This window comes from Pholis gunnellus (assembly GCF_910591455.1).
Source record: "Pholis gunnellus genome assembly, chromosome: 11".
In the NCBI taxonomy this organism is placed as follows: domain Eukaryota; kingdom Metazoa; phylum Chordata; class Actinopteri; order Perciformes; family Pholidae; genus Pholis; species Pholis gunnellus.
In genome coordinates this window covers 13,621,725-14,110,224 of record NC_136538.1, presented here as the reverse complement: position 1 = coordinate 14,110,224, position 488,500 = coordinate 13,621,725, and the positions used below count along the sequence as shown (strand labels likewise).

General features: G+C 42.5%; 28 protein-coding genes across 46 annotated transcripts; 10 read left to right on the top strand and 18 right to left on the bottom strand.

Annotated features, from left to right (window-relative positions):
* Nucleotides 1–4,483: 4,483 nt before the first annotated feature.
* efemp1 (EGF containing fibulin extracellular matrix protein 1) lies at nt 4,484–21,696 on the bottom strand. 2 transcript variants are annotated; one of them, XM_079169377.1, is made up of 11 exons: nt 21,563–21,696; nt 20,921–21,024; nt 20,673–20,718; nt 20,198–20,473; nt 9,203–9,325; nt 8,932–9,051; nt 8,466–8,585; nt 8,168–8,287; nt 7,153–7,279; nt 6,872–7,064; nt 4,484–6,414 (listed from the first exon to the last, which is right to left on the bottom strand). In XM_079169377.1, exons 2-11 carry the CDS (start codon nt 20,999–21,001, stop codon nt 6,253–6,255), a joined length of 1,368 nt encoding a protein of 455 aa, XP_079025503.1. In that variant the 5' UTR covers nt 21,002–21,024; nt 21,563–21,696; the 3' UTR covers nt 4,484–6,252. The 2 variants fall into 2 exon arrangements, with proteins under 2 accessions (XP_079025503.1, XP_079025502.1); XM_079169376.1 differs by having other exon boundaries at nt 21,553–21,682.
* A 19,721-nt stretch (nt 21,697–41,417) lies between these two features.
* On the bottom strand, nt 41,418–54,066 carry xpo5 (exportin 5; the record flags this gene model as incomplete). Its single annotated transcript, XM_079168656.1, has 33 exons — nt 41,418–43,292; nt 43,537–43,701; nt 44,257–44,394; nt 45,383–45,490; nt 45,576–45,667; nt 45,897–45,956; nt 46,669–46,778; nt 47,181–47,227; nt 47,327–47,429; nt 47,598–47,729; nt 47,817–47,913; nt 48,015–48,115; nt 48,336–48,517; nt 48,770–48,872; nt 48,966–49,165; nt 49,307–49,396; nt 49,488–49,529; nt 49,793–49,948; nt 50,070–50,179; nt 50,486–50,614; nt 50,709–50,799; nt 50,881–51,006; nt 51,098–51,181; nt 51,319–51,409; nt 51,511–51,555; nt 51,648–51,724; nt 52,134–52,319; nt 52,401–52,427; nt 52,546–52,728; nt 53,070–53,207; nt 53,292–53,364; nt 53,452–53,573; nt 53,965–54,066. The coding sequence occupies 33 exons, from the start codon at nt 54,064–54,066 to the stop codon at nt 43,146–43,148; spliced, it is 3,657 nt and encodes a 1,218-aa protein (XP_079024782.1). The 3' UTR covers nt 41,418–43,145.
* Nucleotides 54,067–55,389: 1,323 nt separating this feature from the next.
* tp53bp2a (tumor protein p53 binding protein, 2a) lies at nt 55,390–81,437 on the top strand. Of its 3 annotated transcripts, XM_079169072.1 has the most exons (21): nt 55,390–55,449; nt 55,753–55,908; nt 65,098–65,245; nt 66,254–66,367; nt 67,568–67,638; nt 68,347–68,451; nt 69,625–69,799; nt 70,002–70,183; nt 70,316–70,480; nt 70,730–70,768; nt 72,264–72,311; nt 73,185–73,368; nt 75,245–75,367; nt 75,540–75,661; nt 75,833–76,244; nt 77,406–78,241; nt 78,979–79,116; nt 79,267–79,400; nt 79,590–79,756; nt 79,936–80,135; nt 80,240–81,437. In XM_079169072.1, exons 2-21 carry the CDS (start codon nt 55,882–55,884, stop codon nt 80,279–80,281), a joined length of 3,432 nt encoding a protein of 1,143 aa, XP_079025198.1. In that variant the 5' UTR covers nt 55,390–55,449; nt 55,753–55,881; the 3' UTR covers nt 80,282–81,437. The 3 variants fall into 3 exon arrangements, with proteins under 3 accessions (XP_079025198.1, XP_079025199.1, XP_079025200.1); XM_079169073.1 differs by lacking the exon at nt 70,730–70,768; XM_079169074.1 differs by lacking the exons at nt 70,730–70,768; nt 72,264–72,311.
* A 4,532-nt stretch (nt 81,438–85,969) lies between these two features.
* LOC306702899 (semaphorin-4G-like) lies at nt 85,970–109,047 on the top strand. The gene is made up of 16 exons (XM_079168653.1): nt 85,970–86,071; nt 90,945–91,260; nt 95,512–95,660; nt 96,988–97,050; nt 97,161–97,259; nt 97,377–97,470; nt 97,551–97,664; nt 98,892–99,046; nt 99,942–100,117; nt 101,150–101,294; nt 102,065–102,287; nt 103,055–103,170; nt 103,261–103,415; nt 103,871–103,929; nt 104,450–106,974; nt 108,147–109,047. The coding sequence occupies exons 2-15, from the start codon at nt 91,131–91,133 to the stop codon at nt 105,451–105,453; spliced, it is 2,682 nt and encodes an 893-aa protein (XP_079024779.1). The 5' UTR covers nt 85,970–86,071; nt 90,945–91,130; the 3' UTR covers nt 105,454–106,974; nt 108,147–109,047.
* A 17,064-nt stretch (nt 109,048–126,111) lies between these two features.
* On the top strand, nt 126,112–162,672 carry LOC306702850 (leucine zipper putative tumor suppressor 2 homolog). 2 transcript variants are annotated; one of them, XM_079168567.1, is made up of 9 exons: nt 126,112–126,178; nt 142,034–142,130; nt 155,570–156,223; nt 157,259–157,921; nt 158,022–158,144; nt 158,313–158,459; nt 158,744–159,259; nt 159,496–159,600; nt 159,747–162,672. In XM_079168567.1, exons 3-9 carry the CDS (start codon nt 155,603–155,605, stop codon nt 159,927–159,929), a joined length of 2,358 nt encoding a protein of 785 aa, XP_079024693.1. In that variant the 5' UTR covers nt 126,112–126,178; nt 142,034–142,130; nt 155,570–155,602; the 3' UTR covers nt 159,930–162,672. The 2 variants fall into 2 exon arrangements, with proteins under 2 accessions (XP_079024693.1, XP_079024692.1); XM_079168566.1 differs by lacking the exons at nt 126,112–126,178; nt 142,034–142,130 and adding an exon at nt 145,193–145,321.
* Nucleotides 162,673–163,845: 1,173 nt separating this feature from the next.
* pdzd7a (PDZ domain containing 7a) lies at nt 163,846–176,339 on the bottom strand (the record flags this gene model as incomplete). Its single annotated transcript, XM_079168432.1, has 15 exons — nt 163,846–164,022; nt 165,850–165,950; nt 166,378–167,043; nt 167,958–168,026; nt 168,223–168,314; nt 168,415–168,506; nt 169,307–169,479; nt 169,915–170,070; nt 171,159–171,686; nt 172,349–172,409; nt 173,691–173,838; nt 174,336–174,512; nt 174,985–175,159; nt 175,317–175,454; nt 176,147–176,339. The coding sequence occupies 15 exons, from the start codon at nt 176,337–176,339 to the stop codon at nt 163,846–163,848; spliced, it is 2,946 nt and encodes a 981-aa protein (XP_079024558.1).
* A 2,377-nt stretch (nt 176,340–178,716) lies between these two features.
* Nucleotides 178,717–186,932, top strand: sfxn3 (sideroflexin 3). Its single transcript, XM_079168715.1, has 11 exons — nt 178,717–178,774; nt 179,791–179,963; nt 180,074–180,244; nt 181,460–181,558; nt 182,045–182,120; nt 182,233–182,318; nt 182,429–182,556; nt 182,707–182,756; nt 182,924–182,973; nt 183,068–183,115; nt 183,200–186,932. The coding sequence occupies exons 2-11, from the start codon at nt 179,800–179,802 to the stop codon at nt 183,294–183,296; spliced, it is 969 nt and encodes a 322-aa protein (XP_079024841.1). The 5' UTR covers nt 178,717–178,774; nt 179,791–179,799; the 3' UTR covers nt 183,297–186,932.
* Nucleotides 186,933–187,048: 116 nt separating this feature from the next.
* On the bottom strand, nt 187,049–192,558 carry LOC306702950 (peroxiredoxin-like 2A). 3 transcript variants are annotated; one of them, XM_079168718.1, is made up of 6 exons: nt 192,510–192,558; nt 189,437–189,622; nt 188,874–188,965; nt 188,631–188,771; nt 187,868–188,032; nt 187,049–187,788 (listed from the first exon to the last, which is right to left on the bottom strand). In XM_079168718.1, the coding sequence occupies exons 2-6, from the start codon at nt 189,579–189,581 to the stop codon at nt 187,693–187,695; spliced, it is 639 nt and encodes a 212-aa protein (XP_079024844.1). In that variant the 5' UTR covers nt 189,582–189,622; nt 192,510–192,558; the 3' UTR covers nt 187,049–187,692. The 3 variants fall into 3 exon arrangements, with proteins under 3 accessions (XP_079024844.1, XP_079024843.1, XP_079024842.1); XM_079168717.1 differs by lacking the exon at nt 192,510–192,558 and adding an exon at nt 191,234–191,380; XM_079168716.1 differs by lacking the exon at nt 192,510–192,558 and adding an exon at nt 190,512–190,742.
* A 348-nt stretch (nt 192,559–192,906) lies between these two features.
* LOC306702951 (peroxiredoxin-like 2A) lies at nt 192,907–194,490 on the bottom strand (the record flags this gene model as incomplete). The annotated part of the gene is made up of 5 exons (XM_079168719.1): nt 192,907–193,259; nt 193,343–193,507; nt 193,604–193,744; nt 193,853–193,944; nt 194,346–194,490. 5 exons carry the CDS (start codon nt 194,488–194,490, stop codon nt 193,158–193,160), a joined length of 645 nt encoding a protein of 214 aa, XP_079024845.1. The 3' UTR covers nt 192,907–193,157.
* A 591-nt stretch (nt 194,491–195,081) lies between these two features.
* Nucleotides 195,082–210,583, top strand: mat1a (methionine adenosyltransferase 1A; the record flags this gene model as incomplete). Of its 5 annotated transcripts, XM_079168896.1 has the most annotated exons (12): nt 195,082–195,180; nt 195,486–195,566; nt 200,765–200,900; nt 203,397–203,474; nt 203,869–203,991; nt 204,887–204,999; nt 205,460–205,603; nt 206,206–206,331; nt 206,418–206,510; nt 206,613–206,795; nt 206,946–207,079; nt 208,387–210,583. In XM_079168896.1, the coding sequence occupies exons 5-12, from the start codon at nt 203,889–203,891 to the stop codon at nt 208,487–208,489; spliced, it is 999 nt and encodes a 332-aa protein (XP_079025022.1). In that variant the 5' UTR covers nt 195,082–195,180; nt 195,486–195,566; nt 200,765–200,900; nt 203,397–203,474; nt 203,869–203,888. The 5 variants fall into 5 exon arrangements, with proteins under 5 accessions (XP_079025022.1, XP_079025023.1, XP_079025019.1 ...); XM_079168897.1 differs by lacking the exon at nt 195,082–195,180 and having other exon boundaries at nt 195,459–195,566; XM_079168893.1 differs by lacking the exons at nt 195,082–195,180; nt 195,486–195,566; nt 200,765–200,900 and adding an exon at nt 201,227–201,440.
* Nucleotides 210,584–212,075: 1,492 nt separating this feature from the next.
* Nucleotides 212,076–229,624, bottom strand: LOC306702867 (transmembrane protein 150A; the record flags this gene model as incomplete). Its single annotated transcript, XM_079168587.1, has 7 exons — nt 212,076–215,333; nt 215,694–215,871; nt 219,852–219,979; nt 224,035–224,102; nt 225,332–225,418; nt 225,964–226,011; nt 229,560–229,624. The coding sequence occupies 7 exons, from the start codon at nt 229,622–229,624 to the stop codon at nt 215,077–215,079; spliced, it is 831 nt and encodes a 276-aa protein (XP_079024713.1). The 3' UTR covers nt 212,076–215,076.
* Nucleotides 229,625–231,315: 1,691 nt separating this feature from the next.
* ftr14l (finTRIM family, member 14-like) lies at nt 231,316–234,846 on the bottom strand. Its single transcript, XM_079168596.1, has 7 exons — nt 234,257–234,846; nt 234,042–234,137; nt 233,671–233,904; nt 233,422–233,581; nt 233,167–233,292; nt 232,486–232,622; nt 231,316–232,042 (listed from the first exon to the last, which is right to left on the bottom strand). The coding sequence occupies exons 1-7, from the start codon at nt 234,653–234,655 to the stop codon at nt 231,662–231,664; spliced, it is 1,533 nt and encodes a 510-aa protein (XP_079024722.1). The 5' UTR covers nt 234,656–234,846; the 3' UTR covers nt 231,316–231,661.
* Nucleotides 234,847–238,286: 3,440 nt separating this feature from the next.
* LOC306703433 (uncharacterized protein) lies at nt 238,287–244,356 on the top strand. 2 transcript variants are annotated; one of them, XM_079169410.1, is made up of 2 exons: nt 238,287–238,483; nt 240,806–244,356. In XM_079169410.1, exon 2 carries the CDS (start codon nt 240,927–240,929, stop codon nt 242,574–242,576), a length of 1,650 nt encoding a protein of 549 aa, XP_079025536.1. In that variant the 5' UTR covers nt 238,287–238,483; nt 240,806–240,926; the 3' UTR covers nt 242,577–244,356. The 2 variants fall into 2 exon arrangements, with proteins under 2 accessions (XP_079025536.1, XP_079025537.1); XM_079169411.1 differs by lacking the exon at nt 238,287–238,483 and adding an exon at nt 238,506–239,259.
* Nucleotides 244,357–245,883: 1,527 nt separating this feature from the next.
* stox1 (storkhead box 1) lies at nt 245,884–265,076 on the bottom strand (the record flags this gene model as incomplete). The annotated part of the gene is made up of 4 exons (XM_079168885.1): nt 245,884–246,289; nt 246,980–249,665; nt 250,246–250,398; nt 264,746–265,076. 4 exons carry the CDS (start codon nt 265,074–265,076, stop codon nt 246,136–246,138), a joined length of 3,324 nt encoding a protein of 1,107 aa, XP_079025011.1. The 3' UTR covers nt 245,884–246,135.
* Nucleotides 265,077–275,090: 10,014 nt separating this feature from the next.
* Nucleotides 275,091–290,323, bottom strand: ccar1 (cell division cycle and apoptosis regulator 1). The gene is made up of 26 exons (XM_079168815.1): nt 290,297–290,323; nt 288,925–289,086; nt 288,566–288,741; nt 288,266–288,448; nt 287,440–287,472; nt 286,875–287,071; nt 286,561–286,687; nt 286,033–286,146; nt 285,045–285,234; nt 284,762–284,906; nt 284,501–284,656; nt 283,967–284,192; nt 283,531–283,644; nt 283,072–283,238; nt 282,009–282,219; nt 280,737–280,820; nt 280,379–280,567; nt 280,086–280,277; nt 279,711–279,932; nt 279,488–279,617; nt 279,096–279,184; nt 278,053–278,193; nt 277,823–277,943; nt 277,557–277,739; nt 276,549–276,754; nt 275,091–275,502 (listed from the first exon to the last, which is right to left on the bottom strand). Exons 2-26 carry the CDS (start codon nt 289,034–289,036, stop codon nt 275,422–275,424), a joined length of 3,789 nt encoding a protein of 1,262 aa, XP_079024941.1. The 5' UTR covers nt 289,037–289,086; nt 290,297–290,323; the 3' UTR covers nt 275,091–275,421.
* Nucleotides 290,324–290,604: 281 nt separating this feature from the next.
* LOC306702663 (NFU1 iron-sulfur cluster scaffold homolog, mitochondrial) lies at nt 290,605–294,643 on the bottom strand (the record flags this gene model as incomplete). The annotated part of the gene is made up of 8 exons (XM_079168311.1): nt 290,605–291,237; nt 291,527–291,701; nt 292,722–292,785; nt 292,867–292,978; nt 293,072–293,138; nt 293,649–293,784; nt 293,919–294,013; nt 294,534–294,643. The coding sequence occupies 8 exons, from the start codon at nt 294,641–294,643 to the stop codon at nt 291,169–291,171; spliced, it is 828 nt and encodes a 275-aa protein (XP_079024437.1). The 3' UTR covers nt 290,605–291,168.
* Nucleotides 294,644–295,439: 796 nt separating this feature from the next.
* LOC306703212 (transmembrane protein 150A) lies at nt 295,440–300,877 on the top strand. Its single transcript, XM_079169103.1, has 7 exons — nt 295,440–295,695; nt 296,815–296,862; nt 296,947–297,009; nt 297,092–297,159; nt 297,241–297,371; nt 297,973–298,150; nt 298,774–300,877. The coding sequence occupies exons 1-7, from the start codon at nt 295,631–295,633 to the stop codon at nt 298,971–298,973; spliced, it is 753 nt and encodes a 250-aa protein (XP_079025229.1). The 5' UTR covers nt 295,440–295,630; the 3' UTR covers nt 298,974–300,877.
* A 36-nt stretch (nt 300,878–300,913) lies between these two features.
* Nucleotides 300,914–306,765, bottom strand: eif4e1c (eukaryotic translation initiation factor 4E family member 1c). The gene is made up of 7 exons (XM_079169104.1): nt 306,740–306,765; nt 305,648–305,739; nt 302,246–302,341; nt 301,672–301,735; nt 301,410–301,523; nt 301,175–301,314; nt 300,914–301,054 (listed from the first exon to the last, which is right to left on the bottom strand). Exons 1-7 carry the CDS (start codon nt 306,755–306,757, stop codon nt 300,940–300,942), a joined length of 639 nt encoding a protein of 212 aa, XP_079025230.1. The 5' UTR covers nt 306,758–306,765; the 3' UTR covers nt 300,914–300,939.
* A 2,012-nt stretch (nt 306,766–308,777) lies between these two features.
* Nucleotides 308,778–335,546, bottom strand: tet1 (tet methylcytosine dioxygenase 1). The gene is made up of 12 exons (XM_079168969.1): nt 335,261–335,546; nt 332,363–334,686; nt 315,335–317,612; nt 314,859–314,949; nt 314,286–314,379; nt 313,702–313,910; nt 313,460–313,610; nt 313,135–313,224; nt 312,836–312,973; nt 312,535–312,711; nt 312,231–312,375; nt 308,778–312,100 (listed from the first exon to the last, which is right to left on the bottom strand). The coding sequence occupies exons 2-12, from the start codon at nt 334,517–334,519 to the stop codon at nt 311,046–311,048; spliced, it is 6,585 nt and encodes a 2,194-aa protein (XP_079025095.1). The 5' UTR covers nt 334,520–334,686; nt 335,261–335,546; the 3' UTR covers nt 308,778–311,045.
* Nucleotides 335,547–337,470: 1,924 nt separating this feature from the next.
* On the top strand, nt 337,471–341,995 carry slc25a16 (solute carrier family 25 member 16). The gene is made up of 10 exons (XM_079169257.1): nt 337,471–337,688; nt 337,888–338,016; nt 338,594–338,686; nt 338,783–338,916; nt 339,052–339,115; nt 339,514–339,635; nt 339,794–339,860; nt 339,991–340,153; nt 340,273–340,341; nt 341,460–341,995. The coding sequence occupies exons 2-10, from the start codon at nt 337,920–337,922 to the stop codon at nt 341,614–341,616; spliced, it is 966 nt and encodes a 321-aa protein (XP_079025383.1). The 5' UTR covers nt 337,471–337,688; nt 337,888–337,919; the 3' UTR covers nt 341,617–341,995.
* Nucleotides 341,996–345,105: 3,110 nt separating this feature from the next.
* alox5a (arachidonate 5-lipoxygenase a) lies at nt 345,106–350,828 on the top strand (the record flags this gene model as incomplete). Its single annotated transcript, XM_079168282.1, has 14 exons — nt 345,106–345,255; nt 346,212–346,410; nt 346,524–346,605; nt 346,691–346,813; nt 347,338–347,444; nt 347,541–347,713; nt 347,808–347,954; nt 348,035–348,238; nt 348,319–348,405; nt 348,663–348,841; nt 348,990–349,111; nt 349,466–349,566; nt 350,215–350,385; nt 350,530–350,828. The coding sequence occupies 14 exons, from the start codon at nt 345,106–345,108 to the stop codon at nt 350,707–350,709; spliced, it is 2,025 nt and encodes a 674-aa protein (XP_079024408.1). The 3' UTR covers nt 350,710–350,828.
* Nucleotides 350,829–351,052: 224 nt separating this feature from the next.
* marchf8 (membrane-associated ring finger (C3HC4) 8) lies at nt 351,053–418,268 on the bottom strand. The gene is made up of 7 exons (XM_079169091.1): nt 418,186–418,268; nt 400,408–400,604; nt 370,965–371,015; nt 364,917–364,996; nt 358,359–358,539; nt 357,366–357,501; nt 351,053–354,618 (listed from the first exon to the last, which is right to left on the bottom strand). The coding sequence occupies exons 2-7, from the start codon at nt 400,501–400,503 to the stop codon at nt 354,314–354,316; spliced, it is 849 nt and encodes a 282-aa protein (XP_079025217.1). The 5' UTR covers nt 400,504–400,604; nt 418,186–418,268; the 3' UTR covers nt 351,053–354,313.
* An 8,590-nt stretch (nt 418,269–426,858) lies between these two features.
* zfand4 (zinc finger, AN1-type domain 4) lies at nt 426,859–437,849 on the bottom strand. The gene is made up of 10 exons (XM_079168937.1): nt 437,661–437,849; nt 436,157–436,457; nt 435,040–435,115; nt 434,343–434,410; nt 433,984–434,197; nt 433,464–433,620; nt 431,761–433,002; nt 431,023–431,074; nt 428,414–428,531; nt 426,859–427,873 (listed from the first exon to the last, which is right to left on the bottom strand). The coding sequence occupies exons 2-10, from the start codon at nt 436,338–436,340 to the stop codon at nt 427,738–427,740; spliced, it is 2,247 nt and encodes a 748-aa protein (XP_079025063.1). The 5' UTR covers nt 436,341–436,457; nt 437,661–437,849; the 3' UTR covers nt 426,859–427,737.
* Nucleotides 437,850–438,463: 614 nt separating this feature from the next.
* Nucleotides 438,464–449,153, bottom strand: washc2c (WASH complex subunit 2C). 3 transcript variants are annotated; one of them, XM_079169233.1, is made up of 31 exons: nt 449,019–449,153; nt 447,834–447,977; nt 447,539–447,703; nt 447,307–447,375; nt 446,995–447,168; nt 446,801–446,894; nt 446,651–446,712; nt 446,487–446,543; nt 446,278–446,391; nt 446,057–446,141; nt 445,838–445,897; nt 445,590–445,714; nt 445,394–445,484; nt 445,246–445,299; nt 444,962–445,162; nt 444,704–444,855; nt 444,445–444,555; nt 443,882–443,974; nt 443,695–443,796; nt 443,485–443,592; nt 443,214–443,383; nt 442,945–443,062; nt 442,275–442,691; nt 442,044–442,172; nt 441,759–441,860; nt 441,525–441,599; nt 441,227–441,286; nt 440,511–440,732; nt 439,726–440,403; nt 439,453–439,624; nt 438,464–439,338 (listed from the first exon to the last, which is right to left on the bottom strand). In XM_079169233.1, exons 2-31 carry the CDS (start codon nt 447,975–447,977, stop codon nt 439,193–439,195), a joined length of 4,350 nt encoding a protein of 1,449 aa, XP_079025359.1. In that variant the 5' UTR covers nt 449,019–449,153; the 3' UTR covers nt 438,464–439,192. The 3 variants fall into 3 exon arrangements, with proteins under 3 accessions (XP_079025359.1, XP_079025360.1, XP_079025361.1); XM_079169234.1 differs by having other exon boundaries at nt 445,590–445,711; XM_079169235.1 differs by lacking the exon at nt 441,227–441,286.
* Nucleotides 449,154–449,871: 718 nt separating this feature from the next.
* slf2 (SMC5-SMC6 complex localization factor 2) lies at nt 449,872–460,985 on the bottom strand. 6 transcript variants are annotated; one of them, XM_079168319.1, is made up of 22 exons: nt 460,846–460,980; nt 460,162–460,196; nt 458,840–459,302; nt 458,620–458,704; nt 458,258–458,506; nt 457,880–457,925; nt 455,775–457,273; nt 455,582–455,661; nt 455,379–455,492; nt 455,115–455,282; nt 454,689–454,794; nt 454,502–454,589; nt 454,275–454,416; nt 454,085–454,172; nt 453,788–453,964; nt 453,198–453,292; nt 452,991–453,078; nt 452,759–452,881; nt 452,553–452,630; nt 452,317–452,403; nt 451,192–451,260; nt 449,872–451,101 (listed from the first exon to the last, which is right to left on the bottom strand). In XM_079168319.1, exons 1-22 carry the CDS (start codon nt 460,878–460,880, stop codon nt 450,664–450,666), a joined length of 4,353 nt encoding a protein of 1,450 aa, XP_079024445.1. In that variant the 5' UTR covers nt 460,881–460,980; the 3' UTR covers nt 449,872–450,663. The 6 variants fall into 6 exon arrangements, with proteins under 6 accessions (XP_079024445.1, XP_079024441.1, XP_079024442.1 ...); XM_079168315.1 differs by having other exon boundaries at nt 458,620–459,302; XM_079168316.1 differs by having other exon boundaries at nt 455,582–455,658; nt 458,620–459,302.
* A 2,383-nt stretch (nt 460,986–463,368) lies between these two features.
* On the bottom strand, nt 463,369–467,529 carry LOC306702806 (phosphoglycerate mutase 1-like). The gene is made up of 4 exons (XM_079168513.1): nt 467,300–467,529; nt 466,144–466,418; nt 465,231–465,411; nt 463,369–465,016 (listed from the first exon to the last, which is right to left on the bottom strand). Exons 1-4 carry the CDS (start codon nt 467,436–467,438, stop codon nt 464,847–464,849), a joined length of 765 nt encoding a protein of 254 aa, XP_079024639.1. The 5' UTR covers nt 467,439–467,529; the 3' UTR covers nt 463,369–464,846.
* A 6,935-nt stretch (nt 467,530–474,464) lies between these two features.
* marveld1 (MARVEL domain containing 1) lies at nt 474,465–475,200 on the bottom strand (the record flags this gene model as incomplete). Its single annotated transcript, XM_079168898.1, has 1 exon — nt 474,465–475,200. Exon 1 carries the CDS (start codon nt 474,960–474,962, stop codon nt 474,465–474,467), a length of 498 nt encoding a protein of 165 aa, XP_079025024.1. The 5' UTR covers nt 474,963–475,200.
* A 2,104-nt stretch (nt 475,201–477,304) lies between these two features.
* On the top strand, nt 477,305–479,388 carry LOC306703253 (arginine vasopressin-induced protein 1-like; the record flags this gene model as incomplete). The annotated part of the gene is made up of 2 exons (XM_079169154.1): nt 477,305–477,654; nt 477,769–479,388. 2 exons carry the CDS (start codon nt 477,305–477,307, stop codon nt 478,028–478,030), a joined length of 612 nt encoding a protein of 203 aa, XP_079025280.1. The 3' UTR covers nt 478,031–479,388.
* Between the last annotated feature and the right edge of the window lie 9,112 nt (nt 479,389–488,500).

The window sequence follows — 488,500 nt, the reverse complement described above, 5'->3', positions numbered from 1 at the left end:
CTGGCTTTAACAGAGTACACCTTTCATTTAGCATTGCACTTCTTCAGCACTGTCAGACCCACAATGGACAAAATGACAGAATCAATGGAGCAGGACCAGAAATAGCATCTTTTTTATTATATTCATAACTCAGGAAACAGGTTCACAAATCTTTTTTTTATCGTGCAGGAGACAAAATATGTTTCCATCCAGATGGGTTAAAATATGGGTGGAAATATCTTCAGAACAGCCTTATGTGTTGTTAAATGACATTATTTCTGAAAAGGGAAAGCTCTGTGAATGAAAAGTAATGGCAATGCAAGAGAGACACACACTGGGGCTAGCTTATGTTAGACTCATGGTCCAGTTCATTTTAAAAGAACATGTGCAATCAAGTCCAGCTTGGATAAATACAGTCCCAGCACATGTAGCTCTGATCATCAATTTGAGCAAAAACCACAAAAAGGTATTACAAATAAAAAGTCATCAGCAGACATTCCTGCTGTAGGAACCTGTTAACTGCACACCTTACAAGGCAGAGCTTGCACTCCGCTGTCTGCTCTGACAAGTCAATAAAACCCACTGGTATGCTGAACATTTTTGGAAGGCAAGATAGATATGAAGGTGGAATTTGATCAGGCAGAGAGCCAGCCTCCTGTTCGTTACAGAGCTTTCCAGCAGTAACACACCCTCCCGGTGAGCACACCTCAACCTGAGGAAAAGTATTACTGACTGGCACGTCAACAGCCCGCATCCACCCTTGGCCTCCCCTCCACCTGCCTGTCTTCATCGCTGTCACATGCATGTGCTCACACGCGCTACATACAGTACACACACACACATCATGTACTCTCTCGATGTGTTGTATTGGGGGGGATGGCAGGGAAGTGGAAACTATGAAAAGGCTTAAAGATCAGATGTCGAGCTGAGGGATAGACGTGGACTGGGAGCAATGGGTTGCAATGTTTTCGGCCACTGTTTCATCCCAAAAAATAATGAAAGATAGCCACTTGATTTGTCTAACTCAGACTGCTCACAGTGGATTTTGTCCCCCATCACTTACATTGAAATCACATTAAGCATGAATATCTTAATGGCCGGTATGAACAAGAAGAATGATTACAGCAAGCAAAACCACGTCAGGGTCCATATGGGCACCTGATTGTTGTTTTAAAGCAGACTGGAAAAATTGTGAAGCTCTCCTTTAATGCAGATAGGAATGAAGGAGAGGCATGTGTGTGAGACGGCCCCTCTATAGCCCCTCTATACCTTCCTTCCAGGATTATTGAGCAATTTCCTGCTTCACCTTGACTTTGGACCAATAAGAGCACGTCTGGCGGACTCGCTCTCTTTATAGCCATACCTTAATTAAGCCATAACTAAGGGCTTTATTAATGGTCACAAAATCAATTGTTATGATTTATAGATCAGCACTTAAGAACAGTAAGATTTGGGTTGCCAGGTTGTCATTAATCATTTTGGCAATATATGTTCTTGCAGCGTGTCCTTTTCTAGCGTGCTTCTCTAAATGTGTGTTAATTAGTCTGCTACTATTTGCATGCATGGCCTGTTAGCCTGTACCTTCTCCTTCTTTCCAGCAACTTAGATATGTGTTGCTTTGCTAGTGTGGGTACATACTCGGTACTGTAGCAACAGATCAAGCCTCCTTTGAATATAGCAACAATTCAACTTATTGTGGCCCAACATGATGCACTCCAGGTCCAAAGTATTTCCTCTTTTAACCAGGCTAATGATAAACCCTCCACACTGCTGCAGCCCCTCAGAGGAGAAATGTAAACTTTTTTCTTGATATGAACTTGTATCATAAAAGGCAATGCCACTTACACTACTGTTACTGTACTTGGGAATAATTATCATCCTTGTATATCATGTTTTCCCTTGTAATTATGTCATAATTCAAAGGCTTCCCTGGCGAGCTTAAAACGGTCAGGTACGTCATCATGTAACAAACTCTTCTCTGAGGAGCGGGCCTATTAATTGTCTGGGTATAACTACACTCAAAACACCCTGAGGGCCCGTCTCGTTTAGTCATCTCAGAGTTACTGCTCCAAACTATAATTAGAGAATGTAATCACACAGGTATGGACCTCCAGGATTTTTTTTTTCTCAGCCTGACTGAAGGCTGATTGAAATGACATCTGTGGTTGGCAGGAAATGTTTATGACCTGGCACGTGTTCAACAGCCACATGCAGTGGCACCGGGCAGCATACCATACCAGCAGAGTTCACAATTTACATACACAAACATGCACACATGCACGGCTGGTTCTGCTAATTGGTTTGACGTGTGTACGTTCTTGGTACCTTGAGAGCGGTTTCTCGAGCGGCGTGCATGTGTGTGTGAGTGTGTCTCCTTGTGAATGCCCTTGTGTGGTTATGCCACCCTTGTGTGGCACTTTTTGCCAGTGTTAACAAGTGACCTCATCCCATACCTTTCCGATCTCAAATGCCATCCAATAAAGTCACCTCTTCATGCACTCTCTCTCGGCATTAAAACACCTCTTACCTCTCTCCCTGACACCCACTCTGAACGAGCTCAAGACAAGAGAACATAGAGCAACTGCACGCTATGAAGCGATTGTGAGTGATTTCCCAAAGAGAAGTGATTAATCACTTGAGTTTTAACAACATTTTTGTTATGTAGGCCCTGAGGTTAAACCTGGATAAGTCTGAGGCCAGTGAATGTCACAATATTTCTGTGTATACGTTTCATGGCTGTGGGAGGGCAATGTGTCGGTCCATCACTTTGGTCCTGATTGAAATATCTCAACAAGATAAAGGTTTGTAGAGATATCAGTCACGATCCCCAGAGGATGAATCATAATAACTTTTGGAATATCTCAACATCCACTGGATGGATTGCCTTTTCATTTTGTACAGACATTCATTGATCCCAGACGATGTGTTCCAAATGAATTAGGTGATCCTATGATTGTTTCGTGTTATGCCACCATGAGGTTAATATTTGTGGTTTTGAGTGAAATGTCTCCAAATGTTAATATGCTAACATGCTATGCTAATATGGCGAACATGGTAAACGCCTATGCCTGCTAAACATCAACATGTTGACATTGTTACTGCATGTTAACATACTGATGATAGCATTTAGCTCAAAGCGCCACTATGTGTGTGGTGGGGCTTTTGGGAATAATTAAGCTGTGTTTTTACCTTTTTGGTGGACATCACAAAAATCGGAATAAAACGCAATGGATTGTCTCCTTTACGTACTGCATACGGCAAGTGTGTGTTACCAAACAGGCAAAGCAGTGGAACCCTCAGGGACCCAGAAGACTATCACAATATAATCTGAAATTATAGGTTACCTTAAGGTAAAACCTGTATAAATACCTAATTTTGAGGTTCCAGTGCATTGGGCTGTATCAAATTGTACTCAGTCACAAATTCAGTTATAGCCCGGACCTCATTTTTCACCGGGGCCTCCTCATGGGTTAATCTTGCCCTGTTGTTAATATACTGTATATATACTGTATGCATTTGTAAAGCAGCTGTTCTGTATTTCTTGTTGATGCCTTCAGTATGTACTGAATTTCTTGATTCAGAAATGTTCACTTGCTTTGTGGAAAATGTGACTGTGTAAATACATGACTGTTTGATATGAACAGCTCACTTATCTATCTGATCCCAAACATGTTCAGAGTATAAAAACAGGATGAAAGAGAGGGCAGTTATTGCATCACTGGGATAGTGGAAAAAGGGTAACAAACATTCAACTTACTGAACTTTCATGACTCTTTTTTTCTTCTCTGTGATCTTCATCCAGCGACTCTGGCTTAGGTCTTTCGGTGATCAATGAATTGTCAAACTACATGCAGGGAGATTAAGTTAATTATCTTTACCCTGAGTGGATTATTAAAGGACCTGGAAATGTTGCTCTTCTTAAGAAGTTCAGCACATGGTTGAGTCACAGAAACAAAAGTGGGTGAGCAATGTTTTCTGCTGGGGGTTGAATCGTGCACGGACAGCGAAAAACACAGAGCACCAATGAGCGGCGAGCTGAAGATGGGGTTAGGGGAACAATGACACATCGTGTATCATCTTACACATCCCAACGCTGCTCTGACTAAAGCTCTAGACGGCAGAATGATTGAGTAACAACTTACCATAAAACTCCTCCCAACCAATTTCACATCTAAATATGTTGCGTGTGTGTGCAGGCTTCACATTTGTCCCTCAACACACATTGACTCAACATACTATATCACTACATCCCCTCTGGATCTCTTTAAATAAGATAGATATGATGGCTAGGGCATCATGTTCACTGCATTTATCATTGTTATATTCAGATGAAATCATCCTCACGTTTTCCCCAAAGCATTGGAGGAGCAGCGGAGCATTTCACACAACCGCTGCATTTTCCATGATACTGTATATGAAGTTGGATCTTGTTCACTTTGGTACAGGCACAGTGCAGTATTTTCACACAAGCTGTTGAATATAAAGGAAAAACCCAACAACCTAGCCCCATTTATCCATCATATTTTATTCAACAATACAACTTTTGCTCTTCAGAGTACAATCAATATAAGATACATATGACAAAAATATATATTTTAAATAGAAGAGAAAAACATTAAGGCATTTCAGTGAAGGAAGTCTTGACAGCATGAATGATAATATTAGTGTTACATTTATTTGTGTTTACCTCTAAGGCACTATGCATGATCGCTGCTGAAACCACATAAAAGATGGACAACTTTCTACACTTGAAGTGGCGACAACATGTTGGTTTTCAGTGTGGTTTTCAGTGCTGTGTGTCTACAGTGTACAGTGTTTCAGCAATAAGCCAGAGCAGACACGCAGAGTCACGAAAGGCAAAGCAGGTAGTGAAAGATTTCTCATTCTGCCAAAATTGTGGTGGCATTGTATTAACACTTTAATAATCCCCTGTGTCACACATGAAACCAGCTACAGGGCAAAGCACTGTAATTATGTTTATCACGCAAGCCAGCCTGGTGCCAGTGTGACTTCTTGACTGGGACCGACATGAGAAAGCCCAGCTGTTACTCTGGAGAATCGTTGTGGCACCAGTGAGTGGTCGATTGGCCGAGGTGTGTTACGAAAGCCGTCATTTCCTGTGCGTGTTTTTTAACAAAACAAAAAAAAAAATCTCTCTTATTGCCTCTGTGACCGAGGTCTGTGAGGATGGCATCACAGAAACGCATAAACAGCTCAATCACATCCACCGAACGTGGGGGCACAGAACAAGCTCTTTCTCACTCTTTCCCTTACTCCCCATCTGTGTTTCACACTTTCACTCGCTTGCATGCATAAACAAAGCCATGCACACACATGCACACACACAAACATCCACACACACACACACACAAACACAGATTTCTTACCTCAGTATGTACAAGACTTAACTCTAAAGTCTACGAGCATCAAGCCTGTTGTCATGTAAAGTTTAGTACTCTCTCAACTGACTCTCCTTTTACACTTCTGAACTGTTCTGGGCTTCTCTGGAAATTATTACTCATGAGCAAAACTATACAGAAACTTGCACAAACAGCGTGGCACAACAGCACTAACCCCTACAACATGTATCAACAAAAGCTCAGTCAATTATTTTTGTATTAAAAGCTGCTCATACTGGATATTTGTCATGTACATTAATATAGAAAATATGATTGTTATTTCTCTCTTTCTTACAACAGAGCTCTTCACTGATGCATACACAGGTTATTGGAAGGAGGTCTGGTCTGAAACAAAGTGATAAATGTAGGTACAGCTGCATCAGAAATCCATCATCGTATGGATGTGTGCCCACTAGGCCTCTTTTCCTGAGTGCCACTGCTCTGTTTCCAGTTGTTGTTTTTTTTAGTATGGAAGCAGCAAAAGTGAAAATGCTTACATCTAGCACATTTCTTATCTGTCTTATGTCGATTTCAGGCACTTAAAGTAAAAAATAAAATTGTAAACTTTGAAGATGAGAAATAGTTTAATGTTAAGTGCTGTTGTTGAAAAACAGTGTGTGGTTCCTAAAACCCTTCATTACAATGCTTCCCAGCACCTTGAGAGAAAAAGATGCCCAGTGGTCACATTACAGCACGGGCTGGGCTGAGCATGCCTATTGGAACTGCTGTGCTGCTGTATGAGTCTGGGACAGCCTATGTTATATGTTGTATTGTATGAAAATGTACAGTATGTTATGCTGATACAGGCATCTGCTGTGTTACACTGCTATGTTTGCTGAACCAGACTTATGTGGGCTGCTGGGGATTGTGGCATTCAGAAGGCGTAGGGCCCGACTATGATGGTGAGCCGGAGCAGTGAGCTGGAGCGGTAGTTCATGGTCAGATGGTGAGTGACCATCTCCAGGTCCACGACGTACTCCTTGGGCCCTGACAGAGCCTTGGTTAGCACCAGCATGGCACTCACGTTGCTGGAACGCTGCAAGAACATGTAATCCGTCAATATGTAAGCATGTAAATACAGATTTATAACTTTGGCGGGAGACTAACGGCATGCTAATTAGCAAATGTTAGCATCCAAACGAGCTCAACTACGATGGTGAACATGTTAGCATTTAGCTCAAAGCGGTAGCCTGACAGAGCCGCTAGCATGGCTGTAGATCATTAGTCTTGTTTGCTTTGAGCGCCAAATATTATCGTGATAGAGCATAACTCTAACTACTGTATATCAGTCGCCATATGTTGATCAAATGCCAGGTTGAGTAATTGTTCGAAGCGGAATCAGGAGGATGACAATAGTGTGAATATGTGAGTGACTTTCAGGATTTTCCTTGAAACTGCAGATTTTGACAGCATCATGACACTGTACCAGTTACCTGTTACACCCCCCTTCAGCTTTTCATGCAACGACAAAACAACAATTCCCACCGACTTACCCGCAGGAAGAATTCTCCTGCCTCATTCCCAGCTTTGATCTTGAAGGTGTTGTGTGTGTTGGCGTACATGTTGGTGGCCTGAATCTGGAAGATGTCTGCTGGCACAGTCCGGTCCGCCTGGATGCTCATGTATTTGTAGACAATTGACGGTGGGAGACTCTGGCACTCTGCCTGAGACCGGCAGACACAGCGACTGCAAACACACAACAATTAAAACAATCTTTGTGAAACTGGCTGCACTGATGAGAGTGAAACTGAAGAACTGGATGATGTTTACTGACTTTTCAGAGGTTTTGGCATAAGGTGCCTCACAGGGGTTTCTGGGATAGCAGCGGAAGCCTCCGTAATAGTTCCAGCACATTTCATCGTCGTTGCAGTTATGGGTCCCCGTCTCACACTCATTTATGTCTTGTGATTGGCAGGGTGACCGAGAGAGAGAGAGAGAGAGAGAGAGAGAGAGAGAGAGAGAGAGAGAGAGAGAGAGAGAGAGAGAGAGAGAAAGAAAATGAGTAGTCAAAAATAGCTGGATGAAAATGCTACTATCCCAAACTTCCAAAACACACACAAACTCTACACGCTTCATGAAACAGAGCTGTGAAAACACAGTCAAAGTTCAGGACGTGTACAATTTGGGAACAGTGTTTCTAGGGTTGTACAGCTGCATTTCCAGCAGATGTGGAGGTAAAAGAGGAAAGCCTGCAGATCTGTAGTGGAGGGAAGCCCCTGGTGCAACCCCACACAGGCGTAACTGCAGCTCTCTCCCTGTAGCACCATGAAAATAACCCCATCAAACATGCCCCAAACCACAAGGCTATTTCTGGCACAGCAACTTGGATTCATCACCATCGGGTCCATCTGACACAACCGGCCGGATTCATGGCTCTCTCTATAAAGCCTGCACCTGACCGAGAGGGAGAGGAAAAAATAACAGCTCTCCCTTTGAGCGGTTGCCGGAGCTTCAAATAAATCCACTTCAAGAAACCAACATCATGCATATAAATTCACGGAGGTGGCTTAGCAGGGCAACACAAAGTTGTTGTATTTGTTTTGCCTAACCTCTGAATTCTTTCCATAACAGTGCTGGTTGAGAGTGACTTTCATTCCCGCTTGAGAGGTAGAATAGTGGCTGATAGCAGGCATGATCAAGTTCCTGTTAAGAGTGATCTTCAAAGAGTTGAGGCACTTGTTGTGCGTGAAAAAACAGAAATGAGGGTAAGATAGATCAATTAACTAAGAAGGGATTCAAAAAATAGATTGATAGAAGGAAAGGGAGAGGAAACAGGAGGACTGCAGTACCTTGACACACCCTGTTTCCCTGGAGCTGATATCCTTCTGGACACTCACAGGAGTAACTTCCTGGGCTGTTAACACACTGGTACTGACACATGTAGCTGGAGAAGCTGCATTCATCAATGTCTGCGCAGAAGAAATGCACACACACAAACATACATTAGATCATCAGCAGAAGGCTATGCTTACAATGAAATGGGCATGTGACACATGTTTACAAACGTGCATTTATCTGCAGTTGTATATCTGTGTTTGTACAGTATATACTGTATGTGTGGTTGTGTGTGTGTGTGTGTGTGTTCACCTTGGCAAGAGGTCGTGTCCTGTGCCAGCTCATAGCCCTGTTCACACTGGCAGAGGAAGGAGCCAATCAGGTTGTAGCAGTGGTGCTGACAGGGATTCTCCACATCACATTCATTCACATCTAGAACAGAAGCAGAAGTGTTACATACCTGGAGATCCAGCTCTTTTTATTAATTGCACTTGTTGTTGTTTTTACGTGTTTTATCAAGTATATATTTAGCTTTCCTTTACCCTAGTATGTGGTTTTGTTCTGCTTGTATGTACACTAAAGTGGTAATTATGATTATTATAATAAACTCTTCAAGTAAACATGTAACAACAGGTGTTCAGATCTATTGAAAGTGAACCTGGCAACACCAAGACAAACTTGGTGCCACTAAAGGACAAAGCACTGAAGCAAAAATGTTTTCACAATTCAATGTTGTACACATTAACACACGAGTACACGTGGCTTTTCAGTGACTTACCAACACAGCTGTGGTTGTTGATGGCCAACTTGTGACCTGCGTTGCACTCACAGTAGTAAGAGCCCTGTGTGTTCACACATCTGTGCATGCAGTAGTGGGCCGGGGCGCACTCGTCTCTGTCTGCAGGAAAACAGAAACAGAGCAGTAAGATACATTGCAAAGAAGCAATTCTTGATAAAAGATAATACAGGAACCACTTCAAAAGCTTGATACCAGTTCTGATCATGTGAAAAAGCGCGAAGAGAGAGTGTGTTTTGCGTCCACCACTCACCTACACAGTGGTCTCCGTTCTTATGGAAGCCTGGAAGACACTGGCAGGTGTAGGAGCCTCTGGTGTTGTAGCACGTCTGTTCAGAACCACAAGTGTGTCTACCTGTCGCACATTCATCTATGTCTGCAATAAACACACAAACAGACTCTGAGAGGAAGCTGCACCAAGTTAATGCCTACTGTACGCAGGAACATGTGGCAGACAAAGCAAAGCAACATGTCTGGACTGTATGTACTCTGTGATCTGTGATATGTGAACTGCTTTCAAACAGACAGAACAAATCTGTGATCACTGACACCATCACATCACACACATGGGCATAAACACACATGTTCACACACAGAGCGGGCGATTAAATAAAGAGGGCTTTTATTCAGCAGCTCCGGGTGAAGGGGAAAACACAGATCATATCTTCTGCTAACAGGACAGCTCTTTGAAGGGTGTGTGTGTGTGTCTGTGTGTGTGTGTGTGTGTGTGTGTGTGTGTGTGTGTAGGTGTGTGTGTGTGTGTGTGTGTGTGTGTGTGAAAGAGAGAGAGCTCAAATGATAAGTCATGTGCTTTCTACCATAACACTTCGCTCTCTCATCAGACATCCATCAACCCAAAAGCACACAGATCTGATTTCTATCCCTCACACCATCATCAATAACTTATATAACATTAGTAAAATAATCTTAAAAACGCAAAGCTCCTGTCAGAAAGATGCGCAATTTCCAATATCAAAGGCAAACCATTTTTTACTGCAGCGAGAAATATCTATACTGTAAACAACTCGCATTTATCACCAACTTGTTAATAATGTGATTTCCTAAATGCAAACTCAAATGTTACCGACTCACATTTTAAAGTGGGAAGTGGGACAATGAGGTGACGATAAGGTGTTAAACTTCCATAAAGTACCTTTGTAAGTTATTAAGATTTTAGCAGAAAAGTGAAATATCCAGCTCTGGCTAAAATAAAGGAAACAGTAGTGGTAAGATTTTCACGTTTTCAATTTTGGTTTACTTGGAGCCAGAGCCTCTTAAAAGAGGCCTGCTCACTGTAACTGCCCTCGCTCCTTTTTTTTCTCTTCCATCTTCCATCTCCCCCCACACAAATAGGCCCATACTGTATACTCTCATCCCTGTGGGCCCACCAGCAGTCCTCTTGGGTGGTCTGACACAGCTCATCATATGCAGACAGCCAGTGGGCATCAGTTTAACAGCACGACAGACAGTTATCCTCAATAACACACACGCACATAAGAAAAGAAGGGGGGTTCTGCTGCATTGTGATTTGACACATGCGTAGCCCAACAATAGTCAGAAGAACCTGAGTGGAAAACCTAAACTCTTTGCTGCAGACAAACAGACATGATTGCATTATCCCTCCTGCAGGGAGACAATGAAACTCATGGAGCCCCTATTCATAGAAAACACACCACAATCAATCAAACTATTAAAATCAGTGCAGGAAAGCCCAACTTGCTCCTGCACAGATATGTCGAACTGATATTCTATTCGTACTTTCTGTACTTATCTGTAATCAATTCTGTTCTTACACTATCGCAACAAACCCACTGGAGATCAATAAAGATCTTATCTTATATTCCCCTGGACATGTTCCATGTCATGCCCTTCCCTGAGAGCATCAAGTGCCCTATATGCCCTCCACACAGCCTCCACCATCCAGTGGGACTGGAGCCGGATATAAATTGGCTTGCTTTGCTGTGAAAGAGCCGGTGAAACAAAAAGTGGGACAGGAGGTAAGCTGTCTTTACTTCTTAAAGAGAGGAAAGGTAAAAAATGTGCTCAACCCTCTGGCAGCACAGTGATAAGATGAACTCAGTACATTAGGGACAAAAGCAGGGTTTATCTAAAAGGTGCACCTGAGAGACAACAGGTGCAAATTGCATTCAGGGAGGAATGCACAGACAAGGCTTGTTGCTCACTGACCCGCTGAATAAAGGACAAAGGTGAAAAGCAGTGTTGTTTTGGACGATCTAACGCTCTGATGTGGCCTGAAAAGGCATCTGGGAAAGTGCATCTGCATCCAGCAACGAGTGTGTGAGAGAAACTGAATGCTTGGATCATAACAGCATCACACTATGGGATAACATCCCAACAGCGCAAAGGCTTCATGACATGGATGTTAAAAAGGTGTGGCCCGCTAGAATATCTCACGATAGACTTGCAGCATACAGATTTAACCTCTTAGGCCAAGAGATCTACCTAGTCTAGATGTGGATAATTATATATTTTCCCATGTGGCATGTAAGGCCACAGATATGCAAGTGCATCCACAAAGGTTTTTGTTTCTGCATTATTTGTAGAGATTTGAATATCAAGTTGCAACCAATACTGTCTAACATCATCCATTCAGCTAATAATACAGTATATTCATGTTAATACATATATGTAAAAACAACTTATCTATGCTGTAGTTTGAACGTGCAGAGAATTGGCTAGAAAAGACAACAATACATAAGCCCCAGTATTAGCTAGCCTTGACAGGTAGCTACACATGCTAGTGAATGTAAACACTAGCTCACCCTTAAAATGACAAAAAAGGGTGATGTGCTCGTCAGAGAACAAAATGGAAGTGAAATCCTGTATATATCAATGAAGAATTGGAACGAATGTCAACAAATAGTTGAAGCCGGGATCAAATCCATGTGAATCCCAACCACGCCTACTTACTGGAGGTATTTGGTGATTCATTGAGACTGGAAATGCCCTGCCTTCTGGCAATAGATTCAGACAACACATGCCTGAGACTCCTAATTCCTGATAAAAGTATGTGTGTTGATGCTTTCATGGTGCCAAGAAGCAGACAATCAAACTGTGATTTGTTATAAGTGACAGAAAGCGATATTTGGCGACATCTTTAGTCCTTCAGTCATGTCACTGATAAATGAACAAGACTTAGTTTAGCGCACAGGACACCAACAGCGGCCTCCTGAATGAAAGTCCTGTGTTTGTTTGACCCGTCCACCTCCACTCCCGCCTGCCCTATCTCTTTATATACTGCGTCAGTTGCTGTGAGCGTCTGATAATGACGTGGATGGGTTTACAGCCGGTGTGTCGCATTCAGAAGCTAAAGGCCCGAACGGCACTGAACAACCATCAGTATTTGACGAGTTGGGAGTGTGAACGAGTTGTCAGGTCAAAAGACTTCATGGCAATCGATCAAATAGTTGTTGAGACATTGACCAAAACCAACATTGCCATTCCTCGAGTCACGCCACTAGTGCTGCTAAGCTTCAGGGTTGTCTTTGTCCACATTTTTAGTTTGTTTTAACTTCCGCAGTGCTGTTATTGCTTGAACAGTGAGCAATCCATTGGTGTAAGCAATTATTTTCTGCAGCATTATTGCCAGATCAGATATGCAGCAGAGTTTGACCAATTGCAGTTAGCACATTCAGCTTTGTTCCACATGTGGCTTCAATACGTGGACCACGAATCAGTTTCTGAAAGCAGCATTTGCTCTAGCCTCAGGACATTGTTGGCAACTAGAATGACATCAGGTGCACTTAGAATGATTTTGGCGTGAATTGCCTGGCATGAGTCCAACAACATTCATGCCACAGAGTACCTGGGAGACTTGGGAGTACCAGAATCCATCAAACAAGGTGTTTGCTGGTGCAGGGCAGACATCTGCAGCTGGATCAAGTTCCAACACTCTCCTACATCAGGTGTAGAAACCAGCTGTTGGTTTGAAGTAACTGCACATGGATAGCTGTAAATTGTTTAAATGGGAACAATGCAGCAATGCTTCCGAAGAAGTTCTGTGTACGGAAAAGTCAGAGTCATCCTCACCCCCTTTAGGAAAGCTTGGAGAGCTCTAAATGAAAGCATATGTGCTGAATGCAATCCAAAGGTTCATTCACGGGAATATCTTGTGGTTACTGCTACTTTGTCACTAAACCTTTAAGACACTGCCAATACAAAGTTCTACAGAAGTTTGTGTGTGCGTGCATACAAGTGTGTGTGTGTGTGTGTGTGTGTGTGTGTGTGTGTGTGTGGGTGGGGTGGGAGGGCATCCCACACTGGCATGCTCTTAGGTCCCATAAAGCCTCCACAGCTCACCACATTCAGTACAGTCCATATAGTTTACACAGGAAAACAGATTTTACCATCAAATGTGATGATGTGTTGCGTGTGGGGAGAAGTGACTCTGTTCTCTGAGGTCAGATTTTTTTTTTTTTTTCAGAATTTATTTAACACAGCTTACAAGTTTCCTCTAAGAGCGAGCCTGCTGCAACATCACAGGGAAAGATAAGGCCGTCCAGCAGCAGAGTGGAATATGTGGAAGGAAAGAATGAGGAGAAAGGGTGGAGGTCTTCTTCTTTTTTTTTTTTTAAACAAAAAAGGGCTTTTTAAGATTTGAAGTTAGATTTATGGCCGTGTGTGCATATGTGATGTCAGAGTTAAAAACTCCTTGCTTTTCAGGGAGATTAATTCTAAATGCCTTGTGGGAGTTGGGGGAGTAGCGGGGATGGCGGCAGCTCAAAGAATGTGAGAGTGTGTGTAATGGACGAGTGGGTGTGTGTGCATCAGAGGTCCTGTTTGAGGTGCTTGAACATTAAATGGCCTTTTACAATGTTTAACAGAATGGAGTGCTACACTATAAAGAGATGTTTGATGTGTTACTGCGTGCATATGTGTGAGAAAGAAACAGCATATGTGTCCAAAACGGGGACTTAAAATTAGTTTGGCCAGAATTCAGAACAATGTGTTATTTGCTCCAGATTCAAACCGACATGATAGGGCTTGTTGTAATTATCACTTGAGAGCATTTAGTCTTGTTTTCACTGAACCACTGCAATGGAAAGCAGGAGCGGTTCCAAAAGAACAGTTGGAGTCATCCCGCTGTTGGACAGCATCTCTGTTTCCCTCTGATTATTGGATAATTCAATCTTTGGGAAAGCAGGGGGCAAGATGTGCAATGTTAATAGCCCATAAAATTCAGTCAAATTTATTAGCATGTCATACATTAGCCCCTGAGCGTTTGATTTTGCTGAACCCCAAACACCTTAATATCAGCCCTGCTGGCAAACGCTGCCCCGCACGTTGTTTCACTTGTGTATAATTCTCTCTGCAATGCAGTGTGAAATGCAGCTATCTATCACCGGCTTGAACAAGACCTCAGGACAAATAGGAGTGGTGGTGTTTCCCTTTCGAAGCAAGTCCAAACACAAAGCAGATAAGAAATCAAAGAATTCAAGACACTCTAACCTTATATTCTGTGTATTTCCATCTGTATTAGGGCATGAAACATTTCCATGCTCTTGCTAATCGTACCACTCCCAGGATTCACCATTGTTCAGGAGGAACATGAGTTTTAGTCCTGCTGACACTTATTAACTGATTTGTGAGTTTGTTCCACACTCTTCTAAAGGTCGGGCAGAGTCCTGACATTCTTGAAAATCCGTCCAGTGTGCCAGCTACATTCCTGACTGATAATAATCCTTCCTGTTACTCTGAAAAATATCGAGAAAAAAGAAGTGCTGAGCAACTCTCCTGCTATTCAATGTGAAGACAGTCAATCACTCTGCCCACCTGACACGTCAGTAGCCACGCTGCGGCAGCCATTCGCGGCCTTTAGAGCACATTTGTGGCCTGGAAGGAATGAAACCTGTAAATATGGTCGAAAATATGCATCAAAGGGGAAACATTGTGAGTAACACGAACCCTGCGATCGCACGCGAGTGTCACCCAGCAGAGTGTAATAGTGATTTATAGCAGCCCTGTGTCCCTTTCCATCATGAGGTAAACGGAAAGAGCAACACATGTGAGCACATCAGAGGAGGAAGCAGCTGGCCGTTGGACAGGCACCGACCTCAGGGAGAATAATAACAACAACATTAAGCACTTACGCTGAGGAGGCACTGCAAAGCTGCTTCCCCCCCTGGCTCCTCTCTGCCACCGTTGATGTGATGGCAGCGAGGAGCCAGCAGCAACACCACCACAAGCACTAACAGCATCCTGTACAGCAACACTGGGCAAGGCCTACAGAGGGGCTGCCTGCTGGATCGTTGGATTGTACTCACAGAGTCTGAGAGGTCTTCTCTGGCAGCGTTAGGAAGCTGTAACATGCAGTCACCACGTTACACCCGTTAAAACACAGGAGGGCTGGAAGACATTCTCTGACATTGGTTTCAAGATTCCTCATGTAGTCGATGTTTTAGGATGTAATCGCCAAAGCTGTTTCAGTCATAGGTGGTTAACTCTTGACTTTTTTTGGTTTCTAGGATAAAGACATTCAAACTGTTTATTGCCATGGAGACACTGACGTCAAAATACATCCAGCAATTAAAAGATCATGAAAGAATTGGGAACTTCTTTATCAGCAACTCAGGAGTTGCAACATCAACAGGTTTTCTGGCAAACTTTGCAAATGGAAAGTGAGTTCTGACTTTAGTACTGACTTTAAAACATGACACGTACATGATGTTTGAGGCAGATACAGATATCAAGTAATTTGAACATCTGGAAATGGTGATGATTTAACAACTGATAGTCCTTTTTTTCTATTTTTTTTTACATTGAAACAGGTAGTACTGTTGAAGTACTCCAACGTTGCCATTCCTAGAAAGCATCTACCGTTCAAAAGCTCAAACATGCAACACCAGTTGTTGCAGCTGGAACTGCAGTGTAACAGGTTCAATGTCGAGTCGGACCGTAAAATCATACTGTCGAGCACCAGGACAAACACACGGTGAAGACACACTGACGCAGGACAGTGCAAATCATCAGTCTGAGAGCAGGTGGAAGGCTAGAGCTTAGCTGGTAATAGGAGGGTTCAACAGGTACAAAGGTGTGCCTCAGGTGTCTTTTTGTTCGAGCAACCCTAAACAAAGTGGGTCCGCTTGTGCTTGATCCCACTTCCTCAACAAAAGTGTTCAAGTCAGTGTTCAAGTCTTCCTTCTCTGTGCAACACCCTTCTCAACAATCTGTGTTGCTTATCTTTGATGGATGTTTGGGAGAACCAAATACTGACAGGATAACATCTGAAGGAATTTCCTAAAAAACTATAATCGCTCTGCGCATATCCTCACATCTTTTTACATTGTCGGTGGATGAGCAAAGACTGGGTGGCTGGGGCTTGTTTCTTCAAGTGCAAACGTCAGGATGAAATGACAACAAGTGGAGCTGTAAAGTATAAACTGCAAAGGTCAAATCGTGCAGCACCGTAACGTTGCGCACTCTCTGCTTGTTCTGCTCTCTGCATTCCTGCTCCTCGCAGATCGATCCGATGCTTATCTGTCAAAGGTGGTGAGTAATTCCTACCATCACAAAAGATGGGAGCAAACGGAAAAAAACAACCACCGCTGACATTCCAGAGATATTCCTCCCAAGAGCATTGCATCTGTGCGGAAAAATGTTATTGCATGCACGCTGCCTTGTTCGGAAAAGTACACAAGTTCTCTGTCACACAGGGATTAACGGTCTTAATAGAACATAGTTGGGAAAGATTTCCAGCCACTGCAGGTGAAGAGCGTCCAGACGTAGCTGAAATCAGTCAGGCACGTAGGTGGTAATGTGGCCTGCATGACCTCAGGAAACCAGACAGGTAAGCAGGAGTGGCATGTCCCTTCATGTCCCATACTGCAGCGCATTAGTATCTAATTTAGACATGAAATCTAAGTAAACTCAGGACTTGTAAAACATGATATGTATCATTCTCTCTGGCCAAAGTTATATCCCGAAAGTCACTGAATGCACAGTAAAGTTGGTTATGAGTACAAACAATGTTCAACTGTAAATGAGGATCATAAAATAGCTGCTTTCTATTTTTCATCAGATTTAATGACTGTTTCTACCGCGTTTGATGGACAACCTTCATTTCAAGGAGGAAGTGATCTCACCTCTGCTGTAAATAAGAGTTAATATGCATACACAAGACTACAACAAGCCACTTGTAGGCATCTCCCGGCGGTAAACACAGTAAGTATGTGTGTGTATGGTGGAGGGTGGGGGGAGGTCATGGAAATGTGAGGCATCATTAAGTTGTCACACATACAGTAAAGGTTCAGAGTGTCTCTGTGTGGCCAGGGCTGGAGTCGGGCGCCAACTTCCCCGATGTGTCACTGCAACAACACACACTTGGGCTCAGGTTCACACTCAGAGCCAAAGGGCTTCTTTACCTATTTAAAAAAAAATGGGAACGAATATTAAAGCTTTGTTTAAAAGCCAAAATGTTGTGTTGAAGTGTATTGTATAATTTGGGGTTTGTTTTTTGCTTTTACTCGGCATAAAGAATATTGCACTAAAGAGAAACTTTTGTGTTTTAGAAACTATTTTCTTTATGTTGCGCTTTGGAAAATTGGCTTAATTTTCTTTTCCAGGGTATTTGGATGATCTCTCTACTATTCGCCCCACACTCAGCAGTAAGTCACCAAAGCAACTCAGCATTAGCACAACCCATGACGTTGGTACAACCTGGCTTGGTCAGTGCTCAGGCACTTCTGTGGTTATTTAGTCAGAGTCAGCCTTTTTATCCTTCCCTTTGCCCTACCTGACTCGACACTCTAGGTTTCCTTCACAGAGTGGTGAGTTAGCAGTGGAGGAGCCTGATGTAAGCGCTATTTGATACACTGAGGTTTCCCCCCATTGAAAGTTAATGGGAATTCCTTCACTCGCGAGATACGTAGCCGTGCAAAACAGCCACTGTGGAACAAAAAAAAAGAGAAAAGACAATTCTGTGTCCGAGAACAATTGGCTCATTGTAGCGAGTTAAAGGTAATGACAGAGAAACCAGAGACTGATGTAAACAAAGATTATATCACTCCACCAACAGAAACATACGCCCAAGAGACGGCACGAGACGCCTTCCAGTTAAAACTACAGTCATTTCAAAGCAATAACGCTGACAGCAACAGCCTATCTTTGTTTAGCCCATGCACTGAAGCGGCACGCCAGCGAATGAATAAGTATTATGCCCATGCCAGCTCGCTTATGTGGTTACTTTAGCTGATATGCTGCCATGTTTTACACCCTAATAAAACCTAATTGGGTTCCAATTCAGAGAAACATATGAAGAACGTCACACATCTCTTTGCCCCAGGTGTAAAATCAAATTTGTTACTTTCGCTGGAGCTTTGTGACCACAAGCCTCACCACACAGCCACTCACCACATACCTCCGCTAACCACTGAACACATGTAATTTGCGGCAATGCACTTTACCTTACATTACATTTATACAGCTAACCCTAAATATGCACACTCATCTTCCCGATCTCTCACAGACCAAGACAGATGGCAAGGTAACAGCTAAAACAGGTAACGAGTGATCACAGATTCACTCTCTCAGGTGCAGCCATGAACATCTGGCACAAAGCAGTGAAGAGCACTGATGCGTGTACTGGTGTGTGTGTGTGTGTGTGTGTGTGTGTGTTTGTGAGACAAAGAATAAATCTTCAAACCACTCCCCATTTGTAAAGATCAAAGAGTCTTGCCCAAACACAATATCACACCCACACAATCTTCTGCAGCTACCAAAATCTCAAGCTGGTCACGGCCCAGAGAATATCTACTGAAGGTTTACAGGCTATATGTGAGCACAGAGCTCGCTGCAGTATTATAAAGGTCTCCTTGATTTGCCCCTGAAGCAGAGGACCCCAACACTCAAGACAAGAACAATTTCTTGTATTTTAAGAAGGAGCTGAACTCCGGCCAAAAACATCATGCTGCCAGCGACCAAAGAGTTTAGAAAACATGATATCACAGTGAGAAAAGTCGAGAGGCTTGCAACACCTCTGGCAGCTACGCATGGTTTAGCTGTTGATGACTGTCAGACAGATGGATGAACAGTTCACCTTTGGAGCTCTGCTTATTGAGGCTCTAAAGTCGTTAGCAAGTAATTATGAAATACCTGCTTGGCCCTGCTAGAGACACATTCAGACACATTCTTCCACGCAGAAGCACTGCATCTGGCCAAGTGCAACAAAAGCATACTACTGATATTCAGGAGATAAAAGCACTTCTCAATTTTGACATTTAAAGGTGCAATGTGTAAGATCTGGAAGGAATTTCGGTTTTGAAACATTCAAAAATGAACTGACAGAATGAGGTTCAAAGTGTTGTCGTTATGTCAAAGACGTCTACGTATTGCAACACAATATGTAAACGTCTTCGACATAATGACTGAAATGGGCATTCTAACCTCCCGCTGTGTCTCCTGGCGCTCGGGTTTGCACTGGTTGAATGCGAGTTAATACAGCTAACGGCTTCCCGTGTAGTGGATCAAAACGAAAATATGAGTCATTTTCTAGTGTCTGCTACTTTGGATTTTATCCAGTAAACAAACTATCAAAGCTACGGCCCTTTGTTAGTGGCGCAGTAAACCCAAAGGTGGCTAACATAAACCAAAGACCGACTACACACGTAAAGATTAGTAGATAAAAGTTATTTTTGACGTGCTCTCAGAGTTTCAGCAGTTTGGTTGAATTGTGCTTATTCTTGCCCTGCTGTCAGTTAGTAGTTGGCTATTTCTTTTATAACTGAAAACTGTAACTTTAGATTAAATGGACCCAGCAGCAGAGGTGAAATGCTGCCCCCTATTTGTTTGTAGCATGAAGCCAGATAGATTTTACACATTGCACCTTTAATTCTGCTATCATACTGTGGTAAAAAGCTGTCAGTACAGGGGATTTTAATCTGCACCCACATTTTTAGGGTGCAATCTGTCTCATGAAGGCCAAACATCTTTGACATTCGGGAAGATTAAATAACTGAAACAACTTTGTTTTAATGGAGAGAGTGTGGCAGACATCCTTTTTGCACTTCTAGACCACATTTTGTGGTAACACCTTCTGTCTTGCTGACAGACTCCCATTTCTCTCCTAGGGAGCTTGTCAACACCACTTGCTGAGATAAGAGGATCCGTCTCTGTGTGTTGGTGTAAAGTCGAAAAAAATGAGAGGCTAGTTTTTCAAGTTACTTTGATGGTACTTTGTATCATCTTATAGCTGAAGAGAGAGGGGTAGGAGTACCTGGGTAGCTGATCTTACCTCTGCAGAGGTTCTGCTCATCTGCAGTGTATCCGGGTGTACAGCGGATGTTCCGGCTAGCTTCAGACCATGGGAGAATAGGCTGGCTTGGTGGAGCAGCAGGGACAGCAGGGACAGGAGGGACAGGAGGGATGGATTCCGGCAGCGGCACTTGCTCGCCCTCCTTACTGATATAGATGACGGCGTTCTTGGGGAGGCAGAGGTATCCACCAAAGTGGTTGATACACTGCATCCCTCCCTTGCAAGCATCGTCTAACGAGGCACACTCGTCGATGTCTGACAGGAAAAACAGGAAGAGAAACAGATAGAAAGACATTAGATATGTCATTTCCTGTGGTGGAATTATTCCAATTGGTTAAAATGACAACTGATATTAAGCTTGGTTGAAAATATATGAAAAATAAAGACACAATTTAACTCATTAAGTATGAAAAGCTGCACAAATGTGTAATAACCAATGCTTAACATTTCTCACCTCTGCACTGCTCTTTGACTGTGTCATACTCATACCCTTCTGTGCACTGTGAAGGACAGATAATGATTACCACGAAATGATACATATTTGAGTGTCCTCTCATGTGTGTCAACATCATATGATAAAACAATAAAAGCATGAACCATGAGGTCTCCATCAGCTACTAGTACACAGCATCTCCAACATGCCGAGTTGTGCTAAACCTACACAGAAAAACACTGACTGATAAAAAAAAATCTCTCACTTACTGAGTATACGACCGGCTCCTCAGCCTCCTGAGAGAGGACGTGTGTGAAAACCGCACAAAGACACACGCAGATCCCCAGCATGTCGACCAAACGTCGGAGCAGCACTGTAACGAGATGCAGAGGAACCAAATGGATAGAGCGTGCAAGATCATTTTTCGCTTGACAAGCCTTCAAGTTTTAATACCAGCTATTACATCATTGATGGCATTGCTTAACGAGTCCCAACATCTCCCGCTGCTGGCGTGATGTTTATGTTGGCACCGCTCCAGCCAAATCTGCGACTTCAACTAAGTGAAGTGTTTTTCTGCTGTTTTTCTCCAAAAGGATTAGTGCGTAATACGCGTAAAGATCGTGCGTAAACATGCCCTCCTGTGTCAGTCAGCGTCAGGAAAATGAACGACTTAATCAGCCATGCAGAGCTCATGTTGATTAAAATTCTGTATTTGCACAAAACATGTCCAATTTAAGCCTTGTTTCAAGATACACTTGTTACAGGTCAATTCCCTGAGAACAAGCGAGCTACATCAGAAACAAGTGCTACCGCAGATTTATTTCAACATTCATCGTTATCTAATCAGAGCGCTGCGCTGTATGCAGTAGCTTTGACATCCCGTGGCGCCTCGGAGACGTACCTGCAATTACCTGCGGATCTCCAACTCTCTTGGCGCGCTGAAGAAAACGTCCCCGGTTTATGTTTCGGTCGCAATCCGAGAGTATGCGCGGAGCAGACTGGCGGTTAAATGCAAACGGTGCAGTGGATGTTAGATCGTTGTCGGAGTGCAAGCAGCACTTGTGATGAACATGCGGCTCGTATAGTATGACATGCTGGGGGCGGTGTACCGGGCAGGTTGAGCTCCGGGTTTCTCTCTCACCGGGGAGCAGTAAACGATCAGCAGGCTACAGTGGCTCCCTCTATAGACTGATGACTAGTGATAAAATAAGGTACTCCTCATAAAACACCGCTATCTAAGGAAAACTCAGCTCAAAAATAATCTATTATTACACCTTACTCATTATATTGCTGCACAGAAAAATATTCCCATAATAAGAAACCAAAGTAAACTGAGTTAAGGTTACCAATATGTCTGCTTTGGCTCCCAACATTGAACCTATAATTTATTGCTGTAATAACACACATTATAGATTATTCAATTAAGCTTTCATATGTCTATGTTTATTGTACCAGTGTTCTTTTAACAACGCTGTAGGGAGTTTGAAGTGAAGAGGAAATGTGGGGTCATACCCTTTTTAGTTTTTATAGGCCTACACCACTTCTACATGTTATTTTAAGAATGAACCTCCATGGCTTTTGGGGTTGTAACATGCATACCCTGTCATGCTGTGGGGGATATGTACAGTATGTGTGCAGCAGGTGTTAAAATCAAATCGTGTGTTGAAGACTTCCGTCAGCAACCACTGCATTAGCCTCCAATACATTTCATGGTGTTTACAAGATGCCTGCGCTTCAGGAACATCTGCTGGAATTGGCATGGCTTCCTGGATTTCCCATGGGCGAAGAGACAGCAAGTTATTGTGTGTTTGTGTGTGCGTAGGCATGTGTGTGTGCCAACTGCTTGCTGATACAAGTGGATAGAAATGGACTTGGCGCCACCTCCTTTAATGCTGACCTTCTGACCTTTCCTCACAGGGTGTGGATGACATGAGGATTACAGATAGATTCTGCATGGTGCGATACCCTGCAGGTGCAGGTCAAACTCATGTCTTTTCCTGGCAGAAATCAGATTATTTTCTAACAAGACACAAGTCCAGTATTTAATCTTTAAGGCGAGTACTTCACTTGCAATTAGAGAGCGTTTACCGGGTTAAACACATCAAAACTATACAATAATAAACTACAGAATATGCAAATAAAACATGGTTGACCCAAAAAATAACTGTGCAAAGGCTTGACTCTTCACTAAAAAAGTTTATTTAACTTGGCAAGCTATTTAACAGATGCACAAAAAAAGACAGAGACATTGAGATAAAGCACTTGATTAATCAAAGTAGTTTATAGAGATTAATAAAAGATGTTATCCAAGACTTATGAAAGAGAGGATGAGAGCACATTCCCCTAGGTCCTATTGCTCTCCGGAAACCACATGAGAAAGTCATGCTTGCAAATCACAGAGGCGAAGCACGAGAGTTGGTGTCCCAACACACAAAGGGCTATTACACTAGTGAGGTACATTTCTCAGAGCATAAAAGGAGCCAGTACTCTGACGTTTCTTTCGATGCTGAAGGCAATGCATCAGGTACTGTTGACAATTGAGCATCAGCCAATCAGTTCCTGATGCAGTATCATCCGCATCAGAAAGTTCTTCCTTCACCCCAACATCACTGTAGGGGCAACAAGAGGGGAGTAGTTCACAACACATTTTGACCCTCTGCAATATCTCTTCATGGTAAGATGAGTGATACAAAAATACTCATTAAAACAAGCCATTATTATTCTTTTCATGCTACGATAATTCAATAGCTACTGTACAGTACACATCATTGTAAGTCAAGATGGCAGCAGAAGCATCTGGAAAGTGAATTCATGCAAATTCAAAGTGGGCATGCATTATGAAAGAGCTGCAAGAGATGAGGCTGCACTTCAAAAGACTGTCGAAAAGACATTTTTTTTAAAAAGTGGGGAAGGGGGATGCGAGAGGAGGAAGAGCAGACAGAGAGGGTGCCTGTGAAACGCACTTGTGTAATTGCAGTGACATCTTCATTGAGAGCCCTCCATCTCTTTCCTGTGTGCTCCAAAGGGCGTCGCTGACGCCGGTCGATGGGGAGAGCAGCCGAGGCGCTGTGTTTAGCATAATCCCAGAGGCCATTGTGAGAGCAGCTAGTGAACGACTCACAGTTGCCAGCTGAGATTTCACCAAAACTCAGCAGAACACAAGGAGAAGGGGATGAGACAGGAAAAGCAGCGGTGGAGGAGGGGTAAACGTGGAGAAAGGACTCAGGCCAGAGACAGGAGGATTGATTGTGGCAATGAAGAAAAAAAAATGCAGATGTGTCAAATATTACATTACATGGACGCTGACGAGTAATATCTAGTATGGTAGGTATAGCGCTGTGTTGTAGGGGGATGGCAGGATTGTTGTAGGATCAGGGCGGTGCTGGTTATCTGTGGTGAGCGGGCAGCTTGCACAGCATCAAAGAGGCAAAGTATAAAGTGTGAAACATGTCGTCTTCCAGGTGGACTGCACCTGTTGGCCCTCATTCAGGACTGTAATTCAATAATACCCCTTCTTCTTCTTTTAAACACCCACTAATTGTTTTGACTTGTAATAGTGAGGCATGAACAGATCAAGCTAAAGTGTCTCATGGCAACATCTCTTCTATTGTGCAATGATCCTTACCTTAAGCTAGAGCGTGAAATCCCCTTTGATCACCATTTCACATAGGTAGACAACCAACCTTTGGTAAACAGTTGGTTCTCCTCCTTACATGTTGCAGAAGACACCTTGTTGAAAAATACTTTTCATTATATGGTTTGTGATAGAGACAACAGAGATGAAAAAAGACAGTTTAAGGGTTTATACTAGCAAGTTTTTTTAAGGCATATAAGACAAACTGCAGAATCTCTCCAGGTGATTGTGAGAATTTAAAGCACCATCACAGTTGCCTGCAGAGATTACCCAGTCAGTCCTTAGATTCTTCACACTTTCACGACATTTGGGGATATAACATTGACTTACATTCATTTCCTGGAGACTTACCCTAACCGCTACCAGCCCAATCCTAACCCTTAACCTTGCCCCTACCTTAAACCAAGTCTTCGCCTTAAGTAGTAACGATTTACATTATGAGGACAGGAATTTTGTCCACAGTGTGTCCCCAAAAAGGAAGTGAGTCCCTACAATATGACTGTGTAATCAGATTTATGTCCCCACAAGACGGGTAAAACATATACCCTGTTCTGTGGTGGGCATGTTGTTATATCTATACGTGCCAATTGGCAGCAGTCGGTTAACACCGATCAGAATAAAGACCAAGCTTTGACCCTGCCCCCCCCCACACACACACACCCACACCGTTCCAAAAAGGTCCCGTGTTACCATGGTGACAGGGCCACGGCACGTGCCTCCCTTTGTTGAGCTGTATCCTCCAGGGTCAGCCGCACACCCACTTAGAGGTCAGATAGCACCCAGGCCTCTCACTCAGGTCACCACTCACCAGCCTCCAGCCTTTGACCCCAACAAGCACTGAAACAAATTGAGAGATGGGGGAGAGAGTGGAGGCGAGATGGCAAAAATTAAAACATAGTTTACTCAATAAATCTGCACGATCACATGACAGTTTAGGATATTCTGGTAGATGTATGCATTTGTTGTGTTTCAGGCGTTTTGAGTGCAGATTAGCAGTGTGGTCCCGTGTGGACAATGTACAGTATGGTGGAGAATCACTCAGCATGTTACAGCATGTCTCCCTCTTGTGGTGAAATATAATTCTTTGATTTTATGTGGACTTAATTCAAAGTGTTGCAGAAAGATGCTGAATATGAGGCATCCCAGAGGCCTAGGGGTTACTACATACATATAACCACAACATCCTGGTTTGATTGTGGTCAGTCTTCTTTATTCCATGTCACCCCCTTTCTTTTCCAAGTGTTTCTGCACTGTAAACTAACTAATGAAGAGGAAATGCCCCAAAATGCATTATATGTCATATTAACGCTGAGAATTGTTGCACTGTTGTATCACAAATATGATATCCAGATGCTACTGATTAGCCTTTTATCATTTAGGTTTTCTAAAGTCACGTAATACTGGATTTTAACAAAAAATGTTACATTGATATGTTGACATATTTATCATGGTCATGCATAAAACTTGCTGAAAAAGTCTCTTGAGCCAACCTCACTGTGTTGAATTAACAAAACACTCAGCTATTGCAGTTTAACTAACAGAATCAGACTTATGTCCACACATTTTGGAAAGTCTTTAGCCAGAGGTGCAATGTTTTCCACTGAGCCTCGATGGATGTTGGGATATTCAGGTCATCGAGTTGCAAAGTGTTGCTCTGGCGTTGACAAAAGAAAAATCTTAAGTTTATTAAACGGAACAGGCTGACAGTCCACACTTTGTTAGGCAGTGAATGAACAGAGTGGTTTTGACAGGCCTAACCTCTTAAGCTTCGGGTCCCACTGAGCTCGGCACAGCTAGAGCTAAATGCCATCTGTCCCAAAATCATGAGGCCCCCCCCCCCCCCCCCCGCCCCCCCAACCTGTCCCCCGACACTTTACCATAGAAATCATGCAACACTGCTATTAAGGAAGAATATAAGATTATTCTACTCATGTGATATCATCTTCAGTGGAGGCTCACCTTTCAGGCAAACATTTCAAGGCTGTCCAAGTTGAACGCTTTTGCAAACAATAGCTTGTAATCCACACAATTTGAATTTTCAAAAAGAAACATGCAAAACAGGTGTCTTTAAAGACTTTAATAAGAGTAACTGTGAATGCATTTGTAATGTAATGTGTTTAATGGCCAAATAAATAAATAAACCACTATGATCTTATGTTGTATTCTGCCTACACCAGTCTTGGGTGTGAAGAGCTCTGCTTTTAACTTGAAAAGAAAGAGCAGAACAGCCAGAGCACTGAAAGGAAAGGGAGCAAAGACAGAGGAATGAAACGGTCAATCTAAGCTGATACTGGTGACCGCTCAATAGAGCCTTTGCTTTACTTACTATGAATACGTCCAAAACAAAATAAGATTTTAGCAAATAATGCTACTCAAACCCCACATTTGACCATTTATGGTAAGGAGAAAGCATGGGAAGGTCAAGATCCTGCCGCACATTACTGGTCTGACAATGACAACCTATTCAAACCACAACTCATTGTCTTCAGTTACAAATTTCTCTTACGCTTTACTGGCTTCCACATATAGCTCTGAACAATAAAATAATGATATCACCATATGAACTTTAGTCTCCATCCTTTCACAGTGTTGTCTGCTCCGTTAGCTGTCATCTAATGTTAAGAGCAAAAACGACCTTTGTGCCCAATAGCTTTAGCACTTCATTAAGGCCCTGGACCTTCGCTGTACAAGCAATTGTCTTCTTCTAACAAAAAGACTGACGCATTGTATCAGTTGGAGGTACATTTATCAAAGGAGGCCGATACAATAGACAGAGCAGCCCAAATTATGAAACAGGTCTGTAAGGGGCCTCCTGGTGAGCCATATTGTACTGTTTGTTGATGGTCCAGTTTGGACTGAATGACATGTGGTGAGATTTAGATAGAAAACAGTGTGTGAGAGTGAATACAGAGAAATGCAATGTACAATATATGAGTCTGTAAATCTGAGTGCACGTTCAGCATGGTGTGCAAGGGTTGTGCGAGGTTGGGGTTGCGTTTGCGTATACGAAGCCATGCTGAGAAACACAGGCATCCCATAGACCTCTTAGAGGTGCACACTGGCTAAAAACAATTGGGATCTCCATGAACTGATGTGACATGTGTATTTGTTCCAGCCTTTCCGTTAGAGGAGAGGTGAAAGAAAAAAACTGCACTAAGAAAGAGAGGGAAAGAGGGATAGTAGGATGAGGAGGGGGCACAATGTCTTTGAGTAACAGGCAGCAAGTAATGTATGCCACGTCAACTATAAGCACAATGAGACGCACATGAATACAGATAGAATGTGTATCGTATGAAACTAAAGTGAAAATGTTTCAGAGTTTGGATTGATTGTGTTTTTTGTCATTGCTCATACGCAGTAATAAACCAGGTTTACTAATGTTAATAGCTGCAACAAGTGGCCGATTGTTTGACCGACAGAAAATTCATCAGCAAAATCTATTTCTAAAGCAAAAATGCAAAACATGTTCAGGTTCCAACCTCTCCAATGGGAGGGTTTGCCGCTTTTCTCATTTATATCACTGTAAAGAGATTATCTTTGGTTTTTGGACTGTTGGTTGGATAAAACAAGATATTTAAAGACATCATCTTGGACATTTTCAAATATTATTGATATATTTTTGACATTTTAAAGTGATTTCACAGTGAATAATCAAGAAAATAGTCAGCAGCATAGACTAGTTACTTCATATAAAACACTTCTCTATAGTACTGTGGAGACCTGTTTTGATTTGCCATCTGTTCGGTGTGGGACCGGCTGCCATTTAGCCCCTGCATTGCAGTCTCAGATGAAATGGGCCGGTAGCACATCAGACTACTGGCTGTCCTGACCATATTTACATCCCATCTCAGTTATTGGACACATAATTCCTCCACACATCTCTTCAATCTTATATCACCCACACACACACACACACACAAACACATACACGCGGCTGACTACAATTATAATTTCATATGCCCCAGTGTATCAGCCACCCGAGCAATTTTCTGCCATTTAAACGTGAATTTATGTCTCATGTAAATGAGTGGGGAGTCGATTTAGGCCCAGTGGACGACTGGCCTGTTCCAAGGGAACATTATGTTATAGGCCTTTGGTCATTTCATGGTCCCCGTTCATTACCTTGATTTAACAAACGGCACCGGCACTGAATGAGGCCTTGCTATCTATATACAGTATCACCAAATCATATATAAAGTAAAATCTTAATCTTAATAGGGAACTATAGAATGGTAACTCAAAGCATCTCTCCAAAAGAATATCACCTCTATTCTCTTAAACATGGGTCACAGTTATAAAATAGTTCTCTAAATGAAACTTAAATATATTCAGTTCCCGTAATATGATTATTTAAGACAAAAGAATATTGAATTTCAGCAATCTTTATAATCAATTTGCCTTATAAATTTGAGACAAAGGTTTAGCTCTTTCTCTGATGAAGAGTATTTTCTGCTCCTTTCTTAGCTGAAGGAAAACACCACCGTTTTAATAGTGCGGTAACTGACACTGTATCATTGTGTGTATTAACTTCTGTATGCTTATGAAGGTTGTTCACAATGTTAGCACGTGGCTCACCGCGAGCAACAGGGATGTATACTTTCAAACTGGCAGACCCGACATAAGCAGAAAGAACTTCAGTCATATCTAATCTTAAACGGGCTTATGAATGTCTGCTGAATTATGGGTTTGTGGTTCAGTCATTACTTAAGTGTGTAGTTTCACACTTTCGTAAACGAAATTGTGAGGATAAAACCCTTGACAAAACATTGCAATTAATGCATGTTTCACAGGGCCCGTTATTGGCTGCTTTATTGGCCGCATCACAACATAGCAAGCAGTAATATGTGACCTTTACAAAGAGCATTTCTTGACAACCCAGGCACTGCATCACTTCAGTAAGACCCCAAACACATCTGTAGGTGTCTTAATAGACACTTTACAATACAGCTAAACGTTTCATTCCTTTGATAATCTTTTCTCTATTTTATTTTCTACTACTCGCTACATTAATGAATAGTTTTAGAAAGACAGACACAAAGTAAGTTGTCTACTTAGTTCAGGAGATAAATATGAAGTGAACCTTTCAGCTGATCAAACTGTCTGAAAGACAGGACCTTGACCGCATGATCAATCACCTGCTCTTATCACAACAACAACCAGTCCACCTGCTGATTATCACACGCGCTCGCCAAAACCGTAGCCCTCAGCATACTCATGTCTTATCCAAAGCCCAAGGTCTCAACATTCATCTATCAAATACAGCTGGCTTTTGCCCATACCATAGAGCTATAGCTAATTTGACGGTGTAATTGCTTTGTTTGACAGTGTGTTTTAAAATGTTCTACATATTTCAAAACGGCAAATGAGGGAGTTTTATGAGATCATATAAATTACCTAATAAGATATACAACATGGTAAAAGGGAAAATACATAGGAAGAATGTACCTATTGACAATATTGGTGAAACATAAGGACAAAAGAAAAGGGTAGTTCATATTGGGTGAGGTGCACGCAGAGTTCTTTAACAACTGACATCAGGTACATGCAGGGAAACAAGATGTCAAGCAGGCGTGGAGAAGCCTTGTTGTGAGGCTAATAAAAGGCTTACAGTAGTTGCAGCAAGGGAAGGGCCTTCAATAACCTATGTTGTACTAATACCGTTATTTTTAGACAGTGTAGAAACCACAAACGTTACGGACTTCCCCCTGTGCACATTTTACTGCGACTAGAGAATCAAATCCTAATAGAAACCGTGTACAATATATAGGGCTGATTTATAAGTTGCACTATAAAACTTCACCTCTCGTCAGTTTAAAAAGACATGGCAGCGCACAAATGTGTTGCATGAGTTACGGTGCAGGGTAAAGACAAAGTCCAGAAAAATGCAGTGTTGCAGGTAAAATGCTGTGTAATTCCAGCCCAGAGAAAGGACTTGAGGGACCAGGAAAAGAGCAATGCGGCTCACCGTGCATTTGTGATTGATGGTCTCTGTCTGTGCAATAGCTGACTGAGCAACATGTACATCTCTCTTGTTCACACATTTAATGGCATGCACAAGTCCTATAGCGTGCCGAGTTTAACATATATGCGCCACAACCCATATATGTAATGTGCATGTGGAGCCTTCCTTAAAGTAATACACATCAGGACCGTCGCAGTGGTTAATTTGGCGGAAGAACATACCTTGTAGCTACGACATCCTCGTTTTGGAGTCAGACCGGGGATCTTTGTGCATGTCTTATTTCATCCCCTGCTCCCTCCCATCCTTTCTTGCACCGTGCACTGTTGAATCAAAAAGAAAAAAAAACAACAAATTATTAAATTCCTTAAGGACTGTGTATTATATACATTCCTGTGTACTGTGTTGGTATTATGCATCAGCAATACTGCATAGTGTATGATCATATTTTTCCCCCAATCCTTGATCCTGTCACGTCTCTGTTGTCTGATGCCAAGACATGTCTGGTCTGGCTTGTGGCCAGGCTGGGCTGGTCGCCACCACGGCCCCAGCAGCCTAGCAGGCAGGCCTAGCTTAATGCTGACACATCGCTAACATCAGCCAGGGAGAGAAGACCTCTGGGAGATGCTGAAACATCAGCACCGCACCATTTCAGATTCACAAGGAGGGACACACTTTCTCATCTGCGGTAGAATTTAAGAAAATGTCACAATATCATTGTAGGAGATTATTTTAATAGCACCCCTTAAAATGGGGGAATAATTACATGTATTTAAAGAAACCTGTGAGGCCGAGACAATGTATATTAGCACAAGATTGTGCTAACGAGGCCACACCTATACAAATAAACCTATGATCAATGTACATTAAGCCTTTAATAAAATAATGATTAGTATTTTTCCCTTACAAGAAAAACTCATTTTCAGAGTTTCACATTCAATGCAGCATGGTATTAAGGGTGTAGCATGCAAGAGCATCAAACACATATAACCAGTCCACATATAGCCAGTCCACATAGTCCAGATATTGGAAAAATTAGTACAGTGGTTGAAATGTGTTATATTAAAAAGAAAAGTATCATATCAATGTTTTTTTTAGCATAAACAAACGCATAAGGCAGTAATAAAAAGATAACAGATTCTTGCAAAGAGAATATGTTTTCTTTTTTTACAGGCATTGGAAATCGGCTGAAGGGTATTCATTTATAAACGTGGGTGGCATTTACAAACATTAGGATCTTATTCAAATATCTGCATAATGAAGTGTGTTAAAATTACAAAAAAAAGTTACAAACATTATTGCAAAAGCGCAAACAAAAACTGACATTGCACAGCCTCTTCACAATACCAATGCTATTTTTGTTCACTTTTTTATCATCATAATGGCTGCCCTTTGTGTTTAGCAAGCCATGCAAATGAGATTGGCAGAAACGAGCATGTGTCATCGATATGCAAGGATATAACCAGGAGTGCCACTGATTGATGATGCAAACCTTCTCTCTATTGCCTTGTTTGTGACCTTTGACTCCTCACCCCTCAAGGGGTTAAACTTATTACCCTCTGACTCGTGTGACCTCTGCTGTGAAAGGAGCTAGATTGAAGGATGACCACAGCTTTGGTCCTATTGGCCGCTCTCTGACCAAACCGTGGCCAGAGGGCTGACCATCCAAACCCTAGAGGGATGTGACCCTGGCCCTGCCACACGCTCTGTGGATAATACTATTAACAGGTCAATATAAGCCGAAAAGAAGGGGGGAGAGAACACTGCTTTAACCTAAAGGATGAGCAGAAGAAAAGGGATGAGGGGGAGATATTGTGGAAGGAACCGATTTTCAGGATGGATTTGGAGATTAATTGTCAGGTCTGTTTGAACAAATGGTCACCAATTTGATTTCCAAACAGGGATGTAATGACCTGGACACAATTTGAATGCTACGGATAGACAATAAGAGTAGGAGTGTCCTGAAAACTTCAACATTATTTTTTTAAAATATGGTCATTTACAGACTGTACGGTCATTATTATGTCCTGAGCAAACAACCAAAAGCTAGGACAGTGAACCAAATGTCTTGGGGTAGACAAAACGAAAATAAGGCAAGAATTTTAGCCTAGTCATCCCTGTAAATATGTCACATAAAATGCAATGGCCAGTAAATGAAGACTTATAACACATTTAGAACTTATGATTCTGTTGCATATAGATATAAAATGTCCATAGTAAATATTTTCATCAACATATTAGAGCGTACTGCTCCTGTAATTCCATCTCTAGTATCAGCAGAAGAGGGGTGTATTGGGTGTTCTCCAATACAGCACGTTACATGCAAGACATGTGCTCTCCCTCACTCACTCCACGTTACCGGATTATTAGCCATTTTTTTGCTGCCATCGCCCTTATTTCTCTCTAACCAAGCATATATTCTGGTTTGGCCTCTACTAATTATCTTTTCTGCGACACACAAATCTCCTTTTTTATGATTAAGAAGAGGAATATGCAGCATGGCCACAACTCAACTGACTTAGTTTTTTGTTTTTTTTCTACTGTAACAAAGTCTGGGTAATGTGTCAAGCATTAACCACCTGAACATCTCTTCTCTGTACATCTCCAACTCTTTCACACTCACCATCATCACTATCACACCCGAAAAAGCGTAAAACTTCACTTTTATTGTAAAAATGTATTTCTACTAGCCTCTACCCGAACATCATGAATACGCATATAAGAGGGTGTACACAGAGCATTCATAATGCGCTTTGTCTCCCTCCACCTTTAAGAGTTGAGCGCCAATAACAATAATAAAATGCCAGACTAAACAATACAACAAGCGGCCAAAGCCACAACCCCCATAAAATTAGTTTTCAATGAAGCATTACAAGATAATAAAATTGAAGAGAAACGCATGTAGCTAATAGGATTCACTCTACTGAAGTTGTCAGACCAGCGGCTACAGGAGAGCTTGTAAACAACCATGCAACCATGCATTCAGTCTCACACAAACGCACATGTAATCTCACACATACATATAAGCAGCAGTGCCTCACAGATTATTCCAAACAATGAAGAGAAGAAATCTTCGAGCGAAGAAGGAAAAAATAGCAAACCTAAGAAAACTGAAGAAGAATTGGGAAATATGACAAAAAGGAGAAAGAAACAAATGGAAATAGTACCTTCTAAAGCATCCATGTGATGAGAGAAGGGTGGGACACCTGCAGAACCACGCATGGTCTATCCAGAGCTCTTCAGCGACTGCTCCCTCACAGAGCAGAGTGTGTGTATGAGCCAGAGAGAGAGCATGTGTGTGTGTGTGTGTGTGTGCGTGTGTGTGTGTCGGTGGCTGAGGGAGGGGATCCTACCCCTCCTCCTTAGGACTGTGCCTCCTTAACAGGATGGAGGGGTAGGTGGGGCCACTGCAATAAAGCAAACACACACACACACACACACACACACACACACACACACATATATTTTTCTATGGTTGTTATGTCCTCGCTTCTCTCGCTCTTTCCCGCCTCCACACTTCAATCTTTCTGTCTCTTTCCAGGACTTGCTCTCAACCTCGTTCCCTCGCAGACTTGCTCTCATTCCTCCTGCCTTGTCTGTCTGCGAGGCTCTTACACTCCCCCTCTACATTTCATCTCCCACCCCTCCCCACCCCTTGCCTCTATCTCGTCCTCTCTGACTGTACGGTGATATTAACATGCTCCCATTAATCTGGAGAGGAGATGGGGCATATGCCCTTTCTGGCGGGTGGTCCACAACCTGCTAAACTCCTGGCGTGTGTATGTGTGCATCCCGTCGGTCTTAGTTTCATAATAATACAGCGCTAAGATTAAGCGGGACAGTCAGAGAGCATGGTGTGTTTGAGAGATGAAAAGAGAGGAGAGGGACAGCGGGAAAGGGAGAGGAGTGGTGCCACGATCAACAGCAGTGAAGCACACTTTTTTTTTTTTAACCTTTTATAGTTCTTCTTGCTCTGGGTCTCTGTGCCACCCCTCCTCCTCCTCCTCCTCCTCCTCCCCTCCACTCATCCGGCCACCAAACACAAATCCCATCTGATTCAGGGAGTAGCCATCCCTACATAAATCATTCCCTTATTCCATTGGCCGCATGTTACATTGAAAGTATTGATTTTCTCCCCCCAGCCTGCCGCAGCACTGATTGCAAGGAAACCCTTCACAACGGTCACAAACAGGAAGTGGAAAAACAAACCGCGGGTGTGTTTCGATTGACCACAATGGCGGATCCTGAAGCTTTGGTCACAATACTGAAGACAAGAGATGTGTGCTTTGCTGTATAGCACACGAAGAAAACCCCAAGACAACATGTAAAACACAAAAAATAGCACAAGCACAAAGAACTAATCCGTAAAATGTAATGAGCCGTTCACAATGCTACTTCAACCGGGCAAATGTACAGCCACATAACCCTCAAAACAACCTGAAGCATCAGTACTACTAATAGAGACAATTACAAACATCTGTATTTAATATTTCCAAATCTGATTTCAGTCCAAAAGGATAACATCTTAAGCTGTAGCCACACAAAAGAACAGGTGTAATTTTGGAGCTTTAAAAGGAAGTAAACACGAAAACCTTTCAAAGGTGAGACAAAATAAAAGCAAATGAAACCATAGTTTTAAATGAACCACTGTCCTTGGATTAAAACTGACCATCAGAGGGGTAAACGCTGCTGTTTCCATGACAGCACAGCTGATGATACTTTGAACTCTGACCTTATACTCCTGCCTGTGCTCTGAAGCGGTGACCAAACCTAGGGTCAATCAAAAAGAAGGTCAGCAGGGGTCAAATGGTAATGACCTCTCTCTGGTTATGCAATCACATCATATCAGCCTCCTGCAAGTAGCATCTAAGCGTCCTTCATCCTAACAAGAGCTTTGGACCTTCCAGGAGTACGTTGTGGTGCTGCTTCTGTATAATGAGATAGACTTTCACCTGTGTGATGCATGAACGATCAAGAGCAAAATATGAAACACCGAAATAACAAAAAGATATAGCTACACGAGACATAGAGCATTTAGAATAGTGGATTACACTACATTGATGAGTCAATACCTCAATCTAATTGGTAGCAATTTGGTATAAACTTCAAGTATTCCTTTAGGAGCAACTTTGATGAAATACAATATGTCACAGTGTTTTACTATAACTTGGGATTGACAAAGCGGGCAGTGTGATCATGGTTGGAGATACATATCTCAACACATGGTATGCACCTAAAGGCTCTGAAAGGCCTGATACTGTTGGTGTGAAGGGGCAAAGAAGTTACAAAGAAGAATGGTGTAATATTCATCAGCAACAGTTTTCCTGTAAGGTGCATTTGTAGGTATTCTGGATGCCTGAGATGAGTCAGCACAAAACAGAGAAGGATTTATTGACTGATAGGATAATAGAATAGTTCAATCCATCAACCATGAGCTATTCAAATCTGTCAAAACTACTGGATTTGTCTTAAGGATGCCGTTAGAACCCATCCCAAGAGGAAGAGGGGATGATCTTTAAGAAAGGATGACACTGTCTTGGGGTAGAGAAACTGGGTTGGAAGAGAAGGGGGGGGGAAGACAGATGAAGGGGTGGAGGGAATGATCAGAGGGGTGCCAGACACAAAGAGGCCAGGCCATGGCCGGTGGCACGCGATGGGCAGATTAACCAGCGTTTCCTCCCCTAACTGAAGCATTAGGACACCTGACTGAGTCCCGCCAATGGCAGGCAGCCAAGGATTTGTGGGGGGGGGGAGACAAGCTGGGGCTCGCCTTTCAACACTCAGGCTCTTCAACAACACAAAGAGGGGTGGGGTGGTGTTCGTGGGGGGGAAAAAAAATAGGGAGTGATGGGCTAGTGGCTTGGAGTTGGGAGGGGGGGGCTACAAGCCTTGCCCCTCACCATCTGCTGCCCAGGCTAAGTGAGGACAGGGGCAGGGCCAGGGCCAGAGTGCGGGGTGGCGTATGCGAGCGTGTGCACAGAAAAACACACGTGTATCTGCGTGCACGCACCTGTTAGTGTGTCAGTGGGTGGGTGGGTGGGTGGAATGGCAGATGGACAGGGCATACTCCGGGCACCAGAGCTTCGATGTTAGTCATCCTACATTAAGGAGTAACCCCCTTCCCCCACATTCCTAACCCCTGCTACCTAATCCACGGTGCCAGCCAATTCTTTATGTTTTGCTCAGTTTGATTAAGACATCCCTGATTAGAGACATTATGGGCTGGGTGGGTGAGAGGGTGTGTGTGTGTGTGTGCACCGCTCATCCATGCGGCAGTTAACTGTAATCAAAGCCAAACAGACGCAGTCCCTTTTGGCCCCACACCACTTAGCAATATCTGCTATTTTAAACAGCTAAAACATTTTTATCAGTCACTAATCAGTTTTTACCATTTCCTTCTCTTGTTAAGTGATGCAAAAATATGGTTAAGGAAAAACTCCTGAAATTGTGGTAGATCAAATATCGATATATGGCACTATTGCCCCAAACAAACTACACTCGTTGACATAATTTCTCCTATGCATTGTCTGTTTTGCTGTTCATCAGTAAGCCATCTATTCCGCCTATAAAAAAAGAAAAAAAAAAAAGGGGGTCAGAGCAGCAGACAGTTCAGTCTTGCTGAGCAGTAATCTGAAAATGCCTGTAATCCTCCATGCCCAGCCCTTCTGGAGACCGTGGTTGTAGTGTGAAGAGGTGTAGCCTCGTCTCCATTTAGCAGCCATGTGTCTGACCAAGCTTGACACGCAACCAGAGCCTTACAGCTGCCAGGACACACACTGAGAGATGAGGCACAGTAAAGCTGCTCCCGGTCACTCACTGGAATAATTATGCCATTTTACATGCCCTATACAATGCAGTGCGAGTGCAGGTCACTGAACTTATTCAACTCAGCGTTAGAACAAGTGGCATATCTGGGAGCCAATTAAATCACTTGTTTATGAACATAAGAGGGTGTGGACAGTATATTAAAAAGCTCCATTTATGAAACACACACTAAAACACTGTTCAGTTAAAACTGTTTACTTGGCAACAAAAGCAGCAATCAGAAAAGCAGTCAATGATTATATGGGTGACACTTATTTAGAGTAAGTGCACGAGAATCTTCCCAAGGGATTTCTGTTACGACGAAGTGGCACTGAAGTTCCTGAAATAAACAGCAAATGAGTGCATCCTTTTAATTTCCACACCAACACATTACACAGGGGCAAAGTAAGGAGCACATTTGTACTTGCATTGGGTTTAAGGGTGTCTTTTATGTGCGTTACGCGCCTCATCAAATACTTACCTTGGATTTAAAGCGTAAAACACACGGTTCATTGTCAGCAGTGTAGATTCTCTTACACATTGTACGTCCCAGCACCATGTCCAAGATGTAGTTTATTCCCGCGACAACCTACAGGAAACAGACTCATTATGGGAATAATGGTCATGGTATAAAATGCAGGACTCCAGGATTAAGTTTTACCTGCATTTTGGCCGACGTTATGTTCACAATTTTGTAAGCAAACTGCTCTTCTACATTGGCTCTGTTGAATTCAACCACAGCGAACTGGGCTGCCCTCAAAACCGTGGTGCAGTTTACCGGCACTTTGTGTGCCCGTCCGGTCATCACGTTCCCGGTGTTTACAAAGGCTGCAGCAAAAACGAAAATATAAAACCAGACGGACATCTTGAACCCAAAAAGTTGTTTCGTAGGAGCTAGTGAGAATCAAGATCGTCGGTTATAAATGGCTGAGGTCGCGTTCAAAGCCGGGGTTAAAACGTGCTTGTCTGGAAACGCGCACCTGTTTCCTATCTGTTAATTAAAACAGCAACGATCACCACTGCGACCTGAAACTTGTGTTGCGCAGCAAACGCGTTGCTAAACTACCGTGAAGCTGCTGGTGGAAAACAAACTAATGTATGTTAAATTATTCCACAAAGTTATAAGTATGAGGAACAATACAATTCTTTTTCAAGAGAAATACAGCAACGTTTCAGTCTACAGGCACATAAATAATAATCATACATGATTCAACAACACATTCAGCCAGCACACCATTTATCTAAAAAAGGAAAACACCAAATTTGAAACAGTATTGACGTTTATTGTTTTAAAAAACTGACACAATTGTAATTAAAAAAAATGTATTCCACACTGAGCAACACAACACTTTTAATATATATGAAAATATAAACAAAATTCACAAGTGTCCAGTCTCTTTATTGGGCCAATCATCAATGGTGTAGCGAATTGTTTTTAGAATACACATAATTAAGCTAAGTGGAGGTCACCTGTGTTTAATCAAGTTATTTGAATTACAGTACAACCACTGGTTAGTGGGCCAACATTTCCTGGCAAAAAAAACAAGTGAAGTCAAGGGAATATTTTGATCCATTACATAAAAAGGCTGCTGAGAAGAATCGGGAATGAAATTCCTATTACATTGAATATCCCTTGAGACAGGAATATCAAATGCTGCTGTAGATCTGCCTTAAGCAGGCCATCCTCAAAACATTTGGAGTCCGTGTGTGAAAAGCAGTTGTGTGGGAGGCCACCGCTACAGCAGAAAGGGGGCTACTAGCTCATGATACCTAGTGCAATATTTGGTGTAAGAGAAACACTGCAAATTAACAGAAGCAGGGTGCTTCTCTGCAGCAGGCCCAGTGGCTTGTGAAGGGAGAGGGTCAAATAAATGCAGGCAGTGAATATCTCTTTCTTTTTTTGTAATTTAGATTCTGTTTTCCTTGAGTAGTCAATTGCTGTACCTTCCCGTGACACGAATCACTCTAGAACAAGGTTAACAATAAATGTATCAATATCATTGTGTCTAAGATTAATTGTTATTCATTTGGGGTACCGTCAGAAAACATTAACTGAGATTTGCTTCCTGTCCGGTGTCTAAATTTGAGAGGTGAGCAAGTTTATGTCGTATTATTTGGATTATGTATCGACAATTGGTGTACGTATGATGAAGAGAAAGGGTGTGTTTTCATCCATCCACTTCATATGCATGTGGGTCGTGTGTTTGATGTAAACAAGGGGAATGTGTTGAGCTCAGCGAGTCACGCTGATGAGAAGATCTGGCAGCCAGGCAGCAGTGACGGGCAGAGCAGGAGGAGCATGGTGCTGCTGGTTGGGCAATGGGCCCCAGAGGACATGGGGGGAAATGGGGATTACTGGAAAGTAAGCAATTACAATTCTTCGGATCTTTTTCAGATATTTTTTCAGATTCCCATTACAGCCCAGAGGTGACGCTAACAGTGCAAAGATAATCAAGAAAAGCAGCAAATCCTCAAAAACTGAAACCAGATAACGGTTGGCATTTTGCTTGATAAATGACTTAAATTAATTGGTTATCATAGTTGCATAATCATTTTTCTGTCATAAGGCTGATCGATTAACGGACTAATTGTTTCAGCATATCGTAATCCATCCTTTAATAAACTTCTTATACCCGGCCTGCATACACTATACAGCTGAACTTTGTTTACGCTTTTAAAACTTTTTTATTAGTATTCATTAGATCAGCATTAGTGATGCAACTTCTATGCAGCATTTTAATGTTGTAGCTCATTTTACCTGCTATATAAACTAGTAGGGTGGGTAGTTAAATTGTATTTTAACTTAACATATGTGGTATGCAAAATTCTTAAATTGTGAAGTAGTTCACTAGTTAGTTAATCTAAGAGTAAAAAGTAACGCTACAATATGTCGCCCTGAAATGTAGTAGAGTGTATAAAGTAACATAAAATGAAAATACTTAAGAAAGTACCTCAAATTGTACTTGTTGTGACAGTTGAAACCACTTAAGACAAAAGCACGTAAAAAGTCACCATGACTTCCAGTACCTGACTGTACAACCTAGAAATGTAGACCAACGTTAACGTTACCGTTTAATCTAACATTAGCTACTGAATCTGTGCTCAACCAACGGTTGTTCAGCTACACGTACCGGTGTTTAAACGTTTAGGAGGTTGGTTCTACAGCTAACGTCAAAAGTTACCGTACCGGTGTTTAAACATTTACGAGGTTGGTTCTACAGCTAACGTTGACGGTTACCGTACCGGTGTTTAAACGTTTAAGAGGGTGGTTCTACTGGTTAGTTGTGTGCGTCGAACACGTCCACGTAAAAACGACTGCCTGTTGACCATGAATACTGAGCCTACGTGATTAATGTATTCATTTCAAATATTTGTTTTCATAGTAACAAAAGTACACAACAAACCACCGATAGACGCTGTCAGCCATAATCGAACACCGTTCTTCATTGCGCTTCTATGAAGCTATTTACGGCAGTGGGCTAAAGGCAAATGGCGCGTTACCGCCCCCTATCGACGTGGAGTCAGAAGTGCTTTTACACACAATGCTTCTCAAAGAGTCTCTCCCTCGTTCACTAATTAATTATTCCTCCACGATACATCCTCTAAAAGGTACACTCGGGATTAGAAAATTGAGGTTTGGCACACTTATGAATATCATTTCATCACCAATAGCATAGGTTAATTATAGAATATACTTAATTTGATCCAGAAACGCAACAAAAAACAAGCATTCCAAATTTATTGAAATGCTTTTTATTTTTGTAAAAATCAAAGTATTTAGATGGAGCATCATGGTGAGAAAATTAAGACATGACAAAACGGTGTAAATGTGTTAATTTCACTCATATAATATAATTAAAAGAGTAAGTAATGAGCTTATTTTTAAAATATGTTTACAGTTTTCAATTCTGTCAAAATACAGTATTATATATTAGCGGGACAGCTGTGAAGAGATCTGTCAGTCTATATACACATTTGTATGTAGGTGTTGTTAATACATATATTAAACATGTCAGTGTAAAGATTCACTGACATCATACACAGCAAGTTAAACATCGACTTGTGCTTCTCTGAAGGAAAAATTTATTTAATATAATCATCCACATTGTAGTAGTTCTTTCTTTAGGATTTTATTCACCCTAATTTATATTTGCAACTTCTTCACCATTTTGCAAAATGTTGAAAATGGTGCATGAGCAAGACAAAATATATAACTAATGAGAAGCAAATATGTCAATCTGTAGCAAGTAAAAATAAGTTGAGCTACTTTTCCATTTATTCTAAATTTAAAAGAAACCAAAAGATATACATTTGAGATTAATTAATTGAAATCTCGTTTTTTATTTAAAAACAAAATATAAACCACACTACAGTTTTAAAAAGCATATTTTCTCCATTGTACATAACATTTTAGTGTTATACAAGCATTTGCTTTAAATGGCCACATGTGAACACACGGTCAACACAAAGACAGTGAAATCAATTGATTGGAAGGTGAAGCTTCATAAATGTTCCTATTCCTGGGCAAGGGTGATGTGAACCTGATTCAGTAATATCTGAAATGCAGACATACACCCTTTAAAGAGGGCTCACTTTAAGCCAAAACTGCTCCCATATATTATTGGCCTGAATCTACACAACAAATCACACTCTACATGAAAGCTCCATAAGAGCAAAACACATCCATTGAATTATGCTTAAAAACAATCCCTTGGATAATGAAGGAATGTAGTGCTGGTTCATCTTTTTCTTATGGCTGGCAAAACCAGTACAAACACAAAAATCAACACTTTAAAAAACAAATAGAAACAGCCAGAAAACAGAAAGACTTGGATTAAGCTACACATTAGTTGTTGAGTCCACCATTAAATAATCACAAAGTCATATCTTATTAGGTTTTGCATCTCGGACATCATTTTCTGTCTATCGTGAGTGTTTTTGGCACAATATGTGGCTGAAATACTTGTAGTATATGTGCTTTGCATTAAATAAGCAATTCAAAACACTACTTGGGTCGCTGTAAATTGTGCTGATATGAGGAACCGGCAAAACGCAAACCACCAACTACTGTGTAATGTCTGCAAACCAGAAAACTGTTTTTCATATTTACATCTACAATAACTTCATATCACTATTCAGCAGAATATTTTTTTTCTTGGGTATGTTTCCATAAAGCATCTTCACCCCATCTTAGGGAACGTCGCACCTGAGTTTCCTTTAGCACATACTTCAGAATCAGAGACAGCATTCAAGCTTGTCCAGTCAAAGGAAATGACGGCAAAAAAAAAGAGAGAAAAGAGTACGAAGATTTTTCTTCTTGACCCGGAATATAACGGCCTCGAGAGCAGCAGCGTGGTCACATAACATATCTGCAACACTGACCTCTGAAATTAAGATTTTACAAGAACAAAAGGTCTCCACCGCTCCACAAGCCACACGCACGCACGCACACACACACACACACACACACACACACACACACACAACTCCTGCAGCAATTCTCTATTCTTTGCTTTTTTTGGATCATTAGATGCCAGTTTTTATGCTGCACATCACACCACGCTCAGTTAGATTTCCTCGCCCCATATATCCGACTGTGTGCGTGATGGTGGGCAAAGGGCAAATATTGCCTCCTTAAAATGAAAAAGACCCACCGTGAAACAACAGAACACCGTTTGGTCCCTTTCATGATAGTTTTGTGGCTCAATTAAGCTTCTGCTGCAGAGCAAATATCAATGGCTAGTCTTGATGTTTTAAGATCATCCTTTAACACAATCTGACACAGAAACAGGCCATTGTTTAATCTGAAAAATGTAGTACAAATTTCAATAGCTCATATACCTGTGCGAGTGTTATTATAAGGATATTACTTATAGTGTGACTGGTGCTGTGGCATGAAATAAAAGAAGACCTTTTGAGAAACAGAAGAGTGTTGACAGCTATGTTAGGTAGAGCCGCGCTGCTCCAGCTTGAGGATGCAGAGGGAATCCCCGGTTTGTGCACACACACACACACACACACACACACACACACACACACACACACACACACACAGGTTTTCAGTCAGTATGAAGTCCATTAGAACCACCATGTGCTCCTACAGGGCATTGTTCTCCGGGGAGAAGAGAGCTTCCAGGCCCAATGCTTCACTGCTCTGTACGTCTTTGTCCGGCTTCGGCTTTTTAAAGAGCGATGGAAGATTCCGGATATGAACTTCCTTCCTGAACTGCTGGCACAGAGCTTTCTGTTGGCCGGGGACAGAGAGAGGAGAGGTTAAACACGGCTATCTGAGATACACCAGAAAGAATTTCATTAGATTCTACAGCCTCACTGCGCTGCTGAGCACAGGAGATTTACAGCACAGCCAGAGTCACACTGCTGAGTAATGCCTCGCACTGTTAGGCCCGTCTGTGGTCACCCCTGATGAGCCCTCTACAGTGGGATACAGTAGAGAAGCACTGCTCTCTAGTGGCTGAATGTGGCATTACCCCAACTGTTCCTGCAATGAGCCTCTTGAACTGGTCTTTCCTCTTCTTGTCTCCAAGCTTCTGGGCATTGGGGTCAATGAGCCTGTGGTCATACTGGTCCAGACTCTCCACACTGATGTTTGGGATCTGGGTCATCACCGCTCTCAGCTCTATGTAGCGAGGCCGCTAAGACAGACAGACAGACAGACAGAAAGTTAAAAAGAGAAGGATTTAACTTTAACGTTCCCCAGATTAAACTTTTCATTATACCTCTAGTACTATATGAATTTAACGCAATTAGTTGAGCAACAGAAAATGAATCAAAATCTACTTACTGATAATTGATTCATTGTTATTTTTCATGCAAAAATCCCAAATATTCAATGATTCCAGCTTCCCAAGTATAAGGCTTTTCTGCTTTTCTTTGTCACATACGACAGTAAACTGGTTGATGCACTTTTTTAACTTTTTGCCGTTTGGTTTTTAAGTTGGTTATTTGTGCTTTTATGTGTGAAAAGTTTTATGCTGGACTCCCTCAGAATAGAGATTTAAAATCTAATATAAAGAACAAATAAAGAAACTCAACATCGTTGGGTTTTGGACTGCACATTGAATAAAACTAAGTGACAAAACAGGGCAGGTTAAATGTTCATGAAAATAAGGGTTCGTTGAAGTCGTAGGTGACTTCTTTAACTGATCAAACAAAGGCAGAAATAAAGAGACGACTGCCTTTAGCCTCACCAGGTTTTCATAGATGAGCATTGCCAGCTGAGAGAGGGTGGAGTTGCAGACCTCATGCTGCCCATGAACCTGAAGGCCTCTGAGGACACTGGTGTAGAACCATGTGACCGCCTCAGGAAGAAGATTACCCGCTACGACCTGAAGAGACACAGAGTGAATGTGGGAAAAAAAATCTTTGAGAGAAATATGTGGCAAGATACTTTTCACAGCCTCCTTATGAGTCGCAGGCGATGAGCGAGTACCAACTGAAACATTTAACCAACTAAAAAAGCCTGACAGGCAAAAAGAGTGCATTAACAGGAGAGAGGTGGTAAAGGTTTAAAGGAAAATACATGACGGGTATTTCCTCTGTATCCAAAGCCGAAGTAGCTTATTCCTCCAATGTTTGTTCTATAGGTCTGAACTATTTGAATATCTACTTTTGCGCATTATGTTCATGACACTGTGTCCTACCTGGCTGCGTGCGCCGCAGCACTGTGCAGCGCGCCGCTTTGAGCTGAACTTTTGTCGGACACCAATTTCCTATTTATCCCTGTCGCTCTCTTGGAAAGCACTGCATCGGACGAGGAACGGATGATTGGTGAAGTTGAAATGAGGAGTTCTTTATAAGATACCTCCTCATTTCACTACAAAATCCTTATCGAGGTCTCAGTCTCTCTCTCTCTGCCATCAGTGTGGTTTTTGTTGAATTATTCCTCGTTGAGCTTGACTTAATGTGACATTTCATTTTCAATTAATGAAAGGGACGTTACGGTATGAGACTCCCTTCATGCTGGAGCAAGGCAGACAGCCACAGTAGTGCTTTTTATCATAATGTAATATTCATTTTCATTTCTTTACTATTGGAATATATATATATATATATATATATATATATATATATATATATATATATATATATATATATATTCGGATTTAGAATATTCATTGACAGCCCTAATATACTTGTGCACAGCTTTGAAATATTTACATCTTCAGTTCTTTCCATGGAATTTGTGAAAATGATCAAAAATATAGAATATGGCCAGCCTTATCCCTCAAAAGGAAAGTGTGACATGAAAGGATATAAAAAATTAAAAAAGAATTCAGGGCTTGTATTGGACATTTGTTACATTCAGTGCACTACCTGCCGCAGAAGTGTCCAGCAGACCATTGAAGCAGTGCGGTGACAGTTAGTGGTGTCCTTCCATGACAGAGAGGTGAAGGAGAGGGTCAACAGGGTCATGTAGATGTTCTGCAAAAAGAGAGACATGAAGTTTAGATACAGCATTCAATGAGTGGCCATGCCCCCTTTAGGATGTTATGAGTCTTGGGCTGACCTCGTGTTTCAGCAGGCATTTTCCCAGCTCAGTCAGCTCCTCTGTGGGCTGGGCAGGAGACGCCGCCTGCACTGAATCCATCATGTCTTCCTCTACGAGAGAATATATTATCAGACGCTTTGTCAGAATCAAAAAACACAACAGTCTTCGTGTCTTGTTTTGCTTTGTCGTTAGGATTGTGGGTATTTGTTTTGCTTCTGTCTGGCCAGCTGAGCGGTATCACACTCTTCAGTGACATCACAGCACAGACGGACGAGGACAACTCATGAAGAAGAAAACCAGAAGAACAGCTTTTAAGAAGCACGTGAATTTGACTCTTACCGTCCATTTCCTCCTTATTTGCAGCTGGTTCAGGCAGCTTTTTGGAAATACAGCTCACAGCTAGAAGACAAGAACGAAGAGAAGTATTATGGCCCCACAATAACTCAACTCCCCAATTTACAGTCAGTCTTAGAGTAAAAGCTGATCAGGCAGTTGTCTGCCATTTGCTGAGAATCCCATTATATTTTGGTACATTCTCAATAACAACATCAAGAATCACCCTCGAAGCCCAAAGCCTTGACTATTTCACTTTAGGAGTGCACAGTGGAGCTCAATGATCACGCAAGTGGGTTGTTCGTCACCCAAGGCAAATCCTATTGGTCCATCACGTCTCTTATCGTCTCAGCGATATACAGGAATTACAGCTGATATTTGCACTTTGCTGATGCGTTCTGAAACCGTTCTCCGCTTGTGTAGCAGGCACAAACCAAACCTCCCCACACGAGTAAAGTGCATAAGCAGCATTCAGGAAGAAGCCCCGAGCTTCACTTAATGCTCCGCTTTACAGCGGGTTTAGACAGGGACATTATAGAGCTATAAAACAAGAGTAACACCATTGCGATAAAAAAAAATATATATTGGTACTTTAACAATAAATATTTTATTTTTATTGAATACTTATGCCAACAAATGCAAAGTGTCTGGCACATAGAACAAACTGCAATGCTAGTTAAGACTTCTCTTTTAATTCTTAAACCAATAAATCAAGTGTGCATGTATCTGATGTTTAACCAGGCCTTTATATGTTGTTACTACAGATGTGGAAACCTACCGAGGAGATCCAGGACCTCCCTGCTGAGCAGGCGAACCAGCTGCTCCTCCAGCATCTCCTGTGTCACCTGGCTCTCCTGACACAGCACCTCCTCCTCCTCCTCCTCACCACTTAAAAAAAAAACACAACAAACGGGTTACCAGTAAGTCCACACAACCAGTTTGAGAGTCAAATAATTAAATATACAGTATTATGCAATAGAGACTTTCGAGTGATTTGAGAAGAGCTCTCATCGGTTTGAACTGCATAAAGAGTCAAAAGAACTGTGTTTCATAGATATTTTACATTCTAATGTTCGGTTGTTCTCCAGCTAAACAAAAGACCAGCGTTTTAGTGTGAAATGTGATTTATATTTCAGGCATTCATGTCTAACTTGAGTGTTCAATTAATATGTTTAACAACCGTCTGAGGACCTAAGTGAAATACGGTTCTTCTTGTAAAGTACATCATTTCCAAATTCCTGATATATAAACAAAAACACTTACAGACAGAAACATTACATCACAACTTACTTGACAGAGCTCCTCTGGTTGATGAGCTGCCACTTGACATTGAGCCTCTGTAATATGAAACAGAAGTAAGGCCAAGAGAAGATAATGAGTGAATAAAACGTATATAGAGATGAAGTGTTACAGAAGGGGAAGTGTGGACATCTGACCTGCTGCATGTAGGCGAACAGAGGTCCTAGCAGGGGGCAGATCAGAGTGTTGTAGTACTCCTGAGGACACGATAGCACCAACTGCCTCAGGAACACCCGTACGCTTGTTAAGGAAATGCCATGTCAACATGAAGCAATAGCTCAGCTCTGTTCTTGTAGAGAAGTATACATTTAGAATGAGTGTAAGACAAAGATCTTTTACACCTCGTTTATCAAACCACTGAAATAGAAAAAAAAAAAAAAAAAGGTAAAACAAATGAGGATATGAATCATAGGGCGAAGTCTGTGGTCAGGCACACGGTCGAGGGAGACAAAAGCAGAACCGGCTATTTCTTCACTCAACCTCTCAATGGTGAAGAATTCCTGCTGCAAGGACAGACCTGCATTCCCCAGGACATGGAAGCTACAGAGGTAAAGAAAGCGGAATTTAATCTGCACCTGCATGTGAGCTATAAACAATACAGAGGAGAAGTTTGGGGAAAAGCCTCACCAGTTGTCATACAGTGTGGATAGAAATCCCTGCATCCGCTCCGGGCTGGTTCTATACACAGGAGAGTCATAAATATCCAGAGGATGCTGAGAGAGACCTGGAGAAGAGAAAGCCCATATAAAGAGGGTTTAACCACAGGCTTTTCAGATGATGGCTCACTAATGGGCCAAAAACACATGTGGAGAAATATCCTCTTACCAAGAACCACATTTCTCTCTGCAACCATCACTTCATGGGCCCTGGAGAAAGTCTCACTCAGACGAGCCATGTTCTCTGGCATGAACAGACAGTTGTTAGTCCTGCAGCGAGGAGCAAAGAAAGGAGACAGATCAGTATAATAGCAGGAAGTATTTTCAGACACTATTAGACTTACTCAGGACCCTTAGAAGTCCCACCTAGAAGTCAAGGTTAATGCGTTTGTTCACACATTGGGGATAATATGATCCTCGGGTTCTTGTTAGTTCAACACAGTTCTCCACATGGCTGAACACGAGGTTCAGTGCCCTCCGACAGGCGTACCTGATTAGAGCCAGCAGGTTGGGCAGCAAGACCAGAAACTGGGCAGTGAAGGGGTTTCTGTAGATGGGAGCTCCAGCAGCGGTGTAGCCCATCACAAAGCCACCGGCCTTGGCTTCCTCCAGGTCTGCAGGCCAGCGTGCCCGCTTCACCACCCCCAACATGGCATACAAGCAGAAACCCAGCTAGAGGAAGGTAAAAAAAAGAAGAGATCATGAGTAATATGGGGTTCAGTATCTTGCCAAAGGACACTTTGACATGTAGACTGGAGGAGCCGGGGACCAAACCGCTGAACTAAGTGCTGATTTTAGTTTTTTTCCCCCCAACTGCAGTGTCTTATACATTAGTGTGACGTAAGCAGGTCTACATTGATCTACAACCAGAAGCCCAGTGACAGAAATACTGCAGTCCTTAGAGTTCACATACTACACACTTACCCGGCCCCTATTAAGACCCGCTGTGTCTGCATCTGGACTTTGCTCATTGATCACCTGATCGGCACCCACAAAGGACAGGAACACAGCCGGGTCACACAGCACCCTGAAGCACAAATAGTCACAAGTCAATGATCTGCCATTACACCGAAACACGTCATGTACGATGTGAACAGAAATAGAGAGAAATCAAACGCACCGCCTCATCTCATCCGAGGTCCATTCTGCCACCACTGAAGCCATCAGTTCATCTAGAAAAGCCTTCTGCTTTGCAAAGTCTTTGAACTGGTTACTGATGAGCACCAGAGCTTCCATCAGCGAACATTTCTCCATGTGAGTGAGCGTGGCGTCGCTCGAGAACAACTTCTTAACATGGTTGTAAAACAAGTCAAAACAAGGCTGGAGAGGAAAAAATAAAATGACGTCAAAGTCACAAACGTCTACTCGTGTCTTTTCATCAGCACGCTGTACTTCAGCTGTACCAACTGAAAGCAATTATAATCTGTCATTCTACACTACATGGGATAAATTGACATTTACCAGGATGTATTGTGGGTAATCCCGGCATATTTTGATGATGGAGGAACAGGCGTGCCTCCTCACGTTCTTTACAGCTCGGGTCCGAGGTGCCTGAAGACGTCAGTTGGAAATTATATTTTTCGGTCTTGGACAAAAAGGATGAGGAGAAGTACCAATATGTGGTTCTCTGAAGGCAACTCACCTTACTTTCCTGACCAACCTCAAATGTTATGGCACTAAACAGCTGTAGGGACAAAAGAATAAAATACCGTGAGACCAAAGTTCATGATAAATACTTGTCATGCAGGCACAGAAACATATTAAATGCAAAATGATGTGACCAGGGGAACGGACGAGCTGCAAAGAGAAGTCAAATTTCACACACTGTTCCGTCCAACAATCACAAGACAACACTTGATATATACACTATCCATTTCCTTATACAATAATAACACATGTATGGTAGATAATACATAATATGTAGTGACCAATGACCACTATGCTGACCTTGTAGAGAATCTGTGGCAGGAAGTGCAGCCTTTGTTTAACAAACGGGAAGAGGGCAGAGATGTTGGTGAGCACGCAGGACGAGATCAGCGGGTCTTTGGTGTTGTAGTTCAGCACGGCCTGCAGCAGCTCCATGCTCTGATCTATCGGTAACTTCTAACATAGTGAGAGGCAGAAGAAGGGAGGGGGGGGGGGGGGGAGAACCTTCACATCATTACAATCAACTTCATTTTGTCTCACACTGTCTTGTTCTGTTAAATAAAGTTGTTCCTGTTACCTCCTCCTCCAGATTTTTGAAAATCTGTGCGACCACACACTCCATTAAGACGGTCATCGCATCCCACTGGACCACTGACGGAGACAAGAGTGAGCACAGGCCCTCAGCAGCTAGTGACGGGCGGAGAGAGACGATACAGTAAGTACATTTGCTGCATGTAAGAATTCATGATCATCAACATGTATATGAAACTAGTAAAACAAAAGTCCTTCAATTGAATGGTCAGAAAAGTTCAAAAACATTGAACCAAATGAGTCTGTTGTACCCGAGTGGTCGAGGGGGGGATTGCTCTAGTAAATTTAACCACGGGGGACTTTGTAAGCCCGAATTTAGATCCATAATGCTGCATATTTTACATGTTAAATTAACCAAACCCACCACTACACATAGTTTAAAAAACGAGGAGAAACGCTTACATGTTGTAGCCCCGGTGTCAATCGGGCTGGCGATCTGATACTGTAGCCATTCTGCTGCTATCTGGAAAGCCTCCAGGGGGACGATGCGACATGCAATCCGCACGACCTCTCCCTGCTGCGCTCGAAAAGCTGTGGAGTATGAACACGCACTGTGAAAAACACCACAGGATCAAATAAAGAGCACTGCTCTGAATTGAGGTAAAGCTGAATCCATAATACTTACAATTAAAGAACGAGTTGAAATCCTCATCACTGTCAAAGTCCACACGGGAGTACTCGCAACTTGGGTTGTCGTTTCTAGATGGAAATCCCGTCTGGAGAGAAAAGACGAAACCGTTACACCCATTTGGCTTCCGTGTACAGTGGGAATGGAAGCACCGACATCAGTGTCTCACCTTCACTAGGTTGGTCATCGACGCTCTGAGGTATTTGACGGCCATCTCAACAACAACCGGGTCCTTCGACAGAGTCTCGTGTCTGAACAAAGCTCCCCAAGTGGCCAGAGTGGATGACTTTAAAAACTGCAGGACAAATCACAAGAGGAGAGTTCAAACACAGCGGGAAAAAAAAAATCACGTTCTACTGATTTAAATGCAGTGATTGTCTTCTCACCTGACTGGAATGTGTAGTGAAGGCTAGAAACGCTTCTGTGTATTTGCTGAGATTTGCAGGTACCTCGACCTCTACGTCTGAACCCTGCGGAGAGAACATGACATTTAAACAAAAGAGCATAAACTGTTAACACACGCTCTTTTTGTGATTTTACATAATGTGTGTGTGGACGAAAGCCCAGATAAAAGACCATGCGTGTGGCCAAATGAACACAAACTCACCACTAATGAGCAGAGTTGGCCTCCCAGAGCACACAGGACCTGACACAGCCTCTTCAGGAAGATGTACCGCCGCTCCACCACCTCCACGGCTCTAAAGTCATACACACAGGACTATGAGTCACAGCTACATGCACTGAATGAACTTACCATGTGTTTTTATTTACAGTGAGCCAGGTGTGTCACGTTACTTACTGTGACTCAGCGGACTTCTTACATATAGCCAGTCCATCGGCTGACCTGTAACCAGACGGACACAAACCATTCAATAACTGGGACGATAGGATGTTGAACCGTGTGAAGAGAAATGATGGAGAAGCAGTTGTACTCACTGGGCTGCAGACAGGATGTAGTGAATGGCCACGTCATCAAACAGCAGCATGAATGGCTTCCTATCCTCCAGCTTTCCCTGTGGCAGAATGACACAATTCATTAAACACGTCTAATTATTGTTGTTAGGTGATTGTAAACGTTCTATGCAGTACTGTAGAGTTGAGCCATCTGATCTACGGTAGAGATAAAGCTCATTGTTTGGATTGTCCGTATGTGAAAAACTCTTCCCCACCTCTCAGTTTAGGAGTTATGGGCCAGAAAAAAGGGTGTTATAAATAGCCACATGGCGGCGCTGTTGCTTTCCATGGCCCAACTTTCCAATAAACTCTATTCAAATCTGGTAATCTGGTATTTCTAAGATATCATACAGTAGTAGCTATCAGACAGACAGTAAATGAGACTGAAATAATAATGTATTTGCAGCTAGCATTATGGCAGAACCATAAGGGGGTTTTTAACGGCGTGTTTTTTTCCTTGCGACTCACCTTCCGGCTGATAGCGATGAGCAGACACTCTGCTGCCTCCAGCTGCAGCTCCGGTTCACTCAGCAGCAAACACAACATCTCCAGTAGATGACAGTTTCCGGTGGTGATGTGCACCAGAGACACCCAGTCTATGTAGCCTGCAAGTGTATTCAGCGTAGCCACCGCGACTCGGCAGTGAGCTCTGGCCTGTGCATGGAAAACGAAGGTAAGTAATCAAGTCCATGAGAGGTTCATGTTAGAGCAGTGATGCAGTGACGTCTTTCTCACCTGCAGTTCATGTCCGGGTGACCCGTTCTGGGTAGAAAATAAATAAAAATCGTTTTCATTTTAGCAACATAAATAATGATAAGATCAAGGCTGAGAAGGAAATCGTAACGCTAACTATTTCTGCAAAAGTTAAGACCCCACTGACCAGTTTACGGTAGTCCTTGACATTAACTTGCAGAATGGCCATCATGAAGCTGAAGATGCTTTCCATGTTTTGAGTGAGCGTCTGCTGGATGTCTCTGCGTCGCTGGTTGGGCAACGTCTGGAAGGTGATCACATCCTCCGCCAGCCTCAACAGGATCAACATCACCAGCTCCGTCTGCGCCTCCTAGGAAAGTCAGAAGTGTATTTTTGCTTTTAATTTATTTACTTATATTTTTTTTAAGTATTTTTACTGACAGGATAAAAGGGTTGCATTTTTTTGGGGCAAAAATAATGTGTGCACTGCTAAAATAATCCAGTGGAAAAGATGTTGTTCAGCTTCATAGTTGCTGCACTTATCCCACCATATCTACCAATGGCCAAGTTGACATGATGATGCCACACGAAAATGACTGGTACTTATTTGCATGTGAGTTATAACATAATTGTATTCAAATTGCATGCAAGCTGGCAAAGGATACGACTGATATGCAGTAACAAACTATAGATATTATATAAGTCGCTCACCCCGTGGCTAGTGAGAGCCTCCATCTCTTTCAGCATATCGGGCCAATGTTGAGGCCATTCCCTCTTAATCATTTCCACAGTGATTCGTGACAGCACATCTTTGATGTGGCTCTCCTCCTCCAGGATAGCATGAGTACCCTGAAAAGACCCCAAAACAGGTGTCAGATAAGCATTTACAACCATGACAGTAAGACAGACTGATGTTGTTACTATCACACTCACAGTGGATAACAGCTGCATGGCACACTCCTTCAACTGGACTTTCTCTTGTTGTTGCATGTTGTTCCATCGAAACCTGCAAGAATTGTGTTTGCTTCCTTTCACATATGCATCTTTAATCATGTCATTACTTTGTTGTACTTGGGTTCTATGTGACACTCACTTGATGACGTGCTCCAGGATTTGCAAACCAAAGTGTCTCACCACAGCTGGCTGGGCTTTGTCGGCTAATTGTAAGCCACATGGGACACAGAAGGAGCTCGTCTCTTTAAACTCCTCACAGAACTGTTGGTGGACAAAAATAAAGCCTGTTATTTTTCACCCGGCACCTAGTTTAATAAACAACATTTCAGCAGGTTTATTGATATTGATTAACGTGTTATTACTGTACACGTGTAATGCGTCCGTGCACCGTTTCTATGAATGAATGAATGGACGTGAGTCGACAGTGTTGTGGTGATAATCATGGCACAAGTTAGCATCTGGCCAGCATCATTGGAGATGTAGCTAACGTTAACAAACGTGCACGGGTGTCATGTTTATGAACTACCCGCAATAAGAACAACAACAAATGTGTATTCCGCTACGCAGACACACAATTCTACTTTTACAACAGCTACAATAGATGACAAGCTCAGCTAGCTAGCAGCTAGCTAGCGACCTATAACGATGCTACCTTTAGGGCCTCCAGTCGGTAGATTTGTCCCGTTTCTGCGTCCATCATCACGTTCACAGCTTTGATGAGCTGCTCGCACATGGCGGCCACCTGCTGAGCCATGACTCCAGGTTGTATCTTAAGGCAAAAGCGACGAGCTCTCCTATGCAAAACACCTGCACGACAGCGAGCTGCGTGCGCTCAGGGAGGTTACCAACGTGCACAAAATGTGCTGCCTGCCTGCGCGTTTGAACATGTGGCTTGCCGTTGAATGGAATTTCTGGGAGTTGTAGTCGACATTTTTTTTTTTTAAAGATCGTCTATGAACGAAAGGAGAAATCACTTCTGGGTTAACAACAAATGTTGGAGTCCCAATGTGTACGTCTTATTTCTTTATTCATTAGTAAGACATTGTGAAATAAATGATCATATTAATACATCCAATATTCAATAACTTGAGAAATTATAAATGATCAAAACTAAACTCATGGTGACACTTTATTTCATCATCTTCTTTATATGAAATACATTTCATTATTTATCTAAATGCTTTTTTCAAAAGTCTTTTCAAAAGCATTTTCTCAATGACACTTATTTCTTACTTTTCACGCCCCCAGTAACCATGCTCTCACCTTTCTGGTCATGAAATTATTTCACGATTCATGTCTTTATGTAAATATCCTACTCCATTTATTCATATACGTATTTATATTATGGTGTCTTAATTATTTATTTTATATTGCATGCATTGGGGTTCCACAGTAGATTGTCCTCTCATCTCACCAGCAAGCAGTTGTTTCACTGAATTGTAGTCATTCCAGCCTTGAATAAGTGGAAGGATATATTTGAAAAGATTTTATTTATTTATTCTATTTCATCTATTAAAACTGATACCAAATACATTGGTATTTAAAATTATTATCTAAAAGGCACTAATTAAAACAGAAAACAATGATAGGCCTCTGAAGCCATTAGCAACAAACTGATTGACAAAGTTTTGACAAACATTGGAATGATATAATACAGCACCTGTGACATATGACAACAAACTTTACTTGTACCAGAGTATGGTACTGTGTGGTATCAGTGGGTCTACTTTTACTTTTTTTAGGATCATCTTGCAGTAAACTCCTCCCACTTCACCTTCGGCTTCCAGCCTGTCAAATACGAGCGGAGTGAAACATCCTACTTTTCTCCAAATCAACTCAGGTTGATTTGTACTTGTAATGTAAGTTTAATTTGCTTTATAAGAACTGAATGGTGTCGACCTGTTGTATACTTTAGTGAAAATATATTGTTTTGTGTTTCCTACAAGTGAGTGGAAAGAGTTTAGTGGTTGTTTTACACCGGACAGGTCCGTCTGTTGGGGGTGTGGTCTGTTCCCAAAAGGGGCGGAGCTAGAATTCCAAACTGGAACGAGTTGCCTCTCGCTACGTCACTCTGGGATAGGCCGCGAGCTATCGAGCAACGCTGTCACTCAACAGGGTTTCGGGCTGATCACCTCTGGTAAGCAAAACCTTTTAAAAAAATAGCAAATAATCCTCGTTTTGATGTTTAATTTGTTTTATCTTTAGTCTACTCACAAAACTTGAGGTGTTTTTGTTTTTTATTAGCATTGCCTCGCGCTCGCAATGAGCCGTTTCAAAGTTCTAAGCTACGCTCGCGCAACTACAACGGAAACTTTAGTCGTGAAGGCCGTGTTATTGTTATTTGTTGCAACAGGTCCTCGAGACGAGATATTGTATTTAGTTCTTTGGACATGTCGGTTGTATTAACGAAGTGACGATGTGTGCTTTGTTTTTAACGCAGGACGGGACTCCAGGAGAGAGAAAGTAGAGCCGAGCCCACCGCAGGTTTACAGGCTCTGGATTAAAGTGATCGGTCCCACAGCTTTCGTCGAAACTGCCAGTGTGGATTCATGCCGTGTTGGTGAGCTAGATGCGGTCCGAAGCTAAGATGATGCCGGTGAGTTCATGCTTCATTTACATGGCTACAAGTTTAAACGTTGTCCTACGGCTGAACATGTCCGTTTAAGACATTATAGCGGCAACGCTGTGAGTTACCTGGACATTTAAACTGACGTGGTTTCTGCTCTGTGTCTGTGGTCGCACGGGTTTCTTTTTGAGAAGTTCATCAGCTGTGACAGATGTGCGCGCGTGTGATCGGTGCATCTGGTGAGAAGCTATGTAATTTATTTGCTTTCTGGGATGATTTTTTTACGGACGGATATTTTTCATGTAACGCTAAACCAGTCAAAGTCCCCTGCGTCATATTGCCATGGTCTGTGTATATGGTATATACATGTACATGGTGTATCTATATCCAGTCTTGGGACAGTAGACATTTAGCTGACTAAACAGTCTTTTACTGTAGATGCATTTATTGTACGTGTTGTTAGTGTGATGCACAACAAGCAGAAGGCTTGTCCTGCCAAGTCTGGATGGCACTACGCTAACCTCAGCTCTGGACTCCTGCCATGTCACCACCATCATCACCCCCATCATCATCATCATCAGAGGTCCATGTCTCTTGCTGCAGTGAAAGTCTCTCAGCACTTTGTTGATGTATGTAGAGAGGACAGCGGACATTGTATGTGCTCACTGTAGAGAAATACGCTTCCCAACAAATAGAAATAGTGACAAGTTACTCTTTTACTTGTCTGTTGTCACTTTGCCTGCTTGCTGGTTCAGAGAAGTGATGGCTGGATCGGTAACTAAGCCTTTAACCCAGCTAAAGTTATTATGCCTGGAATGTATTTAACTGAGACTCTCATGGCAGATACGTCTGCAACCAACGAGTGTTTTCATGATTAATGTGTCAATTTCTTTTTGATTAATCGTTGATTCAATTAAATGCCTTAAAGTAGTGAAACGTGCCCTTCACAATGTCCCGGAGCTCAAGGGAACATATTTGTATTGCTTGTTTTGTTGTACCAACATAAAGAGAGTCGCGTAACAATTATATAATACAGAGAATAGAAGCACATTTATTAGTATTTTGGCATTTCTTCTTAGTAATTGACTTTAATGATTAATCTGTTGTCAAAATAGCTGTAATAATAACAATAATAATATTCTGTTGATGGTCTTGTAGCTTAATAAACTAATAACTAATGCCGGTTCAGCACTAGTTGCCAGAATGTTTACTTTATGGAAGAAATTATGTTGTCATTATCCGAATGTAAACACTTATTTAATTAAATGATTGCTTTTGTCTCAGCTTCTGCGGTTGATTGTGGACCCGTACAACACACAGGAACACTTTATTTACAAGGAAGGTAGCAACTCATGAACGCTCCGGTGTAATCCTCTGTCGTAGGAGGTTCTGGGTCCGCTAATGATGCCCGTCTCCGCTTCCAGTAAAACAGCTTGATTAGAGAATTAATCATCTTAGCCGCGGAGACGGTCGTATTTGGATTCTCTTGTCTGGTGCACGACCTCAGTCTGGTGCCACAGGGTCATTTGTTATCGCCAAGTTCCGTTCTTGTGGACACCGATGTATAAATTGTGCTTGTTTTCATGCGAGATCTGTTTCTTTATCGGCCTCTTGAGACTTTGGTAACGACCCTCTTTACCCCAATCATGTCACCCGGGAATAATTCTGCATGTGCGGTGTGTTTGAAGGAGATAGAGCTGCTGGTGTTGCCCGATAAACACAAAATGGCCTCTATATAGAACCGTCTGATGTGAGGTATTGTCACAGCCCCATGACCCTGCTTTATACAGACCAGGGGCTCGGGGGTAGTAAGAATGTAGTGTCGTAATTACCGGCTGGGATGGTAAATAAGGGGTCACTGTGTGCTGAACACAAAGAGCTGCAGGAACTCTTTAGCAGCGTGTTGTGTAGAGCACAGTGTGTGTGCGTGTGTGTGTGCGTGTGTGTGTGTGGCAGCACCCTGATAAGAGATGCTCACCCTTTACTGAACCACAGCGAGGTATCACTCATTTACTCCTGATTTACTTTTATCTCTACTTAAACCAGGCGTTGTCCCACAGACGCGTATTAATGCCACATTTGGGCTTGAATTCTCTTCTGGCGTATTAACTCGTATTACATCAAGATTTTTATCAAGATGAATTATATTCGATTGTCTCTTCTGGCAACATGAAGGAAGAGAAACCCAAAAAACTGTCATCAAGTTTCTGCGTGCTTTCAGATTTGAAATGTTGCAGTAAACATATTACTTCTTCATTCCTCTCCCATGACACGAGTTGCTTGAACTTTTCTTGTGCCTTTGCCACATTGCTAGTTGTGCATTCTTGTGCCCCCACACACATTTGTACCATTTCTCAGCTCCACCGCAACAAATCTCACCGTTGCTCGACTTTGTGGCGATGTTGTGATGGTGGGAAAATGAGATGATGTTCTGGAAGCCCGTGTGTCAACAGAAACCTGAGAAGGCTTTGTGTTCGGTCTGTGGGAGAGTACGCGGAGGTTACATAAGCAGACTCGTTGGTGATAGCGAAGGACTGTCAAGGGCAATGTTTTGACTCTTATTTGAAGAAGAGTTTTCGGTATGATGACTTAATTAGCCGAAAAGAGTGGCGCAAAATAAATGCAGCATTGATAGTTTGCTGCCAACCTGGTTATCTGTGTCTTCATAGCACTGAGGAGCCGGTTCTAACATTTTGTCCACAAGATTTAATCCTCACCGGGCAGAACAAAGAATATTAGCTGAGACAATTGATAATGTGTTGCATAAGTTTCTGGAATGCACACTGAAGCGCCACAGAGTCACCTGAGCAGGTATCGACTTACCTACCGTGGAACTGTTGAGTGACTCCCGTCTGTGAGGAATCCAGGCGAGAAGCTGAATTACACACTAAAGCGGTACAATGCCAGAGAGACCCCCTTTTTCAAGCAGCGGGGGCCTTGTGACGCCATTGTTTGAGGTTGAAACACTGGTCCAGCCGTGGGGAACAGAGGGGCCGTGGTTCAGAAGTGGACCCAGGGTGGTCTGGGAATCGGCCTTCTAGGAAACTTGTGGCCCCTTTTTCACCAGAGAATCCCAGGAACTAAAGGTTTGCACATTTGAAGAACAAAGAAGATGATAGAAAATGAAACCAAGAACAGAAAGCTGTTTCTTTTTTGCATGTAAAAAGAGAACAATGCAGTTACAAAGTTATTTCTAATTTACTGCTGCGCTGATGGAGGTTCTTCTGATAGTTATACACCTTTTCCTCCGTTCAAAAAGTAGCGAATGTTCCTGAAACCCCAAAAAGTTCCTCGAAAAGTTCCTGCATTGGAAAAAAAAGTGCTTTCGTACTCTGCCTCCTCCTCTCTTCTGCTTCACCAAAGTGTCTCTTTTCATCTGTCAGTTCAAACACCACAAACGCATCATCAGTGTGCATTTTTTTTTTTTTTTTTAGGAAGCCAATTAGTGTGTCTGCCACATTTTTGAATCGCTAACTCTTTGCTTTTAGTTTCCCTCTTGAGATAAGTGATGATGAAAGATTGTTTTGCGTACAGTAAGTTATCATATAACGGACTATATAGAGGTTTGGGTAATTTAAATTTACGTTTATGATCTGTAATAGCCTCCAGCTATGGCTTGTTACTCTGAAGAAGGCCGGGAACAAAGGACACATCCTCTGCTCTGTTTCCCTTATCTCTCAGATAAGCACACGTTGGAATGGAAGACTATTGCCAGAGTGCAGATCACAGAGTGATAGGCTAAGCACTGCAGTGCAGACCGAGAGAAGAGGTCGCCCTGATCGAAGAGCTCACTGCAGCTTCAGTGTGTCGTAGAAGCTGCTTGTTTTCTTTCCCTCCTAAATGCTGCAGCTGAATGAGGCTTCCGTGCATTCAGATTCCGCCTCCCGTTTGTTGCCCCTGACCTTTTCTCCCTCACCCCCTCGTCCCCCTAATGCAGCATGCAGAAAGTGAGCGAGAGATGAAGAGGAATAATGCATAAGAGAGAGAGAGTGAGTGAGGGAGAGAGAGAGAGAGAGAGAGAGAGAGAGTTTTCTGCTGCCTCGCCTTTTTGAAGGACTGCTCTGCTGGAACTGAGTCAACTCTAGAAGCGGTGGCAGGGAGAAGAGGGAAGACGGAGGTGCTGCTGCAGTGTCTCACTGACCGGCTGTAAACACATTCAGAGGTGACTCCCTCAACCAGACTCATTCGCTTACCACAGCAATACGCGTAATTGAAAGTGTGTGGACACAAGGCCCAGCAGTGAGACCCCTCAGGTGGTCAAAGACACAGTCCAGCCCCTGTTAACTTCTGCTGCTGTCAGCCTGCCTCACTCTACCCACCTCCCCGGCTGTCCCTTTTCTCTCCTCTGCATTAAATCACATGTTGTCTGGTCGTCAATTCCAGCGTGTTATATCAAGACGTCTGACACTCCGCCTCATTTGATCTGACTACGTCCACGGTGCTCCTCCACGGCAGCGCTATAGTCAAAATGTAGATATGTACACAGAGTATAGATATGAAACTTGATATTGTGTTTTGCACAATAGTCATTAAGCATAATGCAGGTTTATGCAGGTAAACTGTTGTTCCCTTGTGAATTCAACACCCTGAAAGGATTTAGTTTATTTATAGAAGACAACACTGTGCCCTTCACTTCAGCAAAGTTTTACCTACTGAGCAATTAACATAATTGATTCATAATTATCACTCTTTCATCAGCAGGAGGTTGTAATCAAATCTACCTGGGACCGTAGCGACACAGTACGATATGCATGGGTGAAGTTCTCTGTTTGAGATTTCATAGGAAAATAATGTTGTCGTTCCAGGTTAAACCACCAGTGTGTGTGTGTGTGTGTGTGTGTGTGTGTGTGTGTGTGTGTGTGTGTGTGTGTGTGTGTGTGTGTGTGTGTGTGTGTGTGTGTGTGTGTGTGTGTGTGTGTGTGTGTGTGTGTGTGTGTGTGTTTAGTTGTATCGATGTGAATCCTCTGTAACGGGATGAGTATATCCTGATATTGCCGAGTAATTCCATTACAGTACAATCCCCTCGTGGTTTTGTCTATTCTTGGAAATGGGAAACTGCAGTGGCAGACAGTTTTGTTAACACTTAACTCAATATGGAGCCAATTGCATTTGGACAGTGATCTTGAGGGGCCGATGCTGTAGAGCTGACCCTCACAAGGAGAGAGTGCATCGTCAAGGTGGGACACACGGGGGTTGATGTGCTACTGCTGGAAGTAACATCGTCAAAAGATCATTCTTCTAACTTCATTTTCTTTGGACCTGTCCTGTATGTTTGTACTCTATTGCTGCAGTGCACACGGTCCTTATCAGTAGGCTCGGTGGGAGTGCCACACACACACGCACACGCACACACACACCAGCATAGCATTCCTTCCTGTAATTGGCTACGGCTACAGTGTTGCTCTTTTAAACTGGAGTCATTTCTGAGTCCTCTGTCTAAACAACCAGAGAGGCTTGAAAAGCCGGTTCCCCTCAGGCCTGCAATCAATGGCATCTGCTTCATGGCCCCTCTGGCTTTAATTGGAGAAGGGATCCACATTGCACAGTAAAGGGCCAAATCAGCATATTCTGGGCTGTAGGCGTTGTAGCTGATATCTTTCTGGTTTATCTCATAATAGTCCTGCACCTCCCCGCAGGGACTGCTTCTTATTTCATTTCACACAGGACAGAATCGTCTACAAAGAAACCTGTTTCCGTGCAATAACCCAGAACAACTGTTACAGTATACCTTTTGTGTTTTTGCTTCTCTCTTTCTTAACCTCTCAGTCAAGTACATGCGGCCAGCTGCAGTCAACCCGCTCTCTAAGATGTGTTCTTATTACAGTGTCTTTTGTCTGAGGGTTTGATGTTACACCCTTTCATCTCTGACACACACACACACACACTCCTATCTGTGTTATTAGAACAGATGTTCTAAAAGCCATTCACCCTCAAGACTGTAGTTGTTTTGTTCCAGCCCTGTCACCACAGTAGCTATTTGCATGGATGAACCAGGCTCTGAAGTGTCTTGGTTATGAGAATGAACACCTGCATACTCCTGGGCCTTGGTTACCTGGAAGCATATTCCCTTGAACACTTAAGACATAGTGGCTGTAGCTCTATCTGCAGGCTATTGACTTTAAGCTTCCTATTGTAATACTGAGCCAGTAGTCTGTTGAAAGGCTATATTTTCATATAGCGGATTAACTTAATCCCAGAGATATAGCCCCAATGACCCAGCCTTATAGCGGCACTGCTTTGACAGTATCTACAGTGCGGGCTGCAGCGTTAACGGCCACATGTCTTTGCACTGGCTGCTATAATTGTGAGCTGTCACACCAGTCCCAAACCCTGGGAGACAGATGTGACTTATCTGACGCTGTGATGGAATTAGAAATCTATATCGTTGTGATAGTGAGCAGCAGCTCGTCCCTCTCTCCTTCCCCACGGCGGTCTCTTTGCCCTGTCTCAGGTAGGCAGGAAGTGCAATTCAGCAGCTGCTTCTGTCGTCCGACCTGATAGACGGAAGGCAAGTGTGTGATAAGTACGTATGTGTCCTATACAATGCAAATCGGTCCCGCTCAGCTCCCTCCTGGTTGTGTAAGGCTACCGAACACGATTCTTTCTGGTGAGCAGTTGTGCGTCTTTTTTTTTTAAATAGGCTGGTGTTGTTGTTATTGAGCTGTTTTAATTTCACTCGCTGTTGTAGCCATGAATATTTAATGAACTCTCAAGTTGTTTGGCTGAGTCAAAATGAGGGGCACTCTTCTAAGGCACCTGAGGCCGGTCCCTTTAATCAAGGTGGCAGAGGCTCTGCAGCACGGCCTTATGGGAGATTGTTTTCTCATATTGACAAACTCTATATCTGCTGTTTACACACACTGGTCTGCTAATAATAGAAAGTCAAAGTGGACTTTCTGCTGTGTTAGATAAGATTTTGTGTATTATGATAAACAGTGTATGAACATTATCTTTCAATATGAATACAGCTATAGGAGATGCAAATAAATGAATATTAATGTGTTACTTAATCCTATGTATTTTGCATATATTTAATCTACCCCGAGCCATATGAATATGCAAATATGTACAGTATGAACATTAGCCTGATTACTTTAAATAATTAGGTAAATGTTGCACAGGTGTGCGATACCTGTCTATAAGCCGTGGCCACGTGCATGAGGTGGATGAAGGTCAGCAGCAAAGTGCTAATTCATCTGGACGGAGGCTAGCTGGGTAGCGGTGGCCCTGGATCATTAACTTTAGTGCTGAAGAGAATTGGCTTTTTAGAGTAGGAATCCCTCCCAGGACTCCCCCCCCCCCCTTCTCTGTTGTTTCTCTTTCACTCTCCAAATATTAACAGGGTCATTTGAATGTCCTACATTGCCAGGAAAGTTGTGACGATGTCAGCAGCTCTGTGCTGATCTCTCAATGACAGACTACATGAGATTGTTGCCATTTTGATTATAGCCCCCGATGTAATTTATTATGATAACAGTTTAGTTCTCAGCGACGTACCTACAAACAGTCAAACTGTTCTGAGAAGCAGGAAAGGAGAAGTCTTTGGTTTTGGCTTTGTTCTCCGGGGTGGTCTATCTCTAGGACCTGTTGGGTCTTATATGGCCGGTGAGGAATACGGGGTCTGTACTGTAGATTATGACTCACTGCTGACTCGCTCTATTGATGGGGGATCTTTCATTTACATCTCTATGGAGCAAACCAGTTGAGTCAGACCGCTGCCCCTCGTTTCCACCTTCACCGTGAACAAAAAAAAAAGCAAACCTTTTCTGGTTGTGTACGTTGCTAAAGAGATTTAGAGGAAACATGTCACCTGCCCGCTCACTCGGTAAGCTCCATTTGAAGAAGAATAGAGGAATAAAGCCACTTATCTTAAGGCTGTTGTGCTTTTGCGCTGTGCACCCCACAGTTCAAAGCAATACTTTTTGTTTCTGCGCCAGGGCTGCAGCTGCTCCGCCCCCCCCGAGCCCTTTGTGCTCGTGACCCCGCTGACCTGATCTCCCCCCATGGCCCCCTGCAGGTTCGGCCGTTCACGGCAGAGTGCTGAGAATAGAAAAAACCTGGCAGTCCAAACCTGGAGGTTTAGGACACAAACAATACTATTCAAACAATCACACGCTTTCCAGGTTATTCTAGTTCTTGGGCTACTGATTTTTAGGCTAATACAGAACATTTCAATAAGTTCAATTCGCGCGTTGCCCCAAGACTGCTAAGTTATGTCCTAATATTGGTTTTATTACGGCCTTATCAAAGCGCTCACTCTCCTTTCGTGTGATGACATTACAGATGGGATCATATTCCAGCACAGTCCTAACAGCGTCATACATCTACATGTGACATGTTTACTGTCAGTGTTTGTATAGGTTAGGATCGCATAAGCAGAACATTATGTTTCACACCCAGAGGTGTAAATAGATTGTGACGGCTTTAGTTTGACGTAGGCCTTCTGTCTTTTTATTAAATTATACACACAATGCCTGTTATAACGATAAAGATAAACAACAATAACAATATCCTGTACAAATATTGATTTGAGAACTCCCTTTGAAAACAATGCAGACGCTGTTAAAGCTTCATTTTGGAATGTGACAGAAATTCCAGCTTTCGGGACGCTTGCTGTCAGACGGCTCAATTTTCTGCTCAGTGTTGTTGTTTTCCCGCAGTAGCTGAAGGCTTTCACAGCCCACTTCTTCAGCTGTGACATCTTCATTGAGATAGTCCTTCTTTCTTTTTTAGATAGTCCTAAACCGGTCTTTACCATCCGTCAGTCACACACGGACAACTCAAGAATCCTCAGTGGTCGTCCCTTGAGAGTGCTTGACGGGGGGGGGGGGGGGGGTGTGTGTGTGTGTGTGTGTGTGTGTATAGAGAGAGATCTCACAGTGGTGACAGCACTAGTTAGCACTTAGATGACATGGGGTGAAAGGGAATTCTGGGAGCTGGCCTCCGATGATTAGAGGAATGAGGACTGTGAATAGATGCTGTTATATGTATGTATGTATGTATATGTGTGTGTGTATATATATATATCTGGTTACTTTATGTAAAGTTGAATGCTGTCATATTAAGGTCAAGACTGTAGCAGTACAAAGTGAAACATGCACGCGCACACACACACACACACACACATGCTCCTCTGTCTTCTGTTGTTATTTAACTTCTCCATCTAATCTGCCTCTCTCTCTCTCTCTCTCTCTCTCTTTCTCTCTCTCTCGTCCCCAGATGTTCCTGACAGTATACCTCAGTAACAATGACCAGCATTTTACTGAGGTCCCCGTTACGCCGGAGACGCTGTGCCGGGACGTGGTGGAGTTGTGCAAGGAGCCGGGAGAGGCCGACTGTCACCTCTCTGAGATGTGGCGTGGATCTGGTGAGTCCAGTCCTCACCCATCTTCCCACAATGAAGAACATGGGATTTTCAGTCACATGCTATTTTGGTCGTGGAATATTCTGGATGTATCCCAAGAGACTGGAGTCAGTGTGCAGACACTTGTTTGTCTTCTTCCTTTTAATTAGAGGGAAATTGCTTTTTCTGAAGTAGACCATATATGGAGATTAGCTGTGTGGTCAACTGCTCAGTAATTTCTTTTTGAAGGGCTTATCTCTCTTTTGGGTCCACAATGCAAATGAAGCAGAGCCCATAATCCCCGTAACAAACACAAGCAGCCAGACATCTCCCACATCTCTCAGATGGAAGGAGGAGGGGGGAGATCTCATGCTTCCCCTCTTTCCTCCGTCTCTGAGAGTCACAATCAAAACTCAAGGAGCCAAGCTTCGTAGCTGTTTCCATGGTGATGCTGCCATAAGACTGAAGAAAGTGGCAATTATTGTGTTTGAGTACTTCCTCAAGTAGTCTGAAAAGATTGTCTCATTTTGCTGCCGTTTCTTTACAGACCACTGCTGACATTTAGCATCACATTTAGATGTAGAGCTATTAATAAACCGAATATCTCACCAGTCTTCTGACTTTGTTTTGCAGTCGTGCCGTTTATGATGCATCCGTTTCATTGACCTCTGCTCGACTGTAATGTGTCGGTCCATTTGTGTGATGAAATGGTCTTCAGCAGGTTGAAGATGATGTCTGAGGAATGCACGATGAGCCCTTTTGGCTCAGTACCAGACACAATAACTGACAACACATCGCAGTTGTTTTTCCTCGAGGTCGTCACTCACAAAGATCAACTAGATGCAGAAATGAATCTCCTCTGAGTGTAGACCAGCAGTGTCAGGCAGCAGGATTCTACAAAGCACACGCACACCTGACCTGATTGGTATAGTCGCACGTTTTTAACCGTGCCAAATGAAGGTAAACCTTTTCAATGTTGAGTTTATGGGTGTGCTTCTATCTCGCTGACATATTTGTGTGTTTTGTCTGCAGAGCGAGCTGTAGGTGATGGGGAGAGGATGCTGGATGTGCTCCAGCGATGGGGACAACACCGGGCAGAGGTGCGCTTCTTCCTGCGTCACAATCGAGCCCCTGGCAGGGAATCGGGTAAGAGTCCCATCTCCAACACACATACAGGTTAGAAGCGAGGGTTTCTACGGTCTCTCACATACGAGTCATGATTTGGACGAAGGCATTCCCCAGAGAAAAGACATTTGACACCAACGTAGTAAACTCCAGAGATGCCTGCAGCCTCTGAACGTACATCCACTCTGGCGTTAAGGATTCATGAAAGCCTTAATCTTTATCCTGGAGAAGGGTTTTATATTAGCAGGCCTCAAATCTTGAACAAGCCTCATTTAGCCGTACTGTTGGAGGCCGGGGTGACCCCGTCACAGCGTCATAAGCCTGTTACTTTTCAGTTTTCTTAGGAACACAGAAAACTGTAGTATTTTGGTCGTGCGCTATCCTCTCAGCTCCCAGTTGCGTAACTAAGCCCTTTTACCCCTCACAGCTTGAGTCTGGCCCAGGGATTAGATGGCTGCTTTCCCTTCCTGTTATCGTAGCTCGCTCTTGTTTTCCCACACTGTTAGCTTAGCTCTGCTCAGTGTGCGTAACACAGAGGATGGGTTAATGTGGTGTTAATATTATTTATGGACATAGTATTGTACTGTACTCAACTGTACTCAGATTCAGTTAAAAGTTCACACTTCCTGTTATGCCGGTGTTTTCTTTTTCACTGGGTCAGAGGACTAAATGTATTATCCGCTAAAGTGAGCGAGCTAAATACCTTCACACTCAATGACACTTATTGAGCCTTAGCACTAACACTAACCAGTGCATGTATTTAACATGCATTCTGTATGTCAAAGGTCATCTAAAACCATTATGCACGCTAAAGGGCTTTGGTCATGGGCCATGGCTTTAAGGATGAGATCTGGATTGCCAGACCCCTCCTCTCAGCCGCCAAATGCCCGTAGCATTGTGGGATATAAGTGCATTTATATACACAGACAAGCACTTACACACACACAGTTTTGGGACCCACCACCAGACGATTATGTATTGGGTTAAATCCCGAGATTACTGCAAGTCACAAAGAACACTGATCCCAGTTGTTTCCCAGAGGAGCTAGGATCGTTCAGCACTAGCCGTCTACTGATCCGCAATCTCTTCTGCAGCAAGTCCAGAGAAAGCCGTACAGTGCGTGTACCCATGTTTGTTAGAGACAGTGATGAGGCCGTCGCCTTAGATGAAGACCGACAGTAGATTGTGATGTCTGATTGAGTCTTCTTTTGTGTTACTCAGGTGGGCCAAGAGGCTCCGAGCAGAAGAGGAATGGAGTGAAGGGTCCCCCAGACAGAAGAATGGAGAACGGGGTGAGTTTGTGGGTCTTGTTTTTTCGACAATTCAAAATACTTTCAGCAGGATTGTCCCATTGTTGAGAGAAGAACTGTGATTTATTCTCACACAATATTTCATCTGACCCACTGACAACACCTTATCCGTACTTTAGCACACATTTTATTTTATTCTTAAGTTTAAGAAGGAGAACAAACACGTTGGGACTCATTTACAAAGACTTTTTACTCATCATTGCAATAACATTGCAGTCGTATCTTCCTTTACTAATCGCAAGTCGAAGATGTTTCGATGCATCTTCACCAAGACCATTTCATTTTCATTTTTATTCCCGTCATGTGGGTCACAGATTTGATTATTAACATAAATTCTGTGACCTGGTTTGTTTTCTTTCTTTGTACTGGACAAGCAGCCAACGTGATTATTTTCTAAAGGGTACTAATTAATTCAATTCAAAAACACCCTGCGGTGTATAAATGCAAATGAGAAATGAATCAGTGCATCACAACATCGAACATGTTCAATGAATCCTGAAATCCAAAATGTCTTTTTTTTGTGGGACTGCAAAGGGATTGCTCCACTTATGAAGCCACATGTGATTGTCTGCTGCTGCCTTTGCTTTTCTTCAATGCTACACTTGCTTCCTTGTACTAGACCTTGAACGACTGTCAACAGAGTGTGTATTACAACACAAGATGTGTCTATTGTCCCTCTATCAACCTCAGGTGGCAACAACACCCCGGATGGACATGACGCTGGCCGAACTACAGGAGATGGCTGCCAGGCAGCAGCAACAAATAGAAAGTCAACAACAGCTCCTCTCCTCCAAGGTGAGTTAGGACGGAGCGCAGGATGAAAGGGGAGGTGGGGACTGGTAGAGAGACGGGTGGATTCAGGGGATGGAGAGATTTAAATGGTGGAGATGAAAGTAAAAGCCAGAGGGGGGAGAGGGGGGAGACAAAAAGAATGGAGCTAGATTAAAGAGGGGGTAATTGGGATAAAGTGGGGAGATGGTACACAAAACAAAGGCACTGAAACAAGTCTAGTGCACTTAGGGGAAACTAGAATGCTCCGACAGAGTGCACGTGGTGGTTGTGATAGACGGGTCAGATGAGTTGTGGATGGCTGCAGGTGTAGTGTTTATAATTTGAGACGCCTGAGACAGCTGCCTGCCTTTGATTCTCACTGTGCAGCACTCCTCTCATATTTGAAGATCTATTTTTTCCTTGTCTAGGACTTGTTTCTCATTTTGCTCAGGATTTTTTGGTGACTGTGGGAAATAAATTTGACAGAAAACAGGACACGGTATCGTGAAATACTTGGCTGACCATTTTTCTTCCTTCTTGCTGAGGCACCTAAAAATGTTTCTGTTCTGCTGATCCAGACAAATCCACTCTATTAAGAAAAAACAACTTGTGTTATTCTATTTTGTTTCTATACACATGCTTAAATAAGTTCTGCCAGTTGCAACCTGTGTCATTAACCCTTAAGTGTTCTGATCCAATCAACTTTTGCCTGCGAATGATTTAGCAAGCCAAGGAATGTAGCTCCAGGCAGTCGTGAACACTCACGAGTCCCTCTTATAAGTAAACAAACAGGCATTACCATCGGCACACATCATCCGCTACAGTCCCCGACAGAAACTGTGTGCTTTCTCAGAACCTGTTTGGGAGAGCAAGGACAGGTGTTCAGCACAGTGTGTCAGAGTTCAAGTCGTGACTATTGGTTTTGAATGTTTAACAATGTTTAGCTCGACCGAATGTTTTCTTTACTCTTGTTTAACCAAGCATGTTGTCATAAAATGCATTCCTAACAGCCCTTCAGGAGCTACAGGGGGAGTCGTGTTCTTACAGCTGCTAGCCCCTCACATCGAAGTGTGTAGTTCAGTGCTTTGCCTGAGGACACTCGGCCGTGGATTCCTCATAAATGAAAGTTATGAGGGATGTGTCTGATTTATTATGTTTCCGACCTTTGCTCCATGCTCCGCTCTTCTGTCTTTCCAGGAGCAACGGCTGCGCTACTTGAAGCAGCAGGAGCAGCGGCAGCAGCAGCAGGCCTCTGAGCAGGAAAAGCTGCAGCGCCTCCGAGAGAACATCGAGAACCAGGAAACTCGGCTCAAGAAGGTCCGGGCCCTCAAGGGCCAAGTGGAGCAGAAACGCCTCAGCAACGGCAAACTGGGTAAGCTAATGGACTTAATGGATTTTATGAATGGGTGCCTGCTCGGGATTTAGAAGCATGGAAGATTTGATTTTAATATATTAAGACACTCCTTTTGACTTTCTGTCTTGGTGATATTGTTTCTCACACTTCCCTGCCTCCATCATCTTCACACGCCTTCTCTCTCCACCTTCCTCTCGCCTTCATGCCTCTCCGTCTCCAGTGGAAGAGATCGAGCAGATGAACAACTTGTTCCAGCAGAAGCAGAGAGAACTAGTGATGGCTGCTTCCAAGGTGGAGGAGCTTGGCCGTCAGCTGGAGTTGCTCAAAAATGGCAAAATGGACAACTTCCACGACAACCAGAGCTCTGTGGCTGAACTAGACCGTCTCTACAAGGAGCTACAGGTGTGCAGAAATAATACAGACTCAATTAAATTCAACACCAGAACAAAATTGAGCTCCAAAGACGGTATTTGATTTAAATGAGCACAAACGCTGAACGTATGTCTCGTCTTTGTCCTCATCGTCCCCGTCCAGCTGAGGAATAAGCTCAACCAGGATCAGAACTCTAAGTTGCAGCATCAGAGAGAGGGCCTGAACAAACGCAACCTGGAGGTGGCCGCGATGGACAAACGGATCAGTGAGCTGCGAGATCGGCTGTGGAAGAAGAAGGCGGCGCTGCAGCAGAAAGAGAACTTGCCTGTAAGTATTATTACGCCACAACAGCATAAATAAACATTCTCAGAACCTAATACAGAACCCCCCCCCCATGTGTCATCTCAGTGTTTTGTGAATGTTCAGTTAGCTTTGAGTGTTATTCTGTCTTTCTCACAATTTGTCACGCCACTATTATTCATATATGGAAAAAAAGTGACTGAAATGTTTTTTGTGAGCGCTCCCCCTCGTGGCCAGATAATAAAGGATGTTTGTATCTCTCTTTACATCCGGAAGCCTCAGATGCCCTGGCATTCAGAGCTCGCCCATGTCAACGTAAGCTATCTCCTCTGTGGGGGAAAACCCAAGTGACCCCCCCACCCCCTCTCTCTGTCGAAGGAGTCCGCTCCTGTCCGCCTCTTTCCATTCTTTGATCTCTCTCTATCTGAGATGGCTGGTGGGGATTGATCGTAGGGTTGATCATGCCACAGAGTTGCATCCGAGTTTACGCTCTCAACTTCTTCACTCGGCTCTGTTTTTGGTCCCATTTGGCGGAAACAACTTCTGAAGATGAGAGAGCGGAGTAATGAGCGCAGGCAGGAATGTCAGGGGAGATGCTATCTTATTTGGCTCCACGGACACAGGAAAAGGCAAATAATCAGTTTAGTAACAGCAAGAACCATCTTAATAAGAAAACATTGGCTTTTCAAAACACATTTGATATTAAATACATAGCAGGGTCTTTGCACTAGCTGTAATTGGTGTTCAAGCTTTGGCTCAGAGCTCGCTGCCTGCTGTCTCCTCCGCTCCCCTCTCCACTTTCCAGGAATTGTTTTGAACACAAGTTGCCTTGGGACTGTAAAGTAGAGTCAACAGACTTGTGTGAAAGAATAATTAACATATTTACTGCTTGAGGATGCTTGTCTAGGGATAGCGAAGGTGTAAGGGTGGCCAAAAAGAAAACATAATCATTCTGATTGGATGATGGATGATTTTATGTTTTACCCTCTTATTAACACAAGTCACTTTACTTTGTCCTCTATGCAGTAATTCCTTTAATTATGTATGTAATTAACCCTAAATATGTACTCCTGATGGGGTCGACTTTCTTTCTCTCAACCAAATTAACCTTCAACCAATTAACCTCAAAGATTGATTTTAATTTTATAATGCTGATTCATAACTTTGTAGTGCAAATCACAAAGCTGTTTGTATTCAATGATATTCAGATTCTTTTCTCTGTGTTTTTACCTCCTTTGCCAAATACAGTGTACAAGATCCTAAGTGACCTATAAGTTAGAACGTAAATAATAAATGTTGTAAAGTTTATTTAACAAATCCTTCTGAAGCTCTGCTGGAAGCCTTTTAGATAAAGTAGCAACTTGCACCACTGATTCCAACTTTAAAGAAGCCCAACTTCTCTTTTGATGTCCCTTCGACATCCATAGTAAAGTAGGAACAGAAGAGAGAAAGGTGTGTGTGTGTGTGTGTGTGGTTTAGAGATGAAGGCCTGAATAGGCCCTAGTGAGGAGGTGATTTACCCACAAGCCTGCCTGGAATCATAATGACTGGGCCTTTTTCACATTCGCACAAAGACACACTCCATCCAAGCTGCTCTCTCTCCTCCAACCAAACCGCAAGCGTCCGGCTGACATCACACAACACTGACTGAAGAGAGGTAGTCGGAGCGCTGCCACATAGAGGCCATCCTGCACCAGCTTAGAGTGACACAGTTCAGGAGACAGTTGGAAAATGCTCATGTTAGATTAGAAAAAAGGGGAATTATTCGGTAATTTGAACTGCTGTTGCATGTTTGTTCTTTTTTTTCAAGAATGGCTATCCCGGTAAAGAGAGGGCTTCAAAAGACACTCATCTTCAGGTAACTACACTAGAATTGGAGCTGGTCTCTTCAGCATGACTTGGCACATCAGATTCCATCTAGTTCTTTTTGGGCAACGTGAGCCATGTTCATCTTGTTTTAAAGAGACAGCTTGTCGTAATGACGTTCGCTGTAGGATGCGTTTTTGTCAAGGAGTTGTTTTAGAAAGCTTAACCCGGGTTTACAGGCATTTAGTTTTCTTCTGTGGGATGTTATATCTGTGACACAGTTACTGTCCTCTAACTTCAAAGTCTCAAATTAAGCTGCAGGATGTAAGAGGTTGTACCGTCAGTGAGGATTTTACATCACCCGTCCAATATGGAGAGCCCTCTCCTCTCTTAGCTGCTGTAACGTCCTTGTGTGTTTTTCAATTGCAACACGTTTTATGAAAAGCAGCATGCTAATAACATGAATAATGAATAAATCTGGGTAAGCTCACTCGTTCTACACCAGCAACAGTAATCCATGCATTTTCTTGAAGCAATATGGTTATTCAGTAACAAGTAACTGCCTTACAGATCTTTAAACACTTCCACGCTAAGCAGAATCAATCCTTTCGGTTTGAGTAACAACACGGTGCGCTCTGGCGCGACCCTCAGGCCAAAGTTTATATTGTCTTCTCTAGTGGCAAGAATCGAAGAATGCCAAGTTGTCTCACCATCGTTCAACCTTCATAGCATTTAGTCATGAATATCTCAATCTCAACTGTTTCTTTGTATCATTAATAAAACAAACATTGGATAAAGTTTTGGTCACAGTGTCTAAATAGTGTGTTCTCTCTTTCTGCGGTCTGCCGTAATACAAGATGCTTAACATTGCTCTCGCTGACCTTTAGCCGCTCTAACAGGCTCCTCTGATCCTTTCTCTGTGCAGGTTCCCTCTGAGGGTCCAGCCGGGCAGCAGTCGGGTCCGTCTCGCGTGGCGGCGGTTGGCCCGTACATCCAGTCGTCCACCATGCCCAGGGGCCCAGTGAGGCACGACCTGCTCGTAAAACCGGTCTACCCCGACGGCACCGCCACCCTTCCGGCCCACGACCCGCAGAGCAAGGCCGGCACAGGTGAGCACATCGTCTGCAGCCTTTCACCCTCTTTTCCTTTTAGGGGCCACGACTCGGATCTCTGACTTGGCGATCCTTCACTTTGTCACTTCTTTCTTCAACTAAATTTAGCGCTCCCTCAGCAGCAGCAATTTTCAGATCACAAACTTGAAAGGAGAGATTCTTTTAACTATTGTTCCCGGTGTGTCTTTGTGAGTGTCATCATGGAATTTGGTATGTTATTTGTTGTTTTGTTTTTAATTGAAATGTGACTTAATTTACTTGAGAGACTGTCCTGCCTCCAGCAGGAGCAGAGGAGTCTGGGACAGCAGCTGGTTGTGATGTCAGTCTGAGCTCAGAAGGTATCTAGTTACCTCCTGGATGGTGTGTTGTGACCCAGTATTGCTGAGCCTGAACTTCCGGTCTCCTTACATTTTCGAAATAACTCTTTGATATGTTTTGCAGTGAGTGAACCATTGTGTGTCTCTTTATGCCTCTTCTTTTTAAAATCAAGTTTGAGAAATGGTACAAAGTAAGCTGTTGTTCCACCAGCACCGTAGCATGTGTGCTGTGTAATGGAGTGGAACTGAAGTCTGCCAAAACCAATGACGGACCAGAGCAACATATCCCACTTACAGATGTTGTTTGTGCCATCTGGTCTCGCTCTCTTAGACCTAAATCAGTCCCCCAGTGGATAGTGGGCCAGCAGTGTGCTTTATGTTATTAAAAATGAATGATCCAACACAAGAATTAGAAAAGAAAAGACCCCCCCCCTCCCTTATTCCCCCTCTCACTTCCTCATCAGTTCATGTTTTCCTATTTTAAAGCATTCGACATGCAGGAAGTAGAAGTAACAGGTTTCCCCCAGTCTGTCATGATGTTGCACGCAATTATTTCTGCATGCTGAGTTGATTTGCAGTACGGGTAGAAGAGAGGTGGGGATGTGCGGAGATACAGAGGAATCTGCTCGTAGTGTGCACCCATTCCCCGGTTCTTCTGTAGCGGGGACGTTGTGCATAGCATCAGGCAGGCTCCTGGGGGTTGTGCTGGTCTCTGCGTGGCCCCTCAGGGGGGCCCCTGCCTGGGCCCAGCCAACAGCTGTCTAGAGCAAAGGAGGATTTGGAGTTTTAAGGCTACTTTTGTTTTTCTTGTCTTTTGAATGCATCTTCCTCAGAAGCCATGTTCTTGCTTACGCCTCTGAAAGAGCTGCGGGCTAAGAGAAAAGGTACTCACTGTTTGTGGCTTTGTGTTTATTCTTCACGAGTGATTCTCACTGAAAAAGATGAGCTATTCTCATCATTTCCTAGCTGGATCTTTGGTCCCGTTTCCTTGTTTTGCTGCCGTTTGTTAAAGCGTGTTTGTTGAGCTTTTTCCTCTAAATGGGTCAGTTGGAACAAATACATAACCTTCAGTTGAACTGACATTCTGTGCGGATTCTGACCAACCCGATCTGGTCTTGTTTTCAAAATGTGTGTGTGTGAGTGTGAGTTTGTTGGTGTACAACACCTCTTGAGAGGGAGCATTTAGCTACAGTCTGCAGGCACTGTGATGAAAATCATCTTGTTTTACCATCTTTTGATGTGATGCTAATCTTGTTAGTTGCAAGAGCCCTGTGCTTTTGTGGCTCATCTGACTGTGGATGTCTGCTAACATACAGTCAGTCAACCAAAACAACAAATGATGAGTAACAAGAAAGGCCAAATGCTTAAAAAAATAAATCCTTGATTTGATTGAAGTCTCTGTTTACCTGGATAATAATGGCTGAAGCTAGGTTCCAATCTGTGTACTGGTAATTTGTTTTGTCTTATTCTTATGTAAAAAATATGGTATTTCATACTAACTCTCCCTATTTTAATTTTTGCTTTCTTCTCTCTTGCCTCTCTTGCCGGTCCCACAGGCCTTCAGCCATCCAAGCTGGCAGACTGGGGCTCTTCGGGTCCAGAATCCAACACCAACGGTCATGGTCCAGCTTCAACACTGCCACGAATGACCTCTCACTCCAACTCTAACACAGAACAAGGTAAGAGACATACACGCATACGGCACTACAAATCCTTACTGGAACGGAAACTACAGTAATGTGACAGAACGACAGCTCCCAAAGGGACTTCTAGAGTTCTTCTGTTCTAGTCCCACTGTGTCTGAACATGAGACGAAACTGATTGCTGCCTCTACTTGTGGTTTTTGCATAGATGAGACGGAACAGAAGAGGGACAGGAAGGTGCGTCCATTTTCCATGTTTGAGTCAACGGAGGTTCCCGCCACCTCCCTCCGCAAAAACCAGAGCAGCGATGACCTGGTCAGGGACGCTCAGGTGAGGGGGAATGGAAACATTGTCTTTACATCCTCACAGTAAAAAAAAAATCTAATTTAGTAATTACCAACATTAATACATCTCTCTCTCTCTCTCTCTCTCTCTCTCTCTCTCTCTCTCTCTCTCTCTCTCTCTCTCTCTCTCTCTCTCTCTCTCTCTCTCTCTCTGTAGTCTGCTCCCAAAGCTCCGGTCAAGGTGCCTCCTCCTGTTCCCACCAAACCAAAAGGCCCCGGTGTCGTGCCCTACGGCAAACCAGGTCTCAACACAGGCACCTTCCCCAAAACCAAGCCCCACAGCCAGCAGCCCCAAGCGGCACAGGGCCGCAACCCTCTCCCACCCTCACAGAGCCAGACACTCCCCCTGCCCCCCAAGCAGGACACTCCACCTGCAGCCACCGTACGGCCCTTCACCCCAGAGCTGCCCTCCTCCAAAGACGCCAGCATGAGTAAGCCCCAGACCTTAGCGGCCAGCTCCATTTACTCCATGTACACCCAGCAGCCGGGCGCAGGGAAGCCCTTCAGTCAGCCTGGTGTGCAGGGCGCGCTCATCAGGTCTCAGGGCCGCACCAACGGATTTGTCAGTGGTAAGAACATCCAGTTGTAACTTTTTTTTAGCACTTGAATAGTTGAGGTGACACAGATGAATGGGGTGATTCTTCTTTACAAAGTGTATTTAGATTACATTATGTCTAATTCAAGGTCACACCTTGAATTAGACATAAATCCACTGTGAGTCATCTCTAGTAAGAGTATAGATCCTGTACACAGTATCCCTTTGAGTGGAATACAAATGATATCTGAAGACTGACTAGGTATGACGTAAACAAGGGTTAAAAGTACTGTCTCGTGTCACTTGAGATATATTCACCTTACGGTAAATCTACCCTGCTGCCTGGAAGAAAATATTCACACGCCACAGACCAGAGGAGCAGCTAGAGAGGCTGAGCCATCTGTTAGATCTTCACTCTACAAACGCAATCACAGGCAACCGAACCTGCAGCTTCTGACAGCAATAGTGGAAATACCATGGATCACAAATACTGAGGATTTTCATGTAATCCACGCTAGCTCTGTAAAATGAATAAAATAGTATTTTGCAAAGTCACATAAGACGCCCTCCTGACAGAGATGCAATGGAAGCCGTGGATGGAAAAGAGAAAGTAGAGAGTCTAAAGTCTGAATAGATAGCACAGGTTCAATATGAGTATATAGGTCCAGTATAATTAAGTAAGCCATTACACAGTAATTTAAACTGACATGGTATTTAATATATAAAAACTGATTATGTAGGTGTGTCTCAAAGCATAAGTTCAAAGTAAAATGACCAGAAAAGTACATCAAGTGCATCTAAAAACTGATATTCGCATCAGGTGAACATTGTTAACCAATGCTCTCTATAAGCAATGATTTATATTTCATACAAAAATGTCATTAGGCTACCGGTTTAAAAACTGATACAAAAGACAAGTAGTGTATTGGTGGAAACAATATCTTTATCGGATCCATCGTAACGGTGTTTATTACTGCATCTCTAGTGCAGCGCTTTGCTGACCTGACGCTAGTCTCACAGGCTTGGTAAGTCAGGTGGCAGGGTTAAAGTACGGTATGAAACCATGAATTAGCATGATGACTTTCATTTTGATATCATGAGAGTAAAGGGTCCGTCCCTACGTCATCAGTGTGGTATTGTTGGTATCTCTGTAGACATGGCCGTCATGACGTTTGTTTCCTGTCTTTGTTTGTAGTGTATGGTAAACCAGTGATCCCCGGTGGAGGCTCCCCACACCCAGAGAACCCTTACACGGACCGGCGCTCCCCCGGCCTAGAATCGGACGTTGACCACAGTGGACCCAACAACGTGGGTCCCAGCCCGTCTGAGGTTCCCCAAACAGAAACGGAACGCACCCCCCGGCCCCTCAGCCCCACCAAGCTGCTTCCCTTCATTTCAAATCCCTACAGGCATCAGAGCGATGGTGACCTGGAAGCCCTGAGGAAGAAGCTCTACAATGCCCCGAGGCCCTTGAAGAAACGCAGCTCCATCACTGAACCAGAGGGTCCTGCGGGGCCCAACATTCAGAAACTCCTCTATCAGAAGACCACGCTGGCAGCCATGGAGACTGTGACCACACCGACTACGCCAGAGAAGGCGGCGGAGGGGTCAGCGAGGCCACATGGTCCGAGCCATCCGAGTGGTGCAGAGAACCACCCATCGGAGACGGGACAGACTCTGGAGGGAGGACAGCTCCCATCTCACACCCCAGGTGCTAAAGTCCCCGTTCCAGGCCCCGCTGAACAGCCCAAACCACCTTCAGCCATGCACCAGAGCGAGGACATTATCCCCCCTCCTCCCCCATCCCACCCGGCCCCCAGGCCGGATGACGCTCTTTTCCCACCTCCACCCATAGCTGGCTTGGAGGATGCAATGGCCAACCTGCCTCCTCCGCCTCCAGACGGCTTCCTGGAGGAGTTCCCCCCGTACCCACCACCCCCATACCCCAGTGGAGCAGAGCAGGACAGCTTGGGAGAGGACACCTTCAACATGAAGGCGCCTGAGGTCACTGGCCAGGTCACGCTGCCACCGGTATGAATCACAATTATGATGCCCAGAGTCTACAGTATAGATTATCCTTGTGTGTGCTTTAGTGCTACGTGTGTGTGTTTAAATCCCCTCACGTGTTTGTTTGTTAGTACCACAGCGACAGGTCATGAGTTACAGTTCGTACACATTCTAGTTTTTAATGACCTGCTAATTAACAGCAGTGACCTGGTCTGATGTTATATAATGTAATAATCCCTATCAAGTACTGCTATTGTTTCTGGAGAAAAACGGGCCTTATTCTGCTTACGCTAAGCGGATACCCACCCTACTCTCCCCGATTGTGCGTTGAAAGCAAACACCAGTTTACATGTTCTTGCTGTTAATCTCCTAGTGAAACTCATTAAGTGGATTTATGGTGAGGTGGCAGGTTTTACCCCAAAAGGGCAAACCAATGAGAAATAACCATTATGACCCATTTCCCCCCCCCCTGGTTCGCTCCTTTTGTCACCTCCATTTAAGACCCATTTGGTTGCATAATCGTGGTTTTAGAGGAACGAATTTGCTTCTGGATAAACTGGATTAGAAATGCATTTAGAGCCGGAAAACAAGTCCCTCCTCTGCTCTCAGTCCAGATTGAACCCAGCAGAGAGTGGACGCTTGCACTTCAGCAGGACACACTTCAGGATGAGACTCTCACGTCTGAGAGTTTACATGTCTCTGTGTTTGTAACGGCTGTTTGAGATCGTGTGTGTGATAGACCGTTATGATTGTGTCTTTAGGGAAAGAGGACCAACTTGCGCAAGCTCGGCTCTGAACGCATTGAGCACAGCATGAGAGTGAAGTTCAACCCACTGGCTCTGCTGCTGGACTCTTCTCTGGAGGGAGAATTTGACCTGGTCCAGAGAATCATCTATGAAGTAAGAAACATTTATATATTATAATATAACGGTTATAATGTTTAAAATCACATCAAAAATACGTTTTTTTTAACATATTTTTCTGCTTTGTTAGTCAGCTTTTGCTGGTGCTAAAATGAAACTCTTTTAACTCATTGTAATTCCTCACAGGTGGAAGATCCCAGTCTGCCCAACGATGAAGGAATCACTGCCCTACACAATGCTGTCTGTGCCGGACATACAGAGATCGTCAAGTTTCTGGTTCAGTTTGGTGTCAATGTCAATGCTGCTGACAGTGACGGCTGGTAAGTTCTCAGACCAGTCCAAACGGTTATCAACAGTCTACATGTTGTTTTTTCTTCAACTTAACTTTGAGCATAATCTAGCAGTATGAGCTGGTTAACAGCAGAACTACTCCTAGTGGTTGGTGTTTCTTATCTCCCACTCTCGTATCCTCTGTCCTTACCTCCTTTTCCACCCACCCTCTAACACAGGACGCCTCTTCACTGTGCTGCATCCTGTAACAATGTGCAAGTGTGCAAGTTCCTGGTGGAGTCTGGTGCAGCAGTGTTTGCTATGACTTACAGTGACATGCAAACGGCAGCTGATAAATGTGAAGAGATGGAGGAGGGCTACACCCAGTGCTCCCAGTTCCTCTACGGTCAGTAAAAGCGATGTTATTATTTTTTATTTCTTTGTTTTTTGTTACGCATGCTTTGTTCCTTATACTAATTTCATTTTAATTCTGTCCTGTGTCTTACGTTTCTGTGAAAAACTCACTACACTTAAGTCTTTTTGTGCTCATTTTTCTTCTGTTATTTTAAATCCGTGTACCCTAAGGTGTGCAAGAGAAGATGGGCATCATGAACAGGGGAGTGGTCTACGGTCTGTGGGACTACAGTGGCGAAAACCCTGATGAGCTGATGTTCCGCGAGGGAGACTGCATGACCATCGTCCGAAGGGAGGACGAGGACGAGATAGAATGGTGGTGGGCGCACATGGCTGACACCGAGGGGTACATTCCCCGCAACCTCCTCGGGGTGAGTCACGAGTCCCTGAAACTGGAACGAAGACAAGCGTGTTTATTATGTCATGAACAAATGTGCATTGTTGACATTGTTGTCTTCTTGTTGTCTCTTAACAGCTCTATCCCAGAATAAAGCCAAGACAGAGAACCTTGGCCTAATACGCTACGCATTCCAGTGTGCCAGAACTCTCCAAAACACTTAACGCACGCACACACACACTCACACAGGCTTTAACAGACTGGGGAAGAGAAGGACACTGCTATAATGAAGAGACGGAGACAGACCAAACAATATGAAGGATCAAATATGAACTCTTTCTGGCACTTTTTTTCTGTATCTACGACCGAGGGATTCTCCCTCACTTATTTTTCCAGGTCACACTGTGTACTGTGTACTTAAGACGCTATTGACATTGTTTCCCCTTTTATTCCACTGTTTATGTAATTAGTGTCTGAAACTATTTCTTAACGGACAGAAACACAAATGTTGGGATATAAATGGAACAGGCGGTATTCTTATTGCGAGACATTTTTACACTTTTGAATAGTCTTTTAAAACTACGTGGGGCTCTACAGTGCATGAGGCGAACAAGTGGATGATGATGATGAAGATGCTTTTAAAAATGCTCCTTTACCGTGACAATCTTTGGGGCGCCTGTATTTCACCGTCACTGTTGAGTGACTGTGCCTCTTCATAACGGCACTGGAGGTGTAACGTTTCAGTTGTGACCGTCACTGTTCTGACTAAACAAAAACAAAATGAGATGATCGGTGGAAAGAACCGGCGATGAAGCTTTTGATTGATCTATTGCTGTTTGTTCTGTGGTCTATGAAACCCAGAAAGCCAGTCTGCTTTCATACATTGTGGTTGAGATGCCATAGATACTGTGTATACATGTATTTCTGTCATAAAAAAAACTAGTGAAAAGTTACTGTAGGAATTATATTCTTATGAAAATGAACTTTTAAGCTCTTTAGAAACCCTTTGACCAGGAAGGCGATGTCGTGCAGTATGAAAAATAATATTTTATTACAGCCATTTCATGACGATATAATATTGTAAGAAGGCAAGCGTAATACCAGAAACCTTTGTAATAATCAGTAAGCGAAGATGATGCTACATCCTAAAGTCAGAGACAATTTCCCAAGTCAAATAAAAAAGATGGAATTTATACAATATGACTTCACATTACCCATCACTTATCTGTCAATGCAGATGTATTTATTTTTGTTACTTTTTTCTTTAGCCCTTTTGTCAGTACTATAACCACAAATGTACTGTAGTATTTGAAACATTTACAATAAAATACTTTGTACTAAGTTTTTTTTTTTAAGTCTGCTTGTATGACTACAAATACAGACCGGATTCCAGTTTTCTCATCGTTGTGATAAAGGTGAGTAGAAATATGTTGCTCTCAATGCATATTGTTGTTTTGTTACGCTGTCGTTGCTGCCCTCTGCTGGACCGATGAGGACTGTTCACCTCCCAGAGCACCAATCCAGACATGGAAGAAGAGTCTGAGTTGTGGGAGCAGGTTATAAAATATACATGTCTTGCATAAGTGATTTTTTTTTTTTAGTGCCACTGTGATGGAGGCCGCTCTGAGCTCCCTGTTCGTGTAATTGTGTTTACGGAAGGAATAGTTATTAGATAAATGAGCCTGTAAGTTGTTAGTGATCGCAGTGTTGAATGGATCCATGACACTGTAACTAAAAGAAAGAAAAGCAAACCGCTACTGACATTGTAGCTTTTTTGTGGCAACATCGCTACTAGCGGTTCTGCATCTTAAGCTCCCACATCTGTATTTCCACAGCTGGTTTATCTGCCTACCTATCAGTGCTCAAGAAGAGATACAAGTTCAGGGTACATTTAGATCAACATATTTTCCAAAGTCTGAAAGTAGACAAGAAAATAGTAAGAGATGAAGCGAGTCCGTGCCTTTGTGTTAGGTCCCCACTAATCACCGTTTTATTATCTAATGTATTGCACTACTGGTATAATATAGTATGTATTTATTTCTGATATCAGATTACATCATGAACATCTTGTTAGTAAAGGTGTTGATTTCAAAGGGAAAAAAATGATATTTGAACATATCTGTACATACGGTACACAATGTGTGAAAGTGCTGGACCCGTTTATTTTGGACTCCTCAAGACATCAGTATGAACAAAAAATACTGAGCGATGAATTATTTGCTGGGTATTTGTGCATGTTGGTAGGCCTGAGTGTGTCATTTGCCGTGTTCATTATGGAGACGGACAAGAGACCTTATTGCATTAATCATGCGTCCGTCAAAGCCAGCATGAACTCGCGTTATTAACACTGGAGATTGTTTTCAGCCCTTGATGAAAAAGCAGGCAAGACATTTAACCCATTAAATAAAGTTCCCATTTCCATTTCACCGTCTCAACACTACATATTTACAAAATTACTAAACCTCTTTCAGCATAGTCCCAAGAAAATGAACAATTTCAAATTTAAACAGCATCAACATGAATTACAGATGCCAGTTAATACACAATCCTCTTGTTTATGTCAGTATATCTTTGTAATCATCCATCTATTTGTCCCATTCATATCCCATATCTGGTTTATTTTTCTCATTAAATGTGTGAGATACTGTAATGTACTTTTACACACACCCCTCATTTTCAGACATGTATATAGTACTATGTTTTATTTATGCCACCACATTTTATCTTACTACATATGGCTAGTGTTCTTATTGTGACTAATGCTTTTTATTGCAGAGCAGACCTGTTCTCTCATCAAACACATTTCATTGTGCCGTTGACCCTGTGAACCTACATTAGACTAATACAACTGAAACTTGAAACTGGGCTAAAGACGACAACCTCAGAAGGAAATAACAGAAACACAATTGGTGTACCAAGTACTGTAGATGCTTTTGTATTCATCCATCATGTGGACACCTTGTGGTGCTCCATCTTCTGCAGGTTAAACAAATGACAGGGCTGACGTGACTGCTGGTGACTGTGTGTGTTCATCTTTCACACCAAAGACTCCCTGGGTTAGAAGCAGAGCTGACGCCACTATGTCCCTGTGTTACCCAGATTTATATGGCACATAAAGGGAACATGACAAAGGGTCCTTTGTTCTCCAGTGGTACATATATGCTCTCCCATGGTCCTATATGTTCCCTCCATCACTGTACAGACGCTTGGGTCAGGACCCATTGGCGTCTCTTAGGTTTAAGCAGCAAAACTATAGATTTAGGTAGGTTTAGGAAAATGGTTTGGGTTAAGATAAGTATGTTTTTGATAACCTGGTAATAAGAACATCGGTTCCCCAGCTCTATAAAGCACATCATGGGAACCTGAAAAGGATGTTCTCTAGCTCTATTTGCTAAATATGACATGAGCTATAGTGGGAACTTGTCAAAGGGAACAAGGGATGGAGTTGAACGCAGAGACCTGTGAAAAATTAGTCCCTGACAGCATAAAACCTGTTTGAACGGTGGAACAAAGGACCCTGGGAACATAGATACTCTCCTCTTTACACAATGATACATTGAGCACAATGCACACCATGTTAATCTAGTGTGTTAGCAGCAGGCTAACATGAGTTTACTAGCACTAAACTAAAGTCAGCCGGATTCATCCTCTGGGGACTTTGAATGAACCTGTAGGAAATGATATGGCAATGAATCTCATAGTTGAGATATTTTAGTGGTGCACCAACAGACTGAATGAAGAACAATGATCACCATGTTCACCCTCTTAGGTTGTGTTAGATCAGCTTCCTCAAACAATCAATGTTTAGATCCAGATACCTGTACAACATATATGTGTATATATATTAAATATGGCTAGAATTTAAACTGACTGGCGTTAGGTCCTACTGCATGCTGTGTTTTATGTGCAGACAGATCCTTTATTATTATTATTCCAGCACACACTGGGAGAGACACAGAAGTGCTGCACCCTTTAATGTAGAAGAACTAATATATCCACGACGTACTGTATGTCGTCATGTGAACCAACCTCTTTTTCCCAGGTACCTCTGTTGCCATGGTAACCAGGCACAGTGACACCTCCCGGTCAATGAGCTCCGGTGGTCTTCCTCTGTCTTCCTCCTCTTTATGGGGGTTAATGCAGCCGAATGTTTAAGACACAACCCCTGTGCTGCACAAATCCCCATGCTGCATTGCAATAAGGAGTTGAGATGAAAGGCTGAATTCAACATCAACACTGCTCACTGAACATGACTCACTACATTTATAATTGATACACACATTCATAATGGATTCAAAGCACTGATAAATACTTTTTTTCAAAAAGAAAGTCATACGTGGAATGACAGATAGCGGCTGTTTTGCTCTTCATAATCAGAGCTCTCGTTGATCTCTGCAGCACACGAGCCCTTTGTGTTTTTATGAGCATGTGAAGGTCTGCAGGGTATATACACACGGATACATACCTGATCTATGTTGTTACTGTTGTCTTACGCAACATGATGATTAAAGTCCCATGTATATCTCCTCTGGGCATGTTAGTTTATTGGGTTTGTGTCTTTCTGGGTATAGAAACAAGGCAAAGTGATGGATCTGGCTTTCCTCACAGACACCCTCATTAAATGTTGAGCTCCCGTGTACATAACATCCACTTTTACTGAGATATGAGGTATGCTGCACCATGAATCTCACCCAATCTAGAGATGGAAAATTTAGATATTTTACCCGAGGGTGTGGAGGAGAGGAAGGCGAGGAAACAGATTAGCACCTTAAGGTGGAATTATGTCTGCAAGCCTGAATGTGAGTGAAGGGAGTCTTGCATAAAAATGTTTTTTGATCAAAAGAAAAAAAAAGAAGAAAAGCTGCAGTGATGTCCATTGTCTTCTGTGAACCTGTAGTAAGCATATATCCTTTAATATTGATCTTTGAACCAGGAATAACAGTTTTTTTGGCTAATTGGAGACAGAATTGTCAACACAATTGTTCTACACTATTGCAGTTTTAGTTACATTTCCAGCAGTTACGGAACACCATAAACAATTATCTGGAGAGATTTCTTAACTCACAATCACAAGATTTCACTCTCTTTCAAGATACTAAATATTTTTCTGGCATACTAAACAATATGGTAGTATGGTTATTGGCACACACAGTATGTTCCAATACGCAGTATGCCAAATGCAGTATGCCAAAAATAACAGAATGTCCCTCTGCATATGGTCGCATTTTGCATTATACAAGTCAGCATTCTTTTCGGGCTATTCTGACCCACAATCCTCTGCGCAGCTGATATATGAGCAAGAGGGTCAAAGTTTGAGGAGCAATTTTATGACAAAGTATGTCCCAATGCATGCAACAGTATCTACTTTGCAAGAGCAGCTGCAGAAATAGTATGCAACGTTTTAAAGTATGCAGCAGTGAATAAATACAGGGAGTGCTCACAAGAGAAATGCAGAATCCACAGTCGTAAACAAGGTGCAGCCAGGTCAGTTAATGTGACTTCCTACAATCAGCACACCTGGTTGTGTGTAACCCCCTCTGTGCGCGCTAGGTGTCAGTGTGACGCCACCCTGCAGCATTGATTGGACAGGTTGCATCCACTTTGCCCCAATACTGGTGACTGTCCTCGCGCTGGCTAGATCTCGTGATACCGATAGCTCACAAACAAAAGTGTCACAGCGAACCAGGAACCGTCTCTTTATCAAATAACAACAACAAAAAAACAAAACGACCGGCCCACCTGATTCGGTAGGTGGAGAAGAAGTGGTGAGCGTCGTGGGAGGGCGGGCCACCTGTGACGGCACATGAGTGGAGAAGAGCCTCGAGTCAGTCCCACTGTTAGTACTGCGTGTCGTTCAGTGGGTGTTTGTGTGTTTGAGAGGGTGTTTCAGCGTTTAAAGTCCACTTGGATTATCTGGAGCTCAAGGAAACGTTCATATCTTCCTCTTCGGGGAATGTGTACGTGATTCAGGTGAGACGCACTTAATAATATTTCACTACCGTTGCTTAATACCTCTGAGTGTGTCTTAATGTTTTCTATAGTGATACTTGCGGTGTGGCATGATTCTGTGTCGTCGAGGTGGAATATTTGTTATCTCCTAAAATCTTTGACAGTTATGCAATGGTCCTGTGCGGACTTGTACTATGCATAGTCTTTAATAGGCTATCCTCCTATTAAAATATTGGATCATTTTCGTTTCACTGTGGCATATCTGCCGAGGAGTTGATCAGAGAGGCGTAAGATATCAGAATTGGCATCATGAGTGTGTGTGTGTGTACAATTGGCTGATTGCTGTATTTGAAGCACCCAGTGACCCCTTCTGCCTCACTTTACTGCACCACCGCGTTACACCTCATCGGGGGCTTCATTTGGTGGACTGACTTTCAATCCGTGAGATATCAACAGGGATGTGGGCGAACTGGGCAACATGCAAAGAGTAAAGCTGCAGCCTGTGATTCACACGGAAAAGATTTAGCAAGAAACTGCTCTTGATTAGAGTAAACCAGAGCTGTAAACACACACTGATGATGTTGAGCATGATTGATCTGTTTAAAGATGAGTAATCAGCCTCATCCTGTCCAAGCTCGTGGTCTTTGTGACTGTGATGTAATCCTTTTAGTATGGGGAAAGCCATTGCACTCACTTATCTACCTGCTGCAAGAGGTAGTGGTGTGGTAAGTGGAAGGAACCTCCTGGAATGTGTGCAAAGATGTGGTAGTTTAACACAATCTTATTGTTATGTAGATCGTGTCCTTGATGTTTTCTTTCTATAGTTGACCCCCCCCCCCCCCCCCCAATTCTTCAACCGGTTTTCAGATGTTTGTAATTTATAACCGTGCTTGTATGACTTTTACTGTAGTTTTGAGTAACTCAGTATTCATAGCCACTCATTGAGATTAAGCACAGCCCAAATTGGGCAACCACGCTATATCTTAATGAAAACAGGGAGCCCAGAGTCAGTGTGCTCTATTAATGATTTATTCTACACTACGCACAAGCTGTATGTGCATGCAGGTTAACACACTGCTTTCCATAAACAATTGTTTGCACTTTATTTGTCAAAATAATACTATTACTAATATGCTATTGGTATTCTTGGCAACATCTATTGTATCTCTGTCCATGCTGCAGGGATTCTTCCTCTGTCGCTCTCTTCCTCACCAAATCGAGGCTCTAAAGACAGATTGTGAAGCCCTTTCGAGGCCAATTTGGAATTCCCCATACTCTAAATTACAACGTTTAAAGACATGATTTGCCTCACATTTTCTTCAATGAGGTTGATGTGTTTTTGAGTGTCTAAACTTCCCTCTAGACCCCCACAAACCACGAGTTTAGACTTTAGACTCTCAATCATTGCCACATTTAGACTGCTGTTGACTCCAGAGCCGCAGAGTGGAAAGATTCAAACAAATGTCACAAATAAGCTGTGGAATGGCAGAAAAGAACATTTCAGTAACACACTGACCACACACAGTTGTGTCTCCTTTTGTCGTGTTGTCAGAATATCTCCATTGTCGGTTTAAAGAGCTCAGTGTTTCATTCACAGAGTGACTGTACAGAGTGTAAAGCTACAGTACCGGGAACAAGTAGAGTTCAGTTCAGTTGGCTTCCTCTTGTCTGTGACACAAGTGTGTTTTAATGCAGTTTGTCTGTCAGTTGAAACACAGCTCAATGGCTTTGACTGTGTTTTCTACTATTTGTCTCACACACACACAGACACACACACACACACACCCAACTAAGAAAAACAGAGTTTCAAGTCCTTTGAGACGGTCGTCTGTGGATGGAGCTGTCACCACCGCAGTGCTCCAGTCTCTTCCATTCAGGCAGGTTCATAGACACTTTATAATTGCCTGGTATAAATCCATCTGTGTGGATGAATGTCACGGGACTGAGAGCTGGCAGCGAGATCAGGAGGAGGACCGATTAGAAAGGTTAGGTCGTGAGTGGTACAGTCGCTGTGGATTTCCTCCGGGCCAGCCCTCATTTTATCTTCCACTTGTCTCTTTCTACATTTTCAGAAATTTATTTTATTGGTGTGCTCAGTGGCCAATTAACTATTGAAACCTTCTGCATTTAGGGGGTCCGGGGCACTCGGAGCAAGTCGGCACTAATCTGGATTTCTTTAGATGAAAGAGAACCGGTAATATCACAATTACTGTCTCTTTGCTCTGCGCTGCTGGACGTTCAGACAGCATTTTACCTCCTTGCTCGCCGATTTCTCTCCTTTTATTCTCTCTTTCTGTCGTATTCCTGCAATATTTCCATCTGAATAGACTCCTCTTCCTCTCAGCATCATGAGACCTCATCAGTTGACTGACAGACTGATTGACTGTTAGGCCCTTGACAGTCCATTTATGTGATTTGGTGTGCATGAGTCAGATAAATGACTTACAAAGAGCCCCTCCGTGCACCTCTTCTGCCATCTTTTTAAGGGGAGCTTGGACGAGGCTGAGAGGGCGATTGACACACTTTCATCGTGTTTGACAGGCCTCAGGAGAGGCAGCACCTCCTGAGAGAGAATGTACAGCTGGAATAATTGGTGTCCCCGAGGTATATTTTCCATACTGGGAACAAGATGGAGCTGTAAAAACTTTAAAAAGTAGACACTAGTTAAAAAGTGGTGTTTCCCAAACGGCTTCATTTCAGGACGTTGTAAAAGCAGCCTTGTTTTCTCTGTGTTGTGAAATGATCCTGATGTTTAGAAGTCAGGGATTTGTACATTTTTCTTCCCTCCCGGAGGATCACATGTATTTAACATTTCCAAAGCATTTAGATTGATTTCCTACCTTCAGGCCGTTGGTTGAATTTCATCCTTTGACAGATACCTAAAACACATCGTTGAAGATTTAGTTGACTTCACTTTTATCTCCTCAAACTTCGTTTCTGCCAAAAATGATCGGGGACAGTTTTATAAACTTTTCCAGTGTATTTTGGGAAAGTCCAACATCCAAGAATTTATATTCTTGCTGCTGAGAAGTCATGTTTTAATGCAAGAACTTGACAAGTTTAATTAATTGTTCAGTTTAAGTGTCACAAAATAGTGGAAGATACCCGTCAAAAGTTGTCAGAGCCTAATGTGATGTCTTAAACGTAATGAAAAAAAACATCCGCACATTCAAATCTGTGTAAAAATCTCTTTAATAAGCAAGCTTTAGCCAGAGACCGTCTTTTAACAATGTAGTAAAACCGAGTTAAACACCAAATGTTTGATGCTTCCGTTTCTGTCGAACAATTAATCACTTAATTGTTTCCGCACCAAATTAATTAACTTTTCCTTTTCCTGGACGTTCGTGATGACTTATTGTTCTTACTGGCCCAACGCGGATAATTAGCAAAACACTTGCAAGTGTATCACTGCAATTTATCTCAGAAATAACAATGAACAAATGTTCAGCGTGATGTCTACTATCTCACCGAGAGTTTGCTTTAATCTACTGCAGGTTTCACGTCTCTCTTCTGACTTCTGCAGAGAAATCAACCGACACAGGTCACCGCAGAGAGATGGAAACTGAATCTGAAAAAACACATTTAGTTTGTTTTTGACATAATGTTTTTAATAATTTGTTAATGGGCTGAAACATGCATTTTTACTATATAAAAAACAATAAAAGTAGAATAACTCTTTAACAGACCCCCTGGATACACCATAACGTTATTCCTTTGATGATATTCTATACATTTGTACAACAGGGTGTACTTTTTGTCTATCTATGGACACACAGTACCCGTTTAGGACTAAAATCACGTTAACTTTCCATATAACTGGCAGACTACGAAAGTCTTGCATGTTAGTGTATACAGCCCTTACAGCGCGTGATTCCCCATCTTACTGTTACTACCAGCAGAGTGTCTCTCTGACACACACCTGCATGCTGCAGTGTGTGTGTGTGTGTGTGTGTGTGTGTGTGTGTGTGTCTGTCACATTATGCAACGCTCAAGCCAGCTGTTGTCATGGTGTCAGCCCTGAGGAACTGCTGGGACTTTCTGTGAGAGAGCAGTCACCACCGACGCTTATGCTAATGGCTGCACTTTTCTGCTCTTTTCTTTGCAACCATGCCTGTGTGTGACTGAATCTGTGTTAGTGTGTGTGTGTGTGTGTGTGTGTGTGTGTGTGTGTGTGTGTGTGTGTGTGTGTGTGAATGTGGTCGTGATAGAAGGAACAAGCATCCTCCCTGGACGTTTGGCTCTTTAGTGTGCAAGAGGCATTCTTTGTAGAAGTAAAGCACCAAAGAGTGTGGCTGTTTACATTTGGAACTGCAAAATCATTTTAAAGGGACAGTTCAATTAAAAATCTAAATTCTAACACACACACACACACACACACACACACACACACCTTAAAGGTGATCATATTTCACAATCTCTCCCCTCATGCATTTGACTCCTCTCTCATGCACGTCTACTGTTTGAACCGGTTTCACATCTTATCGATCCCGCCGGCGTTTTAATTCTCAAGTGTTTGCTCGTGACATCGGCACGTAGCTCTGTTTGCTCCGGTCATTGTTTGGTTAATGATATTTGCCGTTGTGTGTTTGTACTGGGCAGCTGCTGCTTGCACACTGCAAGACTTTGCAACGCGGAGAGCCGGCCCCGGTCTCACGCAGAGGCATTGATCCACGAACAGCACCCAATAATCTATTGAGCCAATGCACTTTGTGTCTCTTTCATATCTCTGTCGTCACCCTTGTGGAATCCTCCACATCAGCTTATTTCATATGTTTGAATTGTGATGTTCAGCTTCACCAGCTTTCCGTCTTTTCCCACTTTTACTCTGAAGTCGACGCTTGTGTAGACATGACTATTAACACCGATGGTTTTGTGTGTGTCTCATTTATTTCAGGTTTCTTTGGTTCTCTCTACATCACTGTGAAGGAAGCCGCCTGCCAGTGACTGTGTGTTTGTGAGTCGTTGGGTGAATATGTCGGTGTGAGTGCCTTTTGCATGTGCACACGTCCTGGTCGGAGAGTGTGTGTGTGTGTGTGTGTGTGTGTGTGTGTGTGTGTGTCCTGTGAGACGCTCGGCGGAGATGCAGGGAGCTCGATCCTCTGCGGTGCGGTTGCTGCTGCTGAGCTGCTGTGTGTGTGCGGCAGCCGGCTACCCGTTCAGAACGCCCCTGGACCTGGACGTGACTCCACGCGTCACCGTGTTGAACAGTGGTAAGAGGGGGGTGTACAATCAGCTGATTTTTTAACAGTTTATGATGCAACACGTTCCTGTCAAACGGTCAAATTTCATCAATCTTTATCATTTGACAGTCAAACTTTGAACTGTTTTTTTAGTTAAATATCTTAAGATGACTCATAACTCAAATATTAATGCAGTGCTTTACATTCAGACCAGCAGTAACATGTTTCTTTCAATAAAGATGTTGATACTGTTCAGTGTCTTCAGTCTGTAGCATTGCAGGTGTCGTCTTCTTTCTCTTGATCTTGTTTCTTTATTTTCTCTCTCCTGACTTTGTTTTCACTCAATCGTATTTGTGCACACACCCGCTCGCCTCCAGTAAATCTTACACCAGCTGTTCGGCAAACCATGATTTCTTTTTTGATTTTTTTTTTTTCTTACCAAAGTGTGATTATAATGAATTTACCTTGTGTGAGTGATGGCATGTAGCCTGAGGTGCCACAGAGATGGAGGCAGATGAGTGAGGGGCTTTCACACTGGGATCCAGGGAGACTGACACCACCGTAGTTTAGGAGCAGCGTAACCATGACAACTATTGTAGTATGGTGTAAGATGGTCATATACAGTCATTTTATTGTGTGTGTGTACTGTTATCTGATCCTGGACTTTATTTGTTGATACACGGACGTCTCACCTTCGACTTGCAGCCAAATTTACACTCTTAGATCTTCTGGTAGAACAATATCCCTCCTCTCTCCTTCTCTTTTTCTAAACCGTTGTCTTTCTCTCAATAGATCACCTACTTACACTATCTCTATCCATGTTTTTCCCTCCTGTATATGAACATCTCTTGATACCTTTTATCTCACTTGCAGTAAATCATCGGTTAGTGCTCAGGCCTGCCCACAGGTCCTCCTACACGACTCCTCTCCTTTTCTGCTGCCCCGTCACTCTCTCATCCACCCCCCCCCCCCCTCCTCCTCCTCTACCATCCATCTCTCTGCCTCAGCACCTAAGCTCTGTCTCTTCTCCTTCATTTTGTCTCTATTAGTTTGTACTTTTCATTGATGCTCTGCCCTCTTTCAATTCCTTTGCCTCCGGTCTTTGTTTCTTTTGCGTCCCTCTTCCTGATGAGAAGACTTCGACATGCAAACTTACCTCTAATCCATTTAATCTCTGTGTTTCTTAGCAACCTAAAGAAGGCAAAGCCTCCGGACCTGTGTGGGGTAGTTAAATCAAACATGCACGCACACACAGCCGTGTTCACTACCCATCGCAACGTCACCATAAAGAAGGAGAAGAGAATTTGAGGGAGGGACATTATTAATTTGACAAATTCACAGTTTTGAGGAGCCGAGAGGCTAAAAGCTGTCAAAACAGAGAGATAGCAGGTTGTTAAAAAGAATGAAAAGACATCTAAACATCTAAATACCTTTCCATTACGCACACTGATTTCAACCTGTCAGGTATTTTGGGAATTATATTCGGTGGATTTAACTTTGTTTATTCAGCACCGCCTGTCGTCCCGCCAGGATACGCTCGACCGTAAACGGACCTGACAATGAATTTAAGGCTGTCACGTCACAGTCCGTCGCGTGTGCGTGTGCGTGTGCGTACACTGTGCAGATCAGCTGAGGTCCCTCCAAGTGTTTGCTCAGGTAATAATATTATCTGGGCTTCTCTCTCTGCTTCCCTGTAGAATGAATAAAACAGGCCTTTTCTCTCAGGATCTTGTAAGATACAGTTAATAAATCTTCCTCGGCTGCGTCACACTCTCAGCGAGGTAGTTTTCAGTGACATGGCTCCAGCTGTCAGGCATTGTGTGTCCTAATGCTTGGATTACACTGAGGAAAACTTAGGCGTTGTCTCTGCTATAATGCATTGTGTTCACTCACAATGAGGCACTTGTATCGCGCAGGGAGAGCTGTTGTTCTGAAAGTCCCGTACAGGCAGGACTCGTCTTCCTCCTGCTGAGAATGAGTGAGGAAAAGTAGACACCTGATTACCCAGGAGCAGTCTGAGAGGGGAACTGACTGCTGCTGCTGAAGTGAGCAGTGTGGATTGTGTTCTGCAGCAGCTGAGAGGAATCTTAATGACGGCTGACTTGGTAACCATGCAGTCTTCAGTGTGGAAGTGGAGTGGCCGAGGAAGCAGGAAGTCTGAGTTGAGCGACTGTAGACCAATAGGCAGAAACAAGTTGTGAACACTCCACCCCAGCTGATAGATATATGTGCTCAGCGTCAGTCACATCAGATATTTTAATGAGGCATTAAACTAAAGCTTTGCTGTCATTTTTCATGCGGTCAAATCACAGTTGTCTTGTGGAGATCTTTTTTAGGTTGACATGCCCCTGTGACTGTTGACTGTGGTGTCATGTTTACCTAAGCTAAGTGGAGTCCTGATAGATCATATGTTTAGAACTTCCATAACTCTCTGGCATCTCAGGACTGCAGCGAGTGACCTCATGACATGACATGACGTGTGTGTGTGTGTGTGTGTGTGTGTGTGCTGTACAGCGTTTGTATGAGTGAACCTCATTACGGTCTTGTCCTGTCAAAACAGATGCATCCCAATATAGCCTGGAAAACTGGACGATGTTTATGCTCACAAAGCAATAAAACCTCAAACCACAGAAACCCACATGAAGCAGAAGTGATCTCTGTAATCTGATATGTTGGGCCTCTTTTCATTATCTTCTCCTTCCTCAGCAGAGCTGTGTGGGATGAGCATAATCCTTTTGGCTTTTATTGCCCATGGTGGGGTTGTAATTTCATCTCTGGTCAGAGCTAGATATAAATGATGTTTGTGATGCTGAAAACACCAAATTTAAAGGATTTTGTATCTAAGCTAACAGCAGAGCTCTTATGTATGGCAATAGTCCAACAAATAAATATCTTCCTCTAGCGCCACCACGAGGTTGATATTTGTGGTTTTGAGTGCAAACTATTGGATGTAAAGACATTAATGTTCACTGATGCTGTCTGTGCTTTTGTATGTCCGGTTATGTGTATTTGTCCTTTTTTTGTCTGGCAAGGTTTGTTTTTATTTACTCAGGTCTCTCTTTCAAAAAAGATCTTACTTTTTAATTTATCTATTATAAATATTAACATTATGTTAACATTTGATAGGACAGAAACCTACAAACTTGACTTACGCAATTGATCATCTAAATTGTTGCCGATTAATTTTCTGTTAATTGATAATTGACTAAACATTTCAGCACTAACAATGAAAGGAAAGGTCAGTGGATTAACAGAAATGCTGACCCTAAAGCATCGCTACTGTCAAAAAGCAGCTATGATAAAAGGTCTCGCTTTTCCCATTTTGTTGTGTGTGGGTGTGTATTTTTGTTATTTCTGACTAAAAGCAACGAACTTTGAGGTCATGAAAGTGATTTTCTGTGCAGCTGCAGTACAATAGATTTTAATAGAATTATTTCTTTCTTGCAGTCTAAAAAAAGAATCTTGGATTTGAAGCGAGTCCCTCAGAATGAAAGAGCGAGGCCTCCTTAGCGCTTTGCACTGACGTTCAGCAATCATACGGAGAGAAATCCATCACAGGCGATGAATAGATTTCTGTTTCTCCCTTTATTCTCATGCCGTCAGGTTTGATTGAAAAAAAAACCCTCACTCTTGTGCTTTTAAAATGTCCTCACTATGATGCCAAGAACTTTATGCAAATTCTTCTAAAGGCATTCGGCTGTTGGTGGGTTTTGTTTTGTTTAAATTATCAAATAAAAATCCGGATGACAATAAAATGTGTTTGTGTTTAGGTGTGCTGCATAATATAGAAATCACTCCAGTGTTGCTACAGATGATAAATAAGACAATTCCTGGAGTATGATTGTGAACAGAGGAAGCTTTTGAAAAGTGTGTGTGTGTGTGTGTGTGTGTGTGTGTGTGTGTGTGTGTGTGTGTGTGTGTGTGTGTGTGTGTGTGTGTGTGTGTGTGTGTGTGTGTGTGTGTGTGTGTGTGTGTGTGTGTGTGTGTGTGTGTGTGTGTGTGTGTGTGTGGCCATATGAATGAGAATCGGGCTGCTATGTCCAATAATCACACCAGGGATATGATCCCGATTTTATCAGTGGAAGCACAACAACAAAAGAAAAACGTGCTTATGTCTGTTGGTTTTCGCTCCCTCTGACTTTCAGTGTGTCGTCTCGTTATGTTTTTGTTTTTTTAAAGGACACTAGAGCTGTTTTTGATAAATAGATGGAGCGCAACCAGTCGTAGTGTTACAAAAGTCATGTTCATTAACAACCAATCCTCCTCTCCTTCCTCTCTCAGGTCTGCAGGGCTGCAGACGTTTCCAGTCCTCTGCAGTGAGCTACAGCACCATGTTGCTGGAGGCTGACAGTGAGCGTCTCTTCGTCGGGGCCCGCGGGGCTGTTTTTGCTCTCAATGCCTCTGACATTTCAGCCAGCTCTGCTCTCACTGTGAGTTTTTGTTTTCTGTGTCGCTTCATGTTTTGCACCTCCGCTGCCACATCCTTAACTCTGCCACAACTTCATTTGCATTCCACAACGCAGGAACTTTTTTTTGAGGCAACATTATTTCGTTTTGAGGCAAAACTATTTATTCCCAGGTCACCCCTTGTGTGTTTGATTATTTTGTGTAGTTGTGTTACTTTTAGCACGATAACTCCCCAGTTTCACCACAGGAGCACATTGCTGCATAAACTTACATATCAATGAGAAAAAAAACTATCTTCTCACTCTAAATAGATACAGAATTCATGTTAATCTCATCCACACATTGGAGCATGTTGACACAGAAATTGATTCTAATTTATGCAGTAATTTGCATACTATCTATCTACCTCAATCTAGTGTTGCCAGTTTTAACTTAAAACCCCACAGACCCAACAAAGAGTTAAAGTGGTTCATTCTGATTCTGATTAATATTCCGGGTTGGTGATTATTTTAGGACATTTGGCCCATCAAAGTTATAATCCTCACAATTCTCTTCATGTCAAACTCAATTTCTGACACGATTTATGGCTGGAATTTTATAAGAGATTCTGCCATTGCCATTAAAATACTCTACACTCATTAGTTACCTCTCTATAAAATATTTGCATATCTGGTCTCAAATGGCGTGAACATGCACAAGTTATGCACAATGCATCCATGTGTAATAAAGTACTGACATAATCCAGAATAGCATAACAGAAGGTATTTGAAGATGAAACACATTTGCTTTGGTACAAGTAAAGCTACACTGACATCAAATAGCATTTAAATGTCAGTTGCTGTGATTGAGTCTAGTTCTCAGACTATGGCATGCTGCAGGATAATGTCTTCAAAGTTGACCGTCCCTTTAAACACCCAGGGAAGCTGAAAATCCTCTTTCCACTTCATGCTGCTGTGTTTGTTACCTGGTGACAAGCTGACGTTAAGCTGTAATGCTAATTATGTTAATACAGCGTTGGTGTCTGTCATTAGGTATAATTACTGATGTGTGTGCGTAACACTCCCTCGCAGCCACTCCTGCATAATATAAATGCACCTGTTCCAACTGTCTTTGTGTCAGAGGAGTTTAAAAAGATACGATGCTGTTCAACAACGCAATGACTGCAGATGCTGTGAGGTCAACATTCCTGATCTATGAAATATTAAAGCAAAAAAAGACATTACTCTTGATTATCTGCTGTCAGAGCTGTTGCATTTTACTAAAACGTATGGACGTCAGCGATGTGAAACCATCCTATTTGTTGTGTGCTCTTCCTGTCTCACTGTATCATATCTGGTGTGTGTGTATTAGATTGAATGGGAAGCCTCCCCCGAGCAAAAACGTCAGTGTCTGCTCAAGGGAAAAGACAATAAGGTCGGCATTTATTTCTTCTTCGTCCTTTCTTTTCATCTTTTCGTATGGAGTTCTCTCCGATGTATTGATGATCGTTTCCTCACCATAACATCTTTCTCATTCTCTTCCAGACGGAGTGTTTCAATCACATCCGCTTCCTCCAGAGGTTCAACTCGACTCATCTCTACATGTGTGGGACTCATGCCTTCAGACCCCTCTGTGCATACATAGTATGTCAATCCAACACACATTACAGGCCTTTCAGTGCTGTTGAATCCCTTTTGATATGTCATTTCTTATCTGTCTGGGATGTCCTCCTCTTTACCCAAATGTTTTGTCCTGTATAGAATGAGGAGAAGTTTGTGATGTCGTCTCAGCCTGAAGAGGGCAGAGACAAATGTCCCTACGGCCCGACGACGGGCTTCACTGCCCTCCTCATCGGTAAGCCCTTCAACAGTTGTCAGTCACCTCCAGAGTTTTACCAAAGGACTGTAGAATCTGATCCATTGATTTTCCTCCAGACCAGCAGATGTTTACAGCTTCCCAGTACGAGTTTAGGAGCTTTCCAGATATCCGCCGCAACTCTCCGTCCCCCACACTGAAGACAGAAGATGCCCCTACACGCTGGCTGAACGGTGAGTTCATCTCCTGGAATAATAAAAGCCCTTCAGCATCTTTAGGTGGCAGGATGGTCTAATCTGCTGAAGTAGACAATTAGACACTGATTCCTGATCTTCATCGGCGGCATTTGATCAATAATGCGTTATTGTACTTCTTCTAATGATTGCTCCGATTATTCTTAAAGCGCTACATCTTAGTTTTACTTTGACAATTATACTTTCATGCCTTTGCGCTGGTGACAGCTGTTGTTGTTGACAGATATTTTTAGGTTGTCCGTCTGATTTTCGTGAATGTGAAATCTCAGGAAGGACAGAATATCTTCATATTTGTCACAAACGTCCACCCGGACTCGAGGAAAAACTGATTCTATTTTGATGGCCAAAGTTCACTGTGATCTCCAAAAACACGTTTTGGTCTTAACTCAAGAATGAATTTGCTTATTATGACAATTTCACACAAACATCTCATAGGATCAGATGATGAACAACACAGATTGCCATGACATTTTGTACAGACATTCATGGTTACCAGAAAAGTTCTCTGAATGACTTTGAACTTTTCCACCCGGGCCACCGTTAGGTTCACACTTTCAACAACTTGTCATGAATCTGGTACACACATGTGTGTCCCACAATTATTAAAAACTTGATGATCCCTAAACCTTCCATCTTGCGCCATTATCTGTTTTTTTGTCCAATATGACATTCCCATGAGCCTCAGCTGTTTGTGTTCAGTGCTACTTTGCAAATGTTAGCATGCTAATTCACTAAACTAAGATAGTGAACATGATACACATTATACCTGTGAGCATGCTAGCATGTACAACTGTGCCTAAGCACAGCCTCACAAAGCCACTAGAATGACTTTGGACTCTCATGTTTGTTTATATAATCCTCCCGAAACCTGGTTTGGGGTTTAAATGACTCAAATCGTTGTGTTTTGCTGATAACATCTTCTCCTTTTATTGTTTGTTTTCACCATCTGCTCTAACTGTGTTAGTGCTTGGATTACCATTCATTTGATCTTGTCTTATAAGTAGCCATCTCCTCTGTTAAAGATGTTTACTGGTTTGGTGAGACACCTCAGGTTAGACAAGTAGAATATTACGTTAATTATTATGTTTGGGGAAACTGCTAAACCTAGTTTTAGGGTATCAAATCAGCTGCTTTGTTAATCCCTTAATCAAAAAGGAAAAAAAACAACACAGCATTAGCCAGTGCATCTTTTCCTACCCCATACAGAGGCAGACTTTGTGGGCTCGGCGCTCGTGAGGGAGAGTTTGGGCAGCAGCACCGGCGATGATGATAAGATCTACTACTTCTTCACCGAGAAGAGCCAGGAGCAGACGACAACCTACAGCCACAGCAGGGTGGCACGCGTGGCCCGCATTTGTAAGGTGAGTGTAGATTTAAAAAAAGGATGCAGGATAAGATTCACAACTAGGAGAGAAGTATTGCATCAGACTAGCTTGAGTGAAGCCTTTGATGATGATAGAAGGGGTTGCTATAATAGATGAGGGGCTGGATGGAGAATGCATTGGTAGCATGGCCCCATTGAGATTAGAGGAGCAGAGTTTGTAGCTGATGAATGGGCTGCAGCGTCACTGTGGCTCTGGGTGTGAGGGATGGGGTGACTGCAGGGGAGAGACGGACTGTTTAGCATCCTCTGCTGCCTGAAATGTGAATGATTTACATTTCCTGTTGCCCACGAAGGAGTTAAGAATATTGAGAGCTCACTGTACAGCCTAATAACCTTGTTGTTTTCTCTTGTGGCACCTTAAAATCAAGTCGGCTCACAAGTTCTCTCCTTGAAGTTGTGGCAGCATATTTGTTTATTCATCTTAATAGAAATGCCCTGCGGCGGCATGTGTGACATTTTCAATTTGCCACAGGCTGAATACATTTAAAAGTCTTGATCAAAGAGTGATGTCATTTGCTGGATTTCCAAAAAGAATCGTGGCCTTGAGTCGAGCTTTTCCAATACGAACGTGTCAAGAATCTTTCACTCTTTAGGTGTGCTGCAGTCTGCTGCGGGACAAAAAGACACACTTTTACATAAACCTGTAGATTACAGGGGGGAGTCTAACAATACCTATGGGAAGCCATCATCTCGTTTCGTTATTGCTTTCCAATGCCATCTGTTGCACTCTTTAGGGGGCTCAGTTCCCCTTGTGTGCCACCTTGAGTCGATTGTTCGCTCTGTTTTTCATTTATCCAGGCCTTACCTCATATGACCCTCTCCCCTCCCTCCTCCTGTTTCTCCTTTTTTCTCCCTCATCCTTCTTCCCCCAGGGAGACCGGGGAGGCCGTTTAACTCTCCAGAAACGGTGGACGTCCTTCCTCAAGGCCAGGCTGACGTGTTCTCTGCCCGAGTACGACTTCCACTTCAACATGCTGCGCAGCATGTTTGTCATGCCAGGCCTCACGCCGCAGGACACGCTCTTCTACGGCATCTTCGGCCTGGAGTGGTGAGTGGGAACGTGTGTCGAGATCTCCGGCTGACGGGGACTTTGAGGATGCAAATGTGAAAGAATGAGATAAAGATGAAAGGCAGCAATCGATACATTGAGAAAGTCGAAGGAGACAGTAGGGGACTAGATGAAAGAGAGGGGAACTTTTTCATTCAAACGATGTGAAAAAAAGAAGTTTGGGTGGAGGTGTTGTACCGCAGTTTGAGGAGAGAATATTAATTAGAAAGCAGATTTAGATGGACTAAAAAAAAAGTTAAAGAGAAGTTAACCTGTTAACTCCAAACTGTAGCTCTTCTTTTTTTAATTAATTTAAAATAACCACTACTGAAAATAATACTGAAAAGGACTGTTTTGCAGGACTCATTTCCTGTGGCTGCTTCACAATAAATGCCACTCCATGGTTTGCCAGTTAAACGCATCTAATGTGAAACGGTGGAAATAGAAAATGTTTTTCTTTATAAGTAACTTAAACAGCTCCGACACCGTGAAATGAGAGATTCCAAAGAGCTACTATACAGAGAGATAATTAGTGAATGCATCAGATGGCTGTTGCAGAAGAAATGTAGTTTGTTTTCAGGAACATCTTTAAGGTTCTACCCTTCGTAGAAACTAGTTTTCACTTTTCAATGTGGTGCATTCACTGCAGGGATGTAACGGCTGAAAAGTGAATCTTATGCCAAAGCAAAAGGTTTTGTGGTACAGAAAGCATAAACAGACATTGATTATCTTCAGCGTTTCTGTTGTTGGGATGCTGCTGTGTCCTTTTGAGCTCTAACTCCTACTCCACCTCTCTGAAATCATTTTGTATCCCTTCCCTCCTACTTTTTTTTTCTCAGATGTATGACTTCTATGAATCCTCCTACTATCTCTGTCATCCCCTCCCCCCTCCGCTGTGCATCTTTCTAGGTGCACCACTGATCTACTGTACTTCAACTGCTGTCCCTATGGCAACACTGGGTTTGCCGCTGTTAATGTTTGTGGCCTTGAGCTCTGGTCTTTTTCTCACTCTGTCTGTGTCGCTCTCTGTAGGAAAAACGTCAAGGCGTCTGCAGTGTGTCGATTCTCTCTGTCTGAAGTCCAAGAGGCCTTTCGAGGACCGTACATGGAGAACCAGGACTCTGGCTCTAAGTGGAAGGAATACACTGGAAAGATCCCTGACCCTCGACCTGGAACGGTAAACACACACATGCACAAAGACGCAGACACTGCTTCCCTCTCAGCCTCTTGAACTCAAGATGAAGTACTGGAGAAAAGTCTCCCTCCCCATACGTCAACGGAGAGCAGATGAAACTGATCCAAAGTAAAGATTGAGAAGAAAAGATGCGGGAAGATGATAGAAAGGATGAGGCTCAAAAACACAACCAGCTTATGTCACTGAAACCCATTTCCATGCCGATTAACTCCAGCCCGTAGCTTTTGGCGACAATGGCTTAGTGCGGCAGTCAGGACCGCGGCGTCGTTAGCAGAAGCAGACATTATCCACTGTAGTGTCATTTCAACACTTTGTAGGACTTAATTCTAACGTTGCTATTAAACAGAACGGTCAAGGGCTTTAACTTGGGACCGTGAAAGCCTCTTAGAGGAGTTGGCTGAAGCTAAGATGTTCCCTTAGTCAGGTGCTCAGAGAGCTGAGTCGCCCGCATGTCAGCTCAAACCGGCTGCTGAACTCGCACAGTCTACAGTCTCATTGTTGTCCATGTGAAAAGTAGCATTTTCCCCCCGACAGAATCTTACACAGGCTCGCGTTTTCTTCTTGATCCTTTAAATTTTCCCCCGCAGACCATCTCGCTAAGCCTCGTGACATCCTCTCTGCCTTCCACCGTCCGCCTCTGTTTACAGAGAACTTTATTACAAGTGAGCCAAAGATGTCTCTCTTCTCCCCGCAGCCCACATCCTGCCTCGTGACTTGCCTCTCATCGCTCTCTTTGGCTTCTTTCCCTGCAGTGCATCACTGACGCTCTGAGGGCCAGGGGCATCAACGTCTCCACCTCCCTGCCTGATGATGTGCTGAACTTTGTCCGGAGGCATCCTCTGATGTCCCGGCAGGTCCAACCTTCAGACAGACGACCACTTCTGTTCAGGCGGACCACAGACTACACACACATGGCCGTAAACGTGATCCAAGGCTTAGATGGACGAACATACCATGTATTGTACATGGGCACAGGTGTGTATGAATTCATGTCAGGTATAATTGTGTGACAATATAGTTCAACATTTGGGAAATGAGAAGATTGATTCCACTCTCATGTCTGTTCACTAAATTTAAAGCTACAATTAGCTTAGCTTAGCATAACTACTGGAAACAGGGGGCCTGGCAAAGGTAGCAAAATCTGCCAAAATCCATTGTTTTTATGGGGGGTTATGTCCGGGACTATTTATTGTTGAGTCACCGTGGCCACGCTAGCTGTATCGATTACTAGCTGCATATCCAAAGTATCCAGAACTGGATACTTTGGATATGCGCAAGAGGATTTCCACACGAGGCAGGAAAGTGTTGGAACGGGGGTTCATTCAAATTCTACTTACGTAAACAATATACAGAACACAAACAAGTGCTCAAGTGGCTCATACAGCAACGCATTAAGTTTACAAAGAATCAAACCCACAAGATACAAAATGTGAAAGAAACTATTTGAATAGTAGAATTACATTTGGTTTGTTTCTTGCATTAAAAACCATGGCTGCATTTCCACTCAACAATGTTGTAACTATGATAACAAATGCAAACAAATAAGTGGATTGCCTATCTTAAGTGTTAGTTTCAAGTGTTTGCAATTTCATTTATATATAAATCAATCCAAAACACAGTGATTCGTTTTGGAAACTGGTTGACAGAAATGCATTTTAACTGTGTTTGTAGTACCGGCCGCTGCTGGTTGGTACGGTGTTTTTTATTCTCATGTTTGTCCTCTTTGTGTGTGTGTCGCTCAGATGAAGGCTGGTTACATAAAGCTGTAGAAATCGAGGGTCAGCTTCACATTATCGAGGAGCTTCAACTATTCAAGAAACCACAGCCTGTTAACAACCTGCTGCTGTCAGCAAAGCAGGTATTGTGTTTGACCATCACACACACACACACACATTGAATGAGTAATCTCTCCGTCCTACAGTGTTTAACTCATCTCTCTCGCCACCAGATGAGTGTATACGTGGGCTCTCCATCAGGAGTGGTGCAGCTTCCCCTCTCTAGCTGTCACAGATACACCTCCTGCTACGACTGCGTCTTTGCCAGAGACCCTCACTGTGCCTGGAACGGAGCCCAGTGTGTGGATGTAATGGCTCAAGCGGACAGGTGGGTGCTAACGTGTGTGTGTGTGTGCGTGCGTGCGTTTGTGTGTGTGTGTGGGGGGGTAATTGGATCGGATGATTAAAGTGCTGCAGGTGCCCTTTTGTGCGTTTTGATTTGACTAACCTTAAGTATCACAGTGCCCTGTCACAGTGTCAGCTCCCAGAACTGTTGCGTAATCACTTCTCTGGCAGAGACTTGATGCTGGCTGTGATAGTGAACAGAGCATGCAGCTGTGTACTTAAAGTGTACCGATTTAAACCTGGACAGATTTGCTTACTCAGTAGAACGCTGTTATGGAGGCGATAAATGATCTGAGACAGACTATAGCACAAAATACAAATAGGAGAAAATGGAGATCTCAATATACTTACCAAGAATATTCAATAGTTTTTATGCAAGTGGGTGTTTAATATTTGCACAAATATATACTTATTGTTATGTTTTCGCCTTCATTACAGATCCACTTTAATCCAGGACATCCAGCAGGGCAGCAGAGGATGTGAAAACACACAAGACGGTACGCAGAAATCTCATCTGCAGCTAGGTGCTGCTGCTTAAAGTTTGCTTTAACCACAGTTAATGATGAAAGGGAGATTAAAAATAGAAAATGTTAGGAAGGACTCAAAAGATGCTTAGTTGTCATCAGATGGCATGAAGGCCTCTTTGAAAGTTGATTATGCACACTGCGTTGGCAATATCCTCTTTTCCCTTCTTTAATCACATTTTTGCCATCTCTGGAGAGAATTCTGTTTGATATTCAAGGCAGGCAAATGCCTTCTCTCACTTCACAATTTCAATCTGATAAAATGTAGCATCGTCTGCCCCTCCGTTGTTCTCTCTCTGTGCGAGGTAAAGCGACGGCAGGAATTAAAAGATATGGAATTGGGAGTTTATGCCTCAGTAACTTTGGACAGTCTTTGATCAGTTAAGTAGGTGTTTAGTAATTACCATATAAAATGAGTCGGAGGCTGTGTTGTGAGTTGTTCTGTAAACCTAACGTGAAATTAGACTCCGTGCTCTTCGTATCTGTGTTGCAGACGTAGTCGTGCGGAGCCGCTCTGTGCGGGTGGGCGATGACGTGCTGCTGCAGTGTGAGCTCAGCTCAAACTTGGCGACGCCCCTCTGGACTCTGGATGGCAGCGAGCTGCAGGGCTACGGCCTCAACTCTGGCTTCAGAACTGGCACAGACGGCCTGCTGATCATCGAGGCCCGGCAGCACCAGAGCGGGCTGTACACCTGCTACGCTGTCGAGAACAGCATCAATGTCGCCGTAGTTGCCTTCAATGTCACCATCCGCCTGGACCTGCCCCCTCCCCCACCTGTTGAGCCAACCGAAGACACTTACCGTTTCTTTGCCACCCTGCTAGCCCCCACTGAGCATCCCTCCTCCGAGAGGCCACCGGCCCCGGCCCCTCTCCTCCCCCACTCAGAGCTGCTCTCCCCCAGGAACATGGAGGCCGTATATCTGTCCCTCATCACCATCCTCGGAGGCCTGTGTGTAGTCCTCACCGTGGTGCTCGTCTACGTGGGCTTCTGCCTGCGAGTGGGCAACAGAGGGAAGTACTCATTACGAGCTGCTGCTTCAGCCTACCCGAGCAGTAAGAGGCACCACAGGAACAGAAAACAGCACAGAAACTCCTCCCACATGGAGCTGAAGACCATCTCAAGCCACTGTAACGGTAACGGCATATGTAATGGACTTTCAAAGCAGCACAACGGCAACATCCAGGATGGAGGCTTCCTCCAGATCGTCCCCGGAGAGGCTCACTCATCACCCAATAAGGAGTCACCTCCCCCGGCCCCTCCTCTCCCACCAACTCCACAACATCCCTCTCCAGAGTGCGACTTCCCCAACGGGCTGTCGGCCACGCTGCCCAGCGTCCTGCGGAGGATGAACGGCAACAGCTACGTGCTGCTGAGGCAGAGCGAGTCTGAAAGCACGTCCCCGCTCTGCTACTCCTTCTCCGAGGAGCTCAACAGGATCTTAGAGAAGAGGAAACACACTCAGCTGCTGCCCAGGCCGGACGAGAGCTCCGTGTAGAGAGGCGTAGCTCCCCCTGTGGTGGGAAAGCAGCTGTGTTTTTTTTACCTGGTGCTGAAGTGCCTGTCATGTGACCCATTCTTGTTAAGGACTAAAGCAATGAGAGAGTCTTAACTACATTCTTTACTTTGGATTTCTTTTTTACGAGTCCACAATGAGACATTCCTTCTTTTTTTTAACTTGTGAGCTGCTTGTTAACCTTAATTCCCAAATTTCCCAATACATAAACAAGTGAGAATGACAAATGCCAGCGAAGGATCGAGCATGAAATGACAAGAAAGTGCAATCTACCTCACCTTCATACTGCCCAGGAGGACGTCTGCAGTCTGATCCGAGCATCAAGGCGCAGAACGGGACACACAGACTCCAGCGAGGAGCGAAGCCACGTGGGAATATAAATACATGTGAAGACTTCTGCTGTGTGGCGGCCATATTTGGCTCGATTCAAACTGGAGGGCAGCTCGCCAAAGTTTGTTTGCACTGACAAGTGTACAGATGGCCTATGCATTTTTAAACATGTCGTTCACGTACTATAAATATTGAGGGAGGTGGACGTGGTGAGTGAGGGGAATTTGGTGTGAAATATTTTCACTTTTAATACTGACTTAATCAATTGCAATATTAGAATAATCATAACACATTGTATCCAGTAACGATGATTAATGATTAATGATTTACACCAGCCATCATTAAGGAATGGTGAACTAATCATTATTTAATATTACTATTGACCCCAATTCAGAGTTAAGTAATTAACCACATTGAATATATATTTTACATTGTTTTAAATGAATCATTATTGATATAATTTAGTTTATTTATAGATTAATTGATGAAAATATTTATAAAATTAAATCAATAACTTTGACTGACACAATTACCTGATATACAGGTAAACCTTTAATAATTGTAAGAGTATTTTCAAACACAAATAAGCATAACAGCTGCAGCCGAGGCTCACAACTAACAAACAAATCATAAATGGTTGAACATAACCTTAAGGTGACGCCTCATGTTGGCCTTTTAATGTCTGCAGTTCCTACAAACAGGTAACAAGTAGCCATTAAACATAAAGTTACATTATTTGGGTCCATTTTATATACAATTCATTAGATAGAAGAATAAACAAGGAAATAATTAATTTTTACAAAATTGAAGAAATATTGAATAATGATTATTTCACCAAGTGTTAATAGACATCCTGAAGAAAATATGACAGTATTATTGATTTTGATGCACTTTAAATAGTTTTGAAACACAAGATAATGGACTCTATTATGGACGTTGATTCGGCAACCTGTCAAGAACCAGCAGGACGGAGGAGCGCTTTGATTGGCCGTTGCTCAGTATGAAGAGCTGCTGCAGGGAAGGACACAGCTTTGCCTGCTGGACCTTGTTTGACCCGAGAAAAACTGATCGTGTCTCCGCTGAGCCTCAATCCACCGCTGAGCAACGCCCGACATGAGCCTATAGTGCAGAAAGACACACTGTGGGGCACAGCGTTCACCAAAAGTATCAAAGGTAAATCATTGTTATAGCTTACCAACGCATCTCCTACACTGGCACTTTGCCAAGCAAGCACTTAAAGGAATAGATCACGGAGATAAGAGTGTGTGGTCACTTCATCAGTGTTGCAAATAATGGATACACGCAGAGCACTGAGAGCCCAGTGTTGTCTCACAATTTACTGGATTTATCTGAATGCTAACAGCTTGTGGATCCGACTGCTGGGCTGTTTATAATTTGGGGAGAAGTTCAGGTTCAGAGATGCCCGAATGAAAACATCTGCTACAGTCTGATTCACAGATATGCTGTATCACCTCGAACATGTAGGAGAGAAACCCAACCATGGATCACATTAACTCCCTGAATTCTAGAGGAGCTCCGGTTTCAATCTTTGCATTTCTTCTGCAGTTTACAAAAAGGAAACTAATATTTATAATACGTTATTCTTTTCACTTGCGTCACAACTTTATCTTCAGTCTAATCACTATCATTCAGTATCGCACTGTTTATTTCCCTTATCGGTGTCTTCTTGCTGCATCTCACTGTCAGAGGGCAGCATTAATTGAACACTTGTCTGACCTTATTGCTGAAAGCGGGAGAGAAGAGACGGGAGTGAGTTCGATATCTTCCCTGGAGATTTACACCCTCAAGCTCCCAATTATTTGCTCGTACCCTCTGGGTCAGACTGGGGGTTTTGTACTTTGTTGCTGTATATCAAAATAGAAACGCAAAAGCATCTCAAGTGTATACCGTATGTATGCTGCATGTAGCACTTCATACGCCACCATAGACGATGCTGAAGCACACTTGCATCACTGCACTGTGGGGTCAGGGTGTGAGATGCTGTACCTTCTGCGGTGGTCCGCAATAAGCCAAGCTTTTAAGCCAAGACATTGGAGGAGAAGCACAGCTCACACTTTAAAAGCCGTTATCAAAGAAAGCCCTCTGACCTCAATTCAGAGCACAAGAAGACATTTCGAAGACGAACACATCGAATTAGTTTTCATTCCATACTCGTGTAAAATCAGTGTTGCTAATGTATAAATACTTTGAGCTGTGTTTTATAAAAGCCCAGGCAACACAGTCATTTCTGATGTTGTACTTGCTTTTAAAGAAACCGACAATAGAGACACATTGTTGGCGACTTGGCGCTGGCCTGAATATCTTTTCCCTCTTTCTCGTTGCAGGTGTCCTGTGAACAGGTCAGTTTGAGTTTCTCTTGATTTCATTCCCGGGGGATACCATCTCTCCACCAGAGTCCGATGGCAGGACCCGCTTTAAAGATGTTCATTAAATGAGCAGTGAAGTAATATTCAGCTTCATTACTGGACGGCGGAGCCAGAAGAGAAAGAGAAGCCGGATAAGAGCAACAGCATGAGAGTGCAACTACAGCTCTGCTTCACCGCAACTGGAATGAAAACGGTTGGCTGCGGTTGTCCTACTGAGCAACTTTTGTTCTTTCGGTCAGTTTGATGCAAACTTGTTGCATCAAACTCGAAGTATGATGGCCTTTTTTAAACACTTGCTGCATGAATTATGTTTTCGACACTGCTTTTTTTTTATTTCTTAAAGTCAAGGAAACAACAATAACTCTTATTATTAATGTAAAGTGCCACGGTCGATGTTTAAAAAGAGCTCTGTGAGCCTATTTTAAGGCAGAAGAAATGGATTTAAAAAAAGAAGTGTATTTATTTTGTAATTTTGTACATTGTGTTTAAGAAGTTATTGTCATTGTTGTTAAGTTGCCACTTGTTGTCACCTTCCTGGCCGATAGGAGGGTCACAAGTCGCCTGTGTTAAAACAAAATGTGATGAATAGAAGCACGGTAGTCAAAAGCATGCAGAGGCTGTACCAGCGCCACAGAATTTAATATTTATAACCTACTAATGGAAGGAAAAACACACACCAATTTACTTATTTACTCTAACCTATTAATTAGGGATCATTTAGCTTTTCTCTCACTGTATTGTCCATATATTTGTTTTTATCGCTGTCGGCATGTTATCTCATGCTTGTGCACACAGCAAATTATTTTACTAAACTAAACGCAGAGAATAAATGGGCAGTATGTTCCTTCACATTTCAGTCATGAGTTCAAATAAAGCTTTGTACTTCAACCTCTTCCTCTCCTCCTCATTGCTTGTGTATATTTACAGTTTGCCTTCTCACATTTAGAGGAGGCTGAGCGAATTGAATGAGGGAATAAATGTTGTCAGACTCTCAGGCCTGGGGCTGTAAATAAACACGACACAGACTGGTACGGAAAAATGTTGCTGGGAGGTTAATGTTGCAGGACTGGTTCAGATCCAGCTCGAGTGTCTAAGGACATTGTTGTTGACAAAACCCAAACGTACAATACATGAGGCATTACAGGAGAAAATGTTACCTCAGCTTTTTGAAAGAGCAACCGATCCTATTTTTATTCTGAACCGTTTGAACTGATCTTTCAGAAATGCCAGTCGATATATACCACAGATTTTTCCATCATCCATATGACCTTTTCTCATGTTGCTGTGTGAGCCGGCAACACCCAGGTTTCACACAATAACTCAGTTGTTGTCATAGATTACTGGCAGCACGACAAAACACCCTTAAATAGGACAGCCGTGTCATGCACACGCAGACCAACGCAGCCAAAGGGCCAATTGTAACAGTGTAACAGCTTGACATGCGATTACCAAACCATCATGGTTGGTGTATTATTTACGTTACCGCTGCCTCGGTTTTAATCGGGGTCAACATCGAGGGCCTGCTCTGCCTCTCGAGTGGCAGAGTGGAATATTTTTAATTTAATTTACTGAAAATGTGTTGATTTAATAAAATGCTGCTGCTTTGATTAGATGTGTGCTGATCAACGACACGTTTTACACAAGAACTGACTTGATAAAAGTTGTGAAAGTGCAGGTGTTGATAAATATGACTACAATGTCTCAACATCTACATGACACATTAGCATACCATTGTGTGAAGACATTCATGTTTCTCCAAAGGGTGCATCACAATGATGTTTGTGTCTTTATATATGGCCATTGACTTTCTTAAACTAATCATCATCCCATTAGCTGCACAATAGTGTTAGTTAAATAGTCAAATATTAACATACTTCTACAGTTAAGATGTTTGTTAACATTACCAATGATTAGCATCAGCATTTTAGCAGTGTCATTGTGACCTGTTCATGGTGGCATTAGCATTTAGCTTAGCCTCACTCTAGTTCTCTTGTTAATTACTGAATAATTTGACCTTTTTGGGGCTTCTTAAAATGATTGAAATCAAACCAACTTTATTTTCACTATCCTTGCAAACAATGAAACATAATCCTGTCATTTCAAGATAGTAATACAAAAACACTGCTGTATACACTATAAACACACTGTACAGCATACATGGTGACAATCTATTTTCATCGAGGCAAAGTCATTGAAGTATTGAACACTTTTAATCTTATTGGTGAGAAATGTGCTGTTTTGTTGTTCAGACACACTGACAGAGATGTATCTCCCTGTGCTATTTGTAAAGCACTCTGTCTCTTAGAAATAACCCGTCAAGTAACTTCATCTGAGATTAAAAGATCTTTTCTATTCCTGGACGAGATCTACATCTCGGAAAAAAAAGTTCTTCCTTTTGATTTCAAGCTGTAAATGAATATCATCTCAGGAGACACAAGATGAAAATGACAGATGATAGTGAAAAATAAGATTTTAGCTTGCAGACTTATATCAAGGTAACCTTCAGTGAGAAAGTGTAGGAATCAAATCATATCATTCCCACTCCTCTTGTTCTTCCTTTTTCTGCTGCTGGCTCCATCATCTCAGCTCTTCTTTGTCTTGTTTCTTTGTGGTTCTAGATTCCCATTTAGACGTCAGCAGAGGTGCATTTGTGTTTGTCGGAGAAAACAACTAGATTAAAAGGACTCACCCATAAAAGTGAGTGTGTCCTCATATGTATTAGACACAGACACACAAGTGGAAAGTGTCACATGGAACAAATCAGAAAGCAAAGTCAGAGTGACTCATTGAGATTGGCGAAAAGACAAATAGCTTTGACATGACTATCTACCCATTGTTGCGCAAAACTAATGAATACAATCACAGCTTTGTGATGAGGATACAACATAACAAAGACATGAGAAATACTGAGCTGGATTTAATGTTAGATGTTTGATTTCTAAAGGTTCACCCCCCCCCCCCCCCCCCCTTTTAATCACCCCATCACCCCATCAAAAGACATTCGTTGCCTGATTCTTTGCTCCCCATGTGATGTTGGAAATGTCACACAGACAGAGATGTGCACGGTTTTCGAGTTTTGACAGCCAGGATGAAGTAAGAGGATCCTGAGCCTCAGTAAAGTACAGTACAGCTAATGCTGCTGGGACAAGCGTGACACAGCTTGTCCCAGCTTGAAGTCCTTCCCTGTAGTCTCACAGCAAAAATAAAATAAAATGGAGAAACAAGTCAAAGAAAACCAAGTGTTGTATCCATTCAGTCTGTATATTAAATGAAAACACTGATGGTGTTCAGAGTCCACTGTTATTTCTGTGTGCAGTCATTGTACAGTTACATAAACAGGCTCCCAATAGTGTCAGTTGCTGTTTGGTTTTGTGGACGTCACCGTTATGGTCTATTGAGCTGACAAATGGGGAAGTGTGTCACGCTGTTCCCCCCCAAAACAAACAGAGAGTGTTGCTGTTTCATGCAAACAAGCAGCTCCTCTGCCTCCTCCCAGACCGGTTTGACGCCAGAAAAGCCACGCGCGTCTCCGCTGTCGCACACTCCGCACACTCCCATATCAATCAGCCCTTTATCTGCTTCCTCAACTCCGCCCGACCGGCTCGCTGTCTGTCTGTCACACGTTGCTTCAGACAAGACGCATGCCTGTCAAACGCAGACAGCCTGGAAAACCAGATGAACCTGCGCAGAATTTCAAGTTGTGTCCCCCCCCCACACACACACACACCACCACCACGACAAACTAGGTCCATTATTGGTGATTAAGATGATTCCTGAATGACCAAAATTGGCTTTTAAAGCGCATTGGTTGTGTTGTAAGCTTAATAAAACACTCCAGGCTTTTGTTGCAGTGGTCTAAACAGCAGCCAATTTCCTCTGATTTTGTTTCTGACGGAATCCAACAAAAATCAATACGAAGGCAGCTTTTTTTTCTTCCAAAACAAGCGCATTAATAGATGCCCTGTAGCTTTGTGATCACGCAGTAGGAGTGGAGGAAGTAACAGGAGAAAGAAATTAGAGTTGTAGCCACCAGGTATAGGGCACAGACACGCCCGGGTGACACGTCACCTGCATGATCAGTTTGACAACAAACACATTCTCAACCACACACACACTTGAGTGTCTCCAGTTCTTCTGATACTTCCACTCCAGATAGATGTTTTGATAGCAGCTCACTGCAGTTTCACTTGAACCTTGGTGAGCAATAACACTGATACTCGCTCCAACATGTGATGGTGTTCCTCTCCTCGGCATAACAGTTAAACAGATTTAGACAAACACAGACTGCTGCTCGGGTGTTGTGTGCCTATGCAGATGTAAAGCCGATTCACAGTGACAGTTGACACAAATATCCTGGAGGGGCAGAGACAAATGTCTGATCTTGGGACCTTTGGACTCTTTAAATATTGACAGTGTGAACACAGCTCAGCGCACACATCTTGCTCAGCTTTGATGTTTGGAATTGGCCAGACAGAAGAGAGCACTCACTTTAAACTGGGGCCCAGTAAACTGTGCTGCATGTCTATGTGTGTGTGTGTGTGTGTGTGTGTGTGTGTGTGTGTGTGTGTGTGTGTGTGTGTGTGTGTGTGTGTGTGTGTGTGTGTGTGTGTGTGTGTTGCGCAGGGCCAATGGCTTCCCCTTTAGACACAAGTCATTCTCTCACCTGTGGCGCCACCTAGTGATCCTCTCTTTACAATAATATCAAATGTACTTCTGCTGATTACCACTGGAGGTCATAGACAGTCTGCTTATGGAAAATCCTCCATTGTGAATTCTCAAATCGCCTGCAAATAGACTGGGATATGTGCTGAAGTTTCAGTGTAACTCCATACGTATTAAGTTTCCTGCCCCAACACATTTAATCATATTTTCCCTATAGGCAGGACACACACACACACACGCCATACTTGTTGAAATCAAACAGCTGTGGAGATAAACCAAAGGAGACAAAACAATCGGAGATGTAAGTAATCTAATTGTGTTTCATGTAGTATGTGGGTATTAGTATTAACTTGTTTCTAGTCCAGTGGCCCCTGAGCTTCCACTGCCTGCCTGTCTGGATGACATCTGGACTGAAGGAGCAGGATTACCTCTCTCCATAAGTTTGATGGCACGGACGCAGGTCAAACGGCCTCAATGACTGATGAAAATATTGATGAGTAGAAAGGAAAAAGTTTGTGTTTCTACAATTCAGATTGTGGCAGATGAGCCTGAGTTGATTTTCTCTAATTGTGAAACTCTCTTGTTGACTTGTCCTTAAAGACAAACACAACTCCATCTGGCAAAACAAAACAAGCCTGCAGGCGGACATTGTGAGTACAGGAGACTGACCTCGACCAAGAAAACCTGGCATCAATTCTTCATGACAGCAAGCATCCAAACTGATGAATGTGTCACCGGACAACAGTGAGGCTGAACTACCGCCAGCTCCAGAGGCGCTGGTCCATAACTGACTCTGACCTCTGACCTTGCTGTGCAAAAAGAAAAGTCCACATTACATAACATATACAACAACATAACTGTAACTGTCACTGCGTTAAAACTTTTTTAAGACGTTTTGAATTCTTTCATGCACACGCCAACCCCTTGTTTAAATTAGTGTGTAAATAGCAACTAAGATTCATACAAATAAAGTGACAGCAGTGATGGAAGAAGTACTCAAAAGACAGAAATACCACAGTATAGAAATACTCAAGTAAAGGTCCTCCACTCCAAAATGTACTTATAAATATTATCACTAAATGTGCTTAAACTAGCGAAAGTAAAAGTTGTCGTTATGCATCATGATCACTTTCAAAATATCACATTATTAAATAATATAATAATATATATGTAAATGATAAAAACTATATATGATTATATATTGTATACAATATGATTCTGCTACAACTACAACTGTCAAACCAATGTTTCCCTCTGAATTTGAAGTAGAAGTATAAAACTCAATAAAAGAAGAAGAAAGTGAAATTCCTCCTCACAAAAGCTACAAAGTCTTTCTTCAGCCATGTGTGGTGGCCACCGAGGCCCAGTCAGCAAACAGAGAACAGAGAACAATGAAGAGTGCACCCTTCACTGCGAGAACAAGAGGCTGTTAGTCAGGAAACAGTGTTGCAGATGAATTAATTTGCATTAAACGTTCACCTCATTTGCAGCCACAGGACTCAGTGAAGTTCACCCGTGCTGCTAACCGGAGGAGAAGTTAGATCGGTGGCCGCTTAACTTAAGCTCTCTTGTTGAACAGCGCGTACCCTCCATGCATACATTTAATCTCACAAGCAGAATATCAAATCAATCTCAAAGTGGTGTGAGCCTGGCACAAATGAATAAGACCAGTTATACACACACACACACACACACACATTGAATCTGTCATGGGGTCCCAGCTCTTGTTTCACTGAGTGTGAAACACAATCAACATCAGGAAGGAAAGGCAATTTCAGGCTTCAGCAACGTCAACACTTGTCTTTATTTCAGTGTCATTCTTGTTTAGGGTGGATGGAGAAGTCAGACGAATAGTGTGACTGCATGTGTGTCTCATTTCTGCTGATTTACACCATTTCCTACCTACTGCCATCATTTCCTCCTGTCATTTTTTATTATTGGAGGCACATGTTGCCAGCGCTGTCCATGCGTCAGTACACTGTCAAATTATTTCACTGGAATACACTTTGCTGCTGCCATCTATCCACCATCAACGCTGATTGTGGGTGTAAGGCAGGCTGACCTAATAGAGCCGTCTTCTGCCACATGTGCATTAAGTCTTTTTTGATATTTATTGTTCGAATTTTCTATCTTAAAACCTAAAAAATAAACCTTTTGGAAATAATGTTTCTGAAACAACTTGACTACATTGACTAAAATTTAGAAAAGAAGAATTCAGACTTTGTAGATTCAGATAGATGGTTTTCAAAGTAAAATGCAGGGCTATAATATCAGTGGTGATTACATTTCAAAATTAAACATTCAGTTGCTGCTAAAATAATGAATGTAATGATGACTGAGCAAACTCAATCTGCTGATGAAGACCAATATGGTAAAAAAAACAACTCCAGAACCAGAAAGTAAGTGGACCTCGAGTTGAGATGGTTTTGTAAAAAAAGACTGTAAAACACAATCTGTGACAGACTGCTGTTACATCACACATAGACACCAGAATACAAGCAGTAGGGCACAGATGACATGGCGATACTGACTGTCTGTGTGTGTGTAAGAGAGAGACCATGAGTGTGTGAGATGGTGCATGAATGTGTGTAGCTGAATGTGAAGGCTTAGGATAGGGCGATGATAGGGGTAGAGTTAGTTTTAGGGTTGGGTTTATAGTTAGAATGTGTATGTGTGTGTGTGTGTGTGTGTGTGTGTGTGTGTGTGTGTGTGTGTGTGTGTGTGTTTAACTGAGTTAGGGGATGCAGCTCCAATCCTGGATTAAAGCTCATCTCTCTCTGTGTGTATCTCCCAATGGACTATCTGTGAGGCAACAGAGGGGTTTGACCCAGTTGGACACACACACACACACATACACACACACACACACACACACACACACACACACACACACACAGATGCACAGTAGCATACCACAAGCACAAAATGATACACAGGCAAAAGCACACAGTACTGCACTATAAAATAATGAGGGTATTACTACCTTGATTGATTAGTAACAACAGTACCAGGTGTCCAGGGAGCAATTAATGACTTTATTTGTGTGTGTGTGTGTGTGTGTGTGTGTGAATCCACTTGTTACCTTCACTTCACACTTAGTGATGCATGTTCCTGCAAGCCCTGCATTGCAGCAGCTGCGTCTGTCTCACCCCCCCCCTCCTTCATCATCATCATCATCATCAATACATGGTCCAATAACCGACGACGCAGTTAGCGAACTGGCTAATGGGAACAAGAGTAATACTTTGCTAGCTCCATCTGTTTTTATGAGGAAGCTAAACGTTGTCAACTTAAATCACCAGGATCTGTGAGGAGGCCTTGTGTTAAACACCAGAGGAGAGATTGAGGAGAACTATGCAAACAAGTAGAGCAGCACATGAGCTCAAAGAAAAAGCCAGGATGTTCCTTCAAAAGCCCAATTTCTGAGATGTTGTTCTGCTTGTTACTGCAGGTTTTGGGGTTTTTTTTAGCTGAAAGGGAAGGTCAGACAGTCTCCGGGGTTGATATTAGTTCAGCTCTGGAGCACCGGAGAGCCCTTTTCTTCTCCTTCCTTCCTGATCACGGCTGATAGGAGTTTTAACGGTGTCGCAGTTTAATGTTTGTTATGTGCCAAGGGCTCGACCCAGCGGCCCCGGTAACGACATAACTATGTTCTTTTTACTCTCCCAGTCCTACCCTCTCTCTCTCTTTGAGTGAAATATGAAGTACTGTGAAGATGAACTGATGTAGTCGTCCAGAGAGACCTATTGAAGCCTTCAAGTCCCGAGCAAACAGAGAGAAATAGTTGTGGGGTTCAGTGGAGGTCACGGGAGGAGCACGACAAGCATGTTTTCAGTAAATTCTTCTCCATTACACTGGAGTTTTTTTTTCTTTTTCGTTCGAGTGGCTGAATTCCAACAACGATTGAATAATCCCTAAATTATTGAATGGCTGATGTTATTGAGGTTGCTCTACCTCAAATCATCTCCAGATTTCCTCCCTTTTGAACAGCGAAAGAGAAATAACTGAGAGCAGAAGACTGAAACCTCCCCTCATTTCTTTCCAATCCTTGTTTCTGCATCCAGACCCCCAAATGTTAATCTCTTATGTAATAATGGTCCACACACACACACACACACACACACAGACACACACACACACACGCTCATGCTTTGAATTATTTCTCAAGCCCCCACTGTAATAACACGTCCATATTTTTTTATAGCCTTTTGCTATTAAATAGAGCAGCCCTGACTGACCCTGGGCTGTAGAATAATAACAGCAGCCGTGCTGTCTCCAACTCCTCTGGGAGAGGATCCTGGCATTTGCTTTCTGATGGTGAAACACTGGCAGTTTAGAGCACACTGTGGGCATACAATCAAAGAGAGTCTCAGAGAGAGATGCAGAGGGGGTCAGGGGGAAGACAATGGATGGAGACTCTAAAAACAGATGCCAGCCCTGTCTCCCCTCATTAGTGCAGTGTACCCTCCTTGCTCTTCTCTTCTGGCCTTTTCGCTTTCTCTCACATGTACCTCTTACCTCCTGGCATAAAAACTATCTTGCGGTCCTTCCCGACCTCTCTGATGCCACTTGTTTTGCTCAAAAACATCCTAAAACTCATATCCAGCAGTCCTGCTTTGAACCCTGTAACTAATACAGGCGTTTTATTGCAACTTTCCCGTTGCTGGAAAACTTGCGCCAGGTCAAAGGTCAGGGTATTTCGATTTCTTGCTCAGTCGAGGGGCTTGAGCCTGACTCCTCCATCTGAAGACTGTCTCCTTACCCTGTCATTAAAACACACACACAAACACACACGCCCTCTGCACATCCTTTTTACTGTGACAAACAAAGAAGCCATGCATGACTCATACTGTGTTCCTCGGAGCTCAAGGACCCCGCAACGACAACATTTATGACTCCAGCTCAGATATACTGTAGCATTAGCACGAAAGGCACTATAAATGAATGTGTGTGTGTGCTTGTGTGTGTTTGTGTGTGTTCACACACATCTGCTGAGTATCTGGAGACGGTCACGCTGTTTGTATCACCTCAGTCAACCCAAACAGTTCCGCAGCTGCTGTTTTAATCTAAAGACAGTCTGTCTGCAGGTGCACTTAATGTAAGACAAAGTTTTGTTGTGATGTTCATTTCCTGTATGTGGTGTGAATGAGCATGATGACACACACTGAGCACAAACTCCTTTCTTTGTTTCTTTGTGTCTTGACTCTCACACACGTGTCTGTGTGAAAAAGTGTGGAGGTGATTTAAGAGTTGTGTCGTCCTGCAGCCGTGTCCTTGACATCTTTTGATATTAGAAACATGCTGGTAGCTCGATCTCGCCATCGTGGCAGGAAGCAATAAGTCACCCACCATCAACACGTCACTGTCCAACCTTCAACATGTCCAATATTGTGAACACAGACACACATCCTGTGACTGCATTTGCGATCACGAAAAAAAAACATAAAAGGTGCCCTGTGCAGTCAAAATGAACATATGTGCAGCATGAAAGCATATCTTATGGATTTATAATGGGAGTGAGGTGAACAAAATGAGTTAAAGGTCTGAAGACAGAACACTTGGTCATGAGTCAGACATTTTAAAGGTCAGTAAACTCTGATTCCACCAAGGTCACTGAGGCATAACATGTTATTATTCATGCAGAGCTGATGGCAATGAACAGAAAGTTATTACAAGGCTTGCAGAATTCAAAATTACAAGTGCTCTGCTGAGTGTTACATCATTAATTTTTTTTTCTCCAGTGCTCTCATTCATCATTTCTCAAAATGTGCAGTAATCTCATCATTAACCTGCAGGGATGGACAGTTTTCCTGCAGCCATATTTACACAACATGACAGCGTGCTGCCTGCAGCCTTCGTCTGACTAAAATAACCATCTGCACTGAGTTCTCTGGGACACGTGCAGCATAATTCACTGCCACTTACTACTAACTACAAACACAGACACATAATCTAATCTGGGTCAGTATGCTTACTATGAGATGTGACAGTTTAATTTCACAAAAAATACAAACTATAAACTTCACTACAGCTATTTTTTTTTGTATGAGTATGAGCTGCAATTTATTATTTCTATAGTTGCTCCATTCATCCATGAAAAAAAGAAAATGACAAGGAAGACGTGACCCAAGTGCATAAATAAGCCTAAATATTTATATGTTTTACTAAAAATAATGTAGCAAGTGAGAACATTTGACTGTTTGTGGGTGCAGGATTTCTCTTGTGTGTAAGTGCACAACTGTGCTTATAAGTACTGTTGTGTGTTTGAACAGGGTGTACGATTATAATTATACTCAACCTACCGTTTTATGTCACATAAAGAAATTAAACCCTCAAACCTTAAAAGCACTCATCCTCACATTCTGCACGTCCAAATATGTCTGTGGCAGTTCATTTCTAGATGCTATGACATTTACTCACTGTTTTTTTTCCCATATCAATAATGTAGGATTATAATTGCTCTCCTTTGAAGTGGCTGTTTAAATAATCCAGGGAGGATTGCTCTCGGCATCCCATTTTCAGCTCAGCGAGGAAAATGAGCCGCTGCAAAAAAAAAAGAAAAAAAGAAGAAAATCCTGAATCTGGAGGTTGAGGCTGAGAAGCGGTTTCAGCCACTGAAGGTAGATAGTTTTAATCTGACACAAGGAGGTGCAGCAGAGGGAGGACTTTTGACGGAGCATTAGAGAAAATCAAAACACTTATTTGAATGATCTTGATTCTCCCTTTATGATTTTTTAACGCCGATGCCAATGTGGAGAGAAATCCTTGTGTGTTGAATGTAACTGACATCTCTGACAACAAAACCTAATATTCATGCTTTTAGACTGCCATTTGTTTCTGCAGTCAGAACACACTGTACCGCAGCTGCACTTTAAATGTCAACATTAGGTCAAGTCATTTATGTTTAGCCAACCAAAAAAAATGCACCACCAAACTATAAAGAAGGAATGCCAAGCACATCGAATCACTATTCAAAAATAATTGAATTGAATTGAATTGAATCACTAATGGCTTTGTATGAGACTGGACTTCTTTGAAATACCCCTTTAATAGTCACTGTAATCGGGATACATCGTAATTTACAAGCTATGCTTGCAGAATCGTTTGTAAAAATATCGTTTTTATTACAAAATAAGACTTTTGTTATCTGTAACTCGGAGCTAAAATACGACTACAAGCAGTTTTTTAAACAATAACTTCAGATCCCTTTTGAGCTTTGTCTCAGTACATATAAGGGTGTTTTTCTTTAGCGACGGACTGGAAAGATGAGGAAACACAATTCTTGCATATTCATACATTTATAGTATAGAAGGCAGATTTCATAACCCTTTCCTGAAAAGCACAACATGTTGTCATTGGAGCTTGATGAGGAGAAAAAGTCTTATTTTCATATTCTCACAGCAGTGTCATGAGTTTATATTGTCTTTCCTAAAGCATGTTATGGTAAGTATTTATATTTAAGTGAGTATTAACGATGTCTTGCCTGTATGCAGGAGTTTGGTCAGAGTTCAGCTACAGTACAGTGGAGCAGGGGATGGGTGAGCATATGGGACGGTAATTAAAATGTATGAATGTGCATCAGGATGGGGAATAAAAGGAGGATCAAAGTGGTGGCTGGCGACTGAATAAATTATCAATGTGGTTATTTTGGTTGCACAGACAGGCTCCTAATGAGCATGTGTAGAACAGCGGTATTAAATAATCATCTTCAGTGCGTGGTGTGAGTGGTGTTTGTGCCGCCACAGCCCCGACTGCAGCAGCAGCAGCAGCAGCAGCAGCAAAGTATTTCATAGAATTAGACAGAAAGTGAGACACTGAGCTGTCATTTAGCTTTACAAGCAAAGCGACGAGAAGCTCTGAACAGACAGCAGTATCAGGACAGAGATGAAGCTGTTTTCTGCCCCAGTTCCTCTGCTTCCCAGCCACACTGATTCTGATTATAGACAAAGAATCTAACGCCGGATGAGCTCGCAGGCTCAGACCAGAGTTGGAATTTGAGGGAATAAAGTGTTTCATGCTACACTGCACTCTCCTGATTTGACCATTATGGAAATATGGAAATAACACACAGCGCAGCTCTGGGATTGGGAACCTCTAATTGGGTGCTTGACAGAGATGTTAGAGTACTTGAAGCATTTTTAAAGGGCCAAAACAAAGATAATGGCATTATTCAATATCCCACGTTGTTGTTTTGTTTGGCAGATTCATCCTGGATGCACTTTGAGCTTCATTGTTTATTGAACTGCTGAAATTCATCTACTTGGCAAACAAGGCATAAACAATTCATGAGTCGTTAAACATCAAGTTTGGATGAGTAAAGGGTGCTTTATGTGGAAACAAAAGAAAACAAAAATGCAATAATGCATCAGAGGAATGATTACAAGTTCTTGTGAATAATTTTAGAAGCATTGCCAGAAGCACTTTGTTATTTCTGAATCATGCTGAGGATGAGGGTCCACTCTGGTCAGGTATCTGGCGGTGGATGAAGACCCTGAGGGGACAGAGCATGTGTGAGTCATGTGATCCAGGCTTTCGGCCTTCACACAGACAGACACAGACAGACCAAAGCGGATTGGAAACAAAGGCTTGCAATGTATTATTTCTGCTGAGGCATGAGCGTGAGGAATTCTCCATTAATCTGTTTCATCTTGTTTTATGGAGCTGCTACACCAAGCGCTGTGTGAGATGTGTTAGTAGAGTTGTTTCTCAGAGTCCCCCCACCAGGAGCCCCGTGCCTGTTTCTCACGGTATCAGAGCTGCTGCTGCGGAGGCATGTGAGTGTGTGCTTGACTAGCGCAGCATGTGCAACTACAGTGGAGCATATATACTGTATATCTATATACTATAGCATCTTACCATGCAGTGGTTCTAATCCAAGTTTGTAATATTTGTATGTTTTATTTTAAGGAGAAGGAATGAGTGATAAAACCCAAAGTCAGTGTTTTAAAAAAAAAAAAGGGGTTTTCGGTTAGATGCCTGAAATAAGATCTGTGGTTAACACAAGCTTAAGAGATTTTAATATTTTGATCCACGATATAAAATGCATCAGTCTTGTGAATTCTGAAGCTTATGTGTTGCTCACAAGTGGCTAAATGAGACAGTCTCGTTGTGTACTCACTCTCATGCAACCGGGGAGTAGTTTATAACCTAACGTTAGCTTTTTATTCCTGGCGATTCACGCCTGGTGTTCATTTGTGAATATTATCTTACAAACGTTTAAGTATCATAGACGTGTGTTGCCACAGAAATTATTTTCTGCAATAATCCAAAATCCGATGGAGAAATCCTGTTGTTCTTTTGTCGAGGGAACTGGTGCGATGCTACCTTCTGAGTTGGCCTACAAAAATACGTCATCCCTGCAGCACTCTATTTGTCTTTACAAGTCTGCAGAGTCTACAGTCATGTTAGCGTCTCTTTGAGGCTGTAGACTAGTGCACAGCGGTGCTTTGATCTAAATGCTAACATAAGCATGCAAACATGCTCAGTGACAATGCTGAAATCCTGATGTTCAGCAGGTCCAATGTTTATCTCTTTCACCATCTTAGTTTAGTGTGTTAGCATGCTAACATTTGGTAATTAGCATTAAACACAAATTACAGCTGAGGCTGGTTATGGAAGTATTTGGTCAAAGACAAATTTGAATTTTGGCCTGATGATGACAATAGAGGTCAAGTTAAAGGATTATTAGTGTTCATTAGAATTCATCCTCTGCAGAACCTGATAATAGCATATTTTCTGTGATATTTAACCATGAATGTGAACATGCTGATGAAGCTATATAAAGTCAGCAGATCACCAACGTTATTAGAGTTCATCCTCTGTGGACCATACCGACAAAATTTCATAGCAATCCACTCAAAAGTTGTTCAGATATTTCAATCTGCACCGAAGAGGTTGAGCGACTTACCAACAGGCATTGCCATTCATGGAACCACACCGCCAACACTTGTTAAAAATACACATTTTAAGTAAAAATATGAGAAACAATTGGATGAGCAGGACTTTTTTTTCGGCAGCATCTTCCTCTCAGTGATTATGAAATAAACAGTCTTGTCTTGTAAGAACGTCACAGGCTGCCGAGGGCAAGAACTGCATTTAGAATACACACTTGAGCACACAGAGATCTACTCAAGGGCACACACACACACGAACACAAACACACACACACACACACACACGAACACAAACACACACAGCTGCAACAGCACACAAACACATTCTTTGCAAATTTGGTCAGAAGACAATAAACTAACTGGGCTTTTGTGATGTTGGAAAAATAAGTGATGCTATACCCACAAACATGAAGCCCAGAAAATGTTTAACTTTAATCTTCTGCAGTTTAGTAAAAAAAAGATCTCAGCCTCCCCAGCCTAACGAAGTTGACTCCAAAGGGAACCCACTGGGGAAAAGGAGAGGCTGCAGCACATTTGCACGTTTCAATTCAGCTGGAAATCACATTAGCATTGTGGGCTGCCGAAGCCTGAAGTTGAAATGAACCGTGGAGGCGATTTAAAGGAGAAAGGGATTGAGAAAAGAAGGGCTGATGGTGAATTGGGAGGGCGGAGGCTGAATGTGGCAGCGAAGGAAGAGATGAAGAAGGGAGGTTATTGGACGGAGTGGGATTAGGAGAAGAAAAGGAGCAGAGGTGCTTGACACTCTGGAGGGAGAGACGAGCAGGAGAAGAAACAGGGGGCAGAGTAGAGGTGGGGGTTACGCACTTGGCATTGGTGCAAGATATAAATTGGCATGTTTTACGCAGAGGAAGGGAGGTCAGTTGGAGTTCAGCAGTGACAGGCCTCCTGAATATCCTCCTCCTCAGGCAGGAGGGCCGGCTGCACATCAAAGGGAATAAGGTGTTGCTGTGGAGGCTGCAGTGTAAGATAATAGTTTAAAGCTGCGCTTTGTTTGAAAACTATGCAAACTAGATGTTTCTACCTTCATGTTTGAGCTATACTTATAGTTGTATATAATAGTGTAGAAGACTGATTACATCACATACTGTATGTGGTATAAATGTGATGCTGCACTGCAGATGCATCCAACTTAATGAGCTCTATAATGCCGAGACATAAAAGGAGCAAAAGAAATCAGTGGGAATCATGGCACCCTCTTAAAATACTTGTCATTTTCTCAGTGGTGCATTTTATGCCTTTACAAGTGAGTCGACAATAGAGAGATGACAGGAAATCAGAGGGGGAAGAGAAGACAAAACTGGGACATTGAAATTAATGGTGCATGGGCAAAAGTTCTCAATACATATAAAGGGATTTCAATTATTCTTGTTTTAAGAAAAACAACAAATCCTAAAGCAAGTGAAAACATGTCCAAATGAATAAAAAAACGGATTAATTGAACACATTGCAGAGTTGGTATTAAACTGTTGGTCAGAGAGACCAAAGACAAGATGCAACTTGTTAAGATGAAACAATGTTTCTCCATGAAAACGTCTGTGTAAATGTATCATGAACGGCCAGTCTATCACACCTGCTCGGATAACTCTGTGTGGTTTAACATGACTGCGGCAGCTGCTCATTTTGACTGACAGGGATTTTTGCACTTTAAAAGATCTTGTGGAAATCAAATCCACACATCCCTCGAACAAATTAGGTAATTCAGCCTTTCATACAGCTCCTCTTTCATGGCTGAATCAGGCAGGTGGCAGTCTATTGTGGTTAGAAGACAAGACCCCATATTGTGTTTCCGGCTTGTTAGAGTGGACAGGAGGCAGTGGGCGGGAATCTCTCAAACTGAGAGTTCAAAGCCATTAAGGAGCTCACCTGTAACCAGCTGGCTCCCCTGATCTGGAGGTTAAAAAAGTAAATTAGCCTCATCATATAAATATTGTGGATGATTTCTTTTTCATGTCAACACTATCTCTTTCTTTGCGTTGCATGTGTTTAAGTACTTTTCAGCACTTTGGCTCAAGCCTTTTTTAGCAGTATTTGAGGCCTATAGAGTCCCCCAAATGCAGCCCATGTAAATAACTGTTTCATATGCATAATATGATTCCACAACCATCTAAGACAGTGGGTCCCACCCAGGAGTCCGGACCCCCAAAGGGATCCCAAGATAAATCTCAGAAAGTCACATGATTAATAAAAGTCTTTCTTAACTTATGTGCACAGTAAGGTCGTATTTGACAAATGGTCTCAGGTAGATATTTGTTTTATTGGGTCACAAGTTAAAAGGTTAGGAACCACTGGTCAAAGACATGCATGTAGAAGGAATAGTTGCTTATTGTTGTTAAAATAACACAACTGCAATAAATTCTCAAATGAAACCACCACCATGTGAGGCATTTAGAGCTATTAGAGCGTTATGTATTTTGGAAACGTTTTTGTTATTTATCTTTTTTATTTTATATTTTGCTCAAATGTTCTCACAAAAAAAGACGAAACAAATCTGTATCTGTGGCAGCAGCTCTTGTAAGACTGTAATAAGGTTTCAATCGGCCCCATTGAAATGATTGGACAGCCCGCCTACCTGCCCACCTGTCTGCACGCACTCTGCGCGTGCACTCATCACGTGTTACCTTACACTTCCACAAGCTGCTATTATATTTCTAGGGCACTGACAATAGCCATTGGTGATGACGGGCTGTCAGTAACTTTCTCGCTAGCTTTAGCAACTTTTGAAGCTAGTGCTGCTAATGTTAGCTCCTTTCATTAGGAAAGAGGCAACACCGGGATAGGTTTCACTTAAACTGCCAACTATACAAAGTATATCAAGTAGTAGGCTACTACTGACAGTGATTTACAAAACTAAGTAGCCCTTTATTTAATAAATAAATACTGTATATCAGAATATAACCCCCCCAAAAAAGGCACAAATGGCAAGTCTAAAACCAATAAGCACCGGTTAAAAAAAGACGTATCTAACAGTTACTCTATGATATGATAAATACAAGTATCAAATTCATAAACATCCGCTGGAGAGATTGCGTCACCGGTCGTCGCAGCCCCCCCTCGCGGAGCCCCGTGCCCTTCCTTCCCCGGTCCTAAACCTTTCTGTTGTGGATCAGCAGCCCCGTCTGGAGCACAGAGTCAGCCCGCCCCGCTGAGCATCAGCCCGGGCTCCGCCGGTGACCGTAACCAAACACTCTCAGCCTGGACGGCAGCGTCGGATCAGCAGCGGATCCTCCGGACGGGTTTGTGTTGGAACAGGAGCACCAACTACAGAAGGAACGACAGATAAAGAAGAGAAGGTCTTACTCGCTGCTTGCTGTTTGCAGAAAAGTTGTAACCCGCAAAGAAAAAAGGCGACCGGATACTCGCACAACACATTTACTGTTGGAGGAAACATTGCTGGTGAAGAACATCTTGCTGGAGGTGAGCAGATCACGCAGCGTGCAACAGTGATTTAGTGGGACACTTTGTATTTTTTGTGCTGTATTCTTTAACAGGATGGTTACATAATGTTATTGGCTTTGTTTTAAAGTGTTCTTACCCTGTTTTTATACAACTGGCTAATAATTAGAGTAACTTATTTCATGCCGTTGGCAAATTTATGCAAAATGAACCATAAACAAGTGTTGTTTATGGTTCATTTATGTCAAAATGGAGGTTGATGATACTAAGTTATGGGGTGGATGGTGCTGCGTCAGAGTGTGCATGGCTCAGTCTAGATGATTAATTGGTTATTGACATTTGACATGTCTGAGTGATTAAAGTTCTTGAGTGTAATGCGCAGTTGTTACCGTTGAAAGCAGTGACTTTGGTTTTCCCTCCAGTTACTTGCAGTGAATTCAGCTGTTTTTCCTCTCGAACTGGTGTGTGTGTGTGTGTGTGCGTGTGTGTGTGTGTGTGTGTGTGAAGAGGGAGAGAGAGAGGGGGTACGAGGGAGAGAAACTAGAGAATAAGCATTGCTCTGTTATCTCCATCCAGCTGTTTCAGTCAATGGGGTTGCGGCTGTCCCTTGCAACTGGCACACACACACACACACACACACACACACACACACACACACACACACACACGCACACACACACACACACAACTGCTCTTGCATATCACTTTTCTTGTTACATTAGTTCTGCCTCTTGATATCTGCAGCTGTTTTTGTTTAAAGACCGAAAGAAGCAGAGAGGACGAAAGGCAATGTGATGAAAAGGAAAAGGTCACACGAAGAGAGAGAGGGGGACCTCAGCACCACTTGTTTTATGCTCTCAAGGCCCACTTTAATATATGGATTAGTTAGTAGTTGAACTGGAAACGCCCAGGGTCTTATTGGACCATAAATAATCCACACAGGAGCAGATAGAAATGCTGAAGCATGCCTGAGATGCTCTCCATCTTCTTCTCATCTGGGGTGAACACCCCTCGCTGCGGCTGATGGATGGGTTTGACGTCGTGTTCTCGCAAGCTATATACGACTTAAACTGAATGCAAACATCAAGACACCCGGCGCAGGGATGCATAAACGCTGCAAACATCGATTCCTGTTCTGCACGGAGGTTTAACTTAGCGTTTCGGCATCATCAAGCCACCTCACTGGGACACCCTATATCATCCCGCGCTGTCACCACAGCACAGGACGGTGGGACACATACAGAGAGAGGGGGGGGGGGGGATTTGTTGGAGGTGGTGGTGGGAGGTGATAACCAAGCTGTCAGGCGATCAGGATTGGAGCGGCTAAAGAGGCTGACGTGAGGAGGGGGGGGGGGGGGCAGGTGGTGGAGGAGGGTGTGATGCTGAGGGATCATTTCTATCACATGGCTCCTTCACAGGACAAGAAGCCCTGAGGGGTGACATGTTAGGCACCCGAGCGACAGCATGACCAAAGTCATGGTTCAGCATGCTTTTGCTAACATGTAGTCCTGAGACACTTTGGATTTTCCGGTCTTTTTTTCTGCACTCCCTTTTTTCGAGTGTTACATGATTATGAACTACATTTTCTTTCCGCTTTCTCCTCCTGCTGTCGAATAAACCGACCCCGTCTCCATTCGTGTCTACATTGAGTTAACTAATATGTGTGAGTCGAGAACTAGAACACAGCCAGGGGGCACAACCACAGCTGATGCACATCTGCACAGTACTGACGCTGAAAACATTAAAGACACGCCTACTGCTCAAAATGCAGCGGCAGCTTTCGCAGCTTAATTTGCTCATTAGATAATCTCAGCTGAAAATAGCACGTAAATGTGCGCACGTGGGGGGGGGGGGGGGGGGGGGCACATCTGTGCACTCGGCAGAGCACTCTTACATAACAAGCAAAGGACAATCCCACATTAAAGTGATGTATAGAGGAAACAGTCTGATCCACACCTGCGAGGCTCAATTATCAAAATGCCTCTCCAGCCATCTGGGATTGAAACGATGCAGACTTCCATTTTATTTTGCTGCAGCGGTGATGACGTGTGAGTGGTGGATGTAATTAAAAGCACGTCAGCAATATTTAATTCGTTGTCATCCATCATGATGTAACAGATCCCAAAAGCTTAACACAAACAGAGACTCCACCTCATAATGCTCCTATTAAACGCCACGCTAGGTACGTTTGAGATAAACCAGGGAGTGTGTGTCGCTTTCCAGTGTAACACTGAGCTTTCATGTGAAAAGTGGAAGCACCGTCGACTCCTCTGAGAGATGTGTGCACTCAAGGGAGCTCAACAGATGTGTTTTCTTGGTTTCGTCTCGCGTTTCCCCTCCATAACCCATTTCACGTCTGAAGTTTCATGTCAGACAAGCAGGTCTGCTTGATGTCATGCTGCAGTCCCGTGCTCTAGATGCAGGTCGGGGGGAGTTCTGCTGGTTCTGGGATCCAGTTTATCTCGTGATTCCCCTCAGCTGTGATGTGTCTGAACAGCGGCAGCGTCATTGAGATCTCCCTCAGAGTTTCTCGCTGTCAGCCCGTTAAAGCAAGAGTAAGAGCACAGCAGGGCAGGGACGAGTTGTCAGTCAGACTCCACACACACACACACACACACACACGCACACACACACACACACACACACACACACACACACACACACACACACACACACACACACACAGACTACTCTTCTATGTGAGACTGTAATTAGTAGCTGCCTGGGTTTGCAGTGACCTTTCTTTTGCTGCTTTTAAAGGCCCGTGCTGGAAGTGTCGCAACAGCATCATTAATGGCTTCGCTTTTATGTTCACGCGGTTCTATACGATTGATTATCTGCATCATGCTGTAATCAATCTGTTTCTAATGTACAGCGTTTTGATGCTGTAACTAGATTAGTTCATCGACTTGCATTCCAGAAATGTTACTGTGGCCAGAAATGTGGTATATGTTTATTTTATTTTTTATCTCTGCCATTGATTATTTCTAATGATGGATCATTGCTTGCATTTAAAATGCTTTCAGAGTTAACAGCTTTGAATCAGGAGGAAACACAAAACAGCAGTCATGCTCATTGTGCTTCTTAGTTTTAGATCAATTTGAGTTTATTGGGCTTGAATGGAGCTTTATTACAGACAGTGCACTGTATGCCTAAATACATTCATCTCATTGCTTTATGAGTTTATCAAACCATTGTTTTACATAGTTTTGAATTACAGCTTCTTATGAAACTGAATGAAAAAGCAGTTTGAAATATGGTATTGTTTTTTTTGCAATAATGTTTTATAATGTTCCTTGATGGTTCACTAAACGAGCTGCATTTTGTCTCTTCCTGAGTATTGAATAGTTAGCTGCTCTGACAATTAAATTATAGATTTTAGAGCTTTTTAAGAGGCCTGACTGCTGCTGCAGCAAATCCATAATATCATTTCATTCCTCATTAAATATTTAAGGACATCTGAGGAGTTTTCTGAACTCTTGAGTTATTGATAAATCCAATCCCAGAAAGATTAGTCAATTCTTACCGTATGCAAAAGGAAATGTTGATGTCAGTGCAAACTCCCAAACTGTTTCCTGTCAAGCAGCCTCTTCTGCAGATCATTTCTATTGAATGAATCAGTTTTTTATTATCTATACACAGCCTTAAAACTGATACAATGAGGACTTTTTGTATTATGCCTGACATCAAATCCCTCAAAATGAAGGAATGAAGGGTTTACACTCTGACATTTTAATTAGGTTATTCAGGCATCATGCAGACTCATCTAATTACTAATCGAGTGAGGCCGTCACTGGTGTGCCGATGAAGAGGAGCAGTTCTGTGCAGTGCAATCAAATACATCTGTGCCATGGATAAGAAAACAGAAAGAAAGGAAGGAAATGCGTACAGAAGAGGCTTTTCTCCCGACAGTTGACTGCAACACTTGAAAAATATTTTTCAAGTCATGAATGTGTGCAGATCTTCTCCATCAAGGACGTCAAAAGAGGAAAACAAAAAGTACTTTGCCCAATACTTTGGTTTAACACCTGCCAGACTAATGACATTCCCATCAGGTGTTAGTTAGTAAATAAAGTAAATAATGATGAACATTAAAGGGCTGCCCCTTATTCGTCAAGTAGTCGACTTGATCTGTCATGTTGTGCTTAGTCGACTATAATTTCTTTTGTCCATTAGTTGTTTCTATGGCTTTTTTTAAAGTAAAAAAAATGTTTTTCATAGCCAGAAGCTGTAAAAATGTCATTATCATCAGATTTAAATCTTTCCAACAGTCTTTGAACACATCATGTGTGACAAAGCACATTTGCGATAAAACACAAGATTTAAAGCAGTGCTTTTCTGTGTTTTTTTTTTTTTGTGCGGGAACTTTAACAGATGAGTTGATGAAATCAACTAATCAATTAGTTGACAAAATCGTATGTGTTAGTTGACTTTGGGAGAGGGCAGCCCTAAACCTTCTGCTTACCAAACATCAGCATGTTCAGATAACTAGTCAAGAGGAAAATGGAGCTACAGGAGCTCCATACAGACATCTGCCCGTTCGTCAGCCTCAAGGTGTGGCTGCACAGACTCTGGTGGACCACTCCTGTCATCGCCACGTTGTCCTCAGTCTCAGCCTGTCATTACCCCCTTTTGACTTTTACCGACTTTAAAACACCCAAAAGCAGCCGCCATTAAAAGCTCCGTGAACTTGCTCGCTGCCTGTGTGTTATCATGCGCGTGCAGAACTCTTTTCGAACATGAAAAGAGATTCAAAATGTGTTTTTCTTGCGTAAGTAGATTGCATGTCAATTAAATTGCTGTGGTAATCTGATAGCTGAGATGGCTGGGCGGAGATGAGCTCTAAAGGCCTTTGCAGTCTGTAAGAAGAGTCGGAATCAATGCAGAGTGGAGTAAGTCTGTGTTTAATGGACATTAGTGGGCAGAGCTCTGGCACAGATCTCATTAGAGCCAGGAGTGCTGAAGTCTGCCAACTGCTCCAAACATCCATTAGTAGGCCAATCAAAGTGTGTTTTCTCAACACTCGTGTCTTCGTTCACTTTGCCCTCAAAGATACAGCAGAGAAACTGCTATTACACGCTGAAATCAAGACATTCTCACAATTATGCGTCAAATAATGCAATTTGTGCTCCTAAGCGCCAAACCATGACGCTCTACGTAAAGCGCTAGCGTCAATTTTGGACTTGTCAGCGATGGCGTGTCAGTTTCCACTCGTTACACGCATAGTGTCTTTTCAAAATAAACTTTGAACTTCACAGGAATTTAGCTTCATGCAACAAAAACCCCTTAGTTAGGTTTAGGAAAAGAGCGTGGTTGACATTAACTTGACTAGCGAGTGACAAATAAAGTTGCAGTTTTAAGTTCTCATTATGTAAAAATGCTAAAATCCCGTCTGAGTGCAAAGTACGAGTAGCATCCCTGCACATGGAGACAGTTTTCATCCATTCGAGCGCTGCCCTGCCTTCCTCCCTCTCTCCTCCTGAGGAGACGGTAAATTGGCCTCATATGTCACAAAGCGTCACTTCACTGCTGTCAAGAAGTTGATGTATGGGGATCGAAATGGCCAGTGCTGAAACAGCAGGCACACACACACACACACACACACACACACACACACACACACACACACACACACACACACACACACACACACACACACACACACACACACACACACACACACACACACACAGATACACGCAAACACAAGATTGATGCATGACACTAGTATTAGGTCCAGAATGGAGGCACTTTGCTCGGTAGCAGATGAACGGTTTTAGGAAGCCGGGAGACGACTTGCAGCTGCAACAATCAGATGTTTTTTATTGGGAGCAATCTTGTCTCTGTGAGAAAATCCATTCGGGAGTCAAGAGACGTGTTTCTTCTTCTAGCTTGAAATCAGAGAAGAAATCAGCCTCTTTACGTGACTAACAACACCCCTCTTCCTTACAACTGAGAGAGCAATTGATTAAGCTGTTTGTTGATTTGCTTCTATTGGAAACCTGATTTGTGCCAGCAAGGGAAGCAAAACATGAATTATTGATCCGGTTTAAAAGCTCACCGGCCCCCACGCTAGTGTGGCTTAGCTGTAATTTCCTCAGGATTTTTAGAGGGGCCTCTCAGATATGATTCTGTCTTTCCAAACACCCCGTTTGTCTAAAACAACTACCCCCCCCCCCCCCCCTCCCTTCCTGCGTCAGCTGACTAGCTTGGGTAAACTGTGGTCAGCTTGTCTCGTGGAAGCTCAGAGGAGAGGGATGACGGGGAGGCTGGGAAGTTTTAACCATGAGAGAGAGTTTACATCATGACCCCAGTGCATCTCTGCACACGGTATCGGTTAAACTACGTAATTGATCCCTCCTATTTAATTGCTGACAGATGTCTCCTCCCTCATCTCTTCCTTTCTCATACACACATGTTGAACCCTGATGTTCCCAGAACTCTTCCCGGGAACCTCTGGGATCCCAGCCGTGGTAACGTAACTCCCACCACCCTCTCGTCAGAGCCAGGCCTCGTCCCTCAGCGGTCCCGTCCCACGTGGATCGCCAGGACTCGGCTGGCCTGGAAGCCGCCCATGCGCTTGTGAAACATTTGGACGATTTTAAACATAGTTGCGGTTTTATGAAGTGATGCTGTCACTGGTTCCCTGCTCAGTTTCAGGGGGACTTGGGCTCACACTGACGGAGCTAAATCGTGGAGGTTGTTGTCTGGCTTTGTGTCGCGGTGTCTTTGTCTGCTCTGCATTATCCTGCAGACAATTGGTTATGGAGGATTGCGACCATCTGCTGAGTGAGATTTCTTGGAAACCAGAGACACAGTGCGGATAAAAAGATGAAGGACGGGGTTCGTCTTGTGGCTGATCAGCAGAAAAGTGAAACCAAGTCCTCAGCATGAGATATACTGTGTGTGTGTGTGTGTGTGTGCGTGTGTGTGTGCGTGTGTGTGTGCACGCCCAGCTGAATTTAAAATGTACTAAACAATGAGTCCAGTGTGATTCTTTTCACATGCACGCGTCCTCAAGCCTCCCTCGGCTTCCCTCTGCGATTTGACATTCAAAAGATGTATTGTCCATATAAGCCTTTGATATTCATATTATTATCATTAACAGGCTGGATCAGCGTGAAGCTCGCTGTATTTGGGGTCTTGCTGCCCCCCCCCCCCCCCCCCTTCCCCGCCTCTTGACCCAGACTGAGGGAAGACATAAGTAGGTCAAAGTTTAGTGGAGCGTCCTGTCTGAGCAGGAGGATTGGAGAGGTGGAGGGGGGGGGGGGGGGCTAATAAACAATTTCATAAGGCCAGTGTAGCTTACTTCTATAGAGAGCTTGACCGTCTGCCTTCTAGGAAAGCGTTGCAGGTCATCTGGACCAATAACCGTTTCTGAATGTTGTATTTCAAATGTAGCTGACTGATTGTAAAGCAGACTCATTAAGACCCAATTTATATTTTTTTCAGTTTTTATTTTGCAACAAAGCGCTCAGTTGTGGTGAACTCTTATCAGAACTGATCTTAGATTAAATGAATCCTTGTTGGTGCAACACAGCCTCAGAGTATTCAGCCATGCTAGCGGCTCTGTGAGGCCGTACTTGGCCATGGTTTGAGCTAAACGCTAATGTCAACGTGTCAAAGTACAGAAGAGGTCATTTTGAACTAGAACTACTCCCATGCGATGTAATGTCTTATGTTTCCTGGTGAGATGATTCAATCAATAGTTGTGTGCTGTAATATCTGATACGAGGTCCGGTGTTATGAGCTCTCTCTGCTGGCCTTGTTCACCCTTTTGAGCTGAACGTACCTCCACAGATTAGGATGTCTGGGTTACTGGTGGAGGACTGGCTGGGTGAGAGGTCAGACTGTCAGCTGAGAGCTGGACGGGTTGAGGGTCATGTGGTGGGAGCTACGCCTTTGTTTTATGGGTATTTTATCGTTAAACTTAAAGACATGTTACCGTAGCTCCACTTTGACAACGGATATGTCTGGCATCCGATAATAGAAAAGGTCTGGAATATTTATAGTTGCTGTCAGCTGAGTTTGTTTAACATGAATATGTCCCAATCCTTTCTGTTCCTTCCTCACTATGAGAGAGCTTTTAAAAACTCAGATGTTACCGTTGATGGTAAAATAAAGTGTCAGCAGACCAGGATTTGCTGCTGTGCAGAATTTAAATCTTAGCGCTTGTCTGCTGTCAAAGATCAAACAGGAAGTTTGAGGTGGAGACGGAGCGGTTTTGGAGAGGTAGCGGCGGCGGATACAGAGATGAGCGGATGAAATGAGGCCAGTGTCATCCTGTCTCGTTTACTATGCAGGGTTGGGAGGGGATTAGCCTCGCTTACATAACTCGCCGATCTCCCCCCTTAACTAGCCCATCTCCCCCTTTTCCTCATCCCACACACTCTCTTCTGGGATCACAAGATTGGTTTGGGCCTTTTTGTTATTCCCGTATTTTGGATGTCTTTCTTTGTTTTTTAAAAACCTCAGAGACGAAAGTCAGAAGGAGACTGACAATGGGGATTTGGAGAGATGATGAAGGAGGGGACGAAAATTAGGAAGGGACAAGGGCATGCAGGGAAGCCACATGGAGTTGTTCGAGAAGATACTGAGCAAAGTGAATGTGATAAAAAGTCTGCAGATAAAGCAAAAGGAAAAGAAGAAAACAGGAGAAAAAAAAGGGGGGCGGGGGGATTGTTGGGGGTGAATGAGTCTATATATAGTTTATCCCTGCTGTTAGATCGCCTGGCCCGGCACAGCAAAGCTCAGCATCCATGTCAGTCCTCATGTCAGTCTCCATTAACTCTACACACACACACACACACACACAGTATATAGCCTATACCCTGGGGCTGTTGTGAAAACGTGTGTACACGCTGACCTTTGCCACTGAGTAAAAGAAAATTACATACTGACGGATCTGACGGTGTGTGTGTGTGTGTGTGTGTGTGTGTGTGTGTGTGTGTGAGGCGCTGAGGTGCTAGAGTTAACAGTCAAACAGTGTCTGACATAAATATGCTGTGAAACGTGGGGGAAATTGCTTGACAAGATTGTCTTCGGAGAGCGGTGGGTTCAGTTTAAAACATGCACAAAATCAAACACAGAGTACACACCAAACAAACCCTGATTTCGCTTCTTAATCTTGGGAATAAATTAACCGTGCACCATCCTCCGTGTCCTTCACGTTCTTTCCTGTTCCTAGATCACATTTGCATATCTGTGTTGTCTTTGTTGTTTTGTCCCATCACACACATGTAGCTTTCAGCACACGTGCAGGTGAATGCATGTGTTTCAGGCAGAGAAACTACGTTGAACATGTGGTCTTCCCTTCTGGCTGACTTTGATGACATCAGTGCGCTCGTTTATGTTTATGGTATCTGCTGCAGGCGAATGTACACACACACACACACACACAGACACACAAATAGACATCACAGGCAGAAGAAATAGCTCCCGTTTTAAAATAAATTCTGTTTTTTTTCAGTGTTTCTGCAAATAACGTAATGAAGCAGGGCTGGCTCAGGGTCGTTTTGGTTTCATTTTAACGCTTGTTTGGTCCCAGATTTGGCTCTGCTACAAATACGTCAATAACACGGACTCTTACCACTAGCAATTTATATTCATTTGTGCTTTTTTTATAGAAATATAAGCTACAACTAAATCTACTTTATTATTTAATCAGCTCGCTATGGGAAACGTTGCATGGCAAGTTGTTGGCTGTGAGCTGAAGGCTGCGAGGACTGGCCAGCTACTGTATAAGTTCCTGTATGATTCATGGAACAGTCTCGGGGTTACACAGGACCTCGTTTGTTTCTGCTGTTTCTGCCCCCGGCTCCCCCTGCTCCAATAACACACACACACACACACTGTGGCTGTGGCCAAGGACACACATATACAGACACACATTCATGAGCACTCATAGACGCACAAATTCACAATATATGCACATGTGCAGGCGCCTGCACGCTTGCAGACAGACAATAATGTGAGTTATCACTCTCATCATGTAGTGTCACACATACAAACATATTTTAGAGGCAGAACTTCGAGGCTTGAGATAAATATTGTTTTTACTTGTTGTCCTCAAATTTAATCTTCTGCTCTTTTGCTTCACTCTGTTGTTGGTTACCGGTCTTAGTCTTGCAAAGAAAGAAAGCAATAAGGGTGACAGCGTGAATTCTCTGCATTTAAGGTCAATGGACAGTTAAAGTGCAGCCAGATGCTGACAGATGCTTCAGTGTGTTTCCATGGAATATGTGCAGATCTCACGTCCGTAGCAGACAACCTTGTCTCATTGTGACTTCTCCATGCGCACTATGTTCCTACGCTTGGAATCTGTGCATAGAAACTGACATATATGGAAGAAAAGCTGAAGACAGGGAGACATAAAATAATATGTGAGGATGATTCACATCCTGCAGACAGACAAATTGTTACAACAGCGGCAGGCTGATAAAGCTGGAAACAGTCAAAAGACCAATCTTTTGGCTCTGGCTGTGGGTGAACCGCTGAAAAGGCAATTGAAAACCTTCCTGAACTTTATTTTATTCTCTCTTTTTTTCCTCTTAGCAGTCGGGCTTTGCTTCTCCTGTCCACGTCTCACCGTTTCCACACAGAAGACCGTCATTAGTCACCAGCTGTCTGTGAAAATGCAACATCATCCCTTTTGTTTCTAGTAAGATTTTCAATGCAGAGGTTCAGTGCGCGCGCTGCTGTGGCCGAGCCTCAGCAGCTGCTCTTAAGATCGGTTACAGAGATAAATTCGACCCCGATCCCATGTCATCTCATCTAATCTGGCCACCGAGGAGGACGACTTGAGATGTGAAATCTTAGAGGAACATTACAGGGTGGAGGAGAGTTAGAGGAGGAGTGTATCGATTAGCCGTTTCACTTCAATGAGTATACGGTACATGTTGAGGTCATTCTCGTCTGGCAGAGGTGGAAAGAAACATTTACTCAAGTGCTGCACTTGAATAAATGAATTTTTTGAGAAACAAATGATGGGTTTATAATAAACTAAAATGTTTAAAGATTGTGACCCTTTAGTGTCTCATTTTTTCTTGTCACATTTCCGATGGCTAACAATGATTTCCCCTTGAAGCTTCTCGATTCGTGACCTTTAAATAACTGTTTGCGGCCCAAAGACGTCAAATGATCCAATATTTTACAGTAAAAGCAAAAATGAGAGAAAAGTAAAACAAATGGAGTTCTGCTTGTGTAGCAAAACTTTGTCATTATATTCTTTCCAACCCTCGTGAATCATCTCACCACCCCTCAGATATAAACAAGCCAGCTGCAACAGAAACACGCTTACACGTTGATAACCTAATATGTAATGATGTATCCATGTTCTGCAGTACTTTTATTGGTAATACGTCTGTACTCTGACATTGTTCTTTAACTTAAGTAAAGGACATCGTACTTCTTCCACCACTGGTCTCGTGCTTTTCTTCCAGGTGTACACTGAAGATATTTAGGAAATGAATTAAAACAAACCTGGAGGGCCCAGTTTTGTACAGGATCTATTCAAATAATTATTTCTCCTATTAATTATTGTAACAACAGCGTTCCCCTGAGGTCTGAATATTAAGTGCGTGTCTTTTTTTTTTAGAAAAGCCTTCATTACATTGCCAGACTTCGACAGGCTGCCCTCTAGTGAGCAGTACTGGATCTACACCGAGCCTGACCTGAGCTCCTTGATCACAAGTGAAGTGCAAACTAACAGCACTGGAGTTTAATATATACAGCAGATAGATCTATCAGAGCAGCACGGGCAAAGGCAGTTGCCATTGTTGTTTTTTTCGTAACCTATAAGATGAATGGCCCTCATTAATCATGGCCATTTGTCTTCAGTTGTAAGAGTAGAAGGTCAGTGATTAAACCTTGTTCTCTGTAGCGTCGTCAACTCTCCATCTCTATATCTCTCTCTCTCTCTCTCTCTCTCTCTCCCTCCCTCGCTCAGAGGTTCAGAGAGAGAGAGAGTTGCATTTCGCTGCCGCTCTGCTCTGCTTTTCATGGCTCTGATGTTGTCTGCCACCAAATCCCTGCTGAATAAAAGTCAGAAATTGAAGCAGCAAATCATGTTTTATGTATGTGTGCTTACACAATGAAAGCAGGCTGGAAAGTGGGCCAAGCATCACACAGGGCATATTATGGCAACAAAGCAGCTTTCCACTTTCTTAGAAAAAAAGCGACAGCGGCAGGCGGCAGTGCCAGGCTCAGAGTACAATATGGGTGTCTGGTTAATGACAGCGAAAATGGAAAGACGGATACATAGAAATTGCAACACCTGGATGCTCTATTCCTGGGAAGTGTTTCACTTTTCCCACCTACTCTATTCTGGTGTTTGTCATTCTTATCTCCTTTGTTTCATTTTGCAAAAGTCACCTTGGCACCGATTTAGCCACGCCTTCTGTGTGACGGTATACTCCTTTATCCTTCACCCTCCTTTACTCGTCCCTCATCAGCACAGCATAGGAACACAGCGGAGACCTGGAGTAACCCAATAACTATAACGATAGAAGCGCTGCGATTAACAGAGTGAGGGCATGCCGGCTGCATAACCTTAATAACACCCTCAGCTGAAGTTAATGCTGCAGCATGCTGAATCATAGTGTCATTGTACTCACATTAACTGCGGTCGCTGCGGTGAGCACATATGCTGCTGACTAATCTATCTACCAGTGATCTATAGGATTAATAATCTCTCTCTAATCTGCACCCATGGGTGCACGTCAACCCATCATACAGGGGTGAAATGTCATTTCTTGATTAGAGATAGTGCTTAAACTCCAAGCCCTGCAGAGATTATTACAGCATCGTCGGTCATGTCGTTTGGCCTCGAAGTGGGTTTTATGAAAATGAAAAGATGGCTCAGATCTTTGGGTTTATGTGTGAATATACTGTACATGCCTGTGTGTGTGTGTGTGTGTGTGTGTGTGTGTGTGTGTGTGTGTGTGTGTGTGTGTGTGTGTGTGTGTGTGTGCGCGTGCATACAGTTCAGTGCATGCGCCTGTTTCTATCAGCCTTTCCTTGATTTGTAGACACACTAGCCATGTGACTGTATGGCAATGGCGGTCGGTCAGTCCAGTACTTTTGGTCCAGACTGAAATTTGGCACATACATTCGTGGTTACCCGAGGATGAATCTTCGGGACTTTGGTGATCCCCTGACTTTTCCTCTGGCGCCACCATGAGGTTGATTTGTGGTTTTGAACAAAATGGCCCGACAACTATTATATGAATTGCGATGAAATTGAGTTCCTGCATTCATGTTCCTCTTCAGGATATTAGGACGACTTTGGTGATCCCTTAGCTCATCTTGTGCCATCATTAGGTCAAAATTATGATTTGTCCAATATTTCAGTTATTGACAAAATACCAGACAAAAACCTCCAGATCTGGAGAGCAAAGCCAATGCAGAAGTGCCTTAAACTTGCATTCTTTCTAAAAGCCAGCAAGGGGCAACTTCTCTGGTTCAAAAAAGAAGTCTGATTGTGTAGAAGTCTATGAGAAAATGACCCTACTCCTCACTTGATTCAATACTTCAGTAAACATGTGTTTATGGTCTCAATCACCAGTTTCTGTGATTGCCAGGTCGCTACGAAGGCATTGTCCAGTCTGGGATTTTTTTATGTTTTTCATCAACTTTAACCCTTTCACAGTGTGTTTTCAGTTCATTCAAGTTAATTGAAACCATTTGGTTACCTAGAATGTCTCATTCAGCGTTCGGTTGTTAGGCAAAAATGCCGAACTGTAGGCTTCTAAACATCATTTTACACATCAATGGGTGACTACATCTACTTCCTATTTACAGTCTATGCTAAACACCTGCTAAACAAATGCTATTCATATGTCGAAAGTTACCACTGTGATAACTCTCTTTCTCCCTGGATTGAATTTCATTGTCACACCGGTACCCTGCATTTATTCAACACAGATCTTATTCCGTCTGAATCCCTGTTCAGCCCTCCATATCTGTTATATTTGTACAGTTTATATATACATTACCTAGAATAATTATCAACTTAAAAGGGGGTGAGACATCTGAATAAACCTCCACCCTGTTGTTTCACCAATTTCAGCCAGAATCCTCCCCTGTGTCCCCCAGGGAAGACTTTGACCATCTGTCCTCCTGGGGCTCCCTGTTAGGACAGACTGATGTCTTTACCCCCGTCAGCTGCAGATGATCAGGCTGTGTCACGCACTTGTTCACAATAACAAGTGCAGGGCATGTGGCCATTAAATCAGGCCTCAAATGGCTGAAACTCAATAATCATCTAATGGCAGGAATCCCAGATCCTGATTGCCACTTTAATCAGTTCCTATCTTCCCCTGAAGCCGAACTGACCTCCACATTTCGTGGAAATCCATTCATAAGTTTGCGAGATTCTCTGTTGACCGACCAACATATGATTTCACGTCATGTTTTCTTCATAATAATGCTCTTTGAACTTCTCTTCTTTTCCGCTTTTGCCTGTATTGTGATGACGGGTAAACAATGCGCAGTAATGTCATTATGCCGTTCATGGAAGCTGTATGATGTTTTCATCCATTGTTGATCAAAGCTTGACCTGAATATCTGATTTTCTATGCAGCCAAAAGACAACATTCAACTCCGGCAGTTGCTTTGACAATGCATTTGTATGACTGTCCGTATTTCTACAGTCTGTCTGTTTCTGGCAATAGCTGTGAAAGAGCCAGCATCTGTTTGTGGCTCCTAATAGCAGCTCTGAGGCTCAGGACTGACTGACCCCTGCACTGGGACACGTAAGCCAAAATCAATAGTCGTATCGGATCACTTATCAGAATGTAACAAGCTGACTGATTACCTCATTGGCTGCTTGTGTGGAGAGTGGAGAGGTGGTAGGAAAGGAGCAAAGCGACAGGGTGAGACGAGAAGATAAAATAAATCATCAATGAAAAAGGGCAAATTTGCATTTTTGGAAAAGAAGATAATATCAATAGTGGACAAATGGAAGAAAAGGTTATTTATTTTATTGGACACCAGGGAGTGGTTATACTGACTAAATCAAACTTTTTTTACCAAATACCTTGGCACTACAGTCTATGCTGATATTTACACACAAGAATATTGTTTAGTTCTGTGGACATGACAAGTAAATGCACACATTGCTCACCTGAACTCAGATAAGCTCAGAGATTTGTTTTGATTAACTCTTATGCAGCCCAAACCAGGAAACACTGATTCAAGATATTACATTATAACCAAAATCAATATACCACCAAGCTCTACTGCCTTTTTACCTCATTTCCTTTGATAATTTTGTTTCTCTTTTTCTCTTCTCCCCTTTCTATGAGTCAGAGAAGTCGTTCGTTCTCCACACTTTGAAGCAGGAAGCACATGCAATGACAGAATCTCACATTCATATGTTACAATGAACGTTCAAGCACTGAAACCACACTGTTCAAGGGTTAAAGGTGTAATACAAAAACACCAAAAACGTACAGACTGGACCACGCTGTGGCAGCGACATGTCAAGGTAGCCACGCCCTACAGCACACCCTGCTATATGGTCTATTTTACTATTTCATGGTAACTGGAGTAATAAGTCACATGAGACTTTTATAAAATCAGACTTCTTTTTGCAACCAGAGGAGTCGCCCCCTGCTGGCTGTTAGAAAGAATGCAAGTTTAAGTGACTTCTGCATTGGCTTCACTTGTCAGACCCGGGGGTTGCTGCCTCGGCATTACAGAGTTGTACAGTGAGTTTCACCTCATCATTTAGATGTTCGGCCTGCAACTTTACTGTTTCTGTTGACTCTCGCTGCTCTCATATTGTTGAGTGAACACTGGGCTTGCATAAATGCTGCAAACATTAGTGTAATTTGAGGTCAGGTCAGTATTAACACTTTGTGTTGTTTCCCTCAGGCCAGAGTGCAGGAGGAGAGGCTCAGAGAGGAGCGAGGTCCTGGGATGAGAGCTTCCCCCAGTCCTTCAGGCGGAGCACGCTGGGAGACACTCTGAGGTAAAGAACAACACCAAAAAATAAAACACCCTCTGCAGACAAAACCCTTCTCTGACGACGTTGACCTTCAATATTTGCTGACTCACGCGTCCCCCGCTCTTCCTACGCCTCTTGTTCTCTCTCTCCCTCCCTTTTCGGTGGTGTTCTTTTTCTCTCCCGTCTTTCTGGGCGCTCGGGACATTGATCAATGGTCTCACTTCTTTGTGTGGGCTCAGTTTGGAGTGACCCGCTGTGGTCACTTTGTCACACAGATGCACACACACACACACAGTTATGGAAATGGGGGTCTTGGCCTCCGTCTTTGAAGTGTCCGGTTAGGGATTGGGTTTGGAGATGGATGACAGTTAGAGTGTGTGTCACAAGGGGGGAGGAAGCTTTAGAGGAGGAAGAGATGAGGGGTCAAGGGGTCAGATATTTGTGGCTAACCCTGTGTTGTTCCATACGGCAGCCGGGTGACAGCAATACCTCAAAGAAGTCAGAGAAGGTGTGTTAGTCCGTTTACACATCACATTTTCTCTCCACTCCCTCCTCAGCAAAGCCTCCCTATGAACTAGTTTGTGTCAATCGTTGTTGGCTAGCTCCAACACCGCTTTTTGTTTGTGTTTGCGTGACGAGCAGTCCCACAACAATGAGTTCAAGGCCTCACAGTAAACGGGGGTGTTTGTGAGATATGTAGGGTGATAATAATGTGTGGTCCACACAGCAGCAGCTGTCTTCCTCTCTTCTTTCCACCGTCTCCATTACAGATCTCCTGTCTGCTCTGCTCTCCGTCTTTCCTCCAGTCAAGCTCAGCCTGTCCCGGCCCAGCTGTCCCCTTCCTTCATTAGTCGGCTCCCAACGATGCCCACTGCCTGCTGAGGCAAGGTCACTTTCAAAAATACATAGTACCTACAGTACCATGTAAACAATCATTATAAAAGCCTGCAAAGATGCATTTTAGCATCTCTCAGGTCTTTGTTATCATTTTAAGATAAAATAGAAACTCCTGCTGACTCTCTCTCTCTCTCACACACACACACACACACACACAGACACACACACACACACTGTAACACACATACATAATAGACTCAAAGCTTTCTGGTGTTGTATTTTCAGCATGGAGACGGGGGCTGTGTTAATGGCAGTAAAGTGCCAAGTCAGGGAACAGAAGTGAACTTTCTTCTCACTTGTTACCGTGGGACCCAGAGGGAGGTGCAGGGCAGTTCCAGTAAAGAGACACACAGTCACTCTCTACAGCATTACTCAGTCCTCCTAGAAGCACAGAAGGTAAAACCTAAAGTGGATCGTCTTTTGTGTAGCACACAGCAGAGCAGTCTATGTGTGATTTGTAAGTAGCTGTATAGTAGGTACGTTTACCATGTTAACCATCTTAGTTATGATTATTATGGCTAGAGGAGAAGTCAGGGGATCCTCCATGGACTGTTTATAAGAAGTGGTTTATGGAAGGAAAAAAATAACAGCCTTTTAGTACAACCGAACACTCAACGCCATGGTAGTAACCTGCTAATCACAACGTAGCCCCGCCCTAAAGCATACCCTGCTTTATCATCTATTTTACTCTAAGTGGGACCATAATTTACTAAATGAACATCCTGCTGTATTGAAGAAGACTTGAAACTAGCGATTGAGATCATAAACTCTTGTTTACAATGTTTACTGAGGTAATAAATCAAGTGAGAAGTAGGGTCATTTTCTCATAGACTTCCATCCAACCAGAGCAGACACCTCTTAGAAAGAATGCAAGTCTAATTTATCAATTCACCGGAGTCATTAGCAATCATCCTCTGGGAAAAATGGCTATATTTACAAACGTTCATGGAGATCTATCCACTAGTTTCTGAGATATTTCAGTTTTCAGTCAAATTGACTAGCCAACAGTCCACGAGCAAAGCAATTGCAATTGCAGTTGCAATAAGTGTGTTTTGCTGATTTTCTTTGTATTGTTTAATTTCAATTTGAATGTCCTTGTGATGTTTCACATTTTACTGACACTTAGTTCATTGGCTGCCAACCAGGTTTCAAGATAAACCTGAGAGGTCACAGGACAAAAGGATAAGAAAGAAAAGCAACATTCCTGTCACACAAGATAGTATTTAGTTTTTATGTAATTGGTCAAATGTTTGCTTTTTTCTCAGGAAGTAATACCTACCTCCTCCAGCTGCTTAGTTTTTTTATTTTTAAGAAACACATCCTGAGAACAATGATGATGAGAGGTCACAACAAGGCTTCTTCTGGTGGTGTCACATGCCACAAATGTAGAATAATGTATAATCAACAGATTAATTGATAAGGAATCGCTATTTGCAAACAAACAGCATCAACACATCTCTCAAAGTACAAGCAAAACCTTTTGAATCCCTCTCCACTCATTCTGTTACCTGATTAATACTCTGCACAATAGAGCGTGTGGAGTGTGCAGACACAAGATGAGAAGAAACATGTTATGTAATTTACCCCATTTGAGTGAATTGACCCCCTCCTCCCTCTGTAGCGGCTGCAGCTCCTAAAGTAGTCGATGTTGTTTGATAATTGCACTGCTGTAGCCAAAGGATATAGATGCTGAGCATTTGGGTGACAGGACGTGTTCCCCTGAATGCCCCTGTGGGTTATTCAGCTCACACACACACACACACACACACACACCAAACAGAAAGAGTGGATGAAATAAAATAAAAAAAGCTCAATCTGACGCAGGATTGTGTCGATGCAGAATGTGTGAAAGAGAAGGGGATGGATGAAGCTGGGGCTGAAAAGAGAAAGGGGTGGAGAGAGAGAGAGAGAGGCAGAGGAGAGTAGTGTGTGTGTTAAAAGAGGGGAACCAGAGGCAGGGGGGCTGGCAGACAAAAGTGAGAGAAGGGAGGGAGGAATGAGGAGAAGGAGGAGGGGGAGGCGGCGCTAAGGCAGACAGCAGGGAAGGAAAGCTGAGAAGAGGAACAGTGGAGTGAAGTGAGAAGAGAGGAGGAGGAGGAGGGCTTCCATTTGAAAGTCCTTGTGTCAGGATATGAGGTCCTGGCACGCTGCAGGAAGCTGGAGTGTTGTAGAGAAGAGGTAGACGACGGGGGAGACGAAGGAGAGACGGGGAGAACCTGAGCCAGCAGAGACTGGAGTGATTTGTACTTTTTATTTTGTATTTTTTTACCCTGAGGGACGGAGACAAGTGGAGGCAGCGATGCAGAGCTCTCACTGGGGTGAGTGTGGAGCGAGGGAGAGAATGTGTGTGTGCTGGTGCATGTGTCTGCATAATGAGTGTGTGTGCGTCCTAAATTCTCCAAACTCAGGCTCTCTTTACCCTGCCCTTTATCCCAGTTTGGCTCCGTTCACATTTTTAAGAGAAATTTGCCTGAGGAAACTTTGTATTCATGAGCACCTTGAGTCAGTGTGAAGCCGCTTAAGAGGGTGTCAATTGGGCAAATAATGGGAGGTTTGTAACGGAAAGAGTTTGAGACAAAAGTTGCTTGGCAGGCCCATTAACGCGCCAACACTGATTTTAACAGGACTGGAAACTAGTTGTGGAATGTCAGTGAAGGCCAAAAAGTTGTTGTCTTCTAAAATCTGGATGAACTGAGATCTAACTGGACAAATAATGAAAACTTGGGTTTCCTGTCATTTTGCCAGAGATTGAAAGCAGCTGGATGATTCACAATCAGCTGACTGGCATTAGCTTGAAGTTAGTTTTCTAAAGTTGTTAGCTGCTCTAAATGACTCTGGAGACCTTTGGCCCTCACAAGCCAGGACAGACAGACCCGCCAGCTCGGATTTGTCGAGGTGGGGTGATGAGCTTTTGGTGTGACCCCAGGTCTTCTAATCCCGACCCTGTAATCTGCTCATTACGGACTGGTGGGGTATTGATTTAAAATGTCAGCCTTTTGAAAAGCTGTCCCACCCTCTGGACGGTTGGCCTGGAGGAGGAAGAGGAAAGAGGAGGAGGAAGGTGTTATTCAATCTGTGTGCACACACACACACACACACACACACACACATATTCAAGATAAGAAAGAGCATGAGGCAGCAGATAGATTTCTACCAGAGCAGACAATTAGGCTGCATCTCAGAAGTGTGACCAATACAAAACGTGTTTTTATCCAGAAGACTCAAAGGGGAATCTTGGGCTTCTTTTGATGATGAAGCACTTTGGGAGACACAGGCTGCAGTTGTTTCTCTTCTGTCTTCCCTATGCGTGTAATTACAAGACTCCTCGTGTGCCCTGGGCCACATATTGTAGTTTCTCATCAAGTTTTGTTATGGCCCAAGAGTGATGTGTCAGCATGGTATGTTTATAGTCGGGACGGATAGAGGGCCATCCGTTCACTCGACTCTTTGTCTGTTTGACCGTGTCATGTTGGGGTTTTCGTTTGAGAGAAGACTGTAATTACCCAGACTGGGTTTTGGCGTTTTGAAGGAGTGGCGTTCCGCTCTATAAACATCGCGGCTGTAGACGAGCAGGTGACGAGGCGCAAATGTTGACGGAAAGTTTAGCTCAAGGGGGGGGGGAGTGGGGGGACACAGAGACAGAGAAGATGTGTTACCTCATCTGCTCTGAACAAAACAAATGAAGTAAATGTGTCTCACGCGTTGCAGGTCACATACGTAACGCTTTCCAGCTGTGTTGACTCATGCTTCCTGTGTGGTTGTATGTGTGTGTATGTACAGCATTAAGTAGCTCCAAATAAAAGGTAGTGGGACCTCTTTCTCCTTTGGTTTCCCATCACTTTCCACTTCTTTCCTTAGGGTCCGATAGCCAGGTCCAAGTTGGTAAAATACTCAGATTTGTTAAACTGGACCAACAAACAACTCATCAAATCTCTCTCTCTCCCTTAGATAGTCTTAAAGGAAACAAAAAAACATACGTTAAAGGATTCGAAACAGGATTCAGCTTCTATTTTGACTCCCTGTCCCCGGCTTCGTTGTTTTCCAGTAATCCCGTCGAGCTAAATGTCATGCCAGGTATTTATGAAAAGCCTCGAGTTGAGAAGCATGGTGGAAGACTGAGAGAGAGAGAGAGAGAGAGAGAGACAGAAACACAGGAAGACCGAGAGACAGCGAGAGATTAGACGTCGGCCTGGCCTCTGTTCAGTTTGCTGAATGAGTGTTTTCCACGCCAGTCTGTCCCCCCCCTCCCCTCCATCTTTCTCCAGTTTACAGCGAAACGGACAGTGCGTCTGAATACGTGTGCACGTGTGCTTCTTTTGCCTCGTCAGATATTTTCTCAGATGAGTGGAGGTGAATTATACATCGAAGCTGGCACAGTTTAAGTGAGGCGTTGCTGCTTATGTAATAGCTGCTGTGGAACTCATTTGCCTGGCTGTATTTAGTAGCACTGTGTGTGTGTGTGTGTGTGTGTGTCGGTAGCATTGTGTGTGTTATATACCGTGATTTCACTCTGAAGCTGTGACACCTTTGCTGAGCAGATATTGTGGCCTACACTGAAGCCTGGTAGTAAGTTAACTGCTCTCCTACAATCAAGGCTCCTGTCTCTTCCCTCCTCCTCTTCCTCCCTCACATTCTGGGTCACATTGTCAGTCAAAGTGTTGTTGCTTTCAGTGTGAGATAACTGGCCCCTTCTTCTCTGCTCTCTGCCCTCTGTTCAACTGAAACAATGGCCTTCCACTGTTCATACAGCCAAAGCAGCAGGTGGGTTAGGAAGGGAAGTTTAGGGAGGGAAAACTTTACTCTTCTCTCTACATTTGGGACAATGAGAAAGCAGAACAGACTGAGGGCCTGGATTTTCCAAAAATATACTTCAGTAAACGGCATGCTTAAGTCAAAATGACCTGCACTGATGAGAGATCAGAGCTGCCCCTAATTATTGTATTAAGTCCAAGTCAAAGAGTGAAGGCTGAACCGGCCACCGATCCTGACAGACAGTAGTCTACTGGCCAGACTAATCTCTGTGTCTCTACCACCGGCATTCTTGGTATTTCCAGTGTCTGCGGGTCTGACCACTGACCGCCGCTGGATAACTGTCAGTGACTGGAAAACCTCCTGGAAAATCCAACATTTGGAGCGGACCAGGAATGTCCCCTTTTTTACCGATACCTCAATTTCCTCCTATGCCAGCTGACTGTAAACCAGCACTCTTCAGCTCTCAAGTGCTGTGCGGGGCTGTGGAATGAAATGTGCATCCAGACTCAAAAACTGTACTTATTTGTTTGGATAATTCCTAACTTTACTTAAGAACAGTTTTGTTGTCACAGTCAACCATCAGAAACTCCAGGAAGTCACTGCTCCCAGCCAAGAAATAGTTCAGGCTCATAATCCCTCATGAAGTCACAAGTTGTCATTTTCATACAAACAAACATGTGCATGTTAATTAGTTATCTTTAGAGGTGCTGGTAGGTGGATTTTGTTCCCTTTGGGCCGAGCGGGCTGCCTGTTTCCCCCTGTTTTCCAGCCTAAGTTAAGCTAACAAGGTGCTGAGCTGTAGCTTCATATTTGCCGTACAGACATGGTTAGTGGTATCAATCTTCTCTCATCTAACTCCCGGCAAGAAAGCAAACAAGAGAATTCCTCTTGAACTTTGGCTTCTGGCTCCATATGTTTGAAAAAAGGTATTTTGTTGAAAAACAATGACAGCTTTACTTTTAATGTATACAGTAATGAAGTACAGCGTGGTGAAGCTTGACGTGGGCACAAACATATGCTTTGCAATGGCTTGACTAAATATTCATGCAACCTCTATTCCTTTAGTCAGCTAGTTGTGTCTGTGAAGAGACCAACAGGACAACTAATTTCAAACAGGTCCTTTAAATAAGCATGCGATTGGCAGTTTGTGTCCCCAAATGACTATAGTGTTTCCACACGGCTGTGACGCTACTTTCATGTCATTGACGTCTACTGCATCCCATTTCAATAGATTGCTGGCTGCTCTCTCTGTCAACCCCCACAGGGACTGTGTGAGTTTCTCTGCAGTTATATATGCGTGTGTGTGTGTGTGTGTGTGTGTGTGAGTGAGCGATAGAGTCGAGGCTTTGGTCACCCCACTTCTCCAGCAGCCTCTCACGTTGGAATTGAGGCCAGATGCTTTGAGATGCTAAAGAGGCCAAACTGTCTGCTGTCAGACTGTCACACACAAAACTCACTCATTCACCGTTTCACTCACTCTTTCTCTTTCTTCCTTACTTCCTTTTCCCTCTTTCCCTCTTTCCCTTATCCTGTCTCTCTATCTCATTTTCGTCCCTGTGCATGAAAAATGTGGGCCTCCGCTGCCATAGCAACGCTCCCAAATAGAGGGAGAAGCTAAAGTCCGTAACAGCAACAAGTCGGTAGTAAAAGAAGAGAAGGGGAAAAAACAGCACTGTGGGAGGACCTGTTGCCAATTACTCCCGCACACTTTTTCACTTTTTAGAAACCTTATTTCTGTGGTTTTCTTTGTTTTTTTTTTTATCACCACAGAAAACCCGAACTCACAACTTGTGTTAAGCTACAATGACCTTGTTACTTTGCCAAAAGAGGACAATGTCTCCCTGGTCTGAGTGAAAAGAGACTTGGCAGTGAGGGTCTGGGTTAATGAGGACTGAGTAGGTCTGCACGCATTCAGCAATCTCGCACACACGCACACACACACACACACACACACACACACACACACACACACACACACACACACGCGCGCACGCTGCAAGACCTTAAAGCCAAGCCATGTGGGGGTAGGTGACAGTGAGCGACCACTCAGACAGACAGTCATTGTTTTGGAATGGAGGCATATTATAACCTCAGGTCTTCTGGCAAAACATTAAAAGACTTCAACTCATTTTACAGTGGAGTCGACTGACTTCACTCCAATACCATTTTCTTGCCTGTTTGAAGTTTTACTGTGGACTTTCAGTGAGTGGATGCGTGACAAATAAATGGGAGAGTAGATTAGGTGTTGAGTGATTGCCTCGCTGAGGTATTGTGTGTGTCAGTGTGTTGCTGCCTTGCCCGTACATGTGGATTTTCTTTTGTTGGCAGTCGTGAAGGATTATTGCGACTCACCTAGTTGATTTCCTCTCTACCTCTGTCTCTCTGTCTGTCTGTCTTTCTCTCTCTCTCCATCCTCAGGTCAAGGCCACCCAGGTTCTGTTTACCAAAGTTGAAGTGTTTGGGTCTCACTGACTACTGTTTTGTGTTTTGTTCAGTGAAACTCTACCAGGCAGTGACCACCCATTAAAAAAAGAAGTTAATGAAATGGTTATGAATGATTCGTACTATCACTCCTATACTGATACTTTCGCCCTCGTCCACACAGTGCCCGCTCTGATCTAACAATGTTATACTTTCCACCTGTTGCTCTCCTCTTCACACTGGCTTTGCCTTCGGTTAGTCACGCTGTGGTGTTGCTGTTAAAGAAGGGGCAGATGAAAATCTAGCTGCACGGAGCAGTGAGCAGGGAGTCGTAGGAGAGGGGGGATGGAAAAGAAAGGTAAGGAAGAGAGGAAAGGGATATGGGTGAAAATAGTCAGGAACAGGAAAGAGGGATGAAAGTAGAGGAAGGAGGTGGAAGACCTAAAGAAAACCATGGAAGTTTGTCAGGAGGATGTCACCTTGTACCAATGGTTCAATCTGCACTAATCATTGTTTTTATATTAATAATGGACCGAATGGCTCAAAGTGAAAGGGGTCGCTGAGAGTTAACACACAACTCTACTTTAGCTCATTGTTGTTTAAAGCTCTAAAAAAATATCAACATCTGTATATTACCTGCTCAGCACCAAACACAGTGGAGCATTTATCAGCTAGAGAGCCAGATAGTTCCCTCAGGAGACCAAAACAGAGTTCAAAGAAAGGTGAATATTGGACATATATGTAGTGTCCACATGATTCCCAAGTAAAAGCTAATGTGGCTCCTTGTCTGCTGTATATATGTAATTAAGCAATTGTTTGCTAACATGCTTGCCATCAAATTAATAAGGTGATAATGTGTGAATGTTGTGTGCTAAAAATAATTCTTGCCGATTTAAGTGAGACAGAGTTGCAGAAAATGTAGTTTTATCAAGTAATCATTTAAAGCTATTCATGGAGCAAAGAACGTTTTCTGGTTCCACCTTCTGCACTTTTATCAGCCAGCACACTGGAAACATTGCATTTCTATGTATCTCCAAGCATTAGCATAATGGCTAGCACCACACTTTTCTAGTATTCACATTATCCACGTTTTAACAAGCTTCCACAACAAATCTGCTGCCTTTGCCTTTCTAGATCTCATGACAACGTGCACCCATAAACTCTCTGGTTTTCCAGGACTTAGGACGCTTCAGCGGGGTTTGTTTTCAGTGATAGCTCACGTCACCTAAGACTAACCAAAAGACCACAGTGCAGTGTCTTTTTTATCTCTCTTTTGTCTGTTATCGTTACAATATCTAAAAGAGACAGACATGTGGAAGTAAGATGATAAAAAAGAGAAATGATGTCTGTCTTCACATTGGATTTTCCTTTTAAGAGATCTTAAGGTGCTCAGACCTCGGCGTCTATGTGCCAAATAATGTCTGAACAGGATTATAGATGCCTGGTGCCTCTATGGAGCCGCTCTTTGGGCTACCTGGTATTGGAATTCCCTTAAACCCCCACCCAGCCCGCCTTTGTGTTCTTGCCGTTAAACCCACTTCTTATTCTTCTGACATAATCCCGCTTTTTCTAACTCCGCCCTGAGCCCAGCAGAGTGTCCGGAAAAGCTTGGAGGTTGCATGTGATTGTGAGGGGCGATCTGCTGAATAATGGGCTTCCTCTCCTGGCTAATATTGGCGTCACGAACAGACTTACCATGCTGGGATTATTTCCCCATCACTGACCCCACTTCTGGATCCTGTTAGCGAGCAACCTCTGAACCCCTTTCTTCAGTCAGTTTTGCTCCTACTGATCCTGGGCCAGTTGGTGGCATGTGGAGGATAAACTCTCACAACCACTTGGTGTATTTCCAGTTCCTGTCAGAAGCAGTGAGGATGCTTTAAAGCCATTCAACAATCGTTTGATAGTTTTAGAGTGTCAGGAAGTGGAGTAAAGTGGCCCTGGGTTGACCCCGTAATAGTTGGCTGCAACACTATTGGAGTTTATTTTTGAACGACGAATCAAATGCCTCGCTGACAGAAACGCCTCATGAAAGACTATCAGAATGATTTCAGGCACTTGAGATGTTTTCTATTTTTAGTGACGATGTTTCCTCTCTTCTTGTCTTCTGCTGCTGACAGCAGAGGAGGATGTGTGTAATGAGGAAGGTGGAGGAAGGAGTGGAGGGATGGTAAAAGTGTTTTCACTTTCTCAGAGGAATGTAGCCAAGAAGTGGAGGAGAGGAGGGCTTCAATAACTTTAAGAAACAACAGTGAGCGACATCAGAGGGGGAAATTAGCTTTTGGGATTTATTGCCCGAGTAGCCAGAACAAAAACAGACCATTGGAGGTCAAAGGGGTGGGAGGGCAGAGTTAGACCAGCTCCCCTCCACTCATCAGGGGGTCACAGGGTTAGCGCTGAGGGGGGATCACGGTTGACGGTCACACAGGGTTGTTAATTCTATTATCCCTGCCTGAGAGGTCCTTGTCAGGCCTGGGAGTGAAGGAGAGGTGGGCACGGCTAGATAAAAGGTGAAAGGAGGCTCTGAGGCGTGATTATTTTCGGCATGGGAAGAGCTCACATACCACACATATCTTAATCTCCTTGACTCATGTGTGCTCATGAAGTCTGTCTCCTTTCTTTTCACTCCTCCTCACTCCCTGTCGCATACTCACAGACATGCTCACGATTTAGTCAATATATAGCCAACCGGCAGGAGTTCAACCACCCCGCTGTGTGATCATTCACAAATAATTAGACCGATTTTGTTTTTTCCTCAGTTCCCATGTAGTGCTGGATGAGACACTTTTTTGATCCGACAGCCGCATCATTTGAAGCATACTGAGGCCCCCGGGGCTAACAGAATACAAGCTATTGTTTCACAATGCTGTGCTGCACTTAAAGTTAGAGGAACTTTTAACTGGTAATGAAACAGACTCAGTGTAATACTGATGCCTCTGTATGACCTACATAAGTAAACGAGACCATCAGCAAGACGATTGGCTGGTTTTTATATTTATTCTTAAAGCTTGCTTGGAGGGAAAGGATGCAAGAGAGAACCAGGACTGCACATAGTAGGCTGTCAGACAATGGTGCAGCAAAATGAAAGGTTTTCTAAAGAGATTCTGGTGCTCGGAAACACTTCACACCGAAATCAACACAATCAATATCAACACAAAATAGTACATGTTTTTTGTTTGTAAATGGTAAATGGACGTATAGCGCTTTTCTAGTCTTTCCGACCACTCAAAGCGCTTTAACACTGCTTGTCATCATTCACCCATTCACACACTGATGGCAGGGGCTAAGTGACACCAGTGATTCTACCACATTCATACACCGTAGACACAGCTATCGTAGCACAGCTACAGGAGCAATTTTGTGTTTAAGTGTCTTGCTTAAGGACACATAAGCACAACCTTTTATTATTTAACAGTACAATAATGTTCTGTAGTATTTTCTTTAACTAAGCAACCGATCTACTTCTTGTTCACACCGGCACCCGCATGCCCGGTGTACGTGAATAGTCATGTGATATTTGTTTTGAGGCATGTTAGTACGGAAATCATTACTAAAACGGCGCTGAAACACTCGTGTGGCTGGAGATCGTTTACTGGGGTTTTAAAACGAAAACGTATTAGTGTGGATGTAGCCGGAAGTTGCTCCCTGGGCGCTTTACAAGCAAGCCCACTGCTCCTAATGCTTAGAGTGGGTTAAATGCACAAGTCAAATTGAATGTATGTACCTGTAAGCACCTGACCATTATGATGAAGTTTAATTGTTTGGTTAAATAGTTTTTCATGTCACCAGACTATTTTCTATTCATGGCTTGCATGAATGATGTGGGCTCTGTTGATGCATCCGGGGGTTTTGTGTGTGTGGATGTTCATGTACATGTACACCGTTGTGTGTGTGTGTGTGTGTGTGTGTGTGTGTTTGTCCCGGCAGTGTGCAGACATAGATGGCATGGATTATTCCACTAGGCCAGACAGATTTTGTCCCCTCTCTGTCCGCCCCCCCCCCCTCCCCCCTCCTCGGAAACTAACACTGATAATACTATCTGCAAATGGAAGACTTAATCTGTTGCCCCTTATTATTGTGTTGTTAATAATATGTATCCATGTTTCTCGTCCTAAAAATAGTGCAGTGACCAAGTGAGGCGATTATTCCTTTCCTCAAAAATAATTTGATTGGCGTGTGAGCACTGTGATCATGACACAGCGAAGCGACTAGTTTTCAAATCCTTTTAGAAGTAATACGCGGACGACTGCTCACCGGGTTCAGACAGGGACAATCAGGAAAATCGTAGAGCAGCTGCAGATGGTGATGACCGTGACTCATTCTCTCTCTCTTTGTCTGTCATCCTCAGTCTCTACTAAATCCATCCGCTTTCTCCTCTTCCTGTCTCATTAATCACACTGAGAATTATTAGTGGCGTCACCAGAGACATAGAGTGTATTTAATGAGGGATGAGCCTTTACTTGGGCGTCTGGGGACATGATGTTTCAAATAAACAGTTGTTAAGTGTCTCTAGATAATGAGTTTTGTGAGTGGAAATATTTTAAAGATGCTGCGCTTGTAGGTGTCAGTTTTCATCGTATCATGTCTTCGATCTCTATGTGTTGCTGCGCAGCCTAAATTCAAACTGCTGGAGTTTCACTGGTTTCACACAGTGCAGCTCTTTGCTGGGTCCTAGTTCCCGCCCGTTAGTGCATAATAATACAACCACTAATACAAATATGTATTATAATTATTATAATTATGATAGCTTTGTTTGTATTTATAAGTGCTTATCTAAACAAAGTGCTTCACATACAAAACAAAACACAGCAATAACCAAATAAAAGTATTCAAAGAGCAACATACAAAATAAAATAGTAAAACCCATAAAACAAAATAAAAACTAGAGTCAGATGAAATCACGGAAGGCAGTGCGATAAAAGTACACCTTGGGGCTTTTATCTCAAAAGCTCTGTCCCCCTTAGTCATCAGAGACTGGAAGAGATAGAAGGCCCTTTCCCGAGGATCTCAAAGTACGAGCAGGGGCAAAAGATCTGAGAGATATTGAGGAGTCAGACTATTTAGTACCTTGTAAGTAATTACCTTGAACTTCATTGTAAAAAGTACTGGAAACCAGTGTAAATAGGCTAAAACCAGGGTGATGTATTTGAACATGTTTACTCTGGTTAACATGGAATACATGGTGTATATTATTTTGCATTATGAATCACTCAGATAAGGCAGAATAAATGATTTAGGAGAACTGCGTTTACATTTTAGTGGAGTAGAGGGCCATAAACTTGGTTGTGACGTCATTGGCGGTGAGAAGAAAGTATTATGTGTTGTAAATATTGTTATAAATATTCATCTGTTGCATCTAGAGTCTGAATACCTTTTCTTATTCTCTCTCTCAGAGTGTGTGGTGTGTCTGACGCCGTCGGGGTGTCATGGCTTTGGTTCAGGCATTACCTGTGACCGTGACTGACCACCCGAATCCAGGTCTCAACGTGCAGCAGTGCCGGCCACTATCATCCCATTCCCCCTCAGGCCCCTGCCCCGGCCCCTGTGGGCCCTGCAGCACCGGGATCGCCATGGGTTCTGTCAGCAGCCTAATATCAGGCCGGACGTATCAGGAGAGACACTGCCGGGCCGCCAGCGAATTCGCCACCAAGTCACGACGCTCCACGCCGGCCACCAGCTGCTTCCGGCTCCAGGATAACACCCTCCGCAGCGGGAGCTCCCTGGAGCAGCTGCTGGTTATCAGCAACCAAACGCTTCCCCAGGCTCAGGTTCTTCCTCCGCCGCTGCCCACCAAGAAGCAGCCCCGGCCTGGTAACTCTGCTGGGACAGGCGGTGGCACGTCTGCTGGAGCAGTAGATGGTGGCACGAATGGAAACTTGGGGTTTGTGAGCGACGAGGTGGTGATTGGAGACTGGAACGATAACGTGGTAGTGGCAGCTGCAAGCCCCTGCAGTGACTCGGAGGACCAAAGGGACAACAGGACTCTGAATGGCAACATTGGAGGGCCTCCTCCCAAACTCATCCCAGTGTCCGGGCAGCTAGAGAAGGTAAGAGGCGCAGACTGTAGAGCTAGACCGATAGATCGGTCAGGCAGAGATACTCAGCTTATTGCAGGTGTTTCAGTGTATATGTTGGCTGATAAGTAGCAAGAACCTGCAGCACAGAAAGCAAAGCAAAACTAGGTTTGAGAAACAAAGTTTAAAGTCATAAATACCAGTGTCAGTATCGGCCTCAAAAATCCAGTATCAGCTGAGCTATAGGAGATAGTGCTACATGTACACAATCTGTGAGATACGACTGAAAGCTCTTGAAAAAGCTTGAAAAGTGTTTATGTAAGAAAAAAAGTAACTTATTTCAAATGTGACATACATGTAGGGCAATAGGCTGGAATAGAAAGTAGAAACACTTCCTCACTGGAAGTGTTTAAGCTCTTCTGAGCATGATACTTAAACCCTACCAGCTCCATAAGTCCTGTTTATGCTTCTTTAATTACAGCTCAAGACATTAAATATCATAGCGAGGACTTTTTCTCTGCTTTGCCTAGAATACACAACAATGTGAGCATTTCTACAGCAGATTACCTCAGCTGTTTGATTGGCTATTTATTTCCATCGATCCAGAGAGAAGCTGAATAACTGGCCTTACGGCTCTGATGGATTATTTGACGGCTGCTCACCTTGCAGACACATCATGATCAATGTCAGAGCTTGCTTACATTCACATTATATTTAGTGAACCCTGAGGAAGATTGCTAAGCTAAAATGCTTACAGAACATATGAGGAGCTGTCTTTGTCTCGCCTCTTCCTCCTATCTTCTCCCTCTTTGTTTCTCTGCCCTTTAATCCCCTCCCTCTCTTGCCTGTCTGTCTACATCTTAGATGATAGGAAAATCATTAAGAAAATTGCTTAATGAAGCTCATGAATATCAATTAAAACAAATTAAACAAATCAGAGCCTGGAGGGGTGACCTGCCAGCATATCACTCACCTCTCTCTAATGAGTTGTATTCAGCCGTTGCTAATTAGCGCTGCTGAGCTTTTATCAACCACTAATGCTGTTTTTTTATAATTATGTACTTTCAGAACATGGAAAAAGTGCTGATCCGTCCTACAGCGTTCAAACCGGTCATTCCCAAGAATCGTCACTCTGTGCAGTACTTGTCACCACGGCCAGGGGGCAGCAGTCTGTCAGAGAGCCAGGCCAGCCTCAACCTCCTGCTGCCCCTTGGAGGGTCCAACGGCACCAGCGGCGCAAACGGCATCGCAGGGAGCACCAGTTCCAGCTCTGAAGGGAAGCGCAACTCCTACAGCGGAGGTCGTAATGCTCGGGGCAGCCAGTCCTACTCCATGTCAGATTCAGGGAGGAACTCCCTCTCCAGCCTCCCTACTCACAGCAGCACAGGCTACAGTCTGGCCCCCAGTGAGGGCTCCAGCTCCGGGTCTGGCTCCGGGGTCCACCTGGAGCCCGTGCAAGGCTTGGGCCGAAACACTTCAGGTGTAAGTGGGAGCCACGGCCACACCAACTCAGACAGTGGACGTTCCTCATCCAGCAAGAGCACAGGCTCGGGGTCGCTAAGCGGGCGCGGGCAGCCGCTGTCGGACAGCGGGTCCTGTGGACACTCGCCGCCACTCGTGGAGGGCTACGAGGCGGTGGTGAGGGAGCTGGAGGAGAAACTGAGGGAACGAGACCTGGAGCTCCAGCAGCTCCGGGAAAATCTGGATGAGAATGAAGCTGCCATCTGCCAGGTGAGACATAAAGACACCCGCCACACCAAACTGACCCAACCTATGACCTTTAAAACACCACATCAATAACTCACACATCAATAATCTTCTGCTCTGAAAGGTGTATGAGGAGAAGCAGCGTCGCTGTGAAAGAGAGATGGAGGAGCTGAGACAGAGCTGTGCATCAAAGATGAAGCAGGCTTCTCAGAAGGCCCAGAGGGCACAGCAGGTGCTACAGTTACAGGTATGCTACGTTAAAACCCTTTAAAAACATCTACACAGAGAGAAAGAGGTTCAACTTATGTCTTGCGCTTTAGTTGTGAGTCTAGAGGGTGCATGTCTTATTCTACATCAACATATCTGTTTCAGTATTTAAGGCAGTTGTAAAATATGGATCTGTGTGTGTCGTCAGGTATTTCAACTACAGCAGGAGAAAAAGAAGCTGCAGGAGGACTTCTCCTCGCTGCTACAGGACAGAGAGACGCTGGAAAGGAGGTGTGCCACCATCCAGAGGGAGCAGACCCAGCTGGGGCCACGTCTGGAAGAGACAAAGTGGGAGGTGAGTGAGAGTCAGACACGGGAGAGGTGATGGGTGAGGGTGATTAAAGTGATTTGATTTACTGATAAAAGCATAAAATGCCTTCAAAAGAAAGGTGTCAGAGTTGACACCTAGTTGGCTTAAATTAACCTCATAAGCAACTAAGCTTGAAAGAAGCTTAGGTTTACCTTGAAGGAGCAAGCAAATCCAAAATGTCAGTTTGTAATCTGTCATAAGAGACCACTTGTTCTGTATTTTCAGCACTTCCACCTCTCTCTCTAACGTTCTTGCTCGTGACCCTTCAGGTGTGTCAGAAGTCGGGAGAAATCTCCCTCCTGAAGCAGCAGCTGAAGGAAATCCAGTCCGAGCTCAGCCAGAAGGCCGGAGACATCGTGATGCTGAAGGCCCAGCTGAGAGAAGCCCGCTCTGAGCTACAAGCCAGCCAGGCTCGATCCCACGAGGCCGGGCTGGCCCTGCGCACACGATCTCTGGAGCTAGAAGTCTGCGAGAACGAACTCCAGAGGCGCAAGAGCGAAGCTGAGCTGCTCCGGGAGAAACTGGGCCGTTTGGAAGAAGAGTCAGCCCGCCTCCGTGACACTCTGTCCAATTACAGCGGACACTCTCTACCTGGAAATCTAAGCATGAAGGGGCAATGCATGAGCCTCTCCCTCCAACAGGGTAGAGGAATGGCAGGGAGGGGCGGCCCCAGTCCGTCTTTGTACCGAGATGCGGAGGAGACACACCTTGTCTGGGGAGGGGAGAGTGATGAAGCCAAGGCTCAGAGGCAGAATGCAGAAGCAGTGTTGGGATTCAGACAACAGGTACAAGGTTTTTATTGAATATTGTAATGTATGATAACAATGCCAGTCTGCAAAATGAGTACCTTTTTATATTTAACACACAAAAGTACATGTTGCTGGTAGTACTTCTGTACTTTTACTTAGTACAAGATAAATATAAGATTTTGTCATATTACTTTTTCTCAAGTAAAGGAACTAAATACTTCTTCCGCCACTGAAACGGTGCAGTTTCTAACATTTCTTTCTCGTTCTCTCAGGTGGACAGGCTGAAGGCTGAACTCATGTACGAGAGGAGGACTAGTGAGGAGCAACTGTCACGGTTTGAGGATGAGAGGATGGTGTGGCAGGAGGAGAAGGAAAAGGTAAAAAGGAGGAAGGAGAAGATTCTTTATTTCTTAGTGATTGACTTTCAATCTCTGTCATTTTCATTCAATGTCATACAGGACAAAATAGCTCACTCTGATCCTCCCTACTGATTTACTTACTTCCCGTACTTCCCTCCACACAGGTAATCCGCTACCAGAAACAGCTGCAGCAGAACTACATCCAGATGTACCGCAGAAACCGGGATCTTGAGCGAGTGATGAGGGAGCTGAGTCTGGAGCTGGAGAACAGGGACATGGAGGACTATGAGGTTCACAGTGGCAGCAACGACATCCACTTTGAGGAAATCACCGCCACTGAGATCTAAACAAACACACACACATGCTCTTATAGTAAAAATGTGCACAGAAACATAGAAACACAACACACAAAAGACTCTGGGGATGTCAACCAAACATTGAAGTCCAGGCCAAATACTGCACTATCTTCAACATGGCTTTAGCTGGACCACTGAGCAAGCATTCACAACTCGTCACTGTCAAAAGGGAAATCTCCCAAAGGTGCATTCTTACTTCAGTACTCCAATAAATCCTTATAAAGTGTCCCTTCTGGCACTTTTAACAGGTTTTACTCCACTACAAAGCCAGCACACAGACTTATTTTTATTCTGTGGGAGCAAAAGCAGTGAAGAGAAGTCTTTCTTCCTCAGACCACGTTCAAATCAGGGTATCAACAATAGTCGGGAACTTGAAGCAAAAAAATGTTACTTACAGGCACAGCAGTGTGGTCAAAGTGCACTCACCCCTTTTCGCGATAGCACACAAGGTTAAACACCCGGCCACCAGCATGTAATGATGCGTCATGACAGCAGTCCCATCAAACACCACCGCTGCTGGCTATTAATGATGATCTCATCAACCGTCCAAACAACAACAGCAACTGCACTAGTCCTCCAAGTAACTGCCGAAGGGAAACAAACACCAAACATCTGCTCTTTGTATTTCGTGGTGTTCAGAGGATCAGCAGTTCATTTTAACAACGATAAAAGGATATGAATATTGTTGTTCCTGTGCTCAATTTCCTCAGCAGAGTGTATTTAAAAAAAGAATGTATTGTGACTGTTACCACTCCAGAGAAATGCAGTATAAATGGTCATCACAGCCAATTGAAGAATCTGCTCACCCAGGGAAACACGGTACCGTTTTGCACAACTTTTCTGTGCAGTTTTGTTCGGGATACAACTCGTTCTTGTGGAGCAAATCATCAAACTTCAACAAACCCGTTTTGACATTCACATGTGGACATCCTAATCTTGTCATTTCCCAGACCAGGAAGACACAGAAACCAAATGTTTAAAAGACGCTGCTTATGATTTCTAGACCACCAACATTCTTGCTGTTGCACCCGACCAATGTGTCAACTCAGACAACACAGCAAGCTCTGACATAAACATGTGCATTTTACAATGATGTAGCGCGATAGGAAGCAGACCGTAGCATGGAAGATATCACCAGGATGCTGTTGATTCTCCTCTCTCTCTTTCTATTTCTGCCTTTGTCTCTATGTCTGCTCTCTCTTTCCATCTCTATCTCTGCTTTTTACTCAACTATTTTTATAACAGTCAGCAGTCGGTATCAGGAAGCTAAAAATGGAGCATATTCTTTCAGTTCGGTCGTGACGTCACTGAGGGATTTAAGGCATGCTTATTCAGAGTTTCCTTTCATTCTCCCTCATTCCCATTTGTGCTCTTTATTTAGCTTTTGCCAGCCAAAAGCCAAATAACACTTCTTTGTTTCCCCCTAGACTATAATCTTCACTGACTGCTATACAGGTAGCAAGACTGGCATGCCTGCATGTCTTTGTTATATCAGATTTTAGAAGATGGTGGTTCAGATAGCGGTGAGGTGAGAATTTGCAGATGCAGTAGCTCCAGTGCTGAGTGTCCTCAAGGCAAGATGGCTGTTAAAGCCCGGAACATAAACCGGTGGGGAGCATGTTAACATTTGAAGCTGTTTTTTTCACGGTATATGCAGGGCTGTGTATAACACTGAGCATGATGGGTCTACAGGCTGAGAACCTTTATTTTACAAAGAGTCTATATCAAGGAATAACAGTTCAATGGAAATCTATATAATGGAGGAGATGTTGTATATTTTTCTATATATAGCACCTGAAGATATTTTGTTGTAGTACTGATATATAAGTGTGGGTTTAATATACAACGTATAAAAAACTTCTATATGTACATAAATATATATATCACATACCAGTATTTCAAATGATGGATCAGTTATAAATGGAGGCGGCAGCATAGAAAGAGTGCACCTGATACTGTAATGCATGAAAATATGTTTACATTATGTAATCTGTGTGACACAAACTTTGCAGCTGATGAACACAGTTTTTATTTTAGGCTCAGTTCTGACCTGTTGTCTCTCCATTTTGATTGATCTTTCATTTGATTATCAGTATCATAATATCGCACCGGTTCACGTCTTCATCTTTGGGTTTCGTGCTCGTCGTCAGTTCATGAAAGCATGAGACGGGTCATTTTTGACTGACTTCTTCGTTGAGTTGAGGTCAGAGCTGATGCAAACCAAGACAGTGTTTTGTTTCTTATACTTGAAAGCTCAATCGAACCCCTTTCAGAAAATGTGATCAGCATATTTGATCAGCCTATATTTTGCATGACCTTACCACATTCACTGTGGTTTGGGAGATTACTACACCATATTTAATTTGTCAACAAGACAAACTAGACTGTTACTCGCTCACCACAGATGAGATTCAGATTAACACAGGTGATGCAAACCAAACTGAAATGTACTGTGTGCGTCTCTGACTTCCGCTTTTTCCTCACATCTCAGTTCTCTTCATCGTTGCATAACTGTTTTTTGTGTAAATATGTAAAACACTAAATAGTATAACAGAGTGACATTGTCTTTTATTTAGACAAAATATCTATTTCAAATGTAGCCACTGTGACTAGACCAAAGCAACGTAACACATTTTCTTTTTCTTTTTTTGTGGCATTTTTCTCATCCTTTTGTGTGCATTTCTTTTAAATGTTTACTTACATTGTGTCTTCAGTAATTCATAAAGTATGTAGTTGTCCATGTATATTTTTATGTGTACATTTCTTGTACAAATGACTGTGTTTTTAATTAAAGAACAAGTTGTCACACCTTAAAGTTACTGTTGATTTAACTGCTTTTTCACCTGAAACACATCAAGTGTGAGCAAAGTGTACTGAATGAATGTTTATTGCAGTCAATTCAAATACCTGAAGCACTTTGTAATAACTCAAAGGCATAGACACGCTCAATTTCATCTTTAAATTTAATTGCCTGTCTGAATTGAAACACTTCACCTTGAGCTTTCCGACTTTCTTTCATTTATCAATGTTTTTTTTTCCCCCCACTGGCCATCTGCAGAAGTAAGGCACTACGCACACTGATTCCAGTTACCTCGCTGCCCATATCTCCTCTACCCTACTTTTGATTTAAACTGTGCCACTGGCCTTCATGTCCGGCATTTCTCATTGACATGTTTTTCCAACTCCTCCACATGTCTGCATAAGCTCAGGCCACAGCGTGGTGTAATTAAGCCTCTAAAGTGGCGGATTGCTCCAGAGCACAAGCACTTCTGCCAGAAAAATGCAGCACAAAAATACTGAGCAGCAATTTGTAATAATCCCCCCAGACATCCACTAAACCCAAACTATCAGTTTTGACATAATACAGGGGTTTAATCTGGGTATAAATCTCTAAATCTCATAACACAGGCTGGCATAATCTCCCTCTGGCAGGCCTGCGGGGCTGCAGGACTGAGATGCTCCAACTGAAAAGTGCAGACCACTGGCGCCACAATCAGCAGAGGTCATGTTAAGTTTGCCTCGTGTCAAACAGTGGCACAACTTTAACCAAGGAGGAGTTCATGAACCACATGATCTTATCATAAAACACATACTTACTTTTTGTCTAGTTAATGTGCAATATATGCGTTTAGTAAAAACAAAGCAAAAAAGTAGAAAAAGCGATCTATAACAATGTTAATCTGGATAAAGGAACTGTTTCAACATGTCCACCTTTCTCTTTGACATATTTACTGTCATAACTCTGCCTTACAGAGGACAAATGCTCCTGTGCGTCCACTCCTCTCCACTATGACCGGAGATCTATACGTCCCATAGTGAACCCTGTAGTTTATTCACTCCCGCAGGAGTTGCAGGTTTTGGTGTCCTTCATGCCTGAACTGCAGTCTAACTGTGAGGCACACAAAGGTTAGTCTGCAGGTCTCCTGGGGCTGGTGGGGGTTGTAGGGACCTTGGAGACCTTGACCACAAAAACCATTGTGTCTTTGGCCTTGTTGCTGAACGCTCTGCGAATTACATCCACCGCGTGCTGATGAGTCACTCCCTGCAGACTCTCGCCGTCCACAGACAACACCTCATACCCTGCCTGCGAATGCAAACACAGGACAAACAGCTTGACATGCAAAAAACTCTTTCTAAACAAAGAATAGGATTGATTATTATTCATATGTCATGATTACGTGTATCTGTGCATGTTTTCCTTCCCATCTGTATCTTTTCTTTCTGAAGCAGTCTGTCCCTTATACACAGTTCCCATAAATCTGCACTGATTGTGTCCCTTGGCGGGAACCTGATTTATGCCAGAGAGAATTGGGGCTCTCCCGTTAGTTTAATATATTCACACTGAAGGCCGTCACTAGTGCACATATAAAGTTTCCCCTTCAGCACAAGGTTGATGAAAAAAGAACATATACTGAGACAACCACACACCCACACACACACACACACACACATACAGCTGGGACCGCTTTCTCGTTGTTTCCTGCAGGATGCGAGCAGAGAGTGGCAAAGCTTTGGAGGCCCGAGGAGAGGAACTTCCTCTGATGTCATCAACATTTGACGAGGATGCACCTGCCTCGTGTGCTCAACCTCAGTGAAGGTTAGCAACACATAACACAAACACACAAGGCCATTGTTGTATTTCCACCAATCACGTCTTTTCCCTTTCCCTTTTCCTTTCCAGTGATTAGACACAAAGACATTTGTTTTCCCTTTATTCTGCACTATTGCATTTGATCTATTATAGGTCAAACATATTTGTATAGGAGGTGGTTAGACTTGTGCTGCCTTGTGTTTGCCCAGACAGGTTTTTCTTACAGCTCATCACACAGTCTGGTGTTCACCAAAAACCTTATAGCCTTCCGTGAGGACAGTATCAAAAGATTTAGCTCCATTTAACCAGAGAGGAGATTAAAAGTGCTTTTTTTTTCATTTTTGAAAAGTAATTTATTTGAATTAAATAGATCCCAACCTAATCTGCCCCATCCTCTTTACAGCCATTTATGGAGTGCATTTATGAGGTTCCTCTTTTCTAGCCAAAGGACGTCACGATCCAAAAATAACACGGCCTGTAAAAATTACTACAACTTGCATGAAAAGATCAGTGAGTCGTTCACAATGTGGTTTACCAGGCCGTTACAAATATACTCAACTAGATTATTTAGCTCAGGAGAGGAGAAGTATTGGCTCAGTGTATTATCTATTGTAATGGAAATCTCTAAAGATAAATAGACATCTATCCATTGTTACAATCTCAGTTGTTTACATCATCTCTATTTTATATTCTTCTTGTTCCAAGATTGGGTGCTTACCATGTGTCTTCGTATTGTGTGACTGCAGGCACTGTAGAGGGAAGTTCTTTGAATTTGAAAGTCTGAGAAGATACTGGATCTCCCCTATGTTTGACACTCTAATCAGGTATTAGACCTGCGTATTGGTAACTAGCTGTTAGGAAACACACTTATTTTCAAGTATCTTAATGCACGTGTTGTTTGTCTCTCGTCCAAAAATTAGCCTGTGGTTAACTGTAGTGAATGAGTGTGTGTATCAGGTGTGTGAACCAGGCCAAGATCACGGATGACTGTTAAGTTACTGTGCAGGCAGTATATTACCAATACATTAGCAGACCAGCACCTGCGTGTACCTCATCAATTATGGAGGCGATTGGCTACTTGAGATGCCTCTCCACTATTTTCGTCTCCATTCCTCATTGCACACCTTCAACCTCTCCGTCATAGACATGCGTACAACTCAACCACAGGACAGAGGTCTGACAGGTTCTTACAATACACAACAACCAAGATGGACATTAATGTGCTGTTAAGAGGGAATGTTTAATGGTGAAAAGATGCATTATTATGTTCAATGTGATATATGGAGGTGTGTCTTCCTGTCTCTGCCATATTTAACTCACCTTGAGAGCCTCATTCGTAGATGCAGCTCCTCCTGGGAAGACTTTCTCAATCTTTATCATGGGCTGCACTCTAGACTCCATACCTCCAGAGATACTAATCCCTGTAAACACAGAGAAATACTACATTCATAAACTGAGGGATTGCTTGACAGTATTATATTAAAACTAGTCTGATAGTGTGTGTGTGTGTGTGTGTGTGTGTGTGTGTGTGTGTGTGTGTGTGTGTGTGTGTGTGTGTGTGTGTGTGTGTGTGTGTGTGTGTGTGTGTGTGTGTGTATATAGTGTATACTCTCTTTGGTCATTTTTAGTTGCCATTAGATCATGAACTCTTCCCTTCAGTTTAGTAATACCCTGACCTCTACTGGTGAGGTAATGGATATGGGAGGGTGTAAACATTAAATTGGACAGTTTACAATAGTCATTTAGCTGTTTTTACTGTATGTACTTGCAAGCATATTGAACACACTGAAATCAATCGATTAAACTTGAATCAAAGTGGAAAATACACCGTTTCTGTATTGAACTCACCCAGTGACTGCTTGGCCTTGGAGATGGTCAAAGTGTTGATTTCATACTCCTCAGATGGCAAAGTTACTCTTCTTTTCACACCATTTTGTGAATGTCCATTTAGCAGCTGACCGCTCTCTCTGCCTGTGGATGGACTCTTGTCTCTCGGGGCCTCAAACACATCATCCAGAGGGGTCCTCCCTCGCCGCTGTGAAGGCACATGTACGCTGACCTCTGTGTAGCCCTCCTGCCTGCTCCGTCTGCCATCTATGCTGTCAGGACTCAACTCCCTCAGCGCTCTCCCATGCCCGTTTCTCAGAGGCGACCTCCCACGTTCAGGAGCTGCATCTCCTCGGTCGGACACTGACAACAAGGAGACCTCGTCATAGTGCGACGCCCCGTTCTCTCTTCTGTTTGAGGAGTGATGGGTTTGACGCCCACGTTGAGAGCTGTGAGGTGATTCTCTGAGGAGGAAGCTGTGGGGGGGTAAGGGGCTCAGGGAGCGGGAGCGCACATTGGAAGAGACATAGTTGTCCACAGGTACATCCAGCAGAGGGGTGAAGGCACGAGATGGAGGCAGATGGCCTGACTGTTGGCTGGACAAACGTAGTCTCTCCAACTCCTCAATCAGCTGACACTCCCGCAGTTTGTCCTGGACCGGCTGCAGGTGGAACCCACCCCTGTAGTCTGGACAAACGTTACATCTGTAATTCAGCTTTAACCCTGCAAAGGTTTATTTTTAAACTTCTGTTGAACTTCTGCATATAAACACAGTGATGAGTTAAAAGATCACTCCACAGATTTAGCATTGCACTCACGATGGACAGAAAAAAAATTATTAAAACTGCACAACCAGAGATATTGCCTTTTTTATTCTTCGTATTCTTTTTCTTACTTTTCAAAACCTGGTGCCTACATTACCCACAATGCAACCGCTTGGATCTAGAAAAGCACTCGCTAAACGCTCTTTAAAATGTCAATGTCAACTTATATTTATAATTTCTTTGCAAAACAAATCCTTTGTGAGGCAGAGCACCAAACTGAAATAATAACTTTGACCCTATGACCCCTAACCTGTGATTTTGGAAAGTGAGACGGCTGCAGTCAGTCTCAAGTAAGACTGTATTGATTGTATCTCAATGACTCTTGAATGAAGAAAAGGATAAAAGCATCTCTGTATTGTTGAAGTGTCACAATGGCCAACCAGGCTCGTCTCAGTCCTTTCTGTTGGCCACAGAGATGTAACACAAGCCGCTGCTTCAGCGCAGCCACAGGAAACCTGAGATATTTTGTGCATGGCAATGGCTGTGTGTGTGTGTGTGTGTGTGTGTGTGTGTGTGTGTGTGTGTGTGTGTGTGTGTGTGTGTGGTGTTTCAGTTTGACACTACAGATATGAGGTGAGTCAGGATAGAAGTGAAGTGATGGAGGAAAACTAAGAGCGGGAGGGGAAGGAGACAAAAGGTGAGACGTGTAAGCCCCTAGTGTATCTCGTGTTGCTCTGGGATTAGAGGACATCAAGCGGACGGAGAAGGTGTCGGAAGAAAGAGGTGAGGTCCCGAAAGAGAAAGGGTGAGAGGAAGGAAGAGATACAGCGAGTGTACCTGGGATTGGGGTGATGAGGTGACGTCGAGGGGTTCCACTGCGAGGGGAGCGCAGAGCTGGAGAACGAACTAAGAAGAAATAAACCAGATATATCACTGGTTTTCCATAAATCCCTTTTCTATGCTTAACCTGAGCTGCGTTTTCTAATTTATATATTTCTTTTGTATCTTTCATGCACAAAGGGAAATTGTGAACGTGAATTACGTTGAGCTCTATGAATAAAAACAATCTGAAAAGTGACGTTAAGTACATTCCTCTGCTTACCAGAGCGACTTTTGAGGACGTCGTACGCCTCCAGCTCAAAGGGCATGACCATGCTGTCAAACTGACCCAGCTCAGTCGTAGGTATCAGCATCCTGCAGAAGATATTGATCAGCATCAGTTACATGCATATCCAAACACACAGTACAGATATAAAAACAGAATTATACTGTACATATACTCTATGTATCTCACCTTATTTCTCGGAGAAGTAGCAGTTTCTCTGGCCTGTCCAAGATTGCCAAAATGGGGCGCACTAAATCCTCAATCACAATGTCGGACAGAAACTGAGGGAAAGGTTAGATTGGTACACACATTAGAGGAGAAGAATCAGAAGAACCAACTAGTGTGGCTGGGTATATAGAAGGATTTCCATCAGGTTATTTTCTGACTTTTAAATGGGTTAAAATTCAGTTTACTTGTCACAAGGAGTAATACTCAGCATGTGCAAACAGCCGTATAATTTCCTCTCTGGCTCTGGAGTGAGTTTTCCAAAGCTCGGAAAAAAACAACCCTGATGATGTCATAGAGATGTCATCAGAAATGTCTCGGGACAGAAAGTGTGCGTTGCAAACTGAAGCTGTTAAGTTTGAAAGAAGAGAGCATTTAGGAGGAAGAGTGTCAGTTCATTGTGAGTCCCCCAACTTTACCGAAGTGTAATACTAAACTCCCTTTAACTTAAGGTGTAAAAATCATCAACTGTACATTTTTATGATCGATATGATATGTTTTTCCAAGAACACCACTGCACTCTGCTGTTTTCAGTCTTTGGTGTTTAATTATTGTAACAGGTGAGTTGTTCTGTGCTAAATAGACTCGATATCTTCTGCAAGGAGCTGATCCCCTGACCGCTGAGTGTGTGAGATTGGGCCAAATGAGACAAGGGGATGAAATGATGGCTGATATTTCATCCTAATCATAAACGACAGGCCAAATTCGTCTTTTTTCACAACCGCTGCCAGACACATCTATCACTAAAGGACACTCTGCAACACGGGGAAACAATACTGCACACTTAAGTCTGAAAGTAGTTTGACAAACTAACAGAGGAGAGTGCCACTGAGGTGTTTCAGATCGGAGAACTCACCCGCCGACAATGTCTCATCACAGCTGCCACCTCATCCTGGCTGAGCAGTTTCTTTGCCATGTCCTCCACATGCTGCAGGGTCTCTGGTCGGGGCAGCGGGCTGCTGTCTTTAAGCCCAGCACGGGATTCCCTCGGGGAGGTCAGGAGCTGGAAGGAACGACCCCGCTCCTTATCTGAGGAATTAAAGGGAAAATGGAAATAAACAAGATCTGCAGATGGCATGAGATCTCACAAACCCAGGGATGGCCATGCAAAATGTCCCAGTGAGGATGCTGCAAAGCAGAATGAATTCACATCTCTGTCTGATGTTTGTCGGTTCCCGTCCCATATCACTACTGACGTTAAATTATGAACTTCCAGAAATGAGTGAACAGCTGCAATGGACTTGAACACACAATATGATCTGAAACAGGCCACTATGCATCTTGCCTGGTTCCAGACCTCTGAATTGCTGCCCATATCTCTAATTTGTTCAGTGATTCAAATATAATAATTGAAGTGAAACAAAATGGCAATTCAGTCAAAACCTTAGGCTATATTTTTGCTTGGTTGAATGCAGAATATGTGCCTGGAAAGAAGGAAAAAAAGGCCTGTGACTGTGCTCTCACCTTTGTTGGCATGGTGAGATGGAGACTTGGGGCGGCTTTTCTCTTTACGGTCTTTCTTGAAGAACAGGTTGACAAAGGTTTTAGATCGCTGCAGGCTGGTTTTACCCTCTCCAGAGCTCTTCTCCTTCTGTTGTCTCTGCTTTTTTTGTCTGTCCTCTATAGGTGGAAAAAAGAAGACAACATAGCATTAAACTCCCTCTAAATCATAAAGGTATATTTTCCCAACCAAATGCTGTGAAACATGATGACTTTAAATTATTTCAACATCTGCAACATTATGTAAATGAATGCAAACAAGTAATTTAACTAAACCACTAATTCATACGAAAATCTTCCATAAATGGTGTTGAACCATAGCAAGAATAGGACATTCTGCATCTCTGTGTTTGGTGTTGAAAACATAATTCATTCGTACTTCACTTTGCACTGCTCCATGCTTAAATGTTGGCTGATAAACTCTCTCCGCTATGAGTACAGACTGTTCATTTTTCTTCCAGTCAGCTCCTCTGTTCACTGCAGTAAATCTGCCAATGTGTAAAGTAACACAGTAATACTGATGCATTGCAGCCACGCTAACCTGAACACACCCTTATCTTTTGAAGGCACTACAGCGAAGTGCTCCTGCTTACATAACAAATGGCGAATCGGCCCTGAGCTTCACCCCAAGCACCCGCCGGCAGCTGGAGGTATGAATGAGCTGGATGAATTGAAAAGGAAAGGCTAATCACTCAACAGTCCCGCCAAGGCTTGGATGAGATATTCTCCATATGCTTGTTCTTATTCATTTCTCACAGAGGTATAACAACTGAGCGTAAAGGACGGTGATTAATCAGGAGCCTGTGTTGAACTTTGTGCTCTTGGACAAATTGTGTCTGGAGCTTAAATCAGCCATGTGGAGTCTGGATGTTCTTGTTCACTGTTTACTGTGATAGAAAGACGAGGGATCATTAAAGTGATTGATAGCCTGCAGAAAGATCTGTGAGGCTTTGGGAATGGATCTCATTACACGGTGAATGCAGGTACTGCCACAAACATCAGCTGGAGAACTGAACTTGATTGGGGTTACAATACTCACCATGCCGTGTTTCTGTGAATCGATGACACTACCTCGATAATCAACAACCACAATACAGAGTACAACCTGACTGATAACTGAAGTTGCCTCCCTCAAACATGTTTTGCATAGTTTTTTATTGGAAATTCTTGTTCCTTTGCAAGAACTCTGTTGAACCTGCCGGTCTCACCTGACACAGTGATGTGGCTCTGGGAACGTCTGATTGGCTTCCGTGGCCTGCTCAGGGCCATCAGCGCCGCCGTCTTAGGTGAGTGTTTCACTACTTCTTGGTCCCCAGGTGACAGCGTCCTCGTACGTCCCTGCCCTCCTTCTCCGGGTCCTCCCATCTCCCTCGGGCCTTCCCCTTTCCCTCGTATGACTGTGTCCTTCAGCAGCAATGTGGCACCTACAGTCCGGCTAGTTTCTGTGGCGACCAGTCTGTCTGGGTACGACCCATTAGTTCTGGGGTGGTCTGCTTGGTTTGGGGGCTGGGGGTCGGTCTGCATGGCGGTGTCAGCAGTTCTTTCTGCGCTGCTTTGACGTCGGGAGCGGTCCTCCGTGGAGATGGCGACGTCTACCATCTCGGAGCCAAAGACATGAGGGAAAAGAACCTGGGAGAGACCACTGAGGGAGCTGAGAGGGGTGCTGGAGGACAGCGAGGAGGCAGAGGAGTTGGAGGCTGAACCCTGGGAGGATGGTGCAAGGCCCCCATTGGCCACTGTAGAAAACAAACCATAATTAAAACAAAAAATGGTGATTAGTGTGTGTTTGAAAATATTATTGTGTAAGTGCAATATGAAGACTGTCCAATTGTTATATCTGAGCACAACAAACACACACAGACAAGCTGCAGGGTTACATAGTGAGTAAGATTTGCAAAGCTTCATTTCGTAATTGTACACAATCTGCTTTGTTTGGATCAAAGCCTGTCTGCTCTCGTGTCCTGTTAATCCTCTGAACTTGAACTTGAACCCGGAGTTATTCTATTTCTTTCTTTTTTTAGTGAAACTCCAAAATGACTCTGCATCTTGACCCAGATGTCAGGTCGTGTTCCAGACGACTGAGCTGCCTCTGAGTACACTGAATTAATCCCTGTCTGAGTTCAGAAATATCAAACTGAAAAACAAGGAATTTGACTACTAAGAATATGTATAAGCAGGATACATGTGGCCCCTGTTCAACTTTTTAAAATAAGATTTCCAAGTAGAATCAAATTGACTTTGCAAACGGAAATGATTAAAAACTCCAAATCACAAGGTCACATCTTCATTATTTTGTCATTTCGTCATTCTTTTCATACTACTGTTCAAGTCATCATCTCTATAAAAACTCATCTTAAACTAACTTTCTCTTGTAAAATCATATTTATAGTTAACATACAATTGTCGAGCCAGCCATATTCTGCCACCATCTCCTTGTATGCAGGGTATCTGCCAGCTTCCTGTTGAAGAGCAGAAACAGGAAATGTTCATTAAATGTTTATCATAACATAAACCGTTGTGATAAAACTACAAATTGTTACATATCAAAATGCGTCTACGCCTGATGCTCTTAGGCACAGCGGTGCTTTGAGCTAAACACTCATGTCAGCATGCTAACGTGCTAACATGCTCACAATGACAACATTACAATTCAGATGTTTAGCAAGTTTAAAGTTACCATGTTCACCATCTTAGGTTTACATGCTGTCATAGCACAAAAAAAAGCACAAATGTTGACTTAATGGTGGTGCTAAAGGAAAAGTCCGGGGTCACCAAAGTCATTGGGATTTATCCTCCGGGAACCATGAATGTCTGCACCAATCCATGCAATAGTTGTTATATATGTGATATTTATGTGAGTGTTGGTCCAACAGGCCGATATTTACATCCATTAAAACAAGACAAGCAATAGTTTGTTAGAGTCAGACCTACAGGACAACAACATAGCCTCTATTATTTCACTTAATATTTAGTTTACAAAGGTTTAGAGGAAGGAGCCGTTTTGCATTGTGAATTGTTTTTCCAATAGCCTGTCAAGTCTGATTTAAGGGATTGTCTCACCAACACAGCGTAAAGGTCAAAGAGAAGACCTGCAGATGTATCAAGGTTACATCTACAATTGTCCATGACAGCCTTGGATGCCCAGTTTAGTATCTAAATTAACCTTACACATTATGTAACTCTGTCACCACACAAATGGGTCTAATATAGGACAGAGGGAAGACATAAATTTCAGCTTTCTGTTGATTATAACCTGATCCCTGACTGCCTTTGAATAATGAACGTCGGGCCTGGCTGTTTTTCACACGTGGAACCTGAGATCAGAGGAGTAAAATGAGCACACAGCAATGTCAGCGAGCTAAGAGAGCACTCAGACACACTGCACAATACACATGTGCCCATTCATACACACACACACACACACACACACAATTCCTTTATCTAAAAATGACACAGGTTAAGTGTGTCAGCTTTGAACACATGCGTAAAGAACTCGAGGGCTGTAAGCCAGCTGCCTGCTCTGCTGTTCAGCCTCAGTCTGTCCCCTCCTGAGAAGAGCTGGTGTTACGCTGTAACATTTATTATGTTAACTGTTCTTTTGGACACTTCAGGGGAACAAGATGAAGACACATTTAGTCACTGTCGTTAGAAGCTATCATTTGATTCATTATTAATATAAAAACTATTGATTTGTAGACTTTTAAATTTCCCCTCAAGTTTATCTATAAAATGTCTCTCACCCTGATGGTCAACATGACATGAGTGTGGCTCTTCAGGACCTCGACTGCATTGCTATGGGTGATGTCATCAAAGCTGATCCCGTTGGCTGCGAGGATTTGATCGCCCATCTTGATGCCATGCTGCTCTGCAAGCCCGCCCGGGTCCAACCTGAAGAGAAAGCGCACTACGGCATTTAGACACAAACAGATATAGACGTCCAGACGTCTATTAAATGTAACTGTTGGCACTTACAGTATTAGGTTATACTTGACTTATTATATCAATCAACACTTTTATGTCATTTTCTACTCTACTAAGTATTTAGAATATTTTATATATACTAAATGTATGTTTTGTTCACACTACAAACTCATCAAAGCAGCTTCTTAACTTTTGTTGTAATGGTGATTCTAATTAATTCCTGATTGCTTTGATTCAATAAAACAAGAACAAACAAACAAAACAAAGCAAATGAGATTATCTGATTTTTAATTCATGTGGGAAAATTCTGTTCTTATCTGCCACCCTTTTCTCCTTTTTGCTCAAGGACACTGCATGCACCCACTGCACCACCCTAAATAATTTTGTTTTTCTGATGCCGATGGCCTCTTCAGGAGTAAAACAAGCGTTCGCTGAACTGGTTTCAAACCACACTTGGTTCATACTTAGAAACATAAATTCCTAGCCCGAACTCTTTGCCTCCTCTGATGTTGAAGCCCAAGCAGTAGTCATCTGAGGTGGTGAAGAGATGTACGATCCTGCGGAGAGCGCTGTCTGAACTGGCCTCTGACGGTGTTCGACCGCTCTCCTCCACCACCATCCGCCGGTGAATCAGATCCACCCTACACACACACACACACACACACACACACACACACACACACAGACAGACACATGCAAAATATGACATATGCATGCCTGAAAACATTCAGATACACCGCTTTCTCTTCCTCTGCTGCAGTCGGACCTGTCAGTATCGGCTAATCAAATAGCGATAAAGGTCATAGAGGTAATCCATCCACTGCTGCCACATGAAACCAAGATACAGTATATCCAACAAGAAAGATAACCAGTGTGAGCTACAGTCAAGCAACAAGACTTCACAAAACAAGGGCCATGCAAAGGTCAGTGGTGGTAACAACAAGGTTGTAGTCTGTACTTTGCATAACAATAGAGCAAAGTACAGTGATAATATTCAGTTACAGTTTGGTAAAGTGTAAATATTTAATTGTAGATTCAATGTAAGATATCATTTTTGGCAGCCTTATTCACATTGACACAACTGAGCAGCACCTCTCAGCTGTTTGGCCTCACCATGTGGTCTTCTCCTTGGAGTAGCGGATGCCGGGGATCTTGCCCACCCGTCTCACCACCATCCGCAGCCTGTTGTTGCCCGTCAGGACCTTCACAGCGCTGCTCATGGTGATGCTCTCCAGGCTGACCCCGTTCACCTCCACCAGCTTATCGCCCACAGTCAGCCCGGCGAGCGCTGCAGACACAGGTGGAGCTCAGCATGATGCACAAGAGTAAATGTCACATGGAAACAGAAGACCACATGCCCAGATGTACGCTCACTGAAAAATAAGCTTGCCGTCACCGTGAGAAACATATTCTCACACACACACACACACACTCTTCCTAATAACCTGCAGGACTGTCATCTTCCACCTTGCTGACAAATATGCCGAGTCCATGTTCAGAGCCCCCGCGGACACTGAAACCCAGACGGCCATCTGGACTCTTGTCGACTGTCACTGTGTGAATGTCTTCACAGTCATCCCCTCCTGCAACACAAAAAAACTAAGTCAGAACGTCATTCAAAAGTCATTCAAACCTGATTGAAAACCAAATCATTTGCAGACATTCTTGAGAAGCATCAATATATTGTCAATACTTTAATATCTAATACATATAAATTTGACCAACTTCATGCCAATTCCTCAAACCAAGAAATATGAATTAAATGTTCCTCCAAGTAGTAGTTTGAGTTTCCCAACCATGAGGCACTGAGATATCCATGTGTTCTGTATCTATAGGGCTGCGATTAACAATAATTGCCATCATTGATAATTTTGCAAATTATTTTCTCAATTTATTCATGAATTGTTTCATGAATAAAATGTCAGAAAATAGTTCCCAGAGCCAAAAGTTAAATCAGCTATCTGCTTGTTTGGTCACAAAACTAAAAGATTCAGTTTATAGGAGAATTAAAAAAACAGCAAATATTTACATTTTAGGAAGCAGAACCACTTTGGGTGAGTAGATGAATAATTGACAATCACATTTGATTGACTAAACAATTAATCGACTAATCATTTCATTTCTATTATCTACAGTATATTGCATTATTAATAATACCTCGACTTTCTCTAAACTCTAATCTAAATTGGTGCTGACTAAACAACAGTCCTGAATGTGCCTCTGCAGCCACTGGCCCTGTGTGTGTTACAGTGGTGACGGAGGACTGTGAGCTCACCATCAACAGGTGCGTTGATGAGAATGACTCTGCCCATCGGTGAGGAGGACCTGCGTCTGTGGCGGTGCTGTTTCTTCAGCATGTAGCGCGTGGTGCTGTGGGAACCCCCCGGCTGGCCTCTGTGGTTTAAGTGGGGGTGCCCCCCTCCATTTGTCATCTCCCTCCAGCCAGAGGGGTGAGAGGAGCGAGCCATGCTATGTGTCCGGCAACTCTTCCCTTAGTCATCCAGACAGGAGGATATCTGTGGTCCACTGTCAGGATGGAAGAGGTGCAGTCCGGGATTCAGGCAACGGAGGTGAGGAAAAATGTGGTGGGGAATTGGACTCTTTTTTGCTCTTGCTGGGCCAAAGGGGATGATAAAATAGTGCAGTAGTTCCACAAGGTAGAGAACTTAAAAAGCTCTAGGTAACATCCATGATCGTCATTAAAACCAGTTTCAGACCATTAATAAAGCTTAACAAAAGAAACCAAGATCCAAAATAAAAAATGTGACGTAGAAAAACTCAAAATTAAACTCAACACAGCTGAATGAACAAACTACATATTCTTTCAAAAACGATGGCAAGAAGTAGTGCTCCATGATTGAACTGTGGACCTTTCTTTGTAGGTGAAAGAAGTTGGTATAATCCACTAGTTTCCTTTGCAGCCTCTGAATCCATCTCCATAGAGCCGGTGGTGCCTTGTCTGCAGAGAAGTCAGCGGTGCATGATTCCCCTCGGGTCATGTTTAATTAAATGGATATCTGTTGTGAGGATTATATGCTGTGATGAGTAATGATATGTCAGAAGTTCCAGATGGGATAATAGCAACTCAAACTCATTTTAATACAGTAATGACCTATAACCTTGAATAGAATAAAATTAAAGTACAATATCTCTCCTTACATTGTGTCAACAGAAGAGACGTTGTCATTGAACTTCACGTGCGTTTCTATCATTTAGCACCATGGACAGCGACACGACATAAAACAATCAGGTGGCCTAGTTTTGATGGTTAATTATCATCTATAACTAACTAACTAAACTTCTTGACTCCTTGTTGACATTGTACCGGTCAACTTTAACGCGTCTTGCTTCAGTCTAAATTCCTGTTAATTCCCTGAAACGGGAAACGTTATAAAACCGCACGTGAAACCACATCGTGACATTGCGTCTAAACAAAAGTAAACAAAGAATGAGAGCCTTACCTGCTGTGTCCATGTTGTGCCGGTCGAGCTCGGACAGACGCTCACTGGTCCGCCTCGCTGACGCATAATCGGACACCTCCGCATTATTAGTGCCGCCTCAGTTGTTCTCCCGGTGACAATTATTGTCTTAAGAGGTGTAAGTCTTTTACATAAGGCTCCGCAGCTGTGCAGCCATTAGCGATGGACTAATGATGATTAAGCACACTAATTGCACTTGTATTGCAGTAACACCGCCTCAAGACTCTGTCAGTTTGTCCTCAGGCAGACCGTGTTGATAATATGTTAATTAAGTCCATATTTCCCCGTTAAACTACAGAGAGGTGGGTGTGGAGAAAGTGATCTGTGGATCTTCCTGGCTGCCTTCGCTGTGACTGTGAGGTGGGTAAACAACCCCACCCGGTGGTCAGATGTGTCACATCACAACTTCTATGCAGATCAGATCCCAATCTCCGTAGATTCGACCAATCATGGGGGCTGGGACACATTGGCCCCCCTCGGCCCATTCAGTAATCCATCCATGAAGACACTAAACATGCTGTAGCCAAACCAGAAACCTTGACCGTGAACATGTGTTTTTTGTATTAGCTTGGCTACATGTCTTCCATGTTTTGATGTGGTGGATTATTGTAAATAATCACAGAATTATAGGAACCATAAAGGATGTTTTAGGTGGACATAATCATTATTATTTTATTCAACTTTATTAACAAAATCAATGCACATTAGCTTGAACAAAAGGAGCGTGGAGAATCACATGAATATATATCATAATTGTTGTCAAAAGAGATACTATAAATACAACCAAAATAAACATAACAAAAATGAAAGAAAACAACATGCTTCGCTTACTTTATAGAACGTTTTTTACTGAGGAATACACACATACATTGGGACTTAATAATAATGTCAATTAGAATGGAAGGATTGCAGTCAACTTAGTTGCAGGGTGTGACATACTGTACATTACAAATATTCTTTTAAACCTTTACAAAACTTTGTTAAACACAACCATTCACGTGAGCCAGTCAGCTGTTTCTTAACCAATCATGTGCTGTCTACCTCCCACGCCCACGGGTTTCCAACTACTCATGTCTTCCATGACAAACACCGCCCCCACTACGTCACTGCACGGTGCTGCATTCAAAGGCCTCCACAAAACTCCGATTTTCTACATCCAACGTCTGTGCGACTGATTTGGGATTTGAGGAAAAGTAGTATATTATTATTATTATTATTATATTATATTATAATATCGCATAGAACACAACAGGAAATGAAGTTGAGTTGGGTACAACAGAAAATAATGTCTACATTCCCTATTTGCCTCCCTGTCATTTGCGGTGAAGTTGTGTTTTACGATACTTATAAACGCACCAAAGGGCGGCATAGCTCCACACTGTGATATTGAGAGGTCATACATTTCGAAAAAGAAAGCCAACCAGGTAACTACGTGTGATTGCTGACTGCATTCACATCTTTAATTAATTAAAATGATGAAGCACAATTCTACTAAGTCAGTGTTTACAACGCCTCAACGTGTGTCCTTGTGACGTTAACTAAAGCGTTAGCTAGCATAGTAGTTAGCTTGTGAACTACCTAGCTAGCTGGCTGGCGTTAGTTTACCAAGAGAGTGAAGTGAAGTGGGTTTGATGGCGTGAAAAGCTCTAGCTTAACACATGATGTTGTGGGGATTTTATTAGCTTTAATGTCCTGTTTCAGTATTCTTTTATCCAGTGTGTGTGTGTGTGTTTCAATAGTACTATCAGCTGCCTTGCTAACAAGCTAGCTTAGAAGAACCAACAGAAACTTAAACAGCGTATCGTGACTAATTTGTTACTGTGTGTGCTACTGTGTGTGTGTGTGTGCTACTGTGTGTGTGTGTGTGTGTGTGTGTGTGTGACTGTGTGTGTGACTGTGTGTGTGACTGTGTGTGTGACTGTGTCTCTTTGATCAGATAACAATATTCAGCGTTTGAAACCCACCATATCAGCTGTCATCTCGCCCTGGAGAAACGTTATGTTCTTGGGTTTGCAGATATAACCAGAGATACAACCAGATATATAACCAGGTCATGATCTTGTCAAGGCCTGAGCACTGTGGGGCCGGTGTTTAAATAGTCGCATACAGAACATTCCTGTCGTAGTTGTTCTGTCACGCACAGAAATGTCTCCTGTACACTGACTGACTATGTACAATAGCAGAACTATAGCAGAGCTATTAATAGAGCAGAGGTGGAGGCTTATCTGTTTTAATGATGATCATTTCACTTGTTTGGCTGGCAATCAGCGATACTTACTCGATATCCTCCAAAACATGTCAATAGAACAGGGGACGCTTCCATCAAATGTCTTTTCTTTGATCAGATGTTTAATTTAGATTTTTAGCCCAGACTTTAGTCTTAAGACTATATTTGTAACATAGAGTGAATACTAACTAACATGTCTGCTATTGATTAAAGAAAGCCAGGATGTCTGAAGAGCTGTCCCTCAACATAAACATCAAGGAGCCAAGATGGGACCAAGGCACATTTATGGGCCGCGCCAAGCACTTCTTCATGGTCACAGATCCCAGGAACGTCCTGCTGTCCTCTGAGACTTTGGAGGAGGCCAGAGGGATCATGGAGGACTACAGGTAGAGGGGTCGGGAGATGAGAGGATAGAGTAGGAGTACAGAGAGAGAGACACTGCTGCGTTTAAATATGTGGCAAATACTTCATCACTCCACTGTTTTGACTCCTTCAGAGCCGGGGTCGCGAAGCCTGGTCTGACGGAGGATGCGCTCTGGCGAGCCAAGTACATCTACGACTCCGCCTTCCACCCCGACACTGGAGAGAAGATGGTTGTGGTTGGCCGGATGTCAGCTCAGGTGCCGATGAACATGTCCATCACAGGCTGCATGCTCACCTTCTACAGGTACAGCAGAGGTTTCAATGCATGATTCAATGTATTTCTCAACGCCAGCCTGAAAATGGCTTCATCAAAAATAGAATGAGGAAATAGAAAAACAGAAATGTGCCGAATATTATACAGTTTCCATGTGATTTAAATGTAACACCGCATACAACACTGCATAAAAATAGATTTTAATCCCTCCACAGAGTGAAAATCCTCTTAAAAAATAAAAATGTCACTCACTGCTGAATACTGATGAATCATTGGGCAGCTGAGAGGACAGTGAAGTCATGTGATGATGTTGAGCTGAAACGACAAAATGATTAACAACAAAAAGTAATCATTCTAATAGTTTGAGATATTTATCAAGTGAAAATTACAGGTTCACAGGTTTTAAGAAGTGGTTCAACTCAAATGAATGAATAATATATTATTCAGTCTCATGTTTTATCTATTTCATGATGTCTTGTTAATTTGTTTAACATTGATATTTTACATTATTAGAATTATTACTAGTATTACGTTTGGAATTTGTTCTGGGGATCAGACATGTGATCAATAGGATATCAGTGTCATGTTTGCATACCACCACTGGAGGGAGCCAAAGTATGACATTTCAAATTCTGCGCATGGTGGCTTTAAGTAGTACAAATTGGCAAAACATCTGATTATGTATCAAATGAGAGAAAATGCAAACACTTGTAGGTTAACTTTACTGATTGATTACAAACAAACCAGAGAAAAGTTTTTACTTCAAATCCCATTTAGTCCTAAAGGGACAAAGTATAAATGTTTGTTTCTCAGGTTAACAGCAACATGGATCGAGCGTGTTCCTGTGTGTAAAGTGTCAAACTATCTGAGACAAACCTGTAATTTGGGCTAAAAGAACAAACCTGTGGCTTGATTAACATTGATGACAGATGATTTCATAGCAGCAGGAAAAAAAAAAAACCTCTCTAGCTCCGTGTGGTTTGGTGGTTCACAATGCTCCACTAACAGATGGGTCTCGATCTTTATCTACCAACTTTACTCAAAACTTAACTTTTTTTTATACTTGGTATTTACAGAGTGAAATAAGTAACGAATGATGGTACGTGCAGTGTGCTTATTATAACTCTCTCTATTGTGTGGACTGGAGACAGAAGGGTATTTTTGCTTCTATGCTCTACATTTGTGCTGTACACTGTGAAATCTCACTTCCTCAAACACACTGTTGTTGTCCCCTCTCGTCGCCAGGACTACTCCGGCTGTGGTGTTCTGGCAGTGGGTTAACCAGTCCTTCAACGCTGTCGTCAACTACACCAACCGCAGTGGAGATGCCGCCATGACCGTGAAGTAGGGAGGACTTCTCACTTCCCTTCCACTCTAGATCTTTCCTGTCCTCCCTCTAAACTAGTGTCTGTAAGGAGGCTGAGGGAGCTGCTGTCCTCTCCCCTTCCCTCACAGCGGTATTACGTTCCACAGTTATGCATGTTCAGCCCCACGTAACCATGCACTCATGCTGATATACGGTTTTATGCCTCATGCCAAACCCGCATTTGCACACTCCTCTCATTGTACCGCAAGAAATACCCGTCAGACGCTGCAGAAATGCATCAAATGCATGCATGTATGAAGAGTAAAGGGGTTGCCTCTGCACATCCAAACATAGCATGAATCTGCACCCTTACTGAAGCAACTCTACTTTGAAATGTTCTACTTTAGTTTACCTGATTGTCAGCCACAGACGTCATGTGCTGCATCTATTTATGATGTGTGCAACGGTTGTAAAAGGAAGTGGGTAATTAATGTGTGATATGCTTCCACTCTGTCTCTTCGCAGTCAACTTAGTGTAGCCTACGTCAGTGCTACTACTGGAGCTGTGGTCACTGCCCTGGGTCTCAAGTCTCTCGCTACGGTAATGCCCGCGGTTCAAGTGAATAAACGGACACAGAGCAAAGATCTGAAGATACGTACATTTGTGCAGAGATTTGCCGTCTGAATGTGTTCTTGATTCTGCATCTTTGCAGCGTCTCCCGCCGATCGCCAGCCGGTTTGTCCCCTTTGCTGCCGTCGCCGCTGCGAACTGTATCAACATTCCCTTCATGAGACAGAGGTGAGGTCTCGTAAAAAAGCCGAATCCCTCTGCTTTGTTCACTCGGGAGCTTTCAGGAGCTCTTGTGACGGCTGCTGCTCTACATGACTTTAGTTTCTGTTTCCTCCCAGGGAGTTGAAGTACGGTATCCCTGTGATGGATGAGAATGGAAACAGGTTAGGAGAGTCCCCCAATGCTGCCAAGCAGGCCATTGTGCAGGTGGTGGTGTCAAGGATCGGCATGGCAATGCCAGCAATGGGTAATGTCGACATTATATCTACTGTCTTTGCTTGTGGATCTAAAACCGTACCGTGGTTCAATGGCACGAGAGATAAAACTCTCACCCTGTGAGACGCATACTAAAGCATGCAGAAACACTTCACCTGACTTATTTTGATTTTCTTTACAGCCATTCCCCCTGTTATAATGAATTATCTGGAGAAGAAAGCTTTCATGAAGGTAAGCAGACTGCATGCATCACTCTCATGCTGCTGTTGTTGTTTTTTTAGTCGGTGGATTAACTAGTGTCTGTATTTTGTGAGGCTGAAAAGAGTCCTGTTGCGTTCCACGCGTTCCACATACATTGAGCAGACAAACATGTTGAACTTGACTTTGTCTCCCTGTAGCGGTTCCCACTTCTAAATGCTCCGGTCCAGGTGGGGCTCGTCGGTTTGTGGTGAGTAATTTACACATAATGGACTCTATTGTCTGTACTTTCAAAGGAAACAGTGACACTGTCTAAAACCTCCCTTACCATCTCTTGTTCTCAGCCTGGTGTTTGCAACTCCTCTGTGCTGCGCCCTCTTCCCGCAGAAAAGGTACAGACAGCGGTCCAACTCGTACATGCAGTGTTATCTAACATGTCAGCAGCGCTTTAAACGTGTTCAACTATCTCTTTGTAGCTCTATAAGTGTGAGCGGGCTGGAAGCAGACCTGCAGGAGAGGATACGACAGACAAGTCCCAACACCACCACCGTCTACTTCAACAAGGGCCTGTAGGACCAGCCAACACATCTACACGCACACGCACAAGACAAAGATACACTCACACTCACACTCACTCACACACACACACACACACACGCTATGTACACGTCTGTTGTCCTGTGGGCACAAGTGGGAGGGCAAAACTGAATTGATTTATGTTTTTCGTCGTCGTTGTTGTTGTGTTGCTGCATTTGTTTTTTTTTTTATTTCACCGCATGGAGCCGCTCCAAGTGTAACAGGGTTTTAGGGTGGTGATTGTTGAGTATTGACAGAAGGAAAAACAAAACACCTTGAGAAGGAAGAGAACTGACTGTTCTCTCTGTACATAGATGGCACTCCTTAGAGAAGAAAACCTGACTCCTGCTTAGTTTTTTTTTATTATTGTGTCGTGTGTCTTCCTTTGGTCAAACCTGCCTGTAGGGAGGCGACTTGTGAAGTCACTGATTTGTGTTTCACTCTCAAATATTTCATGTTGCATTCAGGTTAACATAAGTTTGAGGTACTTTGGTTAATTATTTGTAACTGCAGAGTCAAACGAAGGCTTGTGCTTTTTAAGGCTTCTGAATTGTTTTGTTTTGCCTCGAGCCCCCCTCCTCTTATTTACATTTCCTCTTTACAATTCCTGGCTAGTCAGCATTGCAGGATTCTGTTTTGAAATGTAATATTTTAAGCTATCACACACTGACTACAGTATGTGGAAATTATCGGCACCAATTCATTTCCTCCTCGTAGATCTACTGTGTAGCTTTATCCCTCTGTTGTCCTCCTTGTTCACCCGCGCAGCTTCTTGCTCTCTTCATCTCCCCTGAAGTGTACTTATGTCCCTTCATATTCATAGGCCAGGTAATTAGGTGCTCGGTAGAACGTGGCAAAGAAAATATGTAGACATACTGCAAAAGCTCCCAAAGCACAGCCATAGAGCGCATCAGTGAACACAGTGTGCTTTCTATCAACATAAATATGTACTGTTGAGATCACTTTTACGAACGAGTGCAGTCGCTATCTTTAGTGGCACATTAATGAAATATTTGATTGTTGTTGTTGGTGCTTGTTCCGAGGTTGTCAAGTGGAGGAATATACTCCGTTGCGTCTAATTTCAGGTCCTTAAAGTCGGACATGCAGGGTTCTGATCAGAGCCGTTGATGTCCCATCGTTCCCAATGAAAGTAGCTCATGTTGCGAGTCAAAGTCAAAATGCTTATTTCCAGGCAGGGCAGTGGGTAACTGTGTGCACAGTCTTTGTTGCGGCTTTGTGAAAGTGGTCAGTTTGGCTGAGTTTGAGCTTCTCTAGCGAAATTCATTCACATTGTTACTGAAACCCGTGACTGTCCGGTGTGGTTAGATAGTGATGATTGTGTCAGTGAGGAAATATCCGCTGTATTTATCTCTGTGTTGTCTCTCTGGATTATGCAAGAATAAGTCTATTTTTTTCCTTTTGATATTTAAATATAAACGCATATATATGATATATATTATGGAGCACATATGCATGATGATTTTTTTTTTAGGGGTGTGCCTCTGTTAGTGAATCACGTATGCAGCGGAAGAGAGTAAGAGTTCGCTGCTAATGAGCGAGCGCACCTCGAGGGCTAATGAGTGTTCAGATCAGAGGGTCGGTCCTCCAGTGGACACGGTCACAGAGGACCAACTATGAGTCAACGTTTGTGCAAAGTCATGTTTTGTGTATGTTGGTCAAAGAAAGTGTAACCCAACACTAAGATTGTTCAAACTTACATTCACCTCCATCAAGCATCTGTAGTCACTCGAAGTTCGTGTTTCAGGAATTTTGAAGTTGCACATTTATTTAAAGTAAACTGATTGTGGGCGTTAAGGGGCTGTAGCAACTGCACAAGTATCAACTTCTGTACAGAAATGCACAATGATTGTGTTTTAAATGTGATTCTGAAATTGAAGTTTAATTCCACAGTGCTTCTCTGGATCATTTTAGAAACACATGCGACGCTAACGTCAAACACACGACTCCTCGCTTCTGTGTGAGGACGTGGAAGTCTTTGTATCATTTTGGAATGAAAGTCTTCTTTCAACGTTTATCATTGTCAGTCACATTTTCACTTAAACACGTAACACCCGGACCACAGCTACAGTTTGAGTCCCTTGCCCCCTCTGTGACACAAAGACATGATCACATGCACTGCAGGACAGTGTTTCAGAGTTAGCATCACTTCAAGTTTTCCGATATTTGATACGTACCCCGGCTGCATCAGTAGGACCTAGTTACCATGTTGCGTGTGTGTGTGTTTGGGGTGTTTTCCTGCCGAGGATGAAACTGCACTATATAACCTTTGCTGTGCTGCTGTAGGAGCTAGATGGATTTGTTTATACTGAAGATTGTATTTGTTTAATGGTGCTGGATGATGTTGACTGAACTTACTGCTTATTAATAATCTCTTCAGTGTTTGGCAGTTTTTTCATTGCTCGTAACCAAGTCGCTTTAGCTTCTGCTTTTTGTGTTTTTCTGCTCTTGGAATTATGGCGCACAAGTGTCAAGAACAAAAGTGGAGGGTCTGAGTCAGCATTTAAATACGTTTGTATCTCAGCTTGCGACCGTAACGTGTCGCACCAATAGATCAATCCAAAGAGGAGACGGGTATGAATTGGATTGAGGAGAAGAAGAGTTTAGCTTTTAATGTTTTTGTTTCAGCTTTAACGTGTGGACCTTTTTTCCAGGCTTTTTCTCCTTTTTTTCCTTGTTTTTGTTTTTTTACAGAAATGGTCGTCATATTCTCAAAAGCTCACCAAATGTTTCAAAAACTTTAACACAGTTTACAGATTGGACATGTAAATAAATCCCAACACACAGTTTAGTTAAAGATCATATATTTGGCATTGATTTTATTGACATTCAATAAATTGTCATAATAAATTCACTTAACACATTTTGGTTGAAAACCCACCAAGTTAAGAATTTAGTTGTGCATGAAATGAAGAAAACGTCAAATCTTTGCACATTGAAAAGACAATCCGTTGTTTGTAACACTCCATGAATGTTTTTGTCGTGTACATACACTTTACACCCGTAGATCTGTCAGTGTTTTCTCCCTCGATTTTGTATTGTGATTAAATATATTTCCTTGTTGTGGAATGTATTTTACTCAGAGCAACAGAATAAAATATGTAACATTAAAGTCCAAATTTGTCTGCTTAATTCAACAACATTAAAAGTATTTATATTATAAATGTTTTTGGGGACCAGGAAACTAACTTAAAAGGGTGAAACACAGTTCTGATCTGATAAGGCTTGTTTGTGGAGGAAGTGTGAGGCAATCTCACACAGACACAGAGGTTTGGAAATACAAACCTGACTGTGTATTATACATAGATTTAATCGTGATAACCAGTGAATTTCAACAGAAAAGGAGAACTTTGGCTTAGTATTGTCATATGTGCATTTTCTGTTCCTGGAGCTTTAATAAATTCATGGGTTAAGTAATAGATTCAAATAATTCAAGCTGGTATTTTTGCTCATTTGAGTTATTTTACTGTATATTAAGAGCAGCTGGAAAGCTCACAGGCATGGATTAATAAGACATTGGATTATGGATTAAACAAAAGGAAAAGGAGTGTATATGTAATTAAAATTATATTAGATGGATTTAATACATAATTCCACAATTTAGACACAAACTGGACCAAGTCAGTTTGTCAAGTCATTTCTAGAAATAACATCCATAAGAGAGGGTAGGAACATGTACGTACAGATGAAATCTTAAAAAACAAATTAAACACACAGGAGCACAGTGAAGATATTGTGACGAGGTCTTCTTTATTTGTTACTTATGTACACACAACACACACATGCTTCATTCAGGCAGCACCAACACTCCTCAACATGGCGAACAGTGGCTGGACGTGTATGTGTTTGAGCATCAAACTTGCTCCTCTCAATGTTGAGTTTGGATTCAAGTTGTCATTATCACACACACAGGCCGCACACACACACTGGTCCGCCATGTTGGAGGCCCATTCAGGGTGCCTGACCAGGAGAAGCAAACAAAGACGATACACAAAACGTTATTACAAATGTACCACTGAAAGAAAAGCTCACAGAATAATTAATCAATACATTTAGTGGTTCTCTAAAAGGCAGATTTCAAATTACCTTAAATTAAATGGCATTTAAGTCCCTTAGTACCTGATTTTAGTACCCGTCTCAAAGACACTAGCTTCTAGGTGTCTGCAGAGGTATAATCAGTGACAAATCCTGAAATAATATTGTCTCTGTCCTGAACCAACAGTAAATTAAAGTGCAAAAGACAGAGGTATGCTGTGATATTAGATAGTGCAGACATAAATGTCATAATATTTCAATGATGGACATCTCAGCAGTCATGTTTTGATCTAAACTCATCGTACCTTTTGTCTAATGACATTTGTTTTAGGGGGTCAAATTATTCTGCTTTTACAATCTTCTTAACGGCCTCCAACACATCGGCAATCTGCACTTTATTGCCAAACTCCTTCTCGTGGTGTTCCAGGAGAATCCCCTGCAAACGCAACACACAGTTAAGATACAGTTTTAAGAAGCTCTACTGATTCCTCCCCGAGTAGTCCAGGTCCACTCACCTGGTCTCCTGCTCCGAGGACAAACACTCCGCCCAGGATGAAGCCCTCTCCGTTCATGTTGCCCTGGTAGCCTGACCTCCAGGCCCGTATGAAGTTCTGCCACACCCCGAGCCGAATGAACCCCAGACCCCCCATCTTTCTCTGCAGCGGCCCGTAGAAGACTTTCTACAATCGCACAGTTAGGTTTCAGTCAAGATTCAAGAGAAATAAAACAGCCTTGTGGATTTATTCAACTATTGCTTTAGCCAAAATGACATGACCTTATTCGTCAACTCAAGTTGCCCTTTGGCAGAGGAGAACATTAATGCAGAAGGAAGGATGTGACTCATTTTCATTTCCCAGCAATAACTGCTGATTGATAGCCTATTCCCCACTCTAGGATCATTACAAAATATATAATAATCGCTCATTCAACCAGCACTCTTAATAGCCATTTACACTCCACTGATTGATGAGCAGATCCACACCTAAATTATTATTATTAATCTCACAAGAGCTGAAACAATCAGTCAATGAACAGAAAAATAATTAGCTAATCATTTGTTTAATAGCTTGTGTCTCCAGAATGTAACTAATATGTTCTTCTGGCTGCTGCTATCGTAGAAGACCAACAAAAATGAAAAGAAACAAGTTAGGACAGGTTGTCATTGTCGGTACTTGTCGGTAATTAAAAAAAAGGAGTAAGACTGTTTGGTAGTTTAGACAGACAGAGAGGAGGAAGAGTAACAGTAGCTCTGGTCTGATGTTATCTACCACAGCTGACCTTTTCATCTATGTAGATGTCCCCATCGAAGTGCGGTCTGAAGTCCTCGATCTCTGTGCCGACGTCCTCCTTCACCACAGCAACCAGATGGACCCCGAGCTTCTCCAGCTCGGGCTTCAGAGAGGACAGCTCAGAAGCCTCCTATAAAGAGAGAGAGAGAGCGAGAGAGAGAGAGATACCATCAGAGTAAATATTACTCACAATGCACTGTACACATTTCAACTCTTGAGTCATGTGTATCACCTCTCTGCACAAAAATCATCCAGGGCGCCGTACGGCCATGACCACAGCCCCGTTCATGTCCCACAGGCTCTTGGCTTTGATGACGTTGTTGCCTGCAGACAAAACAAGAACAAATAGTTTCTAACACAAGGCTGACATGTCTCTGATAAAAAAAAAAAAAAAGAGAGCACAAGAATGTCATGGGTTTCACTGCAACATGAATCTAATCTATCTACTGTGTGGAAGATAAAAGATGCAGCCTTCAAACGGGAGAAAAAGCTAAATGTTCATGGTCACATGACACATGTAAATGTTTTGGAATATCACAGTAACTCTACCTTCAGCTTTGGACAAAGACCTTTACAGTGATCTAATCTGTAATACCAGCAGATTTAAGAAAGCAGCTTTGCCCTAAATCCCACACAAAACCTCATTCAGTGCACGCACAACGCATACAAATATACAACAGTAAAGAAAACTGTTAATGGCTGATTCTCATATGGGTTTAACAACAACTAGTTTTGAGACTAACGGGCTTATTGGTGGGTGACAGAATTACACAGCCAATCAGAAAGGCTACCTACCATCTTTGGTGGAGCGCAGGTCCGCCTCTTCAAGGTTCTCCAGTGACGCCCGAGCAGCTTTAGGAAGACACAGATCAGTGTTGGCCAGGAAGATCCCGGCAAGCGCCGCTCCGACGGCACCCAGACCCAACGACCACATCCCCATCCCGGACAGCCCCCCCTCCAGACCGAGCACAGAGGAGAACACTGCAGCACAAACAGGCAACAACATGAGGAGAGAAATGAGTCTTTTATGTCACGCATGCTCATCAGGAAAGATAAACATGCTTAGCTTTAACAATACAGCTTGGGCAGTTTTCTTTAACGTTGCCTATAGAGACTCGGTGATAGTTCTACTTTCTTTCACTCTCAGTTCTTACACAAGGAGACCTCAGACCTCTGAGACCAACAAGACCCATCTTGCAGATTCGGTCTTGTGTTTAAGGATATTGTTCTGTGTACCAGCGTAGCATCTTATCACATTACTCTCATCTCAAGCTCCTCCGTGACATTAGATAGCTCACATACCCACTAAGGAGATGGGCTTCTGCCAGTTTGTAGACGCTACATTTGACTGCAGCTGGTGTGTTTTTTTTTTTTAACGAGTCACTCTGGGACCGCTAACGTCGTGCTTTCCTTTGTAGTTAGTTAGAAATCTTGCAGTCTAATCGTAGGGCAAACAGTTTTTTCCTTATCAATGAATCTGTCGATTGTTTATGAAGATACTGGAAAAAAAAGTCTATTCTAATCTATTAATCGACTTTCAGCTACAGTATTATGTACTGCTTCTTTTAATCAGTGAAGCAATTCATCTATGAGCGATGGATGAAACTGTGAAATTCACAAAGGTTATTCATTGCTCTTATCAAAGCATCGCTAGAAAGATCAAAATGATCATATTATAGAATGACTCATTTATTTTGTCTACTTTCGCAACACTCTTCAGTGTCATGAAGGTCAGGAGTCACTCGAGCTCAAAGTGGGTGGAAAGCAGAGAAACCCTGTGCACGGGTCACGGCTGTTAAAGCAACGAGCTCAAAGTTTGGGTTGTGGTCGGGGAACAGCGAGCTGTGAAGGCAGTCAAATGTGTCCTTGCCTGAAGCAGGCTTGTTTGGGTCAGGACTGGCTTTGGCTTTACTTTGGTGAAACAGAGCAGTCTGGGTTCTTAGAAACTGGGGCCTGGCTGCGGTGGAGGTCCGGCTGCTCGTGGTAGCGCTGCCCAGAGAGAGGGCAGAGCAGTGCGGGGACCGTCTCCACCTCAAACCTGTCCAACACCTGGACAGAGCCAGCATCTGACCCTCTGACTACAAAGACCCTCAAGAGTTCCCTGAAAGAAAGAAACACAAGTCTTTTCTTTGTGCCATGCTGCATTTGATTTTACAGACTGAAGAGGGAAAATGATGGGATCTTTCTTCATGATTAGACTGCCCAGATAACACATTATACTGACAGTTTAGCCAGTTAGCCAAGTTGTATCTAAGCTTAAAATAGGAATTTATTACCCACCCTGAAGAGTGAGCAATATCAACCTGAAAGAACGCATGAAGCATGAAAAGCATGAAGCATACAAGGTGTGATTCTTATCTTAATAATCTCACTGGGGTATGACAGTTCTCCATTTGCAAACAAACTTCCTATGAGCACCCAAAGCGCTCATGTGTGGTTAACACATACAGTAAATTACAGTGAAAACACAAGTGAAATTACAATTAATATTACACACATAGAAATGAATAGGCTGAGAATTAAGAAATGAACACACTTGCAGCTGTTCCAGAAAAGTAAACTGATTAAAAAGTAAGAATGTCATATACTAACTTGTCTCCATTTCCAGAACGCGAAGAAATACTTATTCTCCTGGGATTAAGTACATCCAGTTTCAAACGGTAAATCACCCAAATACATTTATGTCCTGACATTTAAGAGCAGGGAGGACAAAGGGCTGAAGGAATGAGCACAGCAGCAGCCAATAGAGACACGCGGCCACGCCTGCAACTCAAGGAAGACTCCCTGAGCAGAGAGAGTAGCTGTCAGCACTGGTACTGCCAGTTACGAACATGATGTAATGTTAGCCAATACTTTGTACACAATGATAATAATCTAATGAAGAAAGAGTATTATGTATATAATGAGTTGCCTGGACGATGCTGGGATGAAGGATCACATTCTAGTGTTGCACTGCTGTACTTTTTTGAGGTACTTGAGTATTTCCTTTAGATTCTTCTTCTCCACTACTATTACTTTGACCATATAGACTTTTAATACATAACATGATCTGCTTCTAAAATATAATTACCTCCATTTCAAACTGATTTTTCATTCATGATTACCGTAAAAAACATGAAGATGTGTCATAGATTTAGCTTCCCAGCAACATTAAAATGCTACATACATGTTGATGCATCTTTTATTATAATCCAATAATATCATAGATGTATGATAATATATATATCTGAAGAGGGACATTTTTTTACCAGCTGTTAAAACACCAATTTGTAATTTTTGGGATATGGGACTTACAATCCATCAGTCCTGATCCAGTTCTTGCTTTACTTTATGTCCATTAAAAGCTGAACAAAGCTTAATAATCATTGTCTAACAAACCTAAATTGATTTGAATTTACATTAATGTGCAGTTATGTGTATTATTAGTCCAGCTGCTGTGTGTAGTTGTGTGATACCGTATTTCCTGTTTGTTCTGGCTTCATTTACTATATGATACAATCAGGTAGACAGCAAATAATGCAGATAATGACCTTCACACTACCAATGTGTAGTCAATGACATTACCTAGTGGCTCCACAGACTACACGCATAGTTGTAACCCAATAGGACTAGAATATGTTGTCGTATTGAGAGGTTATAATCATGACGGTTACATAATCTATACTTTCAGTGTCCTACAAAGTTACTGTTGCTAGTGGTGACGTCAGTGTCGTGGCTAGCGGTTAGCTCAGCTAACGATGGAATTAGCCGTTGGTTCATTGAGTGTGGGCCTGGAGCTAGCATGGTTTGCTAAAGCAGGTGCACCTGTTCAGAAGCTATGACTTAATATCAAGTTAACGGAATAGTTGTGTAATAAGGGAACACTCACCGAAATCAATGAAGCGACAAGCAGCGCCTCCCTGAACCGACGTTTTGTAAACAAATTTATGCGCAGGCGTACTAAACGATCCGAGGAGCAGGGAAACTAATCGAGTAAGATGGCTGGAAAAGAAGATTTTGCCACGAACCAAAACAAGGTAAAATACAATACACGGACAGCTAAATGTACAGATAATCTTTCTGTAAGCATTATTGGTTAAGTGGTTTATTACATGGCAAACACACAATGCGTTTCATCACTCCAACAGTTCAATCTCCTTCATGTCATGCCAATACCGCCTTGGTAAATGTTTGATCTGTGTGCAAGCATCAGACCTGTTCTCTCAGCAGAGTTTAGAAACAAGTCTTCATTAAAACACACAAAAGACCATCACACAACCAGGACCAGAACAGCAGACAGTGGGCCACTAAATAGTTAAAGAGACATATGTTAACCACAAAGTTGTGACACTGCATAACATATCAGCAAAAGGGGAATGAGACCAGAATTTAAATGTACAAATGCAATATGAGCAGAGCACAGCATTTTAAAGGAAAACGTCTGAGTTTAGACTTACAGACAAACAAAAGAAAACATGCTGCAACATATTATTATGTAATGCTTCACTAACAGTCCATTCATTCACATATTTGAGGTCTATCTGGCCATGTGGTCTTGAATTTTGCGGGCTGTTCTGAGTACTGCCAGCATATTCACTTTATCCCCAAACTGCTTCTCGCGGTGCTCCAGTAGAATACCCTGGGGGGGGGGGGGGAAAACACAATCTTACAACATCCAGATACACTTGTCAGAAAACATTTGTTCTGTAATTGACTGCCTACCTGATCTCCGGGCCCAATGACAAAGACTCCTCCCAGGACAAGTCCTTCACCTCTTAGGTTTCCCCTGAAGCCCCTCCTGTAGGCCCGCCAGAGGTTCCTCCACACGCCAATACGCAGAAACATGGAGAGAAACATCCACCGCTCTTTAGGGCCGTAGAAATTTCTCTATGAGAATAACATAAAGGCAGTTTATTGTCTTAAATTATCTTAAAAACCCTACATGTTTCACTTAATATCTTAAAGCCGTGTGTAAATGCAGACCTTCTGATCCACATAGACCTTCCCAGTGAAGTACTTCTTGAAACAGTCCAGCTCCTTGCCAATGTTTTCTTTTACCACGGCAAACAGAGGGACTTCAAGGTCCTGCAGCTGGGACTTCAGAGAGGTAAGCTCAGCAGCCTCCTAGAGAGGGACGGACAGAGAGAATCATATAGCATGGAAGAAAGTTAACCAGTTAAGTGACCACAGAGTTCTTATTACTGATACACGTACAGGCATGTGATCTCATACCTCTCTGCACAATAATCATCCAGGTCGTCGTACAACCACGACCACAGCTCCGGTCTTGTCCCACAGAGTTTTGGCCCTGTGTCGCTCATGGACTGAAAGAGATGAAGGCGCATTATTGAATCTAATGCCACTGACTCTTGTTCATTAGGGATAACTGAAGAAGTCCATTTACTACCTTGTCCCTAATGAACGATGCAGTCACTGTTTGGGCCCACTGCAAGTTTGTGGATTGATTTGTGTGCTGTCGTACTCTAATCATAGACACCAAAAGTTGGATTTTGACCTCCCAACAGGGGTTTGTATCGATCAATCCTAATTATAAGAAGTTCAGAGAGTTAAAATAGTTAGTCCAAAATTAGAAAATTAAAATGAAAACATTTTGTTCCCTATTTCTTTGTTGAGCTGCGATGGAAGAATAGCAACACAGAGGGAATTTCATAGTCAAAATGTCTGCAACATTATAGATTCAGCTTGTTTCTGTTTTCAGACTCACCCCCTCCAGTGGTCTTCAGCTCTGTTTCCTCCAGCACTTCTAGGTTGGCCCATGCTGGTTCGGACTGGAACCAGTCTGTGACGGAGCTGATGAGCTCTGCAACAAACAGGCTCACCGCCTTCAGGACGGTGGTCACACTCACCATGACCATAAACTCGCTCCGCAGGCCACCTACAGTGATAACGTGTGAAAAGATTCACTTTCAAATATGCTTCTGGTTCAGGAATGTTTTACAGGATTTAAATGTTTTACCTCATCAGTCAGATCAACTTTAGCATGGCTTTAGCTTTACACAGCTAAACAGGTGCACACATGCATGCTTTGTTCATTTATTTTTCTAATTGATGTACTATGATCAACATGTTTCTCTTTGGTTCCTTTAGAACCCCAAACACAAAGATTGGATAGAAATTCCGTGTCATTGTTCAGAAAGCAGGAATGCACTGTTCCATTTGACATTTGATTGGGTTTAACAACATGCATTAATTACACATATTAACAAAAGGAAAATATCAATATCATGAAAAACGCTAGTTTTTATTGGCTTAACATGTAACTTAACATTTGTTAACATACAATATGTCAACCAAAAGTGTAAAAAGGAGATACTCACCAGCCTGTGCCTCGCTGCTAATGTGGAGGAATCTGATGTTTGCAGCCAGCCCCTTAAGCCGTCTCTACTCTGATCAGTCTAATCACAGCGAAAGCCTTGCTTATGTGAACATAACGTGATTGGAATTCCTCAAAGACTGCTGTGGAACAAGGCTCATGTTGAGCTCATTCCTCAGTACCAGGATCAACATGGTGCAGAGTGGAGCTTACATCAACGAGCTATGTAACAGCATTTCTTTATTTTTTATTTAATCAGTTATGTTTCCTTGATTATGTCAAAGCCGTTACCATCCATTAATATAATAACCAGCATCTGTAATTCAGTATTTGAGAACAATATATTCAATATACACATCCCTTCAGTCTCATGATCTTTTTAGTTAAATTAATGATCATCTTCTGAATTTGCTAGTTTACCTGCTGATATATATATATATATATATATATATATATATATACACGTGTCAGTGGAGAGCATGAAAACGTTTTTTTTAAATGTGTCTTTTTTATTATCTCCATCTCGTTCAGGTCAGTCCCAAAGTAGCTGCAGAGGTCCTGAGATCACGCTGCAGCTGTCAAGGCTCAGAGCAACACCGACCCCTGCAGGAGGTTAGTGGCATTACAGACAGGACACACGAGTCTGCTCAGTGGCTGAATTCAGGGCTACAAGCTTTTATTACAGCTTAATCTGACATTAGTTCTCTCAATAATCAATTAAATATTGTGTCTATAGATACATAGAAAATTGAGATAAAAAAGCAACTGACATTTCCAGGACCTAAGGTGAAATAAGTTGTCTTGTCCAACCATCAAACCCAAAGATATTCAGTTTACTATCATGCATGACAGAGTTCAGCATCAAGTCCACACAGGGGCTATAGGTCCTGCATTGTTTTTTTGTAAAAGGGGTTCAAGGTGAGTGTAGTGTGTGTGTGAGGGGGGTGAACATACATTACCTCTCTGACCACGTGTCGGAGTTTTATTGCTTTTCAATTACACTTTTTAAATACAGTCAAGTGAAGTGAACACTTTTTCTCACTCCTGCATAGTGTGAGTGATAAAAGTGCATTCCTAGAGGGGTACTGGGTAATATTTCACTCATTGGTGGCAGCTTCTCAGAGGAATGTGCTGAGGGTCCAAAATGGGCTAGAATAGAAACGGGATAGGATGACACTCCACGAGGCCAGCTGCTGCACTCCCTCTGGCTGCTCCGCTTGGCCATATGCTGGGCTGTGTGTGTGTAGGTGTGTCTGTCTGGATGCATGTTTTTGTTGTTGTAAACCATTGCACGTGATCTACTATAATAGATTATGAATGGCCACTGGATTTTTTTAAACTCAAATTCTTTGACAAAGTTAGGCTTTAACGCTTGTAAATCATCTTATAATCAGCCATCTGTAATATAAGACTGGTCAATGTACAGTGAAACATTTCACACATGACAACACACTGAATATCTACACAATAAAAGTGAGGTCTAAAGGTTCAAGTGAGGTCTGATTTTTCTGTAGTATTCTCCTCACACACGCGCAAACGTACACACAAACACAGAACAGTGTCTTTCTTGGACCAATGTTGCTCGAGTGGGGAGTGTGCGGGACCAACAGCCAATCACAGCTGTAGATTTGCACACCACCTCCTGTGTGGTGTTCTCGCATTGGTTGACGCATTAAAGAAAGTGAAGCCAATCAGAGCAAATTGGGCAGTAGGGAAGGAAGGACAGGGAGTGCAATAGTATTTACTGTCCGAGAAGATAAATCTGCTTTTGGATCTGTTTGATGGCAGAAACAGATTTCCATTTCTATTGTTTTTTCACTTGAGTGATAATATTTAAAATAATGTAACAGCAAAATTACACCTGATAAGTCTGTAAACAGTTTTTAGGCCAAAACGTCAGATTAATGCAAACAGAAACCATAAAATGAACACAACAGAATGACCCTCACCCCAAAGAGGGTCAGAGAGCTGCAAAAACACAGAACACGAACTGTGATAAAAATCGCCAAAAACATACAATAAACTAATTATGGTGTCAGACAGTGTGGATTGTCTGTTGTACATTGGTATTTAATTCCTTACGTAACAAATTGTACACACTCCACAATCTCTCCGTTATGCAACAACAGTTCATGCTGTGACTGCCATCCAGATGAAACTGGTTGGTAACCTGGCGAGCTCTGTGTCCTTGTACCTGGGGAAAGACAAACAGGTGTTAACCTCCCCCCGACGCTGCCAGGGTTCATTTATCTCGTCCTGTTCTGGCAAGTTTGAGTTGGATTTACTCTCGAACCCCAAAACACTGACCCCTGCTTTTAATTTGAAATGCAGAGGGAGGGGTGGGGGGCAATATGACACACGTTTCATGTAGCCAATCAGACTGAAGGAGGAGTCGCTCTCATGTGGGATTTGAGATCAGTTCAGTTAAATCGCCGGAGTTAAATCATTTCAATGATTAATGCACGCTGTTAATTTTTTCTCTTAATTCAGCTGCACACCATTAAAAGTGGCGGCATGAACTGCGTGTTGATAAAATCAAGGGGACATTCAAGACCTCTCACATACTCGCTGGACGGCCATCGACTGAGCTGTAGTTGTCAAATAACAGCAACACAAACACTTCATCTTCTGAGGCTCTTAATGTTCAGGCAGATGTGAACTTTAAACTTTTTATCTACAAAATAAATTATGCTATCGGTATAGATTAAGAGAAGAAAATACTTAATTGGTCCCTTGGGGGGAAATCAAAGGCTACCTGGTAGTATATATATATATATATAAGTAATTCAAATTAGTCCTACCTTTACCAGCTACAACATTAATTAAAGCAATGTTCATATTAATCCATCAATAATCATAATCCAATGAATAATATAATATACATTATTGTGAAATGGGCCATTCAGAGTATTTATATACTGTGGTATTGCTACTTAAGTAAAGGATAAGAGTACTTCTTCCCTGTGGCCCCTCACGCTAGTATTTTTACATCCTTGTGTATCATGATTGCATTGTTTTTTCCTGACAGACTGACCTCCATGTGCATGATAACTAGTGCAGTCTTTGAAATCCTTGGAAGTCTCTGTTTTACAGTTTAGTCTCATGTAGAACACAGAAAAGTCAATAAGTTACACTTGAGGGTCACAGTGTTATCTATAATATTTTCCTAATTCACCAGCACATATTCAGCCTCTTCATGCTGACGCGCTATCAAAGCTCTGATAGCAGATATCTTTCACCATAACCAGAACAATCTTGTTAGAGTTTTCCTGGTCAGTCATTAACAAATGTTTAGAGGCAATCCACACGGACTCAGAGAGGAGTCTGTTTTTCAGGGCTGCACGTAACACGTGTGGGGTCTTGAGTGTTTTCATCTGAACACACAGACTGTAGTCAGGCCAAAATAAACAGAGGTGTGTCCTCCACATATAACACACTGTCCCGTCAGACTGGCTCATGCCTTCTCTTGTTTAGTTCATGTTTGTCACATTTTACTGTCCCTGTCCTGTGACCTCTGTCTGCTTGTAGACCATATCTGTATCCCAGTTCCATACTACATGCCAAATCTAAGCAGGTTTTAAACATGTAGAGTGTTAGCGCACTGGAAAAGTTACAAAATACAGTATGACACATTATACATACTAACAAAACCTCTTTTAAGTGAGATGTTTCTGTCACAGATACAGTATATTTATTTCCTTAACTAGCTCTGTGTTTCTCTAAGATAATAAATTATTAAATTAACTAAAAGAAAAACAGATGAAATACAAGTTAAAACCCAGTTGTGGTTGTTCATCCTTTTAAACTAGCAAACAATTCACAAATTAAGCTTCTCATCTGTTTATCCATTGATTTGATTATTTCAACATTCAAAATGTGCATCCATTACTTTAAGCTATATTTCTATTTCTCTGCTTGCCTTCTAAATAGCTTTCTCACAGCTATGAAATAGTTCATCTGGGGCAGGGTATGTGGGCATTTCCTCCCATAAGAGTTCTGAGCTTGTATAGTCTTTGGGATTCATTTGTCAGTATGGAAAGAATAACGGATAGAGCCTGTCATCACCCTTTATATCATACTCAGCATGCAGCTACTTGGTACTAGGTTTGATTTGACTCTGCTGGCCTGGGGTAAGATTAGGTCAGCTTGCTACTTACGTAAGGGGCATTTACTTTTTACGTTAACACAGCTGTTTCTAATTCTCGCCCATTCCTTTCAACAACAAAAACACAAAATCTCTGCATAGTGTGTGTGAAGCTATAATGTCCTGTGTGCATTTTTAGACTTTCCGTACTATTGTGAAGAAAAATAGGGTCATGCAATTACTGCTAGCATTACGTCTTTGGTTAATGTAGATTGTGCGTTTTGCTTCTCTGGTTGAATCTGCTTTAAATGAGGCTTGATGCAGTAAAGAAGAGTGGTATTTTATTCACTACTGAGATCTTGTTAACATCCTTGTCTCACTTCATGAGAGAGAATTGGAGAGAAAGGGTTTGTCCCTCTGCACTGTTCACGTTACAATAAAGAGACATTTGTTTATCTCTCACTGTCTGCAGAGCTTGTATCCCACATGAAAAGGTACAGAGTCAGTGTGCGGTTTACAGTCCCATTGTTTCTCCAGGTGTATGTTTGTTGGTGCACATACAGTGTTTTTGTGAGCATCACTTGCACAAACAGTCCTCCACAGTGCCTGATATTCTACTGAAACACAGGCGCAGAGAGTCACCTTAAAGACCACGAGTTATCTGAGAGGCACATCTTCATTATTTGATCTTCTCTCAGGAAATGGCTCGATATTTTCTGCAGTTGTGCACAGAGACAAGAGCCTCCGGCTAGGACTGAGATGGAAAAGAGCATTTAGGCAACAGGTGACTGTCTGCTCCGAATGTAATTATCGACAGTGATGCAAAGTAACTATTTACATGGTACTGCACTGATGTACACATTTGAAATACTTTTCTATGCTACTTCCACTCCACTACATTGCAGAGGGAAACATTCCACTTTTACTTCACTACATTTATTTGACCTCTATGGTTGATACTTAACATACATTTTGTTTACTTAACTTCAATTTAAAATGCACGGTATCTTTACATTGTGGTATTTCTACTACTTTTACTTAAGTAAGACGTCCCAGTACTTCCTCTGCATCAAACATTATTTTGTATCTATTCTGCAAGAGTCCCTTAGTTTTTAATATTAAGTACCTTTTGCTTAATGTCCTTCTGTACATTTACCTAAATAAAATGTTTTACATTAAGGCTGCAGCAGACCACTGTTTTCATCATCATCATCATCATCATCATCACACTGATCGATGATGTACAAACATCATTTTAATGTTGAAGCTGGTCAGAGTGGAGCTGATTTGAATTGTTTTGTACTGATTGGTAGTTTAATATATCACAATTCACTATAATTTTATAAACTACTCATTAGGTTTTCATGTAAAATCTCAATCTGCAAATTTACCAGTAACTATAGTAGTCACACAAATGTAGTAGACTAAAAAGTACATTTTTCCCTGAGACGTAGTTCGAGTATTAGTATAAAGAAGTATCAAATAGAGGCACTCAAATACAGTGCAAGTACCTCAGAATTGTACTTCATTCAAGTACAGTGCTTAAAAAATTAAATGATTAAACATTAAGGAGAAGTTGCAGATTAATCTTTCAATAGAATGATTGATTAATCTAATGTCATTTCTAATTGAACAAACTCTCAACATAATGTCAACAGGAGTAATTGCATCATTTTTTTTTTGCAGTTGACAACAACCACCTTTCTCTCTCTGCCTCTGTCCATAGGCTGCCCTGACCTGGCCGGGCCCCAGCAGACAGAGCTGTCCCACTGGGTTGAGGGGGGGGGGGGGGAACCCCCTAATTAAGATGTCCCTGCTCCCACTCACAAGCCTTCCACCTTAAAGGAGAGATGTCAGAGCTGGTGAGGACTATAAACATACAGTCAAGCATCACACTGTACACAAGGGGTTAACAGGCTGTTTTCACGAGCTGTAAATGACCTCCCATCATCCACTCCCCCTCTGGAATGGACTGTCCCATGGATTCACATAATGTGTGTGTGTGTTGTGTTGTGTGTGTGTGTGTGTGTGTGTGTGTGTGTTGTGTTGTGTTGTGTTGTGTGTGTGTGTGTGTGTGTGTGTGAGTGACAGACAGAGAGAGTGTGCGCGTGTGTTCTCTTAGCCATATATATTGGGCCATGTGGACACAGACGTGGAGTTTTGTAGGATAGACTTTGTGTTATCTGCAGGGCTTTTGGCCTCTCTTTCTTCATTTCTCTCTCAAAGAAAACCAGCAGGAATATAAAGCAGCCCTCTAGACTGCTTATTGGAGGGAACTGAGGAAACTTTAATCCCTGAGAGTCTTGCCAAGTACCTGGCCCTGTAGAGAAAAGAAATGAGTGACATGCTGGAAGAGGGCTCTTTCATGTTCACATCGGAGTCCGTAGGAGAGGGACATCCAGGTGAGTCTTCAATCAACTTGAGCTCCGTGTGTTTAATGTAAGATATTTAACAGCTTGTCAAATTTCTCTATAATTTGTTGTAAAAAAACAATTAAAAAATCATTTTAAGAACACATATTTACCCTTTTCTTATCTAAATAAGATCTAAATATTGATTTAACATTTCTACCAGAACTGTAGAGACATGAATATGAATGAACGTTATGCAAGTTGGACAACGTGTCCAAAATAGCTCATCAGGGCTGAGCATTTACTCGCCAAGCATGGTTGGTATTCCATTCACAGCGACATGTGTTTACTGCCCCTCACTCTCACTCTCACTTATGGGCAGCAGGAGGTGAATGTGTGTGACACACTGGTGTAAGGTTGCACGCTCAGGAAAAAGTGTCATGCGGACTCTATCCTGGGATACAACTGTCATGTTGACATTAAAGTTGTGATAATACAAGCCAAAATGTATGCAAATTGCTGTTACTGAACGACGTTTTCCTACAGCCTGAAGCTAATTAAAATGAGCCCTTACTGTTCTCTGTGGATTGATGTGGCTGTAAACTCATTCAAGTCCTAAAATGTACAATCCCATGTTGACAATACTTTAATTTAAGTAAGCATTTATTAGCAATATATAAATATTACTTTAAATGGTTTATAACACACTAGTTATATGTAAATATAAGTGTTTATTAATGTGTTTGTCAACAAATTTTACTCTTGTGGGTACCCATAAGTGGAGGCTGGTGTATGATTATTGGCAATATATTCAATACAGTTATTGAAAATATGTCTTCATAGAAGTTATAATCGCTGTATATTTAACCCTTGAAAATGTATTTATGGCTGCTTAAAACTACATTATAATGTGTTATAAACCCTTTATTGAATGTTTATATACTGCTTAAAAAAAGTACATATTTATTATAGAGAGATATCATATCTCATAGACATTACTTAAACTCATTAAGGTCTTAAAAACAAACATTAAAATGGAAGAATTTAGCAAAAGTTGAAGAGTTAACAGTGAAAATGAATGAAGGGAAAAACAAACACACATGGTACTCACAATCTAAAAAAGGCACTTAAGCAATTTCCAAACCGTCTTTTAAGATACCATTTAGTGTGTGTCATCTTAGTCCAGGTTATAACAGCAGTGCTGGGAAGAAAAGCAGATGGCAACATTTTCCAGAAAACATGGTCAGCAGTAAGAATAACATTTAAGTTATTTTGTGTTAATTAAAGGTTTCTTATAATAGCGGAAGGTTAATAAGGCATTAACTAACAGTTAAGCCTAATGATATAATATAAAGATATATTTTGAAGGGTTAAGACTTCCCATACACAGTTTGTACATTGACTGATGTGTGTGGCCTTGGTGGAAGGCTGCTGTACAAACCTTTTGATTTGATAACACATCTGGGCTGTTCTCACAGATTGTGGCCATTTTTTTGGGATCAACGTTACGTAATCATTCAGCTGCGGACTATAAACCAACAGCAAAGTCAATCTGAGTCAAGATGTAATACGTTTAATTTAATTAATTGTATTTCCCCATGTCTGAGAATTAGTGCTGAGACTCTATTTTGAGGTTCTCCGTGTCACGTCGAGCCAATGCAACCAGATGTTGTTTCTTATGACCTGTGTGTTGCATTACTTCAGCAGGATGACAGCGAGAGATGAAGGAAGTGGTTTGTGAGGCTTTGTTCTGCTGCTGCACTCTAATCCAATTGATACAACTAAAATCCAACACTCTTCCTGTTTGGAATATTAATGTGCAACCTTTCAGAGACATTTTTATAAAACCTACAGTAATAATGTGACAATATATATATATATATATTTTTTTTTCTGTCCTTCAAATGCTGGAATTACTGCCTCAAAAAGCTCATCAATCAATTACAAATCACAGTGTCTCCTCCCTGAATCTAAACATTTAGTTTTATGCTTGATGCCTCTCCACAGACAAGATTTGTGACCAGATCAGTGATGCTGTCCTGGACGCTCACCTGAAGCAGGACCCAGATGCCAAAGTGGCCTGTGGTGAGTAAACTACAATTCAATTGTTGTTTTTTAAACATGGAGACAGAGAGAGAGAGAGTTTGCGTCATGTCAATATCTTAATTTGTTTTTTTTACCATCTGCAAGTGAGACAAAGGGCAACATTTGGTCAGTTTTGACATAGATAAGTGAAAACAAACCCGCTGGCCTGAATTTAAAGTAATCTGGATTGTTGAGTTTATTTACTGTTTTTCAATATTAACCTTTAACAAGATGACCACTATGAAGAGCAACAGTCTGAATTTGCTGATAACGCTGTCATGTGCTTGCAACATCTATTTCCAAGCGATCAAAGCAAAAAGTAGACCTGTGTCCAAAATGTTCTGATATCACAAGGTGTTTAAAATGATGTGTAATGTGTTGATTGTGTTGACAGAGACCGTGTGTAAGACCGGCATGGTGTTGCTCTGCGGAGAGATCACATCTCGGGCCAACGTGGACTACCAGAAGGTGGTGAGGGAAGCCATCAAACACATCGGCTACGACAACTCTGACAAAGGTGAGAAAATAACTTGGAAATCAAAGATTTACCATATTATAATACGGAAATTCACAATTATGAATGAACATGAATGGATATAAACAAACACAAAAAGTCACCGCAACCTCAGCCTCTCCTGAAAATAACTAAATACAAATATGCTTCTCACAAAACAGACATCTGAGTTTTGGTTCCGCATTTAAATTATCATAATTTTCTCAAAAAGTTAAGACTAACTAACAAAAAAATGCCCCCGATTGAACATTGTCGTGATGTAACTGTATGGACTCTGTACTATGGCGGCTGGCTGACATGTTTTCTCAAGAAAAGAATACCAAAAGTTAAAGAAAAAAATGAGTTAATGTGTCTGTGAGAATTGTAAATAAATACTCTGTAATTAGAGGATTTTCCTGGAGGGAGACTAGAGGAGCCTAGAGCCTCCAGTAAAGGGTGAAGCACTACGTTTCTCATCGCTGTCAGTTGATCTTTGGTTTAATCTAATACTATCATGAAATATGTTTTTATATATATAAATATTATGAATAATGTCACCAAAATATCATTTTTTGATCCAAATATTTCACTGAAATAACCATTTTACTGTTGGCAGGTTACCATACTGTTACCAAAATATTACTAGACTAGTACTAAATAGTTTTGCCTTGTATCTTTAAATGTGTTTCCCCATTATTACACTTTGTTTTGACCCTTATTACTCTGTTATTACCTTGATATACCCATTGTTAATACCAAGCTGTTATCTGATTATTGCTTTGCTAATTACATGGTATTACCTTAATTATCAAACGTTTACTTCACTATTACCATGTTTTTACCGAGCTGTAATGTGAATTGCAAAACAAAAAACAGAAGTAATATGCACTCTGCTCTGTCCTTCACTTTCCTCCTGTAGGTTTTGACTATAAGACGTGTAACGTGCTGGTGGCTCTGGAGCAGCAGAGTCCGGATATTGCTCAGGGGGTCCATGTTGACCGACTGGAGGAGGACATTGGAGCCGGAGACCAGGTACGACTGTTGCAACAGGACTATGTGTGCTTTGGGTCATGTCGACTGAAGAGCTGAGTGATAGTGACATGAGTCTAGTATCATAGTTTGTTTGACTCAGTGCTACAGTGTGAAAGAATTGAGACAATTCCGCAGAGGTGGAAGAAGTACTCAGATCCTTTACATAGGTAAATACTCCATTACAAATACAAGTACTGCAAACGTAAATGTACGCATTCTGCAGACAAATGGCTATAAAGCTTGCTTCTACATCTGTTTTAAAGTGCTCTTTTCGTTCATCATATCTTATATCATTTTATATCAATAAAACTAGCTCGAGCTGACTCCTCGCAGGCTGTAAGTGTTGTGCAATGCATCTCAATATATTGTCTATCCTTTGTTTTTACAAACTCAACATGAATTCGCCGCTGCTGATGATCTGTCATTACATAGTTTACATCTTTCTGTTCTGTCTCTGCAGGGTCTGATGTTCGGCTACGCCACGGATGAGACAGAGGAGTGCATGCCTCTCACCATCGTCTTAGCCCACAGACTGAACTCAAAGATGGCTGAACTCAGACGTAATGGAACCGTCGCCTGGCTGCGTCCGGACTCTAAAACACAGGTGAGGGTTACGTGTTGTATTACAGTACGTTTCCTCCCAAAACACAAACAACACCACAGCAGTCTTTCTGTGAATTAGTTTATTTTTTGGATGTCTTCCAAGACGTTTATTTTAGTGCCAGCAGACAAAATCGGATCAGGAGTATTTCACAAAAAGTGTAGAAAGAATAGGCCTTTGACTGATTTCGAGGCAGTGAGCCGCTGACTGCAGCTCTGTGACATTGAGTGTCTCATGCCTTTGTGTCCCAGGTCAAATATAGGTTGTTAGAACATCAGGCAAGAGTATTCAAACACAGAGCTTTAGATTTTCACAGATTGGACTAGTTAGTTACTAGTAGTTACCATGTCTATTGCAAATACAGCCACTTTTGTGGGGATGTTAGATGATATCAGTGGTTTCAAGAGAGGGTCTGCACAAGAAAACTGATACAATCACAGGGAACTTTAATCATCCTGTGGGGACATTTGGGTCACTAAAGCAGCAGCAAGAGGAGATTGGGTAAATGAGAGTAAATGAGAAAGAACTGTAGATGAAGTCGGTAATTATAACAAACTCCAACATGGTGTACCTTTTGATCTTTTTGAGTTCTTTGTGTCTCACAGGTGACGGTGCATTATGACCAGAAGGACGGAGCCGTGATCCCCAAGAGAGTTCACACCGTCGTGATCTCTGTCCAGCACGATGACGTCGTCACTCTGGAGGAGCAGAAGAGAGTCCTCAAGGAGCAGGTAGAGCCTCATAAACACTCCCACTGGACGGCGACTAATGTATTGCTTAGGAAATGACGGTTTTAATATTGCGTTGATTCTGTTAGGTGATCAAAGCCGTGGTTCCTGCTAAATATTTGGATGACAAGACCATCTACCACCTCCAGCCCAGCGGTCGCTTCGTCATTGGAGGACCTCAGGTGACCGTCACACACACAAGCTGTTTATTTCAGATAGAAAACCCCAAAAATACAAAGTTGCCTCTGATTTTTGCTCATCTTTTCTTCTTCTCTGCCCTACAGGGTGATGCTGGTGTGACAGGCAGGAAGATCATTGTAGACACATACGGAGGGTGGGGCGCTCACGGTGGCGGAGCTTTCTCTGGCAAAGACTTCTCAAAGGTGGACCGCTCCGCTGCCTACGCTGCTCGCTGGGTGGCCAAGTCTCTAGTCAAAGCCAAACTGTGCAGGAGAGTTCTGGTTCAGGTGAGCGTACAATGTCATTCATTCACCCCTCCAAACATGCGTAAGGGCTTAGGCTACGCGTAGATGACTCGTGTTTGAGGCATCAACGTGCTGATAAAATCATTTATCTACCTGTCTGTGTGTATGTGTGTGTGTCTGTGTGTGTTACAGGTGGCTTATGCTATCGGAGTGGCCCAACCTCTGTCCATCTCCTTGTTCACCTACGGTTCATCCCAGAAATCCGAGTCAGAGCTTCTCGAGATTGTCAACAAGAACTTTGATCTGCGGCCAGGAGTCATCGTCAGGTAAACATGACAACATGACCTCTGTATCCTTGTTATGCAAGATCGTTTTTGTGACCACTAGGGGGCACCGAAGTTGGACATTTTCAAATTGTACACATAGTGCTTTAAGGCGGTGGCTTTTGTCTTCATTTACATTTCCCTCAACATTTTAGCAGTGAAGGCTAAATGCAGTAACGGATGGAGCGATTAGATAAACATTCAGTTGTCAACCCTGTTTTTATGACTCACTATACTTTGCTTTTAATATAGTCGTAGTATAGTATGCCATTAAAATGTTATCCTTTGACTTTTTTCATGACATATTCTACTTTGCGAGTGTCCTCCCTTGTGCTGTCCGTCATGTTTTACTAGCATTTTTTTAGATGCACATAAAGGTTTCAAGTATTCTTAACCTTTGAGGACACGGCGTGGAGTCTCGATTGTCAATGTCACACTTGCCCCCAGGCAGCCTATCAAATCAAGCGGGCAGGCTTTAGTACTTTTGTTCAAACAAATCTTTATTCAACTTAAGTTATGTCCACGCTTCTTTCTGCCTCTTGCTCTTGCTGCATGTCCAACACATTGTCACTCCCACAGTGTTAAAGTCACGCATGACTTGTCAACAACAACTACCCACGGACCCAAGTCAACCACGATGCACAGTGTCGACTGTGGTTTTAAAAGTGAACTATTCTGGGAAACCCCTATGACATACTACACTATGACTTTTATTACACACTACTATGACTTTTATGACTTCTATGACTTTTGCACTATTTATGACATAGTTTATGACATATTTATGACATACTGTGTAACTTTTAAAGATAAGCCAAACAAAGGTTCCCCAGGAGAGAGGATAAATATGCTCATACTAAAATTGTGTGGTTCGAAACATGTTTTTTTGTTTTTTTTAAATGGACTGGAGCCTTTAGGATTGTTAAAATGTAAAACATCTTCTTCCACATAGACACATCCCGTGGTACCGATTTGAACATCATCCCACACATCGAAGATGATGCTTTAAATAAGAAAACGTTGTTGTGACCAAAATGTTTCGAAGGACAACATTTTGAATTGTATGCGTCAAAGAAACGCAATTGAAATATATAGTAAAAATAATCACATTTAAGGGTTTACATTTTCCCGAGTTGTATATTTTTCTCTACGCTGTTCAAGAATAAGTGCCTGCAAACGGTTTTGTTGGAGATGTGAAAACAACCAGAACTACATTTATAAAAATACACAAACAACGTGGGTATTATCCTGTGATGTGCTTACTGTCCTGTCTCACCTCTGATGTTGCATTTCTTCTGTATCCTCTCTAGGGAACTGAACCTGAAGAGGCCGATCTACCAGCAGACAGCCTCTTATGGCCACTTTGGTCGACCAGAGTTTACTTGGGAGATGCCCAAAAAGCTTGTCTACTAAAAACTCCACCTGCTCGTCCTGATCGACTTATCGGCTGAACGAGATGTTTCTTCGTGGACTACAACTGCCAGCTCCGTCAACTTATAAGACATTTATTTAATAGGAAGAAATAAAGCCAAAGCTTTAGGGATGAGTCAGCTTTAAAGAGGCGAGAAAATAATGATATGCACGAGTGGTTGTAGCCAACGGACGTATAGCCTAATGGGACACTCTCCCAACGAGAAGAGACACATTGCAGAGGACATCTCAGTAACCAGTCCACCCCCTTCCTCCTTAAACATCCAATTATTGGTGCTTCAGAAATATACGTACAATCATTAATCAGAGATCTTTCCTGTTAACATAAGGGAACACCACAGCGAATACAATTCTCTTAAGATAAATACTTCCCACTAGAAGACGTGTTTTACCTCAAAGCTGTGAATTTTCCTTTACGTGACCAGTATCGTATACAGAAACAACCTCAGCGCTTAATGTACTATGGTTTGTTGCTCAACCAAAGGCTCAGCTTTAGAAGAAAGAAGAGATCTTTCTTGTCATGACCAGTGTTGGGCAAGTTACTCAGGAAGTGTAATAAGTTACTTTTGACCTAATACTCCTTTAAAATGTTATAAAACATTTTTTTTAAGGTGACGTCAGGTTACCAGAGCGCTTTTCCCAACTTTGAGACCAGTGATGTGACTGGCTGAGACAGTATTTAATAATAACCACACCTGCTGATCGATGTTCACCCTCACCCAGCTGTTTTGAACATTGCTGCACATACACATAAACCAAAATATAAGGTGCGCCCTGAAACGCCCGCAGTCTGTGCGCCTACCACCCTGTGCTTAGCATTCATTGGCGCTATTTCAAATTTCAACCGAGGTCGCCAAATATTGAACTGAGGTTGCAATGCATGCTCTTGCACCCTCTGAGGACCAGGCCTGTCTCTTCCTCTGCCTCAACGCAGCAACAAAGCGTTAAGTGGATTAATAACTGTAACAAAATCACTGTTTTCCTACACTACTCCTTACTGGGGAAAGTAATATGACAGTACTGCCCGACACTGATCATGACTGCAAAATTCATTTTCTACGTTTCATTTTGTAAGGAAGCTGTTTGCACTGTCGTACAATCACGTCGTACAACGAAGACAGGTCATTAAAACGTGGGGAGAGTTATGATCTCTTTAGCATATGTTACAATCAATCAAGTGTAAAATAGCCATCTGGTCTTGTGTTGCCATCTGGTCTTATTTTCTGTCATGCTTTAAGTACTTTGTTTTAATATCAAGCTGCTTTTATTGTCACGCAGCTCAACTGGTGGCTGATTTGTATCTTTATGTCTTTTTTTTAACCTGCAGGCCTGTTGCTGTGAGTCCGTAGATGAGGCTCATTTTAACAAATAACTTGAAGTCTCTTCTCTCCTTGCTCTCTGCAGTGGATTAGCAAGCTGCATGCTGTTGAGACTAAAGCATTTAGAGCACCACTGATGTCTTAAAAGTGTTTGCTGAGCTCTTTCTATATCTTTGAGATATTTAGCTAAATTCTTACTTAATGTGAAGTGCTACGTTTGCTCTGCAGCTCTGTATTGCAGGTCGAGATCTTTCCTCTTGGATTTAGAGGAAAACAGGGAGTGTTTAGTAAAACATTTTTCTAAACAGGGCATTTAGAACATTTTATTTTTCGTCAGCTTTCACCATTGCTTAATCACAAAGTATTTAATCAAATTCTCACCTTCTGAATTGGTTCAGGAGTGAGAACAGTATTCACCTTAAAGGTTCATGTCTGTAGAGGTTTAGGACTTTGTGGCGCGTGTAACAACCCGTGCTTTCATCTACTGCCACATTGTTTTTGTAAGAGAGGCTTTACTCTATTTAATGTGTCGATCTTCTGTCAACTCTGTTGGTGGAGAAACTGAACAATGTAAATAATTAAACAATAAAGAAAATGAAAGATGTGAACTGTTGTCTGGCTCAATACACAACATGCAAGATTAGAGTTATGTGGTGAAGATGAATTGCATTACATCAAGTCAATGATTGTGTTTATAACAGTTTTTATTTGTTGAACATGTATATATAAAGTATACAAAAATAAATCTAATTTACAACCTAAACCTCTTTGGTTTTCATTATCAAAATAATATTTAAGGCACATTTTGCATTTCAACTGAGATGAATTGCGTAACAGATTTCTGTGAGGTTTGTCAGAATGTTCTCACTATTGATGTACTGACTGCATTAGTGAGCTCGTTTCTTGCAGGTATCTAACTATGTGGAAGTGAGCATAGTTTACACTCACCATATTAAAGCACGAGACAGAAAATAGGGCTTGGTCGTGTACCTCTGAATATTTTGTAGCCTGGCACGCGTGATCCCATGACTGTCACAAATAGTTCACTGATAAAAGCCCTATTTACATGTTTTCTAACTAATGAGAGGAACTATGCTATTTTTATGACTTTTATGCTTAATTTTCTCTTTTTATCTACAATATGTACATGTAAAGATGTCTATATATAAAGTGTGTAGGATTTATAGTGACAGTGCAGATGATATGTACATATTAAGAAACAAATTGCATTAAAGACTGAAACGTTGTAATCTTTAATAGCAGCAGTGGATATTTTGGTGTGAGAGGGCTATTGACAGTGTAGTACTGATGTTAAGTGTTCATGAGAGTAATGACCTGTAGGAGGAAACTGTTCTTGTGTCTGGATGTTTTGGCGTACACTGTTGAAGTGCCGCCCAGAGGGAAGAAGCTGAAACAGGATGTGCCCTGGGTGTGAAGGGTCTGCAGTTATAATTCCTGCCCGTTTCCTGTTGTATATGCCCGAGATGGAAGGCAGACTGGCTCCAAAGAGTTTCTCTGCGGTCCTGACTGTCCGTTACAGTCTGTTCCTGTCCCGTTTACTGGCTGATCCAAACCACACATTGATGAACATGCAGAGACTGCACTATAGAATTGTATCAGCAGCTCCTAAGGTCACAGTATAGTATGTCATAAAAAGACATAGTGCAGTATTACATTAAAAATGCCATGGTTCAGAATGTCTTGAAATGTCATGAGTCACAGTATAGTATGTCATGAAAAATATAGTGTCATGAAAATGTCCTTAATAAAAGAATAAAACCATAGTGTATTATTTCATGAAAGAAGTCAAAATAAAAAAGAGATTGCACACTAAGTTTACTAAATAACTCTCTTTGCTCTCTGCAGTGGATTACCACGCTGCATGCTGTAGACTAAAGCATGTTTGCAATGTTATAAACCTATGGTGTAAATATCTGACAGAATACCTTGAAGTAGACCGTATATTCATATTTAAGTGTGAAGTATGAAGCCCTGTATTGGCGGGTGGAGATCTTTCCTCTTGGATTTAGAGGAATAAAGGGAGTGTTGATCTTCTGTCAACTCTGTAGAGAAACTGGACAATGCAAATAATGAAACAATAAAGAAAATTAAAGAAACATGCAAGATTAGAGTTATGTGGTGAAGACAAAAACTGCATTACATGGAGCAAATTATGCTTTTAACAGTTTTTATTGAACAGTTTTTTTTTTATTGAACATTAAGGCATTTATATATATATATACGCACATAATCATATGACTTTTCATCAAAATAGAATTTACAACCTAAACCTCTTTGGTTTTCATTATCAAAATAATATATAAGGCACATAGTGAGCATTTTGCAAGTATTGAGTAACAGCTGCTAGTTTGTCAGAACGCGTTCACCAATCATTTACTGATTGCATGAGTGAGATTCTTGCAGATATTTAACCATGTTGGTGTGAGCAGCATACGCATTCTGACAAGCTAACTATACAGGAATGTTTTATTTTTAAGCTTTATAGAGTCTGGATTAACAAAAATAATCTATTATATCATGGCTAACCACCTATATTACGCAAACCATTAACATAACAAAACAAATGCCATTGAAACAAAGACAACAGAAGGCAGACGCAAGCAACGTTCATTCTGCTCTGAATCAAACAATGCAGCTGATGTCGTAACATTTTCCTGAGTGCAAAGGTCAGACAGATCAGCAAATGTGGGAAAAAAAGGAACAGAAAGTAGAGAACTTGATATGAAATGATGAGGACGACCTAACGGACATTGCAAAATGTGAATCTGACGATCAGAAAATGTTTCAAAAGACGTTTTTGTAACGTTCCAACTGGAAACGGGGGCATTAGGCATCGCGTCCTTACATGCAGGAACCATTCAGGAAGATTACAATCGCTTAATGTGTAATGACAAAATGTTTCTCGCTAGAGCAGCACCATCATTTAGCTTAATACTTAATGCATCAGATATTTACTGTGATTTATTAGAAGAATGCATACTGTAAAAGTACTGTAAGGTCACAAGGCCAAGTTCCACTTAAAAAAGGGATTCTAGGGAGGAAACTCTGAAGATCACAGCTGAGCTGAATCCAGAAGGAGAGGCAGGAGGTCGAGTGGTCGTCAGGACTTTGCTCAACCTTTGGCCTAAACCTGGAGGTGACTGAATATTCACCGTACAAAAAAAGTTTCACTTTAGAAAACCAGTCCTCCTGTGACCTGGATAACAACATTACAGCTCAAATGCAATAAGCAGTTTGACCAGTAGGGAGAAGCAGTGGACCAGAGCTGTGTCTGGTCACCGTCCAGCTCATTCCACAGAGCACGAGCTGTTCCACTTCAGTCTTCTGTAACACATTGTAAAACTCTGCCCCACATGTGGCCGGTTGTGGTGTGAGGGACTGATATTTTCACTGTATAAAAGCATACTAACGAGACTATTACTGTTGTAAACCCTCTGCTTGCTCTGTTTTCTTTCCCCCCCCCAGAGAGCTCAGAGTGTGTTAAATGTTACACTGAGATGTTGAACATTTCCAAAAAATATACAAACAGATATTCTGGCACAACTCTGTAGCACAGAACGTTAAGAGAAAAAGCACAGAGAAGAGACAATGAGGCTAAAACAAAACAAAAAACTGCACTGATAGACATCAACATATCAAGTCAGTGGATATATTAGCAGGGAGCATTTTTCAATGTAAACGACAAATATCCACTTTGGTATTCCTGGCACTAACAGGTGTGCATGCAACCTTCTGTCCCTGCTCCTCCAACTCGCAGTACTAGTAGTAGAGTACTACGTCTCCATCGTATTGCTTTCATTCATTAATATCACAATCAAAGCTGAACTCAGGGAACGCGACAGGGAAAGGCCTCGTGTCTTTTAGCACCGATGCCACAGGCAAACTGATATTTGGTGTGAATCCTGCTGTACAGTAACACGTCGGCAGGACAGTGCAACTCAGTTACGTCTTACATAACAAATACTTCCTTTTCCCTTTGTCCCGCTACATCAGTTAGACATGCCGAAAAAAAAAAACCCTCTTAACTATGGAGGGTTCAAAGAAAAGAGTACGAAGGCAAAGCAATGACAGCATGTTGTGCTGCTCCGTGTTGGGGAGTAATGAGATGCAGACCTACGTACGTCCACAGGACCTGAAAACACGTGTGATGCCTCCTCACCAAACTCAATAAACCACAGTGCTCTGGCTTGAATTAGCTGCTACGCTTTTGGCCTCTGGACACTGTATCCTCTTTCTTTCATATTCTTTGGTAGAAGTCTACAGAGAGGAGGTTGAATCATTTTGAGGTGTAAGGTTGATCGAGTGTATTTATCCTAACAGCAGAGGGAAAAGACATGGTGTCATAAAGGTTACACTTACTAAGGCACCAGGTCTATGGTTTGTTCTGTATGCAGTTCAAATAATCACCAGAAGCAACACAAAGACAATGTGTGCTAGGCGTGAGTCACATGGACACTTAAAAGAGTTTCTGATCCAAAAAAAAGGTTGTTGAGACCAAAAACCAAAGTGACATATATTGTTATGGCGAACGTCTGTGCCTTCTTGCAACATCCAGCGGACAGAGAGCAACATTATTATCCTAATGGCCGCCTGAAAAATATAGTGTGGAGTGATAATTCTCAGGGGTTCAGTACTATGAAGAATTCTTTGACTTGACTTGTTCATGGTAAAAATGTTGCTTAATGCAGATTTGAATGATTGCAAAATGCAGAGTGCTGCCCTGTTCTATCTCCAGGATTGACTAAAACATTTATAAACTCTTCTATTGACACCTTCTCTTGATTATCTGCCTGTGTGTCTGCTTTTCTCTGTCTTAATACTGTCAGCGTGGCCGTCCAGCAGCCTTGACTTCTTTACGTACGTTGAAGGAGTCATGGCTGTCACCTCGAGGGGAAAAGCTCCAAGGACACTTATTGAGACCAGTTACAGGATCTCGGGGGGGGAGTCGTACATTTACTTGATCTGATTGAATAAGTACTCCTCTGCTGGTCACAGGACTTGGGAGAAAATTTGGTTTCACACGTGTGCAATGTGCAAAATACAAACAAAGTTCTTTAGAGACACTGAGCTCTGATGGGAGCGTAACACGAACTAAAGTCTCCACTGTGGGTTGAAATAGTAGAATCCACTCTGCCACGAGCATCGACTGGCCTGGTTCCTTTCAAAGCTTCAGACGAATGTGGCTGGAAATGAGAAACTCTTTCGACAAGGACTAAACGAGCCAGCAGTCTAGAGCATGGACATGTTTTCGGGTTGGTGTGGATGTAAAATGGGCCCTCCCAGTGATCCCAGTGGGTCCACCTTGTGGTCTTTCCCAGCAGGTCCTAGGGGCCCTCTAGCCAGCACCACCATGGTATCCGACGACATGCCGGCAAACTCAAAGGCAAATGTCCCATAAAACAGCATGATGATGACGCAGAACACCCACTCGAAGATGGCGGACGCGTGTTGAAGGACGAAGCTCTCCTGACAGAAGAACACACCACCTGAAAACATGGTTAAGGACAAACAGCAAAGCAGTGTGTCGACAGCCTAACATTGATCGGATTCACCTCAGTACAGACTCTCTTTGACTGCAAAATTAAAGATTTCTAAGCATTGAGTTTTCACAGCATTGACTGTAACATGTCCTCTACCGTGTCCACTGCAAATCTTTGAATGGATATCTGTAACATATGGCCCATAGCATGACAGGATTTGACATTGAATACTGGAGGGAAACTTGTAGTTGCAATATAACGTGAACGAGACGTCTCCGTCCGTATTCAGGCTGGCAGCGCTACGCTCTATTCTGAAGCACTTGACAGCCTCGAAGGCGGCCATCTGTTAGTGGCTAGAGAGGATACTGAGGACCAAGGCTACGAAGGCCAACAGCGTCATGCAGAGCCGGAGGTGGGCCACGTTGTACTCCCCCTGGGTCTTGGCGAGTCGGTAAGTCAGTGCCGACTGCAGGCACACAAACAGCATGCTGGTGGGGAAGGCGATACCTGCTCCGACATAGTGGAGAACTTTGGCATTATCCACCTGTCGTGTAGAGAAAGCAGACAGGAGGAGAGGGTGGGTGAGACAAATGGGTGAGACAAAGAATACACAAAGTCTGCAGTTTGGCTGAAAACACCACGTGGGAGCGATCAGAGGGGGGCAACATCACACAAGCTCCTGCGTCAAGCTGTTGGCTCCGACTAGTCATTGTTATGTAATACTTAGTTCGAAGCCTCCAAAAACTTCTTTTAATAAAGGAGCCAAGAAGAATACGTGGAAATGAGAGGATGATGGGAAGTAAACGACAGCAGCACCACAGAACGCCTCCTTATCCCTGCTGGTCACAAGAACGATAAGAAACAATACACAAAAGAGCTGCTCGGGAGCATGTGACTAGAGCTCCCACTGCAGGATACACACACACACACACTTGAGATGTACTGATCAGAACAGATAAGAGACTCAATGGAGCATTAACCAAAGCTACAAAAACATCTCCAAGGTCCAGACTAATGTAGGTACATGACACAGAACTGCTTTCCTCGGCTGATGCCGAATGGTTAAAGCCTTGTGTTCCTCTGCTCCACGTAACTCTTGGGGGTCATTAGAGCAACAGCCTAGAAGTTATTCAGTTTTGGGCTTTTAAGCCATTTGTCCGTTGAACCGGCTAGCGCATACTGAACATTCTTGTGCAGTGGGCTAATCCTTGAAGTGAAGATTTCCAGACAATTCAATATGGAAAAGCACACACAGCAAAAAAAAAAAAAGGATTTTCTTAGCTCCGTCTGTGACATCTCCAGAGCTGGGAGTGAAGACGGGAGATGAATCAGAGCACGGCCTTTACACGTTTTTCCATGTGTCTGATCAAAACGTGTTCACAGTGGGAATTGTATTTTAGTCTCGTACCGTCCACAGCGAAGTGGCTGCTACAAAATCCTTTCTACGCCATCAAACTGGCACTGTGGGGGTCTGAGTGTTGTAGTACTGCCAATCTGTTTCTCACTCTACTCCGTAGTGGAAAAACACACACACACACTCAAACAACAACCATATGCTTTGTTCTCCTGGTACCTCCTCATTCTAACTGTTTTAAACATACCTCCATCCAGCTTCTCCGTTGTCTGATGTGATAGGTAGATTAATCAGTAATGAAAATAATCAATACTCTCCACAGCGGTGTGTGCTGTGTGTGATGCCGGGTGTCCTAGATTCTCTCACTCATTACCTGTTCTACTTTAAGTACGTTTTCACACTTTGTACAGTTGCGGTCGCAACACCGTCGGTTGAAAAAGTGATGGGCGGTGAAAGCAGTGAGGTGGACTGAAATGTGTCAGCAGAAGCAGAGAGAAACAATGGAGAAACAGGAGAGCCATACGGGGGGAAGCTCTCATTATGGCTGGAAATACACATCTCTGAACATCTGCCTCTGTCACCCTAGTGTGCACCTTCAATCTGAGACATAATCTCATGAGGGGAGTAATAAAGTGAATCCGTTGTTTAACACTGTGTGCTGCATTGTGAATGATTGTGTATCACGATGATAGAGAAGGTTCAGTGGGCAGAGTGATGATGATGGGTGTGAGGATGTGGTAACAAGCCAACCGCCGACCACTTTTCTGTCAGCTTTCGCTTTCTGGAAACTGAAACAAATGGAATTACAAGACGCGCTACAACAAACTCCTTCCGAAGTCCGTTTTAAAAAAAACATTAATAATCACCTAAGCCATCATCATGCACATGTGACTCATGCTTTCAACTTTTACCCATGAATACTTAAAGGCCTTAAAATAGAAACATGTCATGGGACTCAATATATCCAATCTTTTATATTTAAAAATATGCAATGTTATGAAAGAAGGGAAATTTCCACAAAATGGTTTTGGAGCTTTTGGTTTTTATCTGAAGAGCCTTGGTCTGCTGTCATGTAGAATAAATCAATTTAATAACCTTTTCATACTTTCATCTCTTCTATTATACAACAATTCATCTGTAGCCGTGTCATGTAACCACAATACATTTAAAAAAAACACAACCACGGTTGTTTTTACACTTTGTACAGATTGAACAAATATAATGTTGAAATTAATGAGTTTTAGAGACGATGGGAGAAAGATTTGGATGCTAATCTCAGCTAACTGTGGGCTGTGGCTTCATTTTTATCATACATACCATTCATCCCCCACCCAACAGAAAAGTAAACAGAAAGAAAGAAGAAAGGTTGAGAGAGAGAGAGAGAGAGAGAGAGAGAGAGACCATGCTGACAGCAGGCATCATCTGTAAGGGAGCACGCAGGGTGAGCAGAGTCCGGCCAACTCTTACGGTCCTCTTTCTTTCTCTCCTCCTCCTCCTCCTGAAGGCAGCCTTCGAGCTACTCATGTCCCTCTCATAGACCTCAGTGTGGCAGTGATGTGCTTTTCCATCATCTATTTATGTGCTTCTTGGCCCAAACCATCAGACCACCTGACAGGAAAAAGCGCCAGTGGCCCCACCACAGCTGCGCTGCCAAAGCCTTAACTTAACACACAGCTACGACCCGAAGCCGCTGCCACCGCTCAGTGTGTTGTGTTTCTGGTGCTTTCTCCCTCTTTGAGCCGTCGGTGTTCAGCAGATTTTGGCTGCCGTTCTCTCCTCTGAATCCAAATTGTTTGTGGATGTTGTGTTCTCTTGTTTTGGGGCTTTGCTTCATTTTGGCGGCATAATATTCCGTTGTGTGGTTTTAACCGTTTTAACAATGACGTCTCTATTTCCATCGCACTGGAATGTCCCAGACTATAAGAGACGCAACGTCGTCTACGTTCACTTCTGTGATTGGTTAAAGACGGGGGGGGCCTCAGCTAGACACACCCTGTCTGCCCCGTCCTCTCCATGCATGGCCAGACTTGATGACTCACTTCCCCCTGGCTCTTCCCGTATAATTCCTCCCAGTGCTGCAGAGCAGATGCCCCGAAGAAGAAGCGGGAAGAAGGTGAAGACGACACACGAACTGCCATGCACACCTTTTTCCACACACTCCTGTAAAGACAGTTCTTCTTCATCTTCCTCATCATCACACAGTGAATGACGTCATGTCCTCTGCAGGAAACGTTTAGCTAAGTGTGCTTCTCATTTCTACCCCAAATAGAATCAGTAAAGACTCTTTCTCCACTCAACAACGGACACGATGGTAAATCAAATAGGACAATGACGTAATGTCATAAAGTATTATGAAAGTGAAATTACCACTTCTTAAAATAATGAATCATGAGCAAATAAAAGCAAGACTATTCAAGGGGAGAGGGGGGCGTGTGTTTAACTTATCAGAGGATAAAATGTATCCAATGGTTCTGAAAAGCTTGAGACATGCTGAGAATACAGATACACTCAAGGAAACATTGTTCTACTTCATAATGAAACACGTTTACAATGTAAGTCACATGTTTTCTCCCTCCTCGTCTCTCTCTCATCATTTCCCGTCAACTCTTTAACAATCTTTTAAAAGTTGAAGGACAGAAACCAGAACGGTAACATTTCATGGACGTATCCAGCCTTTCATCACAAACAACCACTCCTCCCAAAAAAAACTCCCCGAAGACATTTCACACACAAACACACACTAGGCATCGAGCCAGGCATCCAAATATTTAAACTTGGAAGAAATTATTTTTCCAAAGAACAAATATCTACAGGGAAGGACTTTAGATCAGGTCCGGTCACTTTAACTACCAGAACGAGCAGGATTGTGTCTATGAAGGCAGAGCAGAGTGAAATATAACGTGTGATAGAGAGAAACACTGACACATTTCAATGACATGTTTTGGGCTTTAACTACTGTTTCATTATCCATGATGCTGCAGATTATATTCATGATTCATATTCACAATTGTTTGCTCAATAAAACATCAGAAAACTGCAAATAATAACATCCTTGAACACAAGTTGGTGTCATTGTATGTCTTTCTTTTTCTACTCAAAAATATTCAACTCTTCCATCATTTACTGCAAAAGTTGTGATTGAATTGTATCCGTAAACTGGATCAGCGTACCTGAAAGTTGCCCACCATGATGAGTCCGGCGGCACAGATCCAGCCTGTGGAGAGACTCGCCGTGTTGAGAACACAGTTCTGGTGCTTCTCAATGACGTGGGCGTAGCGGAGCAGCACAATCACCGCAACTACAGCACACGAGAGACACATAAAGACGCAGAGAGAAGATGAGTTATTCGGACTATTCAGCAGGAACACATTCAAATCAGTACATACACACATAAGTACAACAGTGACAGTAGAATAACGCGTATTCTGGAAAAGTACCCTGCACACTGTTGGTATTGTATGTTTTCATTTCACAAGGCCTGGCTTCAATTTAACTCAAACACTCGCACACCTCACTTTGCCAAAAAACACACAAGACGTCCTTGGAAGGTGATTAAAAAAAATCCCACAACGTTGAATTTCTCTGCCTAACAAAGTGGGAACACGAGAAGCAGGGAATGGCGGGAAAGTCAGAACGCTAATTGGGTGTGTGTGTGTGTGTGTGTGTGTGTGTGTGTGGGGGGGGTGGTTGGTCTAAGTCGTGCATAAGATTAAAAAAGGCCGCGGGAAACGAAGTACAGTGCATGGGACAGATGACTGCTGATGTGCTAATGGGCTGTGACTGGGGGGTATTGTTGGTGCACCGCCGAGCTGACCCCCGCTTGGTTTCTCTTTGTTAGCTCCTCGCGGCTGGTGCTCGGCGAGGGCCGACTGGGCTCGGTGAAAGCGGAGCACAGGGGGGGCGAGTGGAAGAGAGGAGACTGAGAGAATTAGAGGTGACAAGGAGCCCCTCGTGTCTCGACCTGAAGGCGATACATTCTCACAGACTCAACTGTTGTCTTAAATCTGTCACACTCTGTGCAAGAGACGGGCTTTAAGGCCGTCTGTGCTGCCAAAAGAGAATATAAACGGAGACCGTGGCCACGGAGAGGAAAGAAAAACGTCAGTGCAGAACTTAACAATGTCAGGCTTTGTCTCCACGAGTCAGGGTTTGGATACGCTGCGGCCCGTCTGGCTCTGAGCCAGCGTCTCAATGAGGACACTGCTGTCACATGGTTACATGTAAAAATGTTGAGATGTGTTTTGAGTAGTTTCCTGTTAGTACAAAATGTTAAAGTTCATGACTTTCTTCTACTAACTGCCAAGAAGGTGCACTGGGTATAACTTGTATTATTAGTGTTTAGTAAACTTCACTATAATAAGTCTTACTGTAAAAAACATTACAGTCTTTTTTATTGCACTGATAGATTGTATGTTACCATGGATTTTTGGAAAATAGTATTAATTGTGATCCCGGTACATTAAGCTGTGAATGAATCTCTAATAGACGTACTATACACAGGACATGTATTAGATTCCATTATGTCATGTTGTAAAAACACCAATATTACTTCTGTTCAGATCCTCGTGAGTGAATGTGCTCGTTTGTGTTTCTCTCTGTTCCCTCAGCACTAGAACCATGTTGGCAAAGAGATTTCAGTTACAATCATGGAAAAACAAACAGCCGTGTCTCCAGGCTCGGAAACAATCTTGTCTTTCGTTTTTTTTCCCTCTGTTCCTTTTGTTAAAATGGAGAACACACTGAAAGTCAACTCATTTCATTAGATTATGGCATCTCGGGCTCCCTGCTGGCTGTGGGTTTTCCCCCATTTCAATGAAATGACTCTCTCATCATTACAAAAGAGCACTGAGCCTGCTGGCATTCAGCATGTTACACTAACATGGAGGAACATTTCCAACCATTGCTCTTAATGAGGAAATCCTTCATGGTTAGCTTTGATGTTGTGCACTCTAAAAGGCACACGTGTGCTGCTTTCTGGCATATTTCTTTGAGGATGCATGTCATGCTGATGAGTCATAAAGGTTACATGCTATTGATCACCTTCCACACCGAGACGGACGGAAGTTAAACCAGAGTCCTGGTTCAAACACACCGACGTGGCTCCTCCATGGAAGCTAGCTTGCAACAACGTGGACGAACTGTAACGGATGTACAGCCCTGCTGTCACAAGCACAGGCTTGCTTTTGCCTTCACACATGGCCGTGAGCGAACGGTGTCGAGTGCATTTTCCCACAAAAAGTCCCATCGGCCACACCGCACCTCACAGTTAAATAAACCTTTCTGTCCCCACAAGGAGATATGTTTCAACACAAACACACCGGCTGCATTCTCTCCCACAGGGAGGTATGCAGAGAAAGAACACAAGCTTTGTCTTTGAAACATTTTGTGTGTACACTGGCAGAGAGGTGGGAACTGGGATAGAAACGAGAAGTACAATTATGAGGCAATATACAGTTCACTGAGTCCGTGTTATCCCTGAGCCAACTGTAACAGGCACAAAGTGAGACATAAATCAATAGGCTAAGAAGCTAAGCAATAGCCCGGTGTATAGCTACATGCCACGTCTACTTAACTTTTGTAGAGCAATAATAACTAACAGGTATTAATCAGACTGCTTGGATGGTGAAGAACAAATAGACACCGACAAGGACGCAACAAATGCACGATTGATTGAAGCCCTTGAACTACCTGCAGTTGTGGTCAGAGATCTATTCAGCCGATGTAGCTCTGTAGGTAAAAACAGTTCAAAACTGATTTACACCTAAATCAAGTCACACATGAACCGTCCTCCTGGTTGAGCAATGGAGTCAACAGTGGAGACAAGTAATCAGCAATATTGCGTTGCTTTTGTTTAGCTGTAACCCCTGAGACGTCACAATGTTTGACAGCCACATTGTTCGGTTGCCACATAACTTCTCCTGAATTGATTTGTCTGCCGTTCAGCATGCTTAACTGTACAACCACAGTGCAGCGCTTAGCCGACGTCTCACTCACTCACTCTCTCTCTCTCTCTCTCTCTCTCTTAGACAAACACTTAAATGTACGCGAGCTCGACAGACTGACCTGCTGCGGTTCAGGGGTCATGGTTGGCTAACAGTGCTGCTCAGATACCAGACTTTCACACTGGGCTGCAACAGTCTGGTCCCTACCAGGATATACTGGCACAGTATACTAGTAGTCTGACTCCATATGCACGAATATACACACACAAACACACAGAAAGGCTGCTACCCCATTCTTGCCACAGGACCACAGCTGTTATTTGTCCACAACACACAGGAAACAGCTTATTTAAAATCTACAAGGATCGTTGTCCCATCGTGGACTTTTCCGTGCCTCACTCTCATGTATCAAGCGACTGTCCTGAGTCAACCAATCAGACTGCAGGCCTTAAATAGCTGCTGGAGGCATGGAGACTCCTTATGAGAAGACAAACAAGGCAAACAGACCTCTCCCCTGCACACACACACACACACACACACATACGTCTAAGTCGCAGCTGGGAAACATTAACTAGATCAGAGTAGTCAGACCTACCAGTAAACGCAGGGAACAGCACGTGTAGACTCACAAAACACACAATGAGCAGCACATGGGAGCTCATTCCCTTCTTTTATAACACGCGTGTTTTCCTTGTGCCTACGAAAATACACACTCACCATGTGCTTGAACATTTGTGTATAATTCTATATGAAAGCATTTTTCCTGCCCTTTCGTGTGAGGTTTTCACTGGCTGTTGGACGGTGTGGTTGTAGGTTTTTCACGAGACAACAAAACTAAGTTTTAACATAAGCAAGAGAGTGAAACACATTTAGTACCAGCTACAAATGAAACTAATATCTCCTGCTGATGTAGTGTGAGAAACAAACTTTGTTATAATTGATATCTTATGAAAGAAATTGAAAGTGATGCTTGCTTTATTATTCATCAATGCTATGCTTATGTATTAATTTAACACATTTATTTGATTACAGTATTTTATATATTATATACTGAAACTGTTAGTTGATCGACAGAAGATTTATCAGCAAATATTCGGGTAGTTGATTAATATATTTCTATATTTGCTAGTTTTCTTAAATTTTATAGACAAATAGAGAAAATAATCAGCAGATTAAAAGGAAAATGAAAACAACTGTTAGTTGAAGTGCTAACCGTGTGACTTCTTAACTTAGATAACAAATAAGTGAGATGGTGACATAGCTCGTGTGTGTTACAAAAACATACAAAACAACGCTATAGCTGGTCTTTACTAGAGCATTCAGCACAATGTTAAACATCCACCGTATGCCGGAGTCAGCACTGTATTTATTGAGGCTTCCGCATCCTCTGAACCTGTTTTTAATGTCTTACCCATGAATGAGCCTGTGCTGCAGATGAGGCTGAAGAAGCAGCTCTCTGGAGGAAGAGTCCCACATTTACTGAAACAAAGAGTACATAAAAAACATGAATGAGAGAAATGCTGTGAATCAACCTACGCTCACAACACAGCAACAGTACCACTAATTCGCCTCCTACGTTGTGCAATATATCATTTCTGCTCATACAGTAAGGAAGTGTGTGTGGGGGGGGGGGGGGGGGGGGGGGCACGTTTCCTTACATCCCATCATCGAGTCTTTGACTTTCCACCCACAGCGTACTCTCTTCTAGGAATGGGAAATGTTTGTAGGAGAGGAAGGCAGGAGACAGTCGACACAAGCCAAAGCCAAAGCCGCCTCAGCTGACCGCAGTCAAGGACGCGCACATTCTTCAGCACATTGACGGAAATGTAAACATTGAGCAAGTCAAAGGGGTGACTTTGAAATAGCTCTTTGATCTATTCAATATTTTTGATGGATGGTTATGTACATTTAGTCAGATATCAGTATGTATATGTTTGAATATACAGTAATATAGCTGAATATACAGTAATATAGCTGAATATACAGTAATATAGAGGAAGAATGTGCATCTCTTCTGCCATCGCCACTGAACTGTAGATCAACAGCGGCACTGCATTAGTAAAGATTACCGTTGAAACATTTAGACATTTCTATTTCTGTTGAAGTTGCACAAATAGTTTGAGGGCTACTTAATATTTCTTAATACGAACCCCAGGATTAACAACATACAACTGGCCTTTGATGTTCGGTGCTCAGTGGGAGTAAAAGCTCAACAACAGAGCGGGAGTGTCTTGATTTCCTCCCAAATGTAAGCCGACGCCTCTCTCTCTCTGTGTGTGTGTGTGTGTGTGTGTGTGTGTGTTTACATGGTGAAGTGCAGACCCATGCTTTGCCTCTAAACTGCCACGGTGGCAGGCAGGATATTTCAGCCCCAAGTTATTTTCAGAATGCGCGCACACACACGCACACACACGCGCGCACACACACACACACACACACACACACACACACACACACACACACACACACACACACACACACACACACACACACACACACACACACACACACACACACACACACACACGCACACACACACGCACACACTCAGGAGAACTGTCTCCTTCAAGCTCACTCGCTTTTTATCAACAATGTGCCGACAGGGGTCAAGTAAAACAATGGCGCAGTGTTCCTGTTTTTAATCTCCAGACACAAAGAGACAGAAAAGAGAGGTAGGGCTGGGATGAGGGTGGGAGTCTCTCACTGACCTGATGAGAGGTACATTGTCTAGTGTGCAGCACAAGGTTGGCCCGCTCTGCAAATACAGATCCTCTTCACATGACTGGTTGTATAACCTGGAACATCAAACAAACGTTAAGTTAATGTTAAAAGACACACACACACACGTAGAGCAAAATCACATTTATTCTATGTTCGGTACAACTTCAATCCTGCTGGGAAATCACCAAATGCCAAAATAAAAAGACATATTGCTGATTATTATTAACACATGTATTCTCAGAATGTCTGGGATAAATAATGAAATAGTAATATAATGTATATGTCTTTTAGAGTAAAGTACAGTCACATAAACTAACAGGCTTTCTTCTGTGTTTAGCGTCGCTGAGGCATAATGTCAGAGACTATCGGATATCAAATAGTAGCTCTGATGTTAGAGATTAACCGAGTTTCTCCGAAACAAACCAAGGGTCCAGAGAAACAGTGGGTTACTCATTGACGGGGCATGATTTAAGAACAATGACTGATGTTAAATCCCACTGTAGATCTATGCTAATGCGCTGCAGTTTAGCGTTCGGTTGGTAGTGCAAGATGTTGTGAGTGTACAGGAATAAACAGAGGTATCATACGGAAAAAAAATGCAGGATGAATAGCAACATACCAGTTATCCACAGGGCAGATGTGCTGATTGTAGAGGGCCATGGCATACCTGCAAGAGAGAGAGTAGGATGAGCCACACGGTTCATGTGATTTTAGGATTACAGTGTCATCCAAAGCGACCCGATGAGTAATAATTCAGAATAATAACTGATTTTTAAATTACCACAATTCAAAATGCAGTTAACTCCCTATGTACGGAGCCCTATTCTTAAATGTAATTTGTTTATATCCTGCCGGTCTGACCTGTCACGGAGTTGTCCCTGTTTTGTTTTTTTGTCAGGTGACCTGACATTTGAATGTTTCTTCTCACTCTGAACACTCAGGACTGAAAGGACCGGTTTGTGTCGGTCAAACTGAATTGTTACTGCGGTGCATTTGGTCGGGTCACTGACCAGCTCCATCCACAGAGAGGTCAATGACCAGAGGATCAACAGATCAGACACAGTATTCTGAAAGTTCAAGACCCTTATTGTACTTCAGAAACTCCTTTTATAGTCAACATGCTCCACAGTAACCATACAGAATTATGCATGAAAGTTTCAGCACTAATTCTGCTCGCACATCTCCGGGGGGGCAAAGAGAAACTCTGCAGGGAAAAGCTATTGTCATGTTATCCCCTCGTTGTTCACACGGGGAGCATAAGCTGATCAAAGTCACGCTTTTAACTGACAGAGAAAGACCAAGTCAGACACAGAGAGTATCTGTCCTGATTCGTGAAAGCAGCCATAGTTCAGCGGGAGGTTAAGTACCAATTAGGAATGTTTTCCCGGGCCGATGGTGTCCTCCTCACAAACTGGTCTTTAAAAGGACAGAGACGTATAATAAAGACACACACAGCTATCCAGACGGCACTAACAAGCACAGACACACGTGTCAATGCACGCATACATGATTCATGATCAATCGGTAAGAATTAAAAGCTGAACATCCTAATTTAAGTTCAGTGTGATAAAAATACAGTATAACACAGCTGTATAGAGTTATATCATCTCTGCGTGCTTCATACTAACTGAAAAAAAAATCAGGGCAGGAAGTCACTTTCAATAATAATAATAATCCAATAAATATTGCAAATATGCGTTCACTGTTTCATAGCGAAGCTGCACAATTTCACACACACGTTCAGCTCTGGTTGAAGGCAGCATCAAAAGAATCGGCTCAACTTAAAATGTTTTAAACCATTAAATACACAGACGCTTGCCATCAGTCATAGCTTAATGTTATCTGTATGTATTGTATTGTACACTACGAGGGATCTACCCCAAGATGCTCATCTTCAAACGTGTGAGCCAGCAGAGGACAGGAGTCAATCCAGACTGGTTTCCTTGCCCAACGCCACATGTGACTGGTGAAATGCATGTGTATTGACCGACTGCAGCAGACGTTTGGTTGACTGGTTTAGTGGTTGGCATTCGGGTGTGTGAATCCCCATGTGTGAGTCCTATGAACCAGATGGCAGACATGTAAAGAGCACTGCTGTTGCATAATGCAGGGAGGAAACCCACTGGGGTGAGGGGAACATGGCCGTCAGGTAGAAAGCTGCCAGAGCTCCAACACAACGACACCAACACGACAAAAACAGAAGAAACGGCTCATAGCAACTGTAGAGAATAACCGCGGGACTTCATCAGACTAAATATAGGAACAGAGACTGTAGCCAGCTGAAGTTGTAATTTTCGACAACTCTTGAGGCCCATTTCTTTTTTAAATATTTGGCCAGCTTCCAAAGCTAAAATAGCAGCAGCGCAGCTCCGGGACATTTCTAAATAAAGAGGTCTTTTTTAGCGGTGTGTGAAACTTAACTAGTGTATCCTGTGCTTGGAGGAGTATATACGTCAGTAATAATAGGTTTGTTTACGTAATTAGACCTCTATCAAAGCTCAGCAGTGGTTGTAAACTGTAATTGCATGCCTGAGAGCAATATAAAAAGGTGGAACAGACCATATATGTTTTTTTTTTGTATTTAGGATTGAACAAGGACTTAACAGAAGGGTCTGGTATGGCCAGTGAGAATTCCCAAAAACGTGTGCAAAAATAACACATCAGGAAAAGGTGTGATGCATAAACTACGAATCTTAACTGCTCACAGGTATAGTGGAGCCACGCTGGTTTTTCAAGCACGTTGTTTAACTCATAAAAAGAAAGCAGAGACTTTTTGGGTGGAAACAATCCTTCCTCTGCCTCCACACAGGCCTTTGGTACACTGTGCATCAACAGATGCTGAGGGAAAGTTCTGCTGTCGTTCTCTATTACACCTTCCAATATTTACCTTACTCCCAGCCACTCACCCACAGCGAGAGAGGGAGTTACGCAACATGTCACATCCTTTGACATTCCACTAGTCTAGAAACAAGGCGCCCTTGTCAAGGTAACGGGAAGGAAATGGGTTTAAAGGGCCCGGGAGTCAGCAGCATTCGGCATCTTAACTTTCTACCTCAGATACGAAGAAATGTGCAACACCAGCACACATTTTCACGCGCACATTCTCCCGACACAAGCATAGGTCCGAAGAAACATTAACAGCTAAGCCCTGAAAAACACACTCCTGGTCGGACTGTGAAGCGGCCATGTTGACAAGCACTGATCGGCGTGCGTATAGTCTCAGTTTTGGCATCCAATTAAGACGGCGTACTCCCCACGGTACTGATCATAGAGGTAGACTACAACAATCTGGAATTGGGCCATCTGTCTGTCTGTCTGTCTGTCTCCCCTTGGGGTTAGCATTCCTCCTCCCGCAGTAATAACAAAGCAGAGAGCTGTCAGCCCAAACATAACCGGGAGGCAGTTACTCTTTCTCCTCCGGTACAGCTGCTCAGATACCATGCTGCAGATAGTTAAGAGACTCTGTGAACCTGCACATCTCTCTTTTAAAAGTGAGAATCCCGCATTCCTTCCTGGAGAGAGTTAATCCACATGCAAGCGCCATGGCTGCCAGGAATTCTGGGTAAATATGCAGTGTGCAACAGAGGCTCGGGTATGAAAAGGATTTTTGACAGAACAGATTTGTAATTTGTAAGAATGTTGCCTAGTTATCACTATGTGTATTCTACGTGAAAGATCATTTGCATAATAATTATATTGTTTGCTCTGTGCACAGTGATATCTAATAATAAGTTATAGATGCAAAAGTACGTCCATCATTTTTTTTAATTGTATTCAAAACAAAAACAAATTAATCAATGGTTTTGCAGGCAGATCAAGTGTGTGAAATCCATTTTTATGGTTCTATTAAGCAGTAAAAATTGATTTTATAGAGTACCCTAGTGGGGATTTGCTTCATTGTTACAGTGTTGCACATTGTTATGTCGACGTGGAGATTATAAATTGCTTTTGTTTGTACATGCAAAATGTAAAAGAAATCGTCCGGGGATCAGGTGATTTCTTTGTTTCTGTGGAAAATAATGTTTCTTTCACTTTTGACAGACGCTCACTGGCATCACAAAACCTTTACGCTCTTACATCATAAGCTACGTATCATCCTTCACGTAAGAGGAAACTTGCACTGAGAACCACCCACTACCCACGCAGCAGACAGTTTTACAAGCCACCTCAGTCTCACGTCACCTGAAGAGGTACTTAAGAAATGTAAACACTTACACAACCCAAATCCCAGTGATGGTCAGAACCGGGAGGCTGACGGGCAGTATCATCCAGAGAGACATCTTCCAACACCTGGAGCAGCCACTTTCTTCTTTTTCCTCTTCGGCCAGCCGAGCAATATCTGCTCGAGTAGTACTAACATTTAACTGAGTGTGGCTGACATCTGCATCGCCACCGACTGACTCATCTTCTTGAAGATGGAGGATAAGTCGATGGACTGATGTGTCCTTTGAGCTGGTGAAGGAGAGGAGGGAGAGGGAGTTAGGTCATTCATCTACTCATCAGAGAGCAATCGTCACGCCAGTTAAAGAAATCTAAGATCTGAAACGTTGTAGTGAGGGTTTGTGTGATGCTCACGTCACTTTAATGTGCACAGGTGAGTGTACTGTAGGGGTTACATCACAAACAAAGCACCTGCTGTACAGAGGTCCAATAGACTACAATATCAACTCAATACTACTTTAGTGAAGAGTTGATGTTTTATTCTTCTTGAGTTTTACTTCAAGATGTTATATTGGACTGACTGGACCTTAGCTGGTAGTTTTTGTTATTTCAACTTTTAACAAACTGGTTTATTTAACTAACACAAGTAATGACTTTCCTTTATAATAAGAAATATAATCACGTAGTTTTACTCACATTTCTATTTACAACTATTGTTTTGTAGGCTACATGCTAACAGCTGCTCACCTTCACGTCCCACGCTAGCATCAAACGCACATCCAACGTTACTCACCTTATTCCTCTCTGTTAGCGAGCAACTTTTTGATGTTTTTTGGTAACTTTGAGTACGCCGACCGGTCCTCGACACCTCTGGTGGCACCAAACTATTCCACAGCGGACTCGCGGGACACGAAGGAGTCTTATTTTTTGTGTAAAATCCTGTCTTGTCTTTCTCGAACGAATGAGATCCCGTTAGCCTGTTTTTCGCTTTGAATTGAAGAGGGGGGAGGCTCGCTCTCACGCGCATTCGGACTCGTTGCATCGCCGCCACGAGACACTCTGGAGGATCCAGCTGTTTGACTCCGCCCACAAACCTGTAGTGGCGGTGCGCGTTTGGGTTTGCGTCTGGTGGCAGACCGAGTGAGCGGGTCCGCGGGATCGAAAGCCACATAACGCCTACAAATCAGTTTCATTATACTGTGTGTCGTATTTTTACAGTATAACTATGCAGACACATCATTTCACAAGTGATATTTTGAATGTGTCAAAGTTCGGTCACTGAGAGAAGTAAACCAAACCCAGCTGTTTCCCAGCAAGCAATTCAGAAGAAGGAGGAACGATACTCATTTCCTTATAAATTCCTTGTTGTAGGCTTTATCAGAGTCGATTTGATGTGCCTCTTACAAAAAATAAATTCTTTTTTATCTTGTTTTTTTTTACCTTTAACCAACTACATCTGTATGTAATTTAAAACCACATCTGGTGAAAAAGGATAAAAAAAATCTGAATATGTTTATCTTAAGTGTGTGTTTGTGTGTGTGATCCTACCAACAACATGTGTTCTGCTGCCCTCTGGAGCTTTAATTTGTTAATGTCTCTCTGTACCTGTATCCCCTCATGAGGGCCGGATGATGTGGGCCTGATGTCTGGTAATTATTGATCAGATATACCCTCAATATTATTTGATCTCCTGTTGATTTTCATGCTTTGAACACATGGATTGCATTTGTCACTTCAAGCATACAAAAGATGGCTAAGAGACTGAAATGTTTGTGTGGGGAAAAAAACAGCAACTCCAGTGCCAAATGAATCAGTAAAACTTTAAACTTTAATTAAATGTATTATATATCAGTATCGCATGCTTTAACATAGTATAGAAAATATATGGAGCATTATATGGAGCATAAACTAATATCAAAATCTATTATTGCATATTTTTTCTACTTACAACTGACACATTTGTTTAGCCACAACAATTGGTGATCAAAAGACCAGAAACAGAAAAATTCATATACTTCATACATAATGAAAAAATATAACTTTTAGCAAAAGGTAGAACAAAAATAATTAATCAAACACTCTGTCTCAAATGTTTACAACAGAATTGAGAATATTGTGTGATTGTAATGCTAATTGCTAGCACTATGGCAACTCTCCTACAGTTTTATAGTCGTACCAAAGCCCCACACGCTGAATGCCGGGTAGAGAGGCTGAGTAAATGTGGTCTGGACTCTGTGCAGAAGCTGCATGCCATCAGAAACACTGTAAAATGCGAGTGTTCCTGCTGCATAATCCAGGTAGATGCCGACACGAGAGGAGACTGGAACTGGAAGATCGTTGCTCTTATTGTTGTGCACAAAGGAGAATTTGGAGTCAGAGCAGTACAGACTCCAGGACTTGTCGTTCCAGCCCAGGCTGCATTCATTGCTGTTTCCTTTACGGCGGATTCCCCTGTAGGTAACGGCCATGTCTATCTCTGTTCCCCTCCAGTCCACCTCCCAGTAACATCGACCAGTCAGGCTCTCCCTGCACAACACCTGCAACGGAATGGATGAAATGAGAGATTAAAAGACAAAGCTTGTGCATGGTTTATAACAGCTGTTAAAATGAGAGTTTGCGGAGACATCACTCACTGCAAGTACACATCTGACAGCACTTTTATCATAACAATAACTTCAAAGACTTCTACTAAAAGCTTGATTTTGATAGCAATGTTCAATGAATTCCAGGAAGAAAACTAATTAAAAAAAAAAGAAAAATATTTGAAATATAATTTTCATGAATATTGAAAACCTGAGCAGCTTCAAGAGGGCGAATCAAAGATAAAGTTCCTGGAAAGTAAAGTCTCCTTGAGTCTATAGAAAGACCGTATGCCCCCTTCTCTTCATCATGTTGGCTCTGTACCATTCACAACATATTAACTCCCCCCTTATGTTTTCAGGCACACAATAACATCCTGTATTGGTCAGTAAATGCTCACCTGCTGCCAGTGGTCGAATCGATCTGGGTGGTCAGGGTAGTTCTTAGGCTCACTCTTCATTGTAGCTGATCGGTTACCCTCGGAGAGGTGAAGGCTGCGATGGATGCTGTTGACATCCAGAATCAACTGGGAAGAGTCTACACAATGCAGGACACGGTCATTATTCATCCTTTCTCGTCACAATTTTAAATTCCAGTGTTTTGCATTGTGTCGCACATAAACCACCAACAGTAACTGAATACTCTGGGCAGTAATATGTTTAGGAGTGACAAAGTTAGGGCACTAAAACCTTTGATAAATAACTCTAAATAACTCTCATTCATCAGCTTGTTAAATGCTTTCCACAGGTGGAGTGCCAGTAGGGAACGCCTGTGTTTGTTTAAGTGATACTGGACTGTAAAGTTTGGTTTCTTACATTTCACCAAACCAGTTCTGCAAGCAGCATACCTTCTGTAGCACTTCCGTTCAGTTGTTTTACCACATGATGTGGTCATGCTTTTGTTAGGGGTGGAGACGCTCCTGCTATATGTCACCATGACATTTTTTTTTTTTAACATTCCTAGGAACCCTGGAATATGAGTGGCGTTTGATATGACTGCCAAGTAGCCTTGTAATGTTGGTGCTAAAGGTTTCACTACATGTTAAAGGAATCCTCCGTAAAAAAGTAACCCAATAACTCACATTTCAGGAAGTCTTGTCTTGTCTTTGGTTCCTCTCTTGTCTTCGGTTCTTCTCTTGTCTTTGGTTCGTCACTCACAATGGATTCTCTCTTTGGCTCACCTTCTTGCGTGATGTAGACATCGTTCACTATGAAGATGCAGATAAAAAAAACACTTCATAAACTTCAACAGCAGACTAAAACAACAACCACTCCCTGAATGGAAGTGCAGAGACGTGTCGGTGCTACTTGAGATGAAGAAAGGTAAATTTGTGCACCTGTTTCTGAGACTTTGCTCATTTCTGTCTTGCTGACTTCTTCCACTTTTAATTTCAGTACACCGATGGCTCTCTTGGTGGCGTCAAAGGAGAAATTGGGAGCAACACTAATTTTGTTGAGGTCTTCATATCCTGAGGGGCCTGATAGAGACTGATAGCTCTGGTAAAAAAAAGAGTGGAAGATAAAGATGAGTCTAAACATTGCTGCTACTGTTACCGTACAAGGTCCTCAGTTCAGTACCACCTCACCTGCAGAAAGTGTATGTGATCATCTGTGTGTGAGAGCTTATCCAGGTCAGTGTGCTTCTTCCTGAGCAGAGTGATCTCTTCCTCCAAGCGGCTCAGCAGTATCTCGGCCCGGGTCACCGTGGTCTTCTCGTGGGAGCGGATCATCTCCTTGACTTCATTGTACTTCCTCTCGATGGAAAGCAGAAGCTCAGAGAAGATGCGCTCGTTCTCCTCTAGAGCAGTTTGAGCCGAGTGCTGATGAGATACATCCGAAAGAGAAGGAGAGAGTTGGTTCAAATACGGATAAAAAGCTGTTATTTGTCAAACTAGAAAACTACCATGTCTTATTTTTTAGCATCATCCTATGTTTAAAGTTGTGTTCTTTTACTCACTTTAACTGATTCAACAGCATGTCGAAGATCCTGCCACTTTTTAACTCTCTGGTCAATCCTATGTTGAGATTTGTACAGTGTGGTACCAAGTTGTTTCTGTAGAGGGAATGGCATTAAAGTGTTCATGCGAGCTTTGTATAATAAAAACAACAACATTCAAATCTATCATTGAGTATCTTGATCAGCAGTATAGATTGACAGTTTTCACCACTCACTTGTTTCTCGGTCCTCTCAGTTCCAGCCGGGACGATGTCGTGGTGTTTGTGTTCATCCATCATGCACAAAACACACACCATTGTCTCATCAGTGCGACAATAAGCCTCCAGCAACTTGTCATGATGGGCACAGAGCTTCTCCCTCATCTGACCTGTCGCTTTGACCAGCTTGTGCTTCATCAGGGCAGGGTAGTCATAGTGAGTCTGGACATGGGTCTCGCAGTAAGATGCCAGGCACACCAAGCAGGACTTCTCTGCCTTCTGCTTCCTCGTTGTGCAGAAGTCACACAGCACGTCCCCGTTCTGGGCCTGGGACCTGGACTGGTTACGACTGGTAGAGCGTCGGGTTTTCTCCATGCTGCTGTATCTGTCTAAATCCAGAGCGCTAGGGCGGGACATTGTTTTAAATAGACGTATCCAGCAGATATGAGAACAAAATTAAAATCCACAGGTGGTTTAGCTCGGCAGCGATTTGTTAACCTCTTAAGAGTTAACTGTGTTGAGATCAACAGCTGAAGAAAAGACTACAAAAACTACAAAAACTTGTCCACAGAGAAAAATTTGTTTCTGAAGTTAACAGCTGCAGTGAAACTGTGTGACTGACGCTGTGTGCGGCAGAATGTTGGCTATGTGGTCTACTTTCAACGTAAAACCTGTATTCCTGGTTGGGCATTTAATAGACAGGGAATGGGTGTTGCTACAAAGGTGCTGCCTGAAACAAACAGAGCTGAGACAAAGGAGAGACTACCAAATTCAAAAAGGAGCCATTATTGATCTACAGTACTTCATAAGTAAATGTCAAACTTAACAGTATACGCTTTTATTCTTATTTGAGGATAAGGACGGCATGGATAGCTCAACAAACAACCTTCACGGAGTGCGACATTATTTTTAGTGTTGATATTACCTGCTGTTACCTACAAGAATCATTAGCTCACTCTGATTGTATCCGCACTGTTAAGGAATGACCTTTACTTGGGTTTATGTGTTTCAAGATCACATTTGTGTTTTGTCTATCTTTAGATTTCTACCTGTGATATGTATGTTCTGCACTTACTAACATCATCAAACACTGGCATGGGGACAACAGCATCATCTTGTGGGATTAATTAATTACTACATGAAATAATATACCCCTCTGTGCAGCCTCTATAAAGAACTGTGTTGCATCTAAAACAGGGGTTGTCAAACTGTTTTATAAGAAACGCCACTCTATTGTGCAAACACAACCAACTCTTTTAACAACTAATTGGCGATAATTATAAAACCAGTTTGTTCTTTAGGTAGTGCTTTGTCGCGAGTGATCACTTCAACACATCCATCTTCCACGATGCTTTCAGTTTCTTCCCTGTTCCTCTGCTAAGTTTGTGCCAGTGGCCTCACTTGCTCTGCTCTACTCGTGCACTGCTTTATAAACCTTTATCTTTGCATTTTTATACAAATGTGGCCAGGACGCCATAGTTTACATTTTTATATTTTCCCAACACATTAGGCTGTTTAGAGCCTATCATTGTGGCATTTATTAATTATTATTTGTGATATCTACCTTACTTTGTCTCAAGTGTTTCTCCAGGTCAGCTAATGGAAAACACAAATAAAAATGTAAATGCTTTAGAAAATAGTCTGAAAGTATTAATATCACTGTGTTCACAGTCCAAAGAAATATCAAAGAGGTATTGTCAGCAAAATACACTAAGAGTAGGCCTATCGAAAGTAAAAGTACTTATTATGAGAAATGGTTTGTTTCACAGTATTATGAACTCATATTATTTGATGCAATGATAAAAGCTGCAACATTGGGGTTATGTACACACATTATACATTATTATGAAATAAGGCATTCTGCACAATGACTAATTTTACTTTTAGTACATGTTGATGCTCATACTTTTACTTGGGTATAATTTTGAAAGCAGGACTTTTACTTAAAAAATAGTATTTCTGCTCTGTGGTATTGCTATGTTGTACTTGAGATGGATGGATGGATAGATATATACAGTGGCTTGCAAAAGTATTCATACCCCTTGAACTTTTCCACATTTTGTCACATTACACGCCACAAACATAAATATATTTTATTGGAATTTTATGTGAAAGACCAACACAAAGTGTCACACAATTGTGAAGTACAAAGAAAATGATACTTGTTTTTAAATTTTTTTCACGAATAAAAAACTGAAAAGTGCAGTGTGCAAAATTATTCAGCCCCCTTTTCTCTGAGTGCAACCAATTGCCTTCAGAAGTTGCCTGATGACTGCTGAATGATTGAATGTTGACCTTATGACTAAATAGAGTCCACCTGTGTGTAATCTAATCTCAGTACAAATACAGCTGTTCTGTGACGGCCTCAGAGGTTTGTTAAGAGAATATTGGGGAGCAAACAGGACCATGAAGTCCAAGGAACACACCAGACAGGTCAGAGATAAAGTTGTGGAGAAGTTTAAAGCAGGGTTAGGCTATAAAAAGATTTCCCAAGCTTTGAACATGTCACGGAGCACTGTTCAATCCATTATCTGGAAATGGAAAGAGTATGGCACAACTGCAAACCTACCAAGACACGGCCGTCCACCTAAACTTACAGGCCGAACAAGCAGAGCACTGACAAGAGATGCAGCCAAGAGGCCCATGGTGACTCTGGACGAACTGCAGAGATCCACAGCTCAGGTGGGGGAATCTGTCCACAGGACAACTATTGGGCGTGCACTCCACAAATCTGGCCTTTATGGAAGAGTGGCAAGAAGAAAGCCATTGTTAAAAGAAAACCATAAGAAGTCCCCAGAAACCATGTGGGGGACACAGCAAACATGTGGAAGAAGGTGCTCTGGTCAGATGAGACCAAAATTGAACTTTTTGGCCTAAATGCAAAACGTTATGTGTGGCGGAAACCTAACACTGCACATCACCCTGAACACACCATCCCCACTGTCAAACATGGTGGTGGTAGCATGATGCTCTGGGGGTGCTTCTCTTCAGCAGGGACAGGGAAGTTGGTCAGAGTTGATGGGAAGATGGATGGAGCCAAATACAGGGCAATCTTGGAAGAAAACCTGTTGGAGTCTGCAAAAGACTTGAGACTGGGGCGGAGGTTCACCTTCCAGCAGGACAACGAGCCTAAACATAAAGCCAGGGCTACGATGGAATGGTTTAAAACAAAACATATTCATGTGTTAGAATGGCCCAGTCAAAGTCCAGACCTAAATCCCATCGAGAATCTGTGGCAAGATCTGAAAACCGCCGTTCACAAACGCTCTCCATCTAATCTGACTGAGCTTGAGCTGTTTTGCAAAGAAGAATGAGCAAAAATCTCAGTCTCTAGATGTGCAACGCTGGTAGAGACATAAACCAAAAGACTTGCAGCTGTAATTGCAGCAAAAGGCGGTTCCACAAAGTATTGACTCAGGGGGGCTGAATAATTTTGCACACTGCACTTTTCAGTTTTTTATTTGTGAAAGAAATTTAAAAACATGTATAATGTTCTTTGTACTTCACAATTGTGTGACACTTTGTGTTGGTCTTTCACATAAAATTCCAATAAAATATATTTATGTTTGTGGCATGTAATGTGACAAAATGTGGAAAAGTTCAAGGGGTATGAATACTTTTGCAAGCCACTGTAGATAGATAGATAGATAGATAGATAGATAGATAGATACTTTATTAATAAGGGTAAGCAATCAAAGTAACAGAGTAAACATATATCTATATATTGAGTATATAAATGTACAATATATACAATAAAAATAACAGCAAAAAATATCAAATGTAAAAAAATGAACAGTATATACAATGAAATCGAATAATATTAAATTAACTAACTAAACAGTAGTGCAAAGATTGAACCAAGCAAACAACAGAGTGGCGGTGTTATGAGATGAGAGTACCTCACGGTAGGACCGTGCACAGACCGGCGTGTGTCTGTGTGAGCTCCTGTTCGTCTCCCAGGCGGTAGGGGGTGATATTGGTCTCTCAGCTCTATTGGAAACACAATAGCTGCTTTAGCTAAAGTGCGTCGCTCGTCCAACGTTGGCGCCAGATGAGCTGTGGCGCCAGCAACACACGCAGGCAGAGAGAGGAAGAAGCACACAGCAGTTTGACGAGCCTCACAACAGCTTGCAAAAAAAAAAAAAAAAAAAAAAAAGCAGCAGCCCTTCTCACCTAGAGTTTGAAGCATCTCAACGATTCTCCCTTTTCTCTCTCTTCAGCGATCAAAAGGCAAAAGTACAGCAGGTGGGTGTGCATATGCAAGTACTCGTCCATACTCGTGGCGATTATGCATCGTTTTAAATTCAACTTTCTTTATCGTTAATAAAACCGGCGTAAAGGCAGAGGGGATGCTCTGTTTGACAGACTATAATCATATGCATTCATTATGGTGGTAGTCAACGTATTGTTTGTTTTGTGTCTCCAGTTCTGATAGTACCGAACTTTGTAATGGAAAAACACAGGCCGTGCCTCGCATTGGTTGATACATTTTGTCCTGAGAGAGAAGCACCGGGACACAACGTTACTGGTACCGGGAACTATCTCATCTTTGACTCTTATCCAGGTTATTTAGAGACTTGTTCGTTGTAGAATCGGCCCGGTCGTCTTTTCTTCCATCGGACTCCAGTTTATCATTGCATGCGAAACCCAGCTCAACATGGTCGGATGGGCGGTTAAGCAAAGCTTCCGCTCTTGATGTTTTAAAACACGTAATACTAAACTGGAGAACAGCATTTAGCCGTGCTAGCAAACTGGATTAGCTGGCTCGTTAGCTTGTAATCGTGGCTATGTAGCCAGCACGCTAACATCGTCTCGGCTGGATAGCCGCTAACACCAGCAAGGCCGCCATTGGAGTCGTGTGTGTGTCTGGAGCTGCCGCAGTAGAGGAGGGCTTTAGGTTTATTATTCACGGAGCCATCTCAAAGCTGTGGTGTATGTACTCGCCCTGTCGTCTTTTTGTTCGGTTACCGTTTTCCAATCTCAGCTTGCGGCGGAATTGGTGTCTTTGCAAGGATTCCTGTGTAAGTAAAACGCGTCCCTTTCCCGGGCTTTTCGCTCAGCATTCACCGCCCGGACGGTTAGCCATCTTTGTTTCAGCTAGCCAGCTCCTGGCTGGAGTTACGGTGCGGCTCTTAGCTTGCTAACATACTTGCCATTAGCCTACAACGTCGTATTCAGAACCACTGCATGTTAAACATGTTTTTATTATTGTCTCCATATATCCGTGTTGGCTGAGCGTTGCATGGTTTTGACTTTACTCGGAGATCGCTCCGGGGGCAGCTCTAATTCAGTATGTTATGAAGGGCGGAAGCTAACTCGGCTAACTAGCTAGCGGCAGCCATCTTAGGCGAGCATGTAATCTTGGCTAGCTGGAAGTGCTGGTGTGGCACAACAAGATGGCCCGTTAATACTCACACAACGACAATTTCCGCGTCGGTAGTTGTGTCATGAACTGCACAAATTTACGCATCTAGATTAATATTTCAATGTAAGTATTTCGCTGCCCTTTAAAGTCTTTTCTGCAATTACTCGCATGTTGCTTTTGCTATGAAGCTAGTTAGCGGGCTATATTGCGAACACATTAGCAGCTAACACAAAGCTGTTAACCAGTCCTCCCTCGACCATAGCCAGCTAACTAGCGGCTATGAAGGCTATTTGTAGCTGTTATTGTAGGCTAGCAACCAACGGTTCAATGTTTACTAACAAAGCGGTGCTGTTTATATGACCCTACACATTTAAATGTGTGTTAAACGGTAATGCACCGCGAACTGCGGCGATAAAAGAAACGTGCAGGTCGTTCAGGTTTTGGAAGGCGGATTAAGTCAGAATTGGGAGCTCGATCGTGATGTGGTCCACTCTGATTTTATCAACGTTAAGCCAGAGAAGCGAAGCTAGCAGATGTATCATTTAGCTTGATAAGTAATAACTTCATTTTAAGCCAATGATCAGATAGGATACATGTCCTAAAAGAAAAATGCATATATTAAACTACAAGCTTATGCATCGCTCAGTTTGACTAAATTACGTTTTTAGCATAATGCAGCAAACGCTGAGAAGTTTTTTTTTTAGATGAAATGAACATAGTCCAATGGATAAACAACAGTACAGAGGAGTCCTCTAATATTTAGGAATTCCCTTTGTCTTGTGATCACCTTTTGGGTTAAACACCACCTGTCTGTCTGTCCTGGGCTCCTTTTCTAGCGGAGTTGATGACAAACTTCTGCAAGCAACATTCTCTCTATTTCACTTCATATGTGATTATAGGATGATAATCTTTATGAAGCATGTGTCAAGAGTTGTAAACCTGAGATCTTTTCAGTCAAAATGTATAACGTATATTTCAAATTTAGTAACAATTTTGCCAAAACACCACCAATCTTTTTTTTGTATTAGAGGAACAATTTAACAGCTGCAACATGTTGACAAATTGCATCATGTAAAATTGGCAAGAACATTTTTGGTGTTAGTAACAAATTACCCTCACTTGACTGGAAAACATTTTTAGGAATAGCTCTGCAAATGATTACTGTCAAAGTTATTTTTTCGCTTTCTCTCCCTCTTTTGCAGGTCTCACTGACGAGAGCACCAGCGCGGCACCGACCAAAAATATCTATATCCCCCCCGATTCTTTTTGTGTGTGTCATCGTCCGGCAGAAAAACGGAGGTCGTGGGGCTGGAGTGTGTTCTCATGGCCGAGTCAGAGACTGAATGTGACACACCCGGCCTTGACACACTTGGGTCGGAGTGTGTCATAGCCCACAGCCATGTCGACCTTCACTACGGAGCAGAGACTGAGATCATGACAGAAGAAAAGCGTGGATTAGAACTGGAGATCCACGGCTCAGACTTAAAGATCCAGGGACTGGGGACGGAGCTCGGTGCTGTAGCCTGCGTGGATGCAATTGTAGCGGAGTCGGACCATGATTACATAAAGGTTGAACACGGTGAGATGCACTGTTTCACGGCTGCAGAAATCAAGACGTCGGGAACCGAGACTCTGCTGGGCGAGGTGCTGCTCAAGGAAAGCGAGCATGTGGTGAAAGTAGAGTCTGACCATGGCGGGGAGTTGACAGTGGAGTCTGAGAACGGTGTAATCATACACGAAGCCCATGGCCTGCAGTGCAACGAGTGTGGGGAGATTTTTGGCAGCATAGCCGATCTTCACCAACACTTTGAGATCCATAAGGACCTCAACCCGTACATCTGTGTCCACTGTGGGGAGAGCTTTGCTGTGGAGGCCAGCCTCAAACAGCACATGAAGATTCATATGAAAGAAAAGCCCTATGTTCCCCCTGGAGTTGAGATTATGGGCAAAGATGTAATTGATGCCTTCAGCCTCAAGTCTCATCAGATGATCCATTTGCCAGACAAGCCCCACAGATGCTCAGAGTGCGGTAAGAGCTTTGCTGCCGCGATCACCTTGAGGGAACACATGAAGATGCATTCAGAAGACAAGCCTTACAAGTGCACCCAGTGTAGGAAGAGCTTTGTCCGCAGAAGGCATCTGAAAAAGCACCAGGAGGTTCACGCACGCGAGAAGCCATATACATGCGGCCAGTGTGGCAAAGGCTTCGCCACGACTTCTAACCTGAAGCAGCACCAGAAGACTCACGCCGCGGTCGTGCTCGGAGACAAACCCCATCGATGTGCACAGTGTGGAAAGTGTTTTGCGGCTGCTGCCACTCTGAGAGAGCACCAGAGGATCCACTCGGGCGAGAAGCCGTACAAATGCAACATGTGCAGGAAGAGTTTTGTCCGCAAACGCCACCTGAAGAAGCATCAGCAAGTCCATGCCGGAGGGAAGCCCTACACCTGCAGACATTGCAACAAGGGCTTCAATCACTCCTCTTCTCTCTCACGCCACCACAAGACCCATCTGCAGAATCCAGTGTTTTCTCCACCTCAGCCTGGGAAAACCTTGTCCTACGGCACTCCCCCAAAGCAGAGGGTGCACCAGCAGGGAGACAAGCCCTACATGTGCCACCACTGTGATAAGGGCTTCAATCATTCCTCTTCCCTGTCCCGGCACCAAAGAGTCCACTCGGAGGGAAAGAGTTACACCTGCGCTCACTGTGGCAAAAGATTCAATCACTCCTCCTCCCTTGCTCGGCACCAGAGGGTCCATTTGGAGAACAAACAGCAGCAGCAACCGGAGCCGCCGCAGCCGCCACCGCAGCAGTACAGCCCCATGCCCACAGGGAAGGGATTCCCCAACAACGCCTTCCCAAAACAGCGCACCCTGTCCGTTGAAAAACCATACAGGTGCTCCCAGTGTGGAAAAGGCTTTAACCATTCATCCTCCCTCTCCAGACATCATAGGATCCATGTAGACCAGTGAGCTCCCTTTCCCACCCTCACATGCTGTCCCATGCAAGCGAGGAAAAAAAAAATTAACCCTGCTCCCCCCTTACCCCCCAGTTTCTGTTCTAACAATGATCCCATCATTGACATCACCACGTCGCAGGAAACATCAGGCCCACTTCTATAGACAACAGGGGTCAGGTCAGCACATTGTTGAGAAAGAAGGGACAGTAACGCAAGTCTCCAGAGGAGGACGGGCCGAGCGACCTGTAATTCAGAGCAGAGTCTGGGACTTGTTGATCGATAGAGAGGCTGTGATGATAGATTGTGAAGGAGCTTCTATTCTTGTTGGTGATTGTGCTTCACTTGCTCCAGGACCTCCTTTTGAACACTTTTAATAAAAAAAAAAAAGAGAAAGAAAATGTGATTTGATTATCTAAAAAAATATGCTTCTCCCTCTGGTTAGTCTTTTTGATAAAATAATTGAGTTTATGTACCTTCAGGTGGACATGTGCGCTTTTCAGCTGCAACTTTATCCAAGGCCAACAACACAACTGATAAAACAAGAACTTGTCTCAATTTAAATACTTATTTCTTTTTCAGCCACATAACCCATCAAAAATCCAGTGTAAATAGTTATTGATTTTCTTTTATATATATGTATAGGTGACTAGTGTGCTGTTCCAAAAGATAACATTTTTGATAGTAAGATCCATTTCGTCTCCACCCTTTTTTGTTTTTCCTTTTTATGACTTTAATTTGTTTTAAGTGTTGGAGATAAACATGTTGCAGGTGTTCTCATGCAGCTTGTTCTTGAATTTGGGCTCCGTCACATTTGAGCCATCTTGTATATTTATACGGTTGTTTTCTTGTATGTCCACGATGGGTGAGCAACACTGCTGCATCGACTGTACAGAGAGCAATACTGGCTAACACCCTGATTATATTACAACATGCAATTTAGCCATTAGGAAATGCATAATAGAAAATAAAAACCTACTGGGTAGCATATTACAACATGACCTGTGTCCTAATTATTTACTGTGCAGTTTCCTCATGTACACGAAATGCAACATCACACTTTGTTTATACCGTTGGAGACTAATTGACTTACTTATGTATAGACTATAGGGGACTCTTACTCATGTGGGTCTTCAAACTTATCACAATTCTGATCTAAAAAAAAAAAAAAGGTTTGTGTATACTGAAAGACTATACCCGAAAATATCACTTTTACAAGGCTTAAAAGATTTTTTCCGAATTCCAATGAATTGCGCTCTATTTACTGTTCTCTGTAAAATATCTTTTACAAACTGATGTATTTTTTTAGACATGGCTTGGGTTATATGAAAGGGAATGAGAGATATACAGTTTTTATGGGAGTGAACATTACAGTGAGCAATATTTTACTTTTCCCTTTTTGTTAACAATTGTGCTTCAAACTGTAGCATAGGTCTCTTGTGTTAGATAGGTGCCTTATTGCATGCTATGTAGAAATGTATGCCGAGCTGTTATTTGAGACGTTTTCAGGAGTCTTCTGTTCTTATTCATACTATCTTACTCTACATTTTAATTTGTCACTGATACCTATTGCTTTTTTTTTGTTGCTTTCATGTATATTATTACAATGTGTTTACACTGTTACGACCATATTGTCTTTATTTTTTTCCCCTTCATTTTTTTTTTGTCAATGGCCTCATTGTAGAGAGAAAAATTGTAAATGATCCATATAGGCTTCTCTTAAGGGCAAATCCTGTAACACCTCTTCCCAATTTCTGAGTGGCACATATATGGATAAATAAAGGTTGTTGACTCTCTTGTGGCGTTGAATCAATGGCGTATGATTTTGCAATGGGAGAAGCGTTCAACCTCACAGCTAAATAAATAAAGATATTGGCACATATCAGTAACGGTGACACTAAATGAGATTAACTTAAGCTTGTTTACTTTCTACCAGTAAGTCATTTTTACAGACTAAGCAATGAAATAGTTGATGCACTTCCTCAATGTGTCCACATGGTGTCACTCTACCATCGCAAGTGCTTTTGAAAGACCAACACCAGTCACACCACTGCACCGGGGGAAGTTCCAGAGGTTGGGTAGGCACTAATGCACCTCCTGAGTGTTTTATATCACATTTTATTGGACCCATGTCCTTCCTTGAGTCTCAAACTGGAATTTCACCAATACTGATCCAGTCGGAGTCGCCATGTTAAAGGCGTAATTTGATCTATGTGGAGAAAGCTCTCGGGGAATGGCCTGTGAACTGTAACAACTAATGTCAGGAAACTTCTCACACTCACTCACTACACTGGTTTACATTCCTTCACAGCTGGAGGTCAGACTTCTGATACCTGTGGAGGTAGACACGGTAGGGATTCACCGTCACTGTAACCTTCAGAAATAGGAGCTTCTCAGCCCTCTGGGTGCAGATGTCTGGTTTACGTCCCTGATATTTACACTAGAGATAGCACTTTAACACGCTTTCTTCAAGCTGATGTAACTGTCCAGGGATCTCCCACCAACTGATAAAGTCATTTAAATTGTTAATAATAGTTCTACACACAGTTAAACTGGGTAAGCTTTACAAATATTTTTATTTTAATGAAACTGGCGGTTTTATTCAGTGATATAATTAAACTAAATTAAAACATTTGCGTCAAGTCAACGCATTATTGGGCCAACAACAATAGTCCTTTCTGATAAAGCTACTGTGGCACTGCAAGTCAAAACATGAAACACGTACATCATTCAGATGTTATAGTAAAAAGTAACAGGGCTAAGTTAAAATCAGATATTTGCAATAAAATCGTAATCGCAGCGTTAAAATGAGCCAACAAAAACGTAAAGTTCAGTTGATTTTGCAGCACCGCTGACGTGTAGTCAGTGACTTCATGAGCCATCCTGGGAACAGTTTCTCTTGCATTGTGACCTTCTTGCAGCGCTTTTTCTAAACGCTGCGCATGTGTTGTCAAATAGGTGAAGATGTCTCTTCATTTGTTTAAGCCGAGTCTATTTGCACCTGTTTTCTTAATTCACAGTGTGTCTAACTCTCATTGCCACCGTATAATCTTACATTGTTTTGATTAAATCATTGCAGGCACTCTTCTGTCGATATTAAATGTTTTATAGGGAGCAATAACACGACACAAGAGAAAACGTTAGTTGACAATTTTATTTGTGATAATTGCTATATGACAAGAGAAAACAGAAACTCTAGGAGACGCTATTGCTGCTATGAACATTTTAACCAATGAGGCATGTAGAGAAGGAAAACTGTACATATGCAAAACAATATCACAAAATACACAATGCTGTCAATACACCATGCATTTAACGGCACATACAAGGAACTCCATGAATGGATAAATCATAGTGTATTACCTTTTGTATTATTTACAAAAAGAAATATATATATATATGTATACTGTACATCTGTTTTAATAGGTATCCATATGTGGAGGTAGGCAACAAAGTGCGAACCTCTGACTTTGCAGTTGCATAGAACTGGAGAGTCCAGCTCACGGTTTTGGCCTTTTCACGCTGAGCTACGTGAAGAGATCCGTCAGCTGCCACACAAAGCTTCGGCAAGCCTGCTATACGTTCATGACCGGAGTTAGCTGTAGCAGGGAGCTCTGCGGCCGAATGGCGCTGCTCTTTGAATGCAGTTTCTCCAAGTTTTGTAAAAAGCCTCTCCTCTTGAGACCCTCCAGGATGACAGTGTTAGTGGAGGCCAGACTGACGCGGGTCCTGTAGGGGGAGAAAGGGGGCATGAGGTTGATATCTTCTATAAATATGCTATTTCAATTAGGTGACGTGTTCACGCACCACATCTGTCCACACACATATCGGGGGGCACAGCGAGTTCAGTGAAAGAAAAGAAGTCTTTTCTTCCTCTTTGATTATAACATGAGAATTTAAGTGCCGCACAGCAATTACACATAATTATCAAAATGACTCCCTCCTGTCCAAATACTGGATGCTATAATTGGTCACAAGGTGTTTGTTCAGCTTACTTTAAAGGAAAAAATACAAATTGGGAATAAGGCCAATCACAGGCATGTAACCCAGAGGTTAACTAACCTCAGTACAGTGTTTATTTTGGAGTTTGCTCGAAAGCTCCTCCAGAATGTTATGGGATTGAGTCCGGTGTGGGCTCACGGTCGGAGAGATAAGACCAGAGCTTAAGGTGTGAAAACTGATAAAAAAAAACACACTGGCCTGAAGAGAATGTGGATCTGGGCTGCAGGATTCGGACCTTTTTTCTCCTCATAAAACCTTTTCATCAGTCTCAGTCTGTGTTAGCTGTCTAACTTTCAGTAAGTTCAATGGCTTTGAAAAGAAACCCCTGGTCTCAAAGTAAGCTATAATGAAATGGAAACACAATATCACAGTATCTTATTGCAGCTAAAGTGGAGAACTTTAAAAAGAGGCACTCACCGAGGAGAATCTATACCACTGTCCCCTGTGATGCTCTGGTTCTCTCCTATTTCCACCGCTTCCCCAATCTCTGCCCCTCTGGCTCCACTGGGCATGCTCAGAACGCCCCTCTGGGTCTGAGGAACACCCGTCTCATCGAGCTCATCCGCCTGCACCGCCGCCACCTCAGCGGCCCAGTGAGCAGATTCACCGTCGCCCTCGTCAGCCGATTTACGGACAGTCTCCGTGTCTGAATCTATCTCGCTGGTCTGGCAGTAGTCAAAGATGCTGCCGTCTGCAACTTCAGATCGTTCGGGACAATCCACGTGGCGTCTCTCCACCTGGATCAATGTGCCTCGCCGAGGGCTGGATTCACTTTGGGCCTCCGGCGATCCGGTTCTCTGACGGCGATGATGGATCCTCCAGCCGGTCTCTCCGGGTCTGGTGGGGCTGAGGGAAGCTTCCCTCTGGGTTGGTGGGGGCATGAGATCTGTGAAAGTGCTGTCCCTTGAATCTTGTGTCGAAGCGACTTGTGGTTGGTGAAAGTTGGAATTATAGTAGTGCCGGCGGGGCCCCTGATATTGCAAATCAGATTCATGGTCATGGTAAACCAACTGGTGGCCATGGTAGTCCGCTACACCTGTACGGTACGCATTTGCAGCATCAATGATCTCCTCCTCATTCAGACACAAGGAGCTGCAGGCATCCTCATCCTCCTGCTCTTCCGCTCTCTGATAGAGCCTATAGTCGTCTTCTATAAAGCCGTCGGTGTCGGTTATGGAGGGAGGGCTGTCAGCTATCAGTTCTGGCCTTTCTCCCTGGCTCATGGTCCTTTGCTCTCTATTACTAATAGTGACGGGTCTTATCTCCCGTTGTTCCTGGGCGGCTGTAGTTTCACAGGCCTGCTGGTGTGAAGAGAGCTCTGGCCTCGGAGTATCATCCCTTTGTGGGTTGGAGAGTCTGAGGGAGTGTTTCCGCTGCAAAGAGGGCTTGGGCCAGGGCGGAGCTGGGTCATAAGAGTGGTTTATGACAGTCTCATAGGAATGGGTAGGGAGAACGGCGTTAGTATTGGAGTATTGTTGGATATTAGAGAGGCTGTCGTCTATAGCTTGGCTGTGGTCTGGTACACCGTTGTATTCGGCCTCCTGAAAATGCCCATTTTCGCCTTCTCTCTCCCGGCTCTCCTTGCCGCTTCCCTCCCTCTGATGCCGGATCTTGTCGTCTATCCGAAGCGTACTGCTCTGTGGGTAGGCTGAGCTGTAGTCCGGGGGCAGCTCACTGTTGATCTTGATGTCTGCTTGGAGCAAATGGTCAGCAGTAAGGTCCCTCTCATGGACACAGTTGTACCTGTCCTCAGATGTAGGGGATTTCCCTGCATGCTCTCCATCCGCTGCGATCACTTTGGCCCCGTGTGGGTCCCAGGATTTGGAGCGGTGAGACGTTCGATCCTTCTTCCCTGGCCCCGAAACCTTGCCCTCTTTCACCTCTCGCCTTTTATGCTCTTTGTTGATGCTGGCAGGAATAAGGGTCTCAGCTTCTTTGATTAGATGACTTTGGAAAGGGTTTTCAATGCGTTTCTTATAAAGAGATTTCCCCTCAACAGCTCCACCTTCTTCCACTTGATCTTGTTCATCAACAGGGATTTCCACTTTGAGCCGAGAAGGGATCAAATCCTCCCCCTCTGGATAATTATCCGCACATATGGGAGCCTTACTCTTAACCCTCTCCTTCTCCTTTTCCTTCTGCTTCTCTCTGGAGGAATGGGCCCTCCTCTTGCTGCGAGAGGTCTTCTGAGCAGATCTTTTCCCTGCCTTAGCGGAGTGATGATGCCTGGGTTTTGCTAGGATCTCAGTAGACATTCCCTTGTCTACTCCCTTATCATCTTTATCCAGACCCCTGTCCAACACTCTGTCCACCCCTCTTTCCCTTCTCTCCTCCAGCTTCTTCATTAGGACCGTGTGACGTGTCAAGTTGTCCACAGTCAGTTCCGGGTTGATGCGTTTGATGATGGCATGCTCCAGGTCACGGGGCAAGTTGTTCAGGTCCTCCTCGTCTCTTACTGGCCACTCCTCTGGAGGGAACTGGGCCGAAAATGATGTGTACTCCTTCTTTGGTTTCTCCTTCTTACCTCCATTCCTTCGGAACAAATTGAGACCAAACTTCCTCCCCGGTTTGCTGTCTTTTTCTTTGCGGCCAGTGGCGTTAGTAGTGGCTGTAGTTTTGCTGATCTCACTTGCATGACAATCTGCAGCTGTGGACGTGGACTGATGCTGCACGGTGGGTTTGTGATCTAACGTTCGGGGCCACTTCAAGCTCTTGCCTGTACATTCACTGACGGAGAAAGAGACCGAATGCTGGTCTGGGACAGTGGAGGGAGGGACGGTGGCTGTTACAGCAGCGGAGGCGATATTGGTGGATGTTTGCAGAGGGCTGAAGCAGCTGCAAGACTTGCAGTGCGCCGCTGGCTGCGTTTGAGTGCTGTCAACACAAGCGTCGTTGCTCAATAGGTAAGTAATGGGAGGAGGTGAGGGAGGGTCGTCTGCTGAACCAGAAGTCCACCAGCTCTTCTCTCGGACCATGTTGTTGGTGATGAAATAGGTCTGGGGCGTGACGATGAAGTAGCCCTCGCCTGTATGGTAAATTTTGCGATCCTTGATCAGATTGCCCAGAGCATTGTAGAGGATGTCCTGAGTCGGGATGGTTATCCCTGAGACGTATAAAGAGAAAAGAGCGTTAAGGACAAAATACGAGCAAAGGGACAAATTGTTTGTAGCTTGAAAATGATCAAATATTTCCATAAAGCAAAAGTTTGACATTTTGGAAAAGATTTTAAGTCACAGTTAGATAAAAATATTGATACCACTCTCACATCAATCCATTAAATATGAAGCTACAGCCTGGAGCTGTTTAGCTTAGTTTAAGACAAAGACGGGTAAACAGCTAGCATAGCTCTGTCCTATGGTGACAACCTCCAAAGAGCACCTCTACGATCACTAATTAACACAATATATCTTGCTTGCTTGTTTATTACAAGCAAAAACCGAGGTGTAAAAATAGAGAAGTTGCAGTTTTACACAGGGTTATGTGCAGGACTCAAGAAATGGTCCAGCATATAACCACTCGTAAAATGCCGACTTGTCAATGACGATATTTGAACTCTCCTTGCCTGTCTCCAGTCTCTTTGCTAATCTAAGCTGATGGCGATAGCTAAAACCCTAACAGCGCATTTACAAAAATGTCTAAACATCCCTTTAACAAGCAAGCTGAGGTGATATTTGATGCATTACCTGGGTGGGCTTTGCTCATGTAATTGATAAGTGCTTCCTGGTTGACGGTGATTTGAGAGGAGTTCATATCTGAGATGACTGAGCACAACACCTCAGCCAAGGGAATGAACTGGGACTGGGGGACAGGGGACATCTGCACCGGGGACAGGTCACCTGAAAAACACACACACACACACACACACACACACACACCAGCAGATTATTGAGTGAAACAGGTGGGCCTGATGCAGTAAACATACACAAACACACCTGGGTTTGAGAGGTCTCCCTCTCTGACTTGTGCTGCCAGTGAAAACAACTCAAAGCACTGAAGTTGCGTTCCTCTCCTAACCACCTTCTAAATCATGACCGATGTGGTCTATTTATGCGAGTTATATGAACCATGCCTGACTGCTTTTGAAATTCCATCAGGACTGGGACAGACCACGGAATTCCATCACTCCCACAGAAGTGACCACAGGTCTAACTGCCGGGCTGATCCGATATCATACGGCCCTACACGTCTGGAAGGTGCCCCGAGACAAACATGTTACCGAAAGTGAGCGAGACTAGGAAGAATGACACGGACAGCCTTGGAAACATTTGTCTTATGGCTATAAAAACATCATGAATCATTCTGTATATGTGTACTCCACATCCAAACCCCACCAATCTGCACAGCGCTGCAGACCGACAGTGTTCCTCTGACATGCAAACTGTGGGAGCCCGTTAAAGCCACGAGGCTTTCAAATCATAAAACCAAGCTGCTTTTAAAGACGACCAGACATTTTTAGAAACATTTCATTTCAGTATCAAAAACAATCAGCAGTTTCACACATGGGGAAACGTAATTGAAACAACATGCAGTGGTTACGAAATGTTTTTGTGTGTGTGTGTGTGTGTGCAAAGCCTATAGTGTAGAGCGCAGGAGGGTTCAGATAGTAGTGCCATAAAGACTCTTCTACAACCCGTTAACAGGATAGGACATCAAAACTGAACGTGGACTTTAAAACAGTTGTATCCAAACAACTGGTTACCTTGAAAGTCTCTAATCATCAGTTCTAGTAGTTATTTTGTTCAGAGAAAAGAGGAACTAATAGCACAAGTAAAGGAAAATGTATCTTTTCTTTATTAAGTTCCTTATTCTACAAGTGACAAGTGACTTCTTCCGTTCGACCTGCATCACTGAAAGGAAAGAAGAAAAATGTCCGATAAACGGCGCAGTTACTGGCCTGCATAATGTTAGAAATGTTTATTGTCAGATATAAGCCTTTAGGGGGTTAGTTTTAGTCCAAATGTTGGTGTTTAGGTTAAGATCAGATATGGTTGACGTTATGGTTAGGGTGAGAATGTGAATGGGGGTTTTGTTTGCTGAGCATCAACAGTGGGATCCCCAGGAACGCATTATGAACCCCTGAGCGATAATGTAAAAGAGAAAATGAGAACATTTTACCTTTGAGAAACAGTTATTTATTTTACAAAGCTTACACACTGACACAGATGTCTGCCTTTTTGACTAATTCTCTACAAAAACATACTACCTACAGAACACAAAGCGTGATGTTTACTAATGAGAAGTGAGCTCAATGAAAGCACCAGATCCCTCTGCTGATGAATGATTAGCATCTGGGTCGGGTTAACACAAACTCCCTTCATATGAAGAGCAGACACAAGGGCATGGACATAACCTTACCCACGGGACTGGGAAATTGGTTTTGGTTAATCAGCTACACATAAAAGGAGCGTAATGGGCGAAAGAAGGGAGATGACACAAACAGTCCTCGTCTGCTGTATTTTATTTACCATCAGGAGGATCTAATTCAACTTTAGTGCAAGCGCAAGTCAAAAAAAATGACCACACACGTGACTTGAACTCCACCATATAGCCAGTTGTTTTCCCCGTGCGATTTCAAGTTTCCAGTTGTGCTGACAACAACACTTGTGTGTACACATGTGTGAATTAGGCCTAAACATGTGGAGAGTGTGACTGTGAGTGATTCTCCCATCAACCCCAGGGCATTCAACGAAAACACTGCCCAGCTCGCACTTGACGTAAACTAAACATTTACAACCCTCACACTTGAACCACTTATGTCCAAGGCAAGGGAAACAAACAACTGATCAAATACCTGCCACGGTAAAGAATGACAGAACACATACTTACCAAACACATACAGCACTTCTTTGGTGCGGCACACACAGTGTTTCCAGATTTGACTCGCAAAAAGTAGCCCAATCAGAGCTGCATAATAATTTGCATTGAATAAAAAGGTTATAGTTGTAATAAACATTTGTTTTCAACTGTTGTCAGTTATCAGTTATTGCCTGTCAAGCTGAGCCTTTGACATGAAACAGACAATCACAATAAAACTAATTAGGGGAGAGGAGGGGCTAATATACTGGACCTTTTACCCGCACAATTAAACAAAAAGTCCAAATAAAGTGGTGCCTGAAATAAGGTCTGTGGTTAAATTAAAGTTGAGACGTCACACCGACTCGTCCGCCTTCACAGCCTCGTTGTACTCGCAATCATGCAACCCAGCCGTAGTTTGTTTATAACCAAACGTTAGCGTTTTACTTCTGCCGATTGCATTTACACTTCAACAATCATGTGCGATGCACAGGAAATATTCTAATCAAGCTGCTACTCAATCAGTGTTTTACCTGAATTGAAAAAGTTGTATCCTCAGTAAGGACCATGTCAAGCAAAGTCAGTAAAAAATCAATTATCGGCACAGTGAGCTCACTTAAGTCTCACAGACAGGGGGTCTTTCTTTGTAAAACGGATCCTATGGCCCACGGTGGGACTGTAAAAAACAAGCCATCTGGTATCCCCCCGGCTCCGACAGAAGACGTTAATCTGACTAAACCTCAGAGCGGATATCTCAATAGCAGTCTCCCTGGGCAGTGAATTAGTGCTGCTGACTTAGCCACTCATTGTTGTTAACTTCCTATAGGAATGTCTGTCAGGCTGTCCACATAGCAACCGCTTTATAACCACCGTCAGCAGTCAAAAGGACATGATAGGGTCAGGGGAGGGTGGGGCGGGGGTAGATTATTAATCCCAGGGAATCAATTAAGTAATCACTACCTCTTTAAAGTGACGTCATAGATATCTTTGCCCAGATGCAGTTTGGGTAAACAGAGTGTTGTCCTCTCTGACTACGTCCTGGTTCAGAGAAGGATATCCTGTCGGACACCTGCTAACATCAACAACAGCAGCATGTTCCTCACATGCCCTTCAATTTACTACGGTCTGATAGCAGCACTGAGAACAGAAAAGTGAGACTGACAATGTAGGTGTGAGACAGAAGGAACAAAAAAAATAATACACCTACAGCAGTTTCTTTGTGTAATGCAAGCAGAGAACTAGTGTTTATTGAGTCTAACATTAGCAGGCGTGACCGCTCACCGTTGTAACTATCTTCTCTCCGGAGGGAACAGACCTCCTGTTTTCCTGTAATCTAAGACCGGGCCGCCGACATTACACTCATTGTCATACACAGCATGAATACCCTGCTGGTGGCCATGGCAACAAAACCCCGCTCGGCAGTCAAACAGAAGACGAGACTAAACCAACTTAAAACGGGCAGCAGTTCAATGAAACCACTTAAAGGGGCATTCCACCAATGTTACACGTCACAGTCTGTTCCCTCACAATGGTTAGTCCTACTCAGCCTGTGAAAACAAGTTGTATAATGGAGGAGACCAGGAGAATTGTTTGAATTGTGCCATGAATGACACATGAGATGCTTGGGATGTAAAAATGTATTCAGCACATTAAGAAAGTCACAGTCTGTCATAAAACTGTTGAAGTATAAGACTGTAAAAATAGGTTTTTAGAAAGACTACACACCATAGAAGTTGTGTCAGTGAAGTCTCTCTCTGAAGCTCTGTGTTTCGTACCTGGACGTACTCATTGGATCAACGGGTCTTAAGTGCTCTTTTGCTTCCCGGCAGACAAAAAGACCAGAAGTCGCTGGATCAAACACATCCGGTAAGTTAGTATTTGGGTGTGTAACATGGCTAAGTTTCCTAGCTAGCTAGTGTTGGTGACATGTATTGTGACTCAAAAGAGAAACTAAATGATGCAAAATTATCTTTGAATTTTGCCAGGAATTACACGTCTCTCGACGTTGACTACCGCTATGTTATTTGCAAAATAAGGTCCCGTAGGGAACACCGGTAGAGGAGGTACTTCACTTCTCTATGATCAGCTTTTCACTCTGCCTTTTGCGTTCTGACGTGGTCGGCAACACGTCAAACAAACTAGGTTTTTTTTCCGAGCATATACTAACTGCAATGAAAGAGGCCATTGCCTTGCATTATAGGATCTGATGTTTATGGAGCTTAACCCACACTTGGGACTAAAAGTCACAGATTGTTTCTTGCATGTCCCCAAATGTTATGAAAGCACAACACCAAACTGCTGGAGTAAAGCGATCCCTTGTGACCCACCATCACATTAAAACTGTGTTTTTTTCCATTCAATGTTGTTTCATTTGAATCATCATATGAATAAGTACAGATATTACTCTTGATATTATTTTCTATCCCATATGTCATGACCTCCAACACTGAATCCAAAGTATCTCAGGGAGAACCAATGGCCTCATGCAACTCGATATAACAAGTCTGATATTCCACTTTAATGGCATTCACCATAACATTAAAATAAAGCGGCAAAGCCCACACTACGCTTTCTGCTCCATGTAGAGTGAAAAACGTGCATTTTCTTTCCAATGTCGTATATACTCGTGAGAATAACTTGCTGCCTGGGGGATGAAAATGAGAAACGCCTGAAGTTGACTGCTCAGATTGTGGAGATGATTGACAGAGACCTTCTTTCTTCGATCCCCGCTGAGATCCCTTTGGCTGCTGACACTGATCAATGCCACATGTGTTCACATGGCTCCGTTGTTAGCGGGCCACATGAGTCCCATTTCATACGTGATTGCATTACCTCCAGTCTCTTGGAAGAAAATACGAACACACCACGCCATACAGAGTCCACTGTAGACCTTCCATTAGCTGCACCCTGCTGCTCTGAGCGGGAAGATCATTCCCCGCATCTACATATTGTGACAGACGTGATTTAAACTCATGCCTTGATGGGAGACCAGACGCAAAAAGCAAGAAAGAAGGTTGCACAACTTCATCCTTGACCTTTCACCTTCATGCTATCACAGGTGAAATCTAACCGAAGCATCAGGCTCGTTGCCACAATCCCCCACTCCATGGCCTTCCCTGAAACACACACTCACAGACACACACCATCTTATCTCATCCTGGTATCGTCTAATCTGAGAGCCCCAGTTAGCAAACAGGCTAATCTTCTCTCTCTCTCCCTCATTAAGGACACACTGCACGGCATTCAACATGAACTTGAGGCCGGCCCAAACTGCAAACCCCCCCCCCGTCTCCCATCGACTGAGACCTTGTGAGGAACACGCTTCAGTGAATTTACAGTTAAGCCTCTGGTGAGACAATGTCAAACATTCATACAGTCAGATTTAGAGTAATGGGAAGAGATGCCAACTGTAATTTATGTCGTGACTGCCTCCCAGTCCCACGACCACTTTGCTTTGTTTCGTGTTTCTTGGTCTAACAGGCCTCCACATCCCCGCCCTCCCCTTCTCGAGTGTGTGTGTGTGTGTGTGTGTGTGTGTGTGTGCATCACACTTTTTTAAAGTGCTTTACGAGTTAGTGTGTCCCATAGAAGACACAGAACTGGGCGTTGCCGTTAAAAGGCCCAATAAACTGAGTGAAAAGATCCCTTCAGAGTGCAATAACAGCCCGAACGTCCCAACAACCAAACCAACAACACTGCTCTTTCCTGTCCAAACACTCTGAACACACTTGGACAAACACCGTATGGCCATCAACGTGATATCAAAATCTTTGCAATAAACATCTTCGGTACCGTTTAATTACTGGACATGACTTTCCTATAAATGGCGCGAACGCGTCTGCCACCGTCCCACTTAAAAACACATCAATACCAGTAAAATGGACAGACTGAGCCACTGATCATTTTTACAGCTTTATTTATTGATTCACAACAATAAAACCAGTATTTCTGCCCAGACTTGCAGGCATTAGGTAAATGTTCAATCTGACCCACTGACAGCTCAGTATCTCATGGTACTTGTGTTTGAATATTAAGTGAAGTACTGAGTAAATTTGGACTGTGCCCTCTTTGCAATCAGTGTTTGAGAAAATGTCTTGAACTACAACCTAGAGAACCTTTCGGCATTATTTAACCTAATTTAAACCTAGTTGTCGGGATATTAACATTAACTTTTAAAAGCTACACCTAAAGTGAACCGTGGTCATTATTCTGCAGAGAAACACAGAAGATGAAAAGTCAAAACAGCATGACTAAAAGAGGATTCATGAGCTGAAGCTTTGAGCGATGAGGAGAAACACAGTCGGGCTTTGTGTTGACTCACATCCCCATAGAAACCTTTACTCTGGCAGCGACCTGCCACATGCAATACAAAGAAAAAGAAAAGGAAGAACCAGCAGCGGGAGTGTAATATGGGTTTCTATTATCCGGCTCGAGCCTTGGGACTCACTTTGCCAAACCAACCCTTTGACATTTAACATATGTTGGCAAGACAGCATAAACAGGGTGTGACTAAGCTTCTCACAGAGCTTTAGTACGCTCACATAGTTGGTCACCACGGATCTTGGATGAAAATCCCTGCAGCTGTAATGACATTAAATAATGTTCTTACCATCTGATTCCTGGTGAGAACGATTTGACTAGCAGCTCATGCCGGAAAAATGAAATTACCTGGTACTGAACTAGTGTGCAAAAACCCTGTTATCATGTTCTTGTGAAAAAGGAAATACACCTGAGCAGGTGTTTAACAGAAGGCCTGTGTTTTATAGCACAGCCCAAAGTGCTCTGTGTAACATGTCCGACACATGGTAGAGCCAGCAGACAGGATTTAAAGCGCTTTATTTTTCTATCTTTTTACGTCATACCTCTTCAGACTTGATGGGTCACACCCCGACATATCTGACATATCTGGCTATCGTCTGCTCGTGAACATGGACATCACCCCACAGTCTGCCAGTGTCGTTTCTGCCAGAAGGCTGGAGAGTCCAAGCCTAGAAACTATATCCACGTCCTCTGCCTCCCCTCGTGACAGATTTGTCCCAATCTCCTGAGTAACTACTTCATCTCAGCTTGATTCTAGCTATAATGGATTTGAGGCTGAGCTGAGCACTTCATCTTAATAGCAGACGCTTAGTTTTAGGGACACTCCAGAGATTAGTGCTGTGGGACTTGCAGAAAGATTAAGGACAAATGGTCAAAATGATTTCCACAGAGGTTGTGATATCCTAACTTTTAGTGCCTTGTACAAAAAATTCCTTGCATGACATCAGAGGGGTTACTTTTTCAGACTCTGAAGAGTTCGTTCAGAGCAATTTCATTTAATTGTCATTAAATAGATTTTCCAGTGTTTTTTGAACAAAAACATAGCTCATTTTAATTTAAGTCATTGTAATGAAAACTTTGAGTGAATTTCTTTAAAATTATAATTTTAGCTCAAAAGCTGAATATTAATATTATACAGTATTTTGCCTCCGCGGTGCTCTTGGTATTCTGGTTGTTCCCTCTTTCTAAACTGAATCCATTATTATGGGTGATCTTAATCCTGATTAGTTATTGATTAATGCAGACTTTTTTACCAAAATGCGTACCAATCTTAATTTACTACATAATGGACCATGACCACACTGTAGGACTTTAAACTGATTTGACTTTGGTATTATGATGATTACCCGACTACCTGCACTACACCAAATGAATGAGAGTCCAAATAAAGACTTTAGTTTAGAGAAATAATTCACTGCATAAGCGTTTCTGCTAAATGTGACAGATTGGAAGGCGAGATGGGTGAACTCACATTAAATCACTTTGTAATTTATTTTAATTCTATAAAAAGATAAACGTTTTATTCAAGACAAGAGAAAAGTCTGTGATTTGGCCAGATGTTATGCTGACCACTCTGACTGGCTTGCATTCAAAGTAAATACATTTCCTCAATGAGGAATTCTAAATCATAAATATAATTTATTACTCCCGCGCGAACTGAATAAATTGTGTCAGGCCATAAATTCTACCAGGAAGCAAAGTGGCATTTTAATACCTAATTTAAATAGACAGATCAGAACATTGTTAAAATAATATTTTTTCCATTGAGGGGCATAGATGACCGCTCATGTTCTCCAACCGCCCAAAGTAGGGAATCAGAGTTAAATCGAGAACCATCTACCCATCTCCAAAATACCTAAAAGTCAACACAACGTTGTTCTGTTTCGTGATCCTCAACTATAGCTGACTGATATGGGTATAAAAAAAATGTACCTGTATTCAGTACCTGTGTGTACAGAAGTTGTTCCCGAAGGTTGAATATTAGGCGCCATTGTGTTCACTTGTTAACAGTCACTTTCTTGCACTTTAGTTATGATAAAAACTAAATTGTGCTCGAGCATTTCATTCTACGCTAAACACATTAATAGGGAGGCGCCTCTAGTTTCCCCAGTTTTGCCTCAAAGATCCAGGTATTTTCACCCCACTCTACCCATGTGGCTTTTCCCCACTGACACAAAAACATACACACACACACACACACACACACACACACACACACAATCTAAGAGGGTTTCCAGCAGTTCGACACCCGTTAAAATCAAGAGGGAAGGCAGTCATTGGTTGCAGATGAAACCTATTTCCTCTTATTTAACCGAGCTCGAGGTGCAGCAGATTCCTGTGTTTGTTATCCCAGTATTTAGAGCAGAGCTCCCGTCCAGTGTCTGCCATATGATCAATCACTTTTTAATGCCCTGCAACTGGTCAGCACACAGCTCATTGAAAGGATCTTTCACTCCTGAAATACAAAAACACAGCTCTTTGCTATCACAGACCCTATGTTAGCATACCATTGCATTTATCAATGCTAAACGAAGCAAAGAAAACATCCTGTCAGGAAACTGAAGAGTAATAGCAATACCAAACTTAGTGCAATATGGCCTTACTTCTGTGTCGACTCATTTGTCTGACCAGAGAGTGAATGATGAGAAAATCCCACGAGGGAAACTCAAGCGGCCGCTGACAGGGTGTGTAAGCTGAGGGATACAGAGGAACTCCTCCACTGTTGTTGTTGGCTTGGCTCCACACCGCCGCTACGGGTGAGCCCAAAATCTGGGTCGATAAAGAGGCCGATAGGCCCGATTCGCACCAGGGGTGAGCTTCCTGCTCGATGGGAGAGGATGTAGCTGACAAATGATGTGCTGAGAGGAATGCACGCACACGTTTCGTCTCACACATGTGTGGGCACTGTGGACGCCTGAGAATAGAGGTCAAAGTATCCTCATAGAGTATCTCATATCTTTACTAAACCATCTTTTACAAGTGCTGAAAATAGAAAGACTTCTTAGATTAATGCAGGGACATACTCTTAGCACTGGCACAGTGAAAGATAATACAAGTGATTCTTGTATTATAGCACTGCAGCCTAATTAACTTATACCAACAATGCAATTTGAAAAGCAATTTAAAACAAGTTGCACAAGTCACAGAGGCTGCTTTTCTTTCAAATGACATGAAGTCAAAACCTTTCATGTTATGATTTGATTAATCTCCAGTCAACTGTTTATTTAGTATAAATTAGATGTTCTTTGATCGACCAACCAAACACAGCAAGACAAGTAGGAGATTGGGTTTATGGTTTCCAAGAACATTTCACCTCTGTTCTTGCCGGGAAAAAGATTGAACCAACCATCATAATACAGACTCTTCATCATTTTGAGCCTGAAAAACAGCAGCATATATTTTGTGTAACAGCTTAATGTCATACTATTAGTGTCGAGGGAGCCGGAGAGTGATTATCTTTAACCATTATTATTATTACTGAGGGCTGCTCAGACGGTAATGTACCCCAGAGGGCACTCATACAGTTGACCACGGGGTACAAGGACAGTTCAACTATCGCAACTAAAATACAGAAATTGTGACTTAATTCAAATATATCCCCATTTGAATGGATAGGAAAATAAACAGCCGAATGGTATTACAAATTGATATGCCATTCCTCAGTCATTTTCTCAAGCACCAGTAAGAAAAAGTGTATGAAAACAGTTGGCAAGTGAGCAGAGAAGTTCAAAGAAGTTACATTAGCTAAAAGTAATGGATGCATGACTGACAATGTTAAAAGTGAATAATGACAATAATAATGTAATGCTTAAAGTCATTAATAAACAATTAAAATAGTTAAAAACACCCGATTTTGTTGCTCTGGTATTGGTAGTATGCCAACTTTACCAAAGCAACGATTCAATAGTATGAACACTACGACAATACTGCAACAATACACGCTAATATATAATCAACGGTGTTAAACAACATCCAGTTTAGTCAGACAAAGAAAGTTTGGAACCACTGAAACCACTAACAGAAGCTGAACGGACCAGCGAGTGGAGAACACCTGGATACTGTATTGATGTTTGTTTGCCTTCGAACAAACCCTCTGAAGCCGGCTGCCCTCAAGGTGGCTTGTTAGCGAGGAGGTTGTAACCTTTGACCTGTGCTGCTTAGTTAGGACAGGGTGGGCCATTTAAAGCTGGTAAGGGGGTGTCATGGTTAATAAGGTAACATCTGGAAGAGTTATGACCATTAGTGAAGCGCTCTGAGACTTTGACAAAATACCCTCATGAAAGAAGACACCCCCCCCCCCCCTCCCCGCATGAAAATAAAAACACTTTCAAGTGAGAAGTAAAGAGCAGAAATGAGGCTCTCGAGCCGACGAACTCAGGAAATGATCTCAAGAGTAAATGAAGCATTTCAGGAATGCTGCACCACCTCATAGTATGGTGGGTTAAATGAAACATACCATTTAAAAAGAAAACGTTGCTTAACTGTGCAGCATAGTCGTGCTTTAGTTCTGCTAAAATACACAGAGGAAGACCTACAGTATGTTCTACAAAGGCCAAAAACAAAAAGTGATTTCCATGACGAAAGTGAAAGGCTTGTCCTGAGGACTCATTCGAGTCCATGTTCCAAGAGGACGAGGACAGTTGGCGGAGCTTGATGTAGTGAGGATACAGGAGACCTCATTACACCGCTGGCTGACTCTGTATAAATGTTTCAGCTCATCCTGCTGCGGCGACAATAGCAGGACTAAATAATGCAGAACCGGCTAACAGTCATTATGAAGCCGCTGGTTTCAACGGGGGGAGTCTGGAGAGTTTTTTCAGAACAAATTTAGTCTTTTAGGGAATTATGAGGTTTTTTTCAAGACTGTTGATTTGTGCATTTTTATACACAATAAGACTTCAGTTAAATATGAATAAAGGAATAGTTTTAGCTCTCATGCGTCTGTTAACTATGGAGCTAGAGCCAACAGGCGATTAACATAAAGACGGGACAGCCAGCACCGCCAAAAAACCAAAGCTAAAAAACCAGCACCGCTAAATTTAAGGAATTAACATGTTTCATCTTGTTTGTTTCCTGCCTCCAGTCTCTATGCTCAACTATCTTATCGTAGCTAACGCTTAGACATGAGACTGGTATAAATCTTTTAAAGCTCGACGAGATAGTGAACGAGCACAATATAAGCCCAAAACATAGAACAATTCCTTTAAGGCAATATGCTGATCATTGCAACAGGAAAACCATCGTAACTGGATACGTTTATTAAAACAAAGCCGTAGTAGATTTGACCCATTGGACAGAACTGGATTACTCGTCAATCATTTTGATAAACGTGGCATCTAGACTTTGTAGGTTGATTTCTATTCTGTACATGCAGTAAAAAAGCAGTGAGCTGAATATAATGTATTGTGTGTCTGTGAGCAAACAGCAGCACCACGAACTGTGGTGAAAAGTTTAATTTAGTTACATTTATTAAGGCACAACACCAACAAACAATGTTCTCCCATTTTCCTTGTCGTATTGTGTGTTAACTGTAGGATATAACATCCTGATAATTAAAGAATGATCAAGTAAGCTCAAACAGGTTTACTGTCAACCATATCTAAATCTGATTGTTAACAGCATCCAGGCTACAGTGTAAATGTAAACATGTAGAATATCAATACTCTGAGCAAGAAAGAAGAAAACTACTCATCAATGATGAAATGACTTTGTGGTGGAGCGCCATGTATTATTCTGTAAACAGCTGTTCAAGGGAAGAAAATGGATGAAGAGATAATTTAAAGTAAAGAATGAGAAACACGTTGATGAGTTGAAGAGGAGAGGTCAACACCAGTACCAGTGGGGCCCATTCCCACAAGGATAACAACGGAGCCTGTTCATACTAACTCCTCACCCTGTCTGTTTACCTCAGCCTAACCTCAGCACCATCCCCTCCCTTCATCAACCCTTCCCCACACCTCCTTTTCTGCATAGTCTCCCCTCAGCAGAGGCCCGGAAGAACAATCTGTCTTCACTCAAGCCATTAGCACTGATAACCAGAGAGGACCAATGAGGAAGTAGCTCAAATGAATCAAAGTTTATTGTGTCTGTTTGTCTGGAAGCTTTGTGTCACTTCAATGTCTCTCTATTTAAAAGCAACTTAAGACCACATCTGGTTCATTTTAGCTGAACATCTTCTAAAAAAAAAACCTGCTCACATCAGTGAAGTCACGTCTCAACCTTGCTCTGACCCGGGAAAGGAAATAGGGCTGTTAGAAATTCAATGTACCATATAACTCATAACGTTTCTGTTTTCTTCCTGACACATTTATATTAGGACAATGTCGTGGCCTCAAGTCCATGCCTGATATCAATCTAGGAGTCTGACTTCCACAGTCTCTCACTGACCATGAAACCAAGGGACATTAATCCCCGAGTAACAGAGAAGCAGCGGTGGTCGGCAGCCAGTCGCACAGTGATTCACTGCTGACCAATTCTCAGGGCGGAGGCAGTAAAGCAGACTCTGACAGCCAGCCAGCGCTAATTTCCATACAAATTGCTGCAGTGTGAGGCAAAGGATTTGTTAAGGAGGAGTAGGAGGTAACATGTCCACACACAGACGTGTTTGCTTACAAGTTTCTGGTGTGAAGCTCAAACAAGAGGAGTCTTTTGAGGTATATCAAACGCCTGCCTTGCATCCGACTGTGAGCTCATGCATGTCTGTGTGCAGCTTTGTGCTGACACTGCGCATAGCAATAAGCTCCGCATCACCTTAGGCTCATATGGTGTTTGTTTGTGAAAGTGTCTCACAGTGGGATGGCATGTCGGCCTTCACCTCCCCCTCCTCTGCCGCTTCACGCCCTCCCGGGTCTCCCCCCTTGTGTGGTCTCTACACATCACATTCCTCCCTCTACTTGTCCGTGCACTGCTCAATCTGGCGGAGCTGACGTCTTGACACAAAGTCAGCAGGTAGACAGCGGCATCCAGACAAAGTAATACTCAGACACAGATACACATTATTGGAAAGGCAGACCCTGAAACGGAGGCAAAGACAGCTGGAACAAATGGGGGAGCCAATGGGTGTGTTGCTGGGACCATGTTTCCAAAAACCAAAAGGAACCTGCTGCAGCTCAACTATCCTCCCAACATTTGGGAAAACTCCCTCGAACACTATTTTTGGAGCGGTAAAAGGTTTCCATTCACTGCTTTTGTGCAGCTATATGCTGCTTTAAAATACATCAGAGGACAGGAGCCCAAAGAAGGGGGGCAATTAGAAGTAATTATATGGTACACAGAGCTTTGTTAACAAGCGTTGGTAAATATATCACTGTGTCGACAACAATGGGAGGCTGATTAGTAGCGCAATCCTCTCAAACCCACCAGACTATTGAGAGAGAGATAAGGGATTTAAGGAATATCATCTCTCGGGTAATAAACACCTGCGGAAATGATTTTCACTGCTCATCGCAGCAAAACGCAGTCTTTTCAAATTATGCCCACGAGGAGTTTTGCATGAGAAGAATGGAGAAAAACCCGGCAGGCTATGCCAGCGATGTAAATGTGAGGGAAAAGATATATTATTCTTTGTTTTGAGAGGGAGTTTGATGCCTCTGCACATTGCAACATCCAAGAAACAAGTGACAAAATGACCTTCAGTCAGAGATCAGACACACTACAATGTAACTACTGTTGACACCATGAACAGAAGAACTTTTGGGTTCATACTTTTGACATCAGACTGGACTGAGTTTAGAGGTTAATGGTCTGAAAATCCAGAAAAGGAGGAAAGGTGTTAAACCCTGCCAGCTCCACGTTGTTCAGAGTTTATGGCTTTCACACATTTCCCTCTCTGTGGTAAACAACTGTTGCTGGTTGTGTGACTCTACAGTGTCCCCGAAAAGAAAAAACACATTATGCTCTTGCATGACTGAGGTAGCTGTTCACCTTGGTGTTTTTATTTCCACCTGTAATGCTGTTTGCATATATTTGCATAGCGGTCTGATTCATTGGGACAGTTGTGTTACTATCAGTGTTTGCTTCATATTATGTTATCTTTGGTGAGAGGTCATTGACAGGATTGATGCTACATACCGACAGCTTTAATGATAAATCCCTTCGGTGACCTCAGAGCTCTGCGCATCCACGCTTCTCTCAGCACCTCCAAGTTGTTTGCGTTCCCTTGAACGAAAAGCACCAAGTTTTCCATCCATCCCTGAAAGTACACTTCAGCTATGGCCTTAACGAGTCTCTTATTCCAGGAACTGCGCAAATTTTGCGCTTTAAAGTCCGCAAAAACCTCCTGTCCACTCGTAATATTGCCATTGAGTTTCCCTCCGCCGGCGCGCAAACTCTCCTCGTCCGGACCGAAGACTACGGCGAGCGAAGCGGCGGAGAGCTGGACAAGCCGCTGCTGGTGAGACATTTCAAACGCCTTCTATCGGCTCCGGGGGGAAGCTATCATGCTAGAAATGACGACGCGCTTGTTAAAAGAGAGTCCTTCTCTTTCAAAATCCAAATAAACGCCGTGTTTTGCCACGCATTCCTCCAGCGAGCGTCTGGATCCTGCAGCGAGTGAACGGGACACGCAGTGGACGTCCGACTGGTTTCTCTCGGGTTCCAGGGAAACCAATGACGGCGGCGGAGAGGAGGAGCGCTTATCAGCCTGCTGCTGGGTCACACAGGTAGACCAGACCTCCCACTGACTGCTCACCAGTGCGTGTGTGTGTGTGTTGCTTCTGTTATTCAGGAACCTGCAGGACAGGTGCTGTTTCGATAGTGGCACGTTTTGATTTTGAATGTTGGCTTTTTTTTTTGCTTATTGCTTTGATCCGATCTTTTAGCTATCATCATTGGCCATAAAGATCTCTCTAAACTAAAAGTGATGTTTCTAATAACACGACTTAATGATACAAGTGCACAGGGAAGTCGCCTGCAAGTTGCAACACAGCAACACATCTTGTCCATACAAAGAGGAAAGGTCTAAATCAGGACCAGAAACATGGGGGGCTTGTAAGATACTGCACAGAAAATGTTCTATACATGAATCACCATCAAAGGAGACCCTTTGACTGAGATGCCAGCAAAGCTTGAAAGTAGCATTTGGTGGGTGAATTAATATATCTGATATGTTTATTTCCTTCTCTAGTCTCCTCGTGGTGAGTTGCTGCCACACATCGATCATCTAACATAGACGCCAGAGACAATTGTTTTTGGGATTTCACAACAATGACTTAAAAGAAAATGGTGTCTTAAAAAAAAAGTTCTTGATCCTCAGGAACATATATACCACTTAAATGAGAACCAGTCCCCCCCCCCCCCCCCCCCCCGTGCTCTCAAAAGAAGGACCCCATTAGTCCCCCGCTTTTACTGACACTGTACCAGGCAGAGAGAGTCTGAAGCACAGACAGACACCTCATATATCACAGTCTCAGAGAGCCTGTGGCTTTAGTTTCAGGAGCACTCAGGCCCCTGAGAGGCCGGGGGCCAGTCTGCCTCAGTGTGGTATTAGAGCCCGTGCAGCAACAGGATATTGAGCTTCCTCTGTACGTGAAAAGAATACATCACCTCAGCATACACAGGATGAATTATGTGCAGTCCGTCCCGGGGGGGAGCAGAGTCGAGGGAAGTTAGAGAGCAAAAGAGAAAAGATTCTGTGTGGGATAAAAGATTTAAGTCTTTTGAGTTGAAGAAATTCTTTGTGGCCTTATGATATTTAAAGCTTTTGATAATAATTTTAAACAATCGTTACAGACGCATGCTGTGCAGCCAAACTTTCTTAAAACCCACAGGACTTTATTTAAATTCTAGGGGAGATCCCAAAGTTTCCAAACATACTAAATCTGCCAGGCTCAATTTGGGGTAAATAATAATAATATATATAATATTTCCATTTAATGGAACCGTGCAACCAGAAAAGTCTTTGGTTTAAATAGTTCCCTTGTTGTAAACATCAGATTTAAGATACAGAATATATATGATTCTGTCAGACAGTGTGAAATAAGAGGATTCTTTTCCATTTTTAGCTCTGGCAACACCGTGGAGCTGTTTTGTTACTTTTAATAAGTGGGTCCCCGCTTTATTTGTCTCCCAGTTCACTGGCCTCCACACAGATGCTCGCGGTGCTTCGGGCATGAACGGGAGATGCTTCTGTTTTGGAGCATTTTGTTTTATTGGTGAGTGGACAGTATAGAGAGCTGACAGGAAATGAGTGGAGAGAGATGCAAGAAAAGTCCCCAGCCGGACTCAAACAGTGGACATTGTGATTACATAGTCTGCACCTTAAACCCATAGGACACAGGGACTAAAGAAATAGAAATAGGAAATAAAATGGGAAACTGCTTGCTAAAGGGATCACCTGAATTACAATAACACTTTTGTTTTGCTTTGCAGATTTCTTTTACTAAAAATACGGTGAATTGTGGCTTGTGTGGTATTATACACATGCAAACACACAAAAACATTTTTAGCATTGTTTGAGTTACATGGAAGTTTGCAGAAATGCTCCCATTGTTTGATACCGTTTACTTCCTCCAGATAAAAATATTGGCACGCACTTTGTTTAGTGTGAATATGGACAATGGGACGTGACCCACCGGCCCGTCTGAGGGCTCTTTCTTCCAAATGTTTAGTCTGCTGGTGGGACTGATTATCAAGAAGTTCAACAAGTTACCATAATTATATGAAATCCTGCTCCGGCCCCTGATTTTCAATTAGCATACGTATACCTCCCTCTTGCTGAGCATGAAGCAATTTTAAAGTAGTATCAGGTGTCTCTGAAGGCCTTGACGTGATCGCTGTGTATATTTGAATATGATAATTTCAATGAACCACAATCCTGAATCTAAAGTTTGAGTCTCTACATACAAACTAAAACATCTGGTCCTGCCATAAGATTTTGGCCCTCAGGACATTTTCTGACTGAAAACACCCCCAGAAGGCTTCCCCTTACCTCCATGCCAAGAATAAATATGATCCAAATCATCCTTTAACCAGAATTCCTGCACATGAGCCAGTAGGGATACGGTTTAACTTCTGAATCAATAAAAACTTCATTTTTTTAAAAGTCTCACATGTGTTTTAGAGGGTGCATCACATCTTTGTTAGGGTTAGGATGGCACTGAGGAATTTAAAATCTGAGTCATAACTCAGACGGTCAGTGCTGCCTCATATGGTGGAGGTCAGAGGTCATCAGTGGGTCAGGTGCAGGCCATTTGTTTAGTAACCTGACAAAATGGTTCTCCAGAAAGGACCATAGGATTTAAACTTTTAAGAGAAACATGGCTACACAGCTATGATTGATATTGTGTCTTTAGCTCGACATGCTACACATATTTGCTTGCTTAAACCACTATTAATACATTATTAAATGTCACTAATTCGTGACAGCTTGTTTGTTTAATCTGTACAACTAAAAAGCAGAAACATGTTGGGATTTGACGGGGGTTATATGCACACCAGACTCGCTGTTTCCCCGTTTGCAGTCTTTATGCTAAGCTAGGCTAACTGGTGGCTTGCTGTAGCCTCACATATTTATTTCAGTTTTGTATGGAATAAGACATTAAAGGGAGTTGAAGAGATGAAAAGTTCAATACCCCGCTCATGTCTCTGTGTTTACTGGAGCGAGAGCTAGGACGCAATTAGCTTAGCTTAGCATAAACATTGGAAGCAGAGGGGAACAGATAGCCTGGCTCTTTCCACATGACACAATCAAGAAACATTTGACTAAAAGTCCAACCCAGTCATGAGAGTGGTATTCTTATTTAACTCTTTTATGGATCCCAAGACGGGAAATTCAGATGTGACAGCAGCATGAAAACAGAACTAAGTCAAAAGAAAAATAAGAATAGCCCTAAAAAAATAAGAGTTATATACAAAGTATAAGAAAACACTACACAAACTATACACAAAATGAGTTATACAATAGCCTTTAAAGACAAAGTTAGAAGGTAAGTGACAAGTTAATAAATCTGTAAGTACATCTCTCAAAAAATGAGACTATTCCTTTAAGATGCAGAGCCAAGGAAGCTGATCCACAATATAATTCAATCATCAACCCTGCTTGTTAAGATCTTTTTTTTATCCCTGTTACAGTTTTTTTTAAAGCTTTATGTCTGAGTGAACATGTCCCGGCGTCTGTCCCGGTACTCTATTATTACGGTTTCCGTATTTCAGCACTTTTCCATCGCCGCCGAGATCAAAGGAAGACCAGGCCGGTTTGTGTTCACTCTCTGCAGTATTGACATTCAAGACAGTAATGCACGCTCCAGCGCTTCAGAGCACAAATCAATGCACATCTTAAGTGAAACCTGCAGGAGCGACTCACTTCAGAGTCAGTTGGGAGCCAGACAAACATAATGATAGTGGCTTTGCCATAAAACATGATTACTTTAGTCTGGATTATAATTGGGTCATGTTGTTTTAATAAGTCTAGGACAGAGAGGGAATCCAGCAAAGCACTTAGTTCTGAGAGGAAGAGGTTTGATTTTATACTCCGAGCGTTTTAGAAGACATTTTTACCAGGAGCAACAGAGAACAGAAAGAGATTTAGAGTTACTTTGAGCACTGTGTAGTGTGTTATGGTGGTGAGTGATGGTGTACACCCACATCCTTATGAACCACACACACACACACACACATAAACAAAAGAGCCTGTGGACATGCTGAAGATCACAGCCGTGTGAGAGATGTCTACAGCTGCACTTTGAGGTTGTGTGAGAGGGCAGGAGGGTCGGTTGGTTTAGTCTCTTTCTTCCACAGTCTGTGCCACTATTCATGTGCACATGGCTGAGTTCACAGGTGCAAACCGACTCTCATCAAACACTGACCTCCGTAAAGCAATAACAATCTCTTTTTGTTACCAAGAAGCTGTCTGTGTTCCCGCGTGATAGATTGCTCACTGCGCAGACTAAACAACACAGAGATAGAAGGTTGGTTTATTTTTTCAGAATGAAACAATTTAAATTAATTAAATTGATGTTAAATAGTAGTGCTAAAACAATTACAATCCATTCAAGGTCAGCACAGTGACACTGTTAACTTGCTGATTTTAGCAGGTGTAATGTTTCAAAAAAAGGAAAAAGAGAAATATATATGTTCTTAGCAGGTAAAGTTGAACATATTCTCTATCTTAGTCACCTTGGACTCAGTAAAGTGTGATGGGCATTTTGCTCTATTTTCTTACATTTAAGGTACTTTCAATCCCATCACATTGTAGTATTCTCACATTTTAAAATGAAGTAAAAGACAAATCAATAATACATGTTTCATTTCATGGACAACTTCACCATTGTTGACTGATATGAACTTAATGAGGAATATCAGTATAAGATATTTGTCCCTCGTTTGTACCTTTATAAAACAACATTGTTTTGCACTCTGTTCATGTGCACCAGTTTCTTTGGATCTTTTCTCTAAATGCAGCTTAAATCAGACGCCATCAGCTGATTGGCAGACCTCAGCAACATCAAGGCTTACTCCGGTCTGTGATGTGTCACCTGTCAGCAAATTAACATCCAGGCTGCCACTCTAACTATATTAAACCAGGATCCAAATGACCAGAGCTTTGAACTGAAGAAGCAGAGCCTGAACGCCTCCGTGGTAATGTGACATCAAAGACGAGTGGCGTATATGAGCTTCATTAGAGGAGGAAAAAAAATACCTTCTATTATTGAAGCATGAAGGATACATGAAGTAGCACATGCTCTCATTATAACGCAGGGAAATACAAACATGCAGGAACACACAGAGGACACTGTTGGTAGGAAGAGCATGGCTCCACTGTTCCCAGCGACCCCTGATTCACAGTGATGTGAAGCATACAGGAAATGCTTCGTGTTGACTTCCCGGGTTGCTTTAGAGCTTTTGAGAGAAGAAGAAGTTCAGGAAGCAGAACTGGAGGAGGCAGAAACGAGGTATGAATATGGTGACTCTTTGCACCAAGCCCATTTGTTCATACTGAAGACGTAAACCTTAAAAACAGATCACAAATACATCCTTTAATAAAAATTAAAAAAGACACTATTCTTTTCTAAAACAGTAGTAAAACTGGTAGTATTTAGAAAACTGTGCTTAACAGGAATACCTAGAGTAGGCTATTTATAGCAGAACGTGTATGTAGGATTGACTAAAAGTTTAAAAATGACTTAACCATGATGAAGGTGTCTTTGATTGATTGTGGGCAATAAGATAAGCAATACGATACATTAGGATTTAACTACAATGTTAATACTAGTTAGTTGGGATCAGTTCATTGTCAGCTTAGTGGGATTTGTTGAAAATAAGGAAAACACTAAATAGTATTTGACTCATCCTTTTAAAAGTATTAAATCATGCAAAAGGTTTGGCACACTCATCTAACATAGTGTGTATATGTGTTAACATGTTCACCCGATGATCTACTTTTGATTTTGGTGCCAATAATCCTCTCATCTAAGGATCACACAAAGTAACTCAGATTTAATCAGATCAGAACATGTCCTGAGATGAATTAACATGAATATAAGACAGAGGAAGAAATACAAATCAAGCACAGATTCAGATGTCTTTACACATTTGTTACTGATATTTAAGTTGGTTTGAGTTCTTGGCCTGCTCACCATGCACACCAACAGCTGGCCTGGCCTATGTTTACCACACACACACACACACACATTGCATTGTTGCTCCACAGATGTTTTGACCCATGTTTGCATGCACTGTCTTTGCAAATTTTACAATGTAAATGTTTTGTTTCTCCATATAGCAAGCTGGCACTGGAAATGTTGGGTTCCCACTGTATGATTATCTTATTGAGTGACATACTTTCCTTCAGGGCAGCATGCAATGGCAATTAGGGACGATCTGCTTTTCCCACAAAGTGTAGATGCTAAGCCCGGATGAATGCTGCGCTTTGTGTTACTATTGTTAACTGGTGAAATGTGAAACTTGCTTCAAATTGATGTGAAGCGGTGTAAAGTTGCATTTATGGGCCACCGTGGTTTTGTAGCCATCTAAGTGAGCTATCGTTCCTACGTACGCTGCACTCGAGGAGGAGACTGTAGCAGTGGACTGTGGATGCTCTGCTGGTCTTCACGGTCTTGGGGGCGGCGGTCCGCGCTGCACAGAGCTGAGGTGTTCCTGCTTTCCCGCCGGCAGACGCCCCCAGAGACACGCTGTCAAAAACAACCGTGGAAGTTTCTCACACTGTAACCCAGTATTCCCAGGGAAAGGCCTTTGAGAGGGGGATCGTTTCCTCAACAACTACACCACTTTGCTGCGCCGCTCCCGAGGAAACAGAGTTCCTGCAGCTCCAGCTGAACAGGGGCCCCCCGCTCTCTCTCTCTACTCCACCCGGGGGCCGTGCAGCCTGCTGGGGAGACAAGCAAATGCTCAATGGAGCCTCTCATGTATCAGTTACCTAAAATATCAAACAGCACGTAAGAGGGTGGTTGACTTGTTTGTTTGACTTTGGTGGTCAGAAAGATTTCTGGTTAAACGCAGAGATGTGCAAATAGTGAGAAGAAGTTTCTTTACCCCATATGGATGTGTGAGGGAAGCCGGGTCCATTTGTCATCAGAATGACTTCTCTCCATCGCAGTTCATCGCCCAGGAAATTCAACTCTGTGCTGCACAATGCAGTCAGATGATGAAAAGAGCAAAGAATAAATCTTGTTCAGCTCCTGAGGTGAAAGAAAGTTCAGCAAAGACAGAGCTTTGGTGCTGCTGTGAAGATGAAGGACACAGTCGGGGTTCAGTTACTTTAGATTCTGAGGTTAAAAGTAGGCTTTTTGGCACAAAAAACACGAACGTACATTTATAATACTTTATTTTGTTTGGGCTGAGATCTGCATTTGTGCCTTATTGTGTCACCATCGCAGGCAGGATTGTCCAGAAACAATGCAGAGAGCAAACAAACCCTGACATCCTGACAGGCTCTGAAAAGCCGACCCATCGGGACTCTATAGGCGGTGTGAGGCAGAGGGAGCTTCTTTTGTCACGACAACTACGACTCTGAACTTTTGACATGCACATCGGACGGAGGGTGTTAATGGAAACGAGTGATTTGCCAATGTGCTGATGAGGGAGTGAAGAGGATTTAAACAAATCCGCGAGCCTATGCAGAAGCGAGAATTTGTTAAACTAACAATGAGACCAGTGTCACGTCATACTACATACATGCTGCGCAACCGCACCCAACGACTTCAGAGGTCTGATTTACATGAAAAGCGAGGGGAGGGGGTGAAAATGGCAACGTGATCAGTGACAAAAACAAACTCCCTTATTGCTAACCCTGTCTGCTCCCACTCCGGGAAACTGCGACCCAGCAGTGAAACGGCCTGATTGTCAGCAGACCGGTCTGTGAGTGCAGCAGCTCTTTGATACCAGGAATGGGGGGGGGGGGGGGGGGGGGGTTAAAGAGGAGGGGCGGGGAAGGGGCCACAAAAGCCTTCTGTTTCAGCCTGGGAGTGGGGTTACCTGCTCTGCTCTCTGCGGTGGGGTCCAATTTCACACATATCATGTGCATGCATACGCATATGCATGCATATCCAAGTGCAAAACCACTTTCACACACACACACACACACACATGCACACACAGCTGCTGCAGGAGTTTGAGGCGCGAGGAGGGTGGATGTGGTTCCTCGGGGGACAAATGAGGTTTGTTTGCCAAGCATTCAGAGCACGACACCAGGACAAAAGCAGCCACATAACCAAAGTACTGGGTGACAGATAGTCATTGTTCTGTAGGAAATGACATAGACAAGCTGCTGGGAGATGTTTCCTGCTATGTAAGTTTTTTTTTTTTAATGTGAACTAGGTCTCATTCTTGGTGGGAATAGATTTAGCAGCCAGTGTCACAGCTGCAGCACCTCCCTGAAATACTGAAAAATGAGCAGTGAATTTAAATGGACAGGGGGACAAACACTGTAAAATAACTACACTATTAAATGAATCAAGACACACACACTTTTTATGTGCAGTGAGGTAAATCAGATGGAGATCTGGATGGTAGTTTTCAGAAATATATTGAATGACTAATCACTGACAGATTAATAATAAACTCTTATAACAGCATGCAGAAGGACAGTGTGCTTGCTCGTGAAGAGAGTGGGAGAGGAAACAAATGTAGCATTACATTTTACACAAAGGTCCAGTGGCTAGAAGACATAAGAGACCTCTGAGGGAACAAAAGCTTCAAAGGTTAAGTGATCTACAAGAGGTTGTGAAGCAGGACCCTCCCTGTTCCTCAGACAAACTCAACGACAACAATGTTCATCATTAATAACAAGGGTCCAAACTGTGTCTGGCTACTCCCATACTCTCTTTCTCCAACCACAGGGATACTGTTTCTGATAAATGGCGTGTAATAATAAACTATTGTAAACATTACGTTCTCATAGGAAGTACAACACAGTAAATAATCGAACAAATAAATACAGAGTACAGTGTTGCAACAGTAATTCAACAGTTGCTAACATTTACATTACAGCAAATGTATTAAAATGAGTATCTATGCTCCAACACATTTGGGGAGAAGGTAAGATTGTCAGGTTTTGTGAGTACAAAGATCTGACAAAGTGGTCGATGCAACAATGACTAGTAAGCTGCTTTAGAACTGTGCCACGGCAGAATACTTAACACTATATTTAGCCTAAAGTTGGTTTTTAATTTTAAAATAATTATTTCCAGGACATGAACCAAATGTCCTCACAAGTGGCTTTTTCAATCAATTAAATATGCTAATTTTTCATTGTGCGTTTTAGCTTTTTTGGTTCATTAATACACCGTGTTGGCAGCAGCTATTCTATCATAGCAGGAAAGGCAGCAGGTCATAATATCACATAAAAATGCAGACACAGTGTAGTGTTAAAATGGACCACTTTACTCTTTCACAACACATCCATAGAGCACATTTTCAATATCAAAAATAAAATTGCCTTCTTTGGAGCACACGTCATTGTAATTGTGTCTCTTTTCTAGAACAACCCAAACCAACGCACACAAGTTCAGAGATGGATTTGAAAATGTTTCATGTCTTTACAGCAAAAGATTCCTTCAACCGATCACACATTCGTTGAGCTAATCTTTTGGTTCGTGTGTAGTTTTCTGTTCCAGACAACAAGACGGATGCTCGTCACCGTGAAACATGAAACAGTGCAGCAGTCGGTGGGTACAGTCGGGAGTTGCAGACAGCAAAGAAGGCCCAAGAGAAGCAGGAACCATGCACAGCCATGTGTGAAAGAAACCCAGCAGAGCCGGTTAAATCAGCCAAATAGAAGAACTACAAACTGAATGTGGTTATTGAACACAGTTGTGGTTTAATAGCGGATGTCACCCTTTTCCATCCCAAATTAGTGCCTTTTAAATATATATTTTCAATGAATTCTCTTGCACATAAATAGCCTCATTATTGCTCATTAGAAAAACAAACATTTATGAAAAGTACAACTCACACAAACTGGCATTTAAATCCATAACAAAGCATTTTATTGGCCATAATGAAGCTAAAGCACCGGCAAAAAGAAATGTTAGCAACTGAACTTAACCGACTAGAATCTGAAGCTTTGCCATCGTTCAAATGATTCTAGGTAAGAAAGGGAACTTCTCAGAAACAAATCTATTGCACACAGAAACCGAGTTCAAATTAACACTAGTTCATTAATTAACTCATACATGTACGTGGAAAACAGGAAGTCCAAAAGAAAACGCTGTCAAATTATACTTGTTTAGTGAATATTTACAGTTTTTAAGATCAGTCAGTATTACAGCTTCATCCATTTTAAATGTCACTCATTCATTGGCGCCGTTTGTTTGAGACGTCCGGATGTGATCGCCGGTAACTTCATCACCAGACTCGTCTACTTCTTGATCCTGAGAAAGACAACAACAACCAGTGAACACCTCTCTTTCTCACCTTCACCCCTTCTCGTTAGTCTGATGGCAGCAGAACTCGTCGCTCTCATGTCTGAAGAACAACCCCGGTCACTTTTATGTAACGGTCACACGTTTCCATATCACTTTTAACACGGCACAAGCCGGAATTTAGAAGACTGCAGCAGCACAAGGTGAGCCATGCAGAGATGGAGTCTGAATGTCTTGCACCACTAAGACTATCATGTGTTCATCAGCAGGTTTCTGTAGTGGTCCCAGTAATATTTGTTCTTAAAGTCTTCTGACGTAGCATTATCACAAGACAATAAGTTATGTTTGAGACCAAGAATATGACCACAAGTACTGATGGATTAAATATCTTTTAACAATTTCATTCAACTGGCAAAATATTATTAACACAAAAGGTAGATCTCCTGTTTCAGCATTTAAAATTAAGTTAAAAACAATTGAATTTCTAGTAATTCCCTCACACTCACTTTCAAAAGACACTTTATAAGACACAAGCTCTTCTCAGATGTGCTGTAATGTAACAGATATGCTCACAGATATGTTTGTATAAGTTGTTCAAACAGTGTTTGTAGTGTGTCTGCTGTCATGTGTATGTTGGCAATTGTTATTTTTGTGCTGGTTTACAGTTTAACATGCATGTCCTGAAAGCAGTTCTGACCCTGCAGACAGCTGCTAACCTGCACTGCTTGCTGCAGAATTGTACATCGGAGCCCTCTGCTGGACAAACTCTGTCATTACAACAGTTTAAAAACAGCCCCAAGCAGCTATTTCAGTCGTTACATAAACCAATACCGATATATCTGTGATAGGCCAATATTGGCCAATGAAAATATCAAATATTTCAATTATCTCTCATGCGCAATATCAAATTTCATGACCTAGGCAACGCTGAAAACGAGAGAGAGAAGAGAAAACACTCCTCTTCCTTGGAACCATAAGTTCCCTGTTAAGTAACCGCTGTTGTCCCTCTTGTGTCTGCATAACGCCACACAGAGCTTGAACTTTCAATGCTGCACCTTTTTCATCACTGCCAGCAGCTCTTTGACGGTGGACGTCAAGGTGTCGGACGTCTTGCTAATCTGGTCGAGGTAGATGTTCTTCTGCTGGTCGGCAGCCTTTAGCGTCTGCTCCGTGTGGCTCAGAGTGCCCTTCACCTCCTCCAGCTCCTTGGACAAAGCCTTGTTGCTTTGCTCCACCTGAGCTTTGACCTTCGCGTCTTCATCTGGATTGAGACACAACACCGAGTTAGAACGACGACGGGTCAACGATTAAACGTCATCGTCGTGAAGGAGCAACTTCAGGTCGAATCTGACTTTTTTACGTCTCAAACTTAACTATTAAATAGCACTGGAGTAAACAATGGTTTGCTAATTTCATTTCATTTCAAATCATTTAATGTTTTGAAAAAGGCGTCTACCTGTCTTCTGCTGAAATCTGAAACATATACATTCAAGTGAAAATTTGTTTTTCAAGCTGCATAACAGTAATCTTAGCAACCGATAGGTATCCCTTTTTGTCATTAATACGGCCAATATCTACATGTTTTGACAATTTCTTTGTTAAACACGCCAACTAGCTAAATGATGTAAATCATTAACATCTTCCACTTTGTCCACGAGGCTGTGGAAGATGAGGATTTAAGTACACATTCATTATAAAAAGAAATGTTTAAGGAAAGCCTGCCAGAGATGCTTCCTTTAAAAAACCAAAGAGTGTGTGTCGACCTAACAGAACGCATCCTTATGTTTATCACCATAACCTGCTTTTGTAACCCGACTACCACAAACAAGATGAGGAGGATTACAATCAAACCGGTTTAAGCTGGCACTGTGTCTGTGGTGTGTGAGTAATGTGCCAGTCCACATTTCAGAATTCACAGAAGGAAGAATACTGAAGGAAGCGAGACTGGACGTCTTTGTAGCAAAAGCTCAAATTGAGCCAGATCATTGTCCAGAGGGACTACTGACACAGAGTGTAGCCTGCAACTCATTTCCATACACAGTAGAATACAATTCCATTCATACCCATTTTGGCATCCTGCACCATGAGCTTCTGTTCGATTTCCTCTCTTGCTTTCTCACTCTTCTCCAGTTTCTGCATCATGCTGCCAATGTCCACCATGGCTCCGTTATACACGATCAGACTTCCAGACTCGCTGGCCTCAGACGGCGCACAAGCTTTCGGAGCAGGAAGTAGTGCTCGGTTACCTGCCAGAGACGGCGACAAGAACTTCATAAAAAAGGAAATTCAGCATATTTAATGGTATTAAAACAGTGATAGAAGCACTCACCTGTGAGGTTTTCAATCTGAGCTTCATTAAAGAAAGGAATCGGTTCATCCTTCCCTCGGTCTGTCAGTTTACGGTAGTAACACGACTCTCTGACCACTGGCTTGTTCAACAGCTTCTTTATCTGCAAACAGATGCGACAGGCAGTCAGTGGATAAGTCTAGAGATGAAGTATCAGCGAGGCACAGATCCAGAAACAGAGCGTAACAACAGTTATGTCTGTGTGAGATCACCTGAGCACGAGAAAGGTGCAGTCCCAGTGTGTACAGGATCTCCTCCAGGTCTCTCTCCAGCAAGTAGCCACAGTGGCTCTGGTCAAAGTAGACAAACGCCATCAGCAGCTCCCTGTTGTGTGTGACCATCTGCTTCTTCTCCTGGTGGAACAACAACAACATTTAAACGGACAAGCATGACTATGCTACATCAATGTCTTCCTCATATCAAAAGGTTTGTTAATAATTAACCGTTTAACCAGAATTAGGAATTTTGACCGATTAATGCTCTCAGTTAAACAGTGAAAAGAGGCCTGAGACCACAGACTGAATACAAGAAACATTGAAATATCCAAAAGAAGAAAGCTACATTTCTCCCCTGTTAAGGCCTCAGAAAATGTGGAAGCGTTATCCATCACAGGTTCAGCGTGGTGCATGATTTCTCATCATTGGCCAACTCATATTAAGTGGACATGTGGTGTCATTTTCTCATAGACTTCCATACAACCAGAGGAGTCGCCCCCTGATGGCCAGTAGGATGAATGCAAGTTTAAGACACTTGGCTTCACTTTTCAGAACCAGAGGTTGCTGCTGCCTGACAGAGCTGCTGTTGTTATCTTCGGGGCTAATCCTCTTCATTTTAAGCAGACAGACGCAGGAACTAGCACGTATTCAAAGACAATACAACTGTACACACACTGTGCTGCTGCAGTCACAGCTATAAGGTTACTGCGGACTACTCCATACTCATCACACACGTTCACCCAGAATGACACTCAGCTGACAACCTTGTAGCTAAACAAGGAGACTTATTGTGAAAGTGGCTGCATGCGTTCACGACAATGCACGCAACAGACAAATGAACTGTGGAATCAGTTGCCTGTTTTGCACAAAAACTGCAGCTGGCAATAAATTATGGATTTAACCTTTTTGTGCGTCCGGTTATTGTTAACAACCACAGCACCCCTGCATGCAAGGCATGAACTAATCTTAAACCGTTAATGATCGGTCAGAAATAAAGAGATGAATTTGCGTCCCTATACAACATTAACCAACAGACCAACCTTGTCTTTAGAGGACCTCTCTTTTGAAGACTTGCGGTCATCCTTGCGGTCTTTCCTGTCTCGGTCATTGGAGTCGTCGTCATCCTTGTCTGAGGAATTTCAACAAAAATATCAAGTTGGAAAGTGGTTCAACAAGGTTGAGCAAGTGGCAACACAACTTGTAATTTACGATTACGTTGTGTGTTTAATAAGTGTGGCTGTGAATACAAGAAACATTTAAATGTCCAAAATAAGAACGCTACGTTTTTTCTCCTCTTAAGGCCTCAGAAAATGTGGAAGCGTTATCCATCACAGGTTCAGCGTGGTGCATGATTTCTCATCATTGGCCAACTCATATTGAGGGAAACTTTTAAATGATTGATTGAGGTGTGTTTAAAGACATTGAGCAGTACCATCATCATCGTCATCCTCCGCATCTTCAGCCTCCATGGGGTCATACTCTTCAGCATTGGCCGTGCTGCAATCATCTTCGTTCTCCTCTTCATCTCGAGACGACTCCTTCTTTACAGCCTTTTCGTCGCACTGAAAACACAAGTCACACAACTGCATTAAAACTCACATCATCCGAGGGGCAAATGACAGACCGAGAAGACCAGATAGGTGTGAGAGGCTTGCCTTCTTCTTCTCCTCCTCATCCTCTTTAGTCTTCTTTACGGCTGGTTCTTCAGTCTCCTCCTCTTTTTCCTTCTTTATTTCACGCTTCTCTATCTCCTTCTTGACTTTCTTCTCCTTTTCCTTCTTCTCCTCTTTGGTCGGAAAAGCAGCCAGGACTTTATATATGCGGTAGCCAAAATCTCTCTGTAGCATCTCGTTAAACAGCTCCGCGAATAAGGACACCTGGACAGAAACAGAGGGCAGTTTATGATCAACCGTAGGAGAAAAAGGTCACATTCAGCTGGTTTTCATACATCATTATCTATTGTACATGTACACTGGAGACTTCTTTCATCTTCTCTAACACAGCATGAACATGTGACCTGTAATTCTCACCTCAAAAGAGTGCTCCTTGTTGTCTTCCAGTCTGTAGTCTAACAGCACACTCAGGGACATCACACTGCAATCAAACTTGCCGTTCTTGGCGGCCCAGTTTGGGTGTACGATGATGGTGGGCTCATCGGGGAGGACGTAGCGCCTTTCTCTCCGCTGGCGCTCAAGCTCCTCCAGCCTCTTCTTCTCCTCCTCCTAACAGAGAAGAACACTCCAGTTAGAAGAGCACTTCAAACTTATTTTAGACAGCCATGGTTGTGGCAAAAATATAAGTTATCTAATATAATCCGATCTACCTCTCTGTCTTCCTCAGTGCGAGATGGCTGCTCTTCCTCTGCAGCCTTTATCTCCGGTTTTTCTGGCTCCTTGGACTCCTCCACCTGCTCCTCCACCTTCAGCTGCTTGGTGAGACGGGCGATCAGCTGCGACTTTAACCCCTTAGAGCTCAGAGAGCGACAATCAAGCTCTTTGCGCAGGTCATTCACCTACAAGGGGAGAAATCAAGGACATGGGAGATGCACACTTAACCTCGGGAGGAGAAGTAATCACAACATGCACAATACATAAAAGAATTAACATTTGTAAAAAGGTCCAAAGATAGTTCTAATAAGTTCATTCCGCTATCAGTGTTGAGGCTTTCTCCTTGAATCTTACCTTCATTGATTTCGGGTCAAGTTTAGCCCAGTGAGTGGGAACACTAACGTCCTTTGATTCATCGTCATCCTTCTCTTCTTCCTCCTTGACGGGAAATCATTAAGATAGAGACAGGCAGAGAGACAGAAGGAGGTGGGAGAGCAAACCGTCAGTACGCTGCTTGTGGCCTGAGTGAGCTTTAAAGTTGATCCGTGCAAGAATCAAGGTCACATCTCTCTCTCATTGTCTCGTCCTAGTGAGCTCTCGACTGTGTTTAAGACCACTGCTACTGAAGCGTACACAGGGAAGCTCTCTAGCTCTTATAAAAACAAACAGAAATGCCCTCCAGCAGCCAATCAATCAATCTGTGGAACACAAAAAAAGGTATAAAATCAATGAGAGGTGTGTCCAAAAGGAGTGTCGGTACATCAGGTGAACTGAAGCTGGCCTCCAAACGGAGTGAGGATAGGGCGGCCCTACCGTGGTCTATGACTGGGGTACTGGTCATTTATGGGTTTTATACACCTACGTCAGATAGGAGCCATCTGTCCAACCAACTGCCCTGGAAAAACCAAAGTCTACATATAGTCCAAATGAGAAAATCCAACAAGAACAGACAGAACAGGACTTTAGGGAAGTTCTCTTTTCCAAGTCAGACAATATCAAATTGATGTAGAAAATCATATAAAAAAAAATACACATTTCTACAACAAACACAATATTTACACACAACTGACTCCACAGATTCCAGCGTAGAGAAACATTTTAGATCCCAGCGTCAGAAAATCACAACTGGCTCAAATTTGAGTAACTATTTTAAGATGATTGCTAAACCAATTTGGCAAGCACCCACATCCAAAGCAGGTTACGCAAATATTGTTTTGAATAATGCACAACGAATTACCAGTAGCATGGAGGATTATATCCAGATTAGCACCCAATTATGGAGGCGTTTGAGGAGCTGGAAGCTGTTTTATCAGTTGTGATCGGGGCCTACACAACACGACCTAGTCTCACTGCTTCCACTGTATGTGTCTGCTGGATGTGAGGGAAGGTGGATGTGCTGATGGAGGAATGGAGGAGTTGGAGCAGAGGAGAAGGGACAGGTGGAGGAGTAAACAGAAGACGCCTAGGTGAGGTTTGGTGGAACAATAATCTGCCTGTGCGTGTCTGCGTGAATGGTGAGGTGTGCAATGTGTCTGATGTGTAATCTGGGGGTTTTGTTTTTTTTGTAATTCCTGTGCCTTCCTGTGAGAAGCGAAAATGAGAAGAGAGGGATTAGCGGTTCAGTGCCTGTTCTCCATCCGCCTCCTTTCGCTCGACCGACAGCTTCTCAGCCAGCTGCTCCCGAAGTCGCCGTGACAGCACCTCCCACTCTGAGCGGGTAGGAAGACAATGCCAAACATCCGGAAGAAACAAAACCACTGTCTCCACATGAGCAGGGACTGTCCGCCCCTTGTGTGTCTCCTCCGGCCGATGATAGCGAATCTCTGCAAAACGATACCTGTCGCAAAGGAAGAAGGTGCATTGGAAAGAAACATTTTGGTCAGGGCACAGTATAAAAGGCAAGCCTTGCTAAGGCGAGCCTTCTACAGCTACTCCCTCCCATGAGCTCACTGAATGATTGTACACATCATTACAGTGAGCCGTCTCCCACACAACACAGCACAGACACATGGACCCAGTCTGCAGCTCTCCAACTCTCGTCACAGGTTACGGCAGCCATTTTGAGAAAGTAGACAGACAATCACATGAAATAAATCACATCCCCCCAAAATTCATCCCCATTATAGCTTCAGCCAATTATGGATGAGTCCTGCATTTAACCTTGGATACACTTAACGCACTACATTAGGGCGGTGCAAAGAGAGACAGAATCAACAGGACAGTGAAAGCCAGTTAAATATGTAAGATATTTAACAGGAAATAGAAAAATAAATTTAAAAAAAAAAAACGACGTAATGGTAGTGTCTTCTGGTCCAGGCTACTGCTTCCAGCCACAGTCCATGCGTTTGGTTTTTCATCACAATGAAATATGCATTTACTGTATATGTGTAAAGAGTGTGACAGAAAGAGAGAGCCAAGACGACAACACACAAAAAGAACACCGCACAACACAATAAATAATAAAGTAAATAATAAGCAGCAAATTAACAATACATTAATGATTAATATAAAAAAAGGAAACACAAAGATATCACACCATCAACAACTCCAGGATGACATTTTGTATAGAAGTAGTCAAATTAAGCAGCATATTATAGTTACTCAATTTGGGATTTTAGTACCAGTTGTTAGGTTTAAACAGAAACACAATCAATGAGAAAAACAAATAGAGTAGAATAACGGCTCTTACCACTGAGTGCACAGACTAAGATCTATGCCTGTGAGTGCCTTGCAACAGCGTATGGCTGTCTTTATAAGAACCGAGGGATCCTTCTCTGGGTCCGCTCCGTCCAGAGAGGGAGACCAGTGGCCACCGATGGCCATGGCCTCATCTTTACCTCTCATTCCCACCAAAAACTAAAGGTGAAAGACAGACGGGCACAAAGGAGAGCCACAGAGTAGAATAGGTTAGATGGAAATAGGGAATGACAGGATGGATTGGAAATAGCAAAAAAAGAGGAGAGAGAGAGACAAAAAGGTCAGCAGCATGTCCAAATAATCACACCTCTGAGGATCCACAGCCGACAGACAAAAACAACACATATGGGAGCCAACGTCAGTTAGGACGCGTCCACATTCGGAGTACTCGGCATTGGAAAGGGTCATTACATCATGTGCATGGCACAAGCATGGAACATGTGTGCTGTACCTTGACGAGTCTAGCAGGATGTTGGAAGGAATCTTTGACTTCCTGGGTGTCCTCTGCCAGAGCACAGGACTTGTGATAGAGCTCCTCTAGACTGGGGTTAGCCAGTAGCATCACCTGCATTATGAAGATACCACATCACAGTTATTATAAATCTAACCCTATTTTGACTACATTTTTTCCTCCAATAGCCTTTCAGTTTTAGAGCTGTACGAGGCCACTGCTAATGCAACATCTTTTCCTACAGATGCCACGAATTAACTGGCAAAACACATAATTGTTCATTAAAAAATAGTGACACAGTAAACATAGCACGATGATCTTTCTCGGTTCAATCAATTGGCGTGAAAACACTAATGGCAACAGTCCCACTGGCCTCCGCATCTTACCGAATATGAAACGCACACTGGTGCCATGTATTTGTCATTGGCAGTCATACCTTAGCACTGTAGGTGTGGTTGGCATCAGGAGGGTCCAGCACAGCTGTATTCTTGACTAGAGGATCCACCTCTTTGTGTAAGATGTGGAAGTTGCAGGCGTTGCTTAACTGGAAGGGTCTCGTCAGAGGGAAGGCATCCACCCAGGTGAAGACGGCATCAAAGAAGTCGCTGGGAATGTAGAGGCTCTGATAGCGCCTTCTCAGCTCCATCATGTCACAGCTAGAGCTGGAGAACCCACAGAGAACCGTTAGGACCGCCACAACACAAATTGGGAGATACTGTTCACTGACACAGTGGGGGGGCGGGATCCACAAGCGGGCAGTGAGATCATTTCAGGGGGTCCCAAAACAAATTAAAAACAAAATAACATATTTTAGACGTGGGAATGTTTTTCGCATTAGATTGCCTGTACCAGTGATATAACTTGCCTCAGAATAGATTTTATTTAGTGTGAAAGTCAAAGTGTGAGGGAGAAGTCAGGGAATGCATAACAAATCCACAGATACTGGAAACACTGAAAAGATTATGCTCACCCATCTAAGCTGAACTTGGAAAACTGGACGGTGTAGCGGGGAACGACCCTGCGAGGCCGGCGAGGTGAGCGGTCCCGTCTGGGAGAGCGGTCTCTGGAACGTTTGCGTGTGGGCGAGCGTTCTCTTGACCGCCTGCGCTCACGGTCTCTGTCCCGACTGAAGAATTGATGAGTAAACACACTAAGATGAATAACTTATGCTGAAGGCATATTTTAGAGACAAATATTTGATTATCTGAAGTGATATCGATCAGCGTCTCACCTGCGTTCCTCTTTAGTCCTGAGGATGAGCTCTGGGCCTCGGTCATTGCGACTGGGGAAGCGTGGTGGGGGCTCGATTCGTCGTACAGGCTGCGGCTGTGGCATGAGCCTCACTGGGGGCTGAAGCAGACCCCCTTGAAACACATCTAGAGACCAGGGAAATAACGCATGTTTAATCACTTACGGGCCAAAACAGCTGCAAAGATACTGCTGATCGTCATCACTTGTCTGACTGCTTCATATCCAATACTAGATAAATTCTATCTCCCTGAAGAGTATTTCACCTTTGGGTGGAGGCTGTGGTAGCAGAGGCTGAGGAGGGTTTTGGAGGAGAGGGGCCAGAGAGGCAGCAGACAGCTGGGCCTGCAGGAGGGAAGGAGGGGGAGGCTGGGTTGGAACACTGAATGTTGGTGGAGGTAGCGACTGCAGCATGGTGGGTGCTGCCTTCATCATGTTAGGAGGCTGAGGCTGACTCTAGAAAAAGGAGAAAAAGGAGAGGTGAGCAGAAGTCCAAAACCATTTTCAGTTAAAATGGTAATGACAACAAATAACAAAATGTAATGTACAAAATGTTCACTGGCTGCTTGAAAGAAAAAAAATTGGTTCTGAGATGGAATCAGGCACTCTGGCTGAAGAAGAACTGGTGGAACCAAAAGGCCACACTGCCCCCACATTCATGAATATCAACTCAACCACCATTATGACAAGTACATATTTCTCACTGCTTGGGAAGGCACTGATTCAATTGGTACTGATTTGAGGGGTACTTCAAACCAAAACTCTATCCAAAGATTACTATAATCCAACACAACCTCTTAATATATATTTGTCTGTCATCCACATTGTCCCCTGTAGAGATTTACTGATTTAAATACTAAGAAGTGTGAAAACACCTCTGAAACAAAAGTAATATCCCAAGGAACATACGTTTATTTTACAAACTAAATAATTATATAATCTGGGTAAAAGGGACGTAATTTACAACAAAAAACATTTTTAAAAATGCACAATGAAGCAGTAGTCAAAGCAGTGTCTCTGTGAGGTGACTTAATGTTCCTTAGAATAAAGAAATGTATTGTTAAACCACTACACAATGGTGGTTCTAGCCGTTTGGCAATGACAGCAAACTAAAAGAAGAAGAAGCAAAAACTGCAGTTAAGAATAGATGCAACTATAGTTATAGTTTAACAGGAACAGGTTAAGCAAGTCAAAGACAGACACTGAGTAGGGAGAAGGACCAACAAAGTGTGTGATTCAGGGCTAGGCGGTTACATTTTGTCTGTTGTCCAAAGCAGAGTGCATGTCTGAGTAGCGCAGCTGCATCCCTGGCTCAGCGTAAAGGCTGCCAAGCTGTGGAGGCGCTTGAGGTAAAGGCTGCTGCTGATGCTAGGAGGGATTGAGAACACAACAGTCAATTAGAGACAAGTATACATATATATTACAAATATATTACATATAAACACAAATATTAAGACCATCTTCAGACTAAGCCCGATGAATTGTCTAGCATTTAAAGTGAACCTGTGTATCTCACTTTTGGAAATAATTCAAACAGATCTGTTTTAAATATTATCAAACAGGAAGTATGAATTAAATAAACAAAGTGTGTCTATACATTTTTGGAGCAGACAGGGCAATTTTTAAGCCATGAACAAATGCAGTGGAAACATAGATATTGCGCTGCTTGTGTTTATAATAATACCAAAAATCTAAAACATGAATTAAAGCTCAAGCCAAAAACACCCCAGTTTGTATAAATGTACCCGACAATGTTATCCTCTCCTTCATGAGTTCTCTCACCGACTGGTTTGATAGCTGAGGTAAGGTCTGGATGCGCTGGGCGTTCCACTTGAAGGGCATGTTGGGGTTGTACACAGCTTCCACTAGGACCCTGTCACCCACCTGAGGAGTCTTCCCCTTTACAGCACTAAAAAGACACAAAACGACATCTCTATAAGTCAAGCCACCTCAGAGTCAAAGAAGGCGTGGGTATCTTTAGAAACTGTCTGCCAAATAACGGGTATTGACAAAGGCATAAGAAAAAGGCAGTGTCAAAGTAATGCGTACAAATAAAGAAAGGCATTTAACATATCGTTCCACCAACACTCTTTTACCTAAGCTGAAAGAAGACATCTTCATCTACAAAGCCAAATGTGTCATGGAGCTTGTTGACGACACCAGTGAAGACTCGCTGCTTCTGTGGCTGCGTCTGCTGTTGATGACTTGAGCGTGGTGTTGGGTAGGACACGGTGATCTGGGCGGTCTGCTGGGGGTTGGACAGACTTAGGCTGGTGGGCAAGGAGACGGGGGGCTGAGGTAAAAGATAGAAAGAACCAAAAGAAAAACTGCTACTATGAATACTTTGGTTGCATGTGAATCAGTAAATACCGTGACAGAGACATTTTGATAGCAAATCAAAACCATGAATAAAACTGCAAGATAATCATCACAAATCAAAAAAGCTAAAATGCTTTGATCTGCTGTGGAGATGTTTAAAACACTAAAGATGTAAACGGATTGTAAACTAATCTAGGCGTGTTGTTTTTATCTTCTACACCTTCCCTATCGCTCAATGCATGCTGGGATAGACTCCATCCCCATAATATGCATGTGTAAATGGATATACAAATATATATGTATGAGATCTATTTATATGGCAAATGTGTTTTTGCACATTACCTGAGAAAGAAGTCCCTGTTGAGGCTGGGGAAGCTGTGAAGAAAACACCAAGAGTGAACATTTTGTTGACTTGATATTATAGATTTGCCCACATTGTAATAACACATTCTCATCACAGTTCTGTACAGCCCATGGTTGATGTGGACATGAGATATATGTATACGCAGTCATTTCAAATTATCCAGCACATTCCCATGATCTGCCTCAGGATGAATGGCTATGTTAAGACATCTGAGGGATGGGGGACGTATACGGTTGCCTCTTATTGAAACATGCACACACACCCACACCCACACACACCCTACGTACCTCAATCTAATTGTAATCTAAACTCCCGGACTCTTATCATTTCATTACCTACGTCATCGTAACGCTTTATGTTTTTGCCTGTATGTCTGTATTCCATGTTTATGTCACTATATGTATTTTATTTGTCACATTGATTCACCAATAAAAAAGAAATATAAAAAACTAAAGCTCAAGGAAAAGATAGATTCCAGAAGTCAATTGAAAAGAGTGCAAAGGGATTTTACCTACAGATAGATCAAAGCTTAGGGCATTTTTAATTTACTGCTCTATGACCTAACCTGCGATTATTTCCCCAACACTTAAATGACCAGTGTGTAGGATTTAGTAGCATCTAGCGGTGAGGTTTCAAATTGCAACCAAATGAATTCCCCTTCCCTCATACCTCCTTTTCAACTACGATGGCCATATTAAAAAAAAATGTCCATGTCATTTATGTTGTCTAGACTAAACCAACCAATATATATTATCCAAGGCAAGTATGAGCAGAGGACTTTCCAAAATGAAACAAAGGTTTCACCTGATGAGGTACATTGTACAGTTGCTGTGGAGGGGGTTGCTGCTGTTGCTGTTGTTGTTGTTGCTGCTGTTGTTGTTGTTGTTGTTGTTGTTGTTGTTGCTGCTGTTGTTGTTGTTGTTGTTGTTGTTGCTGCTGCTGTTGTTGTTGCTGCTGATACTGCTGGAGGGCTGTATTGAGCTGAGACTATATACGTTACAAATAACATAGGAGAGATAATGGTTTATTACAATGAAGAACAGCTTTAGACGGTATGAAGCATAGATTGCTGAGTGTGCTTAGGACTGCATCGCTGTGACTGACCTGCTGTAGTGCGGCTGCGGCAGCTGCTGCAGCCTGCTGCTGCAAGGCAGCAGTTTGCTGAGACAGCTGATAGTTTGCAGCAGATTGGTTGCTGAGAGAGGCTGCAGCCAAGGCTGACTGTTGAGAGTAAACAGATGGGGATGCTCCCAGAAGAGATGGCTGCTGCACACCAAGAGCTGCAAATAGGTAAAACAAGGCCCCAGATTCAGAGAAGTGTGGAAAATCACAATGAATGGGCAACGTTGGTGTAGACTGGGATGGGGCAAATAACTCCATATAAACAAATGATGACATTACATATTTGTGTAACCGTTAGGGAGGGGATAAACTGCCCAGACCCTTTGGTTTGCGACACTCACAATGCAGGCTATTGAGGTCAAGGGACGGTCCTGGGTGGCCCGGCTGGGACACCGCTGTGGCAGCAAATTGAGTCGCCCACGGCGGGTTCTTCTGTCCCCCGAACTGGGCCATGACTCACTCACGTTAAGGGCAGTCTCTCTTCACCAGGCCAATGCTTGTCACTAGAACCATAACCAAAGGAAAAAAATAACATAAAATGAGGCACATTAGCAGGAAGACAAATAGATAACATGGGTAAAAGGAATCTTGATGTTTGTGTGCACCCAAATGAACGTAACACAAACAGTGAAATACATTTGGGGTATCAAAGATGACACAGGGTTGTGTTTAATTGACAAACTTGAAACTGTATCTCCATAAATCAGTACAAAATTAAGTACATGAATCCCAAGCAGCTAATTTGGATTGCCCATAAACTGCCACCGTTTACTTTGCAAGGCAGTAACTTAGGTTGTACAGAGAGACGTGTGCATTAGCAGACAAAGAAGCCAGCAAAGCAACAATGAGCTCTAAAACAACGTTCAATGTAAAAAGACAACATGTTCCATTACGTATGAAAGACACGTCTATTGTGTTGTTTACGGTGACTGGACGAGCCATAACCTCTACCTATAACGTTAGATTATCTTTAGTAAAGGTCATTAGGTACCCGTTAGAGTATTGAGACCCTATGATTGTTCAACAATATGTTAACGTCATTAGCCTGACACAAAATAAGCAATTAAAAGGGAGCGATGTGACGTTAAGTTAGTACCTCGAGAGGATACATTATTTATTCGAAACACACGTACTATCAAAACATGTTAACGGTAACCTTGATTTCAGCAATGCTCCGTAGATTAGTAACTGCTTACACAGCAACCTCGACAGGCTCAACAGCAGTGTGGCTAACGTTAGCAGCTTTAACTGACAGTGGGCTAGCTCAGGCAGCTAACAAGTTAACATATGCGTCTGTCTTCCCGGCCATTGTCGTTACTGTTGCGGTAAACAAATTCGCGTTTACTACATTTAAAAAAAAAATCTAAGTTAACGTGTATTTATTATGGCTTGGTCAACACTGTTGCATTAAAGCGCAGCATGACTACTGTACGACAGAGAAAACGCTAGTAGCTATACATAGTCAGCTAACGCTTAGCATTAGGACGTTGTTAGCTTTGTTGCTAGATTAGCCTCGTGCTAGATTTGTTTTCCAAAGCGAGGCCCGAAGTAACGTTCGCCGTCCGTCAGTTAACGGTAAACAGCCAGTGTTTTAAAAACAATAAAAACATACAGCAAATATATTAAGCTATATCAACAATTGCACTTTAAATGTCCACAATAACTAACGTAGTAAAGGTTTTTATTAAAACATTGTCAACAGAGCTTGCTTACCGCTGTCCTGGCCAATGTAGACGTGGACTGCGCATGCGCGTGGTAGACCTCCTGTTCTCGACAGCCGAGATTTAGTTAGTTTGTATTGTCGAGATTTAATGAATAGTAATTCGTTTGTATTGTCAAATACATTGTTTCTCTCCCTATGTGCCCGTGCCTCGAGAGTAAATGAGTTAATAATAAACAAGTTAATAATCATTAAGTATGAAGTCTCAGTTTAGCTTTCTTGTAACAACGGTAGGTGGGTAATTCAATAACAATAACTAATAATGAAAAAAGGGAATCAACAACAAATAATTGCTTTCAGACTGAACTTTGTTTGAAACAGTGACACAGTAAATCTGAAGAATGGAGAACAAAGCACATGTATATCATACAGGTTTTGTAGGCAGTTACACAGCAAATTCCTGCTTGATGAATAATTGAAGCCCAAATATTTTATTTTATTTCTAGATGATGCATTAACAAGCAAAACGGCTCAGTTATGTTTCATTAAGTATACCTCATACAATTTTCATTCTGCTGGCCATAACCGATGTCAAAAACGTTCACAATATTTCCATCATATGAAAATATTCTTTCAAAATATATATATATTTTTAAAGAAATAAATACATCACAACATTCACAGTCATCACAGCATAACATTTTGACTAGCTAGAAGAATGACTGTATATTCTTTTGACTACAGGTATATTACTGTATCTCCTTCTCTTGGTAACAGTGGCAGTATGTACACACAACAGCGTGAACTCTTAACAGTATATAGTATGCACACATATAGCAGGTTTCTCTTTCTCACGATTGTACAATGGGTATTTTAGTGGAAATAATGCATGGCTGTGTTTTTACACAGTGGAATATATGCGTCTTCATTTTTGTAACTTGCGTTCCAGCTCTGAGAAAACCTTGGCATTGATTTCATCCACTTCATCTTCCACCTGGGAAAAAAAGACAATGGACAGAATGTTAAATGTGACATAAATTTACCAACCTTTTAATCATGACAAAAACTTGGTATAGATGCAATTAAGTAATTTAACATTTACTGTGTGGCTTGCTCAGTTTTTTATTAAAACAATATATCCTGCATTTGATCATTTAAATATCAATAGAGAAACTTCTGAAAACAATCCTGAAATGAAACTATCGTGATTCTTGTTTCTCAAAATAAAATCTCTGCTTATCTACAATAACAAATCCTGCTAGAAGACTGATCTGGTTAGTCACCTGTTCCACATTCTTTACTTCTGGGATATAAAACTGCAACATGTTCTGAATGCCGCTCTTCAGGGTAACGGTAGAACTGGGACACCCTGTGCAGGAACCAACCAGCTTCAGCTGGACTGTGCCTCCCTCGAACCCCTTATAGATGATATCGCCTCCATCCTCCTGCACTGTAGGTCTTGTGAGTGAAAGAGACCATATGAATTTGTTCAGAACAAAGCAGCCAAAAGGACAAACAGATTAACACTGTTATCTCAGCATGACTGTCATTTACTACACCGTGCTCAGCAAAGAAATATCAGAAATGAAACATTTGATCAGGATTGAAATAACATTTAAAATACATAAACTATCAAACAGCGAGATATCCAATTGCAATAGACAAACTTTGGCTCTGTTCAGACCTGTTATCAAAATCTGTGCTCTGCACACAGGTGTGGATGCACCCACATTGCATCTGCGACACATATTGCCAAATTCTTTTAGCAGTGTGTACATGAATGTGTACTAGGCCACATTGAATGACTGCTTACTCAACTGACGTGTGTGGGTGTGTTACTCCAGAGGGTGAGGGTTACGTTGCGCCTATACATTATGAAAATGAAACATAACAGCTTCACTCCTTCAGTTCCAACCTTTCACAATAAAAGCCCTAGAAATATAGGCCAAACACTTCAAGAGGCAACTCGACAAAATAGATTAATATATTGTTTCATAGCTTAATAGATTCGATCTGTCTGTGTTTTTGTTAACCGACACCTGCCTACCTTCATCCCCGGCTCTCTAGCTCTGCGTCTTTGCCAGGCGGTGGTGTCAGCAGTACAGTAGACAACACCCTCATGTTTTTAGGTTCATAAAATGTATCCGAATTCACCAATATGTAAGATAGTACTACTCCTTTCTCCCGAAGGTTAAAAGCAACAGCACATTCGTACTTTGCAAACCGAAATTAAACATTTCCATTTATACTCATATTTGCATAGAGAACAATAAATAAAAATAAGAATAAATAAAGTAAGAGGTATAAACAACTCAAATAAGAATGGAAGGAAACATATGAACTATAAAAGAGTTAGCAGGCTGTTCAGAGTGACAGTGTGATTTCTGCTGCAGCTGCACAGTTGGTTGGCAGAGGGCACAACTTATTGTCTGAAGCACTCAGTTCTGCTAAACTGACCCCTGGTTATTAGTTTTATACCTGATTCTGTTGTCCAGAAGCTCCTTTATCATAGACACAACTTCATCATCATCTTCAGAAAAACCTACAAAAAAAAGAGAGGACATTTACAGTCAAACAGCTGTGTAACTCCAAGATGCCTACTATGGAGACTTTGCATACTCACTGCTTTCATTGTGCACCGCCCCCGTTGTTATCGGCTCGCCACTCTCAAAGAACTTAGCAATGGCCGCCAAAGCATGACGCTTAATGTCTGTCCATTCCACATCCTCATCTGCCTGACAGGAAAACAAAGTTTGCACGTGTTGATTGCCCACAAAGATTGCATAGGAACAGAAGAGACAAGCTGTACGAGGACATGCAATACTTACTTTGGTGACTGTGATGAAGTCAGGGCCATAGAACACACTTTTTACTCCTTCAATTTCAAACAGGTCCCTGAAAGAGACGTGTTATCATGTTATTGTTCAACCAACATGCAAAACATACAGATGACAGCATGAGGTCATTCATGTGAGTTCATTTGGTGATAAGGACTTCCACTTGTGCTGGCTTTTATCTACAGTGTCACTGGTGATTGCACAGCTTTTTATGAAGTTGTCGTTTACGTCAAGACAAGACAAAATGTATCAGCCAACAAAAAATATATCTACACAATTCTTTCATGCAGTCAGAAACCCTGGAGTATCACATCCTGTAGTTTGCACATTATGCATTTGTCACATCTACTGTATGTTCTCTTCTACCAAACAACTATCAGAATTAAAAGAAACAACCATGAGTGGCTCAATGAAGATACTATCCATAGTTAAACTATTTAAACTACACAGATTCATTCTGGTCCCGGTGCTACAGTCCAAAACTGTGATTTCTCCCTTTTAAAATGTCTATTTTATAAAATCAGAAACAGTACAATGTCAAAGTGCAACCGTAAACTTGGCCCACAACCTGGCTAAAGATGAACATCCAGCTGAGCTTGGAGTGGGAAAGTCGAGCGTCCCACTTCCCAGGACAGGTTTACCGGGGAGAAACTTCAAGCTTCTGGGGTTCGGAGTGTCTTGAGTCTGGATGGACAGATGTCGTACTGAAACATAGTATAAAAACAATTCCGTTGTTATGTTTTGTATATTTTTTTTCTTCTTGTCTTCATTGAACAATATGTTAGCAAAAAGACGAGTGAGTGGTTTGTATTTAGGTGTCCGCACAATGGTTCCTCACTTGAGAAGTGAGAGGTTCCTGTCCCGGGCTGAGCTGTACTGAAGATCTGGATCGAGCACTGTGATTGGTATGAGCTTCTGGTCTTCACTGAACGCCTTGAAACGTGAAGGACATGTGTCTGTTAGTCAACATAAGACTCAAACTAATTCAGTTTCTTGAAGGATTGAATAGTTAGGTGGCAGTGATGGTTGAAAGCCACGGCAGTTTCTTTAGCGGTTATCTTTTGATGTAACGTTACAAGTCTACAAACTGGTGACATTCAAGTTGACAGTCCAGGCCAGCTAACGTTAGCAGCTAACTTATATGCTTGTGATCTGGAAAGACACGTGTGAAATCAAACACGACAAAAAGAACATAACCAGAACATAACCAGAACATAACCAGACCAGCTGTCCCGATATCTCCATCTTTAACGTTAAACTATATAGATTAGAGTGACAAACCGTTAACATAACCTATGTCGCAGTTTGCTACGTATCCTTAGCTTAGCTAGCTAAATGTATCATCTCCACCACACGTCGCATGGCGTTTGTATGTAATACAATCATTGCAACGTGTCATATCAACAGTACAAAGTGTGTATGAACGATATGTCTCAGCGGTTGAGGTTCAAACCTAAAGTTAGGCGTATTTCTTGTCCGTAACAACTGCCGAAGTCCCCATCGCATGTGCGCCGCCATTTTGTTTGTTTTGAAGACGAGGACCTCATGTGGCGGAAAGCACATAATGCTGATCAGAGATCTGTTTCTGATATTAAGCTTTCTTTAGTTAATGTCGTCTTCTATAAAAATGAATACAATTCATTGGTATTAAGAGACAAACATAAGTCAAAGAAATAATAGATTTTCTTAATTGTATTGTCTTTGCTCATATTTATACTTACAGAAATAAATAAATCCATGATGCCATGTCCCCAGGTTGTTTTTTATCTTAATAACACATGAGCCATTACAGCAGTGGTGGAAGATGTTATATTTTATTTCTAGATTATCATTATATATATATATATATATATATATATATATATATATATATATATATATATATATAAAAGGAATAAGCATTTTTGGAGGAGCCTCAAGTCTGTTTCACAGGAAATGTATGACATAAGCAGTAATTATAGCAGTTGTATAAATGTAATGGAGTAAAAAATAAAATAAAATATTTCCCTAAAAAATGTAGTGGACTAGAAATAAAAATAGCATAAAATCGTAATAGTCAAATATATGAACTTCAGAACTGTACTTACTGGAGTAAATGTACTTAGTTACTTTCCAGCACTGGATGACAGGACAACAAAGAATTTCACTTCAACAATCAAAGCATTCCTTACAACAAAGTAATCTGGTATGTGTGTACCAGTGACTGACGAGCAATTGTTTTGAATAAAACAAACAATGTGACTGCATCAAGAAGGCCAATCCCATGTTTCCCAACATTTGTTCTGACGGCAAGGTGGTGCTCCAAAGGAGTGGCAGAGAAAGAGAGACTCCCATAAAAGCAAGACTGTGCTCTGAATGGTGGAAGAGCAGTGCAACTGTGTGCTTGAAGAACCTGAACTGCTGGGTTTGGTCTTTATTTTTGGGTTCAGTAGGTATGAGTCTGACTCCACGAGCAACCCCTCAAGAGGTCTACCACTGAGTGTTTTGAAGACACCTTGTTTTAAGGAATCCCTGTTGTAATTTGTTACTTGCCTTCTTCACCACCAAGACATGGTGTTCTGGATTATCTTCCCAATCTCCCTCTCGCTGGTGTCCTTCCTTGGAACATGGACTGTGTAAGTTAACCCGAAATTCACACTTTCTTATTTGTCTTTAAACTGTGTTTAAACTGTGTTTTTACACGATCAGCTGTTTTATTCTGCCACTGTCTGTGTGCTGCCATGCAAATGCCAAGTTTAGTCTTCAACCTGGTGAACCGTCTTAAGTAAATAAATCAGTTCATCAGTATTATTCACATCTGAAAGCTTGTACTTTAAAGCTGACCATGAAGCTGTAAGTGTAAGGTTTCATGACAATGTGACTCCTGATTAGCACTATTTAACTACTTCATGATTATCAAGATTTGTATTTGAAGTGTATATTCCTGGCTAAGGACATTGAGATTCCAGTATTGATAACACTTGGCCTTAAATAGGAAATGATGAGATGGCAGACGTGTGTTTCCCATGCTTTAATTATACTATTTTAACTTTACGTAGGTCTTTGCTGTCTTTGAAAAGGGTATTTAAGTTTAGTCAGAACAACATGTGAAGCTCACCTGCTGTTTGGAATCGTCAGTCTTAAAATATGTGATCCGGCTTGTTTCTCCGTCGAAAGGCGAGGACACCAGACTTTCAAGATTTGCCAGTAGTCAAACTGACGAATTCCTTATTGAACCGCAGTATGCACATTTGTACATGTACCTGTATTCATGTTAATAATCATTTAGCTCTGTTAGCTATTAGTGAATACCTATACAGTGAGGTTTTTTCCTAATTTTGCTTTGTAATCCATGTCCATTTAGAATTAGTTTTTTTTTACCAATTGCAGGAGCTCGTTATTCAGACTGGAGTCAGATTCTTTGTCAGTGTCAGAGAAACATTTGGTGTGAGTTGTATAGTGATGAATGAACACCACAAGTTAGATGCTGGTCAAAATGTCAGTGGTGCAATAAAATCGTCGGAGCTTGGGGAGCAGTCAACCTCTGTTCTAACTGCGGTCATTTATTGCCACACAAGATTTTGAAGAGTTTGAAAATATATATTTAACTTCCCAGAAATCCTCATAAATTAATTTATTCAGAAAAACTAGAGCATTTAGCTTTTTTATGCTAAATTACAACACATCAATTTGTTCTAACACACCAAGAGCCCAAATATTAAAAAGTGTGTCATTGTTTTGTTTCATATTTTCAGATATGGCATGGCCTTAGCTAACAATCATGTGTGCTCCCTCAGTGACTGGTGAGTTGTCTCATTATTGTAGATAGTTGACCATCATTTTTTGGATGTGACAGAATCTCCAGAACCTCATTCATGTGTTTTCAGGGGGAGTACGCACTACTGCCAATTGAATGTGACCGCTGGTTGTTGCTCTGTTCCCACTATAAGGTGAGACCGCACATTTTGATTATCCTTTCCAATAGAATCAAATAGGGGGGTGTAATTAATCAAACATAATATGTAATTCCAGCTCAAGTGGAAAAAACGCACCAGAAAATTCACTTTTTACAGCCACGATCAACGCTGGATCCTTTCTGTGTGAGTTGACCTGCTAAACATCTAACACATTATACATGATGTGAGTGATATTTGTTCTAACCACTGTTATCTCCTCTTTAGTTCTGCTGTTCTGTATATTCCACCATGCCCATATTATGGAAAGACACACATGTCACTCCATGCTGAGCAGGTTTGCGCTTGTCTTTGGTGTGGTGGCAGCTTTGGGGGCATTCGCAGCTGGAAACTGCAATGTAAGTATTGCACGTCCTGCTGAATGTGTTTGAATAAGTTTAATTAGCAGCTTTAAATTGCCATCAAAGGGCCCATATAACCTGTGAGAGAAATTCACCTCGCAGAACAGTAAGCAGATTGGGCTTACTATCATAAAATACTAACAATAAAGCTGAATAGCTTCGGTTTGCACCTGTGCTGAAACAGCAAACAAAGGAGGGTAATATTTGTTTTACGTCACCTGTAATGATTAATTAGAGCACAAGCAAAGTTTGCACAGGCTTCTACAACTCTTCTACATTTTCAGTAAACTGTACCATTTTTATTTGACGAATATCAAAAGTGTATTAAAGACCTAATATCAACATTTAACTTACTGATGTTAAGTAGACTATTAAACAGGAGGGAATGGGACCAGTTACCATTCACCACCCAAATGCTGAGCCTAAGTCTCCCCAATTTAAAAAATAGCAATTTGTCAGATGACATAGTTGATTTGTCTCACTCCAACTGTGGGGTTGTTTCAATCAATAGTATAGACATTCAACATGCACATCTATCAATGTTTATAACTATATATATATATATATCTGTATTCATCTATCTCTCTGTCCACCACAGCCAGGTTACCTGGCACTGCCTCACTACCTCGGAGCTGCCCTAAGTTTCTTCTGCATCTGCTTCTACACTGTCCTGCTCACTTCGCTGACCGCAAAGTGTGTGCTGACCGGATATGAGAAGATTCTCTACCCGTTACGAATCACCTCCACTGTGGTTCAAACCATCGTCACCATCTGCTGTATCCTTTCATAAATCTTGAAGCTAAATTAAATATTTGTATTTTACACAATTCTTCTTGTTGAGGGTAGTTAAGATGAAAGGCGTTCTATCGCACTAGTACATTCCCTTTGTGCCCGATTTTGATCCAATCTGCTGCTCTTTGTTTACAATGTGGGACAGGCCACAACAATCTCTATTACAGAAGTAGATAAGAATCAATATTTCATTATTGATTTCCTGTAACACTCAGCTTCCTATTACTTACATCTAGACCGCACAGTGAAACAACATGAGTGCTCCAAACTGGAGCAGATTAGAGTTGAATGTCAAGCTTAACGGCCCCCTGACATTAGTTGGCGATATATCTCAAAATTTGGCAGTTGAACCTCTCGGCCCCCGGTTTGAAGTGGCTCAAGACAAAATGCGGTGCATTATCTAAACACTAGCCCAGGTGTGCAAGAACATTCTGTATTACAGGACGATAATATGCTTCCTGGTACTTTATATGAAGTATTTAGGCTGTTCCTCAATGCTCCTGAACAGATCTCCACTTGGTTCAGAAGCAATTTATAAACGACAGGTTCTTACAAGTGACTAACCACAACTAACTGTTTCATACATCCTTGACCTGAAACCCTTCAGATACTGTTTTGTTTGCCCAGAACGAGTACTATTACGTTCACCTGTCGGCTATATTTGAGTGGATGCTCAGCGCCAACCTGGAGCTGTTTGAGCTCAGCTTCGTCGTGGAGTTTTGGTTCTTCTCGTCCTTCATGCTCTCAAATCTGTTGAGCCGACGAGAGGAAGAAAAGCCTTTGATGACGGCGATGACGATGTCCTGATAGGAGGCTGCCAGGGTCCAGGTGAAGCACATGAGCAGTGACGATGGACTGAGTGAGACACCTGGAGCTGGACCATAGCTGGACGACCAATAATTTGTTTCCATTATTCTGCTGGAATGGATTTAAAGCCATTCATGGATTATGACCACTTTTGCCTAACATTTCTAACTTCCAAACTGTAGTTCTTATTTATTGAAACAAGCTTGTACAGCAAATGACTAAACCATACCAGTTGTATTACGCTTTAATGAAAGCCATGTCGATGCTCTGCCAACAGAACAATGAACCTGATGTCTTACTCCCTGTTTGTTATTCGTTTGTTACGATTTATCAGATTTTAATATAATAAACAATGAAGACTTCATTAAGTACACTAAATATGACAAAGTCATGAAAATCTCACAGTTTCCTTCACATTAAAGTTCTTTGAGCACATGCGTAGAGCTTTGGCACTTTAATAAAATCACGACCACTGTAAAGAGAACTTGTTATGCCGTTGCGATGCACACAATCAGACATGTTCCCTATGACGTCAAAAGATCTGGTTTGGCTGGATGACTGAGTGGCAGCCAAACAAAACGGGGAATTCACAGACAGACGTAATAAAAACAAAGAGGTGTCTTTCCCATTACATGTTTTTAGGTGTGGCCTGTTTTATGAGCGAGTCAAAGAACAAACTAGAGTGAGGATCTCTGAAATCAATTCACCTCTAAAGTAACAAAGAACATGAACATTTACTTTGTTTCTCAAGCGAATAAATACAATATTTCGTCCCAAACTGACGGTTGCTGGATGTAACTAGCGGACTAAAGTCTTATTTTTCAACAATTCAGAGCTCCACTTCGGACACTGAAACCATAAACGTCCACAAAATGAAACAATGTCGATCTGATTTTAATGCAAAGCACTTAACCTTTACTTGAAAGAAGGTAATATACATCCTGGAATTACAGATAATAAAGATACATTATGAGCAAAATCATTTCACAATGAATATCATCTTTCCTTTGCATTAACCAAGAGAGGAGTGCGACATTATCTACAGTTTTTGTTAGGAAGAAAACAGTGAAAAGCACGCCTAATTCTGTCAGCATCTTTACTTTATGGTACACTGTAAAAAATGTCATCTATATGCAGAAGTCCACATTGACGGTAATAACAAAAAAAGAGAAAAAATAAAACAATTTGAAAAAACACAAGTTTCATTGTTTTTCAACAAAGTAAGTCATCTGCAATGCATACATTATAAATAAATGTAAGGGGAAGAAAAAAAGTTCAAAAACTACTAAAAGCAATATTCCACAATTCCAGCATGGCTGAAACAATAAGAGGCCTTAAATCCAAACCCTATACTTTGGAGTGTGACCACAGCTTTCACAAACCTTTAAGATACTGTAGATTCTTCAAGCTGCCGTGTCTAAAAAGCCCAACTCAGGCTTAACACTTTTGGATAAATCAAGTTAAAATTGCCCTAAAATTTGTTCTGTGAAGGGATAAGTTGCTGACCATCTTTACCCGTGAGGTGAGGAACTGTTTTTGTAAGGAGTGAGAAGTTCAGCATGAGAAAAACACACGGCTGTATAGTCAAGAAAGTTTTGTTTTTTTTGCAACTTCAAGCCATTTAGTACTGAAAAAAAGCTAGGGGAGGTCACTGGTATTAATCACAGAACTCTTCAACTCTAAAAAAAAGGAAATCATTTGTGTTCTCTAGTTAATGTGTGACACTTTGAGAACAAATACTCCTTTCGGGCCTCCTTCCTATTTATAACCATCACCCCCACTGGCTTCTCACGTTGGGGGAAGCTCCAACTGTACACACTTTAAACAATTCTCTTTTCAATAAAAAGGAAAAGACAATACAGTAGTTGACAACTTAAAAAAAAAAAAAAAAAAAGATTATTGTGATGATGCGGTTTGGTAATTGTTTAAATCTACAGCAAGTTGAAATTGGGGTTGGAGGAGTGTTTCAAACGGAATACATGTTCTTGGTGGTGGATCCGCTCTTGCTGGATGTGTCGTCGTGCGACTGGTAGCCGATCAGGGCTTTGAGGGGGATGCTCAGACGCTCTTTATAATTTTGCCTGTGGAAAGACAAGAAGTAGTGTGTGAAGACTAACGCACACAAAGTGTCTCCATCTAGTGATCAGCTACAGTACTTTCCATCACTTTGTGCATTACTTCCTGCGGACGAGGTGACTTACCCTATCGTCATGATGGCGTCCCTGTTTTGGCAGTTGCTAGTCCAGATGGCTATTTTGTCACCTTTTGGTCTGACGTTGACCACAGCTCCACACACGTCTTCACTCGCCTCATCAAACGACTCACCGACTAAACACAAGAGCTGCAAAGTACACGACACACAACATGAATCATACTGTTGTTTTTTTTTTCTTCATAAATCTCAACAGAAGATAAAGGTTCATCGGGTCGTCTAACCGTCTCCATCCAGTAGCGGTCAAGGTCATTGTGTCTCTGTTGCTTATTGAGAGTCATCAGCCATCGACCCCCGAGCTTGTTCCTGTCGTCCTCCCACATCGGCTTGATCCCATCCTGACACACAAAGTCAAAAAGGTTCAATACTTCCATCTCTGCTGCTCAAACAACTCCACATTTTTACATGCCGCAAACATCCCACAGGTTGAAACGGGAAACTGTATTTTCGTAATAAACAGATTCTATTTCCAAAAACAGGCCTTACCTTAAATAAACAATAATCGCAGCCAAAGCCAAGTTTGCTTGGTTGCTGTATGTGGTTGTATAATCTGGAAGAAACATAGAATAGTGTTAAAAGCAATTCCAACATTAAGTGATCTGCCACCATTCAGATTGATGGTACAGTGAAGAATTAATTTAACACTGAAGGAGGGATACAAATCTACACAAGCACCTCAAACTAGACATGCTCTCATGATTTACATGTTGTATGCGAGATGGTTGCAGTTGTTTTCCTGTAAAAAAATTTACATTTTCTATCTTAGCCAGTGTTTCTAAATACTACAGATGCACATACAATGAGTGAGGTGCAGACAACAGAGGAACATGCAAACAGAAAGAGTTGCTGCACACTCAAGCTGCCTTCATCTGTGCTAGAAATAATTTAATGACGGATAAATTATAAAGATTCAAGAAATTCCTTCATGTCTTCATGCTTATCACTACGCAAAGAAGACACCCATTTTCAAAAATACCATTCTCAACTCTTCACTTACACACCTATAAGTCACAAAGTCATTATCACATTACAGGATTAGTAGGAAAAAAAAGAGACTTACGCCCAAAAGTCTTCCACCGTGTCAAACTTGGAAATGAGACGCAGGTTCTCTGTCCAGCTTTTGCTCTTGTCATTTTTAAAATACCACAGAGCCCATCTGAGAGAGGAAAAGACCAGAATCAAAACACACTCAGTATTTATAGGACAGTGGCAAAATGACTCAAGTACAATGGCAGAAAATCACAATAATTATTCTCATACAGAAGAACAGAGAAAGCCGGCCATCATCAGCACTACAAGTGCAGCCTTTGTTTGTGACGGGCGCTGCTATTCTTTCATCTATTCCCAGGAGGGAAGGGGCGAGCAGGGGACGGATGAGGGCAAAGAGAGGACACTACCACACGTACGACTACAAAAACAGCCATCAACCCCACCCACGGGTCACAAACATAGATACTACACTTAAAAGACACACCACAGCTTGATACTGTACTCATGGCATGGAGCAACTCCACTGACACACATTGTTACACAACAAAAGGTGTATCATTAGTGGGAACAAGACGAGACAGCACACGGGCGTGTGAACCCAGCAGTGTGTTTACCCGCCTAGTCTACATGGCAGACAGTAGGTCAAGCCACTGATGGATTTATCAAGGAATCATAATCCATTCAGCCGGTTTCCTTTGATGTGGGTGGCAGTTGGTTTTGCCAAACACAAGTCTAGCCATTAGGAACGGTGTGACCTAAATTTCACAGTATTATTCGGCACTAAATCAAACCTGTTCTGCATTATCAAATACAATTTACAGGCAAGCCGAGGTCGAGGCAACATGAAGGAAAACTAATTTCAGTGGCGGTTTGAGGGGGAACAAGAAGCGCACGTTGTGTTTGTTTACTAGAAAGTTCATGTGTTTTTTTGGGCTGACGAACGATGAAACATGGCCGAGTTGGTTTTAAAGAACTAAACTAACATGGCATATTTTGAATTTGATGCCAAAAGAAGAAAAGTTAAGTTGAATGGATGCTGTGAGAAATAAAGACACAATGTGTCAGTTGTCGTCGGGCAGGATGAACTGATCGGGTAGCCACAGCCGCTCCTCTCTCGGCTTCTTCTTCTTCTTTAGTGTTTATCAGCGGTTAAACCGACACGTTAGAGGTGCATTACCACCAACAAGTGGATCGGAGTCGCAGTTTATGTTTTACGTTTGTGTAAAAATAAAATACAATCGGCTGATAGATTGCTATTGGATTTTTTTTAAACTCCTAAATCAGTATTTGCCTTAAAATTCTGTATCAGTCAGTCTTTACGTTTCAGAGTAACTGTAGGTCAACCTTTAAAACACCAGAGGATGTTGCCAATTCCTCAAAAAAACAAACAGCCATTTCATCCATTCTCTATCTCTAAAGAAAGGAACAGCCATGTCTGGAACTAAAATCACCGGAGCATCAGCATTACAGATATTGCTGGTTTGCTATCGTTAGCCCATTTAATAGAATGCATATTAATGCAGAACATTTTCCACAGCATACTGCAGGTTTTATGAAACCGAATGTGCTTATCCGACCTTCCTGCAGCGCTTGGTTTCCCTTTAGTTTAGTACCATATGAAAATGTTGCATGACTTGAAACTTGAAAGCGATCATTGTGTCTGGTTGTGTTGCAGCTCAGCAATAGAGCAGTGCAGCCGGATCAAAGCCATATGTAGACTCAATTTCACAACTCTTGTCAAAAATAAAAGCAGATGTGACATTAATATTGTTGCATTGTCGTAAGTTTCAAGTCTCTGCTAGTTGATGATCATTAAAATGACCGGTATGACACTGCAGTGATGGTTTGACTTCACCGAGTTGTTTTTAACAAGTAAGGTTACTTTATATTTGTGCTTTGAGGTAAGACAATGTTTACAATCTTTCCCCGGATTTATCCGTCTAGCTGCAGAGTACAAACAGCAACAAGACGAGACAAGTTACAACACCGTGCACTCAGTTGCCAGTTTATTAGGTACACCTAGCCAAAACTAATGCAACAGTTTTAAAATGAATCCATCATGATGGTTACAATGTTTTTGTTGAAGATGTTATGAGAGATGTTGAGTCACCTTTTGTTTGTGATGCTGTTGAATTTCTATCATTCTGTCTAGACTATCAATCAGGGTAGGCAACATAACAGCAACATCTCTGTACAATGCAGGATTATGTATTGTATATGTATGTATTAGAAAGCCTTAGTTTTAGATGGGTGTACTTGAAATTGAGCGTATACTTTTAAGTAATATTTCACAACACACCAGTCTGACAAAAATTCTAATTAATTCAACAAGCCTGGGCTTCCTCATAGTGAAGACCCGCCGTGAGGAAAGAGAAGAAGCAACGACATCCGGCCTTCTTACCGAGACGTCCAGCATTAAGGGTGTTACAGTGAAAGCATCCGAAGACAATTATCCCACCACCGTATGTTTAAATCAAATCCGTGCGCCTAAAACCGGAACGGCTAAAGCGGCAGATGTGAATAACTTTGACCTCCGAAGCTGAACAAGCAGAATGGCCTAGAAGTGACCTACTCAGTCAACTATTCAGCATTTCCTAACCCGACTGTACAATGCTGCTGAATAGGTCGTCACCACCACAGAACTATGATAACATTTCTAAAAGGACAACAGTGAACAACAATTGCAACACTAACATGCAGCGTAGGAAGCAGACTTCTTCATCCTCTGCTTTTGATATAAACCGCAAAACAGATCGTAGAATTTAACTGTAAATTATTTACTATCATAATGTTCTTTTCTTTGCCATGGCATCTTCAACGTAACAAAAATATCCACCAGATGTCACAACATTCATTTTAATTAGGCTTAATATGGTGCTCCAAATCATTTTACTAAAAATGTAATACTTTAAAAACCTATAAATACAAAACACAAGTTACTAGGCGTTTAACAGTCAACACACATCCTCAAGATTCACCACGGAGAAGCAATCTGACTAATTTCTATCATCAAATCCAGCAGTGCCCAAACATTGTAAGGAGCAAGTCTAACCACTTTTAAGTTGTAATAACATTCAAACTCATTAAATACCCTTCCCCCAAAACAACACGAAGACTTAATGTGCTCTTCAGTGCCGTTTGCAACCGCTCAAATGTGTAATTCACATGTTGACATGCACTGCAACAAAAAGACTATGAACCTTATGCTAACAGTCCTAACTATTCACTGCCTTTGACTTGCTACAGGGTAGAACGTGGCCTTCTTTTAGACTGAAGAGCCGTCCTTCATGTTGCGTTACATTATTAGTTTCCTTCTAGAAATTAGCCCCACTCCCATTATTTATGTAAAACATGTTATCGAGCAGATTACAGTATTTGTTACAAATTGCCATTAAATCTCCATTGATGTGAAAGCTGCACATGCTCCTCGCGGTTGCAATATCCCATCAAACAGCAGCTGGTTTATTCTCACTTGTTTTGCAAGGGGTGCTTGATATACTGCTCAGGATCCGCAACGACGACTGGGATGTCAGTTTGTGGTTCTTCTTCAGGTTCAGGTGCTTTCTGCGGAGAGACAAACACAAACAGCATACACTTAATTTAAAGACAAAAAAATATAATAATTAAAAATATCTCATCCCTGTAGGTCTACTGATCACCACCATGAAAGCGCAGAGTTTGTACAGGTTAAATGCAAAGCTGAGCTGAGAGATGTATTTATATTTGACTTGTGATAGGAGGCGGGATGTGGCCTTGTAGTTACAGTTATGTCACAATGCAGCTTAAATATTGTCTTCTCCTGATCTAGAAGTAATTATTACATTAAATTACAGTTTTGTGAACCTGTATACCTGGTCCTGCTGAATTAATAACTTGTCATTTACAAGAACCTTCATTATTGTGGTGTTAATTGAAAATAAATGTCATTTTATACTATTTTAGTGTATAAACTATTCGTAAAATCATCCACCTGGTAGGCCATCACATCCACGTTACAGTTATAGGGTTTTCCTCAGAGGCCATAGCTCGATCACACACACTATTAAATATCTTAAGAAAAATTCATATACACACACATCAGGTACTTTCAGTTAGGCAAGTTAACATCGCTAGCATTAGTTTTAGCAGACGCGCTAAGCTAGCTACAAGCTAGATACACACGTGTCAAGATTATCAGACAATTAATCAATAATCTCGTGGTGTGAGTATCTAAAAGGTGCTGATTTTTTAATATAATCACCAAGCTATTGACCCCAATATCGAAGAAGATTAAAACAAATCATCGATTGTAGTTTGAATGAACGACGTCCAGTCAGTCCCTCCCTGATAACAAAGTCAGGCACTGCCTTTCACATCACATGCTAACAGCTAACCGCTAACGTGAACTGGGATCCACGAGAACTGACACATCTGTGAGCCGAAACACAACAATTCCCCCAATTTAGTACGTGGCGTTTTGAGGAAGCAAGCTTTTATAAGAAACTCGTTGGATCCGGTGAAGATGTGGCTAGTCCTTCCATGCACAGTAGTCGATTTTTTTTCATCTATCTCTAGTCTCTCTTACCGGCTCGGATGTCGCCATCTTGACTGTAGAAATGTTCTGCTCTTTCAGCGCTTCTGCGTCACACTCCAGCCACTCACTCAACTACGGAAGCCACCGAAGTACAGTTAACCCGCGAAATGAAATGACACACATCAAGCTCAAAAATATATATTTTAAATCTAGATTCATGTAGAATGAATATAGAATGTACAATTAAAACATGAAAGTAAGCCCAGAATCACAGGGTTGAACACAATATTTGCTGACATGGGATTGTTCTTGGCTCTTACAAATCCACCATCTGTACATAGCTATATGAGAGGCGCAAGACGTGTACAAGGGGCCCATGTTACTGTTTGTATATGAGCAGCCTTCCTGCACCCATTAATGAAGGTGACTAGAACAAGGTGCGGGGGCTTGATCTGGTTTCCAATGTCTCAATCAATGCACTAGTTCCTGGAAGAGGAACCTAGTGTTTTATTTGTGTAAGCTCATCATGGCGAATGAAAGCCAACAGCCCATCCTGGTGTAATGTCAAATCAAGGCTGGTGTGACAGCGCATGTGATTAAGATGTACATGTGATCCCTAATTATCCTGAATCCTCACTATGACTGTTTTGTTCCTCATCATTAACCTTTCAAGAAATTTACCATAAAAAGTAAAATGATAACTCTCTTAAGATTCTTCACATTGTGTCCATGGTGTCATCACTCCAAGCTAATTTCAGTATTTTAGGCCTACACTGCCCAGAACTGTGTGAAGACAACCACTGTGTCACTCCCTCACTATTCATTATAGTTTACTTTATAATGTAAATATAATTATTATGTATTATATAATTGTTATCATTATAATCATTATTTAGTGCCATCATTAACAGGAAACTATTGTGCATTTTACAGTGAAAATCTCAACACTCAACTCACTTCTTTGTTAATGCAATTATAAAATCAGAAGTTTCAGTACTTTACTTGAGCTTTTCCATTTGCTGCTACTTAATGTATACTGTGTAATTTAGCAGCAATTATTGCACTTATACTCAACTACATATATTTGATAATTATACTTACCAATTACTTCACAGACTCTGATTACTAATACATAATATAATTCGCAAAGCAATTATGATATATTAAGTTAAGAATTTATTGATGGAAATTCACAAACTCCTCAGCAGTAAATAATGAAATCCAATAATTTATTTAGTGGTCCATTCAGCATTGGGACTTCAAGTATATTTTGATGCTTATAATTATGTACTTAAGCACTAAAGTTTAGACTGCATGACCTTTACTTCTAATACACCATTTTTACACTGATATTACTACTTCTACTGAAGTAAAATATCTGTGTACTTCTTGCACCGCTGCTTTCATTCAGACACTACAGACTGCCTTTTTAATGCCACAGCGATGCCTTCATTCATGTTATCTAACGTAAAAAACACGCCAATAAGTTACACGCCGTGCGGTACACAGATGTTAAAAGAGAGCGCTGGTATTGGAGCAATACTTGATACCCTGAGTTGAAGAATCAGAATCAGCATCAGTTGTGAAAAAGTTGGATGGATGCAACTAACAATTCTTGTCAAACTACAATTAGGTAAAAAGACAGAATTGTGAAACTGCTTCTAAAAAGAAAACGTTTATTAATTCAGTATGAAAGAGGGAATTAAGCTTGTAACTAATCTATAATTATAAACAGCTTCTCTTTACATAACTTAACTCCTAAAGCCCTCTTGTGAAAAAATGTAATTAGCCATCTCAGCAGAAAAATATTTTCTCACATCATCAATGTCATCAACACAAATCACATCACCAGTCCTGGAGACAAACTGTACAGAAACTATTGGTGATTCATCCCCACACATTAAGAGGACAACTCTATATGACTAAAATGCCACAGTGGTGAGTCATACAGAGTGCAAGTGTGGGAAATTTAGAGAGACAAAAATAAAAAGGCTTTTTGAATAAGAAATAACTCATAACATAAGTTGTCTCTTGCTAAAAACAGATCAGCTTGAACAAATCAGGACAAAGGAAATCATGTTCAGGTCCAAAATATAAATATGACTTTATTTCACAATCCCAAAAAGAGATTAGCCATCCACATAAGTAATGCTAAATGTACTCTCTCCTCAAGTCTAAACTGGATATACTTTGAGCAACATACAGTAATTCAGTTTCAAAATAAGCAAGATCATCCATTGTCTAAACACCATTAACAGTACAGTAAAAACGATATGGTTCACATACATATTTACACATTTTCTACAAATAAAAGTTTTTTTTTTTTTAGATTTTTGAATGCTGGTGCTAGTTCTTAGTTCCTCGTTGATACAAACACTTTCATTGTGGACTGAGTACGTCCCCCAAAGTAAATCAGAAGACATTTCTTTTTAAACTTTAACTTTGTCGTGTCATGTGTTCAAAAATGTTCTTTACAAATCAAGTGACTTAAAAACGGTTTACATTCATTTCATTTTGTGAGCATGATGTGGGTTTTGATAATTGTTACACAGTTTGGTTATCCATGGAAGACATTTTTTAAAACTCTAGATGGACATCTGCACAATAATTTGCTTTTTACTGGTACTTGAAAAACATCATGATCAATGGTGGGAGATACCAAAGCATCTCAGTCTGTCAGCCAGCAATTATCCACAGAAATTATAAAATTACCTTTGCACTGAAGCATATACCAGATCAGTGTGCGTTGTATAAAAGCACCATGCCATCACTGTACAGTATATAACCCAGTCAAGTCAATGCATGTACCTTGACATCTTGTCCTATTAGCACCAAAAGGAAGTCAAAGTGTGTGAAAGACCAAACTGTTTCTCACAGGAAACATTATACCACCAGTGTTAGTGTGAAGACCAGTGATGTCGGTTGTGCTGAAATTTCATTGATGAGTTCTTGAAATAAAGAGCCTCTCTTTCATGGGTAATAAAAAATAAAAATCCTGATTCACCAGGAGTTCACACCAACCTCCTTATTTAGACCCTGTAAATAAAAAGCTATAATCTGTAAACAAAGTGTTCACGAGAGTCGAGCACCTGAAATCGTCTTCGGCAATTGTCTGAGTGGGATTTCATGTCTGAGTGGTTTTTCAACAAAAGCAGAGAGGAGGATATAGAAGAAATAATGATTCAGCATCGGCTGACACAGTTTTGTATTCAAATCCAGAGTATGGACATACAAACTGGTAATATGCTGTTGACATATGTGACACTTTGTGATTTCTGGGAAAGACGGAGGTCTTATTAGCACCATCAACATTTTTTGAAATCCTATAATCACACTTGTGCCCTATGAAAGAATTTTTGAATTCCTTTTCCAGAAGGTGAACATAAGTTAAGTGCCAAAAATGAGAAGCACGTTGTAGCATTTCATGATTCCTCATTATGTTACGTTTTGAATTCCATTAGGTATGTATGCCATTTTCAATCAAATGGATGAAAATCAAATAAATGCAGAAATAAAAACAAAAATAAAAACATGTTCATGCTAAACTGTCATATACTGTATATCTCTATCTGTACATACATAATCAGGCCTACGGATTGGGACCTTTTTCAAGTTAAGTTTAGGAAAATAAAAAAGTGCTTCTTACTGTAATATGCCATACATATCTGTGGATAAAAGACAAACCATCAGGACATAGAGAAATAAAAAAGTGTATTTCTTTCATCGGCTGCCAACAGAAGTCGGAGGCAGTAGGACAAAAAGCACAATGCTACATGTGACAATCTGTAGTAAATATATGCACAATATTAGTCTTGCTTTCTACACAATGTGATGTAATGATGTCTAACAGAGAGGTTACAGTAAGAATGGCACCAACGTAAAAGCCAATGAGATGCATCTTATGAAAAGCGAACTATTGGCTGAAATAAAGATAACAGTCCTACTGTACAACATAAATTCTGAGCGTCAACACATAATGCAGGTTATCATAGAAATCTTGCAGTAAACAGGCTTACACCAGGAATTAAATAGAAATCGTTATGATCAGAATAAATAATCACCTTTTTTGTTCTTAATCATGTATATAAAACCAGATTAAAAACATTTTTAAAAAATGCTTCAAAGCACCATCTTTTTACAATAAAAACACAGAAACTCACAGTTAAAAAGCCAAGAAAACTTTGGTCTTCCTCATCACTTTGAAGGCAGAGATGAAGAAGGGCAGAGTCAACAAACAGAATCTAAAAAAGCACAATGGAAACGATGTAAAAATGAGAGTAGCAGTTTGAAGTTGATTGAGGTAAGGCAGAAGCACAGGGTGTAGGAGTTTTCTGTGTGTGTGTGTAAAACATGTTGACTAAGTCCAGCGGTTGTAGGGGCCCGTCACCTGGGTAAGAGCATAAGGGGACACGGTGACGACACCATCCCTCTGGAGAGTCCACGCTTGACGTGTGGGGACATTCATGGTCCTCCTCGTCTCCTCCGCCCCCTCCCCCGTTTCTCCCTGTAGCTCCCCACCTCCAGCTCCGCTGCCGTTCGCCCCCACACATTTGCTCAGGCAGTCCTCCATCCTTAACCTCTCAGCCTCCTCCTCCCGTTCCCGCTCCCGCTTGGCCATTTTGGCGTCCCACATAGCCATCCCGTGGCCTGGTTCATTTAGAGACTTGTGCTGGTAGAAGACCAGGGAGATGCGGGTGGGGTGGCTGCGGTTTGGCCTGAGGATAGGGGTGGTGGCGTGGAGCTCCCGCCGTGCACACTCTATCAGGATGGAACCGTGTGACGGGGCCACGGCGACTCCGCCTATGTTACGGTCAAGGAAGTTGTGCTCGCTGTCTGACCACACCTCTTCCTGCTTAAGTTCCTCTGGTTCAAGCGGGGGAGTTTGTGGGGGAAGGGGGAGAGATGAGAGCGGAGGAAGGCCATGACCCCTGACCTCTGCCGCGACATCTTCTGCAGCCCTGTGGAGTCCGTTGAGCCTGCTGAAGAGGCCCTCCGAGGTAGGTCTGGGGGAGAAGGAGGAGCGAGGAGGAGCACTCCCACTGGGGGAGGGTCTGAGCAGAGGAGAGCAGTGCACCTCGTTGGGCTCAGTTTTAAAAGAATGGGGGTAGTCACTAAGGGCATTATGTGGAGGTATACGAACACTCTGGTCACCAGATGTTGGAGAATAACCATTCATGCCGTCACTCATTGTCTTATAATTAAGAGCTGAGCCATTCTGTCCAAACTGGAGGCCAGGCGGGCCGTGGTGGTTGGGGGAGATGACCTCCTTCTGTGGGGTGACCTCTGCACCCAGAGTGGGGTAGCTGCTGGTGCTCTGGTTGTAAGTGCTGGGTTGATTCCCCTGAGGTGGGTAACGTCCAACGCTGGCAGGTCTGGGTGGTAGTCTGTATGAGCTGTAGAAGCCCTGTGGCTCTGTTTTGGCATAGAAAACACACGTATTTCTAAAACACTGATGACACCAAGAAACATGTATGCTTTCTGACCTCAACGTATTACTGATTATAATAGATTAATAACAGGACAAGAGACTTGGATTTACTACCTTTTTTGGGGGTTTCGCTTTTCACCTTCCCAGGAGTGAGAGGAGTCAGCCCAAGCTTCTTCTCCAGTTTCTCTGCTTGAGCCTTCAGACGAGCTTCTTGCCTTATCTTCCGGGCGGATTTCACTGGCTCAGCCAGTAGACGCACCTGACAGATACAACAACAACAAAAAAATCAATGGTTTAAAACACGATACATGTTTTAATGTTGTTGTATATCAACTTTTGCAACAAAGGACTCAAACCACGGACGGTGCAGTCAGAAAGAAAAGAAAAACAAAATAAGCGCTGCTTCCTGCTCACTCACCTCTCGGGGAAAAGCAGACAGAACTTGCAGAGCACCACTTCGGATTTTGGCCCACTGGGTGTCAACCTGACCAAACTCATCCCTCTCAGAGATCCTGTAAAGTGGCAGAACGTGGAGCTGCTCATCTTCTGGTATGTTACGCACTGCACGGTTATCTTCCTTGGTTAAAGTGCAAACCTGGAAAAAAGGACAAAGACAAAAGGCAAGTTGTTCAACGTAACAGTAGGCCGATCAATACCTTCAGAGATGGACACGTGAAATACAAGTATAAGGCATAGCGTCATACTTGTAGCTTGCTTACCACAGTGCTGCCGTTATTCATGTTGTGAGTGTCCTTGTGAGCGTGGGCACAGAAATCCACACAGGCTGTAACCCCAGAAAAAGGACGTCCCTCCCTCACGCCCAGCCGGCAGTCACCCCCTGCCGCCTCATTTTCCACCTATAAGAGGTGAAAAGACAAGACACAAGAACAACTTGGTTTGTGTAATTTGAGAACAATGAGGGGACAATTAACATAACTTCTATTGGAACTACAATTATAGTAGCCCAAGACAGCTATGGATCATCAGGTAAGTGTGGCAGCTGCTTAATGTCCCATACCTGGTTTTGGAAGGCCTCAGGAGCCAGTCTTTTGTAGAGTGGTGCGAGGTCAGTGGCAAGATTCTGAAGGTTGCTCTCTATCTTCTCCTCCTAAAGGTAATGGACAGATTTAACAGTTTTGGGTTGAACATCTTATTAAAAACATATACAGGTGAGATTGTCATAGCCAACATAAGCCACTAGGCTGAATTCTGCCAGATAAATAGCTAGCACACTGATTACACAACATTTCCTCTCACATCACTATAAAAACAATGGAAACAAATAGAAGAGATTGTAATAGATGATCCCCTCTAGGATTTTTTGAAGATGACCACTCCCTCACCTCCTCCCGGTAGTCTCCATGCAGGCGGAACTTGCGGGGCACTTTGCTGCGGGCAAACTTACAGCCATTGAAGTACATACTCCACGAGCATCCAAAGGAAAATGAAGCTCCGCATGTGTCTTGGTCCAAACCCTGGCATGCACACGTACGACTGCGGAGACGGAGTGGCGGGAGGAAGATAAAGAAACAAACAAAGCTGGGAGGAAAAATTATCATTGCAAGACAAAGGAAGAAGTACTCACTCTTCGTTGAGGGCACAGCGACGGCTGGTGGCGGAGCCGTGTTTAAAGAGGGTCTGTGTGAGCTCCTGGTAGAGATTGTCTGCCACCGGTCGAGGGATTCCCTCCCACGCCAGAATGAGGATCACCAACACGGCAGTTTCACAGTGGTGCCCTGGCCTCCGGCGGACCAAACACAGCAGCTTCTCCTGTTCACTGCCGCGCCGGATCACCTGTCAAGACGATTGTCACGCAGAAAACAAACAGATGAACGTTAGCACTGTAACACAAAATGCACCACAAAATGATGGATACCTACGGGGCAAAGGGTTCGAAGCACTGTGATTGACCTGGCAAACTAAAAGATTGTGCTTCAAGAGAATAGTTTAAAGATGGTGAATCTGAGGTGGAAGCCTTGACATTTCTGTTGAGCGATGTCATCGGAAAATATGTTTAGGTTTTTAAGGTTTTGGTGAGGGTAAGAATCTGGGAGTGACTTCCATCTCTGCCCCTAAATATACTTTGGTGGGATCCACAAGAACACTTCAATACACAGAAGACATATTCAGGACATTTAGGGTGAACTACCATGAACACCAGCTACCTACCCATTTAGCTATCGGACACCCCTGGGAGCTCTTTCCTTCTTTCCCAGTGTAAACAACAACTTCCACCCTCACTGCATTTCCTTTGGCACCATATCTGTAACACACATACGCTCTATTGATCACAGAGCACATACCAGTAACAACACATCTTGTAACATTACATTGCTACCAATACCTGAGGGCAGTTGACAATACATACATCCATTTGATCAAATTACTGACTAAAAAGACATTTGTCATTGAAAAGCTCAATGACTGCAGGATGACACTTTTTCAGTTTTGTGTGGCTGCGGACAGACTGCGATGGACCTCAAGATGTTTTAAACAGGCTGCCATCTTGTCTCAGCTCAAAGGGTTTCCTGTTTCAACATGTTGTGTGTGTGTGTGTCTGAGAAAGAGGGTGCACAACGTGTTGAGCTCGCTCAGCAATGTTTCCTTTTATTGACAGACTCTTTGGCTGTGACTCCACCCCATTCCACCGAGCCTGAGGTCGACTGGTAGTCTCTCAGCATATTCGGTAGAAAACACACCCACATATACACGGTGTAAACAGAGTGGAAGTAGTCACTCTACCTGTTCTCCATCAGCTCTCTCACTGCAGGAACACTAGGTCCTGCCCCAAGGTGGGTATAGTAAGGGCCTTCCTCCTTTTCAATGATCTGGTCTGTGGGGGAAAAAAAGGAACATCTATTGGATATCATAGCAACTTCAGAGAGTGTAGAACTGTTCAATGAGTCAGATTAACGTAAATGTCATATACACAGTAAATGTAGCTGGATCTCAGTTCAGGGCTTCACAAAGCATCCCAAAGCCTCCTCCAAATATGGCAGAGAAATGTGGCCTCCTTTTGCTTGAATTGGCCCTTGAATTAGGACACAGCTTGTGTGTGTGTGTGTGTGTGTGTATGTGTGTGCACTTGTGTGTTTGCATCAGACAGAGAGAAACAGAAAATATCAGTTTGAGGACTTCCACGCTGGATTTAGTCACAATGTGGATAATAGCCCATGTGATACCAATGCTAAAAAAATCTTAGGTAGGCACCAACTCACCCACACATTCACAGGATGGAAGATCAGCCAGTTTTTTGGAAGGCGTGTTGAGCAAGTTCTTGGTCGGGGTATCCAGGAAACTCATAGGAGACTCCAGAAAGCTGTTGACGCTGTTCTTGGATGGAGTTGATTCTGCAGAGCGGCCCAGATCCCCATCAGTAGCTGTGGACAGGACAGTGACAGGTCCTGTTCTCTCCAGCTTGTAGTAGCCCTGCTGGCTTGGAGGAGGGGACTGATGACCCCCTGAGAAGCCATTAGCCAGGCTGTGGTGACCAGTGGTGTGGCTGAGGAAAGCGGTATTAGCTTGGTTGGTTTTAGGATCAGCACCGTGCTGCAGCCCACCACAGGGCTGCGCTACCTGAGTTAACAAATGCCTTTCACACTCCTGCCCCGGTCCTGCAGCATGGCCATTGCATGGATGGTGTTGGTGGAGGGGACCATTCGAAAGGTGCCACGGAGGGTGTTCTTGACCGAGAGTGTGGTTGATCCTTGTGTGAGTGTTGTAGTTCTGAGTCTGCGGCCCTAAGAGGGCGGCACTGTGTGCGCTACCGTGATGGATGAGTTGTCTCCTTTCCTCCTGAGCCTCAGCCAAGTATCTCTTCAGGTCAATTTGAGCTTGAGGCAGAAACAGGTTCCTCTTGTGGTGAAGGCCTGATTTCCCCGGCGGTTGAACCTTCTGGCCTCTGCTCCTGTGGGCCGTCTCTCCATTTGGCGTGCGTTTTGAGAGGGGGGTCCTGCAGTTGACCCCCTCATTAGGCCCATCACTTTTCTTCTTCCTGGGCTTGGCGGGCGTAGCCCTTGTTTTTTTCGCGGGGGGCTTCTTCTGACTGGGTGTCAGCTGGGAGTTGTAGTTGTATTTGATGGCCGACACGGGTGTTCCTTTTGGAGGGTTGTTCTCTGACTGCTGGCTGTGTCGAGACTGGATGATGAAGGCCAGGTCTGCCAGCTGAGCTGCCACCTCCTCCTCCTCTCTGTTCCTCCTCGCTTTACCGACAACCCTGTCTCTGTCCTCCCCAAACAAGCGCTCATGATCTTTACTGAACTTCATGTCACTGGGATATTTATAGCTGCATTCCGACTTGATGACATGAGAACTTAAGCCCGGCTCTGTCCTCCTGCAGGGTGCTTTATCACTGTTTGAGCTGGCTTCTAAGAGGTCCTGCAGAGACAGCTTTGTGTTAGAGCTTGACCCCTGGGAGCGCTGGATGACGTTCCCTTGTCTGGCCACAGGGGGGCGTATGACTGACGTCTGGTGCAGTGGTGAGCTGATGACTGAGACTTTGTTGTAGCGGATGGCTGCTGTGGGTTTGGCTTCTTGCAGGTTTGTATTTGTATTGGAAGTTGAAAATGGGGCAGCAGTAGAAATGGGATGTTCACACTTACTTTCAACTTTAATGGACCCTTGGGTGTTTTGAGGTATAGCTGCCAGTTGAGTCAAGGCCTCAATAGCAATAGCCTGATCAAAACTAAGATTCCTTCTCTCTGCCAAGGACTGCACGCTTGGTTGCAAATGACTTGGAGGAGGTTCACTTTTGATCGGCTGGGGAGTCCTTTGCAGGCTAACAGGAGTGCTTTTCTGACACAAGTCATTCTTTAAGTCCTCTGGCTCTTTTTTGATAAAGTACAAATCTGGCGGCTCTGTTTTGATGGAGCACAGAATGGAAGAACGTGAGCTGAAAAGTTTCTCCTCCAGTCCCTTCCTCTCTGTGACAGAGAGACACACCACGGCGGCCAGCGTGGACAGCGGGTCTTCGCAGACCTCATCTTCATCACTCAGCTGTGTGGTGGCCTGTTCAGTGATCCACATCCACGGCTCCTCCAGTTTGATCTTCTTCAGTGGAACTGACAAGTCGTCCGGAGGAGTCTTGGGTCCATTCTCGGGGCAGTCTTTAGGGATTGCAGTGATTATACTCCTTTGAGGCTCCGATGCAATCGTTGTCCTTTTATATGCAGACTTCAGATCAGAGTGTGACCCAGTGGTCGTATTAGCACCGTTAGGTTTTGTTAGGTTCTCAGCAGAACCATTCGGAAAAGTCACAGAAGAGCATACGTGTTGGTGAAGTGCAATGCTGGTCACCTCCAGCCCGGGCTCTCTTTTAACAAGTGCCGGCCGTCCGCCTTGGTCCAAGGCCAGGTTGTGGGTGAGCGAGTGGGTAATTGTGGGAGCTTGTGTGTGAGGTATGTGGCCGTCCTCCCCCTCATCTTCCTCCACTGCCGTGTGGGTGTCATCCATCTGCGCTTTGCCTTTGCCATTTACCGACCCACTTTCGGGAACCACCTGAGACACAGAAACAGAGAGAAAGTGAGGAACAAGAGGAGAGAAGTGACTCAACAAGCTCTGGCAGTACACAGTGATTCGGCTTGTTCCTAACAGTCACGGCTAACAGCACAACAGATTGCCTCCCAGCATGGCATGAGCATCTGCTGCAGCCGCTATCCGAGTCTGTGGAAAATATTATTGCCTGTGAAAACAAAGAATCTGCTTTCTATAAATCTTCTCCGAAACCAATCTCGAAACAGAGCAAACTGAAAGTTAAATTGTGTGAGTTCACAGTCGAGGGGTTCAATCGGGACCAAATTCCTGCATGAGCTGTGGAAGTGTTGACAGCCACGGACCCACAGGTAGCCGAGAGCCAACGAGTGAACATTTGCAGTCACGGACTGTTCTTGATTACGCCACTGCCAGTGGGTCACTGAGGGCATGTGTTCAGCGCGTATTGCACATGTTGTGTGTGTGTGTGTGTGCCGGGTTTGTAGGCGTGCTTCTGGACATGTGTGCATGCATGTGTATGCAAGCACATGGGATTATTAACACACACCCTGCCATGTTAACCCATAGGCATTGTTGAGTGAGTGATTAACCCACTCAGGATCTTATCCAGACGCGGTGCAGCTTGACCCTTTGGCTAATAAGGATTCTGGCTGCCAGCAGAGCTACGACCATCCAAAGGTCCGCAATATTGACATATTGACTGCCTCCAAAAGCCATGTTGTAAACACACTAACACAGACCTTCTTAAGTGCAGTAATTTTTACAGTAATTTAAGTTATCTAAGAAACTAAAAGGGCAAGAAACCTTTCTGATAAAAATCTGGCATATATAAGTAAAAGCCTTCTTTATTCTTTATCATCTCGAGTGAGCATATGATCAACTGAAGTCAAGTACAGCTGCTTCTTATTTTAGGATTTAACCCCGCATCACATTCAGAAGTGAAGCCTTGAGCAGTGGAAGACTGATTAAAGTGCTGCAGCGTGACAAAGATTAAAAAACACTGATCATGTGCCCAGACTCAGCAAAAGGATCTTAAACTTGTTTGCAGGAGCTGGAGGATACATGTGCATTTCTGTGAGCTGTGTGTACTGTTGATATTAATGTGTGTGTGTGTGTGTGAGGCATCCCGTTTTCCTACTAATGAACGAGCGCAACTGCAGAATAGCTGGAGATGTGTTCTTTATCACTGTTTATTGGCATAAACACCCATTCAACTCCATCATTGCCTCTGTTTTGATGCATTTCACAGCAGGCAGGAGATGTGCACTCCAAGTTGACAGATCAAAAGTAAGCAGCAACAGTGCCTCAATATAAACCAGACTCCTATGAACCCACAGACCAAACAGAAACCATTTCATCAGTTTCATGTGCTCTATTCAACTGTTCTCTTTATTTCTATCAGACATGGGGGGGCTAGGCTCGGTCCAGCTCCTGAGACATCACGGATAAAATGGTAACAGTGTGTCTGACTTTCACTTATTTACAGTGAAAACAGAATTGAGCCTTGTGACATCATCCCACATGTGATGGCTGCTGAGAAAGAGCATGATCAGTCATTCGTGAGTGAGAAGGCAGTGACACACAGGAGATGAAGCAGTCTTCCAGAGCTAAACGCATTCAATTAAAAATGGAAAATAAAAGGTGTCAAAGGCAGCTCTGGGTTCTAAGAGGGTTAATACTGAGCAGCCTCCTGCATTGGGTGTTTGAAGACGCGTGTTAAGAAGGTCTGTTGCTGTGCTGTGTGACATCAAAGAGAAGAGAAAGACAAGAAGAGCTCTTTAAAACTACTTTACCAAGACAGTTACTGTATTTGTGATGAGGAGGTTTGACACCAAAGAAGCTGCTGTGTGATTTCTGTTGTTTGATTGGAGCCTAAAACAAGTTTTCGTGGTAAAGGAAAGAGATGAAAGACAGCAAAAAAGCAGTAAGTGTTCAAGCTGTTAAGACAATTGAAGCCAATGTCATTCGAAACATGTCTTTATCTACAACGTCTGCAATGATTTCCTGTCTTTTTTCTGACAATCTATCAAATCTGTACCAGATGAAAGCCCTTGTTCTTTGACTATGTGAGATTGGCACTGGTGAACCTGCTGTTAACCCCTTGATGGCTGCGATAGATGGAAATGTTTGTCATATTTAACTCCAGTGTACCTGAGCTGGAAATATTTCAACATGGCACCACTTTGTGTACGCTCTTGGCCAGTTGTCCACAGGAATGCAAAGCACATCGCCAAAAGCTGTTCCTTAAAACAATGTTAAAGAGGTGTAGGGAGGATTTAACACTCGGCAGAGGTTGAACTGCAGCGACCATTGAGCTGTTCATGGTTAATAATATGCTGAGATTAGACATGATTAGTACGGTGGACCCACTTTATCACCAAGTCATTGCACTGATGTGGTATTCGCGATCCCTCTCTGATCTCTCTTCAGTCCACCGTCTGTCAGGGCTGTGCTGTATTACTAGAAAACACGCTGCTGATGCAACAGATAGCTGGAGCTCAGGCTGAGGCAATACTGAAGATGCCAATGCAACAGGGGGAGATAGCCGCTCCACACAGCCGGTGGAAACGGACCACCGCGACGTTCAAATGAACGAGCGAGAGGAAGGGTGAAAAAGATGGGGAGCAGGGAGAGGGAGAGGGAGAGGGAGAGGGAGAGGGAGAGGGGCGGGTAAAAGGCAGTGTGTGTCCGTCACAATAAACTGCTTTCAATGACAAAGCAGCTCTGGACGGCTTCCAGCACTGCACCAGACACACGCGTGTCTCTCTGCATGCGTTTTGCATGTGTGCAAATGTGCATCTCCTTTGTGCATCCGAGTGTTCACGATACGAAGGTGGCAGCAAAGAACAGCCCCTGTTTTTAATTATGTTATATTTTGAAAAGCCTAATGCAGGATGTAAATGCAGAGTCATGTGCTCTCATTTAGCCTGCGGTCTGTGATGCGTTCAGGGCTGCGTGTCTTTGTGTTGTGAGTTTGTTGTGTCTTCCTAAAATCACTCACACAGCGCTGTGCTTATTGTTTCAAATGCAAACACAGTTTCCTTCTTTTCGACAAACCCGTATCCAACGGCTGTTGCCGTCGAAGCGCCGAACATCAACAAAACATACGCTGGAGTAGCCAAGGGCGAGTGCTTTACACACAAACAGGCGTTCAGAGACCTGCCCTGGCAACAGAAGTGTAACCGTCGCTTGAATCCTAACAACTCTCTCTCTGGATCTCCAAGGAAGCTCAAAGGAGTGTGTATCTATCCTTACCCCAACAACACAGGCATACAAACACACTCACGTTCACACATAAACACATGTCTAGTCCAATAAAAAAAAAAAAGAGAGAGTGCTCGGCATTCATGAAATAAATTTGGAGCGATTCAGAGTAACTTTCAGCTGTTTTTCGCTTCATGGCTGTGCAGAGATATTACACCGCTAGGATCCTCACCTCACAACACTCTCAGAAACGATACACAGAGAACAGCGTGCTTCCTTCCTGGCTGAGGGTGTTAGTAGTGGTTTAGGTATGTTTCTCTATACACGTGAGAATTTCCTTCATTCATTGAGTGAGTGTTTCCTGTCTGCGCTGGGCTCAACGTCACATCGTGAACACAGAAAACACCCGACATTAAGCAGAGAACAAGCACTTATAGGTGGCAATAAAACTAACAAACTTGACCTGTCTCTCAGTACACCAGAATGAATTCGAGCTTAATTAACAGTAAAATGATACGGATTAAGACAGTAACAGAGGGATGTTTCCTCCAAAGCACACAATGATATCCTCGCTACTGCAGCCCAACTAGTAAAGCCTGCCAAACTACAAGTTACGACCCACAGCGCACAAGCACTCCACTTCTCTGCTAAGCAGTCAGCAAACAGCAGGTGCAGAAATATGGCTGTCCAAAGCCCTGCACCAAAGAAAAGGGGAAGCAAAAGGGGGCTCTTCATACGGCACAAGAGCTCCAAAAAGACATGCAACGGGGAGAGAGAAGAGCGATGGCTGTTACCGTGGAAACTGACCTCTTTAGTGCTGACTTTGTTGTCACATCCTTTAAACACACCTGGAAAAGACAAGCCAAACGCTCACGTACAGAAGCCCCCGGTCCTCAGTGACTGAGCAGGAACAATAACAACACCAGCTTCCAAATAAAGCACTCCAATCAGCTAAATCCAGCGTGGCAGAGAGAGAGAGAGAGAGAGAGAGAGAGAAAGAGAGACAACGGAGGACAACCTCTAGATGAGCTCCACTGTAGCTCAGCCATCTGCAGCGAGACAATAGACCCCGGGGGCTGCCTTTACCTTGTCTGTCCTCGGAGGAAGCCCCTCCGGTTTAGGCAGCATATCCCTAAAAGGTATTGGTGGCCATCTTGCTTTGCCTTCCTTCAGCCCTCAAAAAGAAAAACCCTGGCTACAGTAGCCGTGCGCAGGGCGAGCTCCCGGGTGTCATGACTAGTGCGACTGTGAGCCGCTGTAGCAAAGTGCTGCTACAGCAGACGTGCACACACGCAGACATTTAGACACACGCACACACACACGGGATGCCTTTCGCAGACGCAGACAGAGCCTCATCAGCCAATGGCGTGAGGACCTTTGTGGCTTGTAAATTATCTTCCATGCCTAGACTCTCCTAAACAAAGGATCCCCTATGTGGGCTTTTTACTCCAGCCCTACACACATGGATTGGTGGCAAGCTGTGGAACGGACACTGCACACACGCTGGATCTGGATCACAGGAAAACAATTCCATCACCGCTGAGATATTAACCCCTGAAGCGGCGCGCCACACCGCTGTTGGGCTCTTGGTGATTTTAAGTCACGTGACCGATTATCTATTATACTGACTATTTCTGCAGTGCATCTAGATTCTAGACGTTTTTTTTGGAATGCCGTGGCAAGGAAAGAGGATGTTCACAACATCCACACTGTCTCAACAACCCGTTCCCCTCATTCTCGCTCATCCAACCCTAAAGCGTTTTTTTCTCTCGTTCTAAACAATTCCCTGAGAATAAGCTGTGGTTTAGAGAAAAAACAAGGCGACAGAACGCAAAATACAAAGAGAGAAAAATGTTATGAGAGAGTAAAGCACTCCCCCCCCCCCCCCCCCCCCTTTTAAAGGCAACCATGTGGCCAAGAGGCCGAGGTCATACCGGGACAAGGGAACATGAAGGCAGCCTGTCGGCAACACTCGAGTGAACCCACCTCAGAAGAGTGTTTGATAATGGAAGCAGAGCGCGTGCAGCTTAATCCATACACGACAATGAGAACTACATCAACGTAGTCTTCATGCAATAAGCATGCAAATATCAGGGTGAATAAATAGACAAACAAGCCATGGTGGGAGATGAAGTAATTATTAAGGGATTTAGCAATAAGCCGTGTCAAAAGGTATTCATAAGCACATTACACCCAATACGCCTCATGGGCACCAATATAGCACATGATCACATGTATTTCTAAAGGGAATAGGTTGAGTCCTCTGTGACAACATTAACACCTGTCACAGTTAATTTATAAACATGTACACGTTCACATCATATTAACAGTAACAACCATGTTTTAACACTTAGATTTGGACGTTTTTTATCTGTTACTATCCCACTGCAGAGTTCAACAGCCAGTCAGTTAGATGCTCATGACTTATCATAGTCACACTCCTGCATGCTGTGGCTTCACGTACACGTAGTCTCACATTATCTTGATTTAGAACTTCAGACAGGCTGTGTTCAGATATTATATCGTTTGCTGAGTGTTAGCAGGTAGCTCATGATTTAGTGTACATCTACGGTTAGCATCAGAAACACGTAATATTCAACAGAAAGCCATGTACTCCAACAGTAATGATCACATGTTTCCTGACACACCGTAAAACAAACACTGATGCAGACTAAACACTTGAAATATACACGAGGCATGTGTGTGGTGTGCTGGAGCAAACTTCATCCCCGCAAAATAATATTTACCAAGCACGGTCAGTAACAGAAAACCTCAGTAAACATTACAAAAACATATTCTCAGCTGTTTTTAAATCCCAATGTGGATCAGTGCCTGCAGATTTAGCATTTATACGACCAACCCATGTGGACGTACTGTAGCTTTTACTGTAGTCCAACCCTGAACTGGACAGAATAAACGTATATGGACACCTGCCAAATCAATATGTAAATATAAGAGCATTTCACTACCATTTACATGTGCCAAAATAAGCATAATTTAGTATTTCACTACAACAAAATCAAGAACAATGAGTCACGCTTACCAAATTGAGGAGAGCCATATCTGGGTTAAATTAGATATTTTCAGATACATTGTGTCAGTTGTAGTTGTAGCTCTCCTCTGAATGTCTCAGGTCGTCCAACAGGTTTGACATTTGTGGCAAAGTCTACAAACTGTCAAACAGGTTACACCAACCTCAACAATAAAGCAAGGTTGTATGAGATACACCCCGACCACTAGCATGACCTAGTAACATAAATAAGTTGCACTGTGCTTCTCTGTCTTCATAACAGTCCTTCTCCTGCAGCCACTCCGTTCCTGCATCCAGAAAAATACTCCACAACTACTTACAATATTGCACCGCACCCTTCATTTTCAGCTCTTTAAGTGTCCCAAGTGGTTTTTTCCCCCCTTTAATAAGCTACCCAGCTCTCGTTAGGAACAAGTAGTCTGGACATTAATCACCCTAAGCTACAGCATATGAGCATGCAAGCGAGGTAAAGAAAGTTGCTCTGCACCACAGTCGTAAACTGTCTCTGACACATCTGGAGTCTGACCCATTGGAGACCGGCCCGGTGATGGAGCCGTGCCAAGCGCGATTATTGCCAATAAGTTGTCATTACAGCCATTACCACTGACGCTAATATAAACGTGTCTCTCATTTGCATGGAAAAGCGACACATCTTTGATGAAAGGCAGTCGTTAGGGAGTTTATTTTGTGTAAGTTGTGACTTTCTACCGTCATTGAAAGGTAATGGAGGTTATAGTGGTAACAACCGTGGGGGGGAAAACGGGAAAACATAGCTCTGTGCTTGTACTCGTCCCCATGTTGCTCATCTAGTCCACTCATGCACAATCTCTCACACAATCACACAGATTCAAACTCGTGATGCATCGAAACCGATATCAGTCCGACACTGACTCAAGTAGCTGGAACAGGTATCGGTGAAAAACGGGGGCGAATTAAGACTGTGACTAAATGTCTGCACAATAGCTTTCTGCACACTGCGTGTTCTCTGCTTCCTCAACAAACACACATAAATACAAATGCAGGTTTGTAGCTTTCACACTTCCTGTACTGATAGTTTGTAACCCACGGGGGGGGTGTTACTAACCCCCAACACCACAACACCAACGCCACACCCTGAACCTACACGGACTGGATGGTCAGCATGAGGGAAAGACACCTCAGCATAGGCCAGGAGAGGAGGGAGGGGCTTTAAAACCCGTTTGCATTGATCTAATGTCCTATTTAATGTCCTGTCTGTACTATCCATGTCTTTACCTGCTGATTTTGTTCAGCATAAGACAAGAATCTGTACAAACACACACTGAAGTGTTAACTCTTATCATAGCTCTGTGGTTTTGAGTTTGGGAGTAGCTTAGCTGTGGCTAAATTTGTGTTTCACCTTGAGAAGGACACACGGAGGAAGGGGAGCGGGTCCATCGGTTTTAGTAAACACTGACATACATACACACACACACACACTGTCACTGACCCAAATACACACACACACACACACACACACACACACACACACACACACACACACACACACACACACACACACACACACACACACACACACACACACACACACACACAAACACTATGCAGGCAGAGCAGCACGGGGGCCCCAGATCCTCTCACAATGAGACAGGAAAGGGCTTACTTAAGGTTGTGCTAGTACAACATGCTGAGTAGGCATGTTGGCCATATGACTGCACGTGTGTGCATGCACTCACACACACACACACACACACACACACACACACACACACACACACACACACACACACACACACACACACACAATATGTGTGCAGACAGATGAATGCAAGCTCCAGTGGTGCATTAAAGAGCGACTGCACTCACTGTACAGCGACAGAGAGTGCTGAGAGGGTAATGAATGATGAACAAAGGGAATTATGGACAAGGCAAAGGGACGAGCATCATCACAACTCAGTGGATGGCTGTCTGGGGTAGAGACATAATGACAGGAGGGAGCGAGAAGAATTTATACCCCTGTCAGGTGTGTAAGATATATTCTAAGGTAGACAGGTCTGGTTGATGCATGAATAAGCTCTGGTTTCTCCAGAAGGAGGCCATTGTGTACCCTTGGTAGGATTTGAGTGGCATTTCTTTTGGGGGGCAAAGTGGGAATTTCTTTTCACCCAGAGAAACCAAGTGGCACGACTTCAAAGCTTATCCAGGGACTTATAGCCTTACAACAGCCAGGACACGGTGCAAACTCACAGATGCAACGGACCTGAGAGGGCTCAGGAGAGGAGCATCAGTCGAATCAATGTTTAACTCAAATCTCTTGCTGAATCGTAAAGAATGTAGAATAATAATAAAAAACTTAAAATCTTTCCATTGTTGTTGTTGAACAAACAGAATTGCTGCTGAGCTGCTACAGCTGATATTAAAGCAAACTGAGTGGAATCCTTCATTGAAGTCATTAAATCAATGTCTCTGGTCGGATGTAAGCCTTCAACCTGGCACCGCCTGGTCCATACATCTGCTCTGATGCATAGTGGGGCTCAGGCCAAATAACTCAGCCCCAAATCAAATAAAACAGACATTTCCTCTTGTCTACGGAGCCCTTTTCTGGGCCATTACCCAAGCCCTGCAGCTATTACAGATAACTACCTCACCAGATTGTTTTAAATTTAATTGGCTTGGACCCAGTTGACAGAAAATACAAAGCTGCCCGAATCATAACCAAGCTCATGTAATAAAATGTGTGCCTTTGCAGAGGTAGAAGAAGTGAGAGGAGAGAGAGAGAGAGAGAGTAGGCTGAAGCACAACGCAATCTGCTTGGTCATAATGAGTTGGTTCTCTGACATTTCATGAGCCATCACTACCTCATCACTACCTCGTCACTACTTCTGTCCCACACATTTACATAATGTGACGGAAAAAGTGTGGATGTGCATCTTTCCTTCAGCTCATTGCCAGAGTGCCCGCATGCACATGTGGGAGAAACTCTACTTATTTGAATGAAAGGAGAGTGACACACCAAACTCTATAGTGGCTTAGGAAATAAATTTGTTATAACAAACGAAACTCGCAATTTTCTTCAAGGTTCTTTTCCTTAAAGGCAGCCAGTTGTTCTATTTCACTTCAGCACAACAATCGACTTGAAGAGAACTTATCTGAGATGGATAATGCATCACAGTGAGCACCATGTTTACTTTAACAATTGTAGATGTTACTGTATGTCAACCAGTGCAGATTCAAATTTGTAATTGCATATATTTCTTACTCTTACCCTTTATGTTGTCATTGAAATATACTATATCAACATACATGAAAGGTATATTATTTTGAGTATTTCTTTATTATTTTACAGAGATCCATAAAACTGAATGTGAAACGTGAAATCTGTATATTGTCAAATTCTTGCTTCCAATACAGTTGAGACCCTTGAAAACATAGTTAACGGTATAACAGTGGCACAAAATACGACATATTGTTAGTGCACCTGTGTTACAAATATATAAATGGTGCATAAAGAGTATGTATAACAGATCATGTAATGAGTTTCTTGGCAAAATGACCCAAACTCAATAAGCTTACTGAATGCATTGATTTACAGAGATAATGCAGACAATTTGGTCACGTTGACGGCGTTGCAGGCAGCCTCAGCTTGCTGCTGACCCACTACGAGCAGGACAATCTGAGGAGTTTAACCTAATTACCTGGATGTAGGTTACAGAGTTCGCAGCCTTAAAACCCACAGTGCGTGTCTGCCGGTTATCTCCGCTAATCCTCCTTACGACCCTGAGAATACTCCATCAGACAACCGTGGCGGGTCAAAGGTGAGCGCCAGACAATGAGGTCGCCACGGCAACCGTCAGCGCTGAAGACTTCCACTGCTCCGTGTGTGTGTGTGTGTGTGTGTGTGTGTGTGTGTATGAGAGAGAGAGGGGGAAGAGGAGCTCAAACCTGACACAAGCGTCTGCTGGGACAAATCACTCTCACTTCACATTAAGCTGGTTCCATTTGAGAACAATGAGGGGGTTTGCTGCTTAGAAAACTGAACTGCAAGCTGTGAAAACCTTCATGCACACACACACACACACACACACACACACACACACGCACACACACAGACATGTGCATAAACATCCCCATTTGACATTAAAATACAGGTAATAATCACTGTGTGTGCCTACACACAGCTTTGAACATCAGTTACACAGCAGACAGTCACCGTTGGGTGCTGCAGGCTGCCTGTCCTCCCCACCAGAGTGCTGTCTGAGGGATCGGCAAGTGTTTTTCAAATGCACGTGTTGTCTTAGCTGGGCTACTCCTCTGGCAAATGCATTGCAGCAGAAAAAAAGAGGAGTGCGGGAGATAAATTAGTTTGCAGAAGGAGCTGGGGCTGAGCTGCCTAGCTGACTGGAAGCATGCAGACTACTATTTGTCAAAAGTATAGTCTGCCTGCAGCTGTGTTGTGCTGATCTCAATGCTCCCGTAGCTGTGTAATTATGGTGCACCTCAAACTTACCCAAAGTCTACCTCACCAGGTGCATGGTCTTGATAAATGCAGTGTCAGAAGGAGACAGATAATAGTTAATACTATCTGTGAGCGCTGCTTTTGGTCTGAGGGAAATCACATACAGATATTACACAACTAGAGCTTAGCCATAATTCAATATGTTTATTCCTCGTCTTTCGATGGAATCATATCTTGAGATATCAGAGAGAAAGCACTCAGTGCTTTTTATTTGCCATGTATTTAATTCACACAGGAGAATATTGAATTACCGGAAAATATGCTATGTTGGGATATATAACGTTTTTTAAAATATGAAATTACCGGAATAGTAGATTTTGGCCACATCGCCAAGCCCTAGTTATACATATACTGGAAACGAAATAAAAACGACGGGTCAGCATTCAGACAACCTCCCACCGCAGATTTAGACTTTGAAAAATATATTTATTTGAAGTCCGGCCCCCACATTGTCTGCTTAGCTAAAGTCTGGCCCTTGGACAACTGTAGTTGGTGACCCCTGCTTTAGATGAAGCCAGGTTTCCAGTTGGTGCACGAGAACAGAGTGATCGATCGCGTGAAAAGCAGCACTCAAATCTAAAGGCATTAGGACTGAGGAGTGACCTCTGTCAGCTGAGACCTTCACAAGGCCGTGTCCGTGACATGGAGAGCTCTAAAACCTGACTGAAAGCCGTTACAATACGCTGTTATTCATAAAAGACAGAAGTCCTATTAATTAATAATATACAAAAACACAGGTAGGTATATGTATCTGTGCATATATGCACTGAAATATGAAATACTGTATCAGCTGACAACAATGCAAATGATCAGAACTGCAAAAATGTCGACATCTTGCATCCATTTATGAATGTAATTATGCATTTAAGAGGTAGTGCTAATGAGCTACAAGCACTGACTGACTGAGGGGCAACTGTTTCCACAATAAGTGATGGATGATTTGATGATAGCTGTGTGTTCTAATGTTATTTGTTTGTACGATTTGTGCAGAAATGTGAAAGTTTAAAACATTATCTGTGGGCGCTGACATCTGCCTCGTCAGCCAATATAACAGTGCGTCAGTTCTGCAGCCTGGAGCTCTAAACATGTCAGGACTGTTTCGGTTAAATTAACTCTGTAAATACTGGAGCTTTCGCACTCTATGACCTGTAGTGTTTTGTTTCTGGTGCGTACGCGTCAGCGTGTGTGTGTTGGTGTGTTCAGGGCCAGGTGAGACCAGGCAGGGAGACCTGTCCTCACTGCATAATACAAAGCGAGGCCACGAGGGGGCCGTCAAGCTTTAAAAAGGCTCACTTTGTCTCTTACTAACACACAAACCATGGACTTTCCTTATTTGAAACAGTTTTTAGTGTTTTTGTTTGTCTTCATATTCATAAGGCTTATACTGTTCAATCTGTTTTGTGTGTATATATTTAAAGTGGTTTAAGTATGTAATGTTTTATGACACAGTAAAACCAAACCACAGTAGCTCACCATGGAAAAACCAGAAACAGAATTCACATGCCACTACACGATCTCCTCTTTGGCCTCTGTCCCTTTATTCACAATCTCCTGCCGTTAGAAACTTGAAAGGGTGTGTGAGCTTGATCAGCAGGACTGGCCAGCAAGCGTTTTACCGTATTACTCAGACTATAAGCACGCACAAAGTCAACCCTCATACACTTACTTCAATCATATGTTTGAATAAAAGACAAGAGGTAAAGTTACTTCACCCGTTCTGCATCTAGAATTAAGCAAAGGGTCGTGATCAGCAGCTGGTGCCATGTATGTCAATGTGATGCCAGTTAAGAGAACAACTGAGAGAGGATCTGCGGTTCTGTCATTCAATCTTTGTCTGCTGTCCAACAGCATGCATGCGCCACACAAATGCGTATAATATGTAACGTCAAAAGTAACAACCACATATACCGTGAATGTGTATTTTACTCGCACACACACACACACACACACACACACACACACACACACACACACACACACACACACACACACACACACACACACACACACACTGACCCACATTTCTTTCTATTCCAAATATGTTCAGAAATCTCTTCCTGGCCTGATATTTGTCTCCTCACACCCTCTTACACTTTCACAGAAATAGAGCACAAAGGTCATGACTACAAGAGTATAGGAAACAAAGTATTTTACCCAGGGCCATTTTTTTGGGCCATTTCTATACACAATATATCCCACACTTTAATATCTTCCCCTTGATTGTGTTTTAAAATTCAGATACCTTGAATTTAAGGTAAATTGCCCTTTGACCCTGATTATTTCTGACACTGATCACTACTCATACCGCAGGTGTTATATAATCAGCCTTAATCTGCCACTGCTATATGACTCGGAGGGCTCGGCCAGTGCGTGCATGCACGCTTGTAGGAAACAGCCACATGGACCCTCACTCACAGTTGTTCACACAGAGCCCTCCCCCAGCCACTGAACTATGTACATGGTTCTGTGGCTCTGGTAGCCAGCTGCTGTGAGGAACTCTTATTCCCACTTACCAAAGTTATTGAGAATATGTCTATTAGCCATCTGTCCCTACCTAAGCACGTTGTTGATAAAAACACACCGTATTCAGATTCGCTTTTAGCTAAGACCTCATCTGAATCCTTTTAATACTACTTTACAAAGTTCCATGCACGAACAAGTAAACAGTTTAACCCTGCATTAATCATTTTGGCCACTATGTGGTAGAATAACTCCAATACAAGCTGACAACCACACAGCGCTGACAAAACGTTGGTACTGCTGTAGTTAGCAAATAGTTGCCTTCGTACACATGCTGCATACACAGAGCAATATTATAACCTCATTGCAGTTGTGTTTCTGGACACGCAAAAACCTTTTTGCTCTGTTTTTGGTCTCAACCTGAGAAAATATATGGGCCGTTCATTCGGAGTTGAATGTAAGTCCAGTAATCACTCTCTTTTAGCTTTGTCTTTGGTCTCCACCAACTCCTGAGGGACAAATGTGTCCCTTTAGTTGCTACATGTTCTACTATGTTCACCAGCTAGTCACTAACTGTCTCTGTCCACTAGAAACAGCTGCCTGCTGAGGCCGAAAATGATATTGTGAGTAGAATGGTGACAGTCTGAATGAAAACATTTACGTTCCTGACAGAACAGCTCAACAATTAGCTTAAACTCGCTACAGAGCTCTATAAAGTTAAAGGGAGCTGTATATTCAAGGCATACGTCTCTGTAGGTTCATCCCTACAAGCGACTCTTTTCACATTGTCTCATTGTTTTCACATCGTCATTTGATAGAAAAATTAAGATTATAGCTGTTTTAAAATTGACTGGGAAAAATTCCTCTCTTAACAAACTTCCTGTATGTTTATTCGTTGTCTTAATGGTTCTAAAATCAGCCTTCACAATGCACATTCTGTGCAAAAACATCCGGCGCAAATTGGCCTTAATTACATACCCATACCCAAACACAAACATGCACATACACAGTCACTCACGAAATAGCTTATTCTCTAGCTTTCACCATGAGACACACACACACACACACACTGACGAAGAAAAACAGACACATACTCACGCACGTGTTAAGCTGCTGGTCATGTGATAGCTCCTTCCCCCCCTTAACACGGGGCATCACCAACACTGAATCGCATGCATTCATACCATCTCTATTCTCTGCACACGCATACACCCACAAGCAGTTCCCCTTTTATCACTCGACACATTCCCCAACATTACAACAGGAAGACACCATGAAGTGAAGTGTGCAGCATCTGTTGAAACCGAAAAAATGTGGAACACAATGCGAAAGTGAATCGTTCTGTTTCAACTGTTTGGCTACCAGTGGGCTGTTGGGAAACCTCGGAGATCAAAAGCAATGCTGTCATAGACAGTAACAACTCTCTAGATGCAAGAAGAAGCTCAAGTATATTCCCACTGAAATCATGGACTAAATCTACCTCCTTGTGAGAATGAACTGAAGACCCGACTGCAATGAATCCCACTGAAATGTGTTTAAATGTAATTAAATGCACTTGTATCTCACCTGTGCAGCAGAGAGAGTGAGCAGAGATGAAGGTCTTCTCCTCCTCAGGTCCACGCACTTTCTCATCTTACAGATCTGGTGGCCAGTGCTGCGGTTGAGGCAGCAACTGCACTGGCCACAGCTGATCTTCCTCTGGCACGGCTCACATGTTCCACACCTGCTCCGCTTCTTCTTCTCCTTCTTCTGTGGTTTGGCAGCGGTCCAGGAGGGCAAGCAGGCCCCTTCTGGCCCAAAGGATCCAGGTAGAGTAGAGGGGCTGGACTCCCCATACCCTGTCTCCGATTCAGTGTCGAAAGAAAAAGAGGATCGAGTGCTTTCTGAGCTGCAGGAGAAGGTGAAGCTGCTGTCCAGAGAAGGAGTCGAGACCTTTGGCACTGGGTCCGGCTCGGCGACCACACTGCTGTCCTTGCTGAGGTTTGGTTGACACTCGGCTGTCAGGGCATCCGCGCTCAAGGGAGGAACGAGTGACGACGACAGCGAAGGGGTGTCCTTCGGGCTGTGGCGCTCCAATGGCTCCCGATTAGATTCACTATCTTTGGTCTGCGTCTCTGCTGGTGTGCAAGCTTGTTTCTCTCCCGGAGGAGAATGGGTCGTTAGGCTTTGCAGGTGGTGTGGTTCCCCATGGCTTGAATCCTTCAAGCACCTGGGTTTGAAGGAGTCACTACGGATAATAACCGGCGTATTTCTTTTTACGAGAACGGTCTGCACCATCAGGGCGGTTTCAGCGACAACTGAGGACCCTGTGAATTGAGGTTTAGCACCATGAAGGGTTGGTTGCATGTCTGTCTTACCCTGGCTCAGAAACTCTGGCTCAACTGCCTCTGAGGTGGAGGGGGCTTTGGTGGGATTTGAGGTAGCTGCGTTGGAGACAAATAGCCCGCGTACAGGTGATTCTGACTGTGCTGTTAGTCCATCGTTAGAGTGAGGTGGGTCTGGAGGTTGAGCGGCTGGAGTGCTGGGTCGGGAGTCAGCAGGATTGATGGAAACATCAGTCTCCTTTATGTTTCCCCCTCTCTTACAACTACCTAGCTTCTCAGCAATCTCCTCCATCTCTTCCACGGCCTCCCTTTGTCCCTCAACTGGTTTCTCTTCCTTTAAACTCTCTTCTCTCTCATGGTTTCTCTTTTCTTTTCTCTCAGTGACAACTATCACTCTTTTATCCGTCCTGTTTCCTTTTAGGTCCATCGTGTTATCTTCATCTTGGTGGACAGCACACACATCATCTTGTTTACCATCACTGGCAAGATGATCAGGCTTATTTCCAAGGACAGATGAAGTGTCGTTTCCCTCACGGCCGCCCTGCCCCCCCGGTGAGGGACTATCTTTACTTCTGTCACTGCGGAGCTTGAGCTGTCCGTCAACATCGTCACACACCCCAACAACACACCTCAGGTCACCTTCACTGTTATGACTGACAGTGTCTTTCTCCCGCTGGGTCACAGCACTGTCACAGCTGCGCTGCACACAGTCTTCCAGTACGTCGTTACGCGGTGGCGAATCTGCTTTAAGAGGGCTTCCCTCTTTAGCATTGTTGACTCCTAAACCCTGATCTTTGATTCTCGAAGGAACTTCAAAATCTGTTTTTAGAGCGACTGGCAGTATTTCTTCGGCATCACAGGTGTCCAAATTCTCATTTTCCTCATCGCGAGTTGAATCGTTGATGCCGGTGCTTGAGGGCTTGTTTCTTGTGTTTCCTTGTTGTGATGCTGCTCGTCTCCCCGCCACCCCCCTGTAGTTTCTCCCCCCTCTGCGAGGTTTAGGAGGCTGGCAGGGAGTAACAGGCACCTGTGCACCACGCAGGGACTTCCTTCGCCCCAGGGGGTCTTGCAACTCGCCACAGTGATCAGGCAGATTGCTCGGCCGTCTAAGCCTTGCAGATCCTGTTACATTTACAGTATGGTTAACTCTGCCAGCGGACCTCCCGGGGCCCTGACTAGCAGGTCCACTCACCCCTCTTCCACGGGGGCTTCGGCCTGGCGGTGCCTGGGCCCTGGCCGTTGACTTTTTGGGTTCTGCAGGTGTTTTTTGGGGCCTCTCTGTGGCTCTTCCCCTGGGTTTGTTTGAGTTACAGGTTTGCCTCTTGGTGCTAATCACCTTCTGGCCATTTTTTCTCTGAGCAGGTGTCGTTCTCCGGGTGCGTTTGGTAGTAGCAGGCATGGCTGCGGGGGTGGGGGGGAGGATTTCTTGCAGCCAGCATGGGAGCCAGGTGAATTTGTATCTTTCCCTCCAGGCAATTATTTGTTAAAATGTTTCCTCTTCTGTGTTTTTCTTTCTTGAACTAGAAATTACGATACCGTCATTATTGTGTATTTGCAGTGCATGACCTATAAAGAGAGTAAATAGAAGGAAAATCAAAACACAAATAGTCTTTAAATGTATTGTCAGTGTTGTAAAGACAGACTGAGCACGAAATAAACTATCTCAAAGACATCAAGTGCAATATAATAAGCTAAATCTATGCAATTGTTCTTTACTTTGTCCGTTGGAAATGACACTTTTGCCCCGCCTGAAATATCTACTTGGACGAGCAAGTGCTGTTAAGGCTGACGTCAATAACGAAAATCCAATGCACTTATACACAATACCATATTTTGCATAAATATATAAAATCAGAAGAAATATTCAGATAGTAGCTCCAGGAATGGACTAACACGGCCGAAACAGTTTAAAGGGCAGTCACGTTGAGGAGTGGGCTCGGGCTGGAGGTCGGATCCTGTTTTCGTCTCGCTGACTGGCGGAAGAGCGTTTATTACCGTGTAAAAACGCCTTCAGCGTCGCCGTTTATTATTATTATTTTACACTTGACCGCTGGCACGTTAACGCGCCGTGTAGATACGGGTTGTTTAGTTGCCCGTGAGGTTTTCATTTACTCGTTTACGGCTGAAATGCTTTACATACCACAAAGCGACAGTTGCACTGTCTGAACTGCTAATAATACTCCGCTCCAGCGAGACAGCGAGACCTTGTATTGGTTTCCCTCCTCGGCAAATATAGACTGCTGGCAAGTTCAATCCTCTGTCGACGATGACACATGGACTCATGATAAAAGCACCGACCCGAACATGCATCGAGCGGGATTAGTCGTTTCTTAACGCGCGCAGTGTATTCTCTGCGGAGCACGACACCCGTTAAAACGTTAAATCCCTCTAATGTGAGTCCATCCAGGGCAGCCCCGCTCACTCTCCCTCCACCACACGTAACCTACGGGCTCCTCGGGCCAAAAAAAACGCGTCGTCGGCACTGGAGGGAAGAGTGGAGGAGAAAACCTGGGATGGAGCAACGTTACCAACCAAGCGGCGGTTTGTCAGAGAGCTCCCAGCTCTGTGTGCTTCAGCAAAAGGACGCAGGGGTGCGCTAAAGCCGGTGGTAACGGATCACCACAGCAGTTGATAGTTAATCATTTATTGTAATATTATATTGATGAGAGCTAGCTTTTCTAAAGAAAGGGTTTTAATCCTCTATGGCATTCCTTTTTTTTATTTTGGGGAGGGGTAAAACAATATTTCACTACATTTATGGGGAGCTTTGGGGTCCCTGATAATAAATAAATCATAAAATGTGTACACACCTGGCCTCAACAATGTGCCACAAGGATACTGAAACACCAACATTTTTATAAGAGGAATAAGGAAAACAAGCAATATATGCATTTAGAAAAAGTGTTAATGTTAACATCAACATGTAAACCAACATCCAGATGTGTGTGTGTGTGTGTGTGTGTGTGTGTGTGTGTGTGTGTGTGTGTCAGTGTGTTTAATAATTATGACCATAGTCATTGTTTTTATTTTACCATCTACTAATAATTACAGAAATGGACACGTTATTAGCGTAACATACAGGATCAGGAAGTTCGTGTCATTTTTAAGACAATTAGGAGGTCAGGGATCAGTCAGCAGAGTAACGTGTGCGTGTGTGTGTGTGTGTGTGTGTGTGTGTGTGTGTGTGTGTGTCACATCTGGAAAGACTCTGACATTCTGGGTAAGCATTGTAAAAAGCATTGTGGGGTGTTCTCCACCAGGATAGGCGTGGAACCTCTGCCACTTCTTCCTCTTCCTCCACAGACTCGGTGTCATTCAACAGATGAGCGTTCTCCTATAAGAAAGCAGGAATCACACATTTTAATGAGGGTAAAGGGTAAAAAGAATGTCCAGTCCCTTACCCGTCAACTACATGCTAAGGCCCGGTTATAAATTAGAAGGTTAATCATTGGTTATCCCTTTTTAAGGGTACCGTTCTTCATCCACTGGCACGCAAGCAAACAAATACAGCTACACACACACACACACACCCACGCACACACACGTTACTCTGACTGACCCCTGACCTGGTTGTCTCAAATTACCCAAACTGCCTGATCCTGTTCCTTGCTACCATAATATGTTCCCGTGTCCATTTCTGTAGTTACCAGTAAACTAAAAACAATGACTATGGTCATGATTATCATCTCCACATATATATATATATATATATATATATATATATATATATATATATATATATATATATATATATATATATATATATATGTATGGACGATATATCCTGAACATAAGTGGTCTAACTGCACAATGTTGCACCGAGGCAACGAACAAAAAACACACAATTTTAGTATATAAATAAAGACAAAAGAAGTGTTTAGACAATCAAACATACTCCTACACATACTAATGTGCATGCATATATTTTTATAAAAATATATTTTAATTTAAACATGTTAAAAAGCTTAAAAACAAGGCAGCTTTTTTGGAAAGATTGATTCACTTCCAAACAAAAGGTCACACAAACGTCAGCCCCTCAGTTCATTGGACGCAGACATGTCTGGTGATGGTATTTGCTTTTGTCAAGTTAAAAACAATTAAAATGCAGTTGTGAAGTCCATAAAGGTAGTTTGTAGCCTGAGGGCAACACTGTACCACAGAGGGGTTTACATAGAACACGCAGAGAGACTTTTATACGTTATTATAATAATGATCACGGACGTAATTTGTCGATAATATGATATCGTAAACCAATACTGAAATATTGCCCCTCCTCCCCTCTGTCTCCTTCATCCTGCGTCATCACAGCGCGACTGATTTAGGTCAGATGTTGTCAGTCGGCAACGGGCAAAGGGCACGAATGCGTTACGTGAATCACGAAAGTGCCTCAGTATCAAGGCTTCAAGACATGTTGTTTATCCGGTTTTCAACAGAAACAGTGAAGGACGAGTTTCTCGCTGAGGTAACAACCAGCATTATACCGAGGAAGTAACGTCTACGTTTAGGGACACGAGAGAAGCTGCGACTGTTTGGGACATACCCTCCACTTGTGTGCCTGTGATTACCTTGTGAGTATCATCTTGTCTCCTGGTTAAATGTACCTGCCTCTTGGCTCCTGTGTCCCATTGCAAAGCGTGACTTATCAGCAACCGTATACACCAAACTCACAGTCTGGTTTGCCCATAAAGATATGTGTCAGCGGGCTGATGCATGCTGATACAAGTCACATGTGCATTTACAGTATTTGTTTCCCTCCAAATTGCGCAGCCATGGCTGTGTCAGATTCCTGAGCAGGAAGGATGACATCGGAGGCTGCGGTCTCCACATCTCCTGCCATCAGCAGCAGCAAACCGGCCAACAGGGACTACCACTTCCTTCGCTCCTTCGCAGCTGGAGGTAGGATCTGACATCAGTATTGAGGTCTGTGATGATCAGTAGAACACGAGGACACAGTTTCAAGCCTGTCAAGGCTTCACTTCATCATGACTTCACATACTCAACATCACTGTAAACGTAGCAACAGATGTGCACTTCTATTTGATTGGAGAGTATGATTACTTCTTTCCAAAATGAATCATTGTTCACATTATTTAACCCTATACACTGAAAGCATGCCGTGCTGCCTTTATCACGACAGCACAGCCGACGTGTGATAACATGGCAGTTAAGTAAGTTTGTGTGTCCTTGTTTGTGGTTCTTCCTCTTTTATTTTGAAACACACATTGCACTTGAACATCTGAGGGGTTGACTGTTGCACTTGCTCCCTTTTTATCCGACTGTTGGCTACTTTAAAACACTAGTAGGACGACCAACGCTACCCTTATAATAAACTATTCACCTCTCTATAAATGATGGGCCTGTTACCAACCATTCTGCTGTGGTAACATGAGACGTTTCAATTAATAATAAATGTATTCATTCAATGAATTTAATAATAAATGGGTTGACGCCGTGTTTCTCTGTTTTTGATTAGGTATTGCAGGATGCTGTGCCAAGTCTACCATTGCTCCTCTGGACAGAATCAAGATTCTTCTTCAAGCCCAGAACCCCCATTACAAACATCTAGGTAGAAACATCAGCAGCCAAAGCCTGGAAAAGCCAATAACTGTTTGATTTCAAACATCTGTGCCACATCAGTGAACCTCCCGTTCTCTCTTTGCAGGAGTGTTTGCCACTCTCAAAGCTGTGCCAAAGAAAGAAGGCTTCCTCGGCTTGTACAAGGGTAACGGGGCAATGATGGTCAGGATATTTCCATACGGAGCCATCCAGTTCATGGCCTTTGACAAGTATAAAAAGGTGCAGTGCGTACTGTAGTTTGTTCAACACTTTCAAATGGCAATGTTTTTTGCTATAATGACATTTTGCTACAGCTGATGTCTGTGCATTGTTTTTGTTGGTGAAACTGTTGACCTTTGTTTCCTTCCTTTGCAGCTTCTCAGTAAACGGGTTGGGATCTCTGGACACATCCACCGCCTCATGGCGGGATCGATGGCAGGTAATTTACCGTCGTCACTGAGAGTCTGTGCCAGTTGAATATCATGTACTGGCATTGGAATTGTGCCTTTAACTTTTTCTTCCTATTATTAGTGAATATTTACATTATTTGAATCAAAGACATTTGTCACCTCAGTGCAAACTTTCTCATAGTGTGACAAATACTGCATCACCATCACAGTGAGTGTCACGCCTTGTTATTGTGAGTTAATAGATCTTTTAAAATATATATTAAAGTGGTCAGGACCACAGTTGGTTTGCATCAGTATAAAGAGACTAACAGAGAGAGAAAGTGCAAAGTCTGTCACATGAAATTAAATACAGCTACATTGTGTGAGTGCTTAATCTCAGTAAATCCTGTTGAAGCACAACCGCATTCTTAAAAATGTGTGTTTTTAGGGATGACTGCGGTGATATGCACCTACCCTCTGGATGTGATCCGAGCTAGACTGGCCTTCCAGGTGACAGGAGAGCATCGCTACACTGGCATTGCCAATGCCTTCCACACCATCTACCTTAAGGTAGTGTGCCAGGGCTCAACTTCTCCAACAAGCAACACAGTCTTCACAAACACTAGAGCCTTTTATCACAAATCTTAAGTTTTCTTGTTGATATTGTTCATAATTTATACTGTATATACCTCATGCACTTACACTTGTTTTTCTGTTTTTTTGTCAAGGAGGGGGGCGTCTCCGGCTTCTATAGGGGACTTATTCCAACACTTATTGGGATGGCTCCTTATGCAGGTGATTATTGAGACTATTTTGCAAAGATTGATACCAGCCTCTAGTTATGATCCAAGATGGTTGAACAGAACTACAAGATGTCCTCCATTAGCTTGACTCTTCGTCTCCCGTCCCTGCTTTCATCCCCCAGGTTTCTCATTCTTCACCTTTGGCACCCTGAAGAGCCTCGGCTTGAAACATTTCCCGGAGCTGGTGGGACGACCCTCCTCGGACAACCCCGATGTCCTCATTCTGAAAACGCACGTTAACCTGCTCTGTGGAGGGGTCGCCGGTGCCATCGCTCAGGCAATATCGTAAGTGCTGTCGGCAGGCAGCCAACAAGCTTCAGGCTGACAAAGCGTCTCGAGTTTGCTGTTGATCACACTGATTAAGTTGATGTTTGACGTGTCACATTTGGGCCTTTTCTCACTAGGTACCCCTTGGATGTGGCTCGGAGAAGAATGCAGTTAGGATCCGTGCTTCCTGACTCTGACAAATGTGTGTAAGTATCACCAATGTTCCCACTCTCCATAAACTCATGCCATGATGAGCTGCTGCACACCCGTCATAACATAGTCGTGAGACAAATCACTGAAGAAATATTGTTGTGAAAAAAACTACAACAAAAGAAACAAATGGTTGCTTTAGTATTGTGTCCTCACGTGGTCTGATTCGATTTGGGAGTTTTGCAGTGAAACTATAATCTTATGCGTGAACCTTTTAAAAGATAAATGAAGGAGAACTAATTGGAGGAGTCTACTGATAACTGAGGGGAATGATAGAGGTGAAAGCTGCTCATACAAGACGGTGCTGATGGACTTTTCATAGGCAGTAGGTTAAGTGCTCATCTAGCTAGAGGATTAATTGGTACTAAAGAAGTCGTTCCTGAGTGTCTAATTGGTGGAGTTTCCTCAGGCGACTTGTCCTGCACTCTCTGTAATTTGGGCTCCTTAATAAACAGTGTTTGATCCCTGTTTCTTTGTTTAAAATCAATGTTTGAATTCAAGTGGTTTGGACATTAATTGAGGCATTCCCTTAAAACAGTTGATTCCACATTTGGTTTTATAAGCCGACTTTGAGGATGAAGTGCGTGCTTACAGCTTGAGAGAGAATTCCAGAGGGTCGGTGGGCTGTTTGCGTTAGATAAATGTTAAAGCCCAAAGCTTCAAGGAGCAGAATAGCAACTGAGCTGTAAAACTACAGCAACATACCGTTCATACCTGTTCCAGTTCACACAATGCCAGTGCAAACGCTGCTCATTTTTCTTGCATTATGTGCTTTTCCTTGATATTTACGATCCACCAGTGCCCTAGAAGGTCATTTGTCTCCTCGTTTGTTTGTGTTAATATGGCGGCTCTTCATCACCGGGGTTTAGGTTTAGCACAGGCAAGCCTCAACAACTAAAATTGATTTATCATGCCGGTAATGTCAATAACTAAAACCAATATGCAAGATTTAATACTTATCAGCTCAACAAAAGGAATTTACTTTGGTGAGCTCATAAAAACAACAACAACCTCAAGACATAAGATGACCGCACGCGACAAAAACCATAAACAGTAGATTTAGCTCTTGTTTTTTTGTCATTCTAAAAAGTGTTTGATTTCTTTGTCCCCACAGATCATTGAGCAAGACCCTGAAGTACGTGTATAACAAGTACGGGATCAAGAAGGGGTTGTACCGAGGCCTTTCTCTCAACTTCATCCGCTGCGTCCCCTCCCAGGCCGTCGCCTTCACCACCTATGAGTTCATGAGGCAGACCCTCCACCTAAACTAGTCGCTGATTTTACACCTTCCGAGTTGCACCTGGGCCGGTCCGCTCCGAGTCATTAAGCAGATCAAACCTCAGCGCTTCCATCGTAGAGAGATCGAAGGCTCACTCGCTACGTCTTAAACTCTTCGGTGTGTGGGAATCGCCTTTTCCTTGAGTTCACGGGAGGCACCAGGGAGGTCAGTTAACGCTGAAAAAGAAAACAGGATATCAGGCAGCAAGGGACTCCATGTCTGTCTCATTTCATTACGTCTTACTTCCTGCTTTTGTGTGTCGCCACTTCTTAAGAGAAGATTTAATCAAACACACGACATGTGGCTTGAATTTGAGCAACTCCCTCATCAGTGTGTGTGAATCCAGCAGGTCAGCGGCTCGGTTGGATGGATGGTTGGTTGATTGGTTGGTTGGTTGGATGGATGGTTGGATGGATGGTTGGATGGATGGTTGGTTGATTGGTTGGTTGGTTGGTTGGTTGGATGGATGGTTGGTTGGATGGTTGATTGGATGGTTGGTTGGATGGATGGTTGTTTGGTTGGTTGGGTGGCTTGGGGCAAAGATTGTTGTTTGCAACACCACAACAAGACATGGATTGCGTAGAAGCCCCCTCATTCACACAGATGTCCTCTTAATCGTAATGGTTTAAGATGGACTCCAGCTTAAAATGATCAAAGATGCAGTTTCTTTCTAATCAGTTTCTTCACAAAGAAGGGACCTCAGTGAAATACATCATGTTCTTCTTTTTACAGACTTGGTGATGAAATGCTTGACTATTGTGTAAATGTAGCTGGAGTTTTTTAATAATCTGATGATTTGTAATGTTTTGTTTTCTCAGAGCTTAGGGTGTCTTTAAATTTAGGGTGCAGGTTTTCGCGTGCAATTTCTTTAGAAGAAGTTTGTGTGTCTTTCCTTTTGTCCTCTACACAAATCTAAAATGAATTAACTTGAAATAACTTGAAGTTAAAAAAATTATGCAGTGTCTGAGGTGGCACAGTTTAAGACCATTTAACATTTTATTGCCAAACCCTGAATTTGAGCACTTTCTGCATGTGTGTTCTGTTTTTTGTTACTATGCACTCAGATTATTTTAGTTTGTGGATGTAATAATATTCATTTATGTATATTTCATTTGTGAGGGCCATGAAGGGATTCAGGAGAAAATTGCACTTCATCACTGTAGCTTCTTCTTCATTTATTTATTGATTTAGTGACCTGTTGCCACTGGGTGGCAGCATTGAATATGAGTTGTATTATTTACCCTCAGAGCTGGACACAACATTCATACACGTCTCATATATCTCTCTCCAAAGCAAGTCACCACATAGTGAGTATAATGTATGCAGTGTTTTTAACCCAGGTCAGTCAGCTGAAACTGCTCATGAGAGCTTCTGTGTGGCTTTTTGGGAGTTATTGCCCCAGAAATGCTCATCGCTGATGAATGAAATAGTTGTTTAACGACTTTTGATCTCAAGTGCACCGCTGGCCTTCGTGTTTACGTGAACCTCGTCATCTTCCTCCTTCGTTCAGCCTCTCGCCTTCCTCTGCTTATGATGTCTTACTTCAAAGATGAATGTGTTTTATTTGAGTTTCGTTGCATGGTTTCAGTTGACGCCTCTGCTTTTAGATCGCTATATATGAATGAAGGGGGGAGAATTGCGAGTCATTTGTTTCCTCTTTAAACTTCTCAGATTGTTTCATTTGGATAATTGCTGGAGGCCCAAAGAGGTAAAATGTACCCAATAGTTCACCAAAAAAAGCTAAAATTATAGGAAAAAAATCTGTCAAAAAGTCTTTCATACGCTGAGACACCACACACGAGCATTACCAGGCGACGTCACATTCATTATTTTACTATATTTAAATATATGAGGATTTCACTTGGACCGCTGAACACTTTAAAAGACATTCACTGTTGGGGGAAGTGGGGTGTGGAAAAGTCTTCAGTCACCTCTCAGCAGCTCCTCATTGGGAAGTTTGCCATCAATCAAAACAAAACAAAACAAAAACGCTGCCATAATTAGATTTCTAACCAGATTAGTTCACAGGGAAACCAAAATGTTTCTTGTTGGAAATCACCCGGCCGCTCCAAACGGCTCGACGCCTTGTGTGTGTGTGTGTGTGTGTGTGTGCGCGGGAAGGTGTAGTTGAACATAAGTTGAATCTCACAACATATAATTCTCCCAAATCAAATCTTGGAAAGTGCGAGTAAATGAGACACCTCTATGTACATTACCAAGTGTATGTAACAGCATATGAGCCACAGTATCCTACTGTGTGGGCTCCAGACTATAATCACGCTCACTGGTGATAAGTGGCAGCTACCATTTGAGAAACAAAATATAGTATTCAGCAACATTTCTGCATTTTACGGTACCACTCATTCATCCACAGTACTGCTGTGCTTTCATCCACTGCTCTTTGGATTTCCATCTTTGGTTTCAAATACATGATCTTTCACTGTTATTGCTCATTCTTTTTTTACGTCCACAAAGTCTATCAATCCTTCAAGAACAGATCACCTCTGTTCCTGCTGCTCAATGTACCAGATGATTACAGGAAGTTATTTATATATGTAAATCACTAATATTCTGCTGTACTACTCATCAAGCTACGTTAGATGTGACTGAAAGAAATATATACTTTTGAGAATGATGTCTTTTCTTGTTTGTCAGTTGTTCTTTTCTCTATTTGTACATTTGTTTACATTTGTACCAACGCTTGCGTCTTTATTTTGTCTGTGAGTGTGAACATTTAAAGGATCTTTTCCAATACAAGGAGCAGTAGCTGACTCAGATGTGTTTTAATCCTTTTTAGAGAGTTTTCTTCATCAAACTCGTGAAGAAGGAAGAAGTTAATTCCATCTCCCACTTTGAGTTTCACACAGACAGACACACAGACCCCTGTTAATGTCAATGTTACAGTTGCAGCTGTACCACAGATGCATTTGCATCGATTTCACCGAAGCTGGAAAACACTACCCGTTGTTGTCCAGAGTCACGTCCTGATTTGACTGGTAAATGTGAAGTGTAGAAGATGTGTACATTCACGTGTTGCTTTCATTTCCACATCTTCAGTTCAACATAGTAAAACTGCTCAAATTTAAAACCCTGTGATTCTTCTTCATTCTATTCTATTTTTATAAAACACCCTCCTGTTGTTTGCAGACAAAGACTATGAATTTGATATCAACCCTCCGGTCCCTGCGGCCACATTTGTGTCACAAAATCACCACTGATAACACATCTAGGAAGGACAGTCGTATTGTATTCTGACCTCATTAATAGTAAGAGGGCGGAGGTATGTGTCCTGTAACTCCCTCTTCAGCCTGATTACACATTGTCTGCATTTTGCAAGAGCAATGAGAAGTGTACGACACAGCTTTGAAGAAGGGGGAACTTGCCTTCCCTAAAATCTTGAGGCGAACACTCTCGGGGGTGGTTGTAGCTCTTCTGCAGGTTTCTTCATCTTCAGAGGGCGTTTGGACCTGTGTGGCCGACCATGCCTTCTTACACAGTGACTGTTTCCACAGGGAGCCAGTGGTTCGCAGGGACGGATGATTATGTCTACGTTACTCTGGTGGGCACGGAGGGATGCAGCGAGAGAACGCTGCTGGACAAAGCTCTGTACAATGACTTTGAGAGGGGGGCGGTAAGTGACGTTACACTGTGAGGATGACTGTGTGACAAACACATTCATTTTTTAAATTCTGATGAATGCCGAGCATCAACAACTAGACACAAACGCTGGGTGAGATTGTTGACATGCTGACCTGAAAGAGGAAGACGTTACAACAAAGATGTAACTTCAAGTTGACTCTGTTTGAAAATGAACAGCTTTTATTTTGGAGGGGAAAACAAAAATGAGTAGAAAGAAGAAATCTAAGAAAATATTTGCTGTTCTGAACGTGAAGTCGGTTTGAATGGAAAATATAAAAATCTTTTATAAATGTTTTCTTATCTTTTACATTATACTGCACACTGTTCAATGTCTTTCCACAATGCCACTAAAATATATTTTTGAATAAATAAACTGTTACAAATATAGCCGTAAGATGAGATATAAGTAGTTTGTTATTAGATCTGACTTCACATAGTGTTTCAGTATAAAAACATAAAATAAAGACAATATAAAGGTAATAAATATACTAGAGATTAAAATAAATAAAAGTAAACAAAAGCAATACTAAAGAGGTGGGGCTTGGTAAAGGTGCGATGAGGTATTAAAGTTAAAATGTAGCATCAATTTAGCATTCTTCATACAGTTTTTTAAATAAAACGCTTTTTGCCATTGTAATTTGTTGCCCCTTGCAAAGCTGCAATTTAAGTTGAAAATATATATTTCATGCACATAAATAATGTTTTTATTATATAAAATACTAAAGTCACATATGTTCGCTTCCTACAACGTTCTCTGCATGTGTGAACATGGTATTACCTGTGAAATTCATGTTCCTTACAAAAAAGCACATGTGACATTGATGTATGTGAAATGTGTTTTACCCGTTTTCCTTAAAAAGAACAACACAAAACTAACAATACACACCTGATTCACTAAGTTACTCTACTTTTTAAAGCTTATTTATTTAGCCGCTGACTAAATTGCAGGTGGACTCTTATGACGTGAGGGTCGGGGAGAACCTGGGAGAGATTTTGTTGGTGAAGATTGAGAAGAAGAAGTACTGGGTGCATGATGACTGGTACTGCAAGTACATCACAGTCAAGACCCCGTCTGGAGACTACTTGGAGTTCCCCTGCTTCCGCTGGCTGGTGGATGACAAGGAAGTGGTGCTGCGGGATGGAAGAGGTACATCAGTTCACTTTATTTAGTTTTCCTAACAGACCGCCTGCCTCCTCGCTGTCATCAGTCAGAGTCTGCAGTAACGAGCTCCGTCCCTCATTGTCTTGTGTCTGTTGCAGCACATCTGCCTCAGGATGATAAGACCAGCCTGGTCAAGCAGCACAGACAAAAAGAGCTGGACATGAGGAGGAAAACCTACAGGCAAGTTCACTCTGCACATGCAGTGTGTGGTTGTGTGTTACAGAAGGCTGAGGCGGCTCACTAACAACTCTGCTGTCCTCTGCAGATGGAAGGAGTGGCAGCCAGGCTTTCCTATGAGCATAGATGCTAACAGACACAAGGATTTGCCCCGGGACATCCAGTTTGACAGTGAGAAGGGAGTGGACTTCGTACTGAACTACAGTAAAGCGTACGTGCTCCCTCAAACAGGCCGCTGTAGTAGAGCTTTAACAGGTTTACATTAGTTGTCAGGACAACTGACGCCCCCTCAATACAGAACAGAGTGATTCAATGGAGCTTTAACGCCCGAGATGTTTTTCATCTTTCATGATGCCACGGTCACATGTTGAGCACCAGCTATTTTCTGTACACATGATTTCCTGGATAAACAGAAGGGTCATTGTGTGTTTATTACCAGGGACATTTGCATTGCGCCTTCGTGCAGGCATGAGAGCTTGCACAGAGACACAATACCAAAACAAATCCCAAACTGTTTGCATCATGCAGTACTTCTGCTAAACATTGCAAAAATATCAAAGCTGCAAAGCTTCTTTCTGCAGAAAATCATCATAACTGCATACAGTATAACACGTTTAGAGTTTAATTGGCATAGTAAATGAAAATGCATCTGATTTTTGAAAATACTGTGACCTTTTTGCTATGAATATGGTGATGAATGTAATGCTGATGATCATGATGATGATGACTTTCCAGAATAGAGAACCTGTTCGTGAACCAGTTCATGCACATGTTCCAGTCCTCCTGGAGTGACTTCGCTGACTTTGAGAAGATCTTTGTGAGAATCAAAAACACAATCTCAGGTCAGCCTCACATATGTGATGTGATATGATGTGATGTGATGTGATGTGATGTTATGTTATATTATATTATATTATATTATATTATATTATATCCAGAGTATGTGATGCAACACTGGAAAGAGGACTTCATGTTTGGGTACCAATTTCTAAACGGCTGCAACCCCGTGGTGATCCGAAAGTGCACCAAACTTCCTGACAAGTTTCCCGTCACTCATGAGATGGTTTCTGTCAGCCTGGAGAGGGAGCTGACTCTGGAGCAGGAAATAGAGGTAGACGGTGTCTGTTTCTGTGAACCTATATTCAGTTATGTCTCACTTAAATTGTCCCACTGACGTATTGTGTGAATCAACGTTCCGGCTCCAGGCAGGTAACATCTACATAGTGGACTACGAGGTGTTGGAAGGCATCAGTCCTAACCGCACAGACCCGTGCACGCTGCAGTACCTGGCAGCTCCGATCTGTCTGCTCTACAAGAACGCTCGGAACAAGATCCTGCCCATAGCCATACAGGTACTGAGATGGTGAGCCGCAAATTACGGAAACATTTCAGTATAAATCAATTTCTTCATGCCTGCCCCTTGTCCTGCCAGCTTGGGCAGACTCCAGGGGAAAACCAACCGATCTTCCTGCCCACCGATGGTCAGCACGACTGGCTGCTGGCTAAGATCTGGGTCCGCTCAGCCGACTTCCAGTACCACCAGACCATCACACACCTGCTCAGGACTCATCTGATAACAGAGGTGTTTGCTGTTGCCATGCACAGGCAGCTCCCTGCTGTTCACCCTGTGTATAAGGTAAAACTCTGACTGGTCAACTGACTGATTGATTCATTTGATTGATTGATTCATGGATTGATTGGTGCTCCTTCTTCCAGCTACTTGTCCCACACATTCGTTTTACCATGGCAATCAACACCAAGGCCAGAGAGCAGCTCATCTGTGAGTGCGGCATCTTTGACAAGGTGAGTTTGTGGATACAGAAAAACGTAATACTCTCAACTGATTTTTTAGTGAAATTTACCCCAAAAACGGAGGAAAAGAACCCCAAAAGGCCTTTTACCTTCCTCTAATGAAACGACATGTCACAGTTATATGTAGACTCATAGGATTTCTTTGCTTAAAATAGGTCATAGTGCATTCAGTAATGGACTCTCAAAAGCACCATAAATAGCTGCAAGAGTAATGAGGGTGACGCTGTATCTTCTCCATCCTCGTCAAGGCAAACGCAACAGGTGGAGGCGGTCACGTCCAGATGATTCAAAAGGCCATGAAGTCTCTGACTTTCAGGTCTCTGTGCTTCCCGGATATTATCAAGGCCCGCGGTGTGGACGACAAGGAGGAGCTGCCCACCTACTTCTACAGAGACGACGGCTACAAGGTGTGGGAGGCCACCAAGAGGTGAAGAACAACTCTTTGTAGGAGTTTTTGTAGACGGCACTGAAGAATAGTTTGTGTGTTTGAGGGACAGAAAACAGCCATAACAACAGATTATTATCAACAGTTACTTTCTCTATACCTGACTGCTTTCTTCTTTTCTTTCTGGCAGTTTTGTGTCTGATGTGGTGCATATTTACTACACCAGCGATGAGACGGTGCAGGAAGACGAAGAAATCCAGGCCTTCATTAAAGATGTGTGCAGCTTCGGTATGCAGGACTTCGATAACTGTGGTGGGTACACATTACCGACTCCCTGTTGTCTCATTATCCTCAAAATGTAGCAATATTTAAAGTTTATCTTCCCAGGGAGAGAAGCAGCTCAACGTTCAATTTCTTTATTAGTGTTGGGTTTTCTGGAGGAGCAGGTATGTCAGGGAACAGACAGCATTACAAATTCACATCTGTTCCGTTATAGACGAATAGCTTCAGGGTGAAGACAGGAAGCCACAGGATGGTGATGGTGTCACTGCTGCAGTGTTGTAAAACCCTTCTGGCATTTCTCCATTACCTGCATTGTGCAAGGATATTTCACACAGGGATTTTGTACAGATTCAAGCTCACTTTGTCAATCTTATCTGTGCACAGAATTTCCCAAGTCCCTGAAATCACGTGAGGAGCTGACAGAGTATCTGACCGTCATTGTGTTCACTGCTTCGGCCCAGCATGCAGCGGTCAACTTCGGACAGGTGAGTAATAGATAATCAACCTAATATTCAATATCTTAAATTTATAAGTCTGATGTGAAGGGAGTTCTGAAGGTCCTCTGACTGTTGAGTGTGTGGAGGAGGAAGTACTCATATTCTTGACTTCAGTAAAACTACCAGAACAGCATACAAATACTCCTTCATTCAAAATCCTATTTAAGTAAAAGTACAATATTATCAGCAAAATGTACTTAATATATCAAAAGTAACATTGCTTGTTCTGAAGAAAAATGTGACTGATATATTATAGTAGATTATATTATTGGATTTCTAATGCTGATGCATCCTGTTTTAACTACTATAAACAGCAAAGTAGTTCATTCCAGTCATCAGCGGGTCACAAGATAAATCTGAGGAGTCATGAGATGATTAATGGGGCAAGAAAGGAGAACATTTTTTTTTGTATACTTTTCTCAGATTTTTGAGGCCAAGCGAGAAACAGCTTTCTGAGTAAGGAGGTCATCAGAAAAATTTGGATTTTCACTGGTTTATTATTTAACAATGCGTAGTATTTTCTGTAATGCATCTAGTAATCACAGCTGTCAGATAAATGTAGTGGAGTAAAAAGTACAATACTTGAGTCAAAATGACTGCATTCACATTCTGTATCTTTGTGTACATTGTGTGTAGTACGACTGGTGTTCCTGGATCCCCAACGCTCCATCTACCATGAGAAGGCCCCCGCCCAACCAGAAGGGCCTGGCAAACGTGAACTTGATCATCGAGAGCCTTCCTGATCGCGGACGTTCCAGCTGGCACCTGGGGGCCGTCTGGGCCCTCAGCCAGTACCAGGAGGGAGAGGTACGGAAAGGGCACCCAGTGTCCAGACACACAGGCAATCATTCTTACACACACACGTCTTAGTACAGTACAGACTTGTTTTAAGGACCAGTGCGCCTTGCAGTGTACCTCCTGGCTGAATGACCCCTCTCCCTCTCCTTGCAGCTGTACCTGGGCATGTATCCCGATGAGCACTTCATAGAGAAGCCAGTGAAGGCGGCCATGGAGGCGTTCAGGAAGCAGCTGGCAGAGATAAGCAGCTCCATCAAGAAGAGGAACGACGGAAAGAAGCTGCCGTACTACAACATGTCCCCCGACAAAATCCCAAACAGTGTCGCTGTTTGAGGAATAAAATCACGAGTCTGCGAAATATTTTGCCAATAGCACATTGAAGTTCTGCTGATATCACTGAGATGTTAAAAAAACTCTGTCACCCGAGTGTGTTCCTGTGGTACTTCTGTATATTAAAATGTGCTGACAAAAAAAAAAAAGAGCCTCAACTTTATGTCTTAATTGTTTTTTGTCTGCTCCTTCTTCGGTGGTGTAAATCAGAAGATGTTGAACTGCTTCACATCTAGTGATACTGAAATATTAACCTTTTCCAACAAATCCTGTTACCACAACATTCAAATTCTAAACACACGGCTTACATTGAAAGACACAAAGCGTTAAAAGTAACTTAATTTTTATTTGGTTGTTCTTTTTAATTCTACATACTTTGTTCAATAATGGGAAATTAAACTGAAAAACACATCAATATTTATTTTAAAAACATAAGTACGTTTACAAATTTTTTACAGTTACTATTCCAAAGTAAATTCACAGACAAACTTGTGGAATGATATCATAAGACAGGGGAACAGTCATATATGTTCAAGTCCAGTCAGTAGTAAACAAATGTAGCTTTATGCAAGTTACACTATTCCCAGACATGATCAAACGTAAGCGACAGGGTCGAGACAATGTGCTTAGTAGGATTATAAAATGAAGAAATCACTTCATCATGAGAGGCGGCACTAAGAAAGAAAGCAAAGAATAAAAAGCTGCTCTCAGAGAGGAACACGTCTGCTTATAAAAGCGTCCCAAAGTGGCCTCAAATCTTCTGTCTCAGACTTCATGAAAGGAGCCAGCTCCTATGACTAGAAAGTAAAAAAAAAAAAAAATCACAATCTGTAGTCCATCTTCTATCTTCCACCTCAAGGAAACTACATGTCTAATTATTCCATGTTGTTTATTTGAAAAATATGACATGATTAAATGGGATTCTGCGGTTTAATGTCTATACATTTAGGACAAAATTCATCAAGCATTTTAAAAAGCAAGACGGTAGAGCAGATATTCACAATCAAGCTTTTTACAACTCTGATATCTGAACTGCGAAACAAAGTGATGTTCAGGTATTTATGCCTGGGAACAAAAAAAAAGTGTAAGTTGCATAAAAGTACTAATGAAAGGGTTTTTTGTTTTTTTTAAATGAACAAATTGTACTCTGTTTTCTTTTTAAAATAAATACAACACAAAATGAAGAAATAATCATTTTATACCCAGAGGACACCCTGGACATTAAACACCATTACATAACTATAGAATAGAATATCAACAAAAGGGTAATTGCACTTTTTATCTGTCTATTTGCACTGAGCCTCGCGGGTATCAAAGTTCCAGAGAAGCTTCTCATTACTAGGTCTTAATCCAACTTGACACACAATAACTCCCTCGGCTCATATTATGTATTAAAATTATATTAGACTCCAGATCTCAAGTCACTGTGGGGCATATACACAAGTACAGTATGAGTTGTTGCAAAAAAGACAAAGCATGGATTTCAGTTATTGCTGCTGCTGCTGAGCAGTAATTGTGTCACACATGTTGTTGGACCATCGTTGTTCACAGACAGTACACTGGTATCAAAGACAGTTTTTTGTGTGTGTGTGTGTGTGTGTGTTGCTGGAATGGCTGTGAGGCTCAACATGAGCCTGGCATCACTGTGCTCCCACATACACAAAGCACTTACAATGACTGTAAGCCCCAAAACACATCGCCCTGAGAAATCAACCGCTGCCGACATCAGACATCAGCTTCTCGCCAGCAGATGGCTCTCCAGTCAGCTCATCAGTGAGAGATGACTTGCACTGTACTGTATATCGGTCTGTCACAGGCAGCAAATGTATGTGTGCATGCATTGCATCCAATCGTTCATGCTGTAATAATGCAGTGACAGTATTTAACTTGTGCTTCCTTTTAGAAATGAAAAAAAAAAAAAAAAGGTGTTGGAGCAATTTGTCTCATTTGAGCGACATGAGGCCAGATGTGAGATAAAGTTAACACTCCATTGATTGGGAGGTCGTGTGATTACCATGTGATGAGAGTCTGTTAAAAAGAAAAAGAGAAACTTTCGCCGTAGAAGAGACTTCTGCTTGTCTGAAACGCTCAATAACAATCATATCTTTCACCTTATTCTCGTGCGTTAACGTAACTGAAGGGATGAGTTGTAAATGTGTGGGTCCTGCAGAGCAGAACCCGATTCAGCAGTCAAAATTCAAATACACACAGTTACAGCTTAATCAAAACTATCAATTTGGGATCAATCAACGCACTGCCTGAACGGTGGGAGGACAGACTGAAAATAGGCAGCTGTGAATTTCCCAGGGCGTATCCCGGGACCAAGCAAACAAATCAGCATATTAAAAGCTGCACATGGAATATCACACTGTAAATACCGTGTCATTCGCATGATAGAAAAACATGAGCGGTGCCGTTTATGCCCAAAGGCTCTCGCAATGTTCTCAAGACATGGAAATTATCTCGCAATTTCCTGTGACCAGTAAAAAAAAATCTTTCTTTTCTTTTTTTCTTTTTTTAATTTCTTTTTTTAAAGTTTACATTCTCAAAGCCTTCAGAAAGATCATGTTGGGGTACAGAAGTCATGTGGCTGGATTTTCCATTATCTGCATTAGAACTTTGAGTCTGACGTCGTATTCAAAATGATTTTTTTTTGTATTTTGACTAAAACACTCAGATGTTTCTTTCAGCATGAATTCATTTCTTTAACCACCAATTCCTTTTTTTTGTCATCCACAGGAGGCTTAATATACATGTATATGCGCGTGTGAAGAAATGTCAAATAAAACAGGAGTTTGAAGTTTGAATGTGCTCTCCTGCATGTACAACATATACAGTAAGACTTTATTCATATTAAAGAAAAAAAGGGCAAGAGGAAGGGAGGGGATTTGTTGTGGGAACTAAAAAACAAAAGTGCTTCAATGCATGTCCAGATCATGGTCTGGTCGGATCCAGAGCAGCTCTGGGCTGACGGACCACAGCAAAAGAGATGGCAGTAGCTGGAATGTTCCAGAGATCCGATGCGTGGCGCTACATACTGATCCACGGCAGTTTAGCCCCGAGACTCACAGGAGGTAAAAACAAACAAATCGAACAAACCCACAAGCAAAGAAACCACGCATCAGAAATGTGTCGACCTCCGGGGCTGTTTGTGAGTCTGTTTGTCTCAGTCCTGCTCTCCCAGAGGTGTACAAACAAGAGCGTGTGTGTGTGTGTGTGTGTGTGTGTGTGTGTGTGTGTGTGTGTGTGTGTGTGTGTGTGTGTGTGTGTAAAGTGGTACGCTCCAGGCCTCTTCAGACCTATATAGAAGTCAGTAAAAACAGTCTGGTCCTAGGAAAGGAGAGACGTGGATTCAGGGTGCAGGTGGAGGAAGGGATAAGATAGGATGAATGTGGATAGAAGAAGACGATCATTGTCTGTTTGTCTCTGTGGACGAAGTGTTGGGAATATAAGACGTCCAGAAGAGGACAGTGGGTCAGTCTGGGATCAGAGGAAGAGGAGTGTGTGGTCGTTCCTCAGTCGGCGAGCGTTTCCACAACGGCTGCTCTTCACTGTGTGCCTGTCTGTGTGTGAAGTATGAGTAGTAGGACAACCATGGACTGAGTGGTCAGACATGGAGCACCTCCATACTGTAGTCCTCCGTCTCCGTGTACTGGGAGGAGTTTGTGTCCGACAGGGTTGGCGCCAGAGCTTCCTTGTTCTCCAGACTTGGCTCCATGAGGGGCGGCTTCTCCAGTAACAGCTTTTTACACGTTTCTGGCCGGTTCTGGACGTATATGACCCGGTTGTAAGCCTTGAGTCTCCTCCATAGATGGATGTAGACTTTGCACTGGACGTACATGAACACCAGTCCACCCGTAAAGCCGATGGCCACCACCACCAGTTTGGTCCAGAAAGGCCATTCTAGGAGTCCTGAGGAACAGAGAGCAGACAAAAAAAGAAACATGTGCACCAGTCAAACATAGACCAGAAAAGAAATAATGCAAAACAAATTCAAACCAGTTGGGAAATAATTGCATTTTAGTATTACCGTTGCATGAATGTGATAACATTTCCTGATTTCTCAGATATTTCTTTCACTGAATTAGAAACTATTTCTAGATTGATTTTCCTGAAAAATGCATCACACAACACATATCCACAATGTGACATACAACTCATACGGTGATAGAGGATTCTATGCAGATCGCCAACTACTTTTAGGAACAGTCTGCACTTACAACTACATTAAATAAACTACCATAAATAAATGCTCATTGTGTAATCATTGATAAATGTAATCATCAACATGAATAAAAACAAATGGGGGCTTCCTAGTGGACCCTCATTTCCTGCCATCTCGCCAATGTTTCTGTCAATTTCAGGCATGAAATACCCCCCAAAACAATTGCATATAACAAAAAAATGATTGCTTGAGAAGCGAGAACACCACTAAAAAATTACAACACTAGCAGCAGGCTTTAAAAATGGTGATTCGTAGTAAATTTGCTAAACTGTGCGAAAACATTTCTATGCCTCCTGAGGCAGTTGTCTGCAAATTGCAAAAATGGCGAAGCCATAAAGCTCCAAGTAAGAGGTAAAAAAATATTAAAATGATGGGAGTGTACATTTTTGTAACAAGCTGCAACGCAAGGAGGCATAACAGAGATCTTCAAAAACAACAAGGAGAAAACAAAAATAATCTTTTAAAGATTCACAGCTGTTGGCTATAATATTTCAGGTAGTTTGAGATATTAAGGCAAAGAAGGTCCACAAATGAATTACTAAATCCTGCCCTTGATGATAGAATAAATATATGGAATGAAATACAAAATGCTTCATATAATGGGAAGAATACAGAGTATAATCAGTCAGGTATTAACTATGCTTATATATAACTTCATGAGGAGAGATTAGCAAGTTGTTTGTTGTGTGAGAATATGTCAGTGAGGTCTTTTCTAATTAAGGATAACACAGAAAATAAATCACAGCATGTTTGACTCAGTGTCTCTCTGCATTCATTAGGTTGGAACATTCAGTGAGGTGGTGTGAATATATATATATTCAGCTTTAAGGGTGAAGAAACATTATTTTTATCCTGAAATCAAGGCAGACAGGGGAAGGAAAGGGAAGGAAAGGGAAGGAAAGGGAAGGAAAGTGCAGTTGGAAAAGAACCAGACACAGCTGACAGAAAAGCTGACGGGGAAAACACAATTTGAAAGCCAAAGGGCCAAAGTTGAAATGTTTACCTGGGATTCTTCCGGCTGCATGAGTAAAGAAAGTGTAAGTATCATGTTTTACCAAAGACACACAAACAGATTGATAGAAATGCGCAGAAATTGAAAGAAAAGTCAAGTATTACAGTTGGATGTAACTCATCATGCAATCATAAACAAATCAAAGAAGACAATGGAAAACATTTCAAGGCACATTCGATCTTAATTCAAAGATTATAATCTTTGCAAGCACATTGGGAGACAAAACATAACCTGGCCTCTGTGTGACTTGGCAGAGGACAAACAGGACTGGTGAGGAGCTATTTGGCACCACCATGGTGACTGAACCTGACAGCCCACTGGGACTCTAACAAGTCTGAATCATCAGGTCGGGCTAAACAGGCACAGCCTGCTCTTCCATCTGTACGCTGTCTCAGAAGCACCAAATATGCCAAAGAGGAGTGAGCGGCAGCAGACGTGGTGCCAGCGGATGATACAGCAGCTCATCGTTAAAGCAGCCGTCTCCATTTTTAGCCCCGGTAACGAGAGCGCGGCGCTCCGTCAATCAATCTGTCCGTAGCTCAGTGCTGCTGACCACTTTGTTGGAGATGGAAATAAGGAGCAGCCCAGGCTCTAAGGGCTGCCGAAGGGACTATTTAACTCCTGCTCACGTTTTCCTCTTACTTTGACGTTTTAAAAAGACCATAACGCCCTACTGACCACTTGCTACAGTCAGCAGCCGGTTAGCTCACTATTTTACAAGTTAAATCCCATTTGTTCAATCTGGTACACCTGTCCACAGTAACACTATGTTCCCTTGTGACAGAGCCAGCCTAGCTGCTTCCAGTCTTTGTCCAAACTAAAGATTTCCGACTGTAGCTTCAAATACAGTATAAACTCTCAAGAGAGGGCCTTTTGTTGACGGGACTAATCACCGAAAATACTTTCAACTTGTAATTTTAATTCACATCACGCACACAAAACCTGATTTAACTCCCTTGAAGAAGTTAAGGATGAACCAAAACCACCTCACTCTGAAAGTCACAATCTCAAATTGGATCTTATAATGATGGATGTAAAGATCTACTTTTAAAATCTCTTTTCTATTATCTCTGAACTTTTATGGACCACAGGTCTGAAATCAAAGCGAACTGAATTGAAGTGAAATTCCAAAATACGAACAGACGGAAGATAATCTCTGAAAGAATCTCAGCACACCCGTCTACACATTGGTTCGTGCCTTTGATGCCCGCGGAGCTTCTGCAAGTGAATTACGCCGACATGTATTCCAGTCTTAGAGAACATTTCACACTATTTGAACTCAATACTGAAATAACACTACAGTTATGCAGATGTGTCATTAAATACTGAACATGGATGACAGTCTAGAATGGATGACATCCAACACAAACAACAACGTTACGTCAATGTATGTTTGTGTGTGCGTCCCAGTCATGCGCTGACCTTGTTTGATTTCCTCCGCTGTCCTGTCGATGAGGACGTACAGCGACCACACCACGCAGGTGATGGCGATGACATGGAAGGTGACCGAACAAATGATCTTCCTTCTCTCGCTCGCCGTCATCTGTAGCTTCTCCCACTGCGACAGAGAGCAGGAGAGGACAAAGAAAGAACAATTTGAGGAGGTCAACTATACATTCACACGCAAAGACCGCAGCTTTCAAAACACACACACACACACACACACACACTCAACACTTAAAGCGATAAAACTGTTAAAAGCGTTTGGCTTCTGTGATTAAGATCCAATGCTACATAACGTTTCTTGGCGTGGCGAGTAAAACAGAGAAGAAACAGCCCACAGGTCATTGGCTTCACAATACATTATCAGGAACCGAGCCCAGCGTTACAAAGAAAACACAAAATGTAATGCCGGCACCATCAGAGCTGTAAATGAGCTGTATAGCCTCTCAACATCCAAAATGCATTCCTTTGATTGCAGGGTCATTTTGAAGAGAAGCGGGAATTGCAGTGCGAGATGAAACCAAGCACCCTTTGATAAACACTTTACACCGAGACCGACATCCTCATCTCATCTTTGAACAACTTCAATATTCACCAGTGCCATTCAGAAGCTATTACCAGCTGAGCATTTGTTAAAGGCCCTTTGTGCAGCTAATGAAGGGTGGCGGGATTTTAATTAGTGTCCTGCTATCTCCAGGCCACAGCGATTGATAAGAGCCGTTATTGGGCGTGTGCCATCTCTGACTCCTCCTCCCCAACGAGCTCCACTTCTGAAAAAATGCTTCAAAAGTCGGTGTCATGCTTGTGTTATCCGTGTGACAGATTGGAGGCAGCTTTTGGCATTTTCTGCCTCACATCGACGGAGTGACGTGAGCCAAGTTCGGACACTTGGAGCTGCAATGAGGCTGAACTAATGAACGAGTGCCGTAATTGACTCCAGACAAATATGCACACATGCAAACTATGTCTTACCTTGCGCAGTGGTTTGAGCTTGGTCTCCATGATGAACTCATATTTGCAGAGCTCACAGCAGCGAGTGTCGGAGCTCTTGATCCACTGCTGTAGACAGGACTGGTGGACGAAGCGCAGGCTTCCCGTGCAGTGGCATGGTGTGATCAGAGGACTCTCCTCATCCCCTTCACAGTGACAAATCCTACAGGAGCCAAAGAAAACAGTCAACACTAAGCTAGGAGGGCAAGGCAGCTGTAATAAGAGGAAGACAGGGGAGAGGAAATATCAAAAAGAGGAAAGTTAGCAGGCAAAGCTGACATATTTTCCCAAACTCCAGGAAAGTTGATTTTTGCGAGCAAACTTGGAGCATTCTCGAGTAGTAACAGGACAACATGCTCATTAATTCCACACTTGCCACCGATATAGGAAAGCAAGACAGGTGGAAACATTATTTCACAAATATTGAGACGCTGAACGCAGAAGACGGCACATGTCCCACATGAATAAACTCAATCAAGTCTAACTCATTTGATTCAAAGCACTTCATTTGCAAATCAAAATGACATTTTCAGAAAATAACCTCCTGTGTTCTCGCAACGTCGCAGCACAAAATAGATGAAAGCAATTTGAATCCCAGATACTCTGCAGTTGTAGCAGCAGCAGCAGCAATCTTAAGTCTCAATGTTGGAAGAATTGATAAAAGTTGCCTGTAATGATTTGTTCTTATGAACAGATTATAAATTGGATATTATTCACTATTAACTATATAAAAGTGAATATTGATACACTATTTTTTGACACTCTCAATGTTTCAGTTGCTTTGATCCAGTTTGCATTTGTACTACAACCACCAATACCATTTCAGCCTTTTATACATTACTTATGTATAAACTATTTATTATATAGTTTTCACGGACTCATTTGAAGCACGTGGTGACTATCTGAGCTAGTTGTGGAGAAAGCTCATGGATGCCTGTGCTGATGTTGTTGCAGTGGGTTGCCGTTTTAGTTTTTGATGAATAACTCTGTATGTCTACACTTGTACACATACAGTACCAACCCCTGACAACTGCAGAAATACCATCTGGGGTAGAAATACCTCAAGTCACTGTAATACAACTTTTTCTTCTCAAATCTGGTAATAGTTGAAATGCTACTGCTAACACATTTCTCTCAGTAACAAAAACCAATCATATTTTAATATCAGACCAAAGTAACCCTTGCTCTTCTTAAAGTTCACATATCAGACACTGACAGGTTGGAGGGCTGGAGCTATTAGTCACACATATTAAGGAGTGTGCATTCGTCTGACGCAGAGATAGATGTGAGAATCCAGACTTTGTATGTACACAGTTTCACCAGTAGGCCAGGTACAGTCTGCCAAAGCAGTAAGTTTCAGTTTGTTACGGCACAAAATGAGAGGTTGGAAAGGGTTGTTAGAGCAACCTCCTACCTCGTCAAGTCAATATCACAAGTGTAAACGAAACTTGTAGGAAACACAAACTAAAGTCATTGTGATCTCAGAATGTAATGTCTGTTCAGACCAGGTTCTCCAGGGAAAATCTGCTATTATACCTTTAAACACAATACAACTACAACAAGCTGCACAAGGGAAGGCGCAAGCAGTTAATTTAAACCTCAACTTCAAGTCCACCTTTTCTACCGATTTCTAGCAGCAGATGCATAAAGGAGGAAAGGCGTCTGCTGTGTTTTCCCCTGAGTGAGACGCAGAGAGCAGTGGCTCCTCGCTCTAAGAGAACAAGTAAACAAAAGGCATTGAAAGAAGGTGGAGAAGAGAACAGGTTGTTCAAATGGGTTGGTCATTATCCCAGTTAAGGGGAGGATAAGAACACATGATGAAGACATGCACCCACACATGTTAAGAAAGTGAGCGAGCAAGAGAACGTCTATTTGCAGACTACACTGATCTGGCCAAAGCGTAACAAGATTAAAAGACAAAGTGAACAAAAGAGGATAGAAATAGGTCATATCAACGGGTTTCTCAATAGACGAGGTGGAGGGAGTGGAATGAGGAGCGAAGGATTAAGGGATAGAGGAGGCACAATTAACATCTCTGGAAGAGTTGTTTTCTCTATTGGTTATGGCTGAGCTGCTTCGTCTGTGTGATTGTTGTTGTATGGATCACAAGATGATGAACTGCAGATTCCCACACACACTGTTGTGTACTCCGCTTTACAAAAAACAAAAACCAGCCTGAGGACCTGGACTATCTCGGTGCTCATATCAAGGGTTGGCACTTGCTGAAATGGATTTGATAAATTATTCTAATGTTACTGTGTTGTTTTGTTTGAAAACATAGGAGGGTATAACAGAAGAATCCCACCTCCACATGGAGTCATGGTGGAAATAAAGTGATGAGTAAACAACACGAGTGGAGGAGGACTCCAGGGATCTTGAGCTGAGAAATGTAGGTTTCATGCTAGATCGTCTGTAAACTGCTGCAAAAGACACTTTAAAGTATAGAGATCTCACAAACGGAGCAAACACAATTCAGCCATTCAAAGTGACGTGTGCTTCATCAGTACATTTAAACGGAATAATCCCAAACAGCTACATTTACTGTGTCGGCAGCAGCACATTCCAAGCACCGTTAGGCATGGGAGGGAAGTTAAAATTTAATTTGCATCACTTCAGCAGCCAGAACACACCCTGTTTAACAGTGACTTGAAGATGACAGAGGCGCCATTACAGTATGTCAGCATTAAAATATGTGAAGCATAACAGAGTCGGGAAATCACAAGCACAAGCTGAGAGGAAACAAGCTCGGCAACATTACAGCCCCGGCGGGGCATTCACTTTCTTCCTGTTCACTCTTGTCCGTTTCCTCATACTTATCCTGTGGCAATCATCTGACCTTTGCACTCTTCACTACCTCAATGTGTGGCTTTCAGATCCCCTCCGTCCAGCTATTCATACTCTGCCCTGAACCTGAAACAATTATTCATATATTTTCAAATGAATATTTGACACCATCTGTTTTTTATTTTTTGCATTTCTGCTAAACATATTTTCATGGGGGAGGTATGGGGCAGAGTGTGACATCTGAGGCGTTGTGTTCTCAGCCTGTTTTCAGTCTGAACAGTTTAAAGTCTACTGTACACTCTGTCAGAGACACGCTGATCAGAGAAAAATACATTTCAATTAAAAGGCAGCACCACTGGAAGCCATATTCCTTTTGACTCCTTTCCCCTCTCTGCACGCCTCATAGAAGTTACGCGTCTCCATTTCTGTGGCCGTGTTTGCCTTAAAAGAGAATATTAAATTTGCTCAGAAACTACATGAATAACATAGACTCTAGTGGTTCATATTAGAAGACGTGAAAGCTTAAATGTACTCTGTGATTATTTTGAATACCAGCAGGTTTATGGAATTATGTTTTTGTCTGGTGCTCTACTAGTACGTGCACGAGGACCACAGAGGACGCGGAGTGTGCACGCCTTAAAACACGGGGAAGAAGGAAAGAGGTCGAAGCAAGATGCAAGAACTGGAGAAGGTGAAAAGGCAGCTACGGAATAAATAGAAGCCTGACTGCAATAACTATCATTTACTTCAAAGGTTGGCCATGTTTCTCAAATGACAGAGGGTTAAATGACACCCGGTTCATGCCTTTCTGCTGATGTGGCAGTAAAAGGCAGGTTAAAAAGACAACTACAAGCCATAAATAAGTGATGCAGGATTTTAAAATATTTACAGAAAGCAGCTTTGGAAATATTTAGGAGGAATGAAATGCATTCAATACGTTTGTCAGGATACACACAAGGTGTTTTGATGAGAAACGGTAAATGTGTTTGTACCTTTACGTTTATCTACAAAGTGACATTTCTGATAAGGAGTGAGACAAAATCATTCATTTCAGAAATGTCATCAATAAAAAAAGCTAGCTAATAATTAGAAAAAGCTAGCTAATAATTATGAAAAGCTAGCGAGTAGTTAACATTGGTTTAAAACCACCTCCCACACACACATTTATACAGGTGAAATCCGGCTCGGTGCTCTGAGATCACACTTCAAGCCACCTGACGGAAAGCTTCCACGATGTGTTTGTTTGTGTGCGCTGAGGCTACGAAGGCTATTTGAAGCCAATAATCTGTCTCCTGATCTCTGAACTGGTCACTTTGCCAATTCTAAGCTCATGTTTCTCTCTCAGCCCACAGCTGACGTACTGTATAAGACGTATAATCTGAAACGGACTACATGCACCGACCACAGCTGAGGGGCCAAAAAAAACAAGACAGACACATATAAATGACATTCCTTTGTCCTTAAGACTTAATCCCCATCAATCCAGTGAACAGCTTCCAGACGGAGTATTGACAGACAGATACTGTAACCCAGAAGTTCTCCATGCGATCTATGTAGGGCTCACATTTTATTTCTTGGCGACTTAGAAACATCTACTGCTACCCAGCCTGATCTGTAGGAGCCACGCAGTCGTGACCTGGTCTGTAATTAAATATTTCTTACAATCTGTCCTTCCTGACATAGACTGACTCAGCCTATCAGATTGCACACAGGCTGCCATGTGAAAAAAGATGACGGCCCTGTTGACCCAATAAGACAGATGCTGGTTCAAAGTCTATTATTCTGCTTCTGTTACACAATTTCTGAGAAGAACACTTCATTCACAAATACTATTACATGTTCTACCCTGACCTCTGCCCTTCTATCTTTTCCTTAACGTTGCCATTGCCCCCCCGAGTCCTGCCTCTACTGCAAAGATTAAAGTTTACAGACAAAATCAATCACCAATTTTCGCGTTAATGCCTCATCGATCTGGCAACACTGAAAAATTATTCTAAAAAACCCAGCTCGACAGCACTGTGAAAAACATGGCACACCCTTGAGAAAACTTTGAAGTGAAATGAAATGGCATGAAATTAAATGAAGTTATATTTCTGTTCTAGACACATGAGGGGTTGAATCAGTACAGGTTATGGTGTTGCAGTGTGTGTAGACCAAAGCGTCTATGTGTAAACTTCTCCTAAATAACAGCTCTACTCCGAGCAGGGGTTTTGAGGACAAATGTTTTCTGAGGTGTACGATATTTGCTAGGTAGTTACACTACAGGATGAGAAGCTCCCACTACTCCACAGGGCTCTGGGGTTTACTGCCACTAACAGCACAGGGGTGGTCTACCAAGTCACAGGGTGGTGACTTGGTAGACCACCCAAGTCATACCATCCAGACAGTCACCCACCTGCACCAGTCTCCAGATAGGGAATAGGGCGACAGTGGCTCTGTTTTCTCTGACAAAGGGGAGGGGCAGCAGTCCAGGTCGACATCCTCATCCATAAAGCACAGGGGGGCTATAAGAGCTCCGGTCCCAGCCACGGTGACTGTTTTTGGGGTGGCCAGCTGGCCCGTTCTCCTTGGAGCTGTACTGAGTCGGTCGTCCTCGAACACGTCGTCATCTCCCAGTAGATCCTCGACGGGGAACCCTGACTCACTGCCTTCCAGCAGGACGCTAGAGGACTTGGGGATGTGGAGGTTGGAGGCGTAGCTGCCCAGCTCAGAGCACTGCAGGCTGGCCGAGGTAGAGGATCGAGAGAAGGGGAGGAGGAGACGGAGGAAGTTGGTGCTCGGAGAGTGATGAGGGTGAAGGAGAGTGTTGGAAAGAGGAGGAGGAGGAGGAGGAGGAGGGGCAATGATAGCAGGGGCAGATGGGAGATAATTTGCGGGAGGGATGTCAAACATGTATTTGTAGTTGTTGGTGAAGGCAGGGACGAGGTGGGGGTGGGTGCATGTTGAGAAGGTCGGATCTGGGATCTGGTGTGTGGGTGCTGCAGCCAGCTTGCCGTTGAGTGTGTGCGCCCTCTGATCCGAGCCGGTTGGCTGAGCGGACCCGGGCTTCACCTCCAGCTCTCCCTCAGAGCAGGTGCGGTCTATAAAGTGCAGACCGCGACAAAGACTGTCCACGCGTTGGCCCACGTCATTCAGAGACACAGAAAACCTGAGCGCCCCGCTGGGGTGGATGTTGACGGAGGAGGGGCGCAGCAGGGAGAGCCAGTCTCGTTGTTTGGCATGTTTAGAGGCTGGTAGGGTGTCCGTGCAGAGGGTGGTGACTGAAATACCTCCGGAACCTTGACAGGTTTTACCGTTTGAATTCAACAGAACCACTGCAGTCTGCTTCTGATAGTCCTGAACCTGACTGCTGGTGTGTAAGTGTTTGTGCATGTGTGTATATGAAAGAGGAATGTGATTGAAGACAGTGGTACGGGACAGCAGGAGAAGGAATGAGAAAAGACAAAAAAAAAAAGAGAAATGGAAAACAACATCATGCATTTGAAAACAAAGGAACTTGAAAAAAGGAGCTAAAAGATTTTGGGTGTTCAGTTTTGCCTCTGCATGGAAATAGCAAACAATGGTTGGCCCATGTTACTATAAAAATCATATTTTACAGCAGGTAACAGGCAACCAAGGCTACTTTTCACAGTGACAGTGTATTGCTCAATGGTAAACTTCACCCACAGATTAGGTTCTTCAGCAGTAAAGGACAATGAAACTGATTAAATGTATTGTCCTCAGGTGTTCATATCAGTGAAATGAGGTGGTTTGTACCTGCAGATGTCCTGGCTGGAGGGGGAAACTGACGTCCTGGAGAAACTGCATGGAGCGTTGACTGAAGTCGGGCTCCCCGCCTGAGGAACAAAACAAAGATATAACTGTATAAATAACGAGTGTATTTGTTAACAGACAGGATTAAATCATATTCCCCGTGTTGCCAGGAAAGGTCCTGTGTGTGGTGAGAATCATCAGTGCCTGAATCTGATCTTTATAGAAAGAGTAAACGCATGCCACGCACCGATACACTGGACGATAAAAAGGAATAATACACAACACTGGCAGCTAATCTGTCTGATTAAAGTAGTGCCAGGAAAAATCTGTCTCGCTGCGCCACAGAGCAGGTGAAACACCAGGCTGCCACGGAGCGAAGCGCCCAGGAGACGGACTGCGAGACAGAGGGAGAGTTATGAAGAATGAGGCGCTGAGAGAGGCACAGCTGGAGGACGTGAGGCTGTAGACTTGTTCAGCCTCCGCAGAGAATATTGAACAGATGCACCGGTACAAGGATGATGCCTTCAGCGTCATCTATTGTGGCTTTCACCAATAGCTTATGTTACACAAATGGGATGAGGATAACTTCAAATGGTTTAAAAGGAAACTTTTTGCAGGTTGAGCATGAATAGACGGATGTGGCCGTTCCTCAGCTAAAGAGTTTCTATATCTGGAAAAACAAAAGACTTTCAGAGCATCGATTTGTTCCTGGAAGTTGTGGAATCTTTTTCCTTTTCTCCAGCCATGATCACAACAGCTGACGGCCAAGCTTTTCCAGGATAGTGTGTTTTTCTTTCCTTGGACACAGCGAGGCTAGCCGGTCCCCCCGTCTCCCAGTCTTTATGCTCGGCTGATTCTACTTCTATATCAAGCATGTCGACAGCTCGACAGTGGTATCAATCTGCTCATTTAAGTCTCAAAGCGAACTATTCATTAAACAACGTATCCACAGTGTGACAGCTTACATATTGGGTAGGGAGGGACGTTAAACAACGGGATCAGTGTTTGGGTTGCTGACACAAAGATACGGGGGGCCTGGTCATTCCGATAAGAAACTAATTACCTATTGATTTAATTTCTAACTAAGGGGAAATTTATGGCTCATGGCCCGACACCAATCAATACAAAATTCAATATCCAGCTTTGCCCTTTGGTCTGTTTTTCTGAACAGCACAGCTTCTCCTTTCACAAACATGCTGTATCTCTCTTTTCTATTGTCCTCCTTTTATAATTCATCCAAGGTTGCTTTTAAATCACAAAAATGTGATTTAATTTTCTTATTTAACAGCTAATATTCAAGGCTGCTGTTTGGGGCTCCTGCAGGCGTCTAGAATTTAAAATTGTAAAATGAACAGACGGCTCTGAGAAGTGCGTGAGATACAAAAAGATCAGATCAAAGCAATAACACATTATTATAGCACCCATCACTATATTTAACTACATGCTGACTCAGCTCTTCACTTCAACAATGGCTAAAAAGAAGAAACACATGCTGAGCTAAAGCATCATGTGAAATCTGTAAACAGTGCAATCGGAAAAAAAGTGGTAGGTGATGTTTCCACTAATCATTAATGACACTGGATGGTATCTTTGTTCCTTATTTTATGCCTCAACATAATGTTCCAGTGCCGTGCTGCCTCTGTTAATCATTCATGTTGTCATCTTTGGGAGTTGGCCGATAGATAACTAACTCGGTCTCTGAGCAGACGCAGACAGCAGTGGGATGATAACAGAGTCCAGATAGGAATGATTTGATTAACTTCCTAACGGCCTGTATGAGTCTTCAGACATCTGCTCCCTCATAACTGCCCTCTTTTATGACGAGGAGCGTTGATGAGCAAATGAGTGCCAGTATTTAACGGAGAACCAAAACACTGCAGGCGCCGATATCTCAATCACTGCTGAAAAATTGTGTCAAGTGGCCAAGTTTTACTTTAGAAACTTTGAAAATACACTTATACCCACACTTTAATGTATCCGCTCAGTTCGTGTTTCATTCTGTTCTTTGGCTCCGATATGCTAATTAGATATAATTCAGCCTTCAAAACATACTGTAATGAATCCTTGTTTATTGTGCTTGGAAACGGTCTCATTATCATAACTACTAATTTCACCTCTCTCCTTAAGCACTCCCACTATCCACACACACTTCATCCACACATAAATCATCCTCTTTTGCACTTGTATATTTCCCTGCAGCTCTTATTATCTCTTATTACACCTCTACTATCACATCTGCTATTACCTCAGCCTTCATTCTTCTTTTAACTATAGCCTCTAATATTCTAACCACAGGAGAAAAATTAACTTTAAACTTTTGTTGTCTCATGTTTCTCTGGAAAACTTAATGTTAAAGTGCTTGATAGAATTCTCTAATAGCTGTAGAGCCGACACGATCAGTTGATTAATTGATAATTCATTCGACAGAAAACTAAAAAGCAACCGTTGAGCAAATAAGTTTGATTCATTTTTAAAGCAATCTTTCAAGCAAAACCCTTTCTTGTTGCAGATTCTCCAATGTGAGAAGATAGCCCTAAATAGCCGCCAACCAGATGTTTGGCTGACTATCAACAGCAGCCCACGGAGCGGTCGGTGGCTGCTTTGTGTCTTCATGAGGACTGTAATAGCTTAATTCCTTCCCAAACGGTGTAGGAGGCATCGCACAGCGCCCTGGCACCATGCTAAAAAGAGAAACAGCAACAGCTAAGCCTCCTGACCTCGCCGAGTGGAAAATCTACTCCTGCCAAATCACCGGGCAATCCTCAGGCTGCTGAGGCTTTCAGAGCAGCTTTTTTTATATTCTACACTGACCATTGCTTCATTTAACAAAAATGCTGATTATTTGCCCTCAACTACACCTTTCTTCCACAAATCTCCAGACAGGAATAGCTCGATAACAGACACCTTCCAAATACTTGAATCAATGAACAAACAAAAACCCAGCAGATGAGTTTTTTGCTTCAGATACACGAATACGTTCATATCTAAGACTATACACCTTAATCCCCCCACAGTGACAAGCTCACTGATTGAGGCGATATCATCTTTATGAAAGAATTTACCCTCTGACTAAATGCTGCAGCTTGTTATCTCTCTGTCCTGGTGTGTGTCTCGTGGCAGGTATTCCAGGAGAGTGGATGTGGATGTTTTTCTGAGTCATTCTTAAAGAGGACAACGCTGTTTGATAAAATAAAAACTAAAAACACCAACAGTTCAGTGACTCTCTACACAAAAAAAATGGACCACAAGTATCCTGCCAGGTTATCAGTATAAAACTAGAGCAGGTGCTTTGACAGAATGAACAGGGTTGTTTGAGCTCTCACATACAAATCATCTGTATTGTTGTGCCAACATGGAGACGTTATGAAATATTTTATATTGCTGTGGTTATTTATGTAGAGAGATATCTTTTTAAGTAGGTCAACGATTGGATACAAGCGCATTCATTTTTGATTTGATCTGACATGAGCTAGTGACTAAGCTTGAATCTGCGCCATGTGAAGCAATACAGGGTTTGTTTTGGTGTCTTTATTTGGAGTCTGGCTGCAGCCGATGTGGAAATGAATGAAAACAAACACGCGTCAGTCGAGCTCCATTAAACGGTCATCAGCAGTGGCACACGAGTGAAAGTAGCTCATGGTCTTACTAGCTGTGCATTTTACGGTGATAAAAAAAAAAAAGTGTCTTTATCTTTCATTTTTTTGGAGCTTTGTAACATAAATTAACTTGACCTACATCTTCTAGTCTTTCAGCAAAAAAAAAAAAAAAGAACGTTTGAGTCACTGCCGGAAATATGAAAATCTCCCATCTCATCCTGCCAAAACTGAAGATGGTGCGAAAACTGCATATATGCATAAAATAATCTTCTGTTGTCTCTCAGATCATATTCTGGTTAAAGCAGCTTCCGGGACGAGTGGTTTCAGTTTAAGAGAAAATATATAACACATCTATAACAGTCAGTTTAAGTTGTGGATAATATATGTCAAGAGCTTGGAGAGGACTTCTTACATTAAATTGCTCAGTGATCTAAACTGTACTAGTAATTCAAACCAGCAACCTTTACAGTCACAAGCTGACTCAGCATCTTTTCCCGGTAGACTTGTCTGTCCAGAGAACAATTAAAACTGATTTTAAACCTGCCAGTCATTGGTATTTCCCCTTTAGGAATGAGCAGGAAGCACCAGCTGGCAGGCAGACTGCTGATTATTAATTGAAGCTGTCAAACGAAAGAGCCTTGTTCATACTTTATGTCTATCCATTACAGACATTTGTCAAAGGAATGGCGGTCTCGGTAGGACAATTAATGACAATGCATGTTATCCAGAAGCAGCGGACTAAATTCACCCTTCCATTTATGCACAAGATACCTGGAACTTCCATCTGTTGGCCATCTAGTGTGTGCGCGTGTGTGTGTGTGTGTAGAAAGAAAGCAAGTACAACAAGAGAAACTTCTATCATCCCGACTTTTCAGATGTGACTAAACCCTCAACCATTCCATCACATATTCAGTCTAGTTTGAACAATAAAACTGAATATATATATAAATGTTTTAAAGAACCAGGACGTCCCAAGCTACTGTGCAAGATCCACATCAGAGCCAAACAGGGCATGTTTAAATTGATCAGTTTCAGCTATTTTAAGCCTCATCAAACTATCCTGCTGCAGCAGCTCCAGACTGAAACCGCCGTCTCTGTAGACACCAAACAAAGCCATGTTGGGAAACCATTAAACAAACATTTGGGGAAATAATTGTTTTCTTACTTTCTTTAATCTGTCAAAAAGCCTCAGTGTAACAACGTCAAATCGTAGTTTTACTGGATGTTATGTGCCAGATCAGCTACAGAAAGTCATTGATATAGAGGTAATGAGTATAGAGTTCTTAATGATTATCTCATTGAAAGACAGACTGTATACTCACTGCAGCTGTGCACACACAATTTTACAATGCAGTGGATGGATGTAATGAACATGTTGGGTCTGTTCATTTTTGTTTTTTTTGAATAAGATAAGATAAGTCTTTAATCATTTCCAGAGGGGAAATTCAGGTGTTGCAACAGGACTAAAATACCTATAGATAAAAAAAAAAATTACAAATGTAGAACATAAAAAATAAGAATAGAAATTAAAAATACAAACTATATAGGAGCAATTCAACTCAAAGGTGTAGATACATGTAGACAATGTATATTGGGTTCAATGTCTGCAGTCTACATATGAAAGTCTCTCTTAGTCTTTTCATTACCCCAGTTTTACCACATCTGTTATCTGCCATCACATGGAAATAGAAGTGAATTCAATAAGAGTTCAATTCAATAAGTCAATAACAATTAGTGTGTCAGTTTATGTAAAGTGGTCATTGTTCGTTTTAGTAAGCCATGCCACCTCTCTGGTCTGAGAGTGGCACATTGTCTGAAGAAACACTCCATTAATGGTTTATCAGAGCTGGTACCATGGACATTATTGCTGGTATATTCGTCCCTCAGGTGCAATGACTTCCATCTCCCTCATGTATAAACAGTGACTGGCTTGTGGCTCAAACATTATTGCAGGAGCGGTCCCCTGGTGATGAAGTGACCGTGACATCTGTTAGCACAACTAAAGTGTTTATCCTATAAGAAGCTCAGGTGAACAAGGGTTGAAACCCTGGAGTCAGATTCAATGCGGGGTGTAGGTTTGCCTGAGGGAGCGAAGACAAGGAGGGAGGAAGGAAGGAAGGGAAGAAATAGAGAAAGACAAGAGTCACAGAGAAACATCCTGTCTGACAGACAGCCAAAGTGAGCTGAGGAGCAAAGCCACGTGAGCTCTCTGGAGGTTGATCAGAGGGGCAGCTCTGATTGAGGTGATGTGATTCAAGAGGGGCAGGTTATCCATCAGCTACTCTCACTCCACTGTCTGTCCGTCTGTCCTGTCAATCTCTGCCTTCATCCACAGCTCACCTCACCCACCGCCGCCCTGCTGTCTTCTCTCTCTCTCTCTCTCTCTCTCTCTGTGGCGGAGGAAGGCGATACATCATTCATTATGTTTTGGCCCATTTGTGTGTGCTTTGCTCACCTTTGATATATTGCTGGACCTGCTTGCAGAATGACCCAGAGGCTTTTCATTCTGTAAAAGAGGAGAAGAGAGACAATTCAAGTGGGTGCACAAAAACAAAAATCAGAAACAGATAAATGCTGTTCAATCTGCACACGCATCCTGCATAGTCAGAACTGACATTTTCTATCTGCATTACTCTTAATTTGTCATGAGCGTGTGCTGTATTTGACCATTTGAAACGGAACGGACATCCACAGGAAATGTTTGCAACTGTTACTTTTAACAAGACACAAGACAAAGAGTCCACATGTGTAGAACCTCAAACAGGCACCCAGCTGCTTGGAGCTAAATGCTAACACTAGCATGCTAATATGTTCACAATGACAAATGCAAAAAGCTGATGTTTAGCCGTTACAAAGTTTTATTCCAGTCAAATTAACAGTTTAGATATTTCAGTCTGGACCAAAGTGGTGGACCAACCAACACACCAACATTACCAACCCTAGAGCCATGCTGCTAGCATAGCCAAAATAACAATTGGCAGATTGAAGTAATAATTTCAAAAGGTATTTTATGGTGTAAATATGGTAATATGAATGAAGGAAATCTTGTTACAGGCTATAGCAGGAATAGGAAGGACTGATTCATGTTTGTGCATGAACAAACGCGGCAAATCTACATGTCTCTGCAGCTGAGCCTGAGCTGTTTGGCATCTTAAGTTAATCAAGTTTTTCTGGCGCAAGACTAAAGGAGCACAAGCCGATTACACAACGCATCTGTCCAAACTCCTTATCAAATGGTGTCACAATATTTGTATCATTACCCAGGGAATGAAACCTGCCAACTCCGCACAGTTAAGTTTTGTTCTGAGGCTGTAAATGATCCTCGATTCCCACTCAGTGTTCTCCGCTTGCATCTGACACGCAGATAAACAGCCACTCGGGTGTTGTACTGCATTCAGTGTTGGTATTAAAGCCTTGGTTCCTTAATGATGATTAATCAATCATGGTTACATAATACTAAGTTCACACCGGGTCCGACAGGGCTGTGGTGCTTTGGACATGAACAAATCTTTGTAAAAGCGAATCAGCTCGATACAGTGTAGACATACAGTAGAAGGATGCCCAGATTTGGGGCAAGAATTTCCTCCCAAGCTACCATCAGTGCACACAGCAGACCACACATGGCAGCATTATTATGCAACGGGAGTCACAGAAATGTACCAGTGTTCCTACGAAGGAATAATACAAACTGACCCAATATTTCAAGTGCGTTGATTGGTTTGTTTTAATTTAATGGTGCAAGATACGAGATTGGGAGCATTCCAAGCTCTCACAGGCTCTCAACATGGAGAAAACCAACGTGCATCAAAAGCATGCACGGCCAACATGGCTGTGTCAACAAAGCAAGGAGCAGCTCAGAAACAATCTTTAAAAGAAGTCTTGAATAAGTTGAATTCTGTTGGGAACACATTTTAATATTGTTCTGCACCAGCAGATCTTTTTTTCACTTTTTCCCAAAATAAGGTTTTGGGGACTCATTAAAAGACAGAAATGATCCAATAAGGAGGATATATTTTAGGTAAACAGGAACTTTTGGGGATCCTGGCAGTCTGACGCCAGTTGATAATCTGGCCTTGCAGAGGAGGACACCGGACTTGCTTACACACACACACACACACACACACACACACACACACACACACACACACACACACACACACACACACACACACACACACACACACACACACACACACACACACACACACACACACACACACACACACACACACACACTCACGCAGGATTTGTTTGTGTGGAAATCTCAACCCTGAGAACTTTCCTCATGATGTCAAGAAGCAGAAGCAGCTTAAGCGTTACCTCTGCCATCCTTGTCCAAACAGGAAGTACATTAACCTTGCCACCAGAAACTCACGGACCATGAGTCTAGACTCGTACACACACACACATCATACCACTAAGAGAGTACCCGACGTGCTACCCGATTCCAAATTACTTCGACTCTTCGCTCGTGTCCTCGCTGTGACTAGTTGCCATGGTGATGGAGGACCACTGCGTGTGCCTCTCCATCACACTCTGCTTTTCCCCGTTTACGTCCATCTCCATCCTTATTTTCCTCCCATCTCACTTAAGTCTGGAGGACATTTAAACACCCAGCCGTGCTGATGAAACAAGAATTTGGATATAGCTTCTGAGATCCGACTATAGTGTTTGAATCAAAACCTACAAATTATTTTTAACTACCGTTACACCGTCATCTGGTCTTACTTGGAGTAAAGATCTAGGGATTTGCGGTGTAATTAAACACACGTCAAACATCTCTCGCGTCTCACTTCTAATACTACAGCAATAGCAAAAGTTTCCATTATCTGATGAGACAAAGAGCTGACATTTTATCTAATCAGAAGAAAAACAAAATTCTGAATAAACGTCTATATGCAATTTCCTGTCACTTTGATAAACTAAAATGTCAGCTGCAGGTGTGTGGCCATTATCTTTAATGTCAAACTCTATTAATCTTCTGTTTTAATCTGTTAACGCATTTCCTGGCTGATGCAATGACACATACTGAAGGCTCGGATTCACACGCAAAATTACAGCACCGAGGACGTAAAGTGCTTTAAAAAAAAACATTACACCAAGTGGTTCTGCAGATATAACTCTCCTACTGTACTAGAGGATTAAAGTGAAGAAGTTCTCCTCCATCTCCATGTTATTATTTATTCAATGCCTTCAACAATAAAATGATAAATACAGCTCTCAGTGGGTGCACTTTCTGCAGCATTTCAATTGTCAGATTGACAGACGGGGATAACAGTTCCTCGATGATCCTTGCCCTTAATCCTTCCATCTTGGCCAAAAATGAAGTAACAAGCAGTTATTCACAGACGGATGGGTTCTGGAAAATAACAAGGCCACAAATGGACCGATGACTTTTATAGACGGCAGTGATTAGATCAGGGAGGCTGCAGACAAATGACACAATATGAGAAAGAAAAGAGACCTTTTTAACCCCATTTCTCTAAAAATGCTCCCAAACTGTGGTACTTGTACAAGCTCCGGGTGTCACCTTCACTGCCGCCATGACTGTAGACTATAAAGGGCCTTATTCTCTGGGCTCATGCATAATTCTGATAAAGAAGGGTTCAGGTTTCACACACCACTGTGTCCGTCTTTCTCCACCTCCTTTGTGGGTCTGTTTGCAGCCCCAGCCTTTGATAACACAACTTTCAGACTGGACTCTGAAGAGTCGAGGCTTGTAAGAAAATGAAGCTCAGGAGAGTACGAGAGAAGAGGAGAGGTCATATTCAGAGGGATCGCTGCGTCTCTCGGTGCTCTGTTCTCGGCCCACGGGGAGGAGGGCTCAGCTTGCTTTCAAGCAAAAATCTCGAAAGACAAAACCTTTGGAAATAGACGCATTTCAAAAGGAGGCAGGGTTAAATTCCCAAAGTTTCTATCTTCAACAAAACTTTTTCAATATTAGAGTTGAATGCCACGTCTGAGCAGTCTTTGATGAAGATGTCACAGATCGGGCAGTAGACTGTGTGGGGCGTGCAACAGGCTAGAGCTCAGTTGTTTAATCAAGCAAAAATACCAAATATTTGGTGGTTCCGGCTTCTTAAATGTAAAGATATGTTGCCTTTCTCTGTTGACTATCACTGTAATTTTAATATCTTTTGGTTGCGGACAATTTGTTGGACGGAATATTTGAAAGTGTCACCTGAGGCTCTCAGGAATTGTAATGTGATTTCATTGAAAATACAATTTAAGTTTAAATTTGAAAAAAGTAGCTGGATAAATATCTATAACTACACAATATTTAGAGTTGCAACAAACAATTATTTTCATTTCAGTTACTTTCTTGATTAATCAATTCATCATTCAGAAAATACGGACCTAATTCCAAAGATCTTTTACTTACTATCATATATGATAAAGACAGCATCAAATCCTCACATTGAAGAATGTTTAGCAATTGATTTACTGCTGTAGGACTGATTGTGAAAACACTAAAACACTGAAAAGAGCCATAAAGTTAGAAAATGACATGGACCAGGAAAAGTTAAGTCTTTCTTTTGATGAGAAACACTAAATTAAAGAACTGTATTTTGCCATCAGATCTTTCTGCACCATTACACACCAGCGTCACGCTGGAGGCAGAGCATGAAGATAGGTTTGTGGTTGAGGTCAAAAGATTCCCAGAATTCAAACCTGAGACTTTCCATCAGCGAGGCTGCAGTTCTTACTGCACTATCTGAGCTCGTCGATACAAACAACAGTTTCTGTCTCAACACAGACATGAAATGGGATTTCACACCATAGGTTAGGGTCACAAATGAGAGCTAGTCAGTCTTGCATCCCTTCACCTTGTACGTTTATTCGTCATATAGAGATTGAGACGGTATTAAAACAACAACAACGGTGGTGCAGAAAGGTTTGTGGAAAAAATTGAAAACATCCAGTTTTGTTATACTTGTGTTACTGCTTATGCATCACATATTATGAATGCATTTGTACTTTTGAAATGTTTTTGTTGGATCCATTTTCCTCAACTGACTTCATCTACTTTGACTTATCTTTACATCCTGGAGTTAAACATCTGAGGACTGGCCTGGACATCTGCTCACCAGTGGAGAGAGTGACAGTGATTGAGACACTAAAACAGTAACGTCATAAGAGTTGTTTTTCCAGCTGTGAATAAGCAACCCCGGAGCTCCTTTACAACAAGCATCAAGCCTTTTAGCTGCAGCGCATTATTGTCTGTTCAGGCTTTCATCAGCAGAACAAAAAAATAGTATCTTCAACCATCATTGCCAGCAACATGTAGAAAGGCAACATTTTGGTTGCCTGGAACGCTCAGACCACTGCATCATGAATATAAACATACTACAACACGCTTCATGCTTGGAAAAGACAGGGCATCAACCTTCTTAAAGTCACTGCACAAACATAATTGACTAATACCTTCAGCTACCTCTGTCTCAGAGCCAATCATAGACTACAGCTCCACAGTCTACTGCAACAAAAACCAAAAACTAAAAACATACCCGTTTCCAGGTAAGTAAGATATGGTGCTTTTGGACTGTGTGAAAGACTCTTATTTCAGGATGCAAGGAAGCAGAAAATTGATTCTAGACAATAAAAGGCTTTTTAACAGATGTCTTGGAAAATGGCCTCCATCTAAAAAGGTTCAACAATGGCACCTCTACATCTCTACTGAGCTCTAAAACATATTTAAGGTGATGGGTTTTCATACATTAGACAGCTCCTTGCTGTGAGTCCCAAACACTGACAGAGAGTTGTTGTGGCAGTTACTCTGTTGAAAAAGAGACAAGGAATTCACTTTATAATCTCCTGCTATAAATAGCTGACATCGTAACAAGACTAAGAGGGAGCGACTGAGAGATTGTAGGAAAATAGAGACGGAGCAAGACACATACTGTAAAGTAAGAGACAGAGGAGCCAAATGAATGATAGCTATCAGACAGGGGTAATGAGGTGACTGTCGAAGGAATTTAATCAGTGAAATTAATGGACGGAGGTTTGCGTGCGTGGGTGCGTGCGTGTGTGTGTGTCTCTTTTCCTTCTTTGTTCCTTCTCTGTAAATTCATTACAATTCCAAATGACCTCAGCAAGCTGCTTAATTCTTCATTCAACAGAAGTGGTGTAATTTCTTAGTTATATGTCCAGCAGCTTAACTACACCTCTGTCTTTGACAGCTTAAACTACACAGCCTTCCTGATTTATACTATAGTACATTAAACATTTGCCACCCACTGTTCCACTGAAAGGGTGCCTCTATTTCAATGAAAAATAAGTAAACATGTAATGTGTTGTGGTAATATTTAATAGGTAAAATGAACGTTATACAACCAAAACCTTATAAATAAGGTTACTTCCTGCCTTTAAAGCAGCTGGCAGTCCAACAGTGTGGAAGGATTTATTACTTTGAAAACGTAATGTATAAATCAATCACATGGGTGTAACATAACTACATTGTATCTTTTTAATTAGGTGGACCATCCTCAAGAGGGATGGGTGTATCAGGATTAAAAGGAAACATAAAAATACTGCTGACGTCTAAAAATGGATAAAAGAAACATAAAAATATATAATAATAGATCAACTTCAAGTATTCTTTTCAAAAGGAGCAAGAATGAGTTGACACAGGTGTGCATGTAAACTTTTTTAACTAATGGAGGAGAGAAGGGGATTGTATATATAATGGCTACATAAGAATATAATTTGTTCAATGTTTGGTTGTATTTTCTATGATCATTTGTTGGAAATGAATAAACCTAGCTAACATTTTGGAAAATCCCATCCCATTGTGAAAGATGTCTGCTTGATGAAGGATGGATCAACTTCATGTCAGCTTTCACTAAACGGCTTTACACTTCACACCAGATTTCACTTTCTGACTGCTTGCAGCATTTTGTGGGGTCTGATGTCAGTAGAGCACAAACTTATGCATGAATGCACTCGTGCATCCGAGTTGTCAATGTCACTCTTAAATGATAAAAATGGCTATGAAAAGGACTTCAGCGGAAACAACAGCACGCTAAAGCAGACAACCATAACCAGCTTGTTTTCAGTCAAACACCATGAAGCTTAAGATAAACAGACGTTAGACTGACAGGTGAGGGAGTAAAGCTCCTGGATCTGCAGGTATGACAGAACGCCTGTGGCGGACTGCACAAGGCGGTGTGTTTACATCTGAATAGCTTTCCCGGAAATAAATGGCATCAGCATACCATGATCTGCATCATTCTTCCAAATGCAGATCTAAAAATGAGGCCAGTTGCTGCAGACACAAAATGTCCTTCACAGACCGATAACAGATTTCCTCCGCATAGTCTCGGCTCTTCAGAGAAATCTCTCTCAAATCACATGAATCTAATGCCAGCGATGTCAAGTAGGCCATTATAAACACACTCATCGCCGGAAAATACGGCACAAAAGTGCACACGGAGAGATATTTGAGGAAACGTTGCATTGCCCAGCTCCTCCCCCGCTCACAGGTCACAGACACACATCCTTGCAGCAAAAGCAATATCAAACATCCCCGACTAAGAATCTCTTCTGGAAAGGAAGTTCGCCTTTATGTGGTTTCCCCATCTCTGTAAATGTCCAGCGGGAGGAAATGCAGGAGTGGGCAGCCGGGCGGGAGAGCATCAGCAGATGAGAAATATTAACTATGCACAGCAACAACAACCAGCGGAGCTCTCGGCTGACCACAGACGCCTAAACCAGACCTAGAAGAACTGTGTCTCGCTAAAGAGACGTCAAGCACGTTAGAAAGTTTAGCTTCCATAAAAGCTATGGTCATATTTGAGGGTCTATTCGTTTGACATGAGAGGCATTAGCTCAACAGAAACTACAGCCTCACACAGTGTCAGCCTCCAGCATCTGTGTGTCTGTGTTTCTGTGTGTATAATAAAACCACATCGAACTGAGATATCATGTAAAGTGAGACTGCAGGGGACTAACGCACTTGTGTGCGTTTGTGTGTGAATGAGCATGTGTCTGTTCTCTCATTGACAGGATGTGAGCTTGCGGTTTCCCCTCCTCCTCCTCCTCTTCTTCTATCTGTCCCTCATCTTTCTTCCTCTTGGTCATAATTACATCAGTGTGTCCAAACAGGATATGAAAGAACGAGAGACAGTCACCATCAAATTCAGAGCAGGACCATGTGGACGGTGACCCATCCCGGCTGTGCATCTAGTCAGGCTACATGGCAGTATTATAGATGCAATACCAGAGTCTCATCCAACAACAATGAGAGCTACAGTAAGACGGTACCAGAGGAACATGAAGGAAAAGTCAAATATGGCAGTAACAGTATGGATATTGCTTTATAAAGAGCAAGAGATCCACAGATATGAGGGAGTATTTCTGTGACTCACATTTCCTCACTAGCTGCACTTCTCATGACATAAGTCATTATTTATGACTTATGTCGTGTGAAATTGTCAGGCAACAGATAATTAGTTCAGTGCAGTGCCTCTGAATTAGCTCCGTTATTAGTGTGTGAACCACCAGTTCCCTTGTGATATAATCCTTCAACAACAGGCTCTGAGAAACAAAGAAATGGATACAGATGGTCTAAGAGGTCCCCTCAGCAAAGACAAGAGGGGAAGGGGTGAATTACTGACCAAGATTAATAAGAAGTTACTCGTATAAAACACCAATTCAGTAGTACTTCATTTAAGAAGAGACTCAGACAGCTTCTTTATAGCTAGCAGCTGCTTAGAGAAGCACCCGCTGGGGATATGACCACCCAATCTGAAGTATAACATTTGAAACAAGTTCCTCTTTTTCTCTTTTGAATTCAGCATCCAGCCTCCTGAATACTAACTGCAGGAGTTCTCCTTGCTCCGCACTGTTGAATGTGCTCGAGGCTTTTGAAAGCAAGCTCTTTTCTGAGGAAAACAAGAAGATGAAGAGGAAAACAAGGCTGTTAACAGAGGAGCTGTGCGGGCTATGTTGCAAAATAACCAACGTATGAGTGAAACCGTCATAGGGCTGCAGGAAAACCACAGGACCACACCATCCACCAGAAACGTCTGTCTGTGCAAGAAAACCCTCTGCCATGCTCTCCTCTCCTGTCTAGCCTCATCTCATTCTGCCTTTCTTCCCTCCTCTTCCTCATTTCTCCCTCTGTCCCCTCCTCCTCCTCCTCCTCCTCCTCCCCTCTCCAACAGGTTTTAAGCTCTGCCATTACATGTGACTGGCTGCATTAATCTCCCCCTCCCCCCCCTCATCCAGCTGCAGATTTGACACAAAGCTCTGTGATTCGGTGCATCAGTAGATGTGATATGCTAAGCGATAGACCGAGAGGGGAAAATATATATTTATAATCAGGTCACTCTGCCACTGAGGCCTTGTGTGTGTTTGTGTGGAGTGTCTGTGTGCGCCGATTAGCAGCAATCACACTGCACAGAGAAGACTGCCGCCTCTCTTTAGCCTTTCACAGCATCAGTAAAGTTGGGTGCCAGAGCACACGAGCAAAGAGAAATTAGAAAGAAAACTAAGGATGACAGAGCATAGGGGTGACTGAGTTCATGTGTGCTGAATCTGACCAGATATGGTATTTTACAATATTCAGTACTTTAGCAATCTATGTGACAGCACACAGACAGCCATAACAGGCAGACAACGATGATTATGTTAAAAAGAATAAACATGCAAAGTCAATACAACAATGCTCATGGGGTTATATACAGTATTTCTGTGCACCCCCACTCATCCTGAACAAAGGGCAGAGGCACCAGAGAAAGTGGGTCAACCTTTCACACTGAAGAGGTGGCAGATGCTCCTCTGAACCGGACAAACAAACATAGTACCGTCATGCACATGAAAAAAAACTACATACAGGGTTCAGAGTCCCCGATAGATAGCGCTAAATACACCAAAACACATGCAGATATGAAAGAAGACTAAGGCAAACATAATGTAAACACATTCGTAAACCCCGGACGTTACTGTGAGACCGCCACTTCTGCTCGACTGGATGGAGAGACGGACCATTTCTGACCGTCTCTGCTCATTTTGCTCTATTTATCCACTCCTCTCCCGCTCTATTATACACAAAACCACACATTTCTGGCAACTCTTTCATCTCTCGCCTGCTGCAGTAGAAGCGCTCTGCCATCACCATGGAGAAAGAAGGCCTCACCATAACAACCACTCAATGGAAACTGAAATGAGTCCCCTTTCCTTTAAATGCATCCCTTTTTTTCCCTTCATACACGCCTTATATATGAACGACAATGGATGTAGAGCGTACACCCTGCAGCGATAACAATAATCACAGCAATGACAACGTCGGCAGCATCAGCACCATCAACAAAACATCCACAAGATATCTGTACCTGAATCTTCATTTTCCAACAGGAATTCATGTCTGGATCCTGAAGTCACCTCTTTCACACACACACACACACACACACACACACACACACACACACACTCACACAAACACAATCAATCACACACACACAGACACACACACACACACACACCCTCACTCAGACAATGGTTCCTCAGGGAGGTTGCATGCCCCCTCTGTAAATCCTCGAGGTGAGCCGAGACTGAGAAAGAAAGAGAGAAAGAGGGAGAGAGAGAGAGAGAGGGAGAGAGAGAGAGAGAGAGAGAAAGAGAGAGAGAGAGAGAGAGAGAGAGAGAGAGAGAGAAGCCTCTGCAAATACGGAAGTGGAGCCGAGGCAACAATGTCAGCCGTCGCCGTGGCGACTGCAGCTCCGGCGGCACAGTGCGGAAACAAAGACAGAGGAAAAGATGGGAGAGAGATGGCAGAGGGAGGGAGAACAAGCGGCTGCCCTACATTTTCTTCACACAAACACATACACACACACACACACACAACACAGTTGCAGAGCTGCTGCTGCTGCTGCTGCTGCTGCTTGTCCAGGCTTGCTCTCCCTCTCAGCTGCACACACACAGAGTCAATCCTGTACTGTAATCCCATTGGCCGAGCATCCACTTCCTCCAGCTGATCTTGGTGAGAGGTGGGGGAGGGGCAAACTGTTGTTGAATCATTCATGAGAGGGAGGTGGTGTCCTTTAAATAGACTCCCTCTGCTCTGCAAACTGAGCTAAACCTTAAAGTACCTTCCTCTAACTCTACTTAAGCCTGTCTTGCAACTTCTACACACAACCACACAACCACACACACACACACACACACACACACACACACACACACGCACCCTCTCTGACTGTGTTATGACAAAGAGTCAGCCACCAAACCTCTTCAAAAACACCATCATGGTCCACCAATCAGAGAGGCCGTTGCTGCTGGTTCCACCAATCCCCAGCAGGCACAGAGGGATGCAAGGTGGAGCAGAGATGAGAGAGGGTCATTTATTACACACGTTCTCACAGCTGTATTCAAGGGCAGAGTAACAACACAACACAATCACTCAAATACTGAGCAATACTACAGGCCAACGTCCACTGTTAAACACACCAATTAAACCGTCTAACACAGCAATATGGGTTGGAATGATGACGCTTGTTTGTTTGTTCTGAAAGAACGCCGGTAGGGAGCAAGATACTACCAACTTCTGATGGATAGGATCATGGAGGGCAGAGATAAACAATCATCAAACATGGTGTGTTATCCATCACCAGCAGGTCACATACAGTGTTCACAGGCATTTGAAGAATCCCTTAAGCCCCCTAAGACTCAACATTAGGTTATTGTGGACTACATTCATGCTGTGTTTAATTTATTTGACCAAATGTTGCAGAATGTACCCTGTTCAAAGGGTTAATATTGATTAAACACTTAGATTCATACCTTGGATGCTTACAGCCTCAGGGCCTTAATGAGGACTTTGATATGAAAGTTCTGTTAGAAGTGAGGCTTACTGCTCTCTACCTACACACTAAGGGTAGATCAGGTCCTTTCCATTGGCTAATGAGCTGAGCAGCACTTTGCTTTTATTGAGTAACACTGTTTAAACGGCTTTGGCCTCTAAATACAGTCTTAGAGCAGGTCCACTGGCCCCGGCTCGTGGACTTTGGCCAGCTCACACAAGAAAGATTTTACACTTTACTTCATACTTCTACTCCACTACCTCTCTTTGTTCATTTTACTGCTATCTTACTAGCTATTTAATTTGCAGATAACGATTTTACATATTTTACATGCACATATGGACAGTTTATATGCAAATTTGATTAGAAGATTGATTAACTTTAAACGTCCCAACAGTATAATGGTTCAACTGATATTATTGAAGTGCTGTTCAGTTTTCACTTTTTCCTGCATAATGAGTACTTTAACTGTAAAGTTCATCTTGTTTATAATTCTTCTGTACTTTTACTTCAGTCACATTTTGAATGAACGACCTTTACTTATAATACAATACATTTATACTGCAGTATTGCTATTTTTACTTTTTTTTTTAAAAGATCTAAATATATTTGGGATATCTGCCGATACACACTTCCAAATACGACAGCAAAGCTCTCTTTAACCCAGCAGCACTAATCTGCAGGATATGATTCAGCCATCAAAGGATGCAGGTGTGACACAAAAAAGAACAGACTGCTGAGCAGAGGTGAGAATATAACTGCAGATGATGCAAGTGTAGCTTTCTGGTGGCTCAGCCGGCTAAGAGCCCCGTCACGTTAACGACACATAATGAGTTGGTGATCTTTCCGCACAGGTTGACAGCAACACTGCGGGGCTTTCTAATGTAAAGCTAAGGGAAAAGGTGGGTTATAGAAAAAGAGTGGTTGGACTGATTATAGGAACTGTCAGAAAGTATCAATCACAGCTGATGTATAAAAGCCTGGTCGAGTTTAAAGCAGGAAAGTGGGGCCATACAAAGTCAGAGACTCGAGAGGAGGTGATATATCGGAGAGTTGGATGGAGAGGTAAAGACAGAAATTCAAGGCAAAGTGTGAGGGGAAAGAGAACAAAAGAAGAAGAAAGAGAAAACTGAGTGAGAAACATGTCAGATATCCCACTGGGCGTGAAATTGCGCAGTAATAGCCTTACAGCCTTACAGTCATGCATACTGATAACTACAACACTAAAGCTCGTCTACCTTCTGCACGTTTCAATCACATCTACCTCAAAATAGAGACGAGGGGAGAGAGAGAAGGAAATGAAGAAGGGGAGAGATGGTCCGTGAGCAAAATTAAAGACAAACTCTTGAGAAATAATATGTTTTCTCCTTGGTTCATATTCTGTAAAATGTTGAATAACTGCACAGGGATCCCTTGCTCCTTATCTGCTGTAACCGTACGCAACGCTTTGATCTGGAGCTTTGCGTTTCATTTACATATCTGTGTAGTGCAGTGGAGGATGGTTTCTGAGCCTCGTGTATTCATGGTACATAATCTTCGGACCAGAATACGCGAGCACAAACATTAAGTGGGCCATCACTGCGGCAACACGACCACGACACAATACCACCAATTCACAAAATAACAAGTGGCTGACTGTAGCAGCTTTATTGATTTCTGGCTCTCCTCACTCTTTGCCCAATATCTCACCATCTCTCAATTTTGACACCCGGTGGCGCACATCCATCTCGACTTGTGAAAGCCGATGGAGATTTGTGGAAAGGGGCTATCAGGTGAAGGGAGGGACCCTGTTTCTGGGAGCCACACTTTCAAAAGCTATTTCTGGCTGGGTTGGCGACAGAACTGTGGAGCATGCCACCCGATTACTGTGTTTAACAGACAGAATTCAGACATTCACACTGGTGGCAAGATGACGCACATGCAAACAGTAACTAAAGATGTAGGAGGGGGATCATTACAGCACTAAGTTCCCAACGAAAACATTTGAAATAGATGATTCATGACTCATTAAAAAAAAAAAACAAGCAGGAAGCTGCTAATACAACGCACAACTCAGAGATTATTTATTATTCATTACTGATTTAGCCACATAACGACGTTTGAAGTCGAGAAAGAACGTCAGTTTCAATCATATGTATGTTCAAGTTACGCTAAAAAAGCTACATGGCTTACTCATGAGAGGCATAAAAAAGTCCAGTTTGGACATTTTCCAGTTTTGCAATATGAATAAAGTTGACTCGACTGATAGAGGTGGATATCATGAGTGTCATTCCTGCAAACTCAAAAAAGTAAACGCAGTTTATCAGCCCTCGAGTTGGCCATATATACTGTAATATGCATGGAAAACAAGGCTTTTTTTAGTTCATATTGTGCTCACATGATGTGTATTACAAATAAAGTTGTGCTGTGTTTAATCCATTTACCTCAACCCAACACAAATGAAGTATTTATTTCAGCATGGGAGGAGATCTGGATATACTGGATGTAAAGGGAAGTTGGAGTCAACAAGGCATGTGGTAGGTAGGAGGGCCAACATGGCATCAACATCTGGTCATGATGGAAAACAATTTGCATCATTTGTTCTGTGTTAGAATAAATGTCTCATTAATTAAAAAGGTTTTGAAATATACTGTATGTCAATTCCTTTGTTTAGTTCAGCACACGTTAGAGTATTTTGTAATGTTCAAGTACTCGGGATTTGAGTCTCTCACCTCCAGGTTTGGCCTCAAACTGCAACTTATAAGTCAGTCATGTTTAATTTAATTAATCTGGAGTCCAATCTGTCCACCCTGAGGAAAATCCGAACGCAGTGTTCTTCCCTTTAGAGCGCAATCTGCAAACGTCAGTCGCGATGTCTAGTCTTTTCACAGTCTCCTAGTGTTTTCCCGGCTGCAGACTTCAGTACAGAGAACAAAAAGCTCTGTATCACTAATGAGTGACTCACTGTCATGGAGCATAACACACTGTACTTGAAAGAAATGTGGTGATAGACGGGGTCACAGTGTCTTATCAGAGCAGTTGTAGTACAAAACAACTGAGTAGAGGCTGCATGGGACCGAACTGTAATATCTCAATCAGTCTGTGGCAAGTTTGAGCCACAGCTCACTAGAACAGCACACTGAGTTCATAGTCATACACATGGTGTCCTAGAGGAGGTGAGCAAGTCTGTAAATTCTGCAATTTATTTATTCTCTAACCTTCAGGGAAGCGTGCCGCGTAAACTGCATGGAAGGTAAAGCATCACAAACTGCCGGTCAACGGTAAAAAAAACTGATTTTGGGCTCTTTAATGATTTCCTCTCAGAGGGTTGAGGTCCTGGCTTATGTTTGTTATCACACACACACACACAAACATCACATTAAACATGTGTGTTAGTCGGCAGCCACACAGCCCTCTCTTTAACGTCTGCCAGCAACTGGGTTTATCAGTGTTTGAAAAAAAGCACCTGCAGCATTCACTGTGTTGACTGAAGCATCGACTCCATCAGTCTCCACATCAGCACCTGGGGCTAATGATAACCTTCTAAATTAGATTAGTATTTCACCAGTGCATTAGGTCCAATGAGGAGCATGGGACGTCAGCAGAAGAAACTTGACAGAGGAAGACCCTGCGTAACACTTTCAGTAGCGTGGATTAATGAATCCTAAATACTTCCCAAGTTGCAGCAGAGTGCAAATAGCTACAATGAGAATCTCTCGAACTTAATTAAAAGCCACGATGGAAGAGCTCATTGTGCTGTTCTACTCTCAACCTGATGTCTCCGGCATCAGACGGTCCGACCACGGAATAGACGAACAGAAATGGCTAAAACACCAGCACAGATATTCAAATTTAAAATGAGGATTGACCACACACGTACACGGTATACTAGGTTCCTCTTACTGACTAAAGGTAATAACAGTATTCTGTGAAGTAAAATCATCGGGCAGGCCAAGTCTGGCTTTAGCTCCGTCTCCTCTAAACATCAGCAGCCTGAAAGATAATTACAAATACTATCCTGTATTTTTTTTTACATAAGATGCAATATCAGTTTCATGTCTCTGTGTTTCAATTTTCCAGACCTCATCAGCCTTTGAAGGAAAGGAGAACGGAAGATTTTTCAAAGGCTGTCTGAAAATGATTGATATACTCCATCCAGCCATCTCTTCAAAAAAACTCTAGATCTATCATTGGTGCTGAACTTTTGCTATAAATGTGCATCACTAGAGGAATGACCTCAGTGTACATATGTATTTTCAAAAAAAGGAAACTATCTATGACATCATCAATCATCACCTGCTATTGAACAGATGGTGCCCGATTATTTACCCTGGACGGGTGGAGAAGTATGTATTGCAAATGTAAGGATTGGGGTATTTTAAAACACATGCACACACTCAGAATACAATTATATTCTCTTTGACCACAGCTGCACTTTTACTTTTCCTGCACTTCAAAGATCTGATTAGGATTTCCTGGTTGTAAGCAGCTTCCCAGAAGCATTCGAACCCTCAGCGTGGAGCTCCTGGCACACAAACATGCTTGGGGTTATAAAGCTCCCTCATCCGAACCTTCCATCCCTGCCTTACCCACAAGCACACAACAGGTCAACAAGACACAGCAGTGACGTAATGTTGAAATGTTCCAAAGTTGAACTGTTGTATCGCTGAACTAGCTGAACAGAAACACAGCATGCATCTTAACACAGAAAGGCAAACTACACAAAGAGGAAGTATAAATAATTCCTCTAAGTCCTACTGTTAGAGGACATACTCCTCAGAGGTGTGTTGTTTTGCAGATGAACAAAAGACTACACTAAACAGAATCTACTCAGACAGTTTCTTTTCTCTCCAATGTAGTTTGTTTTCAGCGTGAGATGCTTTGATGTTCTGTATACCAGTGGGCTGCAACTCTATTCATGCCTCTACACTGCAGCTACCTGAGCCAAGTAACCTTGGATTTACACATCCTCTTCTTCTCCCACCTCCGTGTACTAATGATAAAGGATGGAGCAACGAATCTGCCCCCCACCCACCGACTCCAATCGCCATTCTTAGGTTCCGGCCTCATTCGGCTCCCAGATAAATACGGTCCAGAGGAGCAGCAGCAATTTGCATTTAAAGGATAGTCGTCGGGAAGAGAGCTCTTACAGCTCGTCATTACAAAGAAAAGTTCACAAAGTTTAAGGAGAAAACAGGTCACATTTTGGCGAACGTCTTTCTTGTGGCTGCACCACAGACATGGACAACCCCATTGTACTGGTTTGGAGGGAGGCTACCAGAGCAAGTGTTCTGATGCATTAGAAGGCAGTTGCTGGTTCAAATCCCCTGGACAGAGGTACAGAGAGGTGCTCGGAGCTCAGATACACTATTTGCTCTACTGCCCTCTGCTGACCTGGTCCTGTACATACCCTCAACTCAACTCAACAACAAAACTTTTAGTGGGGGACAAAAGAGTGAGGCTTTATTTTACGGGTCCATTTTTTCCTGATAATATAAAAAAAAATATTGAATTAAAGTTTCATGACAAGACCTGTACAATTTGGTACTAATGATGGAGAAAATAGATACAAAAGGTCTGAAACTGTTATTTGACTTTGTTTATGAATAGTAGAGTTCTTCTTCTACTTCTACATTTAATATTATATTCTTCACATCTGTTGAATTGTATGACTGACTCCTGGTTATCCTATACTAGCATTTAATTGGAATTACTTAACTGAAAGGTGTAGCAATTAAAAAAAAGTCTTCTTTACAAGAGACAGGAAATGTGACAGTCCACTCTTCAGTGACCGTCACCCCCAGGAAACAAGAAGCTCTATTCACTCTAAAACGCATCATTTTCCTCTGCTGCAGTCTCAAACATCCAAATACCACCAATCCGGTAGACATCAGCTGTGTCTGAACTGAAGCTTGTCGTAGCCTTTCTCATAGCCCACTGCTCATCAACACGTGTGCCCCATTTTTGCATCTCCATATGGCCGAAGCTCATCACAGCGTCGGTCAGGATTGTTCCCGTGCCACTCGACGCAGCTGTGAGGGGCTCACAGGGAGGCTGCAGCGAGCTGTTGTGACTTGCTTCAGATCATTTGTACGACACTAAAAGACGATGGCAAAATGGATGAGAGGTACATCGTCGCGGCGTGAAACAAAACAAAGTCGGATTTGAAACCGATGTGCTGCATTTTGATCGTCTCGAACTCCCACTTATACCCCTGGAGGAGTGTTTTAACAGTCACAGCAACAATGTCACACTCCAAAAATGCCTCCATGACCACTTCTGCTCACATTAAGTAAAGGGGAGCGCAGAGCCAAAGCTTACATGCAGCGCTGAATGCACTAGCTCCTTGGGACATCAAGGTTGTCTCTGCCCAGCATAACATACCTTTAACTATTAGGCCTCACATTTGCCAATATGGTCTACTTCACCTCCGGGTTAGGAGGAGAGAGTCAGAGACGGAGAGGAAGGTGTGCAAAGGAGCAGACTGCATTTTACAGCCGGTCTTTTGAAGTGATAAGCATGAAGTCAAAATCCAATCGCTCCCAGCTGGTCCACACTCGACCCTTTACTTTTTCTTCATTTCCATCTCCCACTGCTGCCGTCGGAAATTCTGCCATTCCCTATCCTCCTCTACATTCTCTCTCCCTCTCTCTACATTTCATCTTCTACAGACTCCATTAACGCAAACCTTCCAATCTCACTCCACCCTGTCAATATTTGTCTGGTCAGCTCTCCGTCTGTGTGCCGAACGTTTTAAACAAATATTGTAAAGAGCCCTGTTTCCACATGAAATGGGACCGAAATCAGCTCTCAAAGAGGGAGCAGATGGTGATATTTTCCTGATGACATCTTTTGGCTTTTACAGCGATTTCCCACCGTTTGTTCCATCCCTCCTCCCTCTTTCATCCCACTGGAGGCCTTACAACAAGTTCAACAACCTTTCCTTAAAGTTCAGAGCCTTGTGAGCTGCTTGCTCTTTATCTCAGCCCAGAGTAAACAGTGCTTCAAATAGACACACACAAGAATTACATTTCATATTAAAACGTGAACTGGGGACTGCTCTGCTCAAGAACTAAAAATGAATCATCCACATTTTCACAGTAAAATGACTGAGTGGTGATTATATATTAATTCCACTTAGATAAATAACCACGAGTGTATTGCACATTTCAGAGACATAAGCTGCTACTTAGAATTTGTGAGAGATAGCTGGGAGAAAAGATGTCAACCAGCAAATAAAGATATCAAATGTCCTCAGGAGAAGACAGATAACATTTTTATGGAGGCAGCATCTTTTACATTCTCCTCATTTGTACAAAGTGCCCCTTTTCTGCAGCTAGAGTTTCAGCCGTCTGTTCAGCGGAGTAATCCGGCTCCCTGGGAGACCAACAGCGGTCTGTACGTTTTGTATTCAGTCAGAGTACTTTGAGTGGTCAACAGGAGCAACGCATCAGATCCTCTTCCACTCGGCACTAACACTCCATTGTCCTCGCTCAACTCTGTATCACCGCATATCTTTGTCTATCAGAGCGTTGCAGTTTTCAGCTTTCAATCACGCGACTGGCTTCGTTTCTAACTGTATGTTGAATGACGCGCACACGCACACGCACACGCACACACACACACACACACACACACACACACACACACACACACACACACACACACACACACAGCAACAGGTTTGCTGCCAATCCAAGAGAAAAATCCTTTCCCCCTGCCCAGATCTGCACACTCCCTGGAGTCAGTGTATGCAGCCTTAAACACAGCAGACTCTGTTCAGGGTCAACAACTGAGGAAGTTCACAAATCACACCAACAAGCTATTTAAAGTAAGGAATATACAAAAACAAACAAGTCTTAAGTGTGCACTTAAGGCGACATTGTTCAAACACTATCAGTTGTCACGATTGTGCTTTGAAGATGATGCTCAACATGCGCTGCTTTAAACGGATTCATAATGTGACAACGCCGTCATAGTGAAGAGACAAATGTGTTCTCTCATTCAAACATCTAAATACTTTTTTTCCCCTCTTCCAAGAAGCTGAGCAACTGCATCCCTGGCCCCAACTGGTTTGGTAGACAACTCTGAAACAAACATTGGGCGCATGTACACGTGTACAAAGCATTCCCGAATCATTAGAGCAGTGTGCTTCTCTGTGTGAGCCAAAGATATCAATTTGAGTTTGTTAACCTTAAACTGGATAATGGTTAAGAGGTGCAGTCTGTTACATGAAGACTTATTACAGGATTCCTTGTGGTGTGAAGTCAAAAGATGAAAACAACGCTGGTCTAAGTAGCAGCTCCACAAAGTCCTTGGGAGGTAGTTTTCATGGCGATGACACAGTCTTTCTGCCTGCATTACCCCCATGCTCCTGTTGTCTCAGTGGCCTGAGATTTTCCTGTGTCACATACAGCGCCATCATAATCTATTAGCAAGCCGGAGGGAGGCCACAGCCCTGCAAGAGTAAAAAAAAGTGTGTTCGTGCATGCGAGCGTTCAAAAGACACAGGCTGATTGCTGTCAGCCCTGACAGCGTGACCGGAGGCAACAGATAATGGAGTAGCCACCATTCTCCTTTGGCATGAGTGGAAGGTGCCGTGGGTTCAGATAAACACATCAATCAAAATGACGAAGGACTGACAGCTCCTGCGTTTACAAATGGGCTTCACCTCGATTTCACAGAGACGACATTTTTCTCATTCATTGCAAAAAGGCTTGAGATCAGGACATTGGTTTAGATGGCGGATGACACCGGTCCTTCGAGAGACCACTACCTCAAGCAAAGTGGGGAAACCACAGCGCTCCTGGCACACAAACCGTTTGACAGCTCTGACAGAAGCAAAGCTGAGGGATGTCGGGGTGAACAGCAGGCTACTTCTTAAACATGCTGCCTCTGCTGCTGCAGTCCTGCCAATAGTACTATTATTCGGTCTTTGCTCCGTTTCTACAGCAACAACATGCTCCTCTCTCGCTCTCGCTTCCTTCAAGCTGTTAACAACCGAGCGTAGTTGTGCTCTCTTTCACCATATCGTTTTATTCTCTCACCTGGACCCTCTCTCTGTGCTTGTTCAGTGGGTTTCTATCTGTACTCAGTCGTCGGTACTCTGCAGAGCTCAGTGAAAGCCTCATCATGAGACCAGCTATACTGCTGGTGCATTCATGCAGCTGTACTGTCCACAGGTGGAGGAGGGATAAGATAAGTACTGTGCACACAGTTTTATGGGTTAAAAAGTGGCTTATGACCCGTGATACATGGCATCATGACTCTAGCTGCCATTATCTTCATCGTTTACTCTTTTATCATGAACTGGGCCAGTAGTGCAATAATTGAAAAACACTATACTATCACTTCGCCAGGTCATTAGTTTCAAACACTTCCTGCAATAGTAATCATTTACATAAAACTCTCTATGCCTACAAATGTCTCAGAGTACAGCACTGATCTTGAGACAGTAGACTTCATCTCTCTAAAAAAGCCTCATAAGATGAATCTTTGTTGAGACACTTGCTGTCTGCCTGCTGAAAGTGGATCATAAGATTGCAGAATGTGCTCTGGGCTTCAAGCAGCAGACATTTTCAAGCAACAAACATCTGGTATTGTACTCTGCCTATGGGAGCTCTTTGTGGATGCGGTCTTTCTTCATTCTTTACGACATAACAAGAACATATTTCCCCCTCCTGTAAAGCACAACGGGGCTCTCAACATTGATTTAGAATCACAGCTGATGGATTTTTTGCTGGTTTGTCCATCATTTAATTCAAAGATTCAATATTTTGGGAAGAATGATGTGGGATGAAAGCTTACTTTGCTATTTAGCACCTCTCCTATAACAATATTATATATAATTGATCTGAAAAAAATGAATTACTCTGCATTGTTTCCTTTCTGCCATGTGTGCCAAGGGTAAAAATAAAGTGTTATTGTCTTAGTGACTGGTGAAAACAATGTTTTCTTTGTTTCTTTCTTTTAACGCCACTCCTTTATACAAATATCACATTACATATTGTGCAAATATTACTAGTGGCCTTTACACTGCTTTCATTTTCAATTTAAAATTAGTTCCACAGATTTTAGCTGCACCTTAACTTTTGAAAACGTGTGCAAAGCTGACAGTTGTAATTTACCCAAGGACGGGAATGACATCTGGCTAAATTTAACTGATATGTTTAAATTCAAACAAGTCTAAATCGGGTCTTTTTCCAGTCTCTCAGAAGTGACTCTGCAGATGTTAATTATCACATCCATTCTGTGGCTCTCTTGTCTACAGCATAAACAACTGGAGTAAATTGGTTGTTTTGTTCCATCCTGAGGAAAAAGTCCCCAAAGCCTAAATCAAAGGTAATGACTGGTTACTCCACTATTTAAAGGCTCTCGGTAAAGTGGTGCAAGGTCACAGTCAGGTCATTCACAAAAAACTGACTCAGAAACAGCTTATTAATACATAAGTCTCATTTAAATAGTTTTGGCCATCATTCCAATCCGTGACAGAAAACATTGTACCCACCCCCTAATAGTTATGATCTGAATGAGGTTTGCCATCTCTACTTTAGTGTGTTAACATGCTAACATCTGCTAATTGCTTATTAGTGAACACAAGCCCAGCAGAAGCTGATGGGTCATTAGTTTTGCAGGTAATTCGTCATAAAACAATGTATTTGCCCTGATGATGGTAAGATGCAATGTCAGTGAATCACCAAAGTCACTAGGATCGACATTGAAATATCTAGAGGGTAGTTTCTAGTTCTACTCACAGACTGAGTAACAAAAGAATGCACTAGCATGGGTTGACTGAGGAGATGATCCCCCCCCTCCCCCCCATGTGTGCCCTATAGCTCATGGTAGCAGAATTACAGTATAAGCAGTCACGGCATGTGAGAATAGTCTGTAACCGAGTCAACCTCTGCAGCTGTTGGGCATCTGCCTCCCCAGACAGCAACAAGGAGGAGTTCACGGTGTGGTCACAGGAGTGAATTCATAGGCGGAGAGATTAACTGCGCTAATCTTCCACTGGATAACACCATGAGAGGATGATGGAGGAGGATGAAAAAGAGGAGGTGGTGGGAGGAGGGAGTGGAGGAGAAGTTGGAGAAAGAGGGATCAAGACATTTAGGGTGACGGGGATTGGACAAAAGGAAGACGCGGTCTCATTGTAAGAGACTCTAGTGAGCATTTGGGCCTAAACTGCCTCCTCCCCTAAATGAAAACAATTGGGAACCTCATCATATCTTACTGGAAAGCGTCTGACTGCCCACTATCTTTCACTTAATGCACAAGAGAATTATTATGTGCCTGTGCGTTTGCCATAAACTGAACACCACAATACAGTATGACAGAGCTATGAGTCCGATCAGACTCATTGCACAGCTGGGGGTGTACGGCTGCATAAAACTAGTATTCATCAGGCAGATACTGTGTGTCAGACTCCACAGAACCTGAGGACAGGCTGCTGCGAGGGGAACATGTGCAGTGTCTCCTCTGGAAGATGAATACGGCCGCTGTGGGAGAGCTCAAGAGAGCCTCCTCCATTGATCTGGCTGGTGGTGGCTGAAAGTTCGGGGGCCATGTGAGGCGCAGAAGCCAAATCAGCATGTCACAGTCTCAATTACACGTTCTCCTCAGACTCCCCGCAGAGACACCTTCCAGTGAGCAGAAGTGCGACAGAAGCACTCAAAGACCGAGGCAGCAGCTTCTCAAAGAGGACAGAGGAGCGGCAGACGCAGCCTTTTATTTCTCCCACCTGGAAATAACTTCATTAACTTCATTCTGTGGTATTTTTGTTCATCTCCGTCAGTCTGCATGTCGGTCTCTGGTTATCTGCTGGCTCTTCACAAAATGCACCTTGGTAACGGTGTGTAAAAAAAATAATTGGTTCCTTTAAAATTCATTCTGGCAAAATCGGTGGCTTTCATAGGCGAGAGCTTTTTGTGTTCAGTTGCACTTTCTGTTCCTGTAGTGTGTGACAGGCGGTGACAGTCCGTAGGTTAACAGGTTAATAGCTATACATCTGTCGGATTAGGTTATACATCAGCCCACATTAAATAAATCGTAAGATTATCATTTGTAAATGTGTTTTAGCTAAGAGAACATTTAAAAGCAGCTTGCTGAGCCTTCTTATTGAACAGTTGTGCTCTGAAAGTGTGTCCGTACGTGTGTGGGTGGAAGGCAATGGGGCAGGGGTTAATTAGAAGACAGTTTCCTCTGAATGTCTCTCCCTCTGCTAATAGCGGCTCTTCTGAAACAGAGAGCTGAAATACACACAGTGCCCCCTCACACCGGAGACAAAGCAAACTCTCCTTTTACTATCATACAAGATCATGCCATGCCTACTAGAATAGGGCAGGTAAGGGGACCGTAATTATTGCCTGCCATGCTTCTCAATGTCTATTTTCTGCTGCTACAGGTAAAAATATATCGTACATACATGAAACTAAATATAGCACAAGAGTGTCAGAGCTTCCAAAACAAAGTAAAATAACTTGTGGAGCCATCACAGAAGGTAAAGAAGCAACGTCCTTCCTTACAACTTTCAAGGGCCTCAAAGGCCTCGCCGTCATGTCGGCTCTTTCACATTTAATTAATTTTTTCCACACTTCAACCTCAAGTGGCTCAGCACAGCCGGGTCCTCCGGGAACTCGAGCAAGTCCTGCACAGACGGGCTGACTAACAACACCAGCTGCTGACATGTGGATGTGTTTGTATGAACCTGCACGTCCTTGCATGATGAGACAGGGAGTCAAGAGGAAGAAAAATAACAGCAGCAGGTTAATGGACTGCAGTTAGTGCTGAAACAATCAGTCGATTGTTCAAATAGTCTTGGATATATCGAGCAACAATGGCAAACATTCAGCCGTTTCAGCTTCTCAAAGGTGAGAATTTGTTATTTATCATTGTAAATTGAATATCTTTAGTCAGAAAATACAAACAATGTGTGGATGTAACTGTGATGGGCACTTTCACTAGGTTTTGATATTTAATAGACTCAAATATATATATATCAAAAAGATAACAGATCTCTTAAAAGCTAATGAAATTCATCAAATCAAGTTAGTTACAGCCCCACCTACTACCAGTACACAGAAGCTCTACAGAAAGAGATTTACTCTTTAACTTTGTATTTACTGTACATCAGCAGCTAAAGACGGGATGTTTGCAGAGTTTGTTAATCTTTCTGATTTCCAAGAGAGGCCTACACAAAGTAGGTTAGTTTGCTGACACACAACATTCATACCTTTATGAAAACATCTCCCAGAATAAATAGAATCCTATTCTGCGTGAGTGTTATCTTCTCTCTCCAGCGTCTGCTTAGTAGACAGGCCGGGGAACCCGTTTGGCCTCAGAACATTGACACCGGGATGAACTTGGGTACGTGTGTTTTTATGCGTGTGTGTGTGTGTGTGTGAGAAAATATGTGCACACGTTTTTACATTTGTGTAACCTGAATATTAAATGGATTAACACCAACACATAATTTGTGAATGCACCAGTAAAAAACACTTGTATGACAGAATCTTTTGTATTTGCACCTTTGAAGTCAGCAAAATAAACAGAACACATCCTCTGCTTCCAACGAGAAGGGACCACCTTAAGTTTAGTCCTAATGTACTCAAGTCACACATGTAAATACTTCTTCTCCTGATAATTCAGCATTTCATGCCTGGTGAAAATGCCTAGCCCCAAGGCTTTCTGGGTGATTAGCATGGCATTCCGATTTGCAAGCCTTCGGGCGCTGCAATCTGGAAGAGAATGATTTGGACAGTTTAGATGCACCAAATGTCTCTGCCTCAAGGCCCAGAAACATATTTGTTAAATATCTTTAAACACATTTAATCAAACATATATTTTTCAGATGTAGTAGTGCTGGGTGTACCCCGCTTTCTGCCATCTCAGCCAAAAAACTTCAACTGCACCAAAAGGTGCAAGAACGCGGTTTCAAGTGAACTAGTTACGTCACTGTACGAGAAGCGCTTTGTTAAATCAGCAAAGACAGACACATTAAAAACAGCCTGAAGGCTGTGTTGGAAGTTGCTGCTGTGGTGGTCAGTGTTTGATGAAGGTGGGCTTTGTGGAGACCAAGATCCGTGAGGAGCTCTGCGGCTTTTAGAACTGTCCTTGGACTCCTTATTGAAGGACAACGCTTCCAGCGCTCTCTGTGCTTTCATGAAAAATACATGCAGGATCAAAAGGGCGGGTATCAAGTATCACAGTGTTCAGTGTGTGCGCAGTCACAGAGATATACTGCTAAATATAATATCAGTGTGAGCGAGGTCATGCTCGTTGGTGTGAATACATGTGTTAATGTGAAAATGAAAGCTACAGCTGTGTCCACTGAAGCTTCGCTATATTCCTCAGCTCCGCTGGAAGTACAATAATCACATGTTCCATCTCACATGAATGAGTATTTTCACAGTAAAAATGCCACCAAGTGACATTGCTGTTGGGGTTAAAGATGTATGATGATCAACAAACAAACAATGGCAGCTCAGTCAGTATGCATTTTTCAGATATACCACAAGCCGTTCTCCTTCCTTCCCTACCTGTGCCAGAGATTAATTTATTGTCAACTCATGCATAATTCAATCGCTGCTCACCTTATAAAAAACCCCAGACTCAAATAAATCGGACCATATTATTTGCCAACGCCGAGAGCCGTCAGGGAACTTTTCTTTTTTTCCCCCGAACAAAATAAAACTTTTGCTCCACCAAGTCTTTTGAAGCCGTTTTAAAAATATTTCTGAAACCTCAATTTATCTACAAGAGTTCTGAAGGGGAGGACCCGCAGCGCACAGACAAAGTGCCCACAAGCACATACCCAAAGAGGATTTCTAAAAGACAAATGAACTTGAGTGGAGCTGGAGGAGAGAGGCAAGTAAAGGGCCAGCAACAGTTAAAGATGTGTTGCTCTCTGAAGGAGCAGCTGACCAACTCTGAATTCTAAGTAGAGGAAAGTTCTGCTTTTTTTTTTCTTGAGGCGCTAAAAGACCAGTTGTGTTGTCTAAGAGGGCCAGATGGGCTTGTGCTCTGTGACTAAACTCTGGGCACGCACGCACGCACACACACACACACACACACAAACACACACACACACACAAACACACACACACCTCCAGGGCTCTCAAGCTAATCAGCATTCAAAGTAAACGCTCTCTCCTCTCTTCCTACACTCTGTTTCTCCCTTTCTCTATGCTGCTGATGGTTCCACAGGGAGGACGGGAGTCGCTGCTGTTTGTTTGGGGGGGGGGGGGGGGGGGCTCAGCCAGCAGGAGACAGACGGAGGGAGAGAGTGATGCTGAGCAGAGAGATGCAGGGTTCGATCTTCACACCGTTAGCAAACATGGCGGCAGAGAGAAACCAAACGCCCCCCCCTCCCCAGACATTATACAGCTTACAGTTTCACTTTTATTCCCCAGCAAACTAAGGTAACCTTGATACGCCTGCTCCCAAAGTTTAAACCCCTTAATCCTGTTAACCGTGCATTGTACAAAAATACATTTCAGCTACACAAACTCACACCTGTATTTTACTGAGGAATTAACAAGAAATGAAAGCAGTTCAGAGTGAATCCCAGTTCACTTTCACTTCTGCAATGACGAGGCAGGATGTTGAGCCTCACAGTGAACATAGATTGGGCTCGTAAATGAATCAACAGTGAGGTAGGTGTGTGCGTGTGTGTGTGTGTGTGTGTGTGTGTGTATAAAGTAAAATGACATGTCAGCACCAGTTTACAGCTTGTTTGCAGTCAGTTTTACAGAACAGGAGGCGGAAACACAGCACCATATGCAGCACAAAGAAGCCTCTTAAGAACACCTGTGCTGCTGAACTTAGCGCCCAGGCTCTATTGTGAGCGGACGAGGCCGAAGAGAAAGGGCAGCCTACGGACATATTGTCTTAGCACCTCGCTTTGTTCCAGAGCTCAAAAAAAAGAAACTGCACTCTGAGAGCACTTCACTGTGGTTGTGGTGTTTGATGCCGGTGAAGTACAGAGACAGAGAGGGAGAAAAGACCGTAAATTGATGAGCTGCATGTGAGAACAAGAACTGATTTTGATCGGACACCTGACTTTATTCGTTATTATTGACAAATCAAAAGTGATAACTATCTCAGAAATTAATAAATGTCCTGATTATTCAAAATGATGGCCAGATGTGAGAGCATTAAACATTTCTGAGACTAATCTCTGGATTCTGAGAAAAGTCAGATTTCAAAGAATAACGTTAAAATCAGAAATCTGCTCAGATGAACGTTTCAGTTGTGCCACTAATCCTCTTCTGTTCGGCCTGATAGATTGCTTGAGGTCTGTATTTCAGACCATTTTTTTTGCGACTATCCTGACTGGTATTTTACCAATTCGTTTTTTAAAATTGAAGTAGAGACGATTCACAAAACCCCATGAAAAAGGTACAAAATCCTGTATTTGGTCGGCTACCACTATTCACAAATGGATAAGCAGACCAGACTCTGACCAGCCTTATTAAATGAAAACCTCTGCTCAACCCAACGGCAGCACAGAACTAATTTGTTTGTGAGAGAAATGTTGTATTGCGTAATCTATGTCGCTGTGTTAGGATTGACACCCCTGGCATTAGAAAATTAACTTCCTGATTGTTCTCTGGTGAATGACTACAGAACAGCTCGGGTAACTTTCTCCACCCGCCAACCCCCATTAACCCTCGTCATTTAAAATTAAAACATATTTGATTTTGTCTACGTCGAGTTGATATTTAAGCCATTCTTTCAGTAGGTTCTTTTAACAAAGAGATGTCTTATAAAAATACAAATTTCACACTGCCAAACCTAGTTTAAAAACGACAAAACAAACAAAAAAGGAAGAGATATGATATGGTTTTTAAGGCATCTGCCAACAATGTTTTTCCAGTGGGTGTGTGAGTGACAGCAGAGCATAATTTACAGTGGCGCCGTGATGGAAGCAGTCACCACACTTGCAACAATTATAAATCTAAAACTGTCATAACACTAATTTGAGTTGTTTTTTTTTGCTGTGGTAAAAACTGAGAGAACTATTTTTCAATGTGTATACAAATGAATAGTAGCCTGTCGTTTTTTTCTGGAGGGAGAAAAAAACAGGCCATCATCAAATATGAAATGTATGCATACACTCTCATTAATAGAGTATTTTCATTCTTCCTGGCAATCTATATGCACACTCAGAGATTATAGAGAACTTTTCAACAAGTCCTCCAAATAAAAACAACAAAGTACTTCCTCAGACTCATATAAGCGGTTTATGATATCGGCAGTTTGTCCGCGCCTGAAATCAGTTATTAATCACGGTTGAAAAGTAGATCTGCTTTATGTGACAACGTGAAGGTTGAAGTCCCAGTGAAACGGGAGATAGTGAGTCTTTAGCTTCTGTACTGCGACATATTTCACAGTGCAACAGATTAGTTCAGCAGTGTACAGTCACAAGAGGGATGTAAATCAAATCTTTCACATTTGATTGCACCGCTAAAAAAGAGTTTAGTGCAATACAGAGGATCTCCCTTGTCACTAAAGGTTGCAGATTGATGGATGGACGAACATCATGATACTATTGGTTGGTACTAGCTAGAAAGAAATGACATTTTGAAGTAGGTGATCTAAAAGAGTTTAAATTTGCACTTTTCATCCCAAAAGATGAAACTCGCAAACAGCTGTTTCTCTGCGCCTCCCCCAGTTGATTGCCCACAAATTCAAAATATATCCAGCACTCTGATGTTCTTATGCGGGTGCTTGGAATAATAAATGAAGGCCTATTCTTCGATAGCAATGTTGTTATCTATGAATGATGAATAATCCTTTGTTTCATTACCACATTGTCCACCCCGACCTCGTCCCTCTGCGGACTTTGATGCTCTGTAGTAATGTCACACTTCTTCCTGTTTTGCTCCCGATGGACAAGACTCCCTCGATATTACTCCTCTCTCTCCTCTACTCTACCTCTACTCTACTGGACTTGTTTGGAAAATGTGCAGTTAATAAATAAAATGTGTGACATGAGAGTAGTCTGTAAGTCCCCCCCCCCCCCCCCCCCCCCCTCTGTAGGATAAATACTACACTTATGGGATACCAGCCCATAATACTCAGCTGTGTCCCCCAGCATTTTAACTCTTCACATACCTGCTTGTCCTTGTCCTTAGTTTTCCCACTGCCTGACACCCGCGATGAGGTGACATCACGGGGGATGACAGAGATTTGGTGCAGTGGCATGTTCATCCCAGCAGAGCAAACCAGGGACGTTCACACACACACTTCCTGTCCTGCTGCCAGAGCAAAGGGCATGATGGTCTGAATTGCGACACCTTGCCCGCGCTGCCCTGCAGAGGACACACAGAGGACAGACGGAGATTAGCGACGAGGTAGTTGAAATCACATTCAAACAACATATAATACTGTATCACTGCAGCTGGAGGAAGTCCACAATCAGAAACATGAAATGAAACTGGAACAGCTTCATCACTTTACATTTAAATAGAACATTTTCTGCTGTATTTGTGTGTAAACATAGTGAAACAGTAGTTGTTATAGCCGTTAAGTGTTCTATTTTAATCTTTATTTCCATCACTACAGTTTTTTTTCAAATAAATAACCGACTATCGTTTTTCTTATATGTTGGGGTCCATATTCTTTGTTAAATTTAGAAAGTCTGTGCTGGAAAAGAAACGCCATATACGTGGGATAAGGACAGTTTAAAATGTGGTTAAGAAGACAAAAATGGATGATTTTGTATTATTTAGGATTTTTTTTTACTTTGTCTTTAAATCAGGAACCCTACAAAAGCAGGCCCATGAACTGTTCCTGTTGCTGACCTACAGTACATTGTAAGACATGTTGAGCTTATCTCAAACCGCCAAAGGAACAGTCGTCTCTTGTGATTGTCCACAGAATGTCTCAGAATAGCACAAACACAGGGTGTAATAAATCAACAACAGAGGTGAATCTGCCAGATTAATTGACTTTTTTTTTATCTAAAAACCGCCATGTTTCCACAAAAGAGAGAACAAACGGTCCATGTGGTTCAGTCATGTGGTGAGTCATGAAAGCAGCAGCAGTATGGGGCCGTCCTGGGGAGTTACACAAGAGGTTTTACATAAGGGTTGTTTTAACTTCACTTAATGCGGCCATCTGTACTGCCACTGACAGCAATTAAGCCTTAGCTCCTTCTCACCACTAGTCCTTGTGTATGTGTCCGTGTTTGCACGCAGGCCCGTTTGCCAAGCAGATCCTCAAGCTCCGCAGTATGAAAACGACAGGATTAAGAAACCAAAAAGCAAGCAGGCAGATGGGAGGTCAATGACATGGCAGTAATCAGAAACCAGTGTTGATGGCGGGGGGGGGGGTGTAGGCTTTGGACTGAGAATGCCACACAGGTCCACTAAGAAGCTTCAGACCAGCACAGCCAGAGCTGCCACATCAGTTCATCTGTCTGTGAGAAGTCTTTATCAAGATGGAGAGGTGATTATGCTCATATGATCTCATAAACACACACACAGTCAGTGGTCATATGAGCTTCTTGTGCAACAGCTGGCCGTCTCAGCTCGGTGCCAAAGAGGGTGGGGGATCGTTTTTCTTAATAAAGACCAACCAGAAAGCCCCTCAGCACTCATTGAATACATTTCTCTGGCGAACCAAATTGTCAACTATACTACACGGTAAAAATCGCAGGAAAAACGTAACATTTACAAAACAAATATGATAGTTTGGAGCATTAGCACTCCTTTATGTTTGCTCACGTCACAGATTAACATCGAAACATTTTGTATTTCTACTGTTTATCCTCAAAGACTACTGAAGACAAGTTGCAAGATGGTTGAAATCAAACAAACAACCCCTTTGTCACCCATCTCTCTACATCAACCTTGATGAGGCAGCTAATCTAATGCATTTTATAGAGTAGCATGGTTAACTCAATACCACAAAGTGGAAGAAGAAAAAAAAAACATGCACAGTAGAGTTCACTCACGACTGACATTTCTGTCTTGAACTGCTGATTCACATGCCAGTAAAAACCCGCAGCGTGTTTGTTTGTTGTGAAACAAAAGGAGTAACACAGCAAAACATCCCAGAGGAGAGAAAAAAATAAAAAGCATATTCGACAATGCAGTGCACGATTTAGCGAGGTAATGCAGGAGGCAGCGAGCCCTTTGTAGAGGTGAGGACGGTGGAGGAGTTCTTCAATGTTACTCATCTTTGTCGACTGGTGTTCAACCCAAACCTCAACCTCCATTTTGCATTTTTTAAAAGCCAGTTATGATGCTATTGTAGCTGCATGTGGTGTTTGGCAACTGAAAATCATTAATAACTACGATAACCATCTTGCGTAAAGTTGCCGTTTACATCCATGCCTGTCCAGAGTCCTATATTGAGGTTATCACCACATGGACATGTAATATGATGACGGTGAACAATTCCCAGGGAGAAACATGCTGCCTTAGAGGCCATCTTTAACAGAGGAGTACTGTGGACTGATACAAAGCTTCGGCACATTGTGCAACGACCATCACCTGAAGCTCCATATCAGCAAACCCAGTGAGTCTTTGGTGGAATAACAGAGGAACAGAAGCCCCCCCTGTCCTGGTTGTCATCCAGGGAGAGGAAGTGAAGTGGGTGGACCCATGCAATTACCTCAGGGCAGAGACCACAGAAGCGGGGGGCCAGGGGGCACACGGAGTCTGATACAGGCCTTACATTTTAATGAATAAAAGCTTGAATTGCATCCGTGTTTTATTTCCTCAAAGCTTGTACTTTAAACAATATTGGTCACAGTCGCCCACTCCCACTGACTGCTGTGGTGTAGTTTGACATTAATGGCACTGTCCGTAGTACTGAAACGGAGCAGAGGAGATAGACAGACAGAGCATGTCGGTTAGTTTGATTTCGTAGCTTGCTTTTCATTGTTGGAGGGAGGCAGAGGTAGAGAAAGAGAAAGAGAAAGAAAGATGTAAAAAAATATTTAGAGCTTCGATTGTGCTACGTTCTTGTGCGAACGCTCTGATTAATTAACGTGTTCTTTTGATCGTGAAACAGTAGCCTTATGTTCTTGTCATTTATCCTTTCTTGAGGCTATTGCACGGTTGAATCAATGAGTGTCCACTCGCTTCTGCAGACCTTCCATCAGTCTGTAGTAGCCACTGCTGAAGTGTGCGGGGGCGGTGGCATCGAGGCTTGAGGGCGAGTCGTCCAAACAAACCGTTAGCGGGAGGCCAGCTAAGTGATACGGTTGGAGCTTGACAGTTCGGAGGCAGTGGCGGTGAGGAGGACGAGGGACAAACGCATGAGAGAGAAGCACGGGTAACGGCAAAAAATCCGGGATCGACTGTTAACGTCCAATAGTAATCATTTAACTCTCTTTTGTCTGCAAGCCTCGATTCCTTCCTTCCAAAGCCATCAGTCTTGATTATTATCAAAGTAAAGTGGGTTTTGTGATTTGAATGCAAAGCCAGTAAAGTAACCTAACGCCATTCAGTAATATAGTATATTTGGCCATTGTGTGAGCCATGGCTCCAGAATACAGGTCACTTTGATGGGTAGAGAGCACACAGAGTCACATGGTGTGCGTCTGTGTGCTGCTAATGAGTGACAGTAAATGAGCGTGGGTCAGGGCTTGAGGGCATCATCACATCATTAAAAGCTCCTTCTCTATTTCAGTCACAAATGTTTGCATTAATTACAAAGCTGGCATTTATTGTGTCATTTCCCGAAGCCGTGAAGTACACAAGCGGGATGAAGAAAATAAATCAAGATGGTCTGCGTGCACTACATTTCCAGAGCTGTGGTTCACTCAAATATTTTTGCGGCAGTCCGGTGAAACAACATCCATCACTGCGGCCACAACACAGACTGCCAGAGAGGTCGTTAATGCACATCGAGAGAATAACAACTGCAGTAAAACCCTCTACTCCACTCTTAATTGGCACCGTGTTTCAAGCCGGCGGCCTGTGTTGAACTGAGGGGACGCACTAATGGGGTGCGAGATGTGTTGGATTGACCGTTTGGATTCTCCCATTCCTTCCTTCATTAATTCATACATACATATAGCGAATAGGATACACACAGGATTAATAAAGCTAAACTAAAACCGTCAATCAAGCTGTCAGAAGGTCCCTTGGACGTGAGATGTGTGTGTGTGTGTGTGTGTGTGTGCGTGTGCTAATGCGTGTCTTCCAGGCTGGCTGTCGGTCAAAGAGTTCACTGCAACAATATTAATAGCTACAAATCCAACAGCACTCCAACCAATCACAGTTCTCCGGTGGTTCCAATTTGACGCTGACCAGGGGTCAGTGTGAGCTGTTAAGAGGACGACAGCTCCGGATAAACTGATGCACCTGTGACAGGTTATAGGCAACTGTCAAACTAGTGAGGGTACGTTTCAGTAAAAATGTAACGTGGTGAAATGATCATGTTAATTGTTTGACAAAATCCTGTAATGAATGATTCTGAGCCTACCAGACCTCTGTAGCCCACTCTACTCGAGGCTAAACTGCTGGAGGCTCCATTAGCTCCTGTTACTCTTCTCCTCTCTGCTCCTGCATCAGGTATAACACAGTGATGTCTCCTCCACGTTCCACTCAGCTGAGCTCTGCTGTTATTCAGTAAGCCAGGAGAACCCTCTGTGTCCCTGCTGTCAGATCAGACCTGTGATATGGCCGAGAGCCCGTTCTCCGGTTCTGATGCGCAGCCATGCAGAAAAACTCTGCTGTGTATCAATCCTAACAATACTGCACTACAGCTACAGGTTTAAAGGAGCGTCTTCCCCCGAGGGCTGGGTGGTTATCAAAGACCTGCAGCACAATTCAGATAGAATAAGTTAAACAGTTATTGCAACTATATTTAGGATTTGGATTAATATTACGTAGTCTTATTTTATGTATATTAATTTTAGGTTCTGTATAAGGTGGTGACATTTTTACATTATTTAGGAGGAAGCTTCGTCCTGCACTGTGATATTATTTATCTCCGTTAGACTTTTTTTAAATTGTGAAAATCTAAACGAAAAAATGCTAAAAGAGTTAGTCGTCCCTCTTAATCTGTGATTTTGTGCTGATATTATACAGTTTTAGAGAGAAGAATTTGCAAACTGTGAAAAAATAGATTTGATTTGACTATGGTACCACTGCAGTAACACAGTGTTCCTCATTACGACAGCTCCACAGAAATGTATTCAGTGTTCATTTGGCAGGTGCAGTACAACAACGCTTGTAAATGAAATTTCTTGGTTTGATTGCTGTTCCCTTGAGGGATATGTCACGTTGTCTCTGAATCCTTTTAAGAGAGGAAGAACTTTTTTATAAAAATACAAAAAAAACGCTACAAATATGCCTGTAGGTTGGACCGGTGCCAATGCTGAGAATCAGGGGAGAGAAGGGGGGCATTCGTTTCATCATGACACAGATCCTATAGCTGTGTTGGCAGCAGTGATTGGACTTAATGCCCTGCCAGAACGCAACACACACACACACACACACACACACCTACACACACACAGATTAACAGAGCGTCAGTACAACCTGATGGACTCCTCTGATAAAGCCTGCTGCAGTTCACTTCCTCACACACGCACACAAACACACACACACATATATCATCACATTTGACGCCGCAGTTTTTCAAGAGTTTGGATAAATTGTCAAACAAGTTTAACTGTCAAACTTAAACTGTGAGATAATTCAACTGTCACAGACATTGTATAAACCCATAAATAATATGCAGAGAAATACAAACACACAGGCCTGTGCTGCACTGAGCTTGAAGCCTGGTGATTACCGGAAGACTTTTTCATAACACACTGGGAATAAATTATCATAACTCTATTTCTTTAAGCTCATTGTCAGTTCAAATGTAGCTGCATCATTTATCAACACCAGTGCGGTCTGAATATATATCCTGTGACTTCTGCTCTGCCTCCTAAATGTTTCCATGCCTTTTGTCCCCATATGCAGGCTTAATCAAAAGCATCGGATGTATAAGTTCACTGCATTCATAATGCCTCCGTTAGCTGTCCCATTTGACTGTATGCTAATGAGTCCCAGTTTAGATGTGATTAATTGTGTGGTTGGTGAAATGAGCTCTGAACAGACGTCTGGGATATATTATACATGCTGGTTTGTCAGGGAAAACGCAGGAACTGAGTTTTATTTAGACAAGCCAACATCTCTGGGATTTTACCAACATTCAACAAAATTACCTTTTTTATTTTTTTTTACACTCTTTCTCAGCTGCCAAGGAAGGCCAGAGCCGAAAGGAGCAAAGAGACCCAAGGAATGACACAGAAGCAAGTGTGCACTACGCACAGATGACACCCAGAGCAACATCACTTTCTGTAAATCTAAAAAAAAAAAAGGAAGGAAGAGCCGTTCATTTACAGTAAACGTTTCATTTTCAGTACCGCTACCGGAATAGACACGGTGACTCTGCCCTGGATTTACAGAAGTGGGCCATTCAAAGTTAAGTTAATTACTTAATTTAGTCACTCATTCTTTCAATGAATCCTTGTTGAATTCCCCAGATTAGTGTAGTGACGAGAGGAGACTGCTCACTGAATTCCAGACGCAACAACAAATCGTAGAACTGCCTTCAACGGGCCCCAAACCAACTATTTCCCAACACGCTCTAAGAAGAACAGTTTCATTTGATCTCTTTCGGTTTCAGGATGACACAGGAAATAAGTTAATCAACACGCAGCATCGTACAGGTATAACTTCACTCAGACACTCCTCCAGCTTCATCCCCCAAATTAAGCGATGCATTTTTGTGTGTTAACTTCCAAAAATCTGTCAAAATTCTACATTTGGTTTCAGGACAGGTCGGTAGAAACCCGTTTCACTACAGTCTGAACAAATCAAATATTCAGGCAGCAAGGCATGCTTGCTTGCATAATGTTCTCTCCAACAATAACTGTTTCACCAGTTGAAATGGCAAACACAGCCAGCAGCAGATTATATCAGCTGCAGCCTGTAGTTAATTAACGGTAATTCCCTAAGTACCTTACCCAAAGGCCAAATTAAAACATGCTTATTGTTTATGAACAAAAAAACGGTAGTGTTCATGCCTTCTCATCCAACAAAAAGGCGATTACTAATCTCAAATCAGTTTTGGAAATGTTGAAAGCTGAACCTAAATAGATTTGATACGATATTTTAAAAGGGTTCAGATTCAAATAAATGTTAGAAAAACGTCCTTTTCTGGTGACGCGGAAATATTATTCTTTCTCCAATAACCTCACAAGATGACATTACAAAAAGGAGAAACAACAACACTATATCAAACGCATGGCTGACTTAAAGCTAACTTGTTAAGATGTTTGACATGATGCTGTCCAAGTCTTTGTGTGTATGTGTGCGCGATAGGAAGATGAGGGAAAGAAAGACTGTAAACAGAATGCAAGCAGCATAAGTACTGATTTTGCTGGAGGGGCAGAATTAAATATCTGGAGAGCTAAACCAGGCGAGAAAAGTGCAACTGCAGCAAAAATCCAGAAAGTGGAGACAGGAACTGAAATTGTTAAGACACTTCCATTGGAGATACAGTACGCAGCTTTTGAAATATTTTGTACAGTTCATACTGTGAAGGGGAAGAAGAACATAGCAGATCTTTTCAAAAGATTTTCCCAATTTACCCTGCATTATGCCTCGCTCCCTGCTGCTCGATGTCAGAGGTACCATGGAGCCCACACTGTCACTAAATGTACTTCCTGAATAACTATTTTTTTTACAACATTTTACAATATGCGTTTGAAGCATATATCCAGGATGTCAGAACTGATTCAGCAGTGAGAACAGGTTAAGAAGATAAAGATAGAAGCTGAAGCCTACAGATCACAGTATAGAAGTGAACACATCTCCGGACGATCGAGACAGAAGACGATGAAATAAAGGAACACCACTGTTCCTGTAAAGCTGGGTCACTCTTTATTCCCCGTTTCCATCATTAAATGCAGAAGCAGTATATATTCAGTATATCTTCAGTAGCATAGAAGTGCTAACATGATATGTTAAAGTACTATGCCAAAGGTTTTTATATAGAAACGCACATCTCCTTCCAACCTCTCCAGGTAAGAAGTATGACGATACACAACGTCAAGCATAGACTAGCTTGAAATCCACAAAACCAGCCTGTAAATGAAGGAAATGTGAAACAATTGTATGAGAGTGTATAGAGCAGAGCAGGACTTAGCAAAGGGTCAATTAGCCTGTTAGAGGATATTTAGGTGAAGGCAGACAAACAGGTCGGATGCAAACTCAAACCCACAGGTACTGATTCACATTTGCATTTTGTGAATTCAGCCAGAGCTGATATCCAAATTGAGTTACGGTAGTGACAGCGGTGCAGCATCTGGATGTTGAACACTGGCCGTTGGGAAAATCACACTTCAAAAATTATTTTTGCAAACATCCAAAAAAAACTTCTCTGGCACAAGAAAATAAAACGCAATCAATGACACATACTCTGCGCAGCGCTGAGGTGTAGACTGCACTGAGCCCCTTCTTTGTGGATTTGAGGCACAATAATAACATGATATGAAAGACAGGGAAAAGACACACACACACACACACACACACACACACACACACACACACACACACACACACACACACACACTGAAAGTAGTATGTTTATAGATGCTATCCATACTGCATGTTTAGTATTGCAATGACGCCAAAAAGCCAGTTTTAACCTCCAAGTGTTTAAAAGCGGGATAAAGCCAGCATCAAAGATTATGTGCTTACAGGCTATCACAAGATTTATCACAGCAATCAATTCCCTAATATACCTGCTGTTGCTATGAAATGATCAAGTCTGATCTACGACTCTTAGTTCACCCACAACTATAAACGCTAAATTCAGTAAAACGTAATATTGAAGCTGGTGGAAGAGAATAAGTCTTAATCTTAAAAGGTCAGTTCACCCTTATTACATAATATCATACAAGACTTATTTTCTCACTTATCGAGTGACTTTTTATGGGGACTTTTTATTTCTTCATTAGAAAGCAGTTTCATGGTCGCCTTAAGGCCTCTGGGTTTAAAAGCTGACCGTGTAATAGCAGGAAGTGCTTCAAGTCAGGTTGAGGAAATGGTTGCATGTTATTTCCCCTCTCTCTGCCTTCATTTCCAGTCAACTCTTAAAAAAAAAATGTTTTTAAAGTCAATAAACACTGTTCACAACCAGGTCTGTGGATTATCCTGAATGAGTGGGACATTCATTCTGTGCTGTTCAATGAATTGAGAACAACACCAAACTACAAAAAGCCATTCACCTCCATTTAGGGTTGCAACTGACATCGCAATCATCAGATTAATCTGCTGATCTATTCTTTACTCGATTAACTGATGATTAATTTTGTCTATTACAACAGTAAAATAATTGCTCAGGGGCCAGAGAAACGCATTCACAATGCTTGTTTCATGCAAACAAGAAGATATTCAGTCCGATATTACAGCCTTTATGACATAAGAAAAGCATAAAATCCTCACATTTGAGAAGCTGAAACAGGAGAATGTTCTGCATTTATGCTTGAAAAACAATTAAATCATTATCAAAATTGCTGAATTATTTACTGTTGACTGACTTGATTAATCAAATGATTGTTTTAGCTCTACTTCCAAGAACATCGGGAAACCTCTGCAAATAAAACCAGAACGCTCTGCATGCTGGCTACATGCCACTACGGGGAATGTGGCAAATATGTGTTTTTGCGAAACATTTTTAGTGCCTCTGGAGATCATACGTCAAAGTCTGGGGTGATGAGACGTGGTGCACAAACGGAGAGTGGGTAATTCATCACGCAACCTTTAAGACATCAAGACATGACTTGATTTAAATCCTCACCCTCCTACTTTTCCTCACAGCAGCTATATCCAAATGGTATAAATGAATGAATGTCAGGTTGGTTTGACAAAGCGCCCAAGCATCCTCCACACGCACCCCTCATCTCTTTGTAATGGGGATAATCACACAAACTCAACCTTGATGCCGTACATCCCGACAAAACAAATCTACCAATGTGCACAGATTACACGTTTGACTCACACAAATACAATGTTTGTTGGTGAAAGAGCAGTTTGATCGTCTTCAAACCGAGAGGCTAAAAACGGGAGGCGGTTACAGAGCCATCATAACCACATTTGCCTGTTTGAACTCCGAAAAATGTCATATACGGCAGCAGGTCTCGTCATAATAGAGCAGCCAATCCCTTCCACAGCACACGTTATGCTGATAGTTATCAAGAAAAGTCGGTTGTCCCATCTGACCCCTCATTACAGCTGTTCACCTGAATGGTTTGAATGTTACCACAGTTGTCCATGTGATCACACCCGCTTACTACAACTGTACAAACACACAGAAACTGGCATTCGTTCAGCTGAATCAATATTTGTCAAACAAACTAATTTATTGCTTGAAAACCCAATTCAAACTTCCACATGACATTATGTTTACAAAACTAATTTGCACAAGCAATAACAGGATGAATTAATTATTCAAATCACTATTAACTGCAACACACTTAAAATGATCAAAGAGCAGTGCTGTGTTCTCAGGCACAGAAAAGATTTAGAGCTGGAAGTATTTGTGCTGCTGTGACTGGCGTCTCGGACATGAATGTAGAGTTTGATGAGATTTAAGTCATGAATAGACACACGCAGCACATTTCCTGTTATAATGCAAAAACCACCAGCAGAACCAATCGATGGGGACCAACAGAAAAGTCATTAGTTCTAAAAAACTAATTTCATATTCATAATGAATGACAGCAGGAACTGTTCCGTTGGGATCTCCTTGTTGTTTTGCAGAAATCCACATCTTAAGCAGTTGATTATATATGTTCTGTTTACAAGCACTCCAGTGAATTACACACAGTAGTGGTGGATTGATAATGTTCCAAAGGAAAAAGAGGTTGCATGGCACTTCGCAATGATTGCATGACAGTCCGTGATTTAAAATACAATGACATGTTAACTATTTTCTTTGTCTGCCTAGCCACAGTGGCTGCTGCTGCTCAGGCCAAATCCACAGTGTTTTTTCCAGTGAGCCCAAACAATACACTGCTGTCGATGTCGTGTTTAGAGGAACATTTCAACTTTCATGAAATGCCTGTAGGATGAGTCGCAACTGCATAATATCAGTGGGACAGACAGCCAGTCGTCTCTGAATCTCAACGTTCACGGAGCGCTTGGCTTAGAGAAAATAATTACATTGAACATTACGGTTAAATGAACTTGATCAGAAGACAAACTTCACTGTTGCACATGTTGATTTGAAATGTCAGATTCTAGTGTGATTGGATGCACTAAAGAAGTTTTGATCAATATCAAAACTCAAAACGATTATGTGGATTCATATTTGCTCAAAAAGAGTTGTGACAGTCAATGTGGACATGGCATTTGTCAGGCTATCACTAATACATGAATGGACTCAAAGACATCAACACTTTTTAAAATCAGTGTGTATCAATTAAGTTGCAGCTTTGACAAAAAAATGATTTCCGGAAGCCTGTTTGCTGTGATGGATTACATATCAAAAACACATGTTTTTACTCCAAATGTAATGAAAATAGACAGCTGACTGGCTTTCGGTGTACAGTAGAAAATAGTTGACAGAGATGTAAATCAGCATGCGTTCGTTTGAAAGACTAAAAAGAGAACTGGAGCTTGAAGCTTTACTCTTATGAATCAAATTTTAGGAAAACAGTAAGGTTCAAGATACTAGGAATTATATTATAATAAGGCTCCATATTTTTTCTATTGATTGATTCCTTATTGTCACACAGCCTTCAAAAACGACATCAAATATTGTTTGATGTCCTGCCATGCATGCTAAACAGTCTGCACGGCAGTCTGAATAAATGTGAGTAGCTATATACAGTACAACCAAATATAATGTAGTCACATTGCAACCGACACTTACAAAACATGCATATGAATGATATATACGCTACAGCTTCTCCTCTTAATGTGGAACTTGAAGACAATTTTCATCCCTGTTTCCACACTCTCGTATCACCCTGCTCTCAGTTGTTCCCGTTTCAAGACGCCACTGTCAACACTGCTGATTAAGTAAGCTGTCAAGTCTGCAGTCAGTCCACCAATCAGACAGACAGGCGTCACATTAAAAGGCAAGACTTGAAGAAACAAAATGAGAAACAGAATTAACGAAGATTGTTCCGTAAAACATTCGCGGTCAACAGGGTCGTTGAATGGTTTTGATGAGCATGAAAATGATGTGAATTGTATGCTATGCCATTCTCAGTCTACAGATCTCAACCTAATTTCCCTCCAAATACATGAATAGTAGGACAGAGCTGTTACTTCTCGCCTGTACTCCTGATAGTACCCATATGCTTCCACACAGTGGAGGAGCTGGTCTTGGCTCTTTTTATAACAGAAGACAATCCCTATCCAGCAACTATAGTTTAGCAGAGCAGCAGGGGGCCACAAAACAGTAAAAGTATTACTCTGAATATTTGGATTGTTGATAGAAATATAAAACCACAAAACAGTATGAAATCTACAAAGTCAAACACATAAACCTTCGTAATTGCACCAGTGTGTGTTGTGTCTGGCTACAGTGACGCACAGCTTTGTACTGCTGTGGCTCCTTCTCCGCACCCTCTTCTTGCTTCGTTGCCACGAGCAGACAGAAACCTTTGGGAGACTGTGAAAGCCCTAATGACATCATCAACCATAGCCCGCTACCTGCAGCAGTGCTATCCCACGGTCCACTCAGCTGAGCAAGCACTTCTGCTCGGCTGATGTATAGCAGCTGTCGAGCCCCTCCCTCCCTCCATCTTCATCCCTTACATTATCATTTCATTGCACCCATGCAGCACACACACACATATACAACCGCATACAAGTTGTAAGTCTGGGTGAGAGAGGCTACATAAGATCTGTAAGAAATGTCAATATAAACCCTGTTGTTCGATAACCAATGTGTTTTAACTACTGCCATTTGCATTAGCCCAGTGAGGTTTAGTTCACACAGGTGCATGACATCATCTACAGGAGGAAGTCATTACATTAGATCGATACTCTAGATTCCCTACAGACGAAGACCAGCCACAGTGGGGCACAGCAGCAGGGCAGGCCAGGATTGAGTTAGTGCACGGGAGGCAAAGAGAAACGACACAGTAGGATACCTTTATTATGTTATAAGATTACAGCCCAGCCAGAGGCTGATACCACGAGACTAGCAAGGGACGCGTTCATACGATTATAGTCCAGGATCAGATAACAACGGCGGTATGGGACAGCTGCACAGTATACGAGGCACTGGAAACCTTGTGATAGCCATATGGTGCCAATATCGTTAACAGACTTTTAATTAGCTCGGCTGAGGATCAATTCAAAGAGCAAAACTTGCTAAACTGGAAGTCTAGTCTGACACTGTGCCAACTTCCTTACGGTCACAGGAGTGCGGGAAAATCCACATTCTTAATAACGCACACACATACTCCCGTAAAAGGCAGCCGGATACGTACGAGGACAGAATTTTCGTTGGCTGGATCCATTTCCTGTCATCAATATTTTTTTACAGATTAAACACCACGGTGCGAGGAGACGGGGGTAAGCAACCGACGTAGAGATGCAGTGTGAGTCAGAGAACGGCCTCTGCAGGTGGTTTTGAAACGGGTTCACATTATAAATTGAAATAAAAAATATATTGGGACTAAGGAACAGTGCTGGCGATTACAATAGGGTGCAAATCACAAGTGAGGTGGTTAACTTGACCATCATCCCTTCCTCCAGAGTTAATGTACATTACAGGAAATACAAAATAAAGGAAGTAGGTGTGTGTGTGTGAGAGAGAGAGGGGGGGGGGGGGGGTTACATTGTCTTGTTGATAAAGATAATCTACTTGCTTCAAACAATATGAGAAGAAAAAAAAAAAAAGGTACAGCTTGAGCTGAAACAATAACAAAAAATGTATTAATAATTGGTTAAAGTTACTACAAGGTACTTTAAACTAGTTATTAATAAGTGTAAATGTATTACTGGTGCCTTTATATACCCTACATAAGAAAACAAGACCATCGGCTAGAACACTAGCTATTTCTATATAGTGATGGTGGATATTCCTAGTGTCTGTCATCAGGTCCTATTCCCCGTGAAAACAGACAAATCGATGTCATCAGCCCAGAGCCGTCTTTGCTGCAGCCTTCGGCCTGCAATCGGAGCTCTGGTGGGGGTGGAGAGGTCTGCGGCCGGCAGCAGCTGCTCCTCCTCCAGCCCAAGCCCCCAGGTAGAGCGCCGGGCTTTGAAGCAAATGTTATATCCTAGCCAAAACGATGAAATTAAGAATTTCCAGGTCCATCTCATGATGGGCCTAAAAATACTTTTTCCTATAGACTGACATTGTGAAATAGACGTCTGTTACTCAGAGGATTATTTGTTGTTGTTAGGCAAATCAACCTTGAAAAGCCCTTCTTTAAATAATTAGTTCCTAAAAAGTAGTAAAATGAATCTATAGTTATTTTCCTTCCCCCTGTTTATGTGAATGAGCCCGAGAACGAGGCTGGACCGAGGGCTGAGAGGCGGGGTTTAAGGAAACGCCAGTGCGCTTGCTCTATGGGCCCCATAATGCGGAAGATGGCTGGCAGATCCAGGTATTTTCATATGAACTCTATACTACAAAGTCAAACTTCTTTTGCTTCATGCGCAACTCAGCAACTTTCTCACGAATGAACGAGGCGCCGCCACCAACACTGTATCTAGTTCTCTTTATATGCTCTGTCCGGGAGCAGAGCTTCGCCGCTCCGCCGGTCCCCGCTAGAAGCAAACACCAACACCACGCTGCTGGAGGAGACGGAGGCACGGAAGAACCCGAACCAGGACCAGGACCAGGACCCTGCTGCAGTTAAATAAGAGGTTTTCTAAAGTGACTCTGTTGTTTCGAAACACGAAAGTGTTTGTCCACCTGGATCACCAAAATGAACATGAAATGAAAGTTCCTCATAGTAGCTTTAAGTTCATTTTTCAAGAAAACTGCTCATACAATCACTAGTCAAAGCCTCTCAAAGTTGGGAGATTTGTGGTTGTTCTTAGTCTTTTATGATAGTAAATTCAATATCTTTGGGTTTTGGACTATTGGTTAGACAAAACAACATTTAAATACATCAACTTGGGCACTGGGAAACTTATACAATTGGTCGAGAAAATGACAAACAGTTAAATTGATGTTGGAAATAATCATTAGCTGCATTACCATTACTTTTAACAAAACAAAAAACAGTTGGTTAGGCTTGAAAAATTCATCAGCTACTGGAACAAACTAATTAACCAAAACTAAGATGAAGATTGGGTGCACCAGAGCTAAGAAACCTTTGTCTGAAACTCTTCTGCAAGCCGAAAGGTTTTTGGCTGTTGTTAAATTGAATTTGATTGAAACCTCAATAGAATGGGACAATGGGGGCTGTCAAACCCATCCTCTGTTCCATAATGTAAAATACTGTGGGAGGCACATTTCACCATCACAACCAATTGTGTCAAACAATGACGGCAGTTAATTGGCAGAAAGCTACTGTTGGAGCCTTTGGATACTTTTGATTGCATTCTTTCCACCCTCCAATTACTTTCCTCCGAACCATATCTCTGAAGACAGAAAGCATGAGTTAATTTGCCAGCACAATGGCACAGTCCATTAAGACTGCAGGCTCCTTCGCACGCAGTTTTAGCAAGTCTCAGTCGCCTTCTTCTTCCCATTTGGAATCATAATCGTGACTTTACTTTCTCATTTCTCCCTGCAGTCGGTCCCGACAGGACGACTGACGACTTCAGAGTCTGTTGACAGCTCGGGGTTTGGAATAGATGAGATTTCTCACAACGGCAGAAAGCTCGTTGATACCTGCAAAATCCTTCCCTGTCAGAGGGCACGAAGTCAGCCGGTCATGAAGGAAGACTATGCCAAGAAGAGGAAACCAGAAGGATCGGAGAGTGTCTGAAGTGTAGGATGTAGTCATATGAAAGGATTTTATACTGAAAATAACTTAAAAAAAAGACAATTAAATATATAGCACGTTAAAAGCCACTCGATTCAACTAAAAATATAAATGATCTGTGTGCTCAACATGAAAACTTTGACCAAATGAAATCAGCTCATGAATAAAAAGGCCGACTTCACTTTTCTGCTTTTTATTATTTCTGCTACTGTAGATTAAAAGAGTTAATCCCAGACCAATTAATTGAGTTAAAAGTCAAGATATTTCCTTTGTTCAACTCCACGTATGAAACCAAGATTAAAGCTCCAACTGCTTGCCTACGAAAAAGGCCACCGTCCGTCGCTATTGTTCAAACACTCAACTGTGTCACAAAACGAAAGCAGAGTTTGTGCGAAGAAAGAAGCCAATCTACATGCTGTAATCCCATGTGAGGGGGCAGGATTGGTTACACCGCAGCCTGACAGAGAGAATACGCATTGTGTTTTCTGCAAGTTTGTGCATGCACACTCCACAGATACCAACGGGACAATGAGGCTTCTTATCGCAACAAGCCCTCAGTATTTCACCACACTGTCAAAGACACAACCGAAGGCTCCAGTGATGTAACGCGCACACACAGAAACAGCTGCTTCTCCCTCTAACCCTGACAGCAGCTGAACACCACACTGAAGCCTGCATCATGATAAAGGTTGTATTATAAGAAGATGTCTTTGACATGACGCCTAGACTTGTTACCTTGGAATGAAGATTAGTGAAAGGGTCGCTCCCCCACAGAAATAAAATAAAATACCATGATAGGAATGCACAAAATGGTAGCGAGGACAGAATGCTTTAGAGTACACAAGAGTGCTTTGCTTTAAAAAAATATTTTAACAAGCTGCAACTGCAATACACACAGACTACACTGCAGCCAATGAGAAGACAGAGTGTAATGTGAGAGCCACTGTCATAATTTACTGATGGCAGAAAAGGGTAAAAATGTTGCTATTTAACAGGCAAATCAACATTTTACAGCATCAACTATGTGTGGAAATGTTGTGTTGTGGATGTCAAGCTGATTATACAACACTAGAGAGACATTTATATATTTCCCGGCTGCAGTCGCCCGTGGAAGCAGTGCAGCCATGGGCTCGACTTGGCTTTATTATGGTTCATAATAAAGGAGCATCCGGCCGGACAGCGCACCTCAAACATGAAGTCTACAGTGAATGTAAAAATACATTAGCAAATGCTCCGTGGGGCAAAGGAATATGATGTGGGCCATCATGCAAATTTCACAATTAACATCCAAAATCAATACATGGTAAACTCCCACCGATGCATCGCACTGTGACCTCGGATTTAAATGCATGACAATGTAGGTTTACAGCATCCCAGACTGCAACGATGTGAAGACATGCCAACAACAAATCCGATACAACAATGCTTAATCACCTCGGAGTGCCATACATTGTATTTTCATGTGGTGTCCCATCTTATTCCACCGCAAACAGCGCGTTACAAAGGCTAGGGGAAGACTAACAAAGGCTTGCTCGGAGACAGTCAACATTAACGTTACGTCTTCTCTTGAGTCACAAACACACGTTGAACGGACAAACCCCAGGCAATAAATCCATTGCAAGCAGCAGGAATTTAAGCAGAAGCAATTCGCGTTGCTGGTTTTTGCGGCAGAGCGCACCAGTAGCAGACATTAAACTGAATTGTCATACCTTAAATCAGAAAGGCTACGATGACCGTCGCCCAGGACCCACTCTCGGCTTCTACAGCGGGCACTAAACAAAAACGCAAATTCTCACACATTCACATCCCAGCACAGTCCAGACGCACGTCAGTCCGTCCGACCGTCAGCCGGATTTAATAAAGCGAGACGCGCAGCGGAGACAGAGGAGTGTGGACGGACGCATAGCTGCATTGGACCAAATGTTCCTCCGTATTCCAATTAACAGACACAAAAAGACACTCACCGCTGTGTTTGGCACCGAATGACGACGTTTTGTTTATTTCATTGCCCCCGCTGAGCAGCTGTGTGTAGTGGTGCGTCACCGACTTCCGCGTTAAGATGGAGTGAAAAAAAGACGCAAAGGGAAATAAGAAATTTAAAGGACAGGCGGCGCACGCGGGCGCAATGAGGGGTGGAGAAATGTAGTGCAATGTAATGGGGATGATGATTATGGTGCTAAATAAAATGTTGGTATTTATATACATTACCCTGACTATGTGAAGTGTAGCCCAGAGGTGTTGCTCACCCACAGAGCAAAAGCCAACTCTCCAGTTCCCCAAATTCTAATGAAATTGTATTTAATGCTACTATTTGACCTCAGCCTCGCTGCTCTCAACAACCACATCTACAGCAGGCAGCTGTATAAAAAAAGAAATAAAATAAACTAATGTAAATTATAGGATGGTGCACTCTGCCAACTAGCATTAGCCAGTAAAAAACAAATGGTGCAGCATTTAGCAGATAAAGAGCCAGATGTGTTCATCAGGACTTCTTAGACACCGAAATGTAACTTAACCTAAAAGAAAGAAAGAGATAGGCCTATAGTAAATTACATTTATCAGGTGGACGCGAAAACCGAGTCCAAATGTATGCTAATGTTGCTCTATGTCAGCTTGAGGTGTGTATCGGCAGGCTGCTGCTTCCACGGCCCAGAAGTGCGGACAGTTAGCTTAGCTTAGCACAAAGACCGGTGACGGAAAACAGCTAGCCTGGCTCTAGAACCTCTAAAGCACACTAATTATTAGCACACTATTATTTGTTTAATTCATTCAAAAAACAAAGTGTAACAAACACAGGAGAAGTATGTACAGTTAGGACTATTTCATGGCTCTGAGTAGTTGCAATCAATGGAGACTTACTAAGAAGTAATGCAGCACATAACCCCGAAGTGTAATTTTGACAAGTTAGTTTTTGGATAGATTAAACAAAGAGCATAGATTAATTAATCATGATTAATTCGCTCTAGATGTGCTGCTAGATTACCATTAGTGATAGAGCTAGGCTAGCTTTGTACTCCTGTTTCCAGTCTTTATGCTTATTCTCTACCAGGAAGTGAATCAATTAATTTCCCCAAAATCATGTGACGATTACTCATTGCTATAGAAATGATGTAGAAATGACATAACAGATTTGTTATTAGCCTATAGAGAACAACTCTAGCTCCAATCCAGTCAACTTGTATTAATATATTCTGGTTCAATGGTCATTATTTCAGATAATGAATGGGCTGCAGTGTACAGTAGTGAATCACAGCATGTACTGTAACTACTCCAAAGGAGCTCCCCACTCACAGTGCAGTATGTTGGGAGAGGCTCACTTATTAAACCAGGGAATGTATCCTCTGTTGACTCAAAGCCTCGGCTCTATCGCTGTGAAACCTGACATTGTGTTTGAGCTTATTACTGATGCATAGTCCGCCACTCCGTCCTTGGGATGGGACAACGGAGCCTCTGTGCTCTGTCTGGACGAAGTGGGCACCTCAGAAGTGAGTCTGTCAATTTGTCATGCATGTGTCTCTGCTTCAGAGAGATAGGCTACAGGCTGTCTCGCTGCGTGGCATGGAAAGATTAGGATGTGGTTTGTTGTGTTGAACGTGCTGAGAAGCAGGCAAGTGGAACACAGCTGTTTTGGTGATACTAAAACAGCCTTTTCACCACATTTACAGGACTTAAGGATAGGGAAGCAGGAGGGGGGGGAAATTACCCTCAGTTTTCAAAGCGTGAAGTTTTTCTCGGTGTGTGTCCTTCCCGCTTTCTTACCTGCGTGAACCTGTCAGACTGGTCGTGCTTGATTGTCCCGTGTTTTGGTCCCTGCGGCCCTGTGCACACATTACTCACCAGCACTGACACTCATACAAGCCCAGAAGTTATTTAGAAAAACACTTACGTTTCAGTGGATAAGGATTGTGTTTTGATTCCAGATAAGGCACAGATACCGTTGGAATAAATACTATAAATACTTGATGTCAACTAAGATATTTAGTTGCATTTAAATTTGCAAATATCTTTCAAACTTCATGGTTACTTTATGTTTGTCACATTCCTGTGGGTTAGTTTCAACTTGTGATCACTGTTCCTCTTAATGCCGTGCATGAAAACTTCAGAGTTAAGAGTTTAACAATTTTGAACGTGGTGATTACTGCACTACAAATCTAAGTCTGTAGGCCTATAGTGGAGATTACTTAACTAAATGAATACTATTAAATGCTATGCATATATATTTTTTAATCCTTTCCAGTCCTGTACACTTTTTGGAATAGGATATGTTCACCACCAGCCTCGCTGAGCTGTATTTCTTCTTCTAAAAGCCATGTTTAGAAAAAGAGGGCGAAAAGCATTGTTTTTCGGTCCGTGGAAAATATAGACTTAAAGAACTTGGCAGAGGTGCAAGAGGCAAGCTGAATAATCCTGAAACAAAAAGTAGAACAAAAGACATTTGGTTTGTTATGTGACACTCTGCTCATGAACAGTTGGAAGACGGTTCCACGGAAGAAACTAACATTTGAAAACCAAATCAAATACTCAGGCAAAACCTGTATACACCCCACAATGTTATGAGAATGAAAAGAGTACACTCTTGAAAGAGTGATCTCGTATTGCACTTTCGTAAAGTTTGGTGACTCGGTAGACACCGATTTAGAAAACAATGGTCAAACTTAATGCAGCAGAAGCTGAGATATTTTGTACTTGTAGGCTCCAAAACACTGATTTCAACACTTCACTTTAAACACTTTATAAGACAAACACAGAATCATAAGTATCCTTTCCCCACACGATAAGTAAAGTCAAATGTATAAATACGATAGTTCTAAAGTGCATCTGTCAAAGACTTCCCTTAAGACCCCCTCCCACACTTGTAAACACCCGCGTCTTTCAAACTCCACGCTTCCCATTGTAATGTAGGCTTTGTTATAAAAAATGTGTTGATTCCAAGACCAAGCTGAGATACCTAAGTGATGTCACATCACTTGTTAGTCTTGACAAAGCTCCTCCAGAGTGACATTAAACTCTTTTCACAGGCTTTGGAGGAGCACAGACATTTGTTCCTTCTGTGTATTTCTCCGTGATGCAGCACCAGAGGCCAGAATAGACACACTTTTGGATTACTCACTCTTTCATTTACTCACACGACAGCAATCAGCATCAAGTTCACCGTCAGGAATCATACATAACAAGCTTCTTTTTTTTTTAAGAAATCCTCAATTAGTGAAGGTTAGAGGATGAAAACATTTGGGTATATTATCTAAAGTAAGCCCCTATAATATTGTGGTTCAAATAAAAGGAATTCAGTCATGCTAGCAGCTCTGTGAGGCTGCACTTCATTTTAGTTAAATGCTAACATGCTCACAATGACAATATTACATGCTAACATTTGCTAATTTAGCACTGAACTGAGGCAGATAGGAATATTTTTGGGTTATAAACCAAAGTATTAGACAAACTGAATTGAAAGGTGTTGGTTAGTTTGATGGCCAATGGAGTGCAGAGGCTTTAGAGTATTGGCTCCACCATATTTTTATGTATTCACCACTTTCGGTATAGGCCACATTCTGAAAAAAAAAATCCTTCAAATTGACAGAATATTTGCATAATAAAAAGGTAATTTACTTGCTGCTGCACTGAGGAGTTTGAAATAAAATCAGCATGATGTATTTTTCTAAATCCATTTGGAGATGCCTGTAAACTCCTTTTTTTAAGAAGATGCCCCCTCTCCATGTTGAGGTGCGATTATCTGCCAGCAGTGCTCCAGCTGTATATGCTGCACAGCCCAATTATCTCGGATCAAAGTGAGACAACATGAAGGAGGAAAGTGAAGATAAAAACACAGAGACGTGACTCAGGTCAGGGTTCGTCTGTTGCACAGGAACACCATCCAAAGTGAAAGCAAAGTGTATAATGAGCAGCGCCTCCACTTTTCAATTGAGCCTTTCTACTCAGTGACTCACCAAAGAAATGAAACATATTTCTGTTTTGGCTTCTAGAATATGTTTTCATATTTACGATACATTATCTCCACTCCACTCCCATTAGTTTGTAGTTTGCATGTGTCCGCATAAACAAACCACAGCTTTGAAGTGCTCTCGCTGACAAAATTAACACAAAGACATTACAATTCAAAATGTGAGCCGGTGGCAGAAGGCCCAGTGGGATCAATCCATCTGTGGACAATCCTAACACAATCGTTTTTCTGTTGTTTTTTTTTAACCGAGGGCGTTAACTTGTTGTGGTTCTTATAACGCACAACCTGCTGAGGAACAGAAATGAGCAGATAGTATCCCAGTAAGAAGATACATTTATCTTGAGACGGTGACAGCACAGGAGGAAGTTGTTGTCCTCATGCAGCTATATCTGTCACAGCTTTGGTTAACGAAATGGCAGCGGGATATAACAGACTTTTGATCTTTTATAGGTTGGGCCTGTATTTCAAAGAAAGATCATAAAGAAAATAACAGTATGATAATAAGGTTTATCATACTGTGAAAGTGAAAGTGAAAACGCATCAGTGTTAGTCCCCTGATTTATGCATGAAGCAAAGCTTTTATATGACACACGCAGGGCAACTTAAAAGTCAACAATACAAATCAAACAAACAATACTTCGTATATTTGTTCATTTATTTGTGAATTTATATTAGAATAATTTTCATTTTTTAAGGATTTTTAAAATGGGATTTTTATGAATAATTATATTTGATTATTTTCAATTTGTTCTCCTGCTCCCACTGGTCACGTTCAGTGTTCAGCTGCTGCTCGGTCGCCATGAGAGTAGTCTGGAGCTTTTCATTCTTTTTCATCATCACGTTTTTACTTATTTAAATTTGTTTTAAGTTCTGAAGAGGAGAGGAGATTTTAGCTCTGTCTTAAGGTAATAAATTACCAGCACCTCTAAAGCTTACTAATTAAAACGTCATATCTTCTTAAATCAAATCCGCAAACATTTCAATTATGAGTCATGTATGAGAATAACAATTAAGAAAATGAAAGAAATATCAGTAAATATCAGTGTTTAATGGAACCCTTCTTGTTTCATATAGGTTTTACTTTTAATTACATAAATATAAAAGTACAATCATTTGTATAAATGTGCAACTTGCAAACAGAATGAATTTGCATACATTAACTGCATGTTACACCACAATGCAAGCAAATTGACACACACAGCAAGGTGTATAATTATGGTGATGTTGAATGAACCAAAGGTCAACATAACTGTGGATCACAGACACCTGAAGTAACTTCTAAATTGAGATCTGAATTAGTTTGTGTCTCCAACAGTCTTCATAATAAAACAAACATCAGGCACACGTTCTGCAGATTTGGAAACCAAGCTCCAGATCTAAGCCAACAATGTGACTCTTGCTAAAGATCAGGCACTGCAGTTCCCAAGTTCTCGTTCCTCTAATATCATGGACAACAGCACCTGTTTTCCACCACCCCACGTCTCACACATGTCCTTGAAAACGACCTTGTCTAGTTTTTTAAATATCTTTGGATTAAAATCCACATCCTGGACTTCGATCCACGTTCTTTTAAACAGACACATAGCGATGGCCTCTGGGTCTGCAGTGGTCCTGTTCAGATTTTGTTTCTTGAATATACGCCACACCGGCGCCTCCACGAATACCTGAACTGACCTTTTCTTTATTTCTTCCTGTGCTGTTGCACATCGCGTAGGTTCCGCAGGTGCTTCCTCACATACTGAGCCAGGAGTTGTTGAACATTTGTTATTGAACCAGAAGAACGGATGATACATACTGTACTTTTTGTGTGAGACAAGCTTAACCTTCATCTCTTTCATGACATTCCACATGTCGTTCAGTACCTCAGCGTACGTGTCAGCGCGTGACTCACTGCAAGATGTTCTGCTTCTGATTGTTTCTGGGGTAGTCCTGGGCTTCCCATTTGTTAAGGGACTGAGGAGGTAATCCCACCGACTTTGTGATTTTACATCTGACAATATTTGGGCAATAGTCACTTTCCTTTTGATCTATGTATGACATGATTTTCAACAAATTATTCGAATTTCATTCCTGTTGGAAATATCTTCTTATATCTCTTCTGGTCTTTCAGAATTAACCAAAGAAAGAATTTTGCAAGTGCTTCAACCTCCTGAGTGATTTCATTTACTACCAGTTCATGCTCAACACCTGTCATTTCCTCAATGAAATCGATCATTAAACTCTCAATTTCCCCAAGGATAATGTTAATTTTTTCAACCTCACATACCATGCGTGGTGAGGTCAAATATTTATCGAAAAGATGTCCAGCTTCTCCATCTTCCATGCCCTTGAATGTACCTGGCGTACCCGCCTTCATCATCCATTGCCACATCATGTCCCTGAAAGTAAAACATTTGTCTTTTAAATCTGAATACATTTTGATTTCTGGGAGATTAGGACGTTGGGATATGATCTCCAGTTCGCGGTCCAGGGACTTTTAAACAGACGCATAGCGATGGCCTCTGGGTCTGCAGTGGTCCTGTTCAGATTTCGTTTCTTGAATATCCGCGAAACCAGCGCCTCCACGAATACCTGAACTGACCTTTTCTTTATTTCTTCCTCTGTTGCACCTGGCGTAGGTTCAGCAAGTGTGACGCATTGTGACGTCACGTGAATGTCTTTCATGCATGCCACGTCTGTTGTTTGCGTATAAAACGTGTAAAAAAACAAAAAACGTTTCAAATAAAACGTGTATCTATTTCAAATTATGACTTCTCTATCAATGAATGCTTAACAACAATTGAAAAATGCGGTCTTTATCGATTCATCTACCAATATAGTTCTTGAATAATCGTATGGGCCATTAAATTCAGCAAATTAATATGAATAAAAAACACATTTGAGAAGTTTATAAAGCTCAAAGTTAAGCATAGAAATGTCTTCTTTTGTCTTTGTGGCATCTCTCACTATTTCATGAACTTTTACGAACCAAAGGATGAATAAATGAATCAGCATATTCATCCATAATGAAAATAATCATCATAGCTAGTAGCTAGTTAATAGCTAAAAAAAATTGCTCTACCTCAACCAACTACTACAGTAAAATCCTGCTTTGACATTTATGCATGAGTAATAATAATCTAATGATATATTATAAATGAGTAGAATAGTTTTAGTGGACATTCATATATTAATATTATACGATATGTCGCACAATATGTAGTTCAGTAAGCACATTAGTTGCTTGGGTGTAATGTAAGTTAAGTGAGTTTATTATGTTTCCTATGTGCTTATGAGGAGGAAGTGTTAATTGTTGTTAAAATGTGGGGTACAGCGTTATGTATCACCTTTGTAGGCAGTAGATCCAGTAGATCGCCAGTAGGTGTCAGTGTTGCGACATGAGCCGTGTCTGTCTTTGTATTTTGCAGAACCATTTTCATTAAATGTGTAGCACCAGATTGAGCCTGTGTGACGTTATTCTGTGCACCGCTACTTATATTTATTATACTATAAGTACTTTTATATTTTAAGTTAATTTTCCTGATTATGCTTACATACTTTTACCGAAGTTTATTTTAAATTTTTACAACATTTTTACATGTTTACATCAGTGGGAATCCAGTATATCAACACTGAACTATAGGGGGCAGCACAGGGCATACACTCTACCGGGAAATCAAAAGATAAGACGAAGAAGAAGCAAAACACTCACGAAGAAGAATCCTTTTAAGCCTCGTCAAGCGGGAATTTGCAGCCCACTATCATGGACTGGTAAATGACATTTCACTATATTTTAAACATAAATCATCTTATACACATGTTGTTATATCTTAAATGCTTTACGTTAAACCATTAGCTTGTTATTTAGCCCGCTAGTGCGGCTACTTTACTGTGTTAGCTGGTGGCTAACGAAACCGTTCATAATCAATGCTGATGCTAATCAGGCTAATTGTTGATTTGTGTACTGTTGACATGTTTCAACCAACGCTAAACACGTGGTTCTCGGTCAGTTATTGGGGATAATATATATGTATGATATGTTATTGATTACACAAAGTTTAAATTAAATTATCACCGCTGAATAAACTAATAACAAACAGCTGTTTATTGTTGTTAGTACATTGTTGGTATTACTGTCTCTATCAGTGAGTACTTTCATCTGTCAACTAATAGTTAGTTAACTAGTTAGTTATGTTATGTATTAGTACTTAAGTGAATTTACTATTGTACAATTTTGAGGTACTTGTACTTGATTATTTCCATTTTCTGCTACTGTATACTTCTAACGTTTCTCCACTACTCTTCAGAGGGAAAGTAGTTTTTTACAGATCATTCATAAAATATATAAATTAACAAATACATTATGATGTATTATTATAGTTTAAGATTCTCAGCAGTATTCATTAAAAGTAGCTCCACGTTTGTACCAGCACCAAACAGTTTATGGCACATTGACAGCAATCATAAACTAATAAGGTATCAAAAAAAATATAAACCATCTCAAGCATTGCTCAAACATTCACTTCAGATTGTAGTACTTTAAGATACTTACTACCCAGTATAGTGTATATCCAGAAGTTACAAAGATAGGCCCATCTATTGCAATTAACCCATCAGCATCACTGCAAGCCAGCCTTTGATTTATCCATGATGTATGGAGCAAATCCATTAAAATTAAAAATAAAAAGACAGTACACTCACTCATCGATGAAATACTTCATATTTATTCATGAATAGTACTTATTTAAATTCAAGTTTTTTTTTAGAATACTAAGTATGGAATGTGTGTAAGTGTGAATGTCTGTTGTAATCTGGTTAATCTGTAATCCTGTCAAGTAAACTGCATTAGGATGGGGTATTTATGTCTACAAGTAAGATGCTTGCCATAAATACATCTTTCGTATTGCTCAGCTGTTTTAATGCTATTATAGTATCTCCAGGAGTTTGATCTAATAAAGTTTCTTTCTGTACATCACTGACTGGTACGCGTCTTAATATTTCCAGTTGACTGTTCTTTTTTTTTTTTTAAGAAATCTGTCAGTGATGTCTGTATGTATGTGCCCATGTAAGAAAGACATTTAGAGGTGAAGAATATAAAAATCTGAGAGACAACAACATAAACACTTTATAAGACAAACACAGTCGTAAGTATCCTTTCCCCACACAATAAGGAAAGTGAAATGTATAAATATGATAGTTCTAAAGTGCATCTGTCAAAGACTTGTCGAATGAAAAGTCATCAGTGGTCCTATCCGTTTTTTAAAAGGCTGACAAAACTAAAAATAGATATGTCTGAACGTGCAGCAGATATATTTAGCAGAAACTACCTACATACAAGTACAGGTTTTTTTTAATGTTTACAGAACGGAAAAATAACTTTATAACAGATTTAAAAAAAAGGATAAACATCTTCACATTGTCAAGAAGTGATACTCAGTTCTTCGCCATTTTAGTCTCCTCTTGTTTGTTCACACTTGGCTTTACAGAATATTTTATCTACATTTTTAAGCAAACTTGGCAGATATAAAAAGCACACAGTGGTGAATAGGTTCCCTCATCTCTGCTCGGGTTGGACGGTCTAGATCTTAGGCAGCTTGGGAGCACTGATCAGAGGGTTGGTCTCCTGCAGGAATCTCCGTCCGGCCCCCTTGTAGTCATAAGTGCAGTCGTGAGTCTCTGCGTAGCGGTGGGTGCAACAGAAGTTGTGACTGCACCTGAAAGATGTAAACAAACACATATTAAAAGGTACGTCTGCAAATATCTAGAAACAACACTTGCCGTCATCAAATAAAACCATCAGCAGACATCTGCTCAATCATCAGGCTATTCTGCAGAGTATAGATGGAGAGTTTACTCACTCATAGTCATGTAATGTATTTCATTCATAAGCACTAACATTGAGTAAATGACATTCCTCATTAAATCACAGAAGCATCGGTTGGTCTCCTGAACACAGTCGGGAGCTCTGCGTTACACACTGTTGCGTCAGATTCAGGGTGTAACGAGACCCGGGAGAGGGAGGCGATCGTAGGGAGAAACTTTGATAATGTTAATAACTTGTGGCAGAACAAGCGGTGCACAGAGACACATTTCACTGGAGACATGGCCGGGAGACAAAACGATGAAATGGTAAAAGATCATTTTCTACTAAAACGGCTGCTTCGAGGACAGGAATGACAAATAGGGGGAGATGGAATTAGGAGTCAGGCAGCAGAGTGAGTGAGTGCAGCTGGAAACGCTGGAGGCTCTCTCACCTGCACTCGTAGCTGCTGGCCAGGCCGGTCTTCTTTCCACAGAGGAAGCAATGCTTTGAGCTCTTCTTCCTGCTGCCCGTGGGAGCCTTAACTGGAGGTAGGTGGTATGTTGGAGTGCCTGAGAATAGAAGACACATTTTCTATGATACACTTTACAGCAGCCGGTGTGGAATATCTGATCGTGTAGCGAAGAAGTTGCTATTAATCCACACACACGGCCCCGCTCACGTAGCTTTGGTTCTCTTGGAGATTTTAGAAACATTTTTGCAACTTTTGCTTCCTTGAACTTTTCACAAAACTTTAAATTTGAATAAGCTGGATCCATCGCAGTAATCACGACGCCATAAAAAAAAGGTTAGATCAACTCAGAATCACACAAGGGAGGAAAATTGCACTTCTCTTCTTTTTTTTAGCAGCTGTTAAAAAGCTGTTTAAGGAAAAAACACCTGCTGGGAAATCAAACACTGGAGTGTGACCAGAAATGCAATGTGCTTTTAAGTCTCCCCGAACATTTTTTAAAAACCTGTCAGTCTTCAGCGTTGAACTTTATTCAGTCTAAGTTTCTGTATTATAATTTCAATACTTTCACATATCACGCATTATGTCTGCTTCATGTCACTGGATATCCACGGGAATAAACGGCCAGGAGTGTTCTCACTGTCAGTCACGTCTCTTTGTTACGTCTGAAAACACATTTCAAGCACGGTTTAGGACAAAGTGTGCATTTTAAAATATCTGTAGTCAATTAAACTAGACATAAACAGCAGCAAATGACGCTATTCTTGAAATGGTCCAGATCATTCTTTGAAAAGGGGTTTCAGGACATTTTCAGGCTTAGCCACATGAACTATTACCAAGTCCGAATTTAGGAAAATACGTCAGCAAACAAACTCATTTCCTAAGTCAAGGAAGCCCGGATTGTGTCAGCTTGTGTCTGTGGGAGCCCGCAGCAGCGAGGCAGGTTTGTGAGCCGTGGGGAGAACACACAGATAAAACGGATGAAGGTACAGGAAGCTCACTGTCAAGCAGCTGGGCGTGGGATTGGATTTTGATTTGTTTCGTGCATTTTAATCTGCTGCCCCACACACACACACACAGTTCAAATATATTCAGAAGCAAGCACATTCTCCACATGATCCTGTTAAGTAGACCTAACTTGAATTTTATGAATATTAATTAAGATGTGTCCCAATCAAGCTTTTTTTTTTGCTCTCAATCCTAATAGACTCCTTTAATGCGGAGGATCTGATGCGCACAGAGCAGCCCTGTAGGGACATCATGGAACTCAAACACTGACTGCGTTTTGTTTGTGCTGCTCTGCAGTTCAGTCACTGACGGAGGAAAAGGTTCCAATGTTGTGAATGTCAATGAAATGTTTGTATGAACAATAGATCTACAGAACAATCAAAAGTCTGCTTTCACAGGTCTGGACTTTCTTATTCATTTCTAAGGAAGTTTCCTTGAAAGAACTATGAGGTAGTAATTGTTATTTTTATAAAGTGAAACATTTCCTTGAAATAATTTCTTTCTAATTGGAAACTATCCAACTGAACACTGTCTCTATTTCCTCTATAATTAGTACCAAATTACACAGGTGCCTCCAGGGAATTATTAGGAAGTTACCGACGTGTAAAATAAAGCCGTACTAGCATAACTACATGTTGCAGTGCACTTAGGGACGTTCCAGTTTTTCCGACACATTACCCAATGATGACAAAGTGACACTACAAAACAAAAACCTAATTTACATACTGCGTGCTTTCAGATTGTTATGACCAGACTGATCTTAGATGCATTTGTTCTGCTTATCCTTGGTCACAAAAACAACTTATGAAACTCAAGAACAAGTATGAGGGAAAAGACTCTAACCAAACGGCTTACAAGTGGCCAGCATATCCCTGCAGTAAAGCATCACTGTGAGGATATCAGACGGAAGTGGAACGTCCTGATCGAGGGAATCAGGACTGATGTCAAATATAGACCCGTGGGGAAATAAGAGTCTGAAGCTCATGTATTCTCACAGTGGAGGGATGACTCACTCTTCAGCACAACAACACAGTCAGGACAATAACAGAGCGGATTTAAGTCCGACCATCATCAACAAATTGTCAGCCGTTGGGAAACACTGGAAACAAATCTCCAGTACTAGAGGACAATAGGAATACCTCGACTCAGTACATCTGTCCTTATTTCTTTCTCGGGGAACAGTCGGAGCATGTTAGTGGTCGACATAAATATGCGAGTGTGCTTGTGTGTAGGCCTGGCGCCTGCTGTTGTTTGTGCCACTACTGCTGTTGAAGAAATAATGAATATTTAAAACCTTTGTGGTGCTTTCGCCTTCATTAAAAGGCGTTCACATAACAGCATCCTCTCTATATGCCACCGCACCTCAAGAACTGCATCTACAGTCATCGGCTACAATGCCCTCTGGTCCAACAGATGGCTGAAAGGTCCACAACTCAAATGTGCAATCCCCACCACAACAATGCAACACTTTCTTTATATGCTAGTAATGTGTGTATATATATATATATATATAAAAACCCTGTCTAACAACAGCCAAGGAGAATGTGTAACACAACCTCTGGATGTTTGTGCGTCTCCCTCACCTTTTCTCCCGAATGGTGTCATGACTCCAGCCGATGCAAGAGGGGCGTTGGCCTGAGAAGATAACAGCAACATGAAACAGTCTTACAGCAAATCAATGCAATCAGTATCAGTTAGAATCATCTCAATATGTCAAAAAGTGAGGCGTATATATATATATATATATATATTTTGATATACACAGGTGAAGCAAAACAACTATTAGTTCAAAAAGATGTTGAGAAAACTGAATTGGTTTTGAGAGAACTGATCATTTCAAGATGAACTACAAGATTATTTTAATATACTTAACCTCTGACTTCTTATAGTTCAGCTGTTTTCCATCAATCCCGACTAAAAGTTGCATTTCTCCTCGTGCATCTAACTTATTAACAAGGCAGTGAATGCTGCAATATGATATATTTTGAAATATTTAATTTCACCGGAATCCATTTCACATTGTATCAATGGAACCTCACATGCAGTCTTCCTCACCGTGTCACATATGGGTTAATGTCTGATGAAGTCTTAAACTGAGAAGGAATGTTTGGGTATTCTGTTTTGATCATCATATTGTGTGCTTTGCTCTAGACAATGAACAAAGCAATCTGAATCTCTTTGATGAACCTGATTGAGATCTTCTTCGGCCATTCAGTGAATGTCATATCAAGACAATGCCGTGACAATTATAGCACAAAAAAATAAATAAATAAACTATGAATTGGGGATTAAAAGCTTTTCCGACACCTCTCTGCACTCACCATGTAAGAGGCTGCTGCTCGGCGCAGCGGTGACATTTGTCTTATCAGGTCATCCTGAAGGAGCCTGTTGGTCGGGATGGATGGCAGCCTGGAGCCATGGCTGCCCGGTCCTGAGGCAGTGGCGGGGGGCAATGCCAACGCGAGTCCCGGACTCTCTCCAAGGCCGTCCCGGCTGTTGATGCTGTCTGGAGCCCTGGCGGAGAGCGATGCCAAGAGTTCAGAGCTGTTCAGGGACCCAACTGGCTCCTTCCAGGCTTGGTTGGCCATCTTAGTGATGCCTCTCGCTTCCCTCTTGGAAATAAGCTCTGGCCTCTTGCCAGGTGACTCCACTTTAACACCACGAATGCTTAGCTGATGAGTGGACATGGTGGTGGAGGGGGGAGGGGATGTGCTGCCTGGCTTCACCTGTGCTGAGGATTGGGATCGAAGGTTGGGCTGTAAACAGGAGAGAGTGGAATCGACAGCCAGAGGCAGCGGTCTGGTAGAAGTTGATGGTGTGGGGGAGACGGGCAATGGCGAGGGGGAGCCGATATGAAATGGTGTGCCGAGCTGCGTCCTATCACCTCTGCTGGGGAGAGTATCACCTGGCCCTGGTGTCCAGGTACCGAGTGGGGATGGGGAGAGCGGCAACTGGTGCGGAGCCCCAACCTCGAACGACCGACGACCTCCCTCCGGCTGGGTGGACACATCTAGACTCAGAGGGTCCAACAGTTCCCCAAACGGAGCTCCAGATTGAGCCGGCACCATCAGACCAGCAGCTTCTTCCAACAAACTCAGCCTGACTGCCTCCCCCGGAGGCTCAGCTGGGTCAAAGGTGGCCTCAGGTGGACCCCTGATACACAGCGGAGGGAGCTGAGGGTACACACAGTCCCTCATCAACCTGGTGCTGCCGATGTCCAACCGGGACACTTTGGGAGGGGGCCGGATCTTTGCAAATGGTGGGCACGTCTCCCATGGCTCCTCCTCCTGAAGCATATAACAAGATGGCGACGGGAAAGCGGGAGGGGGTCGTCTCGGGATAGAAAAGTGGGCAGAGGTTGCGGCAGCAGAGAGCGGGAAGGGGTCCATGGATTCATGGGCTGCGATTGGAGGTAGTTGTACATTTGACTGCCAAGGCTGGTTTATCTGGGAGAGCGAGCGAAAGAGGCGATGGTGGTGTCGTATGCTGGTCGGTCCTAGAGAGCCACCGCAGGGATGTGGGCTGACGGGGGGCCGCGGTTTCACCTTAGCTGACTTCGTCGGCTGGAGGACACAGACAGAGACACATTATACCGCCGGATCCTCTTAAATGTACTGAACATTTGCAGTATTTTTCCCCATTCTGTAAAATTGCCTAAAAAAAGCCTCTTGTATAAATGAATAATAATGCATTAAAATCTTTAAAGGGCCAGTACAGTTTAATGTATTGAAAAGCTTGATCGTTTTAGAAACGCATGCAAATGAGTGTTTGGCGCAGCACATCCGCATTATGCAAAATGGTTGCAGGCTAACATCTTCAGTCTATGCATATGAAAAGCAGGATTCCATGTGGTGCAAATATTCGACATAATTTGGTTCGTAAAAAAAATACAGCCATAAAGAAAAAGGAGACAATGCCGGTTTTTCACAAGATGCCAACATATATAAAGTGTATCGAGGCCACATTTGCACTCTCTGACAGGCAGAACAGTTCACAGGTTTCTGGAATCCCAGTAGCTTCCAACCTTCTTGTTGAGGTTCATGTCCTCCATCTTGGCTTTGAGTAGCTTCACTTTGTTCATGGTGATGGAGTTCTCAAGGCTTTGCTGTGTAGCTGCAGAACACTCTCCATCATCCTCCTCATCCTCCTCCTCTGCACACACATTGTACACCGAGCCACCGCTGGAAAACACGAGAGGCAAAAACACTCTTCCCATTAGTGATCTTACAAAGCTTTTGGCAGTCTCTTCAGCGGCCCTGCTCACTGAACTCAGCTGCCACAACCACCACTGATTAATCAATGTTAAGTACTCAACTCCACACTGGCTGTATAATTAGATAATTACACTCATTTATCCTGTTTGCTCCATTTGTGCTTAATACTCTCAGACCCTAATGCCGTAGCCTCTTTGTCTTTCTGATGTTACTGTACGTTAAATGATTATGAACATGAGCAAACTCCTGCCCCAATTCCTTTTATGACAGATAATATAATGATAGAATAACTGTGCTGTTAAAACAAGGGCATTTTGACAATATCCCAACCTCATGGATTCAGACAGAGGGGTCAGGGTGCCGTCTCCCCTGTCGACCACTCGGAAGAAGTTTAGCTGGTCATTCTCTCGATAGACCACAAACGTGACCTGCTTGTTGGGGAGGCTTCTCTCCCAACCCTCCTCCTCCTCCTCCTCCTCCTCCTCCTCCTCCTTGGTGCTCTCCATCAGGTCAGTGACCTCTTTGATGGGATCATCAATGGTTACTAAAAAGAAGAAGAAGAGAGGGGGTTCTGTGGTTAAAACAGGAAATCCGTACATTTCATTTCCCTATGTGTTCATTTACTTTGAAAAACAAACTTTTGATCAAATGAAAACTGCTCATGTCCAGTTCTTTGGTCCTTTCCTTACCTCTCCTGGTGTTAATTGGGCCTCCCCTCATGGCCAAGACCAGTTTCAAAGTGCAGCCCTCTGCAATACTGCAAACACAAACACACTGATGAGCAATAAAAGAAGAACACGTGGAGAGTATTGTAAAGCATTCCACACTGTATGTAATTGTACTGGGAGAGAGGGAAATAACAGCAGGTAGCAGAGACGCTCCGATACAAAGTTTACAGCACTCAAAGCGTCGGCATGATGTCCAGATGAACTTAAGTGCATCACTGGTTAATCCACTGGAACAGTTGTTCCCAATGAGCAGATGTTTCATTGTCTACTGGACCTTTCCGCTTCTAAAGCTCCGTGCTGCAACTTGATAGACGAGTCTAGCGAGATCTCACTAGAGGCCGCTCATGTGGAAAATTAAGTGACAAGCACCCAGAACAATATCACCATATGCAGCCAGCAGAGCACCGGAAGGGGAGGTCTGCACCTCATAAACTGACAAGAGTGGAGGGGGCAAGCTCCCTCGATATGACACTGTCCTCATCCGCCTCTACATCTCTGGCTCATTTACAACATGTTGAACCGAGTCACCAACACAGCCGAAAGGCTTTTGAGGTGCACATGCGAATGACTCTGAATGTAGGCGGGGAGAATTCAAACCATATTGCTCGTAATGTGTCTTAGGAAGCCAGTTGTCTGCGCTCTGCAGGAGTAGATTTACCCGTAGTCGTGTAGACAGTGTTCATCATCCAGCTCCAGGTTGTTCCAGATAAGGTGTTGCTGGGCAACAGGGATACCTTTACGGACAGAGTAGAATACAGAAAACAAGCAAAGTTGACAAGGAGACAAGGACCGGTTCATATTTCATAGCCTGAGTTCACACACATGACAGATTGGAATGCTGCCAACAGAAGCATCCACACCACACTAAAGATGATTCATGACTGCCCTCTAAAGACAGAACGATGTCACTGCTGGAAAATGGAAAATGACAGAACAGAAGCATTAATAATTCATTTATTTTACTTGTTGATGTGATACAGTGTTCGCTCCACCATAAAGACAGCTTATCCTGCAGCTAAAGCGGTTAAATACATGAGGTTGGTTAGACTACTATACGTCTACATCGTATCTAATATTATTGCAAATTAGAGCAAAATAATGAGACTCCAGTTGAGGGATGACAGCCTAAAAGGCTACCAATGCTCAGTGGAGCCACTCCTCGTAATGAGATGGAGTGTATTCACAGTCAGGAAGCTCTCTGTGCCCACGAAGTGAACTCGCTGACCCGACGCTGGAGGTGAGCCAGCGTTAGTGAGGGAGCAGTGCTCTCCATCACAAACACACTTTGCTGGGCTGACACACACACACACACCTCCTCACAGACGGAGCACAGAGAGTCCTTTCTTACCGAAAACAGAAGCAAAGAATGTAGATATGAAAGGTCATCTTCATCTAATACAAGCAACCTCAAGAGGACAGCCCAGATGAAAATGAATGAATAAATGAGAACTAACAGATAATTCATTCAGATGAACTTGGACTGTAACCAAGAGTTTTCTTCCTATCAATTTTGGGCATTTAAAAAAACCCAGCTCTGATCCTGCATGCCTACTGATGAAGTGGAAAGCACAAACAATATAAAACTTGTAGAAGGTACAAAACTGAATCCCCAGAGCAGTTACAGAGAGAGCAACACACCTCAGGAGACAGAATACAGAATGATCAAACAAACGACTGCTCATATTCCTGGTCTATATCCTGACTTATAAAGCATGGACACTATTCCTCTAACAGCAGACTAAAACATGCAAACTACACTTTTGAGTGCTTCGTACCTTCCAGCCTCTGGATCTTTGCCTTGACTGAAATGACCGCCTCAAAGGGCAACACACGCAGCTCAAAACAGGTCCCAGTGAGGGTCTCTATGAAGAGCTCCATAGTGTCATAGAAAGGGAGCTTATAGTGAAAAGCTCCCACGCTGTCATCGTTAAAGAAGGGCGGCTCCTTCCTGTCGGTCATCTTGGCGGGTTGGGGGCGAGAGACTCTGGGTAGATTTGGTTAAATGGGAGGACTGGCCCGAGGAGAGGGGGACAGACACAGCTCACAACCGCCACACATCATGCAGGACGACCACAGCTGTGAGAAACAAAAGCATGGTAGGATTTTAGCATCACTTTTTAAAAAGGTTTGACTGGTTTAAACATTCCCTGGAATCAAGTGTCTTACCGGATAGACCCGTGGTAACATACAAAAACATGCCCGTGTGTGTCATAAAATCACGACTGAATCAGACAAAAGACTGAAACTGTGCAGTCATGCATCAGTGGCAGCAGACATGTGCAACCGTCTCATAAAAGATGTAGCGCAGCAGTTAAGTCTCTGGCCAAAACTCAAGGGGATCAGGTGTGTTACGTAAGCCCATCAGAGGTATGAAGTGTCCTGTTCCTGAAGGCAGCCTCTGACAGATTACATCTTGTGTCATTTGACTCAGCGTCTTACAAAATGTCATCTGTAGGAGAGGCGGGTTAGTCCAATCAGTTAGTCTTTATTTAATCTATAAAAAGAGGCGCTTTAGTTTACTGTGGTTTATGTGTGCATGCCCTTCTAGAGTCAGTTATAAGCAGGAACAATAGAAGTATACAGGTTTTATGTTGTTCTCCTTGGAACCCAGAATAATATATGGTAATATATTATCTGGTCCCTTTGTGTTTTGGAGCTATACAGTTGACCAAGAGCTGCTGTCCAGAGCACGTATTACACACAGACCTTTAAATTAAGATCTTTCCACTTTACTGGGGCCTGACAGGAGCTCAGGTGACCAGTCATGCCCACACAGGTGAGTAACACTAAAGATGAACTGTGTCGCTGATTAACGGCTGGATAGCATACGAGGCCTGAGGTGTATCCATTCAGAGACTTGAGGGCTGTCAACAGGCCATTGTCTAAAGAAACGCTGAGGTTGTCATGTTACAGGCAACGCTATAACGTCATGCAGATGTAAACGTTGACCAACGTTAGTTGACTGCACCACCACAGTAACACCACACACACACCAGATAAACTAGGTCAACGTTAGCTGCCTGAGATGAATGGAGCTGAAACTCTCCTCAATACAACTCCAGCGGCTAACGTTAGCAAAGAAAAGGTCACACAAGTCATACTTATACCGACCAGTTTGTCACAAGGCAGTTTACATCCCTGGCTACCGTCAGTGTTGTATTGTTAAAACCTGCTGAGCAGTATCTTCTGCAGTAAACACGGTGGTAAAACCCGTCTAGCCGACGCTACTTGTGTTAGCTCTCGTTGCCATGTTAGCCAACAACTCAAACAATGGCTAACCTTTCTCAGTGGTGAGCTAGCAGGATGCTAGGCTACATCTGTCGGCTCCGGTCCTCTGCAGCAGTCCGGTGTAACGTTAGCTGTCGACGGAAACGTTGCAGCACTTCATCACGGTCACCCTAAATACTGCACACGGGACGACGCAGACGGTCGACCGTTGTCGGTAGCCGTGGTCCGCTGGTCGGCGACATCGTCGTACCTGTCAAAAAGCGGTCGAACAACACCTTTGTGATTCCATTTGATTGACAGACGAAGGAACCAATCGGCGCCACGGGTGATTTGGTGGGAGGGACAACAAGTTGTCCAATTGTTGACACGTGGGGTCAAAGGCGGACACTTTCACATCCTCTTGAATTTGAAATCAAATTGTGAGAAAATTCACATTTTTCTGCCACAGTAGTCGTTATAATCACAGGCTTGGAAAAACCCCACCATTAGTACAACTCACCGTACATCAGTTAATATTAAACCTTTGGCCGCTGATTGACTTTCTTAATCTTCATCAAGAAATGAATAGTGAATGTTAAAACACTTAAAATACACCATTAAAAACGTCTTTAAAAGCAAAGTTGAATCATTTCCGTTTTAAAAAGATGCCAATGTGTAGCCCCATGTCAGCAAAAAGGTCTCAGTCCTATGCACAAGACAAAAAGGCTGTGAATGCCAGTTTAAGGCACAAACAGATACAAGAAATTCAAAGTATGCATTTATAGTTTTTGAAGCTTTTACTTATTAACCTTCCCTACTGTGAGGGGTTTCTCTTTAAATGTCGATAAGCTTAAATTGTTCCTCTTTTACTTTATTAATACTGACCTAGGCAAAATAACAAAACCTCAATCATCCAAGAATTAAACAGAAATAGTGTAATAATTACAGATCTAATGTTCTCCAGGAGGGGCTCCCTGCTCACATCAGACACTAAGCATCAGATGATCTAAGACATCAGGACAAGTGACTTGGAAATAATCACACTCATTTCAGATAGCATAAAATATGTTTCTTTTTAGTTATTAAAAATGAATTTCCTTTCTCATCACAGCCAAAGTTAAGAAATTGGTGAATTTCTTATTAATAAAAACATTGTCAAAATGCCTAAGACAGTAAGTGAACAAATTGATTTCTCATAACCATGATATGGCACACATTCAAAGACATGGAATCTCAACATGGAAAAGCAAAAGGATAAACATCTTCAAAACAAACAAAACAAGTCGCTGTTAATTTCTGCAGGCTTTGAGGCTAAGCATATGAGATGCTTATAAAGTGCTAATATGTATAATAAAGATTAACAGTAATGACTGTTACACAATATGATCTGATACTGAGATGATTTAGGAAGTGCTGCCAGAAGATGCTTGGAATAGTTTTCATTTGAAAATCTTTATCTGTCAAAAATAAGCCCCAGTATTCATAAGATTTCAAATGAATAAATACTCTATCAACAGTGTATCCGATCTCCAATCATTCAGCGATCCAAATGACAAAAAAATGAATCCGCAATTGTACAAATCTTGCTACTCAGAAACAACAGTTCAGTTCCCACCGAGGGCATTAAGTGGATCGTCAAATATGTTGCTTGAATCCGCCGCTGTGCTGGTCTCCTGAGAGAGTGGTGTTTTCTTTGATTTTTGGGGAGCCTTCGTGACTGGTTTTACTGTGCTTGGTGAAAAGATGTCATCTGTAAAAAACAAAGAGAAAATATCTGGTTAAATATGTTGATTTAAAAAAGAAAAGAAAAAAGGTAGACCACAAGACAGACCGCTTTAAAAAACACGAATGCCTGCATGCTTACCCATGTCGTCATCAAATATTGACTTGGTCTCTCCCTTCGTCTTGGACTTCTGTTTTGGTTTTAAAGTGTCCGTCAGGTCAGCAAAAATGTCTATGTTGTCATCGAACAAGCTGGCATCGAGGGTCTTCTCTTTGTGCTTCTTGTGGACTTTAGGCACGGTGGAAACTTCATCCTGAGAACAGAAATTCAGCAGATGAGGAAAGACATGAAACATATCGTTATCGTCGCACAGAAAACCTCGACAGTATCACCATCAATGTAAAATAGAGATACCTGGAAGATGTCCTGCTTTGAGGCACTACTGCTGTTCTTGGTTTCTTTACTACTTGTGGAGATGTTGCTTATTCCAAAGATGTCCTCATCGTCGTCATCTTCCTCCAAAAAGGCCGTGGCTTTTTTTGTTGTTGACCGTGGTTTGACTTTTTGGAAAAGGTCGCCCGTGTTGGCATCAAAAATGGATGGGAGAGTGCTTTCATCTTTGTCATTCTTCAATCCCGCCCCACTACTGGCCTGAGGTTGTGTAGTCTTGGTGGAGGGTGTGTTAGTGACTGAGGTGGCCCCGAACAGACCGTCGGAGCCAAAAAGGTCCTCCTCATCAGAAGACGGAAGCACCTTGGTACTGCTGCTGTCTTTACTGGCGTCTCTCTTTCCAGTGTTTGAGGATACTGGCAGTTTCAGCACCGGCGGTCTAGGGGAGACTTCAGAGAGAGATGACTGAGAAGGTGAGGAGGCGGGCAGGGCAGCGGGTTCAGCCGAGTTAGGTGGGTTCGGACTGGCACGCGTCTGGCTGGACTCTTCTGGTGGAGGCGTGGCTAAACCAGACAGACTCGGATTGGGCCCAGGAACGTCTCCGCCCTCAGCCGCTTCTTTAACCTTTGAAGAACTTTGGGCTGCTTGCTGCCTCGCTGCTCTGGACTGGGGTCTCCTTTGTACAGAACCTTTGGCACGACTCTGCATGACAGAAGATGTGAGCTCACAATATCAAAGTCCAAGCAACGGAAAAGCAACTAAAAGACTATTAGATAGCAGATTTCATTCTCCAGGGATCAAAAACCCACCTTGTGCGCGCTCTGCAGTGTTGTAACCTGACTTGGGGTGTCGAAGTTCACTCCTCCCTGGAGGTCCGGCTGGGCTCCTATAGGAGTTGTGGCAAGGCTGGGGCTCAGACTGGACCCCCCAGAGGAGGAGCTAGGAGCCATGCCAGGGAGTGCACTTACAGCCCCTGGCATACTAGGGATAGCACCAGGGAGCAGCGCAGCGGGGTTGATCATCAGATTGGCCTGAATATGACAATATCAGACACACCAATGCAATCATTTGTCAAGGCGAAAAAAAACACAACGGACCCTTAACTGCGACCAAAGACTATTTAAACAGACTGTCCACCCAAGTACACATTTACAACTGCTCTCTTTTCAGGAAGTTTATCGGCGTGGTTCAGAACAGAAGATCATTCGAAGGAAAATGGAAAAACAGGACTGTGGATGAAAATGAGGAAAGAAGAAGATGCAATAACATCTTGTGAAACTGAAAGAAAGAGCAAATTCTTCCAGCTTCGCAAAATGAAACCAAAACAGATAATTATATTTATTCTGGTAGTCATGCTGCTGTATCGTAGCCAAGCTTTTAAGTTGGAATATGAAAAAGTCCAAACAGAAGACACCTTTGAAGAGAAATCGTGTCAGAGAATATAGAAAAGAGACTTTTCTCTGGAGGAATCAGAGTGAAATGTCAAGAATGAAGACTTTTGATTCAATAAAAATAAAGATATTACTTGAAGTTTCCCAATCCTTGATGAGGAATCTTTAGGTTTTACAGGGCTTGGTGCAGGTTTCTGTGTGGTCAGATTACAGCAGTTTCAGCATTTAATCCAATGAAGGCAGTTCTTGTTTTTCATCTAGAAACAACACTGTGTGTCTATCACAACATATCAAAAAGTATTTTTTAAGAAAAACAGCTAATATAGGCAAAAATAAACCCAATATCAAAACCGCATGGACACACAGTAGTGTGTATTTATGGCTCAAAGAAAAACCTCCTATTATTGGAGTAAACGCTGACAGTAGACTCACCTGAGTCTCGGATACAGATTCTGGACTTGCTAGTGGCGCTCTGTCATTAGGTTTACTGGGCTTCTCTGCTACTTTCTGAGAACAAAAATGAAAGAGAGAGATGAAAGTTCTCCCGCTGATATACATTTTGTGATTCAGTCGAATGGCTATTCATACAGCTGGTGTAATATGCAATGTTAGGGCAGCAGGAATCCAGCATCATTCTAAATCACTACAAAGTAATCAAATTGCTACCGGAGGAGGAGCTTTGGACTTGATGGAGCTGAAGAGGTCGTCCTCATCATCTTCTGCAAACAGACTTTGTGTTGCCGGCTTCACTGAGCTGACTTTGGAGCTCTGAAAAGTAAACGGTCATGTATCCTAACCATCTTGTGAAAGACATCTGGTCGTTGGAATGTTATAATTCTAATGATACTGCAATGTTAATATCAAATGGACTAAACTAAACATTTTGACACAGTATGCAGTTGAGTTAATGATTGCAAACAAACAAACATAAGAATAATCTAATATACTGACGGCAGCTTTCCCTGAAGAGGCAAACAGGTCGACATCTGGGTCATTGTCCTTCTGCTGCGTCTGACTGAACAGCAGCTCCTCATCCTGGAACACTCCTGTGCTCGTCGCCTGGGGTCGCTCCTCCGTCGGCTGAAAATAAAAGACACACATTTTATACTTTGCCTGCATGAGAAACAGCACCTGAACCACTCGTTCACCCTCTTCTTAGGTCTACTGTATAATCACACAAACCTTTAGTGTGTCGCTTGCTGTGGGTTTACTGGGTGTGAATATCGTGTCATTCCAATCCGACTCATCTTCCTCTTCATTATCGAACAGACTAACGGCGCTTGTTTTGACTTTCTCTTCTGTCTTGACATTGGGCGGTGGGCTGTCCTTGGAGAGGAGGCTGTCATCATTGTCGACTTCATCCAACGGGCTCTTCGTCTGCTTGTTGGCGAGAACGTTGATGCCTCCAAAAAGACTGACTGCTCCAGCAGGCTTCTTTTTACTCTCGCTGATCTCTGGCGAGGGCGCTGATGGGATCTCAGGGGTCTCCGGTGCAGGCTTCTCCTGCTCTGAAGGCTTGTCCTGTGCTGCTGTCCGAGAAACTACAACCTCCTCCGATTCCTCCAACATGGAGGACGACTGAGAGGCCACAGCCGGTGTCTGAAGAATACAGGTATTGTATCATAATTTAATCTCAGTGTGGGAGATAATGCAAATAAAGGCATCACTGTTGTTGGGAAACAAGCCAACTTTTCTAATGTGGTGTTTTCTGTTTAATTAAAAGGATCTAAATGTTGCTCCAGGGAATGAGTCAATTCTTTCACCCCTTAAGCCTGTTAAACATTTTTAAAGCCCGCTGGAGGCAAGCTACAAAACAAGATTATTTTTTACGGGACAAAGTTAGCGCACTCACTTTAGCAGCCGAGGCTGCAGCGTTTGTGTTGACAGCAGGTTTGATGCCAGAGAGGGATCCTTTATCTTCATCACCCTCATCTTCAAACAAGAGAGCGACTCTCTGAGGTTTCTTCTGACTGTGTGAAGAGCGACAGAATGAGAGGATAGGTCAGAATTCAGAGCAAGACAATACTTAAAAAAAAAAAAATATGGTTAAAGTGATTTTAATACATTGTAAAAGTGAGCAGGTATGTTTTTTTCACTGTTCGTCCTCACACGTGTTCATACCTCGACTCTGTCGTTGGAGCAAACAGGTCATCATCGTCATTATCAAAGAGGCTGCTTTTGTGAGACATGTTGGCACTGGTGAGACTGGAGGGGGCGCTGGTACTGGGCTTCATCCCTCCTGACGTTACCTCTGGCTTCCCCGCGCTACTTATAGAACTCACCCACTGGTCCTGTCATTCAAATGTTCGGGAAAACAATGTACCACATTGTAGGCACCGACACATATTGGCATGCAGTAGTAAATATGACTTTTTTGTTTGTATTCTCATACCTCATCATCACTGAAGAGGGAGCTGGCCACCGCTCGACTGAGCTGCGGTGTGGAGGCTTTAGCTTGACTAGGCTTTGCTTTAGACTTCGCTGCAGATGCAAACAGGTCCTGCAAGGTGAAGAACCACATCATTGTAAAAGTACTCACAGCAAACGCGTAAGCTAATGCAGTTTTGTCCAAGTGTGTGGAATATTAGTTTACTATTCTCACCTCTTCTTCCTCATCATCAAACAATGACAAAGGGGCCTTGCTGGTTTTGCCCTGGCTTGTAAGCTCAGGCTTAGACTGGCTCTTAGGGATAGCTGGAGATCCCTATGGAAGGCAAACACATATATGGTGTAATTAGATGTTTTATCACCGTTATCACTTTTTTGCTAGTGACATTTGAGAGCCGTACCTGTGTGTCTTCATCATCAGAGAAGAGGCCTCTCGTCTGGGGTCTCGGAGTCTGCTTGACCGCAGCCTTAGCAGCATCTGGAGCCGGCCCATTCTGAAATGCATAACGTGAAGATGACAATTTAATATCAATAGTTTTCTAAATTATAACTTTTACAAATATGAGGTTCAGTCTTGATAGGAAATACTAAATACTGAGCAAAGAGAACTGAAATGTATCAACAAGAGTAAAGGCCAGCAGTGCACTCTAAACTAAATCGGATTTGGTCTTTTCTCAGACTGCACTTGAATACGGCACTTATAGCAAACATCAACATACTGACTGCAACTAGGTCTGTTCATTCAAAGGCACCCAGGCCTGATAAATTAGCTTGTGAGTCAATGTAGACAGGACCTCAAAACAAAATGTGAACGTACCGTTAAACTAAAACTATGAAAATACACTGTGGCCTACAACCAGTTGATGGTGCATTAGGAGGCATTGGAAAAAAAACTGGCATTTTGCTTGTGAAAACACAACAAATTGGATTTGGTCCAGAGAATATTGTTAGACAGCGTTCAGACCTCCAGAGATTTTTCAGACTCTTCGCTGGTAGACGGCTGACGCTTCTTCAGGCCCTCATTGAGCAAGCTTTGAGTCCCGGGTCCAAACATAGAGATGGCCCCTGCTGGCATCTAAACACAACAATGAATCATTAACATAGGAACAGCTTCTACAGGCCACACAAACACAATTCAGATCTACCAAACACAATATGTAATCCATTAAACGATCATAATATCATGTTCAACCACATTGGGACACTTGAACGGTGATCTTTACCTTTTTCGCAGGTGGTTTAATAACCTGCTCTTCCACTACATCCTTCTTGCTCTGCGCTGGAGCTGGAGCACTGTACTTCTCACTGAATATGTCACCATCGTCATCGTCTTCATCAAAAAGGTCAACAGCTTTCTTGGGCTTCTTGTGTCCAGCTGGAAACAAAGAGGGAAACACAACCAACACAGGGGGGTTTGAGGGGGAGGATCCCACCTGAACCTGGACTGTAGCACCGAAGGTCCCGTTCTCTCACGCACTTACCAGAGTCAGACTTCGTCAGGCTTTTACCACTGAAGAAGTCATCATCCTCATCCTCATCATCAAACAGCCCACCTCCTCCTTCACCAAAACCAGCTCCCGTAGGAACCTGCTTGGAGGCAGCATTGGTCTTAGGGACCGGAGTCCCATTCTCCTTGCTCTCCACTGAATCAGAGCCAATCCTTGGACTGAACAGGCTGTTATCTGTGGAGAGAAAGTCGTTTGGTTGAGGACGATGAAGCAGACAAGAACTCGACATCGGCCGTCACACAAGTTAATGCTTCTACCTGGGAATATTGAAACGGCACCTGCTGGAATCTTCTTTGCAGATTTGTCAGATTCTTGAATGGAGAAGAAAACGGTGCGTGTTAATCTGCAAGTCCAGTTTTTTTCTACATGTTTGTAGATCTTAGTTTTGGAAACCTACGGTCTTACCTGCAGGTCGAGACGTGCTTTTCATGCTTTCATTCGACACTCTTTTTTCCCCGGACACAGGAGGTTTTGGAGCCTCGGAGAAAAGATCCCCCTGAATGACATAACACAATACAGCATGAGTCACATTCTGGCTACGTCCAGAGTTTACAGGACTGAATAAGAGGGAGCGCTAAAATGATCAATGAGTTTAATATACCTCCTCCTCATCGTCAAACAGGCCTTTCCCTCCACTGAAGAGGCCACCTTTCCCCCCAAATGGGGAGAAGTCATCATCATCCATCTTCGGTGGCTTAAACATGTCATCACTGTCCTCTTCAGCTGCTGTTACAATGCACACAAACGGTATTGACGAGCGTACTGAGAACAATGGGCCTGCTGTGTAAATAACTCATGCAGAATCAAACAAATAGTTTGAATTGTTCTGATGATGGATGAAAGTCCTACCCTGTGGCTTTGAAGGTTTTGGTTCTTTCCTGCTTTTACTTTTCTTCTTAGATGACAATGCTTCAAAGACATGACATGGTAGACACACAAAACCATGAGCATGCACATGCAACAATGTCATAACTTAAACAGTGTTTTCCTTAAAGTAAACGTGAAAAGTGGAAGTAACAAAAAGGGAGACGATGTGCTGCCAGTTGGGTGATAATGACTGCGACTTACATGCGCGATCTCCTTCTGGTTTGTGAACTGGTTCGCCTTTGATTCGGGCGGCCAGCTCATCAGCAAAAGACGATGGGCCAGTGTTCTGAATATGACATAATAAAAACAAACAAACAGATAAACAAACTGAGAAACTGAAGATCATATATGAAGGATTTCAGACTGAAATGACAAAGAACTCATTCACAAAACATACGTCTTCAGTATTATAAGAGGCATACCTTTGTGCTGTCGTCATCATCATCATCATCATCCCTGTCTGATTCTCCAAATATGTCCGAATCCTCATCCTCCTCCTCTTCATCATCTTCCTCATAACTCAACATGGATGACTTCTAAGTGAGTGCAGGAAGAGAATCCAAAGATGATTGAGTTGTTCAGCTTGAATGTAATCTTTTATGTGTTTTAGCAGGCGTGCAGCCAAGCTTACCTTCCTAACATTATTGTGACCTTCATCCTCCTCCTGATTAAAGTCGTCATCTGAGTGCTGTTGAGTAAATAAATAAATGTTTACATTGAAGTGTCATTTACCTGTGCAATATGCAAAAAGAGTAACCTTGAAAAATACTGTGAAAGAAAAGGAAAAAGTCTTACAACGGCTTCTTTGCCATCTTCGCTCTCAATCACACTGTCTCTGTCACTGTCAACGGACATTTCTGGAAAGAGAATCACGCAAATACACGAGGGGAAAAAATAAACAGGATAATATCGGAGAGCCTGAAGAAGCTGCCATGAGAATATTACCATCACTGGAGAGGTCACCAAGTCCAACGTCCTCTTGCTCCATGAAGGCCTGGGAACCGATCAGATAGGGAAGTGGTCTGTCCACATAAAGATCCTAAAAGACAAGTCCGAAAACCGACACACAGGCTCAATAACATTCATGTAAAGATGAATGTTCACATGCATTACTGCAGTAATCAAGAATTAGAACGCACCTTGGGCTCCAGGATGGCCTCCACTCTGTCTGTGACCTCCTCATCCTCTGAATCAGAGTTTCCCGCTTTGATGTCCAGATGCTCGAAGGCCGACTCCAGCACTCTCAGACCGTGGTTCACTGCTTCCTGCATCTTAGGGATCAACGCTGCCTCTCTCTGCTCTCGAGTTTTCTCCTATCGGGAAAAGAAAAGGACTTTCACGGGGCGATACGAGACTTGTGGATAATGTGAGCCACACACCGTGGCCATATTGGTCAGCGTTGCGCTCCATGACATCAAATGTTACGCCCAGGAAGGATGCATTCTTTATACCTGCTCAGGCTGCTTCTCCAAAGCATCGGCCTTGGGAATAGTCTCTTCTACCTCTTCATCATACACTCTCTGTAACAGGACACAAAGTCATGTTTTTAATTACCAGATACGATTATATCATGTAATCTGCAACATTTTTGTTCCAAAAGTAGCGAAACAAATAGAGTAAATTGTCACAGTTATAGTATAACAATACTGAAGTAGAAGAAAACGTTTGAATTGTGTACGTTACATTTTCTATAAACTGTGTATTGGAAAGCATGAGGAAGTCGTTAAAGACAGAGTTCAAGCAGCTATCTGTGGCCTTGGTGTCACGGATCAGACTGTCCAACTGCTTTTCAATATCATGCGTCTTCGACAGCATTCTCTGGGAGAAGTCTTGGAGGAAGAGGAAGAGCTGTGAAGGCAAAAAAAAACCCAGTTATGAAGACATTTGCAGAGTTCCTTTCATTTTCAGACTATTTGAGAATAGATGATGGGGAAATACTTGGCTTATTTGTAAGCTGGGAACAAAGTTTCTGACTTACTCCTGAGTCAGCTGCCAAGGACCAGTTGGCACTGCTCTGCCGCATCTCCTCAAGAGTCCAGGGTCTCTCCCAAACTTGAGCATCTTCCCTCAGGTGATCACTCCTGCTTGGGCCATTTGCTAATCCCTCTGGCAACCCGCTCATCTGCAACCAGATCACTCAAATAAATATTCAGATTTCTAAACACCTGAATTAATAATGAATTGTTCCAGGAAAAAGGACATTCTTCTTCTTGTGTAACAACATGGCTCTCATATCTGCTTTATTTCAATTTGCATACAGTCTATGATTAGAAGGAGTCTCTGCCTGATGTAAACAGCTGACAGACTGAATACAAAAGCTTGTTGGAGGAAATGAATATCAACTTTAAATGGCAACAACAAGCTGTCTTTTGCATATTTTTCATGGATCCCCTTCATTAAGTTCCTCCAAAAAGGATTCCAAAACTTGGTTTTTCGTTCATATTACTGACAACCTGTATTTAGCTCTAACATAACTAGTAGACTAGTTAATAGAGAAAGTAAGCTGTGTGACAGGACTGTGGCATTCCTCCAGAGAGAGGCCAAATAAATCATTCTGCCTCCAACCAACTAAACCACAAGTAAGAATAGCTTCCCTCTGGTCAAAGGTTTAAACCTCCCCTCTATAAAATAAACCAGGCACGAAGATAATGCATCCCAATGTGTTTGTATGTGTTCATGTTATTACTGCATAGGTCACAACCTATTGGAATATAGTTTCTTGATTCAATGTCAACAGTCCAAAAACTGATGACACAGTTGATGCCCTGATGACCTGCTCATTGCAGGTCTGTGTTGGTTTAAAGAGTTACTGAAATACCACACAACACATTACGCATTAGCTAACTCGTAACGTTATCTTTCCTTTAACTAGTGTAGTTTAACTGCTACACTTTCCGATACGACAAAGTAGCTTTTGGCGTTAGCAATACAACAAGTTTACAAATTAGCGGAGAATGACAATGTTGCATCAATAAAGAGCGGTCTTAATGTTACTTCCTCCTGCGAGCTTTCACATACTTGTAGTCTTCTGTAAGGGAGAGCGGGGACTGTTTGGTTAGCAGCTAGTCAAACTTAGCTAGCCAACGCCACCGTTAGCTGTGAGCTGCTCCAGGCGACACTACAGTCACACATCTACCCCGAATATGAGCGCGTTTGTGCCTACCTTGAATAACTCCGGTCCACTGCTGTCCACGACGCTCAACTGTGGTCAGAAACGACGTAAAAAAAAAACCGAGATCGATTATGCTAAATGTGGCCTCTTTCCCTCATTGGTCTTCTGACAGGTCGGCCATGTTCTGTCTGCAGACAGTCACCTGACTAGCGTCGCATAGCAACCCGTTGAAAAGTGGGGCGGAGTGGATCCAACCAAGGAGCCGAGGAAAGGAGGCAAGGAGGCTAAGATACCTGCAATAACAGCGTGGACCAAAGTACTCTTCTTCGTGGGGTTCATCAATGGTGATAAATAAACGTAATACGTGGATGCAGTATTTGCAAGTAGTTTTTAACATGTCAAGATGTGACTCATTGTCTTACTAAATGAATGTCATTATCACAGAGATAAATCAAATATACTTTTTAAATGAATACGCTGCTGCTTCTCACTGCATTGTCCTGTTTGCATCAGATATAGAAAGCCACATTATCAACACACAAGCCGACTGGAACTAGTGACATAATGACTGAAGATGGGAATTTAGGCCGCAGTGATGTCTGGAGTCTGTCTCAATGTGTCTTTACCCAAAGAAGGACTACAACATCATCACTTTAACACCAATCAGGACCGACACAGATCAAAGTCTGTGGTGCTTTTTGACTTCTGGGATTTGCAAGTTGCGGACCCATCACAAATAAGTTAGCTGTTTATAGTAGTTAGACTCTTACGGATGTATTAATATTAATAACATTGGAGGGAGTAGACTACGTTGTGCTCGACATGTTCTTATAAAAGGCAACAAAGAATTAAAAAAATTCAACGTTTGTTATGTAAACAAAGTTTATTTTCATTATTTGGCAAGTTCTAAAAAAGTATCAATCATTAAAAAAATATTTTTCACAAAAGGGGAATTTAACAAAGTGCACACACATCTAACAAAACAGCAACATAATGACAGGAAATCAACAAACGCAGAACATGTGCATCTGGACCACATTTACAAGTAATTGAATAGTTTTTTTCCAGATATTTTGACACGTCACAGTAAGAAAAGCACAGGTGTAAATATTAAAATGAATTATGGCTGAATTCCATTCAGGTCCTTCAAGTTCAGTCATACCGTCAATACTTACCGGGATGTTTGAAAAGAACAGAGCGGTTGTTATTGGAAATGTCCGATGTCTTCTCTACTATGACCAGACTACTGCTGTCTGTACCAAAACAATACCGGCTGAGAAACCCTAATAATCAAGTTTCCACTCATGTACATATGGTACGTGAGCTTTTCGGTGACACAGAGTTACACAGCAAGGAATTACTTAAATTCAACAAATGCACACAGCTGAAAGGCAACAAGGCTGTAAAAGAAAACCCCTGGTTGTTGTGGGCGCTCTACTGCAGAAATATATACACACCACAACTAAAGCAGTTAAAACAGAGGCAAAGCAGGAAGTCATTCACATTAATAATAATAAAACAGTATTTTGCAACACAAACCAAAAAATGAACTTCTCCCCTGACATGGTTTTATTCATAAATATACATTTAGTATTTGTATTGACAATGCAAGGTGGCGGATAGGGGTAGAGGGGGATAAGCAAATAGTGCAAATTGAGCTTAACATTAAGGCAAGAGCTGATGATGAACAGCATCTCTATGACACTAAGTCACACGCTGCAACCTGGTTGTGGTGAGAAGTTTCTCTGGTCCCAAACTGATTCTCAGTCTCCACCTCAGTATGCTCCAGGTTTCCAGCCTTTTGCGAGTGTACTTCAGGCTCCATCTCTTGGTTCAGCTCCGTTTCTTCTGGCCTCACGTCGTCGCCTGTCTTGTGCGTGTAATCCATTGTATCGTCTCCCACCATTTCTTCTGGCCTCGCGTCGTCCGCCGTCTCGTACGTCTCGTCCATTGTATCGTCTCCCTCCTCCTTGTCCTCAGCAATCATTAAAACCTCTTCAGTTTTATCGGTTCCCTCTTCTTCCTCCTCCGTCACAGGCCACTCTCCATCATCGCTGTTGTCCACCTCCTGCTCTTCTTGGCTGCTCGTTAATGTATCAACAGGCAAAGGCTGCCAATAATCATACAACTTGCCCTACAGGAGGACAAATATAGAATTGTAAATAAGAATGATACGATCTTTTGACTTTATGTTCATAGAAGAGTATGTATAAGACTACTGTACATGGAGAGGCCTGGTCCTCTGAAGGAGCATCTGCCACTTGGTGGAGATCCTGGCCACCAGGTCCTTCACCTGCAGGGAGAGGAGCGAGGTGGTCACACACACACTGCTTCTAGAGAGCACATGCTAGCTTTAACGGTTGCATCTGTAAATCAAGTCAGCAATGATTGATCAACATCATGATTTAAAAAAACTCCACTGCTTCCAGGTCCAATAGTGAGGATACTGGCTGGTTTAGTTAGTCTTCTATTATACTAAATTGAATATTTTTGGACTGTTTGGCGAACAATAGCAGCGATCTAAAGACGGCATCTTGTATCTTTTAGACTTAGCAATTAATTGATTAATTAAGAAAATAATCAGCAGATTAATCTATATTAAAAAAAGATTGAGTTGCTTCTACAACATCTAAATATGACAAAAGCTAATTTTCAGTTTTTAAATATAACATTTAAAAGTGAAAATGACAGAGACTGTTTTTCAAGTAATAATTCTTAAACTTTTGATCATTATTGGTGTGCTGCACTTGTTGGACACCGGAACAAAACCTAAATGCAATTCGTGAACTAAATGACTATTACGACTAACCTCATCTGGATATTATGTATATTTCCAAATATAAATATAACTTTAACTGTCAATTATTGTTTTTATTCAGCAACAATGTAAGATTTGCTGCAGTAAGGATGTTTGCACCAAAAAGTGAGGCAACACAACAACCTCAATGTGTCTGGATGGAGCAGCATGAATTTAACAGCATGCAGTGCTGTTACTCCTGTTGAGCAGCTGCTTAATGACGCAAACAGCTTTGACTTGAGATTTAACAATCATGATTTCTGCGATAAAACGGCTCGACTGCGTGACTTTGTCAGGGACACTGCCGACACTGCCACCCATGTAGCGTTAGAAAGGTTATTAACGTGAATTACCTCAATCTAGTCGAAAGCTTCGAAAAACTGGTTAAACAAGAACTACTGAGGCAGGTGGAACATCAGGCAGGACTCAATGCTGTTTACCACGCAGGTAGAGGTGCTGAGGATGCCACTCATATACTTGTGTTTTGTATTTCAGCATTTGGAGAAAAATGTTACACAGCATCTGGATCACAGTTTGGGAAATCAAACTCACCTTGCTCCGGTAAAGGCATTTCTCACTCTCTCTGATGTCACACTTCACGTGCGTTTCCAGCTGTGAGCACAGAGACAGCAGCTCTTTCTGTGAGTCAGAAGAAAAAGGCAACGCGCATTAACACACACACACACCTCTCGCAGGCAGATGGATATCACCAGCTTCAGACTTTGATAAATCAGCTGATTAATAACCAGCGGCTGAAAAACCTCAGACCAGAAAAAGGGATTAATTACCTTTTGATGAGCTGGGAAGAACTGATAGTTGGACGCTTCATTTGCTAAGGTGAGAAGGCTGTAGCAGAGGTAGTAGGACTGAGGCACAGAAAGAAGGGAAATAAACTTGCATCACAATGTCATTCAGACTACATGTTGTGCTTTCTTACACATAATAAAAAACGAGACAACTATAAAGTCACTTTCAAGTTGAGGCATATGCTCACCTGTTGGTCTAAGGTGGTCATGTCCTCTTCTTTGTCTTTCCGACTCCTGCTGGAGGAGCTCAGCATGCCTCGGAGGAGCGTGGAGGGTTGCATACGGGGCAGGTAGGGCCTCAGTTCAGAGAGCTAAGCATGGCGCCGTGAGAGAAAGTCATTGAGATAAATGTCCATATTTTAACTGCTGAGGTCTAAAAGAGACTTGTATAGGTTTAGGTGACACACTGAAAGAGATTACCTGAAACTCCTTTTCTGTAGGTCTGTAAGTACAATTTCCGTTTAACAGCTTAGAGATCATGGACAGGCACAGATGTCGACGCAGTTGCCTAGATCAACAAAAGTGAATACTTCTTAATGTGCAATACAAGAAAAAAAATTAAAAAGACATATTGTGTGGGGAAAAATGGAGATAAGCAGATCAGAGAAAAACAGGTAAAAGACTTACTTTCCACGTGTGTTGTCGGGCAGCAGTTGAACCAGCAGGCACATGTTGTGGTGGTCATCTGTCAGATCAGTGAGGGCCATACAGATTCTTGGCAGCTGAGAACAGTTTAGAGAAATAATAAATAACTCATTACATTTTAAAAAGTGATCGATGATATTATAAATCATGCAGGGTGCACATTTCGGCCGGTGGATTTAAATGATGATGCCTTTAAACTCATTTTCATGACCAAACATTCTGTGAATGCATTAAAATGTATATTAACCATACACTATATTAACCACAAGAATTCCCAGGTACACTTGTTTACAGGAGAAATTGGCGACATTTCAATATTATCTTGTGAAAGTGTATTATGATACGATTACATCATGTTATTTTATAAACTTGCTGCCGAATTAAAGCAAGTTGTGACTAAAAACTAAAATCCGAACATGTATTCAACATTTAAAGAGTTGTGTAGCATCACAGCGGCACACAGTGCACTGCATTGTTATTAAATGGGACTCATTTACATGATTTTGCACACATTTGCCATGTAAAGCTACATATTCAGACTTTCAAGGAAGCAGAGTCATGCGTGAACTGACCATGGTGTTCCAGTCCCTGATGTTGTTGACAATTTTGTACTGTAGAGGGTACAGTTCAGTACTAGCCTGGAGGAGGAGCCGAGAGTCCAGGCCCACCTTTCCCACCACAGTTAGCAGCAGCAGCAGCTCGTCGTCGCTGTACACTCGTGGACAGAGGCCCATGCAGTAAGACAGGTACTGCAGACGAGAACACAGGACAAACAGCCGAGAAGTGAATGAACTGAATGGAGAACTTGTGCTTTCTCTGCCAAACTCTCCCCCATGCAGACACACGACAGCCAACCGTTTGCGTCTCACCTTCAAGATGTTGTTGCAGTTGTGTTCAGGGAAAGCGTTCTGTTCCTTGTTGCTGGAGGGACTCTCACTTTTGATATAAATGTCCTCCCTACACAAACATTTAACAATAAATAAACAACTTATTTATTAAGCTTTTACACAGGAAACAAGGAAATGAATGAGTAATCTAATGAACAGGAAAGCAACTTACAGCAAATCCCCCTCAGTGAATGGAGGCTGCAGATTCTCAAAAGGGAAGAGAGTAACGAACGCAACGCCCATATTCATCAGAACCAGCGCCACGTCGGCCAGTCTGGGCACCCACACTTTAAACTGCTGGTTTCCAGTTTTCACTGAGGAAGCATAGACACAGAAAAATCTTAAAAGTCTTAATAATAGTGAGGACATGCAAAATATAAGAAATACCAAAACACTGACCTATCTGATAAGCAGCAGTGCAGGCGATGTCACAGAGAGCCTGTAGTATCTTTTCAGACAGCAGCCTCTCACTATGGACCGACATCATCTGACAGGATCAACAAAGAATTACGACCAAAGTTCAGACATTTAGACGTAAATCACTACCGACATGCTACATGTGTGTGTGTGTGTGTGTGTGTCCTACCTTGAATAGGAAACGGGTAACCTGAGTTGGACAGGGCGAGCGACAGTCGTAAGCTTCCTGGAACAATCCAATATTTACATGCAGTCTCAGCTGAGCAGGGCTGGACCTGTAGTGACATACAAGGAGAGGGAAAGATAAAGGAAATAATTAACTAGCAAAACTAACGGTCTAAATCTAACGGTCAATGTAGCCTGCAATGGTCATTACAATCCACAGTATAAAGTGTATAAAGTGCAAGAATTCTTGTGTGCACACAAGAGTTCAGTGAGGGTTGTGCAAGAGGAAAGCGGAAAGAGTGTCCGAAAAAGTTAAAGAACCAGGATCCTGGGGACAATAGCTACCAATATCAAATGTCAGGGCACTCTGGTCTTGAGTTAATGAGCTGTTGCTCTGAACCTTCACGTGTATATCCAAACCACAACTCACCAAAGAAGCGTTTTCTGCGCCGTCCCCTGCGGACTGACCATGCATCGCCTGAGCTGCAGCGTATCGTGGTCGAAGATCCGGCCAAATTTCTCCAGGTTGAACACCGCTTCTCCTGGAGGCACTTCTCTGATCGCGTTGGACATCAAAGAGTAGCGTTGCAGGAATTCCCTGGAAAACCAAACGTAAACGTAATAAAGCAGATTAGTGAACTACTGTGTGCCAGTGACATGGTATACTGCGTCTGTGTGCTTCTGCATGCTTTACTGGTGTTCAGTGGAGACGCCCTCTTCCCGGTTCTGCTCAGCCTCCTCATACTCGGCTATTGTCAGTAGGTCCTCTTGACACGCAGTTAGAAGTTCAGTCTCAATCTCTTTAGCTCTGAAGGATGAAAACAATGTGGAGAAAGTTAACTGCTACTGTAGCTCAAACTAAAAGGTAACCGGAACGACATTTTCTGCATAATTTACCTCTTATTGGTGTTTATTTCCTTCAGCATCTGGTCGAGATTGTTTTTGTAGATGCCTGACTTTGTGGTTGGCAATGGCTGCTGTGGGGAAACACAACCGACAACACTCAACGGTTTTACTGGTCGCTCAGCGAGTTAATCGATCATAGATTTATAACTTTATGTTCAATAATGACACGTCATTTCAAGCTTACCGTTTTTGACTGGCAGCTGTGATGTACGGGTGTGCTCGGCTCCGAGAAGGCTCCCTTCTCTGGTGTAGCGGGAGGCTTGGTAACGCGCTCCATCATCTCCTGTAAGGAGAGGAGCTGCTCCTCCTCGCTGCTATGGGAGCTCTGGGTTAGATCCAAATCTAACGCGAAGCTCAGGCCTAGGTCCAGCTCCATATCTATAGGATCCTCTTCAATCACCGGATTTGCACAACGCCCTTCACCCGCCCGCCTCCCCAGCAGTGGAGATTGAGAACAATGAGATGTAGAAGTTGTGTCTAAAGCGCAGGCTCTCACATTGATGGGGAGGACAGATGTGCGTTTGTCGTCAGATTTAAAACTCTCATCCTTAAGCTGCCTGCCTGAAGAGGTGACGGGGCTGTTTTTGGAGTCTTCTGAGCAAGTGTACTTCAAGTTTTCCAGTTTTATCCGCTCTAAAGCTACAGTTGGCACGGTGACTTGTGAGACATGTGCCGATGACGAGGACGAGACTTTGGCGTCCACTGCATGAGAACTAGTTTTGCGACAAGAGGATTCATTAACGGGAGTACTGTGGCTGGATGAAGAGCCGTTCTCTGAGGAGGGGGATTTGATCCCAGCCATCCTGGGCTTCGCAGTCTTATGGCCGGAGCTGACGACGTAGATCATGGGATCGGGGGTGAAAAGCTCATCTATATCATTCGGGATTGCAACAGGTCTTCGTGGACGGGCAGTTTTATTCCGTTCCACCATGCGACAACTCACAGAAGCAGCATTTGCTTTTGAGGGTGGTTTGGGAGTGCTACTGTCCGGTTTTCTGCTCTCCTCCATGAGATCACCTCTGCTCACGGTCTTGACTGGTAAGCCTGAGGTACTGCGGGGAGTATGAACGGACTGGTGGCTGCCGAAGTGAACGTGAGGTGAGCCACCCGTGTCCCTCTCGGGAACGTCGAAGGAGACCAAAGGGGTTCTTTTCTTCAAACCGTCTTCACCTGGACTTTTTGAAGGTGATCTTGACTCAATCAATGTCAGAATTTGATCCTGGGTGGAGTTTATATAGGCTTGCTTTGCTCCCATCGCTCTCGGTCGTTTCTTTATACAAGATTTGAGTGGCATCGTCGCACAGGACGGCGTCGCACATGACGGCGTCGCACAGGACGGCGTCGCACAGGACGGCGTCGCACAGGACGGCGTCGCACAGGACGGCGTCGCACAGGACGGCGTCGCACAGGACGGCGTCGCACAGGACTGCGCGGGTTTCAATGTGGACGACAGTTCCGAGCACGTCGATTGGCCGCATGCTGGTTCTGTGCACAGAAGGCTATTCGTGGTTTTGGGTGACAGTTCCAGGACTGAAGAATGCCTCGCTGATGCCTGAGACTGCAGTGAAGTGCCGTGTGAGTTGCCAACGGTGTTGATTCCCGAAAGACACAGTCTCTTGGCACCGTCGTCCCGGCCCTCCAACTCCATGTGCCTCTTCTGAGATGTGCAATTCAAATCCACTACTGGAGACAGAAAAATACAATAAAAATATACCTTCTTTTCTTAACGTTCAGTGTTTACAAATGTCTTTCAATATCAGTGTTGAAGATAATTACCCATTTACTGCAATCTCTTACCAAGAGCAATATGTGGCATTTAAAAGTAACAGCTTCTTCTGTAACTACCAAACATTTCAAGCTCACATTTGTGCTTCCAGGTATTTAGCAACTTGTAAAGAGTACAAGTAACAGAATGCAGTAAGTAATTCCTAAGAATGGCAGAAAAAACATATCTAGAAATGATGAGGAGAGACGGCAAGTTTTCTAAAGTCTAACGTTTAGTCCAAAATCTTGAATCCGTTATGGTGGACTGTAGTGAAAGTGTAAGTAATTATAATCTGCTACTGAGGATGTCAATCCTTTTTTAAAGACATGCCAAACCAGTTGAAAATTCACAGTGCTATCAATCGTCAATCTCAAGTAAAGTGAATTGACATTACATACAGGTTCATGACATTTACAAACTCAACACCTGATGCCGGTTGTCACTGCAACAGCAACAAGAAAACATGCCAACAAGGCTAAAGATCACAGCTTTAGGAGTAAGAAGGGGAAAAAAAACAACATTACCTGGAATTGAGTTTTCACTTGAAGGTGTTCGTTTATGTTGTTGGTCCTAAAAATAAAGAAAACAGCAATAATATGCATCACATACTATCAAAAGACCAAGCAACACCTGGGTCAGGTGTTGAACAATTAAAAAATGCATTTTAAAGTTAAATAAATATTAGCACACTGACTTGCTCAAGTTCTGGCAAATGTTCTTTAACTAATCAAAGCACCTGAATCTTTGTTTACAAAGCCTGAGATAAAACACACCATGCTCTGCCCGAGTGAACATCATTTTGGCCCCACAACCCTGGCTTGAGACCGGGCTTTTTGAGTAATGAACAGCTCAAAGTCTATTATCAAAACCCTAAACTAGACCAAACTAATGACAAATGTTACCTGGCTAGGGGCTCCAGGGCTGTGCATGACGGGTAAACTGGAAGCACTACTCCTGTCAGACGAGTGGGTACTGCGAGAAGGCTGGTGGCCCCATGAGGACCACTGGCTGTTCCCAGGGCTCCAATGGTCTGAGTCTGAGAGGGGCCTTGGGTAAGCTTCTTGAACACCTCTGGTGTAAAATGTTGGGGTCACGGGGGGCCTGTGGAGCTGGACAGTCTGTATGGAACCCCTCACATCGCTGGATTGATCCTAACAAAGTAAATGGTAACAGACACAACAATTCAGAATCACTTGAAGGCTATTCTGCAGTTCAAGTTACTATTTGAATAAATCCTGTTTTCACTAATGACATAAAGAAATACCTTGCTTGACGCTTGTCTTTGAGGCATTACATGTTTACTTCCTGAGTAAGACAAAGCGAGCTTGGATTCAGTCTCTTGATCTCTCCTGATGTGGGAAGACGTGGAGTGGTTACTTAAATCCTTCATGAATTGAGGAGATGCAGGGTGAAAGGTACCGGGAGGCGGGGGCTGTGGCATACTAGCTCTAGTACCACTGTTAGTCGGGCTGACTGGAACAGACCTGGATGAGCAGAGAGACCCCGGAGGGTGATGGTGTTGGTGCTGCAGAGGACCCAGTCTGCCCCCCGCCAGGGGATGGGAGCTATTCACTGGAGAACCAATGTTAGTCGGGCTGCTTGGAACAAACCCTGGAGAATAGATTGGTCCCGTAGGATGAAAAAGGAGCCGTGGTGGAAGAGGGTACCGTGGTGGAAGAGGGAGCCGTGGTGGAACAGGGTACCGTGGTGGAAAAGGGATCTGTGGTGGAAGAAGGTGCCGTGGTGGAAGACGGTGCTGTGGTGGAAGAGGGTGCCGTGGTGGGCCTAGTGTGTCCCTTAGGCACACCTCAGGGCTATGAAGTGGCAAGATTCTCCTGGGAGGTGGGTGAGAAAGCCAGTTAGGGAGCTGAGAGGGTTTCATTGGAGTCTCCTGGAGAAGCGACGTGAAATGGGGCTGGGAGCTGTGCTGGAATACGAGGTCGTTCACTAGAACACAAGAGAAACATTTGTGCATTATGATCTTACGTCTAAAATATTTGGTGCCTCAAAATGCTCAAGTATGTACAGGTTGACACCATCAGATGGATGACATTTTTCTTTGTCATGCTGCCAGACACAAGGAGGTTCTTCTCCTTGCATTATTTGAAGAGAACCAGTTCCATCACTTCTTTCCACTACATGTTGTCATAACTAATAAATGCTCATGCATAATTATATGTTGTGAATGTGCTCCAAGAGGGAAGGCAATGGACAAAGAACCTGTCTTACATAGAGCTTCATGTTGTTTCATTCACTGTCTAAATTTCACATTGATAGCACACCGAAATAAGATTTACCTCCAGTAAATGCTGTTTCTATTTTTCTTTTTCTTTTTATCAAAGAAGCATTTAATTGATTACATTGTTGTTGTTCATTGTTACCAAATTAGGTTGCTGCAAGTGTAACTATTTATTTCAATAAATCAATTAAAAACAACAACAGGATTTTACCAGCTAACAAACCTTTTTGTTTATTACCCTAAGGGGAGAAAAGGGTCTGAAGATACAGATATGTTATTACTTATTACGTTTAAAAAAGGTTCAAACTAACTTCTCCACCACCACCAAAGCTCTACTGGAGTCTACAGAGGAGTACACCATTAGCGACAATAAAACACATCATATCATAACATAACCACAACTGCCGTAATACACAGTAATACAACACCCTTCAAAAAAAAACAATTATTTTGATTAAATAAAGTTAAAATGCACAACGACAAGTTAAGGCATGCATCACGGTGTAAATGTAGCTAAATACATTGCTATTTTACTGGACGGTGCAGTATAGGGACAATTTGACCCACCTTTGTTCCTCGGGGGAAAGTATTCAGAAAGTGTTCTGCAAGAAAGCCAGAAGAGGAGGAACTGATCATGTTTAGATCATCAAAGTTAGTGTTGTCACCAAGGCGACCAAAATGCTAAACTTTAAAAATAAAAGAGATATAGAAGTGATGCAGAAACGACACACACCACTGCCAACACAAGGAAGACACCTGCTCGTCAGTTGCTACCAATCACGTGCAGCTACGTTTGTAACAGCACGAGTGCATCAGTGGGTTAACTAGTGTCTATAAATGCATGATCAACCGTAACGTCACCACTTGAATATCTCGAATATAATCAAATAATCACAAAGTAACACAAGACAACATGTTAATACGGTAGTTATTATGCTAGCAACTAGTAAAAAAAGTAACGTTGGCTAATGCTAGCAAGGTAACTGACATGAAGAGCGTGTTTACAATATGTTAGCTATGTGACAGTAACCGTCAAGTGTTTACATAACGCTCGGCTCGCTGTCAAAGCAAACAGTAACAGCCATCCATACTTAGAGTAGCCAACGTTACGTAAGCATACATACATCTTGCTCATATAATAACATAGAATATTAGCAAGTCGTTGTTTCAGGAAGTGCTCTGTTTAGCTAGCGGTAGCTGGCTAACGTGCTTTAGCCTAGAAGTGCAAACAAAGTCTTTGGGTTTGCTCACCGAGTGTTTCTTTGATTTTCTGTTGCTCTTCTCATTTTGAGAGGTTAGTCCGACTGTCTTTAACAACAGACTCACAGCTCCAACGTTAAAATCATCTCAGCAATATGAACGTCTCCCGCCTGCAGCCGACTCGACCAATGTTACGCGAAATGCATTGTGGAACTTGGAGTTCAGCAGTATTCTAAATTAGAGGGATATCCCACCAAAATGTTGTTTTGTTGATTAAATGTTTGATTAAAAACTAATTATATATATTTTGTATTTTGTTGCAAGACAGGTGGTACGCTTTTCTTTAAAAAATATTATTTAAAAATGTTAATATCACTATAATTACACTGTTGATATAATGGTAAGTGAGATTGGCCCCCCAAAAATGAGTTGATCAGTGTTGAAAGATCGTACTCACACTTCACCCACGTAGGAGAAATAGATCAGAATCAACTAGAAAAGGAAGGCTAGACACCCCACTGCCAACTCATAACTCCTCCGATCAGGCATGGTATACAAAGGAACCTGTGCAGATACAACACAGTATTTACAACCCCCTCTCCCACACTCTCTAGCTCCGGCCCCAGTCAGCAGGCCCCACAGAGCCGTAATCTGGGAGGGACAGCTGCCAGCATAAAATATGATAGGCAGGCCAAAAAACTGCAGAAGTAAAGCCAAAACTTTGAAACATTATGACCCACATGTATGGCCAGCAGGGCCGCCTGTGTGGCAAACCAATGAAGGAGAGCCGTTCACTCCCCTCACAGACAGACAGATTATGAGGAACTCTCAAACCCCCCAGAACCTAAACCAGTACCTGAACCCATGGAGCAAGCCCCAGAGAGACCACCTCCATCTGAAGACAACACCTGTCACGCCGGGACAGCATCAGCAGGTTGAAGACACAGGACCAGCTTCCGCAGGACTGTTGCCCGAACCACCTGTCGAGCCCTGTTTTCTGGCCTGAAGTGAGATACATGCAATCTGGGAGAGACACCAGAGCATGTGTGGAGCGAGGATGGAGTATGGCAACATACAACGAGATGAGAAGGACTCTGAGGACTGAGCTGGTGAGAAATGTTCGTGTTCAGTGGAGAAAGACGACATCTGGAAACCATATTCCTGGTTCAACCCAAAGGCCTGATGGGCCGCTGACAGTTTTGGGGACCTAATAAAAGAGACTATTGAAAAATGTGAGTCTGTTAGCTCTAACACTTTGATACTTTCATGAGAAGGATGTTGAAAGATCGTAGAAAAGTATGAAAGCATAAAAGTATAGCTATTATAACCTGTAACCTTTTTGAGTTCAAAGTATAACTAGCACAACATATAGCCTGTTTACACTTTTTATAACCATCATAATATAACTTATTTTATTTTATGATAGCTGTGATTTAACAAATAAACTGTTTAGAGTTAGACACTTTGTGTAACATAGTCACTTGAGCCTTATACAGTGGTTCTAACAGGATCAAACCAGTTACATTCTGTGTCAGCTCAAGAAAGAGGAGGACTCATGTGTGAGTGAGACATGAAATAAGGGAGGTTACCAGCATCAGATAGAAATCAGCAGAAAAACTGTGAGATTTGGGCGTCTCCCCCAACTAGAGAATGAGACTTCTTACCCACTCTAAAGGGAACAGAGGACCCTTTGGGGGTCTCACCCCCTCAGAGATGGGTTTCTGTGTTTCTGTTTCTGTCTTACCCACTTATAGCGGGACAGAAGACCCTTTTGCTATCAGAGGACAGCATAAACAGGAGAGAAAACAACAACTCTAGAGCTGCCTGCACTGACAGGAGAACAGCAGAGCAGAGCCGAGAGAAGTAAAAGGAGGGAGAGAATTCCAGAGTGTGCGACTGGATTAAACCTCATCAGTGAAAGCTGATAAAGAGGAGCACTTATTACAGTGGGAGTGTTAAAATTAGTTCTTGTAGCACAGTGACTGCTTCATTGAATTTAAATTGTTGTATGTGATCGTTGTGTGAAAAACTTAAATAAAACCACAGCCTTACCATTTGTAAGTGTCTGAAGCAAAACAAAGTATTCTGGTCCTTTAAAACAATTTAACCCTCCGTTAATGGTGCGATAAGATGTGACGACTGAAACATGCAGAGGAGCTTACGGTAAGTTCCCCGGGTGAAGACTTGGCAGTGTTAGTCATAAAAATGGTGAGAATGTTCACAATAGGCAATAGTAAAGTATAGACGATGTACATAACTATTACATACTGGGTGTTAGGGTTACATCCTATTGAGAGCGCCTCGGGCATTAGCAGTAAAAGACTTTCAAAAAGACAATTAATTCCAAAATCCTAACGATTTAGCTACGGGGTGAGATAAAAGGCCGCTTTACGCTACATCACCTTAGAAAAAACTGCTGAAACTCGGTCAGTAAGGAAATATGAGTCATGGCAAGTTAATAGTTGACCACAAGCTAGACTTGATTTTTGCATGTAACTCAAATCGCTGTGTGGAAAAAAAAAGACACCCATATATCGATGTCCAGCAAGATAAGGAGACACGTCAGCATTTGATTTGTACATTTATTACCACCAACGACTTCAGACACATATAACCGACACAGAATGAATTATATTTGGAAAAGAAAAATACTGTAGGACATGAGTGGGACATTTCAAACGAAATCCTATAAGACGGTTTTCCAAATACCACCACTGCTTCCTCATCAGGCAGTAAGGGCAGCTGTAGGCTTTTACTGTAGGAATAGAAGCTGGAGGCACATAAATACTACGACACCAAGAGGCTGAGGCAAACCAAAGGCGGAAAAACAGAGTAACAAAGATAATGTTAACATTTAAAACTCTTATCTTCTGTCTTATCTTCGGGTCTCACAATGGTACTGTGAAGGCTATAATCCAAATAATGGATTTATCCCTTATACAGTGCAATGCTGATAGCAATGCAGCGTTTGGCGCCATTTGAAATTGGACTTAACTTATTAATGAAAGAAAGAAAGAAAAATACAAATTGTCACACTCAACAAAGACGCAACAACATACAAGGACACGGCACAAATACGATTCATACACAGAGACAATAAGAGAAAAGGACTGTTTAGTTGTTCCAACTGTCCCATCCGGCTCTCAAGAGATTGGGAACTTATTATCAATGGAATGTATCAATGAAATGCTTTAAAAAGTGATATAGAAATTAAGTTGTCCATCTTTAGCATTAGTCCCTTTCATCAAAAAAAAATCTCATAAAGTCTTCTTGAAATTAAATTATAATAGAATACAATATCTGATCCAATAAATAATGATGTTGTCCTGGGCAGCTAATGATGAAGGCAGTATGATCAGACACACATTGGTATAACTTCCTCACTACCATCGGTGCATTTGAAAAACAGTATCTCAAAGAGAGAGAGAGAGTTTAAGCATGAGCAAACCGAATACATTCTAAATATTAAAAAGGCTTTTACTTTAATATTCAAGTACACAGATAAGAAACTGCCTTTGTCAGCAATGCTATCCATTTCAGTTGAACACTATACCTCCTTGACTCTTAAAGGCACAGTACAGGAACTACAGTGGCGCATGTAAATGAGGCAGCCAGTAGCTCCCATAACCTTTGCTGCATTTATGACAGATATATACTCATCAACATCGGAAAAGAGAGTGCGATAGTTTTGCTTTTTTTTGTGTTTTTCCTCATGTAGCAAAATGGGACTACAAACTGCATTTCCTTGCACAACCCTGTGTTGTACAATGACAACAAATGAAACCTTAAACTCTGAACCTTAAAAAGGTTGTCACATTAATTGGCCATTTTAGCAAAACAATATTTACAATCTCTTGAGAGCTGTGTCTCCCCTGACTCTAATATATCCTGATCATTCAACATCTACTACCCCTGCACTGTGCAAGAAGAGTGAGGTCGCCTTTGACAACAATCTACAGTTTACTCATCATGTATTACAATCCAGAATAAGTGAGGATTTAGCAAAAAGGACAACCTACTCTGTCGTACACAAAGAGGGCTTTTCTGCGTCTTTACTTCTTGGCCTTTCCTTGAGCAGCCACGGCCTCCATGGCTTTGCGTACAGTCTCCTCATCTCCCAGGAACTGCATCGGCTTCACGGGCTTCAGGTTCTTGTCGAGCTCGTAGAGGATGGGGATGCCTGTTGGCAGGTTCAGCTCCATGATGGCTTCGTCTGACATTCCTACAGGTGACAGCACATACAAACAGAACAGTTACGTACAGAAGTTAGTGAATCTACAGGTTGTTGTTTTTCATTATAAATGTGTTGTCACTCACCTTGAGACTATTGACGACATACTGTCGGATCATTGTGATAGAATTTAATTAAACTACATTTTGACAAACAACTTGAATTTCCTTATTGCTTGTGGTGAAAATCTCATAATGCCACCCACCCTCCAGGTGCTTAACAATCCCCCTCAGACTGTTTCCATGGGCAGCGATGAGCACCCTCTTCCCCTTTTTGATCTGAGGGGCGATCTCCTCGTTCCAGAAGGGCAGCGCCCGTGCGATGGTGTCCTTAAGGCTCTCGCAGGAAGGAAGCTGGTCCTCACTCAGGTCTGCATAGCGACGATCCTGCAGTTTGTAAAAATATATAATAGACCAGAATAGAGACATTAAAAAAGTACTTTTACATGTCTTGCGGTCTTTTCCATCAAGACTTATTGTACACTTATTTGGGAGCCTAAATGCCTTGAGTACAAGTTTCACTCTACAAGCAATATGGTGACGTGTTCATTTGCAGGCATGAAAGAATCAGCTATGACACTCTTCTTATAACACCATCAACATGTTGCTGATCACTTAGTGTCTATTGCCACCATCAGCCAGCTTAGGGTTACTGCATCTCAACTTCTGAATACCTCTGCAGAGTTGTGATCAGTTTGTGAACTTTGAACTTGCACCTAGCAGACATCATTTCTACCGGTCATATATTAACCCACCTACGACAGACTATTAGGCAACAACATCAGGGCAACATCAACATTAGGGACTCTATCTCCGCCGTGTAGTACTGCTGTCCTGTACGACTGTTGTATGTGTAGAACATGTTGATATTCAAGCTGACTGTGCTGTGGACAAAAATACCTTAAATCTACTATTTTCACTCCAAACACTCGGGTCGTTTCTGCTGATTTCATTCATTCATGGTGACACAGCTGGTTATAGGGCCTGACAGCAGAGAGTTATAGTCAGGCCTCTTCTTTGTTATGCCTGTGTGCAGCTAGTTTAGTCAGTGTCTACAAGACCATTTCTTTCCAACAGAGCTCTTGGTTGTGTGTATGTGCTGTAGATATCGTGTCTTACCTTGCTGATGATACTGTAGTAGTCATGGTCTGGGTCCATGGGAGGAGGTGGGGTATCAAACGAGCGCCTCCAGATCTTCACCTGAGCCTCTCCGTGCTTGGCGGCCGTCTCCGCCTTGTTCAGCCCAGTCAGGCCTCCGTAGTGGCGCTCATTGAGCCGCCAGGTCCGATGCACTGGCACCCACATCTGGTCAATGCCGTCCAGGACCAGCCACAGTGTCCTGGTGGCCCGCTTCAGCACGGAGGTGTAGCAAATGTCAAACTCAAAGCTGGCATCTGTAAGTTTCAGAGAGGGAGAGACACTGAAGTTTAATGCAACCACTTGGAAACTGTGACTGCTTCTGTAAAACCTTGACCCCCCCACAACCCACACACACACACACATACCTTCTGAGAATAACAAGTATGCACTTGTTGCATAAAACATAACTTACAAATGATACTATGCAGAGCGTTAAAAAGAAATAATGCAGTCTCAAGCCTAACTGAAAATACAAGGTGGGCTGTTTTCATTATTATTTAATCCACAAATGACTTTCTCCCCGTTTAGTCTGTTGAATGTTACATCACACATCACATTGGAGAAGCTCGAACCAGAACGTGCTTGGCATTTTTCCTGTTTATCGACTTGATTTATCAACTAATGGTTGCAGGCAGCTTTAGCCACATTGCAGTCTGGTTTAATGAGACACAGTAGCGGACTTTATGTGTCTTCTGTGATGTCTTCCTGTTCTCCTGCTGGCAAAATAGCAAAGTCAGCGGCAAGATTGTCATTTAACAAAAGTATTTGAAAAATTTGATTGCAACTGAGCACATTGTTCTGCCTTCCAAAGTATTGTATTTATCATTCTCGGGAAGCTGTTCTAGGATCAAACGACCAAGAGGGCCATTAAAAAGGATCCTTTTTTGTAATGAGGAATTCTACTTTCTCTCTCTGCTCTTTGGCCTGGTAACAGCACTGCACCGGAGCAGCTTCATGAAAGGCATCACTTCTGCACGTTTGCACATCTACTACGTATTCCCGACACGCTCAGCGGTCGACGGTCTGATGCAGAGGCTGTTATGTAAACGGAGCCTCGCAGTGCAGCCCTACAGTATTACAGAGACAGTGCAGAGGATGATGATGATGGGAGCAGACTGATTCAGTGCTTCCTCACCTTTCAGGGCCTGTCCTCCTCTCTTCGCCTCCTTCTCCCCGGTTTCACTGAGATCTGCATCGAACCAGCCGCAGAACCGATTCTCCTGGTTCCAGTTGCTCTCTCCGTGGCGGATCAACACTAACTTGTAGGCAGCCATGATCGATGATATTATGCCCAAATGACAGTCAATTGCACAACTTTTAGAATTGGATGCAGAGGATGTTAAATTGACAACTCTCCACTCAAGAGAAGACGATGGGTCTAGTCGTTAGCTGTCAGACCGGCGAGGACTTTTCTTTTATCCGTTGGATTGGTTACTCACCCACTTCCTGGTTTTCACATCCAATGAGATTCCGCTAAAGTAGATGACGTTCATTTCTTGACCAATGACAGCGGTGGGCGTCAGAGGACTGTTCCCTGACCTTCATACTGTACATTGCACCTTATTGACTTTTCATTGTGTTTCTCTATTACCACTACATCCTATCTATCTATCTGTCTGTCTATCTATCTATCTATCTATCTATCTCTCGTTCTCTCTCTATCTATCTATCTATCTATCTATCTATCTATCTATCTATCTATCTATCTATCTATCTTTCTCTCTCTCTCTCTCTCTCTCTCGCTCTCTCTCGCTCTCTCTCTATCTATCTGTCTGAGTTTCTAAGTTTGTTGGAAACTTACATCAAAGCTGAAATAAAGCAGTATGCGGATAAGGTGTTTTAAAGACCAGTTGAACCAATTGTTGCTTTTCCTCCTTTTCATCTGTAGGGGGGGACCTTGGCCTGTAAAACATTGAACTACTGCTGTAGTTCCTATAGAGCCCAGAAATGATCATAAGCTTAAAACACCATTACAAATGAGCAGCAGTCAAGTAATGCATTTTTAGAGATGTACTAAAGAAATAAAGATTTGAGGCGAAACAGTAAACGTGAAATAAGAACTAGGGGGAGATATTAGACATTGCGAGGTACGTGACGTGATAAATACAAGATCACAGAGCAATAAAGATCCAAGTTGAAGCAGATATCAGTGATGAAAGGAAAGAGCAGTACTCTCTTTGTGGAGTAGCTTTTATTGGAGTAGATACTGCATTTGCAGCAGCAGTTTGTAACACAAATATTTGTTATTTAGCAAATACAGTATATTTTCACATATTTATATAGGAGATGACTCCACCACCCTCTGTCCCCAGCTATCTCATGATAGTTAACCACTGACTGTATGATGTCAAAATGTTATTCTCCCCCCCCGGCCAAACACAGCTCCATTTTCCTCGCCCAGAATGTGAAAAGATTCTTTCTTAACTCCATATGCAAAGCACTTATGATGTTCTGCACGGGACAGTAGTCACACGCATTTGTGTGAAAAGACAACTCAACAAATAGAATAGCATATGATAAAATAAGGGGAACTCCAAGAGAGAGTGAAACAGTTAAATGGGGACATTCTCAGTCCTTTTGCTTCTTGCTTTTCTGGCCTCTTAGATTTAGTTTAAAGGGTTTTTAATTCTAACATATGTTAATGGTAAACATGAACGTTCAATCAAAGAGTGGGGTGACAAAACTAACCCAACTCAAGTCCACTCACCAGCTTTTTCTGCAGCTTTCAAACAGACTTTACAAACTAGTGTTGAGTTGTATCAGCTAATTGAGAAGAATATAGCTGAATAAGGAAAATGGGGAAAACAAACATCAAATCAACCATGTCAGTGCCTCTTGAGGTAAAGTGTCTCAGTTGACTTCAGTGTGAACTCCAGTCATTCTGATGTCGCAAGCATACATATAATCACTTGTTTGGCTTCTCACCATGTCTGGGATAAATGATCTAACTTCTATTGACACATTACCAAATCTTGTTCAAGCTATTGCATAGTAACTGTTTTATTAGGTGGAATAGCATCAGAGCATTGCGCAGAATAGGACCTGCTACATAGACTTATTTAACTCTAACTAATGTGTGCCACTGCCTTCATCTGACATAATAGCCTATTGTGTAGCTCCAACAGATTGTTTTGGCCAATGTACTATATTTGAAGTATTTCTGCAGGTGGATATCTGCTTCTTAGCTGCTGTCCAAAAGAGACTCAGTATCAGCTATGGGTTTGAACAGGTGATAGTGAAGATTACTACTATTGTCTTCTGGAGCAAATTCTATGTCTGAGATGCATCACGCCGTTAGAAGAGCACCTGACAGTTTTTTTTGCATTATATGTATCATCATGTGTCTTTTATTATAGTAAACAGCTGGCAGAGGAACACATATTTAACTTAGCATTCCAGTCTGTTCTGGCTCATGAAGGAATGAAAAGAATACATATAATTACATGTATGCAGTCAGTGGATGTGTTTAGGGGACAGATAAGAGAAATAAAGTTAAAGCTTAGCAATGAACCAAGTTGGAAATAGTCAAATTCATGTTTTGTGCTGCCTTATTCCGCCTCCTAGTGGTTAAATTGAATTATAGTTTATACGCTTCAGCAGTCAGGAATTATTGGATCACACTGAAATGTTATATCAATGTTTTTCCTACATTTCTTCTTCTAGATATGGCACATTGTTATTTTGACATCATTTTGCCGTTGCTACCCAACTACTCTGCATTATTCTGACATAAGAATCTATCAAGTAATGCAATGCTTTGAAGCCTGAGACATATTAACTAATGTTATCACCAGAATGAAGGGGATATAATAAGAGAAAATATGCTTTTAAATTGGCTGTTTTTCCTCACAACTGCAGTGTGACGTAACAGAGATAATTTGGGCTTCTCTGAGAAAGGTGGTGCTGGGAAACAGTCGCCATGTGAGCTATTATCAGGAACTCCATAATCCGCACTTGAAAGGAATGTTTGTTTTACTTCACAGTGTGTGTCGGCTAACGCCGTTCTAAAGATGCAGTGTTCGTAAAGAACTTTCCCTTTTGGGAGTGTCTCATCTTGGATTTCACTTCTAACTCCTTCTTTAACATTATATTTTAGTGAGGCAAAGATTACAGGTGATGAATGACAAAAGTGTTCCCTCTCTCTCTAACTTTTGTCGGACTCATTCACTCTGTGAAGCACTCTCAACAACATGGCAGAGTGAAGGAAGCAGCTGTATTTTTAAGGCTCTATAAATAGCTATCATCATTTCCCACCACTGGCTGCCATTGCCCTCACGCAGCATATGAACACTGTGCCCATTCAGAAGTATTGTGTGGGCAAAAGCTGCTGTAACAGATGTGGAATCAGTAATCCCAGTCACCATGTTAGGAAACTACAGACCCGAGAGTGTCGGAGGCAAACTACACGGCCTGGAACACTGTGCCCATTCATGCCTTACACAGACAGGAAATGTCAATCTCTGTGTCGATTCCTGCACGTAAGGACATTTTCGGCACATCACTTCTTGCTTTTTCTCTGCTCATTCACTTGTTCTGTCAGTCAGTCTCCATCTGTTTTCCCATCTTTCCCTCTCCTCTGCAGTGGAATGTGCATCTCAGCAGTATCTGATGAAAGAGTGGTTAACAGGGCGCTGCTGTGTGCATGTGTCTCTGTTTTCATCTTTCATGTGCGCACATGTAGCCTCCCAAATGAGACAGGAGACAAGGTCTGTCAGCTGGGGGGGGGGGGGGGGGGGGGGGGAGAGGCAGACACACTGGGATTGGATGAAGCGCTTCCACTGGGAATTAACCTCCCAGAATTTAGGTAAACTGCGTAACACCAGGCTCGGGTCTGTGAGAAAGTCTGGTCTGTGCGCAGTGAAAAAAAGTGTGGGTTATAGTGTTGGTATTCTTTGAATATTAACATTTCCTCTTGAATAATGCTGAGCGTACACAAAATGTTTAAAGGATAGGTTCACATTTTATGTAGTCAGTCTTAAAACAATTCTGATTGCTTGGGTTTTTAGTTTGCTGTAATGCTTTCTCGTGTGAACTGGCTGTGGAGAGATTCCCTCCTAAAGTTATTTCATTGTAAGAGATTTGGGACAAAAGCCACAGTCCTCGTGTGAAAAAGTGCTTCCTGAAGTTCATCTGGAACTCGTGATTCTTCAGCAGTTAGTCAACTCAAGCTGGTATCTTCCCTTTTGTTTCTCCAGACAGTGTTTCATTGCTGAGCTTCAGTGGAGCTACAGAGGAAGTCTTGCACAAAAAAAAACACATCACTTTGGAAAGCACCCACTTAATTTGACTAACTCAGACTGCTTAAGCCTCGTAATAGCTTTGGTTTAAAAGAAAACATTTTTGCAAACAAGGACTGTGGATTGTGTCCCCATCACTTACATTTCAATCATTTTAAGAATATATCTCGACTTGAAGTTCAGGAGTCTTCTTTTTTTGTCTTGTGAATATTTGGACGTTTACATGTGCACGTTGTTTATGACAGAATCAAATAAATAATAAGAAGAAATCTGTAAGCAACCAATCAACCAACACATTGTGTTCTGTACACCACTATGTTGGGAGGCAAGTACTGAGAAAAATATGCTTTTTTTAATTGCAACTTTTTCTGAATCGTTGCTGAGAGGGACAAAAAACATTCCTACCATTTCTCTATACCTCCCCAGTGATTTAATGACATTCAGTCATGTCATTGTTATCCATTTTCACATCAGAACTCTTTTTGACCACACTTTTTGATTTCCTGGCAGCAGTGAATTGACATCAGTCCACGTCAACAGTGTGCCTTCAGGGAGGCAAGAGGAACCAGTTAGACGGGTTATGATGGCTATATTGGACGGTTGGTCGCTTGCAGACCGGTGGGAGAGCGCATACAGGAAATGTCTCTTTGGTTGAGTTGCCAAAAAAAATATCACACAGTTGGCACTCCAGTGAAGCGCCTGGCTCTACATGTCCTTATACCAAGTTGTCTGGGCTGTCTTTGCTCTCTGTGTAGCTGGAAAAACAAACAACAACCTCAGCCGTGTGGTGCCCACACTCTTCTGATAGGGTCAGGAGGTAACAAAGGAGGATTCCAAATTCAAGTTTTTTACCTGTGATTGTACAGGTTCCTTATTTGGAGATGGATGTGATGTTTGAGGATTAAATGCGAAACGAGCCCATCCATAAAAATGAAAAATGTGAACAGATGTGACATCTATAAACTGAGGGCTTCGTAATAATACGGAGCCTGTTAATGTGGTAGGCTCAAAAAGACTTTCAGGGTAAATGTGGAGAATCCTTTTCTGGCCTTAATTGTCAACACACGCTAAACTTGAGTCATCCAAAACTTCAATGATTCGCCATGGTTACTTTCAATATCAAACTGAATCACTGGATTCAGTGCTTTGTTTATGCAGCACACTGCTGTTGTGTATGGTCTCCATTTGGTTGTATACAGCAGTGTGTTTCCGCAGGCGCTGACACGTGGACAGGACAACTCTTCTGTGGAAGTCTCAGAGGGGGAGAGGGTGGGTGGTGTGTGTGTGTGTGTGGGGGGGGGCTCTTTTCCTCCTTTAGAAGTGCTAGATTTATATCCTGCAGCTGGTTAACATTAACCCTTCCACTTCTGTATCTGTGGCCACCTTGCACTCGACACACGCACTGTATTGTTGTTGTTGCCATTGCATAGAAAGCCCGGTGCCACAGGGATGACATACTTTACAACTCACCTCATTCTTGAGGCGTACAAGGGGAAAGCGTAAGGCCCCAAAAGGAAAAGCGTGTGTTTATGTGTGAGTAATCTGCAGCTTTTTTTCACCACGTACATGCCCCATGCCAGCAACAGCAAGTGTGCAATGCATAAACACAAATCTGTCAGAGAACCACAAAACTGTTATACCGACAGTATAAAGGCAACCAAACAGAGTTGTCACAGCGGGGCTTTGGGTGCTGTTTAATCAACTTGTCTGCAGCATGTTTTCAAGAACGGCGGGCCAACAGGAATAAACGAGACATTGAATCATCTCCACTGCTTGGCTTCATTTTGATTGGCTGAACGTCAGCCCACCTCCAGAACCCCAACAGACTGTTCCGGTAAGAACAAGCCTCTTCCCAGATTATTGCACACACACGCACACAGTAGGATAACTCTCATGCAACACACTCACATTCTCTCTAACGCACAGCACATTGTCAGTGTGTGAGTGACTCTCCCATCTTCTGTGAGAGATACAGATAAATCTAGGGATCTACGTATGTCTTTCATGTGGTCAAGTGGCATAGCATATAAATGATCCCTGCCTGTTGGCCAAGGCTTTTATCTCCAAACAGAAAGTTCCAGACAGGCCTCTAAATCTGTGTTTCATTTGAAAAAAGCCTCCAAAAGCACAGTTCAAGTGGCCCGGTTCTTTTTCCAAATTAAACTCCAAGTACTGAAACAAAACAAGCAGGTTGTTTAAACACTTCTATATACCAATATCATCATAACCAAAGAAACATATCACAGGCTCACACTTACTGGTCTTTATTCTTTGGCTTTATAATGAAAACGTATGGAATATTTGTGTTCAGCATACACATTGTAGCACCAATCACACCCATCGTGTTGGGTTGTTGTTGAGTATACAGCATTCTGACAGAAGGCACTGATAAAACGGTTTGCAACGTTCGAGTCAGACAAAATAAAAACAGAGCTGGTCCAAAGGAGATCCACAAGTGTTTTAGTCCGTCATGCTTCAGTATAGTTTTGCTGTCATAAAAAAACATGTAAACACATAAAAATATATACTTTAAAAAAGGTAAGTATCCCTTGTGAAAAAAAAAAAATCCTATGAGAGGTTTTAGAAGGACAGTTACTCAGTATACTGACACAAATCTACACGTGTATGTTAAGGCCATTGTATTGTAAACACTGAATATACTTCCCCACTATAATATGCATTTACAGGAATATTATGATTCTTTATGAGGGAAAATTACATTAAATTACTGGGATAAAAATGCAAGAGGTGGAGGAATGGTGACCTGTGCCTTAATAAAAGGGTACAATACTCGGGTCCTCCTAACACATTTCCAATCAGACTCCCATCCTGGGTGGCCTTTGTGCCAGGAGCTGCTTGGGTATTTTCATGTCAGCAACATGTCTGACTGATTTTTTGTTTTGCTTCACCAACAAAGTGGAACGCTTGATGTGGAGAGACAATAGAGACACACCTGTGATTAGAGTAGCCGTTGAGTTAAATTACAGTGAAGTGAACTATTCCTCATCTTGCTGTGGATACCCCCCTGAAAGGACCCCCCCCCCCCTCCCCCATTCAGTCTCATCAGATGACCGTCTGCTGTCCCCGACACTTCCTGCACGCTCCATAAATAACCGACGCGAGGTAAGCCAGGCAGCACAGGCAGGCGAACACGGCGGCCGTCAGGTAGACTTTGTACAGGCAGAGGTGCTTGTACAGCTCCAAGTTGCAGTACGAGTTGCGATCCGTCTTGTAGATCATGACACCTATGGCCGGCAGGTAGAGCACAGCGGCGGCCACGTCGTGCGCCAGGTTGGTGGACAACCAGCGCTCCCCTCCCAGCAGCGGGACCAGGTCCTGCTTGTCCAGCAGGGTGAGGAAGAAAAGAGCGAGGGTGAGGAGCCAGAAGAGCACTGCGACGAACAGGACGAAGTGGATGGATCCTTCGTATTTGTTGGCGGCGATGGTGACCCACAGTCCGGCTCCGAACACAATCTGCAGGATCCGGATGAGTCCCAAAAAACTCTTGAGGAACTTCAGGATATTGTTCCTCACCTGCGGCTGGGAAGGTTGGGGTGCCATCTCTCTCCTCCTCCGGTCACTCTCGGTCCCTTTTTCCCGAACAGGGCGGGTGCTCTCTGCCAGCTGCAAACAGCTGGGGAAAAGATGCACTAAAAGTGGGAATGACGGGGTGAAAGCCCGTTTTTTTTTGGTCTGGCTATGAAGCCAAGAGTGTATAAGTTTAGGTATAAAATGGGAACTCTCTGTTCTTTCCACAGCCCCGGGGTTTTGAAATGAAAAACCGTCTTGTATGTTTCGTCTTTTCCGTTTCCTCTGTTGAATGTAACGTCTGTGTAGGGGGGTGGGGGGGCTGGGTGATGGAGAGGGGGCGGCCTGTAATTCAAAGCCTGCTCCTCCTATGCTGGACTGCCGGGTTCCTCCATGTCCGCTCATCTGCTCGCGTGTTTCCCCCGGGGTGGAGTAGCCTATCCCCTGGACAGTGTGACGTCTCTCCTCGGAGTGAAGGGAGGCTTTATGAAAGTGAAGTATGCAATATGTCAATATGTGGCGAGACAGCAAAACAGAAGCGTAGCTAATCATTGTTAGGCTTCCATGCGTCAACATGTGGACAGGATTGTTGTGTCTTAAACTGAAACAATACATGTACATTCCTTACTTCCGTTAAAGACACACAAAGATAATAATAATAATAATAATAATAATAATAATAATAATACAAATAGATTCGTATGTATACTATGAGTATTATACAATATAATCTGATATAATATAATATAATATCTTTCTTTGTCCACTGGACAAACAACACAACAAAGAAGCAGTGTTTTTTTAGGAGCCCATTCGTCATCCTGTTTGACTCTACGCAGGATGCTTACATGTTACTTCCCTCTCACATAATTGACAGACGCTTCTTATGCCAGCCAGCGGCTCATTGACGTCAATGGATTTCAGCAAACACACCCTACGTGGCCAGGAGGCGGAGCCCAACACCACCTCCCTCCCTCCCTTCCTCGCCCAAACCTGTGATTGGTCGAAAAAAAAATCTGTTTCCGAACCCAGACAGGAGGGATCAGAGGATCTCTCGACCCTCATTGGTCGCCTGACGACATTGATTTGTGATTGACCGTCGGCTCAAGGACAGAAATTGTCTGCAGGTGAAACTGACTGACCTGCGCTACCTTTCAGTGTTGTGGAATATTTCATAAAAGAGAAGCAGCGGAGCAGATGCTGTAGGAGCAAAGCGCACTGAACACATCAGTTAATCTTTGGGTAAGCAGAAGTCCTTTTTTATTTTCCTCATGACTCTCACGGGATTCTTGTTTACTGCCTTTAACCTACAGCATAATAAAACCCAGCACAGACAGTACAGTGCGTCCAGGGCTACGAATAGGTCTCATTCAAAGGCGATTTCATACTTTCCTTTGACAGAGACTTCGTATTTTATTCCCAACTATGCAAGGGATCTGGTATCTGTGCACCATTGTGTTTTTGTTATGCAAACATTAGACAAGTAGCGCGTGGTTAAAGTAGGTCTATGAATGTGTAAGTTTTTTTGGATTTTTAGAGCTGCATCCCACAATTATGATGATTTATGACCTCAACTAACTCCCTGACTGTTTAGTAGATTTAGTATTGGAGTTATTTATGTATTTGACATATCCAATATATATCATAGGCTACATTATAACCAACATATCCTTCCATATAGAGAAAGGTCAAATTTAAACAATACCCATCAGGTGGCTCAGGAAAATTATCATTTTTGCTCATTAGTTGTTTTGTGATGTGGTATATTGTTGTCCTCTCTACTGTCTACTGAAATGTGAAATATACAGGACTGATAGTAAATGATGAGTAAAGTAAGAGGTTTGAAACCTGCCGAATAAAGCTAACTAAAAAAGAATGTGAATCTTAATTTCTGACTTTAGTAAATAGTAAGTTTGACAGAATGATCTCAACTCCTGGCCTTCTTCAGAGGAGTAAATCTGCGTTAACTCCATAATCTGCTGTTGAAAGCTCTGGAGAACGCTAGCAAGTGGACCTTTTACTTACGATTATTTTGTCAAGCTGAAAGAAAGTTGTTTTAGTGGTGAGGCCACTGATTTACATGCAGCCATGATCTTGGTCCCTCAGCTATCTGTTAGTGTCCCACCTAAAACCATATGTGAGTAAAGAAAGATAAAGTTGCCATCTGCAGTCTAATGGGCTTTAAAGCACAGCTCTCTTCTTAAAGTAGGATTAGAAAATCAGAGCAGAAGACTTGCAGCTCAGCGGTGTTGTGACGCAGTCTGCACTCATGTACTGTTAAGTTCTGTTGTTTACATTGAAGCGTCTTTCTCTTTGCCAACACATCCCAATGAGTGGAAACTCTTACCGACTTCTCCACAGAGTAGAGCCAGTGTATGCCACCTTTTCCTGTGTTGCTCCGGATGGATACCAAACCCGCCTCCCCTCCTTCCTCCATGGTGGCGGGCCCCTCCTCGCTGTGGCGGCTGACTGGGAGGAGGAGTAGGAAGGCTGGCTCTGCGAACATTTTCAGCGATGTGAATCTGTGGCAGCTACAGAGACTATTCAGTGCAGCGGGGGATCAAGATGCGGAGCAGAGGGCCCAGCTGGTTTGGGGCCAAGGAGATGAGGCTGAACTGGCTCAGGCTTTGAAAGGACTGAGGACCCGAAGTCACCGGAGAGGACTAAGGGCCAACGGGAGAGAGGTGTTGGGCTCACACTGGCTACGAGCCTTCAATCACCTCAGGTAGCAAAACTGCTGGTGTGATTTTGATTTCATAGACATTCAGATCATTCACCATAGTGACTTTTTTTTATATTACGTGGCATCCATATTGTTTTCAACAACATTTATGTTCAGGATCGGAGAGAGCTCGCCAAGCAGCCAGGGGAAGGATCCCGGGGAGGAGAGTGTTTCTGAGGCCGGAGGAGCACACAGCAGTCCAGAGACACGCCGACACACCTCCATAGGGACAACAGGAAGAGATACAGGGGCCACAGGGGTACTAACTGAGAGCCAGGGCCCTGCAGGGACTTCGGAGAGACCAGTCAGAACCAGCTCAGGACTGAGGAGAGGAGGAGAGAACAACCAGGAGAGATACCTCCACAGAATACTCCACTGACTTGACCAAAACCTCTGAGATGCAAAACTGACTTAAAGACTGTTCGTGCGAGAGCGGACCAGCACCTCAGTCTGCACAGCCTGCTCACCTGTCCTTAATCATGCTTGGGTGTGTTACAAACTGGAGCTAGGTTGAATTCCCTTCTGGGAAAAGCAACAGTTACAATTGAAATTGTATTGCAGGTTGAACAGTTTCTTATGATGCCGTAATGTCTGTCTGATCTGGCACTGATCTGATGGCAGTATGCTGACACGGCACTGTTACTTGTTGCAGACACATCTCCACCTGAATAATGGAGGCAGCACAAAACACTCAATGACTCCTGTTATCTCACAACTTTATGTTGTGGTTACCTTCTCATTAACTGCCTTATGTGTTTTCATAAATTCATCCCACCACTCGCACTAATCATGCACACTGCTAAGTATGGACAGTGACGTGACTGTCAAAGGTGGGGCGTGAAGGATTTGGTGATGTCTAGCGGTGAGGTTGCAGATTGCAACCAACTGGAACTTCTCCCGTGTGCTAAGAGAACAGGAAAAATACGGTGGCCAATGTGAATGACCCTATCTAGAGCCAGTGTTTGGTTTGTCCCTTATGGGCTCCTGTACAAACATGGCGTACACTGTGAAGACGACCCCCTATTTAGATTTAAAAAACAGCTACGTTTAAGGTAGCAAAAACACAGATTCTTTTCAATTTTCGGTTGATTATTACACACTTTTAAGAAAATGCTTATTAGTATTATAATCCATTTCTGCCAATAGATTCCTCTAAATGCTACACACTGTTGCTTTAAGTAGTATTGTAGTTCAGTGGTTTAAATCAGAAAGTGAATAAGATTAATGAGGCAAAAAGTCACTATAGAAATGGCCCCATCTTCCTCTGACCTATTATGCTGAGAGAACCGATGTTCTAATATGTATGCCTGCACTGTGGATGAACTTCTCAACCATTCTACCAGCTACTGTATGTCCCTAGTTATCTGTGTGGTTACGCAACAGTATAATCGGGTACGAGTGCAATGGGAGCAATGTGAGGTGACATGAGATGTAGAAATGCATGTCCATTTACTGCACATTCAGAGATGTTGACTCAAACTTAAGGATTCAACATCTACGGGTAATCTCTGACAGTCACTGGTTTATAGATATTGAAAGTGAAGTGTCAGGCGGTTAAAAGAGACCAATAATAATAAATAGACCCTCGCTGTCTAGGGATACTTGAAAAAGTAACGTTAAAATGTTCATGGTGTGAAGTGTGAAAACCTACTTTTCCCATGAAAAGACTGTATGTCATCAAACTTATCAGACTTCTGGAAGATTTTTGTGAATACTGTTTGTGTCATTTTTAAATATGTGGTAATAAAGAAGTGACTCTTTGGATTGTTTGTCTTGTTTTTTTTTTTTAAATGAAGTTATAACACTGACTTTTTAAATCTGTAAAATAGTTTCACAAAGTAATGAAAATGCCTCAGCATATGTTTACTGAAATGGCTAAATGCAGTCTTTAAAAATAAACATCTAGTTCTATAGTTTAAGTAAGGCATTCATCAGTCTGTTGTTTTTGGTTGCTCATTTGCACTGTTCTCCTGCATCTTTACAAACCAGTTACGCACATTCACAGCCAGGACCTGCAGCTTGCACCACAGTCCGCCACTTTTAACCACTGAGCAGCTCCACTGGACCAGTTGGCTGTTAAGTGCCTTGCTCTAGGGCACCTCATTAGCTGTTTTTGATGGATAGAAGAGCTTTACACATTTCATTTTTCCCATCCGTTTCCAGCTGCTTCTCCCTCAAAGATGCCCTAAGAAATTACACTTTGCAAAAAAGGAAAAAGGAGAGGACTGCTGAGTAACAGCAGGTAGTGTTGCGTTAGAGACAAAGGCTGCCCTCCAGTGGTCTCGTCTAGTAATAGTGCTATCGTGTATAACTGGTCTTGTGGTCACTAGATGGCACAAAAGGTTTTGTTTTGGGAAAGCAAACCACTACACTGAGTCAGGGAAGATTCATACTCGAGATGCATAGCACAGACTTTCCCACGGAAAGGTATACTAATCAGAGTTATTGTGAGCTTAAATGCAGATTCATTTTAACAGACACACAGGTGATCTTGTTGATCCTTGCTTGTTTAACTTCTGACAGTTTTACCAAATCACCTGAATACCTTATGATGTCTAGAAATATTTTAAAGCTTTCATCCCCACTGCTAATGTCCAAACCATCAGGCGGCATTATAACTGAACAACTTATTAGAATGTACGGACCTGTCGTCTGTCCACTTAAGGTTCAGAAGCTGTTTTGGTTTATTTCAACAAGTCTGACCTGTACATGCAATATAAATGTTACTTTATCCATTCTTCTTCCTGCCCAGTCAGGAAAGCAAGAACAGAAACGAGGAAGCACTACTGAGTAGATCATTATCTTTCAGATTGACGTGTGAAGTTGCATATTTGGGCTAGGATTACCTCGCGTCCACCATATGTTCAGTTTCCTCCATCTCCTCCTGGGTGATGCAAAGTGATTCACAGGCAATCTGGGAGACAAAGTCCTTTCTGTGTATTCTGGATCTACTCAGCAGTGCCAGACTGGTGCAATGGCAAACTAAGGCATCTGTAGGGCAGCTTTACAAGGTCCTGAAACCTCAGCAGACTCCCTCAGTGCAGAGAAAGCAGCAGATTGGCTAGAGGTAATCCTCAAAGCGCTGAGCTTCCCCTTATTGTGTAAAGTAAGCTCATTTCACCTCATATAGTTTATCTTAACTTTTCAACAGTAAATCTTTTGACTATAGATGTGGAATGATGATCCAGCAGTAATGTAGTTGTAGCTGGAAAAGTGGTTTTCATTGTGCCTCAGCTCATTCTTCACTGTTCAGTGGTGGAAACTCTGAGGTGCTTCTCTTGAGAATATCCATATTATGCTACTTGACTCAACTGCATTTTAGTGGGAAATATTAGTTACTCGTCTACATATATTTGGCAGCTATAGTCACTAAATTAAGATTTGACATTAACCAAAACATATAAGCTCACAATGCAGTGTTAACGATGACACATGCGTACTCAGGGTCCCTTGTTAGACTTGGACGTGACTGAGTTGTTAGCATTTCCACTTCCAGTCAAAAGCCCTCTTGTCTTCTCAGTTAGTTTGAGGCCCAAAGAGGTGAAATGATCTAGTATTTCACAATAAAGCACATATTTGAGTAAGTATAAGAACTATTTTTCTCTCTTATCCCATTAATCAGTTCATTGTTCAGTAAACCTCAGTTCATCCTGATGAGGTAATAGTGGACTACCACCTCGGAGAATCACCGCCTTCAGACATGTTCTTCGTAATATTCACTCTATTGGTTAGTTGTAGAATGAAATCAAAACTTTGCATTGAGTCACACTGAATAGAGAAAAAGCAGCATGTAAATCTAGGTTAAATTATCACAGAGTTGCAGAGCGAATCTAATCATGCTGACTTCTGTACTTGTAGCTATTATAGTTCTGTGTACAACAGCAGCGTGGTGGCAAACTGAGATTCCTTTGTGGTACACTGTTGCCTTTCAGGCAACATGCACATCTTAGCACTTTTCTAAGTTATGTGCATATAAATGAGTTTCTTCATGCTGCTAAAATTATGAGGCCAATTTAGTAGTTAATGAAAACTGAAATTTCTGTGCAATGGTTTTTGTAAATGGCAAAATGCATTTCTGACACTCTGTGTCCAGTTCAGGCCTTTGTGGTCATTTTGCCATTTTGACCAAAACCAAACAAAGTATTTGCAGGTTGTGCTCTGCCCTTTTCCCGTCCACACCTATTAATACAGGAGTATAAAGTGAGTTATCCAGGCTTTCTTCAGGGCTTGTGCAGTGAAATATATGCATTTCTATTTGGATCTTTTTTGGTGTTTGTTATGACAAATGTCTGCAGCATCACGTCCCTCATGTCAGCTTCTTCAGAATATGATTGAAGCTGGCTGTTACAGTTTATCCCTCAAAAACTGCAGTGGACCATCAACTTAACATTTACTTTGCATCTTGATTAAATCCTTCTTTCGTTGATCAAGTATTCAATTTATCCTGCGGCCTGTCTCCTAAATCAGCCAAATAACTGCCATTTTGAGAGATAGTAACTTTTTATGATGTATGTGTTTTATGTCCTTTTCTCATTTTTTGGTACTGATTTCCAGACATCTCAGTACGGGTGAGTCGAGGTAAAGATGACAAAATATGAAGAAAGAGAGGAGTGACAGCTGTACGGAGAACACGGGGAGCAGATCTGATATCCAAAAGAAAGACTGGGGGAAGAAGAAACCAGCTTTTCTTTCTGGGTTTTCTGTGATTATGTCTGTGATTGTGTATGATTGACAACGGAAGCCGTATGGAGATTTTACACGAGCAAGGATCTGAGAGTTGAATGTGTCCCTGCTGCATTGTAATTAGAGCGTGGAACAGTAATTAGTGAAATGATATATACAGTACATGCTCCTCGTGCTCTGATAATAATCCCAAACCCGCACACGCACACAACCCCTGTGCTACTCTAGAATCACACAACACTGCGGCACTCATTGTTATTCCTTCCTCTGTGTCATTGTGTGCCTTTGTTCTTATTCTCAGTACTATACAACCCGGGCTCTCGCTTGCTTCTGTAGTTTCAAAACACTGCCTCCCTGCTCCCCTTTTGAGGTGAAGGCAAAACATCAAACATGATTCAACAAGAGAGTCCTGCTGAACCAGGGCCAGCACCTTTTCAGTTTACTCAATTTAAAAGGGACTTAGGTAGAAAAACTCTTTAGAAATGAAAACTGCTCTATTGACGTTGAAGAAAAAATCATTTCCTTGAGGCTATGAAAACAAGACTTCAAGCTGAAATTGTAGCATTGGTCATGAAATTAAACTGATACTGCAACCCTGGTGCCTTTGATATGTATGCACAAGGTCAAACTGCTTTCCACATCTGAGACTGTTCCGTCTGCCTTCATGCCTTGCTGCCTCCTGGGCTGCGGAGAAACACGTAGAGTCAACTTCACGTCACATTATTTTACGTTATGTTGCCCACACCAGCAGCATGAACCATTCGCAGCGGCAGGCCAAATATGCAGGGTCACGTGTCAGGTGGTTGTGTCACTGCTTTGCTCTTTGTACCTTTTCTGAACCCACATTAGAGATGCAGTTGTTCCTTTTAGTAATCGTCTTTTCTGATCATGTAAGAAGAACATTGAGCATCGGCTGCTAGCTCAGTGTACCTCAGTTTCTTGTGCTTGTAGGCCTACAGCACTGCATCCTCCCAGGGCACTGTAAACCTGATGGTGTAAACGAGATGGAGAGAGGCCGACCATAGGACAAGGTCTGTACTGAGGTTGGTTGACACGATCTCTGCATCCTCATTATGACTTGATGTGATGAGTCTGGTGTGACCCTCACCTTCTGGGGGAGGAAATTCAGCTGTCAGACATCAGGATAAAGGCGGAGGAAGGGCGTTTGTTTTCATCCGCCGACTTCTCAGCACAGCTGCAAGACACCGTAGCACATGGTTGTCCTGCCAGGTGTATCTGCCTTGAGTGAGCCACCGACGCGTTTTAGTGTTCCTGGTGTAGGGCAGAGGGAGCAGGTGGGCTATTCTCCGTACCACTGGCTGAGATTCTTGGGAGATGGCAAGACACCATAGGCAGCCTTGATGGTGAAAGTGGCTGTGCATTTCCCACAGCTACTTCCAGGAGATCTTTTTCTTCCCTGGAACGAGGCTATGGTAATTCCTCCACCCGATGAGGCCCATGCTACATTTACTGATTAGCAGACTAATCAGCTTGTTACCCGTTATAAGCAAGATGATGGAGACTAAATGTAACTAATAGAACACAGATGTTCCTCTTTAACAATAGCTTTTCAAATGTATGACAGAGAATGTGGGATTCCCAGGGTTCCTTGCTTGGATCACTGTTCTTCTCTATTTTTGTATAAGATTTTCTAGTTGCTGTTAAAGAAGCATGTGTGTGTCAAGGTGGGACATTCTGTTTTTATTAATTTGCTCCCAATATGTGCATGTTTTAATTGATTACTCCGTTTGGGTTATATCCATAGTTATGTATTTTACATTTTGGTATAAATTGGTTTTGATGTGTGTGTGTGTGTGTGTGTGTGTGTGTGTGTGTGTGTGTGTGCATGGTTCTAGTAGTTTTATATTTGGAGTTATCATTGCATGTATTTGTTTTTTTGACATTTCATATTGATTTGGATTGTGGCTCAAGGTTGATTTGGGACATGTGCGGGAGAAGAAACAGACATGGAACAGACAGGGAGGAGAGACACGAGGGTGTCCGGAGGATCCGAGAGCCCCACACACCACAGAGTTTGGGCCGCGGAGTTAAAGCTGTTCTACTGGGAAAGTTTATGGACGGCAGAGTGGAAATAAGACCCGAGACGAGGTACCGGATGGACAGCCGTGGACGAGTCGGACGTGACGCGGAGGCAGCACATAAGTAGAACACTCTCCTTTCTGAAGCATTTTATGACCCAGTAGAGACATTTGGAGTCCAGTAACGTAATTATAAGGACAGTCATTAGTGCGTTACTTAATTAACTCTTTTTATCTACCTGGGTACATCATGTTAGTGGTTTCTGCCATTTTAATACACATTTTCTAAACCTTTGTTTTATCTATTGAGTTTTATCATTTCTTAAATGGCTCTCTTTTATTTTAGCTTTAGACCGTTGTTTAAAAAAACTAAAGTATTACTTTTAATAAATTATTTAAAGTCCTCCCGTGGTGCTTCATTTTTTTAACAGTCGAATTACCTTTTATTGCTGGTATAAAACAAGAACCTCACACTCTTGTGTGACATCATTTAAAGGGCACAGTCGGAGATTATTGCGATGCACTGTGCCTGTTGGTGCGTCCTTACCCTCTGGCTGAAGGACATAAACTGGGTGGCCCTCCATCAGCTGAGTCACCACCACAAAGGGCTCTGGGGTCCATCTCGGGGTCAACTGTCCTTTGGCCCTCCTGCGGAAGTTCCGAATGAGCACCCGCTCGCCTGGAAGCAGTGGTGCCAGTTTAGCTCGTCGGTTGTAACGGGCCTGATCCCGTTCTCGTCTGTGCGTGACTCAACGCTTTCTGGTGCTGCTTTACCCAGACTTGTAGAGTGTGAGATATGCAGATGATTCAACACACTATATGTCTACACCAATAGTAAAGCAAATCACTGCAACCCTTAATAAAGAGCTCAAAACAGTATTTGAATGATTCACTAATAACAGACTTGTCTTGAACACTAAAATCAAAAGCATGAACAAATCACTCCTCAAGCCCCAGACGTCGGCTGAATCTGTTTCTTAACAATGTTGCTGTTGAGCAAGTAGAGGAAATAAACCTTCTTGGTGTAACTTAAGTTAGTGAACTGTCATGGTCAAGACACATTGACTCACTGGTGGTAAAGATGGCGAGAAACATATCTGTTGTGAAGAGATGCTCTGCTTTTTTGACATCCACATCTGACCAGACAAGTCCTGTAAACCTTAGTGTGCACACCAAGAGCCAATATAAATGACATGCCTGACATTCTCTTCTGGCTAAAAGTTATATCTTTTGTAAGAAACATTAATGTATTGAAAATCCCAGACTGTTTGTATATCCCACCTGACATGCCACCAGTGGTCACAACACACTTTCAAAAACCAGAACAGGTGTTTGAGCGGCACCTTTGTCTGCTGGAATACCTTTCCTATGGGGTCCATTTTGTACATGTGGGGCAGCTTGGGCTCCACATGAATCATGTGACTCAGTTAGCATCATCTCCAGTCTTAATGTGGCACACTTTTGGCTCTAGGACTCCTTTGCCGTAGAGCCCTATGCTGCTGAGGTCACCGAGAATACCAAGCCACTTTATTTGCATTTGAGCTGATCAGCCTCTCCAGCTTGTACACTTTCAAGATTAGAGCTTCATTTTCTCAAAGCACAGACGGCCGAAAAATGCATTGCACACCCGTAGTAGCACTGTTTATATTTTTAATCATTATAACAATCATTAAATGGAGTAAATGAAAGCACAGTAGCTATTGAAAAAAACGATTTAATTTTAAGTAAATCCTTCTATTACAAAAGTAACAGATGAAATCATATAATGGGAGCACAAAAAAAGGCAGGGTTTTAATATATATGATTCATGGATGGGACGGCTCAAGCTGGCATATGGCAGAACAAACCCACAATCACTGAGCCTCACCACCTTTAGATTTAAAAAGAGGCACTCGGTCAGCTTGTCGGTGTGCAGACTGTACTTGCCATTGTTTTAAACAGAGGAGAATTGGTCTTAGTAAAATAACAGAGTGCATGATGTTGTGGTAACTTCAAACATGGAGAAGTAAATAGTTAATGTACTTAACTGCGAGCCGGCACTAATAGTTTCTCACGACATCAGCAGAAAACTCGCTCGCATCCCATCAACTCACACAACTTGAGATGATGCAACCTTGATTTATTCAGAGATCTGGTTGCAGGAGCTGGTTTATTGTGATATGCAATAACAGCATGTGCACATAAAGATCAGCAGGGTAAAGTGGGACTAATTTCACATTAACATGTACCACTGGGTTGGAACTAAGAGGGAAAGCACATCTGAATAATTCATTTCGAAACAGACCTCAGAGCAAGTGACACAGTATACACAGAGTAACCTGGAGTTAATGAAGAAAGTGGCATGCAGGCTCGGTGCCTTTGCTAGCACGCATGCAGTAACATGCGCGGGTGCACAGATTTAAAATCATGCAGCTCACACCCTTATGCTATATAAGACAGTTCAGCCTTCCTTCAGCTTTGTTTTCCTGATGATACCTGTTAAACATGTGACAGGACACCGCATAACACTGGGCGGCAGTTTGCTCAGTGACCTTTTTGAGTTTCACAGAGTCTGTCGCAGCAACAAATCCTCAGCGATGGGGACACTTTGCAACACACATGCAGTGTGTGGATGCTTGCATGCCATGCACCAAGTGACACAAATTCATCCAAACATAAACATGAACTCTTGTGAGTACAAAATAGCTCTGCAGTGGTTCAGTTGGTATGATGATTTAGGTATTTTTCAGAGGGGAAAGTGGAGTTGAATAGTTGAAACTGAAAGTGCTTACCGGCAGACTCAAGTGATGGGGTGAGAGGGGTGGCTCATTTTCATTGCTTCTTTTTCCTTTTATGGGATACATTTTTATGGTAAAATGATAAAGTAGCTACCATATAAAGCAGTTTCTCTGGGAATTTTGTTTTTCATTTATCTCCCCTCTCCTCTGACAGTATTTCTGTACACCATCAGACAGAGCACGGGACCAATACATCAGATATTTCTTTTGTCATTTTTAAACATCCCCACCCTGGTATTTACATCAAAGTCACTGACACATTAGACAGAGACAAACATAAAAGAAAGAAAAAATAGAAAAAGAACAAAGAAAAAAGATTAACGGCATCATTGTCATTTTATAATCTCTCCATAGTATACTCCAGAGCTACAGCTCTTAGATGTGCCACTGAAATAGCGTATTTACATGGGCAAAACTAACACATAGGCAAGTCTGGACGTTTAAACATGTGGTGGGAGTATAGCCACATAGAGCTGCTAATAGCTGTGTCCTAAGAAGTAAATTCAATACATGCAGGGTAGCTACCTAACAGTGAACCTTCTGCTTGTCATGTACAGACTTCTTACTAATTACAGAAATAAGAACAAGAGCAAATATTTAAGTGTGAGTGTGTTTTCTATAACAAGCTAAGCCAGCACTTAGAGGCCCAAGAATAGAACCCAGTTAAGACGGTTTCCACCAGCAGCTTTGAAGTCGGCCTGTAGCTCCTAAGGAGGACGTGATGGAGGGCTAAAACGAATGAGATCCTTAATGGAAAAAGACCCCTGAAGGCCTGCAACCCTCCCCGATCCGATGTGAGGACACAAAGAACATGTGTGGCAGATGAAAGCCTGCACCTTTGCCAACTTCTCCTTCGCCATCACTTTGCATTCACATTACTCTCTTCAAAGGGGCTAATTCAAATGCTACAAACGCAAATATGTCTGAGCACGGTTCCCTGCAGGCATTGTCACTTTGAGAACGATAACTTATTTGAGATGCAGTGTAGAAGACAAGTGGGTGTTTGGTGCTAAAAATGGCTTTTAAACAACAGTAAATGGCCCAGGTTGGCAGAATGTCACATGCGATACATGTAATTGTTTGTGAGTGGTCTGATCTGTTACGAAGAGAAAAAAGTGTCCAGTGTAATAAATGACTGACAGAAAAGGGCTGGAACTGAAGTCCGCAGCCTTGTTAGAAAGTCTGCTGTTGTTTGTTTTTTTATCAGTAATTTAGAGAATCATTTGGAAAGAGAGTAGGCCATGTTCAAGTTTGATACTTAAAGATGACTCTAATGTATCCCTGCATTAATTATGACAACTACTTTATTATTCTGTAGCTCTTAGTGAGCTGCATAAATCAATTATTAGA

What these genes read in the sequence shown, in the direction of transcription:
- efemp1 (XM_079169377.1), bottom strand. Translation starts at nt 21,001, where the DNA reads ATGCTGGGGATCTGCGTGTGTCTTTGTGCGGTTTTCACACACGTCCTC. An exon ending in TGAGCAGAACCTCTGCAGAG is followed by an intron (nt 9,326 to 20,197) that starts GTAAGATCAGCT and finishes TGTTTATTGCAG; the next exon opens with ACATAGATGAATGTGCGACA. An exon ending in CAACAACCACAGCTGTGTTG is followed by an intron (nt 8,586 to 8,931) that starts GTAAGTCACTGA and finishes CTTCTGTTCTAG; the next exon opens with ATGTGAATGAATGTGATGTG.
- tp53bp2a (XM_079169072.1), top strand. Translation starts at nt 55,882, where the DNA reads ATGCGGTCCGAAGCTAAGATGATGCCG. An exon ending in CCGAAGCTAAGATGATGCCG is followed by an intron (nt 55,909 to 65,097) that starts GTGAGTTCATGC and finishes TCTCGTCCCCAG; the next exon opens with ATGTTCCTGACAGTATACCT. An exon ending in TCCAGAGAATCATCTATGAA is followed by an intron (nt 79,117 to 79,266) that starts GTAAGAAACATT and finishes AATTCCTCACAG; the next exon opens with GTGGAAGATCCCAGTCTGCC.
- LOC306702899 (XM_079168653.1), top strand. Translation starts at nt 91,131, where the DNA reads ATGCAGGGAGCTCGATCCTCTGCGGTGCGGTTGCTGCTGCTGAGCTGC. An exon ending in TCAAGGGAAAAGACAATAAG is followed by an intron (nt 97,051 to 97,160) that starts GTCGGCATTTAT and finishes ATTCTCTTCCAG; the next exon opens with ACGGAGTGTTTCAATCACAT. An exon ending in CTGACCCTCGACCTGGAACG is followed by an intron (nt 101,295 to 102,064) that starts GTAAACACACAC and finishes CTTTCCCTGCAG; the next exon opens with TGCATCACTGACGCTCTGAG.
- LOC306702850 (XM_079168567.1), top strand. Translation starts at nt 155,603, where the DNA reads ATGGCTTTGGTTCAGGCATTACCTGTGACCGTGACTGACCACCCGAAT. An exon ending in AGCAGGTGCTACAGTTACAG is followed by an intron (nt 158,145 to 158,312) that starts GTATGCTACGTT and finishes GTGTGTCGTCAG; the next exon opens with GTATTTCAACTACAGCAGGA. An exon ending in TGTTGGGATTCAGACAACAG is followed by an intron (nt 159,260 to 159,495) that starts GTACAAGGTTTT and finishes TCGTTCTCTCAG; the next exon opens with GTGGACAGGCTGAAGGCTGA.
- sfxn3 (XM_079168715.1), top strand. Translation starts at nt 179,800, where the DNA reads ATGTCTGAAGAGCTGTCCCTCAACATAAACATCAAGGAGCCAAGATGG. An exon ending in ATTCCCTTCATGAGACAGAG is followed by an intron (nt 182,319 to 182,428) that starts GTGAGGTCTCGT and finishes GTTTCCTCCCAG; the next exon opens with GGAGTTGAAGTACGGTATCC. An exon ending in CATGGCAATGCCAGCAATGG is followed by an intron (nt 182,557 to 182,706) that starts GTAATGTCGACA and finishes TTTTCTTTACAG; the next exon opens with CCATTCCCCCTGTTATAATG.
- ftr14l (XM_079168596.1), bottom strand. Translation starts at nt 234,655, where the DNA reads ATGTCCCGCCCTAGCGCTCTGGATTTAGACAGATACAGCAGCATGGAG. An exon ending in GAGCAAAGTCTCAGAAACAG is followed by an intron (nt 233,293 to 233,421) that starts GTGCACAAATTT and finishes GCATCTTCATAG; the next exon opens with TGAACGATGTCTACATCACG. An exon ending in AAGACAAGACTTCCTGAAAT is followed by an intron (nt 232,623 to 233,166) that starts GTGAGTTATTGG and finishes TGCATTGTGTAG; the next exon opens with ACTCTTCCCAGTTGATTCTG.
- LOC306703433 (XM_079169410.1), top strand. Translation starts at nt 240,927, where the DNA reads ATGGCCGAGTCAGAGACTGAATGTGACACACCCGGCCTTGACACACTT.
- ccar1 (XM_079168815.1), bottom strand. Translation starts at nt 289,036, where the DNA reads ATGGCCCAGTTCGGGGGACAGAAGAACCCGCCGTGGGCGACTCAATTT. An exon ending in GCACTGAGGAAGACAGAGAG is followed by an intron (nt 280,278 to 280,378) that starts GTAGATCGGATT and finishes CTTCTCTGTTAG; the next exon opens with GAGGAGGAGAAGAAGAGGCT. An exon ending in AGAGGTCCTCTAAAGACAAG is followed by an intron (nt 278,194 to 279,095) that starts GTTGGTCTGTTG and finishes TTGTTCCACCAG; the next exon opens with GAGAAGAAGCAGATGGTCAC.
- LOC306703212 (XM_079169103.1), top strand. Translation starts at nt 295,631, where the DNA reads ATGGTGTTCTGGATTATCTTCCCAATCTCCCTCTCGCTGGTGTCCTTC. An exon ending in TGCTCTGTTCCCACTATAAG is followed by an intron (nt 297,010 to 297,091) that starts GTGAGACCGCAC and finishes ATGTAATTCCAG; the next exon opens with CTCAAGTGGAAAAAACGCAC. An exon ending in CAACGCTGGATCCTTTCTGT is followed by an intron (nt 297,160 to 297,240) that starts GTGAGTTGACCT and finishes TCTCCTCTTTAG; the next exon opens with TTCTGCTGTTCTGTATATTC.
- eif4e1c (XM_079169104.1), bottom strand. An exon ending in AAGCACCCCTTGCAAAACAA is followed by an intron (nt 302,342 to 305,647) that starts GTGAGAATAAAC and finishes TTCCTCTCTCAG; the next exon opens with ATGGGCTCTGTGGTATTTTA. An exon ending in ACGGTGGAAGACTTTTGGGC is followed by an intron (nt 301,736 to 302,245) that starts GTAAGTCTCTTT and finishes TGTTTCTTCCAG; the next exon opens with ATTATACAACCACATACAGC.
- tet1 (XM_079168969.1), bottom strand. Translation starts at nt 334,519, where the DNA reads ATGCCTGCTACTACCAAACGCACCCGGAGAACGACACCTGCTCAGAGA. An exon ending in AGAGAGCTGATGGAGAACAG is followed by an intron (nt 314,380 to 314,858) that starts GTAGAGTGACTA and finishes TGTGTGTTACAG; the next exon opens with ATATGGTGCCAAAGGAAATG. An exon ending in GGTGTCCGATAGCTAAATGG is followed by an intron (nt 313,911 to 314,285) that starts GTAGGTAGCTGG and finishes TCGTCTTGACAG; the next exon opens with GTGATCCGGCGCGGCAGTGA.
- slc25a16 (XM_079169257.1), top strand. Translation starts at nt 337,920, where the DNA reads ATGACATCGGAGGCTGCGGTCTCCACATCTCCTGCCATCAGCAGCAGC. An exon ending in CCTTTGACAAGTATAAAAAG is followed by an intron (nt 338,917 to 339,051) that starts GTGCAGTGCGTA and finishes CTTCCTTTGCAG; the next exon opens with CTTCTCAGTAAACGGGTTGG. An exon ending in GCCATCGCTCAGGCAATATC is followed by an intron (nt 340,154 to 340,272) that starts GTAAGTGCTGTC and finishes TTTTCTCACTAG; the next exon opens with GTACCCCTTGGATGTGGCTC.
- marchf8 (XM_079169091.1), bottom strand. Translation starts at nt 400,503, where the DNA reads ATGAACATGCCACTGCACCAAATCTCTGTCATCCCCCGTGATGTCACC. An exon ending in CTAAGGACAAGGACAAGCAG is followed by an intron (nt 371,016 to 400,407) that starts GTATGTGAAGAG and finishes CCTCTTTTACAG; the next exon opens with AATGAAAAGCCTCTGGGTCA. An exon ending in GGTCCAGCAATATATCAAAG is followed by an intron (nt 364,997 to 370,964) that starts GTGAGCAAAGCA and finishes TTTGTTCCTCAG; the next exon opens with GCGGGGAGCCCGACTTCAGT.
- zfand4 (XM_079168937.1), bottom strand. Translation starts at nt 436,340, where the DNA reads ATGACCGACAGGAAGGAGCCGCCCTTCTTTAACGATGACAGCGTGGGA. An exon ending in AAAGATCCAGAGGCTGGAAG is followed by an intron (nt 435,116 to 436,156) that starts GTACGAAGCACT and finishes CTGTCCGTAAAG; the next exon opens with GTATCCCTGTTGCCCAGCAA. An exon ending in GAGCAGCAGCCTCTTACATG is followed by an intron (nt 431,075 to 431,760) that starts GTGAGTGCAGAG and finishes TTATCTTCTCAG; the next exon opens with GCCAACGCCCCTCTTGCATC.
- washc2c (XM_079169233.1), bottom strand. Translation starts at nt 447,977, where the DNA reads ATGAGCGGGTTGCCAGAGGGATTAGCAAATGGCCCAAGCAGGAGTGAT. An exon ending in ATGATGACGACAGCACAAAG is followed by an intron (nt 446,142 to 446,277) that starts GTATGCCTCTTA and finishes TGTCATATTCAG; the next exon opens with AACACTGGCCCATCGTCTTT. An exon ending in AGTCTGAAAAATCTCTGGAG is followed by an intron (nt 443,975 to 444,444) that starts GTCTGAACGCTG and finishes TATGCATTTCAG; the next exon opens with AATGGGCCGGCTCCAGATGC.
- slf2 (XM_079168315.1), bottom strand. Translation starts at nt 460,880, where the DNA reads ATGAGAAGAGCAACAGAAAATCAAAGAAACACTCG. An exon ending in GAAAATCAAAGAAACACTCG is followed by an intron (nt 460,197 to 460,845) that starts GTGAGCAAACCC and finishes GCTTTCTTGCAG; the next exon opens with AACACTTTCTGAATACTTTC. An exon ending in GCGCAGAAAACGCTTCTTTG is followed by an intron (nt 454,795 to 455,114) that starts GTGAGTTGTGGT and finishes ATGTCACTACAG; the next exon opens with GTCCAGCCCTGCTCAGCTGA.
- LOC306702806 (XM_079168513.1), bottom strand. Translation starts at nt 467,438, where the DNA reads ATGGCTGCCTACAAGTTAGTGTTGATCCGCCACGGAGAGAGCAACTGG. An exon ending in ACTACAGTATCATCAGCAAG is followed by an intron (nt 465,412 to 466,143) that starts GTAAGACACGAT and finishes TACAAACTGCAG; the next exon opens with GATCGTCGCTATGCAGACCT. An exon ending in GATTGTTAAGCACCTGGAGG is followed by an intron (nt 465,017 to 465,230) that starts GTGGGTGGCATT and finishes TGTCACCTGTAG; the next exon opens with GAATGTCAGACGAAGCCATC.